This window comes from Punica granatum, chromosome 6, assembly GCF_007655135.1.
Source record: "Punica granatum isolate Tunisia-2019 chromosome 6, ASM765513v2, whole genome shotgun sequence".
NCBI lineage: Eukaryota > Viridiplantae > Streptophyta > Magnoliopsida > Myrtales > Lythraceae > Punica > Punica granatum.
Window position 1 is genome coordinate 21854978 of NC_045132.1, and position 531583 is coordinate 22386560.

Here is a 531583-nt window from a genome sequence, read left to right on the forward strand (position 1 = left end):
TTAGCTTCTTTCCGGAGCTAAAATGGCTCGTAATTAATGATGCTGTTATTATATCTATCAGAGATATAAAATTCATCTTGTAAGGTATGACTATAAAAAGAGGAAGAAGTCGGGCTACAAGGCAGATGTGCCCCACAGACAAGGTCGCCGAAGGGGAGCCCCATCTCCGGTCTTGCCTACTTGACGCGGTCCCATATGTATATCTTAATTCTAGGCTGAGACTCCAAACCCAACCAACTCGATTGACCAGTATTTGAATAAATATGGACACTCAACTAATAAATGACTATATGAATAGGTATAGATAGAAGAAATGAGAGAAGCAGCTCACCATTGTTTTTAAAATGGAGCACGTTGATTATATTACTATTTGTACATAAATAATCATATCAAGGTCAAAGAGATGCCCGTTACATTATCAATTATACTTCTAGCTCGTCCCACTTTCTATGCATTATCTTATTATTAGTTGTGAGCATAAGTTATAATCTTATAATAATTAGACCTCTCCCAAAAGCAAAATCTCAGATACCAAGTGGATCTTTTGTATAACACTCGATTCACTTTCCTTTTCCTTTGCTGAAGATATCAATTTCTTCGGTTACAAGACATGCGTGTGAATCTGGTATAAAAAAAAATATATAAAAAGTCTAATAAAGGTTATGAGTAGTTTCACAATAAAAAATCAAACTTAAAACTCATCGGTTATTGAGTAAAGACACGCGCCACTAGTTTTTCGATGAATGTGCCACTATATTGTACTACATTTCTCTCCAGCGACGTATCAACTGCTTCAGATATGTCCATATATATGGATATCAAACGCACCGTACATTGATAGTTTGCAACTGATTTTAGTTGGGCATTCCGAGAAAAATTAATTTTGGCCATGATAATTCTGTTTGTCTCACAGTGCATTACGATTAGCGCCCCTCAGCAAGGCATATCATCGAGGTTTATATGTACAAACCTCAATTTACATAAACCTTGATGGTGCAGTTGATGTCAACTGATGAAATGTCATCATTAAAAGAAGTCATATGTTATCTTAATAATCTAGACAGAATTTGAACGTGAAATCAGTAAATACCATTTGCTAGTTTATTTCTTAATGCGCAACGCAGACATCAGCTGCCGATTAATTTTAAGACTCTCCGTGGAAATTGGGCCAATTGTGTGATCATATTGTTAGATCATCGCCCAACTCATAATATTTGCATAATTAATATTTATTGACTATATAAATTATAAAAAAAACCAACTTTCAATAAATAAATCCTAATTTGATTGTCAGTCTATCTGTTTCCATAGTAGTCAATAGTACCATTTATGAATCCTTAAAATTAGAATATCATGTGATAGATCCACATTAACGTTATTATTAATTAATTGCGTCTTTCCCATTATCAAACATTCCAATTGCAAAATATTCATATAAAATATCATGAAATTTAAATCATGACCGCAATGGCAGAGAAATTAACAGAGTAATTATACCCAATAATAGTCCCCGTTTTCTTTATAAAACAATAATTGTCAAAATCATAATAAAAATATAAGGATTTTTTATCTCTTTTTTATTTTTAACAAATGAACAAAAATAAATATGGGTCCATGATATAATAGTAACAATAAAAATTCTAACTTCGAGGTAACTTCAGCGGATAATCCATATTTGAACTTCAGCCTCAAACAAAATTTTCCCAATATTAATTTTCATTTTTTTCGAAGAAATAATGAGATATCCTGAATCTATTCAATGAAAATAATCTTTACTTAGATCTCGATTCTTTTGTGTCCACAATCAAATCATTTTAATTAAATTGATGATGATGATGATGATGATGGCAATAAATTAACAAATGAATTAAATTAGAAGAGCCGTCGATCTGAATTTTCAACCCCAACATCAATTAGAAAAATAAGCAGAGAATCCTTTAGGTTTACTTGTTCTACCTAAAAATTACATAAAACCGATCTTTAGTCCGTCTCCATCTCTTTCATGAGTCGTAATGGCATTAATTTTGTAAAGGAGAAAAAGGTGGATATAGAAATGGTAAAGAGTCAATGACTTAAATCATCCTCACGGTTAAGCCATTAATGAAATACATTCAATTGACTCCATTGCGACTATTAGTTTGAGTGCACGATATCCATGGCCTCATCGCTTGATCAGATTTTGCAAGCTGTTCAAATATCATCTTGGCGGTTGAGGACATTCGGGAATACTGACCATACTTGAGTAGATCAGTAACACGTACCATTTTCATGGCACACCGAAACAATCCACCGGATCCGTTTTACTTATTGCTCAAGCCTCAAGGGACTGCTCATTAGTGTAAAAGATTCAAAGCTAATAGACAGTGACAAGCTTGTAGATAAATAGATGGGTAACTTAGTTTATTGACAGTCAGAGTTTAGGTTTCCTTTCTTACGTGAGATAGTTGACTAGTCACTGTTGTTATGAAATCAGATGTGTCTTTCAACTTGTTGGCATTAGCTCTGCCTATCATCGAATCCAAATGCGATCCGAACATATAAAACAGACAGCCAATGGCATGGGCCCGGCAGTTAAGACCAATAAGCAACATAACCTGTCCATTCTCCAGGTGCTTCAGGTACACGATTTTTAGCTTGATCGATAGATCACAAAATAGATACGACATGAATACTGAGACAATCAAGAGAGCGAAGAGATACCACATTATGAGTAATGTCACGTACAAAATTTCCCCCTATCGGGAAGATACAAATGAGCATAGAAGCTCATAAAATATTCGTGTCTATGTTCACCAGTGCTGAAGAGGCTCTAATCAAAACCCTTTTATCTGCTCCATTCGAAGTCCCCGCCATACCTAGGATTCGCATTGTTTGTTCTTTGGGCATCATCGGGCCTTACCGTGTCCGCATAAGCATGCCAGCCCAACAAGTAGGGCAATATGAACTGCAACGCGAAACGATTATGTAGCAGTAGTCTTGTTAAACATACACAGACAGATGAATAAGAAATCCGTTGCATGCCTAGTCATACAACATGTCGAGTAATTGGCAGCACTGAGAGTTGTTTAGATATAAATAAATTCCTAAGAAGATCAATACCTTGTTTGAAGTTGGTGGATATTAATCTATTAAGCCAGAGACTACTATTAGTTTGTGAATCACTCCACGTCCATTAGATTTCCTCCAATTTCGAACATGGACTAATGACTACAAAGATCATTCTACAGATCAAGGGAAACAAGATAATGAGAGGTATTGGATCTCACATTGAAAGCAGAGACAAGGACAGTAAGTTCCGCTTTAGTGACAGGGATATAAATACTCTCATCCACATTCACCATCTTGTTTTGAACACCTAACAGCACAGGGCAAAGTTAGACATTTGATAATGCATAGTAAATGTAGATAATCAGGTAGCCAGTTTGCAGGGTAGAGACATTACTGGTCGACAACAATCTGAGCAAGAAAAAGGTGAAAATCAAACAGCCAGAAGCCCTCGAAAAAAAAAAAATTTCCTGCATGACTACTTGCAGCTAAATAACTCGGTGACTCCAGGAAAGATTGGAAACACAAACTTTCAATTGTATTAGTGGAAGATAGTTAGAAGGTTCTTCTGGAATGGTGGAGCATTTTCCACATGTGCACTATCAAAGCTATCTCCAATTTAGCACTCACAAACAAAGATTGTAAATTAAATAAGTTTTACTATTTAGGGCTTAGGCCCCCTAATTTACCCCCAAAAAAAAAAGTTTTACAATTAAGAATAACCTTAGGCAAAAGGGTCGCATGATCTTGGCGACACTAAATAATTTGCCAATCAGTATGAAATATGCTGATAAAAAAGAACAAGCAAGGGCCATTTAGCTGGCTCCATTCATGACAGGTGAAACACGACTGATGATAGTCCACCACAAAACTGTACTACTTTAAACTCCGGAGATTTCACATTCCAGTGAAGCATGCTGATCCCTCGACCAGAAACTTTCCATCATATATTATTTCCAAAGACCTGTACATATAAATAAAGAATCGGCTTTTTTTTTTTTTTACTTGCAGCAGTGGTAGCATTTGCTCTGCTCCACGACAGATAAATTATAAGACCACTTTATTTCAATGTGCAAACAGGTGTCATTTAAATCCCACTCCTCAGGAATATATAGAACAGATGATTACTGAGGTTAAAGAAGTGCCCAGAGCCATCTGGAAGGGGCTCAACCTTCAAAACCTTCCGTACCTTGCCCTCGTCACTGCATACAATTTGATCATAAATGGTATAAGATAACATTATGGCCTAGACTACTTAAAAGACTCAATTGCAAATTTGCAAGAAGGAATTCCAAATGTATCAGAGAGTTCCAACTACAAAGGAGGGCAGGTGTACATCCCTCGGCCGTAACATGCAGCAATATATACTCTCTAATTGATGAAGTATAGGCCAAAGCAGTGCAGATGATACCTTTTCCCTTTGAAAGGATCGTGGAAGAATTCACAGGAGTCCCTCGCACCAAGGCCAATAACAGTAGCTATCTCTGTCACTGATAACGAGAAAACCTAGTAATGTGCAGACACAATCATCAATATATCCACAGAATTCAAAGCATTTAATAGTACATCAGGAACAATATTCACCAGATTACTATAGCACTCTTGAAATTCTAATTAGATGTTCAAGAGGGAAGCTAGCAATTAAATATCAAGGTAGATTTTTTTTTTTTCCATGCTGAACAGGTGGAGTAGCGACTCTCTTGCAGAATATTCAGGGAATCTATTCTTTATGGGATCAAACCGCATCAAGAGGTAGATGGATACCTGCTTTCTACTCCAATCATATGTGCGAACGCCTGCTGCTGGTGCAAACTGAAGCAGCACAAATCCTTCCCTGGACAATTTGTATGCTCCTGACTGCAGAAACAGACTCAACAACCTGGATCCAAAACAACCTCCGTGCCAGAAAACAGGTAAGTTAAATGAAACATACCTCCAAAGAAGTAAAATCCGGAGCTCTCGGCTCAACTGTCAATGCCGCCTTTCCTTTGTATATCGAATGGCCCACGAAAACCTTAGGTGGTGAGGTTCCCGCTGTAAGTTCATTAAAAAATATGGCCAATTATTCCCCCATAAATCGTGAATCTTTTCTTTTGTTGCAGATTACGAAAATGTCTATTTGCAGCATCTCCACAGTTTATATAAGCATTTGATCGAACTATATCACGAGGCCTGTACGTACAGGCTCTTCAAGCATCTTCTTCTAACCTTCTACAAGAAGGACAAATGGAATTTTCCAGAGAGGAAATCAATGGCAACCACAATGTCATTTTGCCCAAAGACACTCGTGCGAGAAAGCCAGAGAACCGCACAAAATCTCGTACCTTCAATAAACTGAATATTCCACACTCCCCCCACTAAAAAACATAAGGAAATGCTCAGAGAATGAGTTCAATAGTTGACCAGAAGACCCTAAAATCACAACCTCGACACCCTCCTCAGCATCCTCACACGTTACCGCTCAGCCAATTCTCACATGCTACTCTTCCGGAAGCAATACTGAGGTCAGAAAAGCAAAAAGCACACCGTGAGAGAGAGCCTTACCACCACCGGTGGAGGAGTTCACTGCTGCGCCGTACCGCTGCTGCTGCTCGTAGTACTCGGACTGGCGGCATTTCAAGGAGAGATTCCGGTTCGAGCTCCGAGATACAGGCACCCGGGAGGCTCCGCCGGTGGTCGAGCGGTCGCAGCCGAGGGGTTGACGGGAGATGAGAGAGCGGTGGAAGCAGAGCCTAGGGTTTTGGGAGGGGATAGTGCAGAGAGACTGAAGCTGAAACATCCTCTCTCTCTCTCTCTCTCTCTCTCTCTCTGCTTTCGCGGTAACGTAACGGTGGCTCTTTTATGTCAGCTCCATTTCAATTAAAAAATCAACCGCGAATGATTATGGGCCTCGGCCCATTGAGGAAGTCAGTTTAGGCCCAGCCGAATAGTAAGTTGGGGGTGTTCCTGGGGGCCGGGATTGGTCCCGAATTTTTGGCACATGAATTATTAGAACCATTCAACCATAGTCAAAACGAAAATCGAATTAGAAGAACAAAACTGCCACCGGACAATTCAAACTTTTTTTTATTCAAACTCAAATGCTAATCTTATTACAACATCATCGTCATCGTCATTATGTTGGACAAGAGGGCGCGCATCTCTCGTTATAATGAAAAACTCGAATTCTGCATAAAATGAAAAAGGTTCCAATAATAAAATTTGTTTGACTTTTTTATTTTTTATTTTGCTCTTAGGTGTCAATTAAATTCATGGACTCCTTCATATAAAATTAAATAAAGTCTATTGGATTAGGCCTTTAACCGAAAAATAAAATTTATTGAAATATTGATAAATATTGTGGTTTTTTTTTTTTGCGAGAAAGCATATAACAATGCTTAAATTTTTTTATTTTTTTATTTTTTTATAAGGTGGAAGTTGCTTACCATTTATTTGAAAGAAGAGGAAAGAGAGAGATGGAAAAGGGCGAGGGAGAAAGAGAGATGAACGTAACTACTTTCGTCAAATTTACTATTATCCTTTCAATATAATGGTAATTAGTTAATGAAATAGTATTATTAGTATGGATAAAACCCAAATTGAAAGTGAGACCAAGATATGATAAATGTTTTACATACAATTATTAAAGCTAAAATAACTCGCCCAGTGATATCAGGTAAAATGTAGATAGTTTCCAGTTGAATGACTTTTGAAATTCCTACTAATCATAACACAACAAATGACATGTTATAATCTCGCCACATCACTCATAGAACTTAAAAAAAAAAAAAAAGGAAAACTCACTGATTGTGGATAAGTTTTCATTATTTTCACAATGAAAATATATAACCTATTCTGTCCTATGAACCAGGAGATCTCCCGTTATTGTAAAAGTATAAAAATAGATATCTGACACATTATTCAGTCAACAGCCTCGGGCAAACAAGATAAGCAGAGGAATTTTACCAAAATTGCAAAAGAAGAAAAAAAATAACTTTCTCATGGACAAGTTTACTTACAAATAAACTTTCATATTACGGTCTTTTTTTTTTTTGATTTGTTATATCTAAAAACTCTAATCAGCAGATATACGCGGCCTTTCATGTAGTTAGAGATAAAGCTGTGATTTATATAGAGTACAAGCAGCCATAAGCCAACTCATCGAGAGAAGTAAAGAGCATAGGCCATGGATATATTAGATAGTCATATCTCACGTTATTACATTGAGAAAATATCATTAATATTGCTAATTCATAACATATATGGCAATTAATCGCCATAATTAGTACCCATTTATCTATTTATTGTGATCTATTTAAATATTTTTTGATGCCATATAACGAGATATAATCACAATAAAAATCTTTGAGACAAACTAAACTTTCAAAAAAATAAAAATAAAATAAATAAATAAACATCGACTTGTGGCCAAGGATGGATTTGGGGAAGCGTGTGTGGGCTTGCCCCTTTGGACTTGAAAAATCAACAAAAGTTTTAGCATATTTCACCGATTTAATAATTTTTTTAATGAAATTATTTCTCTCCTTCCTCATTGACTTCACGATTCTATTATTTCTTTGCCTTCTTAAAAATTTTGCCCCTAGTCTAAATTCCTAGGTTTGTCCTTGCACGTGGCCAAAAGACAATGACTTATCACTTCAAGCTGATACATAGGGTTGAATGTACACATGGTACATGTCAGAAAATTACTTGTATTTTTTTAACTAAATTACTTGACCTCAAATATTTATGCTGTGTTTGGTTTGTAAGTAACAATTCAAAATCAAATTTTAATTTTGAAAAAAACAAAGCGATGTTGACCGTTTGAATTAAGCGGTGGATCCTACCTTTTGATTTTGTATGAGGAGTTGGTGTAGAGAATTTATTAATTATGGAGTTCTATTATAATGGAGTGATATAAATATTTATGTATGAGGCCTATCTGTTTGACTTTTAATGAGTTATTTTGTTTGATTGTGAGTATAATTAAGTTAAGTTATGATTTTAAAATATCACTTATAAACCAAATGAGGCATTACTTTTTATATAATTCATTTGACAGTCTCTGGACTTCAACTCCCGGGCATTCCATGAACCAATTAAAGAGTAGCAATGGATCAAGTGGTCTCGGCCAGCGGTGGGTTTGGTCATGTTAAAAACTGATGGAGATTCGAAAGGGCAGTTCAGGTTTGGCGGGTTCAGCGGGGCCAATCCGAGATTCAGAGTCGTTGGCTATGAGGCTTTGCACAGAATATTGGCATAGCAGCAGTAGTTGTGGCAGAGCTATGGGGCATTAAGACCTGTTTAGAGCTAGCTTGGTCACTCAGTTTCAAGTACATCATTGCTGAGAGGTTTGAATCCGAAATTGTTTGCGATCTAATCCTGAGACAAGGAAGTTGCTATCCTTGTATTTAGGGGCTGGTCAGTGCCATTTGTAATCTTATGGCAAAGGATTGGCAAGTGCGGATTTGTCACACTTTTAGAGAAATTAACTTTCGTGTGAATTGAATGGCTCGTTACTCTTTGGAGCTTTCTTGGGGTATCCATATCTCATATCTTCCTCTGGAGGGCATTAACTAACTTTCCCTTTGACCATATAATTAGGGCTCCATACCCCGCTTTTATGTAATTTAGTTCACTGGGTCATATTATCGATCGGCTCAAGAAAAGCCTCTTAATAACTACCCAACACGCAGGCATCCCCCAGGCAGGTAAGTTTGGGACTGATCCGCTTATCAAAAGAAAGTCTAGGACTGATTCTTGCGAGAGATTCACCTTAAAATCTTGTGTTCACCGTTTAGCTTACATGGTTGAGGATGAGAGCAATTGTTCTGGCTAGAAAAATCCTGTGAAATATCTTTGGTGTTTCCGAATTGAAAATTTCCATGAAACTAGATTGATTATTGAATGTTTTCAGTCTGATTTAATTCGGGCTGAACATGTCAACTTTTTTCCTTCTGTTCGTTTTGTTTTCTCTTTGGTGCATCCCTAACGGAAAGCTTGGACCTCAAGGAGGCTCACTGATGGTTATAAGGCAGGTCGCATTGATGCTTCCATATTTTAATTTTTATTATCTTCTATAATAATTATTCTTTTGTATTAAACACAGCTAAAAATTTGAATTTTCCTTTAGTGATCTTTTTCCAACTTGCGTGCTTCTACTTTTTTAGGAGTTGACCCTCGACAAAAACATCGGAAAATTATGGAGTAGATAACCTATGAGGCAAGAGCTTACACCTACTGCTTCTTTTATTTCTTATTTTTATTTTTAAGGGAGGTAAATCATGGTCAAAATTCTCCAAAGAAATAAAAAAAACAATATATCATTTAACATTGAGGATCTTCAAGTCAATTGGTTCATCATAGTGTTATAAAAACCGGACTAGATATTGAATCGGTCGAGGTATGAGTTCATGGGATTTATGGATCCGACTCGAGGTTTGATGTCTTCCTTTGCTATGCCTAAAGAGAAAAAAATTAATCAAAAGGAAACAAATATGGCTATTGCCTAAATGGCTAAGAGGCTAGGCATGTCCCTCTTAGGGAGGTGGAGGTTTTGGTTCAACTCTTCATGCATGCAATTTAATTTTTCTATAAAAAGAAATATATAGAACCGGTCGGTTCATATGGGTTCGTTGGATTCAGTAAAAAATCGCTCAGTTTAATAGGCTTGTCGGTCAAAAGGTGCAATTTCGATCTTTAAGAGAATCAGACTGGACAAGGTGTCGGTTCTAAATCAAACCAATCCAACTGGCCAATTCGGTCGAACCAGATGGTATTTAATTATTTTTTCTAAAAGTATAAAGGCTTTTTTTTCTTTGTTATACAGTTGCATATAACCTAAAATTAAGAGATTCTAGAGAAAAGGGGTGTAGTATCACCTAATAATGTAAATGTACTTGGTCTCCTCGATCGGATAACTTTCAAGCGCACGGCTTAAGCCAATATGGCAACAAGTCCAATTTTCCTACCTTCTGTATGTTTTAGGGTTATCTTGATCTCAATGTTGTATATTCCTATTAATACTATCCGATCATCCTTGCTTATAAATAAAAAATAAAAAATGTAAAGACTTTAGGTTTCATTTTCGTGATGAAACTACCCGTATCACAATATTAAATTTTTTATTTTATTTCATTATACTAAGCATGTGAGACTCTTACGAGAGATTATGAATTTCAACAATGTATCCCATGATAGAGTTTTTTCATTCACAAGACTCGAATGTCTTGTGATCTTATTTAAAAAAAGAGATGTAGAACCACTTAATCAACTCGTGTTAATTATAATTTTATAAAAAGTACGTTTAAAGAAAAGCAAATGTCCACGACTAATGTGAACGAAGAAACTTTTTGCTCAAGGAAAACTTAACCAATTGTGACCAATTACAAGACATGGACCAACTTTTATACATGCACGCGCGCGCATATATATACACATGCCAATGCTTGTGCAAGTTACAAATCAACGACAATTCAAACATCTCTCGACATATTCCCCGCTCTGACAAATATATATATATATATATATATATACATCAGTAATTCTCCAAAATAGCATAGAACTCCATGTCATCTCTTCTTGCCATGTCAATGGAACTCACGGCTTCATTCTCCCTCCCCCTTTCCCTCCTTCTCCCTCTCTTCTTTCTCCTCCTTGCCATATTCCAACAACGTTTCCCCCTGTCGTCTTTGAAAAGTGCGGTTTACGTTGCGCTGGTCGAGGACAGGAAGAGGTGGGTCCAGAGGACTTCAGACCTCATCGGGCTCTCTCCCACAGCCACGTACGCCACCCACAGTCTGTTCGGCAAGCGCCGGATACTTACTGGCAATCCAGCCAATGTGCAGCACATCCTTAAGACCCGATTTACTACTTACGAGAAGGGCTACTTGTTCCGAGGCGTCTTTGGGGAGATTCTTGGAGACGGGATCTTCAACATTGATGGCGACTCCTGGAAATTCCAGAGACAGGTAAACTTATATATACACAGTCACGTATTTTCCGTAGGAAAGCGATGCTTTAGGAAGTTCTAATTAATACTTGTTTTCGTAGAAGAATGTGTTCATCAATTTGTTGCTCTTTTACAGGTGTCGAGCCACGAATTTAACACGAAATCTCTCCGGAAATTTGTCGAGACAGTCGTCGACATGGAGCTGAATGATCGGCTCATCCCTCTCCTGTCTGAGGCTGCCAGAAAGGGGACCGTACTTGACATGCAAGACATTCTCCAGAGATTCGCTTTCGACAATATATGCAAGATAGCCTTCGGTCATGACCCCGCCTGTCTTTTGCCATCCCTTCCTGAGGAAAAATTCACTCAAGCTTTCGACGAGGCTGTCCAATTGAGCAGCCAGAGGTTCTCCATGCCATTTCCAATGTTATGGAAAATCAAGGGCTTGCTTAATATTGGATCAGAAAAACGGCTGAAAATCGCAGTAGCTGAAATCCGTGAGTTTGCTCGGAAAATAATCAAACAGAAGAAGAGGGAGCAGCTAAGCGGGAGCTCATCCCTTGAGACGCAAGATCTCTTGTCCCGTTTCTAAAGCTCTAGTCACTCTGATGAAGAATTTGTCATCGACATTGTCATTAGCTTCATAATCGCTGGCCGGGACACAACATCAGCAGCTCTGACATGGTACTTTTGGCTATTATCACGTAACCCGCACGTGGAAAATCAAGTGCTCAGAGAAATAAGGGAAAAGTCCGAGACGCCAATCTATGAGGATGTGAAGGACTTGGTGTATACCCATGCCTCACTTTGTGAGAGCATGCGGTTTTATCCACCGGTCCCGCTCGATACTAAGGAAGCAACAAGCGATGACATCCTACCCGATGGAACAGTCATAAAAAAGGGCACAAGAGTCACATACCACCCGTATGCAATGGGAAGATCGGAAAAGATATGGGGACCCGACTGGGCTGAGTTCAAGCCCGAGAGGTGGCTTGAGAAGGTGGATGAGGCTGATAGAAAATGGAGTTTCGTAGGGAGGGATTCCTTCACATACCCAGTGTTTCAGGCCGGGCCAAGGATCTGCCTTGGCAGGGAGACGGCGTTTCTCCAAATGAAACGGGTGGTTTCTGGGGTTCTCCGGCGGTTCCGAATTGTCCCAGTGGCAGAGGAGGGGACCGAACCAGTTTTCCTCGCGTACTTGACCTCAAAAATGGAAGGCGGGTTTCCAGTTAGGATTGAGGATAGGGAAGACTGAGGGATTATGGTCAATTTTGGCTTGACCTTTTCTTATGGCGTATATGAACTTATAGTTGGCTCTTTCGTTTCTTTCAAGTAATAAGCTTTATGTTGTCGTGTTAATTTCTTTAGTTGACAATCAATCATTCTTCGAACTTGTGTATGAACGGAAACTTTAACAATTAAGACAGTTATGTGAGTAAGCTAGCTAAGATCCTCAGGCTAAACTTCGTATATTCCTCAAATTAAATCGAAGATGAATTCATCAACAGTCGACAAGAAAACCGTAAAACCAACACCTTTGCTCTCACCTCATGGCAATCCTCATTCTCTCAGCCTAAAAGACTTGCACATGCTCAAGAATTAGATTTTCACCCTCTGCTCACTGAAGGGAGCTTAAAGAAGCAAAATCTCACCTGATGACAGGCTTATTGCCTTCACTGGTGGGAGCTAAAGAGAGCAGTCCAGCGCACTGAACAGCTACATATTGTTGCTCGTAGTACTCCAGTCGGCTGGCAGCTTTTGCAGGATAGTTTTATTCCGGATCGAGCAATGAGCTAAAAGCAAGAGGTTTTGCTAGGGAATTGGATCAGGCTGTAGCCGAGAGGTGTTGGTGCTTGGAGATAGAGCAGTGGCCTAGGCTTTGGGGAGGGGATTCAGTGATAGTTAAAAACTCTATTATAATGGACAGTTCTGGCTCGAACTAAACTAATCCGGGCCCATGAAATTTTAGATACTAGCATGCACACTAAATATAAAAATTTCTTAATAAAAGAATATAAAAATTTTCTTATTATATAAACGATGACATGGCATCATGAGAGAACTCCGTTTTATATTTTTGATAATGTGACGGTATGAAAATTCAATTCGAAACTTTATTCCCATATATATATAATTAGTAATAATAGTCGAAGTATCAATAAATTATATATACTGCAAATATATATATATTTCTAAAATGAATACTGTATGTGTAGTTCCAGTATATATATTACTATAACGTCATTATATATTACACTTGTATCAAATGGCATATATATAATATTTATAATCCTATAGTATAAGATTGGTATATTATTATTTAATTGTATGCAAATATTTTAGTATATATTTGATTGTATATCGAATATTTCACAATATAATATTTAGATAACTAAAGCGACAATGTGGCTTTGCCATGTCAAGTTATGTATTCCATTTGACTATGTGTGAATATAATCTATATATTCTACTATATATATTATATTAGAAATTATTATTAATATATTTTCACGGTAGATAAATATTTCTTGGTAAAAGAATATAAAATTTTCTTACTATAAAAATGATGACGCAACATCATGAGAGAGTTTCGTTTTATTTTTTGATGATACGACGGTGTGAAAATTCAGTTATTTTCATATATATATATATATATATATATATTCTTATTACTGCATATTACATATTTCTTTCCAACCAATTCTTTGGTTTTCAAGTTTGAGATATTCATTCTGAAGGCAACTTTTGTGCGAATGCTTTCGCTACGACGGGCATGAAGTTGAGGGAGCATTTGATCATCGAAGTGTTTCATAATAATTGTAGATGTATTGGCCGAAATGAGCTAGCTAGACCCTCACGTCTTGGTATTATTTGAACTATGGTTTGATTGATTGAAGCTTCCAGTTGAAACCAGGTCAACATGATTAGTGAGAACAAAACCGGACTTGCTCCAAGGAGATTTAATAGTCGAGAAACATAAACACGATCAAAGAAAGGAATCAGAGGATGCAATAGGCCAATTTTGGAATAGGGATTTTTATTTAAAATGACTCATGGTTTGTCCGTTTTATCAAATTTATCCTATGCTTTTTTTTTGGTCAAATTTATCCTATGATTTACTTTTTGCATCAAATCTATCTCGGCGTTATCTTTTCCGTCGACATCTAACGGCCGTGCTGACCAACCTCGTAGGTAAAAGAAAGGGGACCAACAAAAAAAGAAAAAGAAAAAGGCCTAACTACCTAAGTCCTGAGGTGGCAAAATCAGCAGTGGACTGGGGCCAAGGGATGATCAAAATATGGGATGTAAGTGGGATCGGGGCCGCCGACCAACCTCGTAGGTGGGGTCGGAGCCGCCTGCCGACACCCCTGCTCCTTCCTCCCACTGGCAGTTTCCTTCTCCTTCCTGTCCTTTTTTTTCCCTCTTTAAATTAATTTTGTGAATTAACAAGGCTGCTTTCTTTTTTCATAATTCAAATTTTCAACTTTATTTAAAAATATTTTATTTTCAAATTTACAATCATTTATTTACAATAAATAATATTTATTTTAAAAAATTATTTGTAGTTAAATATTTATTTCAGAATAAAATTAATTTTTAATTATTTATTTTACAACAACCATAAATACTATTTATTTTTACAATATTTATTTTAATTTTAAAAAATATTTTATAATTTAATCTAGTTATTAAACAATTGTTTTAGTTTTTATCTTATTTTATAATTATAGAATAATAAATCTATATAAATTTTATATTATTTTATTTTATAAATACCATAACTTTATTTTAGATATTTTTATTGTTGGGCACGTACTTTATTATATTGAATATCAACTTTATTTTCAACTTCATCTTGATTTTATAATTTAAAATTATTTTATTTTTTTAGTTCAAATTGAGTTAAAAGATGTCTTGCTCTCAAAGATGAAACGCAACTGTATTAATTTATGCAGAACATAGTCAGAATAAGATTTATAGCTGGCCAACGTTAATATGTAACGACACTGTTTTCCTGCAGAACGTCTTAAATCGAGCAAATAGTACAACTAATTACAACTAACTGGTATGGGAAATAGATTTTGAAATTGGATTTAAAGCGATTATTCTCTCTTGTTTGCGGTGTCTTTGATTGGTCTGACTATTGTGCTCTGCTAATGCAACGTGATTCCATCATATATTGACTTGATTTAGCAATAATGTAGTGATAGCTTATAGCTACCCTGGAAAATGATAATCTTTTTTAGAATTATATTAGACAGGAAACATTGCAAGAAATTTTGTGAGCAAATATGCTATGTCGAAGACAATCAATCTTTCTATATATGAGTTTGAACTATCATATTTACTATCTCAAAATTTTCTCATGTTTCGATGATTATTAGCGTGACCCCTTTCTTTACTTTTTTCACTGCAAGTGTTATCGTACACATTCCATTATCATTTATAACTCAGTTCAAACTAGATATGATGCTCAATCGAACCAATACGTTCTGTTGAAGATAAACAATTATGTTTGTCATCATTATTAGCTCAGTTCAAACTAGATATGATGTTCAATCGAACCAATATGTTCTGTCGTTGAAGATAAACAATTATGTTTGTCATTACTGTTTGAACTATCGATACTTTTTGGCCCGAACTAATTTGCTATGTTGAAAATAAAATTGACCCGCCATTTCATAGGTCTCGGATTAACATATACAATTATTCATTTATTACATTAACCATAAAACAAATAAGTGAAAGTTGATTCAAAAACTTAACTATGCTCTTGGAGTATGAACTGTTAGATAGGGCCAAATATTTTGGACAGTTTAATAGAAAGATAAGGAAAGACAAACCTTTTTATTAAAATAGTGGCAAGAAGCAGAGTTTTTATGGATTAAGAAACTAGGCAATGAGCCATTCGAGCTATCTGGTCAAGCTTTCCATAGTCAAATTTTCGATGTACCATTACATATTGTGAATTTACAAATAAAGTGCACTGTTTACGGATCAAAACTAACTGGCAAATGAGAAATAATTGGAGTCATAACATTCTCGCATATACTAACGTTAGTTTATTATGGTCCAACCTAATATATGAAAAATGACGAATAATTTCTTATCCAACACATTAGTTCCAACTAATATATATGCTAGCTTCAAAACCGCATATGGAAAGAATGACTATTTTTCACATACCATATTCATTCAAACAAATTTTTAGGATAATTTAGCCAATACTTTAAAAAGAAGATCATTTTTTAGAAAATCTATTTTTAAAACTAATTAAGTCATTACTGGGTTCAGCCAATACATAGTCGAAGTTTGTTAGTTTAGAAGAGTATATTAGTCAGATAAATCGAAGGCACCACAATAATTGTTAAAGTAAAATTATCGCTCTAGAGTGAATGTAAAATCCGCTCCCATATTATTGTTGGTTATAATCGTTATACTACATGCTTGAACTAACTTCTTGTGTGAAAACTAATATGATCCTTTTATTATTTATTATTTTACTTCAATTTTTCAAGAGTAATATAAAATAACAACATGCTGTCCAGGATAATTAGGCCTATATAAATACACAGCATAATTATTGAAACAAAAAAAAAATCGATTATGAGCACTATGTATATGTTGTGACTTCATCTACAGTACATCTTCTCACGATAATTTCTGATGCGCACTATATATTAAGTCAGTTCACACTATTGTGATTATTACATGATAAACTTGCGCTTTAAAAATTGATTCCACCTAAAACTGTTATTTGCTCAAACTAATATCTTGGTAGAAAAATTAATATATCAGTTATATATTAGTGCGAGCTATCTGCTAACCTCGTTCTAATTAATGTCTTATATATAAATTAATACGGTAATTCTCCTACCTTGCAAGCAAGATGTTTCACTTATCTATTTATATAATCGATTTTCTTTATTAAATAGCTTGGAATCGGAAATAAATATCTAAAATAAAGTTGAAAAAGAAAAAAAATGTAAATTGTAAAATAAAAAAGTCGGAATAGATTTATGAAATCAAATAAATGACTTAAGTCAAAAGTTTGTATAATAGAGTTATTTTTATAAAATAAAAACTAAAATAAATTTCAAAGTTGGATTTTTATAATTATAAATGAAAAATAATGTAAATATCTAAAATGACTCTAGATTAATATAGTAATATTGTACAATAAATATTTATTGTAAATTAAAAATAAAATATTGTTAAATAAAAGATAGATAGTTATTTATTTATTGTAAAACAATTTGTAAAAAATTAATATTGTATGGTAAATATTATTTTCAGTAATTAAATAATTGAAAAGTTAAAAAGAAAATATTTGCATATTAAAGTTGAAAATAATTGTGAATTGTAAATTCTTCTAATATATATTTATTGTAAAATAATATTAATTAAACAAATAATTGTAAAATTGAAAATAAATTAATTATAAAATTATATAAATTATTATTGACTGCAAATAAAGTTTAATAAATGGTAAATTATTATAAAAAGGGAAACAAAAAGGACCCGAGACCTGCGAAGGAGAAGAAGGAAGGAAGACGGAGGAAGAAAGGGGGGCGGGGGGGTGGGTGGGTGGCAATGCTGGTTATGATATTGTTGTGATATGAGAATTTCACGTTTTTCAATCACGATTGTAGTGTTTTAATTTGGAAAAAATAATTATAATAGTTAACTTTACAATCAAACGTCCACTATGTTCAACGGCTAAGGAGTGCCTTGATAGGAGAAAGAATAGATAATTCAATATTTCTCAAATAATTCTTTTCTTTGCCCAGATATCTCGATACTTCGAGAGGGGACAGTGGAGATGTTATGTCACGGGCTGTAACCTCTCACAACAGGAAAAATTTCATTCGTCAAGTCTCACAACAAGAAATAGGGTTTTTTTACCAACCCATTTTTTTGCCAAGCCATAAGAGAAGAGCCCCATTCGTCAAGTCTCACTACAGGAAATAATAGTCACACTCGTCAAGTCTATCTACATTATCGGCCGCCCTTCAACAAGAGCGCCATTATTAATCTAACGGGAAAAATATATTTAAATAATTTATTCAATTTTCATAATATTTAATCGACAAGTGCTCGCGCAACGCACGGGTATTTAATTGATACATATTCATATTATTTAAGTGTTTTAGAATATATTAACAAAGTATTATTTATTTGATACATATCATGGTCATGGAATTTTTTAAAATTTTTGCGAAAATTAAGGCTTTTTCCCCAGGAAAGCATTTGAAGTTTTATCAGTGATTTAAATACAACAATTATGGAGAAAACTTTTCATGATCTAACAAAATTCTAATTTTCGTTCGTGATTTTCTATGCATAACTAAGTATCATAATTTCACTAAAATTAAAATTTATAAAAATTATGAGAATGGAGAGTGGGGAATCATTAAAATGAAGCTCACATGTCTCGCTTTTTAATTGAATTAAAACATTGGGGTAGAAGTGGAACGACCTCTCGTGTCATATTATAAAGGAGCATGCGTGCGACAACAAGATAGTGAAAATGATTGATGGATTTTCAGTTTTTTCTTTTAACTTGTGGTCCATTTTTCCTTTTTGGGTGAACATTGTGGTCCATTAATGCAGTCCATTTACATCACATATGGTATATATTGTTTCCTAGATGATAACCCCTGCGTTGCGCGGGCGTAATTGCATAATTTTTTGTTGCAACTAATGTAAATAATTTTACACGTTATGCATAAATAAAATGTAGTTAAAACAAAGTGAATAGTGTTAATAATATCAATAAATTACAAAAAATTATTCATATTATTTGATATACTAACACCAATATCTTACACCAATTTGGTCGATTCACAAGACGTCACCAGTATTTCACTAGGTTTCGTCAGGTTTTCTCAAAATCCATGATCGTCAAATTCATCTTTTTTTTTATAAAGTAATTCGTTTAGGATGTTATCTTTTTTAATGGATATTAATTTGTTTTGTGCATTTAATATTTGCTTAGAACTATTATATTTGCATGAATTTTTTTCTATATCATTGATTTTTTAATCCATACCTTAATAGATTTTGAGATGGTACAATGGTTTGTCATATACTAAAAAAATTTGGGACCAAAAGAAATAACGAAATTATCAATTTTGATATGATTATTCTTGATAAAGAGATATATTTTGCATGTTTGACTAAGCATATTATTTTGCTAATAAAAAAAATAATTACTAATTTATTGTTTCTAATGAAATCATGATTCATTGATGCATGTAAGTATAAGAAAGTCCCATACTAATTTGTTTCTAGTCTTATTTTGAGAAGAATCTTAAACAAAATTAGTAATTTTAAGATAATAACACTTCCATCGAAGCATCATCTAAATAATGTTGAAGTAAAAATATCATTTTTACTTAGTCGATTTTTAAGTAAAATCTCATATTCGAGTTTTACGAATAGAGAAAATTCACGTTGAATGAGTTTTACCCTTAAGTGGGCCAATTCAGCTGAACTGGATTAACCGAGCGTCAATTGGACTTCTAGATACCGGGATGCACATTGATTAAAAAAATAATTTTGATTAATTTAAGTGGTTCAATGCTTGTTCCTCTTAAGTAGAGTCTCGAGTTTGAGTTTTGTGAACGAAGTAAAATCCTTGCTGAGCCCTTAAGCAAGGCCTCGAGTTTGAGTGCTTATGAATGCAAAAAATTCATATTGTTAGAATTTTATCTCTTAATGAGCTGACGGCTCGACAAAAATTAAATCCGCTTGGTTTCAAACTTGGTATTACTCGAAGTCATCATTCTATATGATTTGCACAACCAAAAAATTATTATAAGGGTCTACATGAAGATTTAAAAAAAAAATATATATATATATAGCATTGTATAAAAAATTAAATAGAAAATAGAAAAAAAATCTCTTATGAGAAAGACTTATGTGTAACGGTTAAATGTAACGGAATTTACGTGACAAAATCACAAAACACTTAAAAGTTTATATTTTGTTATATTTCTAAAAATCAACAAAAATTAGAATACACTAGAGAATTGTGATTTTACCACGTGAACTCCGTTAAATATAACCGGGAGGGAATTGCATACATAGAAATTCAAAAAAGAATTGATCTAATTCAAGTCATATTCTATATGGGTTCCGAAGTTATTAATAGAAGGGAGAACAAAATCATAGGCGACCGAACAAAAGAACTAAATTATGCTAACCGAAAAAGTCAGCTATTACGAGAATTACACACACTTATGGATGAGAAAGTCTTGCATGATAGTATGCAATGAATCCACGTGGTAACATCGCAAATTTCTAGGATATTCCAATTTCAATTGATTTTTTAGAAATATCACAAAAGTAGAAATTTTTATGTGATGTTACCCCGTGAATTTTGTTGCGTATAAAACATTCTTCATACGGACACTGTAGTGGACATTTAAAGGATATAGTTGGCAAAACAATGAAAAAAAGGCTATTGACATTAATAGAATCTTCTTCTTTTTTTTGGGTTCCCCCACCCCCCCCCCCCCCCCTCGGTGGGGTTAAGCTTCTCATAAATACCTGCTAACCTTGGACAACTTTCCGGCGGGGGTGTAAGCTCCTCATAAATACCTGCTAGTACAACTTCCCGGCGATTTGGGGGGGGGGGGGTTGGTTAAGCTTCTCATAAATACCTGCTAAACCTTATACAAACTTTCAAACCACGTAGCTTCAGAGATCATCGGCTATAATCTCTTTCCTTACGTCGTCAATGGAGTTCACAGCTTCACTTTTAATTCCCTTCCTCCTCCCTCTCCTTTTGCTCCTCCTGGCATTGCTGAATGGTTCTCCATCTTCGTCTTCAAATAAACTTCCGAAATCTTACCCCATTATAGGCTGTTCCTTCGCGGTACTTGCAAACATGAAGAGACGGATCCAGTGGACCTCCGATCTCATCCTGTTTTCTCCCAATGCTAAGTACGTATTACACCGGCCCCTTGGCCACGGCCAGGTCCTTACTGGGAAGCCTGCCACCGTGCAGCACATTCTCAAGACCCATTTCTCGTACTACCAGAAGGGTGACTTGTTCCAAACTGCCTTACGGGATATGCTTGGAGACGGGTTTCTCAATGCTGATGGTGACTCCTGGAAACTCCAGCGACAGGTAAAATAATCTATATATATGTGTGTGTGTGTGTGTGTGTATGTGTGTGTATAGGGTTTTAGGGTTTTTACCAACTAATACCAACTTTCATAGTCTAGAGTTTAATTAGGGTGGTGTTTGATTGGATTGAATTGTAAGCGCCAAAAATATTTGATTTTTAATTGCTTAAATCTTTGATTTTTAATTCCTTCCTCCTTCTCTCTTCGATTAGAGAGAGGGAAGAGATTTGGGCTGTGGTCGCTCGTTGCCGGCTACCGCAGCCCGGGCAAGATCACTATCTTCTCCCTCTCTCTCCCTGAGGGAAGGAGACCCAGGAAACTAACTTTTGATTGAGCTTGCTGACGTCCTCGCATATATCTTACTAAATTAGCCGATGTTTCTTATAAATACAGTGTATAATCGCTATTAAATAAAATATTATAAATATTTATCTATGTATTAACGGATCGACTCGACTTGAACTGGATTAAGTTGAATGTAATGGCTTTCGAATAGTAAGTCTACAAAAACAAAAACAAAAAACCTTAAAGTCACTTTACTTTAGTATATCAAACAAAATTAATTGAGTACATAATTTTTTTCCTCAGCTTAAGTACATAATTTTTTATTTCAGCACTTAACCCGTACTATTAAACACCACCCATATATGTTGATTTCCTAGCAGGTGTCAAGCCACGAATTCAAAACAAAATCTCTTCGGAAATTTTTGGAAACTGTCGTCGACACGGAGTTGAACGACCGCCTCATCCCTTTCTTGTCTGAGGCTGCAAGAAAGGAGACCATACTTGATATGCAAGACATTCTCCAGAGATTTGCTTTCGATAACATATGCAACATAGCCTTCGGCTACGACCCGGCGTGTTTATCGTCCTCCCTTCCTGAGCGAAAATTTGCTCAAGCTTTTGAAGAGGCTGCAATGTTGAGCATCAACAGACTCGTCACGCCATCTCCTCTATTATGGAAAATCAAGCGTAAGCTTGATATTGGATCAGAGAAACGCCTCAAGATCATAGTATCTGAAATTCGTGATTTCGCCCGGAAAATAGTCAGAGAGAAGAAGGTGCAGCTGCTAAATGGGAAATCATCATCCCTCGAGTCCGTTGATCTTTTGTCACGATTCTTGAACTCAGGTCAATATGATGAAGAGTTTCTCATCGACATTGTTATTAGCATCATACTCGCGGGTCAGGACTCTACATTGGCGGCTTTAACATGGTACTTTTGGCTGTTATCCCAAAATCCGCTTGTCGAAAATGAAGTGGTCAGAGAAATAAGAAAAAAATCTGGATCGCCAATCTACGAGGATGTGAAAGACATGGTGTACACCCACACCTCACTCTGTGAGAGCATGCGATTATACCCACCAGTACCTTTTGAAAATAGGCAAGCCACAATTGATGATATTCTCCCGGATGGGACAATTGTAAAAAAAGGCATGAGTGTTGCATACCACCCGTACGCGATGGGCAGGTCGGAGAAGATATGGGGACCTGATTGGGCGGAGTTTAGGCCCGAGAGATGGCTTGAGAAGGTGGATGAGGCTACTGAAAAGTGGTGCTTCGTTGGGAGAGACTCCTTCACGTATCCAGTGTTTCATGCTGGCCCAATGATCTGCCTTGGTAGGGAGATGGCGTTCCTCCAAATGAAAAGAGTGGTTTCCGAGGTTCTTCGGCAGTTCCGAGTTGTCCCAATGGCTGAGAAGGGGGTCCAGCCAGGTTTGTTTGCGTACTTGACCTCGAAAATGGAAGGCGGGTTTCCAGTTAGAATTGAGGATAGGAAAGAGTAAAAGATAGATGGCATCGGCAAGACAGTCCTATAGTATGAATGCTTAGTCAAGAAATTTCTTCAAGTAATACATACATATATATGTACACATATATGCACTTGAGTCGCATGTGATTTTGCCTGCAGGCAATGATTTGAGTAAGTTTCTAGCAAATTAGGTGAAACTTCGTATGCTTAAAGTTAATCGAAAATGAAATTATTTGATCAAGAGAACGAATATATCAGCATTTCAGCAAAAAGAAAAAGAAAAAGAAGAATGAATTTATCAACTATCAGACCAAAAAACCTTAAAACCTTAAAACCAACACGTACATTATACTGCTCGACAAAGTTCTCCCTCAGATGCTCAAGAAATGAACTAAATGAAGTAAAAGCATGATAAGAGGCTAACTTCATTGGTGCGCAGGAGCTAAAGGGAGGAGCTTTCCAGTGGGCCGAAGTGCTGTTCTTGCTCATATATTACTCCGGCTGGCAGCATTGCAAGGACAGCATCAGCTTCCCGTCCGAGCTTTTGAGCTATAGTATGCAGCGCTACTAAGCTATAGTTGGCAGGGTATTGTCAAAATGACTTCCAAAAGGAAGTTGCACCAAGCTCCTCACTAAACAGTTAGCATGAACCACACGTCAATGTTCCAACCCTTGCCGTCAAATCGCCTATTGGGTCTACCTGGTGGAGCTAATATGAGGCGAGCATGGTGACCACGATCACAACAGGCTTGCTAGCAACCTGCGATTCAATCTCCAAAAGAGCTGGCGATAAATGACATCCCTGATTTGATCTAATTCCACTAGAACTCCTAGAATTCTGCCATCACAACTTAATGTGGCCTTTGGTAATGGAGGGTAGCTTTAACTCCATTACCATTCCAAATATTAGTGTATATATTCAAGTGGGATTGTAATGATGGTAAGAAAAAATATATGTGTAAGAATTTATTATTAAATGAGAGAAAATGAGAAAAATAATAATTATTATATTGTTGAATTGATAGAAAAATGAAGTGGAATGAGATAATTTATTATTAAAATATTGATTATAATAATGGATCGAACGGCGAGATGGTCTTTGCCGCTTCAATTTGGCATTTTATTCATCTTTATTCTCCGATCCATGTCATGGCATTTCTCTTGGGAGACATTTTGGGGCCCTATTACTTATTTGAAAAAAAAATTAAAAAGAAATAGATACATGTACATGTACAGACAGAGAATACGAATTTGTCCCGCTCTTACATGTTACCTTGAAAAGAAACGGCATATGGCATTTCATTTACGTGATAGTTTTTATTTTGTAACAAACGTTGAATTAATCGGGATCAACATCATTAGTGAAGGTGACCATGATCCATTTCGAACAATAGTTGCCTGCGGAGCTTTCTCTAAATAGCTAATTAATTGATGATTAACATAAGTTGAATTTGCGAAGTAGACTTATGGGATTCTAGTTACAGTTTTGGATGAATGACATCCAATTAAGATTGTTCTTAATTGAACAATCTTGACGGGAAAAAAAAAAAAGAGATTGCTCTGAGTGGCATAGTTACAAAATTCTATGGGAAATAATTCTAACTGGCGTTACTCATGTAAATGAACAAGAAGGAGTCAAAATTTGTCCAGATCAAGTGATGATTCAAACAAGTTGAAGGGCACGTGAAGCACCATGATCGGAGAAAGGAGAGGTAGTAAAAAAATCCTACTACTTGCCAAGGCTACATTGTCAACCCTACACCCGGAAGATCCTTAATTATAATAGAGGAAATGAATAATAAATTTGATACCTGCCGGCTCATTGTACAAATGGGTAAGAAAACTAATAATGAAGCATAATTCATTCTATATTTATCAGTAAATTGTTTAATTTATAAAAAAAAATTATATATCACTCTTATGGGTTGTTTGGATTGCGAGTTAAGTGGGTTATTATAGAGTTTTAATAGACATTGCAGACACTACGCAAGACTAGCGTATTAATTATAAAGAAATCAATATGTTTGTATATAATTAAACAATATATGCATAAACAATTAGAATGGTGTTCTCTCAATCTATATATAATTAAAACAATATTGTTGAATCGAATTCTCTTACTGTCACATCATCAAAAATAAAAAATGGAACTATCTCACTTTGTCACGTCATCGCTTATACATTAAGGAATTTTTTTATCATTAATTATGTAGTATAATATATATTATTTACATATAGCCTAACATAATATATGCTATATACATTAACTACTATTCAAAAAATATTTTATATTATAGTAATCGAATTACCGTTAATATATATTTTAGCAAAATATAGAATTGGAAAGCAATATTAATGAGGATTTATGACATTTATAAAGTTGTCCTTCGTATTATGGCAAATATATTTTTATAATATTATCACAATCAAATTTCCAATTATATAGTATTGTTTCTTTATATTGTCGGTTATATATATACTGTTTGTTTATATTGTGCGGTTTATATATTGTTCTCACTATTTAAATACATTAAAGAGCCTCCAGCCATTATATATTGTCCTCACTATTTAAGTACATTAAAGAGCCTCCTGCTATATTCGTTATTTAAGACGATCAAGGGTCGTAGAAGAGACAAATGCAAGCAAAGGAAACTTCATAGTTCACGTACGTGTTGACATTGTAAAGTTAAATATATACTTTGATACAATGGAATAACAAGACGCGACCAAAATATTTAATTAACATTCTTTTGATAGTATACATAACTGGACAAAATATCACTTTTCTTATTGAGAGAAAATAATATTTTGTTATTGGCCTTATCATGAAGGCAATTAAAGTATTTTTTAAATCATGAAATTGAACAAAACGACAACCAAAATATATTAGTAACATTCTTCTGATAGTATACATAACAAGCCAACGACGTTTCTTATATATATATTTGATATATATGAAATATATATATTAATAAAATCTAAAGATAACACACATTCTTAAATTATAAGAATATATATATTTTTTGATACGATAAAATATATATTGTAATTTTTACTTTGCCAACTATATATATTATATATATATATATATGGAGTTGTTTGGAATATTATAGGGACGTATATATATATAGTGGGAGATATATATTGCACATACAAAGACATTATATATTGGAGCTATATCTATATATATATATATATAGAGAGGTCGTTTGCATGGATCGTTTATCATTATATTTTCATTTGTAAAGACATGTTGGTGTTTTTGCGGACTTTATATGTATGTTGTGTTGCATTCTCATTCACGACCAACATCAATCGATCTATGTCAATTTGATCGTTTCAAAAAGTATTCATCAGGCTTTCTCCCCACTTACTTTATTAAGATATTTTGCTTGGATAAATTATTATTTTCTATAATTGATATATTTGTTTGCATATTTTCATTAAATTTATTTTTCACATATTTGTATGAGTATTTTTTATTTCTTTTGATTGATATACTTGCTCACATATTTTAATTCTATTCTATTTTTTTACGTATGTCTCAATTTTTTTAATGAATTTTTAATTCGTGTTTAGATTTATAATATTTTTTCTATCAAAATAATTAAGAGATTATTTGAACAGTTCCCGTGCAATACACGGATATTTAACTAGTTATATACAAATTTTTATTATTGGCCCGAATATATGGCAATGTTGATCTAAATCATGTACTCTGTTTCGGGTTTCCTTCTATATATTTCCAGTGTCGAAGTCAGTACTCAAACTGGGGGCAAGTGACGAATAAAATAAGTTGAAGGGCACGTGCAACAACTAGATCTGAGAAAAGGATTGGTATTAATTAGAATTTTGACATGTCTGTAACTCATCAAAATAGCTTCGGATCATCACTTCATCAGCATATCAATGGAGTTCACGGCTTCACTACTACTCCTCTTCCTCCCCCCTCTCCTTTTCCTCCTCCTTGCATTCCTCAATGGTTGTCAGCCATCCTCGCATTCGGAAAAATTTCCGAAAATTTACCCCGTTATAGGCTCTATATTCGCGTTGGTTGCAAACAAGAAGAGGCGGATCCAATGGACCTCCAACCTCATCCAGATCTCTCCCTCTGCTACGTATGTTTTACACCGTCCATTCGGCCTCCGAGTGGTCTTTACGGGGAATCCTGCCAATGTGCACCACATTCTCAAGACCCATTTCTCGTCCTACCAAAAGGTTGACGAGTTCCAAACCACCTTTAGAGACGTCCTTGGAGATGGGATCTTCAATGTTGATGGTGACTCCTGGAAATTCCAGAGACAGGTAATGAGAATTAACTATTGACTTGGTTGTCTTTCATGCTTAGAGATGCAAATTGAGAAGGAATAAGTACGCATATGTGTACTCACTAATGCTATTTAAAAAAAAAAAAAATTGGCCAAATCACTAATGCTAGTTTACGGAGTAGAGAGCTGATCAATTTGTTGCATCCCTGGCAGATTGCAAGCCACGAATTCAACACCAAATCTCTCCAGAAATTCGTGGAGACGGTCGTCGATATGGAGCTGAACGACCGCCTAATCCCTTTCCTGTCAGAGGCTGCGAGAAAGGGGACAATACTTGACATGCAAGACATTCTCCAAAGATTCGCTTTCGATAACATATGCATGATAGCATTCGGGTATGACCCGAAGTCTTTGACGCCCTACCTTCCGGAGCAAAAATTCGCCCAAGCTTTTGAAGAGGCTACAAAGTTGAGCATCGAAAGACTCCTGATTCCATTTCCTATAATATGGAAAATCAAGTGCAAGCTTGATATTGGATCAGAGAAACGCCTGAGGATCGTAGTATCCAAGGTCCGTGAGTTCGCTCGGAAAATAGTCAAAGAGAAGCAAGAGCAGCTAAGGAAGAGCCCATCCCTTGAGCCTGCAGATCTTTTGTGCCGAATCCTGAGCTCAGGCCATGCAGACGAAGAATTTGTCATCGACATTGTCATCAGCTTCATACTCGCGGGTAGAGACACTACGTCGGCGGCTTTGACATGGTACTTTTGGTTGTTATCCGGTAACCCGCATGTGGAAAATGAGGTGGTCCAAGAAATAAGGGGAAAATCAGGATCGCCGGTCTATGAGGATGTGAAGGACATGGTGTACACCCACGCTTCACTCTGTGAGAGCATGCGGCTTTACCCCCCGGTACCACTAGATAGCAGGCAAGCCACAGTTGATGATATTCTACCGGACGGGACAGCCATAAAGAAGGGCACGAGAGTCGCATACCACGCTTACGCAATGGGTAGGTCAGAGAAGATATGGGGACCAGACTGGGCCGAGTTCAGGCCGGAGAGGTGGCTGGAGAAGGTGGATGGGGCTGCCGGAAAGTGGGGTTTCGTCGGAAGGGATTCCTCCGCATACCCGGTGTTTCATGCCGGGCCAAGGATCTGCCTCGGCAGGGAGATGGCATTCCTCCAAATGAAACGGGTGGTTTCCGGGGTTCTACGGCGGTTTCGTGTTGTGCCGGTTGCAGAGAAGGGGATCAAGCCACGTTTCGTTGCATACTTGACCTCGAAAATGGAAGGTGGGTTTCCAGTTAGGATTGAGGATAGGGAAGAGTAAGAGGTACTCGTGATATTTTTTTTTTTTTTGGGTAATATAGTGGTCAGTTTCGGCCCCACTTTCTAATGGCATATCAACTTGGTTGTCCTTTCGTTTATTTCAAGTAATAATTAGTAAATGTAATTGTAATAATGCTGACCCGTCAAAAATAACAATAATATCAATAAGATTTTTTCTTTTTTTCATTTTTGAAAAACGCGGTAACCCCCTCAAGATTGATTTGTCAAAATCATGAAATACTTTTAGTGAGTTCAAACAATTACTTTGTAATAAAGTTTTGCTTGGTCAGGGATGGAGTAAAAAATTGTTCTCAGCAAGGTGGGGGGTCCGCATAAGATTATATTAATGTAACATATGAAATTATATTTACTACAAGGAAAGTAAAAATTGGATTTTTTTCGGTGTGTACTTTAATATCCAGAAACTCAACGAGCTTCGACCAATCCAAGTCGGCCCGCTAAGAGATAAAACTCATCTAATCAAGAATTTTCTCCATTAACAAGACAATAAATTTGATTTTACATTTGCTCAACATATCGCATAGATTAGGTTTCCAAATATTTACAATTAACAATAATATTATATTTAAATTATGTAATTCCCTCTATCCTATTAAATTTAAATCTGAGATTGGAGATAAATATTTGGAGGGGAAATTTATTCTAAAAATGGATCATTTGTTACAAGTCCTTGTTACAAAGCTCAAAAGTAGAAGAAAATCCTTCCTTAGCAGGGGCATTTGCTCCTCTTTTTTTTGGTTAGTTGGACTTTTAACAAAAATTGGGGGCAAAATCAAATAGAAACATGTTTTGTATCCCTTAAATACTAATCAGAGATTTGCCTCTCCGTCCCTGAGCTCAGTGAGAATGTATTATTTACGTTTCATCTATTTACCATTAAATTTTTTTCTTATTAAAGATTAGAATGTTGATCCATACAATGCAAGGAATTATACATTTTTGAGCGATTTAGAATTGGGAATTCATATCTGACATATGTAAAAATTTTCCCTCTTACATATATAATTTTATCAATACGTAATATGCACACATCGATTGTATTTTTAAATTTTCATTTTATTTATTTATTTATTTATTAAATAAAAGTTACATGAATGAGGAAAGTAGAAGGAAGAGTTGGGAAGGAAAATTAAAAATGACAAAAAGACAGAGAGAGATAGCGTGTTTGTGTGGTGTGAGTCGGAGGATTGTGGTTGAGAGTTTAGAGTCCCGCATGAAAAGGTTAAGAAGAATCCAATAAGTTTATAAAATATTAGTATCACAACTTATTAATTTGAACTTTTAAATTAGAAATGGACTTAATCGCTTATAAAGTTCACAAGATATTTTACAATTGTTCTCATATTTGGGGAATTGAGAGAGAAATTTTTTATTAAATGGATAATGTTATCTTTTAATGCTATTTATAATTATTTTAGGGTAAATTAAAGATTAGTAGTCTAAATATTCAATCAGTTAAATAATTTGGGCCATATAAGTCATCAGTTTGGCCCGAGCCCGAGATAAAATTTGGAGTCTTTCTTCCGTAAAAGGAGGCCTACCTGTCGATACATGGTACGGCCTATTTTAGATTCTTCTATACTTTTATCTTATTATTATATATAATAATAAATTAATTATTTGTTTCAAGTTAATCTGACTATTCACGCTAGGTCCATGGCGTTTTTTATAACCGGAAATCTAATTACATATTCGCGAAATTAAATACTCCCCCAGTGATCTTTTCCACTTTGGCTGCTTTTATTTATTCATGTGTTCACACCTCGAACGACGATCAGCCAAGTCAAGCTACTAAAAACGAGGACATTCCCTTGTTAATAGCTAGGTTAATAAGCAAAAGAATCTCAAACTTTTCATGTTTTAACGATTTCAGTACGAACTTTTTCTTTAACTAATTAAATCACAAACTATCGATTTGATAATAATATTAGCATGCCGCTAATTTCTCCGTTAATTTTGATAGGAATTACTGACGTGTACATTACGGTGCCACGTGATAATTGTGATTGGCCGAGTGGATCCCATATTTTTAAAAATATTCTAAAAATAACAAAAAAATAACAGAAAAAAGGCCGTAAGGAGGAAGAGAGGAGGTGGCCGCCGGTGGGGGCCTCGCCGCTAGCCACCTCCCCTCCCTCCCCAGTTGCGGTCGCCGGTGACAACATATTGTTATCAAATCAGTAGTTTGTGATTTAATTGACTAAGGAAAAAAGTTCGTACTAAAATTGTTAAAACGTGAAAATTTTGAGATTTTTTCTGTTAGTACCTTAATCGCTACTAAAATAACATTGAATTGGAGAACTATTTGAGGTAGTTTTTAAGTTTGAAAAGGTGAAAATTTTCACTTCTTAAATTATTTCTCTATTTTAATTTGATAATCACATAATTCACAGATTATAATTTGTCCAGAAAATCTTGAATTTTTGAAAATCGAGAAAAAGAATTCTTCATTTTCTATTTTCATTCGCTTTTGCCATGAGTTTGTAGTGGTAAGTTATATGGACGTGAACATAGTGGACAAAGTGTAATTTATATTGTTATTACTGTTTATTACGGTTTTCTTATACTTTAAGGGTATAAATATTGTGGCGTATCGCACGTACTTTATCCTAGAATCAAGGTAAGATGTTTGGCAGTATAACTTTCTGTTTGTTCGTTGTTTGCCATTATCCTTTTTCCTCTTATATATTTATATATTTATTTTTTTAGTTAAAAGGGAGCTGAATAATTAAGCCTAATTTTAAGGAAATAAAAATACAAATACAAATAAATGGGCATAGGTAGTTCATTGACGAAAAACAAACCTAAAATCAAGGGTGTGTGCCATTGCATTGAAAAAAATCTAAAATGATGCTACCTAACATTAACGTAGTGAGAGAGAACTAATAAATTTTTTAATGAATAATAATTATGATAATTATTCGAGTGATTAGTATCAATTCTCATGTTTCATGCAATTTAATTAGTATTTTTTTATATCATACGGTGAAATAGAATCACCTAAAACTTCTTCGGATTACACCCTCTCTCCCTTTTAGATATTCTTAGACCCTTTTATAAGTTAGAAAAAAAAACCTATAAACCCTTTTATAAGTTTTTTAAAAAAATAATAATAATATTTTATGGGGTGTTAGTTTCTCTTGCATGTGCCATGTGCCATATGCATATTATATTGCTTTCACCAGCCGCGCCTTTTTGAAGCTTTACATAATGGGTTCAAGCAAAAAAAAAAAAAAAAAAAAGAGGGAGGAGGGAAGAAGCAAACCTGCTCTTTGATAAAGATTACATATTTACATATATTAGAGGCCAGAGGGTGACATGCACGTACCGCGCGTGTGATTTGAAAATAAATTTATGAAGAATTCATTTATTTGCTAGCTGCTGGTATTAATCTAGTCTTTACGGTTTATCGCACCCGTTTATTTTTATTATCTTGACCTCAATTATACATATATAAGATCCTCCATTATTAACAAATTAGTCAGTAAAAAAAGTTAACAAATTTCGTAATTTAAATTATTGAAAAACTTAAAAAACGGTATTGTTGATCTGATAAGATAGAGAAGAGGGAGGGAGGAAGAAGGGGAAGGGAGGGAGAATAAGGCGGAGGGGTGAGTGATTAATATTATTGAAATTATAATAAATTATTAATTTAATGATGTAGCATAATGGCATACGTTTTCACTGTTAATCAAGATGTTGTAAGTTCAAAATTTATTATAAAACTATTCATACCCATTTATTAGTTATTATGATTTTTATTTTATTTGTTTTATTGTCATGCCTTGTTGCATGCATGTGAAATAAAAAGTTAAATCCCAATATGAGTGGGTTTAAGTGATTATTTACTTATATTACCCTTAAATTATATTCTGAATTCGAATCTTATGAAAGAAAAAAATTCACATTGGAACAGTTTTATCCATTAGTGAATTAATTCAGTTCGAATTTGATTAATAGAGCAATTAGGATTGTGGATTTTAGGATGCACACCACTAGAAAAAAAAAAAAAAAGAGTTAGGTCTGCGTTGTTGTGCTTGACGTATCTGTCTTTGCTGTGAAGACGTACGGCTCCATCCACCGTTACTTCATTTCATCTTAAAATGACGATTTCTGTTGGGGGGAAAAATCCTAACAAACGAATTTCTGAAACAGAAAATGTTTGAGAAACATTAAATATAGAAGAAGAGTAGATATTCGATCCATGCAGTGTCATGGCTTGATGCAATTAATGAACTTTCGATTTTACCATGTAGCACATAACTTTTTTTTTTTTGGTGAGACACCGAGATGTTCACAACCTACTGATTATGAATGGCTAATTTGCTAGTTTGTCCTAACCACGAATTATTCTGATCGATCCTCAGTATAAGCATGAGTTTTCTGTCGGCAATAGGAATATATAAAAACTGAAAGAGAGACATGGAACAGAGGAAAAGATTGAAGAGGAAGAGATATATTAATTGGAGATACATAAAGCACCGAGTTGGCATGGTGGGTCACGTTGAATATCAAGTTGTGTGGGGAAGAGCAAGGGGAGAGTCAAATATTTTACATTAATAAATTGTAGGGTGAGAAAAGTTAAAGCATATCATACCCCAAATCTTGCTTGTATAGAAAAAAGGAGGTGGTGTTGATATTTTACTTCAGATTAGTCCGTTCGAAGGCTCTCGGTTGAAATCCAACCATATCCCCGCTCCTTTAATACGCAATTGTCAAATATGGAGTTTGCACCATATAATTAAAGTAAATTATTCTAATTTTTAGTAAGTTATTTAAATAATTTCAAGTAAATTATTAACAAATGAAGTAAATTACTAACAAAGAAGTAAATTACGAAGATTTTGGGGTAAATTACACATATTTTGAAATAAATCATACAACTTTGAAATAAATGCACTAATTTTGATGAATTTTACTTAGTTTTTAATATAATACTAACTTTATTCACCAAAAAAAATTCAAAAAAATAAAATATTTAACTTTTACTCACACATTTAGAAATTCACTTGCCGATATAGTGCAATCAATTTTATTGATTGCATCATAGAATTTTCCTCTTAAGGTATTTCAGTTACAAAGAAGATTCGTATATATACTTGATAGGCGAGAAACGGTTCTTAGTTTCTAGTCGAGGATGAGTGTCGCCGTTCTAAGTCGAGAAAAAAAAAGAAAGAAAAGAACTTGGATTTTTTGTTAAATGCCTTGCCTATCCCAAATTTCGGACCACCCAAACTTCTTGTCTCTCTCTCAGATATTATTGTACGTACAGACAAAGGCAGTTGAGTCTTCCTTCATTGGACGTCACATTTCTTCTTTCGTCAATGGAGCTCACGGCTTCACTCTTCCTCTTCCTCTTCCTCCTCCCTCTCCTTTTCCTCGTCCTAGTGTTCCTGAATGTTTCTCCATCCCCGTCCTCGGACAAATTACCGAAGATTTACCCCTTGAAAGGCTCTTCCTTCGCATTGCTCGCAAACCTGAAGAGACGGATCCAGTGGACCTCAGACCTCATCCAGCTCTCTCCCACCGCTACGTATGTATTACATCGTCCGCTCGGCCTCCGCCATGTTTTTACCGGAAATCCTGCCACCGTGCAGCATATTCTCAAGACCAATTTCTCGTCCTACCAGAAGGGTGATGTGTTCCGATCCACCTTTAGGGACATCCTTGGAGACGGGATCTTCAATGTTGATGGTGACTCCTGGAAATTCCAGAGACAGGTACGTAGACGATATTAACCATCGAGTGGAGGTAGTCATTTCATATATGGAAAGGGAGAGAGTTTGACCGATTCGCTGAAAAATTTCGTAGCAGGTGTCAAGCCATGAATTCAACACGAAATCTCTTCGGAAATTCGTGGAAACAGTCGTCGACATGGTGCTGAATGACCGCCTCATCCCTCTCCTGTCCGAGGCTGCAAGAAAGGGGACGATCCTTGACATGCAAGACATTCTCCAGAGATTCACTTTCGACAACATATGCAAGATAGCCTTCGGCTATGACCCCGCGTGTTTGTCGCCCTCCCTCCCGGAGGAAAAGTTCGCTGAAGCTTTTGAAGAGGCTGCAAACTTGAGCAGCCAGAGGTTCTATTTTCCATTTCCTATAATATGGAGAATCAAGCGTAAGTTCGATATTGGGTCAGAGAAACGCCTAAGGATCATAGTATCTGAAATCCGTGAGTTTGCTCGAAAAATAGTTAAAGATAAGAAGCGGGAGCAGCTAAATGGGAACTCGTCCCTCGAGTCCGTAGATCTTTTGTCCCGATTCCTGAGCTCAGGCCACTCTGACGAAGAATTTGTCATCGACATCGTCATTAGCTTCATACTTGCTGGCCGGGACACTACATCAGCGGCATTGACGTGGTACTTTTGGTTATTATCCAGGACACCGCGTGTTGAAAATGAAGTTATCAGAGAGATTAAGGCAAAATCGGAAGCGCCAGTCTATGAGGATGTGAAGGACATGGTTTACACCCACGCCTCACTATGTGAGAGCATGCGGTTTTACCCACCAGTACCGGTCGATACCAAGGAAGCCATATGTGATGACATTTTACCAGATGGCACAGCCATAAAAAAAAGGCACAAGAGTCGCATATCACCCATACGCGATGGGCAGGTCGGAGAAGATATGGGGACCCGACTGGGCGGAGTTTAGGCCCGAGAGGTGGCTCGAGAAGGTGGATGAGGCTGCGGGGAAATGGAGTTTTGTAGGAAGGGATTCCTTCAGCTACCCAGTGTTTCAGGCCGGCCCAAGGATCTGCCTCGGCAAGGAGATGGCGTTCCTGCAAATGAAACGGGTGGTCTCCGGGGTCCTCCAGCGATTCAGGGTGGTCTCTATGCTGGAGAAGGGGGTCGAGCCTCGTTTCATTGCGTACTTGAGCTCCAAAATGGAAGGTGGATTTCCAGTTAGGATTGAGGATAGGGATGGATGATATTTTGGCCTTACTCTCTATCAACAATAATTGGCCTTTCCTTTCTGTTTCTTCTGAAATAAAGTCAGAAATTTCCTAGCAATTTCTGAGGAACGGTTAGCTTCTCTTTTTGTATAATTTGTTGCACGTCACCGTCGTGATAAATTCTGCGGAGTTCCGTTTTGATAAATTTCCATACCGATGCCACTTTTGACGGAGTTCCCTCGGCACTTTTCAATGGAAAATTCTCTGCCGATGATCATTTCTAGGAATTTCCTTTATTTCTTCTAGTGCTAGATGAACTCGCATTTCAGCTTTTAGGCTCTGAATGTTTCGATGTTTCATCGGCCAGCATAGCCATGGGTTCATGGCACTATGAGCTTCCACCTCAGGCCAACGTCGGCAACCACGGGGCCTAGTTTCCGTGGAACTTTTAGAACAACAAGGCCCATCTGGTATGATGGAATGGAACGTAATGATAATGATTTTTTTTTCGTGTAAACCATGGTATCCGGAATTTCAATTGAGCCCCAACTAATCCAACCGAGCCGAATCGGCCCAATAAGAGGTAAAATCTCACAGCATGAATTTTATGCATTCACAATTACTCAAACTCGAGACTTTGCTTAAGCGGAACAAGTGTCGAACCGTTTGAATCAAGTCACGTTGGTTAATGGTAATGATTTTTTAATTGATATAGAGAACATAGTATTGGACATATTAAACATAATGATATTCTAAACATATATTAATTAGGCCCAGTTTGTGCCCTAAGTGATGGCAGAAATTAATGGTGATTGATTCAGCTCAACTCTTAATGATGTATGGTCCGTCACCTTTGCCTCATAAATTTTCAGCATGTACGTACGTATTTAATTCAATGCATCAGATCAACCATACCGATAAAGTATTCCAAAACGCAAGTTGACTTTGTAAAATCAACCCACATATCTCCACATTTTAGGTGCAATTTTCAGTAATAGATAAGAAGGACGACTAACCATAATTCCAAAATTGGTTAAACATTATTTCCACTGGAAGCACGGATGGACGTAATTGCCCCTCCATCTTTCTGCAGACGAACTCTTTGCTCTCCGTTTACTTTAGGTCCGTGACCAAATGTGAACTCCCCCACACGGCACTGCCAGCAGGGTTGCGTGTCCATGCAAGTTGCAAGGTCTACCATCTTACGATAAGTTCGGTACCTCAAACACCATGCAATCAAGCAGTCGATAGGTCCGATGCTTTATCATATCGTACCTAGTGGGCCGAGCATGACCATAACACGATAGACACACTAATATCAGTTCCTATGGTGACTCCATATGCAATCCGAATATATCCTGTTGCTTAAGATGTGGGAGTGCCCAGCTATTTCAAATGAGTGTCAGTGTCCATATAAGTCATAGGAAGCACGTCAGTGCCCAACTATTTCATGGACCTGGAAGCAAATAGAGGAAGGGGAAATAAAGGGGTTGGAAAATTTCACTTGTAAAAATTGATCTCTAACTCGTTCACTAAAGGAAAAAAGAAAAAAAAAATTTGAACCTAACCCTCTTGCAGTTTCGAACTTTCGAGTTGATGGTATTACCACTACATCAAATTTTCCTTCTGGCGCGTTTATGCATTTCTTTCGGTGTGTACTACCTAGTGCATCTGAAAATCCAATAGACTCCGGCTAATTTATATTCGAATTGGGGTTGGCCCTTTAAGAGATAAAATTTTTCCAATCGCGAATTCTCCATTCAATAAATTCGAATTTAAAATCTTATTTAAGGAGAAAAGGTCGGATCATACGAATTATCACATATTGGTGTGATATAGGCTGTGTAAATGGCCATTGTTTTGTTATCGTATCTCTGCTGCATGCAGAATGAAAAGTATTCAGTTGGCATATGGTTGGAATATCTCTACTGCTGTGAAGACGTACGGCTCAATTAAAAGTTTATATCATCTTCAAATGATGATATCCTGTGAAAAAACGCTAGCAAACGAATTTCTGAAACAAATAGACAGAGAGGACAGATGTCGAGCCGTGCAGTGTCATGTCTCGACGCTATGAGCCGTCAGTTTATTATCCTACGTACGCACATAGTTTGCTATTCATTTACTTTTTAGTGAGATGGAGATGACTAATCTCAGTCCGAACGTCGTTAGTTTGTCATTACCACGAAATATTTTGATCGATCCTCTGTCGATCCGAAGAGATATGGAACGGAGGAAAAGAATAAGGAGAAAGGGTAAAAGGAATGAGAAAAATTTTATGTGCAATGGTGGTATCACGTAAACCTGTATCATAATATCATTTTTACTAATAATAAATTTTTTTTTCAAGAATTTTTTTCTATTTTTATTTATATACTAAAAATCAAAATAGCAAATATTGTTGACTTATAACATTAATACGTGATATCGCCATTTCATACAAGAATTTCTGAAAAGGAAGAGATACATTTATTGGAGATAAAGCACCAAGTTGGCGAATTCGGCAGTCGGTAGATAGTCTAATTAAATTCGTTACCTCTTGCTTTGTTTGAATATCAAGCTATAAAGGAGTTGAGTTGGGGAAGGGTGAGGAAGCGAGGGATGGGAAAGGGTGAGGAAATACTTTACATTAACTGGTCGTGAAACTCATGGTTGCATGAGATAATTCCTCCAATTTGAAAAAAATATACATAATTAAAAATTTTAAAAAAATTATTTGGAGAATTAAAGTGATGGAAGAACATACTTTTTTTAGAACTTGTGTATAAAGGTAGCAATATATTTCGGAAGATAAAACTCACATCACCAATTTTGAAAATAAACATAAAAAAGCAAAAAATTAGAGAAAAATTTAAAAATGAAAAATTCGATAAAAATAAGTATAAATTTAATCAACTCACTTGTATATAGAGAGAGACATAATTTCTAGAGCTCGCGTCTAGTTATAGATGTATTATTAAGAGCTGAACATGCTCCTTGTGTGTGATAATTAATATTTATAACTATCATATAAAATATAGATAAAATATAATATAATTTTTTTTTTCGGTGAACAAATCTGATTTATCTTTTGAAAAGAAAATATATTTTATATATATCTATAGGGATTATCTAATCTACTTTTAAAAATAAATATATACTAAAACATATAATTCATATATATTTTTTCTTATTATATATATTAAAGGTTGTCCACATAACTATATATTATCATATTTATATTATGTATGGATATATACTGGTATATATACTTATTTTGATATTAATATTTATTTAGGAAATATTAATATTTGTTTAAAAAATTCAAAATTATTAAATAATACCTATTCATATAATAAAATTTTCTCATTCGAAATATATATATTATGTTATATCTACCATGCAATAAAAAGTGGGGTGGTGAATCCCATATTTTTGTATTTCCATAGTTGCCCTTGTACGCTCGGGTCCTCTCGCGCCCTCTTTTGGTCTTTTCTCTCGCATGAATTCCTCACTCTGTTCTGAATAAAAGTCTCTCAGGCTTTGCAGTCGCCACGCTCGGCTGCTCGGCAATTGCCGCCGACACCTTCTACCATCTCACCGTCGTCTCCCTTACCCATGCCTCCATCCCTTCTTTCTCAAGATCAGTCTCTTACGTTTGGAAGCGCTCGCGACCCAACGCTCCGCTGATCTACACGTTTGCTTGCGCCTTGCTCCCACTCTCTTAGCCTGGTCCTCGGCCTGCCCACCGGATTGCTGCTTCCACGCCCCACCAGGACGCCGCCTTGCTCCCCGCCGTGCTAGATGACGCCACCGCCGCCGTCATGGCCGGATGGCGCCTGCGCCGCCATAGTTCGCCCAACGCACCGTCTGAGGCTGCATGAAAGGGCACCACGGTTGACATTGAAAACATTCTTCAGAGATTCACTTCCGACAACATATACAAGATAGCCCTCGGCCGTGACCTTGCATGTTTGTCGCTCTCTGTTCCGAAGGAAAAATTCGCTCAAGCTTTTGAAGAGGCTGCAAACTTGAGCAGCCAGAGATTCTACTTTCAATTTCCGATAAATGGAAAATCAAGCGCGAGCTTGATAGTGGATCAGAGAAACGGCTGAGGATCATAGCATCTGAAGTCCGTGAATTTGCTCGGAAGATAGTCAGAAAGAAGAAGCAAGAGCAGTTAAAGGGGAACTCATCCATCGAGTCGGTAGCTCTTTTGTTCACGATTCCTGAGTTTAGGACACACTGATGAAGAATTTATCATCAACAATGTCATTTGCTTCATGCTAGCGGGGCGGAACGCAGCGTCGGTAGCTTTGACGTGGTACTTTCGGTTGTTATATCCAGAAACCTGCGTGTTGAAATTGAAGTAGTCGGAGAAAATTAAGGGGGGGAAGGGAAGATTGGTCTAGGAGGAAGTAAAGGACATGTTGTGCACCCACGCCTCACTGTGTGAGAGCATGCGATCATAACCACCAGTACCACTCAATTCTAAGGATGTCACCTATGACGATATTCTACCGGACGGTACAGCCATGAAAAAGGGCACGAGAGTCACATACCACCAGTCTGGGGACCCGACTGGGAAGAGTTCAAGCCCGAGAGGTGGCTCGAGAAGGTGGATGAGGATTCTGAGAAGTGGAGTTTCGTAGGAAGTGATTCCTTCACCTACCCTACCCAGCATTTCAAGCCGGGCCAAACATGCCTGGGCAAGGAGATGGCTTCTCTACAAATGCAAAAGGGTGGTTTCCGGGATACTCCGATGATTCAGGGTGGTCTATCTCAATGCTAGAGGACGATCCAGCCGGGTTTCAAAGTGGGTTTCCGGTTAGGATTGAGGATAGGGATAAATAAGAGGCAATGGTCATTTTTTCCCACACTCTTTTTATGACATATAAACAATAATTGGCCGTCTTTTTCTGTTTGTTCGAAATAAAATTAGAAACTATGTTCACCCAAAAAAATAAAATTAGAAATTATAATCAATATGTGAGTTGAATTATATTCAGAACTCAAGTTCTACAATTCGTTCTTCATATGTAACTTGTTGGATGTTATCATCAAGGTAAATTCTGCAGAGTTCTGTCGGTATTCTGTTAATAAATTTTATCAGTATCATTACTGAGGAATTTTTCAGTAATAATATCTGAGCAAGTGGAGAGAAGAAACACCGATAAAGTTGTAACTAGTGAATAGATGGGCTTGTTAATTACAAGGGTAGTTACTTGGAGGGATACAGGGCACGAATGCCATTGACATCATCCTGCTGGATGTCCCTCTTCACGAGCCCAGCCCTGAGGTAGGCATACATGATGGCACTTTGGTCCTTTGGTGTGGGCGAGCCCGAGGACCGGTATGTCTGATCTCGTGCATGGCGACAGACTCTAGGTCCATCTCTGTCGAGTTTGGGTTGGATGTGCTCCATTGCTCATCCCCGTCAAAGTGGACCCGCCCATCTTGCGGGGCGAAAGCATGGCCCTATATGTGCCCCCGAACAATTGATAAAACACAAATTGTAGACCACTAAAGGTAATGCCATGTGAGGAACTATGCATTGTTTATGCAAAGACTCTACTCATAGTTGTTAAGTATTTAGAATCAATTGAATTGGATGTTACCATAAAATTAGTTTCAAGCATATTCATGAGGTGAGAATCAAATGGCAAATCGACAAAAATAACTAGAATGTGCAATGAATGGCATTTCCTTAAACATAGATTACAAAGACAAGGTGCGGTGGCACTGCCCTCGACATGAGATTTAGAGAAGGCTTGGGTTTACTTTTCATCGGCAAAATTCTACATACCTTTTTATTTTCTCTCTTGTTATATCCTTGTTAGACTCATCAGCCTCGTATATATAACATATAAATGAAAAGAATACCATAAGTTAATTCCAACAGCTAAATTCAAAAAAACAAGTATGTGATATGTTTGATAGTTAATGATATTTTCTTTTTTTAAATCGCGAGATGTTATCAATCTATTGGTTAAGACTTATGATCCTCACTTGAACAGTGATTTAATATTTTGTTGGCCATGAAGTGTTGATTCAAGCATGTTAATTTCAAAAATTCTAAACTACAGTTAGAAATGATTTAGCATGAGTGACATTTCCGATTAAAATGCGTCCATGGGGTTCCCATCTTTATCATCCATGGATCTATTGCGTCCAACATATGGTTCAATATCTCTATCTAGCCTTACTCTATAGACAGAATTCAAGAGAACTCTGCAGGACAGCGGGAATCTTCACTTCCATTAGTTAAAAATGAATTCGATTATTAACTCATTCGATGTGCTCTTCACACCCGTGATTCTTGGACGACATTGGATGAATGTCAGACTAATCCTCGACTCATTGCAGGGGCAGTAGTCTGCAACAAGTGCACAGTAGCTTGATTGAATTAGGAATCTTTGAGGGTCTAAAGCTTGGGGTTAACAGCAATTAACATGCGTTTCCTGAATCGCTCATACAGTTTCTATTAGGGGTGTGCACGGATACCGGGTATACCCAGAACCGGTTAGAACCTACCCGGTAGGGTAGAGTCCGGGTAGCTCGTATTGAAAATTGGGTAAGGTCCGGGTATCAAAATAAGAAACCGGTGAAATCCGGTTCCGGTTCCAGTTCCAGCCTATGGGGTATCCAAAACCGGAACCGGAACCGGAATCCGGAACCGAATGGTAATTACAAAAAAAAAAAAAAAGAAGGCAAAGTGACCCTCAGTCTCAGTCGGGAAGACATGAAGGAACAAGGTAAAGCTCAGCTTTCGTCTCAGCCGCCTCTCAGCCGCTGTAGTCTAAAACTCTAAATCGACTTTGTACTCCCTCTCCCTGCAGTTCCTCTCCGTCGCTCGCCTTTCGTCTCCGACTCTCCGGCTCCGACTCTCCTTGAATCTCTCTTTCCCAGTGAGATTTTGCCTCATCTCTTGTCTCCGAATCTCTCTTGACTCCTCTGCTGACTCTCTCTTGGTTTGATTGAAAGAGTGTGCCCGTTACTTGTGTCAATAATCATATATTCAGCTTTCTGACTCGTTCACAGTACTGATAGGGAGTCGGGATTGTGATTTTATCAGCGTTGAAAGGCTATTGCTATTACTTTTGTTACGCAAACTGTAATTTTATCACCGTCGAACATGAAAAAATTGACGAATTCTTCCCGCACTCTTTTTTCTAAAACAGCTAATAATTCTTCCTGCACTCTTTTTCTAAAACAATTGACGAATTCTTTTTCTTAGGTAAGATTTTTTTTTTTAAAGCTGGGGTAAGGATTTTTTCTTTTCCCCGTTGAGTTTAGTTGGAGTGAAGGATTCGAAAGGCGAGGAAGGAGCGGGGGAGATTTGACGGGAACCATGGATTTGACCGGTGGGGAAAGCGAGGGATGGCTCAGGCTGTCTTCCTCTGTATGAGTGTGTCCCTTTGTCTTTGTCTGGATGTTCCGTCGTGGGGTTGTTCTTCTGTATGTTTGGGAAGAAGAAGAAGAAGAGGAGGAGTGAGGGGAAGGGGAGGATTCTGTTCTTTGTATTGAAAATGGAAATGGTAGTGACTCTCTCTCTATCTTCTTCTTTATATATATGAGATGCTGAATACAGACAGAGAGAGAGAGATTTTCATCAGGGTTGGTTGATTTATTTATTAGTCCATTGATTGGTCAGGGGAAGGAAAAAGAAGTCTCGATGGAGGAGAGGAGAGGATAGGATAGGAAGCCGGTTTCGTACCATGGTATAAGTTATTGGGTCATTATACAGTGTTATAAGTTATCAATTCAAAATTAAAAGGTCTTGAGTCTTATTTTTATACAGTATTATTTGTCGTGATTACTGATTATGGGTGTGATATTTTCTATTTTATTTACGAGACAAAAAAATTTACAGGTTCCAACAGGATACTCGGAATCTGTGATATAATACAGGTTTCGGGTAGGTTCCGATTCCAAGATTCAACAGGGTAGGGTCCGATTCCAAAATCTTGGAACCGGTCCCTTACAGGGTAGGGTTCGGATATCATGAAAAAAACAGGATATCCGGAACCGATCACTCCTAGTTTCTACATAACTTAGTGCAACTAGCACATAATAATAAATCAACCAAAATTACTCAATTCAACGCAACTCTATTCTTCACCAAATTTAATAATATAATTATTATTATTTTTCTATCATTTAATAATAAATTTTCACTCATATTTTTTCTAACCATTTTTATAATCAAATCTTTAATAATAAATTTTTTATCTACTTTCATATCTATGTCTATATATATTTTCTCACACATCAATATATTTATCAACAGTTGTAATCATTATAGAAAATAAAGTTTAATTAGATCATTATCCCACTCGAAAAACAAACTCAATAATCTTCTAGAGGTTATTATATATTCTTCCCTTCTATTTTCTTTTTCCTCTATTTTTTCTCTGTTTTTGTACTCTGTGAAAATTACCTGGTGCAGTTATTGGACTGTTCAAGGGTCCTTTCGGACCGTTAGATCAGCTTCTCAGTCTAAATACATAGTTTAGCTGAGGCTGGGTTCGAATGGAAATTTTTCGATCCAGTCACGGACCATCCAACTATTTTTTATCTTTTCTGAACGTGTCGTGCTCCAGTTCATTTGTGTTATATTCCGATTCACACTCTACAAATAATAGATTACATGTGCATACCATCAACTACATTTGCATACAAATTGACATGATGCACAGCGCAACCAACAATTCGCACACGCATTCTACTGTCAGAAAAATTTATTTTTAAAGTACGACATAAATAAACTGGAGTACGACACATCGAGAAAAAAATTAGTGTTAGAGGGTCCATGACCGGACAGAAAAATTTCTGGATTTGAAAGTGTTGTTATCGAAGTATTGATTTAAAATAAAAAAAGTATTTGATAGATTATAATATGAAATTGTTAATATTAGGAATAATGCTTATAAAATGTAAGCAAGCAATTTTCATAATCACATGTGAACATAGTGGAGAAAAATTGCATTTATAATCGATAAAAAAAATGATCAGGACCATGATTTTTCAAAGATATTTCTTCAAGCATCACTTCCACTTAAAAAATAACAAATTAGTACTTATTTCTACTTACTACGACACTACCAAGCCTTTGATGGGCACCTGATGACTCCACCAAGCCCACTCTTTCATCTAATTCCCAATTTCTTCCCCACACAGACATTTGAGGACAGAGGGGGCTTGATAGGAGTCGATCAAAATTTGGAAGAGAAATAGCAAAGCAAAAGCAGCGGAGTCACTTATTTGAATGAACACCTGTTTGAGAAATCGAATCCTTATCGATATATCTAATTCAATAATGTGGGAAAGTTTCACATTTTTTGGGAACTCGTGGAAACAGACAGATTCAATATTCAAATGATCCACCATATCAATAATTCATAGAAGTAAACCCATTTCCACCAACCAATTAACACAAATTGTTTCTTATTTAAATCTCGACCGATCACGATCATTATTTATTGCTGATCCTAATTACTGGTTGTAGTCAAATTTTCACACCCAATAAGTTCTTACGATCGTAAAATTAATGATAAAGACTACACCTTGGAATCTCAACGGAAATAACATGACTCCAAATATCCGATGGGTGGCGAGGGAGCAATTACTTCGTATCCGCTAATTGCATGGCCCCATTTTTGCAAACATTTGCGAGATCCGCAGGGGCTGGGAGCGATTAATATTTTTTTTTATATGTTATACTTGATAGATAATGAGCAATCAATGATCAATAATTTTCGGAGAATATATCAATATGAATTGATCGAACCATTTCGCTTGTTCCCTTAAAGAAATTCTTGTATTCAAGAATTGTGAACGAAGAAAATTCATTATTGGGATATTTTCACCCCTTGGCATGGGTATCTGACCCGAAACTGATCGGTCGAGGCCCATTCATGTGTGTGTGTATTAATATATATATATATATATATCTTTATATTATTATAACAATCAAGGAGCAGCCAAGAGCTAACTAATGGAGCTTGTTGTTTCATTGTTTCTCCTCTTCTTTCTTCTTCCTCTATGCTTCAGCTTCTCTCATGGTTCTCATGTGCCCCTTCTTCATCTTCTTCTCCAACGCCCTTGAAGCAGCCGACTTCGACCCATATATATAAACTGGGTTTCTCTAGCGTCGCCGTGGTATGTCTGTTCAGTTTGTCCATCCCACGGGGCGGCTGCCAGGACTCCGTCACTGCAAACTGCAAAGCATATGGACTCTCAGCATATCCTCAAGGCCTTTTTCGCTCTTCTGATCCAAAGGGGCGTATATTAAGGCCTCCTTCAAGCCGAGATGGCAGGCAGCAGCACCAACAGCGATCCAGCGTCCTATGAGTTACAGAGCTGTAAATATACGTCAAACGAGCAGCAAAATTAATCAGAATGTTGTGTTCTTACAGGAATAAAGCTCGAAAAGAGCAGTAAGAAAAGAACAACTACGTTGTCACGACCTCTAGAGAACGAGGATCTTTACTGTGTTGCATTGATCTTTTTTTGCCGATATATCGATGTGATTAGAACAGGTCACTTTGATTAAAAAAAAAAAAAAGAATTAAGTTCATGTTTGATGTTTGTGGTTGTGGCTTCACCATTTCATGCGTTAGTTAAGATTGGTAGCAGTCCAAATTACCTTAAGAGATTTAGAAAAACAATAGATCAAGTATTACCGATCGATTCGTGCCCTTGGATATCGAACGAATCTGCATGCGAACGTATTGTTTGTGCCAGTTGGTTCCGATCGGCTGCTGTTACTTCTCTTAAATCGGGAAACCACACGTTATTCCTGGAGTAGTTCAATCGCTTAAATTTTAATTTGATGTGATGTGAGGCCGCATTTTGTTGATAAGGAGGAATGATTCGTGGGCGTTCTCTTTCCCCCGTGAAATGGAGACCACAAGATTAGATTTTGCGTTACAGCGGACATTGCCACCACGCCATGTTCTATGTTTCTGTTTCTTACTCGTGTTGTTTCTTTTAATTTGGCAGTAAACATCAAAGAAAAATAAAATATACGTGTTTACATCTATTTTTCACACTTCGAAGAATTATGAATTTGAGGCTTGATTTGGATCAAAATCGAGTTGAGACCCAATGTATCGACGTCGGGTGATGGATTAATTGGATGTTTGAATTGGAAGTAGGCCGTAATTATCATTGTGCGGGTTGAATTGATTTGAGGTCCGAATAGTGAAAGGAATGTCAAGATTTATTGAAGGCCATGAAGTTAGCAATGTGAGCCCATGAGGGGCCCACACGCATGTATATGGATGTCCATTTCAAGTACAGAAGGCGGGGGAATTAATTGGGTCGTGGCAGACGCATATGCACGAAAATAAATGCATGTGCGCGGGTTAATGAGCTGAGGCGGGTGGAATTCTACTTTTCAATTGGCACCTGGATTAATTGGTGAGCAAGGGAAAAATATTTCAACTAGCTTTTATTTTAGGTAGTGAATAGACCGGATATATCTCCGATGTCTCTAGATTATTTGGTCTTGGAGATATTTATAGATAGTCAATTTTCTATTTGATTTTATCTAGATCTTGATATTCTAGGCGTATCCGATTACAAGAGATTTTCTAGAATTTCATATAACGCCTGTAAATACGTGAGTCGAATCTCATTGTAAGGGTCTAAGGGTCTCCGACCAATACATCAATCGTGTCATTTACTTATCATTTTCTTTCTCGCACGTTACTTTACCTATCCTTTATTTTTTTCACACTTTTACCTTCATCGCACCTTATTTTACCACACCTTTCAATTCCCGTTCCATCTATCCCTCAAACGATTCCCTGTGGATCGATAAATTCATCCTTGCAGCTTCCGGGTTTTTTTGGAAGAAGTATCTTCTTTCGGCACCACTTGCTGAAAATTATTGAAGGGTCGGGTTCACTTGCATCAAGTGGACTTCCTTCACTTTAAACTCGGCTTCTTGGGCTAAGTATTGGCTGAGATATTAAGCCGGCTCATGACTTGGACTCGTGATCATGCGTGGATTTTGGTGAAGAACTCTAAATGACTAAATTCTCGAGCCGTGAAATCACCTGAGACGCACTTTATCTTGAAGACCTAAACCCAGCCACCATTTAATCCCGCAAACTTCTAGGTCGTGGTACACGCTTTGAATCGATGGGACCGACTAGTGGCACGTCACATATATTGGAACTGCATCCTAACACACCTGCAATCACCAAACGCGTGACCGAATTTGTGTCTTGACGTTTTTGACATGAACAATATGGAGGAAGAGATCTTGGTGCAAGTTGACTTGGAAACAAGTAGTTTCGGATTCGATACTCAAGTAGTGGGATTTATGTATTCCTTTATCTCATTTTGTTTCCTATCATTGTATTAGACTAATGACCTCCTTTGTGATCGGTAAAAAAATAAGAAATAGGACATATGGACAAAAATATCATGATAACTAGAGGTTCATTAAGAATTAGACACTTAAAATTTAAGATAAGACCAAGAAACTTGACTAGGCGGTGCCCCTAACTACAAGACCGCTCAAAATTAATCATGGGGTGGTGGTCCTCGACTTAGCTAGAGGTCAACCTCAATATGAGACGATTTTCGTGGTTGTTTGGGGAGAGTTAGGTGAACTCGAAATATAGGTCTACTAGGTGAGATAGATCCCCTGGATGGCTAACCAAAGGCTCCCCCCAAAGGGGAATGTAACAAGAGATTGTCTTTTGTTTTTTTGGGTTACAATGGAGTCACATAAATCTAGTACAATGAAATAAAAATTCTAATAACTAATAAAGGGGTACAAGTAGTCCCACTGTGTATCGAACCTGAAACATCTTGGTTGCTAGGCAAGAGCTGCACCATTGCGCTACACCCTCCTTTTGATATGTTGTCATTTTTTTCCTTTTGGTAACCGAGGCGTCCAGATTTCGTCCTACAAATTCCTCCAGTTTCGGTAACCCCATGTGACTCGCAGTACGAAAAATGGGGCAATTGGCCTAGCAGGTTACCTCAAGGGATTTCGAACCTGGAATTGGTTAGTTCATTATACTCTTCTTTGCTATTTGACCAAACTCTTTGAGGTTAGAGGACATTGTAGTTGGTTGATAAAGCAATAAGCACCTGGGGATACCTAGATTTCCCATCATCCTGAAAGTTTGGGAGTGGAATTTAAAAGAATCAAAAGTTTAGGGGTGTGCAGGGATATTATTATTTTCGCGGTAAATGAAGAAATTAATCGATGCCAAAGCGACGTCGTTAGCAGGTCAATGCTGAGAATGAAGATTAATCGGTCAAACTCGAGAGCTCCTCTTCTGCAGGCTCGGACCTCTCTATGCACTCCCCCTTTACGCCACTAGCAGCCACCTCCGCCACCACCGCGACCTCGGCCTCCGCCGCCACCTCCACGAACGAGTCCCGTCGGAGCTATCACAGTGCAACCCTCTATCGCAAGCGGTTGCCTCTGCTCGGAGCTCGGCTTGACCCGCCATGGCTATGCAGTCTGGGATCGGCTTATCCAAGATTCTGATCCTCGCCGGAGCAGGTAGTTTTCCGTCGATTTTATCTCGGCATTCAAATTCTTCTCCTTTCGCCTATTTTGAGTTCACTGTCCGCCGTGGAACAGGATATACTGGCACGATCCTGCTCAACAATGGAAAGTTATCTGATTTACTTGGGGAGCTTCAGGTACCGTTGTCGATTTCTGCGATTGCTCTCGATTGTTTTGAGCACTTTCAAGAATCTTCGTTCGAGGATTTCACTGGGTTTCTGCTTGAATTGTTTGGGTTTGAGATCGGTATCGAATTTGGAATATGCTGCATGTGATTGGCAGTCTTTGCCTCGGCGATTTCAGTCAATTACTCCAGAACTTGGTGGAATTTGATTGACCATTGATCATCATAGAGTGAATTTGTCTCAGTGAAGAACGTTGTGGTGTTGATATCATGCTCTATTTTCATCAAGGCGAATCCTGTTGTTTCCGGTTCTAAAGTGGAATATTCTTTTGTTGCCAGCTATTTGTCAAGGGATTAGAAAAATCTGGAAATCAATCTGATGGTGATAATGATTATTCTGAGGCTATTGCGGCTCAGGTAATCGGAGAACCGCCTTCTACTCCTTTTCTGTAAATGCTCACAGAAGTAAGTAGCATCGACGGGTTAGAGACTAACGGTTTAGAGTTCCTCTTGTTCACTATCTTTAGGTACGTCGCCTAGCCATGGAAGTTCGGCAGCTAGCCTCATCGCAGCGTGTCACTGTTCTTAATGGAAATTCTGGCCAAATGGGTTTGTATCCCTCCAACTTATCCAAATAGTTTCAGAACAGCACCTTATTCTTGACACAGTTTATAAATATTTGATAAACAGATGAATGTAATCATTTTTCATGCTTTGGATCACTAGTTAAACATCTAATCAGAAATTTCTGATCTACTACGTCTTGTGTTATCCTATGTATTTCGTGCTTCGAAAATTTTTTGGTAGTGATTTTACTTTACTGTTGTTATTTTCACAGGTAATTTAACTAATATGGTAGTCCCAGCTGCCACCTTGGGAGCATTGGGTTATGGTTACATGTGGTGGAAGGTATCTTGCACTACAATGTATTCTTTTACTTTTTATTCTCTCTACTCCTGGCATGCCCATCTTTTGTGTGTGTGTCTGTGTGTTTTCATTGCTTCCTGTTTAAATGCTTGCATTTAAATAATTATTTTCCTGTAATTGGTTTGATTTGGAACTACGAACTTTGAATAATCCTAATTCATTGATTTTCTTGACTTTCTATTTCCTAGGGACTTTCGTTCTCGGATCTTATGTATGTAACAAAACGTAATATGGCAAATGCTGTCGCAAGCTTAACGCAGAATCTGGAATGCGTTACAGAAGCTTTGAATGTAAGTGTTGGAAGAAGGCATTCTTTGATGCAAAACTTTTGGTATGATTTTCAGCAGTGTATGCATAATATCTATCTTATCTTGTCCAGGCTACAAAGAGACATCTGACACAACGGATAGAGAAGTTGGATGGAAAAATGGATGATCAGATAGTGTTATCAAAAGAAATTAGGACTGATGTATAGTCTTTCCTTTATGAAATTCTTGTTCAGCACTCTTTTTGCTTTGTTAGTTTTAGATTTTTTGTATCAGTTGGGATTATTTATGCCTCTTTTAATCTTGTCAAAACAGGTTTGTGCAGTGAGAGCAGATCTTGATGGTCTTGGTCATGAGTTGGAAACGTTGCACCAAATGGTTTTTGGATTGGTAAGTTTTCGTTCACTACATTGGGTAGTTTGGTAGTTAATTACCAGATTCTGTTATGTCTGTGTTGCAAGATCCTCTATCTAGTTGCATTTTGGTCGGCTAGAGACAGCAAATTGGTTTATTTTTAGAATTACATATAATTAGCTGGCCAAGGTTAGACAAAAATGCTTGATTCAGATGTTATATCTGTATTATTCTTTCACTTGCCTTTCCTTGTTTTATTAATAGAAAGACTTAGCTTCAGATAATATTGAAATTTCGTGAACTTCCTTGTTGTAGGATGGGAGATTGGGATCTTTGGAGTATAAGCAGGTAAAATTCTGTTGTTCTAATCTCTAAAGGATGCAAATAGTGTCTGACTGCCTAACTTTTTCAATATCTAATCCACTTACGTACTATTCTGTTGACAGGATTGGGCGAATGAGGGCGTGCGATACCTTTGTTATGTCGCGAATGGACAGAGGGTGGAAATGCCCAAGATTCTGCAGGTCGGACTTGGATTTTACGTGACTTATTATAATTTTGATTTGTCTCTTACAAAATCTTACAGTCGATGAATATCCCCTTATTCAACTCTTGAAATATTTAGATATTACTACCGTTTTGTACTGCTTTTTCACTGCCTGTATCCGTGCCACTGGTCATCTAGCATCATTCAAGGTTTTATCACACGTTAGGTATGTTATACTGATTTGTTTTAAAAAAAAAAAAAGACAAACCCGCATGTGTTCTTAACAGGATCTGTGCTATGTCTACAAAGTCCTTTACTCAACTGAAAAAATTGTGATGACAAATACATTTCCTGCTATATTGTGTCTCATATTATCTGCTATTGCTCATTACCGGTGTTGACATATTCTTTCAGGAACAACTCACAGTTTCTGGTGCACCTCGTGCCACCCTCCCATACCCAGATGCTAAGGTTTCTCCTTAGAAGCTTTCCTTTCTACTCATTTTCTTCCCTCTCTTTATATGTATGAGATGGGAAGAAGTCCAGGGAAAACGAAATTATTAAGAAACAGCTTGCCTTTTCTGCTGATATTTAGTGGGAATTGCACGTCTGTCCACCTAGTTCAAGTACAACTTCAACCATCCACCTATTATTGTTACCTATTCCCTTTTTACATTCATTGGTCAACAAACTTCAAGGTTATAAAGGATGCTGACATTTCTTGAATTTTGTTTGAAGTGAGATTCTTTTTGTTTTGCTTTCAGGGTCTTAAGGACATTTCAGATGCTGTATCTGCCAGTATCAGCCTCCCAGCTTCAGATATTAAGGGACAAGACCGTGATGATAAGTTAAACGGGAAGCAACGGTTATATATCAGGTTAGAACTAAATTTTGCTTCTTTTAGATCTCCTCACGGGAAAGTCTTCGCTTGTGTTCATTAAAATGTTGAGAGTTGGGAAATTGTTTTGCAGTACCTTGTTTACTTGGTCAACTCGGAATTGATATTTTCTTCCCTCGGTTTTATCTGCAGGGCCCCTCCTTCGATCAAGTGCTGATTTGAGCTTTGATCCATCATCAAGCCGTCTTTTGCTGCACTATTACGGTGTATAAAGATCGTATCCACGATAATCAGTCGTGGGATATTCGTTAGTTTCGGCGTACGAGCCATGCCTGAAATATGACAGTGAGTACCCGTAAATACGTCTCAGCTATTTTACGCACAGTGAAGCACTTATATTGTGCCTAAACCATGCAAATCTGTATGGGGTTTTTGTTACTTTTTAGTTGCCTTCCCTTTCTGATGAAAAATGGGATAGTCCAGTAATAATGCATTCTGCAAACAAACTGGGATTTTCTTGGTTCTTCTTCACAATACTATGTCCTTATGGTGCTTGTCAGCTCCGAATCGTAACATAGCCACGGCTTATTGTCAAAGCCGAAATGCCCTAGCTGAGCATTTTATTGCCCATCATCCATCTCTCCTTGTTTTAGAGGTTTATAAGTCCGGCAAAAGATTGGATCATTGAGGTTTTCTATGCTCTGGAGGAGCTCTGAAGAACTTGCATTGCATTACCAAAAATATGTCACAAAGTAACAGAAGAATCAAAAAGAAAAAAAAAACAAAAAAACAAAAAAAGAACAAGAAATAATAGCAATAGAACATAGATTTTTGCGCTCTGCTAATTTACGATCGATAATTTTTCTCCCTTACGGTCTGCCGTCTGAGATGATGTACAGATTCAGGTCGATGAGTCGAAGAGAGTGAAAGAAAAGAAAGTACGTATATGTATACTGCATGTATATGTAACAGCTGAAATGTCTGTAAAGTTTGATGTCGATCTCTCTCCATCCATCCGTCTGTCGGGAAGAAAATATGCACCGGCCAGCGCTTAGCAGGGCTGGCCAACCTTGCAGCCGAGGGCTCCGGCGAAGCGGGTGAGGCGGGTGACATAAGTGCCGGGCTTAGCAGAGATCACATCAGCAGTGTGGAAGGGGAGCACGGCCCTCGGATTCCCCGAGCTCACAAAGAAGGCCCCATTCATCATGAGATCATTCTCCGACTTCCACAGCCAGTTCTTCCATTCTGACTCCGGTGCATATTCCCTCTTTGTAACCTGATGAAGAAACCGAGACGCAACCCGGATAAGGGTGATATTGCATAAAAATGATATGGAGGACCGTAACAAAAAAGCAGCGATTGCGTCCATGATCAGAATGGCAAGTGGCTGCATTGATCTCGGCCAGTTGAATTCTCTATGAAGAGTTTTTCGTTAATGCAGTTTTATCATGGCAGATGTTAGGATCAGCCTACCACTACGGAGTTGCGGTCGTGAGATAGATTTACCTCTGTAGCATTCTTTTTCGGGTCTAAGACGGGAGGAGCGATGAACCGGTTGCCTTGGCTAATGATGGTGGGGTGCCCGCTGCCGCCGATGGCATACATTTGCCAGTGCGTGTAGTCGTTGTTGACCACGTGAACGAATCCCAAACGGCACCTCGGCATCCTCTGCATGAGTCCCTGCCCGAAGTGGTTGAACGCGAGGGTGATCTGCATCTTGTTATCGCCAATAAACTTGTCGCTGGCTCCGAACAGCATGACCTGCAATGCCAATGTTTAGTTTCATCTGATTAGTCAGATTGGTTGTGGTATGGGGACCAGAACTTAGTTTAGAAAGAGAAACGCCCGGATGCGTCAATCCTCCTATGGTCAAGTGGAGTTACCTCATTGTGGTTGGTGAAATGGCAGTTGGAGATGGTAATGGCGGTCGATCCCTCGACCGCATCAATGAGCCCGTCATAGGCCCTGGACATGGACACGTGGTCGATCCAGATGTTGCTGGACCCGAAAATGGAGATGCCGTCACCATCACTCTTCGTCCTCAGACCAACATGATCCTCGGCATCCATGATCATCCCGCCTTTTCCTTGATAAATGTTGTTGATGCGAATGCCATGGATGATAACGTTCCTTATGAACTGTAACATTAGTCCTGCGCCGCCCGTGATTAGGACATTAGCTCCCCTTCCATCGATAGTCTTGTCGCTTGTCATGATGAGCTCCTCGCTGAGCCTTATGGTCATGCTACGGGCGAAAATGATCCAGAGCGGCCCGTTCCGGGTGACTGCATGCCGCAGCGTCCCTGGTTTAGGGTTGGCCATGTCATTGTCTGAGGGATCAGTTATGACGTAGAATCTCCCGAATTTTCCGCCCCGGGTTCTCCGGCCAAAACCAAGCGCGCAATCCGCCAGTCTTTTCCGGTTTCGCTCCCAGTTTGGGTCGCACCTCCAGCATCTGTCAATAGGATTGGTGGCCATGCATGGTCCGTTGTACTTCTTCAATTCCCTCCTTGAGCTGTTGCTGCCACTTAAAGCCCTATCCATGCGAAAAAAGAGGGTTAGAGAAAAATACGTAAGATCATTGATCATATCGATCGGAAAATTTACTCATCGGGATCGTATCTAAAGAAGCGTCTATACTTGACCGGGGGGGTCGATCACCATTTCCTTGATTAACATTTACTACCAGGGGTCTTTGATTATAAACTGAAGATGTAGGAGTTCGCCTGGTATCATACGACCGGTACATGTTGCAACTATAGCTAAGACGGATACGAGATCATGTTCCTTTTAGTAAACAACGAACATGAGTCGATTGGGAGAAGAGGCTCACAGGTGAACATGTTGGTTCAGGTGGTTAGTGACCTCCGAGGGGTTAGGGTGGTATGCTTCGAGAGTGGCATTCTCGGCCTGCTCGGCCCGCTTCTGCCAGTACTCATCGAACTCTGCTATGTGAGCACTGAAGCCCGGGACGATCACCGCGAAAGTCACGAATAGTAAGAAGCTGAGGGCGGAATTGCTACCCCTAGATGCCATCGTAGGTTTTAGAACCTGCCCTGAGCCGATAAACTGCGCGGAGACCGAAGGGCTACCTGGTTCTCTTGCCTATTAGCGGAAGAGGAACCCTCTTTATTGAATTTGTAATTTAGTTATATACAAAACAAAATCGTAGCCTAAAAATAGTTCATTTTAATTTCGGGTATATAAAAATAGTAAATTTATTTACTGCTGAATTTCCGTTGAGGCTGGAAAAACGGGGTACCATTTTTTGATAGGCCAACCCATTTTATGGTGGAGTCCCTAACTTACATAACTGCCAAAACGTGTTTCCAACGGAACGCTACCCTCCTTACTTATCAAAAGGTTTTAAGCTAACGTTCATGTAACCACGTTGGTTACATGACAGTCGCCCTAAGACTGACACGTGGATTCCGTTAAAGGCCACAGGGGAGAGAGAGTAAATGGAGAGTGTCTCCGTCTTCCAACCATTAATTCACATCTTTCTTTTTTTTTTTATTACAAGAAAGGTTATGAATTAGTACAATGAAATAAAAATGTTACATCAATTCTCTCTTTTTTTTTAATTAAAAGCTTTTAATAGAGCTCTTCGACTACTTGATTCTCGGTAACGAATAAGAGAAATTTTGTGAAGGGACCCTTTGACAGTGGCGACTCACGCATTTGAAATAGTAGCATATAGTGATGGAGGTGAGGGAAAAAAGAATTTGTCCCACACATGCCCCAAGGAAAAAAATGGAGGGGCTTATGCGTGGCAAATGTCCAATAATCAATTGGTTTAAGCTTTTGACTTGCGAATGGGTCCGAATCCGTATAAGTCTAGTCCAACATATCGGCAAACGATTCGCTATAATTGGAGAAACGTTCGTTGCACCCCTCGCATGATTGATCCTCCTCCTCCTTATTCTTATTTCCCTTCTCAACTGCATTTTGATGCTTCCTTCGAAGAGGGTCAAGTACATTCATTCATTTATTCCGCTACTTCCTGAGGCATCATCATCACCATATTCAGTTGGAGTATCATCACCGTGAATAATATCACCAGAACCTGTTGCAGAACCCACACTTTTAATCTGTCCTCACGTATTTTCTTTCTTCATTTGGAGGAGGCTGGTGGCGACTCGCACAACACCACAAAAATGTATTACCTTCTTGGCTCCATATCTTTTCTAGAAGCGTTTCTGATCCTTTCGAACTCCAAATCCTTTAGTGATATGTTAGAGATGGATGACTTAATCGTGAAATCGGGTTGCAAACTTTCTTGAATCGGGGAGAGAGAGCTTTCTGTGCTTCGTTTAGACGAGGGAAGAAGGAGAATTTAATGCATGGGCTCGGTTCGACGTGAAGAGGAGAATTTTTGCATGGAGGAGGGAATCTTTGTCTTCTCTCTCTCTCTCTCTCTCTCTCTCTCTCTCTCTCTCTCTCTCTCTCTCTCTCTCTCTCTCTCCCTTGGCTTTAACGGAATCCATGCGTCAGTCTTAGGGCGACCGTCATGTAGCCACGCTGGCTACGTGACAAGTAGCTAAAAAATGTTCGAAACTTAGGTAATCTTTTAGGTGCCTTTTCGTATATTTACAACATTTTTTTTTTGTTACTGTCTTGTATAGTATTAGAAGTTCGAATGCCGAGGATAAGGATGTTTACGTTGCGCCAGTAGTACTTTTTCTTTGGTTAGAACGACGAGATGAGGATGTTTACATTGCGCCAGTAATACTTTTCTCCGGTTATTCAAGACTATATCATAGTGATATGCTATTGTTATGGCATGATGCCCTTGATGTTATGGTTTAATTCGACAGCAGTTTGTTGAAGGCAAACCACTGGCATTGATGCACAAAACCATGTCATACATTTTTCTTCAGTCGTGAATTCAGCATATGAGTATTTGTCGTCCGGAAGTACAAATCGGAGCTATAAGAGAATTGATCTTCGATTTATACAAATGAAATTTAAACTATAAATAAATAAATACATCGTTTTTGCATATTATGTATTGTTCTCGACAACTATTGTTACAATTTCCCCAGAAGCTAAACGAGACAATGCTGGTGAAGAAAAACACCAATCTCGGAGTCTTGTCTTTCCAATGCGGGGCTGAAAAAATCAATGATGATGCATGCATTTCATTGCCTAGACCCAGGTGGAGCGGCTCCCGGTTTCTGTGTCCGGAGCACACTCTCCAGCTCGGGAAGGCATCGAATCGATATCTGAGAAAGTTTTGAGAGTTTTGACGAGGAAAAAATCTTCCTCGGGCCTATATATATATATATATATACACATACTCGGGTGGGGAGGAGAACATTACTCGGTTATCTTTAGGAAGCTTCCCAGACCTTGTAATCTCTTCCTTCGAGGGCCTGAGACCACCTCTGAGGCCCACTCGGGGGTTCATAGTGTCCCGGGCCAATCTTCATAGCAACCTTATCATCGATCACAGCGGCATACACGTCCCTCTCAGCCTTTGCTATTTTGACCTGTGGATGTGACGAAACATTGAATGATCAGTAAAATGCTTGAATGCTGTTTCTCAGTTGAGACATCAAAGAAGACATTTTAATTATGGTCTGCAAACTGCAAAGAGAGTAGTTTTGAAAATCAACTGCTATGGAAAAATTATATCTTTGGAGAAAAGGCAAGAATTGTATATTAACTTCATACAAATATTAGCTTCGTACTTACAATGCTCCGGCAGTGAATTTTGTTACGGTTTCTGAGAGAGATGAGGGATGCAATTTCAGATTGGTAGTGAGAGAAAACATGGTCGTAGAAAACAGCTGGTGTTCCTGGGTGTGTCAAAATGTAGGCGTAACCTTGCATTTCTTTTCCACCGGGAAATCTCCAATGACCCTACAAGATTACAAGACGAAAGGAGATTAATAATCCAGTCTGGACTTTCCTAGGAATCAGAATGAAACTATATCGAGGACAACTCGACCGAGGAATGAACATTGTATCGATAGACTATGGAAATTTCAGACCTGGGTAGAACCAGTGTCGTGGTTCTCTATGAAAGTAATAGCACGAGATGGCCACCAGCCAACCACCCCAGGAGGTTTCCCTTTCTCATCCGATAATCGCCAATATTCACATCGCTCCAGTGCCTGCAAGATATATTGTTAGTAAAGATCTCTAACAACAGGAAATACATCATTAGAGAGAAATCCTGAGATAGAAGAGTAAACACAAATAATGTCCCAGCAAAAGTAATTTTAAATTGGAGTGCACAAGAGTGTGCATCCAATTCGTGAATTTTGGCAAAACATTTTGTTTAATTCATCCATGGCAAGAATTCCTTGAGGTCATTTAGCTGTATATTTTATATATTAACCAAAGTCCAATAACTTTCTCTTTGCTTCTAATCACTCCTCCTAAAGATTTTTCATCAGAACATCTGACCATTGTAATACACAAGACAGCGAATCTATAATACTAATCAGAGAAAAAAGCGTGACAATTCTGAAGATCCATAATCGTAATAGAATTCTAAATCTAAACTTCTCAACACCTTCTATTTATAATCTGCCATTGAAGGTTTCAGGAATATTAAAATCATACAAATAACAGCAGCAAACAAATAAGATGAATAAAACTAATTAATCGTGGACAAGTCATCTACTAGATGGTGTGTCAACGAAGCGATGAACCCCAGTTGATTAAAATGTACCGAAGAACTTATCGAAAAAAATATATATATACCAAACTAGTAAGAAAATCGACAGAACATAATTTATTTGAGAGCTTAAAACGTAGCTTAGGACATAGATTATATAACATTAGCGCTTACAGCATGAAGGATCCCTTTTGTTGTGACATCAAATGCACCAGCTGTCCCATTGGTAGCATTTATCCAGTCAACTATTCTCTGCCTGTGAGCATCTTGATTGTGATCCATATCACCATATGTGTAACTTAATGAATCCCAGAACTCGCCCACAGTAAAATAAGGCTCACTTGCTTCCAAGTAGTCCTTGACATATCCACCCCAAAATCCTCTCACAAAATCAAGCCTCCACCCATCATATCCAATCTCTTTCCTGCAGATAAACATTACCAGAAGAAACACAATCTCATACTTTCAGGTGATAAGCCTACCTTGGGGCTCCCTCTTTGAACAAACTGAGAATAAAAGCGAAAAAAGAAAAAGCTCATGCCATTTTAATGCTCAGAAAACCCACAAAAGAAAATAAATATTAAAAAAAATAGATGTGGAACAAAAATGGCCTGCCAGTTATTAACTTGTAAATTACTTTGCAATAACGCAGTTTTTGGCAGGCATTTTTATGAAGACTAAAAAAGGGAAAGGAAGAAAGGAAAGGAAAAAATATATATTTGGAAACAACAGCATACATCTCATTATGACCCAAACAATTAGGAGGGTTACTACTTCGGCTATACCTCAACCAGCACATCCATTCTTTCAAATCTTTCCGCACAAAATCCTGTGAATGGTCAATGTTTGGAGCAGCATGAAAATTATCTCCGCTGCTCTTGTTGCCCCTACCCTGCAAAGATAGAAGAATGTCGTGTGCAGATAATGTTTCAAAAGCCCAACATAATAGTGAAGAAAGTAACTAGTCCAGGACTCCCTACAACGGAACTAGCACAGTTTTCAACTGAACTATTCTATAGTGGCAATATGAAGTTCAGTCCAATTGAAAGACTAGAGATAGAGCTTCATTTGGGCATCAAAGAGAACCAATTACCTGAAAATGTGGATCGTCAGCAACCACTGCACGATCATCCCAACTTAAACGGCCACCAAATATATTCCACACTCCGTTTTGATTTTTATAGTGCGCACACCGGTGATTTAAGACAGCATCTCCTAAAACTTTGATATCAACCTCATGAAAGTTCTTCACAAGGTCCCTGAGTTCATCAATAGTTCCATATCTGGTAAAGTACGACAGCAAAGTTCATAAGTCAATTATAAATCTACACAGCCCTCACTTTGGATACAGATTATATGCCATGAAAAGGAACTACACAGCAGTAAAAATGTAATGCTAGAATTATAAGGATATACATCATGACCTATAGGGAGAAACTACTGCGTTGAGCATGCATGTCAGAAAAATGTACATGTAGATGAGAACGCAAACAACCAGTTCCAACTATTTACATGCCAACACCTAGCACTTAAATGAACTTTCAGTGATTTCTCGGCATTGAGGAAATATATGCAACTTGAGGGAATGATTTGCAAGCACCTGCTGCATGACAGCATTCTGGGTGACATCTTTCTAAATTACCCAAAAAAATGATATCGCACAAAGTTCATAAGGACTTTTATAGCACCTTGAGTTCAAATTGTACAAGTCCTTTGGCATGTATCCTTCAGGTGACACAGATTCTGTTGGAGGCGGTAACCAAATGATAGTAAAACCAAGAGATGATAATTGTTTGGCCTTTTCTTTGAGTTCCATGTACCATCTTCCAGATTTATGAGATTCCCAGTTAAAGCCCTGGCACAATATCTCATATCCCGAGCCTGTGGCAGAGGATACCTTTAAAGGAGGTTTCGTTGCCTCTTCTAGCAAAACAGCTTCCTCTGAGAAGGTTGGCGTTGAACTCCTGAAAATACTATAGGCTTCTGCAGCCAACTTTTCGATTTCTTGGAGAATACTTTCTTGTACTTTTTTGGTCTTTGTCTTGCCAGTCTTTACAGAAGAAATATCACTTACCAAGTTTCTTATCTCATTGATAATTCCATCAGTAAATGCAGAACCAGAGACATCTTCATTTTCTTGTTCACCTTTGCCAGACACATGTGTAGCTTCAGAATCCTTGTTGGACTGAACCGAGCTGGACGACTTTGAAAGGGGAACAAAAAAGTCATTCCCCATGTACTTTAGCCATATATTCTCCTTTATCCGGAGAACAAAGAGAAATCCCGCAAGGTCTTCGTCTAAGGTAAATAATTCCGAGCATCCACTTGAGCCCTCCTTTTGCTGCATCAAGGTGTAATTTAGCTCCAAAAACAAGAACCTTTTAACAATTCTTTAAAGCTCAAGATTAAAAACTTCAAAGTTGAGTTTTTTAGCAAGATCCTCAGAAAATCAACTCTTATATTCTTGAGAATATCAAAGGTACCTTTAGTAAAGTCCTTAATGCCTTGTTCTTAAATAGAATTGTTTCCGGTGGATGTGGGGCAGCAGGAATCTCCCAGTTTTTAGCATCATCTCTGCAAACTCCCCAGTGAACAACGACATCTCCAGGGAGATCAGTTTCGAGATATATGATATTCTTAGCTGTCTCACGACACTTCCTAACAGAAACACCCACAGAGTTATGAAGAGGAAGTTGTTTGACTAGTGGCAGCTCGTCATAAAATCCTTCAAGAGAACTATCCTCTTGTTTGGGGTCGCTAGATGCACTGATGCTATCTTGGGCTTTAGATTGTGATGCTTCCCCTTTAAGGAGAATGTTAGAAAGCTGTCCAAAAGCCCCTGGAATACAAGAAAAGCATTTGTAATTTCGCACTCAGTTGAAATTTGTATTTGATTAACAAGGCGGAGAGCAGCATGACTGGAAGCTCACTATCTAGAACCTATTAGGAACTTGTTCCAACTCATTTAGGGCGGTCAAAAAAGAAAAGGATAATGCTTCTGTTTCCATTTGGTCATAGGAAACTAGAGGTTCTACAAAGTGAGCGCTTCAGAGTTCAGGATGTCAACTTGAAGTCCGTTTGATATGGAAATTTTAGAACAATCAGCAATATTAAGCAATATTTCTTCCTCAGAAATGGCTTTGAGTTACTCACCTATCAACAAAATTGCAACCAAAATGCTAAGCTAAAGAAGATCGAAGGAGAATCCAAGCCAAATAGCTTCCAAGGAGGATCATATTGCAATTATTAACAAAAATCTGGAAATTCAGAAGATAAAGTACTCCAACCTGGCCATAGTCCAAAGCCCCTCTTTGCTCCAACAACATTGCCATCATCGTGCAGGTAATCCACAAGAGGAACTTTGAAATCTCTTCCTCTATGCTGATACCATGCTCCCGTTTCTTCATCCTGTGGAGCCAAAATTGTGCAAGTGGGAAAAGTTGTTCAAGAAATACACATAAACCGTTTAAGATTAATGCTGAGAATTTAGTTAGGGCTAATAAAGAGATCGCAACCTTCACTACAAAATTTATTGCTGCAACTGCACTATCAGACTTGACATTGATCTTCACTTCATAAAGATCGATCCCTTCTCCGGTAGATGATGCTTTTTTTAAAGGCGTCTCGATTGCATAATCCTTGAAAGATTTAACGGAAAATTACTTCACCTTTTGGTTTAATGCAAATGCTAAAAGGCAGTCGCGTGCTTGAGGAAAATGCAAACCTTGATGGGCACAGAACCCGGAGGCCTCATACCAGTAGGAGGCTGATCCCATTCGCTGCAATATTTGAAAGTTCATAAGTAAACTGGATCATAAAGATAGTCTTACTACTAGATGCAGCAAAGAATGCAGTGTTTCGCATCTCGTTATGATCATAAATAGCAGGCGAAAATAAGCTTCAGCTCCACAAAACTTTTCATTTGGAAATTCTTTGAAGACTGAAGAAACGTGTTTGACCGGAATGAATTTTTACCATCCAGTAATACTTGCCTGCCAACATCATCGACATAAGAAACTCCCCAGTGAAGGATCCATTTCCCAGGAATAGTGCAACCAACCGTGAGCTGCCAATTCTGCTCATTCTTCCCCTTATCCAATTTCACAAATATCTTACCCTCAACCTGAACTCCAAATGATCAAAAATGAAGCTTTTGCTTACTTAACGTTCAAACAGTCGACAAACAATAGATGGATAGACAGAGATGTTGATATATCATCGTTGATTTCCATGAGTAAAACGAGAACACATGCACAAACTCATGATGTCCACATAAAGGCCAGGCACTGACTAGATGCGAGAAACGACTTCCTCGCTGCAATTAAAGCACAAACAAGCCGTGGAAGGTATCATTCTAGCAGCACTCTCTCTCTCTCTTTATAATATATATATATATATATAGAGACTATATATATATATATACTATGATGATCTTCCATATTATATATACTACGTGAAACGAGAATCTCGAACAGAGCTGCTTAGTCAATATAGAAATTCCGCGTCATGCAAATCCTAATCGAAGGAAAACAGAACTCGATTAATCTCAGCTTGCAACTTCGCTTCCGGGAGCAGAAGCAAGCAGTTGATCAAGCAATCGAAAGCAAAGGAGGGAGAGGGCGAGAGAGAGAGAGAGAGAGAGAGAGTTCAAACCGTATCAGTCCACTCGAGAGGGAAAGTCTCCCTGAAGACGACGTCGGTGGTATCGAAGGTCTCGACGACGGCAGCAGCTCTGACGACAGCGAGAGCTCTCCGAGGAGACTTGAAGCTGCAGAGTCTCCCGCCATCACAGCGCGATTTGGGACGGCAGCTCAAGGGAGCGGGCCCGAACGCGCTCGATTTGAAACGGAAGCGGCGGATCTCCCGCTGATGGTGGTGGATTAACGGCTCTATGCTGACGGTCGACATGGATGGCTGTCGATCAGAGAAGTATCAGCACCAGAGGAGGAGGAGGAGGAGGAAGAGAAGAGGAAGAAGGAAAGGAAGTCCATTTGTTTTGGGAAAATTTCTGGAAAGATATTTATAGGAGGTGGTGGTGTGATGTGATTGATGAATAGATTGCGATCACACTCCTAAGCATTTTATTTTTATTTTTCGCTTTTGCCTTTTCGCGGCAGATAGATTTATGTCCTCTTTCCAATGCACTTTCTTCGGTTTTTTCCTTTTACGGGGCCAAGTCCCGGCTTACCGTGAATCAGACGAAGCGCCCCCCGATTCCAAGTCGAGCAAGTGCATCATCGATCTTACGAAACCAACTTTTTCCATTTTTCTCATGTCTCATAGTACTGCATCATTTTCGATTTCACCTCTGAATCAATCATGTCATTTTCGCAAATTTTACATCAATTTCATCGATCGTTACATTAATTGCGTCCCTCTATTAGTCAACCGATAGTCTTTAATGGGGATACATGATATGGGAGGCCACCCGCAGGAAACTCCTAGCGGTGCTCCCTTTGTTCCGTCTCATTAAAAAAAAAAAAGTATTGGACGACCTGTTTGATAATAAAAATGTTTGATCTATTAACAGAGTTATTACCATAAGGATCGGAATGATGTTTACGAGAAGTTAGGGATGAAATTGATGTGGAAATGGATCAAATTGACGTAAAGAGGGATCGATTTGATGAATGACTATTCAAATTTATGTATAGAGGAATCAAATAGGTGTAAAATTTGTGAAAGAAATTGATACAGCTCGTTCTTGTTAGGAATGAAACCATTAATTTGCTCTCTTTTTTTATGTATATTTAATTTGGCCTTTTTTACTTGATTCATATTTGTTTGGTTGAAAATTTCTAACTTGTAATATCTATATTTTTTTTAATGTGAACTCAGGTATTCGAAAGTCAAATTGGACATCGACTAATCAAGTCGAGTTTAGTCGGCCCACTAAAGGATAAAACTTTTCCAGCATTGAATTTTTGCATTCACAAATACTTGAACTCAATATTTTACTTAAGCGAAACAAGTGTCCTTGAAATTAGTTACTATTTATATTTTTTAATTTAGAAGAAAATATCACGCCAAAAAGAAAACTTACCAAAAAGAGAAATAGAAAAAGAAAATATCGAGCTAACTTTTTTCGGACGGAAAAATTAACGTCCATAAAGAATGAAAAAAAAATCTATTATTTGAAAAGAACGGAGATCATGGTGATCTTGATTATCGTCCTCGGATATGGGAGTCATATCATATATATATTAGCAAAAAGGAAAAAAAAATAAAATAAAAAAGAAGGTCATGTGCGACCCCTCGATTCTTGCTAAAATCCATGCATTTTGCCTTGGGCGGTGGATGATCGGCGCATCCTTTAATTATATCTTTGCGTACGTCAAAAGGGTCAGACTCCTTTTTGTATCCTACCAATAAAATGGTAGCATGCAAAATACAACAACAAAATCGAAGATGAAAAGGGGAAAATTTCACATTCTGTTTAGTTTATGACTTATATTTTTAAAATTTTAACTATAATTTTAACTCTATTCACTATACAATAAAAATTAATAATATAATTATTACTTTTTTTCATTTCTTTTATTTTTTAACCATTCAATTTAATTTTTAATAATAAATTATCTCAATTATTCATTACTTTTTCGCACTTTTTCTCATAATTTAACAACACAATCATTACAAATTAATTAAAATCAAAACACAATTCTACTTAACTCTAAAATTAAACACACCTTCAGTATTTGAATTCCCAAGTCTAAGTTCGTAATCCTCGTTCGAAGTTCGTTTATGATGCAGGAAGAGATTAGCTCCAAGGTAAAAATACATACTTTGTGATCACTTCATTTAGCCATAAAAGTTTAATTTATTGGGCGTACTTGAAAAAGATTACGATCTATTTTGATAAAGGGGTTCCGTCAATGAAGAGTACCCGACTTAGTAAGAATATTCCACGGAGGAAGTTATAGAATATTTGAAAAAAAAACAAATCATTGATGCTTCATTTTTATCGTTTTGTCGCAAATAAACATGTAACTTGTTTCATTCGTTTTATCTTGAATTAGTCGGGATTTCAGCATCTTTACTAGGGGCATCAGGTCAAATTTTAGAATTAAATAATGCAGTAATAATCCTTTATTTAAATTTTATTTTCCCTATAAGCAAACAACCGAAAAAAAGAGAGTTAAATTTGTGTTTTTGAATTCTAAACTCTCGCTCAAAGATTTGTCAACAGCAAGGATTGATCTGGCCGATGTTAACGGCTCGAATCTGATGATGAGAAACCAGCAACGGATTTAAGAATTTTATCAAGGGAGACGAAATTGAAAGGAATTTTTAAGAAAAGCGAAATAGGATAATTTCATTAAAATTTTTTGATAAACTCAAGATATTCTGATAGTAATTTCGTAATTTTTCTGGAGTTCAAGGAGGGCAACTGCCCCCGCACAGCCTAAATCCATCCTTGTGAAGAACCATGTCATCAGACAAATATGGATTTGTCGAGTATGGAATTAGGAGCTTGAAGGAAAGGCAAAATCACATGTACCATCCGACAGTTGATCTTGCGGACACATTGCAGCTTGGACCAATTTGGGCCACTCTCCATATGTATGGGCTTGTGCCCCCTCTAGTGTTTGAGGGCATCGTATCATATGATATCATATCATCCAAGCCTAATTTGGATTTTCCGTCACCGCCACGATGAAGGTCTGGTCTTGTAACATCGAGCATATGGGACAGGTACTCGCCTAGGCTCGCAAGGTCGATATTTGACTTCTTAAGCTAGCTAGCCAGTATCCCGCAACTCAGTTTCTACACCAAAAAAAGAAAAGGTTACAACGTCATTTTAAGTTTGATGAAATCCTTCAAATATTAAATTAGGGGAAATTGGTAAGCTCATTGCTATTTCGGTTATTAAATGGCTGAAAATCCCACCAATTTGAATTCAAAACCTCTTGCTTTTACATCGGGAACTTATGCTACTGCACCAAGATCATTTCCTTCTTCACTAATGTGATTGCTTTGTAATTTTCATTGGATTAAATTAATTGAGGTTTTCTAAATTTAGACCCTTGAAGTTTAGGAAAGGATAATTCAATATATATCATATTAAATCAAATATCAAATATAATAACAAATCTCATATATATAAATGAACCGTCGTCTAAAAAATGTGCAACATTTACCTTTCCAAGGAAGGAAAAAGAAAATTCGCCTAAACATTGTGCTAAATATTATGATCATTGTGTGGTCAAAATTTATTACTTTTTCCATTTCTCCAATATACTTTTTAAATCACCCAGGGCCATGGAAGCTGTTGTGAAGGAGAAAATAATGGATACGGAAAGTTCCACCAATGATATTAACATAATTTTTTGGTTTCGATATCTATTTTTAAATGTTCATTTCGTTATCAAATAAACATTGAAAATTAAATTCCGATTAAGCAAACAACAGCAAAGATAATTTAATTCCGATTCTACATAAAACCAAATAAACATTGAAAACTAGTCATCTCACTTCCAGTTCCACCTGATTTTGGTTCCATTTTCATTTCCGATTTCGAACACGAATCAAACGCACCCTAAATTAAAGAAAGCAAATTATGAAAAGGAAAAAGAAAAAGAATATATATATATATATATATATATATATTTCCAGTGCCTTGCTAAGAGAGGCACGTCATCGAGACGACAGAAACGTGTGCGAATATGCTCGATATCTGTCCCTATTCCCCCAGGCCACAGCAAAACCCCCATCGACGGCCACCATCGCGAGCATCCGTACTCTCGCAGATCCAACGGTCCGCATTGCACCTCGCCGTAAATCCCACCCTATTTCTTAATTAGGGTTCGCTCTTCTCCGATTGATTCTCTGCTTCACATTTCTTGCGCGAGAATCTGCTCTCCCCAACAACCCTCTCCTCCTCCCTCCTCCCTCCTCCCTCCCTCTCTCTCTCTCTCAATACGCCATTTCCCACTCCACTTGCTCGGGACAACAATGGTGAAGGGACCCGGACTCTACTCCGACATCGGCAAGAAGGCCAGAGGTCAGTCGGTCTCTCTCCTCTCCGCTGGCTGTCGACGAGCTTGATGTACTGTTTGAGCTCGTGTTCGTTCAGTGATTCAGCTCGTTTTTTGACTGACTGGCTGCTTTGTTTTCCGTTCGCAGATCTTCTGTACAAAGATTACCAGAGCGACCACAAGTTCACCTTCACTACCTACACTTCCACTGGAGTCGTAAGTGTTCTTGTTACATCTGGTTCCGAGACCCTGCCAGAATCTATTAGGCTTTGATTATTATCGCCTTTGAGGTTTTATCGTTTTTTATTTCCTGGATTATCATTTGAATCCCTCTTCGGCGGCTCAGATCGGTTCGGCTTGAGCTGAGATTTGTGGCATTCTGTTCTTGAGCTGCCATTTCTTGTTCGGCCTGTTTTCTTGCCTGTGCTCGAAGCAGACGAAGTTTTCGATAGTTAAGCAGTTGCCGCAAGAGCTGTTTGCTTTGTCTGTTTAGGTTGTGCATTGATGATTAGTAGCTTAGCTTTGGTGCTTAGGCGGCAGCATTGATGGCTTGATGATTGCCGCTAATCATTTAGTTCAGATTCGTCGTGTGTGTTGTCGTGTAGTTACCGGTTAACAAATGGCACGTCCTCTGTTTGGAAATATTAGGCACTCACTTCGACCGGAATCAAGAAGGGCGACCTATTTTTGGCGGATGTTAGCACTCAGCTGAAGAACAAGAACATCACGACTGATGTGAAAGTGGACACCAACTCCAATGTAAGCAAAATTGTATGATGGACATAATCGTCTGTGTTTATGTTTCATTGCTCTGTGAGATGGAACTCCAGTTAGCTAGAGTTATTTGTGCGTCGTTGCAAGCAAAGTGTTGTTCAGTGACGATAGAGAGGGATGCATGGTCGAGCATAAACTTAGATCCTTGGCACTCTTCTCTTGTCGATATCACACTTGATAAGGCTACTGATGCAGAACTAGTCATTTGATCTATTTCTTGTAAGGAGTAGTGGCTTTCTTAGGGATCCATCGGTACAACTCTTTTGTGCTCTCCAATCTAGTGCTATGCTTCCATCTTTTCTTCTTTGAACCTTTGAATGATAAGACAGTAGTTTGTACTATCTTAACATCTTGGCACTTTTACTTGTTTGTCTTGGAAGGTCTGTTTTTTCAAACTTCTATGATGGTATGACACATGATTCTTGATTCTATGAAATGCAGCTCTTTACAACCATTACTGTTGATGAACCAGCTCCTGGTCTCAAAACTATTTTTAGCTTCATTGTTCCTGATCAGAGATCTGGTAAGGTGAGATGTCTTCTTACTTACCCATCCTCAGCTTCATGTTTTTAGCTCTTGTGCAACCCTCGTATTGGACCTGCCCAGCATACTCAATCTCCTCTTTTATGGCAATGCAATTTGTTAAACAGGTGGAACTGCAGTACCAGCATGAGTATGCTGGAATTAGCACTAGCATTGGTTTGACTGCAAATCCAATTGTCAACTTTTCTGGTGTGGTTGGGAACAACACTCTTGCCCTCGGAACTGATCTTTCTTTTGACACTGCCTCTGGGAACTTCACCAAATGCAATACTGGATTGAGTTTCACCAATGCTGATCTTATTGCTGCCTTGACATTGTGAGTGCTTCATTCCTCTTATGACTACTACTCGATCTTGTCCTCTCCAGAACATATATTAAGTATTTCATTCCTTGAAAGATTGCATTATATTCAAAGATTGCTTTTCTTTGATTGGGTGGCTCAAATGGTGTCGTATCCGAATTACCAGGGAAAACTTAACCAGAAGTGCCTTTAAAATGATTTAAGCAAACTAAGCTCTTCTTCTGGAAGGAATAGTCTGCTTGTTTTGAGATATTGATTTTTTTTTGTAGGAATGATAAAGGTGACACCCTCAATGCTTCCTACTATCACATTGTAAGCCCCTTAACCAGCACAGCTGTTGGAGCGGAGCTATCCCACAGCTTCTCCAGCCAGGAGAACACATTGACAATTGGCACTCAGCACGCACTCGACCCACTGACTGTGGTGAAGGCTCGCGTGAACAACTATGGAAGGGCAAGTGCTCTTATCCAGCACGAGTGGCGCCCGAAGTCACTCTTCACCATATCAGGGGAAGTGGACACCAGGGCGATTGAGAAGAGTGCCAAGATTGGACTGGCCTTGGCTTTGAAGCCCTAGAGCTCGACAATCGATAGCAATTACTCAGTTCATGAGGTCAGAAGGTAAGTCTCTTTTGAGTTAGGTGGAGAGGAATAAGGTAAGGTTAGAATGAGACGGTCCCTGTCTTTTCTCGATTGACTGTTGGCCTGCTTTTGTGATGCTACTTCCACATATGATTCCTTGGGGATGTAAAAAATAATTCATAGCTGGTGGCACAAATCTGTCATCATTTTGGGTTCCCCCCCCCTTTCCGGTTCTTCAACATCCTTTGGGGTAGCGGTTGAACTTGTGTTTGGTAACATTGAATTCGGAGTCTTGTGCCATTTGCATTTCAAAACGAGCAGTTCTTATATCCCTATTTCATGATTATTATTTTTTTGGGGCTTGCTGGGGCCTTAGTCCCTTTGCAAGGATTTTGTCAGTTTTATGAAAGGGTCATGAGCATCCATATACTGGTGAGAGGGTTACGGTTCTTGAATTTTGGGGCATTCCAAGCAACTATATCGATATTTGGCCAGGCTGATAAGGATAAACGGGTTATCGTGAGCACGATATCTACTGCCTCTTGCAGCTCCTATCTTTGCAAAGTACTGCATCTTGCAGCTGTTCACCCTCCTAGGACATGCCACCCGGACTCGACAGATAGTCAGAAGTCTTCTGCTTCCTCACCCCTTTGGACCAAGGTTTTTAGAATCGCGATTCTACCTAGAATCGGTCGAGGGTCGTAAAATCGTGAATCGTAGAATCGTAACGTGAATCGTAAGATTCTACCTGTAATTAAAAAATAGCATATATATATGTATTATACTTTCCTGAACAAAAAATAAATAAATCAATCCTTGATTCCTTAAATTCAAAAAAATACCAAAAACCAAAAGTTGTTCTCTATCTCAATAAGTACTTCCAATGCAGCAAGTCCTGGTTCAATTCTTTTTCCCTTTACTCCACCCAATTACTAGTGTTGGTTGCTGAGACGTTCTATGATTTTATCAGGATTATAGGCTATTGGCAACAATGTCGGAAATCAAGAATCGGTCTTGCATACTTAGTTTATCATCTACTGGGCATTTGTTCTACGCATTTCATCCGCAGATAAAGCTAGACAAGCATCATATGACTTGCTAAAGTCCTAAAATCATATAGCATTTTGTTCATCAATAAGAATGAGTCGACATGACCAACCAATTGCACAGACGAAGATAACTGCAAAGCAAATCCACTCTACCGGCAGAACCCAACTCCACCCCATTTAAGAATGAGCAGTTAATCAAAGTGCCATCACCTATAGCGGAACTCGATCGAATCAAAGTGTCAACTTTCACGCTCAATCGCAAATTGCATCACAAAAGTCAAAACTTTTGCTGAGCATTATGCACAAAAAGCTCAACTGAAAAGCTAACGAGTTACAGGAATCCAAACCGAAACGTACGGCCATTCCACCAACAAAGTAAAGACAGTATGAGAATCAAACTTGCAAAAGCCAATAACCTGAGAAGCCGTCGTTGTTGGCCATGGCGGTGCCCGAATATCTCCGCCGATCAAATGCCTTTCCGCCTCGGCACCGACCTGGACTGGGGATCGTCGGAGGCGCCCTGATGCTCGGACGGCAATGAAGAATAGCGTTCCCAGAGGCGGTTAGTTCAGTCCTTCTGGCGCTTCTCAGAATCGCCTGTCTCCCTTGTGGGGATTGCCGATTTTTTTAGTCAGCCTTCAAGCTCGTCGGATTCGGAACAACCGAACAAGAGACACCGGTATGGGTAGAACAAGAAGAATCTGAAGGCCAGTGGATTAGGGCACGGAGATGTCGGGGAGAAGGGGGGAGAGCCGGAGAAGAAGAAGAGGAGGAGGATGGGGGTTTTGTGTTTAAGAAGAGTCGGGCTCATTGCCAATGGGCTGGGCTTTGGCCCAAGGGCCCAAATCAGGCCTGCCCTCTGCGCGAGTGTAGGCCGAATCCGGAATCGCGAAATTGGCCCGATTCCGCGATTCAGCGATTCAACGCCCGATTCAGGCCCGATTCAACAGATTGCGATTCAGCCCATAGGATCGGAACGGAATCGTATGACCCCCCTAGAATCGTAGAATCGTACGATTCTACGATTCGAATCGTGATTCTAAGAACCATGCTTTGGACCCTCTTAAGCGCCGAAGCTGCAAAAGTTAACTGAGTGGCCTGAACATGGAAGGGCGAGAAGTGAATGTAGCTTTTCTGCTTGGAAGATCATGTTCATCGATTTCAACGGCAAAGAGATGATGGAGTCACGAGCAATCCCCAATAAAAGTTGCAATCAATACCCCATATAAAAGTTTTATTACCCTATCCTCAGCGGAAAAAGAGGCGTAAGAGTGAAACTTTTCACCTTGCATATTCCGTAGAGGATACGATGCAACAGACCAGGCGGAACTGGTTTTCTAGCTCCGAGTCGGGTTGGATGCAATTCGCAAAAGGTCTGCATACGCTTAAAAATCATTTTTTCAAAAGCCGAAAGACGAGAGGTGACAGCTAGTACCACTTGCGGTTAATGAGAAGGGCGCATTTGCTGAACTTACCCCGTTGCCGGAGAAGCTTTTGCTGGTCTGCCGAAAAACTACATAAGCGGGGCCCCCTATTTTTTTGTTCTTAAAAATCTATGCATTGTAATGGTCGTTCCATGGGCCCACCAATCAAAACGCTCAAGAGACCAATGCACGAATGAACATCAAAGCGCACCAGGGGATAAAAGGAACATCTTTCTCGTAACAAAGCCAATATTAGGTCTTACAAAACAATTTTCCCTCTCACTCCACGGTACCAGAATAGAACTGCACATACCCCACCTATAGACAAACGTTCAAGGTCTTACTTCACCACTTATTTGCCACTCCTGTATGCACATCCCGGGCTCTGTACTTACCCTGTCCGGTGAAGCAAAAACCCATAGACACCGACTACCCCATCAGTTCAAGAGCAAATCAAACTAGAAGACACATAGCAAATGCCTAATGAAAGATAGGAGCCAACACCGTAAAATTATCAGTTTTAGAGAAATCCTGTTGCAGTGCTTTGTCGACAATGGGAGGCTACTGTGCCGCATTTGCCTGGAGAAGGCCTTCCCTGATCTGTGCAGCGACATCCTTGACAGCGCCCGGTCCATGCGGGATGAAGATAGAGCTCGACTTCGAGCTCGCCCCAATCTCCTTCATTGTGTCAAAGTACTGGGTGACCAGGACCATGTCCATTACATCCTTCGAGGTTGTCCCAGGGACATTCTCAGAGAAAGCCAGAACGCTGTCCCTCAGCCCGTCCACAATGGCCTGACGCTGCCTTGCAATACCGAGACCAGCAAGATACTTCGACTCAGCATCGCCCTCAGCACGCTTGATCTGCAGAATCTTCTCTGCCTCAGCTTTCTCATTAGCAGCAACTCTCATCCGGGCAGCTGATTTTCAAAGTAAAGAGCAGCTCAGTTATACTGTCAATGTGAAACCAAAATCAGCAAAGCAATACGAGATGGTTTATGTGTAGAGATAGCTCCTTTATATGATGATGCACGTGTCCAGGCAGTGACCTGAAACACTCTAGATCAACTAGAACCACCAACATACCAGGCAATTCTTCTTCCAGTCCACATGTCAAATGTCAGGCTAGGGAGCTTTAATTCAAGTGAGCTACTTTTTTGGTCCACTTCAAGTGAGCTACAAGACCTCAGTAAATACTACCAATTCAAGAATAGTTTCAAGGGTTCACTACTCAGTGATTAAAAAAAACCTACCAGCATTAATCTCATTCATTGCCCTCTTGACATGTTCATCTGGTTCGATATCCACAATAAGAGTCTGAACGATCTCATATCCATAAGCTGACATAGCCTGTTATTCAGAAGTGGAAAAAAAATTATCAGAAACTTCATTATGCAATGTGGTTTAAATATATGAAGTTCATAAAACAGACCTTTTCAAGTTCATCTTCCACAGCTTTGGCTATATCATTCTTCTGCTCAAAGGTTGAATCTAGATCCAACTTGGGAACACTTGCCCTAATAACTGAAAAATCCCAAATTGTCAGTCCCATTAATAAAATATCACCTGGAAACATGGTAGTGGGACATATTTGGTAATTAGCATTGACAAATTTCAATGACATTCTGTATGTGCCTCACCAAATAGCTCACCGACATTATTCACAATTTATGGCAACAACAGTTCCTGCTTAAGTAATCAAAAACTTTCAAAATACAGGACAGAAGTTATCCACAATGGACAAGATGAAGTGATTATAACAGTGCGATTTTGGTCATGTAAGAAAACAACTAAAATACTGCATTCAAATTTCTGCTCTCTTTCTGATTTAGTTTTTGGATATCATTCTAATACCAATTTTACTCACTATACATACCATCAAACACATAAGCTTGAATTTGTGCCCTGGTATTACTGAGCTTGTAGAAGGCGTCAGCAGCCTTTTCAGCCAAGGCTCGATACTGGATGGAAGCAACCACAGTAACAAAGACATTATCCTGAAAATAAATTACATATCGGTTGGTGAGCTATTCTCTAATAGGACTAATTATCAGTATAAAAGTTAAAGTAGCTACTATGAATGAAGAAGATCCACACTTTTCAATAATATCAACAATAAGAAAAACTAACAAGTTTTTGCAAGTCTTTAGGTAAATTGATTCTTCAGTTCAAGTTTGAAAACTTAAAAAGTCCGTCCACAAATAGCTTAAAAGTTGTGAAAACAAGTCCCCTTGCTGAAATTGAAGCGTGTTTAAAATAAGTTGATTTCAATGAGTACTAGCTAATGTTGCTTCAGAAATTAAGTTAAAGATATTTACAAGTAGTAAAAGATGCAACATACCTTGGTTTTTGTCTCGCAGCGAACATCCAGCTGCTGCACACGGAGAGAGAGTTGACCAGCTAACTGGCTCCCGAGGCACCAAGGCAGACAGTGGCATCCAGGTTCCAGCACATCATCAAACCTTCCAAAAGTCTCCCTAATAGCTACAGTTGACTGGTCCACTTGAATGCATCCTAAGGCTTGTCCCATTTCTCTGTTCCAATGAGTTTCAAGAAATGATTAGGTTCGTCAAGCAGTTCTAAATATGGAGATTCCGTGCTGAATAAACACCAAAGCTAGAGTAACTAAGATTTCAACTATTCAAAAATATATGTAGGACTAGCAGGCTTCAAATATACCAATATACAAAACCATTCACTTTTGTTTGCACAAAGATTAAGAGAAGAAAGTTTCTCAGGAACAACTCACAATTCTTGATCTGTTCATAAGGATTTTTTTGATCAGATTGGAACAAGAAACAGCTAAGAAGCCAGAGAAAAGAATACACGAGAATGTGACCTCGGAAAAAGTTGACTATGGTCCAGCAACTGCTACACATGTAATTTTACGAACTACCAATCATTTCTGTCAAAAAAGGCAAGCTCTCAAACAATCATATGCACCAGCACTACTAATTATAAAAGAATTATAGATAAGGTTACGCAAATAAACTAAATTTAATTTTTCAGTCAGACAACCCCAAATATACACACTCGCCTCAACAGACATTAACTAGATAAACACGCTGCAGCAATCAATCCGGAATGGTGGATGCATAACGTATTGAGTACAGTTGATGGCCAATGTTCAATGAGGTGTGTATTTAGATTAAAGGTACCATTCTCATCATCAGTGAAAAGTTCTAAAGAGACCAACATTTTGTGAGCACTCAATGAAACAATGAAAAAGAAGGAAAAGGGGGTAGCCAGAACATCAAGCTACAAGAAAAAGATCAGACTCGACGCAGATTACTAAAGGCTGTATGAAGATGAAAGGTCGCCACCAGAACCTTAAGCACTGACTCTATTTTTCCTTAAGCAAGTAGCATGAACTTAGTTCTGGTGATGAACACAGACCATGGATGGTTGGACCTCTTTATACCCTTCAAGTTTTAGAAATAGATAAGGATCGGGAAAACAGCGTGACCCAGAGGATGGGAGTCAACATCCACAATTGCCCACTAGAAAATATCACCAATCAGATATTATCCATCCGCTGGGCTTGGTAATCAAATGAATTGAGAAAGAAATTTCAAGGTGGACCAGGTGGAACTAGTCAAAAAAGCTACAATGATCAACATTTTCCAAAGAAAAGTGTGCATAGCCAAGTGGTGTTGAAAAAGACCACGGAAAACCCGGTTGAAATAAAAATATCAATTGCGTTGCAGGTCAATGCAAAAAGCCTTGGGAAGATATTCTATTCTGACAGCAAAAGAGACACGGCAGAGATGGAACCGCTAAAAGATCCACTGTTACTGCCGATGAGCAATTCGCGAACCGAAACCCTAAATGACCAAACAAGCGAAAGGTGATGGTGATCAAACGCGCTCAAAGCTTCAGAGATGGAGAATTAAACAGACGAAACTCAAAAACGAGAAGCCCTCGGAATAAATAAATTTCCAAAAAAAAAAACAGGAACCGGATCCGCCATGAAAGCCACAAGGAGCAGCGGATACCTTGCAAGCTCAGGGCGAAACCAAACCACAGCTAATACATGAGATCCTACCAGACACCCCCCGCACTATGTCACTGCCTCATTGCATACACATATGCACACACACATATATGTATAATTCATTGGGGGAAATCTCGTTGGTTAACCAAGGAACGGAAGAGGAAAGCGAACGGAAGGCGTCATGGGAACGCGGTTGCAGAAGAATCATGCGACGACGCACATTCGCATCACTTTCCCTCCACAATCAGTTGCAGAAGCAGAGGAGAGAGAGAGAGATGTAGAGAGAGAGAGAGAGAGGGAGGGAGGGAGGCAGACCGTTCGAAGCTTTCACAGTAACGATGGGATTGATCGAGATTGAGCTGATCGATGAGATGATATTAATTTCTCCTTCCGCTGCTCTGTTATAAATATAAACTATTCGCTTTTGCCGATTAAGCACAGGCCGCGAAGGAGATGAATATAAACAGCAACAGTGTATATATATATATATATATGTATGTATAATTAGAAATTTTTTTTTTTAATACGAGTTGTTATCAACTTACTAACTAAAAGATAAATATAGACATACTTACCAAGAAGCGCCTATTTTGATTTTCGAATCATGCTCCTCCTCTGACAACGCAGTTTGCAAATACGCGACACCTTGCAATTATGCAATACCAAAATATTTCATCAACTTATTAACGGAGATAAATTAGGAGTTATGTGGACCCTAGCAACAAAGATTTCGAATTATGCCCCACGAGTAATACGTGGTGTTAAATTAATTTACATAATTTTCGGTGTGACCTTTGATATCCAAACCTAATTAGATCAATCGAATCGGGTCAGTTTATTATGAAGTAAAGTTTTTTCGATATGAATTTTTAATTTACATAATTTTATTTTTTTTTAACTAATGGGCATAATTGTCTAATTCGACTGATGATTTCCGAGGGCCAAGCCCCAGAAAGGGGCAAAATTTGACCTTGATCCCTGAAGATTATCCTTGGATCAATTTAGCAACGTGGAGTTGGTATTCTCCAATTCTGAACCCCATGGTTCGGATTAGTTCGATTTTTCCCATGAATTGAAAATTCATGATAGCAATGAACACGGATCGGTCGCAATCGCCTCCGTATCTATCTTCCCCAAGTATATGTTTGTTCAAGATGCTTCATTCATACTATAAATCTTTCAAGGACTTATAGTAGAGACGGTAAAAATTGGACATATTGGTACTTTATATTTTACATCGTCGAATGTTTTAAATAATAGGTCCCCTATGTCATTATCATTCTCGTAAAATAAAAATCAAACCAGAAGGGAAAGATTATTGAAATTTGAGCTGTAATATTACAAATGGTGAATTCGGGAGGATAAAATTGGAAGGAAAATTTAATAGGCGACCTCTAATTTGAGTATGCTTCGCATGCTTGCATTTAGTACATTTAATTATATTGCTTATTCCACGTGCATCATTTTGATATGTACCATTACGCTACCTAATATTTTTCAAGTTATTCTTCCCTCCATGAAAGTGATGTTCAATGCGTTCACTCTATTTGATGTAAATATCGTCAATATGTCGATTCTACTCGAGTTGTCACGACTTGATTTTGGAAGAGAATTGATTACCCAACAAACTTTGCGCTTATTCTTGAAAGGAATCTTGCGTTTTTTTTACTCATTCTATCACTCATTACTATTGAAATTTGACAAGTTCAAGCGCTATTTATTCACCCAAAAAAAAGTGCTATCCGAATTATTCAAATTCAAGTCACCAATCGAACGTATTCCACTACGCGAAATTATTGAAAAACTAGGCAAATTTTAAGACACTAGAAGCACCACTGAAGTGATAACACGCATAAGTTTGAATCCAATGGCATAATGTATATTATTTGAAACGTCGCAATTATTGCTCGTAAGATAATGATGTATTACAACTACAAAGATGCATATATATATATATATTAGTTACGAGGAAAGCTCATGATCTAATAAAATAATAATAAAAATTAAACAAAAGAGCATGGAAGTCCATCCAACGAGATTTGGACTCCAAAACCTCATAGTTTCGAGTGGGAGATTTTTGCCATTACATCAAATTCTAATCCTCAAATATACATATTATTTACCAAAATGAAAATAGAAAAATATTATAAACATTCAAATGAAAAGAGTGGATAATGACTGATCAGATGGGATCGTTGAGATAATGGGTGAAAGGGACAATACTGAGATCACCCCACAAAATGTGTTTCACGACATCCCGCTTCAATGTGCTCACTCATGGTCCAACGACTAATTAATTCAATCACGACTTGAATCACTCCTAAAAAAAAAAAAAGTAAAATTCTTGCAATCATGCGTCAACTTAGACTTATTGAATTTTCGATTATTAGGATACACACAAAAAAATCTTTCAATTTTAGATATTCTCCATTTATAAAATTCGAACGTAATACGTGCATAAAGGAAAGAAGCGTCAAATCACTGGAACAATCACATTGATAATTTAGTATTAGTATTTAGCATTATTAGTACAAATTATTATATATCAAATATACATGTCACTTATGTCAGGTAAATTACATTAGGGGCACAAAATGTTTTGAAAATTTATCATGTTGGTACAAAAAGTTTAAAATGTAATAATAGAGTACAAAAAGGTCGAAAATGTTGCAATCAAATTCCGTCCATTCCTCATTGATGCCGTTAGAAAAATGCTAACGTGGCATAATAAATAAAATAAAAATAAAATAAAAATAATTTTAAAAAATTTGATTAGTGGAGATGACTTCGACTTGCTCGCGGGGATGACTTCTTCTAGCAGGTTCGACACCTGCTCTTCGACACTACCACCGTGCTTGCTCTTCGACACTACCACCATCGCTCGCTCTTCAACTGAACCGATCCAAGAACAATATTGATTCAAACCCAACAAAAATAATCCAAGAGCAACCCAACTAATTCAACGATGATCGAATCAACGAGACCGATAGCCGAAGGAAGAACTCAAATCCCACTGATTTAATCAAAGAGCAAGACAAATCGAGTAATAATCGAAACTTTTGAAATCAGAGCAGTAGCCTCCCGGCCCCGAAACGACATCGCACAAACCAGAAAAGACCCAGTGAGAATGAGCAACGAGCCATGGAGTCCTTGCAACTACTGGTAACATCACCACCGCGACGGCACTCCTGTAATCGCTGGTAGCACCATCATGACGGCGCCCCTGCAACCACCGCTAGCACCACCACCGCGACAGTGCGCTCACCCTTTCTTTGTTTTTTTAACATAAAGGGAAAAAATAAAAAATAAAAATAAAAAGAAAGGCCCACGGTCGGGGTGGGGGCACCCAACTGGCGACCCCACCCCCCCAATTGAGGTTACCGGCAGACTCCGAGCCCGCCGGAGACCTCAAATCGGGGGGGTGGGGTCGAGCGGGTTGTGCTCCTACCCTGGACATGAGAGATCTCTGGCACCGGCAGGCTCTAATCCCGCCAGTAATCTCGATCGGGGTGGGGTCGCTAGTGGGGGCACTCGTACTCCAAACCTGACGAGATCTCCCTTCACTGATGGAGGGAGATCTTGTTCTTTATTTATTTTTAAAATTTTTATTATTTAAAATTGTATTATTTATTTTAAATTTTAAGTCATGTGGGATATACTTACAAATCAGCTGCCACCTCAGTACAAACTAACGGTCAATGAGGAATTGACGAAATGTATTTGATTGCAACATTTTCAACATTTGTGTACTCAATTGTTACGTTTTAAACTTTTTGTACCAAAATTGATACATTTCCAAAACATTTTGTACCTATGATATAATTTACCTTATTTATGTCATGTCTGAGAATTAAAATTTTCAAATTTACAAAAAAAAAAAAATAGAATCATGACTATGATCACGGAGTACGAATCAATTGATTTACGCTGCACAATAAGCTAAGTTCTTCTCTCGATTATGAATTCGGCACCTAAACACCGAGACAAATACAAAAAAATTCGAGGTTACCAGTGCAAATATGTAATAATCATCCAAGAAAAAAATCGTGTCGATCGGCCTAGACTTACATCGTATACGATAACAAAGTTAAATTCGATTTAATTTAATTTAAGGAGATGAAGACAAAAATATTTGGAAAAAATATGTAAGAAAACTTAAAGAAGAAGATAAAAAAGTAATGATTGTGCTATTGAATTGATGAATAAATGTTAAAATTGAGGAAAAAATGTTGAATAATTGAGAGAATTTAGTATTTTTTAATAATAGATAAGAAAAAATACGAGATATAATTTGAAGAAAAAGATTAAAAAAAGAAATGATTGTAACATACTCAAATCCTTTCTGATGTGTAGGATCCTCATGCGAGACAAGCACAGAGCATACTCGGAGTCAGCTCCTGGTATCGAAGAATTGAGAGAAAAATAACATTAAAGTTAACTTAAATTAAATTATATTTTGTTACGCAATATGTGTTTTCTGGTAACGCATTCCTCGCAAAAGAACACCAATAAACAATAACATAAAATAAAATAAAATGTAGACGCACCTAAAACAAAAGTGGTAAAATGGTCTGCTGCCTTCACATGAAGAATCCTCTTCCTGATCCGAGAATCATTGTCAGCAGCTCCGGCATCGTTGGGCCAAGTCGGAAGAACTTGGAGCTCGATCCAGAGCCCCGTAGTTGGCTACCGTCCAGACAGAGTCGAAGTACTGGACCTCGAGGACAATCAACAATTCTGTCCACACCCTTTGACGTACGATGTCCCTAGCATTCTCGAATTAGTCCCAGTCACTGTTCCTCTTCCCTTCTGCTGCCTTATGATACCGAACGCAGCTAGGCGCTTGCACTCCATCTGCTTCGATTAAACCATGCTCGATCTCTGCCATTGCTTTTCCTACTGTTGTTATTTGCTTCCATCCTGGCTCTTCTAGCTGATTACAATAACATCTGCTACAGAAAACAAAGACAATGCAATTCGGTCCTTTCTCTGCGGTACACCACCTGTGCATCCAAAGGTCACGTCTGGTACGAGGAAAGGGAAGCAGATAAATCGGCATGTCATAAAATGGTGGAGTTGCAAAATATATATGAACCATTAGCCTATTTGGCCTGCTTATCAGCTGATTTGGTAATTATCCATCATAATGAGAGTATGGACTCCCCAAGGGAACAACAAAAGAAAACAGCATGCTTCCTAATGACAATATTCAGCTCTGGCACATGATCGAACTTCCCAAACTCGCGCTCTATGTATCTATGGCCAGAGCGGACCGATCCGCTTGAATGCATCCACATGCTTATCCCTACTGCTCCGCTCTGCTAAGTGCTTCCGGTATCCACAATGTCCCAAACACTGGATGTTTCACGTTACAAATGTTGCTAATGCAGCTGGCCCTCCGTTTCAGAGTGAAACGATCGCGTATGTGGGGAATTTTTGTTTAATCAACGAGTAGCCGCTTTGGCATCAATTGGATTTTGATGGCTCCATTACATGTAACGGTTACTTGAGGTGACTGTAGGAGTTCCTTGTCAACTGAACACGAACTAGGCAGGAATAGTCTGATAGAATACTATGCATTTCGCCGCTAATTGAAGAAGACGGGGCCAAAAGTAATGCGCATTTCGCCACTCAAAGCTCGCGGCTGTGTACGTACTAGATTTCCCAAACTCAATTGGAAGCTTTTACATTTTTTTATTTTTTATTTTTGTTTTGCTAAGTGAATACAATCGGAAGCTTTTACATATCAATCAATTTAGAGGTAAATTCCGTAAGACCACGAGGCATCGGATTTGGTTAAAAGAAGTCAAAGTTGAATTGTCTTTCAGCAATTTGATACCCGAACGCAAACTTCAGCGGGCAGTGCGATGGATTGGATATAATGTCCACGTCATCCTTAAATGGGCCGATAACTCCTGAGAATATTTTTATATATTTAATTAATGTTTTATACGAAAAAGGATTTTACTGATGTTCAAATGACTTGTAAAAAAAGGAAGTGGCGCGAGCGACCCGACAGCATGCGATCCGCCAAATTTTGTGTATGCGCCCGGGTTCAAGTGCACCCATGGATATGAACAGTGGGTCCCGCGACCTTCTCTCCTGGGCTCACATGCACCCGGCCCCGTGGATATTCTCCCCCTACAAACAGAACAAGCGAAAGTTAAGGAAACGCCCCATCTCCCGACTGACTAAACTGGAATTTCGTTCTGACTCATGTAAGGTGGATTAATTGGATTCTTGAAAAAAATATTAAATTAATTCAATCTCAAGTCACGTCAATTTAGTCTTTAATTACATCAATTCAGTTCTTGATCATATCGATTTCACAAAGAAGTTACAATACTTAACGGCTCGTGAAATCGAATTTCAATCACATTTTTCTATTACTATTTCTTTGCTTTTTGGCTCGAAACTTAATTCTAAGTAATAGTACTATGTATAAGCTTTCGACAGCCACCAAGAATACAAAAATTGGAGATCCGAGCAAGGAGAATGAATGTTTCAAAGTCGGCTCGAAAATAAAAGTAGTAAAAAGGAGTGAGAGACACCAAATTGGGGTTGCATGTATGAGATTCACACACGCCGAAAATACGAGACACCAAGGTTGCAGACACGGAGAGAGAGAGAGAGAGAGAGAGAGAGAGAGCCCCATCTCGATCGATCAGACCCGACCCGACAGAGCTTGACCATTAGCCGAAATCCGATGAAGCTATCGACGGCCATGTTCTCCTCCGTCAGGGCAGCCTCCCGTCCTCAGCCCGTCCCTTCTTCCTTCCCCTCTCCCTTCTGCAAGAACTTCACCTCCCCGAAGGGATCGAAATCGACTGTCAGCTTCCCACTGACGCGTCCCATTTCATCAAACGGGAAGCGGAGCCTCTCCGCCTCTTTGAGCTCTGACGCCGGCAGTGGAGTCCCTCAGTCATCCTCTCAGGTCCTCTCCCAGATTCCTTTTACTGTGTACGAAAGCTTAAGTTTTTCTCTGGCCGATTTTTGTTTTTTTAAAATTTTTAAAATTTAATTTTCCGGTTGGTTTCCTTCATCATGTACTGTTTACAGTTCACAGTTCAGTAGTTTATGTGATATTGATCGTTGAAGTGAATTTCGAACTGAGTGATCGACGGGAAGTGTTCGTCTCTGCTTACAGGGGGCTGAATCATTTCTCAGGAGTGTCCTTCAGAGCATGGAGACTGTGTATCTCTACCGGAATCCTACCGCTAGAGCCGTGCTGGAGCTTGTTCGGTCCGCCGGGGAAGATCAGATTTGCTATGATCATCTCGCATTCAGGACTTTCGGGGTACTCACTCTCTCTTTGCCAACTTACCTGAGTACTCAGGTTTTGTCATAGTGATATTGTTGTAAAGGGGCTGGCTAGTCGGGTCATCTTGGCATAATAATTCATTCCTCATATGAAACGTAGAATATAAATAAAAGTCTAGTTGTGCCAACCCTGTCTGAACGTATCTTATCGGGCCGAGAATTGCCACACCTTGAGACTCTTTAATCGCTTTAGTTTTGCTGATTGGTATATAATGGTAATCAATATATTGACGTTGTGGGATAACTGTGAAATGCTGAAGGTGAATGGTCATGGAATCGACTCAATGGCGAGCTTTTTCCTGGACTACGGGTACACTCAACAGGAGGAATTGCGATTTCCAGCAAAGAAACTGAGGGCCCTGTGGTTCTCACCTCCTAAATTCTCTCCTGGACGTGGGGGCAGTGGTGTACATGGGCCCCTTCCAAGAGCCTTCATATCTGAACTTCTCGTCGATCAGATGAGTCCACAAACACAGGTATGCCCCAGAGATGATTCTTCGTCACGGTATTATAGCTTAATTTCCATTCTAGAGATTTAGTCCATTATATTCTGCCTCTTATTTCGATAGGAGAATTTGAGATCGAAATCTACAACGAGAAAGTTCAATGATGAGCTTAGTTCCGGTAGCATATGCTATTTGCTAACTGATGACTTCACCTTCTTCTCTAATCGAAGCTCACGTTCTGTATCTCCATTCCAGGACATAATTAGGAAATATGTCAGGATCTCCGGTAATGGGAACAAACATGCAGCTCTTGCAAGTGCGTTGGGAACGTTAACGTGGGAAAAGCCCTTGCATTCTGAATTTCAGCAATTAGCAAGGTCTGCTTCATTTATTCGATTGCTTGACATGTAATCCTTTAATAAATGAAATTTAGTTCCGGTGATGATTTAACTACAGAACTATCATTGCCAGATTTTTCTTCTTAGTACTTCAATTTGATTAGTCGCCCTTATAACTGTCCATTTGACAGGGAAAGCGAATATGCTGCATGGACCCTTGTGAATGGGTATGCACTGAACCATGTGACCATATCTGTTCATCGGCTGAAATCAAACTTGAAAGGCATCAATAACCTAAACAAATTTTTCGAAGATAACGGCTTCAAATTGAACTCAGAAGGAGGGGTTCTGAAAGGTCTGCTGCAACACTTGCACTTACCCTTTTTCTTGTTTTTTTTTTTGGTGAAATTCTAAAATAGCTGCAATATTTAAGTCGATGACTACTTTCTGCCAACTTCTCGTGTTTCTGAAATAAATCTTGCCACTCCAGCTTGTATTCTCGAATCTTGAGGTTTGATAATCATCCTGACTGGTTTTTCACCCATTTGATTACAGTTAGCCCCGATGGTCTTCTCCAGCAAAGCTCAACGGTTGCGGACTCATTCCCTTTCCAATTTTCAGATGGTGTCATTGAAAGAGTCCCATGTTCGTACATTGAGTTCGCTGAAAGACTTGTGCTGCCTCAGTTTAAGAATCTACCGGAAAATGAGGTAACCTTTTGAATTTTCTCCATTCACAGCTGATTAGTTTTGCTTAGTTTCTATTTCCCAGACACAGGAATGCCCATGGAGAATGCGTCTTAATTCTGCTTTTCATTGAGTTGTTGAGCCAGAACTAGAGTTGAGTGGTAGATTATTGACACGATCTCCATCGCTTAAGCATGAGATGTTACATTTTTTTCACTCTCAGGTTAAAGAGTTTCATAGGAGGGATGGCTTTGAGGTTGGGAATGCCGACAAGATTTTCGAGAGCACGTCGAAGGAGCAGTTAACTCGGAGAGCCGCTTAAGAACCGACTAGTAAATAAAGAGATGCCAATATTAATTGGCTGTACAAAATGTTGGCGCATAGCCATGGATGTATATACGCTAGCTCTGACATTAAAGATCAAGTAGTGCTTGTGTTTAAGTCAAATGAAATGTTACGAAGATGATTACGTCCAATCATTATATTACTTATATAAGTAGCGGCAATGGTTGCGAAAAAAAGTTTTGCTCTCAAGTCATGACAATCAAGGAAGATCGGTTAAATTCTCTATCCAACACATTTGAGGTATATGATTCGACATATTTCGATTCCATCCAGAAGGCAAAGTGGGAAACAAAGAAGAGGAGGGGAACAAAAGGGTACTAATCATTTCCCAAATAGAATAGAGTATCACAAGGATGAAAATGGACGACACTTCATCATCCCAGACAACCTTTTACCTGCTAACCGGACATGAAACTCTAAGCCAGAAGAACACAAACAAGAAAGACACCCTCCTTTTTACACTGCCTTTTCCCACTAAATCAAGAACAAATGCTCCAGAAGTAAGTTAAACTCATTTACCGAAGAGAAGAGATATGGTTAAAAGTAAAAATAATGAAGATAGCGTTCCAGGACCAACTATTTCACAGCTATACTTAGACCCGAGAGTTGCATCTTACTACTTGGGTTTCGGGGATTGATGAGGATACTGATAATGGTAGGGAGACGCATGGGAACCGTTGGGGATGGACAGGCTTCTCTGCTGTTGCCCATTCCTCAGCCCATTCTGCGTCTGGAGCCCGTTTCTCGCGTTTGGGCTCGACCCGATTCGATCGGCCCGCATTGTCTGGAAGTAGTATGAAGAGCTGGCCATGTCCTTGAGGTTCGGGAGAGGCTTTAAAGCTTCGACCACTTCACTCATTAGCGGCCGGGCTTTGGGGTCCCGACTGAGGCAGTGAGCGGCCAACTGGGCAGCCTTCTGGGCTCCCTTTATAGAGAAGTGACCCTCGAGCCGTGGATCTATCAGTTTGAAGAATCTTCTCCTATCCCCGAGATGGGGCCGAGCCCACTCAACAAGGTTGTGCTCGCCATTGGGCCTGTTCTTGTCCATGGATCTCCGGCCCGTCAGCATTTCTAGCAGAACCACGCCAAAACTGTACACGTCACTCCTCGATGTAAGATGCCCTGAAGAGATAGTTGGACACGATTAGATTGGAGCGGAACAAATCAAAAGTAGATATCAAGAACATTATCAACCATAGGAAAAAGGTCATGCTACCTGTCATCACATACTCTGGTGCTGCATACCCATAAGTTCCCATTACACGGGTTGAGACATGCGTCTTGCCTTCTTCGGGTCCGTCTTTTGCAAGTCCAAAATCAGAAAGCTTGGCATTGTAATCCTGAAATGACAATGTAATTAGAAAGTTGAATACAGAGGATATTAAACTTAACATTTCTACAGGTTTCATTGCGTACCGCATCTAATAGAATGTTCGAGGTCTTAAAATCACGATATATGACTGGTCTTTCAGCTTCTTCATGAAGAAATGCAAGACCTCTGGCAGCTCCTAGTGCAATCTTCATCCTGACAGACCAAGGGAGAGGCAGGGACCCTACACATGATAAAAGAGTCCATTTCAATGTTTTTTAAGCTAAGTTCTTAAAGAGGAAAGTCTTTGATGGACAAAGTAAGATCCAAATTTAACAATTATAAGCGCTACGAACAAAAGTAATTGACATAGCAAAAAAGAGATACTACAGTTGCAGATGAAATCATATATTAGAAGTTCTTAAAAACCTTCATAAAACATGAAATATTTCCTGATCACGCAAGTCAAATAGAAGAGGTGATCCATGCAAGGACAGAAAGCAAGTGGCAATCAAATTGCATAATGTAACGATTCAAGTTCCATCCACTTGCAGAAGGAATCACGCATTTCAGAGCTAGCAACTTAAAAATCCAGCAACAAGTGGGCAGTTTCCGACAAATTCTTCATGCTAAGAGCACATTGATAATAAGAGGAATAGATAATGCCGGGGACATCAATCAAATATAATAATCAAGGGAGGTACATAGCACATACTTCTGAAAAGGTGATTCTCCAAGCTTCCCCTTGGCATAAACTCATACACTAGCAGCCTTTGATCATCTTCAATGCAGTAACCAATTAGCTTAACCAAGTTAGGATGTACAAGATCACCAAGATAATTTACCTCAGCCTGCCAAATGGAGTATGCAGACAGATTAGCTAACAGCGATGCGAGAAGTATAAAAATGAATTAAAATTAGGATCTAATGACACTGCCCATACCAGCCATTCTTTGTGACCTTGAAGGCCATCATGGTTGAGGGTTTTAACAGCGACAGTAAGCCCTGTACCAGGCCTTACTGGAGCAGTTCCATTTTCTTCAATCCAGCCCTTGAACACACAGCCGAAGCCTCCTTCTCCTAGGAGACTCTCAGGTCTGAAGTTTCTTGTTGCCAACTTTAAATCATTAAATGTGAACTTCCGCAACCGAGAAGCAACTTTAAGTTCCTCTTCCAGTTTCGAAGTAGTGGAGTTAGTCTCTGTATTACTAGTGGTTGTCGATGAGACTACAGGAACAACAGGTTGATCCCTGCTCGTATCATATGTTGATTTACTTTCTGCTGCTTAAACAAAAAAACGGCATATCAAAATGGGCAGTAGAGTAGATGGAATTACAAACCACCTATAATATACCATTTTGAATATAGGCACATAAATCTCAAGGCTGTAAGATGCTCGGATATGAAACATGTAGCGCACTGGATTATCAATAATCGAATTAAAAAGGGAAAACTAACATAAACATGGAGGAAGACTACAACTGAAATGGTATGTTTTGCCCAGTAAAGTGATAGGTAAAACCGAACCAGAACTTGCCCAAATACAGGGAGGGAAACTATTCATGAGCCAAGTACACAGTCATGCAAGGGCTATCCTTACATTATAAACCCGTTCCGGTGGAAGAAAATTCCAAACTGGATCATTCAAACCATTCGTTCATCAAGCCATGCTATTGATCAATATGCGAAACTACATACAGTTCATCTGACATCTCAGAAGCATCAATATCCCAATCTTTTCTAGGCAGCATACAACACAACATACGCTAATCTCCCTATGCAGCAATCAACAATTCACCCAAAAACTCAATTCGATTAAATTCTGATTCACTCCTCCTCACGTGAGATACAAGACTTCATTGTCTCTCCCACCCGGCTTTTATAGTGGACCCCAATGCATCGGGAGTCAGATAAGGAAGGAGGCGCTCAACAATCAAAATCAGAACCCAAAAGCAGCAAGACAGACAGACAGACACATAGTCATGGAATATTCAAGAACGAAGTGAATATGCAAAGATGGACAACAGGAAGGAGGGCATTCATCTACAGCTCCGAGGTAAAAGTCCGAACAGCCAGTAAACAAGGACAAGTTTCTCGACCAAGTCAAAGGAGTTACCATAGTTTGTGCTGGTGCCGCAGGTGGAGTTATCGACCTTGGATCTAGAAGATATGCAGCTCCCGATGAAACTGAACTTGATCCAACACCCAGTCTCCTCAATACCCCCACAATCATCATCCTTCACCCTCCCCTTCTTCCTGTCGCTATCACACTTCTTCGTCGTCGTCTTCTTCTTCTTCTTTTTCTCCGATTTGCACAGGGTCCACGGCTCCACTTTACCGTTCTCACCCCCTCCCCCTCCACCTGCGCCTCCTCCGCCGCTATTGTTATCCCCAGCAGCTGCTACTGCTCCCATATCAACCACAGGAAACCCTAATCATACAAGCAAACGGGCAGTCCCCTCCACCCCCTAACAGCACCAAAGCTACAGAATCAGCTCAAAATCGCCAGAAAAATCGGGAGATTGGAGGATTATACACAGACCCAGAAAGGAAAAAGCCAGTGATCGACGCAAAAGCTGCGGCTTTTCTTCTCCGGCAGGCGACGACGGATGAAGAGAACCGAATCGAAACGGAAGCTCAGCTCACAGCAAAAACCCCCTCCCCCAAAGAATAAACAATATTTATCTTCAACCAATGCTTGGAGAGAGAGGAGGGAGAAGGGGAAGGTTTCCACAAAACGGAGACTGCTTCAATGGAAAAAGGGCGCCTCTGAATGAGTGAAATGCGAGACGGAGATGTCGATTCTCTCTCTCTCTCTCTCTCTCTCTGTGTCTGTCTGTGTGTTGTTGATGAGTGATTTCTTTTTTCTTTTTTTTTTTTGAATTAAAAATGGTGGTGTTTTGCAGGGAATCGAAGACTAGAAAAGGCAGGGGGAGTTGCTGCCCGATGGGGACGGGCAGGAATAACTTGGGGAATGTCCTGACCGGGGGAGGCTGCCCCTACAAGGAGGTCGGGAAGGGTGCAAAAAAGCGCATGGGCGGGCAGTTCGGGCAGGAGAGAGAGAGAGAGAGAGAGAGAGAGAGAGAGAGAGAGGTGGAAAGAAAGGAAAAATGGGTGCGCGGGGAGGCAGAGTGGGGGGAGACGGGTGCTGGGCCCCACCTGACGGTGACGTGTCACTGTTCGGTCGGAGTCGCGAATGAGCGCGTCGGGTCGGAATTCCGTTTTACCAATTTCTTTTTTTTTTCCGTTTTCTCCTTTTCCAGTTTTAGGTAAATTGCAATTTCGTTCCTCAATCTTTTGTACAATTTCAGTTCTCGTCCTATTGCTCTTTCCCGTTTGGTAGCATATTTTGCCAACATGCTTTCACATGATGCGTGATTGTCAAACTTAGCCCTGGTGGAGCTTGAGCACATGCTACCTCTAACTCGACTCCAGGATTCTATATAATGCTATGATCAAACTCAAGCTCGCCTGAGCTTGATTGGCAGAGCTTGAGCAGGTCTAAATGCAGGGACGGAGTCATGCCAGGATTTCATTTCAGCAGGGGTAAAATAATGAAACTTTACTTTCGTAATCTTTTTTTTGGGGGGCGCATTATAAGGACAAATTTATTAAAAAAATTGTATTTTTAGGGTAACAGAGTTTTGATTAACCTCGCGAGCTATTCAAACCAAGTAGGTGTGCTCGAGCATGACCTTGCTCAGCTAAAAAACCTGATTCAATCTCGATAAGGCTGGGTCGATTTCGAGCTTTCTTCGAGTCGGTCCCAATCGACTCATAAGTTAGGCAACGCTCATGTACACCCCCGATTCTAAGAACGAGTCTCGTTAACACAATTTCTAAAAATAAGTTTGAGAAACGCTTCATTAGTCCAGGACAAATGATAAGTCTTCTATGTCTATACAAAGAGAAATCGTAGGTTTCAGCAATAAATACCTTGGAATTGGAGGCAACATTGTATGCTTTTAATATTTGCAATGTTCCAATAATTTAGTAGGTAATTATTGAGAAGTATTAGTCAGAAGAATGACTGTATAAATATTAATTCATGATAACATTCAGAGTGCAATCATCATCGCATAATATGATCATGATATGGATCGAAACCGGGAATATTTGATGCAACACACATATTTGTTTACTCAGAAAATCTGACTTCGCTCTACCAAAAGACAGATTGGGTCAATATATAATTTCTCTGAGTTTATTTATTCATTTCCTTCATAAGCTTCCGATGAATAAAAAATATTTTGCGGTGGAAGATTGACAGTTGAAATATTCGAAAGGGTAGCTTGAACTTAGACATGATGATTAATTATTGATAATTTAATATATCATTAAAATTGATTTATCATATCAGCATACGCAGATGGCAAAATCTTCAACTCTTGCTTTCAGTGCTAATCCCATGCTGAACCATTATTCATCAGATTTTTCTGACGCATGCCTCTTTTTTTCTTTTTGTCTTTTTGAAAGAAAAAATCTTACGCATTCAAACATGAGTTGTTTTTCATAGTAAATTTTTTCTTTATAATTAATTTATACAATGAGAATACAAGAAGTCCTCAATCCATCGTTGATCCTAATTCTCATTGTCGATTTATCTAATCATAAAGTGTTTCAAGTGAATCTCTTTACTTCTTAGCTCAAAGTGTTGATTAGCTCAAAACAAATGCTACATTTTTAATAATTCCATATTTGTTCAAGGAACATGTTAAACATGTTACATCTCTTTTTCATCACTTCATCATTTCGGAGTGCTTTTCATGGTTCATTTAAACAAATCATCTTGCTTCAATTCTAAGATTCTTCTTATTTACATTTACAACCCTTAAAAGAAAAGCGTAAAAGGGGCATATCTCGAGCCAAAGAAAACAAAAATTAAGAGGATGGGTTGAGAATTGAGAAATCATATTTGTCTCGATAGGTATCGCCTTTCTTTTCTTCCTTTTTGGCTGGAAGAAAATTACATATTACTGTCTTTCATATTTAGCAATTACCCCACTTAATGTTTGGTTTGTGTCGCAATTATCGTCCTGTTTGAATTTTGGCAATTGGCTACACCTATCCCTCAGCATTTCTCAATTACCATCTGCACCTCAATGCCATAATAATCTAGAGAGAATGATTTACCGTTTTTCTAATAATATGACTTTCTACATCCATCCAATTTAGTTCTTTGCTAAAACTGAAATGCTTACACTTTAAAGAATGAAGAGACTAAAAAAAAACTTCGATCGAGAAATAGAACTGTCCAGTTTTATGACAAAGGGTCGGTCGAGAAACTCAATGCCACTATTTCACTATTCTCGAACAATTTGAAGACGAGCATTTGTTTTGCACCATTATGAATACTGTGAGGGATTAAAAAATATCGGTCCCATTTACTAAATCGGGTTCACCTCGATCTTCTTCATTATGGTACCATTTCTCCAATTGGGGAATCTGTCTAGGATAAACTCGGGATATCTTTTGATATGTTTTGCGGATATCTTCATGGGATATTATGTTTATATCATTTTTTACTGTGTATTTGGCATGTGAATCTATCTTATTTGCAATCACATATTTATATCATATAGCTATATCCCGGTACATACATCCCTCAAGCTCTACAAATAGCCCTCTAGGTACCCCTAAAACTCAATTATTTATTCTTTCTCGGACATACTCTCGTTTAAGTATCGAAGAAGAAAATCGAGATTCTCTCTCAATCTCCCATTTTGCAAGTCGATCATGCGCCCTCGTGGAGGCTCGAGGTTCATGAGATGCACGAGGGAGACACATGTCCGAGATCGGATTTTTCCGGACCCAATAGATACGAAATTCATGATCAGTCCCAACGGGATCAAAAGATACATATGCATTAATTCATTTCCCTATTTGAATGTGAAAGGGATAAAAATAGCGAATTTCATTCCCAATAAATTTATTTTATCAGATATACTGAAGAATTGTCATTGGACTTAATTTATTATTTTGAATATTTCAAACTAGTGAATCACAACTCAGGATTTTTTTTATTCGGATTAGAAAAGGAATGCAGGTTGAGTTTAATGAAATACGCTTTTGTATATTCTAAATAAATGATATCAAAGTTTTTACAAAAAGTTGCTCTCCTGAAAACGAAAAATTGTGTTATGAAATTCAAACTTTAAGAGGATAAAATCGCAACTTCCCTAAGCTCGAGTTTATCGCCGAAAGTTAAACTTAATTAAAGATGCACATCAATCAAAAGTTCAGGGGGATTTTCGCAACTGACCCATAAACATCGGTTGGAAAAAAAAATTCCATTGGACCCAAATCGTAAATGTAGCTCAATATGTATAATTTCTTCCGCTTTGTTTAGTTCCGAAATAAGATTTCAATTCTATTCCATTCCACCCGTGTCCGGATAAAATAGGTAATAGTAGAGAAAAAATTTATTATTAAAACATTAATTTTAATAATAGTTAAAAAAAATAAATGCGAGAATTATTATTAAATATGATAAAAAGATAAAAAGTATGTATATATATATATATAAGGAATTTATTATTAAAAAAAATTATAATAATGATTAAAAAAAGTATTTATTGAAATTTATTATTAATACGAGAAAAAAATAAAAACTATATTGAGTTATGGAGAAAATTAAGTGAAGTAGAAATCCAACTCCAAAACGCTACCTTACTCTTTTAGACACAACACTTGAAAATTGACTAGTAACCTTCAGAACGAGCAGCTAATCAATTAATTAATTAATCTAAAAACAAAATAAAACCAATATGAGCTCATGCCCTTGAAATTGTCTCATCAATCTTGCATTGTCAAAACATGGCAATTATTGGAGCTGTACGAGATGAAGAAACTCGACATATGTCAGGAAAAAGTGTCTGGTGCGCGCTTACTATGCTTATCGATCAATCGCCAACTGGCTTTGCATTAAATTAAACAAAACAACCAACTGATGTAAAAGGATTAGCATTACCGCACATCCCTCAACCTGTCTTCCCTCTTTGACTATATAAATAAATAAATAAATGATAAAATCACATCACGCGGACATTTAACATGGCAAATAATCACAATCGAGAAAATGAACATGTCGGTTGGTTCGAGTCTAAGCTTGTGCAGTAGCTCAAACCGAGGTGGTTTTCCTTGTTGAGCCAGGTGGAGAGTTACGCGATGCGGACGCAAAAGGTGAATCGGGTATTAATCGGGGTCGATTGATTTCGTAAGTCTAGCCGATTGGAGATTGTATCGAGGCAAACTTTTTCTCTTTGGACCACCCGAAGTGCAAATCTATATAGAATTCCGGGGTCTCAATTTGCACGGAGGAGCAGCCAGCCCAATGAGTGTTGGGCTTGGGCTTTATCCCTCAGTCGTACTTTTGGGCCCATGGGCTCTAAAAGACGTCCCATTTAGGATTGGTTTTAGCTTAGGACTCCCATCACATCATACCACACGGATTTTCCTTCTCTTCGCTCAAACATCACACGTATAGATTTCGCTCCCATCGTATATCCAACAATTTACATTTGTGAAATATAGACCACAATTCATGTTAAAATTTATTTTTTTTCTCGATATATACCATGGTATTCAAAAGTCCAACGGGTCCTAACTGATCCAATTTGAGCCGGGTCAATTCATTAAATGGGTAAAACTCTTTCGGTATGAATTTTTTTCATTCACAAAATTCGAGTTTGAGATTTTATTTATGGTAAATTGCACTGATGGTCCAAAATGTTTTACAAATATTTCATGATGGTCCAAAAAATTTTTTTCGCTACATGATGGTACAAAATGTTTCAAAGTTGTTTCATGATAGTACAAACCGTCAACTTGAGCTTGACGCAGTCAAACCGACGCTGACGTGGCTACTACGTGTCACCTCCTTGTTGACGTGGCCAAAAAATTTTAAATAATTCTAAAAATTTTAAAACTTTTAATTTAAATTTAAAATTTAAAATTTAAAATTTAAATAATTTAAATATTAAATATTAAAATTTTCAAAATTTTAAAATAAATTTTTTTATTTTTTTCTAAATTTTTACTCTTTTTTTGTATTTTTTGTATTTTTAAAATTTTTTAAAAAAATTTAAAATATTTAAAATATTTAAAAATAATTTTAAATTTTTTTTTTTTTTCCAAATTTTTTACTCTTTTTTACTCTTTTTTTGTATTTTTTTAATTATTTTTTGCATTTTTTGGACTTTTTAAAATTTTATTTTGTCTTAAATGATGTGGCGCACTATGATTGGTTCCACGTAACAAAAGTGACACATAGGACACGCCACGTCAGCAAAATGTTAACGGCGTCAGGGCCAATTGACGATTTGTACTATCATGAAACAACTTTGAAACATTTTGTACCATCATGTAGCGAAAAAAATTTTTTGAACCATCATGAAATATTTGTAAAACATTTTAGACTACCGGTGCAATTTACCATTTTATTTAAAGAGAATAAGCGCAGAACAGGTCGAATCAAAACCTAGGTTGATAGCTTATCTTTATTCTCATAAAAAAGTTTAATAGGAGTTAAAGCACATAAAGAGTCCCCAACTCTATATAGATCATCTGTCAGAAAATTTTTCAAGGAGCTAATTCCAAACCTTATGATCGGACCATCGATTATTTTATGATATGCATGAAAGTTGCTCTGGTACAATACATATACCGCTCGAGAGCCGACAAGGCTGCAATCACAAGGCTGCAATCACGACTGTTAACGCTCAACAGTGGCATTCATATTGATCCAATTGCAATAGAAGTGACCTCAACGGGTACATGCCCTGGATCGTACACTCGATCTATTGGCTTCGGGGGTCCAGATGTATCGGGACTGGAACTGGTGTGCTAAAAAGGGTCGTGGCTGAGAGCTCTTACCATTTTTATTTCTTTTCGGGTGGTTGAGAGCTCTCATCATTTGATTGAATCCGAAACCGTCCATCAAGACATGGTGAGTCATCACAGGGACACGTGGAGATGCGGCGATGCGCCGGGACTTGATTCGACCTCCAACATTCTTTGCTTTTTCTTGAATTTCTTTTCTAATTTCTTTAATCATTATTATGTTTTTTTTTTCCGGGTGGGCAATTTTATTAATTATTTACGGCATCCCCATCGTCCAGGTCCTCCAGGACTAGTCGCAGTTATATTATTTAATATTTAATTTATTTTGCCTTTTTTCCAGAATAAATATGATTATTTTATTCAATTAAAGAAGAGGACAAGGAAATTTCAATATGAATTGATTCACCTACTTCCAAGCTTATTTGTTTCTACGGAAATTTTGAATTCGAGTCTTATAAATAAATATAATTTATATCATGAAAGTTTAATTCTTAGTATGTTGATTTAACTCAAATCGAATTAATCGAGTCTCATTGAATTTCTGAATATCACGATAAGAAAAATGAAAAAAGAAAAGGGGAAATGACTGAAAGTCTAAAACGTCAGCCTATGCGGAACCGAATCCATCAATCAATTAAGAGAGATCAAATTTATTATTTACACCATACCTCTTCCTAAAGTAGAAGGCGTTCATTCTGTTCCTAAATAGCTTATTTCAACGGTGCATCGAGCGCGACAGGAGGTTCATGCTCCCGGTCCACGTGACCCAATGAACGCGAAAGCCCTGGGACTGCTGGACGGGACCCACTCACTCCGCACCGCTGTCTCGACGGGACCACACGAGCCCTTGTTTGTCTAGAGGGAATGACGTGTCTGGATAAGTTCCAACGTCGGATAGTGCTGTGCTGTTGATTTTTTTGCTCTTTTCTTCCTAATTATTAATTATTAATTATTTTTCCATCGTTCTTATTTTTTTTAATGAAATAATAAAATAATAATCATATTATGAGGTTGCTGGAGAATCTCAATCAATCACCATAGACGTGTTAGTCCCATTGCAGCCACAATTTCGGCGAGACATTGGATTATGATTTTTCTAGACGGCATAATAATAATACTAGTATCATTTATTATTATTATTATTTATAGAGAGTGTTGCGGCTCGTGCATGCCGTGGTGAGGGCCATAGTCCTCTTGTAATTTATTTATTTATTGTTTTCCTTTGGGATGGGGGTCGATGGTTTAAATTAGACTTTGCTCGAAACCAAAGGGCGACCATTAGTCATTGTGTGTCCAGGGATCACATCACGGGGCAACCAAAGAAAGACGTCAAGTTTGATTGTGCTGAATTAGTAGAATACCATGTCTAACGCTTTTCGTTTCCAGTTTAGTCGTCCCGACCTCCTACTCGAACGTTGCATTATCAAAGAGACGTGTGAGGTCTCAACTATCAAAGTCGAAGAGCGTGCCGATAATGAAATGAGATGTACTTAATCCAATGTGAATCGATTGTCATTGGAGGACATTTAATGCGCAGATCGACCTTGTCATGAATTCAAGACAATAATTTTCATCTAAATTGATGTTTGGATCAAACCTACCAATCGAGCTCGTAAGAACTCCCGTGATAGATTCATCATTGACTAAACAGCAGTTGATTAGTAATGAGCACGAGCATAAAAGCAACTGTCATGTCAATGTATGAGGTGAAATGAATATGAACTCATAAGAGCTAAGCATGCATCTGTTACTATAATCTCTCGTGAATAAATGTCGTATTTCTCTTTCGTTCTCATTTTTTCCCCGGTAATGTAACAATTCGAGACTTTCTAAATTACGAGCTAGATCACTTATGTAGGACAATTAACTTTATACAGATCTCTCATTGACTCTTTCAGTAATTCTATCTCTATCATGTGATATGATGATACGAGGAAACACAAGTATAATTGTAGCGAACAAATTAACTAATGCTAATAACTATATAGATAATACGTGACACGCTTCGCAAATCATATGAATATAATTTATTTTTTTTGGTGAATACCTTTTTTACATTTGAATCATATCATTGAAGCCACTAGATTTAGTACTAATGGACATCAATAATTTAGGGGGGAGCTGGGTCCCATGTGGAAGACAAAACGAAGCAAATAGGAGAGTTCGAAACTGGGGAAGGTTCCTCCTAGTCCGGCCAATACGCCAGTTGGAGCTTTTGCTCATGGATCCAAAATTTGCGACTTGCGAAGTTATCAGTGGCCGTAGTTTTAAAGTCACGTAGAGTTAAATTTTAATTTTAATTGGATTATAATGATTATATTATTGAATTATGAGAAAAAGTGTAAAAAATAATGAATAGTTGAAAGAATTTAGTATTAAAAATTAAATTGGATAGTTAAAAAAATTTTAAAAAAAGAAAAAATAATAATTGTGTTGTTAATTTTTATTGTGCAGTGAGTAGAGTTAAATGTAGAGTTAAAATTTTAAAAATCGACCATAAAATTAAACAGACTATAAGAGCCTTTTCAAGGACCTCGATCCCCCGTTTTCTCCATGTACAAAAATATCGAAATATGAAAGTATGTCCTTTGGTAGGGACCTCACGGGGAAAGATCTCTCCGATTCAATAAAAATCGGTGGCGGATAATGTGGTTCATAATCTTACAATATATTATGTACTATCCGGTATTATTTGAAAGAGGAGATTGGGACGTTAAAAGAAAAGAAAAACGGAATAAGAATATAATTAGTAGATAATTTCTCGATGTAAGCTATCGTGGGAAAAATATCGTGAAAACCGATTACCTTTCTTAGATGATTTAAATGCAAACGAAAAAAAAAAAACGCGATGAGTACTTGTACGGTCAATTCATATGTACTTCAAGAGGAAAAAAAAAAGAGTCCCACATGAATAGCGACAACTATTATTATTATTAAAAAAATAAGATTCGAGATTATTTTTCAACATAAGTTGTCCATTTTCTTTGCCACGGAAAAAAATGAATATCATTATTATTTTTAGTGGTGTAGCCTCTGCATAGTAACACAGTAAATAAATCACGACATGAGTATAGTATGATATTAAATTAATCCCACTAGCACATTGTTACTCTGCCCCTTGTTTTTGATGTCGGATTGAGACAAATCCGACGACGTAAGCCCATCGTATTGTGCTAAGCATTGGCTACAATCTTTTCCGGTACGGAAAACGTTGTCCGCAACTTCCTCCCCAATAATATGTCAGCCCGAGAAACATCATGCCCGCAAACGTATAACCCGACTATAATACCATATAATTAGCACGTCTACTTATATTATCAATAGATTGCTAATCCGACAGCGACATGCCTTGGATTTGAGATTTTTTCTTGTTTTCGCAATGAAGTGAGTATTATGGTAAAAAATATCGGAACCAAACATTAATTAAGATGTCGAACGAAAGAAATAATAAGAGTTCCAATAATGAAAGTCGAACTTCACCGTCTTGTCCTTTCATGAACATCTTTTTTTTTTTTTTTTTTTTAAATAAGAAGAAATTTCACATATTTTATGTGACGCTGGGAGGATATGCATCGGGTGCTATTTAGTTCGTCGATCCAATTCACTATTGTCGTCTTCGTCTCAATCTTCATCTCCATCTCCATCTTCGTCCATCCCCCACAACGACGATTGATTGATTGATCGCCGTCACTCTCTCTCTCTCTCTCTCTCCGCCATTAATCTTGCTCGAGATATTTTCCCCGTTTCTTCTCTTCCCGTTCCAGCCGCAGGAACCGACACCCGGCGATGTTGCTCTCCCCGAGCTTCTGAGCTCGTCCGAGACACGTGTGAAACGAAGTATCGGAGCTCAAAACTCAACTCTTTCCAGCTGATCGTCGCAATCGGTTTTGTTCGCCGTGCTATCTCAGCTTACTCCGAGCTGGTTTCGATTCCGAGGGAATTGTTTTCACCATTCTCGAGATTCTATGGGATTGGCCTCACACAGCGCACGAGAATCGCGCGGGAAATCGGGTAAATCTGTGGAGGAATTCGATAAGCAGAGGTCATGGAATCACTGCTGGCCCTGATTGAGCAGTCCTTCAACGGCCGCTACTCCCGCCATGTGACGGAAGCTCTCGACGAGCTGCCCGACAGCTTCACCATAACCGATCCCAGCATCTGCGGCCACCCCATCGTCTTCGCCAGTAGAGGGTTCCTGAAGATGTGCGGTTACTCCAAGGAGGAAGTGATTGGGCAGAACGGCAGGATCTTTCAGGGGCCAGGGACTAACCGGAGGTCCGTCATGGAAATCCGCGAGGCCATTAGGGAGGAGCGGACGGTTCAGCTCAATCTGCTCAATTATCGCAAGGACGGGACCCCGTTCTGGATGTTGTTCCATATGAACCCTGTGTTCAGCAAGGAAGACGGCAGGGTGATCCATTTCGTGGCCGTTCAGGTGCCGTTGTCTGGGAGGAGGAGCAGGCGGTCGTCAGCGAATTTCTCCGAGGATATCATGTTCGGGTCTTGTAGGAGGGAGGTCTGCTCGGACAGTTTTCTGGAAGTGGATCGTGTTCTGGAGTTTAATTCGGTTCCGGACTCGGATAGTGCAGGTTCGTTGCTCGGTCTCCCATCTTCCTTTGATGAATAGAGCTCACCGTGAAATTGAGCAAGATTGCAACTTGTATGGTTGAACTTGGTCTCCGTATGCGTGGCTGTATAGTGTGTCAGTGCTATGTGTGATGGCCGTGATTGGTGCATCGGTTGCGTGTATGGATATCCTACTGATAACACCGGGGTGTATGGTTGCTCATATGTTATAGACCTTTTTGTTACAGGCGTAGAGATCGATGAGCCCTGCGAGGCGAGTGAATTGGATAAAGGAAGGGTCGCTTCCGCCATTAACAGCATCATGTCTATCTTAACTCACTATAGTGAGTCGACTGGTAGATTGGTTTGTGGAAAGAAACGCAGCTGTTATGGGACCAGCGTTCTGGGTTCATCCATAACTATATCTCTTGGTAGAATCAAACAAAGCTTTGTATTGTGAGTTTTAACAGATACCTATTTTATCATCATTTACCTGTTCGGATTGCTGCTCCGCTCGAGTATTGATGGCTTCGGCATCGTGTCTGCTGCTTTTGCCATATTGTCGTTTTACAGGGCTGATATGCACTTGCCAGACTTGCCGATAGTTTACGCAAGTGATGCCTTCTTGAAATTGACAGGTGACTTGGAGTTTTTTACATTTGAAAACCATCTGACCTTATGATAGCATGTTATGGAAGAGGAGGATTTCGCTTATGCAAGTTTTTGAACTGTTGCAGGTTATTCTAGACACGAAGTGTTAGGTCGCAATTGCAGATTTCTCAGTGGGATGGTTACAGACCCCTCAACTCTCTTATATGTATGTCCTTTCTTCTATTGATTCTTTAATGCCATTTGAAATCTTAGCAACTTAGTTAAACTCATGACTAACGATTTTTCAGATAAAGGAAAGCATTCGTGCCGAAAGGCCCTGCACAGTACGTATTTTGAATTACAGGTTGATACTGGACTATACTTTTTGAGTAATTTCAATGTAGCCGAACTTTATTTTTACATCTTTTCCTTCCGTTCCATCTCCAGGAAGGATGGTAGTACGTTTTGGAATCTTCTTCACATTTCACCTGTTCGCGATGCTTCCGGCAAGGTACTGACATAATTTTAAGCTTCAGTGCATTAGAATCGAGTTAGTCTGGACATTTCGTTAGTTTTGGTTTTTCCGTGCTTTCTCAAGGTGATATCTAATGACTGCCATCTCTTCTAGTGCTGAGGGAAATACTTTGGCACAAGAAAGTATTAAAAAACTCTGAACGTTGTCGGGGGGTTCCTTTGCGTGAGCTTAAGTTAATGTAAATCTGCAGAAGAGGAGTTTATACCACTATCTAAAGGCATGTTGAGGTCGTGATTTGTCATCACTATGATACAGGCAGATACTACAGAACCCTTTTATTTCTTAAAACATCGGGCTTGTGTTGGACTTTTCTAGCCACTATTAAATTGTTTCTGCTTCAGTTACCAGTAGGGAACCCCAGTGATGTATTTTCTTTATCTGACATAAATGATGAGCGCTGTTTCTTCCGCGTAAATCACTTCCTGGCTACCCCCTCCCACCTGTGTCTATGTGCTTTGCCCATGGATGTTCCATATTTGTGCACTTGTATAACTGACCATGCCTGAGCAAGTCCTTTGGCATGTTGAATCAATAACCGTCGAAGTATTTAACTATTCAAGGCTTACAAGTTGGGTCTTCTTCTTAATGCCCTGGAATCCGGGGTATTTAGCTGCTTCATTCGTCTTGGTAAAAGATGGGCGTAAAATAAATCAAGTCTTTGCATATTTTTTTGTCGAGCTTAGAATCAAAAGAGGAATATCTTTCGACAATGATCCATTTTTGGTTGTGGTTAATATGTCAGCACGTCACCTGACAGAGTTACTCCCTTATGCTGCTCAATGATTCCTGATCGGTATAGTGCAATTGCATTGTATTTGTCATGGCATCATTGCTAAATCTTCGTTATGCTCGTTCTGTGCCCCAGAATGCGTACTTTGTGGGCGTTCAGATCGAAGAAGGTAGCTGCAGGAATCAGGATGGAGACGGGCTGAGCGTCGAGATGAGGCAGCGGAGCACCGTGGGTGCAGTTCGCGTTGCACTGAGGACTCTGTCGATGAGCGCTGGGTCTTCCAGGTCAGGGTAACCTCGTGGGACTCCCGCCGCTCTTCGACCACACTCTCAAAGTATATTGTCTCGCTTCCACGGGTTCGTTATGAGTTCAGAATTAGGTAGAACTTTACATAATGTGGTCTGTTATACGCAAAGATGTTGGATACACATTATCAATTACATTCCCAAGTGTTCAGTTCTCCATTGAATCGTTATCGTTCGACCGCTCAAACCGATGATAATTAAAACCAGTGAATTATTAATAGCAAAGTTATTAAAAAAGATCTATATATATTTTTGGCAAAAAAAAAAAAAAGAAGAGAAAAATTTATGGGGTGGGCTAATTTCGATCACCACCAGCTCCAATTAAATCCACACCTTTCTCGTACTTCCACCGACCAAACAATACCTTCCATGGAACCAAAAACAATTAAACTGAAAAAACCTTCTAATTCTCGCATCTTCTTCCGCTAATAAGTAAAATCCCCATTTTCCTTATCCTCAGATCTTTCCTTCCCTAATGAAAAAAAAAGATCTTTCCTTCCCTAATAAAACTAATTAGTCCCTAGCAAATCAGGAGCAACGTCGGCCCCATAGATGAAAGAAAGTCAAACACCGTCAACAATGGCGCCATTTTCCCCCAAGAAAGAGAGCAAGAACCGTTCTTGCTCCCCCTTCACGTCGATGGTAATCTCAATGTTAGTCTTCTTCCTCTCGTCCTTGGTCAAGCTCTCGTATTCGGAGGACCTGTCGCTCGCTCCTACCTCGCTGATGGCAGGTCGCTGGGAGTTGTTGCAACCGAGCATTGGCGTCTCGGCCATGCACATGCAGCTCCTCCCGAACAACAAGGTGGTGATCTTCGACCGCACCGACTTCGGCCCCTCAAACCTCAGCCTCCCTGATGGCCACTGCCGCCGCGACCCGACTGATCGCGCCGTCAAGGTGGACTGCACCGCCCATTCCCTCCTCTACGACCCGGAGTCCAACTCTGTACGGCCCCTCACTGTCCAGACAAACACGTGGTGCTCCTCTGGCGCCCTTCGCCCTGATGGCACCCTTGTTCAGACTGGCGGCTATGGGGACGGCGAGCGCAGAGTGCGCACCTTCACCCCCTGCGCAGACTCTGATGGCTGCGACTGGACGGAGCTCCTCCAAGGTCTGTCCGTCCGCCGCTGGTACGCCTCCAATGTGCTCCTCCCAAATGGCCGAGTCATCATTCTTGGAGGCCGCAACACCTTCACTTATGAGTTCTTTCCAAAGAGCAGTGCTGAGGAGAAGCCCGTCTACATGAACTTCTTGAAGGAAACGAGAGACCCCAAGGAGGAAAACAACCTCTACCCGTTCTTGCACTTGCTCCCTGATGGAAACCTTTTCGTGTTCGCCAATAAACGGTCGATTTTGTTCGATTACAGCAAGAACCAGATCCTCAAGGAGTTCCCGGTGATCCCTGGCGTGGACAAGCGGAATTATCCGAGCACTGGTTCGTCGGTCCTTCTTCCATTGAGGCTGGACGGATCAAACCAGTTCACTGCTGAGGTGATGATCTGTGGCGGGTCTCCGCCTGGGGCATTCAATGCGTCCAACAGGCATCGGGTGTTTTTCGGTGCCTCGACCACTTGCGGGCGGCTCAGGGTGACTGATCCGAAGCCCCGGTGGTTGATGGAGCAGATGCCTGCCCCACGGGTCATGGGGGACATGATACTCTTACCCACCGGTGACGTCCTGATAGTGAATGGTGCAACCAATGGGACCGCGGGATGGGAAGATGCGACGAATGCTATCAAGAACCCAATCTTATACCAGCCCAACGAAGCCAACCCAGCCGAGCGGTTCATTGTCCTAAACCCTTCTGACGTCCCGAGGATGTACCATTCCGCGGCAACCCTGCTGGCTGATGGCAGGATCCTGGTAGGCGGGAGCAACCCCCACGTGAAGTACAACTTCACGGCCTTCCCTTACCCGACCGACCTAAGCCTGGAGGCCTTCCACCCGCCCTACCTCAGTGCACAGAATGCCATCTTCCGGCCCTCGATCCTCTCCGTGGAGTCACTGGACCAGGCAGTGACCTATGGGCAGCGGCTCGCTATCAACTTTGTCCTAACAATGTACCGGCCCAATTACCGGGGTGGGATTTCCGTCGCCCTGATAGCCCCAGCCTTCACCACCCACTCGTATGGGATGAACCAGAGGCTGCTGTTCCTGGAGGTGGTGAACGTGGTGCACCTGTCGATGCTAGCTTACAAGGTGACGGTGGTGGCACCACCCACCCCTGCAGTGGCTCCCCCCGGGTTCTACATGCTCTCAGTCATCCACGCCAGAGTCCCGAGCCAGAGCCTGTGGGTGAGGGTGCACTGATCAGTAAAAATTAACATCCCATTCTTTTAGATAGTTCCTCTCGGCGGGCTTGTGTATAGAGAGGGAAAGAGTCACCATTTGCTTCTGAAAATCCATTTGATGTAAATAACAAGTTTTGCAATATTTAACGGAAGCAAACTGGAGAATGCCTTTTAGGATAGGAGACGACGGGGGGGGGGGGGGGGGGGGAGCAAAGGAGGAGATTTTGTGTTCTTAGTTCCAGAAGAAGAAGGTGTAAGGGCATAGTCATCTGTTGTATGTTGTGGTGTTTCCGTCTCAATTTGAGTCCGATTGTTGTACCCTTCGATAAACTTCATTGGTTTAATGTAGAAAGATGCATCTGTCGTACAGATTTCCTCAGACCGATTCTCTTATATGTGATGCGAAGAACCGAGGGCAAAGGATTTGGATTTTAGTTTTTCGGTAATAAGAGAGGCACATCGGCCTTGTACAAGGAAAGAAAATAAAGCTAAATAAAGGGGCACATAAGTCCTACTGATACCCAGAACCTCTTGCTTCCAGGTGACGCCTTGTGCCGCTGTATCAAGACCCCCTCTTCTGGATTTTGGCTCCTCTTATATCACTTGAATCTGCCTAACTAATTACATTGTTCCCTGTGATCAAGGAGTGCGTTTTTGGTCCATGCCCATTAGATCGGGTTTCATTGCATGGTCCAGCCCGCTTCTTGGGAATGCAGGTTTCTGCGTGCTCAGGGCCACCCGGTTGACCAATTCCCAATATATATACACGTACCTAGACAACGGGAACCAGAATCGATTGCCCGAACCTAATAAACATCTCTGTTTAAATGTGTCTCTCAGCACTGTCTCTGTTGCCTCTCACTTGATTGATCTGTACTTGTACCTTGCAGCCCAGAAGAGATAGTGTATGAAGTTCAGCCCACTCAGCACACAAATCAGCCAATAGAATCGGTCCAAGTGGTAGCTGTTGAGGTTGGGGCCGGAGAGCCATCCTCGGTGGCCCGGGCTTCCTGTGGCTCCATTAACAATGGAGACAATCACAGAGCTCAGGTAATATCCCATTGCCAGTGATGCCCATGACAGGGAGGTAGCAAGCGACCTCATGCTGCTCGGGGCCTCGGAGAAGAAGAACTCCAGCAGACCCGCGAGCGTGAAGAGGTCGGCAGATCCTAGGAAGAGGTACTGGAAAGCGACCCAGAAGAATGAGATTGGCAATGGCCCACCAGAGTCTAGCAGACCCTTGTTGGTTGCCACTCGTTTTCTCTTGACCTCAACCAGGGCAGCCACCGCCATCGCCATGATTGAGAGGGCCAGCCCGACCCCGATTCTCTGGAGGTGGGTGATGCCCATCTCGGACTTGGTGGCTCTCCGGGCAAATGGGACGATCACATGATCATAGATGGGAGCTAGTATCATGATGAAGAGGATTGGGAAGATTGGGAGGGAGGCTGGGGGGACCTTCAGGGACCCGAGTTTCGTATCCATTGTGGCGGCCTGCTGGACTGAGAAAGTCGAGAGCTGTGCGAGGCAGCAGTTTAGCATTATCGTGCAGGCGAAGATCGGGAGGATTCTGAGGACTGTCTTCACGTCCTCGACTTGTTCCGCCGAGCATTGGAGTGATGTGTGGAGCGGTTTCTCTGTCAGTGCCCTGTTTAGGAACCTGAGGCTTTCTACGTTTGTGGCCTGCCCGTGTGACGTTGTTGAGTCCTTCGGTTTGGTGGTGTGGGCCTCGTGCTCGGGTCCCATAGTCCTCTGGCCCATGTTTGATGGGCTCATGGCCATGCTTGCGATGGCGTTGCTCAAGTTTCGGGATCGGAAGCTGTTTACTGTGGCAGCAACCAAAACCTGTTCAAGGCAGCCCAGAAGATTGCCTCTTTAATGATCAAATTTCAGTCCGATTTTTGTCCACAAGCAAGCATTACCGATGGTTCTTTCAAATTCCTTGAGTTCTAAAAACATTACCTTCGATATTGACGTGAGCGGGCTCCCTGAGGGAATCTTGTTGCGGTACATGGCAGAGCCAGCAAGGAAGATCGGGATGGACAGTAGTATCGCTAGGGTCGAGATCCCGAACCCCCACTCCCAGCCTTTGTTGTCCTCGACCCACACGACAAGAGTCACAGCGATTAGGCCACCACAAGAGAGGCAGAACACAAAATAGTTGAAGAAGGTGGACCTCTGCTTCCTCCCCTGGGCTGTGGAGTCATCGAACTGCTCAGCTCCATGGGCCGGGAGCGAGCCCTTGATGCCCCCGACTCCAAGGGCCACCAGGTAGAGGCCAGCAAAGAGCATCGCGGCCTTTCCTCCATGGACTTTCTCACACGGGCTGCCGGAGCTCGCGGCCTTGTCGCAGGGCTGTGGCTTTAGGGCAGATGACTTGGCTTGCACTGTAAGTATCACCAATCCCTGTCACAAGGTAACATAATTTTTAGTAAATTTTCTATGTTAAGTACAATGGAAGGATGATATTATCCTACTCGGTGTAATTTCTATTATGTATCCTAACAGTAAAAAGATAAAATCGAGAATGTTTGTTTGAGTTCGATGAATTACGGTGAAAGTAACAGCGATGTAACAATAGACAATAGCATTGTCATCCAATGCATGTTCGAAATAAAGCAATCAATAGCACATTAGTTCCATGAAAGATTAGATTTAGATAGGGGCCCTCTACTTGGCTTTTCTAATAAATGCTATGCCCCGTGCATTGCCTCTTTTTGGACATAAGTGGGATCCATTTTATTTAAATAAAATATTCGAAATTCAAGAAAATCAATAAAAAATAAAGAATAATAGCCAACTTCCCCAATCACTCACGGGAATAAACAAATATCTTTTGAAGTCAGGACATGAAAATAAAGTTTGGGCTTTGGAAAAGCCATCGCTTTCCATGCTTCCCCACTTCTGGTTATCTTTCACCTCAATAGAGAGCAAATATGGAGGTTCAAACGAGATACCTAATTCTCCCTTGAAAACCCAATACATAAATAAATAAACAAAAGATAGAGCGAACAATTTAAGAGGATCATGTGATTGTCTTGACTTTTCCCATGGTGTAAGGAAAAAAAAAAGGGAACTATTGACAAGTATAGATAAAATCGAGATTCAAAGCAAATACATGACAAGCCTATATGAAAATAATCATAAATAGGGGTGTAAAAAATAATTAGAAAAGGGCCACTCATCCGAACGCCGGGCCTTCCCCACATGTTTTATGCCCAATCTTCACCCTTGGGCCCCGAGTTTGCACCACGAAAAGGACTAGTTTCTATGAGATGTCACCCTAGCGATGCTTCCCTCTCGAATATGATAAGTGGAGGAAATGCCCTTGTTTCTATGTATACAGCTGTTAAGGGTCTATTAATCTAGTCAAGCTGCACGTGGATAAATGGCCAAAGCAACCTCGGCTCTGACAGCACATTTATCAAACTATGCATATGCCTCATTCGCTTCATTCGGACAAGAATTGTGAGTTCATGTAACTGCGGAACTTGCTTAACGAGGGGCTCCGCTCAAGGTGCCTACGGTTTGGCGAAGCTAAGCAACATGTTATATCTCAACCCATTGATGAATTCAAAGAAAGAAAAACAGAAAGAGAGACTCGATCATATTGAATATGAATAGGTAAGGTAAGTAATTGCAAGTCCTTCATGAAGTTGAGGAGGCCCACTTGAGAGCCACTACCCGTTCCCCAATTGGCGGAACTATATCACCGAATCTAAGACAGGGACCGTACGGTTGTCTACGTGACACGTGGCGACGGATGCGATGACCGGACAGTGAAGTGACACTCGGCATGGCAAGAAGGTAAACAGTGACGACCTGGCGGTTTACTATAGGCCATATTTAGGGCGTCCTATCAGGTACAAGGTGACAAAGTAGTTACTTGCTATGACGTAGAAGACAATGTTTCTCGGGGACACACTTTGCTTTCAAACTAACACACTCATGGGACACATTAGAAGTTTCTCTTATGTCGAATGGGGCTAAAGGCTGTCGATGAAAACACATGTTATGGGACTTCCCCAACTCAACCCAGCCCCCAATATCTCAAATCTGATTGGATGCTTTTGCATGAGGAGGAGGATGCCCGGAGCCGAGGCGCCGTATCGAACCTGATACATGTGATCTATCTTAGAAATGCAGCGCACCAACAAGGTGAAGACAATTGTGCAATGCGCCAACAGGGTGAAGACACACGTGTCAGTGTGATATTTGATTAGTCGACGGAAAATGTCACAATGGGGTCTAAAAACAGGGATGCATATAAGTTCATACATTTCGGTCACGACGTGTCACGGGATTCTAAACTAACAAAACTATATGGAAAAGATTGTGGTACTTATAGATAGTAATGGAGTTTCACCTTATCTGTAACTATTGTGACATCTAGATATCTCCACACACTCAGAAATGCGATAAAACTTCTATCATTATTAGTCGGAAAAGAAACGCATTAAACTAAACCACTAAAGGGGTAGTGTTGCATGAGAAATCCCGTCGCTATCTTCTTTTTACTTTATCATATTCTTATCATTTCCCCTTTCATTTACCATTCATTACCGTTAAAATAATTAAGTTTCATTTTACTTTATATTTTCTTTTTTTGTGAAAAGTTACTAACTATCTATTATTCATTCATCGGCCTAGAAAAGGAAAAAGCGACAAATATCTATTTAACGGTGGGGTAACATCTATATAATTCTTGGAGGGTCCATTATGTTACGTTTGTCTTCCCAATAAGGATAGAACACGTACTGACGTAACAAAACCAAACCTCACACATTCTTTTATATGATATACATGATATGATTATGTGCGTGTATACATATATGTAGTATGTATGTATAACATAGGTGATATATATGTCTCACCCAAAATTACTAAAAAAAGAAAAAGAAAGAAATAATGGGTTGTGGGCAGAAAGCAGCAGATGTGCTACATGCGTCACCAAATCTTCTAATTTATGCATGTATGCCAAATTCATCCCCTCATGATATCACGATATCGAGCCGAAAGAGGAAGAAAACTTAACCGATCCTGATATTTTTTGGAAATATTTAATCAAGGCGAGCACTGAGATTGAGATGCATCTGGATGCATGATATATCACGGGTGGGACCAAATTGAATGAAAAAATTATGGAACAAGTAATTAAATATAAGGATATTGCATAGGAAGTTTGGCTATGTGTGTGTGCGTGTATATATATATATATATTCGTTGTATTTGCTGCACTATCAACCCCCTAGCTCCCCCCACCCCCAAGTTTAATTGAAAAGGACAATAATTCTGACCCAAACATGATACCGTTTTGCGCCACGTGTATTCTCTGTTACCTAGACAAACTCATTATTGTGCTTTTAGTATGTTGACGCTACATATTACTGCACGAAATCGCAGATAGTACAATCTATATATGTAAATGTACGACTAAAAGGAGCAGAAAGATCTGGTCCGACTCACTGCCCTACTGAGGCCCAGTGATTAGGCGATCAAGAAATTAATGAAAACGTTGAGTTAAATGGGCCGGAGTCGATTACCAGGAATTCTATGGCGGCGCTTATCAGGTAGATGTGATAAGCGGTGAAGAAGGCGTCGGATAAGAAGCCGCCCAAGAGGGCAAGGAGGAAGGCCGTGCCCATGAAATCTGTGACATTGTTGGCTGCGTCGGAAGGCGATTGGTGCATGTAGTCCGACAGGTACAGCACCAAGTTGCTCGCGTTCGCCAGATATGCCAAGTTCTCCAGTATCTCCACCACTTCAATTAATTAACATCGTCCATTATCATCACGGAAATCACCACGAAACGAGCACCGAAAAAGAGTAAGAACATAAAAACTTAATTTCAATAAACACGAGTTAAATAACATAACAATATATATGCAGCCTATGTTATGGGGTCTGTTTGACATACCCAAGACGAAGAAGGCGGCTAGCATGCCACCGTGGCGGCCAACGAGGGCGGGGCGGCTCCTCCAGTCGACATAGCCTTCCCATCTTTCCAGCTGATCATGATGGTTTCCTTCTAATTCCTGTGGCCAAAGAGTCACGGGAGAGGATAGTTAGAGAGAGAGAGAGAGAGAGAGAGATAGTGCAGAAAATTCTAATGGCCTTTTCTTGTGAAGGATCTGATCAGTTGAGAGGCTGAGGAAGAGAGAGAGAGAGAGAGAGAGAGAGAGAGAAAAGCTCCCAACCCACCATTGAAGCTTTTACTTTGACAAGTTGAGGGTAAGTTATGGAGATGAGCTTTGGAAGGAAGAAGGGGAAGAAGAAGACTGATTTGGTAGGGGGAGGGAAGGAGATGTGGGCGAGGGGTGGGAGAGATTTAAAGAGGTCCTTTGTTAGAGAGAGAGAGAGAGGGAAGCTCCCAATCCACCATTGAAGCTTTTGCTTTGACAAGTTGAGGGTAAGTTATGGAGATGAGCTTTGGAAGGAAGAAGGGGAAGAAGAAGACTGATTTGTTGGGGAGGGAAGGAGATGTGGGTGAGGGGTGGGAGAGATTTAAAGAGGTCCTTTGTTAGAGAGAGAGAGAGAGAGAGTCTAGACCATTCCCATCACACCCTTCTCTCTCTCTCAAAGAAAGTGATTTTGATCCTTCCTTTTGACTCCCTTTATGCAACCCCAAAAAGAATTCTCCTCCCAATACATATATATTTCTTTTATTTTTGAAAATCTTTTGCTAATGCACTCAAAGAGCCCGGGGATAACTTACATGTATAGAAGAAGAAGGCAATGCAAATGAATTAAGATAAGAATCGCGATACAGACGTTTCACCTGTCGTGTTGCTATATATAACAGAAAAAATTATCGATGACTTTTTTCATACAAAATTTTTGCGACTTTTTAACGTTTAGTATCGCATTTCAGCCAATAACTGTTCGGCTACATTATGTTACGTTATCAGTTGATTAAACATATAATATCGTGAACGTCATTAATTTCTTGTACTAATACGACATGTTCATTTATACAGTTGCTTGAAAAGTTAGACGGGCCAAATGAGCACTTCGAATAAAAGGAAATAAGAATCAAATTCACATAGATATGTTTCTTTTATAAGTTATCAAATTCATATCGCCATTTTTGTAAAGGGTTCCCATAAGCGCAGGGTGTCCTTCTTGTCTTCATTTTTTCCTTTTTATTTATTCTTTTTTCTTTTTTGGCTGAAATTTTTCCTATTTGTCTAGTTTGACCGAGCAACCTCCAATAAATACAAAGGGCCTAAAGAGCCCACCAAACTTTTTTTTTACATGCCGAAAAAGATGAGCCTCCACACTACAAATTACCATGGTTAATTTTGTTTTCACGCACAAAAATAGATGACTTAACCGATGGGAGAAAAAAATAATAGATGGTTATGACTGATCATCTTGTATTACAACAATTTTCAATCACAGTATGATATATTGGTATTAGTGGAACTTGTAAAACTTATTTATTTTCATTTTGTTTGACTTGTGATTGAGAGAATACGTTCCGTATATAGGAAATATAAAATTCATTATATCAAGAATTTCTTAGAGCTAAAGAAAATATTTTCCAGCGAAATTTCAGCATATATCTCAAGGGTTTTATTTATGTATAATAGAGCAGAGAAGCTCATAAAACTTGTTTTGTTTTGACTTTTATTAGACGTTATATGTTAATTGATATGCAATTAGATGAGTGACAACCACCTAATACTTTCTTTGTGATAAATATTGGATTAATTAATATCAAGAACTTAACTATATTAAAGATAATTTATCTTCTGAAATTTTATTATAGATCCCAAGGGTTTTATTTATGTAAAATAACAACTTTGATTTACTAAAAGTACGTAATATATCTCCATCCAACCAAAGCTCAAAGAAGGGACTTTACATTACTGAAAGAAGAAAAGAGAGGCTTTCCTAAAAGAGAGAAAACCTTTATCTCATACATTTCTACCCACTCTATGAATTTTATTTTATTTTTCCTTTTTGCATTTTGATCGAATCGATAATCAGACGAGAATATTATTGTTGTTTAATCCTCAACACACGAGTAACAACATTATATATCCTCAGGAGATAGTTGACTTCACAATGGAATTTATTAGGCATGTCGACTGCAGAAAATGACAAAAATCGACATTAAGAAAAATGAGATTCAGTGCAGCGAGCTAATACATAATGATATCCTGAATTCTCACTATCTTTATTGCTTTTCATGCCTTTATATACTTCATTTCTATTCTCTCATTCAAATTAAGCCCAAAAATGTTAAGCCTCGGTCAGTTTAGAAGGTTAATATGATTATTTCTTGGGCAAGGTGCTTCCTTTTTCCTTTTATTCTGAAGTTATTTTTTGGAAAAAGTTTTAACATGTATTAATGGGATTATCTTGCAGAAAAAAGTAAATATTAAATGCCACAGTTGTTTCTCTATGAAACAAAAAGTCCCCAGAGAGTTTCCACGATAAAATATCAGGTGGAATTTATATATATATTATGATATATAATTCTTCATTCGAAGCCTATCACGTTATCTTGTGAAGCTCCGGTATCTTTTTTTTTTTGTTATAAGTGAAGTCTATTGGAATAGTTTAGGTTGCGTTTGGTTTCATAGTAGGATTTTAAAATCAGATTTTGATTTTGAAAAAGAGTGGTATAAATGGGGTCTACCTTTTGACTTTGTATGAATTATGTTATTTTGTTGTGGAAAAAAATAATATAAATGGGACCCACTCTTTAATTTTGTATGAGTTATTTTGTTTTGTAGTAGGTAGAGTTAAGTTAGAATTGTAATTCTAAAATAACACTCTAAAACCAAACAGGGCCTTATGAAACAAAAAACTAACTAAAATGGTACAGATAATCAGGGACGTGCCCGAGTCTTGGGTCAATGGGGCCGAACTCCTTGAAGAGGCAATATTATAGTAATCATTTTGAGTTAGGAGGTGGAACATGAAATTTCACTTAAAAAAGAAGAAGAATAATATGTGAATTTCTCAGAGTGTCAGAATTTTAGAGAGAGGAACTGTCCTCCTCAGCCCATCATTGCAGACAGTCTTATTGCAGGAAATGACATGTGACATTGCATTACAATCTTTTTCTCTCTTTTATATATTTCGGGCTCTGTTTGGCCACCGAAAAAAATTTAACTTAACTCGCAAACGGACAAAAAATGGGGGTCAAACGGTAATATGGAGGGACCCACAAAAGCCTTCATCTTCAAAGTCCTCTGTTGGCCTAATTTTTTTTGTTTCACAGACAGAACGGTCAGCTGAGTTCCATCTAACCCCTGGGTCGTCTATCTTGCTACACGAGAGTTGAAACCGGACTTCGACGGTGGTGAAGCTGTTGAATCTGCCCCGATTTCAACTCCATTTTAGGGGCGTCGCATCGTAGAAGACATCGACATCGGCTGCGAAGACTCCTAATCGACATTGCCGAGTCGTAATCGCTCCAGAATTCACTGCAATCGGCCGCCCGAAGAAGGTAATCGATGTCGGAATTTCGCAATTACAATAAGCAATAATCAATTTCACGGATATGACATCCCATCTTGCAAATTTTTCCCTTGCTTGATTGCGCAGAAGAATTAGTAGAAAGTACCAGCAAGAACAGGGCAAAGGCCCCCCTTTGTTAGGAATACGATTCCCCCAACTGAGCAACGTCTGCCACAGAAGGACAACGATTCCCTTCTTTGGGCTTTTTCGAGGGTCCTTGCACTGCATTGTTCACCAGCACGCGAGGCTTTAATACCAGCGTCTCCTCTGCTGTTGAACGCATTCTGCATTTAAGGTAATTTCTACATTTCCTCTCGCTAGTTGAAGATGTTTGTTGCATTATTTTATGGCTTCCACTGCATTCTTTGGTCACTGAGAGCCAATATGTTGTTCTAGTTGTGCTGAAACCCCGTGTGAAGGTTGTTCTGTTGTTCCGTGTCCAGCGAGTGTGAAGCTGCTGTTGTTCTTCTGTTTGTTCAGTGCTATGCTTATCGCCTTGTGTCGATTACTGTTTCTGTGTCTAGCTCTTATACGAATGGGAAGCTGTTGTTCTTCTTTCTTCTTTATGTTTGTTGAGTGCTATTCTTAGTTTGGGAGAAGATCAAACCAATTATTCTAGGACAACTCACTCTGTAAGTTTCTCATGAAGTCATATGTCCTGTAGATTACTATCTGAATGGTTTGAAGACCATTTAATTCTTTTTCAAAGTAATTACTGTATGTCTTCATTCATAGGAAGTGTCAGAGAGATCTTATGTTTGATAGCTGACCTTCTCTGCTTATGGAGATGTCCAATTTTACACAATTTGATTCTGTTCTGTTAATATTATTTTTTGCCTATTATGTGTGGAAGTTGTGGTCCAAAAGTTGCATCGATAATGGCTCTAAAGGGTGAGCATGTACTGGAATGGAGTGATGAGATGGAGTTGGCATTCATACATATCATGCTTGAGAAGTTCAAAGTGACCCAAACGACTTCCTGGAAGAGATCTCATTGGGAAGAGATGACTCAGGAAATAGAGAAGCAATTTCATGAAGCGCAACTTTGCTGGACGAAGGTAAGGGACAAGTGTGCTAGATTGAAAGGGACGTACAGGCAGTTCACTGAGCTAAGAAACCACACTGGAGTGGGATGGGATGCAGACACGAACACCATCAAGGCCAGCCCCGATGTCTGGGATATGTTCAGCAAGGTACACGCTTCAGATATGTTACTGTCTTCTGTGCGTGAATCTGAGTTCCTAATATGAGTTATGCAATGCTAACAATTCCTTCTATTTAAAATGCCTGTTGGTCGTTGAATTTTCTAGATATTTGCATGTCCTTTATGGGATGTCGTTGGCTTTCTATAGGTCCTCACTATTTACTGTTACTGTTCTCGTAACATATACCGTATCTGAACGTGCAGAAGAACAGGGCATTCAAGGCATTCCGGACCAAAGGCTGCAAGCACTACAACCTACTGAATGAGCTTTTCAATTCTTCAACTGCTACCGGTGCTCTTCGCATCTCCTCCACCGATCCACCGACAACTTCATCCGAGGAACGACGGATGCATGCGGCATTCATATCAGTGTCGAGGGGAAAGCAGAAACAGTCTGTGAACATCGGGGAGGGCTCCGACGAGAGTGACGACCCCGTCAATGTTCAAGATCCAATTATATCAGAGTCCCGACGTCGAATCCCTAAAAGAGCATCATCGGAAAGGTCCATAATGCAGGAGTGCATGGAATTGTTCAGGGATAGCTTCAACAAGAATGGTCCCGAAACCCCATCGGCGTCAAAACGAAGCAAGTCCGTATCAAGCCCTGAGAAGCCGGAGAAGGATAGCGTCAACGAAGCCATGTTAGAGTTGAAAAAATTGAAGGACAAGGTCCCACGTCGTTTTTATGTGAAAGCCGCCATGGCGCTGATAGATAAGGAAATAAGGAGGGTTTTCATGTTCTTAGACTAGGATGAGCGAATTGAATGGCTGCAGGACCTTGCTGACTCCTGAATCGACGCGCAGAGTACATTGGTTTACGTTTAGTTGAATATGTTCCGCTAATTGCTTTTACTTTACTTTGTTATGACATTTGATATTCTGACATGTTTGTTTCGGGTGTTTGGAATAATTTAAGTTGAATATTTTTAATGCGTGCTTTGACTGTCTTGTGTGGTATGAAGTGTGGTTTTTAATTGTTAACGACCCGTGCATTATATTCTTTCAACAGTTATAGGCGTACAGTGGCAATACTCAATATGCCAAGGAATAGCAATTCTGCACGGTATAACAGTTCCTCTAACGACGACGAGATCGTTGTTAGGCAGCGGTGGTTCTTCTTATTGATGGTACGACTAATGGAGGCCGAACGAGTGGTTCAAAGGAACATTCCGTGCAGAACTTCGGCACTTCAAGGAAGACAATACACATTTGAAGTTTTGGGGAACGACGTTAGATGCTTCGAGTCGTTTAGAATGGAACCGTATGTGTTTAGAAATCTTTGCGACACACTTCGGCTGCGCTGTGGTATCACTGACAGTAGGAATGGTATCACCGTGGAAGAGATCGTAGGAATGTTCTTATTGGTTATTTCACATAGTTCACGCTATGCAATTGTGGCAGAAAGGTATCAACATTCAAAAGAAACGGTGTCACGAGCGGTCATAAAAATTCTCCGAGGAATACTGGCCTTATCACCCGAGTATATTCGACCGAGGAACGTAGCTGTACAGCCGGAAATTGAAAGGGAACCACGATGGCGTTTCTTTAGGGTATTTTTCTAATACTGCCAAGCTATGAATAATTTATATCGTAATATTATATAAATTACATAATAATTTTGTATTGTCACGCAGGATTGCATTGGAGCAATTGATGGAACCCATGTGGCTGCATGTATCCCTAGAGAGAATAGAGTATCATATCTCGATAGAAATGCTGAGATAACACAAAATATACTGGCCGCTTGTTCCCATGACATGATGTTCACATATGTCATGACAGGTTGGGAGGGTTCGGCACATGATTCAAGAATATTTTCCGAAGCTGCTACATTGGAGCAATTTCCAGCGCCACGTGGTGGTTAGTGTTTGCTGATTGCTTTTCTCTTTTTGATAAAATTTCAACACTAACATATTTAATTGAACAATTATCCATTTTTTCTTGCCAGACCAATTTTATGTTGTCGATGCAGGGTTTTCTAACATTCCTGGATATTTGGCTCCATACAAGGGGGAACGATATCACCGAAGTGATTTCGGTCAGCGCAATCCACCGACAACAGAGAAGGAGCTTTTTAATCAGCGTCACGCATCAGTGCGCAACGTTATCGAACGGTGCTTTGGTATTTTGAAGAGGAGATTTGCCATACTAAGATTAATGCCAAACTTCATACCGGTAAGACAAGGGCAACTTGCCCTTGCCTTTTTTGTTTTGCATAATTTTATACGACACAATAATTATCACGACAGATTATTTGCGGAGTACGGCGATGCATGGACGGAGTACACTGAATTTCGAAGTCCACCGCCAGAAGAAGGAATTAGAACTCAAGTGGATATAAGTAGTGACGAAATGAATGTTGTGCGCGACCGTATCGCAAATCGCTTATGGCGCCTAGAAAGAGGAGAGCGATGATATACACTGTTTTATTTGTATTTGAATTTAGTGAGCGCATTGTACTGTTTTGCCATTGAATGTGTCAAATTTATATTAAATGGTGTCTTGAATGTAAATTAATGTTGGAAGGAAAATTGATCTTGAAAGCAAAACCCAACATGGGGCCCACCATGAGTTGCATGTAACTCAAAATTTTGTCTTCTAGCAAAAATAAGTTGAGTTGAGTTTTTCCAACTTTGTTGCCAAACACAACTTGATCTTGGAAGCAAAACCCAACATGGGGCCCACCATGAGTTGCATGTAACTCAAAATTTTGTCTTCTAGCAAAAATAAGTTGAGTTGAGTTTTTCCAACTTTGTTGACAAACACAACCTTAACATTTAATTGAGATTTGCACATCTCACCTTCTCATCTAATATTTTCTCAGTTTAAGCAGGACAGCTCCCAATAATTAGATGCGGTATCAGTGGTCGTGCCATGTAATATAAAAATATTATCTAGAGCTAGGTGTAAAAAGCAAGCCGTCTCTTCCACGGCTGCCTCCCCAAGTTTCTTAAAATATGATCATAGAATAAAATGAACAAAAACAATAAAAAATAAATGAAAATTTTTATTGATTCGTGTTAGCGTGTGAAATCGTATTCTTTGAACCGAGCTTAGGCAAGTTTCTGACCGACGAACACCTGAAAGTTGGTTTATGATCTCAAAAGATACGGAATTCTGAGTTCGTGTGGGGAGATTTGGGTGTTGAATGTGGGTTTACTTGCGCTGGTAAAGTGAGTCAAAAGATATGATCGCTTTCGTCTACCTACCATCCACTATTATTTTACTTATTCAACCTTATTTGTACTTCTTGTGGACGGTCTATACTAATCATTATACAACAATTTAAATTAAAAAAAAAAGTATTATGTTGTCGGGGTTCCACTTTGATTTATGGATACGTGACCGCTTCATGGATTTCTCGCCCTAAAATAATTTGAGTGGAGAGAAGATCTGTGAGTTTGCTGGAATATATTGTTATTGTGGAAGCAGTGAGGCTATACATAAATTATTTAAAATTGACTATGTATCATGATTCGTGGACTCCTTCAAAACCGTTATTTGACAGTACACAATTCATTGCAAATCATGGCAGATCCGATACCGTCTCTCATTTGCTTTCGTATTGAGCAACTTTTATCGTTTTCTTTTCTAGTTTTTCGTATCTGAGATGTAACTTAAACTGTTTGGTACTATGTGTACTCTGTCAGATTACAAAATAACTTGTATAAACTAAAGTTTAATGTTGAGATCAATTAAAAATTCATGAACTACTGTTCTCCGTATCATCCATGCCTGTGTATATACGTGAAGAAAGTGCCGAGTACATGCCAAAGGAGGACTCAACTGCTGGCAACGGCGATGGTGATTTGTGGGCATGAGTCGGGGCAGCAAAAACATTAGAAGAAAAGTATGATTATCAACTATCGATAAATAATCAAATCGATCTTCCAGAGGATGTTAATTATATATATATATATATATATATTAATGCTTCCATGTGCAATACGCAATCTGAAAGCTTTGTCAAGGAAGAAAACAAATGCAGGTAACTCAAGAACAATAGTGTCAATTTCCACAAGGGAAAAAAACATAATAATAATGTCAAACAGAAGTAGATATATCCGGCACAAACTTATCAGTTTGAAAAATTGAAAGTCTAGCTATATAATAAAATCAGTATCATACGCGATTAATTTTTGCACCGTTTGAATATCGAGCAAACTGTTTTAATCATGTGGTTGCTTTGATTAGTATGGATGGATCTTATATACTCTGATGGCAATTAAATCCTGTAATTGTCTTTTATGGCAGCATAATTAGCAGGTAAACTATTGATGCATTATAGTAGATAAAAAATATAGATAGATGCAATAAATTTTAGCAGAACCCTAATCGATCATTAACACCCATAATATGTCAAAAAGAAAAGTGGAGCAAAATTAATCAAGCAACACCTAACAACAGAGTTTGATAACTCTTTTGTTTTGCTTTTTTTTTTTCCAAAAAGAATCTCATAACTCAAACTTCATGTTTTTGGGCGAATTATTTATAGATCTCGTATTTACATGTCTAAAATAAAATAGGCATGATGAAGTGAAAAAATTGAATCGACTCGTGCATTTGGTAGATTTTGAACAAAATTCTTCTTCCTTCCTTTTTTAAATAAAAGGCAGAATTTCTTTTAGATGTAACATTTGGCACCTAAAATTTTTCACGTTAAACGCTATAAATTATAAGCTATCCGATTAAAGAAATTTCAAAATCTCCCACTCTTGCATGTGTACCTCTACAATTTCATTTCTTAAACAGCTTCAGGGTATATAGATTCGCGGGATTGCAGAGTGTTTACTTGAATGAGTTCAGATACAATTTGTCATTAAAAATTTTTGGATAAGAATTTGGGAAAGGGATAGGAAACGTGGAAGAAAACGACATGGGAAAATATAAACCCCATCAGATAATATCGGAACATTGACTTGCATTCGCGTGAATTAATTGGTAAAACAAAGACATATTTCCTCCATATAATCTGTTTTCTATTTTTTAGTAAAAATTAAATAATTAAAATAGAAAAAAAAATTGCTCTTTGCTGGTCTGTCATTAAGTGTGCATAGAATTCGGTGCATCAAGGGCCACGCAGTGGACCAATCACAGCCGGGCGATGCAACCAACGACTGTGAACCTCCCCATGTGAGGGGCGGCCCGCCACGGAGGACAGCGCATGCGCTCCCGATTGGTCAGAGATATCTCAGTCGAAGGTTTTCTTATTTTTCTATTTTCTTCTAATAAAAGTAATATTAATTAATTATTATTGGCCAAAAGATTAATTAATAATTTTTGAAAAATTCGATAATAACTTGTGACTTGTTAGCTAGGTCAGCGATCTGAAGGTGCAATTAGGAAGTATACTTAATTCGATTTTCATTGTTCATCAACCAAAACAAATACGCACGTAGAAGTATTATCAGATGATTATGAGATATTCGTAATTATTCGTACAACTTGTTAAACTATTGTTACATTGCATCTTTATATTAAAGTTGTATGTTTGTGTCACCTTATCACGAGAAACAATTCGATTATGTTTTTTTACATGAATTGCTCTCTTTTTTTTGGTCATTTGAACCATTCGGGATTCCAAAAGCATATGAACCTTGACTAATTCATATTCGAACTTAATCGTCCCAAAATAATAAAACTTTTTCAATTGTAATTTTTCTTCATTCACATCTTCCTTTTCCCTTCTTGTCAGGCAAAACGCATTAATACTGCGTTTTGACCACTCTAAAAATGGCCTTACAAATTTTTTTTTAAAGTCAATTGCCTACTTTTCCCTAATTAAGTCACCTATGTATGCTTTATGTTCGCAGTAAAAGAAAGGGATTTTTACCTAAAATGACCCATGATTTACGCGTTTTGTCAAATCTATCATATACTTTTTTTTATCAGCTATATCTCATGGTTTACATTTTGCTTCAAATTTATCCCACCGTTATATTTTCCATCGACATCTAACGATCGAGCTGACGCGGCGCCCACGTGGCAAGTAAGGGCCCACTATCGCTCCACGTGCCACGTCAGCACGACCGTTAGATGTTGACGGAAAAGATATCACCGGGATAGATTTGATGCAAAAAGTAAACCATGAGATATATCTAACAAAAAAAAGCATATGATAAATTTGACAAAACGGGTAAATCATGAGCCATTTAAGGTAAAAACTCCTAAAAGAAACTATGTATGTTTTATATTAAAGTCCAACTACGTGTGCTTTATTTTTATTTTTTTATCTTTTTATTTTTTGAGATACTCTGTCTTTAATATAAATTTTAAAATTTAGTTATATCGATAGCTAGGTGACATTAGAAAGATATTTTGAATTCCTCAAAGAAATTATTGATGTTGTTGTTGTTGTTGTTGTTTAAGTCTTTGTGGATTATCACATAGAAGCATTATCAAATGGTTACGAAATATTCGTAATTATTCGTACAACTTGTTAAACTATTGTTACATTGCATCTTTATATTTTATGTCATCTCGTCATGAGAAACAATTTGATTATGTTTTCTTACATGAATTGCTCTTTTTTTTTTTTGTCATTTGAACCATTCGGGATTCAAAAATCATATGAACCTTGACTAATTTTGATTCGAACTTGATCGTCCCAAAGTGGTAAAACTTTCTCAATTGTAATTTTTCTTCATTCACATCTTTTTTTTTCCCTCTTGTTAGGCAAAACGCATTAATACTGTGTTTTGACGACTCTAAAAATGGCCCTACAAAAAACTTTTTCAAAATTCAACCGCTCACCATTCCCTAATTAAGTCAACTATGTGTGCTTTATATTCACCGTAAAAGAAATTATGTATGCTTTATATTAGGGTGTCAACTATGTATGCTTTTTTTTATCTTTTTATTTTTTGAGATACCCTGTCTTCAATAAAATTTTTAAAATTTAGTTATATTGATAGCTAGGTGACATTAGAAAGATATATTTGATTTCCTCAAAAAATTATTGTTGTTGTCGTTGTTTAAGTCTTTGTGGATTTCCACGTGGCTGACCAAATGAGCTAATTTTCGCTAACCAAACATGTAGCAAAGTTAATTTATAAATAAAATTAGTCAATTATGCCCGTGCAATATTAAATTAGATAAATTTTGAAAACACTTTAATAATTTATACTAATAATAGGATCTTTGCAATAATCTATGTCAGCATTACTGAGGGAATAAAATTTGAAATTTATTAAGGCAAGAGACTCCAAGAAACAAGTAACTGCGAGTTGAGGAATTGTTTAAGATACCTACATGAAAGCATCTTGTTGAGCGAATTGAGCAATTTCCTCACAAAAGACCGAATTAAGATATATATATATATATATATATATGTTGAATGTGGATGTCGTTCTTTCCACTTTTCTGTATAGGTGCACCAATGCATTTTGTCATCATATTATATATATATATATATGTATATATATCCAAAAGTCAATGCAAATTTTCCTTTGTTTAAATCACTGCAAATAATATAATTAATTACATTATAGCAAATAGCCTCTTGTCCATCATTTCATTAATTGAGAAAGCGCATAGGATACTATAATAATTATATAACATTATCTCTTACGACTTAATTTTTACATGCACATATCCACATTCTTCTTTCAAGTCTCATGAAAAAATGGACCTAATACATATATCGAACATTTCTCCTCTGAGTATTGGTTAAGATGTGGTACACGTACTTATGATGTCTCTGTTTGAAGCTAATAAATCCATAACATATCCAAAATAGACTTTAGCATGTCTAGTTATTTACGGCTATAGACGACATACCCAGCAGATAAAAGGGCCTAAACTGAAATCGCAAAATGACAAAAATCACATTTAATTCGAGCTGGGTCCCAAAATTATTTGGCTTTGGAATTTTGCTTAACCGAAGTCGAGAGATCCGTATGTATCTTCTTGAGAAAATTCAGTTCATCAGGGCCCAATAGGCCATATATACATGACTAGGTAGGGAGCGAATTGGAAAAAAAAAAAACCTGCCGTACTACCGATCAGTGAACTATTATCTTAAATAATTATAGATACTTTCGCGTCACACTTATTCCGCGAAGAAATTGGATCAAGTGAAAAAATTCTCGTGTTAGGCGGTTAGACATTTGTAGTGTAGATTCAAGGTGACGAAGAACTTTTGGAATGAAAGAATGTTTGAACTTAATGTAGAAGATGTATGTTAGACCATACCATATCCATATAAAATTACGCAATATTCTCATTTTTCTAGAAATCTTATCGGTTAGATATTTGTAGTGTAGATTCAAGGTGACAGAGAACTTTTGGAATGAAAGAATATTTGGAATTAATATAGAAGATGTATGTTAGAGCATACCATATCCATATAAAGTTACGCAATATTCCCATTTTTCTAGAAATCTTATCGTTGAAATTGATTTATGACAAACTTTTGTGTATATGTTAGTTGTCTCGAGATCATCCACTCATTATTATCTAACTGTATAGGTCAAATGATTCCTAAAGGCGTCTCTTTGTTCCGTTCTATATGAATTTTCAGTTTCCATCAATATTCTACTTTATTTTTGTCAAAAAAAGTAGGAACTCATTTATCTATCCGATCCGATCATCCATAACTGTTGAGCTAAAAAGAATCATCGATTTAATTAATTTGGATCATAGATTGACATTACATTAATTGTAATGTGTCATGCTGGGAGCTGTAATTAAATATATTGATTAATCTAATTTGAAGGGCATTGATTATCTGTCTGCCTTGATCTTAATTATTAGAAACGACAAACGTTGATTTTCAGCAGCATTATTGAGGTCCGTTAATTTCCCTTAATCATGCAGGTCAACGGCAATTAACCAGAAAAGCTTGGAAGGGATTAACTCTTATTTAATAATTTTATTTATAGGTCAGCCGACGTCTCGGGATACTTCAATTCAACGGTTACTTCATTTCAATAATCACCCATTTAATTTTGGCTAGCAAACTATATATATATATATATATTTATATAAAATAGATTAATTACACTATTAATGAATATTCATCGAGAAAACAAATTATTAATTAATAAACGACTAGAGACTGAAAGCCGACCAATGAGAGGTTGTCTACGTGTATTATAATTAAGAATTGGTTGCTTTTTTTTTTAATTGTGTACATTGTGCATTTAAATAGATATTTAAAAGCGAAATTAAGGAGCACATAAATTCTACTTATGACAATCGATTCTAGGATCTTTTGATTTCAAGTCGGCGCCTTGTGCTACTGCACTAAAGACTTTGCCCCAAACAAAATCGAACCTCAATGACTTTTTTTTAATAAGTAAATAGATGGGCAGCAGTAGTGACGACATTTTTGCCCTCGAGTTCAGACTCTTGTATTTAACCGCAAATATATCAGACGAATTGAACAAGCAGTACAAGCACTGGTCATGTTAGAATAGTATCACCAAAGGTTTAGTATAGTTCACAGAAGTCAATGTACGTCCAGTCCAAACGAAGATCACATTTTAACAAATGTTTTGACACAAACGCATAGAGGGATTCAAATTTAGGATCTTGAGGTTATTGGATCACATGAGAGTGAATTTGGAATCATTAAACCACCACATTTGGAAATCAACCCAAAATTTCTTAGTTACATGCCAAGCATGCGGATCACTGCATTAGTTACCTCCTTCTCAAGTGGCCTCTTCAAAATTTCATATACTATGAAATCAGTCAAGCTTATTCTTTCGATAAATGTTATAAGTTGAAATGAGTTTGAGGATCCTTGTAACCGATAAAAGAATTTATCTTTTACGGTGGAATATAAAAGAATTTATCTGTTTGCGTACATTTCTTTCATTATTATATAATCTCCATATATACTTCGTGATATAGTAAGATCACGCATTATTCTAGACTTCGGAGCGGACTAGAAGGTTTGTAAGAGAGCTTCAAGGGGCCCGGCATGTCATATGTTTCACGCTTGGAAAAGGCAATGCCCATTTGTTTCGAACAAATGATGTCTTAAATTCGACAAGAATGGCATAGCTACCCTACCCAATTCATCGGTTTTGGTTGCTACATCGAGATGATATTTACACCAATATATTGCTCTCATTCATTCTCATGGACTGAAGAGTACTTGCCCTAAGACTTGCACGTGGGTCGCATGAGCTGATCGTATAACGAGTGAACATGGACTGTTCGATAGGTTACAGGTCAAGCACGTAAAAGCGTTGAGGGTCAACGATGACGTATGCGAATACGTACTTTGAACTACATGAAATAAACTTACAAATCAGTTGACACTGATATATCCAATAATATTGGTTCAATTTTGCAATGAGATCGACCGGGAATAATTACGCCCACCATTAATTTCACATCTACAGGATGAGCAAAGTGTGCATTCTTCTCAATATGAATACATGGCTTGGGCATGAAACACGTTCTGAATTTTCCTCCCCAAAATTCTAAAGTATAGATCCCATTCTTCCATTCACATACCATTTGATTTAAAATTAAAACCTTAATCAACGTGGGTTGGTTCAAGCACTTCGATACTTATTTCAATTAAGCAAGGTGTCCTTGTGAATATAGAAAAAATTTACGATGAGAGAGCTCTATCCCTTAATGGGCCGACCGAACTTGACTGGATTAGTCGGAGTCCAATTGGACATTTAAATACCAGGATTCACACCCAAAAAAATTAAAACCTTACAAGTGTTTTAAGCTAAGCGGGAATTATGTCCATATTATGTATTATCTTAAAATGCAAATTTTCCACTGCCTCTTTTATGATCATGAAAACTTACTGTTGTAAATGTGATTTTTAATAATAAAATTATTTTAACTTATATTTAACCCGAACATCGGCCATTTATCCAAGTTATAGTTTTCGGATGGTTCCGTGTTGACTTGCCTAAAGAATTCTCGTGACATGCATTTTCGCACCTAAGCTTCTAGAAGTGATGTGTTTGATTTTTCCAACAAAAGGCTTCTTTTTCAGGCACTTCGTTTTCACCAGTATGGAAGGAATAAGCACATATGCGTTAACTTTCGGTTGCCACTCTCTGGCGACAGCAAATGACCGCGTTATTTGAATCCAAAGTTTCCGTTCGGGCCAAGGAAGAGAATTCCATTGATCCATTGCCTTGACAGCATCAGTTACCAGAAAATTGACTGCGTTTGGATAGCACGCATGGCCAAATACGTGAAAGCACACAACACATCGAGGAAAGATATCGATTTACCGTCTTTATCATATCCGGAAACTATTAGGAAGTGGAGTTTTCTGGGCCACGATATGTTAAAACTGAGAATAATCCTTAATCTAAGATGGAGGAAAAGATTTTGTCAGTTTTCCATATAGAATCTGCTACCCTCAGTGAGAAACTTGTGTAAACGGACCAACATTTGATTTTTCTCTAGAATAATCTTTTTTCCTTTTTTTTTTTTTGACCTGCTGCTTAATTTTGTTGTCTCATCTCGAAATATCGACTGCTTCTCCAGACATGTGCAGTTTCTTGCTCAATTAGACACATCCCCAGCAGCAACTACTGGGGATATATCCATTTACAACAGCTATAAACATGTTACCATCTATATGTAGATATTGAAATCGTTCTGTTTTGTTTTCAGACAATGAATGTAATCCAGACTCTTTTAGGAACCTAACCAGTGTAAACAGCTAAATGAATCCGCTGATTCGGTAGGGAAAGCACGTCGCCTGCGAGATTCACCCGATACGCTGCATCAAGCCATTCGAAAGGCAAAACGACTCCTGGACCAAGAACATGGCATGTGGGATTTTGTGGGCCTATGCCTGAGAATTTCGGGGGCCCAAAACTTATGAAATGGACCGAAAACACAAACTTTTCTGCTTTGAACAAATTAATTGAACTGCGTAGCAGTATCGAATTTAAGCTTCGGATCTTCCTGGAAACACCTCGAATTGAAGTCACTCCGTATAGAGAAACAAGAGAAGAGATCGAAACCTAGAAGCCGAAAGTTAATTGGGCCACACTCTGCTGCAAAGTTACAGATTTTGATACCGTCATCGAGTGTTTCACCCCGTTTCAGCCCATCCAAACCTAACATTATGGTCCAATTTAGTTCGGTTTTCGAATCAACTCCAGCCCAATCCATCTTGTTCAGGGAAATATTCTCTGAATATGGATCACCAGTAGTCCCTGCAAGAACACTCCCCATCCTTGAAATGGTGAAACCGATTCCTGTCCCTAACGATGATTTCCCGGTTGAAAGCTCTTGATATCATCTTGGTATATTGATGACAGTCCCAGCACACTCTGAGGTTCTTTACTATCCTAATGGGCACTGCTTCGTTCAATCTTATCAACCCGAAAGCGATTGCAATTTTCTCACTGTGAAGAGACAGAGTGTCCTCTTTCTCCTCGTCCTCTATATCGAACAGCACAGGTTCTGTATTAGCCACATACCCCGCTAGCTTCAGCCTCCGACTGATCTCATCCAGCATGACCTTAATTTCCTTAGACATAGGGTGGGTCCTATGATCTCCAGCGAAGAACTCGTGGACACCGCCATCGACTTCCAGAACACTGCAACCGGGCAGCTTCCTCACCCCTCGGGATTTCATCATCTCTCGAACGTAACTGACGCTGTCCCAGTTCCTGTTCTCGGCATAGATGTTGGAGAGTTGGACATAGGCTCCATGGTTCTTGGCCTCGATCTCGACTATCTTCATTGAGGCAAGCTCTCCTATCTCCATGTTCTTGTGAATCTTGCAGGCATTGAGGAGGGCCCCCCAGGCAGCTGCGTGGGGCTCAACCGGCATCTTATTGATAAAATCCAGTGCTTCAGTTAATCGACCAGCTCTTCCATACAGATCCACCATGCATCCATAGTGCTCGAGCTGGGGCTCGATTCCATAGACCAGTTTCATGTCCTCAAAATGTTTGATTCCTTCACTAACCAGGCCAGCCACACTACATGCTCTCAGGACCGACACGAATGTCACCTCGTTAGGGACAATTCCATCTTCCTTCATGAGAGAGAAGAGCTTGAGGCACTCGTCACCCACCCCGTTCATGGCTAGCCCGTTCATGGCACTGCTCCAAGTGTAGACATTCCTCTCCTTCATTCCCCAGAAGACGTCCATGGCCTTTCTAGTGTCCCCGCACTTGGCATACATATCGATGAGGGCGGTCCCGAGCGTGAGTGTGATCTTAAGCCTGTTCCGCTCGATGTATGCATGGGCCCACCTTCCCTGATCAAGCGCCCCGAGGTGGCTACACGCAGATAAGACCGAGACCATAGAGACCTCATTCACCCTCACGCCCTCAAGCTGCATCAAATGGAACAGCTCCAGCGCATCCCTTGGCTTCCCGCGCTGGGTGTAACCCGAGATCATCGCGTTCCAAGCAATTGGGTCTCTCTCGGGCATTTCGTCGAACAACTTCTTGGCAAAATCAATGTCCCCGCACCTCGTGCACGCGCTTACCATCGCAGTCTGACACACCACGTCTGGACTGGCAATGCCGGAGAACAACCGGTGGCATGAACCTAGACAGCCTATCTCCGCATACATGAATATCAGCCCACTCTGGATATGTGGGTCCTCCTCGAACCCGTGCTTGACGACAGCACAGTGGACTGAGGGACCGGGCCCACCCCCGGGCAGGGCCGCAGAGGCACGGACGAGGAAGTTGTAGGTGAAGTTATCGGGCCTGAGATTGTCAGGGGAGCCGAGGATCCGGCGGTAGAAATGAAAGCTACTATGAGGGGTGGGGCCCTTGGAGTGGACCCGGATGAGGGAGTTGAGAGCAAACAGCGTCTGGGCCTCACACTGGTCGAGGACCCAGACGGAGTACTTGAGGTTGACGGGGTTCCGGAGGGCAACAGCAGCGGTGAATTGGCCACAGAGATGGGCGTCAGCGGTGACGCCGCCGTACATGAGCTGCGCGTGGATCTGCTTCAGCTCCCTGAGAGTGGTGGCGGCGTCTATGAGGGCAATGCTGGGGTGCTTCACGGCGCACCTTAGGAAATTCATCAGCCCCAATCAACCCGGATTTTGGAGTTGCCGCCGGCGGCCGTCCCTTCTGCGGTCTTCCAACATTTTAAACGGCCGGTTTGTTAGTTGAATTATATGCTTGGAATTCCAAGAATACCCTTCCATTGTAGGTTTGTGGGCTTTCTTTGATTTTTCACTTCTTTTAATGGGCCGAGGATACTCGGTTTACTTTTTCTAGGACCGGCCCATGTTAATTGGGCCCAAAACTCGTCCTACTTTCATAGATGAAGAATCAATTATTTTGATGGCAAGGACGTTGAAACAACTAATTGAGTCAAATGGGTTGTAAGAGGAGTTAGTTTGTGGGAAGAAAATAAAGTTTTTGGAGGGTTAAAGTTGGGAGCATTGGTTACTTATGGTACGACAAACAATCGAAGATCACATAGCAATCTCAGTTTCATCAGAGATTTTGATAAATTAGACGATGAATGTCCTGACCAGCAACACTTTATAATATTGTCTTGATGTAAAGATTATGACTGTTCGATGGGTAATATCATATATTACACGGGGAGTATGTGGTAGGAATCTCATTGACGTGGCATGACCGAAGTCAGAAGTTACGAGTCGTGGATTTTTACCCGAAAGGTGCTGTACGTATGGAGATATGTGCATTAAGATATTACTAAACTTTAGGCTTGATGCTGATGCCGCGGGGGTTACTAGAAAGTCTCTTACCCCTGCAACTTGTTTGACAAAATGCTTGACTTTTGTAGCCTGCATGAGTCACTGTCCCAAGTGCCTACGTGATTCGCCCCGACCTAACCCCGAAAATGCGGCTGGTTAACAAAATAAGTAAATGCCCTGTTCCTAAATGTATCTCTGACACGCAAGTGGAGTATGTGCTTCCCTCGTAGATCATCCAGAATGTTTCGAAAAACATGAATGTATACACATCCCAACATGAAAGGCTTGCAGTTCAGGAGAGCCGGAGCGAAGAGTGTTTGCCTGGTGTTCTCATCGAGCTTTTGGAGGACGGGGGAGTTGCCCTGCCGTCCTTATCCCTCGTGGTCGAGATGAAATAAGTTAGAACCTAACCCATAGTTTCTACGGGTCGATAATCAGAGACATGGAAAGTGAGATGGATGGTTGTTATGAAGTTACGCTCTAAGTGAGATGACGGGATGATTTCATTTGCTGCTCACTCGAGTTCGAGCCATTGGACTTTTCTTAACACAGAAATCGAAGACGTAGACTAATGTTAGTGTTAGTTCCCTACAGCTATGGAATATAACCCCACCGCTCGAGAAAAAATAGTTCCCTAAGGGAGAAAATGCTTAACAGAACATTGGACTTAACCTACCCCCCCGGAGGGCTTTTTGCAATCACCAGTCGACTCTCGGGGAAGGTCCATGCCGTTCCATCCATTAGGATTGTATTCCTTTCTCATGCGTGATTATTGACTTTATTAATATAAAAAATATAAAAAAAGGCAGTTACTTTCCACAACCACTTACCGCAGTTTCCATCCAATTAGGCAGATTTAATTATTCCAAAACGAGGTATTATGTCACTTCTGACCAAGCTGGTTCGGTAATCCGGTCCGCACCTCACCGGGACATGGCTTAAGCATCGAGCTTCTATCTCTCGTGGCATGGATCTTGGGACGTTCATTCCACTGAATCACAAGCTTAGGCGGGCCAGACTTGAAACCTGACCTTGGGAGCCAGACTTTGCCTCGCCTACCTATCCATCCCCGAGCCGTGGTGCCATCCACGTTCTCGTATCAATAATTGTCCTCTCACGATTAGAAAACTCGTCATTTGAAGTTGCAGACAATACGGAAAATTAAATGATTGTTGTTCGAATCTAGTGTCATCAATCGATAAGATCAGGTCCGTAGGCGGAGTCATCACCAATCCATTCAACAAATCATAAGAGGCTGTAATGACCATGGAGTGCAACTTTTCACCCCTAATCTTCCTTACGGCCAGCCTAGTTAGGCGAAGATAAGAGGGGCAGTATGGTAACTTCATGCCCCTCACCCGTCCTTTATCCCAGACATAAAATGGTGAGGGAAGGGAACCCCCTGGCCCCTTTCCCCTGCTCTCCTCATTCAATTCAATCGAGCTCCCTTCATCCCCCTCTCCCACTCCCTCCACCATCAAAGGCCTTTCCTTTCCCTGACAGCCAACAGACAGACACTCTTTCTCTTGGCTCCAAAATTTCCATAAATACTGTCCGGTTAAGGGATGGGAGTGAGCTTCTCATCTTCCCAGTCTTTCCACATTGCCGTGATCTTCACCACCAGCTTCTTCCGCCATAAGCCGTAGAACATAGCCCGAGTACGTCGAGTGAGGCCGAACGTGCACACGAGTTGGCCGGCGTTTCCTTCTTTACATGTAATGGCCATGGCGGGTCGAGAGGCTTATACTTCCGCCACTATTAGCCCTTTCTCCTCCTCCTCCTCAGAAGCCATTGATCCTATCTGGATCCCCGTCCCTTCCTCTGCCTTCCATGGTACTTTGAATCTCTATCACAGCATTCCGGTTAACGCCACCGTCGTTGTTTTCTTTTCGGACTTCCTCCTTGTTATGGAATTAAATATATCTTGCCTAGTCTTGAGTATGAAACATAGTAACATGGATTACATTTTAAAGATTGGACAGAGGTTCCAAGACTAACCAATCGGGTTTCATTTCGGGTGCAGAGCCGATGGTCAATTTCGAAAAAGTCGTCCCTAGGGATGGTCAGAATGGGGATGAAGAAGACTACGAGGGATATGGATTCCTGCAACCGAACGCGAAGAAGAGGCGGCTCAGCGCCCACCAGGTTCAGTTCCTGGAGAGGAGCTTCGATGTGGAGAACAAGCTCGAGCCCGAGCGGAAGGCCCAGTTGGCCAAGGAGCTCGGGCTGCAGCCCCGACAGGTGGCCATATGGTTCCAGAACCGGCGGGCACGGTTCAAGTCCAAGCAGCTGGAGAAGGAGTACGGTGAGCTCAAGGATAGCTATGATAAGCTCAAGGCCGAGTGTGATTGCCTCCTCAAGGAGGAAGAGCAATTGAAGGAAGAGGTAATTACGCGAAAAACGATTGCTTTTTTCGTTGTCATGCTAGTTTATGTTTTCAATCTAAGCTTTTAGAACAGTCGGCAAGTCATTATCCCGACGATCCAATGCTTAGCTGATTAGGCTTAGCGAGTAAATGACACTCGCGCAACTGGCTTAAGCGGTTTATACCAATTACCTATGATGTATTTAAGAGGCGGACTCAAACCATATATTGCAACCTGCTATTGTTTGGATTAGTTGGAACCTGAATAGTGCAAACTGTTTATCGTTGATAGTAACCGTCACTTATAAATGACAAAGAACTAAAGTAAGTAGTTATCCCTGTCGACACCATGCCTCATCCGTAGAGGTCGACCTTACCAAATGACCGGAGAAACAAATGTGAAGGCACGACCTATCCATTCCACCATATCGAATGAGGATTTTTGTTTCTTCTGTCTTTTGGGCTATGTTTTCTTCAATTACGGTTAGAAAATATGACTCGTGCACTGAACTGCAGGTGCTTTCCCTGAAAGAGAAACTGCTGATCAAAGAGAAAGGGAAGGAAAACCAGAACTCATCAGACCCACTTGAGCCTGTCAGCTCAGGGAATATCTCAGAAGACCAGAAACCGAACATCGCCATCACGAAAGACCTCCCTGACCAGAAGCCCACATGGGGATGCAAGCCGGAAGAGGCAACCACCTCCGCCTCCCGAAGCAGTGGCGTCCTCGATTCGGACAGCCCCTACTTCACGGACTCGAACCACCAAGCATTGCTGCTAGAGCCTGCAAACTCCTCCCACGCCTTCGAGCCTGACTGCTCGGACTTCTCGCAGGAAGAAGGCGACAACCTCGACTTTCCCAGGCTTGACCACGGGGTGTATAGGGCCCCGCCCACGAGCACCTGTGGTTTCGGATTCACGGCTGAGTTGGATCAGCAGTTCTGGTCCTGGCCGTATTGAAGCGATTAAATGCAGCATAGAGTAGTTATGTAGCTTATGCTCACGAGGCAATAAACGGATTTAGAGATTCCTTGAACAGTAATGTTCGTCCGTCCCACGTTCCATTATATCAGAATCCATACGTTAGTTGAAGTCCCAATTGATCAGGTGATTCGATAACCTCGGATGAATGCAAAAGTCGAACATGAGATAAGAAATTGCCACGATGTTATGCCACACCTCATTACTTATCCTAAAGTCTACTTCCTATCATTTTCGCTCCTTTGACTTTAATTTTTGATGACACGGCACGATAAGAGGTGTAGTAAGAAGGTTCATTTCTCCTTATCATACACTTCTTAAATTCGAAAGGAGGATTTACTAATCCGCATAGCGACAATTTGCTTTGCCAAGCATGATCTCAAGCTGCACGGTTACATGCTCCCTTGATTTAAACGAGCTTTCTCGTACAAAATTATCAACTAGAACGTTCTCTCGTAATCTCAGATGGTCGAGAACTTACCACAGTTAATGTATTCAAAATTTGTAGAATGTGACGGGAACGCAATACAAATATTATATTGTATCCTTTTTTATGAGTCCTGAGCAGAGAACAGGGAAATTTGGATTGAAAATGAAAGAAACAACAAAGTCGAGAAAAAGTTCATATGGTCCCTCTCCTTTCATTTTTAGTAGCTTCTTGAACTTGGAAGGGCTTTCAGCTCCCGAATAGCTTCTTTTTTTTCCAAGAGACATCGACATCCCCTTTGTCTCTTTATAATAAATTTAACTGCAGTTTAATTACATCCAAGATAGAAATTTCTAAGACCCTTTTACTGCGTGCTCGTGCCTTTCTTTTGCCAATTAGTCGGTGAAGTTTTTTGTAGTCCATTTGTATTACAATTGGTATGGAGAGGAACCCGACTTGCTATTTACGGAAATATGTCTGCTGTTTACAAATAAGACTGCATTCAGTACGGTAAAATAAAAGAAAAATAGAACTAAGTATACACAACAAATACGACCGTCCTGTTACGGTAGTTTTAGGGAAGTGTAGTATCAAGGTGCGCAACAGATTCGAGGATTTATTGCATATGATATTGTTTGGCCGTGGAATATGAACTGTTTGATTGCATCATCAGCGAAGTACAAAAGGGTTTCCTCCATTTCGATCGCGAAGGTGTTGGACATAATTAAATGACCTTCTATTTTCTTTCCGAACGAAGACAAGACAAAAGTGTTTCCTCCATAATAGAAACCGTAAAGAGCAACTTCCCTTATTCAAATGAAATTCCCACTTTGTTGATTAAAGGTGCCGCGCCGCATTTTCTTTCTTCGTCGAATTGCTTCGAGTGTTGCATCATTTATTTGTGTTTCATATACTTCCTATCCGTATGAGTTAAATGTATTGGTATTTGGGGATGCAAAAAGACTGCGTCTTTTGGAAGGGAAGGAGAGGGTCCGATCAGTGGGGAGGGAAGTGGACACTTCAACCCATCCTTCAACAGCTGCCGCGTGTACATTTCCTTCGTATGGGGAGATATTTCCCCGCCGACGGTCAGATCTCCGCTGTCCCAGAAACGACAACCTGTCTCGTCCACGTGTCCGGCCTGGATCCGCAGAGCCCTCATCAGCCGTCCACGTGTCCCAGCTGTCGCTCTCGTCCAACCCGCCACGCCAACGAGAGCCTTCCCTTCCACCACGGAACCTCCGACGGCCAATGGGGGGAGGTATCCCGGCCCGACGTGGCACCAAATACGTGGTCGTTTCAGGGGACTGTCCCTTTCCCGAATTCCTTCCCTTCCGGTAGCGGATAAGACCGTCGTCAAATTCTAGTGGGTTCATGGGCCATTGATGGGCCCGTCAGCCGGGGGGGCGGGGCTTTGGTTTGGTGGTGACCGGACAGGGCAGGAGGTGTCTGCCTCAAAACGTCACCCGGTCGTAGGGTCGCTTTCGCTGGGCCGGAAGCCCACGTGCGCGCCACGTGTTCCTGTCAGCGGGCCCATCGGCTGCAATGTGGGGGCGGGACCGATTAGTTTGAGGTTCAACTTGCCGATGGTGGGGCGCGCCCGATTGTCGTTCATATATACCTGACATCTCATGCAGTCTCATCTATGATATTCTGTACGTGCTATGGACAAAATGATCGTAATAGTTAGCTTCATGTGAGATCTCCAGTTTAGGATTTATCTAGTGGAGTAAGAATGTAAGATGGTGATGTGGAGGGGGGAGGTACTTGGACTTGGATTCGGTTTCGGTATTGATTAAGCTCTCGTAAGATAGAGATGGAATAAAAATGAGAAAATATTAGGCAGTTGTTAATGCATGTTATGCTAGTATGGAGGTACGAAGTGATGAGCCCAAAACGACGTCAGACAAGTCAAGACGAAACTAGGGGCATGGACCAGCCAAGTTTCCGACCAACCACCCACCAATGTAATTAAGTGAAATGGGCCAAGACCCAGTTGCTCGAAGGCCATGTAATGAGATGTGACCAACCCGCACATTGTTTGCCTACCAAATCTGCTGGCAGAATGACCTTGGGACGAATGACCCAGTACATCTGTTCACATTTCAATTAGAAAATCAACTTAGAAATGGTAATGGCACCGTTTGAGTTTGGTCGAATACCGAAATGTAGAGAGTTGAGCCTCTACTCCCGAATGATGCCGTCTCAGGAATTGTCTTCCTCAATTTGATGTACGGAGGGTTTATTACAAGAAGAACATCAATTACCAGCCTATTTCGGGGGATTTCGAGGTGTCATGGCTCATCAGGAACTATTTTTCTCCCCCTAGTCTGTATTAGGAATGTGAAAACCGAATACAGTTTCATATTTTTCACCCCCATGTATGCATTAGCTGTTTCGTAAGGCATCGCTTAGTGCCTTAATACATTAATCGAATGACTAACTGCAGAAACCTTATGCAATACTGGACATCGTATGGACAATGCATTCTCTCGCAGTATTAAGTTCAACTTCAGTTTGCGAAGCTGCCAAAATAAGTCGGAGATTATGACCTTCTGCACACCTCAAGACTCGAGGTTTCTCAGCCCGAGAACAACATCTGCAGAAATCAATGCAGTTCTAACTATCTAGTTTTCTTCTCTCGACTGCATATATGAAAACTGCAAGACTCACTGGACATGACCAACATTCATGGTCTTGATGTTTACCCGTCCATAAAGGATCCTCTATGTAACTACGTTCAGTGGTACAACAGTTTGCCCAAGATTCCAGCATTCACTGGCAAATTAAACGTTTTTCTGTAGGAACCTATACTTTCACTAGAGACATAAGATTGGTAATCGGAGACCGTTGCATCAAACTCTACATCAGCATAAATGATCGTTTACAATCTATTTTCAACAATAGTTCTTGACAAGCATAGCACAATGATCATAAATTTAAGGTCCGGCAAAATTTTCCCCACATTTCCTCGAGGCAAGAAAAACTGATTCTCTCCCATTGTAGAACAAGGTTTAGTTTATAACCACATATATGATTTCGGTGTCAATATAAACCGGCAGAAGAGATTTAAAACCACAATCACAAGTAGTAGCCTAGCTTGAAAACATGGTAATCCATAAATATGTGGCATGTCCTCCGAGATTGCAATAAAGCGATCTTCTTAACCTAAATGAGTAGGCAAAGCTCATCTTATTTTTTCCTTGAATCATTCGTTTTACATGTTATAGAAGCTGATATGCTTTCATACATCAACTTGGGGAGCTCAGAGACTTCCTAAGACTCCGGAGGATGCTCCACATGAAAGTGGAAATGAAGAAGAGAGCGATACCCGTAAGAATGGCATATTTAAGGCCGAGATTCACCAGCAGATTCACAAGGAGCCCAGCAAGCACAACTCCAAAGAAGTTTGCGCTCATCGCGGGCCAAAAGGGCATGTCAAGAATCGACGCTATGATGGCTCCTGTCCAAGCTCCAGTTCCAGGGAAAGGAACCGCCACGAAAAGCATGAGCCCAAGCCACTGGAACTCTTCCACCGGACCTGCTTTCTCCTTGGCCCTCTTGAATAGCATGTCGAGTACCCGAGACGCATAACGATTCCTCCCGGCAAGGAAGGTTGCAAGTTTCTTTAGGTACAGTATAATGAAGGGCACAGGCACCATGTTTCTGTGGCCAACAAAAACAGTATATCAATTTGGCGCCGGCAGACAAGTTCAGTAATTCTAATGCAAATCTTCACCACCGATAATTCAGATTAAGATAGAATATGCAGACAAGCAAGAAATTTAAGGCTCCGAGACCAGCAGAGCATGATATCGATGATTTGAGTTTGACATCGCCCATGTACTAACCAATCTACATTCCGCAAACTTAAATCTCGGAGACCAGCAGAGCACCATATATTTGATTTGAGTTTGACATTACCCGTGTACTAACCAATCTACATTCTGCAAACTTTTGGCGATTGTGTGATATCAGACACATCTGATATCTATACAATTCAACTAATTTCATGAATCCATCGATTATATGATATAACGCTAAAATTCAAGAACATTTCAGAACAGAACAAAGTAAAGCGAATTAAAAGCACGTTCACATGAAATCGACAACGATGAGCAGTCACTTCTACCTGAATCTATAATATTGGCAAGTTAGAAAACTAAGATGCCCAATCTTATGGAGAAATTGGACTGACAATGGAAGTGCATTGTGGAAAGAGAGAGGTTGACAGACAGACTAACCCAAGAACAGATAGCACTGTAAGGACCACCGGCTTGAGCTGCATCCAGTAACCGACAGGTATAGCTCCACGGAGCTCGATCACGGGCAGCGTGGCGAGGGCGAAGACCACAGCCTCGTCAGGCCACCCCAAGCTCCGCAACTTGGCCGCGAACTTGAGCCCGAAGCTGGACGCCCTGATGGAGTCAACGGCAGCATTTGCGTCCCCAGAAGCCGCAAACCAAGCTAGGGACAAGGACGCCCAGACCACGGCCCACAATAGGAGCTTGACGGGCTGATGCTCCTCGAAGAGCGATGGAAGGGTCTCGTCGCCGGAGAAGTCATCTCCGGCGGTGGAGGCTTTGTTGGGGAAGCGAGGGAAGCGGGGCGTGGATAGAAGGGGACGGATTGTGGAATGGGAGACCGGGGAGTTCGAAGACGGAGCTGGGTTACAGAAGGCAACGTGGAAGGCGTCGAGAGGCCGGAGAGGGGTGTGAGGGAGTTTCCTCAGGTGGGTTTTGTTGGTGGAGGTGAATGAGAGAGCTGCTGACAATGAGGCGGCCATTGAAGGGGCAAGACTGAATCAGGACGAAGAAGAAGAAGAAGAAGAAGAAGAAGTCGGGGGTCAAATGGAGAAATTCAAGCGAAGTAATCAACCCTTATCAGCTCCATGGATTCTGAGCTGAAAGTGAGAGAATTTCCCAAGAAATAGCAGGAGATTTTGTGGGGATCGAGGTGACATTTCGGAGGTTGAAAAGCTCAAAAAGACTAACTTTGCCGTGTCCAATCAAAGGGAAGCTTGGATTTCGATGAGGAGGGTGATTCGTTCAGGTGCTAGTTCTTCCCCTTCAGCTTCTTGGCCCCGGCAGTGGTGGTCAGGTGGGCATAAGCATCCAAATAACGGTGGATTTACCGAGGCTTAAGGCTCGAAATTGCATAATTAAAACGGCATGTTTCTAAGATGACAAAGTTCGATTCTTTGGTCAAGGTTCAGTCAAAACAAGAAGCATAGGCGGAGCTGCGAACAATGAACATCCACTGTGCAGCTTCAGCAAAAGATGTCTTCTGGTTCTCTTGACCTTATGTTCTAATCTTCCATGTTCTTCTCTTGGTCTTCGGACGGGGTTGAAGATATAATCCAGATGCGGATTCAACATACGGAAGAGGTAATCCATGTAGCAGCCCGATGGCTAAGGCCGATACTTATGCCTAACCATAATCTATCCAGTATCTAGTCTATGGAGGCCGATATGTATAACCCATGTGCATTGCTAATTCCTCCGACAAAATCACTGTGAATAGACACAATGGCATATCGTGTAAGTATTAGCAACTTTATGGGTAATTAATTGGCTAGTCTGACTTCGGCACAGTCGGAGGAACAGATTCGCAGGATTCATCATTTTTCATTACCCACCTAATATTTTCTCGCGAATTAAAGCTTTGTTGACCAAAACCCACATAAAATTTGCCGGTCAAACTAAACCGGGTCTTGACTTCCGTTTACCCTGCGGCCGTGGAACTGGATACCATAATCGACACGACAGCTCCCGGCTCTGCTCAAACTTCCAGCTCACTCAGAAATCCTCTGATTCAGAGATTCGGCTCGGCTCTCCTCTCGTGGTCGGACTATGAGCCGCAAGAGAGAGAAACCCTCCTACTTCTCCCGCCAAGTCCCCGCCCTCATATCCAAGCGTCGCCGCCCGCTCCCCCGCCCTCCTCTCGACCCATCCTCCTCCGTAGCCGGCGCCGATGACGACGCGCCCACCTCGAAGCCGTCCCCGCCTCCTGCTGTGGTTGCCATGGGCCTGCCGCCGAACTGCTCGGTCCTAGACCTCAAGTCCCGGTTCGAGATCTACGGCCCCATATCCCGCATCCGCATCGACCGGGATGAGGTGGGCTACATCACGTTCCGGTCCAAAGACTCCGCCGTCGCCGCAATCGCCGCCTCCCTCGACCCTTCTTTCGGCATCTCTATCGACTCCAAACCCGTAATTTCCTTTTCCCCTCCATCTCTTTCTCTTTTTTCCATCTGAATTATTTTCAATTTATGAGTTTTCGTTCAGTCCTGTCATAAAGTTTGGATTTTTACCCAATTTGAGCTGCATCGTTTAGGATCTGTTGGAATGTTCACGTGCCCTGCTTCTGGTGCGTTGGTTGTGTTGCTTGGTAGTTAATTTATAGGTGAAAGTCCAAGCCTTTTTTGTCTGCTCGAATTTAACTATCAGTACATTGAGCTTGAGCTCATTGGAGTAGTCATATGAAGCAACCTGCCTGTTATCTTCGCCTGTGTAGGTGAGAATTGGTCGTTTTGTTCTCGTCCTTTCATTAATTATCCTCACTTTGCCATGCTGGAAGCAAAAAATTTTCCGGGTTGATTTTGTTTTTCGATTGTAATTATATGTTTGGTTGGATTCTGCCTTCTAACAAATTGGTCACCAGTAGGATCGGATCACAGCAGACCTTAGATCGTGGAGCTAAATGATCGATCTTTGCCATTCTGCATTGATGCTTCCTATTCAAGCTCTGAGATGTGGTGAACTTTGCAGGTGCAAGTATCCTGGGCGAACGATCCTCTCGCGCAGTGGGGAGTCGGAGTTGGCATCAACCGGGGCATTGGAAGCAGGTCATCCTCGTCGTCGAAGCTTCTGAAGGCAGAGGTCCCCCTAAGCAAATACGGGCGGGCCAACAAGCTCGCCTCGACGATAGTCAATCCTCAAGCTAGCACCAGCAGTGACTCCACATTGGAGGTGCCTTTCCGAGGGAGAGAAATAGTAGCCTACGACGACATCCTCTGATGATGCCATTACCGCTGAACTTCCATTGGCTTAGGAACGTCTTCCTTAATGTTTGCAACATCAGCGGCATCTTCTAGGTTGTAGTTACTAGTTACGCATAGCATTAGGTGAAGTCGAGGCTTGTGTTAAACTTTGTGCTTCGCGTGTTAGACTTGCACAATGTTGCATTGGACATGTAAAATTCGTGTGTTGCTTAGGAAACTGTAATTTTATATAGATGTAACAACAGTGGTTTTAAATGGGCGAAGAGTATGCAGAAGATCAAACGAGTACTCTCACTATCTTCAGCAATTAGGAAAATCATCATTATTCAGAAGATAAAAGCGCTCTTCGGTGACTGATAAAGCTACCTACACCGGGTGTATGAAAGCTCGTGCTTCCATGAAGGTTGGTTTGCAGTGATGCGGCTTTGGGCTCATATACACCCGGGGTACCGTTAATGCTTTCAGAGCTCCGGTTTGAAGCTTTTCCGGTCAGTCAACGGCCCTCAGTCCACTTTTAAAAGCCCAGAAGCACTCTTTCTCCCTCCCTCTCACTTTCTCCACTCCCCCACTCTCTCATCCGCCGCTTGCTATTCCCTCGCTCCGCCGCGCGCAGCCCTTCAATGGAGACCACGGCGGCCTCGGACGCGACCGACGGACCCGTCATGAGCGTGATAAACAAGCGCCTGCGCGCCCACCGGAAGAAGCTCAACCGCATCCTCCAAATGGAGGAGGCCCTTTCCCAGGGCAAGTCCCTCAACAAGGAGCAGGAGGAGGTCCTCCGGTCCAAGCCCTACTTCGTCGCCGCCATCGACGAGCTCGAGAAGCTCCGCCCCCAGCTTTCCTCCGCCGTGCAGGAAGAGCTCCAGCTGTTCTCCACCAAGGCCGTCAGTACCGCCGAGAAGCCAAAACCTAGCGAAGGCGGTGACGATGCCGTCGGGGTCGGGGATCTTCTGAACCTACTATACTTCGGATCCATGTTCGCGGTCAGCTCGCAGAGCGATTACACCTCGACGATGCTCAGGAGGACGCACGAGCGCGGGTGCTGCCTGACCTACGATTACGTGACGGACGATGACTCTGCTGATCTGCTGGGGGAGAAAGATTTGGACTTGATTTCGATGTTGAGCGGTCTGTTGATCTCGAGGCCGGCAGATTCGAGCTTTTCTCACCAGAACGCCTTGCAGCAGTGCATCGAGCACGCAAAGCTGTGGCTTGCTAACTCGGACCAGCCTATTGACCCAAATTCTCCTGTAACTTGTAAATTTCCAATCTTTCCTACAAGTTGCCATATACAGCTCTTTACTAAATTGGAGTACAATCACTGGGGAAAAAAAGGCATATTTCTAGATAGATTACGGATATGTTCCTAAGATTCTTATGTTAGTGTCTTAATCTTGAATTGCAGATGCGGCACTGAGAGAGAGGCTCAATAGGATTATGGCTTCGGATTATTTCACGGCAATGCCAGAGATGAAGGCCCCCGTTGAGGTGGCGGCTGCAGCTTCCGCAGGGAACTATGCTCCTGTACAAGTGCCAGTTCAAGGCCTGGAGGAGCCGGTGACAATACCTCCTCAAATGGAAGGGTCGGTTGCAGAGCAGCACGGGGACAAGGTACTATTCTTCCCTGTTTGTGCCTTAGAAATATATATGGATGGGCTGTTCTGGTATGTATAGGGATGGGCTATTCGGGTTTCTGCTGTAGGATGTTTCATGTAAATTGTGTCTCATATGCATTGATTGTGGTCTCTGGTAACTTGCTAGCAACTGGTAACAGTGTTAAATAGCTGAATTTCGATGTCATTCTTGTCCAAGGGGTGAAAGAATTTTGATGTCATTTCTATTGAGAAGATGATTTCGACACTTAGATGTTTCATATCCTAATTCTTCTGTGAAGAAAATGTTTAGTACAGAACTGGAAGGGCCTTATTAAGTCTGGACACGCACATTTGTGCTCATAGCGAGTTCACTAATTTAGTTGAATGTTGTTCCTCTTGATCCATTGATAAAAGGGAATCGTTCTATGAGAAGCCTTATTTTGAACGCTGGTTATGTGCCATGTCATAATCTTGCTGTGGAAAAAAACTGTAATGGGAGGGCTCTGTTGATGCCCAATGGGCATCTTTGTTCTCTAATTGGGGTGACCATGGTTAAATCAGTCTGCGTGGACCTGGTTTTGGCATGTAGCAGCTGGTTCAAGCCTTCATGCGAGTTGAAGGCATAATTCTTTTGTTTTCTTTTGATTCATCTTACAAATTGTGGTTCCTTATGAGAACCCAGGTGAGTAGAATTTTGCAAATATATGATGCCTAATGGAAATGGATATTTGAATATGAACACCTTAGTCGTATATGTCTTTACTGTTGAATAACAGCTTTAAGTAGTAAGATACCTAGGCTCGCAATCAGTGGCATGAAGAGTTACTCAGAATCAGTGCATGCGTGTTTTCAAAATGTATTAGTTCCCAGCTAGGATGGGGTCTGCACATGATTAATGAATGTCATGAAAGTTATTGTTTTGTACTCCTATCCTCGAAATGAGTGAGACATGGAGCTTGAAAAGTGGTCATTTAACATTTTCTAATTTTTGCTGTTGCCACTGAACACTCAACCTGGGGATCTATACTTGTGCTTCATTCGAGTTTGCATTACATCCCCAGATGTGTATGTTATTGTTTTGTACTCCTATCCGCGAAATGAGTGAGACATGGAGCTTGAAAAGTGGTCATTTAACATTTTCTAATTTTTGCTGTTGCCACTGAACACTCAACCTGGGGATCTATACTTGTGCTTCATTCGAGTTTGCATTACATCCCCAGATGTGTATGGATGGATATGTTAAATCCATGTAATCTACATTTCTGATATCTTCATTAGAGTGTGTTACATTCTCGCTTATATGTGCTGAGGGTCTCCCTCGTTGGCAAACTTCATAAAGATTTCTTTCTAGGACGTGTATGGATTTTGCTTTTCCTGTTATTATGCTCTTACCTTCAATATCAAGGATGTGTATGGAGATTAGGCTCTCACCCTGTATTCTCAGGATGAAATGGCCGTTGAGTTTCAAAAGTATGAAGAAGACGATTTGCAGCCTAGTCCTACCAAGGACCCTAAGAAGGTGCTTTTAGTTTGCCATTTGCTCTATTGGCTCATTGTCTGAACGGTTTTCATGATAGTGACTGTGTGAAGCATGCAATTATGCAGGACGAAGCCGTTTGCGAAAACCCTCCGGAGTCCTCAGATCAACAAGAAACTGTCTACTCACAGTTCGAAGAAGTGGAACCTAATCAAAGAGAGAGAGAGTCGAAGGATCACCAATATGCCCCTCGAAGGAACTACACGAGCCGGAGAGGTGGCCGAGGGGGAGGCAGGGGCGGCGGTCGCCGAGGTGGCAGCTACTATTCTAATGGTCGTGGCGGTCGAACTGGGGGAAGAGGCGGTGGGCCCTACCAAAATGGTTCATACTACGATCAGTCTGGCGATCATTACCCGAGGAACTACTATAACAACAATCGGGGACGAGGAGGCAGCGGTAGAGGGGGTGGCTATTCCTACAATCACCCCCACCAGGGAGGGGCAGGGCCCCGAGGCAGCCATGACGGTGCTGATGTAGGAGTAGCCTCGTGATATTAGACATGCGGTTTGAGTAGGGGAGTCTCATTGCAGCTGTCTCGGCAGGGTTGGGTTGGCCTTCTCGGGTATTTTCGGTCGTCCAGCTAAGGACTATTCATCACCAAAGAATAGATTATGGCATTATGCAAGAACATTTTGCTTATAGTGAACTTTGGACGTTTCTTATTTATTCCATGAGTTGCCATGTCTAACCAATCAAGTTTGGTTGAGCTATGGAATGGCTAGTGCGAGTGGTCCCTTAGGTTTGATCGAGAGTTCAAACTGTGGAGTGTGGACTATCTCGGGAACAGGAAAAAGAACATTTCAATACAATGATATCGGAACAGATTCGGATTGAACCGCCGTGCAAATCAATCTAACTTGGCACAATAACCATGAAATTTTTCGGCGCATCGGCAAGGTTAAAAGTTCTAAAGTATAAAGCACATGAGAATGGGAATATAACTGCAAGTGACGCCCACTCTTTACAATTTTATTGTCTACCTTTTCTTTTAAAAAATATATTTTTTATGGTAACACATTTAACTTAAAGCCCTTGCCCCTAAACCTTGATGCTTGTTTCTGCATTCTGATCATATGCTTTAATTGAAGTCAGAGGTTATTATTCTTAAAGGACACCAGCCATTAACTGCTGTCGAGTCTACTGCGGGAGAATCTTGTCCCGACCGAGCGTGAAAGGTTACATTGAGCTAAAACCAAGAGCAGTTTCATCGGCATGAATCTTGTATGACTAGCAACAATCACCTATTATACACGATTCTGCATTCAGGAATGCTTCTACGTCGATTCGACAGAGAGAGTTTCCGAGTGATTGTATTGAGTAAATGCCTGGTGGATTTCTGCAGCACACAGATTCGGATTTCGATTGTGATTATTAACAGAATGGTCAGTTTTCCTCAGCAAAAATGTTTGCTTTTTCTGTTTACTTGAAAAGGTTGTCGCCAGGAAACGCTGCATGAGGGGATGCTCCATTTTAATTGCTGAGGTTGGGGGCTGCAATAACCAGTTTGGAGTTTGAATCGGATTCTCTCCATTTCATTGTCAAAATTGCTGATGTCTTCGCCCCTGGTAATTAAAAACCGCGATTCAATGGCAAAGTAATGGAATTAGGAGGAATTGGTTCACAATGAAGACATTTGCCGTAGGTAATATACGTGAAGGCGGGCCATTTTCTAGTCGATTCAGCACAAGGTATTTTGGATTTGACATGAGATGAACAATCCACATCAGTTGTAACTCAGAACTTTCCGTCCGAAGCCAATAGCGACATCCACATTGCACTGGGCCTGTAGACACCGCGTGTGATGTAAGAGTATCGAAATAATTAATCGTGAATGTCCTGACCTAAATATTACGTACAACAAAGGAATGCCGACATCGTTCAATTTGCACGGGTCATTTCCTTTTCTTGTCGTATGAATTCGATCGAAGCGTGTCTATTAGGTGGGTTGGAGTGAGGATTCCTCCTGTAAGACTCCTGTTAGCGTGTCTATTAGATCGCAAATAAACTCGTCGCCATTTACCTGTCACCAGATTCTGATGTTGTGACAAAAAATTGTTCCTTTGCTGTCTTACTAGCTTTATGGCAGCATCAGTTCTATATTTCTACGAGGTATTTTTCAGCCTATTAGTTGGAATTAATTCCATAAAAGATTCTCACCTCGGGAACATATAACAGTAAAACGAAAATATCAATGGATGTATTGCATCGCGTATTAGATTTAAACTCGTGTTAAATATGCGCAGATGAATGGCAGAGTTGTTAGTCCCTTTTGACCCGAGCTTGCCACACGATATATATGCTTTCAATTGTGATTGGTACCGTCGAAAGCATTATAAAATGATAAATTAATTCACCAAAAAAAATGATGAATTAATAACAAACAATTGTAATTCAACGAATAATGGTATTTCTTCTTTAACAAAAGACGCGTTAATTCAATTATATCCTCTAGTACATATAATTGCTTTTAATTAAAATAATCGAGGCCTAATCAGAAACAAGGAACCATCCACAAGAAAGAAAACAAAGGAATACAAAGGTAGAAAAGCCTGAAAATTGTTTAATCAGTGGCGCAGCTCAATTTCGATTAAAGGGTCGAATTTGTTTCTCTTCTATTTTCTTATTTCGCCCCCTATTAAACTAGATTTTGTGTATACTCAAAGATCATCATCATATATGTCGAGCACTCCGGGAATCAACCTGGAGATTTATCTTAGTGGCTAAACCGAGTGTGAATGTCCTACTTTTAACTCAATTGAAAAGCTGGATTAATATCTGACTGGCCGTAAAGGAAAAATAGCTAATATAACCCCTACTGGGGTCAGCAGATATATATATATATATATATATATTCCAGCGAATATATACCTTTATTTACAAAAATCATTAAAATAAAATTCCAATTTTCTACTTTATCAGCCTATAAATTCTCACAAGCTTCTCAAATTCAAACCCAAGCCATTCTCTCAACTTCTATACTATACATTCATCAGTTTCTTTCTGAAAAGAGAGAGTGACAAACAAAGAAGTATGGGAGCAAACGCATCAACCGACCACGCCACCAGCAATGGCTACAACAAGCACACCTTTGTCTATGGCTCTTCCCATGGGAAGACCTCTCAGGTCATCGAATTTCATTCCTCAGCTCGTTGGAAGGCACACTTCGATGCCTCCAAAGGGACCTCCAAGCTGGTATATACATAACCATATATAACATTTGTTGAATATATGTTGATCTTATCGGTTCGGTTTCCTTTCTTGTTACCATATATATTGCACGCTATGTCGTCTTCTGCTGACAAGCTTATACTATAGAACAGTTTGTGATAATTTATTTTCAAAGCTTCACAGCCGAAAGAGTATCGAGTTTTATATAAGTATACGTGCATTATAGAAAGTTGTCACGACTTTGGCAGCCGCATGACTGAAAAAATTATCTCTCCACGACCTTTGCTTCATTTTGTGTAGTTAATGTTTTGCTGATTCTGATATATGTCAATAATTTCCTGAGAGGTGTAGATGGTCGTGGATTTCACGGCATCGTGGTGTGGTCCCTGCAAGCTCATGGAACCCATGATTAATGACTTAGCTACCAAGTGCACCGACATCGAGTTCATCAAGATTGATGTGGACGAGCTGGAGGTACGATCATTTATCTACAATTTCTAGGAAGTGGAAACATATATGTTTTTGCTAACATCTTTGTTGATTTCTTTCTGTCTTATTAAAACAGGATGTGGCGAAGACATTCGGGGTAGAAGCCATGCCCACATTTTTGCTGATAAAGAATGGGATAGTAGTTGACAAAGTCGTGGGCGCCAAGAAGGACGAGCTCCAGAAGAAGATCGAGCTTCATCACAACTGATTTGAATTATGATCTCAACAACAATAATCTCGATCCGGACGAACTAATAAGGGTCTTTCGGCATTTCCAGCCTCAAAGTAATGTTGTGATTCGTGAATGTTAAATCTAGCTTGAGCATTGGCATCAAGAGATGCTACCTGTGCTATGTCAAGAAATTACATGCGATGACAGGTTGCGTTTGTAATCAATGGATTCGAGTTTGAATACTTTGTTTCAGTTGATAATAAAAGAAGTTTCTTCGAGATGTCTTGCTATTACATACGTAAGTTATGTTAGTTTTCAAGTTTGCAAATGAAATTTTATCCCAAGTAGATATAATTCTTGTATTATGTGCTATATGTTGCAACCACAGAAGGGGAAAAGAATGAAATACGATAAAACAAAATGGGTCGCCGAACCAACCATTTGTTCGACACCAGAAGAGAGCGCACTATATTTCCGTTGAGAATCGAAAGGAAGAATCATTAAAATAAACCAAGCTGCGGTTCTAGGCTTCTAGCTGCTTCTGTTGGATACAAGTTGTCTCAGAGTTGCTGTCCTTTACGTTTTGAATGTCATTGTGTTAGCCTGGTAGTTAGTTAACTTTTTCCTAGAAGACAAGATAGATAGTTGTTGATGCAGCGGAACAAATTTCGATCTGTTAATTCGCGCATGAATACCAGACAACAACCTTCTACATCCTATTGATTCTACGAATACAAGGAAATAGACATCAAACTCGAATCAAATCCGAGATTGGGCGAAAGAGCACGGTAGCTCCAAGACTTTATTGATAATCCGAAAAAAAAAATTGTCTTAGCCCTAGGGCTTATATCGTTTAAATAGAGAAAACGAAAATATAATGAAAAAAATAAAATATTCTTTAAAATAAACTATTTTCTAAAATAGCAAAAAATGCCCTAAATAATATAAAATTGCCTGTTTGAGACCCATAAACGATAGTATTCGGCCAAAATCTCGTGTTTTCATCGCCAGGGGCATGAGTTGTTTCCCTCGAAACAGGGTCGTCAGAACCTATTTTTTTCAAGGTACCGATTTGCTGCTTCTTCTGCCGCATCAGTTGTTTAGGTTATTATGTTTGAATTTCGAATTTTGGTGTAGGAGGCAGTTATTTCTCTTACAGTTATTTGATGTACTTTTATTAAAAAGGGGCTGTAACTGACAGTTTGTGTATGAAGTTTGTCATCTTTCTCCCTCACTCTCTTTGGGTATTTGCTATCTTTTGTACTGTCCAATTCTGCAGTTCTGCAGATTTCACTGCATAATGCTCGTGGGTGTTGATCAATTTGAGTGAGTGTGAGGAATAATAGTGGTATCGAAGCCTTAAAGGATCTAGGGATCTGTGAAGAGGTGGTCAGTCTGATGTTTATAACTGCTCAACAACAAGCATGTTGAAGATGGAAGCTTCTATATCAACAACTGGTTTCTCAACCATTACACCACCTGTGTTTGATGGAGAAAACTATCAAGCTTGGGCTGTGAAGTTTCAAGCATTCATGGAAAGTGCAGATTTATGGGAGGCAGTGGAAGATAACTATGAAGTTGCTGATCTACCTGCCAACCCCACCATTAACCATATCGGGTACCGCAAGGAGAGATTGACCTGGAAGGCTAAGGCAAATCCGTGCATGTATGCTGCTATGTCACCGACCATTTTCACAAGAATTATGAGACTTGGATCTGCAAAAGCCATTTGGGATTACTTGAAAGAAGAATGTGAAGGTGATGAGAAGATCAGAGGTATGAAAGTGTTAAATTTGCTGAGAGAGTTTGAAAGGCTACAGATGGGGGAGAGCGAAACTGTGAATGAGTTTGTAGATAGGCTTGTGGAAATTGCAAAAAAAATCAGGGTGCTAGGAACAGACAGTAAAGATGACAGATTAGTACGGAAAATTCTGATTTCTGTGCCAGAAAGATTTGAGGCAACCATAGCCTCACTGGAGAACACTAAGGAGCTTTCAGACAGCAAGCTTGCTGAGGTCCTCAGTGCATTGCAGGCTCAAGAACATAGAAGCATGATGAGAAGAAATGCATCAGTTGAAGGAGCACTACAGGCCAAAATGAAATTTAATCCTGAAGAGAAAGGGAATAAGTGGCAACAACAGAAGAAACCATGCTATGGACGACCAAAGCAGGAAGGTACCAGCATTGAAAATCAAGAAAGGAAGTGAAATCCAGTTCCTTGTTAGCGCTGCGGCAAAAACCATCCACATTTCAAGTGTTGGAGGAGACCAAATATCGAGTGCAGGAAGTGTGGCAAGCTTGGCCATGCTAATCAGTGGCATGAAGAGTTACTCAGAATCAGTGCATGTGTATTTTCAAAATGTATTTTAGTTCCCTGCTAGGATGGGGTCTGCACACGATTAATGAATGTCATGAAAGTTATTGTTTTGTATTCCAATCCGCGAAATGAGTGAGACACGGAGCATGAAAAGTGGTCATTTAACATTTTTAAATTTTTTGCTGTTGCCACTGAACACTCAACCTGGGGATCTATACTTGTGCTTCATTCGAGCTTATGTTACATCCCCAGATGTGTATGGATGGATATGTTACATCAATGTAATCTACATTTCTGACATCTTCATACGAGTGTGTTACATTCTCGCTTATATGTGCTGAGGTTCTCCCTCGTTGGTAAACTTCATAAAGGTTTCTTTCTGGGACGAGTATGGGTTTTGCTTTTCCTGTTATTATGCTTGTACCTTCAATATCAAGGATGTGTATGGAGATTAGACTCTCAGCCTGTATTCTCAGGATGAAACGGCCATTGAGTTTCAAAAGTACGAAGAAGGTGATTTGCAGCCTAGTCCTACCGAGGACCCTAAGAAGGTGCTTTTAGTTTGCCATTTGCTCTATTGGCTCATTGTCTGAACGGTTTTCATGATAGTGACTGTGTGAAGCATGCAATTATGCGGGACGAAGCCGTTTACAAAAACCCTCCAGAATACTCGGATCAACAAGAAACTGTCTACTCACAGTTTGAAGAAGTGGAACCTAATCAAAGAGAAGAGAGTCGAAGGATCACCAATATTCCCCTCCAAGGAACTACACGAGCCGAACAGGAGGCCGAGGGGGAGGCAGGGGCGGTGGTCGTTGAGGTGGCAGCTACTATTCTAATGGTCGTGGCGGTCGAACTGGGGGAAGAGGTGGTGGGCCCCACCAAAATGGTTCATACTGCGCGATCATTACCCGAGGAACTACTATAACAACAATTGAGGAAGAGGAGGCAGCGGTAGAGGGGGTGGCTATTCCTACAATCACCAGCCTCCGGGAAGGGCAGCGCCCCGAGGTGGCCATGATGGTGCTGATGTAGGAGTAGCCTCGTGATATTAGACATGCGGTTTGAGTAGGGGAGTCTCATTGCAGCTGTCTCGGCAGGATTGGGTTGGCCTTCTCGGGTATTTTCGGTGGTCCAGCTAAAGACTATTCATCACCAAAGAATAGATTATGGCATTATGCAAGAACATTTTGCTTATAGTGTACTTTGGACGTTTCTTATTTATTCCATGAGTTGCCATGTCTCTTAGTAACCAATCAAGTTTGGTTGATCTATGGAATGGCTAGTGCGAGTGGTCCCTCAGGATTGATCGAGAGTTCTAACTGTGGACTATCTCGGGAACAGGAAAACGAACATTTCAATACAATGATATCGAAACAGATTCGGATTGACCCCGCCGTACAAATCGATCTAATTTGGCACAATAACCACGAGGTTTTTCGGCGCCTCGGCGAGGCTAAAAGTTCTTTAAGTACAAAGCACATGAGAATGGAATATAACTGCAAGTGCCGCCCACTCTTTACCATTTTATTGTCTACCTTTTCTTTTAAAAAATATATTTTTTATGGTAACACATTTAACTTAAAGCCCTTGCCCCTAAACCTTGATGCTCGTTTCTGCATTTCTTTTAAATTGAAGTCAGATGTTATTATTCTTAATGGACGCCAGCCATTAACTGCTAGTGCGAGTTAATCTTGTCTGCGGGAGAATCTTGTCTCGACCGAGCGTGAAAAGTTACATTGAACTAAAACCAAGAGCAGTTTCATCGGCATGAATCTTGTATGACTAGCAACAATCACCAATTATACTCAGATTCCGCATTTAGGAATGCTTCTACATGGATTTGACAGAGAGAGCTTTCAAGTAATTGTATTGAGTAAACGCCTGGTGGATTTCTGCAGAGCATAGATTCGGACTTCGATTGTGATTATTAACAGAATGTTAGGTATGTTTGGTTTTAAAGTTGAGTTGAGTTGAGTTTTGATTTTAATTGGGTTGTATGATTGTGTTGTTGAATTATAAGAAAAAGTGTAAAAAAGTAATGAATAATTAAGAGAATTTAATATTAAAAATTGAATTGAGTATAATAGAGTTGTATGTGGATTTATGTATGAGGCTCACATTTTTTATTTTGAAGAGTTAATTTTTGTTGTGTAGTGAGTAGAGTTAAAGTTAGAATTAAAATCTTAAAATCCGATTGCGAAACTAAACGGAATAAATCTCAGCAAAAATATTTGCCTTTTCTGTTACTTGAAAAGGTTGTTGAGGGTGTGGGCTGCGATAACCACTTTGGAGTTTGAATCGGATTCTCTCTTTTTCATTGTCAAATTTGCTGATGTCTTCGCCCCCCGGTAATTAGGAGGAATTGGTTCACAACGAAGACAATTGCCGTAGGTAATATACGTGAAGTCGGGACATTTTCTAGTCGATTCAGCACAAGGCATTTTGGATTTGACATGAGATGAACAATCCACGTCGGTTGTACCACAGAACTTTCCATCTGAAGCCAATAGCGACATCGGTGTCCTGTAGACGCCGCGCGTGAGCTAAGAGTATCGAAATAATTAATCGTGAATGTCCTGAATGTCCTGACCCGAATATTACATACAACAAAGGAATGCTGACATCGTCCAATTTGCACAGGTCATTTACTTTTCTTGTCGTATGAATTCAATTGCAGCGCGTTTATTAGGTGGGTTGGAGTGAGGATTCCTCCTGTACGAGAAGAATTCGAGCCGCAAATAAACTCGTTGCCATTTACCTGTCACCAGATTGTGATGTTGAGACAAAAAAATTGTTCCTTTGCTGTCTTACTAGCTTGATGGCAGCATCGATTCTATATTTTTACGAGGTATTTCTTAGCCTATTAGTTGGAATTAATTCCTGTTTAGCATTGGCTTGCGCTGACATCTATTGCTTCCAACGGGTCTAAAAATTATATATTACAAGTAAAGTCCACCCACTAACAATAGAATTAGAATCGATCCCCCTCAGGTGATTGCCCGACTCGGCTGATGTGTAGATTCAGCGCCGTATCTGGACCATAAAAGATTATCTCACTTCTGGAACATATAACGGGAAAACGATAATATAAATGGATGGATTCCATCGTGTCTTAGATTTAAACTCGTGTTAAATATGCACAGATGAATGGCAGAGTTGTGAGTCCCTTTCGACCCCCCATTAAACTAGATTTTGTGTGTACTCAAAGATCATCATCATATATGTCGAGCACTCCGGGAATCAACCTGGAGATTTATCCCGGTGGCTAAACCGAGGGTGAATGTCCAACTTTTAACTCAATTGAAAAGCTGGATTAATATCTAGCATGACGCATGCAAGCTGATTCGGCTATCATCTGACTGGCCGTAAAGGAAAAATAGCTAATATAACCCGTTTAGCAGCTACGTAGTGCAACAAAAGTGCAAATCGTAGGTCGACGCTCTACTGGGGTCTGCGGATATATATACGTATTCCAGAGAATATATGCCTTTATTTACAAAAATCATTAAAATAAAACTCCAATTTTCGACTTTATCAGCCCTATAAATTCTCACAAGCTTCTCAAATTCAAACCCAAGCCATTCTCTCGACTTCTATACTATACATTCATCTGTTTCTTTCTGAAAAGAGAGAGTGACAAACAAAGAAGTATGGGAGCAAACGCATCAACCGACCACGCCACCAGCAATGGCTACAACAAGCACACCTTCGTCTATGGCTCTTCCCATGGGAAGGCCTCTCAGGTCATTGAATTCCATTCCTCGGCTCGTTGGAAGGCACATTTCGATGCCTCCAAAGGGACCACCAAGCTGGTATACACGTAACCATATATAACCTTTCTCGTATATATGTTGATCTTATCAGTTCGGTTTCCTTTCTTGTCACCATATATATTGTATGCTATGTCGTCTTCTGCTGACAAGCTTATACCATAGAACAGTTTGTGATAGTTTATTTTCAAAGCTTCACAGCTGAAAGAGTATCGAATTTTATATAAGTATACGTGCATTATAGAAAGTTGGCGCGACTTTGGCAGCCGCGTGACCGGAAAAATTATCTCTCCACGACCTTTGCTTCATTCTGTGTAGTTAATTTTTTGCTGATTCTGATATATGTCAATAATTTCCTGAGAGGTGTAGATGGTCGTGGATTTCACGGCATCGTGGTGCGGTCCCTGCAAGCTCATGGAACCCATGATTAATGACTTAGCTACCAAGTGCACCGACATCGAGTTCATCAAGATTGATGTGGACGAGCTGGAGGTACAATCATTTATCTACAATTTCTAGGAAGTGGAAACATATATGTTTCTGCTAGCGTCTTTGTTGATTTCTTTCTGTCTTATTAAAACAGGATGTGGCGAAGACATTCGGAGTAGAAGCCATGCCCACATTTTTGCTGATAAAGAATGGGATAGTAGTTGACAAAGTCGTGGGCGCCAAGAAGGATGAGCTCCAGAAGAAGATCGAGCTTCATCGCAACTGATTTGAATTATGATCTCAACAACAATAATCTCGATCCAGACGAACTAATAAGGGTCTTTCGGCATTTCCAGCCTCAAAGTAATGTTGTGATTCATGAATGTTAAATCTAGCTTGAGCATTGGAATTAAGAGATGCTACCGGAGCTATGTCAAGAAATTACATGCGATGACAGGTTGCGTTTGTAATCGATGGATTCGAGTTTGAAAACTTTGTTTCAGTCGATAATAAAAGAAGTTTCTTCGAGATGTCTTGCGATTACATACGTAATTTATGTTAGTTTTCAAGTTTGCAAATGAAATTTTATCCCAAGTAGATATAATTATTGTATTATGTGATATATGTTGCAACCACAGAAGGGGAAAATAATGAAATACGATAAAACAAAATGGGTCGCCGAATCGACCATTTGTTCGACACCATAAGAGAGCGCACTATATTTACTTTGAGAATCGAAAGGAAGAATCATTCAAATAAACCAAGCTGCGGTTCTAGGCTCCTAGCTGCATCTGTTGGATACAAATTGTCTCAGAGCTGCTGTCCTTTACGTTTTCCACCGGGGAGGGGCAGCGGCCCGAGGTGGCCATGACGGTGCCAATGTAAGAGTAGCCTCGTGCTATTAGACATGCGGTTTGAGTAGGGGAGTCTCATTGCAGCTGTCTCGGCAGGGTTGGGTTGGCCATCTCGGGTATTTTCGGTCGTCCAGCTAAAGACTATTCATCACCAAAGAATAGGAGTATTATGCAATAACATTTTGTTTGTAGTGAACTTTGGACGTTTCTTAATTATTCCATGAGTTGCCATGTCTCTTAGCAACCAATCAAGTTTGGTTGATCTATGGAATGGCTAGTGCGAGTGGTCCCTCAGGATTGATCGCGAGTTCAAACTGTGGACTATCTCGAGAACAGGAAAACGAACATTTCAATACAATGATATCGAAACAGATTCAGATTGAACCGCTGAACAAATCGATCTAACTTGGCACAATAACCATGAAATTTTTCGGCGTATCGGCAAGGATAAAAGCCTAAAAGTTATAAAGTACAAAGCACATGAGAAGGGGAATATAACTGCAACTGCCGCCCACTTTTTACCATTTTATTGTCTACCTTTTCTTTTAAAAAATATATTTTTTGTGGTAACACATTTAACTTAAAGCCCTTGCCCCTTAACCTTGATGCTTGTTTCTGCATTCTGATCATATGCTTTAATCGAATCAACTGCAGGAGAATCTTGTCCCGACCGAGCGTGAAAGGTTACATTGAGCTAAAACCAAGAGCATTTTCATTGGCATGATCTTGTATGACTAGCAACAGTCACCTATTATACTCAATTCCGCATTTAGGAATGCTTCTACATCGATTCGACACGGAGAGTTTTCAAGTGATTGTATTGAGTAAACGCCTGGTGAAATTTCTGAAGAACACAGATTCGGATTTCGACTGTGATTATTAACAGAATGTCAATTTCCTCAGCAAAAATGTTTTCCATTTCTGTTTACTTGAAAAGGTTGTCGCCAGTAAACACTACGGCAAGAGGGGATGCTCCATTTTAATTGTTGAGGGTTGGCCTGTGGATGCCGCGTGTGAGGTAAGAGTATTGAAAATAATTAATCGCGAATGTCCTGACCTGAATATTATGTACAACAAATGAATGCCAACATCGTTCAATTTGCACAGGTCATTTCCTTTTCTTGTCGTATGAATTTGATCGAAGCATGTTTATTAGGTGGGTTGGAGTGAGGATTCCTCCTGTACGAGAAGAATTCGAGCCGAAATAAACTCACTGCCATTTACCTGTCACCAGATTCTGATGTTGAGACAAAAAATTGTTCCTTTGCTGGCTTACTAGCTTTATGGCAGCATCGATTCTATATTTCTACGTTGTTTTTCTCAGCCAACTACCCACTAACAATAGAATTCGTCATTTCTTTTTTGGCCAAATGCTCTGCTGCCATTCGAAAGCTTTCTCGTCTGAGGTTAGCGCCAGCTGAATTGATCCCTCCAAAAGTGATTGCCCGACTCGGCTGATGCGTAGATTGAGCTCCGTCTCCGGACCATAAAAGATTATCTCACTTCAGGAAACATATAACTGGAAAATGATAATATAAATGGATGGATTCCATCGCGTATTAGATTTAAACTCGTGTTAAATATGCACAGATGAATGGCAGAGTTGTTAGTCCCTTTTATTAGAGTTACAAATAGAGTTGAATTTCGAATTTCAGTGTAGGAGGCAGTTATTTCTCTTGCAGTTATTTGATATACTTTTATTAAAAAGGGCTATAACTGACAGTTTATGTATTTGGAAGTTGTCATCTTTCTCCCTCACTCTCTTTGGGTATTTGCTTTCTTTTGTACTGTCCAATTCTGCAGATTTCATTGCATAATGCTTTTGAGTGTTGATTAGTTTGAGTGAGTAAGGAGAATAACAGTGGTATCAGAGCCTTAAAGGATCTTGAGGGATCTGTGAAACACTGGTCAGTCCGGTGTTTGTAACTGCTCGACAGCAAGCATGTTGAATATGAAAGCTTCTGCATCAACAACTGTTTCTCTACCATTACACCACCCGTGTTTGATGGAGAAAACTGATGCTTCCTAAACTCACTGATTCAATAGTTTCTTAGGGTCTGTTTGGATTGCAAGTTAAAATTTTTTAATTTTAACTTTAACTTTAACTCAACACATTACACAAACAAAAACATACATTTCCCAAGAAAAAAATTTTAACTTTAATTTTAACTCAACACACTACACAACAAAAACACACATTTCCCAAGTCAAATTTATAATCACATCTCATTTGTCTTTTTCCACAATTAAAATCAAAGTTAACCGTGAATCCAAACGGCCCATTAAAGTCTGCAAGTATTGCATAACAAAAAAACTCTCACTTTCACTCAGTATATGCAATCTTGTCTGCAAGTTGTTGCAGAACTGCACTCACGCACATACAGAACAGCAGAGAGATGGACAGAAGAGGATTGAGAAAGAAAAAGACTTCATTAACACATAACACTATAACTTACATCATTGACCCTTACATATAAAGCCATAACTGATTGAAGATAACCGTTTCCCACTGGAGAACATTTGAAATTCAAAATATAACCTGTCTAACTTAACTGCTAAATTACAGTTAATCAACAACACAAGACAGACAACATAAGTCTTAAAGACACAAACTAATACACGGGTAAATTAAACAGTAGCTGATCCACATCTCCAACACTCCTCCTTGGATTAGGTACTGATACACACTCCAACCATCCTTCTTAGGTGCTCAAATCTTCCCACATGAAATGACTTGGTGAATAAATCAGCCATTTGATCTTCTGTCATGCAATAAACAAGCTTGATCTCACCACTTTGATGTACTTCCCTGCGATAGTATAACTTCAACTTGAAGTGCTTTGTTTTCCCATGGAAAACTGGATTTTGAGAGATGGCAAGAGCAGCCTGGTTGTCAACAAATATCTCAGTTTCATGGTCAGAACCCATCCCTAAGTCAGTCGTCAACTTTCTCAGCCAGATTGCCTGGTTTGTTGCTGCTGTGGCTGCAATAAATTCAGCTTCTGCTGTTGACTGAGCCACCACTTTCTGCTTCTTAGAGCTCCACAAAAAACAAGCAGAACCAAGAGAAAAACAATAGCCAGAGGTGCTCCTCATGTCATCCAATGATCCTACCCAGTCACTATCAGAGAAACCATGTAGCTTGAGGGTAGAGCTTCTGCAGAATTTCCAACCATAGGAAGATGTCCCTTTCAGATATCCGATGACTCTCTTAGCAGCCACCATATGTGCTTCACTTGCATTCTCGGTTGATAAGCCTTCTTCCCTTTGTTCTGGTGCTTGCAAAGCACTCATAACCTCAGCAAACTTCAATTATGATAGTTCCTTCGTATTCTCTAATGAAGCAATAGTTGCTTCATACCTTTCTGGTACTGAGACAAGCAGTTTCTGCACCAACCTTTCATCACTCAACTCAGTTCCCAACACCATTATCTTATTTGCAATTTCCACAAGTTTATCTGCAAACTGTTTCACCGTTTCCCCTTCATTCATCTGCAACCGTTCAAACTCTCTCATCAGATTAAGAACTTTCATACCTCTGATCTTCTCATCTCCTGTCTTCTTTTGCTTCCTCGAAATTTCCAGGTTCAAAGACAGCTACATTGCACCTTTGATACACTTCATTCAATGACCTGGTCCCTCTTACTGGTATGTTATCTACCACTTTTGCTCTGATACCAGTTGGATAAATTTTTAAATTAAAATGGACCTAATTCGGACTCGAGCCCATATGCAACTCAAAAGCTTAAGCCAATGGGTTACTGGCCCTTTGTCTTTTATAAACTTCCCCATTTTTTTCTTTTCAACCGATGTGGGATTTGTGTCCTCTCACATCACCACTTTTTCTCCAACAAAAACTATCAAGCTTGGGCAGTGAAGGTTCGGGCATTCATGGAAGGTGCAGATTTATGGGAGGCAGTGGAAGATGACTATGAAGTTACTGATCTACCTACCAACCCCATCATTAACCAAATCAGGTACCACAAGGAGAGTGTGACTAGGAAGGCTAAGGCAAAATCGTGCATGTATGCTACTGTGTCACCAACCATTTTCACAAGAATTATGAGGCTTGAATCTGCAAAATCCATTTGGGATTACTTGAATGAAGAATATGAAGGTGATGAGAAGATAAATTTGCTGAGAGAGTTTGAAAGGCTGCAGATGGGAGAGAGAGAAACTGTGAAGGAGTTTGTAGATAGGCTTGTGGAAATTGCAAACAAGATCAGGGTGCTAGGAGTAAACATTAAAGATGACAGGTTGGTGCAGAAGATTCTTGTTTCTGTGCCATAAAGATTTGAGGCAGCCATAGCCTTACTGGAGAATACTAAGGAGCTTTCAGACATCAAGCTTGCTGAGGTCCTTAATGCACTACAGGCTCAAGAGCAGAGAAGCATGATGAAAATGTTGGAGAAAAAGTGGTGGTGTGAGAGGACACAATGTCCCACATCGGTTGAAAAGAAAAAATGGGGAAGTTTATAAAAGACAAAGGCCCAATAACCCATTGGCTTAAGTTTTTGGGTTGCATATGGGCTCGAGTCCGAATTAGGCCCATTTTATTTAAAAATTTATTCAACTGGTATCAGAGCCCATGGTTATAGTCCTGGGTGTGTAGGGTGGCTTTGTGCCGTGAGGTGCGCATGTATGCGTGGGTCTGTGTGACCCGTAGGCTCGAGTGTAAGCGTAACGTGCGCCTCGAGCAGGCACCCGTTGTGTCCGATGTCGAGACATCGAAGTCCCGTCGATTGATTAAGGTCACGTGGCTCGTGTAAGACGACACGATACCACATGAGGGCGGGATGTTGGAGAAAAAGTGGTGATGTGAGAGGACACAATGTCTCACATCGGTTGAAAAGAAAAAAATGGGGAAGTTCATAAAAGACAAAGGCCCAGTAACCCATTGGCTTAAGTTTCTGGGTTGCATATGGGCTCGAGTCCGAATTAGGCCCATTTTATTTAAAAATTTATCCAACAGAAAAGTAAAGCATCAGTTGAAGGAGCACTGCAGGGCAAAATGAAATTTAATCTTGAAAAGAAAGGGAAGAAGTGACAACAGCAGAAGAAACCAAGCTATGGACCACCAAAGAAGTAAGGTACCAGCACTGGAAATCAAGAAAGGAAGTGGAATCCAGTTCCTTGTCAGCACCAAATATCAAGTGCAGGAAGTGTGGCAAGCTTGGCCATGCTGATGTTATATGCAAGGAGAAGAATAATAGACAACCTGGTGAGGCAAATAGTGCATCAAATCAAGAGATAGAACGATTGTTTGTTGCTTCTTGTTTTACTTCAAATGCAATTAGAGATGGTTGGTTAGTTGATAGTGGTTGCACAGGTCATCTGATTAGTAATGAAAGGTTGTTCTGTGAGCTTGATAAATCTGTGGAGTCTAAAGTCAGAATAGGAAATGGTGAGTATATTTTTGTTGAAGGAAAGGAAATGTTCTGTTAGAAGGGCCAGATGGTGCTAGGCTAATCACTGAGGTGTTGTTTGTGCCTCAAATTGACCAAAACTTACTAAGTGTTGATTAGTTAGTTGAAAAAGAGTTCAAAGTAGTGTTTGAGAAGAAGGAATGCATTATAGCAGCAGATGAACAGATGCTGTTCAGAAATCCCATGAAGGAAAAGTGCTTCTAGTTCAATCCAATGGGCAAGGAGCATGTTGCAATGCAAAGTCAAGTGGAGGAAGGAGAGATTTGGCATAAAAGGCTAGGACATTTTCACTGCAAAGCAGTGGAGTTCCTATAGAAGAATGAGATGGTGTTGGGGCTCCCAATGCTGCAGAAACAGATAAGTGACCGTGGGACTTGTCAGTTGGGGAAGCAAACAAGGCTACCCTTCAAAAGATCAAACTGGAGAGCTGTTAACAAACTCCAATTGATACACACTATGTGTGTGGCCCTTTGCTTGAAGAGTCTTTGAATGCAAGCATATATTTCATCATCTTTATTGATGATTTTAGCAGGATGTGCTGGATCTACTTCATGAAGGCCAAGTCAGAGGTTGATGAAATTTTCCTAAAGTTTAAGATCAAACAATGGCAGCGAGTATACATCAACCAGGTTCAAGGCAATATGTGAAGGAGCAGGCATTAATCATCAGTTTACTGTGCCATACTCACCTCAACATAATGGGTTAGTGAGAGAAAGAACAGGAGTACTACGAAGATGGCACGTTGCTTGGTGCAGAAAAGGAACTCCCAAAGAAGTTTTGAGCTGAGGCTGCAAACACAACAGTTTTTTTTGTTGAATAGATTGCCGATTAAGGCATTGGAGAAGAAGACAGCAGTGGAGGCTTGGCATGGAGTTAAAACCATCATTGAGGAACCTGAAAGTTTTTGGCTGTTTATGTTACTCACATGTTCGTAAGGTGAAGAGAGACAAGCTAGATCAAAAGGCAGAGGCTGGGATCTTCATTGGATACAGTTTGCAGTCAAAGGCATATGGAATTTATCAGCCATTGACAAGAAAAGTGATCATTAGCAGAGATGTGAAGTTCACGGAAGATAAGAGTGGAATTGGATTAAGGAAAAAAAGAAGGAAAATAAGTCTGTGCAGCAGTCAAGTGTTCCTCAAAACAAACAAATTGAGGCAAACATTGATGCACTGGAACTCGATAACCATGAAATTTTTCGGCGCATCGCGGCTAAAAAGTAATGGGAATATAACTGCAAGTGCCGCCCCCTCTTTACCATTTTATTGTCTACCTTTTCTTTTTAAAAAATATATTTTTTATGGTAACACATTTAACGTAAAGCCTTTGCCCCTAAACCTTGATGCTTGTTTCTGCATTCTGATCATATGCTTTAATTGAAGTCAGAGGTTATTATTCTTAAAGGACACCAGCCATTAACTGCTGTCGAGTCTACTGCGGGAGAATCTTGTCCCGACCAAGCGTGAAAGGTTACATTGAGCTAAAACCAAGAGCAGTTTCATCGGCATGAATCTTGTATGACTAGCAACAATCACCTATTATACTCGATTCTGCGTTCAGGAATGCTTCTACATCGATCGGACTGAGAGAGTTTTCGAGTGATTGTATTGAGTAAATGCCTGGTGGATTTCTGCAGAACACAGATTCAGATTTCAATTGTGATTATTAACAGAATGTCAATTTCCTCAACAAAAATGTTTGCTTTTTCTGTTTACTTGGAAAGGTTGTGGCCAGTAAACACTGGGGGTGTGCAGATTCGGATATCCTATTTTTTTTATAATATCCAGACCCTACCCTGTAGGGGATAAGTTCCAAAATTTTGGAACCGAACTCTACCATGTTGTAACCTGGAACTGGAACCTACCCGGAACCTAAATTATATTATAGGTTTCGGGTATCATGTTGGAACCTGTAATTTTTTTTTCTCTTCAAGCACAATAAATGAAATAAATAACTAAAATAGAAAAGATCTCATTCACAATTACTCAAAACAAATAAATGTTGACATAGATTAGTCGGATCGCATATATCCACAGAACCAAAGGATTATGTAGTTATCTTTAAGATTATATAATAGACAAAGCAAATACGCAACTAAAAAATTATGTAGCTATTTAACAATAAAATGATGATGCAGCTCTTCTTAGTAGATGAAGCAAATAAGTTCTCTTTAAAATTTTGGAGCTACTGCATCACACCTAGAAAATTATGTAAATATAAAATAATTTTTTTTAGAAAAAATATAGGTATCGAGTACTGGTTTCGTGGGTACCCCGTATGTTGGAATCGGAACAGGAACCTATTTTCACCGGTTCCTTAAATTATTATTTAGACCCTACCTTATTTTCAATTAGAGTTACCTGGACCCTACCCTAACAGGTAGATTCCAACTGATTTCGAGTATACCCGGTATCCATGCATACCCCTAGTAAACACTGCGGCAAGAGGGGATGCTTCATTTTAATCGTTGAGGGTGGGGCCTGCAATAACCAGTTTGGAGTTTGAATCGGATTCTCTCTTTTTCGTTGTCAAAGTTGCTGATGTCTTCGGCCCCCGGAAATTAAAACGGCGATTCAATGGCAAAGTAATGGAATTAGGAGGAATCGGTTCCCAGCGAAGACATTTGCCGTAGGTAATATCGTGACGTCGGGCCATTTTCTAGCCGATTCAGAACAAGGTATTTTGGATTTGACATGAGATGAACAATCCACCTCAGAACTTTCCATCTGAAGCTAATAGCGACATCGGCATTGCGCTGGGCCTGTAGACGCTGCGTGCGAGGTAAGAGTATCGAAGTAATTAATTGTGAATGTCCTGACCTGAATATTACGTATAATAAAGGAATGCCGACATCGTTCAATTTGCACAGGTCATTTTCTTGTCGCATGAACTCGATCGAAGCGTGTTTATTAGGTGCGTTGGAGTGAGGATTCCTCCTGCACGAGAAGAATTCGAGCCGCAAATAAACTCGCTGCCATTTACCTATCACCAGATTCTGATGTTGAGAAAAAAAAAATGTTCCTTTGCTGTCTTACTAGGTTTATGGCAGCAACGATTCTATATTTCTATGAGGTATTTCTCAGTCGATTAGTTGGAATTAATTCCTATTTAACATTGGCTTGCGCTGACATCTATTACTTCCAGCGGGTCTCAAAATTATATATTATAGGTAAAGACCACCCACTAACAATAGAATTCATCAATCATTTATATTCTGCTGACATTCGAAAGCTTTCTTGTCTGAGCTTTACGCCAGCCGAATCGATCCCCCCCAAGTGATTGCCCGACTCCGCTGATGCGTAGATTCAGCTCCGTATCTGCACCATAAAAGATTATCTCACTTCGGGAAACATATAACGGGAAAACGATAATATAAATGGATGTATTGCATCGCGTATTAGATTTAAACTCGTGTTAAATATGCACATATGAATGGCAGAGTTGTTAGTCCCTTTTGACCCGAGCTTGCCACACGATATGTATGCCTTCAATTGTGATTGGTACTGTCGAATGCATTATAAAATGATAAATTAATTCACCAAAAAAAATGATAAATTGATAACAAACAATTGTAATTCAACGAATTATGGTATTTCTTCTTTAACAAAAGACGCGTTTTAGTTGATTCTATACATATCCTCAAAAGATTTCTGTAGAAATTTTTATCCTCAAGGACATATAATTGCTTTTAATTAAAATAATCGAGGCCTAATCAGAACCAACGAGCCATCCATATGAAAGAAAACAAAGGAATACAAAAGTAGAAAAGTCTGAAAATACTTTAATCAGTGGCTTAGCTCAATTTCGATTGAAGGGTTGAATTTGTTTCTCCTCTATTTTCTTATTTCGCCCCCTATTAAACTAGATTTTGTGTATACTCAAAGATCATCATCATATATGTCGAACACTCCGGAAATCTACCTGGAGATTTATCCCAGTGGCTAAACCGAGTGTGAATGTCCTACTTTTAACTCAATTGAAAAGCTGCATTAATATCTAGCATGATGCATGCAAGCTGATTCGGATATCATCTGACTGACTGGCCGTAAAGGAAAAATAGCTAATGTAACCCGTTTTGCAGCTGGGGTCAGCGGTTGTGTACGTATTCCGGAGAATATATACCTTTATTTACAAAAATCATTAAACTAAAATTCCACTTTAACATTATCAGCCTATAAATTCTCACAAGCTTCTCAAATTCAAACCCAAACCATTCTCTCGACTTCTATACTACACATTCTTCAGTTTCTTTCTGAAAAGAGAGATTGACAAACAAAGAAGTATGGGAGCAAAAGCATCAACCGGCCACGCCACCAGCAATGGCTACAACAAGCACACCTTTGCCTATGGCTCTTCCATTGGGAAGACCTCTCGGGTCATCGAATTCCATTCCTCGGCTCGTTGGAAGGCACGGTTTGATGCCTCCAAAGGGACCACCAAGCTGGTATATACATAACTATATATGACATTTCTCGAATATACGTTGATCTTGTCGGTTCGGTTTTTCTTGTTACCATATATATTGTACGCTATCTTGTCTTCTACTAACAAGCTTATACTATAGAACAGTTTGTGATAGTTTATTTTCGAAGTTTCACAGCCGAAAGAGTATTGAATTTTATATAACTATACTCACATTATAGAAAGTTGTCACAACTTTGGCAGCTGCATGTCCGAAAAAATTATCACTCCACGGCCTTTGCTTCATTCTGTGTGGTTAATGTTTTGCTGATTCTGATATATGTCAATAATTTCCCGAGAGGTGTAGATAGTTGTTGATTTCACGACATCGTGGTGCGGTCCCTGCAAGCTCATGGAACCCATGATTAACGACTTAGCTACCAAGTGCACCGGCATTTTTCTAGATAGATTATGGATATGTTCCTAAGATTCTTATGTTAGTGTCTTGATCTTGAATTGCAGATGCAGCATTGAGAGAGAGGCTCAATAGGATTATGGCTTCGGATTATTTCATGACTACACCGGATATAAAGGCACCCGTTCTGGGTATGTATAGGGATGGGCTATTCTGGTTTCTGCTGTAGGATGTTTCATGTAAATTGTGTCTCATATGCATCGATTGTGGTCTCTGGTAACTTGCTAGCAACTGGTAACAGTGTTAAATAGCTGAATTTCGATGTCATTCTTGTCCAAGGGATGAAAGAATTTTGATGTCATTTCCATTGAGTAGATGATTTCGACACTTAGATGTTTCATATCCTAATTCTTCTGTGAAGAAAATGTTTAGTGCAGAACTGGAAGGGCCTTATTAAGGCTGCGCACGCACATTTGTGCTTATAGAGAGTTCACTAATTTAGTTGAATGTTGTTCCTCTCGATCCATCGATAAAAGGGAATCGTTCTATGAGAAGCCATATTTTGAACGCTGGTTATGTGCCACATTATAATTTTGCTGTGGGAAAAAAACTGTAATGGGAGGGCTCTGTTGATGCCCAATGGGCATCTTTGTTCTCTAATTGGAGTGGCCATGGTTAAATCAGTCTGCGTGGACCTGGTTTTGGCACGTAGCAGCTGGTTCAAGCCTTCAAGCGAGTTGAAGCCATAATTCTTTTGTTTTCTTTTGATTCATCTTACAAATTGTGTTTCCTTATGAGAAGCCAGGTGAGTAGAATTTTTCAAATATATGATGCCTAATGGAAATGGATGTTTGAATATGAACACTATGGTTGTATATGTCTTTACTGTTGAATAACAACAGCTTTAAGTAGTAAGATACCTAGGCTAGCAATCAGTGGCATGAAGAGTTACTCAGAATCAGTGCATGCGTGTTTTCAAAATGTATTAGTTCCCAGCTAGGATGGGGTCTGCACATGATTAATGAATGTCATGAAAGTTATTGTTTTGTACTCCAATCCACGAAATGAGTGAGACATGGAGCTTGAAAAGTGGTCATTTAACATTTTCTAATTTTTGCTGTTGCCACTGAACACTCAACCTGGGGATCTATACTTGTGCTTCAGTCAAGTTTGTGTTACATCCCCAGATGTGTGTGGATCGAAATGTTACATCCCTGTAATCTACATTTCTGATGTCTTCATTCGAGCGTGTTACATTCTCGCTTATATGTGCTTAGGGTCTCCCTTGTTGGTAAACTTCACAAAGATTTCTTTCTCAGACGTGTATGGATTTTGCTTTTCCTGTTATTATGCTTTTACCTTCAATATCGAGGATGTGTATGGAGATTTAGACTCTCAGCCCGTATTCTCAGGAGGAAACGGCCATTGAGTTTCAAAAGTCTGAAGAAGGTGATTTGTGGCCTAGTCCTACCGAGGACCCTAAGAAGTTGCTTTTAGTTTGCCATTTGCTCCATTGGCTCATTGTCTGAACGGTTTTCATGATAGTAACTGTGTGAAGCTGTTTCAGACATATATTGATAGAGTTGAGAGCATAGAGAAAAGAAAAGAGAGGATTCTGCAGAAGAACTTCTTGATACAACTGAAAAACTAGTAACTGTCTTACACTTTCACAAGAAATATAAAACACAAAGGCAGAAAGTAACTGCCAGTACATGATTTGATAACTGCCTAAAACATGCAAACACATGACTGCACTAAAACGTTAACTTCAGTAATAAACAACAAACAGACAGAGCCTTCAACAGATAACACAGCAGGACTGATCCAAACTCCAACATTCTCCTCCTTGGATCAGAGACTGCTACAAACTCCAACCCTTTCTCTAAGCCACTCAAATCTGTTCACCGAGAATGGCTTGGTGAAGATATCGGCTATCTGATCTTCAGTCTTGCAGTACACCAATTTTACATCTCCAGCCTGCTGTACTTCTCTCAGATAAAAATACTTCACCTTGACATGCTTAGTCTTGCCATGAAAAACCGGATTTTGTGAAATAGCCAAGGTAGCCTGATTGTCCACAAATATTTCAGTTTCATCTTCTTGCTGAAATCCTAAGTCCACCAATAACTTCCTTAGCCAGATGGCCTGATTAGCAGCTGCAGTTGCTGCCATAAACTCAGCTTCTGTAGTGGATTGGGCCACAACTTCTTGTTTCTTCGAACTCCAAGAGAAACACCCTGAACCAATAGTAAAACAATAGCCAGATGTGCTTCTCATATCCTCCACACAACCAGCCCAATCACTATCAGTGAAACCACAGAGATTCAACTGATTTCCTTTGGTGAACTTGATCCCAAAAGTAGCAGTGCCCTTTAGATATCTAACCACCCTTTTAGCTGCAATCATGTGCAACTCACTTGCACAACTCAAGAACCTCGAAAGGACACCTACTGCAAACATTATGTCAGGTCTTGTTGCCGTTATATACATGAGACAACCTACTAGGCTTCTATAAACAATTTCATCGGTAGCATCAGCCCCATCATTTTTCTGTAGCTTTTCCTTCAAATTCATTGGAGTTCCAACACTCTTGCACTCTTCCATACCAAACCTCTTTAAAATTTCTTTCAAGTACTTCTTTTGACACACAAATATGCCCTTTTCAGTTTGCTGGATCTCCATACCCAAGAAGTAAGCCATCTTTCCCAAGTCAGTCATCTCAAAGACCTTCATCAGATCTTTCTTCAACAGCTCAACTTGATTCTTGTCACTTCCTGTAACTAACAAATCATCAACATACAAGGACACAATAACTACACCTTCCTTTGCTTTCTTTGTATACAATGTGAACTCACTCAGGCTTCTTTTAAAGCCTAAGCTCTGCAAATAATCATCCATTCTGCTGTACCAGGCCCTTGGTGCCTGCTTCAGACCATATAAAGCCTTCTTTAGCACATACACTTTGTTTTCATGATGCTTCAAACTGAAACCTTCCGGTTGCTCTACAAAAATCTCTTCCTCAAGGAAGCCATTGAGGAATGCTGATTTTACATCCAACTGGAAAACACTCCACTTCATTTGTGGTGCAATAGCCAAAAGCAACCTGATTGTGTCCAACCTTGCCACTGGAGCAAAGGTTTCCGAATAGTCTACTCCCCACACTTGAGCATAACCCTTTACAACCAATCTTGCCTTGTACTTATTGATAGAACCATCAGGATTTAGCTTGGTCTTGTAAACCCATTTTACCCCAATTACTTTCCTATCTTGAGGTCTGTCTACAAGCTCCCAAGTTCCACTTTGTTCAATCATTTTTATCTCTTCTTTCATTGCTTCAATCCACCTTTGATCTTGTTTTGCTTCTTCAAAACTGGAAGGCTCCAACACTGCAACATTGCTTCTGTGATAAATTTCTGACAGGGGCCTTGTTCCCCTCACTGGTTCATCATCAACCATTTCATCAGTCCATTCATCTGCATTAACTGAAGTTTGTTGCTGCAACTGAGAGCTTGATTGTGTTTGCACTGGACCTCTGCTTTCCCAACTCCACTTTTCTTCTTCCATAAACACTACATCCCTACTTACTACAATTCTGTCAGTCTTAGGCTGATAAATTCGATAGCCTTTGGACTGCAAGCTATACCCAATGAATATTCCCGACTCTGACCTCATATCTAGTTTGCTCCTTTTTATTTGTGGAATATGAGAATAGCACACACAACCAAATACTCTGAGATTTTTCACATTTGGCTTTGCTCCATACCAAGCCTCATATGGTGTTTTTTTATCAACAGCCTTCGTTGGTAGTCTATTCAGCAAGAAAACAGCAGTGTTAGCTGCTTCTGCCCAAAACTTCTTGGGAAGCTCTTTCTCATGCATCAGACATCTTGCCATCTCCATAATACTTCTATTCTTCCTTTCACTCACCCCATTTTGTTGAGGAGAATAAGGAACTGTGAATTGATGATCAATACCTGCAGCTTCACACAGATTTCTGAATTTACTTGAAGTATATTCTGAGCCATTATCAGATCTCAAGCTCAGAATTTTCTTCCTGCACTGATTCTCAACGTAACTTTTAAACTTCTCAAACACATCAGCAACTTCAGCTTTTGTCTTCAAAAAATAAATCCAGCTCATTCTGGTCATGTCATCTACAAAAATGAGAAAGTACCTGCTACCATTCAAAGATGCTTCAGACATCGGTCCACATACATCTGTGTGAACCAGTGTTAGCTTCTCAGTTGCTCTCCAGCTAGATCCTTTAAATGGTAATCTGTTTTGCTTGCCAAGAAGACAAGCCTTGCAGGTTGAATCTTTCTCCTTCAATGCTGGTAGCCCTTGTGCCATTTCTTGCCTTTGCATAAGGATCAGGCCTTTGTAATTGAAGTGGCCTAACCTTTTGTGCCATAATTCTGCAGCAACATCTTCTGCACTCATAGCCAACTGCTCCTTTTCCAATGGATCAAGAGAAAAACACTTGCCTCTCATTGGAATTTTGAACAACTTCTGGCCTCTCGAGTCTGTGATCAAGCACTGGTTTCCTTCAAACACAATCTTATATCCCCTTTGTAATAGCTGACTCACACTCAGAAGGTTTTGATCAATCTTAGGAACATAGAGCACATCAGATATAACTCTAGCTCCTAAGTCACTATCAATGACAACATCTCCTTTCCCTTCCACATGTATATACTCACCATTGCCAATTCTCACTCGAGAGTTTATAGAGTGGTCTAACTCCTGGAACAAACTCTTATCTCCTGACATATGATTGGTACAACCACTGTCAATCAACCAACCCTCTCTTGCTCCAGTTGTAGTGAAGCAAGAAGCAACAAAAAGTTGCTCAACTTCTTGATTTTCTGCAACTTGTGCTTCTCCTCCTTGCTGTTGACCACTCTCCCTACATATTTTCTCGATATGCCCCAATTTGTGGCACTTCCTGCATCTCACAGTTGGTTTTCTCCAGCATTTAAAAGCAGGATGACCCTTCTTCCCACAATGATGACAGGGAGAAAAATTGGTGTACTGCTTCCCTTTATTCTTTTGATCAGTTCCACCCATACTGCTCTCCCTTCCTTGTGCCTTAGATTCTTCTGCATTGCCTTTTTGGTTGCACCATTTCTTCCCCTTTCCACTAGCATTAAGTTTCAACTTAGCCTGCAAAGCTCCTTCTACAGTACCCTTTTGCCTCAACATCCTTCTCTGCTCCTGAGCTTGTAAGGCACTCAGCAACTCTGCTAACTTTATATCTGACAAATCTTTGGTGGTCTCCAATGAGGCTATAGTTGCCTCAAACTTTTCGGGCAAAGAGACCAGCAACTTCTGCACAATTCTGTCATCTTTCAATTCAGATCCGAGTATTCTAACCTTATTAGCTATCTCCAGCAACCTGTTTGAATACTCCTTAACTGTTTCATTCTCCTCCATTTGCTGTCTCTCAAATTCTCTCATGAGATTCAGCACTTTCATCCCTCTAACTTTCTCATCTCCCTCATATTCTGCTTTCAAAAACTCCCAAATATCCTTAGCTGAGTCACACCTCATAATTCTAGTGAAAATAGTTTGAGATACTGCAGCATATAGGCATGACTTTGCCTTGGCTTTCCTGGTGAGTCTCTCCTTGTGATACTTGATTTGATTCATGGTTGGGTTGTCAGGAAGAGGAGTTACCTGATAATCATGCTCCACTGCTTCCCACAAATCGTTTCCCTCCATGTAGGCTGCCATTTTCACGGCCCAGGCTTGGTAGTTTTCCCCATCAAACATTGGTGGTGCCATGGCAGAAAAACCACTCGAACCTGCCTCCATCTCACCTTTAACTGCTATGAATGCAGTCTGGAACTATACTCAAATCAACTCACAAGTCTCTCAAAAACACACAGAAACTTTTCACCCTCACAGATCCCTCAAGATTAATCAGCTCTGATACCACTGTTTCAGACATATATTGATAGAGTTGAGAGCATAGAGAAAAGAAAAGAGAGGATTCTGCAGAAGAACTTCTTGATACAACTGAAAAACTAGTAACTGTCTTACACTTTCACAAGAAATATAAAACACAAAGGCAGAAAGTAACTGCCAGTACATGATTTGATAACTGCCTAAAACGTGCAAACACATGACTGCACTAAAACGTTAACTTCAGTAATAAACAACAAACAGACAGAGTCTTCAACAGATAACACAGCAGGACTGATCCAAACTCCAACAGAAGCATGCAATTATGCAGGACAAAGCCGTTTACGAAAATCCTCCGGAGTCCTTGGATTAACAAGAAATTGTCTACTCACAATTTGAAGAAGAGGAACCTAATCAGAGAGAGAGAGAGAGAGAGAGAGTCGAAGGATCACAAATATGCCCACCGAAGGAACTACACGAGCCGGAGAGGTGGCCGAGGGGGAGGCAGGGGCAGTGGTCGCCGAGGTGGCAGCTACTATTCTAATGGTCGTGGCGGTTAAACTGGGGGAAGAGGTGGTGGGCCCTACCAAAATGGTTCATACTATGATCACTTTGGCGAACATTACCTGAGGAACTACTATAACAACAATCGAGGACGAGGAGGCAGCGGTAGAGGGGGTGGCTATTCCTACAATCACCACCACCAGGGAGGGGCAGCGGCCCGAGGTAGCCATGACGGTGCTGATGTAGGAGTAGCCTCGTGATATTAGACATGCAGTTTGAGTAGGGGAGTCTCATTGCAGCTGTCTCGGCAGGGTTGTGTTGGCCTTCTCGGGTATTTTCAGTCGTCCAGCTAAAGACTATTCATCACCAAAGAATAGAAGCATTATGCAATAACATTTTGCTTATAGTGAACTTTGGACGTTTCTTATTTATTCCATGAGTTGCCATGTCTCTTAGTAACCAATCAAGTTTGGTTGATCTATGGAATGGCTAGTGAGAGTGGTCCCTCAGGATTGATCGAGAGTTCTAACTGTGGACTATCTCGGGAACAGGAAAATGAACATTCCAATACAATGATATCGAAACAGATTCAGATTGAACTGCCGTACTAATTGATCTAACTTGGCACAATAACCATGAAATTTTTCGGCACATCGGCAAGGCTACAAGTTCTAAAGTACAAAGCACATGAGAATGGGAATATAACTGCAAAGTGCCGCCCACTCTTTACCTTGTTATTGTCTACCTTTTCTTTTAAAAAATATATGTTTTGTGGTAACACATTTAACTTAAAGCCCTTGCCCCTAAACCTTGATGCTTGTTTCTGCATTCTGATCATATGCTTTAATTGAAGTCAGAGGTTATTATTCTTAAAGGACACCAGCCATTAACTGCTGTCAAGTCGACAGCGGGAGAATCTTGTCCCCGACCGAGCGTGAAAGGTTACATTGAGCTAAAACCAAGAGCAGTTTCATTGGCATGAATCTTGTATGACTAGCAACAATCACCTATTATACTCAATTCCGCATTTAGGAATACTTCTACATGGATTCGACAGAGAAAGTTTTCAAGTGATTGTATTGAGTAAACGCCTGGTGGATTTCTGCAGAACACAGATTCAGATTTCGATTGTGATTATTAACAGAATGTCAATTTCCTCAGCAAAAATATTTGTCTTCTCTGTTTACTTGAAAAGTTAAACACTGCGGCAAGAGGGGATGCTCCATTTTAATTGTTGAGGGAGGGGGCTGCAATAACCAGTTTGGAGTTTGAATCGGATTCTCTTTTTCATTGTCAAAGTTGCCAATGTCTTTGCCCCCCAGTAATTAAAAACGGCGATGCAATGGCAAAGTAATGGAATTAGGAGGAATCGGTTCACACCGAAGACATTTGCCGTAGGTAATATACGTGAAGTCGGGCCATTTTCTAGTCGATTCAGCACAAGGTATTTTGGAACAATCCGCATCGGTTGTACCTCAGAACTGTTGGGACGGTTTCTCTCTTATATAGAGAATGGTGAGTATAGGTGTTGGAGTTAGTCCCACATGAAAAAAGTTGAGAGGAAATCCATAGGTTTATAAGAGACAATGGTCTAGCAATTCATTGGTTTAAGTTTTTGAGTTGCAGATGGGCCCAAATCCAAAATAAGCCTGTGAATGTTTCCCAACAAGTGGTATCAGAGCCCAAGATAACGATCCTAGGGAAGTGCACACGCTATGCGTGGAAATCCACACCACACCAAGGTCCGAGCGTGGAACTCGTGGCTAGTGAAGGGCCTAACAATTGGTATTTAAATCCGGAAGTGGAAGTCCGGCTCGAAGTCCTCCACATAGTTGAGAATGGGGAGAATTGTTGGGACGGTTTCTCTCTTATATGGAGAATAGTGAGTGTAGGTGTTGGACCACATGAAAAAATTTAAGAGGAAATCTATAGGTTTATAAGAGACAATGGTCTAGCAATTCATTAGCTTAGGCTTTTGAGTTGCGGATAGGTCCAAGTCTGAAGTAGGCCTGTGGATTTTTCCTAACAAGAACTTTCCGTCATAAGCCAATAGCGTTGCACTGGGCTTGTAGATGCCACGTGTGAGATAAGAAATTAATCGTGCATGTCCTGACCTGAAGATTACGTACAACAAAGGAAAGCCGACATCGTTCAATTTGCACGGGTCATTTTCCTTTTCTTGTCAGATGAATTCGATCGAAGCGTGTTCATTAGGTGGGTTGGAATGAGGATTCCTCCTGGATGAGAAGAATTCGAGGCGCAAATAAACTCGTTGTCACTTACCAGTCACCAGATTCTGATGTTGAGACCAAAAATTGTTCCTTTGCTTTCTTACTAGCTTCATGGCAGCATCGATTCTATATTTCTACGAGGTATTTCTCAGCCAACTACCCCCTAACAATAGAATTCGTCATTTCTTTTTTGGCCAAATGCTCTGCTGCCATTCGAAAGCTTTCTTGTCTGAGCTCAACGCCAGCTGAACCGATCCCCCCCCAAGTGATTGCCCGACTCAACTGATGCGTAGATTCAGCTCCGTATCTGAACCATAAAAGATTATCTCACTTCGGAAAGATATAACAGGAAAACGATAATATAAATGGATGGATTGCATCGCGTATTAGATTTAAACTCGCGTTAACTATGCACAGATGAATGGCAGAGTTGTCAGTCCCTTTTGACCCGAGCTTGGTACCGTCGAAAGCATTATAAAATGATAAATTAATTCACCAAAAAAAATGATAAATTAATAACAAACCATTGTAATTCAACGAATTATGGTATTTCTTCTTTAACAAAAGACGCGTTTTAGTTCAAAAGATTTCTGTAGAAATTTGTATCCTCAAGTACATATAATTGCTTTTAGTCCCTTTTGACTTGAGCTTGCCACACGATATATATGCCTTTCAATTGGGATTGGTACCGTCGAAATCATTATAAAATGATAAATTAATTCACCAAAAAAATGATAAATTAATAACGAACAATTGTAACTCAACGAATTGTGGTATTTCTTCATTAACAAAAGACGCGTTTTAGTTGATTCTGTAAATATCCTGAAAAGATACCAACAAAAGTGTTGGTCGAGTGGTAAGGTAAGGAGGAGAACACAAGTTCGAACTCCAGGAAGCGCACTTGTTGGAAGGGAGAATAACCTTTAATGTTCGATCTCCCAACTGAATTAGTTAGAATCCATTGGGATTCTAAATACCAGGGTACACACTGAAAAAAAAAATCATGAAAAGATTACTGTAGAAATTTGTATCCTCAAGTACATATAATTGCTTCTAGTTAAAATACTCGAGGCCTAATCAGAACCAACGAACCATCCACAAGAAAGAAAACAAAGGAATACAAACTTTTTTCAGCGGCTCAGCTTAATTTCGATTAATGGGTCGAATTTGTTTCTCTTCTATTTTCTCATTTCGCCCCCTATTAAACTAGATTTTGTGTATACTTAAAGATCATCATCATATATGACTGGTCATATATGCGAATATGTCCTACTTTAATGAATATTCTGACTGATCGTTCAGGAGTAATAGCTAATATAACCCGTTTTGCAGCTACATAGTGCCACAAAAGTGCAAATCTGGGTCAGTGGATATGTACATATTCCAGAGAATATATAGTCGTTAAAATAAAATTCCAATTTAACTTTATCAGCCTATAAATTCTCACAAGCTTCTCAAATTCAAACCCAAGCCATTCTCTCGACTTCTATACTATACATTCATCAGTTTCTTTCTGAAAAGAGAGAGTGACAAACAAAGAAGTATGGGACGCCACCAGCAATGGCTACCACCAACACACCTTTGTCTATGCCTCTTCCCAGGGAAGACCTCTCGGGTCATCGAATTCCATTCCTCGGCTCGTTGGAAGGCACACTTCGATGCCTCCAAAGGGACCACCAAGCTGGTATATACATAACCATATATAACATTTCTCGAATATACGTTGATCTTATCGGTTCGGTTTCCTTTCTTGTTATCATATATATTGTACGCTATGTCGTCTTCTGCTGACAAGCTTATACTATAGAACAGTTTGTGATAGTTTATTTTCAAAGCTTCACAGCCGAAAGAGAATCGAATTTTATATTGGTATACGTGCATTATAGAAAGTTGTCACGACTTTGGCAGCCGCATGACCAAAAAAATTATCACTCCACGACCTTTGCTTCATTCTGTGTAGTTAATGTTTTGCTGATTCTGATATATGTCAATAATTTCCTGAGAGGTGTAGATGGTCGTGGATTTCACGGCATCGCAGTGCGGTCCCTGCAAGCTCATGGAACCCATGATTAATGACTTAGCTACCAAGTGCACCGACATCGAGTTCATCAAGATTGATGTGGACAAGCTGGAGGTACGATCATTTATCTACAATTTCTGGGAAGTGGAAACATATATGTTTTTGCTAACATCTTTGTTGATTTCTTTATGTCTTATTAAAACAGGACGTGGCGAAGACATTCGGAGTAGAAGCCATCCCCACATTTTTGCTGATAAAGAATGGGATAGTAGTTGACAAAGTCGTGGGCGCCAAGAAGGACGAGCTCCAGAAGAAGATCGAGCTTCATCGCAACTGATTTGAATCATGATCTCAACAACAATAATCTCGATCCGGTCGAACTAATAAGGGTCTTTCGGCATTTCCAGCCTCAAAGTAATGTTGTGGTTCGTGAATGTTAAATCTAGCTCGAGCATTGGCAATAAGAGATGCTACCTGTGCTATGTCAAGAAATTACATGCGATGACAGGTTGCGTTTGTAATCAATGGATTCGAGTTTGAATAATTTGTTTCAGTCGATAATAAAAGAAGTTTCTTCGAGACGTCTTGTGATTACATACGTAATTCATGTTAGTTTTCAAGTTTGCACATTAAATTTTATCCCAAGTAGATATGATTCTTGTATTGTCTGGTGAGAATTGGTATTTATTTTTTTAAACATGCGTATACTATACATGCATATGCTTACATATGTATACTATACACCATAACTTTATGTAGCAAGGGCCCCACGTGGCCCTCATTTTCCCTTGAGCCATCCTGCCACCGCCAGCCATTTCATTTCAATTGTTCCTTTCTTTTTCTTTCTTGTTCTGTTTTGCTCGGGGGAAAATGAAGAAGAAACAGAGGGAGGGAGGGAGGGAGAGAGAGAAGAGAGAGGCTGGTTCGAGAGGAAGAGAGGGAGAGAGAGTTTGAGAGCTCGAGATGGAGCTCATGGATGAGGGGGGCAGAAGAGAACGAGACTTGATGAAGACGGGTGAATAGAATAGAGCTGGGAAGTGTTGATACAGAGCTGAAACAGGGGTGCGACTGCAGAGGTGAAATTCTGCAGAAACAGATAAGTGAAGGGGTGCTTCGGGAGTCGATCGGAAGGTGAGTTGTTACCCGTTTTCTATGAAACTTCAGAGGGGTGATTCCTGGTGGTATAAGCTTCGTCTTGATACGTTTAGCTCATCAACACGCGCTCATTTGGCTGCCCATCTGACAACTTTTTTGTCGATTCCTTTTAGTGAAATTCTTTCGGTTGTCCACCAACTATCCTGGTGAAGAATTTCAGGGTTATCCAAGAATTATTTCTTGATGATTACTGGTGTTGTTTTGTTTGGAGTTCTTGATTTGTAAGTTGATTCTCCTAACCGTAGACACCCTTAATCACTGAGTTTAGGCACGGATTGAGCCATTTTCCTCTTTGTTTCAGTTCAGTTTAGGGTTCTGACTATTGATATGGAGTTTGCTACATGTTGATGTTTCGTGGTTTATGCTTTACTGTTCAGCATCTCTAGAGTCGGTTGATCTTGTTTTCACGCCGATTAGGTTCTGGATGTGGATGGAGCAAATAGATTAATAAAGTTAATGGGTTATAGAGTTAAATAAGAATTGAAATGTTCGGCTTGTCTAATTGCGGTTGGGTGTATGGACTTGGTTGATCGGGTTCATATTTTGATTTTATGCGATTGTTTAAGCGAAAGCGTGATAGGGTTCAATGTAGGATTAATTTCATGTTCTCATATTATGTATGATGATTCCAATTGACGTAATTGGTTGAGTAAAAGATAGATATATCTATAGATTTAACTCCGTTTAATATGTCTTGAATTAAAGGAAGTAGATTATATGAGATTGCTTAGGCCTTATGAGGGTTATGGAAGGATAGAGCAGTTGAGGAAGACACGGAAGGATAGAGAGAACATAGTAGGCCAAGAGTGTATCGGGGTTGGAAGTAGAAAATCATTTCAAGTCTGTAGCTTGCAATTAATTTAGGTTGTGAGCACCTTAGGTATATATTCGTTTTCTATTTCTTTGAGCTTCGCTTAATTAATTTTGTCCTTTTTCTTTTTGAAATCGGAAGTAAAGGGCTGGTTGATCCAATCGGGGTATAGGAAAGGGAAGGTGATATAGAAAGAAGGCAGGAGATTGGGCTATGGACATAATTAAGTTCTTAGCTGACTCTTATCGCTTCTAGTTTCCTTTATTTGATTGTGTTTTTGTTATGATGATTTTAGGTGTAATAAATTAGTTAACAAAAATTAATTAACTAATTATTTGAGAAAGAGCATGTAGTGAAGTAGCTCACACCTTCACATAGAAAATAAGAAGTTTCCGATTCGATTCTCGATGATAGGACTATATGTGCCCTTTTATTTAGCCTAGATAAAAGCCAGTATATAGCTGCCAAGTACACTGACATCCTGTTAATCGAGATCGACATCGACATGGAGGAACTGATGATACGATCATTTCTTGCTAATTGATTTTCCACTCGTCTGCTAACATATTTGTTAATTACTTCCTGATATCTGATTAAAACAGGATGTGGCAAGGAACTTTGGGGTGCAAATAATACTTTTGCTGATAAAGAATGGTGAAGGGGTTGACAGAGTGGTGGATGGGTGCCAAGAGGGTGGAACTCCAGAATAAGATTCAATTTAATCGCTGCTGATTGATTGTTAATCACAACGATAATCTCGATTCCAAACTAGTTGGGGTCTTTCCCCACTTCCCACCCGAATGTAGTGTTGCAGATGCAGATATAATGTTAATCTAGTTCGAGAGTCTGCATTAGGATGCTACCTGAACTTGTGTACTGTCAGGAAACCACACGCAACATATTATGTTTGTAATAAAGTTCAGAAAGGCTGTTTCGGTTTGTAACAAGAGGTTTCTTCGAAATGTCCCATGATTACGCGCAAAAATTATGTTAGCTCTTTTTTTTTTTGGGTAATTAAATTATGTTAGTTTTTGAATCGCAGCCCTCCTACGATGTGCAGTTTGCATGCATGTGTTTATACAGATCATGTAATTTTCGATTGTCTTATCAATATTGCAAACACAGAAAGGTTAAAAAGAATGAAACACAATAAAACAAAGAAAGTCGCCCAATCGACCATCTCCTCTACTCAATATGCATGAAGAAAACACAAAATTTGTACATTCACAATCAAAGGAAGAATCATTGAACTAAAAGCAAGGCAGGGCGACAGATTCACAGGCACAATATTGAGCTGCAATCCATAAGAGGCGAACACTTCCTGGGTCCTGGGTTCAGCATTTTACCAGCTGATCCTCGGTAGAACTTCAGGCATAAAGTATGAGGAGAAAGCACTATATTGGCTCCTGATTTCTTCCTGATAGCATGTATATAGAACTGCATCGAATGTACATCGGTTTAGGATCTGAATGACTCCGAGATATCATGGCGGTGCCGACTATAGAACTCCTTGCTTTTGAAAGTCTGTAACCACTGGAGCATCAGAAGGTCTCATAGTTAGACAACATAGACCAAAGAAAAGGCAGTACAGGACAGATTCCGGTAAGGACAAGGGAACAGGAAGCAATAGCAATCGAAAGAAAAAAATAAGAGCAGATTGAAGTGAAGAGAGAGCTGCAAATTCATCTGAAGTCAACTTCAATCACCTAAATCAAGTTAGATTGCAATAAACAAGTATCGGTCAAGTTGTCATCAGAGTGGTTGCGCAATCAATTCAACGGGCTTCAAGCACAGTATTGTATCTTTCAGAGTAAATAGAGCATTGGAACTTTGTTATTTGACTTTTCTCAGCTAAAGCCGAGCAGAAGATTTTTGAACTCATCCAAACAAAGTCTCCCTAGTGTTTACTCCACCGAATTGTACACTCGAGCATATGAAGTCTTTGCTAATTGACTTTGGTGAACTAAACCAAACAGAAGATCAAAAATGGATTCATAGAAGTGCCCTTAATCTCAAATACAAGGTCTCAGGCATTAAAGAAACTTCATTGAAGACATGAGCAAAAGGCAGCCTTCCTAATAATCCCCTGTTGGCAATAATCACTCCCAATTCTAGACATCATCAACATCTTATCTTCTCCATCTTAACTCAGCTCTCCTCCAACCATACAGTTCCCCTATACCTCGAAATATCAAATATCCAGAAGCTAGTCGACATTCAACTGAAGACTAAGCCAAACACATACTATCATCTTCTCTAAAACAACACAATATAAGATCCCATCTAGCACGGAGCTCATGTCACTTTCGAAACGAACTTATTAGTCAAGTAATCAAGCGAGCCCATATATTAATACAAATTGGATGAAAAGCCAGAATCAAGCAGAAGTTCGATAGATTAAGATTTTGAACAATCCTCACCTATCGAGGATGATGGGACCACAACAACGTGCATAGTAGCATTGTTTGGTGGGAGCTGAAGCCGGAGGGGGAAGAGCTTCCCATTGAGTGGGCTGCGAGAGCACACGATGATCTCCTCCATCCCTGTGTCTTCCCCCAACTTATGAGTCAATTCCTCCAAGTTGTTGCCTTTGAAGCTAAAGGAATACCCTTCCATGTCTTCTCCTTCCACATTCCCATTTTCATCCGCGAGGTGATAGTATATCATTCTCCCATCGGATTTCGGAGGTGAACCCACATGAGAATCGATCGACTGCAAATAATCGAAAGACACGAATTCAGTCTCGTTGCGAAAGTAATCCTCTTTGATCAGAATGGAAAGATGAAAACTTTTTTCTTAAAGAACAGCAAAATTCTCAGAAGAGTTGCAAAATTTCACGAAATTACCACTGAAGATTGCAGCAGAAGCCAGTACTAAGAGGGGCCTTACCTCCTCCCGGGAAAAGTTGCCGGAGTTGGCGGATGCAAACGAAGGGGAAGTGTCAGAACCCATGGAGTCGATGTGGGAGAGGGGCTCGACGGGGCGCTTGTCGGTAGGGGACTGGAGGAGGATCTCGATGACGTCGATGTCCCAGAGGACCCAGTCCTGGGTGGCGGTCCGGTGGGGGACGTCGTGGGTGACGGAGTTGCGCCAGGGGGGGAGGCCGCCGTTAGCCCGGAGGAAGTTGCCGTAGCGGGTGCGGAGCTTGACGTGGGTGCCTTCCCGGACGGGCTCCCACTCGACGGAGGAGTCGAGGCGGCGGGGAAGGGTCTGGAGGACCTTGCGACCGGTCACGCCGAGGAGGAAGGGCTGGTTGGAGGCGGTGAGATACTTGCCGTAGCAGCTCTTGAGGCGGATGATGGAGTCGGAGTTGAGGACGAACTCGACGGTCCAACGGGCGGCCTTGGAGGAGCCGTTCCGCTCCTGGGTCACCGACTCCTCGTCCTCCTCCGCCACCAGGTACTTGTCGTGCCGGTTCCTCAGCCTCACCGCCCTGGCGTTCTGGAAGAACTCCATCCCCGTCCTGTACTTGTTGCTGCTGATCTGCGGCAGCTGCTTCTGCTGCTGCTATCACAATCAGAAGAAGAAGAACAAGGAGATGCTCAAGATCTAGATAACGGGATCCAATCTGAATCTTGTTCAACGTGAAGAAGATGAAGACGAAGACGGAAATGGATCTTTGTTCTTAAATACTCCGTGGGAAGGGAAGTGGAGAGAAGATTGGGTGAATATTCAAATGGAATAAAGGCAAGATGAATTGGGTGCCAGCGAGCAGGGCAGCGCCGAAGATGCCAGTGACAGCGGCCACCCAGTCAAAGGGTCATCATCGCCGGAGAGGCGGTACGAGGGAAGGAGATGAGAAGTAACGCCCGAGACGACACGGGGAGCGCGTGCCTACTACGCTGATGTTGCGTACGTGGCGCCGCTATCCCCATCTCAGACATAGACGTCGTCCGCTCCATGCACCCGGGTGTATAAAACACCCACATCAGTATCGGTATAACAAGTTCAAAGGAACAAAATTCTCGACCAGTTTATTGTTTCGGATTTCTCTTTGTTTAGTAGTAAGTAATGTTACTAATTCGATTTGAAGGAGTCTCTCTCGATCCACCGACCATTGTGTGCGTATAAGAAGTACAAAAAATGCCTTGTTTGGAATTTAACATGAAGTATCTAATAATTACTAAACCATAATAGAGAGGTGTGCATACGAATGAGTCTATGCAAATACGTCTAATGGGGCAAGGAATATATGCTCAATTCTTTTTAAATGGAAAGAAAGTATATCCTACGTGTGGGCCGAGGTTCCGTGGGGGTGTGGAACATTTCTCCTAAAGGGTGTTCCTTGCGGAGGCTTACCGTAAGGTCTCCTTTATAACAAATGTGTGGTAGCAACATCCGTTTAATTATCTATCTAATGCAATAACCGGATAGCAATCTCCACAAAGGAAACCCGACTCGATCTCCCGCGTTCTTCGAGCATGCAAGAGGGCTATTCGCATCTTCTTGTACAAAAGTTTTATGTGTTCGTTACTTTGGATTGAGACAGATGGGGCCTAATGGACTGGTCTTTACGCGGGACGCTCTATCCGTTCACATTAACCAATTTTTGGTCTTTTGAGATGTCGTGAGTTTAAGCCCAAGGGAAACTAAGATTGCTGAAAACAGAAGCAATGATAACGGGCTCACATAAAGACACCGTCTCTATTTTTTTTTTTTTTTTTTTGGAAAAAGACATCGTCTCTATTATTGTTGTTTTAACTATTATGTGACATTTTTGGCCCAAAAAATCCAGTTTATGCTTATTTCACTTCACCATTCATTTTTTATTGTCATTTTATTTATATAGCTAGAAAATAATGAATATATTCTTCGATCATTGGGCATATTCAAAAATAATTACTTTGTTCATTTTTTGACTTTTTGTGTAAACAAAAGAAAAAAAAAGCATTATTTTGTCGAGAGAAATATCTAGACGACTTATCTTAGTAAAACCTTTTCATTCATTTGCAAGTAATGAAGAGAAAGCTCTAGCCCAAGGAAAGTAATAATCTATTCGTAACATTTTCCTCATTTTCTTTATATATATATATATGTATATTGGCGTAACTAGCAAAAAAGAAAAAAAAAACTTTTTTTTTTATCTCCACAAGAAAACAAACGAAAAGGGCAAAGGTGCCTTTCCATTCCATTCCATACAGTTTATGACATAGCTCGTGAAATTTGACAAAGACGTATTACTAAGATGTCAATAATTAACGGAAGCATGAATCACTTACATTGATTGACCAAATCAGATAAGGAAGTGTGAACATCTTGAATAAAGTGGTTCCCCTTTTTCCCCAATTTTTCCTCTGATTTATTTGTCGATCGATTTGTCAATTATTTGCATAAATAAATTAAGCTAGTAGGTCTTCCTAGTGCCCTTTTTAAGTAGTGCAGAAGGGTAGTTAAACGTTGCTTCCAAGAACCAATTTGCTTTTCTTTTCTAGACATTTTGGTTCGAGGAACCACTTTGGATATTTCATCTCAACCACTTCTCCATTAGTCCATCTAACACTATTAATTAGTGCTACATACATTAATACACAATGTATGTAAGTACATAAGTATCGGGTTAGCTCTAAGCTTATAGCTTGGAATCATTTTGAGACGATGATAAGTGGAATCATTGGATGTGATATATGTGCAATAATCTATTAATAAGTGGACCATTTGCAAACTTTTAATCGTGCTCTCTTTTACCATGTCATGTAATTAAGTACGAGTTAGTTACTTCTGCAATTACCTTGCTTTAATATTAAAATGTCTGATGCGCAATTCTTTACTATGATATTATGAGAAATCTTTTATGGCTTGTTTGGTTTGTAAATGTGATTTTAAAATCACAATTTTAACCTAATTCTACTGACAACAAAACAAAATAATTCATACAAAGTCAAAGAGTGGCTCTCATTTATACCACTTTTTTCACAACAAAACAAAACAACACATACAAAGTCAAAGGGTGAACTCCATTTATACCATTCTTTTTCAAAATCAAAATCTGATTTTAAAATCCTATTTTGAAACCAAACGCAACATAGCACATTTTGGAATAGTATTTGGCATTAACCCCTGTCAACAATGAGCGTCAACTCTGTTTGCAGCGGATCCTGGATCTAATCTTAATAATCAAGTTACTCCGCGTAATCAATATTTAACTATAGGCTTATGATACAATTATTATTTTTTAAATGAAACGAGTAAGAAATTCACATAATTATATTCATGTTGCGATATTACTGTGATTTTGAGCTTTATTCTTTCACCTACCAATAAACTTGAATCTTAATTTACCTAATTGTAGCTCTTAATGATTAATTAACACCCCCCCCCCCCCCAGCTGTCCATATGGTTTTCTTTTCGATGTTTCATGATTTCATCCTAAATAGGCAAATGAATCATCGCAACAGACAATCAGAAAAGCACATAAACTTAGTCCTACCAGCCATAGAATTAATTTATGCCATCTTAACTTAATCACAGCACTGATCATACATACCTTTCTTAAATACCACTTCGAACTAGACTTCCTTGGAGTCAGAGCGGCCATGGGAGACCAAGTAATTACTTCATCACCCGCACCCACAAGGACATCATCCGGATTGACCGACGAGAAGCTCGACATGTACGATAGGCTGTCCTCCGATGACTGATCGAACTCTGAGTCACTCACTGCCTCCACGTCCCACAGGATCCAGTTATGGGTGACCCCGCTATGCGGTTCGTCGTGCGTGACCGAGTTCCGCCAGGGCGGCGTCCCACCATTTGCCCTCAGATACTTCCCGCACCAACTCCTCAACTTCACCTGAAGAGGAGAAGCAATCGTATATATACATCCGGTCTTGCTTTGCATTGGTGTTACAGTCGACCCGACAGACAGAGTCAATCAAAAGGAACTTTAGTATGCGGTCTCTCGTACCTGAAACCCGTCCCTGATGGGCTCCCACTGCAAGTTCCAGTCACCAGATGGCTTCTCAGGCATGGTATGCATCACCTTCTTTCCGGTCATCCCTAGTAGGAACGGTGCATCGGAGGCAGTCAAGTATCCCCCGTGGCAGCTCCTCAGGAGGATCGACCCGTTCTTCCCTTCGATTGTCTCCACGAACCATCTAGCCTTGCTGGAGCTCGCGTTCCGGCTCTGCCTCACGGTCTCCCGGTCGTCATCTGCGACCAGGTACTTGTCGAGGTGGCTCCGGAGCTTGACAACCTTGGTCTTCTGGAACAGCTCCATGGAATTTATGAAACTGAACGATCGAGAAGTTTATGAACTGTATTGTTTCTATATAAATAAAATTGAGGGGGAGGGAAAAGGTTGATTGTGTTGGGTCTTTGTTGGTGGCATTAGCCAGCCCTACGGCTTTTATTAATTAAGAAAAATGTTTTCTTAATTGACAAGGACGATGAAGCAAAAACTACATGGACTATGGCAATACGACACGAACTAATCGCCGTTTGAAGAGTTCTGATGGGTCAGTCAAGACCGTATATTGACTTGCATGGAAACTTCGTGGTTGCTCACGCGCGGAAAAGGGTGTAATCAATACATAATAATTTGCTAAATAGATTATTATTATTATAGTACAAAAATAATTAAATATTTGTGATATAAAACGTAGCATGGATGGATGTCCTTTTAACGTGTAAAATTGAAAGTTTTATTTAGGGATTGTTGACTCATAATCTGTCCCGGAAGGGAAGATGTGATGTTGCATCCAGTAATTTTTGTACTGATCGCATGAAGATTAGAAACGAACATGGAATTAATAAAATCAAATAAAAACGGGATTAGTGAATATTGATGATGATGAGTATAAATATATAAATAAATAAATGTAAAATATATGAAAATGCAGTCACTTTCTCTAGAAGCTGAGGTTGGACTTTCGGATTACTAGGGGAATAGGAATAGGAGGCGTGGTTGTTTTCAAACGGTTTATGGTCGGCATTTTGCATAGTTCCTCTGTTTTCTTATTTTTATTTGACTCTCCCGTTGACAAAAAATAGGAAATATTAATTAGGACAAACTAAGCTAATTCTCGTATATCATGCCACAATTTTCATTTTTCCTTTTTTTTTTGCGGAATAATATATAAATTGACGTCAAAGTAATTCTTATAGAAAAATGCCTTTGTTTTCCGAAACAAATGGTCTATATGTAGATTGTTATATAAGTTTAGAGTCTGGACTGGGACGCATCCGTATGACAAGGGAAAGGGAAAAGAAAATGAGAGTATACGATGAAGTAAATATCGCAAAATATCGAGACTCGGAAAATTAAGAAATGCATTGTTGGTAACTTTGAAGACTTCCCTCAGCGCGGGAAATTCGGGGATTTGATTGCTGTAAGTACTGCTCATCTATCAGGATACTTTGTTGTTTATGCTGTCCTGTAGTTTGTGAACTTCAGTTTCAAAAATTGATGATGCTTTTCTTTTTTGTGAAACTGTTGTAATATCCTCCTTTTAATGTTTCTACGCAAACCTTCTTGATTAAAAAGCATTGTCTTAAAGTACTATGAAATGAAGAATGGCACTGAAGTTACAAGTGGTGCCATGGTTCTTGGTTGTTGTTTTTGCCTCCTTGCCTGCTGTTCAACATGAATTTGTTGTCTCAATGTTAATTTTTGAAACTGAACAATAGGGTACACATCAGTGTTAATTTCTGCCTACCTCTGGTTTGCTCATTAATTTTCTTAAATGCAGGAAAATGGATAGACTCGCTCAAACTCGTTGCACAGATATGATAACCGAGCTAGAAATGCTCTTTCGGGAGATGGATCAGCGTCAGAAAAGTAAGAACGCCGCTTTAAGAGCTGTCCGAGCCCACAGGATCGATGGCAGTCCGCTAATGGGTTCACCCTGCGAAGCAGAACGCTTGCTTGAGAATTTGAGGCAAGCTGAAGCTGGCTATGATGTTGGATTAAGCGAGTGGAAGCGTTAAAGACCGATAAGACAAAATTTTCAACGATTAAACATGCAAGGAGCGATCCCAGAATCCTATCCCGGGCTTGTGATATCACCCTCCATCGACTTAGATAACGCGAGCTAACATCTATGAGGAAAGTTTCTTCTCGAGTTACCTCTTGAAGTAAAAGTCCCTCAGACGTTGGTGTAGGAGCTGTCCAAGTATCCGGCCTCTAGCTTCTCCACACGAACACGATCCTCGCCAAGTGATGCCCCTTCTGCGGTCTGAACCCATCCACATGAGCTGCCCACATGATAGGATGATGCTCTCGAATGGAAGACAGGACGTTGGAGTTGTCTCGGGCTTTTCGGAAAACCGAACGTAGCTGATTTTGGCCTCCGATCAGCGGCACCAGTGCAGCCACTGTGGCTGCTCTTTTTGTCCAGCCGTGAGCTTCCAAAGCTCACTCTTTTGTCCCCTTTTTTTGATAGATTTTCACCATAAACCTTGATATCCGGAAGTCTAATTGGACCCCGACTAATTCAATCAAACTAGGTCGATAAGGGGTAAAACTCTCCCAACGTGAATTTTTTGCATTAACAATGACTCGAACCTGAGACCTTACTTAAACGGAACAAATATCGAACCGCTTAAATCAATCCACACCGGTTGTTTTTGTCTTTTCTAGAGTCTTGAATAATTACAAAACTTAATGGATAAATGAGACCATATATATCTATATATAGCTTCATCATTAACCCATCAAGAACCATGTTCTGCAATATTAATTAATTCATAACTAATTAATTGCAATACCATCCTTGTATACATTCAAGAGGGTGTCTTAGATAATGACAAGAATTAAGGATTAATAATAGCCACACATATCAAAATATGTATACTTGCATTACTTATCCTTAAGGACCAATATTTGCAACTTTAATCTATTCACATTCACAATAAATTAATTGCAAACTCATCCTTGTGAATTTCCAAGACCTCGTTTTAGTCCAAAAGAGAATTACAGAATTGCTCTCGAGACAAGTTTCCATATATATACTTTCTATTATGGTAACTTTTCAAATAAGGAAACTAATATATCTCATATAATAATTCCTTATGAGGATCCACTTCTTAGTTGGATTTGTCTTCGAGACGTGCTAACAACTCTGCAATCTATATTGCAAATCGAATCCAATAATTGTTTCCTAATTAATTGCCTTAATTTGAATCAAGTCATCGTGGCTTATACGTGTTCTTTTGTATGTGACTAACTAGGTTCATCATTAATTAGCAATGAGAATATAACGTTAACTTCATGAAACAGAATCCTTTCTTAATTTACCCAAAATATATACTTGGATTAGGACTTCTTGAATTGTGAATTGCTCAGAATCAGAATCCATGAGCAACGCCAGTCCGAAAAACGATTTGAAATTAAGTCTAATGTCTGCAAAAATGTTTCTCAAATCGCAAGCGGCATTTCGGGGATTGGAGATAGCATCAACTACTAGCAGAGCAGAGCAGAGCATCACTCTCAATCCAAATCTCTGACTCACCGTTCCCAAGAGCATTATATCACTCTCATTTTCCTCTATGGGTAGGTTGGATTGGCCAAAGCATTATAAACATTACAACTTTGGATTATGATGAACAGTTCTCACAAATCCTAAACCGATTTTCAAAGGGCGAGAAATCAAGCTAGAGCAGACGCCTCAACAAAGGAGGATATTATATCAGGTAGGTTTTCGTCTTCCCAGCTTTCGGATTATCGAATTGCATATTAATTACTTTCCTAATCAAATGGGATCATCAACTTCTGTTGTTACGTCGCTAAGTCAATGTGACATCTTGATCACGAGCGACTTGGCCTGTGTGAGGACATCGTTCATCCCGATTCGTTACATATGCCCACCTCATTGCATCCCGATTCAGGACTTTCATGAATTTGAGAGGCACTTCAGGGACATTGTGAATCCATGGCAGTGCGATATTTTCCGGCAAGGCAGGCGTGCCACAGTGGGAATAATGATCGCACACAGTTTATCTCTTATTAGGTCCCGTAAGAATCCTTTCATTTTATGCACTGATGGATGTCATCAGGTTTCGGTCATGTAAAGAGTGGCTCACAATCTCAATGACTCGAGATTAATAAGACGTACTGATTCCTAAACAGATCCTTGGGGATTACATTATTAATTCCATTTTAATTCCCCTACTGGGAGGGAGGATTCTTGAATTTGGCAAAGAGCACCTTGGCGAACTCCGCGAGCTTGTCTGTCTCGGGCATCACGTCCTTGACAGCGGGGTCAGCACAGAACCTCTCAGCCCACTGGGCCAGCTGTGGAGTCTTGGACCTGCTGATGAGCTCGACTCCATTCATCTTCTCCGTGACCCTAAGCCAGCCCAAGAAGCAGCCGAATGCAATGTCGAGGTAACCAACTCGGTCCCCTCCAAAGAAGGTTTTCCCTTTGCTGCACTTTGTGAATGCGTCCTCTAACACGGCCAAGATTTCGCTGACTTGCTCGATAGCAGCCTTCTTTGCCCCGTCGTCCTGGGCCTTCGCTATCCCGATCAAGGAAGGAAACCACTGTATATGCACAAGTATCATTGAGTATTATAAGGTCAGGTTCTATCAAAAGTGAGACTGTGAGAGCAACAACGTGCCGTGCAGAAGTAGACAGCTGCAATAAATAAGACTTGGTAGTATTTGATGGATTTTAAGTAACATAATCCTGGATTTTCAGTTACGGATCAATCATGGACCGAGAGGCTCGAGCTACGCCAATTTTCGATATTGAGTACCTTGTCATCAATGTAGGCTGCCCAGAAGCGGGCGGTGGCGCGATCATACAGATCGGAAGGCAGCATTCCAGGGCCTGAGGACCAGACCTCGTCGATGTACTGAACAATGATCAGAGATTCACAGACAAGCTTGTCCCCGTGGATCAGGACCGGAATCTTCTTATGGACGGGATTGGACTGGAGGAGGAGCTGGCTCTTGGTCCCCAGAGTCTCCTCGAGAAACTCGTATCCCACAGACTTGAGGTTGAGCGCGATTTGAGCCCTCATAACGAATGGGCTTGGCCATGCGCCCAGCAGCTTCACGGCGTCCCCTGCCATTTCGGCTAGCCTGAACACCTAACACCCGGAACAAGAAAATGAGTCCCAAGAGATTTATCCGAAGACTAAAGAGAGATTTAGAATTAGGTGTTCCTTTTGATGCTTAGGAATCGGAGGGGTTTTAATAGGAGATGGGATGAGGATTGCATTAAATTGACATGTTGGAAAGAGTGAGATGTGATGTATTAGGAATGTGGACGATAAAGGCTAATCCCTGTCTAATTTTACGGCCATTAGATTCAGATCTGCCCGAGAGTCAATTCAAAGACTCCGTCCACATTGGCAGTTCTTCTGGGCATCAATTAATTATTTCAATAGAGAGAGAGAGAGAGAAAGGGAGTGTCCCCTGCACCTTAATGTCTTTCTGTTCCTCTGTCCCGATAAAAGTTTAGATAATTCTACCTCAAATAATATTACGAGAAAGAATCAATAAAAAATTTTTAATAAAAAATAATTATGATAATTATTCGAACGATTAGCATTAAATTCTTAATTTCATACGATTTAACTAGTACTTTCTCACGTCATATGTAAGATAAAATCACCCCATAACTTCTTTCTATCCTTAGGCAGATGGCCTCCCTTGCCATCAAAAAGTTTGTGAACGGAGAAAGTTGCACAATTCATGCATATATCACAGTCTCACTTAAGTAACTCAAATTTTTCGTTATTAGTACTTAGAAGAAGGATTTAGGTTATATCATGGCGTCGCAGAGACCCGCGTAATTTCTGTAATGCGGCTAGGAAGCAGCATTACTTTTAGCAATTAATCAGCAGTCACCATAGGGTCGGTGAGAACGTGTGGTCCGTAATCTAAACACGAACGCTATTCAACTCTGTGGTCCATAATCCTTCCCATTCAAAGAGTTGTAAACCGGGCGTGGCTCGGGGGACTCGAACCGTCCGTGAGCCCCCCGAGCTAGATCGGACTCGGTGAGGCCAGATCTAGTTCCTTCGGCTCGAGTTTAGTCATCGGGGCCCTGGATGGTTTCTCGGAGGAGGAAGTTCGGCGACGGCAGCCAGCTGAGGAGGACAAGTGGCAGGAACGGAAGGGCGGTAGAGGCTGATGCGTTTCGAAAATTTGATGGATGATTGAGGGTAATTTAATAAATTATTTCCTATTACGTATCCATATTACCTACCATGTACATGGAGGTGATGCATCCGTAATTGCGATTACGATTATGGACGCAAACAAAGTAATCGATATTATGTGCGTAATAAATACATAATGTAATTTCTATTACGGTGAATCAAACGCGCCATTAAAGTTTTGTTTAGGGATCGTTGATTCATAATCTGTCCAGGAAAGGAAGATGTGATGTTGCATCCAGTAATTTTTGTACCAATCGCAAGTAGATTAGACTACGAATATAAATATAAATATTAATGATGAAAAATATAAATAAATGTAAAATACGTGAAAATGCAGGCTCTTCCTCTAGAAGCTGAGGTTGGACTTTTGGATGACTCCGAGGATAGGAATTGTGATAGCGTTCAAATGGGGAACGCCTACGGCCGGCCTTTTGCATCGTGCCACTGTTTTTCTTATTTTTATTTCTCTTTCTCGTTGACAAAAAATAGGAAGTATTAATTAGGGTAAATTACAAAAAAAAACTCAAATTTTATAAAATGTCTCAATTTTGTCCAAAATTTTATTTTGTAACAAAAAAAACTATAAGTTTTCTAAAATGTCTCAAAAATGACCTCCATTATAACTTCCGTCAATTTTTGCTGCTGATGGTGGGTCCCTTTAACAGTCCACGTAGGCTAGTGGGTCCCTTTAACAGTCCACGTAAGTCACACGTAGGCAAAAATTGACGGAAGTTATAACGGATGTCATTTTTGAGACATTTTAGAAAACTTATGGTTTTTTTTGTTACAAAACAAAATTTATGACAAAACTGAGACATTTTACAAAACTTGAGTTTTTTTTGTAATTTGCCCTATTAATTACGACAAACTAACCTAATTCTCGTATATCATGCCACAATTTTTAGTTTTTAAAATTTTTTGTGTAATAATATATAAATCGATGTCAAAGTAATTCTTATAGAAAAATGCCTTTATTTTCCGAAACAAATGGTCTATCTATAGGAGTGTGCATGGATATCGAGTATATCTGACACTGGTTAAAACTTACCCATTAAGGTAAGGTCCAGGTAATTTCAATTGAAAATGAAATAAGGTCCGGGTAATGATTTAAAGAACCGGTAAAAATAAATTTCGATTCCGATTCCAACATATAGGGTACCCACGAAACCGATACCCAGGACCTATATATTTTTTTTTAAAAAAATTATTTTATATTTACATAATTCTCTATATGCGATGTAGTAGTTACAGAATCCTAAGTAGAGCTTATTTGCAATACCATCCTTGTATACATTCAAGAGGGTGTCTTAGATAATGACAAGAATTAAGGATTAATAATAGCCACACATATCAAAATATGTATACTTGCATTACTTATCCTTAAGGACCAATATTTGCAACTTTAATCGATTCACATTCACAATAAATTAATTGCAAACTCATTCTTGTGAATTTTCAAGACCTCGTTTTAGTCCAAAAGAGAATTACAGAATTGCTCTCGAAATAAGTTTCCATATATAGATTTTATATTATGGTAACTTTTCAAATAAGGGAACTAATATATTCCAATAGCTTGCGGCATTTCGGGGATTGGAGATAGCATCAAGTACTAGCAGAGCAGAGCATCGCTCTCAATCCAAATCTCTGACTCACCGTTCCCAAGAGCATTACATCACTCTTATTTTCCTCTATGGGTAGGTTGGATTGGCCAAAGCATTATTAACATTACAACTTTGGATTATGATGAACAGTTCTCACAAATCCTAAACCGATTTTCAAAGGGCGAGAAATCAAGCTAGAGCAGACGCCTCAACAAGGGAGGATATTATATCAGGTAGGTTTTCGTCTTCCCAGCTTTCGGATTATCGAATTGCATATTAATTACTTTCCTAATCAAATGGGATCATGAACTTCGGTTGTTACGACGACAAACCGTCGCTAAGTCAATGTGACATCTTGATCACGAGCGACTTGACCTGTGTGAGGACATCGTTCATCCTGATTCGTTACATATGCCCACCTCGTTGCATCCCGATTCAGGACTTTCATGAATTTGAGAGGCACTTCAGGGACATTGTGAATCCATGGCAGTGCGACATTTTCAGGCATTGCAGGCGTGCCACAGTGGGAATAATGATCGCACACAGTTTATCTCTTATTAGGTCCCGTAAGAATCCTTTCGTTTTATGCACTGATGGATGTCATCAGGTTTCGGTCATGTAAAGAGTGGCTCACAATCTCAATGACTCGAGATTAATAAGACGTACTCATTCCTAAACAGATCCTTGGGGATTACATTATTAATTCCATTTTAATTCCCCTACTGGGAGGGAGGATTCTTGAATTTGGCAAAGAGCACCTTGGCGAACTCCGCGAGCTTGTCTGTCTCGGGCATCACGTCCTTGACAGCGGGGTCAGCACAGAACCTCTCAGCCCACTGGGCCAGCTGTGGAGTCTTGGACCTGCTGATGAGCTCGACTCCATTCATCTTCTCCGTGACCCTAAGCCAGCCCAAGAAGCAGCCGAATGCAATGTCGAGGTAACCAACTCGATCCCCTCCAAAGAAGGTTTTCCCTTTGCTGCACTTTCTGAAAGCGTCCTCTAACAGGGCCAAGCCTTCACTGACTTGCTCGATAGCGGCCTTCTTCGCCCCGTCGTCCTGGGCCTTCGCTATCCCGGTCAAGGAAGGAAACCACTGTATATGCACAAGTATCATTGAGTATTGTTAGGTCAGGTTCTATCAAAAGTGAGACTGTGAGAGCAACAACGTGCTGTGCAGTAGTAAACAGCTGCAATAAATTAGATTTGGTAGTATCTGATGGATTTTACGTAACATAATCCTGGATTTTCAGTTACAGATCAATCATGGACCGAGAGGCTCGAGCTACGCCAATTTTCGATATTGAGTACCTTGTCATCAATGTAGGCTGCCCAGAAGCGGGCGGTGGCGAGATCATACGGATCGGAAGGCAGGATTCCAGGGCCTGAGGACCAGACCTCGTCGATGTACTGAACAATGATCAGAGATTCACAGACAGGCTTGTCCCCGTGGATCAGGACCGGAATCTTCTTATGGACGGGATTAGACTGGAGGAGGAGCTGGCTCTTATTCCCCAGATTCTCCTCGACAAACTCATACCCCACAGACTTGAGGTTGAGCGCGATTCGAGCCCTCATCACGACCGGGCTTGGCCATGCGCCCAGCAGCTTCACTGCGTCCCCTGCCATTTCGGCTAGACTGAACACTTAACACCCGGAACAAGAAAATGAGTCCCGAGAGATTTAGAATTAGGTTTTCCTTTTGATGCTTCTGAATCGGAGGGGTTTTAATAGGAGATGGGATGAGGATTGCATTAAATTGAAATGTTGGAAAGAGTGAGATGAGATGTATTAGGAATGTGGACGATAAAAGCTGTCTAAATTTATGGCCATTAGATTCAGATCTGCCCGAGAGTAAATTCAAAGACTCGGTCCACATTGTCAGTTTCTTCTTGGCGTCAATAAAGAGTAAATTAATGATTTGGTTCTTCAAAGATATACCTTACATCAAATCTAACTTTAAAATTTTTTCATATCAAATTAAATTTTAAGAGGTTAAATATACATCAAATCCGACCTTAAATTTTTTTTTATATTAAATTAAATCTTGAGAGATTAAGTGTATATAAAATTGAACTTTGAGATATTAGTATATATCAAATCCGACCTCAAAAATATTTTTACATCAAATTAAATCTTGAGATATTTAGTGTACATCATATTGAACTTTGAGAGATTAAGTGTATATCAAATCCGACCTCAAGAAATTTTTTACATCAAATTGAACATTGAGAGATTAAGTGTATATCAAATCCGTCCTTCTATTAGAATGCCATCAAAAAATGGACAGAAAAAACTGATCTGACATTCAACAACTGATGTGACATTGTTTGATTGTTTTCTTTCATCGTATTGCTCATTCCTATTACTTTATGATATTATATATTTATTTTATTTCAATTTTAATCATTCTATCCCTTATTACTCATGTTACCCCTGTGCAATCATATTTTCCATCAAAACTAAACTAAAGGTTAAAAGCACTGCGAACCAAAATAACAGTTTGATTGAGCTTCCTAAACCTAGTTTTCAAATGTATTTACAAACCAACTATTAAGCATAAAGATTTGCAAAAGCAAAATTAAATAGGAAAATATTTGCTATTTTCTCATTAAAATCAAAGCTGGACACCAAAGAAAAAAAATCATAGTAACAATTGAGGCGAGACTCAATTAAATTATTTGCATTTAAAGGAATAGAAAAATCGTCTTTCACTTACATCTCCTGGGGAAATAACAGCGCCGTTAATGAATCAACATGGAATTCCTCGTCACTGAAATAATAGAAAAAACTACTAGATAAACTGATATTATTGTTCCAAATTGAGACAAAGCCCCAAATATTGTTACCTACCCACCCACCAGAAAAGAAGTCCCACACATCAAGAGAGAAGGAGAAGGGAAAAAGGAAAAAAAAGAGTTGGCAGAGCACTGGCATATTTTTATACATAATAGATTGATGTATGGCATTATGACGGAATATCGGATTTAATGTACACTTAATCTTTCAATATTCAATTTGAAAATTCTTTGAGGTCGGATTTGATGTATACTTAATCTCTCAATACTCAATTTAATGTGAAAAATTTTTTGAGGTCAAATTTAATATAACATGCACCTTTCAAGAATCAAATCATTAATTTACTCCATCAATTAAATATGTCAATAGAGAGGGAGAGTGAAAGGGCCTCCTTGCAATCGAAAAAGTTTGTGAACAGAGAAAGTTGCACAATTTATGCATATATCACAGTCTCATTGAGGCTAACTCAAATTTTTCGTTATTAGTATTTGGAAGAAGGATTTAGGTTATATCATGGAGTCATAGAGAACCGCGTAATTTATGTAATTCAGCTAGGAAGCAGCATTACTTTTAGCATTTAATCAGCAGTCACCAGTGGGTTGGTGAGAATGTGTGGTCCAAATCGAAACACGAAGGCTATTCCACTCTCTGGTCCATAATCCTTCCCATTCAAAGAGTTGTAAATCAGGACTCGAACCGTCCGGGAGCCCCCCAAGCTAGATCAGACTCGGCGAGGCCAGATCTGGTTCCGTTGGCTCGAATTTAGTCGTCAGGGCCCAGGATGGTTTCGCCGGAGGAAGAAGTTCGGCGGCTGCAGCAGGCAGAGGAGGAGAGGCGGCAGCGACGGAGGGGCAGTAGTGCGTTTCGAAAATTTGATGGATGATTGGGGATAATTTAGTAAATTAATTCCTATTACGTATCCGTATTACCTACTATGTACATGAAGGTAATGCATCCATAATTGCGATTTCGATTACGAACACAAACAAACAAAGTAATCGATATTACGTGCTTACTAAATACGTAATAAATATGTAATGTAATTTTTATTACAGTGAAACAAACGCACCCTTAAATTTTTGTTTAAGGATCGTCGATTCATAATCTGTCCCGGAAAGGAAGATGTGACCAGTAATTTTTGTACCAATCGCATGTAGATTAGACAACGAATATAAATATAAATATTAATGATGATAAATATAAAATAAATGTAAAATACGTGAAAATGCAGTCTCTTTCTGGATGAATGGCAATGCAGTCTCTTTCTCTAGAAGCTGAGGTTGGACTTTTGGATTACTCCGGGGATAGGAATTGTGGTACCGTTCAAACGGTGTACGCCTACGGTCGGCCTTTTGCATAGTGCCACTGTTTTTCTTATTTTTATTTCTCTTTCTCGTTGACAAAAAATAGGAAGTATTAATTACGACAAACTAACCTAATTCTCGTATATCATGCCACAATTTTTAGTTTTTAAAATTTTTTGTGGAATAATATATAAATCGATGTCAAAGTAATTCTTATAGAAAAATGCCTTTATTTTCCGAAACAAATGGTCTATGTATAGAGGTGTGCATGGATATTGAGTATATTCATAACTGGTTAAAACCTACCCGTTAAGATAGAGTCTGGGTAATTTCAATTGAAAATGGGATAGGGTCCGGGTAATAATTTAAAGAACCGGTAAAAATAAGTTTCGATTCCGATTCTAACATATATGGTACCCACGAAACCGGTATCCAGGACTTCAATTTTTTCTAAAAAAATTATTTAATATTTACATAATTCTCTATGTGCGATGTAGTAGTTACAGAATCCTAAGTAGAGCTTATTTGCTTTGTCTACGAAGAAGAGCTATTTATACTTATCAAAAAAAGATTTCCACTTTTAAAATTATTAATAATGTCCATTACCGTGTTTGGTATGTTATACGTTACAGGTAATCTTGCTTGCTGGTAATTTGTTGGGTAAGTATATTCCCAATAACGAGTGAAAAGGTGAATTACCTTGGAAATCCAGCTTACCACTAATATATTTCAGCTTGTTGGTAATTTACTGGGTAAGTATATTCCCAGTAACGAGTGAAAAAGTGGATTACCTTAAAAATTCAGATTACCACTAATATGTTTCAACAACATAGTAATCTAATGAGACCAGAGAATTAGATTCCCAATAATCCACATGAATTATCTCATGCCAACCGCCCTCTTAGCATTCAATCAGCAGTAACATTAGGTTGGTGAGAATTTGTGGTCCGTAATCAGAACGCGAAGGCGGCTATTGAATTCTGCGGCCCACAATCCTTCCCATTCAAAGAATTTTCTAGTCGCTCTTTGCATTATTTTGCCATCACACTCCACATTTACATTTTTTCTCCCGTTCATGCATGAGATCTTTCATAGGTTTGACCGGTTCAATTTCTCTAGAACAGTCCTGATCCTCTTGGTTTTATTGTATCCTTCTTATTTTATGCAAAATAAGGCTTCGTCCAGGGGATATCACAAGGGTCAGTCGGATGAAAATTCCGATTTTTAAATCGTAACGATGTGGTTTCAGCAGTTAAGATGCATTTAAATACTCAGTGGCAGCATCACAAAGAGGGTAAAAACTTACTAGAACACATTACTTCCCATCCCTGCTGCGTACATCTGAATGTGGCATATGAAAAATTCATCCAACCTGTGGAAGAAACCATATAGGGTCAGATTAATTGTGGTGGAAGACAACCATTTAAGCTAAGACCTTTGAATGTGTAATTTACCAGCTAGAAAAAAAAAAAAAAAGAAATTCCGGTGGAAAAAGATTCTTCATATTTGAAGACCAAACAAATCAGGGAACTTCAAGAGAATAATAATTCCAGGAAATTGATTTAAACGAGGTGCTAAGCAAAAGCCGGAAACGAAATGACACAAAACCAGCATGATATTTACAAATTTATAACCAAAAGTCTAAAAAGAGGAAAACATCGAGAGCTACCTTCACTGTTCCTTGTGAATGACCATGGTATCTCAGCAAGTCTCAGACACTGTCCAGTCCCTTCATTGTCAAACGCTATCATCTCCTTTGTGGAGTGCTTCTACAAATTAAGCCAACTCTCGAAAAACAAAACAAAATGAAAGATCAATAGTGTAACCCAGGGAATCTGCAACAACTGCATTCGGAGGCAGGTAACATAATCAAACAACAAAAGTAGATTCTCACCACTCCTTGGCAAGTAGCCATACTGATCCGATGAATGTAAGGAAGCTCTTCATCCAGAATAACATCAGTGCCCTGCACAAACAACTTCTGTTAAGACAAAGCTCGCTGCCAATAACAAATGGTATTACTCAGTTCTTTTAAGAACCATTTAGAAGGAAATAGAAAATGATACCTCATTTACAGAGGGTATCACTGCATATTAGGATCTCGATACCAAAGCTCGTGCCACATTAATAAGAGTCTCTAGCCATCAGTCTTCATCCTTGGCTTGATCCACAAGAAAGTTCTCTATGACTTCATCACACAGCTGAAGGATAGTTCCCATATTTCCCTCCTCATATATCATGTCCACAAAGAGGTCATATATCTCTTTATCTACCACGATTTCCTTTTGTCTCATCTCTTCGAATATTTGCCTTGCTTCTGAAACTCTCTTTCTCTTCAAAAAACCCCTAACCAATGCATTGTATGAACTAGCTGAAACACGGAAACCCTTCTCAACCATTTCTTGATGCAAAAACCACGCTTCCTTCATATTCCTCGCTTTGCAATGCCCCTTTATCAATATGTTATATGTCTTTTCATCAGGTATAACTCCCCTGGCCTGCATACCTCGATAGATATCATTTGTAGCACGCATGTTGTTTCTGTTGCAATACTGCTTCATTAGAGAATTGTAGATCGCAGCATTGGGATTTATACCCTTCTGGAGCATCCAATCCAATAACTGCTCTGCATCCTCTAGCATTCCCAAGCTACAGAATCCGTTCATCAGCACATGGAATGTAACAATTGTGGGCTCAAGGCCTCTATCGAGCATCTCTCGGAGCAGGTTGTGGGCTTTCGTCATCTGGCCCATCTTACAGTGTGCATCCATTAAAGTTGTGTAAGTAATACTGTCAGGGAAAATCCCAGCCTTCTCCATATCCTCCATCAGCTTCATTGCTAAAGCAATATTACCTGCCTTGCAGTGGCCATTAAGAATAGAATTATAAGTGCAGAGATTCAGTTCAAGGCCCTTCCTTCGCATTTCATGAAGAAGCTCGTTTGCTGAGTCCACATCTCCAGATTTACAAAGCCCATCAGACAATGCCGTGTAAGTAACTACATTCGGGCTGATCCCAAGAGAAACCATCTCATTATGAAGAGAAAAGGCCTTCCTCATTTCACCTGCCTTGCAGTAACCATCAATGAGTGCTGTATATGTAACTTCATCTGGTCTGAAACCTCTCTTCTCCATCTCACTGAACATATTATCTGCTTCCACCATTTTCCCACTCTCACAGAAACCACAAATTAGAGCTGTATATGTTACAACATCAGGAACAATATTCTGAGCCTGCATTTCTTCAAACAGAGAAAATGCTGATGCAACATTCCCTAGTTTACGGAAACCATTGATGAGGGTCGTGTAAACCACATTATCGGCAGCTACTCCATGGTTGATCATCTCCCTCATGACTTTCTCTGCTTGAATTACTTTACCACTTTCACACAGGAAAAAAATTATGCTGTTGTAGGTGTAAGAGTTGGGTTTCAACCCTGCTGTTTGCATCTCCTCTACAAGCTTCAATGCACTCTGCAGTTCCCCAGCTTGACAGTATCCATTAATTATAGTACTGTAACTTACAACGTCAGGTGAACAGCCTCTTTCCTCCATTTGCAGTAGTAAATTGTGCGCTTCCTTGATCTTCTTACTTCGACAGAATGAATGAACAATAATGTTATAACTATCTGTGTTCCAACAAACACCAACTACAGGGAATTCCTTGAATGCCTTTATTAGTGCCTGATGCCCATCAGGATCGTGGGAGAGCTGACTAAGGTAAAAATTGCAAGCATCAATGGAGATAACCACCCCATAATTTACCAACTTGTCAAAAAGCTTCCTAGCTTCATGAAGCGACTTTGCTTGAACAAGAACATGGAAGAAAATACTGAATACCCGGGGATCTGAACCCCAGTCCTTATATGTGTATATCAATCGCTCAGCAAAGAGAGCAAATGAACTGCTAATCTCTAGATTGGGTTTTGTCCAGAAATCATTAATAAGCTGTTCTGCTGTTTCTAGATCTCCAGAAGCTACAGCAACCTGGATAATGATGCAGCGTGCTTCCAATGTTGGGTATCTGCGAAGGCACGCCCAATCATAGAAATCCAAAGCCAATCTATAGTCACTTCTAATGTTCATGAGGACCCAAATGAGATGGTCAGGCCTAAACTTTGATTCATAAGGTTTTAGAATTCGGCGAAGTGGCTCACTGCGGCGCAACTTTATTGTTGTTGAGATATGGTGTACAAGCTCAGAATCTCTGATGGTGGGTTTCTTAGGGGAATAATCAGGAAATGGCCTCGTATTGGTTGAGCCCGAGTAAAGGAATCTGAGGGGTGAATGTCGGTAAAGGAACAAGCACGGCAAAACTTTTGGAGTTTTCAAGAGAATATTGTGGCATAAGACACCGAAATAATTGCCTCGAATGTGGAGCATGAACCTCTTCATGCCTGTTAATAAATTCCATCAAGATAAACACAGACAGCTCCACTCAGATGAAGGGGCACCTCCCACCTCCATGTGGAAGGACCATAGCACAGAAGCCTCCTCATCTCCCCATTTTCTGCATGAGGGAAAATACATGCTTAAAATTCCTTCAATGAGAAGAAACAGCTTAATGAACAGAAAAACTGGATGAAAGGATATCGATCACACAAAAATATAAAAGAATCAATCGTCATGATGGGCAGCAGTACTTCTTGAATGACCAGTAACCGATTGTCTAAATACTTAAACCACATAGAGCGAGCTATCCACATTTCTTATTTAAGATAGGAAGTTCAAATCAAACCGAATATGAGATGTCTGAATGAGATCAGAAGGCAATAAGAGGAACCTACGAAGTCTGATAAAAAGTTTAATTGACAAATGCTTCTCAGGGGAAATTCGTCAAACACCTTTAGCGTTATCAGCACAAGCCACAGGAGCTCCACAGCTTCGTTCCCCAGTTAGCCTGAGCTCCTTCACATACTAGCTTCTCCATTCCCAAACAAAAATGTAAGAATTTACAGGAAGCTCACTCTCCAGATTACCAGGACGACAACAATTCAGAGAAAATCTAGACCGAGTGATCATTCAATGATCCTTCCCACCATGCCCATTAGTAAAAATGTCCAAAGTAACAAGACCCGACATGCCAGGGAAGGAGAAAAGAGAGAAAAAGGAGACAGCTTGAGAGCGTACGAATGGGGAGAGGAACGAATCAGCACTCCAGTGAACTGGTTTGGCTACTGAACTGAAGAAGCAGAGCAAGTCAGCAGACAGACAACAAAGAAGACGATGTTCAGTGATACGACGTTTGTTATATCTACGGGCCAGGCAGGCCCAGGAATAAGGGCTACTTCCCGTACTACTACTTTATGGGCCTATGATGAATGAAAAAATGGATAAATTATATCGGTTGTTCAAAAAGTTTTATAAATATTTTAATATGGTACAAAAAAAAAAATTTTTTACTTGATGGTACAAAATGTTTCAAAATTGTTTTAATATAATACAAACCGTCATCTCGCCATTGATATCGTCAAACCGACGCTGATGGTGCACAACTGGTTTTTGTGGGACGTTACATGATAATGCAAAATGTTTTGAAGTTATGACTTAATAGTACAAAATGTTTTACGCAAGTTATATGATGGTGCAAAATTTACAGTCTTGTAAAGGACAACTTGACGGCTTCAATAGCGAGATGGCAGTTTATACTATACTGAAACAATTTTGAAACATTTTACCATTAAGTAGCAAAAAAAAAATTGTACCATATTAAAATATTTATAAAACTTTTTGGACCACTAGTGCAATTTACCCTAAAAAATCCGGGCGAGAACCAGACCAATATGGTCCCATTTTGTAAGATGATCTCATTCAGAATATCTAGTAATTTATGTTGAACATGGTCTACGAGTTTGCACCAACCTGCCGGCCGGCTTGGAAGATCAATCCGAGCTCGATGTTTTTCATTTTTCTTAGTTTCGAATCTTTTTTGTATGTCAAATATGGTCTATGAGTTATGACACAATCAGTTTAGAAAACTCGTCCTTATGTCTTTCTTTCGGTTGTTCTTTTCTTAACCTGGATATAAATGTGTCGACCGGGGTTGAATGTCCGTGACTCCTTACAATCTCATCGATCGCCTCCGACCAGGGAACAGCGCCAAGTGAGCGAGTATAGGATCTGTTTGAACCCAAAGGTGGGGATGTTGATAATTATGACGTCCAAATCACAAGATCCGTACCCAGGGTAAGGCCTTTTAGTTTCACACGCCTCATATATATATGTATCGGAACGCTATCGGCTTTGCCTTCTAGTTCATCCTTATGATCTGACGATATCTTCTCAGTTTTCGGTAAAGGTTCACATAAAGGAGACATTGATACCATTCCAATTAACCCTTTTGTGCTTCCATATGCAGAGAGCAGTACAATGCCTTGTGTCTCCTCATAGTATTAGTGCAGTGAACTTTCCTCTGATTTTGAAGATTAAACGATAACACCAATTGTGTGATCCAAGTCCGGACATTCCTTGGACAATATTACGTGAAGCGAAGCCGCTTAGCAAAGCGATCTCTATGAGCCACTTGCAACATGGCATAGGTTTAATTCCGCAACATCTTGACAAATACGAATTCAGAAAGGTTGTATAATATGTAGAGTAAATTATTGGTTTGGTTCCTGAACTTTTACACTGTAACAGTTCAGAACCTCCAAAATTTTTACCATCAATTTTTTGACCTAAATTATCCACTTCTAATCTAATAGTTTAGACGAGTGTCAAATACTTTAACGGAAAGCTAACGTGGATGTTTATGTAGTGCAAACAATGTTGACAAATTTATTATTTTAAAATCATATTTGCCAAAAAACATTGTCGTTCTAGTTTTCTCTGAATTTATTTTTATCCTCTTTTTTTTTTTTTTTTTTTTCATTTTAACGCCTTTGCCGACAGCCTCGCCCGAAGGAAGAGTTGGCCGGCTCGGGAGTGCCCAGCTGGTTTGCCCCCAAGGCGTTAGGCGATTCTTTTTTCCTTAAATAATTTTTAATTTTAAAAAGGCGCCGTCATTTTGTGCAAGTTTAATTAAAAAAATTATTAACAATTGGAAAATTCAGTAACCAAACTGTCATTTTTTATTCGTGTTTATATTTAAGTATAGTTACTTGTTCTAGAAGATGCATGATCCGAAACAAACAAGAGGTTACATTTCTTTCCTTTTGAGAGGCACCGAGCCCGAAGAAATGGAAAGCTTAATAAAGAAACAAAAAGGGTTTCAATTGGACGTGTGAAGAGTGGCCTGAGAAAGGAGAGGAGGAGGCTCGTATTGCTTGTCGTAATTATTTCTGATCATTTTTAATTTGACCCTTCATTCCGGAAAACTTGCAAGTGCAAGAGAATTTAAATTGAGTCAAATCGAATTCGAAAAGTTGGTTTTTGTGTAAGTAATATGCAAATGACATGATCATCATGGTGATATATCTTTTGTAGGGCCAAGAATAAAGCTACGGCTGCCCTAGATTCGTGTGGTGGATTGTTAGGTAATGGTTTTCCTTTCTAAATACACAAGATTATGTTATGTTCGACGTTGGACCAGTTTCCTATTACTGCATTCTCCTTAATCCTTACCACATGACGATTTGAAGGGGTGGAGAGGACTCCAAGTGATGCGAAACGGGGTCAATGAGTGAAGAGGAAGCATACATACTAACGGAGAGGCTCCAGGGAGTTTCGAAAACTCTCCTGCAGTTTTTCTCCGGTAACACCGGAACTTAGAGTTCGACGCGTAACTTCAGGTTTCTTGGTAAGAAACATTATCATGACATCCGAAGAATGCAGATAACCGATCGAAATAGTATGGGCGAAAGAGAAAAGCATAGAACCCACAAAAAGCTACCAAAAACTCACCACCGAAAGTGTAAGAAAAACATTGATCCCTTGAAGGAATCAATCTTTCTCTGCCTTTTCTATTCCCTTGAAGATAAAAGCTACAAAACCGAGAGTGTTTTGGGTTAGATTCTTGTCAGTGAAACTTTTTATGCCCCTTTATTATTCCCTTCTCTTTATTAAGTCATGACCTTCCTTTATAACAAAAAAAATTATAGATATTTGTATTTTCCTAATAGAAGCTAAAATAATTTAATACAAACAAGTTAGCTTCTTGTGCTTGCTCTTCATTAGTATAAAACCGACCAAACATCGAACCAAGCTCAGCTCCCTCCATAGAAACAAATTCAACAAAGGAAAATGAAGAATTTCAGGCACTCTCCTCTGCCTCTCCTCTCCTTCATCTTTCACCTAATCCTCTCGATCCCACCAATCTCCTCCCAGATGTGCCTCCGGGACTGTGGGGGGATGCCCCTCCGGTACCCATTTGGAAGCGGCCCGGGATGCGGGGACCTGAGGTTCCAGCGATACGTGACCTGCAAGGATGGGAAGCTCACCCTGACCACCCACACTGGATCCTACCCGATCACAAACATTGATTATTCCTCTCAAGTTGCTTACCTCTCCGACCCCTCAATGTCCACCTGTGACTGCAGTCAGCCCAGCAAGGGCTTCAGCCTTGACTGGGACGCACCCTTCTCTTTCCAGGATGATAACATTTTTGCCCTCCTCGACTGTTCGCTTGACTCCTCGCCCATTTACCCACCGAATGCTGATGGTAACAATAACTCTTCTGTGGTTCCATTATGTGATACCAAGGGGCAGCCAATCTGCAGCTTCCTTAACTCTTGTCGAGCGATCAGCATGCTTAACCTCCCTATCTCGACCTGCTGTGTTTATGCTCCTGTGGACCTTGGACCATCATATGAGATGGACTTACAGAAGCTGAAGTGCAGTTCATATTCGGGATTCTATAGCTTCAATGGCCAGGAAGCAGACCCCGAGAAGTGGAAGTACGGGATTGCATTAAAGTATAAGTTCAACGTGTATAATGATTACCCCGGCTCATGTTCGGCATGTGAGAGAAGCAACGGTGTTTGCGGGTATGGAGGAGCCTACAATTCATACATCTGCGTGTGTCCTAATGGGATGAACACGACTTCGGACTGTTTCTTTGGCGCATCCTGGAGCGGGGCCCAGAGGGGTCTGACATGGCATAAAGGTACTACCTTCTCATCTAGCTCCCAGGTTTCAACTTTTGATTCTTTTCTACTTCTGAAGTGCTAAAAAGTGGTGGCTTATTTGGCTAACAGCTTAAGCTGTTACGAAGTCGCATTGACATTTGACAATCAACCATATCTATGGTACACTTGACACATCCTCATCCTCGCTGAATAAGAATAACTTGGAAAGTGAAATTAGAAGCACTAGGAATAATTGGGAACGGTGGGCTTACGAAAACAGGCAGGAAAGAGATAACTCACGCTCAGATACAGCTATGGCCCGATCTAGTAACTTGAACTTATTGAAGTAGAGCACATTTATAGGCAGTTCAAGCTAGACACGAATCACATCAGCAATTACCAGAGTATGCTTCCCATATATTAGGGGACTAAAATTTTCGCCCTTCTTGGTGATATTTCAGGAATGTGGTTGGCTTATTCCCTGGCATGCATTTTGGTACTGGTGATGCTGTAGTCTGTGAAGATCTGTATTGGATTGATTGAAAAGTTGACTCCAGCGAATCATCCTCGGTGTTGGTGAAATGTAGTGTGCTTAGAAAAAGTTCGACTTTTGGATCCCTTGCTGTGGACAGAATAACAGTCCATGACATATCTCGGTTGCCAAGGAACTGAATAAAGAATCAGTAGTTTCATGATCTGCGGCAGTTCAAACTAAAATGCAGTAAATCAATGCTGTGGTTATATAGCAGAATAGTATTCCATATATCATGGCAATGTATGTCTTTTTAACTTCTTCAATATCATTCTTCAATGAAAGACCGAATATTTAATTCGTTTCTCATACCAAATGACCTTTACTTCATAAACGAGAGATACGACCCCCTGTTGCAGGTAGACACTCCGGATTTAGTAAAATTAGAGATGAAAATCCGCTTCCATAAAGTACCAGCTACTAGTGATTTTCAGTAGCGATCCTTCGGGCCAGGGGGAATCCCCGTGTTCGAATATTGAGAGCCGATCGTTGTATCCAGCTTGTAAAGTTGATTACTTTAGAAGGAAGATAATGCAATGGAATGTGATTCTCCTCCCAAAGGGCATCATATCCCCTGAAAGAGAATCAATCTCTCTTTTCACTTTCACTACAAAAGGTTCTTCTTCCTTTTCATCTATGTTACTTACCATGCAAGCTCTTGAAACCTCTAGAGAGCACTCCCTTTATTCCTTCCACTACTTCTTTTGCTGAACGACAGTCGAAGTCTAAACCCGTGCATGAAAAGATGTCTGGGTTGAACAAAAAAATTTGAAATTCTAATTTTAGTGTGGCATTTCGCCTTTAACTCAGAACCAAAAGGTTCTTGAGTTCTGTTCTCACTTCTCACCAATGGAACTTCCACGGACTTTTATTTCCCTTTCATTCGTAACATATTAGGCCCGCAGGCCTCTTTTGTATTCGGGAAAGAACTTATTCTATTTTGCTAACAGCACAGAGATAGTGGGCTTAAGGACATTCTGGACCTTAGATTGTGGGCTTTCCTGGTGGGTCTGAACATAAACGGATTCCTGCAGAAGAACAATAAACATTTAACAAAAACTGTCTGATTCTGACAAGATCCTTCTTGAAATTCCAAAAGGTGTCAGTCCTTGGAGTGACTAAAAGAAGACCATTACCCTCTGAGTGTCTGTAAAACTGTTAAGATAGACTCTTTTCTATCTTTGTCGTGATTCGTATTATTAACGTGTAAATCGGAGGGTAAATCTTGTGATTTCTTACAGAAAACGTGAAAAAGGTTGCGACCACAAGCATGATACTTAGTTCGGAATCTTCATGGGCAGCGTACGCCTTGAAGGCTATAACCCTCATAATTACCTTTATTTTTGTAATCAGTCTCATTGAATCCGAACTGTGATCTCTCTTCATCCATCAGATTGTTGGGAAGCACGTTTTGGATCTATTTGTGCAGAAGCTGATTAAATCTTCTGTCCTTTTTCTATGGCAAAATAAGAGCCCATTTGTCGGTTTAAATTATTGAACTACATCGGGGGAAGGGATCTGGAACATGTCATAAAATAATCAAATTCACAAGAACCATGAGACAGCTTTAATCATAGAATAGAGAACATGATGATTAACACAACAACAAAATATGCTTTGCAGCAACAAACTGTAAAGCATAAAAAGAATACAGAAAAGATAAATCTAAGCATAGTAGAAGAAGATCTTTGACCTCTCTTCTCTTTGGCTCTCCTCTCTGTCCCGTAAATTTGCTGGACTTCAGATTCCGACCCTTCTGGTTACTCGTAAGGAAAGAAATGGTTTCCTGGCTTCTCCCTTTTGCTGCATTTGTTGCCATTGTGGCAGTCATAGAAGGAACAAAAATCAGTTCGGGCGGAATGTGCCATCCGAGTGACCTGAAAGGCCTCACAAGTTTCCGGGCGAATGTTCGGGTCGATACTTCAGGAAGGCTTGCGAAGTGGACGGGGATCAAATGCTGTGAGTGGGAAGGCATTTCCTGCGATAATTCAACCGGACGCGTGATAGAAATTCGTCTCCCAGGATTTATTTCGACGAGCGACTCTCCGTATCAGTCCCAGATGAAAGGTCTCCTCTCTCCTTATATCACTCTTCTGAGGTCTCTCGAAGTCATTGATCTCGGTGGACTTATGGATCTTTCTGGAGCTATACCATCATCCATTGGATTTGATCTCCCGAATCTCCGAAAGCTCTACCTTTGCAGTAACAGAATAACGGGACAGATACCCAACAGCATTGGTAAGCTCTTGAAACTTGAAGAACTTGTACTGTTCGAGAATAGATTATCCGGGACAATCCCTCCAAGCCTCGGGAATCTTGAAAATTTGAGCTCCCTGCTCCTCTACTCTAATCAGCTTTCAGGAAAACTCCCTAATTCTCTTGCGAATTTGACGAGTTTGGTTCATATTGACATCCATGGAAACTATCTCGCTGGTGACATTCCAGAAAATGTAGGTCGACTTCAGAACTTAAAAGAGCTTGATCTCTCGAACAATCTCTTGAGCGGGAAAATTCCAACTTCCATAAGTAACTTAACAGCCATCTCCACATTGTATTTGGATGCCAACAACCTTGAGGGACCAATCCCGAATTCCTTACATGAAATGCCTTCCCTTGGTTTTCTGAGGCTGCAGAACAATCGTCTCAGCGGAAACATTCCACCAGCTTTTGGCAACATAGCATCCCTTCAGAGAGTCTCATTAGCTAATAACAAACTCACGGGAGCAATACCGCCGAGCATCGGATATCTATCGGCTCTAACAGAATTGTACCTTGATGGAAATCTATTGTCGGGCCATATACCAAGATCAATCGGTCATCTATCGGGTCTTTTGGTCTTAAACATTTCTTACAATGCAATACAAGGCCAATTGCCCCGTGAGATGTCTTCCTTGCAGAACCTTCAAATTCTGGATTTGTCTTTCAACAGACTTAACCTTTCCTCAATCCCGACCTGGTTCTCACAACTATCCTCACTTTCCAAGATCTACATGGCCGGATGCGGAATCAAAGGCAAATTTCCCAGGCTTTTATGGATGATGCCTAGTCTGGTCCAGGAACTCGACCTATCTGCTAATCATATAACGGGAGGTCTGCCGTCATGGCTCGGCAGCCTAACCCAGCTCTACCTGCTGAACCTTTCAAGGAACTCGCTAGTTTCAGGAATCCCTGAAACATTTGCAAGCTTGAGTACCTTGGCTATACTAGATCTCCACTCAAATAAGCTGACAGGAAGTATAGAATGTGTTTTACGGTCACCGACTTATATCGATCTTTCTGACAACAGATTCAGCGATGGAACCGAAATGATAGGATTAGGAGCTGAATGTGGGATCCGTTATCTCAATTTATCAAACAACTCCTTAGAGGGAAGACTGCCAGACTCCATAGCAAGTTGTATTTTGATGAAGAGCTTTGATGTCAGCAGTAACGAGTTGGGGTTCAACTTGCCTGTCGGATTAGCGAGCATTAGCTCGCTGGAGACGCTGAAGCTGCAGCGGAACCGTCTCACTGGCAATATACCTAAGGATTATCTGAAGTTGAGGAAATTACGAGTATTAGATTTGTCAGATAATCTCTTGGTGGGGGAAATTCCTGCCGGGGAACCTCTAAGTGACTTCCCCGAGAGCTCATTTTCCGGCAACAAAGGATTGTGTGGGAAACCCCTTCCTCCCTGTAGGTTTTGAGTATTTCTTTTTCCTTGTTTCTTCCAAGAGAGTGCCAACTCTTTTTGCTTATAAAAGATAGGCAAACAGTCATTTGTTTTCCGAATTAAGATTCGACTTAGTGAATCTCTCTGGTCAATTTTTCAGAAAATTAGAGTTTTTATACGTCATTTTGGGAGAAAGGTAACCTTAATTTTCCAGAAGTTCACAGCAAAACATTAATTTTCCAGAAAAGGAACTTTCGAATATCAAAACTGATCAACAGTTGCACAACAAACGACTTTCATTCCTCAAAATGAGAGAAGATAATGGTAAACCTCGCGCAGAATTAATGAAGCGGCTTCTTCCAGTTACTTAAGATATCTCTACAAATCATTGTAGCCCGCCGATATTTCTTGGGTTAAGCCCATCTGCTGGTAATTTGTGTAGTCTATTCCATTTAATCTTATGCAGCATAGGATCTGTTCAGGAAGTTCTTCGACTTTGTTCCCCTGTTCGAGGTGCATAAAAAACACAATTCTCAGAAACCAGCATGAGGAGAAATCGGAACAAAGCGACTTCTTTATGCATATTCACTCTCAAAGGGAAAGGTGGCCTTGCCTGAATAGTGAGGCCAACATCCAAGACGCAGAGCTTCAGACGGTCCAAAAATGTGTCGAAGCCCTTCCGCGAGATATAACTGAACCTGTGCATGTCTAAATCTATCTCGAAGTAGTTCTCACCCTGTGAAATTCCATAAAATAGAAATCATTAGTCTAGAGGAAATAAGTTTTGAAAATTGTAAATTATCCCCATAACTTGATATTCCGAAACCATCATAGAATGGGATCGAGTTCCGTGAATCAGTACGACAAGTTAGGCAGGGATATACAGAATAAAACTCATGCTGAGGACGAGAAAGAATAGGCTTCTCATTGTAAGTCTGCATAAGCTTTCTCTCTGCTGCATTCATGGGTAGATCATCCACGTTCGCCACACGACCCAAAATCTTCAATCTCTCACGGAACTGGACAGTATTATCGACGGCAAAGCCTTTGACTTTCTCAACATCATCATCGATCAACCTCTGTTAAGAGAAGAAACATACCCTCTATAACAATTCAGAGAACGATTAAGCTAGTTACCGAATGCAAGCAAAAGTGTCGACTACGAAAGGATCTACCTTACCCTGATACCATCCTGAAAATGGGATGGGAGCTCCTTCGAATAGCTCTCAGAAAGCTTAAAATATAAGACAATGCTCATTCCTTTGCCATCAGTTTCACTCTGAAAAATTGAGGCGGGATACAGTGGAATCTGTTCGATCAATGAACAAACCAATTTTCTTTTATCATCTGAATGCTGATAAAGAACGTATGTGTGCACACCCAAGGAGAGAGCCATGAATCATTTGCAAGATAATGTACCTGCACGTTCACCACTAGAATAGGAGGGAGCTTTCCGGAAGACTTTGTGGCGGGAAGTTGAACTAAACGAGCAATGTGATCCACTTTCCACTTAGTTAAGAAAACATCAACGCCGAATGGGTAATACGCTGCACAATTAGAAGCAAACTCCTTCCTCTTGTCCCTATCATAGATCAGTATGAATCGATTAGCAGTGGAAGTGTGTAACAAACTGTTGTTCAGAGATGGATCTTTACTGAGTTCTATCTTCCTTGAACTTCCATCTGTACCTAAGATAAGTTTCTCCCCGGACTTTAAAAGATCTCGGCTCGATATATGACCAAGAATCGAGCATTTTCTTTTCCACCGGACAAAAGGGTACTCGAGAACCAGCTATAGGTCTTTCTAAAAGCACCCTCGACGGAACTGAAACAACCAAAAACAGAAGCTTAAGTTATATATCTACAAGTGGGAACTTTTATGAGAAAGACAACCCGAGATTTTGACGACCAAGTATACGGAAATACTTACATACAGGGGAGTTAGGATTCCCTTCCTTTAATTTAGACTGAAGTCTTATGGAGGCTTTTTTCCTCGAACGCGGTGAACTGGAGCTAAGAGAGCCGCTCTTCTCAACAGAAGAAGGAACTGTAGTAGAAGAAGAAGTAATGAACGGCAAGCAGGCACTGGGTATAATCCCGCAGTTGTCAATCACTCCTTCTCCGGAATCAGCAGCCATTGTGATTTCATCGAGAAACATAGGACATGCATCATCTTGAGAAACGGAGCTCTTTGAAGACTCCATAATGGAATTCCTCCCAGAGTTCGGAGCCAATAAGTCAACCATCTGATTAGTCGTGGATGTGATACGAGAAAAATGAACAGCTTCAAGGCCGCTCACAGATAAGGAGTCTGCAATTTGTGAAAAATTTCGTTCAAGAGTAAGGAATAATGAGTCACTGATGGAGACAACAGTCTGGTATTTACCATCCAGAACCCTGTGATAGTCCTCCTCACAGTCAGTGTCGAACACGGCAACAGAATCAAACCATGCTTCCTCAACACTTCCTGCTGACGAAATCAAAATTTATAAGGAAAAAGTTCACAACCCCGAAAGAAATGACTATATTCTTTGTTCTCGTTCAAAGAATAGCAACAGCCGGAACTAGAAAGGCCACAAGAGGCACCTGCAGAATAGATGGGGCTCATTTGTGTAGTTTAGCCTATAGGAATGAGGTTGGGAATTGCATTGATCGAGTTTCGAAAGGACAGTATTTTGTATCGCACTCCAATAGGCATACTCCTGCCAATTTCTAGCCTCACTGAATCAAAATTCAAGTCACATTTAACTGACCACAAAAGCCAGTTTCTTTCACTCCAAGAAACCAACCACTTTCTCGATCACACAACGAAAGCGTCATTAAGAAAATCCAATGCAGCACAAACATTACATCGGGCTTCGTCACAATACTATGCCGGCAATTCATCTGCTTCGCTAGGTCTCCTATTCGAGTCTGGGATTCAATTAAGAGGGACCCTTGCAAGGCAACCCCCAAGCAAACCAACAGAAGATAATGCCGGGTTCAATCAGAACAGCGAGACGGGAGTCTAGGAAGGAGGAGATCACCTTGGAATGTCGGGTTCATGAAACATCAGTGTCGTAGCTCGGCAGGCTCCATCATGTCCACCGATGTGCTCGACAGATGGGACGACAACGACACTCTGCCCTTGACGACCTTCCTTTGCCTCCGGATCCTCTTCTTTTTCGGAAGCTTCGATTTGCCACCAACACAAGCCTGTGGAGTGGACCCGCAGGATCCCATCCACCCTTCCCGGGAGGCTGCTATGGCTCAATCAGCTCCTCTGCTCGGACCCAGTCGTCCTCTCTCTGTCTCCTCCCATGAAAGAGGACGAGGAGGAGAAGGAGAGAGCTGACTAAGGGAGGAGACAGAAAGTGTAGGGGTGAAGGTTTGGATCAATTCTGGATTGTCTTATGGAAAAGGTCATAAGCAAAAATTGAGGCAGGGGACGGAAGGGAGGACACGGTTACGGCAGTTGCCGTTGTCGTTGTCGTTGCCTGCGTGAAGCATCTGCCAATGTGGCGGTGGGTCCCAACGGGGAGGCGGCTGTCCTGCGACATGGCTAAACCTCATTAGCCCGAGCTTGGGGGTTTTTAGTGGCAACTGGCAGCTTCATGCCCGCACGGCAGGTGGGCCCCCCGGACCTCCCCGATAAAATATTGTAAAATGTCAACTTTGTCTGTTCCGAATATGTTGGGTGAATAGGACTATCCAACCTATTAGGAAATATTTATGGTAGGTGCCCGAATTTGAGGAATTTAGAGGACAATGAACACTGGAATATAAGTGGTAAAATCTTCTGAGTGAGGAAGATGTTCATGAATAAAGCAAAAGATCTAGATCAATAAACCGGAGATTACAATCTCGAGATCACACTTGTATTTTCTAACTCTCACTACAAGACCCAAGCCCCGAGAAGAACCTCACAATCCTCTTAGTCATCACCACTCTCTCACTTCTATGAAACCCTAGAGATTCTAAGAAAATAACCCGAGAACTTTACAAGAGAATTACACGTTATTTCCCGATCTCACACTTAACACTGACTTACAAGGATCATCCCGTAGTTATACATTCAAGACCTAAAATATCCTTTAGAATATACCCAAAATATCCCTAAACCGCCTAGAAAAATTCTTCCAAAACAAAAACTAAATCACAAGATACTCTCTCTCGGCCAAACTTGTCATGGCACACTTTGCTGATCACTTATGTACTTCGTGCCATGGCACATTCGCATTCCGCCATGACACGATTTGCTGATTGCTTCCTTTTCTTTAATCGAACTTCGTTCTCGTTTCCTGGTCTTCAGATCTTCGGATTTCCGCTGAATACGAGACATACCTCAACAGCAAGGATTAATTGTGAGGATCCCACTTTCATTTCCATTTTTAGTATAGTAATTTACTCGATACCTATTTTTTTCAATGTGAACCATAATATCTGGAAGCGCAATTGAGCCCCAACTAATCCAATTGAACCAGGTCGGTCCACTAAAGGGTAAAGTTTTCCCAACGTGGATTTTCTGCATTCGTAAAGACTCGAACCCGAGACCTTGCTTAAGTGCAACAAGCGCCAAACCGCTTGAAACAACCCACATTGGTCAATGTCTAATTTCTTTTAATGACTCGATATTAATTAGATTTCAAGTAAAATTATGAGAGTTATTCAATTGTTAGGTAACATGCTCAGAGAGTCTGAATTCAATAAGATATTTCTCTTATCAAAGTGATCGTCTACATTTCACATCGTCTTAACTGCACATGTGAATACAACCTGTCTTGTTACTTCTGCGTTAAATTAACCTACACTCCGTTTATAATTAAGGGTAAAGTGATCGCACGTTATAGAAACTTCATGAGCAAAATTTCGAGTAAACGAATAGATGGATTCTATCGTCGACGAGGTCACTAGACACTGTTCCACTCATTTGAGATCCCAGTTACCGACTTTGTTCACCAGCAGTGGGAACGTGCATGTACGGCTTAAGAGCCAGGTAAGGATGCGGTGTACTGGCCTAGCACGGGATGAATGCGCTCGTGTCATCATCGGGTCGGATCAGCCTGTTATGTCCGAGATTAAAATTTGGCTTTCGACTAATTCGTTTGTCGTTTTTATGTATTATTTTTCTAACGGTGAGATGGAAAAAGGCCGATGAGATGGGATTGAATAGTCAATAACAATGTGGACGGCCATTTCCTCGATCATGAGGTCAGTCCAATTGGGTAATTTGTTGGCAGGAATGACCTCCACAAGATTTAAGAACAAATATATATTTTATAAATCAGCAAGGACGACAAGAAATTGGAGACATTTTTTTCTTTATGGTCGGTAGAGAAGTATGAGAATTTTCTCGCATTAGACTTGAGGAAATATGACTATTATTTAATCTAGTCCAAATCACCTATAATTTTCATAAGAGATTTTAAAACAATTGTATTTATTCTTCATAAGAGATTAAAACAATTAGATTTATTCTTCCTCACCCACATTATGGTGAGGTATGACCACTTGAAATTTTCCTTATTGGATTGGCAAAGTTCGAGCTATGGTGTCATTCAAGTTTGGTCAAAGCCGCACAGGGTAGATAAGTCACGAAAGATCAGATTTTGTATGGTTTCGGGGAGCCTCCCGCCTTTCTTGAAATCATTCGATTGCCGTCCGGAGTATTTCCGAGGACCACTCACTTAAATCATACGGTTTCGAGTGGGTTAGAATTTTCCTCATTGGATTGGCAAAGTTCGAGCCACGCTGTCGTTCAAGTTTGGTCAAAGCCGCGCAGGGTAGATAAGTCTCCAAAGATCGGATTTTGTACGGTTGCTGAGAGCCTCCTGCCTTTCTTGAAGTCATTCGATTGCCATCTGGTGTATAGCCGGGGACCACTCACTTTAATCATATGGTTCCGGGCGGTTAGAAACTTATTTCTTCCACCCCAAGAACCATAGGACTTGGCTCAAACATTTGAGCCGCAAAAGCATCATCTATGACATCATAATCTTCTTGATAGACAATGCTTTAGAAGCACATAAGATCTTCATAGGACATTAAGGGAAGCTAAGTGGTTGTTCCGCCAAATACGTTAACAGAATTCCTAAACGTAAGCTAAACAAATATAACTATCGTTTATCCTTTCCTGATGCAATGAGTGGAAGAATGTTTTGTGAGATATTCCGATTTTACGGGTCCAATGGGACAGAATGTGCAGGAAACTTGGAATTGCCTTTGCCTGCCCGCAAAGTAACCGGGTAGATGGACATCTATGCATCAATAGATATACATATGCATGCGGACCAATCATGGAAATTCAAGTTGTTTGATCTCTTGCAGGGAGGTGTATTCACTGAAGATCTGACCCTCAGGATTAGAAGGTCATGGATGTCGTGTACAAGCAAAGTGCACTGCTATGTAATATTTACAAGCTATAAACCCAACCTAACTGGCAAGGTCATATTGCAGGCTGCCCTGTACCGAAGGTGTTCCCCCCTTGATTAAAGCTACTCCCATTTGATTGGAAATATGAAGTAGTAGCCCAGATAACTCGGACAAGGAGGATCACCGCAAAGACTGTCCCACCAAGGCTGCAAGCTACCTGCAACATTAATCAAGAACTATAATATCAAACGTTGAGGTTCGGTGTTTGTATTTGAACTGATCCAGCTAAAGACGTACACTTCCCAATGCTAAAAGTTAAATCCATTGCATGATGTAGTAGTTAAAGCTCTAAATTGGATGCCAAAAGGCGACCCCTTTTTACCATGAGATATAACTGTTGCTCTACAGCCAGCTCACCAGAGCAAATGCCCGTTTTCTCAGACTTCTCCTTAGAATTACTCATGGAGGCATATAATGTGATAACAGATACAATTATAAGGAATGTGGTAATGATAAGCTCACCCAAGAAGTGAATGATTTGCAATTAGTCAGCGTAAAACTGCAAGCAATATCGAAAGTAATGACCCATTTGGTTCAATGAACAGAAAGGCATGGAAGGCGATAAGCATTTGAATCATAAGGCAGTCAAATTGCATTTGCTTCTTCCCATTCCTGTAGTACAAAATGGGCTTTGTGATGGGAACAGGCAGCACACCATTGTCATTAATCCATTCCAAACATGCCCAAATAAATGATTTAACAGTCGATTGCTCGCGATCTCAGTACCTCGAGGAGTGCTTTGAGGACAGAAAGTGAAGCGAGTAGAAGGATCCCATCAACAGCAAAAGATACCTGCACAGTGCACACCACATCCAGAATAACAAGGTAAGATTCATAGGCAAGTCCTCAATTTCTGGCTATGAAATAACGCCAAGACACAGCCTAGGGCTCTGAAGCAGCAACCTATAAAGTCTACATCTACAACCAAGGAAATAACAAAGTGTCAATAACTTGACAAGCCTATCTTCGACAATTAGGCAATTAGTAACGAAATCAAACACGTCCCAAGTTCAAGTGCAGAATCTCCTTTTTATCTTCCTGTGCCATCAGAAAAGGCACAAAACTATATCGAGTTCTCACCTTAAGGTGCAGACATGGATTATTTTGCTGTAGCGGCCATGAAATTCTAATGCCCTGAAGCAATCTTACTATTACACTATAGGGAAGCGATCTTTGGAAAGAAAAGAAGACCCACCAGCTGCGGCGGTATTGCTGGTGGCAAGACAGAGCGAGAGGCCTTCTTAGCTCGCCGTGCGACCTTCCCAAACATGCTCTGGAAGAACCTGATCAACAGATCCAGACTGCTTTCCGTGTGATCATCTTCTTCTTCCTCTTCGTCCTCGCTCTCCTCCTCCTCGACCAAGTCATTGGCTCCGAAGAACGAGGCTGCCGCCGCCGCCGCCGCTTCCTCCTCGGTCAGTCCACCGTACGCGCGAGAGGCTCTAGAGCTTGAGCAGCGAATGCAGAATCCGGGGTCGTCCCGGGTTCTTTCTGTTTTTCGGCAGAAGTGTATCGCCTGGTCAGGACGAGAGAACAAGCCAAAGGGTGGCGAGAGATTGAAGCGGTAGAGGCGACTGCTGGGAGCGAAGATGGTGACGGACTGGAGCAGAGTGGAAGACATGGGACTGGCGCTCTCGCTCAAATGGATAATGGCGGCCGTCCGCGTTAAAAAACACTTGAAAATGGCAAAATGGAATAGTACATTTCAGGTCCGGGAGCACAATGCCTGAGCCTGGCGCATACCTTCTCAAATGGACAGGGCATGGGTCCCACCCATTATCGTCTGGACTCTGACTGTTCCTCACTAGGTTCATGCTCCCGGAGTATGCAATCCTTCCCCCGCTTGGGCTGCAACCATAACGAAGAGGAATGGACCTTCCAATTATCTTTCTTAGCATCATCAAACAGGCGAAGATGCTTCTCCTTCCTCAGCATTCTCCGGCGACTGGACCGATGAGTCCTCAAGAGAGTTGAAGAATCTCGCCAGCTTTTCCGACAGAGACTGCTGGTTCTCACTCAAAGGCGTTTCATCTCCCCCATAATCATCATCCATATCAGACACCAGGAACACCCCGCACTTCTTCAACTCCGTCCCTGGTATCATTGGAGGATCCCTCAATTCCACACGGATCCGGTACCCGTCTTTCAGCTTCGAGACCAGGGGGTGGAAGTCGAGGAACCGGCAGAAGTGGACTTGTTCTTCATTCGCCTTCGGTATACCTTTCAATGGCAAACTCGTACTGAACAGAGGTTTGTCCAGCATAAGGATTGTTGCTTGGATGTCGGCAAGTGTGGGAATGCAGTCTGTCAACTCTTCGGGGAAGCCACTGTTGACGGAGACGACGATGCCTACAAGCACGGCTTTAATCGGGCGGTTAGGGAGGGCTTTGTATGTCACCTCCTGTCGACTGAGCCATTCCGGTATCTAGCCTCCTGGCAGGCTCAAATTCCATATATTCCTTAAAGAGACCTGCAGGAAAGGTTCGCTGTTATTATCTCACCCTATTCAACAAATACGGTGGGTTAAGTTCATTTCAGAACTGAATCTTAATATTCCTGGGGAGCCTCAAACCTTAGAAAGTCTTCTCTTGACCGCCAAGGAACACATGTTACAACCAGTCATGTACAACCATCCCAAGGACTCGAGGCACTGAATTCCGGGGACATCCACAACTCTTCCGCAATTCGGCATATTAAGCTCCTGCAAGCTCTTCAAGTTTGATAGGTCGGAGATAATCTCCAGTTCTCGACATTCTGCAATGTCGATATTTTCCAATCTCGATGGCAGCGGAGGAAGAGACTTTAGCTTACTACAGTGGGGTAATAATAGGCACTTGAGACTTGAAAGACCCTTCAGGCTAGAAGGAAGGCTATCAAAATTATTGTAGCCCAGATCTAAAGTCTCAAGCGCTACTAACTTCTCGAAATCATTGGGGATTCCACCAGATATATAGCAAGCACGAGCTTTCAGTTCCACAAGTGAGGTGAGCTTCGAAACGGAAGACGGCATGACCATAGGATTAACTCTTGCAGACTGCGGCTTTTTTCCCATGTTTAAAGTTACTAAGTTTGAAAGCATTGCGAAACTGTCCGGTAGCTCTACGACACCGCTGTCCTCCATCGATAAGTGGTGCAAAGACTTGAGTTTTCCAAAGGAAGCTGGCAGTCTTTGAAGAAGTCTGCATTTGTTAAGTTTCATAAAAACCAGATCCTCTAGATTTCCTACAGATTCTGGCAACTCTTTGATGCCGGTATTGATAATGAACAGCGTAGTAAGATCAAGCAGGCTTCCAATGGATTCTGGTAAAGTTTCCAACGAAGGGCAATTCCAAATCTCGAGCCTCTTCAGCATCTTCAATGAACCAATTTGATTTGGTAAACTCGTGATTGATTCTCCACCTAAATCGAGCTTTAGAAGCGAGATTAACCCTTCAACTGAATCAGGAACGTCCCTCGAAAATTCACAGTTTCCGAGTGTCAGCTCTCTCAGATATCGTAGAGAACGAATAGAAGCTGGTAGTTCACGGACATTACTTCCTCCGATGAACACGTCTTTCAATTTTGTCAGATCACCGATGCTACTGGGGAGTGTAGTGAGAGAAGTGCACCACCTCACACTCAGAGTCTCGAGGTTTCCCAGGGACCCAATCGAATCTGGCAATGACACTATACCCGAACTATCAAGAATGATTTCTTTCAGAGAGTGCAACATCCCAAGGAGGTTGGGTAGTTCTTGCAATGAAGAACAGCCTGTCAGCTCAAGTTTTTCAAGCATTTCAAGGTGGAATAACGAATCAGGCAGCTTCCTAATCGCAGTACCATCCACAAGAAGTTCTTTCAAGGACTTCATGAGGCCGATTCCCTCTGGCAGCTCCTCCAGAAGTGCACAGTTAGAAAGAATAAGGTTCTCAAGGCATTTCAGGCCTGAGACATCAGTTGGAAACTTGGCAAGTTTCGAACAGCCTCTGAGGTTCAAGTATCGCAATGAACCCAATTGTCCAACTGACTTATGGAGCTCAGTCAGGGCAGTGCACTTCTCAAGCACTACCTTTTCTAGTTTTTGACTCCCTGACAAATCTGGAATAGCTACTAGTTTGTGGCAGCCTCGGAGGATTATAGTCTTTAAATTCTCTGCAACCTGAACATGAGAGATTTTCCATCAAAAACCTTCCAGGAAATAGATAACAAGTGCAATGTAAGATTTTTGTAGACTAATACATACCCTTTTACGACCAGCCCTCCATAGCTGTTCAATTGTACTGTCTGAGAGGTCAAGAACAGCAAAATCTCTAGGACAGAAGTCGGATAAAAGAACTCTTAGAGGACATTCTCTCCACTGGAGCCACTTCAGTGATTGCGGGAGGAACCTAAATTCGCCTTCCAATTTCACCCGATTAATTTGGAGGAGTCTTAGATTAATCATCTGTTGAAAGTAGGTGGTTCTAAGTACAATCCCCTCCTCTCCCCTTTCCCCGCGGCCCTTCTTGCATATTTCATTCAAAAATGTAGCTAGAGTAGTGAAACTGGGCATTCTTGTAAAATGGCTCCAAAAGATTTCCCGCCTACTTGGATCCCTCACAGGCATTTTTTCCTTGTATTCTAGGACAATCCCTTGAACATCTCTTGTTCCCTGTAAAATAAGTTCATTTCTTTGAAGTTGTCAATGATGATGCCAAAAAGAAGATATATCAAAGCAACAATATAGAAAATCGAAATTATAATTAAACTGGTATAGGAAGAAAATATGTCCTAAACATGTCACGGACTGAAGATATTTGATGCATAACTATAATCGTAAATGGGGACAAGCTCATTTACAAAGAGAAAAGTTAGAGAAGAGTCACGAGATGGTGTGGATTTGCGTATGGATAAACTCTCTATTTGCTGTCTTCATAATATAACGATTGCAATTTGAGGTAAATTACGAAATGGAGCGAAAAAAACTCGTGAAACAGCATAAACTACCAGCTAATAATCATAAAAAAAAGAGAGAGAAAATTCAATTGTTGATCAGCAAAAGTAAAAGATCAAATAGAAATAATAGCAATTTAGTTGCGGTAGTGATTCGAACCTTCCCATCCTTTAGGACAGATAGAATTTCCTCACGATGCCAAAGCCTACTGCGTCTCCCAGGATCGTAATGATTTTCACTGCGTACAATATCTCTCCCCATGTCTCTCAGCTGATCGTGAATCCACAAAGTATCACTTTCGATAATCTTGACGAGAGATTTCTCCCTGAGATCTTTGATAGCATTCTTAGCATCATAACCACAGCCATCCAATACATCGACCACCTCCTGCACTGTCATATCCATTTGGGCAAACAGGCATGCGATATCAAGAAATATCGACTTATTCTGTTCATCCAGACCATCATAGCTGATTTTTAGCACACCTTGGAGACTAAGTTGATGGCTCATGCCCAAAGTGTTAGTTTTCAGTTTTCGCAGAGCTTCTTCCCACTCTTTTGTGCTCCTCTTATCGATCAAGAAAGAACCAAATACTTCTAAAGCAAGAGGCAGTCCTCCAGTAAGAGACACAATTTGCTTGGAGAGATCAAAAAAGCTGTCCGTAGGTTTCTCTCTTTTCAATGCATGGTAACTGAACAGTTTCAATGCATCATCAGAATTTAGCTCTCTAACCTCAAAGCAGTCCGTAACATATCTGCTGGATAACACCCTTCTCTCTCTCGTGGTGATAATGATTCGACTCCCATCATGGAACCATTCTTTCTTGCCAATTAGGACATCAAGCTGATTCAGATCATCGACGTCATCCAAGACAAGAAGAATTTGAGCTTCCTGAACTTTTCCTCTGATTGCATCTCTTCCATCATTAATGTCATTTATAGGCTTTCTACCAGGTGAAAATTTTTCTAGAAGCTTATTTTGGACATTAATCAAACCGTTGTCTCCTGTAGAAGTTTCCCTAATATTTGGTATGAAACAGCGGGCCTTAAATTGAGCAACAAGCCTGTTGTAGAGAGCCTTTGCTAGAGTTGTCTTGCCGATTCCTCCCATCCCATGTAGGACAAGAATCTTAGCATCATTTGATCTAATGTCCAGCTGCCTCAACAATTCTCTGACGCGAGAATCAAGTCCAACTGTTACTGGAGCCACAGCCAATGGACTGTTACTCAATAGTTCTAAAATCAATTGGACTGTAATCTGAATCACTGGTTGCTCATCCCTGCCAAGAGTGATTAACTAGATAAGGAAGACGATAGAGGCAATTAAAAACAAGTGCTTGTTTTAAGTACAATTAGATAACCAAGAATTTCACATCAGAAGACTGTCTCTATGTTATTAAAGGCAATACGTTCTTCATGGTCAGCAAATCCGAATGCAAAGTGCAGCGTGATAATTCTGTAGATACATAAGATTCTATCTTCTAGAACTTTGAGACTGGTATCGGATATATAGTTATGGATGATATTGCATTTTCGCTAATGGTGTGAAGTCATAAGCAAGTGCGAAACACCCTTTTAAATTATAATCTTTTCGGGTTGTGCTGTTTGGTTACTTATCTACACCAGTATTTCCTTCACCTTTGCTCCCAAGAAAACCTAAGTTACGACTTCCTTTCATCAACAGGCTCCAACTGTCAAGACAGGAATATCAGACAACTAACGAGAGTTTGGGTGAAGGATTCTCATTCTGTTTGCCCAATTACAGGACTTTATATGCATAGCAAAGGTTCACCAATTGTCATATACATCAGGCAGATCAATCTGCAGAAGAGACAAACAAATACTATTTAAAAATCGATCGGGGAAAGAAAACTAATAAAGGTCAGATGGAGAGGAAGTCAAGAAAGAAACTATAAAATATATCTCCTAAATGAATTAAAGAACTAATATTTTACAACGTTAGTGACAACAGTGGTGGTCCTGCAAATGGATACTTTCACTCCTGTTAATATCAAGAATCTCTGTTTTGAATTGTGTTTTTTTTTTTCCAAGAAAGACAACAATGAAAATAAAGACATAACCCACACGCTTCCCCCCAATTCTTTCCGAGAATTGTTGCTCACAGTTCATCGCTGTATCTGTTTGCGAAATGCAGAATACTCCATTATTCATCCCTATCTCATAGTCGTGTGATTCTTTTGCCTCGTTAACTGATCATTAAAGTCCTAATGAAGGAAGCCACCTAAATCGGATATGATCAATATAATCCGTGTCTTCATTCTCGTCCCAATTCTTAAGCTTCTTCTTAATGCATTTGTTCATGGAGATACTTATCCCTCTCGAGATTTTCCACGAGAGGTATCGGTCTGCAGATTTGTACAAGGAATTGAACCAATTGAATTGAATATTCAATTCATGGTCACGAATAACCTAACATTATGATTATCATCATAATCAATGCAGGCAGTGATAGTGGATCGTATTTATAGAAATCAGGACTTAAGAATCGAGTGGCAACTGTTAGAAACAAAGCTAGGGATGACTGAAAAATGACAATTGAACGAGTACTAATTAAAATACGTACTGCTCTGAGGGAACCACCCAACCGGAAAGTCCACCGGCCTTCGTCAAGGCTCGCCTCCAGCTCTCAATTATGTCCTTCCCGAACCGGCGCTCGTGGACAACAAACGCGTTCGCGAATGTCCCCCTCTGGTGCCTAACGTCGGAGGGGTTGACCCGGTAGAAAACGGGGAGAATCCGCTTCCCGCCGTCGCACAGCCTCGCCAGCTCCTCCAGGCACCAGTGCGAGGAGGCGTAATCGGGCGAGATGACGGCGATCGCCGCGGCGGAGTCGTCGATCGCGCTCAGCAGGCTGGCTTGGATCTCGTCCCCGCGGTTCATGCCCTCGTTGTCCCGGAAGACTCGAACCCCCTTGCTCCGGAGCTCTGAATACAGCTGCTCCGTGAAGGTCCCGCGCGTGTCCCCCCCGCGAAAGCTCAGGAAAACGTCCCACTCCAGCCGGAAGTCCGGCGGAGCCTCCGATGAAGCGGTGTGGATTTCCATTTCGAGCTCCGATGATCAGACGAACCTCCCCGCGGGAACTGCTGCTTTAGTAACAGTACGTACATGACGTAAAGTCGCATGTAGTAGCAGATTATCTATTACACTTTACACCCTAAATTTACGCTTGTGTGAGACTTCGCGCCCCGAATTATATGGGATAATACAATTGTGCACCCGCCATGTGCCAATTTCAAGATACGAACAGAGGATTTAAGATAAAAGCTTACCATAAGCATCTCCTCTGGCTCGGAGCCAGCATTGTCTCGGTATTAATCGAGGGACTGTACACGATTGATATTTGTCGTGCAACGAATTAGAGTTGAAATTTGTGACTGTGGCTTATCATTCGAAGTGGAAATAAAATAACAACTCCAGTATGTGGATGGATGTAACGAAAATTTCTGGACTAAATTCGGGAAATTTTATGGTGCAATATAACCCATTTTATTGTGATTTTGTAATATACAAAAAGAAATGATGATTAACGCCATTAGCTGCAATTCAATTGGGCTGACCTGGCCAAGCCTTGTGGATGGCTGTCCAATATTCCATGAAGGACGACTTTGCTGGTCGCTTATTTATCTTCAACTCTGCCATCATTTTCGTAATGGAGATTACTGATGAGATGACCCATCTACTGATAGTGATTTTTTATTTATCTGATGGGCAACATGATATATAGAAATCCAATAGGCTCTTATGAATTCAATTCGAATCGGATGGCCTATTAAGAAGTAAAAATCTTTTAATTAAGGATTTTTTTTTCATTTATAAAATTCGAATTCGAAATATTACCCGTCACGAAAAGCTAACTGTCCATATGAAGGCACAAAATTCCCTAATACTAATCCCTGGCCCACCATACTTCGCACTTGGTGTTTTAACGGCGGACGACCCCCACATTGATTTTCTAGATTTTCGATCCTGTGACCTGCAGGACTTTATTGTGCTCTAATACCATCTCGCCACAAAAAATTAGTTGTCCGTGTGAGGCACAGAATTCCCTAATACTAATCCCCGGCAATAGGATAGTCCACCAACTCCGTAAAGCCCCGGTAAAACGGGATACAAAGTCTAACCAAAGGTCATGGCTGCTGTGAACTGTCAGTGCTCGTGCAGTGAGATAGGCCAAAAACTCTTGGAGCCTATCTGGCTATATGGAATGAGAGATATTGTCTAGGGTAAAGACGAGATTCTGTTTGAGTGGTGTTGCCGCTGGTTGAGTGTCCGATAAGAAAAACGAGTATCTAACCGTTTGAATTCACTCGGTTGATTAGTGATTTTTACTTATTTGGAAGCAAAACAGAGCAAACATATAATGGACAGTACTGGCATAGAGCTTCATCTTCAAAAATAATTAATTAATTAATTAATTAAAAACTTATAAAGATTACAACAATTTCTTTAAGAGATTCTTTTTTTAAGATACTGACGTGGTTTTATATTTAACTTATTCATTAATATGATATATAGTTCGCACTTCAGCCGCAATCGCCATCGCCATCGCCAATTTAATCTTCATCAAGGTCACCGAAAGAATTGTCATTGAAGTCGCAGGAGCTCGCCCAAGCACTTGCCGGCGATAGACTATAAACCTTTGACGACGTGGTCTCGATGATTAGTCTATTATATTCACAATACTATAAAATAAGTTACTTTTCCAATTAGAACGTAACATGTGTGTTCAAGGAAAATATTTACACGAGCCTTAGTGGTCACCCTCTTCTTAAGGTTACAAGAAAGGTCCATGGGTGTCGTTAGAAATAGAGAAAGAAATGAAATAAATGAATATGTAAAGTGTCACTAATAAAAATTAAACTGAAAATCTCTCATTTCCACTTGAGGAGCAAGTATATCATTGTGTTAAATTTCTTTCTCTAGCCATCACTCTTTTAGCGATGTGCCTTGCTGTGATATATACCGACTTAGGCTTTTGATCGAGTTGAAGGGAAAGAGAGCGAAGAGGAGGGGATACAACCAATGGAATTTTTTGAGTTCGATTGAATAGGTTCCCTCCGGGCTTCCTTTTCCTTCCGTTCGAATTTCAACTTCCTTCGTCAATTCAATTTTTTTTTTAAAAAATAAATTAGTGTGCTTTACAGCTTGTTGCAATAAGGCCACTGAAAACTTGATGAATAAGTCATGATCTTGTCTCAAAAATATAATGGCCTTAACCAATAAGTGTTAGTTAGATAGAGAAAACTTTATCCTTTAATAGATTGATTCGGCTTGAATTGTATTAATCGGATCATTAGATTTTCGAATATCATAATACACGCACACCACAAATATCACTGCTTTTTGGAGCATTAGATTGCACGAGGTATATTATCCCGCCCTTTTGTCTGTAATACTCATTAGATCGGATTATTCGGGTTTAACAGAACACATTAAATGGAGTTTGTGCTCCCATTGCATGCACTAATTAGTAATTAAGGTTGGAGTGTACGAATCCAGAAAAGGAAGAGATCCTACTGTGGCATTATTGTATGCAAATGGAACCTAATGATGGCTATCCCGTCTAGCTTGTCTTGTCCCCGTCCACTTTGATTCTTCCTTGGTTGGCCGCAATTTGTTTCTAGATAATATATATAAATAACCCGTGCCATCAATATATATATATATATAAAACAAGGGATTTGTCCGTCTCTCGCACAGTCTGGTCATCGAATTACAATTCCTCTCGCGAAGATACGACGTTATTTTAATTATATAAATATTATATATATTTACTTCAATTATGTAAATATTAAAGATATCACCTTTCTTATATTTCTTTATTAGTCTTACAAGGAAAAAAATGAAAATATTTTTTAAATTATAGAAATTGAATAACAACAACTAAATATATTAATAACATTCTTTTAATCTAATATATATATATAATATATAATAAAATCTAAAGATGATGTACAATCCTGAGTTGTAGAAATGAATATATATTTTGATAAGATGAAATATGTATTATAATTTTTATTTGACCGCTATATAATATATATATAGTTGTTTGATATATTATAAAAATGTTTATATATAGTCGAAGAGATATATTGCACATACAAAATTAATATTATATATTGTAATTTTTATTTGACAGCTACATAATATATATATATAGTTGTTTGATATATTATAAGAACGTGTATATATATATATATATATATAGTTGAAGACATATAGCACATATAAAGTTAACATTATATATTTAGATGCCATTTACACGGAATTTTTACCATTATATTTTCGTTTGCTAAGACGCGTTGGTGTCTTTGGGGACTTTATATATATATTATGTTGCACATCTACTACCAACACCGATCTACGCCAATTTGATCGTTTCATAAAAGTTTTATCTGTTTTTCTCTTCACTTATTTTATTATGATATTATGCTTGGGGAGACTATTATTTTCATTAAATTTATCTTTTCACACATTTATATGAGAATTTTTTATTTTCTTTTGATTGATATATTTGCTTAATATTTTAATTCAATTCTATTATTTTCACACATGTCTCATATCTCAATTTTATCTAATGAGTTTTTAATTTGTGTATATATTTATAACATTTTTCTCTATCAAAATAATTAAGAGATTATTTATACAGTTCCTGTGCAACGTACGGACATTCAATTAGTTCTATTTAATCAGACGAATCTGGAAGAATTCGAGTTAGAAATTTCTAAATCCAAGTACAATACTTAAAATGTGAAGACATGTCAATAACATTTTAAAATTCGAGTCAGGAAAACATTACTAATCGATAGAATCATTCCCGACTATTTTATTCAGAGCACGTATAAAATGTGAAGACATGTCAAGAATAATTTGAAAGGTTATCTTGGAACACGATCATTATCTAATTGGCTGCGGATCCATGTATGTCAAAAAATTTAATAGAACCTTCTCTGAGAAGCCAAGTGATCGATACGTGTAGCAATTGATAGTAGAAGCATTAGATTCGATCCTAACTGTTCTTCATCAAATATATTTATATTTGCAGTTGACATATAATATAATATTCACTGTAGAATATATTGGATAAGACAAATTGGGCTATATGCCTCCTACAAACCTTTTTGGGTAAAATACGGTCAGAAGCTGAAAACTATACTGCATTCTTTTTTCTTTCTTTTCAGTTAGAATTGAACATTATCCAATATTCTATTGGTTACTAGACAATAATGCGTGTCACTTATACACTATATCTCATATTTCTTATACTATGTAGTATGTTCTTTCAAGTGATAGAGTGACGGAGTCTTAACCAATTAATGCATTAATTGCAATTTTATTGATCGAGTAGTAAAGGGCTTTTAGCTCGCACTCGTACAAGGCATGTAGCTTGAGCTCGACGAGCCGCTCTACCCACTCATTGGAGATCCGCCGTAACTGTACGTGATTTTTCAATTTTTGAAAAAGACGAATTTTTTGATTGAGTGCAATGATATGTGGCATCGGTAATCTCTCTTTCCTTTCATGAGACCAAAAAAAAAAAAAAAAAAGCCCTATCGATATGTTGAGACTAATAATCCGTTGATTGTAGCTCTTATTCATGTCCATATATTCCCGCAAGATCATGTCCCATAAATAGTGTGTGCTTTAGAGTGAGAGACGTTTAGTTTTGCAATTCCAAACTGTATAAAGATTGGCTGAAGTGACCGGGGCATAAATGTTGTGGGCCAAAGCTTTAGCAGTTCGGCCGAAATAGTATAATCTATTTGCACACATATTAAGGTTTGCATGTAAGGAATCTTCTAATTTGATGAATGAGAATCTTTTTTCAATATATATTTCATATAGAAGATGTCTACTTTAATTGATATTTTTATGGATTGCTTTTTTTTATGTGAACCTTGATATCTTGATATTCGAAAATTTAATTGAACGTCGACTAATCCAGTCGAGTTGGGTCGGCCCATTAAGGGATAAAGCATGTTGCTTTCTTTAATAATTAAAAATTACATTTTCTGCTTGCCTATTTATATATTGAAAAGCACATAATGACTTTTAATACTGTTGTGTTTGTGTCATTTTTCTTTTTCTGATGCATCAGTCATTTATTCATTAATTTCTTCGAATATACAGGATCAGTCAATATTACAACCTTATTAGTATGTAAATTGTAAAGACTTACAAAAATAAGCAATTGATGATCAAATATATGTAAAGAGGAAAAATGTCTTCATAAATAAAAATTCATGTATGTACGCGTGATGCGTGCAAATTAATATTGTGTGCAAATGGAAACAGGGGTCTAAAGATTCATGACCGTTTGAAAATCAACTTGTGGAGATGTTTAAGTGAACGTCTCTCCTAGTTCTCGCAGAGTGGTTACCTTTGTCCACTTTGTTGAACCAATTCCAATTATTATGCTCATCTTTTCGGTAACTGCATTTTTTATCGTGTTGCGTGGAGAGAATCACCGTGGGATATATCTTCGACCTTCATTCCTAACTCTTTATTAACGGATATCATTAACTTTTTAATTGATCCCTTGCACTTCTATCCCGTTCTTTGCCTGATAAACTGTCATTTTCTCTCCATGGTGCTCTTATATTATATCATTTATGGAACTTGAGAAATGAAATTTTGATGGCAGATAAAAAAAATGATCTATGGGAGGCAATTCAAAGGATCAAGAGAGCCTTCAAGGAGCACAATTTTGGGGTAGTATGTTGTGATCAGTCTATCTCCCACCCATTCACTGAGAACATATATTCATCTTCAAATCGAGATGAAGCTGCAAGCAACTCTAGTCGGGATTGGTTTGAACTCTTCTTTGATGCAACATGGCTCCGAGACAAAGCCAGCATCGCATGTTTTATGCGCAAACAAAACCAGACTCCAACCCTCTCTTGGTTCGCTCCGGTCCACGCATTAACTCCACTTGAAGCTGAAGCTGAGGCCGTGTTAATTGCCCTCCAATTAACTCTTGATCGAGGTTGGGATGGTATATGGATCCGAAGTGATGCCCTTTTGTTGGTAGATGCTATACACAGACCTTATATGATTCCACGTAATGATAACTCTCGAGCCCACAATTTAAGCCAATACGACATTAAGTCCGATTTTGTTGATCTTTGTATCCTTGAGGGTGATCCGGATCTATATGTACCTTAGCCATTATTATATAAATAATATCATCTTTAACTATCCAAAAAAAAAAATACTGTGTACATTAATTATTTTACGTGTAAACCAAAATACACATATTATTTCCTATTACACATATAGATGTACATACATATATATAAGTCATCAAATATATTGCTTATAATATGTTATCTACATGTAATTATTCATATGAAGCCTCCACTCCTTATTTATGATGAATAATAAATTTTTGTGCTCCATGTTAAATTTTCAACAACAAAAAAAAACGTATAGATTACTGTCAAATTTTTTTTTTGGTAAGAAGATTACTGTCAAATTTATGTATTGGCTTTCTTTCTCCTCTTCCTCTCTCTCTCTCTCTCTCTCTCTCTCTCTGATCTATATGTATATAGACTCTTGATCTCTAATATTCTCACTTTTATTGATAATTTGGCTGCATTTAAATCATATTTAAAGTGTGAAATCCAGTTTTTTTTTGTGCATAATTCATTTATTTTTAACCAACAAAAAGTTATGCATCGTAAATAAAATGAATATATTTTTTCAATTACAAAGGAGACCCATAGCCTAGTATAATAAAAGAAAAATCTTAAATAGCTAATAAAAAAATATATATTTAATTACGAGATAAAACCATGCTGACCTTTTTTCTCCCGATAGTTGCAGGCCATTTGATTAAGTCATGTATATGGCATATACATGCATGTGCATGGATGGTTTTCGCAAAAGATTTAAATTTTAAATCTTTCGCAATACATGTGATTATACTGAAATATTGATTGCCGAAGTCGCGTGCAAGGATCTATGTACGCATCCTTGTGCTTGTATAATCAGAAGTTACAAGCCATTAAGTATATGCAACAACCGAGCATACTTATAGTCCTCTGATTACATTTTTCTTATGAAATCACTAGATATTCGAAGTCCCTATTAATATATTCCTATATCTATCACCTGCCTATGAATACTCTATGATTGCAGTGATATATAAAGTATTAGCACTCTTGGACATCATACGTAAGGAAAAGTGGTCGACATGCATGAAAATACTCAAAACATAATCCTAATCAATAAGCTCCAAAAGGAGTGTCGTATAAACACTTAGCATCATCCGTATAAAGCAATTAAAGGTGATCTTATATAACATGTCACGTTCTCTCTCTGCGTCTCTCTTCGAGAAAGTTTACGTGACAGAGAATCGCTTCGACCTATAAAGAGACCTCGAAACCCATAGCTAACCGTAAACCAACCAAAAAAGCTTTTTCCAAAAGGAAAAGGAAAAGGAAAAAAAAAAAAAAACCAGAGCCATATATACTTTGCCTTGCCTTAGGCCCCCCCTTCTTTCTGTACGTAGCTTCTCCCCTCAGATCTCCTCTTTACTTTGCTTTACTGTCTTTTTTTTTTTTTAAACCTTATCACAATCATTAGGCAATCATGTCTTCCTGCGGCTGTTGCCTGTCCCCTGTTCTGTTCTTTTGCCATTCCTCTACCTCCTAGACTGCAGGCATCTGTGAGAAAATTAGATAGTCGTTCGAGAGTTATGGGTCGACGTAATTGCCGTCCGTTGAGTGCTAATGCCCTGTTTGGGGCAGGTATGGTGGCCGGGGTTATCTGGCTTCTGCTGTTAGGCGCAGTGGCGGTGGATGCAGCTGATGGAGGAAGGGAAAAGAGTTCGGTGAATCCTGTGGTGCTGAAGAATGTCCAGTTCTCGGAAGGGAAGGTGAGTGCAAAGGTCGTGCCCCGTCCAGAGTCAGATGTCAACTACATGAGCAAACGCAGAGTTCCAAATGGACCCGATCCTATCCATAACAGGTAAGTCATATATAGTTAATGTGCAGCACCTATTCTTTGAGAAATACACGTAGTTTTTCTTGGGACCCTTTTCGCGACTGATAAGCTCATGGGAGATTTTGACATTTGATCATACTGCAAGTCACAAATTTTTCTCGAATCCAAATATATGTGGACTGCTTGCAATTTTACATGCTTAGCTATATATACACGTGACTGAATTTTTTCCTACATTTTATCAGAGAAAAAGTCGTCAAATAGCTAGTCAGCAACATACATAAGCATAACAATAATTCATGAAAAAACGATTATATAAACATCCTTAAATAATTAAATAGCAATTAAAAACTGTCCTGTATACTCAATTTGAAAAGCACTGTTACATTGGCCTTGCCCTGCTTTTTATGTGGTCAAACGGTATCTATCATATCTATCTCAAACTAGTTAACTGGAATTTCGACTTTTAACATAGAGTCTTCTTTTGTTAATCCATTTCAGGAGAGCGGGGAACTCCAAACAGCCACCGGGGCGAGCTTAGTTGGGGGAAGTCAGAATGATGAGTTCGTAAAATTAAAGCGCTGGATAAACAGAGAAGACGTCGCGCAATCGAGATGTGTCTTCCCACGTAGTTGTATGTGTATTTCTCTAAAAACCAACATATGGGGGGTTCCCTCGAAAAGATTCGGTGTTTGCAGCTATCTGCTTTTTAGAAAAAGATCAATATATTCTTGTGGATGGCACTTGGGGAGTGAAAGAATATATACAATTGTGGGGAAGAAGCTTGTGATATATTTTTAAATATGTAGCCATTATCCCACAGAATCCCAGCAGGAACAGATCGAATATGGAGGAGTCCCTACCTTTTTCATTAAGTGTTTATTTTATTCATGGCTTTCATGTGTTTGTTGAATTCGTGTTGGGGATTTATGCTTGTAAAAGGAACATATAATAAGAAAAAAGAAAAATATATATTATTGGAAAAATAGAACAATATTATTCGCTAATTATGGATGAAAGCGTGCATGGAGAATGTCCAGCAGTTCTTCATGCATGAAACAGCCAAATGTAAATTCTCAATGGAAAGGATTGTGTTTATGTTTATGTGTATAATTTTTTTTTATATAGTGAGATCACGACATATCCTTAATCTTTTTTGCTGAGAGTAATTCTCGTTCGTTCGAACATGTTTATACTATAGGCATTTTGTTAATATATATATACTCAATTATTAATATGATAATTTTTCACCAAAAAAAAAATGAAGTGTTAGAGCCCATGAGGTTATACCTTAAACTACTCGAACCTCTCAAGTAGTCTCTTTTGAAGAACAAAATCGATCCTACGGTATCAAAGTAGACAAATCCAGGTAAGTTATGTGAAGGTAGCTAGAAGAACTGAGACACAAATTTGATAAAACCTTCGGAAGCAACGAAGTGTTTTAATGCAGTTGCATACACTTGGTCAATAAAAATCGAGATAAAGACTCACTTTCATTAATTCTAGTTACATTTTTGTCCTAAGAGAGTGGCATGGGTTCCCTCCCAAAGGTTAAAGGGAATACACAGGATTGAAACTAAAGTTGATTGGGGGGTGCTTGCATCGGAGAAAAAAAGGCAAATGCATCTTGGGTTAGTCATTTTCACTGGATTCTTTTTTATGGTTCTTTGGTCCAATATGCGTTCAAACATCCAAAAGGAGAGGGGAAAAAAGAAAAGTATGCCAAAGAAAGGCTGCAAAACAACTCATACACATGGCTTCCCTCGAATCTTTTCTCTTGATCTCGGGCTTTTGTTTTTCAGCTTCTTTAATTCCATTTTCTTGTTCGGTTCGGCCGTCGAAAGCTAGCGTCGGTCCAAAGCAAGCGAGATTCATAAATGGAAGCCATTGCCAAAAGAAAAATTAATCAAAGGGAAAGGAAGATGAGACTGATTCAATTGAGGTGTTATGTAAGTTTTGTTCATAGCATATGTACAAGACAAACAAAAGCCCATCGAGAGCCATTTTGAAAAATGGATGATATATGTGGCACGCAGATAGGGAAAAGAAACATGGAACCATTATAGCTTATGATGCTCGAGCTGGACCGGACTCCCAAAACTCAGGCTTAAAACTGGATCTCGACTCGGTCAGTTCCCATTTCAATAATCTAATCAAATGTAAAGTCTAAGCTTAAGTCGAGCCAAGTACTTACTGGATTTTGTATTTCCTTGAAAAGGGGTCTGTTTCTTAAATTGAAGTAAGATTACTCCAAAACTGATGGTGCCGAAGGAGCTTGATTAGGTTCTCTTAGCCTCGCGTCCGAGATTTGAGTATGGAAACTCATGTTCATCTCATCACTGAACTAGGGAACTCGGGTCAAGTCCAAAAGAATCGAGTTCAATTCCAGCAGCTAGCTAGCCATATAATTTAGCCCAAGTAGCCTTGCATTACCTTGGCCCACTGGAGCCTATGATTTTGTTTGGTTTTCCATTTTGTATGAAGACGCATGAAGTCTCCATCTTTTATCGTAAAAGATAAGTGAGATCATCTGTATACTCTTTCTATTGACTAAAACTAATTCCCTTCAGACATCTTCTTAACCTTGTCTATGAGGTGATTTCAGTGGATTACATACTGTTACGCTACATGTGAAATATGTTCACTGAGAGCTCAATTTACCATTAACACACATTCTCGTGATTCTTTTTCTCTCCTATTGATAGATCTTTTGAATGCAACTGATACCCACCCCCTTTATCTCATTATTGTGGAAAGAAAAGCAATTATGACAACTTCAGGACAAAACCAAACTCAAGAAGATATACAATGTCGCTGAATCCATGAATGTTAATACTAACATCTTTTGATCGTCGATCTGAGGAATGACAAGGAGTTGGACTCTATCAATATACACTTACAACATTTGGAGATAACATTTAGTGATATCAAATGGGTGCACGTGTTACATATAATTTTCCAATCAACCCTATCGAGATTGCAAAATCGAGAAGCTACTTCTTTCATAACTCGCCCCGAAACAGATCAAACAAAAGCCCAATCGCCTTTCAGCCTCTCACCAGCCCAAAGCCCACGGCTTCCTCATTTGACCGACTGGACCAAACAGAAACATACGACAGCCCCATGACCATGGATATTTGTTGGTGCCTAACTCCTTACTAAGAATAGGCCATTCGGCATGAAAATTTCTGAAAATAGAACGGCTAAGTCAAAAACTGGCGAAGATTTGACAGTTGAAACATGAAAGATTCGTTCAGGCACAGTGTTTTGTACGCATTGGGCCAACTGTGTTGACTTTGATCTTTTCCCGCTAGTGGAAAAACAAATCAATTTCGACGATGTTAATGTATAAGCATGCATGTCACGTCGTCGCCCATATTTTTATTCCATAATCTTTATTCCATTTGACCAAGATATACAAGTACGAATGCATGATCCATCTCTTACTCCAGTCAAGAAGAATTATCCGTCCCGTAGACCGGACTATCTCTTTTAAGTACATTAGAATCGTTTAATAAACATGAGACCCATCACCATGTGTGAATTTAAACTGCCTGCATGTTGATATGGAATGATCCAACTATGAGAATGGCTTTTTTTTTTTTTCAGAAACAGTTGACAGTGAAATGTGAAATTTCAACCTTCTAAAGAAAATTATATATAATTAAAACATATGAAATTGTTGATTTTTGCCTGTTTAATATGTGAAATCGACCTCTCTAATAGCATCTTATAATTCCAAACCCCGGGTTTGAGCTTGACTATCTCTTATCAATTAGAAATTCCAAATTGAAAATTTGCTATTGCTCATACAGATATGAGTGTAAAAGAGCGTTTAAGATGATGTGTGCAAATCAACCACCGGTTTACTCTTCAACCAGCGGACCCGAATTGCGTATCAATCTATGATAAGATGATGAATGGACTTTGAAAATTCTTTAACCCTACGATGTCGGAAAGTGAAAATGCGATCAAGCAAGGCAGTCGATGTCGTAGCGTGCACCATCGAGATGGATGTACAGTCACAGATGCACCCGGGCCTTGGGAAGCAACGGTCGGCTAGTGGGCCCAGCCCAAGGAGGCGGGGCGGCAGGTGGGCGCGGGAGACAATGTCTTCCGTCCGAGTTCCAACTCGCGGCTCAGCACGCCACGTGTCCGTGCCAGATTTTTGTACTTTGACCCGGCGGAGCCACCGGAGAGAGACAGACAGGAACGGAAAAAAGGGCATTTGTCCGCTGCAACCAAAAATGGAAAGCAATTCAACGCGAAATTGAAAAATTCCCCTGTCATTTGCATTTCATTTAATTCCCATTTCCCTCTCTCTCTCTCTCTCTCCCCTTCGTCCATGCAAATCGATCCTCCCGAGCTTCTGCGATTCCGAAGCCGCGAGCGGGGAAGAGACGACAGTTGAATCGAGTGATGACCCAGAGACCCAGACGAGCCGGCTTGGAACCCTGACCCGGCCGCTGTTCCACGGATCGTTCGCAATCGTCTGTTACTGTTAGCCGGGAACGTGCCGATTCGACCTGCTCCGCCGGCGCTACTTATAAGCCATGCCGTCCCACGCGGATCTGGACCGGCAGATCGAGCAGCTGATGGAGTGCAAGCCGCTCGCGGAGGCGGAGGTGAAGACGCTGTGCGATCAGGCGAGGGCGGTTCTGGTCGAGGAGTGGAACGTGCAGCCTGTCAAATGCCCCGTCACCGTCTGCGGCGACATCCACGGGCAGTTCTACGATCTGGTCGAGCTCTTTAGGATAGGTGGCAAAGCGCCCGACACCAATTACCTATTCATGGGAGATTACGTAGGTGCGTTCCCTTGGCTGTTTCCGGCGACGTTTTAGCTCGAGCATGGTTTGGTAGCTGCGCTGTGATTCTATTGAATGTTGGGATTATCTCTCAGTATCGTGGGATGATGGTTCTGCACTATCATTCTTGTTTCACTGTCCCTTGCGGTTCGTAAATCTCTTCCTTGATCTATGTCTGACAAAGCCGAATATCCCGACTTTGTTCCCCGTGATGACACTAATAGTCAGTCCTGATTATGATGTTTGGATCCTCACCTGCTTGTTTTTCTTCTCACGCCCGGTGCCAAGTAGATGAAAACGTTTGCATTTAGGAGTTTTGATGTATTAAGTAATTATGTCAATCCAACATCTAGCAGTTTGTTCTCATTTGCGGTGTTTTAAGTAGCGCATCACAATAGGCTAATGGAGCAGTATGAATGTTCCAAAGTTTCGAGGTATTCATGGGTTGTTCTTTTATATATGTAATGTACGATGGTCATGTATCTTAAAGCAAGCTCCTTTTGTACATCTTGGAATCCTTTGTGCATGTTTCTTGTTTGCACATCTTGGTGCTCCTTCACGGAAACTTTTAACGTTCAAAAGAAAAGTTCCTAAGTAAGATTTACTAGTGGAAACCATGTCTTCCCGCGCCCCACCCCCCCAAACAAAAAAAAATGCGTTCTGATCTTTAATGTTGAAGTACAAAATGTTAGACAGAAGTTATTATATATCACTGATCTTTGACATTTGCCATCTCCCCCTATTAAATTTCCTTGTCTATGATATGTCAGGATGGTCCTTTCTTTGACTGTCCTTTCATGTGTCTGACATTTATCCTTCAATTCATTTGATGCATTTCAGCCTATAAATTTCTATCTTATAGCTAAATATTTCGTACATGGCTGATTATAATGAGAGAAGGGCTACAACTTCAGGTTGACAATACCAAGACATTTATTGAGACGGTTTCTTGTAGTACTACCCAGTTTACATTATCAAGAAAGGGCAGATTGCTTAAATAGCAGTTGCTTCAGAGTGAAGGTTTTGCTGGAATTGGAACTCTAGTCCTTTAGAGCGTAATTATTATGTATATATATGTTGCTGCTTGAATATGAATCGACATTGGTGTTTCTATTGGAATTCTCTTTGCACCTGGTTAATTGAACAATTGCTTCCCTCTAAAAGCTAAATATTTACATGTCATGATTCGTGAATTAGTTGACAGCTTTAGAATGCTCATGGGCATTTTGCATGACTCTGGAAATTAATGTCACTTAAATTGCAGATCGTGGTTACTACTCAGTGGAGACTGTCTCACTTCTAGTGGCTTTGAAAGTTCGTTATAGAGATAGAATTACAATTCTCAGAGGAAATCATGAAACCCGGCAAATTACTCAAGTGTAAGATCCTCTCCTAGGCTTCACATGGTAGTAATTGCACAAGTAGTGTTGACTATGTTCTATTGCTAGGGTCCATAGATGATAAGCTTAAACTATTAAAGATTGGAACTATGGATGAACTTTGGAATTTTTTCAACTTGTTAAACACAGAGTTGTTGGAGGATGGTAGTGGTTTCTGTATATATCCAATCCGCAGTCAATTCTGTGCTTTTTAAGGATAATAACATATAGATGAAATAGAAACTTTGTTTCAATATTAGCTTTGTGTTTAAATTTCCCTTTTAACCAATTTCAGATGTGATTTTTCTTTTTATTTGGATAAATGCAGGTATGGATTTTATGATGAATGTTTGAGAAAATATGGGAATGCTAATGTCTGGAAGCATTTCACCGACTTATTCGATTATCTTCCTCTCACTGCCCTCATCGAGAGTCAGGTTTGTGTTGGATATTCATGGAAATAGACTCTGGATTTTACTTATTTCAGTTATTTACTGTAGTCTACTGAGTGTTATATGCTCTGTTCTCTAGATCTTTTGTTTGCATGGAGGTTTATCGCCGTCTTTGGATACATTAGACAATATCCGGGCATTAGATCGCATCCAGGAGGTATGTAACCATCTTTAATTTACTAAGATGTGTGTGTTATGAAATGGATTTGCTAGTGATCCTTATGCATTGTTGTAATGCTCGTCAAGATCTATTGATATTTTGGTTATTCATCTGTTGGGTCAAGTTGAAGTTAGCGCTGGAATGTATTCAAAGTGAGCTAGAAGAATTTTTACCTTTGGTTTGCTTCCTGGTGGCAGATCATGTGCCTATCTTCTATTATCTTAACACTAACAGCTCATTTATTACAAGCAAATGACATGAGAATGGGATGGAAAAAAGTTTTTTTTTCCTTTTTCATTTGAATGCTGAATAACATACTATCTGTATCTTCATGGACACTCTCTTTCAAGTTCCGATGTATTAAAGGACCATTAATCTCCTTTCATATGTCAATAGTGCAGTTTTTTGTTATTGTCCTTGGCTTGATTTTTCTGTCTGCCTCGTGCAGGTTCCACATGAAGGACCAATGTGTGATCTGCTGTGGTCTGACCCAGACGATCGTTGTGGGTGGGGCATATCTCCACGCGGTGCAGGTTATACATTTGGTCAGGATATTGCATCCGCGTTCAATCACACCAATGGTCTCTCTCTCATTTCAAGAGCCCATCAGCTCGTCATGGAAGGATATAATTGGTGTCAGGTATGACAAAATCTCATTTGTTCCCTCTAAATGTCCTACTGCTTCTACAAGTCGAAGATTGTTTTTAATTATGCACATCAATCTCTTGTAGGAAAAAAATGTTGTGACTGTATTTAGCGCTCCAAATTACTGTTACCGATGTGGGAATATGGCGGCAATACTGGAGATTGGGGAGAACATGGAGCAGAACTTCCTCCAATTTGATCCAGCCCCACGCCAAATTGAGCCCGATTCCACACGCAAGACTCCTGATTATTTTTTGTGATTTCGGTACATCTCCCGGCTGTTTGTAATTCCTGTTTGCTGCCGTATTGGTGTAGATTTGTTTTGGTGAGTTTTCCTATTTCGAATCCGAGGGTGATCAGTTCAGCGACATCATTCTTTTGTTTAAAGCTTGTGCTGCTTCTGCTTCTGCTGCTGCTTTTGTTCATGTGCTCGAGAAACTCGATAGGAGAGAGTGACAGAGAGGGCACATGTGCCTGTTGGTCCGGTGACCTGTATATTCTTTCAAAAGTATGGTAGCAGCAATAATGTGGTATATCTTTCTTTCTTTCTTGCCTGTATTCTACGCCATTGCAAGAGTATTTTCCATTTTATCCTTTTCATTTCTAGTCAATTGAGAGCGATGAACACGTCACTTCTCTAGGCACGAGCTTCTGCTCGGTTTCCTCGGTCTTGAATCTTCTATCCCGAGTAATGTCATTAACTGTCTCCAAGCTGAGTGCAGATTCTTGTATGGCCATTTGCAGAGTACTGTGGGTTATGGATATCCTTGATTGTTGTTTTCGTGGACCGCTGTATTTGTTTGAAGTTGGTTATGGTGCCGGTGAAATATCTCGTGATCGAGATAGAACCAAATGGTGGTCCACAAGGGTATCGGGGACTTTTGCTGTCTGGAATCAGCCAATACTGGTCTTTGGATGTTCTAGGCAGCATACCGATCGATAATGACCTGAAATAGATGAGAATTGTGGCTGGTACCTGGATTGTGGACTCTGAACGCTATCCATGGCAATGGAACTTTGAGGCAAATCCGAGAACATTTAAGCAAGGATTGCCCACACCGCACGATCTCTTTCTTGAAGCTGTGTTCTTTCCCATTAATGGAACATGTGATCATGGTCCTAAGGACATGAAAGGATGGACATTTACGGGCCATATCTTGGTCCTAAGAAGAGATGGGGTCGGTCGACATATAGATCAATGAGGAACTCCGTATTACTCAGTCCAAGTAAACTATATATCTTCTCGACGGATAAATATAGAAAGAGAGACGGTTCGCACACGATAGAGATAAGGACTTCTCTGTAGAAGTTGAATGCTACATAGATCCCAATGGTTTCTCGATTTGATACAGAATTTGACATGGATACATTAGGATTGCTGGGGCCGTTGCCATTTCTTTGTGGAAACTCATCGTCTTTTCGTTTCACATGAACCTTCCGGGTCAAAGTACAAAAGATGTTTAATAGGTCATTTACTCCAGTTCAGTCAATCTAGTCTCCCAAAGATCACCGGGAATTCGTCGTCCATTTGTGAAAACCTGTACTTAGCTCCAATGCTCTTCGACGATTTGTAAACTCGGTACATTGAAGGCCTATCCCTCAGCCTAGAGACGACACACAGGCGACTCTCATAACCTCGATGATCTCCTCATCGTATCCTCGCCCTCGAAGAGACCTATCAATCACATCCTTCCCCCGTCCTGAGCCACTAAGCTGACTAACCCAATCCACCAAGTTCCCCATATATACACCTGCGTCTCCAACATCTGCAACCTGATCGCGGCCCTGCCAACCATCTACACCCTGATCGCGGTCGCCAACCGGCTCAAACCACACTGGGGACCCCGATCGGGGGGTGGGTGGCCGAATGGGGCGCCCCTAATCCCCTGAATTGAGAGCTCCCAACGGCTGGGATCCCTCAATTGTATAAACAGAATAAAAAATATAGTTGAATTTGAAATGTGTTTTCTTTTTTCAATTGAAAATTGCTAATAACTAATAAGAATGATACTTATTAGAATCTAGGTGGGGGGACCCCCTTCGGTCATCCACCCCCTGACCGGGGTCGCCGACGTGGTATGAGCCAACCGATGATCTCAATCGAGGGTTGGGTGGTCGGCGGGGCCACCCCTGACGCCCCCCATTTGAGGGATCTCAGTGATCCCTGAATCAAAATCGTCGATCGGCTCAGACTAAGTCGACAACCTCCATCGAGGGTGGGTGGCCGACGATGGCTTTTGTTGGAATCCCACAAATCGGGGGGTTAGGGGGCACCTTCGTCGACCACCCAATCCCAGATCGAGGTTGCCAGTGTAGAGATCCCACCGCCTCCTCCGATCCCAAACTTGCTTTTTTAAAAAAAAATTATACTATATTATATAATTTTTTCTCAATTTATGGCCCTCAAGTTTTTAATCGGATGTTAATTTGTATGGTGCGTTCATTATTTGTTAGAACTACTATATTTGCATGAACATTTTTCTTTATCATTTATCTTTGAGTAAACTAGCAATTTTGTCCCTGAGATAGTCAAATTGTATCAATCAGGCCCCTTGGATGAAATCTGCATCATGCTAGTCCCTAATAACATCAAATTAATCCCTTATAACATCAAATTCGTTCCTCGCAACATCAAATTGGTCCTCGTAACATTAAATTAGTCCCTTATAACATCAATTTGGTCCTTCATAACTCTAACAACGCCTCGGAAAAAAATAGAGGATCCAATTGGTGTTATGAATGATCGAATTGATAGTGCGAAAGGACCACATTGATGCTTGCAGACTAATTTGATGTTGTAAGGGACTAATTTAATGTTATAAAGGACCAATTTGATGTAACTAGGGACTAACTTGATGTAGATTTCATCCAAGGGATCTGATTGATGCAATTTGACTATCTGATGGACCAAATTGCTAGTTTACTCTTTATCTTTTAATTTATAGCTTGATAGATTTTGAGGTGATACATTGATTTACCATACATTAAATGAATTGAGACCGAAAGAAGTAATACAATTATCAATTTTGATATAATTTTTCTTCATAAAGAGGTGTACTACCAGTGTTTGATTAAGTATATTATTTTATTATTCAAAATTAAATCATTACTAATTTATTATTTCTAATGAAATCGGGATTCATTGATGTACGTAAGTTATAAAAAGTTTCAAATCGATTTGTTACAGGACTTACTTTGAAAAGAAGCTTATACACAATTAATAATTTTAAGGTAATTACGCTCTTATTGTAGTATCATCCAGTTAATGTTGAAATAAAAATGTCGTTTTTGCTTGATGAATGATTTTTTTTCGGGGTTATTTTTTGATATCTTTTTTGCCTTTTTTTGCGAACTTCCTCACTGACACACAAGCATGGCAAATAGCTTACTTGTTAGGTGCAGGCGTGCCAAGGCGCAATCTCAAGGAGTTGTGGCAAAATCGTCAGCCGATCTCACTGTGCTGAAACATGCCACCGCCCCAGGGGTTCATAGAGGTAGAGCGAGTCGAACGGATGATGATGTTGATCAGACGATTACAACGGCCCCAGGATTTGGCCGCTTAGATCCTTCCTGAGCGAGCGCGTACTACTTATCAACTTGACGAATGGAACGGCCCGAAAGCTTATTCGAAGGATGGCGAGCTCTCGGCCGTATTCTGTGCGTAAGCTCTGTGGGTTGGGTTATCTGAAAAAGCTGAACCGCGGTCCCAAAAACTTGATCCGTGAGTAGAGGCCGACGGGTTGGCAACCAAATAACTCCATAAGGCTAAATGGGTTTGCTCCACAAAGCAATTTAGTGCATGGTAAGTAAAAGTACGATAATATAAAAGGTGAAAAAAAAAAGGTAAAGATAGAAAAGTAGTGTGTGTTTGATTGATACGCAGAGGGGATATAAAATAGTCGAACTTAGCTTATATAGGCTAAAGTCCTATAGTGATGCCCAAGACATCGAAATTGGAAAGTATCTCACAAAATAAGCAATTAGTTAATCCTATGACTATTGAAAATATTTTCCATTTATTTAGAGGTCCTAAGGTTGCGTTTGGTGCATTCCTAGACAAGATGACTAGTAATTCATATTACTATCAATATAGATCACCGCCTATTAAATTACCGGTAATGTGGAATGCCAGTGTTTGGTGTATGGCCATCACATTACCGGCAATCTTGTTTTCCTTGTTTGGTACATGCTGGACGTCCAAAAATTGCAAATTAAGTGTCCATAATACCCTTCTATATTATAATAAAAGATAATTTTTAAAAGGAGTAAAATTGGAACCCTTGACGGCGGCATGAACATGGTGCCACTGTTGACGCCCAGGAAGCTGCTATGGATTGAATTCCACATAGCTCCAATCAAAGCATATAGGCTTTAAGGCTTCAGAATGAAGCTTGAAATCTTCGATCCGAAGAGTAAGGCTCTGAACTGAAGCATGATTAGAAGCACACGGGTAGAGCTTCGATTCATTGTTATGTCGTCGGAGCTTCATGATCGAAACATCTGAACTTCAAATCGAAGCCTGGAGTTCTGTTGAAGCTTAGATGCTTCAAAAATGGCTGGTAGAGCTAATCATTCATGCTTTGCAAAGGTTTCAGTCACGGGGGAGAAGGAGGAGATGAGAGAAGATGATGAGGGCAATTTTGAAAAATAATTTTTTGAGATTACTAGCTGAGTGGGGATTCATTTAGACACCTTCGTTAGTGGTAATGTACATTACTAAATGAGTGGTAACATGAATTCCATGGGTATTTAGATTACTAGTTATTTGGTTCAACCAAACATGGTAATATGGTGGATCCTGAAAATTTAAAAGCATTCACTTAAATTCCCTTATACTAAACACACCCGAATAGCCTAAAATAAAGAGAATCAAATCAACTCTAGAATGATAAGTCCAAATCACAAAAAAAAATAAAAAAAATTAATAATAATAATAATAAAGAAAAAAAAACAGAAAAATCTTGTATCAGACTACTTGTCTTCTCGTAGTTGGATCTCCAAGTTTTTGGAATGCTCCAAATTCCACGAAATTTTAACCGACTCCATGTTTGTAATGTATAAAATGCATTTGACGGAGGAAAAAAGATAATTTTATACTCGAATTTGAATTTGTAACAGATACAAATGTAAAGGAATTGATAAATGCCACTTAGACTAATGGACTTTTGTCTAGAATCTCAGAAAAAGTGATTCAATTTCTGCCATTTTTATGATATTACATATTTCAATCCTATTGGATACCAAAAAAATAAATGGATTCGGGATTTGATGACCGACCAATCCTTAAGGTTTTTTTTTTCAAATAATAATTTTATTCAACTCAATTCTATTATTTCTCAAATTCAACCAGACAATCATTACTGCTATATATATTTTTAACATTTAATAATAATTTTTCACTTATATTTTTTTCAACTATTTTTTATAATTATTTTTTAATAATAAAATTTTCATTTAATTTTTATAATCAATTTGTTAATAATAAATTTCTCATCTATATATATATATATATATTCACACATTAGTATATTTATTAATATTTACAATTATAGTACAAAATCAAGTTGAATTATATCACTTATTCAACTCGAAAACCAAAGGCAAACTAAATTTTCCAAGACTTGTCCATTTCTACCCCAATCAGGAGCAATCTAAATGGGGGAAGATCCAAGTCATTATGGAAAGCCACCGGCTCGTCCATGTTCATGCATCAATTATCGTATATGCCAAAATATCCAACCCATACTGCCATATCAACTCCACAGCCGTCCATATGCTTGAGTTTCTTGGACCGTATATTTCCATTGGGTTAGTCCAATTTGTGGGCTCCATTCGGTCCACTACAGATCGAGACCCGCATTTATTGGGAAGTGCATAAAATAGATGTAAACAATATTTTTAACACAATCCATTCGATTTTAATTAAATTTTATTTAACATAATACGTAAAATTATTTAAATTAGTTACAATAAAAAATTATTCAATTACGTCAATGAAGCTGATAGCACCGATGGGACATGGGAGACTCGAGGAGGTAGAGTCCTCAGGGGAATTGAGAAGTGGCATTTTTCACGAAAATCAATTTCCGTGCTTCCTTGGTCTTCGCCTTTGACCATGAGCAAAATAAGATTAATCTAGATAGGCTCCTTTGACACGGTACAGTTGTTTGCTATGTTATTTTAATTTTGTAGTTTTTTTTTTTTTTGAATGTTTATTAATTACTTTATTTCAAGTGCGGAGTATTTTTACTCAGTACTATATACTCGAACTAAAATCTTAAATATTTTAAGAAAAAATACCACGATCTTGTAGTTAAATTACTAAACTGCGTTTCCATAATGCCATGTTCTATTTTCTGCTGAGGAGGAAATAAAATTAATTAAATGATTGTGTCGTTGTATGACATTATATTGGACCGAGGATAGATGCGGGATTCGAATTAGAAGGAAAGATAATTGAAAGAACCAACAGAAAGATGTTTTTTTTTTCTGTAGCAGCAACAATGTGGTATGTCAACAACTGTCTTCAAGTTCTGTACGGATTCTTTCATGGCCATTTGCAGAGTACTGTGGGTTATTGTTGATATCGTTGATTATTGTTTTCGTCTCTGCTATAAATGTCGCGAGTTGTTGGTTTGGTGCCGATGAAATATCTCGTAATCGAGACATAACCAAATGGTGGCGTCCACAAGGGTACTGGGGACTTTTTGCCGCGGAATCAACCAATATTAGTCTTTGGATGCTCCAGGCAACATATATATATATATATAATGACCTGAATTTTCATTGTAGATGAGAATCGCAACTGGTACCAGGATTGTTGATACACTATCCGTGGCAATATAACATTTAAGCAAAGGATTGCCCGCAGCACAGGATCTAATTTCTTGAAGTTGTCTGCTTCCCCCATCAATGGGGCTCTAGTTGCATGTGATCAAGTCCTAAGGACAAGGACGACGGGATGGACAATTACCAGCCATTTCTTGGCCCTGAGAAGAGATGGGGTCGGTCGACATCTAGATCGATCAGGGACTCCGACTCCGTTTATTACTCGGTCCAAGTAAACTTTCTCCTCCACAGGCAAAACATAGACAGGGAGACGGTTGAAACGCGATAGAGATAAGAACATCTCTGTAAAAAATTGAGTGCTACATAGATCAAAATGGTTTCTTCATATGGTACAGAATTTGACATAGATAGATACATTACGATTACTAGGGCCGCTGCCCTCCTTTCATGCGGAAATTCGTCGGCTTTTTTGTTTCAGATACACTTAATAGATTGAAGTACAAAAGATGTTTAAAAGACAGATCACTTACTTCGCTTCAGTCGGAATCTTGTCTCCCAAAGATCATCGGGAACTCGTCATCCATTTCTGAGAACCCATGCTTAGCCCCGATGCTCTTCAGCGATTCATAAACTCGGTACATTGAAGGCCTATCCCTCAGCCTCGAGACGACACATGAACAGGCGACTCTCATGACCTCCGTGATCTCCTCATCATATCCTCTGCCTCGAAGAGACCTATCGATCGCATCCTTCCCTCGTCCTGAGCCGCTCAGCTGACTCGCCCAGTCCACCAAGTTTCCCTTATATACACCGTCCACCGTATATACCTCAGGTGGCTGCTGCCCTGTCACCAGCTCCAGTAGCACGACCCCAAAGCTGTACACATCCTCCTTCAGGGAGGCCGCAATTGCGCCCAAGTCTTCCATGCCCCTGTACCCGAGCTGCCCCACGTCTGCATCCCTGATCGAGCTGGGACCATCATTCATGCCCACGAGCCTTGCAAGCCCAAAATCCGTCAAACGGGCTTCGAGGTCGTCATCCAGAAGGACCACATTTGAGCTCACGTTCTGGTGCAGACACGGGGGCTCGAGCCCATGGTGGAGCCAGGCGAGGCCACGGGCAGCTCCGAGCCCAAGTCGGAGCCTTGTCGGCCAGTCCAAGGAGCAGTACGGACTAATCCCATATGGGTTGGATTCTTTCTCGTGTAAATTGGAGTGCAGAGACCCATTGTGCATATGCTTGTATACTAAGAGCTTCTCCTCCTCGACCATGCAGTATCCTAACAGCGGCACCAAGTTCGGGTGTCGCAGCTGCCCTAATCGGTTCATCTCCAACCGAAACTGCTTCTCACTGAGGTTACACCCACATAGTCGCTTAACAGCAAGTACCGAACCATCGGGCAGAACAGCCCGATACGACACGCCGGTCTGATTCGAGCTCACGATGTTTCGGGGATCGAAACTATTTGTAGCGGCCAACAAATCGGCAAGCTTGATCTTCACAAGTGGCTTCTGGAACAGGGAAACCTGGACAAGCTTATAAGCCCTAAGGAACTCAACCCAGTTGCTGTCTTCCCGACCACCCGCAGCTCCGTACCCTCTCTTCCGCCGATTGAAGTATACCCACCAAACGAGGAACCCTAGAATCACAGATACAGCAGCCCCGACAACCCCGGCGGCAATAATCACGGCAAGGCTCTTATTGCTCAACCCGCCGCAGGACTTGAGCGGCTTCCCGCAGAGCCCGCTGTTGCCCGCGAAGGCTTCCTTACTGAATTTCGACAAATCGGCCGGTATCGGGCCCGAGAGGCCGTTGCCCGCCACAGAGAGCTGCCTGAGGCGGTCCAATCGGGCCACCTCGTAGGGGATGGAGCCGGAGAGGCGGTTGTCGTTCAAGACTAGGTCGTTGAGGAACTTGCAGTCGGCTATCTGCGGCGGGATTGGGCCGGAGAGGGAGTTGTTGGAGAGATCTAGGGTGACCAAGTAGGGGAGCCAGGAGCAGATTTGCGGCGGGAGCGGGCCAGAGATAGAGTTTTCAGAGAGGTAGAGGGACTGAAGGCTGTGGCAGTACTTAAGCGACTCCGGAAAGCGGCCGGAGAGGCCGAAGGAGGAGAGGCGGATGCTGAGGAGGCGGCTCTCCTTGAGGTTCCAGCAGGTGACGCCGTCGAGGTTGCAGATGAAGGAGACGGAGGTGTTGGTGAAATCCCAGCCGGAAAGGCGGCCATCGGGGTCGGAGAGCGACCTCTTGATGCCCTCGAGGCAGAGGACGTCGTCCTCCACGGCCAGGCAAGGGAGGAGGAAGAAAGAGACTAGCAGAAGGAGGACGGCAATGTAGGTTGAGGGGTCGGCCCCGTTCTTCTTGCTCATGGCGGTGGAGGTGGAACCCAGATGAACCAGGGGTTTAGGGCAGATCGGGAATGGGAGAAGGGGGCTGTCGCTGTGGAGAATGGGCAGCCACCAATGACGGGTCAGAGAAGAAGAAGAGGACGAGGAGGAGTAGACCGCAGCTATCTTTTATTTGCTTTGACTGTTCTCTTATTTCTTTCTTTTTTGTCTGTATGGACAATAACTTATCTCCAATTGCGAAATTCCGATTAATTCAGATTTAAACCCGTCGGTTTACTAAAAGTGAATCTGTAAAATTTTTGTGATCGTAAATTTTCATCATTTATAAAATTTGAATTTGAGATTTAAGAAAGATGTCACACTGAATATCAAACTTGAACTTATAAAGACGTGAGTCAATACGATATATCCTCCTCATTTAAAAGAAAAATATGTCAGCACACTTATTTTTCAACCTACGAATTATTTTTTTTCCCATTGAAATCCCCCCTTTCTTCCATCTTCATTATGTTTTTATACAATATTTATTTTTTTGGATAAATTAAAATATTTAATTTTATAAACTGAAAATTCTTGTTTGCTTTCTTTTCCCCTCAAAATGTGTCTTGTTTGGCAGAGAATAATGAATAAATGACACACTCAACCCAGAATGTGCTGGGCCAGTTTCTCTCTTGTATGGAGAATGGTGAGGGTAGGTGTTGAAGGTAGTCTCACATGTAAAAGTTGAGAGAAAATCCATAGGTTTATAAGAAATAATGGTCTAGCAACCCATTACCTTAAGTTTTTGATTTGCGGATGGGCCCGAGTCTAAAGTAAGTCTGTAAATTTTTCCTAACAAGTAGTATCAGAACCCAAGATAACGATTCTGGGGGAGTGCACACGCTGTGCGTGGAAACCCACACCACACTAAGGCCCTAGTGTGGAACTCGTGGCTAGTGAAGGGCCTAACAATTGGTATCCGAGTCCGAAAGTGGAAGCCCGGCTTGAAGTCCTCCATATAGTCAAGAAGGGGGGAATTGTTGGGCCGATTTCTCTCCTGTATGGAGAATGGTGAGGGTAGGTATTGGAGGTAGTCTCACATGGAAAAGTTAAGTGGAAATTCATAGATTTATAAGAGATAATGATCTAACAACTCATTAGCTTAAGTTTTTGGTTTGCGAATGGGCCCGAATCTGAAGTAAGCCTGTGAATTTTTCCTAACAAAATGTACCAACGAATGTTTTTCATAATTTCATACTAGAATCTACCTTTCATTGGAATAATAGAGTGGATTATATTGTTATTACTGCTATTTTCAATCTAATTCAATTTTGTCTTTATTCATCCAATTTGGAGTTATTATTACTTAAAAACAATATCAACTAAAGTGGTTTTTCTACCTTGTGTCATACCATTGTATTGATTTGAGTAATAACAATGACAACTAAATAATAATGATGATGGTGATTTATGATCATTGTTATTATGTGAATTCCTATGTAAAGCATCATACGAGAAGTATAACAATTTCTTTTCGGTAATAAAAATATATTAAGTTACTTTTGACATATCTCGTGCGGAATGCATTATCTTTACGTAGTGTTAGTACTATTTTTAGCAAATAAATTCAATGTGGTGTTCAATTTGACTTCCCTCTAATTCCTTCCCTTTATATGCGCATGTGCTTCTATTACTCTTTTTTTTTTCAATTACAAATGAGACTCATGAACCTAGTACATTGAAATATAAATCCTAAATATCTGATAAAGGGGCATTGATAGTCCCACTAAGTATCGAACCTGAAACCTATTGATTACCATGCGGAAGGTGCGCTACTGCGCTATACCCTCTCTTGATATGTCCTTCTATTACTTCCAAACCATCTTACATTGCAAAAATGAACTTGAATGGAAATGGAATTTATTACGCCGATAGATTTGGTAATGGATAGAAAAGACAATACACCCAAGGATGTTAATGCTATGTTTAATTTGTAAATAACATTTTAAAATCAAATTTTGAAAAAAAAGTGGTATAAATGGTTATGTATGGGACCCACTCTTTGACTTTGTATGAGTTATGTGATTTTGATTTTGAAAAAGAGTGATATAAATGATGCTCATTCTTTGATTTTGTATGAGTTATTTTGTTTTGTTGTGGGTAAAATTAAGTTAAAGTCAGATTTTAAAATCTCACTTTGAATCCAAACGGAGCATAAGTCTCATTGGAATGAATTGACTTGTAATGTCTTTAATCCTTATCGACAATGAGCACCACTGCATTGAACCAAAAGTCATGAAAAAGAACAGTTTCTTTAATCTTTCGGTATGCACTCTGGTATCAGAAAACGCATCAGACTTCGATTACTTCAGGACGGGTCAGATTGATCCACTAGGAAGTAATGGATTTTTTCTAATTTTTTTTCCTTTAATTCAATAATGAAGGAAGATGACGTTTGGATTAGTTTGACTAAGAAGGGAACATTTGAAATTGAACCAAATTTTGGAGGGGGTTGATTAATTAAAGAAATAACGAGAAGCTTCTTTCTTTTTTTCTCTCCCAAGTCAATCAAGTCGATGAATATCCTTTGATGACAAAAACATATACATGAGAAAATGTTAAGGAGAATACATTACAGAGCTCGGAAATACAATACATCCACCTAGATAACTGTAACGGAGAATAAAAAGGCAGAAGCACATCAAATAAAGTACAGATACAATTGCAGAAATCGATCGAGTTGTATTCGTTCTCAATCTATACGGGCCCAAGTGAAAATCGGAAAGTAGAGCATATGCGCAATCCATGTAAAGATTGGCACTGTTGTGGGAGCAAAGACGCAGAGTCAGGAGGAGTCTTGGATCGGTATCTGATGCCTGGACAACCCCATCCCTCGACAGTAAAATCAATTCCGCAATGATCTTTAATCGGGTCAAAGCATTGACCATGACATTGGGGCACGGGTGTGAGGGGCCGAGTCTTCTAAGGACTTAATTTTTTTCTTTTTTGGCCACGAGTCTTCTACGGAATTGACAAGTGGGAATTTTCCACTTAAAATTATTGTTTCGTATCTTCTTCATTTTTGCCCTTTTATCTTTCAAAAAAGAAGATTAATTTATAATCATTTACCTCATCGTATAGCACATTGGAACGGCTAGTCATTTGCCAATCCAGGCTATATTCATTTAGTTTAGATCATCTTTGTCCAGCGAGTCGACCCGCCTTCCGAGGTTCGTAGGATTGGCTGCGCTAGATTCGTGCCACTTGTTCATACGTTCATTCCGTGGATCCATGTAACAATCGGTTCATGGTGAAGAATGAGCCTGAACCTATCAGTGATTGGTTGGCGGGAGACCTCGATCGACTCCCGTTCTGATAGCAGCTCTATGGTAATCTTGTGCTGGGTTAAAATCAGAAAATTTCACTCCTCGTTCTCCGATGGAGGCCCGAAGAATCTTCTTCTTTCAAAAGCTGAAAATCCCAGTTCAGTGGATATGTAGAGGCGAAGAATCAGTTCTTTCTCCGCGTTTCTTTGTGGTATATTCAAAGAAGATGAATGGAATTCCATTTGTAAAAGTTGACGGGAGAAGCCACGGCAACGGACTTCCTTTAAATGGGAAAATGAATGGCACTTCTGCTGGAATTCGATCTCATCCTGACCGACAATTATTCGTCGGTCCCATACGTACATAAATATGAAAGTCCCAAGTCAAGAAGCAGCAATATATCAATAATCTCATTATTCGACGAGAATTTGTTATCTCTACTTCCAGCTCTATAAAGCTGAGTACTGCCATCACCGGTGCTGATCATCTGCAATGTTTGTTTGCCCGAAACGAGTCATTGTAGCTTGTCATAATTTGATAGGGTAAGTGTTTTCTTCTAGTAATACAAAGTCGATAGGGGAGATAAGATCTGTAGAAGCTAGTCTGCTAATCGGTTGGCTATGGCTAGCAAAGCGAGACAAAACAAGAGATGTTCGAGAATTTGCAAGAACTCGATGAGATTGGTATTTAATGTCCTCAATGTGTCTTCCCTGTCCCTTGCAGCCCTCGGCTTACGAGCTACCAGCAGAAGACAGACACCTCTGGCTGATGCGGTTGCTATTCGGGATATCTCAATCTCATCGGCATCTCAATTCAGTAGGAAACTAGAGACAGACAGAAGAAATGGAGGCTTGGACTCGTATCAGCATGATGCAAATGGAGTAGGGAAGGATGGTGAGGTTGATCATAGAGCTTCTGAGTATATCAAAAGATTTCACGAGAAGAACCGAATAGCTCGGTAAAGGACTGCATTGAAGCCCTCCAAGATATGTTTCCACAGGCAATGTTGTTTCAATTGCCGATTAAGTAAAACTAAATAACATTATATATATGTCGTGTCGCGGGATTGTGTTTCTAAAACAGAAGATGATACACGCGCATTCATTAACGGAGACTGGGGCAGTTGTATATGTTTTCATGTGTAACTATTATTGTCTTTTGGCTCGAAGGACTTTATTAATTGATTGAAGGGGTCGATCTCGTGTTCTGATCACGTCTGCCCAAATTTTGAGGACTAAACAAATCGAGCTAAAATATGACTGCAGAAATTTCCATCAGTTTCTCAGTGGACAAAATATAACATCATTCATACCGGGGTTGATGGGTTATTGAATTTCGAATTGAGATTGATAATGCAGGAGAAAGGGTGGATAGGCCCTGACTGGTTTCGAACATAAGCATGTGTAGATCTTCCCTCCCTTATTCTCTGTTCCACATCTCCTCCATGGAAAACGGATCAGATTTTCCCTGCCCTTCTAAATTATCTCGTAAGTTGCTCTTTTACAAACTTTGAGCCTTGAGGATTAAACTTAAAACATGTTCTCTTCATGGCCTCCATTCTTTTATTTTCTCTGTTACACAACAGCCACCCTGATTAAAAGAAAACATCTGCAAATGACATGGAAATCTTTGTAATGATACTTGGGAAAATGGGCTCCAGGATGAAGAAGGGAATGCTATTCTCCAGAAATTACGAGCGAGGCAGGTGACCTGCACCGGGCAACGCCGAGGCTGCCACTGTCACAGGGTGGCGCCAGCCTTGAACATTGTCGTTCCGTCATAATCGTACAAGCACGAGAAAAAGATTTTCCACCAAACAGATACCGACTATTTTCGAGGAAAACAGTTCCCTTCCAAAATATCTTTTTCTAGTGAGAGTGATTTATGCATAACAAAGGAAGCCAAATCAGATCCAAACTCATGCGTTCCATGGATACAACAGTAGTTCCATGCCCCACGAGATGGCGCAGTGACGCATGTGACCCGATTTCACTTCCTCTCAATCTCCCACACCAACATTTGGTTAGCTTTTCTTCCACCATACAATCAGTAACTACAACCCTCAACAGCACCGATCACATAGAAAGAAACCCGACAAATACATATATATATTAAAGTGTTTATAGAACGAAGTTATGACACAGGCAGAATATTCAACATTAGATATTTTTTCCTAGCTGATGGAAGACCCTGAAGCCAAGCAGCAGCGGAACCCACCATGACGATGAAGACGCTGATCTGATGATAAGCAAAGGACAGAACCTGGCGCTCTCTTCCCTACAGTAAAAACCCACAAAAAAACGGAACGTACAGAACAGACAACGACAACGACACCGCATCCCTCTGCTTCAATCTTTCCCTAGCTAAGCTAACCAGCTTTAATCAATTCTGTACAGACAAGGAATCACCTAAATTTGACCCTACATCTATAACAAACCCCTAGCCTTCTTCACTTAATCTAATCAAATAGCAACCCATCATCAACTGTTCAGATCACACACATGTAATTCTTCAAGCAACACTGATGATGTTGTCGCTGCTGGCCGGGAAGGTAGACGATGAGTGTGGCGCCGCAGATGGGGACTGAGCCTTCTGTTCGGTCGATGATGCCGGTGACGATGATGATGATGATGGGGCCGAGAGCTTCAGCGACAGAGGCAGAGGGTCGATGACCATTGCTGCTGTTAATGATGTCTTGCTAAGGTTGAGTGCGGCCATTCTGGAGGACGGAGGAACCGGGAGTATCGGGATCGGGCGGATGGGCTTGGAGGGTCTTTCTAGCTTCGACGTGCCGAGCTGTTCCGCTTGTTTCTCGGGATTCATAGGCAGAAACACGGGGTTGAGGGCCACCGGGAAGGTAGAAGACAGAGAGATCCTGCCGGGATTTGGGGCCGGTTGAGGCAGAGCCAGGGTCTCCCGATGCACTTTCGCCTCCTCCATTGATGAACCCATAAACTGCAGGCACACACACAGAGTCATGGAAGACATAGACAAATCAGCTCCTCACAACTTGTCGTGTTTCGCAAATCCTATGTGTGTCTAAGTTTAAGTTCGCGGAAGAAAATCAAATTACTTGACAGAAAAACACCATTTTTCGGCATTTCGGAGGAAAGGCTAATCAAACAGCTCAGAAAGTTTCATGCTTTCAATTCTGGACAATTAAGGAGGAGCCAATGGGAGATTACAGAGTCTGTGGTGATGTCGAAGAGGCTGGAGCGGCGGCGCCGGCGGTTCTGGTTGCTCCGCCGGAGGAAGTACTTCTGAGCGTGGCTCGCAACCTGGGTCGGGGTCCGAGTCTTGACGAAGTTTCTGGAAATCCCCCTCCAATCTCCCTTCCCCACCTTCTGCAGCCCCAGCAGGAATAGCCGGTGCTCTTCCTCCGTCCACGGGACCCCTGCAGGCCAAAAACATCAACACCCCGATCAGAGAAACCACCGATCAATTCAGCTGATCAGGCCGAGAAACGATAAGACGCTCACCTCTCTTCCGCTCCCTGCAGCGGCCGGAGGGGTGGACGACGTCATCAGAGGCGTAGCCGGCATCGACGTTGGAATCCTGGGGCTGGGCCTGGTCGTACTGGGAGAGGTTGTTCATGCTGGCGCTCTTCCTGAACGAGGCGGCGCCGTCAGTCAGCCGGACGCCGAACAGCATGATGCCGCTCTCCTCCGCCGCCTCCACCTCCATGTTGGGTCCTCCGCCCTCAGGGCACGTGCGCGAGTTGTGCCCGTTGTTCCCGCACTGCGAGCAGGTTCGCGACATCACAAGTGAACTTTGCTGCGCCGCTTGTTGGTGTCGGTAATGCCCAGAGGCGACAGTGCTAAGGACAGAGAGAGAGAGAGAGAGAGAGAGAGAGAGAGAGAGTCGCCCTGTCTCTCTCAGTCCATGCAAAGGAGGAAGCTTTGGAGAGAGAAAGTGAGAGAGATTTGTGTAATAATGAAAACGATGAGAGAGAGAGAGAGAGAGAGAGAGAGAGAGAGCGTGGCTTCGCTTGATATAAGAGAGATTACGAGTTAGGTGGTTTTTTCTTCTGTCCGACCAATCTTGTACGACGATTGGACATTGCGGATCACAAGCATATGTGGATGGTGTATCTTACACGACGGCATCGACTTTACCTATTGGGGTCCGTCGATCCCCATAAAGAGTTCAATAATTAATTTTTGTCTGTCTGATCGACCGCTCACCCATCGTGCAATAAGTTTACGCTCATAACTTATGAAATACGAACCATCCTTTTAAAAAAAAAAAAAAAAACAAAGAACATATTTCTTGAGTTGACCGTGTCGAGCAGCCTCATCGGTCAATCATTAGATAGCAGGATTAGCCAGGAGGTAGTAAGACCAATGCGTGGAAGTATTATAACTCCCGACTTTAATTAATAATAATAAAATATGAGGGGGATTCATCTGATTTGAGGTGGAAGGAGTTTTTTTTGTTTTTTTCTCTTTACGTGAGTGAATAATGTTATTTGAAAGTTTGATTGGATCCCGATTAATCCAGTCGAGCCGGGTCAATCCACTAAAGGATAAACTCTCTCGGCGTGAATTTTTTGCATTCACAAAAATTAGAATCCGAGACCTTACTTAAGTGAATTAGGTCGTTTGAACCAATGCCGTTGATAAATTTTGTTGTTTTTAATTCAATTGGTGATGATGAATCTTAAATGTTGGGGAAAATATGTCCGCTTGCTAATGGAAATTAATGGAAGTGATGAATTAATTACTTGGAAATTCTTCAACGTGGGAGAATATTTATTTCTTCCAATAACTAATTAATTTAAAAAATAAAGAAGGAAAGAAAAGAATGGTGGAGCAGCAAAGGTGCCTCTCCACCGTGAACATGGCATATTCTCTGCCCCTTTGAGAAAGATTTCGCTGTCCCAGTCGACCCACCACGAGATGCCTCTTGTTTCCGCTCGCGATTTCCCGATCTTATTAAGAGTGCAATTTGCCGGCGATTGAATCGGACAAATCTCACCGATTATACTTATAGAGTTTCACTAGAAGAAATCTTCTTCACCTAACGAACTGTTGAACCGTGCGCATATAAAAACGGTTTCCCATATTATAGTAAGTTATATATATAGAAGGATAACTTATGTTAATAGGCATACATGAATGTGGAGGTTATAGATATTGGGTGGAGGATATAAAGGGTATATGGGACCCGAAAAGCACCTAACCTAAACATGCACATCGATCGGTCCAACTTTCAATCGGAATCGTCAATCTCTTCCAATGAGACTTTTGATCTTCTTCTTTCTTTTACCTCAACCTTTTTTTTATGTGGCCGAGTGGGGGGATTCCTTGTGCTTTCTCGATTAAATTAAGTTTCTTCTTTCTTTTGTGTCTTTTTTTTTTTTTAAGTGAAAAATAAACTAAACTGGTGTCTTCGTTCATTGCTTCCTTTCGCTTTTCGTTTTGACTTGTTCTCCGAAGTGGGAAATGCTGCTGAAACAACCATGTCTTTTCATTCTTAGAAAGCCAACACGTTGGATCCCACCAAATTAACATATCTTTATATTCATGGTTTGATGGAACAAGAAGTGAAGTGCTTACGATGAACGGAGCTTGCGTAGGAGAACAAAAATGGACAGGGATAGACAAGCGTACACATTTTTTCAAATTAAATTTGATTATCAGTTCATGATCCGATATGCATATAATGATGATTCATTACTATTACATGCCATCATGCAGATATGTTGCCATTTGTTCTATTGCTACTAAGTGATATGGCATAAGCATTTCCACTTGACTTGCAATTAATTGGACTCTTATTAAATAAATAAATAAATAAATAAATAACTCGAGCTATTAATAGAACATATCCTAATCTTTTCCGCTTTCACATTACGAGAGAACAACTCTCAACAGTTTTGTTTTCTAAAAGAAAAGAAAAATTGTTTGCTAAGTTCTTAGAAAGACAACTAGTTTTTTTTTATCAGTTATATAAAAAGATCCATGAGTCTAATAGTTAATTTTGCAATTTATGACGATCGAACAGAGTTTAGACAAATATATATATATATATATATATGTCTATCGGCTTTATTTCCTTAATTGTTGAAACTATAAATACAATTAGTTATATTAGATTTGCGCATAAAAAAAAAAGGGTCACGTGAATCCTCCATGTATTATTGTATTTGCTTGTTTTATATTCGCGGATGGCGCTGGATACGGAGGAGTATCGTCGAATCGAGTGGGACATCACGAGGAGGAGGTCCCCGGCCGCCTCGCCCATCTATCGATCTATGATCTAATTAAATGGCTCCTTGCGGGATTCGCATGCTTGGTAGGACTTTGCTTTCTCTTTAATCTATCCCATCTAGAGGGGGCGAGTTTTGTGTGGCCCACGTGGCAATTGGTGAACTCTTGTACGGACATAAATTGTCGTGTCCCGCAGGCTTTTGTCCTGTTCCGGGCGGCTTGTCCTGTCCGGACACTGTGCCCGCTGTCCGACGTCCCATGCACACACAGTCACACGGTCCTCTCCCCTCTCGTTGGACGCTTCATCCATGTCAGTCTTTTCCATCCTCTGCCCAGCCAAATCTATCTCACCTCCTCCGATGATGCGCACGTCCATGTGAGATTCTTTGTTGCGTTGCCTGGCTGAGATCGACCGGGACGATCGGGTCTAAATCTACACTGACGTTTACGCATTTAAAGACATTTTTTTTGACGATCGAGAGACTTGTCGTCGTTTTAATGGTCTAACATTAGCCTATACAAAAGATTTGGACACTGGCTCAAATGAGACAGCGTGCAATGCTACATGCTGAGATGGCTGTGCTATTTCATATGGCAAAAAATATTTGGGCTTTAGAATCGTACATAAAAAAAGAAGAAAAGAAAAAAGAGAGAGACTATGAATTTGGCCCCAGTGGCCGACGATCTAGAATTTGGTTTCCATTACTTTTAACTCCTCAAACTTTCTTCAAATGTTAAGTTTTTCTAATTTTGTGCTAACATAATTCTTCTTTCAAATTTGGAGACATGATTCTTCTATTCAAATATGAGTTCTTATTTTACTTATAAAAATAAGAATTATACTTCGACATTGAAATTTTGCGAATTTCGAAATGCCAACATGAACTCTTTCGCGAATAAAACATAAACCATAAAATGATTGACAAGGATAAAATTATATAGGTCGTGATATTCTTTTTAAAATTTTCAGGCCTTGTTTGGTTTTGAAGTAATTTATTTTTACTCTACTTCACTTTAACTCCACTTATCCTCAATTCAACAATACAATTATTATTATTTTTCCTTTTTCTTTATTTTTTTAATCTTAAATATCATTAAATTTAATTTTTAATACTAAATTCTCTAAACTATTAATTACATTTTCTATAAGTGAACAACACAATCATTACTTTTTATTTTCTCCATTCACATTGTTATAACTTAATTTTATATATATATATATAGTTGGAATAGAGTTGAGTTTAACTCAACTCCATTTCCAAACAAGGCCTAAAGCATTGGTGAATTTAAGCACATATATCTACTTCCATATAAAAATTCCAACAACTTATGCTAACGACGTCAATTTATCTCCATTTTAATCTCATTGTAGATTTTGGAATTGATGCATTGAGAGGCCTAGAAGGAACTTTGAGTCGATCTGGACGTTGAGGCTTGGGATGTATGCTTCAAACTAATTCTAGATCAAGGATTTGGATGTCAAAAATTTGATTTTTCATGAACTTGAAATCTCCATTGCGATAGTTACACAGTATTAGGACTTTCGTATATATACATCTATGTGTACAGAGACAAACATATGTATATATAATTGAAAGGAACTGAACTCTCTCATTAACTTGCCACATGTCACTATGTGGAGTTTTAAAGAAAATATATTTTATTTTATCTGAACATATATTTATTAGACTAAAGTTACGACTTTTTGGTACTTTCAATTAATAAAATAATGACTACTGCAATTTATTTGTTGCGCTTTCAATTTATAAAGCAATGGTTAAGCGATTGAATAATATTATATCAAGATGAAAATAGATCTTATGATACTTTTTATAATATCAATTTAGCTTCAATAAATACATATGTGCAAATTAAAAACCGCATTGAGAAAATTCATTTTTTTTAACCCTACAAAAAAAAACTTACATGAAGACCACACATTGAAGGAGAATACAAATTAATGAATTATCATTTTTAAAAAATGGAAATCATCAATTTTAAAAAATGAAAATGTTTTGCAAATTTCCGTAGATTATTTAGTGTAAAAATATAGAAGTTAGTCATTTTTATTTATAATTGTTCCATTTTTAAGATTTTCATGAAGCTGTGTGTGTGTGTGTGTATATATATATATTACGTATGTTCAATTAGTTCATAAAATGATACTTATTCATTCACATTAAATATACAAAGAAGTATTTTGAAACAACATAAAATGAATATAAATAATTCTTTTTCTTCCGGACAATCCATATGCAAAAAACTTCAAAGTAAAATCATTTTATATTTAACTAATAATGATTGTTAATTATATTTTTTTATCATAAGTACATACATCCGATGAGTTTTTTGAATAATTTTGAATAACAATTCAAATTTTTATCATAGAATTAACATCCATATTTTATAGTAATTTAATGTCATTTTTTACAATACCTGGCATTATAAATGAAAAAATGAAAAACTTTTTATTATAGAAATAGTGCTAAAATTCAATATCCGTGTCACACGGGTCCATTGCACTAATGAGAGCAATATGAAATGATAATAAATCATGAAATTGGCCCTTTGGGCCTGGGCCACCTGGTCTTTTCAGCCTTTGCCAGGGCCCTTTCCCATAGTTGCCATCTTGTCATGGACTTGGATTGGAGTCATGACTATAAATAACTACATTAATATTTACCAAATATAAATAAGTAAATAAATAAATATATAACTACGTTAATTAATGGTGCCAAACCTAACATACTTTAGCTTTAACAAATTGACTGATCGAATAGCACAGTAGTGCACCTCTCGTCTGGTGACCAAGAGGTCTCAGGTTCGATACCCAATGGGACTACCCGTGCCCCTTTCTTAGATATTTATGATTTCAATTTCAATGTACTAGGCTTATGGGCCTCCCTTATAACCGAAAAAAAAATTGACTAATTGAATGAAAAAAAAAAGGCAATGCATAAATAAATAAATAAATCCTCATAAGGAAAAGAAATTAGTCAAATGAAAAAAGCTACGAATTCTGATGAATCATATGTTGGACGATGTTGAACCTTAGCAAGAAAACTCGAGTACTTCTCACGTGGTGTACCGACCTGTCCAATTCCATGGCTATAAGCAGTTACTTGTAAGGAAAAATAAAGTTCATAATTCTGAATGCAATTTAGCATCGTTCTAAATACAAATGAGAAAGGAATAAGATTTCTTCTATATGAGAAATTTTTAATTCCTTCTAAATCTTCATATTACAAAACGGATTATCGACTGCACGAGGTTCAACAAACCCGATATCGGAGGGCGTATGGACTCTCTCCTATTTTATTCCACTCGTGCGCTAACATGCGTGTCCATTGTCCTACCACCCCCAACAAAAATCCGCCGCAGTACAATCCTTGAAATTTCATTGGCTATCATATACTATTACTAACGACAAGGCTTGTCATTTTCAGTACATTTATTTTTATTTATTTATTGGTAAAAAAAGAAAAAAGAAAAGAAAGAAAAGGGAAAAAAAAATGGAAAGAGAAATATCCCCCGATCAGTCAGCCATTCAGATTCCCACCCACCCCGGCAGTCAGCTCCACCTACAAGCCTAGACCATGCTCCCGGTCCACGGAGCACCATTGGAATGAGAGAGGCATGGGCCCCACGGGACCATGAGTTCAAGGTGTATGCTCCGGGCGCATATTACACTTCCCTGTTTTCCAGTAGTCGGCGGAGTCGTCGTTGTCCCCCCCCCCCCCCCCCCCCCCCCCCTCCCTCCCTTCCTTCTGTACCAAAGGCCAACCAAACAGAGAAGCATTCAAAGATCCATCCATCCGCCATTTCTCTTCCTCGCCTCACCTCTCTCTCCTTCCGGCAACACCCCCTCCCTCGCCGTGGAAAATGGCTCTCTCGCGCTTGTCCTCCTCGTCCAGGCGCCTAGATCTCCTCACCAGTCCCCTCGCCGCCGCCCTCGCCCGCCGCCCGATCTCCACTGACACGACCCCGATCACTGTCGAGACATCGGTCCCCTTCTCCGCCCACAAGTGCGAGGGGCCGTCCCGCTCCGTCGAGACCACCCCGCAGGAGCTCATTTCCTTCTTCCGGGACATGGCCTTGATGCGCCGGATGGAGATCGCAGCAGACTCCCTCTACAAGGCCAAGCTGATCCGGGGCTTCTGCCACCTCTACGACGGCCAGGAGGCAGTCGCCGTCGGGATGGAGGCCGCCATCACCAAGAAGGACTGCATCATCACGGCCTACCGTGACCACTGCATCTTCCTCGAACGCGGTGGCACCCTGCTGGAGGTCTTTGCGGAGCTCATGGGCCGCCGGGCGGGCTGCTCCAAGGGCAAAGGTGGCTCGATGCATTTCTACAAGAAGGACTCTGGGTTCTATGGCGGTCACGGTATTGTGGGAGCTCAGGTTCCGCTCGGCTGTGGGTTGGCCTTTGCGCAGAAGTACTCCAAGGATGAGAACGTGACCTTCACTCTGTACGGTGATGGAGCTGCCAATCAGGGGCAACTTTTCGAGGCGCTTAACATTTCCTGCCTTTTGGAACTCCCCGCCATTCTGGTCTGCGAGAATAACCACTGTGAGTGTGTAGCTTTTTTGTTTGTTTATATGTCTCTGAATAGTCCTGGAAACGGTCGATTGAATTGGCTTGCTGTTTGTGGTTTCATGTAGATGGTATGGGAACAGCCGAGTGGAGAGCCGCAAAGAGCCCTGCATACTACAAGCGTGGGGATTATGCCCCGGGATTGAAGGTAACCTTGACTTCAATTGGGTTCCTTTCAACTGAATGCTCCATTTCTTGCTTTGCTTGTTTTGTTCCTTATGGTGATGGTTGCTCATCCCATCAAGTTTGTTACTTTGATGATGCATTTTGGTTTCTTTCTTGACTGAAGTATCTGAATGTTGGAGTCCTGGGAGTTGGATAATTCAAAGTCATGTGGAAGGTTGTCTTTCAAGGGACAGTCAATTAACACTTCCAATCCAGTCATAAGCAGTCATATTTTCTGCCTGTTTTCATTGGGCTGTTAGTGCACACGTTTTGTTAGAGGCATACACTGTATAAACAAGCGGCTGAATGGTCCTCCCACTGGAGTGGAGTTGAGTTAGACTTATAGAATTTTCATCATTGACTGTTCAGCATAACTCAGGTGGTTGTAGGTTGACAATGCTAGTTCTCTTTTGTATTTGGATTTATTGAGCTCTGATGCTGTAACTCTGGAATTTCTTCCTGTTAAGTGGGAATGCTGTAGAGCACCTTGTTCACTGCACAAACATTACTTGGATAACTTTTTGGATGGAGAGAGGTGGCATATGTAGATTGACTAGTATTACTGGGACATCAAAATACACAGATGAATTTCTTTCTTTTTCATCAGAGGGCTTATTCCAGGCATGATAACTGGTTAACAATTTGTCTTACTTCATGTTCTAATCCTACATAAGGTCAGGCCTTATAGATGACTCTGAAGCTTAGGTGAGGTGTATCTCGGCTATTGCTATGGTCATTCCAATCCTTATAAATGTCTTTCAAATAGAACTTGTTCAATTACTCAGTCTCTGGTTTACATGTATACTTCATTATAGTGTCTGCTCACACATTTCTGAACTTGGCAGTTGTGTGCAATTTCTCTTTAGGCATCCAATTTCCTCGGTATTTTTATTTGTGATGCCTGACATGGCATTCACATGTGCCTGTCTAATCTGCTGCTAAATTTCTATTTTCAAAGAAGTTTGCTACTGTCCTAACAAAATTGCTGATCAATGATAGAGAACAATCATGACCTCATGTTTCGTTGCATTTTAGCTTCATAGTTGTGGTTGTCTTAATTGATGACAATCTATCAAATATGGAATCACCTTCTTCACATGCATAAACTATTCAAATTTCAAATTGTGACAGTTGCTTGGATTTAAACTGTTTGAGGTGCAACATTATGTACTTATTCAATAGTTGTTTCTGTATAAGATAGTGGGAAGAGCTCCCTTTTGAGTGTAAGATTTTTTGCTGGACTGGAAGTTCCCTAGGCATTTTTGTCTTCTCTCATCATGATATTGTGTTTGTCACTTCTAGGAAGGTGATTATTCTGCAGTGTGGATGTGAAGGACACTAACAATTGGGGCTTCACGGACCTTATCAATTTTTTTTTTCTTTTATATATGGTTGACTACGTCTGAAGAGCTGTTTACATTTCCCGCTGATTCTGGCACTGAGAATTAATTAAAACGCAGCTATTATAGGATGTCTATAGCCAGACTTTATGAGAGTTTTCATTTTGGAAGGCTGATTACCAACTTGAAACTTGGCTAACATTTACAAGTAAATTTCTGTTTGATATCAAGTATTTATGCACTGAAGGGAATTGGATTGTAGCTATTAGGGAATGTCTGTAGCTGATTTTATTGATTGTTTCCTTTTGGAGTCTATATTACCTCTAGGAGAGCTGGTTAGTCTAAACAGCCTTCTTTATTTTTTAATTATATTGGTTTTTTAGGCACTGATGACTATTGGATATTGGCATTGTGCAATGTGTTTGCCCAAATTGATTGTTTCAAGTTCTCAAGTTACTGGCTTCCTCCTTTTCCATGCGAACAAAATCCTTCCTAATTATGTTTCACTTGAAATTTTTGGCAAGTTGTCTCACTGTTTACTCCTTGGTTAATAGTGGCTAGTACTGATGGAAGTTGAGCGATAATCTGCTACTGGCCATAATTTATGCATTATGAGGTTGTCAAGTATTGTATGGTTCTGATCATGAATGTTTTCACAGGTTGATGGTATGGATGCCTTTGCGGTGAAACAGGCTTGCAAATTTGCCAAGGAGCATGCTTTGAAGAATGGTCCCATCGTGAGTTTATTTATTCCATTCTTTGGACATAGCTTGGTGATTCTGGTTCCAGAATATGAGCACAGATGTTCTGTTGTTGCTGTTTGTGTTCTGGACGCATCTCTTATTCTTTCTGAAACTTATTCTTTGATAACTCCCTGGTGTTATCAGATTCTTGAGATGGACACATATAGGTACCACGGTCACTCTATGTCAGATCCTGGGAGCACCTACCGAACTCGTGATGAGATTAGTGGTGTGAGACAGGTCAGTCCATTGTTTCAGATGGAGCATGGAGATTGATTTGGCTTTTTTTTTTGAACTTTCTAAAGTTTTATCTTGTTGGTTTGCTTCCTAGGAGCGCGATCCGATTGAAAGAATTAGAAAGCTGATATTGGGTCTCGATCTAGCTACTGAAAAAGAGTTAAAGGTACCATATATTGTTTACTACCATGTGCTATCCGGTGAATGATTGCTTTTTTCAAATTTTATCCATATGAATTTGCAGAAGTTTTGTCATTTCATCAAAAATTTTCATTTGTTCCTACCTTCAGTGTTCTATGCGTGCGTGCATGTGTGTGTGTGCGTGGCTGATGAGCGCCAATTTTTATCCCTTTCCAGGATATGGAAAAGGAAGTGAGGAAAGAGGTTGATGAAGCCATTGCTCAAGCTAAGGTAAGACACTTGTAGCAGTTTCTTATATATATTATAAAGTTGTTTTTTTCCTTAATGTGATACGCTATTTGACACTAGGATAGTATGTACTGTTGCTTTCCGAGATACTGCTATTGGGGCTCATTCATTCTCATACTGTACTTCTTACCCTTCTTCAGGAGAGTCCAAATCCAGATCCTTCTGAACTGTTCACAAATGTATATGCAAAGGGATATGGAGTTGAGGTATGATAAATTCATAGATAAAGTCAATATGATTGGTTTTTTGGTTCCATTTAATTGATCTTCACCATCACACTGCCTAATTGTTAACTGATTTGGTCTTTGGTGTCTTCTTTTCTTTGCCACTAACTACCTGGACTTGAGTAATGAATTAGATAGTTCTTCCTAAATCTTCCCTTCTGGGGCCATGCCATCTTCTTTTACACGAATCAGTACCTTGATCAGTTCTGTGGTAGAAAGGGATATGCCAAATTGCGAACTGCAGGAAAGAAAAGGGTGGCTGCAAAATGATAGCCGCTACCAAGATGTGTTGTTTCTTTCAACTCTAGCAAAAATATATACGAGTTTATAAAAGAAGAGTAGGATTGACGGTAAAATTGACTTGTCCACTAGAACCTTGTGCGAAAACGATTTAGAATATGGATTGCTACCTAATGAGTTTCAGTTCACTTCTAGTTCAATAGTTGAGGCACTCGGAGTACAGAGATCTTCCAAGTATGAATGGCATGCTTGATAGTGGCTTGTCGGATTGATTCCTTGTCTGATGTTTGGATGCAGGCCTTCGGAGCAGACAGGAAAGAGGTGAGAGCTGCGCTTCCATAGATCAAAACTGAAACGTGAACTAACATGGGCGCTCCTCTATTTCCTCCGGCATTCGGAGGAGCCAAATCAATAAAAGGTTTTCCGTCGATTCAATATAGATTGCCAGTCATCTCGTGGTTACCTGCCCTTCGCAAGTTGTGCATCATTTTTTGATGCTTCGAGCACATTCCTTTCTGTCTTCTTCCCTTATCACTTGATTGGGACCCAACAACTGCATGATTTACTCATGTTTTGAAAGCTCCAAGGTTTCTTGTGAGGATATTTAGATGATCGATCAAAAGAAGTTTACCCAAGTGATCTGAAGTATCCATGGACCATTGCCAGACGGTTCACTCGGGCACTCACATGATATGTGTATCTGTCCCATTGATCTGCTGCGAACCGGGGATTATTTCGCTACAAACATTTGAGTCCTGCTAGCGGTGAATAGGATGGAAAGAAAGATAATTGTAAGGGAATGGGCAGAGTGGTAAATTACGAAAGTCAATTAGTCACGCGCGTCAAATAGAGAGGCAAAGGGTTAGATCACCGCTTGTTTCACGGGGGATAGGAGGGACAGGCGCCTCTCTTGTCTAATATCACGGGGGTACTATAGAGTTCCATCTTTTTCAAATTGACATCCATTAAATTCGGGCTTGTATTTCACATGAAATCGTAGGTAAGTTTGATCGTTACGTCAAGTTCCAAATTCCGCCCCGATTTAATTATTAGGAGGGCCATCTCGACTCGATTTCTATCTGACCATAGGTGATTTGGCAGTCTCAACGCACAACTTGAAAGAATCCAACCGAGAAAGATCTGCTTCAATTTCTAAACCAGATTGAAAGGAAAACATGGAAATTACTATCATCTTTCTTGCATGAGATCCGAAATGCGAAATTTCTCTCTATGGCAATGTAAGTTTAGTACGATATGTTAGATTGTATGATTTATGGATATTTAAAAATTTTATAAAGATAATTATTAAGGAAAGGCGCCAACAAGAAAAAGACAAATTCATTTGGTTCACCTGGCAAAAGTGGCAAGTTCTAGCAGCGGCAGGGCAGGGCAGGGCAGCATAAATTGTAGAGAAAAAAGTGGTGCCAGGACAAAAAAATCACCGTCCGACAGAACACTATTTATGTGTCTTTTTTCAGTTTTTTTCCAATTTTTTTCTCTCTTTTTTTTAAATATATAAAAGAGAAAATCTGAAAAATGTGTCAGTGTCACTCTCATTCATTATAATTATTATTATTAAAAAAAGAAAGAAAGATGAAAATTACAATCCAATTGCATCAGAGTATCCAATGCCCTTGGCAGAGCACAGTACACCTACTGCCCACCTTCCTACTCACTGAATATTCTCAATCATCGCTAAATGCCACGTTCTTATTTCTCAATTATCTTAATTTTGTTGTCCACCTGCTTAATTAGCTTGAATTGACAATCATATTAATAATTTCACATATTTGTTTTGCTTTTTTGGTCACACAAAAAAAAAAAAAAGAGCACAGATCAACGAAAACATGATAATTTGCAACTGCTCTCTAACCTCCATGAACACTCATTACTTCTCCTTTTATTTTTTATTTTTTTTTAGATTACAAAATCTTATCAGCCTGTTAGATCATACTAATCATTTAAATTATTATTTTTGCTTATTTAGAAAGGGAAGATCAAAATATTCATATCCATTTTCTATTTTTCTATATTTTGGAGGAAGCATGCAAGAATTTTGTCGTAATTTATGCCATTTCAACTAATTCCATCACTCGCCAGCCACCTGTGTTTGTAATTAAAGCACACTCATATCTATATATTTACATATGCATAATATATGTATGTATGTATATGTAAATATGCAACTTGCAGCAATGCCAGATGAACTAGACACTTGTGTGTGTGTCTATATATATATATATATATATATATATATATAAAATTGTGTGTGTATAATTGTATATATTGACCAACTAATCATATGAGAGTTGTCCAATTATAGCCCTTTGACCTATAATCAATTTACTTGCTAATATTTATTTTAGAGGAAATTGAGTCGTCCATATTTTTGTGTAAAAAAACGTATCCCGTACATTCTTGAAATTTCTAGCAATAATAGAAATTTATTGATATTCTATACATTTTGTCAATCCACAACCCGAGCTCGCAATAAGATATAGTATGGTAAGGTTTAATTTCAATAGAATGTTTGAACACCAAAAAGTATGTTATTGACTCGATTTTTCACTCGGTATCAATACGTTAATGTTCGAGCATGTCTTACCGTAGTGGTGGAGTAATTTTCCCCGTATAATCGAACTTAAGATCCTTTTCATAATCGATATAAAATGTGTGATCTTGCAAATTTTCATATCTTGAAGATTTTATTTTATTTAGGTCCTTGTTGAAAAAGGTCCAATATCATTGTCGGAGAGGGACCATGACGCAGAAAGCATAAAGCCCTAACACCCAATTTTTCTTCTTCTTTTTCTTTTTTTTAAGGAATAAATTAGTATTTTAATTTTTAGTTGAATCAATATTTAAAAAAAATGAAAGAACGATATGATGTCGGAACTTTAAAAAGCCTATCGACTTATATTAAAAGGAAAGTCTCCTGCCAAACGAGGTCTTGAAAAACTAATTATAAATGCTTTTTTTTTTCCTTCAATCTTCGAGTTCGGTGCCAACTTCGGTTGGCACAAAGAACATTTATATATCTATATCAGAAAAAATTACATTTATATACGAAGTTAACTCGATATGGGGGGTTGGTGTTGCTCAATCTCGACGTCTAAAGAATACCAAGAAGATATCAGCTCAATTGTTTGACAATGAAGAAATTTAAGCACTTATACGTCACGGGTTTGATTCGTTCAGTAGTAAAACCTTATTGAAATGTAAATAAAGGACCTTTCACTTTCACTTCTCTTTTGAACATAGTGCAGATAAAGATATGAAACATGAACTAGAAATGGGACAAGCGATATAAACTAATTAATTAATTTTTGGGTTGATTTATGGTGCGTTTGATTTTAGAGTTAAAAGTAAATTTAATTTTGATTTTGATTGTGGAAAATGACAAATGAGATGATATTATAAATTTAACTTGGAAAACGTGTATTTTTTATTGTGTAGTGTATTGAGTTAAAATTAAAATTATAATTCTAAAATTAAATTTACAAATCAAACGGGCCTTACAATCTGTACAATATGTATTTCATAATTAATAGGGCGTTCTTGCCACTTGTGTAAATGCAAATGGGCAGAAAGGAAAATATGGGTTGCCACGTAAGCGGTAGGGGGGAGCACGTGGTCACATGGGGATGAGCAAGCCAATGAGGTGTCAGTGTCAGAAGCAACACAGTAGCGAATCGCAGCCGTCCACATCCATCACAGCTGTTCCCTCACCCTTCCCTAACTGGCATTTCCCATTTCTTTTGTTTTTCTTTTGATGAGTTTAAAGAAAAAATCACTATTGGACGCAAAATTATTATTATTATTTTTTTAAAAGTCATTTAATCCAATTTCTAGTTTTCTGAAATTTATTATTATTATTATTATATTGTTATAGCAAAAATCTAAAGAGAGATCTCACTGAGTAGGGGAGATTCTTTCTAGTAACATCCAGAAGATCGAATTTCTGTGAGATTGCCATTGACAAGGCCAACTGTTAAGACATATTGTCACATATGGAAAAATTTTAAAAGAAATCAACGGGTTTATTAAGTGATTGAGTGTCATAATCTATCAGCTCGAGCTTTTGGCTCAATAGTTTATAGGCCCAGCGAAATTTTATGCGGTATCAGAGCGGTTTACGCTTTTCGCGCACATGTGTAGGATCATACCATGCCGTATTCGGTTTCGAGGCAGTTAAGAGTGCGTCTCATGTTAGTTAGCCTCAAGAATGTCCCAATTCAGTTCCAATGTAGTCAAAGGTGCATCTCTAGTTAAGCCCGAGCGTGGAGTTCGAGGCTAATTTGGTATTTGTCCCTCATCACCCGAGCATGAAAGATTGATACTCGGCTCAAGCATGTGGTCAGCTGTTGAGGGCGGATGTTTAAGGGCACGTAGCACGTGGCACGCGCTAACCACACGTTGCCATGTGAAGGCAGGTGTTGAGATATATTGTCCTACACGAAAAAATTGAGAAAAAACCACTAGCTTATATAAGATTTGGGTCAAATAACCTATCAGCTTAAACTTTTAATTTACAGGTGGGCTTAAGTCCGCATAGGTCCAAATGTGAATTTCATAATATCATAGCGAGTTATACTTTCACGCGTTCGTTTGGCTCACACTACGCAAAATCTAGTTTTGAGACAACCAAATTGCGCACCATCTTAGTCTGGCCCAAATGTGACCTCGTTATCAATTAACCCTCTCCTCTTGCCTGAGGTGCAAGAAGAAGTCCACTTCGTGATTAGGTCCCGAGCACGAAAGTCCAATATTGGCTTGTAGTCAGTTCTTGAGGGCGGATGTTCAAGTCCATGTAGCACATGTAGGTGAAACATCAAAGTCACACGTTGCCATGTGAGGACGAGTGTTGAAACATATTGTCTCACACGGAAAAATTAAACAAAAATCAACAGGTTTATAAAGTGATTGGGTACTATAATATATTAGTTCGAGCTTTTGAGTTGGAGATGTGTTAAATAGCTTATAGGCCCAGTGGTTACACTACAATTAATTTGAAAAATTTTATGGTATCATCGGTACCTCTGCTTAACAATTGTCGGAGCACTCCAATAAGAGAGAAAGTTATAGAGAGGAGGTTGATCCAACGGCTAGAGGTGCGAAAGCAACCGTGTTTTGGAGCTAATAAAGACCCATTAGACGTATGAGAAAGATGGAGTTGACAAATCAACTCGTATCATTGAGATTGATGTTCCAACGTGTCTGATTAGAGTGACAATTTAGGAAAACATAAACCCAAAAATTAAACATTTAGTTAATTAATGATGACATTAAGAAACCTTCTCATTCAAGGCAACCCATTCACATATAAAGGCGTATCACAGTGAGTTTGATCAATTCAAGGTTGAAGGGGTCAATTTTCATAAATTGACCTCGCGCGTCTCTTATAAATATACACTCTTGGGAACCAAGCAAGCTTCTTTGATTTCCCATCAATTTAGGGATCAAATGTAACGCTATTCCTCGCGGGCATTAGTAAAATCGAGTAAAACTATGTGATAACCTGCACGTTATATGTAGGCAAGTTATTTATTTCTAATTCATGAAACACTTGTACTCTTGTAAGGATCAATAATTGCGATTCATCGATCTATTTATTCGTTGTTTGTCGCCATGAAATAAATTATAAAGAGGGCAAGGAACTTTCCTGTATGATTATAATTAGTACTTATTGATAGCAAGGAGCTCTCGTATCCTATTTTAATTAGTACCGAATCAACAAAAAACGGAAATGATATTGGAATAATCGGAGCCTCCACTTTGATTCTAAGGAACCGATGAACACACAACCCAAGTGACAACTACCAATTAGCTATAGCACAAAAGCATATACACATATTATTATTATGCCCATAATGCTTTGCTTTGTATTCACACACACTCAATTCCTAAGACATGTAAATGTCAACCGCAAATCCACATGGCGGAACGTCCGAGAAGTTATTCCATCCCCATTCTTGCAATAATTCGTACATTGTATTTGTCTTAATCATCTAGTTTTGTATCATGAGAATTGCTATTTTCATCCAATTCGGAACTGCCGAATATCGGGCTCTTCATGAGATCCATAGCCGCTAGTAAAATATGGCTACAATATCTCGAACCGTTTTATTCGATAGTAAATTACCAAAAATCATTATAATGTATGCTCATTGAGCGTACACCATGAGATCGTAGATAGTCACGGTATATGCAGATTTCCATTTAATTTTTTAGGCATAAAATTTATAGAGGAGAGCAAAAGAGCGAAGATTCCAAGAAAAAGGGCTTATTCCTTGCTTGCCAGCGGTTTCCACTAAAGCATACCGGCTGCCAGTTTTATTTTTCCTTTATTATTATTTTTTTTTGTAAAAGTGTTCTTTTCCTTCTTGCCATTACTCTAACCGTACTCCACATAAATAATAATAATAACAAAAATAATTTGAAGTCACGAGTAAGTCAGTCTATTGGATGATATCGGCTTGATTTTAGGCATGAGATACTTCGAGTGAGTTTTGAACTCTCGCGGTACAAGTAAAGTTTGTACACATTGAGTGTGGTTTGCTAATTATACTCGCACTATCTATATATCTATATATAATATATAAAAACGGAAGAGCGCACTGTTGATCGAGATTCATGCATTTGGCATATATTGATATTATATTTAATGGATGTTAGAAATATGTATAGTTAATTTGCATGTATTAATGTATAATTAAAAAACTGAAAAATATAAAATTTCCTCAATAATCGAAAAGAAGTATTCAATATTCAAATTCAGTAAACTGAATTCACTATAACTGCTTGATACTTAATAATATTCACTTGCTTTTATTCAATATACTTTTCTTTTATATATACATCTCTACCTAATAACTCCACTTTTCATAAGTATTTATACATATTATAGAATTACAATCTCTCTATAAATATATTATTTACTTTATATGTCTATAGCATGTATTTGTTTATTGCCATTATTATTTTATTTATTTGACTGTCTTTTCATCTATATTCATCTATAAGTTATATATATTTATAAATCAATAAAACAGATAAAAAATATTATGGTCCGTTTGGATTGAGAGTTAAAAAACTTTAATTTTAACTTTAACTGTAACTCAACACACTACATAATAAAAATATACATTTCCCAAGTTAAAAATTTTAACTTTAACTTTAACTCAACACACTACACAACAAAAACACACGTTTCCCAAGTCAAATTTATAATCTCATATCATTTGTCCTTTTCTACAATTAAAAACCAAAATTAAAATCAAAATTACTTTAACTCTGAAACCAAAAGCACCATTAATGTCCTCGTAGGAAAATAAAATAACAAACTGATTATGTTATTATTCACAGTGTACAGATCATTCCAGTTAATACACCAAACAAAAAACTGAAATAAAAAATATATGAAAAAGATAAAAGAAGCACAACTTCTTACATAAAAAAATACACATATTTTAATACCCAATAAATTCACCATGTTCTTGTGTCATCCCCATAACCAGAAAACCGCGTCTCCCTCTCTCCCTCTCTCCCCTCTCTGCTCTCTCCAGAGAGCGAGCGAGCGAGCGAGCGAGAAGAGCCTCATCAAACTATTCCGCGGGTTGATTTTTGATGGCGGAATAGTAAGAGAAACCGTGTTTTTTTTTTTGCTATGGTATTCGTCTGTGTTTGCTTGCCCATTATTCATTGACCCTTCTCCTTCTTCTTCTTCTTCTTCTTCATCTTCCTTCTTCTTCCATTAAAGCCTATAGAACCAACCTTCCCATCAGAAAACGAACAATCTGTCAATGCTCTGCCTCTCATATAGCCTTCTTCTTTAATCGGAACCAGCCCAAATCCTCCCCCTTCTCCTCCATTAACGCAACCTTCGCCTTCCCCTGCACAGCCCCCAACAGCAACCGCTCCCTTTTCTGATAACGGAAGAACCCATCACTGCAACTGAAACCGCCATGACCCGAAACCCCGTCGTGCTGTTCCTCATCCCCCTCCTTGTCTTGCCGTCGCTCTGCCTTGCCATTCGCCCCCTACAGGCCAGGGATGGTGGGGCTGACCCGGGGTTCCGTTACGCCGAGGCCCCCGGGTACCGCAACGGCGCGGAGTGCCCTGGACTGTCGTCCTCGTCGGCGGCGGGAGGCCGGGAGTTGGAGGTGGTGTCGTACTGCGACCCTTCCCTGGTCCACATCGCGATGACCCTTGACTCCGAGTATCTCCGGGGGTCGATCGCCGCCGTCCACTCGGTTCTCCGCCACGCTTCCTGCCCGGAGAACATATTCTTCCACTTCATCGCGGCGGAGTTCGACCCTGCCAGCCCCCGGGACCTGTCCCGGCTGGTCCGGTCCACCTTTCCGTCGCTCAACTTCAAGGTGTACATCTTCAGGGAGGACGCCGTCATCAACCTCATCTCCTCCTCGATACGCCACGCGCTCGAGAACCCGTTGAACTACGCGCGCAACTACCTCGGTGACATCCTCGACCCCTGCGTTGACCGCGTCATTTACCTCGACTCCGACGTCGTCGTCGTTGACGATGTCAGGAAGCTCTGGGACACCAGCCTCTCCGGCGGCCGCGTCATCGGCGCTCCCGAGTACTGCCACGCCAACTTCACCAAGTACTTCACCGACAACTTCTGGTCCGACCCTGTCCTCTCCCGGGTCTTCGGGTCCCGCAGCCCCTGCTACTTCAACACCGGCGTCATGGTCATGGACCTCGTCCGGTGGCGCGACGGCAACTTCCGAAAGCGGATCGAGAACTGGATGGAGGTCCAGAAGAGGAAGCGGATCTACGACCTTGGGTCCCTCCCGCCGTTCCTGCTGGTTTTCGCCGGGAATGTGGAGCCGATCGACCACCGGTGGAACCAGCACGGGCTCGGCGGGGACAATGTGAAGGGCAGCTGCCGGTCTCTCCACCCGGGCCCCGTCAGCCTGCTCCACTGGAGCGGCAAGGGGAAGCCGTGGGTCCGCCTCGACTCGAGGAAGCCCTGCCCGCTCGACTTCCTCTGGGAGCCCTATGACCTATACAAGCCGGTGAGAACTCTGCCCAGGGATCGCACCGCCCACATATCCTCGGCATGGATCGGGTACTCGAGCTACCTGTTGTGATTGAAGTATTTCGGTCCGGCGATCGGACAAATGGCCGTGAATCCATGATTAGAATTTCATTACATTGATCAGATTCTTTGATAGGTCTGTACAGATTGAGAGAGAGGGGGGGGGGGGGGGGAAGATTCATTCATGAAATTGATTCACTTTGTTTCTTATAGATTTTAGATTTCTTCAGATTCGATATCGAATTGTCGAGTTCCGATTTCTTGGAACAATTTTGAGCCTTTGTAACATTGCAGCACATTGTCATTGAGGAAACAAGCAAGAATAACAATTGCAGTTCTTCTTCCTATGTTCACTGAACATTCTTAATTTCATCATCATCATCATCATCATCATCATCATATTTTTAAGACTGCGAGGCGTTCTCAACCTAGCGATCGAGACTAATCCATTCATCCATGTTCTTGTATCGGTTTGATATTAGTCGTAACGTGATTTTAGTGAGTTTGTCAACCGCGACACTTATCTCGTTATTTTTATTTGGTATGGTATGGGTAATGAATGATTGTGGTTATGGTGCTTTTTGGGTAGGTGAAGGCTCATCAATGGGTGACAGTTGTGTGTTTTCATGGCCTTCGTTTCTGCTTTTGGATTTTTAGCCTTTTTTATTCAAAATATAATTTTGAAAGGCAGACATTTACTTAGCTAGCATTGGTTGGATCTCATTAAAAGGCTAAGACGATGCTCATGAGCTTTTTGTCTTATTTTATTACTTAAAAAAAAAATATTTTTCCTGATGTCTATCGCCTGGTGTCCGGCGACCTAATGAGCTCTTACTAATTAGTAATTAGGATCGAGCGTGATTGGTCTTTTAAGAGATAAAGCTCACCTAGTTCTTTTTCTCTGTACTCAAATCCTAAATAATATTTAAGAAAAGTAACGTAAAAAAATTAATGTATTATTACTTGGGTTTTAGTAATTTCTTCGGAGGAGCGGAGGAGGGAAGAGGAGTCACGGGGCGGGGGAGGCCTGAGATTCTGGCACGTGGCCTCTTGTCAATTTTTCGACCAGCTCGGGCCCTACTGAGAAGCTGCCCTATTCAATTTAACGACGTGTATAGACTAGACGTGGTCAATCGATAATTTTTCTTTTTTAATATGAAAAAACACCATATAATTTCGGCGAATATTCCAGCTCAAATTAGACAGAAAATATCAGTTTACGAGCGATTTCCTGCATTTTTCCTACTCGAATAACGACTGATGGATCTTCCGGATAAAAAAAATGGAGGAGCGGATCGATTTTGCGATAGGATTGTCACAAAGTATGATGCAGTACAATATTCGATCAGAAAGTTATTAGGGATTTACTTAACAGTAGTTAATCTTGAACCAAAATGAATAAGTTGAGACTCGTGGCACATCTCTAAGCCAGAATAACACGATTTACGGGTTTTCCCTGCAAATCCAATCGTAGATATGAGAATGTCTGGATGTTAATCTTTCAAATTTTTTATTTCGCTGAAAAAACTGTAGATGTCTGAATATATACTCTTATATCAGACAAAAAAATTGTCCGAAGAAGTCCCTAATTAATGAATAAATCCAGCTTTTGCCACAGCAGAGAACGTGCACAATTGTTTGTGCCAAGGGAAAAAAAAATAAAATCAATTTTCATGTCTTGAAGTATCTCTTGAGCTAATCAATTAGCATTAGTGTACTATATAAATAAATGGATAGCAGTGGCAACTTGGGTATAAGATAGTAAAATTATCTCTTATATGTTCACATGCCCCATTGATATTATTGCCGAAAATGTCGATTAAGTACTGAAATAATATAATTAGAGGGTTTGAGACAGGATTTTGAGGTAATCACTTTAAGATTCCCAGCATGCAATTGGACTTCGCCGGACTTCACGAGAAATGCTGCCTCGATTAGAACACGGGGAATTATTATTATTTTTCTTACAAGCTGTAAAATAAAATTACTTTTTTTTTTCTGATTAAATGTCTGATTTTTAATTTGGACCGTTTTAGTAATTAATTTAATCATTGACTGTCCCTTTCTGGAATAAGTAGGGCATGGAAGATTTGGACGCATACGCCCACTTGCCGCATGACCCCATAGTGTTGTCGTGCCGACAATGTGCGCATCAAACTTTTTGAAGTCGTCCATTTATTTTAGGCCAAGTTTTGAACCACCTGGGTCAGCACATAGCAAGTCTTGATGACATCATATACGTGGGTTGGTGTATCAGAGTGCGGTTTCGGTTAATATTCGGGGTTAGTTCCGCTTCCCAATGAAAAGAGAGAACGCGAAAGTCGTCTTATGAGGGCGCGTAATGCATCGACTTTAATTCTATTATATCTACATCAAAATTGACTCCTATAATGCCATACGCAGTTCACACGGGAGTTTAATAGGGTTTGAAGTCGTTAGTATGTGGATTTTGTTTACAATAGTCTATCGCTGTGCTCTTAACCGCGTAGCTTATTCTGACACGGCACGACAACTCGATCGGCGGGAACCTCGGCAAAGGTTTGGGTCTGGACGGTGATAAATGGTAATAACTTGGGCCGAGGATGCGTCTCCCCTGAATTGGGCCTTTCATGGGGTTGGGTCAGGCCTCAGTAAAATAAGAAACTTGCGGCCCAATACATATGAATGGACCCGATGTGAACACATACCTTAAGTTGTCACAGGGAAGTCTTGTGTGCGTCCAGTGAGAAAATAGTACATTCATTCCTATAGCACCCTACATGAAATAGACATGAAATTAGAAAAAAGGAACAATCAACTAGGTCTGGGGGCCACTTTAATAACAGAATAACATGGTGATCTTACATGGATTTGATGTATTAACTTATAAACTTTGCAGAGGCAAAATTGGAGGAATCTTCATGTCATCTATTCACTTCAATCGTCCATGTACATATACTGTAACGCAGCAAAAGACTTCACAAAAATAATATATATCTATTTCCCTAAGATAAGAATACAAAATGAGCAACTATCCAGGCTAATTAATTTACATGGTAGCTTTACATAATATACACCATCCCGACAAATATGACAATGTAACTAGATTGTAGATCAAGTGAAAACATCTATTCTAATTAATATACAACTGATCTTGGCCCGAAGGGATGCTAAACTTACGTCGTATAGGCCGGGAACTCTATCACAGTGTAAGTGATTTCCCAATTATCCTAAAGTAACAGACTATTGATCCCAAGGGAAATAGGATGTAGAACAACAAATGAGACCAAGACCAAACCGGGCCCAACAGTTCAATCACGGGCTACACAAAGTGTCTGAAGCAGATGGGCATCATTCAATGAAGGAACCGTTCCCATCTAACCCCCTGCCTGTCTCCATTCATCTCTCTCATCTCCCTTTCCTCTTCGATTACATTTACTTCTGCAATCAAAGCCTGGACTGTTGTGATTGATTGACTCTCCAGTAGGTGTAGCCAATGCAGAGAAAATTAACTAAAAAAAAAACCTCATTTTGATGTCTTCATATGGTTACAAGTCCACATTGTTCCGCTGTCAAAGCTTCTGAAGTCAGGCAACTAACCGCATTTTTCTATTTCTGCTCATTGCCCATCAACAGTGGGATGGTAACATTAACATTAAAGAAAAAAAGGGGCAAACTTTGTTTGGGACTGTAATTGAAACTTTGCCTTTTCCATGATTCTCTTTCCCCTTTTATGCGAACGGTTGCTGCCGTGCTGATTGGGCTTATCATTTTGGGAGCTTCTAAAAGTGATACAAACAGACAAAGATCTCTCTCTTTCTTTTTATTTTTTTCACTGCTGCAGGAAAAAATGGGGTATGGAGGCGGTGATGACGATACGATAGTAAAAATACAAGCTTTGGAAGGAATGCCGTAACCGAACACATGCCCATGTCAGACCATAGATGCCATCTTTCACTGTCTTCCTGATTAGCCTCTTCTTGGCCTCAGTCATGAAGGTACTACTGTACTCCAGTTGACCGATGGAATGCCCCAGCTAAGTTTCACACTAGGGGAGGTCTTCAGTCTTCAGTCTTCAGTCTTCATCTTCGCACAGCTTGAGACTGGTGCTGTCTGTGGCTCTGTGGAAATTAAGGTAAACCCAATTATCCTTCAGATCTCTATGGCTCTGGGTTCTGTTGTTGTTATTCAATCAGTATGTAGACTATGAATGGGCAGATTTGTAGCTTGGCTTCCTTCTCTGTGGCTGCTGAATCTTAATGTAGAAACTAGAAAGTATGTTTTGTATTTTCGTGTTAGATGGGAGAGACAGCTGCTTCTGGTGCTGCACTTGAGGTCTCGGTTTCGTTCGGTAGGTTCGAGAATGATTCCCTCTCTTGGGAGAAATGGTCAACTTTCTCGCCAAACAAGTACTTGGAAGAAGTCGAGAAGTGTGCAACCCCTGGATCTGTTGCTGAGAAGAAAGCCTACTTCGAGGCTCATTATAGGAAGATTGCTGCCCGGAAGGCCGAGCAGATGGAACAGGAGAAGCAGGTGCAAAGTGGACTTTGCAGATCTGATGCTGACCAGGGTCAAGGAGATCTTGTTAGGAACGCCGGTGACGCTGATTACGAGGTCGATAGGCCTGCAGAACTGAATTTTGATAGAGGAATGGAGCAAGAGCATTTTGATAGAGCAATGGAGCAAGAGATGGAGCCAAATGAGGATGATCTGATCACGATCGAGTGTAATAGCTTCTCAGCAGAACCTGAAAGAGTGCAAGAAGAACCACGAAGAAGTGAAGATAAAACCAACTATGAATCAGAAGATGAAAATGTAAAGAAGGAAGTTCAAGAACGGGAAGTCATGCCTCCGGCTACTATTACTTCTGCTGAGTCTCAAAGTCAACTTCAAGAAGATGCAAGTCAACGTCAGGAAAATACCAATATTGAGATGGAAAGCAATGCAGTCCTTCAAGAGGAAAATGCACAGTTGAATCCCCCAAGGAATACTCAAAAGGTTCTTTTTTTTTTCCTTTCCTATTTTGTTTTTTGGGCCAAATACTTGAAAGGCTATGTTGTTTATGGTGTCTGGACGAATTCCTGATGGTTTGTTCACATGTTTTGAAGATCTAATTCTCGGACATTTTGCTCATTGCTTAATTCTCGTCCACGGTACAGAATATTAAAGCGAGCAAGGAGAGGGACGCACCAAAGATAAGGAAGAAACCAACGTCGCCATTGCTGAAATCGCCACAAATCACCACACCTAAAGTGTCGAAGCCAATCTCAGTTTCCTCTACAGCCTCTACTTTATGTTCTTCCACAAGGTTGAGGACTGTTCAGTCCACACCAAGGAGTAAGAACCTGAACACACCTTCCACGGACAGCAGCAAGAAAGTGGCTCCTAAATCTTTGCACATGTCTGCTAGCCCAAGACCTGCAAATTCTCCAGCATCTGCTCCTACCTCAACCAGGAAATCTTTTATCATGGAAAGCATGGGCGATAAGGACATTGTTAAGAGAGCATTTAAGATGTTTCAGAGCAATGTTGGGAAAGTGGATCCTCCTGTTGATGAAAAATCTCCAGTGTCCAAACAGGTTATTCTAACGGTTTTCTTTAAGGGTGGAGAGTGGCTTTCTGTGTCTCTTGGGATTAAAGTTTTATCCTTTACATATGTTTCTAATGGCTGCTATCTTACTTGGGCAGGTGCCTTCCAGGAGGACTGAGCTAAGCACTTCCCATTCTGTTGTTGCCCGAAAAGAAAATGGAGGGTAAAGTTCATGGCCTGCTACAACAATAGATAACCATGGGAGAAGTCCTTGTTTAATGCTTTTGCGCATGGCTGAATTGCAAAAAATTGAGAGTTTTTGAAAAGCGTGCCTCATGTTAAGAAAGTTACCTTCCAATGAACAAAGTTGGTGCATAAGGTGTTGAACTCTTTGAGTTAAACTTAATGAGGTGGGAACAAGGAAGAGGATTAAATTTTATTGTCTCGGTTTGTTTTCTCTGACAGAGCAAGAGCAGGATCTGCGGTGCAAAGAGGTACCAAGGCTGCGCCAACTTCCTTTGGGTTTAGGAGTAATGAAAAGCCAAGAGAGGTTCCACAAGTATGAAGCTTCCTCTTGTAGTATGCAGAAGATCATATGGTTATTAATCTATCAGCAATTCAGCATACATTAATAATATTGATGTTATCTGCTTCAGCCTGTGAAGAAGTTGCAGAAGAAACCTAATGCCAAAGCGCGAGAGCAAACAAACATCCACTTGAAAGCAAAGGTGCACATTTGAACTTCATCCACTGACATTAGAAACGATTGCTTCCTAACAAGTCCCCTTTTGACAGTACCGAATACTAAAACCTGTCCTGCCTTAGTTTTTTTTTCCCTCGTGATTCTTCGTCTGGCCTACCACTGATAGTTTCTTTCAATTTTGGGTATTTGAAAAATTTACGTAGTCTCTAGTTGTGTATATCTTATGTAAATGGAAATTTCGGTATATTTTAGGAGGAAAAGGAGGCAGAGATTAAAACAATAAGACAGGGTCGCGACGTCAAAGCAGCATCTGCACTAGCTTCTGAGCAAAAGAGTAAATTGAAGAGCAACCTTGATAAAGGTAACAATGCATCCCTATAGTTTTTCCTTTTGTTAGTTGTATTGGTCTATGCTAAAACAAGTCTAACCATTTATATAAACGTATCTGTTCCGCTGTAGATAAAAGCTCGTTTTGTTAGAGGGATTTGGCTCCTTTGATAATCGCGCTTTTCGATGTTTACGCATTTATATTACGATAGTATAGTTAACCTATATGACTGTTGCAGGACGGTTCCAAGGCTGAAATGCATTGCTCATTCTAACGCCCTTGGGAATAAAATATGCCGAATTCTCATTGAACCTGAGTTGTAGCAGGGAGGTGCTTAATATGGACACCTAACTCATACAGAGAGATGTTTGTCTATGGGGTTACTCTCCAGAATGGGCTCAGTTCATAATCACAGTCTAGAGATGGCTTCAAGAATTCATTTGTCAAGTGCAGAGGATACGTCCCAATGTAATCGTCAGTTTTGTCTCGATAATGTGCGGGTGTGAGATTTAGGTAGAACCTGGTATTTGTCATTGTTCTCTGGTCGAAGTTCTTCTCGTTAGACAGACTAGGAATTAAAGAGGAAGTCAACTTTTGTAGGAAGATATTGCAAATTCCATCACTTAGGGCTAGAGGTTTGTATGTATTATCATGAAAGTGTATGGTATCGATGGAAATAAATTTCAGAAAACATGTATGGTAATGTCAGAATCGAGACTGTACATTTAATCCCACTCATTGTGCGCATAATACAATGTACTATCACCTAGAAAGTTCTTCCTTTCCTTCAATTTTCTGCAAATTTTATCAGAAGTTTCATACTATTGCTAACCGGAAATGCTGTTAATAGAAAGTGTAAACCAACGCGGAACCTTAATCTTAACCGGGATGTAGCTTGTTTGCTTGCGGAGACTGAATAAGTTCGGAATAGGTTCGAAAATCTTGTTTGACACCTGGAAATTTGATGCAAGAAAAAAAGGTATATGGAACACCAAATTCGAAAGTCTGATATACATTTCCAATGAAAGTTGAAAAAGAATGTCATGCAATTAAAGAATCACTCACTGTATAGCGCCTATGAACATAACGGCTTCTCTTGTGTACAGAAACCAATTCAGGAATCACTATCCGAATCGTTAGATTTATTATCCGATAAGAAATTTGGTGGCAACTTTGGGAATCTCATTGTTTTCCTGGTTGAATCAGGCGAGGGAGACACTCCGGTGGCCATTGCAGGCTTCTTCTTCTGCGCATCCCGAGCGATCTCAACGCAGACCTGATCGACCATACCAAGAAAGTCTCTTATTATGATGAATAGTCTGATCGGGTTTGATCCCTTCTCCTTGGAAGCCCCTGCTTGGTAATATTCTGCTGTCGACTTCACGAGCTCGATGGCTCTTGCCTGGTCTTTTCTTAAAGAAGCTATCTCTGCTTCCGCTGATTCGAGGAATCCTTTCATTTCCCTCGCAAACCCCCCTTCATCTTCCTTACACCGAGAGACCAGGTCCCGAATCTCTGAGACCCGCGATGCAAGGGCACCACACAAGCCTGTAAAACTCTCATAGTCAATAGCCGCTGCTTTCTTCACATTTGAGAACTCGGCAGTTAAGCCTCCTACCACGGGCAATCCCAGCATTATATATTCCTTCTCCTTGTCCTCTTTCAATGTAGGATCCTCTGAGTTTACACCACTGAGGCTGCCTGAACGGCTCAGGCTCCGGGCCCGATTTATGGCACATCGTCTACCCTCTGATCGGACTACTTCCGCCACCACGAAGTGAAGCAGCGTAGTCTTTCCATCTGTGCTCTTAACATCGGAGAGTTTCTTCAGGGCACTGAGGTTAAAACCTTGGGCGTTACCTCGGGAAGTTCCGGCATTCATTCGGTTTCCAGCCTTTAGGATGGCTTCCAAAAGCTTCATGAAGAGGCCTCGTGTTCGAAGCTCCTTACAACTGAGCTCCACGGTCTGTATGGATTCTCTCACCTGATTGATCTCGGCCTCGTAGTTCAGCTTAAAGAGCATAGCACTGAATCGGGTGAAAGCTGATGGAATGGCTTTAAGGATGTGAAAGAGGAAGGACTCTGCATCAGCAAGCCTCGTGGGGTCCCCGTCAAACGCGAGGATCTGCAACTCCTCTTCCCTTGTCGGGGTGATCTTGTCGAGCTTCTCGAGGGTGTCTGAGTTCAGGCCCCGGCCTTCAGTGAGAGCGTCAAGGATATCCTTCCGGGAAACAGACAGAGATTTCAAGACAATTGCGATGTTCTGTGACTTTCTGGTGTTGAGGATGAAGATTTGTCCCGATCGGCCTGGGCTGAGGTTCCCAGGGCTGGACGAGTTCTTGTTCCCTTGTGGAGATTTCCGGTTGGTTGCGACGTACCCGAAGAGCGCTTCCATGAGATCATCATCAACCCTGCGGAGTTCATAGAAGAAAATCATCGTAAAAAATCGGAATGTATATCGAATAAGAGTTGGTAGGATGAATTCCGGGAACGTTCTTACTTAAAGGAGCCGCCCTCAATCTTGTTCCACACCATGGGATTGCCCTGCTCAACGTTGACTTTATCCCAATGCAATGGCTTCAGTTTGACCTGATCAGATCCTCCTTCCCCGGATGAAGATCCTTGGGCTTTGCCGGCAGCAATCTTCGGGACCGGTGGGGGCGGCAGTTTTAGGGATGAGGCCGAGCCACCGGCCTTTGGTGGCTGCACTGGCAGAGGCGGTGGCTCTGGGATTTTAGTCTGTCCTGTTATAGGTGGAGGAGGAGGCGGTGGCGGTGGGGGTGGTGGCTTGGGAGTATTACTGGCTGGAATGGCTGCTATGGTGGCTGTCTCCGGAGGTGTTGGTGGCGGCATTGCGGGCAGCTGAAGGCTGGGTTGCGGCCGAGCCGGTGATGGATTCTGTTCAGAAGTTGAAGACTTCCCCCTGAGCAGAGGAACTTGCTGAATCCTCCGAACGAGGCCTTCTTCCGATTCTTGTTCCTGTCCATCTCTCGAATCCCCGATGACAACCTCCAATTTCTTGAAGCTGTTCCTTTGCCTCGGGCTCCTGCCCTTGCTCCCCTGAAGCTTCCTCCAGTAGAGCACATCGAGCCCATTTTCGTCCACGATCAGCCCCTTCAAGTTGCCATCGAACCTCGTGACCTCGTCTCGGGAGACCGTAGGCAACCCCCCGTCGGGCCTTGGGCCGCCCTCGCCCTTCCTGCGCCGGGACATGGACCGCCTCCTGAGCATGAAGAAGAACAGAGCCGAGACGACCACGGTGCTCGCCGCCGTGATAGCGACAGCCTTGGCTATAGTCTTGTTGGAGCCAGATGAGGTTTCCACCGGCGGAGGAGGTGGAGACGGCGGCTGCAGCGGGGGTGAGGGAGGAGGAGGAGGAGGAGGAGGAGGAGGGAAGAAGGGATAAGTGGTTTCAATGTTCTGAGGGGGATTGGATTGGGAGTTGATGAGCCAAACAGAGGTGGAAAGGGAAAGCAGAGTCCAGAGGGAGAAGATGAGGAAAGAAGACGACCTTGTTTGGATGATCATGAAGGCCATGAATCCCTCCTGACAGAGGGAATTAGAATCTGCAGACAGACAAACGGATTGATTATCGAGGATGAGCAAAAAAAACAAATAACCTCCGTTTTTGTCAACTGTGTTCCTTATTTTTTTACAAACTGTGAAGAGGCTGAATCCTAAGTTGTCGTGTGTATATGCGGGTGTTTGCTCTTTGGGGTTTGGTGGCAGCTGACAGTTTCAAAGGAGCAGTTAGCTTCCCGGGCTTTCTTACGGCTGCATGCCATGCACCCTCACCATCTCATCTCCAATTTACTTTATCTAATATGATCCACATCACGCGTCGATATGCGAAATTTCCCGGCGTCGAATTTTTACCAGTTCTTTCCATGTTATAATACATAATACGTCAGCGCCATAGGCTTATCCAATATTAGATTACATCGGGAAAACTTGCTCGGGTAAGCTATGGTTTTTAATTGCTTAAGTCCTATTGCCGTGGCTATCTAAGTTCGGAAATGTGAGAAAACATTTGTTTATGTTATGGCTGCATCGATGAATGGCATTAAGCCGTGTCGAGACTCGGTCCATGGCATAGTTGAACATTGAAATGGTAGCGCGCATGATCAAATTATCAATTTATCTACTGCTATTATTTAAATTCGGCTTATCTGTATTGCTAGGAGAGTGCTAACGATCATCGACATAAAATAATAAATAATTATCTTTTTTTTATCCTAGTCAGTGCGCATAATTACGAATTACAAGTCCTACCGAAAACTAGATCAATACTTTATTCACCTAACCTACAAATTAATCACATCACGCCTATTCTCCCATTTGGAAGCTTATTAATTTCCTCGCAATGCACGAGCGGCATTCCTTGAGGATATTTCGTCGAGAACAATGCCGACTACATTATTCCTTCTTTTTAATGTTGCTCCCCGGTAAAGACAAAGACTCTCGATCCCAGTCCGTCTTACAGTAATTTCGGGTGAAACCTCGACGAATATCGGGTAGATGTATGGATAAAACTCGCAACTCGGACAGGGGAGATGATTGAAACATACATATATACGAAGAGCGGATCACCAAATTATTAAAAAGAGGGGGAAAATTAGATTAAATTGACTTGGTCTGGTTTTGCAAATTTTATTTGATGCAGTGGTTGAAATCAAAACTACTTCACATCTTCCCCATAATTAAGAATTTCAGGTGTTGATAATGAGACAGATTAATACTCTAGATCTTGCCAAAGCCTATGCGCCTCTATGTCGGTTTCCTTTCTAGAATGTCTTATTTTTTTTCCCTTTTTTTTTTTTAAAAAAAAATTGATTATGAAAATCGATAAAATACAAGCTTGTAAAATCGATATTCTTGAACTTATGGCAGTTAAAGGACTTATAGAGCCGGTCATTTTCAATGACATTAGTGGCGGACTCAATCTTAATCACATCGGTTGCACGTTCTTCCTTGACCGATCATTATGAATATGGTTTAAGCGGAATGACTTCATCGTTTGCATAGCAGATTCAGTATATAGGCAAGAATCAGTAAATAAAGACAATTAATGACGGCATTGATGTATACACGGTTCGACTCTCCTAGCATACTATCTACGCAAATGATGTTCTGTCGACGCGTCTAGTAAGTCAGAAGATGGAACGGGGTTGGCGGTCAGTCCATTTTTGTAGCCCTTTTGACTCTTATTAGAGAGGAGGAAAAGAGGGAATTGTGTCATACACTCAACAGGGTGTAAATAGTTAGGAGAACATTATTCTATTGATCTTGTGAGTTATTTTTTGGTCTAAGTGGGAAGGAAAAACGATGAAAGTCTTCGTTTGGATCTGTTTTTCAGCAGAGGACCAAACATTTATCGATAGAGTTTCCTCTCAAAGTTGACTTTGGTTTAAATGATTTCATCCATGATATTGATTCAATACGGGCAGTTGGGATGATTTTATGCCTCCAAATCTTCAATCCTTTTCAAACTGAGCTACGGAATTGACCGTTGCTGAACTAGAATATACGTGAGTCGGACAAGATCGGAGTATTTCACAACGATCGGATCCCGACTCACCGTCTACTCCATGGCATTGGCAGTACATCAAACGGAACAAACTGCACATATTTTGAGAATAAGTCGAGCCGATGCTTTTAGCAACGAAGAAGAAGTAAAAACCTCATTCTAGAAAGATAATGTAAGAGTCATTACCTTCTCCCTTCTCCTCCCCATTGCTCACCTAACGTTTTTTTTTAATACGTATTTTTTAATATATAAGTAAACCGAAAAAAAAAAGAATAAAAATTTCTCTTCTTTCTTCTTCCTTTTTGGTGCAATTCCACCTAATGTATATACTAGCATTCATTCATACATGAACTTTTTAGCTAAGTTTCTTGCAAGAAATAATGGGCCGTTCAAGAAGGGTGAAGGGATGAAGTCCAAAACGGTCAAAACCAAACTAATTTCCATTAAGAAATATAATTAGAAAAGACTCTTTTTTTTTTCATTTGTTATTATGGCATTTCGATCCTTAATTCACGCCCTAGAATTAGTCGGACCCATCAGCTTTTGGATATCAGGTGGTATACATCGGAAAGAAACATGAAAAAAAACAAGAAAAAAGGATAAAGAGAAACATACGAAAACCATATCGGAGACTGTAAGTCAGAATACATCAACTGCAAAACAAAACAAAAAAAAAATTAACAACATTGAAAGATAGGCTATAAATATATTTCACAACCGAGAAAAAATAATGTGATACGACTTTGGTCTCAAGTTAATAGAATCTTAACGCAAATTTAATAATTGGACTTTTCCTATCTTTATATGTTCCTTCCCTTATTATGTTCTACAAGGCTCGGAGTGTTTCTTCTAATCGGGAATAGAATCATAATTTTCAAGATGAAGATTAAGATTGATTGTATTTGCTTACTACTCCATTCATCAGATTCGAGTGATGCAGAAAAGGATAGAGGCCTGACACATGGAAAGAGCCGATTGAATCCATGGAGAAGGCCGGCAGAATGGGAGATCCAGCGGCTTGAAAGGGCCCATTTGTCCATTTTCTGCAGTCCTTTTGGAGTGGATGGATCTCAATATCAACTAATTTTCCCTCCCTTGGGTCCACTATATCTAAGAGATAAGAGATTACACTTGCAGGGTACGTTCAAATAATTCGACTCTTATTTTACTTAAATAGTGTCTTGAATTTAAGTTTCGTGAATTAAAAAAATTGTATGATTGGGAGAGTTTCCACACGTAATGAGCCGACATATGCTCGCATCGAAACAGTGCTTTAGGCGTTGTACATTGACATGTTTTTTTTTAAGCAAATTATGTCGCTTTGACGGCAGTCCTGTCATCTACTGACAAATATTTTTACCGGATAAAAGCGACATTTCTCAACCGTCATTCTCATCCAATTATGCGCAACTTTATCTAAACGCATAAAGAAAATTGCGAATGTGAAGGAGTATTTTTCGTAGTCGTTATTTCGTATAACGGATAACATGATCTTGAGACTGATATATTTGTATAATGACTTTGAGGAGAACCATCCTTTGATATAGTTTAAGCTACGACTCGACATGTACTCTTCCCAAGCATATACTTCCGTGATGCAAACTTTTCTTCCCTTGTCTCTCGACTAACATTATAGTCGATCTAAATGAACTGCCATTCGATGTGCATCAGTCTTTTCACGACCGGTCCAGGTTGCATTTTCTCAAGCTTCGAATGCTGTCCCTGTCCCTAAGTTTCCAACGGAAGCATCTCCTTAACTTTAATTCCCTATTCCATTTCCCCCATGGAATGTCTCACGTGGTGTTATGGACCTCAGGGAAATGGAAATGTGCCCTCTGTTTATTCTCTCTACTTTAATCATATCCCACTGAACACACTGACCAAACATATGATTTGGTCAACATTCAACAAAAGGTTTGGAATACAATCATCCCTTTCAGGACCGGAAAAAAGGACACTTGAGATTACTGCTTTTCTCAGTCAGACAATCAATCACTGTAGCAATAGGTTAATCTAAAGAAGAATCCGAAAATTAAATTAAAAAAAGTGCAACAAAACCCTTGGGAGAATAATGTGGATATCTCATGAAGAAGCAGCTACTGATGCCGGAATCAAAGGATCGGAAGGTGGCAGTGTCGGTGGCTGTGGATCCTCTTGGTGAAATTCTTGGTGCTTCCTCTTGTGGATTCGCCGGCAATGGTTTCGAACTTCTCTGTTTGTGTAACTTCTCAGCCTCTTCACGTCGGATAATTTGACAGGCTTCACTATAAACTCCTCAGCTCCTCCCTCTAGACACCTGCAACATCGTGGTAGAGAGAAAAATTAGTTCCCGCAAGACGAGATAAATGGCCGGAATTTCAGGAAATTTACCGGTCCACACGAGCCAGTGTGTTTTCCGATGACATTACAACTACTGGTATCTCCCGTAGAGAAGAGGATTCCTGCTCAATGATTTGAACGTAGAGACTAGAGACATTAGCATCGGCAAAATCTCGGTTTTTTCGGAGCGACCAAGTTCTTCACAGAAGTTAACGAAACTAAATCGGTTCACCAAATTACCTTTATTTTCTTTAGCAACTCGAACCCGGTCATCCCGGGCATATAGTAATCAGTGATGATCAAATCCACCTTCAGACCCTGAAACCAAACAAGTCATCATCCTGATAACTAATCATCCAATGGAAGCACGACATCAAGAATCCAATGTGAATATTGGACTCGTAAGTTTCACGATATTCCGAATTTTCGGGGTGACTCACATCGGAATCAGCATGGCCGCTCTGCTCATCCATTCCTAGAAGCTGCAGGGCTCTTCTTCCGCTGTCCACTGCTGTCACTGGCAACATACGAAACGAACAAAACCCGTTTCAGACCAGAGGCCCGACCAAACTACGTAGACAATTCCGCAGTCCGCAGGAACGACAACAGTCGGTAGGGATACCTTTACAGGAGGAGATCTTCAGGAGCCGCTCGATGACTTTCCGGTCGACGAGGCTATCATCGACAGCAAGAACATGCACCTCCTTCGAACCGGGTGCGCGCTTCGAGTTGCAGCCTTCGATCTTCTTCCTGGCCCTCCTGGCCTTCCTCTGGGCCCTAAGGGCAGTGCCTCTTCGCGCCATATGATTTATGATATTCAAGAAGCTGGAGCTGGAAAGCAAAAAAAAGCTCAAAGTGGAGCAAGCGGCCTTTGGCCTTTATAGCAACTCCGACAGCAACTGATGATTGTTGAGATGACAAAAGATCTTATGGCGGTCTGTGTTAGGAAAATCCCGAAACTCAGATTCTCGGAATCAGCTGCCGGAGCGTGACCGGACCTCACTGACAGTGAGAAGTCATTCTCGTCTTCTGACAGCGAAATTGCTTTGCATTCCTTGGATTGGATTGGATTAGATTATGATTCTTGGATTTGACAGGGGGGAGTCAAAGGAGGAGAGGGGTGGACTGGACAGTCGCCGTCAAATCAAAGATCTAGGAGGGACAAAGTGGCCAGTGGAAGTGACCCGACACGACAGAGCTTTCCCCCCACCCAGCCGGTGGCTCCACCGCACCGCTTTCAAGTTTCAGAAACTGAAAGCAGTCAACTGACCGTTGAGTTTGACCAGACCTGAATGAAACCGTCCAATCGGAAAGAAAGGCGGTAACTCCGGCCGCTCCCTCTTCAATGCTTTCTTCTCCAATAATAAATTCATTATCTTCCCTTGTTGATGTTGTCAGTCTTCTGATATTTGAAAATTTACATTTCCTCCGAAATGATTTCCTGAGAATATGCTAAAAGCAGAGTGAAGTTTTGCCAATGACTTGCTCTTATTCACAAATGCTTCAAAGGAGTCCATCATTGCTATCTTTAATGTTTTGAATACCTTTTATCAATGTCTGGTCTGAAATTGAATCTTGAAAAATCTAAGATTTTTATGGGAGGCATTGTCGGGGATTTTGTTTCTGAATTGGTGACTTGCTCTGAATTTAGAAGAGGTTTACTACCTGTGCGATACTTAGGCCTTTCTCTTGTTTTCGGAAAACTCTCTTTGAAGAACTGTGAGGCTCTAACCGAGAGAATTGTGAAAAGAATCGAGAGTTGGTCTGTGCAGTACTTGTCTTACGCAGGAAGGGTGCAATTGATCAATTCTGTGCTCTTTAGTATGGCCAGCTATTGGTGTTACCATTTTATTCTCCCAAAAAAAGTCATCAAACTTGTGCAACAAAAGTGTCTATCCTTCCTCTGGAAAGGTCTGGAGCAACATGCAGGTGGGGACAAAATCAACTGGGAAACTATTTGCCTCCCAAAAGCGGAGGGAGGTCTCGGTATCAAGGATTTAAATCTATGGAATAAGGTGTGCGTGTTGAAAAACTTATGGTCTCTCCTTGTGAGTTCGGGCTCTCTCTAGGTGGCTTGGGCAAATAAATTCTTAACAAAAGGCCGCCGTATTTGGTTTTTACGGTTGCTGGAGCTTGCTCATGGAACTGGAGGAAATTAATGCAGATAAGAGCTCTCATGTTCCCTTCTATTAGATGCAGAGTTGGTTCGGGCATAACTATGTCCTTTTGGTATGATACCTGGCTACCTGTTGGCCCGTTGATCAAATATTGTTGCAGAGGACTTCAATGCTTCCCTTCACTTAGGGCGCATGCAACAGTTAGTGCAGTTCTGGTGGAAGAGCAATGGCACTGGCCGAGGAGCTTGAACCCATAAGCTACTTTGATCTGAGACTTGGCTACAACACTTGAATCTTCCAACCATGATAGAGTCTTATGGACCCCCCATAAGTCTGGACAATTCTCTATTGCTAATGCTTGGCAGTGTCTTAGACCCAGAGGCCCAAAAGTGGAATGGAGGAATGCAATATGGTTTGATGAATATCTCCCTCGCTCTTCTTTTATTAGCTGGCTTAGTGTACATAATAGATTAGTCACTAAGGACCGGCTATTAAATGGGGGATTCAGCTCGTGTCAACTGAGTGTGAATTTTGCAGTATGCAAAGAGAGACTCGTGATCATCTCTTTTTTGAATGTTCAGTCACTCAAGGAATTTGGAAAAATCTATTGGCTTGAATCGGTTTGCACCTAACTAAGTTGAGTTGGAATACAGAATTCAGCTGTATTACTTCCCTTCGAGGTAGGAAGCTTGATGTCATTTGCTTAAAACTTCTTTGGACTCACTACATATACTGTATATGGAGAGAGATGAATGCCAGGACTTACCAAAAGCAGATCTCACCTCCAACGGCTATAGTTCGGAAGGTTTTTGCAGATGTGAAAGCGAAGCTAAGTGTTTACCCCGTCTCTCACACAAAATTGTAAATGCTGCCTTAATCGGTCAAATGTTTAACCCTTCTGATTTTGCACACAGCTAATTAGTATTCTTTCCGTGATGTACTGGGTTAATGGCCTCTGATATAACTACTTCTAATTAATGAAAGTTTGTCATTCATCCAAAAAAAAACCGGTTTCGAACATATATAGCGCCTCTCCTGATATTTTCTTATTTCGTATCGACTGGTCAGTTTACATGTTGTCTTTCGGTGATGTCTCCGTTCAATCGCTCCTCCCTCGGGTGACCATATAACGGGGTCGATGCAACGAGAGAAGATGAAATGATATTATAATATAGTGCCATCATATGTGACGGGAAGATCCTATCATTGGATCAATTTAGTTCAAATGGCCAGAGTAGCTGCATGACCATTAACAAAGGAGGATCGTTACAAGTGATAGTGAGCCGAAACTCTAGAATCAGACTTTTCTTTTTCTTTTTCTTTTTCTTTTTTACCGAAAAAAGTTTTTTACTATTAAACGCACGAGTTTTTATCTAACCCGTGAGTGGGACCGAGTGGTGTATACCCCTGGCCGCGTGAAAATCTTTCCCCTTCCGTGAAAGTCTGATAATTACTTCTGCCAGTGAGTACCGGAGACGACGAATTCGAGCTGCCTTCTTCCATGGAGTTGGAGATTTGAGGAGCGCCGGTAATGGAGTGTGCCGGCAAGGGAAGAGGAACGAGGTGCGTCGGCCCAGCGAGGCAGCGTTGTGGCCGCTGCCGAGCCGTCGCTTATTGTTCCGCCTCTCACCAGGTGATCGCTCATCCCCCCTTCTCTGAGCAGTGACCCCTAACAAGTCCCCTGAATCAGCTCAGAGCTCAATTAGTCTAGTTGGGTTTCTGTCCGATGGGATAAAGTTTGGAGCTAGAAATGAAACTGCTGTCGGATGCTGTTCGTGATTAACCAACGGGGAGAGGGCTTCGCTATTGGTTTTGATATTGTTGCTTTTGATCTCTATAGTTATCTCACTGGAGTGTCCATAAGGAAGAGTGTGCGAGGTTAGAGGAGCAGATGAAGCAGGTCGATGTGCTGAACGATTTTCCCTTCACGTTCTCTGAAGAAGCCACGGTTCAGGTAGGCTCAGCTCTTATATGGCAGGAGATTTTGCTCTTTCATCCAAGTGTAGTTGCTCGTTCAATGTTTTAATGGGACATGGTCCTTTGCATTCTTCAGGTTTGTGAAAATCAGGAGTCGAGGTGTTCGTTTCTCACTAGGAGGGGCATCCATCTTAAGGGAATGTGGGCGTGCGAGTGCAGCTGTCAACCGGTGGTTAAATCCTTGCAATCTGGAAGGTCGGCTGAGATTTTGATTGATCAACTTTGAATTCGATTCATGCCATATTTACAGATTGATGTCTTCCTTTTGTTTGAGAGATGGGACTTTGGTCGAGGAACTGAAAAAAAGTTGAGTGAACAAATAGTTTTGTTGATTTTGATACAAACTACGAAGTACAGTCAGGAACTTTGTGCGAATGGAACGAGTTTCTCTTTTGAGATTCACAAAATTTCTTTTAATTGGGCAGGTTATATGACAGTTGGAATCTCCCGAGTATCTTGTGCCCTTGTAGTGGTACCATGAAACATTTCATGATCTGTGCTTTGATTTCGTTAATTTTGAATCAAGTCTTCACAATTAATTCTTGCAGGGCCCCCGTCTCCTCTGTTGAATCGACTAGTTGGTTGGGATGATTATTACAAATGGAGGGATATCCCTCTACATTCACCTATTGCCGTGCTCCTCCACTGGGTATATGATATAATTCATCATTTTTCGATTCCAGTTTATGTTTGTGGTGCTTGCTTGGGGAGACACTAACTGTTTATGTCTGGTTCTGAGGTGTCTCATTTCCTCCTGTATTTAAATTTTTCAGCCACTAACAATATATCATGCCATTCAACTTGCTGAAATTGGAGGCTTCATGCTTAGAGACAAAAGTGATCTACGAATACACTATCTTGGTATGAACAAAGTATTATTTCTTTGTTGACGTTGAGTATAACAGAGAAGTCCACTTTTCATGAGCTGTAGCTCATCAAATGCCGATGTCAAGTTGCTAAGCCAGCTTTGTTTTGTCACTCTTTTTGTGTTGAGATATAACCTCTACTTTCCATCTCAAAGGGTCTCTGTCATTTTCTACAAAAGTGAGCCCTTTCATCTGTTGAGCGTCAAAGATTTTGCGGACTGGGTATTTCTGTTTCAATTGCATTTCCTTTTAGGCTTTGATTAATGAACGGGAAACGTCCGGTATTATATGTGATGCTCTAGTGAAGGCATTGTGGTCCTTCCAATTATCAAAAAGAAGATTCTTTATAATCCGGATAAATGTAAATTTATGAAGTTGGCATTTTGACTGAACGTTTCAGGACCAGAGAAGGAGCTTGTACAGTTTGGTGCCCTTGCAGAGTTGCGGGCTCTTCTTCCAGGCTTTCAAGTGCATATTGAGCTTGTTGGACCTGCTGTTCCACATTTTAGGTTGGTAAAATCGCTACAAGTAGCTTTTTATTTAAAAAAAAAAAACACGTCTCGGCTAGTAGCAGCCTCAAAAATAACTTGTGAAATTTAAGTTCCTGATTGGATCTGCTCTGGCATTTATCAGCGTTTCTAGCTCAGTGCAATCAGCACCACTCTTTCTATTTCAGAAATGACATTTCTTGTCGGAGGAAATAACATTCACTTTTTTCTTTCTCCTACTGGTATTCATAGAGATGGTGAGAGGATCAACTTCTCTAGCTACATTCAATGCACTGATAGTGATTGCATTTGCAAATCTTCAAGTGGAAGCATGACCCAAGATTCAAGTGATGGCCAAACTTCTGAAGTTGTACTGCAATTCCGAAGAGGCCTTTACCATGATGTCTATGGAGATATAGCGAAAGTATATCTCTAACACTCTTATGCTGGTATTTTTTGCTTTGATAAACACTTATACCGTTAATTCCATCTTATGATATGTGGGCAGCATTCTCTTCCTGATCTGATCATTGCTCCAAATGCTGGCATTGCTGCTTACCCTAGCTGGCTACCGACTATTGTATGGTTTGGCTTTTAGTTTAAAGCTCGGAAGTGTTCATAGCTTTATTCGAGTTTGTTCTTACCCTTCTTGAATTCTTGACATTGTGTCAGGAGCTGATTAAGAAGATAAATGTCCCAGCGGTTTTTTCCGATTATTGCGAAGAAGCATGCCATCTAGCCGCTCGTTGCATAAATGCGGCGACTGGTCATACGCTCTCGCTCCCTGTACGTGTTCAGTTATTTCACTACTCCTCTTCTCATCTTATCAGTGAAAAGGTCATGTCGTAACTTACAACTGCTTGAGCTTATAAAGCTATATTTGAATGATAATGGAATCCATTCCATTCTTGTAGATCCAACTGAATCCCTTCAGGCAGCCTTTGGCGGTTGAAGAGAGTGCACTGCTCCTCCCTTGCTACTCGAACTGCTTTCTTTTCGGGATTGGGGCTTTTGTTCGATGAAATTAATGTACTTTCTGTTTTGGGTCATTATATTTGGCTCCTATCTTCTGTTGCTGATTGTCCATTTTAAACATTAGAAATTGTGCCAATAGACCAATGCACTAATATGTGTTTTGTACTTCTATGGATCACGCAGTTTTTGGTCCGGATTAGTCGGGACGAGGAGAACCCAATTTGGTCATCTCAGTGTAGCTTTCTATAACTTAATAGAAACATATTGTACATTTCTTCGGAAAACAGGGTGCACAATGTTGTAAAATTTTGAATTCGACTGATATCTCGAAATGGAAAGCAATCCTTTCGCATTAACATCAATGTACAAATAAGACTAAACAAACAATAACCCAATTACTTTGCGGTCGGTACAAATAGTAGTTAGAATCCATGCCGTTTAACTCGCCTTCTTGGTAACCTTAGAATGATAATGAATTGACCATTCAATTCGTATTTCCTTTGCATCAACAATGTCTAGTGTGTGAGACATACACATTGATTGATTGCAAGTCATCTTTTGCACTTTATTATCTCTAATATGTTAAGAGCAATTTATTTCACCGAATAACCAAAAACTTCTAATTCCAAGAAATTTGGTCTAGTAGTTAATGAGGAGCTTAAGTATCCATCCGATCCCGGTTCGAAACTCCTTGGAGCCATCAAAGTGCCTTTGACATGATTATCAACGACGTACGTCATTAGGGCTCACAGAACCTTGAGAATTAGCCGAACGAATACTGAACACCCTGAGTTAAGAAAAAAAAAACACACACATTTTTTTTTTGGCTTTTTTTGGGAGGAAGGTGCCCAATCCAATGGTAACTTCCCGAATTTGAATTACATAATTTTCATAAAAAAGGAATTAAATAATATAATCTCTATCTATTTATCTAAATATATATCTAATATAAAAGCGGAGCCGTGGTTGGCTCGGTCAAATGGTCTCATAACGCACGAATTGCTTAATGGAATTTTCTCATATTTTTCAGTTTTTAAATTTTTATATTGATTTTGTAATAAAAAGGATTTTGTTTGAATTTTTTAAAGATATATGGTATGATAAAATCTAATTTTTTAAAATATTTTTATAGATATGATTACTACTCCTAAACTGTGAAACATTATATATATATATAGATTTAGAAACAAACTAAATACATCTGTCTATAAAAGGAAGAGCCCGCGGTCTCTCAACAAAACAAGAAGTTCCAAGAATAAAGGCTTTAGAAAACAACCGAGTAAAGCAAATCAAGGTAACGACTGCATAGACTTTCTAATCCTCTATAAGCATTTACTTCTTTGATTAATGTACATATATATATATATATTAAATTTTTTTTTCATTGTGAACTTTGATACACAGAAACTCAATTGGGCGTCAACTAATTCAGTCTAACTAGGTCAACCCACTAAGGGATAAAGCTCTCACAACGTGAATTTTATGTATTCACAATGACTCTAACCCACGTTGGAATTCTTACTTAAGTGGAACAAATATCGAACCACTTGAATCAAATCACGTTAGAATTTTTACTTATGTATTACTTTTTCTCTTTGATTTTTCAGCATGTCTCACAATTTATTGAGTGAGCTATCACATGAAAATACTCATGAAAGATATAAGTTATAGTAAATAAATTATGGGAGGCAGTGAACACAAAGAACAATGACTTAACTAACGATTCTTCCTAATGAAGAGTTACAACATATTTTATTATTTATAGTAATAATAGCATAAATAAACTAATATTTTCTTATTTTTTTAACTTTCTATAAAAATATTATTTTATTTTTTAATATCTTTGAATCAATATATTTTGTGATGTCGGTTGTTATTTTCTGGATTTTCTACAATTTTTAGAAAATAAATTTTCGGTTAAATTTTTAATATATAGATTTGAGGTATCAATCATTATTTTCTTCATTTTAACTTTCTTTAAAAAATAACTTTTAATATTTTAAAAACTGCATAATTTATGGGACTGGTTATTATTTTCTCGATTTTTTAGCATCTGTTAGAAAACGAATTTTTCATTTTTCAAAGCATATAGATATAAATTTGTACATCGACATAAAAAATTATAAAAGTAGATATTCTATGTAACACGTTATAGATATGATGCGTTATATATTTTGTATGATTCTATTCATCTATGAGTCACAAAAACTATTATGTATAATAAATTAATTATGGGTAGGTTTTTATCTAATAAAATAGATCATATTTGTGTTTTCAAAGATCTATTATCACATTTGCTTTTCAAAAAAAATCAAATCATAATTTTTATAGATATGATTTGTTATCATATATAAAGCGTTTTCTACCATGTCGCACGTATATATAGTGTTAATGATGGTAAATTATGATTTATAAAATTTCAAAATACGCATATACTTTCTAATCATACTAAAAAAAACATAAAAATCGAACACATATAATCCCGTGCAGAGCACAAGTTCTATGGCTAGTAGTAAATATATAGTGGATATTGAAAGCATTTTCAAAAAAGATGCACGTGAGAGGCACATTTGCCATTTTATCGCATATAATATATTACAACAATATAGATCATATTTGTGTTTTCATATATAGAGAAAGTGTCATTTACAGAAAAAAAATGGAATAGAGAGGCCAACTGCCATTTTTTTGTTTTATAAAAGAGAAAATGTCATGAGAGACTGTTATGTTAGATGGAGAAAGTGGAATAAACAACGAAATTACCATTTAGTGCTTATATAAAAAAAATGTCATGCTAGATAGCAAAAGTAGAATATAAAGCGTAACTATCATTTAAGGTTTATGAGAGAAATTGTCATGCAAGAAAGGGAGAGAGAGTAGAATTATCATTCAAGGTTTAGGAGAAAGAAAATGTAATGTTAGAGAAAAAAAGTGAAATAAAGAGCAAAACTACCATTTATATTTAAGATGGAAAAAATGTCATGTTAGAAAGAGAAAATATGATAGATAGTACAACTACTAAGGTTTAAGAGAAAGTGTCAGGTAAAAGAGAGTGAAACTACTATTTAAAGTTTATGAGAGAGAAAGTAGAATATGTAATGGAACTACCATTTATGATTTAAAAAAGATAAAATATTATGTTAGACAGAGAAAGTGAAATAAAGAGTACAATTATCATTTATGATTTATGAAAGAGAAAATGTAACAATAGAGAGAGAGAAAGTGTTTTGTTTCAGTATCATAACACTTTCTTTTTCCTAAGTTCTGATTTTTTCACTAACATGACTCTCTACTTCAAACTCTCTATTACAGTTTCTCCCTAACATGATAATTTCTCTTTCATAAACCTAAAATGACAGTTTCACACATATTTTATAGATACTTTCTCTCTCATAAACCGTAAATGGTAGTTTTGCTATCTCTTTCCTACATGACACTTTATATCTTTTAGGGCACGTTTGGTTCGCAGGATTAGAATAGACAGAGAATAGAATAGACTGGGATTAGAATAGACAGGGAATAGAATGGAAATTCTGATGAAATTTTTGTGTTTGGTTGGAGGGAATAAACAAGGAATAACATTATAATTCTGATGTTTGATTGGGTTAAATAAGGAATAGAAAGAACAGGAATAGGATAAAAAGACAGAAATGCCCTTCATATAAATATAATGAGTTTTATAAGATAAATAGATAACTTTAATGACAATTTTTATAATTAATAAAAAATAAAATTTTAAAAAATATAAAGAAAGGTAATTCTAAAAATTAAAAAATTAAATTAAATTACTAAAATTTGTGTTTATTAATAAAATTAATTATTTTAATAATGTAATAAGCATAATTATCTATTTTTATAATAATTAATTATTTTAATTTTCCAGGCAATTCAATAATATAATTATTATTTTTCTATCTTTTTCTTCATATTCTCTCTCATATTTTTTCTTATCTATTATTACAGAAAATTTTTTAATACTAAAATTTTTTCAAACTTAACTTCATTACCAAACGCAATGTGACAAATTTAACTTAACTTAATTTTACTTTATTTTTCTCTCAATTCAATAATAAAATCATTACTTTTTTTAAAATCTTTTTCTTTAAATTCTTTCTCAGGCTTTTTCTTATTTATTATGATAATAAATTTTTTAATATTAAATTCTCTTAATTATTTAACATTTTTTTCTCAATTTTAACGACACAATCATTATTTTTTTTAAATTTTCTTCTTCAAATTCTCTCACATATTTTTCCTAACTACTTTTGTCTTCATGTCCTCAAATCAACACTAAATCAAATTAAATCCAACTTAATTTCATTACCAAACACAATGATCTTTATGATTATTCATCTAGGCTGTTTAACGTCCAGCTCTTGAAACATAGGTTACGAAGAACCATGAATAGAAAAGAGGAATCGAACTTCCGCAAACACTGGATTTGCCTATAGCTCGTTCAGAAGGTAGTTGGGCATGCTGAATAAACAAATATCCTAATTTTGCTCGGGATGTTTTCATTTGTTCTGGAGCCTAATCGATTCGCCTCGACTATTTTTCAATTCACTTCTGGAAACACAAATGACAAAGAACCCAGGACAAAGAAACAGAAATTGTAGTCAAATTGCCAAATATAAGTACATCTGGGAACAATTTCATTATCAATGGAAATGAAGGACAACAGCTTTCCTGTACGGTCCAAAGTATCAACAATAACAGCAAACGAATTTTCCGAGTTTCATCACAAGCCATAACTACTTAAGCAGCCCAGGCTCTCAGAACACAGAATTCTTAGCCAAAAAATTGCGAATTCACTACCAAGGACATCAACATAGAACACCTGTAGGCTAGATAAATTAGTTTGTATTATCAAGCAAAGGAAAAAAATAAATAAATAGATGAAAGAGCTTACTTCTTCGGTTAAGTGAAGTCAGGATATAGTCTACGAAGCTTTTCCGCCAAATCTCGGGTCTTGATAGCATGCGCTACACATATGTATCTACCTTCAGCCTCGGGTTTTTCATACGCCATTATTACAGCCTCAGCAACATCTCGCACGTCAACTAGAGGACGGAGCCTGTTCGGAACAGAATCCTCACCACCTATGTCAGATCAAAATTTACCAGTCAACAATGGAGCCAAACCATAAACCTCCCTGGCCAAATGTTTATCTTTACAAGGAAAAAAGGACTTGCATCAGTATCTGTATATCCGTTTCAATCCAAACCTGGGCTTGACTCACACTGATGTCCAAAGACAAGATTACCATGGAAAAGGAGGAAAAATGTGGAGCATCTATGATATAATATAAATATATGCTTGATACTCTTTGAAGTTATAGAATCTTGAATCGAATATAAACCCGAAATTGAGAAAGCGAAAAGGAAATGAACCCTGACCTGACTCCTGAGTATGGAACCTTTTTTTTCTCTGAGTTTTCAATATCAAAGTTCCTTGAAAGACCTCTGCATGTGACAGTACGAGAACCTTCAATGAGACCGACTCATCCTTGATACAATTCTTCCCAGAGAATAGGGAAGGCAGCAAATTAGAGAATGCAATGACATTCTTGTACTGATTATAAAGGTTGCTATGAAGCCAAATTTCATGAATAATAATCTACAGTTATTCTGAATATCAACATCAAGATTGAATATTAGGAACATTCCACAATCCATATGGCTGACCACATGTCCAGACAATTCAAATGAAAAAAGCCACAAAGATCACAAGTCGCTCTAACTTTTAGTAAATTTATGATCTCGTCCTATACAACACAAATTTTTTTTTCTTTGGGCCAACCTATACAACACAGTTATTCATCCTAAATCTCTAATGCAAGTACCCTGTAGACATGTAATCTTTTTGCCGTTTACTGTCATTTTTAATGCAGGTCTTGCTCATCAGCTTCAACCGCCCCCCCTTTGGTGTGTTAATTGCAAAAACTTATTTCATTGGTTAGACATGCAGGGCAAAAAAATTTTCCTAACTTGAAACACTGAAGAAACATCTCAACGAACAATTCCAGCAAAAATTAAATCTTGTCCCTGAACTGAAGTATCGATTATCAGGACAAGCAAGCACAAGGTCACAGATCATGCATACTGAGATTGCCGTCAAGAACTATTGAGCAAAATTTCTTTTTATAAATATACTGATCAGAATTGAGCATCGTCCATCAGTAGATCTTAAAAATCTAACAACAATCTATTAAAACAGTTGGGCAATGATAATCTAAAGCCATATAAAGACATGTCGCAGACATCTTAGCTACCACGCAGAGCACAACTCTTGACAAAACTAAGTTTTCCATCAAAACAGAACTAGAGATTTAGGATGAAGAAGCATACCCAAAAGCAAACATACAGAGATTATAGAGACACAGAGAGAGAGAGAGACCTGGGCTATGGCACAAAGGTGTTGAAGAGCTCTCAGGGGAGGTTCGAATCGGGAGCACGGCTGTAGCTTTGCTAGGGTTTACAATTTTCTTCCGAGAGGAAATGAACGATAGGTGAGAAGTGAGGCTTTTATGGGATGGCATGCATTGTAATTATCGAAAGAAGACGAGGGTATTTTTGTCCATTCGCCTCCATTTCCGCATCCGGATAAGCTAATCCGGACCGTGATAGGCGGCACCCGTATTCCGCATGTAAACCGGATATGGATCCCGAGTCGGAATAGCTATTCCGCATTCCGTTAAACCAAACGACCGAAAATCTATTCCGTACGGAATAGTTAATCCGTGCCCTACCTAATCCGGTGAACCAAACATGCCCTTAAAGTATAAGTGATAGTTGTGCTCTTTATTTCACTTTTGCTCTCTAATATGACACTTTCTCTCTCTGAAACCCTAAATGGTAATCGCGCCATCTATTTCACTTTCTCTCTCATAAACCTTAAATTATACTTTCTCTCTATAACATAATATTTTTTCTCTCATAACCCTAAACGGTAGTTCAACTCTCTCTTACATTACATTTTCCTCTTCGAAACTCTAAATGGTAGTTTTGCTCTTTATTCCATTTTCTCTCTAACATGACACTTTCTCTCTCTTTAATTCTAAATGGTAGTGTTTATTCCACATTCTTTTTATTTCATTCTCTCTCTAATATGACACTTTTTCTCTCTTTAACTCTAAATGGTAATGTCTATTCCACATTCTTTTCATAGCATAATACTTTATCTCTCATAAACCATGAATGATAGTTCCGCTCACTTTTACATAACAATTTCTCTCTCATAAACACTAAATGGTAATTGCATTTTTTATTATATTTTTTCTCTCAGACATGACACTTTATCTTTCCTAAATAATAAATGGTAGTTCCGCTGTCTATTCCACATTCTCTCTCTAATGTGGCACTTTCTCTTTCGTAAACCCTAAATGTTGCGCTTTCTATTTCACTATCACTCTACCATGATATTTTATCTCTTCTAAACACTTAATGGTAGTTCTGCTCTATCTCTTACATGACATTTTTTTCTCCCCTACATCTTAAATGCTAATTGCATTCTCAATTCTTCTTTCTCTCTTTTTAGCCCTAAATGATAGTTTCACTGTCCATTTCACATTTTCTTTCTAACATAATACTCTATCTCCCGTAAACCATGAATGATAGCATCGCTCTCTCTTACATGATACTTATTCTCTCTTTAGCCTTAAATAGTAGTTGTGCTCTTTGTTCAACTTTCTCACTCTTAAAATGACACTTTCTTTCTCCTAAACATTAAATGGTAGTTTCGCTGTGTATTCTACATTCTATCTCTAAGATAATAATTTTTTTTTCCAAAACCCTTAATGGTAGATGTGTAGTAATCAATACGAACTTATACGGAGAGAACACAAGTTCAAGTTGTATCTCGTGCAATGCATGAGTTTCACGATTATTATATATATATTTATATAAGAAAGAGCGAGATGGCTTGGCCAGATGGTCTCAAACCGCTTGATTTTAGAATGCAATTTCATTGATTTTTGAGTTTTTAAATTTAAAATTTTTTCGATTATAAAATTATCAACAAAATCTTCCGAAATAATTTTTTGTTATAATATTTCACTTAAAAAATCGAGAATACCAAAAAAATATTTTGAATATTATAGTTTAGAAGGCAATATGATTAAATAATTTTGGAATTTTTTAAAATTATCAAAAAAAATAGATTATATTTTTATAGATTTTTCGTGGTACATTATAAATAGTTTCTTAACTAGGACTAAGGTATTCTCTAAATTTAGTTTTGAAAAAGTTTATTGTCGATATTTATTTTTTATTCTTTTTTGTTGCTTTTGCCTGATCTGATGGAACTATCATGTGTAACGCACGAGCTATACTACTAATATATATATATATATATATATATATATATATATATATATAAAAGGGCCCCAATAAGCACTTCATCATTCGCCTTCTCAGTGGGCATCTCCCTCGTGCCGTCATCGAAGGAGTGAATGATCACCACCTTCTGGCCCTGCAACACAATCACTGGTGACCTTTAGCCTTCTCTCTCCCTTTTAGTTCTTCAAGACTTAGCTCTCTCTCAAGACTAAGTGTTGTTGAGACTAGCAAAACTCTATAGAATGGCTCTTGTATATCTCATATCCATGCTATCAATATCTATATCTATATATATCTTATATACTATATACATAGGACAGCAACGGGACCCGCAAACATCTCGTGTATATATATGGGATATCATGTCGTATATATATCATTTTTAAAATTATTTTTGGTTAAGAATAATTTTTAAAATTTTACCAACAATATTATCGTGTTATCGTTATGTCATTCTAGTTTTTATCGTAAAAGATATATCACGGAATACGAAGGAAAAATATCCTTTTGAAATGTATTAATCATATTAATTAATTAATATGCTGAATTATTTTAATTTCAATATATCCAGCTGAAAATTCCTTGCCGAGTATCCAAGTCCCGACGGACGGGCCAGTCCAAGCGCCACGTAACCGTAAGCCACACCTTCCCGTCCAGTCCACGTCGACCAAGCAAACCCAACAAAGCCGTTCTTCTTCACTTCTTCTTCTTCATCTTCTTCCCCTCACCGAAATCATCGCTTGATCCGACTTTTCCCCATGCATCAGACCCGTTGACCCCGATGTCCCGCCCGTTCCGCCGCCGTCGCTGACCCACTTAACCATATCCCAACTCTCCACCGCAGCTCGGCCCGTCTCACCACCGGCACCGGAAAGCTTTCCTCTTTCTTCCTCGTATTCCGACTCTCCCCATGTCTCGGTTCCCTCAATTGCTCCTCCTCTGCCTGCTAGGGATAGGGTTTGGCCTTGATTATGCTGATGCCTTCAAGGTCCCCTTCCGGATCAACGACGTGCTCCCCATCTTATCCCGGCAGGTCTCGTGGCCGGTGCTCAACGACTTCCACAGCGCCGTGGACTTGCTGCCGGTCTTTGTCGGTTCCGTCACCCCTGACAACGGGACGATCGACTGGAAGGGCGCTTGCTTCGATGGCAACGTGGCTCGGCTCGAGTTCACGGAGGGTGATCGGGCGCAGCCGGATTTGGGCGGCGGCATTATGCACCTCACGGTTCGGTCTCTGAGTGACGCTGATCACAATCACTATTGCTTCAAACCCAATTGTTTCTTAAATTTAATGCTAAAAATTTTCCTTTTCCGACTTCACCGAGAGCAGTCTCCATCGTTAAGTGCTATGAGGATAATCTCAGTTTCCAACATTCTAATTATGGGATTTTTTCCTAAATATTATTTGGTTTTTTTCGCAATTGCGGACCTTGTTCAGGTGCTTAGTGTTAATTGCTTCAATTTGGTATCGGGTGCTTGTTTGCCCGGAACCAATTCTTGTTCAGTGGATGATCAGCTGTTAAATTCCTCTACTGTGACATTACAAAAACATAAATATCATCGTATGCGAACTTGTCATTGACTTGACTCTGATGAAGAATCTGCTTAAACGATTGGTTCTTGTGAATATGTGAGATCGTCGTTGAGAGTGTCTTTCGGGTTTATTCATAATTAAACTGGGCATATGAAGCGGAAACCAAGCATAGTTTGCTTCAATCTTTGTTGCATAAGACATAGAAGTAGAGTATGTCATTGCTTTGGGTTTTGCTCTGTGCTTTATGATTCGACTCAGCTGAACATCAAATTAACACCGTTGGTCTCTCTCTTTTCTGCTGCTCTCAACAGACATCAGAACCACATAGCTGGACCTGTATGGATTTGTATGTGTTTGCAACACCATACAGGATAACTTGGGATTACTACTTCTCAGCTCGAGAGCACACGTTCAAGTTTGATTCATGGGAAGAACCTGCAGAGTTGGAATACGTATGACTGAGCCCATTTCTATTACATACATTTTCCGATTGGGATTTCATCGAGTGAAAATAACTTACTTTTGGAATACGAGCAGGTGAAGCAGCATGGAGTCTCTGTATTCCTCATGCCATCAGGAATGCTAGGAAGCCTGCTATCCTTGATCGATGTGTTGCCCTTGTTTTCTAACACAGCCTGGGGTCAAAGTGCTAATTTAGCATTTCTGAAGAAACACATGGGTGCAACATTTGAGAAACGTCCTAAGCCCTGGCAGACAATTATAAATCCAGAGGATGTTCACACCGGTGATTTTCTAGCTGTTTCCAAGATTCGTGGTAGGTGGGGAGGGTTTGAGACTTTGGAAAAATGGGTTACTGGTGCATTCGCTGGTCATACGGCAGTTTGCTTGAAGGATGAATCTGGTAATTTGTGGGTTGGCGAATCAGGTCACGAGAATGAGAAGGTGTGATTTCTAAATTTTAGTTACTGAAAAAGAATTGAGAGATGATCAGTTGTTCACACTATGTCAAACTCGATGTTATTGCAGGGAGAAGAGATTATTGTGGTCATTCCATGGGAAGAATGGTGGGAATTGGCCCTCAAGGATAATTCCAATCCCCAGATAGCTTTGCTTCCTTTACATCCCGATTTGAGAGCGAAGTTCAATTCTACGGCAGCATGGGAATATGCTCGAAGCATGTCGGGGAAACCATACGGTTATCATAACATGATATTCAGTTGGATTGACACCATATCGGACAACTACCCTCCCCCTCTTGATGCTCACTTGGTATGGTTCTTTCTTGCTCAGTCGAGGATCTAATAACTTATTGTTGATCGATTTGGTCGTTTTGGTTTGTGAATCTTTATAAATCATGTTGAAGATACTCCTTATGCTGGGTATTTTGCTAAATCCAGTGAAATTTGAGCTATCTGTGGAACATAGTTATATTATATGGATAAGCAGAACAGAATGGTTTTCAAGTTGGGATTCTGATTTTTAAGTACCATATTCAATATTCAATATCCCCTTTGCTTGTTCTTATTTTCTTTATTATAAAACCAGTGTTTAAAATCTCATCTCCAGCTTGATTTTTCAATTTCTTTCTCCAACATCTCTAGGTCATCTCTGTCATGTCAATGTGGACGAGGTTGCAGCCCTCTTATGCTGCTAACATGTGGAATGAAGCCTTAAATAAGCGGCTAGGAACTGAGGTAGAAGAGCTCTTGCTATAATTCACTTTATTTTCGAGTTGTTTCCGTGTGGCCGGATTCTTCCTATAGCATGCTGCATGTCAAGACCAATCATTTTCATTGTTTTTCCTCAATTTATTTTCCCCGTTCAGGATTTGGACTTGTATGGGATATTAGATGAGACAGAGAAGCGTGGTCTATCTTTTGATCAATTACTTACGATCCCGGAACAAGATGATTGGGTCTATAGTGATGGAAAATCTACCACATGTGTCTCTTTCATACTCTCAATGTACAAAGCCGCAGGAGTGTTTGGTCCCATTGCTGATTCTATTCAAGTAACAGAGTTCACTGTAAGTCACGAGACAATTCTCTTGCCCTCGTATACACATCACAGTTCGCTGACTTCTCACCAATCGATCCCTGTGTCTTGTTACTTTTTATTAACTCCATTGCCACCTTTCAGATTCGGGACGCATACATGTTGAAGATTTACGAGAGCAACAAGACCCGGCTCCCGAGCTGGTGCAGCAACAAAGATGGTGAGCTCCCGTTCTGTCAAATTCTCGGGGAGTATTGGATGGAACTTCCTGGGTATAATACCCTGGAACCATATGCCAACATGAATGAGTACTGCCCCTCGCTGCCTCCTAGCTACGAGAGGCACGTGAAATGCTAAAATGTTCAGTGATTTCAACGGGAATGCTTTCAGTTTGAACAGCTTTTCTCCATGCTCCTCTTTATCTTCTTTCGAATCAGTGATCCCGTCAAGGGCAATTTTACATTATTTACAATAGTAGAAGGGTCAAATGTGGGAGGAAAATCGGTACGCGTTAAGAAGACATTAGGTGGATCTGTACATATTCGCTGATGAAATTTAGTGAAGGCAATCTTTATTTATCTTGGTGTAACTTTGTTTCTTCGGTGCACGTATCCATCTTTTTCCCGGGTTACTCAAGCCATTCGGAAGAGCATACTCTGAAGGCTGGGGTCACCAATTAAATTAAAAATTGGGCAAACCGGACTGGAGTAGGTCCAAAATCTAAAGGGTAGGAAGATTGATGTTACTGGACAAAAGCTTGCAAAGAATTTGTAGATATGGCTGGAACGAAATGCCCGAATCTTCGAGCGTGAAGTGACCACAAAGGTAATAGTTTCGGGATAGCTCAGGGTTTGCTTGTATGAGTCTTGTTTTCTTTTGTTACGCGAGGGAATGATTTTGTAAAGCTTTGCACGGATGAGCGGTCGTCTTTCGCATATATGTTGATTGATCGTGAATCGAATTTCACCACATATTTTGATTGATCGTTAATGGAATTTCACCGTGTATCCATAAGCAATACAACGAACATTGAGTTGAGACAGAAAACGACTGTCTGGACTTGTCGCGAAAGGATATGGCGCCTGAGCTCTGCTGCAGAGTTTAAGGGCTTGGCAAGAAATCCGGAAAACCAAATCATTCACCATCCCAGAACTCCTCGATGGTTTTGTAAGGCCCATTCACATAGATGAAATCCTCGCCGAGGCTGACTCTCGTCTGTGGGATCTCACTGATCTTCTGCAACTCTTCCTCGGTGAGCTCCCAGTCGAATATCGCCAAGTTCTCCTTCATCCTGCTCTTGTTGAAGCTCTTCGCCAGCACACAGGCCCCATACTCGAACGCCCATCTCAGGCATATCTGTTAATTGCAATTTCTGACTTTAGTAAAACTGCTAGTAAACCTCGTAAAACAAGTAACACTGAGGAGGGATGACAGAGGGATCGATCGAGCCTGAGCAACTGTTTTGCCCTTGGCTTCGGCAATCTCCTTAAGCTCTGGGCAATCCATGACTCGGTTGCTTCCCCAAAAGGTCCCTTTAGCCCCCAAGGCTGAATAGGCCGTCAGGAGTATCCCATTGCTCGCGCAGAACTTTCTAAGTTGCCGCTGCTGCCACAGCGGGTTCAGCTCCACCTTGCAACATCGACCATTTAGACAGTTTACTGCCTGGACAGACCCGATCTTTAACGAACTAAATGAAGTTGTGTGCGTGCTCCATATCGTGTCAGCTGCTCTAAACCAGCCATGGGAAAGGCTCACCTGATTTATTGCAGGGGGTATCTTAGCATTGGCTAGAATGCCACCGACCTTCTTGCAAGAGAAATTGCTGAGCCCGATAGACTTTGTGAGCCCTTTCCTCTGGCATTCCTCCATATCCGCCCACACGCCCTTGAAGTCCATCGGAAGTAGGTTCTCTTTTTTTATCGGGTATTTATCGACTCCCGGTTTCATGCTCACGGGCCAGTGGATCAGATACAGGTCCAAGTACTCCAACTTTAGCTTCCTAACAATGGGAATCGTCACTCATGAAGGAATGAGAGATCATGACAATGACTCAGTCCATTAAACCGATAAACGAGGTCGATCAAACTTTGTATGTCGGATTCATAACTCTATATATTGGACATCCTAGTACTATGTTTCAGAGACAGCCACGCGAATTAAGAAACTATCTTATATGAAAACACGAGAAGTTTTAGATCACTTGGCAAGTGGCCATTCGAGCTTAACAAGCTTTACATACTCGAGGCTCTTCTGGAGGGCAGGGATGACTAGCCCGGGATGTGCATCCGTGCACCAGAGCTTGGAGGTGATGAAGAACTCGTCCCGCAAATTAACGAGCCCGAGCTCTAGTGCTTCCTTGATGGCCTGCCCGATTGGCTCCTCTGACAAATACACGGCTGCAGTGTCAAAGTGCCGGTAGCCGAGCTTGATCGCCTCGAGGACCGCCGCCTTGGTTTCCTCAAATGGCACTAGCGGGAATGTGGCAGTGCCAAAGCCCAGGAGTGGGATCTTCCGGCCTCCACTGGAGACGAGCTCTGCTGTGGGGATCTTATCAGCCATTAATTTCCGGTTTCAGGGTATTGCAGAGGAGAAGTGAAGAGGTGAAGAATGATGGAGCGGTTGGTTTCATCATCTTCTGTTGTGACCACGAGAAGATTTTGGCCACTCCTGTTGCTATCTTAGGACACGTGCTGAACAAACCACTGGTCTGTCGATTTTCGTTTCGTACGATAATTGGGCAGATCTACACTAAAAATAGATGAATACAGATCACACATCATATAATCAGAGTCTGACCAAGTTTGCCGGTTTTCGACAAAATCCGAATAGGTAATGCGAATCAGTCACACAAGCAACTCCTATATCACATCTCTTATCCTGCGTACCGAGCTTAGCCAGCACCAACTCGAGGACCCGCCTATCACAGATCATATATTAAAATGGTGGAAGGCTCATTCCATTTATGACCATTTCGGTGCGGTTTCACTTTTGCTTTCTTCTCAGTTCAAGGATTACCATGAACAGTTAGGATGAAATTGTATCGGTGTTCTCAGATGCCGTGTAACTAAGATTACGACCGGAAAAGTATTTTCTGGTCATGCATGCTTTCCGGTAGTGGAATCATGGTGAAGATTCTACTCCCCGAGTCCGTAACCGGTCTCTGACCTTCCGAACCCCGTCATCGATGGTTCCAGCAGACCCGTTCCTCTGATGAGCAAGTATAGCAGTTATAATTGGTTTGGTCTTTACATACTGACAAAGCAAAACTAAAATATAATGCAAATATATATATCTTCTTAAAGCAACATTTTATGTGATAAAAGGAAAATTCCATGGGAAATACAAAGAAAAGTATCACAAAAGTTACAAAAAGCTATTATAAAACTTATTTTACAAGTAAGCAAACGTTTTGCGAACCGATTACAAATTACAAAAAAAAAAAAAAGTGGCAAATACATTCTTTGTATTTTTTCGTTATATATATATATATATTATATTTACTTATATGTCCAAAATGCTGGTATTATGGTACCATTGAGACTTAACCCATAAACTATTCTCTCTCTTTTTTTTTTTTCGATTAACCGAAAGCCCAATTGGGACTTAGAAATAAAGCTCTCACGGTGTGAATTTTCTCCATTCACAAGACTCGAGCCCGAGACTTTACTTAGGGGAAGTAAACGTCGAACCGCTTGAACCAATCTATATTAGTAATAAAAGGCATGGATAGTCCACTGGGTATCAAGCCTGCAATCTCTTGATTGTCACGCATGTCCCTAATTATTCTCTCATTAATTATTTTAGTATACATAATTATACTGGTGTAAGAATTTGCTGCCTTATCCTTTCTTTGTACTCATTATTTTTTTATCATTCTTCTTATATAATTTCTAATGATTTTCTTGTTTACATGTGTAAACGCAAAGCTTTCTTGTTCTTGTTCTTGTTCTTCTTATTTGAATAAGCAAGTTCAAATTGTGATTTTCATTATATCACTGCCAATGGGAAACGGCAGACCAGACTTATTTTAGTGGATTCTGTTATTGTGATGCGGCGTTGCATTGACAATCCTCATGGAAAAAGCTCATATTACATTAATTTAATTAGCTAGTCATATTAATCCGAAAGCAATAATTGTGAAATTAGGCAGTGATATATCCGTGGTTTGGTAGGATGGAGAAACGGTCTCGAGTGCACCTGTTGATAGATATAACTAATTAATTAAGTTCATGAAATATTTATATACGATTTCTGCTTTCCGAGTTAAATGCGGATAACTTGACTGACAAGACAAAGACTCGCTCAAGTGATTGAAACGGTACGTGACGTTGTATTGCAAGTAGTATGCATTATATGGTGCAATGGACTAAATGAGATCGCGCACTAATAGATCAGGCGATTTACCACTGATCTGTGGTAATAGATCACGTGATACAACAAATACACGAAACAACTTCTCGTTTGGATAGAATAGACGATACATATACCATGGCTCGAGATGTTTTTGGTGAACAAGAATGATACATATACATATATATATATATATGTGTGTGTGTGTTCATTTTCGGGTTAATTTGAAAATACACCTCATAATTTGAGGGTAATTTCAAGATATTCGCCTTGTTTGTCTCAAAGTATATCCCTTAGAGATAGGTAAAATCATCTCAATTCTTTCCATGTCTTTAACACCATTATTCTTAATCGGGGACGCAATAAAAATTTAACATATGTAGGCTCGCAATTTTCCTTAAGTCAAATTTTTTTTTTCCTTCTTCCTTTTTTTTGTTTTTTGGGTGAACTTGCAATAGAAAAGAACAATTGAAAATAATATTTTATATTCTTTTTATAGGGCAAGCCTAGAAAACCTATTCTCATTAGATGATCGAAGGATCGGCTGAAGGTTGATTCTCCTTCTAGATCATTTCTTTTTGAATTTGAATTTGAATTTGAATTTTTTTTTTGGCTCAATTATGTCCATGTTAAAGAGTCATTTGGATGCACACGTTCCCCTTCTATCCAAATTAATTAGTCATTTGAAATCATCATCAATCTACGGGAAGTATATATTGAGATGAACCCTCATTTTCTCAATCCTAAAACAAGAGGGGGAAAAAATGAAAAAGATCAACCACGAATGCTTAAATTAATTTCGCCAATTGTCTCTTTGCAATTATGTAGGAGAGGAATGGGATGGAGTCATGGACATTTTTCTTCAATTTTATAATTAGGTTAGAATTTCGACCAACCAAGACACTGACTTTCCAATTTGAAAATTATGCGAGAACCGCGTCCAATGTAGAAACCTAGAAGACGGCTGACTTATTGGAAGGGAAGCTGCCCGTGACAGCAACACTTCACCTCCCCCCCCTTTGACTTCTTCTTCGATCTTTCTCACGTATAATGCACCAATGGTGTCCAATGATGTAATAGTCATATCGCCTCCCACATAAAAATCAGTAAAAATATACATCAAAATGTTCGAATAATTCAAATATATAAGATCGCTGCCGTCCAAACTTTCGGATGTACGTCACTGAAGTTACGGTATCCGATACCTAAGTTACGGTCTGGTATAACGGTCGAAATCGAGATAGCTCTTTTATGTTTGTCCACGCGCATTTACTTCAACAACAGGTCCGACGCACAAGATTAGCACAGAACAATTCTAACCTGACGCCGTGAATAATTTCAACCCCCGAAAGAGACTAATAATTTGATTGCTTGACCAAGACAATGCAAGGAACCAACCTTCCCTTTGGAACATTCACCAAAGCTTCCGCCGTCCTTCGATCTCTTCTTAAAAGCTCTCTCTTCCCATTTCTTACAATTCATTCACACCAACCCGACATACGAATCCGGTTGGGACAATAGCTATGGGACTCTTCGGTGCAATCGGGGTTGTGATCTACTTATCGGCGCTCTTGCAGCTGTCTCCGGGGGCGTCGGCTTATTTCTTCCCTAATGCATCAGCAATTCCGCCATCGCTGCTCCCTAACTTCACGTCGGGCAGCCCGTGGGACGTGTTCCACAACTTCACTGGCTGCCATGCGGGCGAGAAGCGGGACGGCCTCAACAAGCTCAAGAAATACTTCCACTACTTCGGTTACATTCCGGATGGCTCCCCTAACAACTTAACCGACGACTTCGATGATTCGCTTGAGGCTGCGATCAAGACCTACCAGAGGAACTTCAACCTCGACCCGACGGGGCAGCTCGACGAGGCGACCATGAAGCAGATTGTCAAGCCGCGGTGCGGGAACCCGGACATAGTCAACGGGACTACGAGCATGAGTTCTGGTAAGACGACGTCGAGCTTGTTCCACACGGTGGGGCACTACACGTTCTTCCCGGGGACCCCGCGGTGGCCCGAGGACAGGCGGGACCTGACCTACGCGTTCCTTCCGGGGAACAACCTCCCCGAAACTGCCAAGGCTGCGTTCACGCGTGCGTTCCAGCGGTGGGCCGAGGTCACTCCGCTGACGTTCACGGAGACGAGCTCCTACGGAGCAGCAGACATAAGGATCGGGTTCTTCAGCGGGGACCACGGGGACGGAGAGGCTTTTGACGGGGTGCTGGGGACGCTGGCGCACGCGTTCTCGCCGCCCAACGGGATGTTCCACCTGGACCGGGACGAGAACTGGATGGTGGAAGGGGACGTGACGCAGGCGTCGGTGAGCACGACGGTGGACCTGGAGTCCGTGGCGGTGCACGAGATCGGCCACCTCCTGGGGCTGGGCCACTCCTCGGTGGAGGAGTCGATCATGTACCCGACCATATCGTCCCGGACAAGGAAGGTGGATCTCGCCGCCGATGACGTTCAGGGGATCCAAATCCTGTACGGGAGCAACCCGAATTCCAACGGGTCGTCAACATCGGAGTCCGCCACCCAGGAGAGAGAGTCCAGCGATGGCGGGCCCCGCCTGCTTGGTTGGGCCGCCGCGGCCCTGTCGGCCGTTGGATCCGGATTCGTGTTGTTGTGATCGCACGGCCGTAAGCTAGGTCAGGAAGGCTGGTCGATTTTGTTTTTCTTCTTTTTATTTATTTTATTTTTAGAATAGGATTGAAGTTGCCTGAGACATGAGTTAGGTTTGCTTTCCCTAGCTCTTTATGTTCGGGTCCCCATATCGGTAGGGGCGATCGGACCTGGACAGGTCACAGCGACAATACACCTTCCACGTACATGCCTTATGCATATTATGAATTTATTAGATACTGCTGTACAAATATTCTTTCCACATATTACATCCTTATACCTTCTACAACTTTATTATGTATCATTCAATTGATACGGTTTGTCAAATTCGGGATGGACCATCCAAATTTGTACATCAGATTCTACTTTTATTAGCCCTAGTTGTATTCCTCTGACATTTCTTGCAGGTTATCCCTCTGGTAATTTTTCCTGCAGAGCAATCTATCGATAACTAGCAAAATGTATTTCCATGAATGCTGAATTTTGAAAATGCCATAAACTTGGGAAACACTAATTGAAAAAGAAAAAGGGTTTTATTACTTCTCCAGATATATATATATATATAATTTTTGGGGGAAGATATTACTTCTCTAGAATTGGTCAGAAGACTATAGACAATACTAATGCAACTTGCCATATTTTGTACATTTTTTAAATGTGTCCCTGGTTAACCGTTCAATTACCGTGTTGCCACTATAGTATTTATTCCAATCTCAGAATATTCATTCATAAATATAAATGCAAGAGCTTGTTTCATCTATTTGACATTGAATAATTTGGGATCCCATGTGATGTCCGCCCCCCTGTAAAGCGAACGACGTGTTACGCCAATCTATCGCAAAAAAGTTATTTGCAATCATTGAACTGGTCGAGTGATTAAAGGAGTGAATTGATCGTACATTCGAAGAAGAGTGTCCATATCCTCCTAATAATCAAACTAAAAATCCTCCTAATTTAAGATCGACTTACAATGATATGAATTGTAATTATACAATATTCACGAATTATTCAATAGATGTGAGTGATTATGTAAATTAAGACGATTTTTATGCATAACATTTAGTTCAGATTGGATTCCATGAATTTTATGGGATTATCCATGGAATTAGGGGGTCCAATCCATAGCAGAAGTGGGTCTCATTGGAAAGCCTTATATGTATTCAGCATAGTTAATTTGCCGATCAAGCATTTCAGGACCAGAACTGAGCCCAGTGACATGGCTTTTGCAACAATATGAAGACAATGGGCCTTAAAAACGATGAGAAGCCCAATAAATTACAAAACCCTTCTACTTGGCATTTCTCTTTTACAAAACGATGAGCCGAAAAGCACAAGATTTGAGTTAGACTAGTTAGACATAATATTCTAGCAAATATGTGCAGTGAAGTCTCCCGTAACTTAGGACATGTCCAACGGGAGAGAGGATGAGTACCTTCTGCCCATGTGGCGGCGGAAGGCACTCCCCCACGGATTTGGCCAATGAAGGTAGGCTGCGTGGCCTGCCCTCATACTTTTTATTTTAAAAAATGAAAAAATTGAGAGAGTAAGAAAGAGGGAAGTAAAAAAATAAAGTGGTGAAACTGTAAACGTGTCTTTCTATTGAAGTGTTTTTTTAATGATGAGCGTTTTCATGAAATGAATGCCTTGCTTTTTAATGTGGCTCTAATGTGACACGTATAGGACCCCTAATTGGCACCCATGGAGTGCCTCCCATTGGACTTGCACTTATTACTTTTCATTTCATCCCGTATTAGATCCACAAACAAATTAAAAAAGAAAGTACGTATTTACGTGAGTAAGCTAAAAGCAAGAAACTCAAATTGTACCTTCCAAATATGAAAGAACGACATGTCATTTTGTCTTGGCGTTTGTGCTTATATATCCTCCTAAGTCCTAATATACTAATATCATAGAACTGATATATAGGGGTGGGTATATGATATCTCAACTGCATTCAACAATAACTCTAGGACGTACCGATGCCAAATGTTATCAACAGCATAAGCTTGTATCAAAGCATTCTCTAGATCGTTCGGGGAAGAAAAATTATGAGAAATTTACATGCTCCTTGCAGTAAACTAGGGCTACCAATTTTGCGAGCTACTTGCAAGAGTTGGGCGGTCTATAGCAGCCTTTCCATTTTAGTGGATTACAGAGCAGCGATTTTTTTTTCCCTAACCCGAGGTGTTCAGGTTTCGTCCGACTAATTCCTGGAGTTCAGTAAACTCTCAGCGATGCACAGAGCGGGTAATCATGTCAAAAGCGCTCCGATAGCCTCATGATGTAAGTTTAGGCGCACCTTAATTGTTAGGTCAAATCCCTTGAGTTTACAGAGCGCGTTGCATGATAAAGAAAGGGCCAATCCAAAACAAAGGAAAAAAAAAATTGAAGACAAAGTCAAGCATATAATACGGCTGTGTTTGTACGGAAGATTTCATCCATCAGAATCATTCTCGCTATGTACTATGGATGCCACCGCCTTCTTCTGTCTTCTCTACTCACAAGAACTTTCTTGATCTAATTTTATATTTTATTACCATGAAGGACTGATTTCAAGATTTGTTTTTCTTAATCAAAATCTCGAATTCGAGTCTTAATAGATAGAGTTTTACTTATTAATAGACCGATCTATTCAAACTTGATTAGTCAAGACCCGATTAGTTTTTAGATATTGGGTTCAAGTGAGTTTTGAATTCGACCGTTCATATCACATCCGACGGCTCATATCACAAAAGAGAATGTGACCCAGCTCGATCAGAGCTTGAAAAGGTGTACTCTTAAGGGTCAAACCAGACAGAACCATAAGGCCCGGTGCCCAATTCGTACGGCGCTTCTTTCTCCATATAAATGTACGTCACTGTCCCAAAAGCCTGCATAGGGTTGCGCTGAAAGTATAATACTTGGACAGCAGCATCATGTGTCATTCCGAGATCACAGGTAGGTTTCTCATAATAGAGCGGTGAGATCAATACTGTGTCCGCATATTAATTGGTGAATATTGAGTGATATATCAAGCAAGTTCGCTTCCCGTAATTAAGTTGTAAGTAGCGGTGATGATCGACTCGCAAAAACCGGGCACTAATCATCGATGAAGTAAAAGCAAATAATGCAACGCTGCAATGGGCATGCAGTTTGAACCATGTATCTTTTACTTTTCTGCTAGTAATCGCTATTAGCCTAAAGCCATTCTGGAATGCTGTCAAACAAACTTCTAGACATCCCCGACCAATTCTCAAGCCAACCAGAACCACCACCAACATTATTACCAGAAGCATCATACTAAGTAAATAAATAAACAAAGTAAATTATGTTGGATAATATATATATATATATATATGTTTTTTTTTCTCTGCCTACCCTAAATTCAAAAGCCTAATATGTCTCGATTAATCCAATTCAAACTGAATCGGCCTATTAAGGAGGTAAAGCTATCATAGTAAGGATTTTCTTAATTTATAATATTCGAACTTAAGATCTCGTTTAAAGGAAACATGCGTCGAACAGCTTGAACCAATTCATATTCCCAATTATAATATTGACTATCAATGATCAATTGCGGGGAAAAAGTCGATTCTTGCTATCTAAATAACCCTTTCACGTGAGCCACACAAATAAAATCATGACTTCCACAATGTAATAACACTCAAAGATCTGATCTTCATATTCATCTTCTTGTTCTTCACCCAGAGAAACCATGCCAAAGCCAAATTGCCATTAAAGTTGGGATCGAAGACCCCCACCCCATGTCTCAACTTGCGCAACTACATTCCTTTTTACAGAAGCATCTGGTTTTATCTCAATCAACTAGGAAGGTATAGCGTGGCCTTTTTCTTTCCCTTTTAAAATCCCTTTTCGACTTTTAATTATTATATATTATTGTTATTAATTTAAGGAAATTTTTTTTTAAAAAAAAAAAAGAAAAAGAAAAATAGGAAATATAAGGTGGTAAAAAGGAGACCATATCCAGAAGAAGTGGCCAAAGCAGCAGAATTATCCATCCATCCATATGACCCCAGCAACTTTGGCTGCTTGCCGCCACTTGCTAGCCGTTTGCTACCTGTTCACTTCAAACCTTTCCTCAATTAATATTAATCTATGATGATGATCTCACAGTTAGATGTCAAGCAAAATTAATATATACATATATATATATATATATATATTAGTTTGTCCTATATATATGTATAAACAGTTAAAATTAAGTCTGATGTTTCACCCAAAAAAAAAAAGTTTCTGATGGAGTAGAGGATTAGATTAGGCCAAGAAAATTATCGAGTCTCTATAGTAGAACATACACAAAATTATGCATAAAATGCCATGGTTTATATCTAAATGGGATAATTTTTATGCATGAGTGCGCATGTGATTTGGAGCCGCCATCTCCATTTCAGTTTGGATTAATGAGTTCATTTACAGAAACGGATCGATATGAATCCACAAAGCCCTACGGCTCGGGCTCTGGCAGCACGAAAGTTCTGCCAAACTAATAAAAGACGATTGGACACCGCCAATGGGACGAAATCTTTCGAAGTCATGAAAAGGCCATTACGACTTTCCCTGTGATGGCAAAATACCTATCACTTTACCCCCAATTGTATTATATAAATTGATATATTGATAATGATATGTCGAAATGGCATTGAAATTGTCCTTAAGATCAAACCCGACGGCTCAAATGGTAGACACGAGAGCATGCACGTACGATCACGAATGACATTGGAACATCTATTGTATGTAATGGTGGGAGTTGGCATTCTTCTTTCAGAAAGTGCCAAATGGATCAAATCCCATTTTTAATTTTTAGGCTGTAGATCATGAAACTATACATGCACAAATTATGCATATACGCATACGTGTATATTTATTGATATATATTTATACCCACAAAACCCAACCACCCCATACTCGGGCTATATAAATATTGAAGTCCTGTACTAATTTTCACTCCTTGAGTATCATAATATTTGTAATAAGCATGGGACTTCTTCCATGTCCATTGCCCTGCCATAACTCTCACAACAGCTCCGACTCTCATCACTCCGATCACCATCTCCGCCACTTCGAGTCTCTGTCTTCGTCCTCATCCCTCTCCTCCCAGTCAAGCCTCCCCTCCGTCCCTTCCCTGAACCCTCAGGCACCCCTCTCTTCTCCTCCTCGGCAGCCCTCCCCCGCCGCCCACCACCTCTGCCTCGCCACCCTCAAGGGCCACTCCTCCTACGTCTCCTTCCTCGCCCTAGCCGGCAAGTCACTCCTCTCGGCCTCCTCCGACGGCGAGATCCGCTTCTGGAACCGGCACCCTGCAGACGATAGCGATATTGGTGGTAATAATAATAATAATAATAATAATAATAATCTTGCGGTGGTCACCGGCAGTGCTGTCAAGAGTGTGGTCGTTCTTGGAGATAGGCTCATCACGGCCCACCAGGACCATAAGATCCGCGTGTGGAAGGCGGATGACGGCCGGGATCCATCAGCGCACCAAGTTTATAGATTTGTGACCGCGCTTCCTACCCTCACGGACCGTCTTACAAGGATATTCTCTGCCAAGAACTATGTGGAGGTGCGGCGGCACAAGAAGTGCACGTGGGTTCACCATGTGGATGCGGTGTCGGCTCTCGCCCTCTCCTCGGACCATTCCCTCCTCTACTCGGTCTCGTGGGACCGGACCCTCAAGGTGTGGCGTACATCCGACTTCAAGTGCCTGGAATCCATCAACAAGGCCCATGAAGATGCCATCAACGCGGTTGTAGTGTCGTCAGGCCCCGACGGGCTCCTCTGTACAGGCTCAGCCGACACGAAGATCAAGGTTTGGGCCCGGAGGCGGGATGGGGAAAAGGCCCACATGGTGCACAGCCTTGTGGCGACACTGGAGAAGCACAAGTCGGCGGTTAACGCCCTTGCGCTAAGTGGAGACGGGCGCATCCTCTACTCCGGCGCATGCGACAGGTCAATCCTCGTATGGGAGAGGGAAGGGGATGACACGGGTACTGAAGGTGAGCCCCGTGTCAATATGGTGGTAGTAGGGGCCCTCAGGGGCCATGCTAAGTCGATCCTATGCCTCACGGTCGTGTCGGACTTGGTGATCAGCGGGTCGGCTGACAAGACCATTAGGGTTTGGCGACGGGAAGCAGGAACGAGCTACAGCTGTCTCGTGGCGCTGGCGGGGCACACTCGACCGGTGAAGTGCATCGCAGCCGCAGCGGCCACCTCCGGCGATGATGAGGGGAGTTCCGGTAGTTGTTATGAGGTGTATAGTGGGGGTTTGGACTGTAGCGTTAAAGTTTGGCAAGTTTGGGTTCCTCGTATCTGAATTTTCCTTTAAACGTTCGTTCTTTCTCGGTTTTCTGTTTTTCCCCCTTTGATTTTCTCGTTGGCGATATGTACATTATTGAGCATGGAAATTTTTCCTAAAATTTATTTAATTCATACAATTGTTTTTCTTCCGCCTGTTGTTGTTTTTTTTTTTTTGCAAGCGTGGACTATCTATTATCCGAAAATTCAAAAAATATAACTAATTTAGATTAGAATCTGATTGCGCATTAAGGGATAAATCTCTTTTAATTGTAAATTTTCTTTATTCATAATATTTGAAATTGAAATTTTACTTAAAGAGAATAACTACCGATCCAGTTGAATCAATCTATATATGTAAATTCTTCTTCTTCTTCTTCTTTTTATCACTGGGAGTAATCTTTTTAAATATTATTTGGCTCTTCATGCATTATTTTCATGATTTTTTTTCAAAATAATTTATGATGAATCTTAGCTATAACTTATTAAAATGTAAGGGGAAAAAACACAAAATGAACCCATCAAATCGTATTATTTTTCATGTGTCAATATTCGGATCGAGAACCTTATATATATCAAAAATCGTGTTTCAAATAAAATAAGTTATCTATCATCATCAATAATAATTTGAAGGTTAGAATCATTGTTGATGACAAGACTCAAGTGCTCGTCTAAGCATGTACATGTGCTGACAAACTACATAAAAACAAAGAAAATGAAGCGTCCTCTCCACTATATGAACTCAAAATCTAATGAGAATATGCGATTGAAAAGAAAAAATGACATTGCTTTCAATCAAATTCTAACTGTAGTATGATAAGATGGTACTATATTTAAGATTAAATGCATATAAACTGATTAAGTACCTAATAACAAAGCAAATATATATCTATCAACAAATTAATAAATTGGGGGCTGGTGGAGTTTGGTGGATGATTACCTCACACATGTTCACATTCGATTAATAACTTTTAAAATGTAATTTCGTCCATGTCTTACTTCTTGCAATCAAATTATTGCTTGTAAAATAAATTGTGAAATAACATGGACGGTCAACAAGGAACTTTAGGGAACAGAACCACAAATTAAAAACATGAAGGTTGGAAAAAGGTTGTGTTTTCAACTTTTTTTTTTCAACTTAAATCAATACAAAAGTTGATTAACACATTCTCATCAACCCTCATCATTTCCTTACTCTAGAAAAACCTACCTTCTCCCCAACTTTGGTTTCTGCTACGAACTTAATTTGAGGGAAAAGCAAAAAGAAAAACCTAAACAATTTCTGGTTGATATGCTCAAGCTATAGTCAAGCAAGATTTTAATTGTTTTTGGTTTAGTTTTTGTAAGGACCCAATTCATGAATGAAATCTAGCGTGTCGGATAGAATTTCAATTACGAAATTACGTACTACACATAATGAGATATATGTGATATATCAACATTAAAATTGTTATGAATTTATGATACATATGTTATTATTGATGAAATGGAATTTCGAATTTCAATATATGATAGTACACTCATGAGAAATAAAATTTTCATCTATTGAGCGTACACAAGTTTGGGTACATGTATATCCCAAAAACTTGAGTTGATAGATTGAGATACTTCAATCTCTTATAAACTTATAAATTTCTAATCAATATTTTGATTTGTCAAATAAACTTTCAACACCGACCTTCACGTGACAACAAATAGTTTTGACACTTTACTTACATATGTTACATTTATGTGAACACTAATCCAAGAGCCAGCCTTTTCCAGTTCCGTGCTTGGAGACTTAGTGAGTGAGGGACAATTGATTAAGAGATGAACTTTCTCTCCACCAGTGGACTTACTAAGACGGCCACAAGGCGGTTCTTTCCTCTTTTGTACTCGGGCAAGACCAGTCACAAATTCCACACGCGGGCTTTTTCACTTCCATGCTCTGGACCTAATAGGTGAGGGACAATTGTCTATAAGGCGAACTCTCTCCACACTCAGACTTACTTGATACTGACGGCCACGAAGAGGTTTTTTCCTCTTCTATGCTCGGGAAAAAACTGTCCATGAGTTCCGCTTATGCTTAAAATGAAAATAAGAGGCGCATTTTTGGCTATCTCAAAACTAAATCTAACGTGGTTGACCTTACATGGGGCATAGACACTTGATTTGCTTTGATAACATGTAAAATTTTCATTCATTGGATCCACAAGAGTTCAACCTATTTTCATCCCAAAATCTTGAGAAATTTTTAAATGAACCCAATATTTATAAGTCCCTTGAAAATTTTAATAGTAAATGACTCAATGTTATTAAAAGTTTTCTAGTTAAATGAAAGAAATATAGAGCGTAATCACAAGATGCCACACAATTGGTAATATTTGTTCTCTATATGAATGAACTTTACTTGTCATGCAGTGATCTGAAAAAATCTTATAATTAAAACAAACTCGAACAATATCTGAGCATTGTCCGTGAAACTAAGGACTACCTTCTATAAAGTTTTACTGTTCCTCGGGAATGGCTTTGAATTACATTTCCTCCACAGCTTTAGATGGAAGACGAAGAAAGTCGGGGATCAGGGTCAACAAATAACTTGCAAACACTATTGTATAAGTTCATAAATCTCTCTTATAATAAAAAAAGTCATTATATTGTGAGTTTTTTTTCAATAATGCATTTACATTGTGAGTCTATGGAGAAAGATATATGGAATGTCATCTCCTCCAACGGACAGCCAGGGTCGTGGCTCCAGTATACGGACAGCGTGGGCATGGCCCCACCAAGTGCGTGGCACCTACTGCCGGGACCGGCAGTGCCAGGCGGGACGGAAGCCACAGGCCCACGACGTTCTCTAGCACAACAGAATGGTCAATCCTTAAAAGGAAGAACATTGGTCAACTAATCCAACGTCCGTTGTGCTTGCTCTTCCTTGCAATGGGAAAATCAACTGCTGAGATCCGCCCACGTCCCACGACCCGAAGACAGCTCCTTGATGGCCAAAAAGCCCACCAATCATCCGCCTCAAATGACACCGTATCTCTAGGGAGCACGGGCTCCTCTGCGACGTCGTCTTTGGTCGCCACCTCTCCATCGCCTTGCCTCCTCTGCTCCTTTGGCTCCCTCTCTCGGAGTGAAAACTGCCGATATAGCTCTCCGCCGAGCAGCTGCGTGTTGGTTCTCCGTCGCGTTCCGGTTGCTGCTGCTGCTGTAGTTTTCATTTGGCTATGTTGGTGCGTTGCGGATTCTCCTGCAAGTCTGCGAGTTGATTGATCCTTGGCGTCTAGGGTTTCGGAGCTCGAAATGGCAGATAATCCGAGAGGGAGGGTAACTATCACTCTCGGGCGCACTGGCCAGGTAATTTTGTCATTTCATGGCTTTTCTTTCGAGCTAGGTTTCGGATTGAGCTGCTCTGCTCCCGATTGTTGAAGCTCATTATCCCGCTCCTCCGATGCTGTTTTTCCTGTTGCTTGCTGGAAATGAAGCGTGTAGATGGAGTCTCCGCGGTAGCTGAGCATGTAAAAGCACATTGTTCGGCTTGTTTTAAATTCTCTGAAACAGAGTGGTATGGAAATGCTTGGGACGTTGAGTTCATCTGTTTCGTCTGACTTGTACTAGCTATGTATTGCAGGTAGTGAAGAGGCCTGCAAGTGTATCAAACGATTTGGTTGATCCTATGCCTTCTGCTGGGAGCAAGCGCTCCATCAGAGATAGGCTTGGTAGTAACGGAGATGCTTCCTTGGCACACAGAAGCCAAATGAGCAGTAAACGGTGTGTGTTCGCTTACATTTTTTGCTGTATTTCTGCTTATGTATGGTTTATGTTTCTATACTCTTGAGCATTATGGAAATGCAATCTGATTGTGGCCTCAGTTCGGATGAGAGGTTGTTTTCTGCTTCTGCACTAGACTAATATTGCAGAAAGAGTAATGTCTTGCTACCTTCTTGCAGTCAACGTGGAGATACTGCGATGCTGAACCGGAGTTCCAATGGTTTAGATGGTAAATTGTTTGAGACGTGGTAGAATTTGTGCTTGTTTTTGCGCTGATTCAACTTTGACCACTTACAAATTTTTTATTTGTTGGATTGGGAAGATGCTCGTATTGATAAAGGTGACCTCCGGTATATGCTGATGCAAAAGAATGTCCGGAGACGAGCTGAAAGTGATGAGGAAAGGAAGGTAGCTGACCTTCGTGAGAAGCTGGTAAAGACAGCTTATCCCCCAGCATCTACTCCTGACGCACGGCAGCGCATGCCTGAAAGGAAGGAAAATGGTTACCAAATGGGTCACTCTAGAATGCCTCCGGCACGAAGTGCTAATGATTTGTCTCAGTCAGATCGTATGAGAAGCCCTTACTCTCCTTGGTCCATGGAACATTTAAGACGAAGATCCCCCGAAAGATATGTAAGTAGCTCTAGGCCCCGTTCCCCGCAAAGGAATATGGAAGAAATGCAGAGAAGACCAGTCACGAGGACACCAGATGATGTCAGGTCTGTTCCCTATGCGAGAAGAGATGTTCTTGATCCCCCTAGACCGATGAGTACAGCCTACGTGGCAAATTCCAAACATCCTGCCGCAACTGCGAGGCCTTCACCACATTTGGCACAAAATCCTCCTCCAAGTGGGAGCTTACCGAGAAGTTCACTCAGGGTATAAAGCTCGTTTTCCTTTTCGTTTCTCTATACATTTTCGGATCATTGTTGCAGCCACTAATCTTTATGGTTTGAATTTGTAACTTAATTTCCCTGCTATCATGCATTAGGCTCCATCTGGTTGTGATTTTTAATGCATTGAATAGGTTTTTTTCAGTTATCTACGTATAAACAGCTGAGGCTTTTGGAACTTATGAACAGTGACCTAATCTTGTGGTGTAATACTTTGGCCTGAGGTTAGTGCTGGATGAATGTTGTTAAATATTGAAGAAAATGTTAGTTGAATGTGACCATGGGTTATATAGTTTTTGAGTTTATTCAAAAACTGAGTTGCATGATGGTAAACATCAAAATGTGAAAGTTCTTTACAATATCCATGAAACATAGATGATTTAAGAGGTTGCTCGGGTCGATTCTATATCTTATTACTTTCTATGCAAAGTGAGGGTCAGCTACATTGTGATGCCGCCTTCTTTTTTTATTTAGTAGTTGTGCTTGTTGAAATGGTTGTCCAATCCTATTGAGCTCATGCAGATTTCTGAGGTGAGGCCATCTAGCATAGGCAGTGTTGTGTCATGCCGATTTGAACTGTTTCATTCTGTCTTACTCAGTTGTATGGTAAGCTGAGTACAGATGATAATATTTCCCAGGGTTCATTCATTAGGCATTCTTAAGTACACTTGTACTGGAACCTTGATTTTACTTGAACTCAAGGAGGCAATTCTTCATGACTATGTTTGATGACAGAGATTCTTGCCCAAAGTATATGTGAAAATGGGGTGAAAAAAAGGTTATATTGGTTGTCTTATCTTTTCTTGGTCTCCTGTATGCAGATTGAGGAACACCAAACTGTTGATGGGTTGTTAAATGCATTAGAGTTGGGAAAGTATGCCATTATTTTCAAGGCCGAGGAAGTAAGTCCAAATTATGGAGAAATTCTTTTAATAAAATTTCTTTATTTCGATATAATGGTAGCTGTTTGTTTCACCATGAATAGCATTTTGATAATGATACTTTGGCTAATTATGTACTAGATAGCCAAATAAAATAATAAGTGGTTTTAAAACTTAAAGGTGGGATAAAAAAAGCAACTTATAAGTGTATGAGCATACCGATGAGAGAAATTCATCCTATCTGGTTCCTGGCTTATGAACTAATATTGAGGTGATGATTGAATGACATCTCCACTCCGACATCTCTAACTATATTATAGTCTAGTCACTTATTGTTGGCTATGAAGGTGGTCATTGGCTATTATTCTGTTTTGGGTCTTCTGCAAGAAATAGGAACAGACTTGATTTAGCTGGCAATTTGCGGGGATCTTGTACTGTTCTGCTAAGACTATGTTGTAAAAGTAAAATCTTTTGCAAGTTGTCGTGAATATCTGCCAGTCAGACTGCATAGTGAGTAGAATCACTAATTAAGCCTTCCCTCCTCCCCCCATATTATGTGGTTGCACCATGCAAGGGGTTCTCTAGTGTAAATTCACTGCCTCTCTCACATTCAGAAGCAGACTTGTGCACTATCAAGTAGCGGAGGAAAAAACTGTCCACCTAAGTTCTTTAAAGATTCCAAATCATTGAAACTTTAGACCTAGTGAACAAAACTTAAGCTGCTTTTGTATGTGACACTACTCCTTGGACAATTCCTCTTCGAGTTCTTGAGAAAGAGGTTCATCTTTGTTGAACCCTCTGGATTCATCCAACCTTGATACGTTAGAATTCTCCTATTGATACTAGACATGGAGCACATTGCTTGCAATGCAGGCTTAACTAACCCATCCAGAACTACCGTTGAGAATGGATGATTTTTATCGATTCGATTAGGTGACTTTTGAATATTCGACTCAGAGATTTCTTGATTTAGAAAATAGTATGACATATAATTTTCGTCTGTTTTCATAGTTGATTTACATTACTTCATAATCTGATCTTAAAACCAAAGTGGATACTGAGCACTCGAAGGCATTTGTACTTTCATGAAATCTTATCATAACTACAATCGAAGCTTTTAAGCTTATCTATGGGTTCATTGCTGTTCGTTCTTCCTGCCATATAGCTTGGCTTGCTATCATATTATTCTTTTTCTTCTTTAAGTTGGTGGTATAGCTTCGAGCAAAGCCCTGAAAGTCCAGTTTAGGCAGAAGATGGATTGGTAGACTCACCATCTATGTGAATTTCTGGTTTTTTACTCATATTCTTGTTTCTCTTGATTGAATAATAAGAATAAAATGTTCTTCGTGGACATTTATATATGTATTTATATTTTTTGGGCTGAAAATAGACATATATAAACTTCTTGTGAGCTTTGACACATTGCTAAAGAGATACTGCTCTAAAGAAATTGCTGACATATATATTTTTCGTAGACATACTGTCTACATGAAAGGAGCTGCTAAAGAAATTGCTCTTGAACACCTTGCTCTCATTGAACTGATTGAACGTAATGTTTTCTAGGTGGACATGGCAGCATTAAAGCAGATGGGAGAACACGACCTTAAAGAGCTCGGAATTCCAATGGTACTGCTCTAGTTTACCTGTTTATTGTAGTGGTCCATATGTTCTATTCACTATTAAATGTTAAATTTTCTCATATTCTTAATGGAAAGGCCATGCACCATGTGCAAATGACTATTTTTTCAGGTGGAAACAATCTGAAATTGATGCATTCTTGTTGGAGACTATTATTACCTTCTGCATTTCGTTTCTTGGGTATAGTGTGTTTTTGGAATGTTCATTCTCACACGTGAGGTTCTTTCCTCGCAGGGTCCAAGGAAGAAGATTCTTCAAGCGATCACACCTCGGCCGAAACGGCAACACTGAGGGCTCCTATCCTTCAACTGAACTCATCTTTTCTATTTTTTTGACCGTTGGGAAGGACAAGGGAGCCCCATTGTAGACAATACAGTTACCTGGCAGAATCAGTGTGTATCTCAGGTTGGATTAGAGGATGGCCCGAGAAGCCATATGGTAGAGAACGAAGATTTGTTTAGCTTTTACTTTTGGTATGTTGAGTGATGGTTGGTTAATGGAACGGGAGGTTGGCTTCTTCTGGGCAGAAATTTTGGGATGTAAAAACCGTTTTCCCAGCTTAAATTCTTTCACAAAAATTTTAAGTGGATATTGATGCTGTCTTGACCCTCGTCTTACATTTTGACGGGTCGAAAAATCCGCACGTGCATAATTAGAAATTAGAATGTGGGCATTAATATCAGAAAAGTTGGCCGCCTCTACAATCACTGAATTATCTTTTGACTTTTTTATTACTATCTGATCCCTTGGAAGATAAAAGCACAGTTGAATACTGGCATGGAGAAATGGCATGTTTCCGAAGTGTTTGAGATGATAGTCCACCGAAGCATAATGGATATTATCGGGCTGCGTATTTTGTAGCAAATCTGTTTCCTAGCAGCTTCCTCCTCTCCTCCATCGTTACCTAGTGACAGTTTTCCACGATAAGCAGTCTAGCTTCAACTTTCAACGGATTGGATTGCGTCTTGCGTGTTCGACCCGCATGGTTCAGCTTCCACCGAATGATGTTGCTACATAATTTACCATGTAGCGAGCCGTACGTGGAGATATTTAGGGTGCATGGTATCGGTCGCACATATAAGAACCGATTTGACAAATGAGTCGCGCAAAGCATGATGAGAACCGAGAACCATGACACGATGGGCATGCATTGGATCAATTGAACATACTAATGAGCTTTCAGGATCAAAACTCACATCAACTGTTCTTAGGGGAAGCAAATTTCCATGGGATTGGGTTTAGTCTGATCATGAAATTCATTCCTTGAACATTCCATGGATTAATAATCGGATTAGGAGAAGACCCTCTGTCACGGAGTTGCTAGGAAGGACGCAGAGTTCAACTCTAGTGGAGAGGAGAGAGCGTGTGACCGGACAGGTGGCACGATCAGTCCAATCAATTGCTGTCTGTCTGTCCTGATTCCCACTTTTTTAGTGTCGTCGTGGTCAATTTCGGCATTCTATCCGGTCGCCTTAAAGTGTTTCATGGATTCATCAAGAAAAGGGATATCAGCTTTGGGAACAGATAGATCTTTGTGGGCCCACCGTTCATCACATCAAGCGGTATCAGTTCACACACAAGAAAGGTTCAAATTCGGTGCACGGGGTCATGGAAGTATAGGCCATCAGTCGATTGTATTAACAGTTTCTGCAGACGAGTTGGTCAAGAAGTTTGAGTTGATGGAATGAGGTGAGGTGGGATGAGAACGATGAAGTCACACCCGATAATACAACCACCCCGCACCTAATTAGCCACCACCTAATGATCCAATCTTTTGGAGCAGCTTCCATGTCTCCCAATTATATTCCACATGTATGGACACGATGAAGTCCTGCTCTATCACCCCGAATAAAAAAGAAAAATAGGGAAAAGCCTAGCCTACTTGAAATTCTTCTCCTAAAAGCAAAGAAGGCAATTTGAAAAGCATTCCCCAAGAAATGAAATCGACAAAAAAGGAGTGGGAATTGATTGAGCATTGGTGGAAGAAAGTCCACCCAATGGAGAAACATAAAGAATTGGATAAATGGGAAAGAATCTTGTTTTGCTGATTAACCCTAATTAACTTTAATTAATTACTCGTGATTATCATGGATAAATTCCCTCATACGAATGATTTTTGTTTATTAATAGGGACCCCGAGATGTGTCCTCTGGTTTATTGTCTGAGATTGATCCTTGATCGAGTTTTGTTTCTAGCGAATTTCTAATGGATGTCAATTTGTCTACAATATTACACCTCGTTTTAGACATTTTTTTTATTTTAACTTACTTTGAACTTTATTAATTAAGCACTTGGGTTGATCTAGATTATGTTCACAGTTGGCTTTCCAAAGAAAAAAACGAAAACATGAATAAATAAACAAAGAATGGAGCAATTAGCATCGAATGCACCATATATAAGATCTTCCATTTGAAAAAGGGTGGCCTCTAATAAGAACAACTGTCCAACACAAGTTAATGCTTTCTCATATATAATATTTGATCAAATAAATTAGATGATGACTTGATTCACCTGAAAACCGAGGGACATGATATATATAATAAAATAATGGGTGTTTGCCTGCTCTAAGAAGATATGCCCAGATCTTGATGAAGACCTTAATTAGCATATAAAAATATTCCTATGTCAGCACCCACTTCCCTTTATATATTCCTTTAGTTTAACAAACACCAACTCTTACTATTATGAGTTAAGATATATCAATTCCATGAAACACAACTCACACACACACACACACACACATATGTATGGTATATTGTTATATTTTCAAAATCATTTTTGAACTAATTGAGATAATGATAATAATGCCTGAAGAGGAAGCTGAAAATTGTTTTATATATCTATACGGGCTAAACAACCAAATACTTGTAAATGTTCCAAAACATGGGGGATGATAATTAAGATAGGACACCGAATATATATATGTGGGTCCATTATAGTATAAATGCAAAATTAATTAAAACCTCCGTGTGCATGAGTATTTTACTTCTGATGTTGTAAGAGATTCGAATTCGCCTGTGAATTATAGCCAGACTGTAGTTTGTACTTCAATGTGCATTCTGTGTAATTAATAATAATATGAAAAAAAGTACTTCTGATCATTCTGCTTCCGCTTTCATCTAATGTAGTGGTTGGATTATCACATCCAATTTCAAAGATTTACATACACATGTATGTAATAAAAAAAATATATATATATATATATATATATATATATATATATACACACACATTGCACATGTATATCAAATGATATATGAGCGGGGTACTGAATATAATAATAAGATCTGGTAGAGAAAAATACATGGATCAATCCACTCTGAATCATACGTATATGTTGGACGAGATGAACAAAAACAGATTATTTAAATGAACTATTACACCAAAAAAAAAACTGAAATACACAGTGGGAGAATTGTTGCAAAAGATAGATCCCGTTCCTTTCAGGTGATTACATCTCCATATATAATTCTCCTTCTTTGACTTTTGTTAAATTAGAGTTAATTAATCATATATAAATAATATAACTTTTTCTTCCACTCTTTGAGCATGGAATATATATATTTTTCCTTTGAAACTAATATAATGTCCAAGTGGCATGCTAATTGCAAATAGTTTTCTTTTGTATAAGATATTAAATTTAATTAAAATGCTAATTCTCTCTTTCTTGGATTTATTTTTCATTGTTTAATAAAATAAATTAATACGTTGAATCCTTCTTTGACCTAGAAAGTGTCAAGTGTACCTGCTTAATTTTTTATACAAATACTTTGTACTAAAATATCATACATTGCATGAAAATGGGCTACTCTCGTGATCTGACTATTCTTCCCTCGTCCCTTTATTAATTCACACCCATGGGTTCTTATCTTCATGCTCTTCCATACTCAACCAAAAAGAAAATTAATTTGGATAATTAATTATGTCCATTCTATAGTACGTGTTCCTAGTTTCACGTCAAATAATAGAGGCAAGTTGGGTCGAATCGTCCATATAATCGGGTCTCGTACAAATTAGAAAGTAGTCGTCTACATGATCCATCCAACCCATCTTAGTATATTTTATATAACTATAGTGTCCAATAATTCTTAACTCATTGAATATGTAAAATTTTGAATCAATAATGCAATATTATATGCTTAAGACATCATTAAAAACAGTAACAATTAAATTTAAAAAATTAGAACAACTTTTTCTTCTTGTTTGAGATGCATTGCACAGTTAACCATGGAGCTTTACTATATAAAGATATGGTGGCTTAGACAACTTTAAAGATACACACAAAACACATAAGAACTCATTATCATCTTTGTCTTTTGCAATGTCAAGAGAGACGGCTACCAGAGATGTTGTCTCCAATCTCTCATCCACCTCAGGGGATGGAAATAATGCCATCTTTTCCTCGAATAGCAATAAGTTACGCCTGTTCGGGTTCGAGCTAATCGATCCATTGTCGAGCATTAAACCTGTTGCAGATGGAGATGGCGAGAGCGTGAACTCGTCGAGTATTCCCGGAAACCTCCCAGAGAACAGTACGGGCAAGAGGTTCGAGTGCCAGTACTGCCTCAAGGAGTTTGCAAACTCGCAGGCGCTCGGCGGCCACCAGAACGCGCACAAGAAGGAGCGGATGAAGAAGAAGCGGCTGCAGCTCCAGGCGAGAAAGGCCGGCCTGAGCTACTATTACCTCAAACCAGCTTCGCAAAACAAACTCAGATATCTCACGAACTATGATGATGGTGACATGGTTACGTGGCCGTACCATCACCAGTTCGTGGTCGGGCATGAGGAGTCGTCATCAGCATCGCAGATCAGCTTCAGTACGTTGGATCAGCCGGAGGCTGCCTATGATCTAATCGGCTCTCGTTGGGCAGCGAACTGGCAAGCCCGCTACGACCTATCAGCTGCAGGGAACAACATCTCATTTCAAGTACAGGAGAATCAGAATAATCTAGGCCTGACCCACACGGACGCTGCCGGGTCGTCACCAGGAGAAGATCATCGCCATAGCCTCACATCCACGGTGACGAACCAAAGCTGTAAATCGCCACTGGATCTTCAGCTCAGTCTTGGCCTCCGGTCGAACTGCTTGCGGAGCTCCTCCTAAAGTCAGATGGCATGTGGCGTGCAATACGGCCTTGTATTCTGTATATAAATTTATAGAGGATCGCTAAATACCAATTGAATCGCAGTTATTCTATCTCCAGGAATTTTAGAACGACTAACGTCGGAAATATAATTAATATAGTCAGTTGATAATTTTATTTCTCATCGATATTAATTTGTACCCGTGCCGAAGAATTAGTTGTCACTCCAAATCTGATTCTTTAAGAATGATTCCTTTTACATTGATATATACAACCATATATCATAATCATACTATGTTTGGTTTATGCATATATAATCTCAAGATGTATTATTTGTTTGTTTGCGTTTTTTTGATATAAATCCTAGTATCCGAAAACTCAATTGGTCTTTCACGTTGATTTTTTTTTGGTGTTTTTTTTTTATATTTTTAATGGTACAGACACAATAATTATTGTGCTATATTACGGAACATTTTCTTCATATGGTTAAATATCCACAAAACCGGGGTCGAGTTGCAAGCCTCCCATCGTTTGAAGAGAGGATCGCCTTCATCCGGTCTTGTCACGGTCCCGTCAATGAAACCGAGTTTGTTCTTCACCCTGAGCGCCTTACGCATAGCTCTGGACCACGCAATATAATTCTTGCCATCAAGAAAGCAAGTGATGAGAGGTGCTCCTGGGCACTTTGAGATGCTACACCATCACAAGACTTATGGTACAAAGAACTAATTGACGGAAATTCCGTTGGAGATGGAAAAAAGAAAAATCTGACGAATAATTTTTCGGTGCCTTCTAAAAGTATATTTTTTTTCGAAGGAATTTCTTAAGAATTAAAAATTGAAATAAAAAACATATTAAATAGTAATAGAAGCTTCAAATATGTATAAATCAAAAGAAATTTTACCTCAATTTTAAGATACGTATGTCGTTCTGATCAGAGAAGGGTGTTCGAATACCCCCTCAAGGATTAGTTAATATCCATGCATCAAGGGGGATTCGAGCCCTCCTATTCTCATTGAAAGGAGTAGGCCTTTCCACCGGGTGAAACTTCTACTCTTTATCAATATTTGCAACTTCTATGATTTATCAATTCTTTTCCTCACGGTTTTATTTTAAAATTTATTTTTTTTATTTTTTATTTGTGAAGTTTTAATTTCTTTGAGTTTCTTCAGAAAAAGTATATATTTAAAATATATATTGAAGGAATTTTTGGAATTTATTTTTTATTTCAAAAGGAAAATCCATCGAAAAAATATGTCCAGAAATAATTTTATCTTTTTGTTTTTTGTTCCCGACTATAAAAACCATCATGCTTTCGTTGGAATTCTACTAGAATTTCTGACGGAATTATTTTGTTGGAAAGTTTTCGTCAGTCATACTATGTAATGTTTTTATTTTTATTTCTCACAATTGATAAATACATCTCAAAAAATTTTGAAGTGCGTAGTATATTCTTTTAAAATCAATTGCCTGAAGGTACAAGGTCACGTAAGAGCTCCTCTCAATACAATCGGCCTAAAATTCATTTTGTTTGGTGCTGAACACAGAAATTATAACTAATGTTATCGAATGACAAAATTCACAAAAGAGCTCCTCTCAATATAATCGCTCGTCAAAGTTACAACGTCACATAAATAAGATCGATCGATGCGTTGTTGCTAATGGTTTTTCATTAAAATCTTAATGGAAGAAAGAGGGTGCGTATTCTTATCTCTGACGTTGGTTACATTTAGTTGAGTATTGATATGTGGAATTAACCGTTGTATGCTATAACAGTTAAATACTTAGCCTAATCTTGCCACTTAATTTTCCCAACGCACTGTTCAATCAACCAACGACTTCAATTTGCTTTGTCTGCCTTCCAACCCTCACAATTATTTTATTTCTCTTTCCATTTTACTTGTCCGAAAAGTAAAACGATGGTTTTAGTCATGAGTTGGACATGCAATTGTTAACACTGGTGAAGCACTTACCAAGAAATAAATTGATGCTCATGATTTTCACACAAAAAATAAATATTCATGCATGATTATGTGTTATTATATTGTAACGATGCATACATCAAACAATAGAGAGTATTCTTTGTACCTTGCAAATTGACTAACTTATTGTGATAATTAACTTCCAAATGCTCTATATCATATTACAATAAGTGAATAATTTGTCGTACACTCGTGTGGCACCACTCGGCCACACACACAAATCTTGGCCTCGATGAGTTTGGAAAAAAGTCGACGCTGCCTCTGTCTCATTTGCATTTTAACTTCAAGCTGTTATCGACTCCAAGAATTAATACAGTGCTACTTCAAAGTAATTAGTAGCATGATTTAAAGTAAAAATAAAAAAGTAATTCTTCTCTAAGGGTTGTTAACTCAATGTTCGAATTTTGGGTTGAATATTTCCAAAGATCTAGATAGGCAGATCGATGAGTCGCATTCATGGGTATCGATATGTAAACTATTTCTAATAATTATATACAGAGTTTGGGATTATACGTCGAATTAGTCAAAGCTTAAACATTAATTAACGTAGAAATACTGTGATAATGATGTTAGATATAACTCTTGGATAAACATTCTCAGGATGCCAATACACGACATGATATTTGCTGGTTAGGTAAACCCTCTCTCGAGCTATATATATATATACACACACACTCCAATTGCAGCTGCAGTGCAATATAGTAATTTAATAATTAGACATAGACCCGATAAATAATCTAGACCGTAACCAAAATTAAGTACGTATCTGAAAATGACAATTTATTTGTCTATTTTTCATAGGAAAATCGAGTATAATTTAATTTTCTGGTTGACGTGCATGGACGACCAAGTTTGCATGTAAAATTATATATATATTCGCTTACTGTACTTTCAAACACACGCAACTATACAATAAAGAAACCCCTGTTTCTTCATCATCCTACACTCCGACAAATCGATAGGAAACATATGATAGATATATAAGGAGTTTTCTATGATCTCTCCATCATTCTAGATCAATATAATGGAATTTTTAATAAACAAACTCTCGTCCCATGGTTAATCGACTTTTGACTATCGCAAGTCTAGGGGCGGATCAAGGACGACCTGGCGGCATTGCTAAGAGCACACGCTTAATGTCTATGCACCATATATATGCCAACGGATCTGACTCGAAAATTTATTTTAATTTGTTTTTCTTTTGGCTGAAAATGTTGACAGTTTAATTTGCTCCAGATAAAGTATTATAATACGTACATACAAAAGGGATATTACCATTTAATTCCCGTCGGTGTCACATAGTCCAAATTGTCCGAAGGATTAAAAGAAAAAAGAAAATGAAAGATGTCAATGATGAGTGATGCATGAATTTTCATTCTGGGGCATCCGATCAATTTTTCAGCTTTTATGTGGGTAATATAACCATGAATAATGATTTTCAATTCGATTCATCCTCTGTATTATTTCATAAATATTTATTGTTTGTAAATCTATAAATATATATGTATTGACATATTACCGCAAAATTAGTGCTAATGCTATCACATTTCATTGAAACCATTAAAGATTCGCATACATCAAACCACAAGGATAGAATATATTGGTGCAGTGGTGGAAATGTTCCTATGTGGAAGCTCAAAATATTCCGCAACACGTGCATGTATATATATATATTATTCTTAGACATGAACTTGTGATCCAAATTCATCAACTTGTTGTGTCTTTATGGGCCTGAGATTTTGAAGACCCTAAAGATTTTTTATGAATATGACAACCCTAAAGTCATTTGCAAGGATCCGGACAATCTAACAGCTTTATTTTGATCTATAATTTTGCGTGGACTAAACTGTGGTATTTCCTCCAATACCTTTCGTGAGGGATGGTTGTGAATTGCCTCGAAATCGAGTCCCTCAACTATTCATTAGGTGTCTATGTTCTATCGGGAGCCCAGACTGCGCTCGATCAGGCTCCTCCATTTTAGATATGCCAAGGGTCATCGTGCCTTGTTTTCATAATCTCTTCCAGTTTCTTTTCTCGTATCTCAGGCTGTTGGGCTCATCTAATTTAACTATTCCGAAAAAAAAAATTGAAATTGAGACAAGACACGGTTGGGCCCTACTAGTTGGGCCTACCCCAAACAAAAATACTATCAGCCCAAATAAAAACTCAATTGATGTTCAAGGATCAGCTGACAAGTACTAACAAATTAGTATTGCTTGAATGCTAACTAATTTCAAATCCTATAAGGAAGAGAATACAAGTTTCAGTCCTGGAAAGCACATTTGTTAAGGGGGGAAAAAAAATTTAGAGTGCTTCTAGAGCGAGATACTAAATAATGTCTTATGGTGGGACGCATAATTTTTACATCCTTTAAGTATTGAAACTTACATTTTGACCTGCAGTTTTTTAATCTCATTACAATATCATCAGATCACATTTCAAAACAATCAAATATGTTGGATTGATGACGTGTCGCATTTAGACTTCGACACGTGTCACAATTACTACCCGATCTTTAACCGCTCATACCTGTACCACGACAAACCCGACTTGACTCTATCGAAACAAAAGTTTTTTTTTTCAAGAAAATCAGTTTAATACAAGGCGGCTCATCATTAAATCGGTCTTATTTGTACACTCAGTTTAAAATTTTAGTTATTCTTCTGACACACCATTGTCGGCCATGGCTTCCATCATCACCGGAGAAAAGAAAGACAGACTTCGATTTTCATTGGCGAATTACAATCAAATAAAACAATACATAATCAAGTGAATCAAACGGATTAATTTGGTCATCTCATGATTAAATTTCATGAGTGGTTTTTGCCCGGCCATGCTCCTATGTGCTAAAGATGGCCATTGGTAGTTGTCTTGTCGTGCAGTTGGGTGAAAATTGGAATTGGATGAACACAACATGGCAAGACATGGATTTATTAAACGGCAACAAAGATTATGGAAAGGAAACTAGATTGTTGCAATAAGAGTCGACATAATTTAAAGATGATGAACGCCTTCGTCAAAGGCGGCTTCCGGTGAACGAACGACAGCCATTTTTTCAGTTGTCCACCAGAAAAAGGGGGGAAAAATATCTTCCCTATTTTAACTTCCTTAAAATATGAAATGTTAATTTTTATGAGGATTACTATCCCTAAAATTATGAAATTAAAAAGGTAAAATAAATTTAGGAAAATAAGGTAAAAAAATCTTAAAAGCATGATTCTTGTAACCGCTATTTTAGAATTACTCGATATTATCTCTTTAATTAAATTTGGCTAAGCGGATTATAGAATTGGCCATGGCCAATATATAAATATACAAACTTATTAATTTTTCATCAGGGTCCTCTTCCTCTTAAAGAAATTTATAATCCTAATACTATTTATAGCACAAATGAGCTCTGACAGACATTACAATTAGCTTGAGCAAAAAAAAAAAGATAGTTTTATTCCAAATATTTGTTTCTATCATATGGCCATCATTATTGCTGTATTCATCAATAAATGAGACTATAAATAGGAATAGAATATGAAGGTTGTCCTTGGCAAGTCATTCAATCATCCAAAATCAGGATTGCTCGAAGTCTTTAACAATTACTCGCTATTATCCCTTTAGTTAGATTTGCTTAAGCGAATTATAGAATTGGTCTAGGACATTATATAAATATACGAACTAATTAGTTTTTCATCATGGTCCTCGTCACTAATACTTCTTTTTTTCCTCCTAAAGAAATTTATATTGCTAAGACTATTTATTGAAGAAATGAGCTTTGACAAACATTACAATTAGCTTGAACCAATATAAACAAATAAAATTTTATTTTATTTTATTTCAAATATTTGTTTATATTAAATGGTTGTCATCCTTGTTGCATTTATCAATAACTGAGACTATAAACAGGAATAGAATACGAAGGCCGGTCTTCACAAGTTATTCAATCAACCAGAACAAGTCTTGTTCGAAGTCTTTATCAATCACTCATTGTAATCTTTTTAGTTAGATTTGCTTAAGCGGATTAAAGAATTGATCTAAGCCAATATATAAATAGACGAATTTATTAGTTTTTATCAGGATCTCCTTCATTGATGCTTTTATTTTCCCTTCTAAGGAAATTTATATTCCTAAAACTATTTATCGCACAAATGAACTTTGACAGACATGGCAATTAGCTTAAACCAACAATATAAAATAATTTCAATAAGAAAAATTAAATCAATTAACGAACGAAATATCCTTGAAAAGAAACAATTCACCGGAAAAATGCTGCAAAATATCCCTCAGTATCAGGGAATAAAATAAGGAAATTATTGTTGTCAAAAAGAAAAACTGATCGGAGATTGGGAAAAAAAATCAAAAAGATCAACATGGGTTAACCTTAGGCGAACTCTCCGAGAATACTGCGAGAAGCCTTGAGCCATGGCGCGGTTTGATGAAGTAAAGCAAAACATGTCGATAGGATTGGCCATCGTAATCCAAACCAATTTCCCGCCGCAATGGCTAGACTTCCGGCATGAGGCTCTTTTTGTATTGAGTGTATCGTGAAATTGATGAGGGAGTTGAAGTTTCAATTTTGATATAGAAATTTTTCAACTAAATAAAAAGAAATGAGAATCTCGATTGTTTGTGGTAGCAAGTTGATGATCGAAAAGGCAGAAACCTTTGCATTAATTTCTAGATAATGGTCGAATATGGTGATTGGAGTTAAAAATGATAGAATGAAAGGATGAAAAACCTGAAAATAAAAATGGTTAAGAAAACGATAGAATGACCAATGGAAAACCAAACAAACTAAATTAATAAATAATATCAAACTGAAGTCGTAAAAAATCGATCTACCGGTTCAGTTTTAGTACAATAATTAGGGTTGGTTTACGCCCATACCCGAATACATGTTGCCCCGCGTGTGGACACGTGTGACGATTTGATTGGGCCAAGTGTTGGACGAGTGAGGGACTAGCACAAACTATTGTAGGATTACAATTTAAGAGGCAAAATATATAAATTATGAATGGTCAAGATTTCGTATTAGAATATCTAATTGATAGGATTAGTGTCTCGCCACGAAACATTATTTAGTGTCTCCTGCTAGAATTTCTCAAATTTTTAATATTTAATCCCCTATAATTACGAGAATAATGTTACTCACAATTTTATTCATGAAAAGGAAAAAAGAATCAGCTGATAAGTCGGGCTGTTCAATAGGCCCATCAAACTTATCCGTAGAGCTTGATTTGCTCTTTCTATATATCCATCCGCTTGGTCCGATTGACCGAAATCCCTTGAAGACCCTATTGAACTCGGTATGAAACCCGACCAAGTTGATGGTACTACTGGGGCGCTAATTTTGCGTCACTCCGCTTTGTTTGCGTGGGATGTTGTCGATTAACATAGTGGTTTTTCGATGGGTCTAATTAGGCATCGCGTAGATGACATATTCCTTTGATTTTCAAAATACGGTGTTATTGTTCTCTAGTCGATTGAAAGTGGACATTTGTGTTATATATGCATACGGGATATTCAAATCGAGAGTCGAAGACAAGGAAACCAAACCAACGTAGAGTGAGGATGAAACGGTGCATTGCAACAATCATCAACATATATCATCATGGAATATACTGGAACGTCGAAAATTAGAAAGGAAGCACACACACAGAGATGGTTCCATGACCCAAATCAATGCGATTGCATATATACAGCCGTAAATCACCCAAAGTTCTTCCCAAGGACGAGGAGCGAGATGAAGTGCGCAAAGGCTCCGATCACTACCGACGGGACTATGGATGTGCCCGCGTCATGGTGATGGTGTGATGGGGATGGAGACATGTCCATGCCTGGGGTCATCTCGTGCGCTGCGGCGGCCACGGCCAAGATGGCGAGACCGAGAGCCAGAAGCGCCACCTTTGCTGGGAAATCCATTGGATGTTATTTCTGATGTTCTGATGATCAGAAATCTCACGGCTATGGTATGTTTTATATTGAGAAATGAATGAGCAATGTCAACGTTGGCAATTTTATGAATAGAATAGACATCGTACGTACGGGAGTGTTGTACTGTTGGTGTGATATCTATATATATGTATTGTACGAGCATTAATTCTACCGTGGCTTCGGGGCCACCGGACGTTCGACCGAGGCAGAGTTTACTAAAAATATAATATTACTGGGCTCCCGTTTACTAAAAATATATGCTGCCTTCAGTTTCCAAATAATAATTTAACCCCATCCAACTCAATTATATTCTTTCCATAAATTTAATAATACGATGATTGCTATTTTATCTTTTTCTTTTATTTAATAATAAATTTTTACTCATACTTTTTCATAATTATTTTTACAATTAATTTTTAATAAAAAAATCTCTATCTGTTTTACATTTATATATACATACATATATATTCTTGCATATTAATATATTTGTTAGCACTTACAATCATTGTATAAAATTAAGTTGAGTTGAATCATTATCATATTTGAAAACCAAACGCAAGCTATACGTCCGATTTAAATGTTGTTTATTTACAGAATTTTAAGAAGATAAAATTAATTTATTTTGATAATATATTTGGTATTTTAAGATTCAAAAATTATGAGAGACACTACTCTCATAATTTTGGAAGACCAATTATTAAAAGTTATGCCTCACTCTTAAGTCTTAACAAATATGTTTCTTGAGATTAAAATTCGTTCTTTTCCATAACGGGTTGAAGCTATTTTTTTTTCGGTGTGCACTCTGGTATCCGGAAGCTCAACAGACTTCGACTAATCCAGTTTGAACTGGATAGACGCACTAAGGGAGTAAAACTCTGTCAGCATGAATTGAAACTGTTTATCACTCAATCACCAACTTTATTAATATTATATTTGGTACTTTAATTGATTGAAAATGACTATCATCAAATATTTTACATTAATTTTATTTCCTTGATAACTGTTGAATCAATATTTTTTTTACGGTGAGATCGTTTGCTCGAGCCGTAGTTTAAGAGGACTCGTATTATATGTGGCCAATACATATATCTGTTGCATTTATCACGTTCATTTACCTATTCGGTATGTTTAAGTTTGAGCTCTATCTTATTGTTGTAGGAAATAACATTGATAAGAAGATATATCAACATCGCCATCCCCATTATTCATTTGGGCAGGAAGAATTCGTTTCCCCTATCTGGTCATTGCTCCCGATGGCGTGCCGAGAAATAACCCCAAAATTAATCAATAAAAGTATTTTATTACTTAAATACATGGCTTATATTTATATTTAATTTAAGAAAGGGATTTGATTGAGCGATATCGTCCTTAACATGGTACCAAGCATTTTGGATTTGATTCTCACCAACGGAATTCTTTATATTTCTCCTATTCTATCTATTCTTTCTAAATTCATACAGGCAGTCTTTTGTAATCGAAAAGTTTTCATCAATTATTACTTGTGTATAGTGTAATTATTCGTTTGCTGCAATTCTATTAGTACTTCATTTCCTCATATGACGAGTTAGAATCACTAGATAATTTCGACCTTCTTATAACTGATAGCTGGTCTTTAGCCGTAATATTATACTACCAAAAACGAAATCCTAATTTATAGTAGGCAGATCCATGTACGGGTGTGCTTAATTATGTATGTATCCATGTCAATGGAAAGAGTATATGTCAAATCATTACCATATGATCATAATAATATGTGTTCATGGCGATCAACAGAACATATTGTGACCATTAAATAAAAGATAGTACAAGAAGTCAAGATCATAAATGGACAAGACGACAGACACACGATTATAATACGTACTCATGATCATAACGAAAGGAACGATGAGAGAATCGGTATAATAAGTCTCGTGACCATTGGATCATAGGATGACGCATAATGTTATTACGCCCTCTTCCCAAACACGAAGAAAGAAGCGATGAGTGCGAAAACACCGAACACTGTTGACGGAAGGGCGAGCGCACTCGCGTTCGGGGAAGGAGCCATGACCATGCCAGGGGTCATGGTGTGGTTACCGCCATCGCCGCCACCGCTTGAGTCGCCATACTGCGCTGCCACGGACATGGCCATGGTAGCCAGAAAGAGAGCCATGATAGCCGCGTCGATCCGAGGAGACATTGTATACGGGAGTTTACGTTAATTAAATTTGATCGAGCTAAGTAAACCGTAGCAATATCAATCCAATTGCGTTGGAGAAGTTAAATTAAGAGGCCGTGTTTATATACATAGATTGGATTGGAAAAGGACAATTCCTGATTGGGCAGCAGCTAATAAGGTTGACGGCGAAATCAATGAATCTTTGCTTTCGATGTTCCAACAAGATTGCACCCTTCTGTCGTTGGCATCTTCCACTGACATTTCTATGTGTTGAAGATGTCGATGAGACCAAAATTGGGACTAAGAAATTAACATAATTAATATTGTTTTTCTGAAAATTTTAATTGACATTGAGCTGCACGAATCATGCCTTACTTGAAACATTCCCTGACGATATATAATTGGAATTAATATACGATAAGTGAGGGAATTCCTATTTTATATGTATTTAACAAAAAAAGTCAATTTATATTGATCAAAACAAGAAAATAATTAATTGATTGTGACCATAGTCCAGCCTGGCCAATGACATCTCCCAGATTAATAATTATAATGACAAGAAGTTTTATGTATATACTTTGTCAAGTCGTCCTCACAGCTCGTGGAATCAATATTCAAGAACATTTATTTATATGTGATTTGAATTAGAATATGGAAGATTCTACCTTGAGAGCGTGGTACATAACCATTTTCTCTATCCAAAAAATTGGGTCGGTTTTTGGCGGCTTATGGTTCACACGAAGGGACCCTCATAAACTATGTGATGTCCTGGTTTTGAGCTTTTTGATACACGTGGAGATTTTATTTATAACTAGTTGATACCGTTTTTATATGACCGAAATTAGTTAATATTTAACGCATATGATGTACATATGATTATAGTATAAAAAAAATGTATGATAAAAAGATAAGTGGACATAATAAATACTAAAAAATATAAAAAGAAGTATATATTACGATGGCAAACAAATAAATAATTTAGTCACATGGAATGCGAATAACATATGTATAAAAAGTAAATAATCCTATAATATGATCCCAATTGGATTAGTTTGTAATAAGAAATTAATTTTTTTTGAAAATATGCATTGGTGCAACAAAAAATGGGTAATATATTGTTCATGAGTTAGATTAGGAAAAACTGTAGAGGTAAAAGATGATTGAAGAAAATGAATCGTCTCATATTTATAGGGAATTTGGTACATTGAACTTGAAAATGATATATCTCGAGGAGTTATTATAAAATATTGATAAATATTTTAATTTTTAAAAATTAATTTTATATTATTACATACAAATAATAAAGATAAATAATTTGAATACGTTGAATGTAGCACAAACAAAATACAGTAAAATTCAGCGAATGGAGGCGATTATGGGTTTCATAATGAAATATAAGGACACTCAATGTCGAGCTAAGACTTTGCTAACTGAGCATAAAGAGCATATCCATCTCTCAACCACGAGCTAAAGGTTAGCAAATGGAGTTTTCACATATCGCTTTTCAGCTTTTATATATTATAACAGATAAGTCAAATATCTGTGATACAATAGCTTCCTTGTTTAAATACATATTGATTTATCTAAATTCTAATATCGAGTTAACGATTATATAAATATCAGTTTTAACCTTATAACTCGAATAATTGTCGTCTTTTGCTAGGTTTAATATCCAGGTGGAACTACCCGTATCTCTTTATTAGATATTTAAGATTTTTATTCCATTGTATTAGGTTTATGAGCATATTGGCAAATGGCAAAAAAAAGAAAATGATCAAGTGCATATTGGCAAATGGCAAATTGGACACTCATGCTTTTGGAACAGACCCCATTAGATTGGGCCGAGCCTCTGGCCCAACTCATCGTGGCCCGGCCCATGAGAAGCTATAACCGAACGGCCGGGTATCAACGACGGAGGGATCTCCTGCGGGTGGAGGGTTCTGTCGTCTCGCAGAAATGGCGCCAAAGAGGAAGAAGCCCGACCCTGCTCCCTCCTCCGAACCGGACGGAATGTTCTCCGGGATGTCCGTCTTCTTGGTGGAGAACGGAGTTCAGCCGCGCCGGTTGCAGGTGTCTACCCCTACACATGCTCATCATTCTTCTTGCCCCAAAAAGAAAAAAAAAAAGTTCGTTCCTTGATTTTCTTCTGTTGGCTGCTCCGTCTATGGCATTTAAGATTTGGAAGCAGAGGCTGACACAAATGGGGGCTACCATAGAAGAGAGTCTGTCAAAGGGTGTCACTCACGTTCTTGCTATCAGTTCGGAGGCGCTCCTTCAGCAGCTCAGCAAAGAACGGTTGACCCGTTTTAAGGGGGTTTGTTTCGATTCCTATGAATCTCAATTGTTACAGTGAGTTTAATGTGTTGGAATCGCTGTGAAAAGGTTGTCTTTTGGTGCTCATTGTTGCTTGTTCCCGTGGTCTGTGGGAAGAATGATTTTGTTCATTCCATTTGGGACAAGTAGCGAGGTTAACTGAACTATATATGAATGTCACATGTAAAGTTTTTGCTCTGCTTGCTAATCATTTTCCATTTCTGCAAGAAATTTTGAATTTTCATACCATTATCCTTGTGAAATCGTTGGCTGTTCTTTTCTATGTAGAAAGCTTTCTACATAAAATAGGATGGATTAAATCTTCACCAGTTTATTTATATTATTTGCATGTATTGATTTTCGAAGTATTGGTCCTTGTGTTGCAGAAGGTTCTGCTCTATCAATGGCTGGAGGAGAGCTTGAGATCGGGTGAAAAGGTCTCTGAGGATTTGTATGAACTTAGGGGAGAGTTGGAAAAAGAAGGAACTCCAGAGAAATCAATGAGTAAACTGGAAAATGGAAGTTCAGCCAGTGACAATGAGAAACCGCATGCCACACTTATCAGATCTTCTTCTGAGGATTTAGCTCAGATGGAATTAAAAGAAGTCTCGGAAGATAATGGCCTCTCTACTGGAGTAAGTAGCCCCGCAGGTTCTTATGATTCGAGCCACTCTCTGAGCCTTGTCAGTAGCCCAAGAACCTCTGATGCCGCCGACAAGGATGTGAGTCTCATTATTACACACTCCTCTTCATTTAGGAACCCTGTTCGTATGAGAGTTTATTTCCCTTTCTGATATTATGGAGGTGATGGAAATATCTTACGAATAAAAAATATCGGTGCTGTGACCCTATACTGAAACCAAGTGATCTTCTTTTGTTGCTCTTTAGGTGGACATTGACCAACCATCCTCAATATATAAACCACCGGACTTGAACAGGAACATAACTGAAATATTTGGGAAGCTCATAAATATATACAGAGGTGAGGGATCGTGTTATATTTGTTAACTTTTACATTTCAATTGATAACACTCCACAGTCTGACATGTCTGTCTTGATTTGATCTGAAGCGCTTGGTGATGATCGAAGGTCATTTAGTTATTACAAGGCCATACCGGTTATTGAGAAGTTGCCCTTTAAGATTGAAAGCGCAGAACAGGTCAAACATCTGCCTTCGATCGGAAAGTCATTGCGGGAACATGTGAGTGTTCTTGATTCCAGCGAGCTTCTTATCTTATAGAATTGCCATACTAATTCTTGAGCTAGTGTACATAACATTTTTGTTTGGGGAGTTTAGATCTTGTGGTTATGGTGATAGGTTCACCTTGAATTGGAGTTTGTTTTGGTGTAACAAGTATACTTGGTAGGTGATCCTCTCCTCTTGATACTTGTAGAATTTTAGAAGATAACAGGCATTACTGGTATGTGCTTGCAGATTCAGGAGATAGTGACCACTGGGAAGTTGTCAAAGTTGGAGCATTTTGAAACTGATGAAAAGGTGTTGGACATCTTCCTTAAAACAAATTTATGGTACATGCATCAAATAATTGGGTTTCTCAATGAAGGGATGGCATCATAACTGTCATTCCTGTGGTCATTTCTTTCCATCGATGGGCTATATATATATATATTTTAACCTTCTGGAGTCTTGAAGCCAATAGTCAATGTTCCAATTGTTCCAAGCTATTAGTTATTCAATTAAACTTATTTTCTTATGATATGCTATTATTTTACTTCCTGATCTTTGGAGTCTAGGTACGCACCATCAGTTTATTTGGTGAAGTTTGGGGCATTGGTCCAACCACTGCGCATAAGTTATACGAGCAAGGCTATCGTACTCTGGATGACCTAAAGAAGAATGAGGAGTCACTGACGCAGGCACAGAAGCTAGGATTGAAATATTTTGAAGATATCAAACAGAGGATTCCACGTCACGAGGTGTAGCATTCATATTTTATTCTCTCCTCCCTCCCCCCCACCCCCCCCCCCCCAAAAAAAAAAAAAAACCCAAGCCAAGGATTGTCAATTCATTAGAACCTTCTTCTGGAGCTTCCAACATGAAAGATCTTTCTCCACTTTAGGAAAAATTTCTTTTCTGATTCCCTAGGTTGAAGAGATGGAAAAGCTACTTCAAAAAACTGGGGAGGAAATCTTACCTGGGGTGAGGACCATAATTTTAACACTCGATTTCGCTCTCTTCAATTTGGATGTTGGAAATGTGACAATGATTTTCCAAGCATGTGCTGCAGGAGCATAATTCCTCTTTAGTACCATGCGTGCAGAATGATTTATCCGTTTAATTTGTGACTTTCATATTCAAGGTGGTTATTGTATGTGGAGGATCTTATAGACGTGGAAAAGCTTCTTGTGGGGACCTGGATATCGTAGTTACTCATCCTGATGGGAAAAGGTATATAGCTTTGAACGTCACACTTTTTTTTTTTTTACCTCATTTATCGTCAGTATACCTTTAGGTCAAATTGCAGCATTTCAATGTGTAATTCTCCTGAATGGTTGAGTTTCATATATAAACCTTTTGCCATTTTAAACCCATTTTTCTCAAACGTATTTCCTAATTCTTGGGTTTCAGCCACAAGGGCTTTCTAAAGAAGTATGTAAAGCAATTAAAGGATATTGGATTTTTGAGAGAAGACCTTGTCTTCACAACACACAGTGAGCAGGTACTTTCTTTTTTCTTCTGTCTTCTTCTGCCTTCTCTTTGTCTGTACCCAGTTGCAATCAATTTGATTTAGGATGATTAATAATTGGGTTGAAAAGATATTCTTTTCTTTTCCTATTCCTTCGCTCTTCTAGTTTTCTGTAACGCCGTGCTACAAATCCACGAAATTTGTTTAGGCAGTAGCACATATGATTTTTAAAAAGGAGAAGATGGGTCTTCTATTTGGCTCTGATCAATGTCACAGATAGTGTGAGCGCTGCTGAGATAGAACACTGTCCTTAATTGAGTTTATCAGAATATTACTTATTTGATAATATGGATGCAGTCTTCATTTCCGTTGAACTCCATTAGAAATGGACTTGGAGGCACTTGAAAGATTACTAAATGTCTAACTCACAATAAATGCTTCAATTATGCACTACTTCTATGCTTATCTGCTTCTTGTTTATTTTCTTTTATGTAATTCCTTATGCAGGGTACGGACTCGGGGGTTGACACATATTTTGGTCTCTGCACATATCCTGGAAGAGAGCTACGTCACCGTATCGATTTTAAGGTACATAATATATTTCCTTGCATGTGAAAAATGAAGAGATGAGTGTATAGAAGGACCGAGCAGGTTAGTTCCTGATTAATGTCATCCATGGCAAACTCTCATTTACTTACAGTAATCTTCTCATGGTGGCATCCTGTGCATAGTCAACTGTTATATGTCTATAGAGCAATGTAATGTATTCTTGCGTTGACTTGAAATCCTGAATTTCCGCTAACTTCGTAGGTGTATCCAAGGGACATTTATGCATTTGGGCTGATAGCTTGGACTGGAAATGATGTCCTGAACAGAAGGTATATGGGCAGTATGATGCTCGTCGATTGCTGACTTTGGCATCTTGTCTGGCAAATTTTATGCGGAAAAGCGAGCATGCGAAGTCATTCAAATGTTAGATTCAAACGAAGAGTCATTGAAATGAACAGATAGCATCCTTCCTGTTGATTGCACAGAGACTATCTCAGGTTTTACATCACTATATGTAAACAGAAAAGAGAATCGATAATAAATAAAAAAGGGGTAACAAGGGAAGAGGAAGTTGGTGCTAAGCATTGGGGCTTACTTAGATGGTTGTGTTTGCTTCTTTAAATGCGACGAGGAATTAATTGGTGCAGGTTGAGGATACTAGCTGACTCCAAAGGGTTTCGGCTTGATGATACCGGGCTTTTTCCAGCAACTCATGGATCGGGTGGTAAAAGGGTGAGGGTGATGCTGCTCAACTCTCGTTATGTCTCTGACCCGAGCAAGTACTTGGATCATTTCAGTTAATGCATGATTCGATGCAATTGCAGGGTTCAAAGGGCAGTGCAAGCATAAAGTTATGCACCGAGAGAGCGGTTTTCGACTTCCTTGGTTTTCCTTGGCTGGAGCCGCATGAGAGAAACTTGTGAGGTGTAAATAGTTTGTAAATCTGATGTTGTGTATGCCCCGGGGAATCATTTTGTTGTACAGTGTGGGGAACTCTTCTCAATGTTTTGTTGTCTAGGCTTAGAAGATAATGTACAAGAAGAACTCAGTTGTATGTCAGAAGTTATCGTTGCATTTTGAAGAGAGATGATGAAATGAATCTCCTCTTGTGCAACTCGATCTTGTTCTTTCTCATCAGGCGCGAACTCAAAGGCTTTTTTCTTTTGATAAATAAATGAAAAGGTATAAGATTGAACCCAGTCACATGTTAATAGAGAATGGTCAAAATTCAGATAATTTATCACTCACAATGAATGGATATTAGTTATTAGTGCATAAAAGAGAAGAAAATTAACTCAATAATTTCTTTTTATATCTTTTTTTATGTTATTTTTTCGGTGAGATGACGAAGTGATTATCGCTCGAGTACGGGAGTTTGAACCCACGGAACGGATCTCATATCCCTGTCAGTGAGACATAGGGAGAAGGTGGCATCCACGGGCGGGGGTTTATCCTTAAAACCCCAAAATAGCACACAGCTGAAGCAGAGGATAAAGAGAGAACGGAGATGGCGTGGTCTCTCTCTTCTCGTCTTTCCTTCTCAAGACTTGACCCTCTTCTTCCCTTCTCCTCCTCCTCCTCCTCTTCTTCTTCTTCTTTATTCAGTAGGAACCCGGGAACGCCCCGTTTGCACCAACGTTCGTTCTTGCGCAGTCTCCCGACAGCTTCCAATAAACAATTTGGGTCCACTCCCTCGTCAGCCCGCTCTCCATCCGGCAGACACGTCTGCCGAGCAGCGGAATACAAATTCCCCGACCCAATCCCTGAGTTCGCCGATGAAGTTAGTCTTTTTTTCTATTTGTTTCGTCCGTACAGACCTCTCTATTCGATGCAAGTTCGTGATTTGGTATATTGGTTTCGCTTTGGGTGTCCAGGAGACGGAGAAATTTCGGGACCATCTGGCAAAGAAGCTGTCAAAGAAGGATATCTTCGGGGATTCGATCCAAGACGTTGTCGGAATCTGCACCGAGGTAGAAAATTGTTTATGTCCTTGAATTTGTTCACCTCATTTAAGCATTGGAAACCAAGACAGCATAATAGATTCACTATGAATTACATCTGTTCCTCTTAGGATAAGGCTGTTCGACACAGCTTCAGTAGCTGTCCTGCAGTGAATGAAAGAAACATTGAGTAGGAAAAACTTTAGCTTTAGATGAATGCAGTAGCTATAGAAGATGCTGATACTAAACGAACATTACACGCCGTGGCTTGTTCAGTTTGTCACTCAATACTGTAATCCAAGTCTATGGCATTTTCATCTGTTACCCGAGCCAGTGAGCATTGACGAGATAAGTTCAGTGCAGCTCTCTGCTCTCAAAGCCGATTCAGGTTTGGATTATCTATTGGTATGAGACGGACAGCTTATCATTTACGGGTTATCTCTAATTAATGGTCATGTTGCTTTGTAACCCGGACAGGTATTCAGCACTTTTCTGCATTCGGAGTACGGGGGACCCGGGACTCTGCTGGTGATGCCATTCATCGACATGGCCGATACAATAAACGAGCGTGGATTGCCTGGAGGCCCTCAAGCTGCCCGCGCAGCCATCAAGTGGGCCCAAGCTCATGTCGACAAGGACTGGAATGAGTGGACTGGAGAGAATTAAGCAGATGATAGATGGCTTTCCATGCCTTTGCTTTTTCACATGTCGAGCTCCCTTTTGTCTCGGATGGAACCAATGGAGATCCATTCACGAGCAGTTTGACAATGTATGTTGTTAGGATTTATTAGTCAGTGAGCTTATGTTGTTAGCAAATAGTCGGTGTGCTCAGCACCAGGGGAATCTCGAATGTGAAGCAGGGAACAATCAGTAATACCTTTGGTGTATTTTGTCAAACAACATTGGCGTTATGTAGCTCCTGAAGTTAACTCTTCCTAGCAGCCTGTGTATATATTGATGAAAGGGCCTAAAGAAGAATACCATTGACAAAGAAAAATGGGTAGAACAAAGAACTCCAATTTCCGACAAAATGTCGAGAGCTGACAAAAGAATCTAACCGGTATTAGTAGATCTATGTCTATACATGGCGAAAAGTTTTGGTACTTTCCAAACATTCGATGGTAGCATTATAATGCTGTTCGACTCTTATCCAAAATGTCGTCCCTGTCAATGAAATGGTCCAGACCCAGCAGATCTTGCTCTTGTAAAACTAAGCCTTCATCTTCCTTCCCGAACTAGTCATAATACTTATAATGCTGTTCGACTCTTCTCCAAAATCTCGTCCCTGTCAATGAAACGGTCCAGCAGATCTTGTTCTCGTAAGACTAAGCACTCATCTTCCTTCCCAAACCAGTCATAACGCTTCCTAGCTACGTAGTCGTAGACTGCATCTCTCAGAGGAGTAGGAACTACCAGAAAAGCACTCAATGCTGAGTACGGCAGCGGCAAGTAAGACATAACCCGCAGCGCAGCTGCACAACCACCGGAACAATTCAATCAGCAAGATGCACTCCCAAACTATGGAATGAAATGAAGCAGTCTGTACATTCTTTCAGCATTAACCGGAGAAAGATTGTTATGCAGACATCTTCGTAGCCATAAAGGAGCACAACGGAGAGGGCTCTTACCGGTCGATGCTTGGTGGTATAGCCCCGGGCCTTCAACGAACAAGAAGCGGCGGCTAACATCCTCGCGTTCGAGACCACACAGCTTCATGTACGGCTCGGCAGCCTTGGACTGAAGACAACAGAACTTGATCTTCCTGTGCTTGTCGGCTCTGATGACCCACTTCACTCCTGCAAATTTCAAGAATCAAGAATCAATAAAAGGATGCTCATTTGATTGCACAATAACTCGATTCCATCTCGACGAAACATAACCGAAAGATCACGAATGAGAGCTTCAACGCCAAACCCAGAAGAAACGGTAACCAGTAGAAAGATAAATAAATAAAAGAAAACCATTTGTGCATTTCGGGTTGACGACACGGACCTCGGTGGCAGAGATGGCAGACGCCGTCGTAGATGACCACACGCGGTTGGAGCAGGGTGGGCATCACGGGCCTGACCACCGAGGATGCGGCGGAGCTAGAGTAACCCAGAACCTCCTGCTCCTCCTCCTCGTCGCCGACATCTGCGACATTCGACGGGGCGGTCGCTGCTACGGAACTAGACGCTGGCCGTCCCACCGATGATGAAAAAGGATAAGGAGCAGAAGCTAAGCTGCGTCGGCTTAAGGAAGACGAAGAGAAGGAAGATCTCGCCGTCGTCGTCAAGCGTCGAGCCATCCTCAGAAACGACATGGCAGCCGCTTTCTCCACACACACACTGGAATTTCGCAGGGAATCGCAAATATTGTTTCCAGAAAAGGAAGGGAAAAATTGGAATCATCTTTCCTGAAATTGCACGCTGGTCCTCCGATTTTCGTTTTGTTTTGAATTGGTGATCCATGTTTAGTTACCACCTGAACAGGCCCCTTAACTTTCCGGAACCTTCCAATTGAGGGTCCCTTTTTTTTTTTGTCCTCCGTCGATTGGTCCATTGACGTCTGCTATATAAAGTATATAGGTATCATCAAGCGAAATTTCTGGCTTATACAAAAAATTAATATGCCAGCATATTACACACGATAGTACTTTCATCATGGACTTCATATCGGACCAGATGAGACTATAATCAATTGGAACACATTCACATTAATACATTATTGTCAACGTGATCATTCGGGGAATGAAACATTTGAAAACCTATACCAAGCATTTAACAGTATGAAGAACTTCTGTATCATATTTTGAATGGCTGGTTCTGATTACAATTGCCGGGTAGTAGGCCTTTTTCACGCCCTGCAACAATTTCGGAAGTACCCGAGCAACCAATCTGCAGATGCAAGAGAAAACTGACTTGTCGGTGGACATCGCGTGCGTTCGTCTCTTGCCAGAAATCTTTGCAGGGTTCAATATGAGTATCTTCTCCAATCAAAACACCTGCCAACCACAACAGAATCCTATTAATACATCCGAAGATTCTGAACATCCTTCTGGAATTTGGTAGGTTACAAACCTCTCAACATGTTCAGAAGGTTTAGGTCACTTTTGCCCCTTGCACGCATTCCTCTTCAACTTCACCATCTGCGCCCCAAAATGGTTCCAACATCCAGGAATTAAATGAGATATTGCCAAGAGTGACCAAGAAAATCATTTGGAGTCTTACCATCGAGGCCGACAGCCTTGTTTGCTTGAGCATCAGCTTCCGAGTTTAGGGCCTTATCAAAGATAAGAGAATAAAATAAAAATAAGTCAAGGAAGAACCAGCAGAAGACTAGGTGTCTTTGCACAGAAACCATAGCAAGGACAAAGATACTGGATAATCTCAAAACAGGCCGATGAGGGCGCTTTTAAGAATGACAAGCTTTAAGGAATAACAAACAGTAGGTGGGGTTCATCTAAATGGTGTAAAAGACCTTTTTTTTTTTCCTTCCCTGGAGAAACTGTTACATGAAAAGAGTGAAGCAACTTGTAACTAAGAGGAGTATAATGAACTCAACTCACCCTCAGAACATGGCTGATTTCAAATGACTGGAATTTTCCCTTCAACATATTCACTTGCTCCCACAATTCAGAGAGAACCTTGTTCCTCACTTTCCATAGACCCTGAACCTATCAAAATCACTTTCCTCGATAAATCACCTACGATGATTGGAAAAACCAAAGACGAATAAGTAGGTTCTGGGGTTCTTAGGGTTTTAGTCTTATAAGGAGAAAAAGTATGCTAGAGAGCATAATCAAGAAGTAAGGCGAAGCAAAAATTGTGGAAAAATATCTACAACATAACAAAACATTAAAACTTTTGTTCCTTCTCTAACATATAAAAACTTTTGTTCATCAAGTAAATGTTGAGGACTAGGAATACTAATAGGCAAACACCTGCATACAGATGAGTTTGGAGTCGCCTTGAACCTGAATGTTTGTATAACCCCTTTTTAGGGCATAATTAAGACCTAGAATAATGGCTCGATATTCTGCAACATTATTTGTCGCAGTTCCTGCACCCTCACGTAATCTACAAATCTGTACCCAAAAAAGTCATAAGGACAAAGACAGATAAGAGAAATGCACAAATTATAGAAGTGAAATGCATACCAAGTTTCCATCAAGGGATCGGAGCACAGCTCCTGCCCCGGCTTTCCCAGGATTGCCCTTGGAAGCACCATCAAACTCAAGGGTGCAGGTCTGCTGGAAAAAGGTCAAGCAAGTTGCAATTTAGACGAAAAATAACGAGACAATTCAGACTCTTACGGTGAGGGAGTATGAATACTTTACGGAGCTCAAGCCAAAGAAGCAGTAAGAATAATAAGGCAAACTAATGAAACACGCGAACTATGTTCCAAATCTACTATGCATCATCCCCACATCACTCACACGGTCTACGTCTGCTGCTTTAGCTGTGGCATCAAGAGTCAACTCAGCATTCATTTTCAGCCAATTAGTTACGTCAGGCACTGAAATAGCTTTCTCCTGCAAAAAACAGAGTATATGTTAGAACGGACAGACTCACATCCGACCAACCAGAAACTTTTATAACTATGACTTATAGTCCCGGTTAAGTATGCCCATAGAAGTGCTAGGTTCTGAACCGATCACAAACTAAGACCAGGCAGTTATTAGACATACCCGGGGCATCTCTTTGAATTTATCCTTCACAATTTTAGGAGAAGGCTCCTGAAACAGGAGAAACGAAGGGGTCCTCATATACAATAGACATAAAAGACAGGTCAAGTGTGAATCATGCGAGAATGAGCTGTCTCACCTGAATAGGGCAAGGAGTGAGCAACCCAAATAAATCATCCCTCAGATCAGCAGCTCTGATGGTGTACAGGGCATCTTTAAGCCCACGAGAAATGAGGTAATCCTCGGTATCCTTTGGCAATAGATACCCTTTATAAATGCTAATAGGAGGATCGCATATCTGTGGCAAAGACGAAAGAGTGACGTTCAGTTTAACCTATCAGACAATTGAAAGTGCAAACGATGAAGATCATACATCTTCAAATCTTCCAATAAATAGAAGAAATATGCCGTCGATTACTTAAATATAGCTATGATCCATAAAGATGAAAACTTGATGAATTGTAATCTGAAGAAAAGAACTATTGATTATTGATGCACAAGCGATAATCCTCACGGAGAGATTAATGTCACCAAAACATCATAGTGATTATACAAAAACATTGACCTCAAACAAATTCATCCCATTCCAACATCCAGCAAAGACAGTATAGTTGCATAACTTCAAATGCAAACCCATGGAAATCTGCATAGATATAAGTTCTCCATTACCGAGGAGCCAACTTGAGCTTGGCAATCCCTGAAACTCCGATAGACGCCCACGACATCCCCTTTCCTCACCACGAAGAACGCATCTTTTTCCCTGGGAGCAGCCTCTGCTTCAGGAGATGAGCTCTTCAGCTTTGAAGACGTAGTTTTCTTGCTCTTCTTAGACTTGGACGAATAGCACTGGAGGCGGTAGCTCGGAACCAGGAACCTCGAATTGATAGCTCTGAGGGCCGCATTCGGGAAGGCCCCATTACAGTTACCACTCCAAGCGGGCACAGAGCATCCGTACTGGGGTTGCCTCGCGAGTATTCGACTTGCCCTTCTTAAAATGGCCGCAGCATATGAAGGCGCATTGGATATGCAGTTCATTGGGCACACCTCAACGAAAGAACCCCCAAGAGACGAGCTTATGCTTTCAGGGACTAACGGAGGGCTTCTTGGAAGAGTGCAAAGGTGAGTGGCATCCTCGCCAGCACAAACCAGGAGCTCGCAGGCGCTTCAGAGGGAACTCCGAGGACGAACTTTCAGTGAAGTGTCAGAGATGAAAGGTTGCGGCCGCTGCGGAGAAGACGACGATGGCCTGTCAAATGAAGAGCTACCGGCTTGGGTTTAAGTTGGGTTTTGGAGTTGATGGGCCTGGGCCCAATTAAGATGGGCCGATTGCCCAGTTTGTTTTACCCTCCCTCGCGATGCAGGAAGAGGATGGTTGATCAGCAATTTTAGCATCACTACTTACAGATACAGAATCCATCTACCCTTTTTCATGTTGTATACTTTAGAATAGTTACTTCCGATTCGAGTGGAGACAACCGAGGGCACAAAAGTTTTAGCTATAAATCACTATCTCGTGCAGGAAAATTGGTCGAGTAGTACAGACAGAGAACTCGCATGTAAGATTACAAGAGATTGGAGTATACATCTTGATTCTGATTCCAAGCTAATGGAGGATAGTTCTCTTTAATTCATCACGACATTGTGTCTATTAGTTTTAGCTCTCCTGATTCAAAGCAAAATCAGCCTTTGCTCCATATTTGGAGAACACCCCAATAAGGACAGCCTTCTCCTTGATCTTTAGCCTGCATAACAGCAATCGGGTTCGAGAAAGAAATGAGAAAGAAAAGAAGTGAAGTGACTTGAACCATAAAACATGAATGATTACCGTTTTGCAGATCCTGGCACTCCTAGCTTTGGAACCTTCACCTTCACCTTTACTCCATTGCCTTTACCGCTTGGCTTTTGCCTTTTCACACGACTTTTCCCTTGTTTCTTCACGGAAACTGGCATCCTACTCTTCTGCTCCGAAGAAACTGAAGCACTTGGAGATATGAACCCGCGGTCCACGCTGTTACTGGAATTGAGTTCTGACAGGGTGAGACTTTCCATGTCCTCGTAAGTTTCTTCAAATTCTGCTTCTACAAAATCGCCATCTGCGTCATCTTCCTGCTCAGAGGTAAGATCCTCCCGTGAATCTGAAAATGAGTCATCAACCACGGAAGAGACTGCTGGTTCTCCTTCCACATCGAGATCCATTGGCCGAGAAGCAGCAGCATATAATTCATTTTCTGATTCCCCATCAGCAGAAATGGATGAACGACGATTTTCAATCTCACATTCAATTTGCTTCTGAACCTTCCCAAATGTAATGCTTCGCCTAGAAAATGTTTCTACAAACCTGCCATGACAAAGATGCCCATTTGAACAGAGCAGGACTAAAGTTTACCCGACTAGAATTTAGAAAGAAGACTTGGTCTATTTTGGTCCAACCAATAAGAAAAAGTTCACATTGATCAAGAGGAAATTATCAGTCCAAAATTTTCTCCGACTATAACAGCTGAACGTAGAGCTGATCAAATACTAAAATGAGCTTCGTATATATAAACATATTGCGGCTCACATCCTGACCTCAGCCACCTATATCATTTAGATTGAAGGAATGGGCTTTTGTGACCAGGCGTGATCTCATGTTTCTCATTATTGGAGAAGTTGGATAGACAATCGACAAATTCCACTTCCTCCGATCATTTGGTAGCACCATGATGTGCAGCAAATAAAGTGGATTCTCAAATGTCTCAACATCCCAAAAATGTCTGGACATGTAATGTTTAACATTCATAAAATGAAAATCAGGGGCCCTCTTTGTTCTTTATTTAGCAGATGCAATTATACTGAGCTGTACTAAGCAGGAGAAGGATAATCATAAGAAAGATATGAGTATTCTCAATTTCAATTTTTACATGAAATCTTAAATTTAGCATGTAGAGGTACCTGACAGCATCCTTCTCAGATTTGAAATCAACAAAAGCAAAGCCCTTGCAGACAGGATCCCTTGTTTTTTGATTCCCGGAGACCGCTGGAACGATGTTGAGCATCCCGGGGGTGCCATCGAAAGCCAATTTCAGATCTCTGTGGACGTTCTTTTTCTTAGGCAGGTTAACAACACGGACACGGATGCTGCTGGGACTTTCTCCAGTCACTGCAAAAAATACAGCTCACACTCAGCTCATCACTAGACACCCATGAGAGCAAATAGAGGGGGAGTTTGCATTGCGAAATTCTACAGCTGAATCTGAACCATACGTGATTAGAAACAATGTCAACTGCCAAAATCAAGAAACAATATCAACTTATAATGAAGCTGCTTGCGTCATCAAGAATGGAAATTGAGGATAGTAACCTTTGAGCTGGGACGCGTCTCTTTTGGGGGCGGGATTGACGGGAGCGTTCTTAAGCTTGTTGATGTTAGCAGCCTGAGCTTGCCGGCTCTGCAACATTTCCTCGAGCAGCTTGTCCTCAATGGAGGTGTCGTAAACCTTCGCGACACCGAACCCCCGCGGCTTGTTCTCCAGCCACTGCTGCATCTTCCCGAAAGGCAGACACAACTCGTCCTCATCCTCCTCATCGCCGTCGTCGTCATCGAATCCGTCCATCTCAAGAGCGCCGTTGCTCCGGTCCTTCCGGCGGCTCTTCACTGCGCCAGCGGAGATACCATTGCGATAATGGGTGCTCCGGAGCAGCGGCGAAGCAGAGAGCGAGAGGCGGGGCGGCGGCGTAGTGCTGGGGGAATCGGAAAGGGGGAATCTTGGGACCCCATGAAGTGATGGAACAACGGAAGAGGATGTAGTGCACCGAGAGGCGGTGGTGGCCCGAGCAGAGGTGGGGTTGCAGAGCGAAAATGGCGGAAGGCTCGCTGTGCTGAGCATTGCTTCTCTCTGCCCCAAACCTTAGCCCCACCGAGTCCAAATTTCCCATTGAAGGAGAACTTCATTCTCCTCTTTACCACATAGAATTTGTTTCTAAAGAACAACAAAAAGGTGTCGTGGTGTAGCAGGTTATTGCGTGAGTCTAACACACCGAAGGTTTCGGGTTCGAATCGGGGCGACGCCATTTAATTTTCAATTTCCACTTTTTAGTAAGGCTGTTATGGGCCGGTTCATGTTTCAGAGTAGTCCAGCCCAGTTCAGGCCCATCTTTTGACTCCTTGGGTGGCATAATTAAAGCGAGCGGCAAACAAGAAAATAACGTTTTATTATTTTCCCCATTTTCGGTGAATTAATAAATAAATACATACACAAAGTATATTTTTATTTTTTGAAAATAAAAATGTTAAAGGGAAAGCGAAGAAAAAAAGGAGAAATGATTCCTCCTCAGAAAAGATCTAGTACAGGAAAGTTAAAAGTGGGCCAGGCTACGCCCACGCCAACCCAAGGCCCAATAAGCCACCTCTAACGTCACCAACCCACGCCCTACCCCAACTTATTAATGCCAAAAATATACTTACTGGCTACTGCTGAAGTGCTCCTGATGTACCCATCCCCACCCCACGTTACCATCTACACATCACAAAATCACCCCTTTTTTCGCTTGATTTTTCGGTTGCGGTCCTATCTTAGGGCGAGTTTTTCATATCTAGATTCATATTGTTGTGGTGCCGACTCAGCGACATTTCAAACTTTGAATATCCAAAGGCCGGAATGAAGACCACGACCTTGTTACTTATTTTTTCCGCTACCGAGGTCCTAGGCTAGGAAAAGGTTTCGTGCTTCGGCCTACTGAGTAATTCTGGGAGACATCTATACATAGATGCATTGACATAACACACTACCACCATATGTTTGTTTTCTTCTGCAAATTGACAGCTTTTTAAGGACCATGAGCATGAATGGAATAGTTACATGCTTTATACAACTTTAAGGACCGTGAGCCTGAATGGAATAGTTATATGCTTTAAGCCTCAATTTATATGCTTTGTATTAGAAGGTACTTCGAGGTAAAAGTTAAACAGAATGTGCTCGCCTTATTGAATTCATCACAATGGTACGGCGAGAAAAAAAGAAAAAGGAAAAAGGAAAAAGGAAAATCAATAATGTCAGTGTAATTATGTAAAACCTCGGCTGATTATTCACATAATGAATAGTACTTTCACATTTCACATATCGAAAAGTACAGTCACGAAACGACTTAGATATTTTAGATGCTAAAAAGTAATTTAGTCGTAATTTTCCGATGTGATTACCAGTATAATTTTGGAAAAAAAATTTTCTCCCAACAACTCCATTTAGAGAGCAGCGTGATGAATTGGCAAGACTTCTCCGATGGGGGCTGATGCGATGGTGGTTCTGCTTTTTGGTTGAAAAGACATAAACATGAGACAAGTTCTCCGAAGGAACAAAAACACTGTATCTGATCTCTATATAATTATTTTAATATCTCGATTTATTCATAAAAAAAGATCTCTATATAATTACAATTACATCAACGAGAATAGTTTTTTTTTTCTGGATGTAATAATAATAATAAAAGACGCCCAAGAAAAATAATTGTAAAGTGACAAATTACATGTGGCAAAAGATTTGGGAGCAAATGCTGGGCCGACTTTAGTCTTGGTCATCAATCAAAGAGGCCAATCCAATGGCACAATAAATATTAAGAAGCGAGCCAATAGTAAATATTATGATTAATATTTTATGTGGTAATCCTGATATTCTGAAGTCCAATGAGATCCCGATTAATCAAGTCGAATTAAGTCAGCCCACTAAGGGATAAGACTCCCCCACAAGGATTTTCTCAATTCACAAGACTCGAACTCGAAACCTTACTTAAGGAGAATAAACATCGAACCGTTTGAACCAATCGATATTATTAAATATTATGTTTAATATTTTATAATAAGCGAGGGAACATATACTACTGGGGAAGCACAGTTTTGGTACTTCTGAATATTTGTTTGCATCAAGTAAGAATCGAATATGAAATTTCTTAATTATCAAACAGTCATGTCGGAGACTATTTTATAATTTCTTTCCCGATGCAGTGATTCAATTTCATGAGTAAACTGGATCGTATATATGGGTGAACAGAAACTTGCGCATCTAAGGGAAGTATGGAAGGGGTTTCTGCTATCTGGTAGTTGGGCTATTTTTCCACTGTTTAGAAGTCTCCTCGTGGTTGGCCCTCTATTAATCACCCGCACGACATATTATTAATTTCTCAATAGTTCTCCGAAAAATTATAGTAATTTTTTATCATTCATTCATGTTGAATTTGATTCATATCCACATACTTTGGGCAATAGTCCTTTCTGTTTACTTGACAACAGTTGCTCCGACATGGATATCACAAGTAAAAGGGTAAATTGCACCGGTGGCCCACAATATTTTACAAATATTTCATGATAATTCAAAAAGTTTTTTTCGCTACATGATGGTACAAAATATTTCAAAGTTATTTCATGATGGTACAAACCGTCAACTCGAGCTGACGCCGTTAACATTTTGCTGACGTGGCGCGTCCTACGTGTCACTTTTGTTACGTGGAACCAATCATAGTGCGCCACGTCATTTAAGACAAAATAAAATTTTAAAAAGTCTAAAAAAATACAAAAAAAAAAGAGTAAAAATTTTGAAAAAAAATAAAAAAATAAAAATTTTGAAAATTATTTTTAAAAAATTAAATTATTTTAATTATTTTAAAATTTTTAAATAATTTTTTTTTATTTTTTAAGAGGGTAAATTTTAATATTAAATTTTAAATTTTTATAAAATTATTTAAATTTATTTTTAAAAATAAAAAAAATTATTTAAAAATTTAAAAAATAATTAAATTTTTTAAAAATAATTTTAAAATTTTAAAATTATTTTTTTATTTTTTCTAAATTTTTACTCTTTTTTTCAAAATTTTCTCTCTTTTTTGTATTTTTTAATTATTTTTTGTATTTTTTTGGACTTTTTAAAATTTAATTTTGTCTTAAATGACGTGGCGCACTATGATTGGTTCCACGTAACAAAAGTGACACATAGGACGCGCCACGTCAGTAAAATGTTAACGGCGTCAGCTCGAGTTGACGGTTTGTACCATTATGAAACAATTTTGAAACATTTTGTACCATCATGTAGCGAAAAAAACTTTTTGGACCATCATGAAATATTTGTAAAATATTTTGGACCACCGGTGCAATTTACCCCAAGTAAAAATAGATAATTAAATACATATGAAGAATCAAACAGGAAATCGCACGTACAATGATAATAATAAGATTCATTAATTAGTTTGATGTGAGCTGCCTAACTTCATCACAGTTAGTTTTGAAAGCACATCCGATAATTTAAATCATCATTTTGTGATTACTTATCTAACATCAGATTCTTTTCTTAAAATATGCAAATAAATTTGCCCATCCCGAATAGTCGAACTTTGAATTCTTGCCGTTGTATGGGCCACGGGTAGCTGATTCAACCTATCATATATTTTTCTTTTTTGATGTATACTTAATATTTGAAATCCCAATGACTCCCAATTTAATTTAGTTAAAGCTAAATCAGTCCACTAAAATATAAACATTTTCCAATTATAAATTTTCTCATTTATAAGACTTGAATCCGTAATTTTAATTAAAAAAAATAAGTATTAAACTGTTTGAATTAATCCTCGTCAGTATGCATAGTATGTATTTATATAATTATGTGAATGGTTCTTTTCTTTTTCTTTATTTCTTTGGCATGGAACTTTGAACCCTCCACTATTTATATGTACCAGGGGACATTGACCCGATGAAGGGTCATGCATAGTTTATTTGAGAAGAGTGGGGGCACATAGAAAATAATATATGACATTATAAATATATATCGGTTATATATATGTGTGTGTGTGTCATGGATCATTGAATTTATGGAGTCGTAACACAAGTAAATATATGATCATGTTGTCATCCTACAAAGTCCCAATAATTGTGCATGGGTTGCCCTATTGTAAGACCAACTATATATATATATATATATATATATATATATATATATATATATATTGAGTGTACGACCAACTATATATGTGTGTGCGTGCCATCTATTCTCACAATTGAAAGTAAGTGCTTAAAAATTGAAATAAAGAAGAGTATATATGAACATGTATGCTCTATGTGCGTTATAAAGATTACGTACAACAGCACTTAAATTGATCAATTCTTGGATGCCGATCCACGGAGATGTAAGTAAAGGAAAAGCAAACGCCATCAAGTATCAGCTAGCTTGTTAGTTAATTCTTAACCCTTTAGCACAAAGTCTAGCCTTCCACCCAATTATATAAAGTCAGCTGGAGAACAAAAGGGCATTAAACATTTTTATACCTCTAAGTACTATATATATATATATATATATATGGCTAGCTAGTAGTATATAATTATGCTGAAGAAATTAGAAACATTGAGAAATTGGTCAGAGAAATCATCATTATTTGCACCAAAAACCAAAATCCAACCTAAAATTCAAAACTAGGGTTCAATGGGGTGGGCGTATAAAAGTAAAGCCCTTCATCAGAAAAGTCCACAGGGACATGTCTCGATCTGACTCGCCGACCAATTTCCATAAAGAGGTGAATGGGGTCCTTACTTGGAGTTAGTTTCTGAATTAGCTAGCACCCAATCAACATGTATACATTTTCCATATATATTCATATATGGAAAAGGAACTTGTACTAGCTAGAATACGATGACCCGAAAACAATTAAAACAAGGATATATATGTGCTTTGCTTCGTGCACTACAACAAAGTAATTTATTAGCGACTAATTAATCAATTTTAATTGTTAAAAGGTCACCTTTAACAACTAAAATCTTTTTCAATCATATATATATATATATATTCAGTTGTCATGCTCTTTAGTTACAGAGTTGTGGCAATTAAAGTGCAACTAAGTTTTTTTAGTTATTATAGGTTATAATAACTACATTTTACATCCTAGTAAAGTGAAAATTTTAGTTGTTAAATAAATCATTTAGCAACTAATAAGCTCTTTAGCTACTACAATTTCAATTATTAAAGAACAAAATATAGTTGCTAAAGTTTATAAGAACTAAAATAATTTGATTGCATTTCAGTTGTAATATATTAGTAATTAAAGGAATTTGCAACTAAATATATGTACGGTTGAAATATATTTTACTTATTAAAGGTGACCTTTTAGCAACTAAAATTGACTACTTAGTTGCTAATAAACTACTTTGTTGTAACTGCATATAAATCATACTTTCATAGGATTCTTAATTATAGATCTATGATACTCAATAAATTCGCCTTATAAGAACCATTTTTCTTCTCCTCTCCCTTCCTCCTCCACACTAACAGAGAAACCCTATACAGGTGCCTTCTTCACCGGCACGTCCGGCTCTGGTCGGGCACATTCGGTCGCACCTCCACCAAGATTGAAAAGCTAGCAACACCTTCTATCTGTTGATTGCCTCCATTCTCGATGGATTCTCTCATTTTCTCCACTTCTCCCTACTCTTTTACCCTTCGGACATATGAGGGTAATGACGGTGTAGCCTTCGGCAGCTTGCTGCAGTCAGGGCATCAGCTTCAAGTCGGTCATTTTTCAAACTCCTTTATGTTGTAGCTCACTACTTCAGTCCGACACAGGTCATGGAGATTCACTGTCTTGGCAAGGGTCATAGAGCTTTTTAGCCTCTACTTGTCTCGATCCATGTTGCCCCTTCGCGAAGACATTCTCGACGGGCTTCTTAGTCTCGGTCTAGGCATCGGCTCAACCTCCATTGCCGCTCACCGCCGATAATCCTCAGAGCAGGAGGTTGTCTCTCTTGTTTAAGATCTGAGGAGGAGACCGTTCGAAGGAGTCTCGGAGGTCGTAGCGGCCCTCATCCTCCTCTTTTATGTTACTGACGGTGCAAAGAGGTGTCCTCGGATTGAGCAGTCTCCCGCTCTCTGCCGGGGTCACCCTTTCTCCTTCTCCAAGCAAATCTAAAGCGGAATGCAATTAGCCTTCGATTCCAGGTCGTTGGTGACTGCGGTGGAGGACACGCCATCTCTGACTAGGGCTGCCTTACTCGATTTTGCAAGACCTAACTTGCCTTCCGTGACTCGACAAACCCGACTCTACAGTGTAGTACTCGCCCCTCAACTGGCATACCGCTCCTCGACCAATGGCGGCACCATCTCTGACTACCCGACTCTATTATGCCCTCCATATCCTCGGGGGTGGCTTCTCGTCTACGATAACTCTGCCCTAACTCAACAATAGCATACCCTCCCATCACAAGTAGGATTGCTATTTCTGTCAATCTGATCTTTTTGCCTTGTTCAAATCAATGTTTTGTGGCTTACCTTTTTGTTATTGATTATAAACAGGTCCAATTCCCCTATGACGATAACTGGTTTGAATCGATCTAGGAAGCTCTAGCTGCATCGCTTCTCTAATTCCTTATGTTTGATTGTCTTGGGATTTGGCTAGTAGGGTTTGGTTGATTAAGACCGGATAACGGTTATTGGTTTGAACCGATCGAGGGAGCTCGTACTGCATAGTTGCTCTAGTTCCTTTGATTTGACTATTTAGAAATTGTGATCTATGTTGTGCTCGGATACCAACCCGAGGCATCCTCCATGCTCTATCTCTTGCTTCAGAGATATAAGTTCACAGTGGATTAATGGACTGGACTGACGATCCCCCTTCTCGGTTTTCACTGGGATCCATAGAGAATTATTGCAGGAAAGTAGTTGACCGGGATTATTGGTTTCAGGAAGGCCTACTAAAATTGTATTGTGCTTGCTCGATATGGCTTCTTAATCTATTTTTCCTTATTCGACCAATGTATTCCGCTCTTGTAATTTATGTTTGGGTATTTTTCCTTGTATCCACTTTTGCAGTGGACCATTGGGTATGCTTGAAGGATCCTCATTACCATTTCGAGCAAAAAAACTAAAATAAAAATCAGCCTTATAAGGATATATCAATAGTCGACTTCGACATCCGTTTTATGCAAAAAGAGGAAAGTTGGCGGGGAATAATTCGAAAGGAGCACAAAAAGAAGGAACATTTGGTCACTTTCTTCGGGATCGACTTGTCTCTCTGATATAGCACAAGAATTATTATATATATATATATATATATACACTGATTAATAGATGTTTATTATGTGATTTGAATGATGGTTATGATTCAATTCTCATTCTATTATCTCAAGTATTTTGGACCTTCTTAAGTCCCCGTAATATATATCGAAGGTTCAATTTATATCCAAATTTCACGATAATTTAGTCTGCTTATAACTTTTGCATGAGTGGCGAACATTTAATTTTTGGTATCAGAATCATTTGGGTTTCGCATTTTTATATTTATTTTCTTTCATTTTTACATATCACATAGAAAAAAATAGATCGACCTGTTTCATCTAATTATATATACTATTCTCACAAACCTCAAATTAATCACATCCAACATATCCCCAGTTCTAATCCCCGAAGTAAGCAGCATTGTTCTCCAATAGATCCACACAACAATCATATATTTATAAATAATGTTCCATACAAAAGTCAAAACGCTCTCCATATTTTTCTATAAATTGTCCCTTTTAAGTCACGACACACACATAGAATCTTCGACTGAGTACCTTCAATAATACATTTCACTAAATAATGAAGTATTTTAATCATTAATATCTTAGAAAAGTTTCAATTTGGTTTGGTCCCAGGCCGGGTAATTCAGCTTCTAACAGTCAATCCAATAGATAAGCATCTGCGCAGATGCCATATGTTCATTTACAAATTGATATGTATAACTATATATACAAATATTAATCATTAACCTTTTACGTGTCTTCTGAAGAAGATGGAGTTACTTTGGGAGAACTAATTAAAAAGCATGATGGGTCTTTGATTATTTAGTGTCTAGGTGCAAGTGGATACAAATGATACGTCAGTCCCAACGTACCATGAGCTGTGTGTAAAAATTGTCTCTCTGTGTCTGTCTATATGTATATATGAATGTATATATAGCAGCATTTTAAGGCATAATATGCCCATTTGGTGGCAGTTCTCGGTTACGCAGTTCTGGTTCAAGGGTCCAACTTGCACTCTCTGCATCTTACATGGCTTGAAACGATATTGAGCTAACTAATTAGCAATTTAGTTCTATCAGCTATTCGGACCATGGGCATTGATGGGCTTTACAACCTCGTGACAGTAGATAGTCGTAGCGATATCTATGCACCGGAAAATAATAAGGCTTGGATTACCTCAGAAAAGGAACAGTCGCATAATATGCAATTTCATAGCGATACAGAGAGATCATGGTTGATCATGATTCCTACAAAAAAATATATGCAAGGTATGAAGTTAGAATTATTTGTGGGGTGATGATTGTCAAAACTAAATTTACTAAGAGCCATAAAAGGGGTATTATGCAGTGGTGTACCCTCTCCCATAGCAATCAACAAATTTCATATATGATACTCGTGATAAGAGTATTTATATCCCTTTATTAATTACTAAAAGATTGCGGAAGTCCTAAAACTACATAGAAAGTTAAATTTAAGTCCTAAAAGTATAAATTTGACTTAACTAGTCCTAAACGTTTAGCCCGTTAAATATTTTCAGTCTAAAACCATTAAACTAGTCCACGTAGCGCCTTATGATTGCTCTAATAATATTTTTTTTATTAAAATTTAAAAAAATTTAAAAGAAAAAAGAAAAGGATTAAAAATTAAAAATTAAAAGAAAAAAAAGAAGAAGAAGGGGAAGGAGTCCCCCAACCACCTGCCCCTTATCGGCCTTCTCACCCCTAGTGACCTCGCTGGAGGGGATGAGAATCCCGCATATGAGGGATCCCCTGTCGGCCTCCTCTCCCAGGGTGAGGTCGTCGGAGGTAAGGTGGCCGGCAGGGGAGCCCCACTGGCGGAACTCCTTCCCCCACCTTCCAGCCCTTTTTTCAAAAAAAAAAAAAGGTTATTTTTTCAATTTTTTTAAAAATTTAATAAATAAAAATATTATTAGACCAATCAAAAAGCGTCACATGAATCGATTTAACGGTGTTAACAGTTTCGAACTGAAAATATCTGATGGACTAAATGTTTAGGACTAGTTGAGCCAAATTTATACTTTTAGGACTTAAATTTAATTTTCTATATAGTTTTAGAATTTTCACAATCTTTTTACTATTTATTAACTATTAAAATTTTTATATTATTGTATTAGATCCATAGTCATTTGTTATAATTTTAAAAAAAATTGAGAGCCATACTCTATAAGAGCAATAATAAGCAAGTAGGGGGAATATACATGTATATATATAATGCGTATGTATGTATATATGTGTATGGACCAGCAAGCAAGTGGCATCATAAGGGATTTATTAGTATAGAAAACCAAAGTGCAATCAAGCTACCCATCAAACATATGAACATGTTGGATGTCCAGGATTCAATCTGGGATGAGGGATGTCGTGTTACTCTTTCCCAAAAATGTCTCAAACTGGCTAGCTCTAAATATCTCCCCCCAACTACCCTCACTCCCATTTAATTAATCTTTTCCTTGGTTTTCCATAAATTGGCACCGGTCTAATCTGAATAAAGGCCGCGCCATTCTATTTCGATACATATATATATATATATATATAAATGAATACGATCACCAAGCTATCTGATTTTACGGTAAGAAAGGAAGTAGTTTACGTACTCCTGTAGTTACCGTGAAATATTGCAAGAAATTTTAATCCGCGTATTACCATTAATCGACTTATCGAATCCAACTATGCCAAACATTTCTCTAATGTGTCCGCTTTTCAATGTATAAAATTATTATGTCATGTCTGAGATTAATGGGTTGTAATTTTTTTTTTAAAAAAATGTAATTGCGTATGCATAAAGGTCGTCATTACTCGACTCAATAAATGTTTGGGGGGGGTGTCTAGGGGGACTGCGATATTCCCGAGACGAGGCAAGTGGGCCCCGAAAAAATTTGACATCAACAAGTCATCATTATCCACGTGTAGCCCACACACTCGCTCATTAACAGTACTTTCTCCACTCCCCTATTTCAATTTGCCTTTTCCTAAGATTCATTTTCATTCATTATCTCTTTGACCTCATTATGGTGCTGTTTTTTGTTTTTTGTTTTTTTTTTGGGGAGCGGTGGGTGGAGATTGATTCGCGGATTATTAAGACCACGAAAAATTTGAGTTAACAGTCGAATTATAAAATTGTTATATTTGGTAATTATATTAAATTACATGGAATGTAAGTGAATATAATATATAATATATTTTTATAGAGATAAGATGTGAAATTCACTATCGTTATTTCAGAATACTTATATCAAAAAAGTGAATACAAGTAATTATTTTCGTGTAACATAGGATGTAAAGTTCGAAAATTCTGGGGAATCTCTAGAGTATTTTTACATCAATCCAAACAGCTCAAGTCTTTATATTGTTCTTAATTATTAGTTAACCCTCTCCTCGAGTCACTCATGGACCATATGATATGGATTCCTCCCCATGCCCTCAAACATGTGTCATCTTTGGTTTTGGAGGACATGGGAAGGAGATGCCTCCTTCACCATCAACTTTTATGGTACCGTGTCTCCTATAAAAAAGTAAAAATAAAATAGAGTTGTATCAATAGATTATCGTAAATAAAAGTTATGCAATTGAGCTCTAAAGGGATCGACAACTGACAGTTAATCGATAAACAACAAATAAAAGTATCATCCTATGTCAAATGCCATGATGGCCGATGAGATTATGTACAAGGTATATTCGGAAGCAACAATCGTCTTGCTGTACGATAATAATTTCCGTATCGGGTGTAGTTAATTAATTAAGGATGGAGGGAAATGTAAACATGGCAATCTAATTTTCCCGGCAAAATCCAGCCGCTCCCCATCCCATCGTAAGCTTCCTTTTGAGGTTTCACCTAGATTTACCTCCCAAAAGAGAGAGATTTTTCTTTAATCAAATAAAAAAAGATAATATTTCAAGTTAAATTTATTTAAGCGATTCGATATTTACTCTTCTTAAATAAATTTTGGAGTTCAAATATTATAAATGAAGTAAATTCATACTAGGAGAATTTTATCCTTTTATGGATTGATTCAACTTAATTGGATTAGTCGCAATCCAATGAACTTTCGGATATCAAGTTCACGCTGAAAAAAAAAAAAAGGTTAAAATGAAAAAAGAAAAATTCCAATCCAACAAGAAGTTAACAACAACCTCATATTTATACCCAAACAAACAGATAGATTCAACGGACACTCCCCCATGCCGATTCCCTAATATCACCATCAGACCCCCCCGCTCTCCCCTTCACTCCACTCACCTTCATCACTCCCCTCTTCCCCTCTCTCCGGCCACTTCTCCGATCAACTCAAAGTTGGACATCACCGCGGCGGTGGACATGGAAAGATAATGAGAAACTGGCGGGAACGACGGCCATCGTATATATCATGTCGATTATGTACTCCGATTGCCTCTCCGATCTGCTCTGCGAGGAGGACTCCGGTGGAATCCTCTCCGGGGACCCGCCGTCGCCGGATAGCTCGTCGGACCTGGAGTCCCCGGCTTTCGTCGAGGAGTCGATCGCCGAGCTCATCGAGGACGAGAAGGACTTCGTGCCGGGGTTCGACTACCTCGCCCGGTTCCGCTCCCAGTTGCTCGACGCCTCCGCTAGGGAGGAGTCCGTTGCATGGATTCTCAAGGTACGGACTCATTCCCATGATCGGACTCGGAAAGTCGATCAATATTACGATAATGCCTCTCTCTTTGACCCGGATGGTTTCCCGCTGGTCAATCGCTGCTCTAGATCTGAGCCGTCGGTGCCCCAGCCGCTCACGATCGAACGATCGGGATTTGGCGGGACCACTTTAGCTCCTGGCTCGTGGACGGCGTTAACTTTAACGGATGAATAAGGGGCCGTTTGAATTGAGAGTTAAAGTTACTTTGATTTTGATTTTGATTTTGATTTTGATTGTGGAAAAGGACAAATGAAATGTAGTTATAAATTTGACTTGAGAAACGTGTATTTTTGTTATGTAGTGTGTTGAGTTAAAATTAAAGTTAAAATTAAAATCAAATTTTTTGAAAATAAACGAATTGTTATTTAATTTATAATAACCTGCGGAAATTGTGTTAATTGAAATTTCCACCACGGCATGATGTTTTACTTTATAAGATAATAAAAAAAGGCAACTTAATTACTTTTCTGCACCGAATTTTTTTTCAAGTGATATAAAATTATGATAATATGTGATTCATTTATATTTTTTTCAGCTACTATTAAGCAGGTCTATAAACTTTGTACAAGAAAAAAAATAAAAATCTAATAAAAGACATGGATAGTCGCACTCCGAAAATCGCAAAAAAACCGTGGTTATCTCGTGCCACTGCACAGTACCCTTTCTCATTGATTTATGTATATCTGGTTGGGCAGGTGCATGCTTACTACGGGTTCCAGCCGTTAACGGCGTATCTGGCCGTTAATTACCTGGATCGCTTCCTATATTCGCGCAGCCTGCCGGTAAGCTCCCGTCAACGTGAAGCTCGATAACTTGTTTGACTAACATTGTTGGGAGTAATTATATTTGACTTTTCAACTCTTTCCCGCGAAAAGACCTCTCTCTCCCTCGTACTGTTACCTCATACATAAAAAATAACAATGGCCATGATTTATAATATAATATATGATATATAATATGTATGCATGTATGATACATGTATGCATGTATGTGAATGCGGCCAAAGCATTTGTCATCATTAGATGCGTTACCTTTGTACTTAATAACAACAACTACAGTATAAACTTTTATCATGCGCCTTTATATGATCTTTTATTTCCAGATATGATTTAAAATTTGCATCGTCAACACGTGACATGCTTGTGTTTTACATGATATCTATATAATAATAATATTATTATACATTATTTAATATAATAAAGTATTGTCTTATTCCAGTAATTTCCTGCAAGAGGACAAATATCTAGCTAGCTTACTAAACCTAGAAAATACATGAACTTTATTTAATTCCGTTATTATATTGACACTTGACCCAGTAAATTTGTAGAGATATTTGATGATGATGATGACTTTTTTTTTGGGTTTGGTTTTTGCACTGTTTCAGCAAACAGATGGGTGGCCAATGCAACTCCTCTCAGTCGCCTGCTTGTCTTTGGCCGCTAAAATGGAGGAACCTCTGGTTCCTTCTCTTCTCGATCTTCAGGTGATTCATTTCTTCATCTTACCGCACGAATCGATTGCTTCTAGTTGTTTGGTTGATCTCACAATCGTTAAGGGAATTTTCCTTTTGTAGGTCGAAGGTGCCAAGTTCGTATTCGAGCCCAGGACCATAAGGAGGATGGAGCTTCTCGTACTCACTGTCCTGAACTGGAGACTGCGGTCTGTAACACCGTTCAGCTTCATCGGTTTCTTTGCTTGCAAGATCGATCCCTTGGGATCGTGCGTTGGGTATCTCATTTCGCGATCGACTGACATAATCTTATCGGACATTCAAGGTACCTGACGAGACACTTTAAGCACTATTATCAATAAATATTTTTGATGATGTAATATATTATATTCAACTGAATGAGAAATGCATGCTCGTGGCCAATGTAACAGAAGCAAGCTTTCTTGAATATCGGCCATCTTGCACTGCCGCAGCTGCAGTGCTCTGCGCTGCCAGCGAGATCCCGAGCCTCATGTCGCTGGTCAATCCCGAGCATGCAGAGTCGTGGTGCGATGGGTTGATCAAAGTAAGCCAGTCATAATTACAATTGAAAGCCTCAGAGTGTGAAAAGAGAAATATCGATATCGGTATGCCAACAAGGGGTCCGACTTTTTGCAGGAGAAGATCGTGGGCTGCTACCGGCTAATGCAGAGTCTCGTGCTCATTAAAAACAACAGCCGGAGGAATAAGCCCCCAAAGGTGCTGCCGCAGTTCCGGGTTACGACCCGGGCAAGAATAATGTCATTGAGGTACAGCGATGACTCATCGTCATCATCCTCTTCGTCCGCATCTTCGCCATATAACAAAAGAAGGAAATTAAACAACTCCCTGTGGGTAGATGATGACAAGGGAAGCTCCGAACAATAAAAACACAACATAAGAATATAGGGAGGAAGATGGGGGGAATAAAGAACAAAAATAAAAACGAACGAAAAGCAAAAGGTGGTGGTCCAGATCAGTTGGTGGTGAGAGTAGAAACCTCTGTGTTTTTTTGTAGGAGGGGTTTGATGAGATTAAAACTTGACTCGAGTGATGTAGAGATGGAAGTATATATATAAATATATATAGTGAGAGGGAGAGTGTATGTATGTCATGAGAGAGAGTTTTGGTGGGTGTGTAGATTTATTAATTTCTTTTCTTCTGTGGAGGCATTGCCATACATCCATTGATGGCTCTGCGGATTCCCAAGGGAAGGGAGGGGGGGACAGTGAGAGTAATGGAGTGCCAAGAAAGTGATGAAATGTTAGGTGAGTGTTATTCGTCCATTTGGATGTATAATGCTCGATTAAGCTATGAAAGTAAAAGATTAGTCTCATAATGAATTCACAGATTATCACGTATAAGTATATTTTTACTCATTCAAGTGAATGGTATTTAATCGAAGATAATGGGGAGGGGACTGATATGATTGAATTCAAAGACTGCATTGATTACGGAATGAAAGGGGAATAGGGGAGGTGGTGGGACCCAGCAACCCCTATGTACTTTAAATATAGCCAAGGGTTGGCACAGTTAGGGCTTCATCAAGCTTTCGAGTTGATCAATCATCTTCAATGGTGGAAAGTCAAGGTTGAAGTCTTCATCCCCCATTTCCACAAGGTGGCCTGGCCACCATCAAATTTTTCAACGCCGGAGGTGGAAAATAAGAGGACATGGGGTGGAAGGGCTCCTCAAGACAGGGACTATTTTGATTGGGAGAGTTTAATTCATGATTTGTGTGTGTGTAATTATCGTGTGCATGTTTTTATTTTTTCTGGCGGGAATTACTTTCCCATTCGTGGCCTCGGGTCGGCCTAACCATACTAAAAGGATTTTTCTTCTGATTTTTTTGATTTCCCGGGTGTCGTTCGCATGCGTACGCGGGTTACATGTGCGGGCGAATACACAGAGAATTGTAATTTTTTAATTGAATTTTTCCGTGGCTTTTCGGCCTAACAAGGAATACCAAAAGGGGTCCTCGGGGGGGCCTTCATATGCGTGCTGTAATGGATTCATCGATGTTGCAATAAAATTTGTAATATTTGAATTGCCACATTAATTTTATTTTATTTTTTTTCCATTTTCTATTTTATCATTATTTATCTCTGCAAGGGGCACGTGATTGACAATGGGGACTTTTTGTAGCTTTGCCCTTTGTGAGTTTGTCATACTATGTGATTGCTAAGCTTTAATTTTACGAGACCCAAATGCGTGGAGCTTTGTGAGGCAATTTTTATCCTAAGAGATTGATGGAGGTGCATCCATCAATCAATGGAGTACTGAAGGGACTAGAGGGCTTGCCCTTGGCCCCGCCACCCATAAAGAGAGACCTCAGTGAATGAATATGACTCGCGTTTTGGCAATTTCCTCTTGTGTCCGAGTCCTTCATTGGTCTCTCATCATATCTGTTACGATCAACAAAAAGTTTGAATCAATCAGAATGTAACACATATATATATATGTAGTCTAAATAAACACCCGTATATATGTGGGATTCCATAATTCAATGTTACCGACAGCCGAAGTACTCATTATAGAACCTCAGACACTCCTCTTCGGTCTCAATATTTCCGAGCCCCGAAGTCTATGGGTTCACCTAATACTCTCCTCAGCTCCAATTACCTACCTAATCAACTGGGGATGGAGCTTTATTGTGCCTTAGCTATATCTACTAGTCCTAGAAAGACAATCTGATCATCATCGTAAAATGTCGTTGTTCAAAAGAAAAGGATCAAATCTCCTTTATTCAGTGGCTTTGATGTCGTCTGACGGCTCCCCCACAAGAGGGGAAACCCTACAGAAACAACTAACCAATACCCCGAGAAATTTCCCGCATACAGCTAAATAAAATCACGATCAATGATATCTCTAAATCAACCAGGCAACTGTAGGATTTGATCGTACGGACAAGTGGGAGTGGGCACAGTAGTACAGATATTATACATTATCATTATATATGAGGAAGCTCACCCATCTTTTATATATATATATATATATATATATATATAGTCCCTTTCTTCATATACTTTTATTTTGTCTCTCTCTTAACCAAAAAAAAAAATGTATTGTCGACAGTAAAGAGGAAAAAGAGGGATGGATGCAACCCGTGAGGGTGTTATCATTTTGCCCTAGATCCCCGACATCCGTGGTTCGTGTAATGGTGTTCTTTTGCATATTGCACTAACGTAAAATCCTCCATACACCAAAGTCCTATGTCCCCCACCGGCCCACCTTCTCCATATCTATTGCCTGTTAAAAGTTAAATCACTCGTAATCGGAAAAAAGGTAAATCGCTCTAACCATTTTGTGGTTATTATGATTAAGAAGAGTAAGGTTGTTTGGCGCCTATTTCCTTCGAGAAATATTTTGAATTCACTAACGTGAATTGGTTCAAACGGTTCGACGTTTATTCCTCATAACTAAGGTCTCGGGTTCGAATCTTATGGATGGAATAAGTCAACGTTGTAAGAGCTTTATTTCTTAGTGGGCTGACCGGCTTGATTGGAATTAGTTGGATGTAAATTGGACTTCCGGATACTAGAATGCACACCAAAAAATGTTTTGAATTCGAGTTTTGTGAATGAAGTAAATTTACGATCAGCAAAGTTTAACCCATACTTAAACTTCTAAATATTAAGGTGCATATCGAAAAAAATCACGCTTTGGCTTACCAAGGAAATGTAAATCACTGCATTTCCTAAGCGATTCTCTCTAACTACAGCCTCATCCCATGCAATATCTTAACTAACACGTACACAATTAGTTAAAATATTTTAAAAAAACTAAAGTTCGAACATGTGATCATTCGACTGACAAAAAAAGACGCTCCATAATCGTATTCCACTATACTCTTTGAGCTGCTTCCCTGATATTTATAGAATGTAAATAAAGGAATTTTATTTTCGTTAATATGACTAGCTGGAAGAGCATTTTATTAGATAATCTGTTCTCTAACTAGCCCGCATGACAACTACGTATTCTACGTATATTAATTCCTGCGCGCCCCTGTGAAGTCCCACAGATATATATAAAATTAATGTGCCATCAACAAGAAGGTTGTGCATATGGACCACCACTGTGTATAGATGTGTACAAGGGAAATAATAACAATGCGTTAGTTATGTCTTCCTTGTCGGTCTCCATATATACATTTTCACTTCCTCATATGGTTTTCAAGTTCGATCCCTTTATCCATTTATTGCACAATGAAGGCCAATAAGCCGTAGAGGACCACCTCCTCGAGAAAGTTTAAAACATCTCATCTGAGGGATTTATATATGGATATGTGGAATATCTGAAGTCGTTTGATAGGATACTAAACATCAGCAGCCAAAATGGAAATGTACATAATCCCTTCCCAATCATCTCGGGCAGTGGTGAGTATGAATACCGGCCATGGAATTTAAGAGCGTTGACGAACCATGTTGTGAATTCAATTTAATGTAACATGAGTATGTGTATGATTTTGAACTGGTTCTCTAATACGGTACAATTCAATGTAGAGTTTCAGTGGACATATAAGCAATAGACGACTGTGTTATGGGTCACATCGGAACCATTGAAACATGTATATATATTATCCACAGCCTCTAGAAGGGAAGCAGGAGGCATCGGGTAGACACCGAACTCTTTATTATCGAACCACAAGGTTCTACTTTCTAGTCTATGTAAAGTTATAATAGAACCAAATGGTAGACATATAGAAGAGCCCTTTCTATATTACTTAAGACTTTCTTTTGGAAAATTTAAAAATTGGCTATACTTTAATTATGTCCGTTGTTGTTTCTTCATCGTATATGTATGTCTATGTATATACTTATGTGTGGTGAAGCTCGTCATCGATAAAGCTCAAGATTGGAAATAATAGCTTTAAAATCGAACATGATGACATAAAGAAACAGTACCATGTTTTATAGTTTAGCACACGTCCCTTTTTTCATGGGACGCTCTATTTGGTGCAATTCATTGCTTTTTAGCTTCATCAAGCAGTTTTTGTGGATCCCATAAGCTCCCAATGTCGGAATTATTTTATCTTCAACAATCCATCCGTCCGTCCTCTCTCTCTCTCTATCAAGCAAAAAGAAAACCCTAAGACACACCATATATCTATAGAGATATATAGGGTGAGCTGGTCTGCCCTTTAATTCAATGGATGTACGAGATGTGGTGCTTCCTCGTTGGCCGATCATTGTGGGCACCACAACACTTTTATTTTACAATTTATAGAATATATATAGGAATATATGTAAGTGTATATATATATATATATGTATCTATATTTATATTAATGTCTTTTTTTTGTCAGGGATCAAAGTCGCAATCCCAACTTAAAAGGTAGCAGCACATTAGACAAAACGGGCGTTTGTTAGGTGATCATCGACTTTATGGCATGTTTTCTTTATTAAAACCTAATCGGGAATTAATAAAAAGTGTTAGTATGTGATTATAATCATTTACTTTAATTTGCTACCTCCATTAAACAGATGACATCAAGGTCCACAAATTAAAGGAAGTCTCTTAGTGAGACCGAAATTAGGACAAGAGCTCATGACATAATACAATACATTTAATTACGCGTCCTCGTCGATGTTTGTCATGCGGAAACTTAGATATTCAGTCTTTTGCTTGGATAAACTATTATATTGCCAGGACTTTAACGGCCTGATTAATCCTGACATTAGTCTAATTTGTTTCGTTGTTGGTTGATGTAAGGTTGCCCCTTAGGTGTAAAACTATTGATAGCAGAATCTGGGCCATGGTTGGCGAATAATTCAAAAAACAATAATCATGAGATGGACTTCACGATAATTTGACTGTGACGCGACACATTATTTTTCAATAGATATCACCCGAACATGAAGACCTCTCCCGGCCATGTAAGATCCTCCTCATGGGAGCTATATCCATTGACATATGATCATATTTCTATATCCATTGATATATGATCATTTATGCTAGTGGGATGACTAGATTCTATTGTAGGTAATGATCATCAATGAGTTACTGGTAGCTATAATTAGCTTATAATAGCATGACGGAAAAAATGTCTGTCGATCAATAATCGCAAAAACAACTGTTAGTTCGCTATACGATGGATCGGTTCTAGACCTCTAGCACTGCATGTGTATCGGTTAACTTTTTACTAGTCTGACCGGTTCATACGCATGAGTCGTAAACCTGTATCCATTGACAAGAAATAAGTTGCATGTACATATCTATATATATATTTCGATATTATTATGGGCATATCTATGTACATGGTATATGGTATATCGATCGATATATAATAATTAGGTTAATGTGTAAGTTCCCAGGATTTATTCAACCTATACAGTGGACACACACTATGTGGCACTTTACCGATCTCTCTTTTTCAGTGAACAGAATGGTCTTTAAAGTTTGGGAATCCTAAGTATAAAACCCCAAACCCAAAATTTCTTTTCTTCCCTCCCAATTGAAGTAGGTTTTGGGGGCACACACGTGTATATACATATACAAAGGGGGACAGAATCTATAGCCTCCCTTTGGCCATTTATATATATAATGTGTCCTCTCTTTCTTTTCTTTGGGGGAATTAATTTCAACTTTATCAGGCCATAAGGCATATGATAAAGATACCCCTAGAATTCAGCTTTTGATTGAACTTTGTGAGAAAGGAACACAATGCTCGTGGGGCAAATACCCTGTTAAAAGTTCAATACACATTTTGTGATAGGCCGGCCCTCAGATTAAAGGGTTTTCAAAAGTCGGAATGATTTCTGAAATTCAATCGGGGATTTATGCTTTCGATTGCATATGCTGAATGCAAGACAGCACCATACTCCTCCTAGCTATATGTAGTCCTACATGACCCCATCCCACTGTCATATTCTCATCACAAAAGGGAAATTAATAAAAGTTACAAAGCCAAAGAGGAAAATCATGGGGGCAAAAAAAGGAAAAAGAAATTATATAGATAATGCCAACCCATGAAGCCAGGAAAAAGAGTTGAATTTTATTCTGTGGGTTGAAAAAAAATAACAGATTGAATTTTGTCTTTCTTAGCCGGGAAAATATTCGATCCAGCCGTTACTGGGCCTGTTTGGTTTTAGGGTTAAATTTTAGAATCATGATTTTGATTTTAACTCTACTCACTACAAAACAAAAACATACGTTTCCCAAGTCAAATTTATAATACCATCTCATTTGTCTTTTTCCACGATCAAAATCAAAATCAAAATCAAAATTACTTTAACTCTAAAACCAAACGCCCCCATAATCTCTAATGGCTTCAGCTGGCTAAATTGCCATAACACGACAATACCCAATTGGATAATTGCATAATTGCATGATAAGTACATCAGTTGTAGATAGTCCTAATTATTGGTCCTATTTTTTTTTTTGGATAAGTATTAATCTAGAGAGATTCACTAGAATATATGTTACAATTCCATCAATTGCAGCTGGCATTTGTCCATGAAATGACTTTGTTTTTAATTAGAAATCAAAGGAGGCCTATGTCGACGTAAGTTTTTAATATCTTATACTCACACATAAATTAATTTGAGATGATCCAATTATAGATAGTGAAAGAGCAAGCACCTTCCAATACAAGGATATCACGCTGCATAATAACCTCCTTGTAACTAGCATCTTATCATAAAACAGTGGCTAGTGGCAATCCAATTAATCAACTACGGATCCTAGCCCCATTGATGATATACATACAGGCATATACCTTTGTGGTAATTAAACCTTTTATTCAGACGAGCTATGTATATCGTGTCGATCTATATTCGTATTGAGCCAATGCATATTAGATATATATGGGAATTATCATAGTGACTATTGATTTGATGAGATCTTTAATGTCTTTTCCTTCTTCACAATTTAATTTTGATTGCAACATATGATAGTTGGAGTAGATGGGGATATATATAACACATAGGATCAGAGGTTTAAAAATTTTTTTCCTCTCCTTTCCGCATTGGCTTTACAACTCAGACTGGGAAAGGCCTAGCTCTCTTTGGATACCATTTGAAAAGGAAATTGAATAAAATCAAAATTTATATAAAGTAAGGATCGGTTGAAAAATTAAAGTTGGCGGGGAAAGAAATTTTTGTGCTATATATATACTATAGAGGGGAGGAGCGTCTAAATGGGGTGTCCTGTTGTTCTTTATATGTTCCCTTTCCCATAGTGGCTGGACCTCCTTCACTTGTATATCCTCCATCGAAGTGGAGACAAATTAAAAAGAAGTCTCCTGTTCAATCATCTATTCACTCTCATCAAACATCCCATACAATATATATGGTGTGTATGTGTATACAAGCACTTGCCCACAAAGGTGCGGCCTAACTGACAGATTATGCTGCTAGAGCATGAGCTATATGATAATTGTAAATCGATATTCAAATGGGGATTAATTTCAGCCAATAGACTGGAAATACCCGTAACATGCGCGATTGATAGATCGATCTTTTCATGTCGTCCACTTACCTTTGAGACCGCGGTCGTGTGTTTGTGTGTGTAAGACGTTCTCTTGCATCAATATCAAAGTAGATTTTGGGATGAATAAATGTAAAGGGGGATGTAATTTGTTGGGAGTGATGGTAGACACTATGTTGCAGCTTTCAAAGCGCGGGCATGATCTTAATTAAGACGTGCATTAGGGTTTAAAAGAGGAAAGATCCCATAAGAAGACACAGATTTCAGCCGAAAGCTTGTCCCACGGATTGGTACATAAAGTTTGTTATTTTCAAAAGCATGCAACCAAAGTTAAATCAAAAGTACCAATCCCAAATATTGCTTTTAATCTTTTTATATAATATATACGTATAGCTATTATATTACATTTTTTCTTCGTTATAAAAAGCATGAGATATGCGTCAATTTAAATCAGTTCAGGTGGTTCGATATTTGTTTTCGGATTCGAATATTGTGAACTAGAAAATTCACGTTAAAAGAACTTTACCCTTTAATTAGCAGTTCAATTAGGCTTGACATTGGATTAGTTGGAGACTATAGAATTTTCGGATATCAGGTGTATTATGAGAGATTTGGCCCGGAATTAGCATAGTGTATCATGTTGTATCATATTGTATTTTGACTAGCCTTATATATTCTCTGTAAATTAGGAAACTTTGTATTTTCCTTCTTATTGTAGGGTTATATGTACACAGCCGCTTGGCTTGATCGAAGAAATGAAAGCTTTTGAGGTTTTGCTCAGTTTTATCAAGGTGGTACACCTCAAAATAGCATGAGATATGCACTCTTATGTTAGATTACCGTTCTAAATTTTCCAAATGTTTATAATTAAGCCCAACTATATAGACTGCGATATGGTCGGAATTGGACTCCATTTACACGTTAGAATAGCCCATGATTAATGGGAGGCGGCCGCTATACTTTTAGAAAAATTGAAGTTCATCAATGTGTATTGACTAATTAGAGACGATAAGGATATGTGATAATAATTGGGTATCATATGTATCACGTTCCTCAAATTATGTGGAAAGCAACAATAGGCCACTTTTGTTTATTATAATCTTAATTAAACTATATATAAACACACACACTATATATGCTATGGGGTCTTGGTCTTTCCCTTGTCTCATCGCACATGCCGTTGAGGAAAAGACGTAGAATGCAACAAAGACATCCCCCCCGAGGAAATGGAAAAATCACAAAAGCATCAACCAGTTGATTCATAAAATAAGACCACTTTGAGTTATAAATATATATACATATGTGTGTGTATATATATATACATATCAATTCCTCGTATATGCCAATTATTGGAACCATCTATGTGGATACAAATTACATATGATCCGATAATTGTACCTTTAGTAAGGCTTTGTTATTATAGGGAAACTACTTTTTAGGTGAGCCCCTTGCTGAAAGTTTTATCTGAACTGTCGCTTTCCAAATGAAAACCATAATCACATATGGTTAAACTTTGCACAATACTTAAGGTGTTTCGATTATTTATACTCTGTTTGGTTTTACAGTGCACGTTTCTAAAATTTTAATTTTAACTTTAACTTTAACTCTACTCACTAAACAACAAAAATTAACAACACAATTATTACTTTTTCATTTTTCTTCAATTTTTTTAATTATTCAATTCAATTTTTAATATTAAATTTTTTTAACTATCCATTACTTTTTCCACAATTCAATAACACAGTCATTACTTTTTCTCAACTATTCATTATTTTTTCACAATTTGTCTCACAATTCAACAACACAATCAGTACAATCTAATTAAAATCAAAACCCAACTCTACTTAACTCTTTCCTGAATCAGATGCCGCCTCTATGCAAGGTGTAGATCCGGTCGAGAGTCATACTCGTACTACTGGGAGGAACAGTTAATACGGGTGCCAAACTACGAAGAGAAACGACCTGAATGGACATAGTGTATTCGGAGAGCCATCTGATCGAACATGTGAACTAGATAATTTGTCTGGGACCACGAGAAATCAAGGATCGAGACATTTTCGTGATTTTGGCAAAAAAATTGCGGGGAAAACAACATCGTACAAATTTTTACAACACGGAGGATGGCTGCTATATATAGTGTGATGATGATTCTTCCTGGGCATAGTCATTTTAGTTGATGAATCTTGGACTCATGAGAAGATTACGTTGATGTGCTCGTGAGGAGATTAGTGGGCCGTGTTGGGGCCTGAGGCCCATCTTATCTCCGTTCACGGCTGTTATCCATTGGGCCCATAGTTCCCCAAGAAAGCCCAACGAGCTTTCAATCAAACTAGCCTTGTCGAATTTGCCGTATCATGTATGTAACCAAGAGGTTTCAATTCCGATTCTCATTGAATGAGACTTTCATTTGTTATGTGCAGAATTTCTACCAGACCTGCCCTTCATTGGGCTTATGTCCAACTATAAACTCGAACAGATAGAATGGTAGAATGGTGATGACGGGCATTTCAACGGTATGTTCAGCGGAAAAGTTCTAGTTTCCTTATTCTTGGAGATTTATCCACCCAAGGGGAAGGGCGTCTGACTGGACAATCCATGATCCAAAAAGGACAACTTCTTCCAAACAGGGGTGTTCTTTCTTTTTGTGCATGTTTGGTGCTTTTGTGCTCAGGAATCCGACAGGCGATCCTATCATCGAATGAACTTTTTCCACCATACTCTGACGTTTCTCAGGGCTTGTACTTGTGCTTCTAGGAATCACCAGATATTTGGTCCCTTTTCCTAATTTTAAAATCATTTTGAAACGTATGCTTCTTCCAGTAGATGGCATCGTTGATATCTGGGTTCCAGGGTTGGAATGAGGACTTCTTTGTAGTACCGATAGAGAGATTAGCACGTACTTGAAACAATAGAACCTGTTCGGCTGTTCGTATAGTTAAGTTGGCAGTTTGTCTCCTGTCCGAGACATCCTGATTACGTGTGAGATCCGAACTCGGTTTATTTTGTACAGAGATCCCCCAAAGGGAGCAAACGACTTTTCCATTCCGTATAACTCGTGAAGCAATTGAATCATATGAGTATCAGTTGCTTTACAGAGGGTCTTATTACCCTGAGAACATGGCGCTGAGTATCAGGAGCTCTCTCAGCTCGCAACACCCTCTTGGAATTGGCGGTTTCGCTCCTTTAATGATCCCGGGGTCCACTTCTTCCAAGTTCTTCAATGGTTTCGGAACTCTCCGTTTCGCCTTCTGCCTAGTGAATAAGAAGGAATCCCTTGTCAGCGCCCGCCCTCAGCAATACTCTGCAAAGTTGGGCGCCATGGTGCCATCCTCGGTCTCTGCCTTCCGTGGTTCAAATCCTGAGATGTTTTCTGGACATACATAGAAGTCATCATATTAGCATCAATAGTTCAATAAATATCTGGACATACATAGAATAGAAGTCATCATATTAGCATCAATAGTTCAATAAATATCTGTACAGACCGAAAGCTCTAAATATAATCGAAAAGATCGGGAAAAGGAGCCTTCATCTTAAATTTTTGCTGACAGTTTACCTCGAGGTTGGTCTTCTTCTCCTTCCCGGTGTTAGAGTTCTCTGCTTTCTGACGATCTCCCTCATTATCAATGGTACGGTTACGCTCCACGGTCTGTTTCTCACCCGATTCCGGTCTCTTCTCCTTCATCTTTGCATACTTCTTGGCCTTCAAGACCTTCATCACCTCTACATTAGACACGAAACCGCGCATTAGACACAACACTCAAAGATAATGACCTAACGGACTATAGCTCGTACGCTCTCCTCATTAACATGTGATACCTTGGGAGGTGACGAGGCGATAGGCATGGCCCAGGTTGAGAGTCTCGTTCGGACGGAGGAGCTTCACGCGGGTGAACCTCACGGGCTTCTTATCCTGTTCACCCTTTTCCGCATTATCCTGGTCTGACGACGGTGGCAAGGGGATGATAAGAGAGACATAGTGGCCCGGGTTCGTCCTCATGACCTCGCTAGCTGCCACGGACCAGTACAGCCTCTCAATCCGCCCGCTCGGGTGCTGGATCACTAGCACAGCCGCATCCACCGCTTGGCAATTTCCCATTATTGGTACTGATCAATGATCTTCCCTCCTCTTCAATCCAATCCAAAAGAGGAACGAGGAAGAAGATTGATAGATAAGGAGGTTAAGGAAGGAGAAGTCTCCTTCTATTGACAGCACTCGGATTATCACTATGCCAACAGATAAATAAGGGGAAGACTGAAGAAGCTTTGCCTAATATAAAAAAAAGCAGGCCATGCCATGCCGTACGTGGGTCAGCTTGCAATATATTAATTATCATTAATTCTACCATCACGAAATATCTTCAACCTATTACCTAATTTAATTCATCATCAAGCATCGACTTAACCGTTACCATGACTTGCTTCCAATTCTAAACTCATATATTGCGGTAACTACGCTACGATTAATTTTCGTAATTGACAACACAATTTGCCAACTGCTATAGGTATTATGGTTAATTTATGGTCTTTTAAGATCAATATTAGTGTAGCGGTGCTACTTTTATTGTAGTAAGATATGGGTTCTTGTAATTAATTAATTAATTAATTAATGGCTTTGTGGTAAATATAATATAATGATAAATTATGATAATAAATATTTTATATATTTATATTTATATATAACTATTAGGATTAATAACAAGGAAAAAGCGCAAATTTTTCATATTTTAACAATTTTAGTACGAATTTTTTTCTTAACCTAAAAATGTATGAATTTTCGATTTGATAACAATTCTAGCACGACGTCAAATTTTTCGTAAATTTGAACGAAATCGAGGAGTAGTGGCCATAATTGAGACCCCACCACCCAAAATCGGGAGAACCCTCAAATTGGGAATTCTCCCTATTTCTGCGAGTGTAGTCATGACCCGGCCATCATACTCTGATTGAGCTCGTTGGCGCTCTCCCCTTAATTGGGGTCATCGGTACCTTCTATGGCTTAATTAATGAAAAATTTGATATTGTATTAGAATTATTATCGAATCGAAAAATTATACTTTTTAAGAAAAAAATTTCCTATCATAATTATTAAAATATGAAAAATTTGTTTTTTTTTAATTATTATTAACCTTAACTATTAATTAAGATGAGATAAGATGAGATGAATGGGGAACCGGCAGCGGCCTTCCGAGATGGTGATGATGCCACGTGGGGAGATGTCAGTAGATGTTTGGCTTGGGTTTGGACTCTCTCGCAGGCTGTGGCCGGCAATGTCCCCGGCCAGGTTGAATCACGTGGAAAATATCAACCCCCCGTTAGCCTTCTAGATGTCAGTCACTTGGGACGACTGATTTTTTTTTTCCTCGATAAACTTATCCGTATCCGACTTATATCTTACCACAATATCAATGATACTTTTGATGGATGGGGCCGATGAGTAAATAACACGAGAGAATATCATGAGATTGTAAGATGTCGTGATTATTGTTATTCCCTGTTGTGTCGCATGTACATATGAGTTTTGAACCAAAGGGGAGGCATGCGGTATGATGAGTATTTTTGACATTTGCATACCTTTGGGGTGAGGATTGCCCCCATGGACTATAGTGGGGTAGGATTTTGACCTATTCATATAGCCTCGATATTCACCAATAGTGCCATCAACTTTTACGAAAGACTTGCAAAACGATTGGAAAGGTAAGAAAGAGATAGTCTTTAGAAAACATTATATGATGTGTATCGCATAATCCTATTTCGTATCATTTGCCTAGAATGATTAATTTGAATTTAGTCCACTCGACGGACGAAAATCCATACTAAAAATCAGAATGTGCTTTCGCTTTTGAATATCTTATGTCAAAGTACTAAAATCCATACTACATGCACAACTTTTCATGAATACTATTCCAAAGTAAAACATTTAGGTGGGGATGACGTCTCATAATAACATAACGAGAGACCACCTCAAGATGCTTCTATCTAATAACCATTAATTATGCAAAACCTAACAAGGCATGCATTGCTGATGGAAATATACACACTTCACGCAATTGGGCCTCGGCCCCCTCATTCACCCATATATATATATATATATATACACACTTCGTGGCAGACTTTGTAGACCGCGACGCACCGTGATACATACGACTCGGCAATCACACACAAGCACACGATCATTGTTACGTACCCTGCTTTAGTTTACATATATCAGTCACTTGGTTCGGAAAAAAAAAATCTCGAAACGGGCAAGAACCAGACCACGACACCCGAAATTCACCTACTCCCAGTAACCGTGTCGGGCAGGAGAGGCTGAGGGTAAGGGAAGGCGCACAGAATCATCATACGCAGGTATCTCTGTTCCAACATGGCAATATTAAACCGGGTTAATGTCGGTTTACGAGCCGATTAATTAAATAGAACGATTAGTCTCAACCCGAGACAGTAACCTCGCTTAGCATCTCTGACTCGTAATTATAAAACCGGGCAAGATCTTCACCTCAATGCATTAGACTATTTGAACCCCAAGAAACGTTTGACAAAATTTCACCTTCCTTGGAATTTTCTTTATATGCTTAATTAGGAGTTCAGGTTGAAGCTAACTAAACTAATGGAACATCTACCTGATTTCAGTGTCAGAAAATGTAAGCCCATGTGAGGTGTTGGGGACGTGCTGGCCAAAAATATTTAATGTCTGAAATGGACAAATTTCTAGCCTGACTATGACTCATGTTGGGGACTACAAGTACTGCTGTCCAATTGACGATATCTCGGCCTCTTCCGGTCACCGAGAAGGCACGTATCGACCGGCTGGCGCTATTAAAAAATAGAGGGGATCCCCTGGGTACGCGATCTGGTTCGGAGACTTTAAGTTCGGGGTGAGAGGCGTGATATCGACCGATAAGAAAATTAAAATCGGAGGGACATTCCATAGCTCCCTTTACCCAACAGGACGATAGGAAGGGAGTTCGCGGGGTCTTTTCGTGTCTGTTCTCTTGTGGTTGGGAAGGGGACAATGGTTTAATTTTAAAGTGGCTTTCTTCACATTCTTCCCCCCTTTAAATGAAATGAATATATATAACACGAGGAATATTTATTTAAGGATTATCGAGCAAAAAAGAATGTCTTGTTGGAGATTCTGATGAGATCCATTGATCAATAGTGGCCAAATCAGATTGTTCAAGACATTCCAGTGTTCATGAATTTGGGTACTAGCCCTGCTCTTTCTACGAACCTACCTAATTTCCCAAATGCTTTTTTTAGAAAAGACGAATGTATATAGACTCCTCAGAACTGTATCTTGGTCAATTGTTCAAGCTCCGCGATCATATGATCTTTCGAGATCCACGTCAGAAAAGACTGAGAAGAATGTCGTGGGGTTACTTCCGCCACGCCACTCAACTGATAATCAAGCAATATGTGAGATCCGTGAGGGGGGGGGGGGGGGGGGGGGGGGGGGGACAAAATTGTAATGGTGAAAGAGATAGAGAAACGTAGGAGATAGAGTCGGAGGAGGTGGCTTTGCATTATTAGAGTATGGAGGCTACAAATTCATTTCATGGATTGGTGGGTGGACAATGGACATGACCTTTTGTTCCTAGTACTCCCATTCAAGAATCAAGAACGGGGCCATGGTTGCATTATGATCCACCAAAAACTATTATATTATTATTGCAATTAAAGTAAGGCATTATGCCCGTAAGGCCAATAATATGCACAAATGATTAGAATGGAGAGTAAAGACAAGAAAAAGAAAAGGAACCGACTTTTTCCCACTTTTATTATGAAATATTCCATCAACCTTCATGCATGTACATGTAGTAGGAATAAATCTATCGAGCTAGGTTAGAAACATCAGCTAATTCACCTGCTCGGTTGAGTTAAAGGCAAGACCATTCACATTCAATAGAAGTGCTTCCAAGGAGTGAATATATGTGATCCTGCCTCAATGATATTCGAACTCTGAGCGACTTTTGTGGACAATTACTCACTTAACTATCAGACCGAACCTATTTACGTCGGGAATTAGATATATGAGTTAGGCATGGAACATGAAATGTGTCCTCATTGAACCAAATTGACATGGTGACACTCGTGGCAATTTGGTCTTCTTTGGAGCTATATGGCTCCTTTCTCAGATTCTCTCACATCACATTTTGTCTTGGGCATGCCTTAGTTTTTGCAGACAGTTCGGCGTTCAATCATCCACGATTGGGTCCTTTTAGGGGAAAATACAAAAACAATGCTGCCCTATTTTACCCTTTTAATCCCCTTTTTCTATTTTGATGCCTTTTTGTATTGTTTGCCACTAACTGATGCAGCTCTCGATTTCGTTTGATTGACACGAAGAGAAAGGAAGTGCAATCATCAGCTAAATCAGGAGTCTCGGTCCCTTGCGAACGTGCGCAATAAAATCACAACCCAATGGTATTGTTAGTCTCGGCCCAAGTTGGCCCACCTTGTTCAGGTTACGGGTTATTCAATTTCGTTTTATGGGAGGTCGTGATCGACCGAGCTTCGCATCGGTTCATCAAGGTCGTCTTATTTTGACAATCTTTATAAGATTCAATGAACCAAAAGCATCTAGAGTTCGTCCTCACATGTGAATGGATAATTGCGAGCTACACATCATTAGCATTTGACAGGCCCAAGAAGAAGGGAACGATATCGAGAAAATCATCAAAACGCGTCATATGTACTTAGGATGTTGATCCACAGAATTCATCAAGCTCGCCCAAGTCAGATGACGGTCTGGCAGGGTAACTCAGCAAAATGACATCAACCTTGACATCTTGACTGCTATCAAACCACGTTCACTTCCGAGTACACCAAGGATCAAACAGAGGGGAAGCACTTGTTCAGATTAAAAGGCAGGGAATAGAACTCCTCACTTCTCGTATCCAACCATGTTCACTTCCGAATACACAAGGATCAAACCGAGGGGAAGAACTTGTTCAGATTAAAGGGCAGGGAATAGAACTCCTCGCTTCTCGTATCTGTCTTGAACGAGCGGAACCTCTCCCACCAGTGCATTCCCCTGTCTCTCTTAGTCGCCGAGTCCTTCTTATGGTGAAGCATGGCATCTAGGAATAATGCCAGCAGTCCCGCAACAAACGCCTCGGATGAGAAAGGGACATTGATCATGTCGTTGAACTGCAAAACAACAAGAGAGAACAGTAACTCTTGGGCCTTCCATTTTATTGGCCTGAGCTCGTAATCAAGTTAGAACAAAGTGTATGGGAATAGTTTTTGATACCCATCTTGCGCCAGTGTGGACTGGACCATAACCATTAACTGCCGTGTACTCGTTGAAGTACTGGGGGATGGACAGGCCCATGAAGATGGAGAAGCCTAAGATGAACTTCGTCCTGAAGCTGTTCAGGTTGCAGAACTGAAGAAAGCCGAGACCCGCCGAACCTGCTCATTGGTTGACAAGAAAGTAGTTAATGTCGGACTATGAAACAGCTACTTAAAAGGGGAAACAACTTAAGTTGCATCAGTTATAGTACAACACGTACCAACATAGGCAAAGAAGAGGCAGTAGAGAGCCGCAACGATAGGTGCAGGAATCGAAGCAAAGACAGCCCCAAACTTCCCTGCATGAGCATGTACATTCCTAGCATGATAAATCAGAGTGAAGTTCAAAATGAAATACTCATCAGAAATCGGAACCTACCAAGGATTGAGAAAAATATCATGAAACCAGCCGATATTTGGACAACCCGTCTGCTGCCAACACGCGTCAGGGCTAGAAGACCAGCATTCTCCCTGCATTAGTGATGTATAAGCAGTATGAAACTAAATGCTCTATAATTTTCAGTAATCGGGCTTCGAGGTTTACTGAGAATTATATATCAAAGTCCTCAGACAGGAGACTTACACAGCAACTGATGATCCGATTCCAGTTCCGAATATCCCGCTGGCCAAAATGCCCACTCCCTAAAATCAATAGGATGAAGAACCAAAAATGAGTGAAAGCATAGAGTGCAGGGAAAATAGAAAGTTACTCCCAATTTAATGACTTAAAATTAACCATAAGTCAACAAATAAACGAACTGTGCGATTTATACCTGCCAACCAACGCCACGGCTAAGAATGGAAGGCGGCAATGGAGTTGCACTCGCATATCTTGACACAGCAATGAAGGCACCAGTTGACTGTTCATAAAAATTTATGTGAGGTCAATGAAAAGGTCCCAACAGATACCGTGCACTGTTGTCAAATTAGTTATGAAATGAAACGAGGCATTGGATATCAGAGAAAAGTAGACAGTTAATCTCAGAACATGAATAAAGGGGATCAACCTCCACAAGTGCAACAAATGAAGCAGCCATCATTGCGAACGACTCTCCAGCATCAAAAGTCGGGGCTCCCCATTGGAATGGATAAGGGAATCTTATCCTGCAAAAGATATTACCCAAAGCAGCAAAACCATTAAATATCGAATTATCATATGGACAAAGACCGTCTTATATCTAAAGTTTTGCTGACCCTACTACTGATCATGCAGAGGAGATAATCTTACCATGGAGCTGCACCGATAATTCCAGCACGATCAGTTCGGCAACTTTGTTGAGTCTTAGGGCCTGTATTCTTATAGGCCCCACCCACGGTGAGCAGATGAGCATACACCCAAACAATTATCACCGAGAATATAACGGCAAAGCGATCGAAGACATGCCTCTCCCCACGTATCATATGAGGAATGAACTACAAAGTTCAACACCAAATGTTATGATCCTCAACTGTACAATAATGAGTTCTGGGATCACTGAAGGTCTAAATTACCTGAGAAAAGATGATCAGTAGGATCAGCTGAGGCAACCCGATCTCCACACATTTTGCAAGCTGGGGCAGATACAAAGCCAGTATAAATGTGAAAAGCGGGAAAATAGGAGCGATTATAATGTGAGTGATACGCAAATTACTTACCACGGGAAACCCAAGCTCATACAGCCCAAATCCTGAGAGGGCAACCAATGGGACAGCTGAGAGTGGGCTCAGGAATCTAGTCCAGTGCAGAAACAAAATGAATTAGCATATCATTCAATCTGTTTGTGATAGATAAATTACCACAGGATATGACTGGAAACTGCCAAGCCTCTATTTGCAGGTTGTTCAAGTTATGAACTATTCCAAGAACAGGAATGCGAACAAATAGAACTCTTATTTTTCTTTTTAAATCTGTGCAAATAGTTCCTAGAACATTTCAACTTTTCATCTTAGGATTATGATAAGGCATGAATAACACTGTTTAGTTTGGACCATAGTTTGAAATGAAGGAGATCCGAACTCGTGGTGAAACTGTGGAGTAACAACTCTAACACAAGCTTGTGAGTGTTCATGTTGTGAACCTTGTGACGTTTCGCCACAGGCCACTGAAGCCAACAACAATCTGAAGAGTTGAGGAAACAATTAACGCTCCTTGAGTTCCTCGCATTATCTTCTCGAATTTCTGCAAAGGAGCACAAGGATTGAATTGACTTTTCAATGAAAACGAAGGAGCATAAGAGAGGGAAATTTTCAAAATCCGCATTATTTCCGGTAAACAACCTCCTGAGGATTCAGAATGTTGCTGTATCTGCCAGCAAGTATGATCGAGATGGTGGTGGGCACGAAGGTATATGAAGCGCCTATAACAGCTGGTAAACGTGTCCCAAATAGAGTCTGAAACAAAGTGTTGAGACCCGCTACGAAGAGTATTGTCTGAATCATCTTTGCCTTTTCCTCCTGAAGAAGTGATCAAACTTTTAGTCTTGAGTATCAAAAAGAGGGAACATAATTTAATTGCACTAAGAACTGAAGGCTTACATTGCCTCCTCCCATCTGAGGAACAAGTGAAGCAGGAATGAGGACAGTTGTGCCTAGCATGACCAGATAATGTTGGAACCCAAGAAGAATAGCTTCCGCTGCATTAAACAACAACTCCATGAAACTCACAAACGCAGCCGGTATTCCCAGAGCCTCTCATGATACCTCTAGCTAGGAAGTTTGAAAAGGTTAAACCAAATTAATTGCCCAATCGACTTCCACGGTTTCCTAAATGAAAATCAGATCAGATGATAACCGGATTCCCTTTTGCCTTTGAATGTGAAGAAACAACATGCTAAAACTAGATCTTGCTTTTTTGAAAAGCTATGTAATAATTAAGGTAAGCAATGGTGTTTTCATTTGGAAAATATTTTTTGTGGCAATCAATCAGTAACTAGACCAATCTTTGCTGATCACATCACGCAGACATGCACCATCAATGATCCTCTGTCAAACAGAAAGCTGGGAAAATCCTACTACATGGACACAAAAATATAAGATCACACACGCACAAATCCTAAGCTTCCAATGAAACAGGGACGTGCCTGAAAACGGAGAACAACAAAAGCAGAACTGCAAATAGAGCGAGTAACGATGAAGATGGAACGGGACTCACGCCAAGGAGGGGGACTGGTGATGCAGTAAGAGATGCTGGGAAGCTGCTCCTTCACCGGATGTGGCTGCAGCTCCTCCTGTTTTGGTGGTGGTGCTGCTCCTCCACCTCCTGCCATACTTCTTCTTCTTCTGCTCCTCCTCCTCCTCCTCCTCCTCCTCCTTTCTGCTCCTCTTCACTCTCTCACTGACCCACAAAGCGATGGATCAACCCAATAATCCTAACACTGCAAAGCTACCCAAATCTCCAAACAAAGAAGCCCCCAAGTCACAAAATCACCCAAACCTCAACGCAGACATAGAATCAGCAAAAATTGAAGAACACCCAGCAAGGAGTAGATTGCGGAGGAAGAGCTTTGCCAAGTTGATGAGCATAAGAACAAGGAAACAGCTAGGAGCGTCTAGCACAATGTGGGCTCAGTAAAAGCAACAGAAATGATTTGCTGAACCCAATAAAAAGCAAATCCCCCCACACAACCTTGACGACCAAGAAACATAAAATAAAGACCGCAAGTGAGAAGTGAGAAGAAGGTGACCAAGCAAAGCAAAACCGACAATGCAAAAGCAAGAAAGAAAGAAAGAAAGAGACCCAGACCCCTTCCCTCTCTCTACCTCTGAGGGTAATGAGAAGAGAGGGAGGGAATGAGGGAGGGAGGAGGAAGGAGCTTGGAGGGAATCTCTCTTTATTTGCTTTGTTTCTTTTTAGTATTATAATGCTAAGTCATTAATACACAAACGCGAAGGTAAAGGGGTCAGGTCTGAGCTTCTTTTCTTCATTCACCCATAAAGATAAAGCTCTCATCACTCCTTTCTTTTTTGCTTAAAAGCATATCTCTGGGATGAGAGCAGTCGTCACCTTTTCCACCATTTCTCGAGTCTCGCAGCAGACTCGAATCAAAATCAAAGGACCCAATAGAATAAAATGGCAGGTCGTCTTTTCAAATTTGCTCAGACACTGCCTCGCTCTCACTGGTCGCTGTGAGGGTGCAACGACACGGCTTTCGGGCTGCTTCCACATTTGCTGTGTCCGAATATCATAAACGGCAGAACGCCGACAAGTCGGTGCCCAAGCTGGTAACTTTTTCGCTGAGAATGAGGGAAAAAGCCATTCAACATTTATCCCATCGGTGACCGCCATTGAATTTTTGCAGTACATCGTGGATCCAAGATTAAACCTTTAATCATTTCCCTTCATGGGTTGCATTGAATTTTGGTAGGGAGATTGTATAAGCTCCAACTGGGTCGCCGCTCCTTAAGAATGCCGTTGGTGGAGCTCGGCTGCTTAGGGAGAGCCTCGAGAATGTGGGCAAATTCGCATAGATAGTTAATATAAGGTGAGCCGAGGAATTGGGAAGTTTCATTGAGGGGCTGCACGTCGTGGAGAATAAGATGCTAATCGGAAACTCCACTTGGGAGCTGAAATGGATATCGCATAAGCTCCAGTTTTGCACTTTTTGAGGAGCATATATTCATGTCGAGACCGGGTGATTTATCTTCACAAGACCTCAAGCTTCTTAGTCATTGCAGTCACCATCAAAACATAGCATCTCCCCTCCGGCTTATATTCCGCTCCGTCATTATCTTCAAACACAGTTCGTATTAAAGGGGCTAAGATGCTTGGATTCGGCCAAGAATCCGAAACAGTTCTATTCCAGAACAATCCTATTGCCATAGCCTACAACTTCTTATCATTCCCTGTCTATTTCTTCGGAAGCCAGACATATCTTTCTATATATTTTGTTTCTAAGCATGAATTGGCACATCACAGTCACAATGATGCGAACATAATAGTAGAGATAGAAGAAACAAGTCATTTTGCAGTAACACACAGCAGAGGGCATGTAAAGTTATGAGTGAAAACCAAATGGTACATCGTGTTCTCATCATCAGCACCAATTCCACAAAACGCTCACAAAATGACATGCCTGCCACAATTAAATTATCGGAAAGTAAATTCCTCAATACTGCAGCAGAACCCCCGAGTTTTCGACAAACAAACGGCATTTCATAACACGAGGTCGATATTAAGTGATAGCAGCATACAAGGAAGCAAACATCTCATGTTACAATTGCCAGCTGTCGAGATGGTGGACCGTGAATCATGACTGGCCAGGTCGGGATTGCAATCTCTTTCTTTCAAACTCGAGCTGAAAAAGAAACAGAATTTTCGATCACTTTACGTACACAAGAAAGGAGGGAAGGAGAAAAGAATCTCTTGCTGAACTTCAAGGATCTTACTACTTTCTTCACTCGGTCATTGGCAGCAGGAGTGCCCCCATAAACGGAATCAGAGACATATGGACTGCTCACACGAACCTCATTCATGACCACTATGACAGTTTTGTCCCAACGAACTGGAAGCCTGATTGCACAAGTGAATCCGTGTAATCCGATCATTGACAAGCAAAAAAAGGAAAAGTAATCCAAAGATCGAGTTTAATCTGAACAGCAAACATAACCCGACGGTAGGAAGATTATCTTGAAAAATGCATTTTGTGTGGAAGGAAATTAGATATTCCTCCTGCAGTTGAGCATTAATTACATAAGATACCTCAAATACTTTCTTAACTAACACAGCTAAATAGTTACAAATTAGGAAGAAGATAAAGGAGAATCTGGAAATATTAAAACTCCTGGGCACCTTCACATATTTCCTATTTGTTACCCCAAATCATACCTGAGACATATTAATCTTTGCACAATAGGTTCATAACTAACACAAAGATTACTTTGACTGCAAGAATAATTCCAAGGTGCAGCTTCAAGACTTCGACAAATTTGCAACTCAGTACACATGGTCAACAGATATAATTAAAGTAGAAGTTAAGACAAATTTGCAACTCAGTACACATGGTCAACAGATATAATTAAAGTAGAAGTTAAGATTTTACGTGTTAGTGATGAATAGCTGCAGCATTTGTGATTCTAGAGTACTGTTTGCAATGTATTCCCAGATCACATCTGAGCCAATAAAATCTAGTTACAGGTCCATAACTACAAGAATGCACTCGAATTCAAATCAGCCAAACTACTATGACTATCACAGTAATTCGATCATTCACCCCAAGAAGACCATACATGATAGAACAAGTGGAAAGAACAACACATCTGTCATCAGGTGTATGGAGGAATGCTGATATAAATCGACAGCTTTCAGTTCATCATGTCACGGTATTGTTTTACATGCTTTCTCCACAATTTGATTTTCAGGACTAAATATATGTCCCTAGAGCTCAAAGCCTTCAACTTCAACATGTTAGCCCCCACAATGTGAGGAACCTCAACACGTCAGCCTTAAGTTCTAGTACAGTTAGGATACAATTGCCCGAAGCATCTAATAAACATCTTTCAGACATATACCTCCTTAAATTTTGCCACTAGAATGATCAATGCGTTAAGGCATAAAAGATACTGAAAAAGAGGTTTTCTTATGTTCTAACAATCGAGTGATCTCAACTAATTAATAGGATCATGGCCAGGCCACTATAATACAAGTCCTTGAATGTTTCTTTCTTCTATAAAATGGACAAACTGCAAATTGGGACTTGTACTGAAATGTAACAATAAAAAGTATAGCTCGAATGCATAATGCAGAGCATAGACTCTATCAAATAGAGGAATGCCACACAAAATGTAGTGTTCACATCTAAAAAAGGATGGATTCTCCAGGAGAACTTACGTCTTAGACAAAGCATCGAAAATCATCTGCGCTTCGCTAGTGACCCCAACACCTATCCTCTCAGCCTCAGCTTCTGCCTGCCTGAGAAGCCACAAAGGTAGAAACGCGGAATAGCCAAACCATTCAATCAAAATTCAAAGGATTTCAAGCATAAATTAAAAGAATTTTGAGTCCACAGAAATCCGACAAGACCTCAAGGCGAGCTCTTCTCTAGCTTGCAAGCTGTGCAGATCAATGTAGCATTTCTTGAGATCAAGGGGGTCATCACCGTGACCCAAGAAACTGAATTCCTTAATGTAATTGGCCTTGAGCAGCCTTATGTTCCGACGAGGACCCTGCTTCGCACCCTCTTGTGCCGCCTCATCGTCAAGGAAACTCATTCAATCCCTCATTCAGTAAACAGGAATTGCAGCAATGCAAACAAACACCCCACAAACAACATCCCAACAAACCATAATCCAAAAATTAGGAAGAAACTACTGCAACGCCCAAGGAAACAGTAAAGTCTAGGACTTGACAGCTGGAATTAAGAGCAAGCGGACGAAAGCAGAGGAGGATATGAAGTACGAGGATGTTGGAGGGCCGATCGTAGGTGACGACCTGGCCCTCGAACTCGTCGCCGAGGGTGGTCTTGACGGAGAGGAAGCAGCCCACCGCCGACTCGTCCGTGTAGCTGCTGCCTTCCATTACACAGAGCGAGAGGAGACGCGAGTAGGGTCGTCCTTCAATTCAACTCTTCCCCTCTTCTCCGCTCTGCTCTGTCAGACTTCTTTGCTTCTGCTTTCAGCTTCCGCTGCCGCTCCGACGTCAAGCCGACAGCACAGCACTGACTCGTCCATCGAGCTGCTCGGGCACGGCACGTAGAGTAACCTGCTTGGTCGGGACAAGAGGCACTTGGGCTGAGGCCCGGCCCGTTAATATATGATTGCGTGGTCCGGCCAGTTCTGTATGAAATTGGCCCAGCCCATAAGTCATGGGTTGGATTTTTTTTATTGGAACATATTGAGATACTGATGATCCAATGGAATTTGGATCTACGTTTTTTCTTTTTCTTTTTTACAAGAAAAGTTCATAAACCTAATACAATGAAATAAAATTTGAATCTACATTTTTTTTATCTAAATTATCGGCAAGATGCGATTTTGATTGCGATTAGTGCTATGCTTTTCATGTCATGCATGATCGGTAAGCTTTGACTTATTACCTTGACGGTGATGCTATACGCAACCACTCGAGATTGACTAATTGATCTTTGATATATCGGTCCCAAGATTCTTTGCAACCCATTGGCTGCAACTATATAATAGCATTCAGAGAATAAAATTGTAAGTACATTTACCTTGAGGAAAAAGGATGAAGTGACTACAAACAGGAGTGAAGTCAGGATTTTCATTCAAAGGCAAAAATGTTACTCGATATAAATATTATATAAATAGTTTTTAGGGGAATAAAATATTAATTTTACATAGTTTTGGAGCAAAATTTTAAAAAAATTCAAATTTCAGAGGGGACAATTGCCCACTCTGCCGATTAACCGGCTCCGCCCCACTACAAACCTGTTAGATCTTGAATAAGCTTACGCTGCCCTTTGAACTCTGCAATGGGACCGAATATCATGCATTTAACTAATATAATTCAAGTAATTGTACTTGATTGGGTCAGAGAGATAAAGAGAGCAGCGGATCCACCCTTTTGCCCATACTCGATTATTGAAAATTTTTGGCCCAAAGTAAGGAGAGCACGGAAGCCCCAAGTACAAGACCATACAAAGAACAGACAAAAACAACAGAAGAAAACCTAACCTTAGGCTTATGAAGAAACTTCTCAACTCCCAGTTCTTGAGCAAGTTCTCTTTTTTAGCTTTCACCCTCTCGTGGACATCGTGTCATGGGATTTTTCTAACGTGATCAGGTGACCCATGGTCATCACAGCCGTCTATCTGTGAGCCCTACGAGGAGTGGACAGTCATGATCCCAGTGTCACCTAACACCGGATCATATAAGTGGCTCCACGTATCATGAATTCACCTGCACAAACGATATGTCTCAAGGCTCTCCATGGTCTGTTGCTAGACCGTTGGAGGAGCTCCACACAGCTGAACCGGATTCATCCAAGACACCATTATCGTACAAAAAAGAACCGTAGACGAATTGGACACTTTAGGATGTGTTTGTTTTTTTAAATTTTTTTAACTCAACTCAACTCCACTTATCTTCAATTCAACAACACAATTATTTTTTTTTCATTTTTAATTTTTTTTAACGATTTAATTTAATTTTTAATATTAAATTATCTCAACTATTTATTATTTTTTCACAATTTAATAATACAATCATTACTTAATTATTATTTTCTCTTAACTATTTATTATTTTTTTATATTTTTCTCATAATTTAACAATATAATCATTACAAACCAATTAAAATTAAAACTCAACTCAACTCTACCCTAGATCCAAACGGACTCTTATATACTGCATTCCAATTGGGTAATGCGGAGTCAGCTCATTATCCTTCCCATGTCAGTCAACCTGTCAATCGATTTTGCTACGGACCCGAAGAGCTGAGCGAGCTCGAGCTCCATCAATGTCGGCAGCTGCTACAGCTCTCTCCCTCTCCTTCTCTTCCAATTCGCCTCCCCACCTGCATCTCCACCTCAGAGCCCACCCCTTCACTCCCCCGCCCCCTTACCTCCACACCCAGTTCTCCACTCTCCCTAATGTCGCCACCCGCTCACACTTCAGGCCCTCTTTCTCCCACTCCCCCTCCCCTCCCCACCTCCGCCCTCCACTGCAACCGCCGACACCTCTGTCCCGTTCCTAGACGACCCTTTCCGGCCCCTCAAGTTCCTGACCAACGACGAGTTCGAGAAGCTCAAGTTCTTGGAGAGCTACTCCTACTTCCAGGAGCTGAAATCCGGGCACCTGACGGTTAGGGTCATGAGGGCGGAGGAAATGGACGAGACGGTGAAGCTGCTGGCCGAGTCCTTCGCGGACTCGATGCTGCTGCCCCCTGGGTACGTGCCTCTGCTGCGGTTTCTGGTGAAGAAGTACTTGATTGAGAGGAGAAGCGTGATGCCCCATGCTGTGACTCTGATAGGGTTTTACAGAGAAAGAACAGATGAGGACGAAGAAGAAGGAGAAGAGCTGGCGGGGACTGTGGAGGTTTGCTTCGATAAAAGGGGTTCCAATGCTTCTCCTCCTTCGCCTACTCCCCCCAAGAACTCGCCGTACATCTGCAACATGACTGTGAAAGAGCAGCTCAGAAGGTAATCTCTATGTTCATTTGCTCTCTCAAAATGCAGAAAAGTCGGAGCTTTTCGAGTCCGATGGATCAATATTGTATTGGCATGTGTTGTTCGTGACTTAGTTGGTCTACGGTGATAAATGTTTGTGTATCCATAGGCAAATGGGCAATCTGAAATTTGTGATTTTTGATGTCTCATTGTGAGTTCAGGGCTTTTCTGTTCGGATGGATCAATATCGTGTTTCCATGTGTTTGTTGGTGATTTAGTTGCTCTGTGGTGATAGTTACATACATAGGCAAATGGGAAATCTGTAATTTGTGGTTTTGATGTGTCATTGTGGGTAAAATTTCACGTCTCTCAAGTGTATATTTTGGTTGAACTTTCAGGAAGCGCATTGGCTGGCACCTTTTGAAGGCCAGCGAGGAACTGATTTCACGGATGAGTTCTGAGAGAGAGGTCTACTTGCACTGCAGAATGATCGACCTGGGACCCTTCAACCTGTATATGAAAGCAGGTTACCAGGTCATCAAGACCGATGGATTCCTCGTCCTGCTGATGTTTCAGAGACGCAAACACTTGATGTGCAAGGAGCTTCCTCCTGTAATTGAGAGCTCTCTGGAGTTGGATAGCTCTGGCTCGAACAATGAACAAGTTCCCGATGTTGAGGAATCATGATTCGACTAGGTGAGCTTCCTTTTGTTGTTGACTTCATGCCTCCCCTTCTTAGCCAATGGAGCTCATGTCTCCCATTTTTGCTCTGTCTCCCTTTTCATGTGAATCGAGTATCTTTGTACAGTTTCCAAATTGTATATTACATGGTTTCCTATAGCTTCCATATATCCTTTCTTGCGATCCTTCTGCTGAAATGGAATCCATTGCACATCTTGAATTGAGCGGGTTAATGAAATTTTTTCGAAATATAGAAGATTATAGTCTGTTCTTAATGGACACTGCTTTTCCATTCAAACCACAAGCTGCAAACATAAAGCCTCAAGAATCGCACATTTCGCTTAATTGGGCTTTACATGTATATGATGTATATGAACCTGAACACTAGCTTTCCGATTAGATATCGGTGACTCTAGAAGAAAACCAAACATGAAAGTATCCTCTCTATTCTATTTTCAACTCATTATTGGCTTTTCTGGTATCTGATTATGTACATGAGCAAAACATCCTTCTATTTGGCTCTTTTTTTTTGTTTTTGGTGAATATCCTTCTACTTGGCCCTGTCCACTATTTGTTTGCGGTACAAACACACATTGTCGCGAGGTGTAAGCTCTCAGCAATCAAGCAATCCTCATAAATAGATTATGAGATCACAAAAATCACTGCTTGTAAAAGACTTTGGTTTCTATACCATTCTGAACGAGGGCTGAGCCATTCCAAGGCCTTTCGAGTTCAAAAAGTAGATCAACTGAAGCTCCTTCACGCAGTCGCCCATGGATGGTCTCTCGCCACTGTCTAGGCGAACACATCGGGATGCTAAGTTTGCAAACATCATAACTGAGTCAAGCGAGTATGAGCTGTGGCTCAGGTTCGGATCAATCACCTTACGCAATTTCTTCCGATTGTTCAGTATATGCCTCACCTGAAATTTGAAGTCATGCTCTGTTTGGAAGTCTTCGTACTCTCCAGAAACTGAACTAGAAATCTCAAACTAGGATCTTTGTACCTGTATTACTAGGTTCTGATCGTTCGGTCCCTGGTTTAAGTCCACGGCTCTCCGGCCAGTCAAGAGCTCCAGAAGCACCACCCCGAATGCATAGACATCGCTCTGCAAAGTAAGCTTTCCTGTCTGTCATCAACAAACCAAACCAGCTCATTAGGCTACTTGGTCTGCGTGGTTCAGAAAAACTGGCCGGACGGATCTAAAACTGCAAAAAGATGTGCATATATGTACCGATGTATACTCGGGATCAAAATAGCCGAAAGTGCCAAGCATTCTTGCAGTCTCGCAGGTCTCCTTGCCTTCTGGCATCAGCTTGGCAAGCCCGAAATCTGATATCTAGATACCAAATTGCAGCAATTACTTATATTTGAATTGTATCTATACTACATTACTTTTCGTTGAGTTTTACTTTTAATAGTAAACTGACTTTCGCTTCGAACTTGGCGGTGAGAAGAATGTTAGTGGACTTGAAGTCTCTATGTACAATCGGAACCCCGACGGCGGAACCTGAATGGAGATACTCGAGTCCCCGAGCAGCACCGAGCGCCACTTTTAGCCTTATCGGCCAATCCATCTTTGCTTTCCCAATGCCTAGAATTAGCAGCTCGATGGCTTAGCTAGCAAAGCATTCTCAAGAAAATGAAACAAACTAGGAAAAATATTCTCATTTGATGTTCTTACCAGTTAAGTGATCTTGCAGGTTCCCATTGTGCATGAACTCGTAGACTAAAAATCGGTTCTTGCCATCTGCACAGTAGCCTATCAATGAAACGAGGTTTTGGTGATCAAGTCTGCTCAGGATATCGACTTCCACACGAAACTCACGTTCTCCATCTGCCTCTTTAAAAGGGGGTAGCTGCATCTTCTTGATGGCTACAACCTTCAGGTTCCCAGAATTAGAGCTATATATATCAGAAACTCATGATAAGCAGCCACAGAAATAACATTTGCTCGCGTTGACTCGGAACATGACATACCTCTCCTGACCTGAGAATTCCCCTGTAGACACGTCCAAACCCTCCCATCCCGATCATATTCCCGTCGCTGAAAGAACAGGTGGCCTCTTCCATCTCCTTGAGCGTGAAAACCGACGACGCATTGCGTTTCTTGGCAGGCTGCGAAGCTTTTTCTTCAAGTTGCCAGAACTCAACAGATTTGTAAGTCCCTGAAGATTTAACACCCAAATATTCAATCAGACATCTCAAAGAAGTTACATAAGAACAAGTTTCGAAGAAGAAGAAGAACAGAGAATACAGGGGTCCGCGTGCTCGAGGGACTTGCTTCTCCTGCGCTTGTTCCAGGCGGACACCAACCCGAATGGCATGTTTACCCCTTTCGCAAATATTGACTTCTCTCTCTGAGAATCGAATCAAAAGCTCATAATACGCGCAAAAACAACGAGTCGGTTTAGAAGAAAAGCTGTGCCATTATAATCCTATGAAAGGCAGACCCCTGATGGCACGGATCACCGGAGGAAGAGAGTAACATCATGATAAGCTCAAGAGAAAATGAGGGAGCGAAAGCCGAAAAACCCGAAAACCCAAAGAAAATCAAAGACGGGTTTTTGCTGCAAAATACAGCAGGTGAAGTTTATATTTGTAGGAGAAATATCACAAATATACCATCAACCCAACTACCCTGTAAATCGCAGAGAGAATGTACTTCAAGAAAAAGGAAAATGGCGATAGTAATAGGAAAAATGGTTTTAAATTGTTAAAAAAAAAGGAAAAAAGGGGGCAATGCTTGGTCGCTTTCCATGGAGTTGGAGGAGTGCTTGGCTTACTTTTATGGGTTTTTGAGGAAATGGCATCGGGAGAGATGAGAACTCTCCCTCCAATTTTTGTTTGATTTGGTTTTGCTTTCAGAGATGGACAAACCGAAAAGACAAAGAAAAAATGGGGTTAGCCGTTGAGGGGGCATTTTCAAGATCGGCTTGCTTCAATCATGGGAGAGAGTTTACGTATTTTTCTTGCCATGTACATTAATAATTATAAGAATTTTATTCACCAGCCATAAATAATTAGTTTCAGGTGAAAAATAGACAACACGATCTTAATTATTTATGTACTTATATATGCATGAATAAATAATTAATAAGTAAATAGATGAAGTAATGTTGGTATTGTTTGGAGGATGGGAAGAGGGATTGGAGGGTCAACAAGAGTCTCATTTAACGTGGCACCTACTTGGACTAATAACATGCTTAGGCAAGTGGTCTTAGATGGCAACCCATCAACAAGAGCTTTGTGGACAATTTCTTAACGCGGTTTTTCCTTTCTTTGGCATTTCTTCTTCTTTACTAGGTTTCTTGGGTTTTCATTATTTTGTTGGTGATTTTTCTCCTCTAATACGGTACTATACAACCCATTAGTCAAGAAGTTCAATAGAGTGAGAGATCTAAATCGTTACTTCACTCACTGGATTTTTCCAATAAACACGTATCAGAAGTTGAATATTAAGAAATTCCATTTGATATGAGGTAATGTTGAAAATGTTATGTATACGTTTATTTCTTTGAACTATCACGGCCTGTATATTTTATATGACTTAGAAAATCCATACCGAATCAAATTAGAGTACACCAAACATGATGATGTCGAGCAATCCACGGTGCCCTTATTCTATAGGCGAGATTCTCGATATAAATAATTAGAGGGTACTCTAGAAGAGCGGTCAGAATGCATCGCATCCACAAAATCATTCACGAGTACCATTTAAATGTGTCCAACTTCCCTAGTGCTACCATGAAAACAACTTCTACATTTGTTTCTTTTTGGTGCAATTAGGGCTTTGGTTCAAGCAAGAAATGATCCTCTTGATTAATCTCTAGTGGCAAAAGTTGGTGAATGAACCAAAATCATTACCAAAAAAAATATTTTATGGACAGTGTGATTTAGCTCGATATCCTCTCCAAAAATATATATTAGTATATTTTATTCGGCCCACAAAAAAAATTACACTTATGCTAGAAAAGTTTGAATTCTTTTTACTCTCACAAATGATATTAGTTTTGACTGAAAGAAAAAATGTAATGTATGGCTTCTTATAATTGCGAAAACTACTCATTGAAATTCCAAAAATAAGATGATACTAAATGCCAAATGTCATTTAGACATATATAAATTACCAAACTACAATGTGCACATTGAGGCATGAAGATAACCATTGAATGGAATGAGCAAACACGAACATTTTCTATCAAAACTCAAATTTATTAGCTCATCTCTGCCTGGGGAAAACCAATTATGCACGTGAAAAATGGGGAAGAGAAATGGGCCTGGGCCCCAACCCATAGAAGATTTGGTTGGGGCGGGCTCAGTTTATTGGGCCTCTGTCTCGTCCGCTCCATACATGTTGGGGCCTCCCAAGCCATAGCCCACAACTCGGAGGATGCTTTTCAAATTTTCGGAATTTTCAACTCAATATGTATATTCGATTCTAACAAAAAAGGAAAAAGAAAAAAAAACATATACCATAAATAAGTACAAATAAAATGCTTGATAAGCATACAGAACGAATAGGAATCGAGATGGGGGATATTAATTAATAAGTTACGAGGACTGATCGGCATCCATTTACTTAATTATTTCCTTTTTCAAGAGCGCTTTGGACAATAAAAGAAAGAGAAGTAACTATCATCATCATCATCATCATCTTATCTTATCTTATCTTATTTTATACTATTATTTAAGCGAGACCTCATGTTGTAACCGCTTTATATTTTCTATGGTTACCTGACACCCATTTGTTCTCCTATTTTTATGGAACAAAAAAAGAAAAATCCTAAAAATTCAACCACTCTCTTTCCATTAAAAACAACATCCACATTTACTTAATTAGTTACAATTACTAAATATCCAAAAAAAAAAATCACAATTCCCACATTTCTAACAGATTTTCTGTGAATATTAACATCGAGAGTGTATAAAAATAAGAAAGCAATTGTACAAAAAAAAAAGAAGAAAATTAATAATTAAAAATAATTGTTATTATTATTACACTTTTTAAACCAAAAAATGGAAAACTAAAAATTGTTCATCTTTCCTGGTGAGGGCCGGTGATTGATTGGTAATTGGTATCGTTGGAGGGTCCCGTAATGATTTTAATGTAATGTATGCTGTCTTTATCGGTAGAGGGTCACCTCAAAATGTACTTGCTCATGCCTTACATGATCGGTCAAGGTACTCGAGCCCTACCTCGACCATCGACGTTGTGTTCCGACCAATTTGTTAGCGAAACAATACCAATCACAATATTAATAAAGACAGAAATTCTCATCCCAACGACATCTCAATCTTGGGATAATTTCACATATTATTAAGGGATTATGTCGTTCTGATAATTTTTCGATTCTTTCCTAAGCGTCTTCCATATGATTTTACCCTCCAAACTATAAAATTTAATTGCTTCTGACTCAACCGACACCAACTGTAATTGCCCCAACTGAATGAGCGCTGACAGTACTTAGCCTTGCATATGTCTGTGCTGGAAATTCATCAGCACATAGCAATTGCTTCTGGGACCCTTCATTTTTAAAATCTAATCTAACTCTGACGTTGCCCATCCTAACTGTCCATGTCCATCCCAACTCAAGGATCAGTCGGGAGCTCTGTTATCTTGACGCCTTGGTCATTTGGAAGGAAGAACACGCACATTTAAGCGATGGCAGGCAAGAGCGGTGCAGCCTTGCCGGCATTAAAGTTCTTGAATGAATGGCCGGTGAAGTGGGGGTGGTGATGAATTTAAGTCCCGCACCAAGAAACCAAGACTCTGATCTAAGCAGAGCTTCTATATAAACTTATCTCCATCAAGTGAGCTTTCTCCATCCAAGGCAATCCTAGAACATCCTCCTAAGTATTTCGTTTTTGTTCCGGAAATAATGGCCCTAACGCTCGATGCCGAAGTTGAGGTGAAGTCTCCTGCAGACAAATTCTGGGTCGACTTGAGGGAGTCCACCACTCTGTTCCCGAAGATCTTCCCCGACCAGTACAAGAGCATAAATGTGCTCGAGGGAGACGGGAAGTCCCCTGGCTCGGTTCGGATCTTCCACTACGGTGAAGGTACGGCTATACGATGGTACATTTTGGTTTTCCCATTTTGCGTTAGCTTTTATAGCCCAAGGGAGAGAAGTGACCATTATACTGTGCTAATGGATTCTAAATAACAGGTTCTCCGCTGGTCAAAGTATCGAAGGAGAAGATCGAAGAGGTGGACGAGGCAAACAAGTTTGTGATGTATAGTGTGATCGATGGAGACCTGCTCAAGTATTACAAGAACTTCAAGGGCACGATCAAGGTGGTCCCAAAGGAAGAAGGGAGCTTGGTGAAGTGGAACTGTGTCTTCGAGAAAACGAGCCCGGAGGTCCCCGACCCCCACGTCATCAAAGACTTTGCCATCAAGAACTTTGTTGAGCTCGATGAATTTATCCGCAAAGAACAGCACTAGGGAGGCCTCTGATCAAAGCCCTCCTCGATCACTATGGTGTTGCAGCTGTTGCCTTAAGGTATTGAGGAAAAATAATGTGTAGAATCGTTAGCTGTATAGGTTTACGAGTCTGCACTGGTTTATGATGATGTCGGGTTTATGATGAATCTAATCTGATATATTTTGCTCTGTTATTGGTACGTCTCTGTTCTATCCATGGGTTTATATTCGGCTGGAAAAATTAGGATTCGGGCTTCATCATTTGCATAAAAGCGACAGACTAAATTGCTCGATGGGGACCGTCTATAAGCAGTTGATGTCCAATTTCTTTCCCGATGAGGACAGTTCAGCCCAAACTTAAGTAACATCATCAAAAGGTGAGAAGTCGGGATCAATTCTTAGCACGGGACTGAGTATCGGAGATTACATGACTGAATATTAGCATATATAAAAGGAATCTTCTATCTACCGAAAAGGGAATCTTTCTGTACTGAAGGGAAAAATAAGCCTTAGGTGATTCATCTATGCCATCAGGATGCCGTAAATAACGCGTAATAGTCTTCACGATTCAGCAAGTTTTTCGGTAATCTTTCAGGACTTAGCAGCCTCCTTCATTGAACTTGCTTTATGCGTTGTCGGTTAAATAAACGCTGGATAGTGTTGCTCTATCATGGGACTTCTATTGCACTTACCGGTAACACAAGTCGAATTTACATATTGTGAATGAGAAGGCAAAAGCAAATTCATGAACCTTCCATTAAATCTCGGTTCAAGACATGCCCTCTCTCTCGCACGATGTATAAAAGCATATGCATTTAGGCAGAATTCTAGCAATCTTATGTACAGAAAAATATAACAATCTTGGAAGATACTTGAATATCTTCTTTCGCCCATCCCCTGTCTCCAAGAAAGGGCATCTATATTCGATAATCTAAAGCTCAAGCTATCTTGTCGTGATAGAGAAATCGAACCACTTGCTTTCCAGAGCTACTATGCTTTTTCTCCATCGAGCTTGTTCATAAACATACCATGCTAGACCTGCGAGTCATCTTGCAGGAGAGGAACTTTGTCCTCCGATGTATCCCTGTTCTTGTCTTCCCGATCTTGTCGCATCTCGTCGTCTCTTATTTGCCCCAACATGTGAGCATAGTATCCGATTCCCATTATGATCGCTCCCGAAATACTGCAAAACAGTTTGTATTCCATATCATTTGTGCACGAGGCAAGGGCAGAGCAAGATGCTTGAAAGTAATAAGAAAACTTAGCAAACTCGAATTATAGCTTTAACGAATTAATGAATGGATCTTTCTTACCTTCCGTAGTAAATGCTATTTCCAAAGAAGCTGATTCCGAAAAAGCTCGCATAAACAATCCCGAATGGCTTGAACATTGGAACATAGAGAGGACCCTTCAATTGCATACACCATATTTGGACACGGCTGCGAATTACTCCTCCAAAGATCGCCTGCGACAATAATAGGATTCAACAAATGGTTTTTAAGTACAGTAAGAAGGTACGAGGTAAAAGATCGAAATCTTTGCGTTCTCACTGTTAAAATGATCAAGAGGAGCTCCATGTCAAGCTTCAGTCTCCATGCACTCAGGTCTCTTTCGATAGCTAATGAGATTATGGTGCATTGGACCGTCCCGATCAAGCTGTAAAACGACACCACTTTCATAACATGTGGATATTGCTTCACCGTTCCCAACTGCTCAGATATGGAAAAAGGTCGAAAATCAGTATAAATTCTAGGGGAAAAAGACAGTGCGAGCACATCAAGATTGTCTTAAGAAATCACCAGAGCAGTACCTGAATGATGTTCCAAATGGAAACAGAGAAAGAAGCACCAGCTAGCAGAATCCCGCCGATTACCCAGTGCTCAGGCGATGATGCGAAGACAAAGAGGTGCTGTTCGAGGTGTAACAAAGCCGAGGACTTTCTTACAACAGGTCCCTTGTAAAGAGTGACGAATACTGCCCCCGCAACTGTTATGAAGGTACCGACCAATTTGGCTTGAATGCTCGAATTTCTCAAGTCTAGCTTTATAGTCCTAGAGTGGCAAAACCAGAAATTAATCTTGATTCTGATACGGTCATCAGTTTCAGGACATGAGGGATCAAAAATATTAGGAAATGTAAGGACCTGAGAATTATGCCGAGGAGGAAAGAGAAGGTTGGTACCAAGTGTCCCATGGCGCATACGAGGATCGGGGAACTGTAGTCTAGTCCAACGAATACGAGATACTGGGTAATTGTTATCCTACAAAGCATGAAACAGCATAACTTAGATCCGAAATATATAGGGGCTGAGCGGAACAGAGCCCATGGAGTAAACCTAGTCAAGTATGTCATATTTTCACGACCCGATAGATGGAGGACAATAGACATGTCCAAAACAAGTCGACACAATGCAACTTGTCGGGATGTACTCTGCCACCCGAATGATGGGCTGTGGAAGGACTTTATCATTTCGAACATGGCCTCGGAAGCCAATATGTCCTAGTCTTGAAACTACGGCAAGAAACGAGAGCTTGCTAATTAAAGACTTGTATCCCATCTGCAGGTAGTGGAATCGAAAGGCAGTTACAAAAACTACGGGTGATTCCATTACATTCTCGTGTCGATTCATTGTGCCAGGGACCATTAAGGATCATATGTATAAGTCACTGTTTCGCAAAAACCGGGTGGGGCCGTGTAAACAATGACGCATGTTTTCCTTTTTGGCGTAGATGTACCGGGGCCCCAGTAAGATCCATCAAAATGAAGAGTTGGCTCTTCATGAGCTCCAGTCGTCACCCTAGGCTCTGGGGCCCAGCCTTATGTGGAGAAACGATCTGCTCCATAGAATTGCAGAGAGTTGGGAATGGAGACACAAACCCTGTTAATCCTAGGAAGAAGAACCGCACAGCTAGTCCCGGTGTGATGCATACCGCTTCCTCCGGCCTGCAAAGAAGGAATGGCACACTGCAGTTAGACATGACGCCGTGCTGGTATATAAGTTTAAACTTGTAGGATAGTCGTAAGTACGAATGAGGATGGGACCAACTGACCTGGCGTCGCTGTGGAAGAGGAATGAATAAGGAAGGAGGATGAGGGAGGCGAGCGCGTTAGTGTAGACCACGAACACGAAAGGGCTCATCCCGTAGTTGCTCATGACGGTCTTGGCCCAGATGGTAAGCGCAATGGTGCAGCCTTCCATGATCACCATCACCACGAAAGGCACAACCTCCAGCACCTTTGCCCTCACTGCGATCTCCATCGACTCTCTCATCCTCTCCTTATGGTATACCTCCAATCTCCCGAAGGCGGCCCGTCAATGACAGACCAGTATGCGATCTCAAACTGTCTAATATATGCAGAGAAAGAACTCCCTCCCTCTCTTATGATCTGAGCGAAGCCACACGCCCTCGCCTTATATATTACAAAATGGGGAAAGAAGACGTGGACTATAGCACATAGAACAGCACGGAGTAACCCTTCACAAGGTGGTGAGGGTACTGAATATGGGAGAAGATGCGACTCGGGAGATGAGACTATTCAGGGGTGACTGCTTGCGTGGCACTCTATGTCTTTATATATTCAAATAGTTTGATTTCGAGCACACAATTACGAAATGTGATACAGTTGGTAAACTGAGTAGTACGTGGGCAGACTTTACCAAGGATCAAAACTCACTTAAAGCTCGTCATGGCCAAAGTCGATGTCTGATTGAAAATTAGTCGCACCTAATATACTGAGATCACCCTGTCCACATGAAGAGGAAAAAATAATAATAAGAGACTTGAGCAAACGTCTCCTCCCTATTTGTTAAACAATCTCTTCTTTAATCATTTAATCATTTCCAAACTTGACAGAACTATAGTGGCACAAGTCGTGATATAAATTAACAAAGCGGATGAGAGCCCTCACCTGATAATAAAAAAATTTTAGGTACAATTCTCGTGACAAGATTACCGATACCTTTTTGTAGTTATTACGATTTTTATAATTCATTATACATGAACCTATTTTATTGCCGCGAAAAAAATAGGCGATATACAAGATGAATGCTGGTTCAACTTTCCCTTATAGTACCTCAATATTTATCTATGAGCGTCTTCCCTCTCTCATCATAACTTTCATCTTACATGAATCGTAATAACTGTCACTTATGTTACCAATAAGAAATGATTGAGAAAACTTGTAATATATGTACAGACGTGCAATGCCCTCTACTGCTACTGTCTTTTCCGTTGGCCTTAAATTTGCGAAAACATTAGATTCAAGATGATTAGCTCAGCCAAGATAAAAGAAATTTATAGGGGAAATTAAAAAGCATATAAACACTTCCTGGTGGGTCATGATACCTTGTGGATGACATTGAAGAAGGCCCCATCTTTGGTCGTAATATATTGATTTTGCCCTAATTGGGTACCCCCCACTTGCTTTATATTAGGGTTTTAGAGGAAACCTGCGTATCTCTTTCAGACAGGGTAAATTGACATGTCATCGCAAACAAAACAAATCAAGATTTTTTTTTTCTTTTTATGCTTGAGAAAATTAAGAATGTATTATGTGTATATATTTGACGTCCAAGTCTTGTAAGTAGAGAAAATTCACGATGAAAGGATTTTATTCTTTGGTCAATCGATCTCACTTGAATTTAAATTAGTCGGAACTCACTGAGTTTACAGATACCAGGTGATAAATATATCTATACACGTATGATGGAATGATTTGCTCAGGCTTAAGACCCAAATACCATTTCTTATGAAGTTATGCTCATTGGCAAAGTAGTACTATCTTCAGATCTTCAACCCAGGACAACCTGATAAAACCATAATTCTTCCTCCCAAGAGTACTTTTAATTTCTGCCAGATTAATTGAAGTTCTAATAGATTTGCTAAAAAGGGTGGCTTTGATCATGGATTGAATAGATCAATTTACGCTAATTCGAATCCAACATTGAATTTCTTGGTCCTTCATGTGACTACACATTGTTCCAAGCTAAATAGCAGGAGAATGCCAATAACGATGTCACATGCAATATGATTTTAAATCCGATCACCTCTCATCCACTTCCTTTTGGATATCTGCAATTATTAGCGTCACACACTATTGACTATGAGATCAAACCCATCTTATAGGATAACATTGACTTGCATTTCTTTTCTATTCTGGATAACTAGTAGATGTGCCTGGATCAGGACTCGATTACGTTGGTGCGAAATATAGACTACAATCACGAGTCATGCTGATTCCTGGCACAGCTAGAGTTTCAGTTGACAGTCTTACAAAACATGCAGGCCGAGGAACATTGGTTAAGATTTGCAGCAAAACCCGAAGGAAAAGACAGACTTTCGAAAGGCCAGACCTGTATGTCACGCAAATAAGTAAGGCAAAACCTTTGACATATCAAGTGCAAACAGAAGAAGAATCCTTTAATAAGATTATGTCTGGTTCTTGCCTTTTCCATTCACAATCCAATATTCTTCTTTCTTTAAAGATACCAAAGAGAGAGGGACAAGACCATAAGTTTTCTCTATTGATCTTGAATATTCCGAAACAAGACTTCTTCAGGAAAGAAATGTTCAATCTGCGGAGTGGATAAGAGGGCTGATGTTTTAGCTGATGCAGCAGTATTTTCCAATTGTCTGTCATAGTACTATGCCAGGTAGAGGCCAAGATTGAGTAGTCAGCCTCTCGCAAGCATTAAGAGGCAAAGCTAATGTTCATAATAAAGATTTGGATAGGAAATGAGAGAAGGATATGTGTTTGACTAGACAGCTAGAGAAAACCAAGAATTCATATCCATGACAGTACTCATCGTGCCTCCCATATTGGTGGGGTCTCCACTACAGAGTACAGACATTATATGCAGTATATACTTCACTGATACTCTTTATCTCAGCTTAAATCATATTTGCACCAATTAAAATAAGAAAAAAGAAAGAACTCAGCATATGAAAATGTAGATTAGGCCGCGGTGACGGTCTAAGCAGAGAGCATCATGCCTAACTCAAAGTATGCGTACCTGTGAATGTCAAAAGAGCAAATGGTAATAGATAACAATGGGAGATCAAGATGTTCTTTAGCACACCAGAGACAACGATCTGATCCGACCGACACCAAGTTTGAATTTGATATTAAATTCCTTGACCAAAAACTTTGGAAAAGGTGAACATTAATTATCAATTAAGAAGAGCAACTACAATTACGTATTAGGCTATATTATAGAAACCAGAGGGCGGCGGGAGACTGACACTTTCAAAATCACGCGAGACGGATTAGAAAGTTGCCTCTTTCTTGCTCAGAAGTGCTGCATTGACTTGTTATTACTCATAAGCAAGAGATCCTGACTCGCTATTAAACATGGAAGCTGATTTTCTTCTAGGATCAGTATCCTTATCCTGAAGAGGCAATTTTATTGGGATAAACTTGATGACAGCTCAAATCTTTCAAATGAATAATCAGCTGATAATAAAATGTACCATGCAGCTTGTTCAGGCCATGTTTGCCCTGTTGATAAGGTTCAATAATACTTTTAGAAGGATAGCTAACTACTTCGGGATGAAAAAGTCGCCCACCTTATAAAAGTTAGTTTGCTCCACACACATTGCTGTCTAAACCTTGCGTGAAGAGGAAATGTGAAGAGCTGATAGCAACTAAACTATCCTAAACGATGTACCAGAACATTTTTCAATAATTTGATTCCCGAAACTATGCTTTGACACAGATCATTCTCCACTTATTCTCAGCATAAGCTTCATGTATAAGAGGACTCAAAAGATTAAGAAAGGAGTTCATTTTTTTGCTCCCAATTTGGAAGCATGAAGGTTTCTGCGGTTATAGTACAAAGACAAGTTAGCTAAAATTGGGAAAACTTTATTCCTCAGGGTTGCAGAGAAGAACAAAAGGTTGAGGAATAGTCGAAGCTATACATAAAGAAAAAAGGAAGTGCTTGCATTTCTATAGCCTATATGCTTGATACAGTGGACATTGCTGAAGTGATATATACAGCCAGATTACAGGTGCCAACTATGACGGGAAAAGCTGGGAGAGTAGCTCTTCCCCCGAATTTCTCACGTTCGTATTTTTATTTTTCTTACAGCTGCATTTATCCTTTACTAATAACTATTGTCTTGTATCAATATCTTTACAAATTTCTGCAGATATATAGAATGGCAGCTAAAGATTTCTATGGGCAAAGACCGACCTTTTCTGGTAGAGAGTTCCTAAATCTCTTCAAAGATGGTTTCAAGAAGGGGGACCTTTCGGCTGTTTGGCTGCACAACTCCAACCTGGCTGTCAATTCTAACCTTCTCTTCATTGGCCTTTCCCCACACCACAGAATAAAAGCCAATAACAATTATGCATGATCCTAGCAAACTGCAAAAGAAGAAATAGGGGAATTACATAAATTGCTGGAAGCTGAAAAGCATACGGAAGATGGACAAATGAAAAATAAGAAAACAAAAGCAGAATTACTACAGTAAACATTTCTACCTTCCAAGATAAAATGTATCTCCCAAGAATATTACACCGGCAACAACAGCAATGGCAATTCCCACAGGCTTAAACATTGAAACAAAGACGGGGCCTGTTCTGTGCAGGCACCATGTACAGACACCAACTTGAAAAGCAGAGCCGAAAATGCCCTGACTCCACAAAAGAAGATCATTAAGAAGCTAAACAGAAAGACAGATGTGGATATGGTAAGATTCACCATCAATTTACAAAATAAATAATTTGTGGATGCAGGCATAGCCTTACTGAATATAAAACGGAAATTAACCAGATCCTGCTTTTTAAGCTCCAGGCACTTGAAACTCCTTCCACACACAAAGATATAATTGCAGATTGAATGGCTACAAAGAAGCAGTAAAAGAACACCACAATCAGCTCTGCCGGGTACTTTTTCAGAACTACCACCTGGAAACATCATGAGAAGACAGAATCTAGCTCAATATTGCAACTTTTCTCCCACTAGAGATGAAAGTCTCACTTAGCCCGAAAAAGGGAGAAAAAGAAGTGTCCACTTACCTGCAGAATGAGCCACGCTGAACCCATCACACAATCAGCTGCAAGAAGCAAACCTCCAAGGACCCAGTTCGGCTGCACTGACAGGAGAAGATGACTGTTGAAACTCAAAGATGGGGATCTTGCTATGAGTGCAGGACCTTTGTAGAAAGTGATTACAAATGCACCAGCAATTGACACAAAGGTGCCAACCGATTTAGCCAAGGCACTCGCTCTTCTCCAATCAAGTCTCTCCATTCTGAAATTACACACAGAAACCCATATAAAGTTGTAAGCAGCTAAATTACTAAGAATTGTATGTACTACTATATGGTGCTAGCAAATACAAGCGCCACCAAATATCGATAAAGGGAATTCCTACAAGCTATTCTTTTTGCAAAATTCTAAGACAAGCCGAGATTGTAAAGCTATCTTAAGTGTCATTAAACAAGTCTCATTTCTTGAATTCCAATCAAATTAAGCCATTGTTATAACATTCAATTGACATTCAATTTTCCAAAGTTTACTTGAAATCAAACTATAGACCAATGATTCATTCAACTAATCCAATGTTAAGAACCTGAAAATGATGGCGAGGACGAAAGTAAAACCCGGGACGAGGTTGAGCATGGCCGTCCCAAGCGTCGGGGAGCTGTAATTAATCCCGGCATACCCAAATATCTGCGCTAAGCAACTGCCAACACATGAAGAAGGGTACACAAGTTGTTAAACGCCCACAAAACTATGGTCTCATGATCAGCAAAAGTAAGGAAAAATACAAAAGTCAGTAAGTAGATTTCTGTCAAATTTGGGAACTTGGTAACGCACCCGAGAAGCCCGAGCAAGAAGAGCTGAGAGACGACGGAGAAGGAGAGGGGAGGGAGCTGGGTCCGGCGGTGGTAGAGCAAGGAGGCGGGGAGGAGGATGAGGGCGGCGAAGGCGTTGGAGTAGAAGATGAAGATGGGGTTGCTCATCCCCCTGGACATGGCGGCTTTGCTAACGATCATCAGCCCCACCTGGGCGCACTCCGCCATCACCATCCCCACCGTCGGTCCGGCTATCTCCTTCATCGCCGCCGCTCAGTGGATAGCTCAGCAGTGGCGGAAGTCGCAAGATCGAAGGCCCACCGGGTGGGCAATCACTGAGCACAGTAGAACATTTGACTATGGCGATTCCGTTGACTCGGGGAGCAGCAATAATTGCTGGCGCCATTTCATGCGGTGGCAATTTGTGTAGTGTCTAAACGAATTTGTGCCATCGAAGTTATAACCGGTACACGATACGATTATTAAACGGGTCAGGTTTTGGAAACCTATACACGACACGTTTATATCCGTGTCAATCCGTTTAGATACGTTTAAATTTGTTTATCGAAATGTGTCATAATAGGTATACGTATGCACGACACGATTATAAACGTTATCCGAACATGTTAACACAACTTGTTTATCCGATCAACTCAGTTATCCGGATACATTAACACGACATATTTATCTGATTAATTCGTTTATCCGAACACGTTAATACGATATGTTTACACGTTAACGCGACATGTGTTGGATTTGGTGAAAAAAAGGAAAGGAAATTAGATTAGAAATTTAGGAAGTTAGGATTACATAAGGATATTTTGATAAATTCAAATACATAAAAGGATTAACGGGTTACATAATTATAGTAACACGATTAAACATGTCTAAATAAACAGGTTTAATCGTGTATAATCGGGTTACACGAATTCAACCCAATAAGACACGTTTATTAACCGTGTTTAAACGGGTTGGACCCGTTTAGACCGATTATCAAAAATGTCCAATCCAAACCCGTTTAACTCCGTGTCATGTTATCGTGTCATGTGAAATATTGTCAGCCTTAGTTAGAGCAAACGAGAAGGAAACAGCATGTCGTTTTTCGTAGTAGGGACCACGTGATGAAAATCAGGAGAAACTCCGAATTTGGACGTGATTTGTGGTTTAATTATGCTACGTTTGTTGGGGTGTACTGCGAATTCCATTAAGTAGGTAATTCCCATTATGATATTTGTCTCTATGCATAGTAATTATGGATGAAATTTTATTGGCCAAAAAAAAATATATGGATGAAGCGTATGATCTGTAATAGGGGATGAGTGGCATACTTCACTACTACATCCAGCAAAAAAAAAAAAGTGTATTCTGACCTATATTTGCACGGATTATTTCAAAATAATTATTCATAATTTTTAAAAATAAATTTACTTTTTAATTTACAACTTTGTGCTAGTTTGCTGCTAATTTTTCTACTTAATTGTATTGCATATTTATTTAATCGTTAGCATTATTCAGGTTCACTACAAATATGAAGTGCAAGGAAACCAATTTGATTTTACAAATATTTTTTAAAAATAATATATTATCAAATACTTACTTTCATTGATTAATTTTTTACTTTTCATGTGGACTTCATTTGTAAAATTAGAGTCATGCTTTAATTTTTTTAATACTGCGTATCGGTAAGTAAGTATTTTGTTCAATACATATTAAGTAATATAATAAAAATACATATTGAAGACATCACGTTTAGATATATAAATTTTATTTTATACATTTTCTGAAATATTGCAATCAAAATCCTTATTTTCAAATAATAATTTTTATTTTTTAATATTCTAGTAAATTTATATAATTAGCCTCCTTGTGACAATTTATACATATGATTAACTAGTTATTTTCAAATATAAAATATTCTATTTATTGATAGCATTTATTGTAAAAGATAGTCAACTTTATTGGGTACACGAAAGGTAGTCAATTTTACATATATGATTTTCAAATATAAAATATTCTATTTCTATTTTAATATTTCTTTATTAAATTATTTATTCAGTAAATTTGTTGCATTTTTTGATAGCATTTATTGTAAAAGATAGTCAATTTTTTTCGGGTACAAAAAGGGTAGTCAATTTTACATATATGATGATATACATCTTTAAGTAGTAATCTAATTTCAGAAATTACGCATGGAATATATCTTTTAAGTAGTATTTTAATTTCAAAATTTTCAAATTAATTTTTTTTATTTTTCAATTACATTGATTCAAGAGCATTTATTAAGTATAATTTATTGCTACTCAAGTAAATTTTCAACTATTCAAGCAAATTTCACAGTGTAATAAATAGATTGGAATTACAGGTATGTTGTAATAAATATCCAAATTACATAATTGGCCAATGTCATTGACCATCGTCCGACGCTGTTCTGAATCGAACGCAAGCAAGAATCAAGATAGTCCATTTGAACATAAATTGGTGATAAGAGGACCCACTATACCAAGACAAAACATTACGCATGCGTTGATGTTTCATATGGTATATGCACACCTTTGTTGGAAATCAACACTAATTCTTTATTAATGAATTGTCTAGAGCAATGTAGAATAATTTAGGAAGATAATTAGGGATGTAAAATATCTAGATATTAGTTTGGAAAAGTCTAGAATAAACGATCTAGATAGTATAAGGATCACTATATAATTATCTAGAAATATCTAGGTGAAATAGGAGAAGGGAAAAGTCTAGAAAATTAGAAGAAGAAGAAGAAGAAAGTAGTGGCAGTGGAAAAGTGGCGGTGATTCCACCGACATATGCATCTATATACAGGTGCAGCGTATGTCATCTTGCCTGCGTACACAACCTAGCACAAGCAGAAGAGAGCACCAAATTAAGAGAGGGTGAGTGTGAAAGAGTGTGCGTATTCTGTAATATTTTGAGATTAATAAAAGTTTGTTCGGTCCACCATACTCGAACCAAAGATTATTAGATTAGTGTTCGGGAGAGCTCCTATAATTGGTATTGGAGCACCTTTAAGTGGTATCGGAACGGGTCGATCGGGGGTCGAGATATTGTGAAAGGATCGATGCTTTGTCCCAGTGCGAGTTCGGTCGGGGACCGAGGTGCTATCGACGTGAGGACGGTCGGGAACTGTTTTAAGGGAAGACTCTACCGGAGTCGAGTCGGTCAGGGACCAAACTCGGAGAAGGTTTTGTCGAAACCAAGAAATCGGTCAGGGACCACGCGGAGGTGCTGCGAGCGACCACAGTCAGGGACTGTAATTTATAGTATGGGACCATAGCAAGCACGTGAGGAGGCTAGGCGACAGGTATGGCGGAAATTAATACGATTGGCAGCGTAAAGAAATTATACCATCAGAATTATAACACGTGGAAAACGTGCATGGAGTCATATTTGTTGGTCCAAGATCTATGGGAGATCGTTGGCGGTAGTGAGGCCACACCACACACCGATGATGCCGCCACACTCAGGAAATGGAAGATTAAGACCGGGAAGGCCATGATCCATATTAAGGTGTCGGTCGAAGAGGACATGTTAGAACATATCGTGTACGCCACTATGCCCAAAGAATCATGGGATATTATAGCGGCAAGGTTTGCGAAGAAGAATGATATGAGATTACAGTTATAGGAAAATGAATTAATGGAGCCTTAAACAAGGAAAGATGACTATTAATCAATATTTCACCAAGATCAAGTCAATTCGCTGCGAGATATCGAAGCTGGATTCCAAGTCAAAAATTAATGAAGGAAGAATGCGGACGATAATAATTCATGGATTAAGGCCCGAGTATAGGAGTTTCATTGTCGCAGTCCAGGGGTAGCCGTGGAGGACCTCGAGAATCTTCGTGCTAATCAGGAGACTCTAGCACAATAAATGGATGGAGTTTCTTTGAAAAGCCAAGAAGAAGCTTTATATAGCAGTGAAGAGGAGAAGCAGATAAAGGCACCAGGAGAAGGGCTTTCGAGTAGGGGGAGCCCATCGGGATCAGATTCGCGGGGGCCAAGAGTATGAGTCCAGCAGGTGCAACCTTGTCTTCTGTAAATGTGGCAAGAAAGGGCATTTCGATTGGGATTGCAGATTGAAGATGAAAGTTACTGAAGGTAACGCGACAACAAAGGCCCATGAAGATAAAAGGATGAGATCAAGTCATCCCAGAGAATGGAGGTAATTGTGGCGACTAGTGGTGAAGGAGACAGAGAGGCTGGCATTCGCAATGCCGAAGCCCAGTGGAGTCAATTATAGTAATGCACGCTTTATCTGCTTATTCGTTATGCGATGCCTCGGTGAAAATATATACCTAACGAATACAAAGATGTATCTTCAAATGAATTTGTTTTCCTATTTTCATACATCAGATCTAGCAGCTAGCAATGGAATTTTATTGCTGGACGAAGGCAGAAACCCCGATTGATCAATAGGCTCAACCGCCTTCTCTTCCTTGGCTTTTCCCCACATCACCACATAGAATCCCCCTACTATCACAATTGCCCCGATCAAGCTGCAAATACAAATGAATTAGATCTATTAGGATATTGCAATAACCTGAACATTTTATAATTTTTCCATATTAATGACGAATGTTGTCTGGATTCCGTCCAACTAGTCCTACGTTTCAAGTGAACTAGTTATAAGCTCACGAGACAGGTCAATTTATCGTTTAGGTGGTCAGGGTGACTAGGACTTAGAGTTTGCCCAAGAATTACTACTACTCAAATGATTGGATAGTCATTTCGCTTTGAGTTACATGTCATGATCACTTTCAGTTCATCTAATAGCTATAGGCACATTTTGCTTGTGGAGAGACACGTGAATATATTACCTCCCAAGGCATAACGGATCGCCTAAGAAGATAACCCCGAGCACCATGGCGAAGACTATCCCCAAGGGCTTGAACATCGCAACATACAAGGGCCCTCTCTTCTGAATGCACCACGCAATCACCGTGAATCGAAACACGCTCCCCACCACTGTCGAATACACGACCGCGACCCACCCTGAACCGAGTTTCGGGGTCCACGACTCGGGCTCTTTCACGGCTACCAGTGCTAAGAGAGCAGAGGTAACAGCCACAAAGAGGTTAGTGAAGAACATCATGATGAGCACCACCGGGTAGTCTCTCAGGACCATGGCCTACAAAAAAAGGGGCGGGAAGAAACTGTCAGAATGAAAATGTCCGGGAAGATGAACTGAGAGTGGTCCATCGTGTCCGCAAACCTTGACTATGTAGATCAGGGAAGTGGTGAGGGCTTCACCAGCAAGGAAGAACCCGCCGACGATCCACCGTGAGTGTGGTGATAGGAGAATAAGCAGATATTTTGGGACAACATTGACGATTGACAGCGGTGGGCCGTTGTAGAAAGTGACTATGAAGGCTCCTCCAATCGATACTACGGTCCCAACAACCTTGGCCAGACTGCTCGAACTCATCCAATCCAACTTCTCCATTCTTAATAACGCCAATGAAAAGGACCAATAAATTCAATTAACGAAAAAGGACCAATAGGTTAAATTTTCTCGCTAGATTCCTCTTTCGAAGGACCTTTTATAGGCTATCATTTGCAGAAAGCTGAGAGTATAAATTAAATAAATATATAACCTCTTAAGAGTAGGCGGTTTTGGTGTCGATCGAATAAACATGTAAGAAGTACGGGCCCTTATTTAAAAGTGTTAGCTGCTAATGAGGTCATTGGGCCTTACATATAATCTCAGATTTTCTTCTTGCACAATTGATGTGGGATTCACGAGGTGTGATAGAACATTACTTACCGGGTTTCTTTTCCGTGCATACTGTGCACGTTCTGTTGTTCTCATGCGGTGCCGTGAAGGGAAATTAATAAGAAGAGAGAGACGGGATCACCTGAATATTAGGGCGAGGATGAAGGTGAAAGCGGGGATTAAGTTCATGAGGGATGTGCCGAGGGTTGGAGAGCTGTAATCTATTCCCACGAGTCCGAACATCTGCGACAACAACCTGCACATGATGGATTAAAGTTTGAAAAGTTGGATCCCATATGAAAATTAAGTTCCTTTTTTCTACTGCCATGAAGTTTAATGTGAAATTAACAGAGATGATTACTATTACGATTATGCTCACATGATGAAGGAAAGCAAGAAGAATTTGAGGAGCACGGGAGAAGTGAGAGGAGCGCAACTCGGCCTGCACAAAAAGAGAGAGAGAGAAGAGATAACTCCATTAAAGGAGGTCTTGGTGCCGGGACAGGAACAGCATACGGCATCATGTTACCTGCGAAGGAGAAGGAGAGAAGGGAGGAAGAGGAGGGAGGATAGGCAGTAGGAGTAGAAGACGAGGACGAACTTGTTGGTCCCACCGGTCAGTGCCACCTTGTTGACTACCATGGTGCTCACCTGTGCCATCACCGCCGCCATCATCCCCAAGAACGTCGTCGCCGACCAAGAACTCCAGCTGCCTGCCCCCCACCCCATATATCTCTCACTCTTCTGCCTCACTCAGCAGCCTCAGCTATGGCACTGGAAGCGAACTTTTCTCAAGAAGAGCGGGAAGAAACTGTCAGAGTGAAAATGGCCGGGAAGATGAACTGAGACTGGTCCATAGTGGTGTTGGAGATGTGGATCAGCTACTGTTTAATTTATCGATGTATTAGTTTGTGTCTTTAAGACTTATGTTGTCTGTCTTGTGTTGTTGATTAACTGTAATTTAGCAGTTAAGTTAGACAGGTTATATTTTGAATTTCAAATATTCTCCAGTGGAAAACAGTTATCTTCAATCAGTTATGGCTTTATATGTAAGGGTCAATGATGTAAGTTATGGGTTAAAAATGTTAATGAAGTTTTCTCTTCTTAACTTTTCTTCTGTCCATCTCTCTGCTGTTCTGTATGTGCGTGAGTGCAGTTCTGCAACAACTTGCAGACAAGAGTGCATATACTGAGTGAAAGTGAGAGTTTTGTTTTGCAATACTTGCAGACATTGAAGAAATAAAAGCATCAGTGGTATCAGAGCTGTGAAGAATCTTAAGGGATCTGTGGAGCAGGAGGAGAAACGCAAGAAGGAAATCAATTGAAGATGGAGGCTGCTACTTCAGCATCGAGATTCTCCACCATAACACCACCTGTGTTTGATGGAGAGAATTACCACGTGTGGGCTGTGAAGATGCAGACATACATGGAAGGGGTTAATCTGTGGGAAGCAGTAGACGAAGATTATCAAGTGGCTGCTCTTCCAGACAACCCCACGGTGAATCAGATAAGATATCACAAGGAAAGAGTAACGAGGAAGGCTAAGGCAAAATCATGCCTTTATGCTGCTGTAACAGCCACTCTCTTCACCAGAATAATGAAGCTTCAGTCTGCTAAGGCAATCTGGGATTACTTGAAGACCGAGTATGAAGGAGATGAGAAGATCAGAGGTATGAAAGTTCTTAATCTGATGAGAGAGTTTGAACGGTTGCAGATGAATGAAGGGGAAACGGTGAAACAGTTTGCAGATAAACTTGTGGAAATTGCAAATAAGATAATGGTGTTGGGAACTGAGTTGAGTGATCAAAGGTTGGTGCAAAAAATGCTTGTCTCAGTACCAGAAAGGTATGAAGCAACCATTGCTTCATTAGAGAATACGAAGGAACTATCAGAATTGAAGTTTGCTGAGGTTCTGAGTGCTTTACAAGCACCAGAACAAAGAAGAATAATGAGAAAAGAAGAACCTGTAGAAGCAGCTTTGCAGGCAAGGTTGAAGTTTAACAGTGAAGCAAAAGGGAAGAAGGCTTATCAGCCGAGAAAACAAGGAGAAGTATCTTCAAAAACTGGAAACACCAGTACTGGTGGCCAGGAGAGAAAGTGGCAGAAGGTTCCTTGTCAGCATTGTGGGCGAAAAAGTCATCCACATTTCAAGTGTTGGAGGAGACCAGATGTTAAATGCAGAAGGTGTCACAAGATTGGTCATATGGAGGCAATTTGCAAAGAAAAAGGTCACCAACAGCCAGGAGAAGCACACAATGCTATAACAAATGAGGTAGAGCAGTTGTTTGTGGCTTCATGCTTTACTTCAAATGTGATAAAAGATGGTTGGTTAGTAGATAGTGGGTGCACAAATCATATGACAAGTAATGCAGACTTGTTTAGTGCCCTGGATAAATCAATAAAGTCAAAGGTGAAGATAGGAAATGGTGAATACATTGTTGTTGAGGGAAAAGGAGATGTAATGCTTGAAGGTTCTAATGGTGTGAAGCTTATTCATGAAGTGTTGTTTGTTCCTGATATTGACCAAAATTTACTAAGTGTCGGTCAACTGGTTGAAAGGGGCTATAAGGTTGTATTTGAAGAATTTGAATGTGTAATCATGGACAGTGAAGGGCAGACACTGTTTAGGATACCAATGAAGGACAAGTGCTTCTCATTTAATCCCTTAGATAAGAAGCACATGGCTATGACAAACTTGCTGAAAGAAGAAGAAGAGCTGTGGCATAGAAGACTGGGACATTTTCACAGCAAAGGAGTAAACTTTCTGCAGAAAAATGATATGGTGGATGGGTTGCCTGCAATTCAGAAAGAAGTAACAGAGTGTAAAACTTGTTTGCTTGGAAAACAAGTCCGGCTTCCTTTTAAGAGATCAAGTTGGAGAGCTGTCTCGAAGCTTCAGCTAGTCCATACAGATGTATGTGGACCTATGCCCGAGGAGTCACTAAGTGGGAGTAAGTATTTTGTGATCTTCATTGATGATTTCAGTAGAATGTGTTGGATATACTTTATGAAAGCTAAGTCAGAAGTAGCTGAGATCTTCATGAAGTTTAAGAAGCTTGTAGAGAATGAAAGTGGGTGCAAGATGAAGGCTATAAGATCCGACAATGGCAGTGAATATACATCAGGGAGGTTCAAGGAAATTTGTGAAACATCCGGTATAATGCACCAGCTCACCGTGCCTTATTCACCCCAACAAAATGGGGTTAGTGAGAGGAAGAACAGAAGCATAATGGAGATGGCCAGATGTCTACTACAAGAGAAGGAGATGCCAAAAAATTCTGGGCTGAGGCTGCAAATACCGCAGTCTTCCTGCTAAACAGATTGCCCACTAAGTCATTGGACAAGAGAACACCAGTTGAAGCTTGGTGTGGAAGAAAACCTTCAATAGCAAATTTGAAGGTGTTTGGTTGTATATGCTATTCCTACATTCCTCAGGCGAAAAGGGACAAACTTGATAAAAAGGCTGAAGCTGGTATCTTCATCGGCTACAGCTTGGAGTCAAAAGCTTACAGAATATATCAGCCTTCAAGAAATAAGGTGATTGTAAGCAGGGATGTAAGATTTATGGAGAAAGAAAAATGGAAGTGGACTGATGAAGAGAAAGGAGAAATGGAAGTCGCACAAAATTGGGAGGCAGCACCTCAGAAGACTTCATCTGAGGTGGAGGAAATTGAAGCTTTGAATGATGAAGAACTGGTAGATAACATACCAGTAAGAGGAACCAGGTCATTAAATGAAGTGTATCAGAGGTGCAATGTAGCTGTCTTTGAACCTGGAAATTTCGAGGAAGCAAAAGAAGACAGGAGATGGGTATCTGCAATGGAGGAGGAGTTAAAAATGATTAAAAAAATCAGACATGGGATCTAGTGGAAAGACCTCAAGATAGAAAGGTCATTGGAGTTAAGTGGGTGTACAGGACCAAGCTAAACTCAGATGGTTCTGTTAATAAAGACAAAGCCAGGTTAGTAGTGAAGGGATATGCTCAAATTTGGGGGGTTGATTACTCTGAAACCTTTGCTCCATTAGCAAGGTTAGACACTATCAGGTTATTACTTGCTGTTGCAGCTCAGAAAAATTGGAAGGTTTACCAACTTGATGTGAAATCTGCTTTTCTCAATGGTGTGCTCGAAGAGGAAATATATGTTGAGCAACCTGAAGGGTTCATTGCTAAAGGAGAAGAAAGCAAAGTCTACAAATTAAAGAAAGCGTTATATGGCTTAAAGCAGGCCCCTCGAGCCTGGTATGGTAAGATTGATCAGTATTTGTAGAATCTGGGATTTGAGAGAAGTCTAAGTGAATTCACACTTTATGTCAAGAAGGAGAAGGAAGACATGGTAATTCTATCCTTGTATGTTGATGATTTGCTGGTCACTGGAAACAATAAAGTACAGGTAGATGGATTGAAGTTGGATATGATGAAAATGTTTGAAATGACAGATTTGGGAGAGATGACTTTCTTTCTGGGCATTGAGATTCAACAGAAAGAAAATGAAGTGTTTGTTTGCCAGAGAAAGTATCTCAAAGAGATTTTGATGAGGTTTCAAATGGAAGAGTGCAAAAGTGTAAGCACACCAATGTATCAGAAGACAAAAATGCAGAAGGATGATGGATCAGGTCCAGTTGATGAAAGAACCTACAGAAGTCTTATAGGCTGTTTGATGTACTTAACAGCAACAAGGCCTGACATAATGTTTGCTGTGAATGTACTGTCGAGGTTTCTAAGTTGTGCAAGTGAAGCACATATGGTGGCTGCTAAGAGAGTCATCAGATATCTGAAAGGGACATCTTCCTATGGTTTGAAATTCTGCAGAAGCTCTACCTTCAAGCTGCATGGTTTCTCTGATAGTGACTGGGCAGGATCATTGGATGACATGAGGAGCACCTCTGGCTATTGTTTTTCTCTTGGTTCTGCTTGTTTTTCGTGGAGCTCTAAGAAGCAGGAAGTGGTGGCTCAGTCAACAGCAGAAGCTGAATTTATTGCAGCCACAACAGCAACAAACCAGGCAATCTGGCTGAGAAAGTTGATGACTGACTTAGGGATGGGTTCTGACCATGAAACTGAGATATTTGTTGACAACCAGGCTGCTCTTGCCATCTCTCAAAATCCAGTTTTCCATGGGAAAACAAAGCACTTCAAGTTGAAGTTTTACTATCTCAGGGAAATACAGCAAAGTGGTGAAATCAAGCTTGTTTATTGCAGGACAGAAGATCAAATGGCTGATTTATTCACCAAGTCATTTCATGTGGGAAGATTTGAGTACCTGAGAAGGATGGTTGGAGTATGTATCAGTACCTAATCCAAGGAGGAGTGTTGGAGATGTGGATCAGCTACTGTTTAATTTATCGATGTATTAGTTTGTGTCTTTAAGACTTATGTTGTCTGTCTTGTGTTGTTGATTAACTGTAATTTAGCAGTTAAGTTAGACAGGTTATATTTTGAATTTCAAATATTCTCCAGTGGAAAACAGTTATCTTCAATCAGTTATGGCTTTATATGTAAGGGTCAATGATGTAAGTTATGGGTTAAAAATGTTAATGAAATTTTCTCTTCTTAACTTTTCTTCTGTCCATCTCTCTGCTGTTCTGTATGTGCGTGAGTGCAGTTCTGCAACAACTTGCAGACAAGAGTGCATATACTGAGTGAAAGTGAGAGTTTTGTTCTGCAATACTTGCAGACATTGAAGAAATAAAAGCATCAAGTGGCCGCAAACCTTGACTATGTAGATCAGAGAAGTGGTGAGGGCTTCAACAGCGAGGAAGAACCCGCCGAGGACCCACCGTGAGTGTGGTGATAGGAGAATAAGCAGATATTTTGAGACAACATTGACGATTGACAGCGGTGGGCCCTTGTAGAAATTGTGACTATGAAGCCTCCTCCAATCGATACTGTGGTCCCGACAACCTTGGCTTGACTGCTCGAACCCATCCAATCCAACTTCTCCATTCTTAATAAAACCAAATGAAAATGACCGATAAATTAAATTATCTTGGGAGTTTCCTCTTTCAATGGACCTTTCAGGCCTATTATTTTCAGAAAGGGGAAGCTATCAATTGAAAATTTTAAACTTTAAGAGTAGTACTCGGTCGCCGTCCTATGATAATTCTACATAAACACATTTGGTGAAACATTACCGGGTTTTCCCGAGCATACTTGTACGCATTCTATGTTGACGTCATACCGTACTGTGAAGACAAATAAGAACCGAGACGGATCACCTGAACATGAGGGTGAGTATGAAGGTGAAAACGGGGATGAGGTTCATGAGGAATGTGCCGAGGGTTGGAGAGCTGCAATCTATTCCCACTATGCAGAACATCTGCGTCAAGAACCTGCGAGGGATTTAATTGAAGGTTGGAAGTTATCTCCATGGTTTTGAAGGATAGCATGAAATTAAAATTTTTTTTTCTCTAGTGCCATGATGTGAAGTTCAACAGTACTGTTATGGTTATGCTCACTCGAGAAAGGAAAGCAAGAAACATTTGAGGAACATGGAAGAAGTGAGAGGACGACAACCCGGCCTGCGCAAAAATGGAGATACTCCATTAATGGTGGTCTTGGTGCCAGGACAGAAACGACATACGACGTCATCCTACCTGCATAGGATGAGGAGGGAAGGGAGGAGGAGGAGGAGGGAAGAGAGGCAGTAGCAGTAGAAGATGAGGACCACCGGTCAGCAGCACGTTGTTGACCACCTTGGTGCTCGACTGCGCCATCACCGCCGCTGTCATTCCCACGAACGTCACCACCGACGAAGAACTCCAGCAGCCTCTCCCCCACGGCCCCACCCCATTTTTCCACTCCTCTGCGCGCCTCTTCCAGTAGTCTCTATTAAATTTCCATTTGGACTTATACGAGTTTGGGCCCATATCCACTTAAAAGCTCAAGCTCATAAGTGGTGATACCTAATCTATATATTAACCTATGGATTTTTCCTTTTCTTTTCCGATGTGGGATTTATCACATTTTACTCCTTAACACTCGTCCTCACGTGCAACGTGTGGTCTATTTCTGCCTACACGAGGCGCACTTGGAAATTCAATTTGGTATCAAAGCCCAGGTTACGCATACGTGCACCTACGTGCGTGTGCGTACCCACACCACGCCAGGCCCAATATGTCCGAGTGCAGCCAAGAGTGCGCCTGTTAGTGTCCCCCCTCGCCCGAGCACGAAAGATGAGCCCGGCTCGAGGTCAATTGTTGAGGGCGGGTGTTTAAGGGCACGTGACAACGTGTAGACAGAATTAGACCACACATTACAGGTGAGGGCGGGTGTTGAGGAGTAAAATGGGATAAATCCCACATCGGAAAAGAAAAGGAAAATCTATGGGTTAATATATGGCTCGGGTACCACCACTTATTAGCTTGAGCTTTTAAGTGAAAATAAGCTCAGGCCCGTATAAGTCCAATGTAAATTCAATAATTTAATAGTCTCAGTCTCACTCAGCTGCTACGGCCCTCAAAGCGAACTTTTGTTGGTTGTCTCTCTTTTTCTCCCTTAATATTAAGGAGGAGGAAGTTATGCCTGTCACTTTCCCTAGTCGAGTAATGAGATGCATTTGTTCGACTTCAATGATCAAAGGGGGAAGCAACTTGCGTCCTATACTAATTGACCTGTAGATACGTCGATCACAAGTTACATAGTATACTAGTAAGTACTTACTATTAACATCATTTTCTCTTAGGATACCTGGATATAAATGGAACTATGATTTAACCTTTTTAGATATAGTATGAACCTAAAGATTGAAGATAAATCCTGCATATATCTCGATCTTTTGGATTCCCTTGTCCGCCTGCTTCCAATGGTACAAGAATGCATACAATACGGACACATATAAATTTATTTGGGGTTGCACAGGATTCATATGCATAACTGGGTCACTGAGCATTCATCTCTTTGCCCTATCTTCTTCGATTAATTAATTGATTAAGGTCGTTGCTTTCAATTCGTTAGTTGTTTATCGTTCTTGAAATCTAGGAATAACATTTATCGTAATCTCTAGTGCACGTCAAGAGTTATGGTAGTTGAAGGGTCAAATTCTGGTACTTGAAAGGTTAGCTATCCACCGGCATAAAGTATGCATTATTGGAACCACGAGCAAATATGGCTCGGCGATAAATTGAGCTCTCAGTGAGCTAATTTTACCTATGATGTAAAAGTTCGAAACTCATTAAAAGTATCTCGAGACTAAGACCAAGCCAAGACTAGAGCCAAAATTAATCTTAGCCAGACACCTTGCAATCTCACAAAAAAAAAAAAAGATGCGCTACTGGAATCAACTCATAGTCATGAGAGTGAAAAATACGAGACAGAGTAAATCTCTATTAGAACAATTTGCTCATAACAATTTACTTCCAAACTGTTACTACACATTTCACTAATCAATTATTAGGAATACTATCACTGGCTAACTTGCACAACACCTGGACTATCGGCTAGACAAAAAGTTTAATCCATGCAACCGGTTCATCAATTGTTCAGCCAATCCACATTAATGGAGCGATAAATCCTCCTTGACTACAAGCCACGAATCATTTCCTGCTCCCATATGTATCTATGTCCTGTATTAACTTTTAGTCGATGACAATGGGTGTCTTTATAATCCACAGGAAGCACAAGAATATCTCCGATCCTACGTATGAACTTGATATGACATCTCGAATACAGTATCTAATTCCTGGCCTTTCTTGCTAGTTTCACGGGGCGCAACGGAAGCGAAAAAGGAACAGAAATTCAAAATTTCCTACCCGTGAAACTAATCCCAAGACCTACTAGAAAAATAAGAGTAAATAAAAGCGTACCTGGAATATTTAATATAGTCGACCGAGCGTCCCACGCGTGACGCCTCTACCGGTATCCACACCGACTTTGTCGACGAGTCTTCGAGATCGGCGGTGCTAGCGACCAACACTCGAAAGAAACACCGATGCAACACCCGAAATTTTTAGACTAATGGACCAATTTGAGTTTGAACAATTCAACCCAAATTATATTAATATAAACTTATATGCATACACATATCATATATGTATATAAATATGTCTGCACGTATATATATATATATATATATATATGCATACACATTATACATATAAAGCATACACACACACTTTTTTGAATCCATCTCTTCTACTGCTTTTATAAGCAAATGGGGAGACAATTTCTTTTCCCATGACCGATGTGGGATGAAGGGAAATTAGTGTCCCCAAGTGACATGTGTCCATACACATGTCCATCCAAACAAAAGCCATGTGTCACCATATTAATTGTGCATCAATTTGGTCCATTTAATCTAATAAATCGAGTCTAATTAATCGACAAATTTAATCTCATTAAATATCCGATTAATCGGTCACACCATAAATCATCTAATCTCAATTAGACGTTTTTATTATTCCAAAATATCTCGTCAATTTAGTCGTAGTGTGTGACCCTGTAGGTTCCCAATTACGTTGACAGTAATATCGAAATCTCTATTTCAATATTACAAACAATGAGCGGCATCTAGCAATGCATCACTATTACTCAAGTAATCGGAAAGTCAATTTCTCGACGAACCTTGTGACCTACGTTACCATGTAATATAATCCATTTGTCCTCTATATCTCTATTGAGCCCAAGGCATGGTCGATGACATCCTTGTATGGCTCAATATCTCTTTTTCTTAGTTTACCGGGTAAGTCTATCAGAACAAATGAGCTCGATATCGTTATATCGACTCATTTGGGTATGCATACACTTTTAGACTTAACCACCAAGTGGCCGTGAGATATCGCTCCCGTTTCGTAGGAGGGACAAATCCTATCTTGGTTACTCACATTCCTCTCCATGCTCTGTGATATACCCAATAACTGTCTTTATAACCAGCCTGTTACGGTAGCGTTTGACAGTATCAAAGTATATGACATTACATGTAGGAATCCATGGTGACCTCAAGTCAAAGGACCATTACACTATAGTCACTTTGAGATATGCTAATGACAATCACGTAACAAACCATGTAGCAATCTCATGGCGGGTCAGTCCAATACACATTACTCTTAATGTATACATGTGGTGTGATTTGATATCTCCATATCCATGACCTATGAGATTTGGTCATCAATCAACACTCACACTAGTCTAACCGTATTACCGTTGTCCTAATTAACGATAATACTTTGACTATGGACATTTAGGAATAATGTTCAGTAATTATAGGATCTCACAATCAAGTCACACTTGATGCCTATTGAACCTACTATTCCAAGGACATTATTGTGTAAAATCATATTTAGCGCAATCTACACAATAACAGATATGCCTCGTTTTATAATGAAATAGATATCATATTACAAAACTGATTATAGATTGCCTCTAGGGCATACACCAATTCCCAACAATCTCCCACTTGCACTAGAGCCAATCTGGCACATGTCTTATGCCAATAGATCTAGTGTGAGCCTCGTGCTTGCGCTGCACAAGAGGCTTCGTAAGTGGATCTGCGAGATTCTCATCTGTTGGTATTCTGCATATCTTCACATCTCCTCTGTCGATGATCTCGCGAATGAGATGGAAGCGCCTGAGTATATGTTTGGATCGCTGGTGAGACCTGGGTTCCTTAGCTTGCGCAATGGCTCCATTGTTGTCACAATAGAGATCCACTGGGTCTGCGATGCTAGGAACCACAACAAGTTCTGTCACGAACTTCTTGATCCAAACAGCCTCTTTTGCAGCGTTAGAGGCAGCAATATACTCGGCCTCTGTGGTAGAATCGGCTACTGTCTCCTGTTTGGAACTCTTCCAACTCACAGCACCTCCATTCAGGCAGAACACATACCCTGACTGCGATCTACTGTCGTCCTTATCGGTCTGGAAGCTAGCATCGGTGTAACCTCTTACAACGAGCTCTTCTTCGCCTCCATATACCAAAAACATCTCCTTAGTCCTTCGTAAGTACTTAAGGATGTTCTTTACTGCAATCCAGTGTCTTTCACCTGGATCTGATTGGTATCGACTCGTCATACTCAAAGCATACGAGACATCTGATCGAGTGCATAACATAGCATACATGATGGATCCAATAGCTGACGCATATGGAATCCTATTCATGCGGTCCCTCTCCTCTCGAGTAGAAGGACTCTGAGCCTTCGAAAGGCTTATGCCATGTAACATAGGCAGCGACCCTTTCTTAGAATCCTGCATGCTAAAGCGCCGAAGCACTTTATCTATGTATGCACTCTGACTTAGGCCAAGCAGTCTCTTGGATCTATCTCTATAGATCCTAATACCTAGCACGTAGGTAGCTTCGCCTAAGTCCTTCATAGAGAAACACCTTCCCAACCAAGTCTTCACAGACTGTAGGGAAGGAATGTCATTCCCAATCAGAAGTATGTCGTCTACATACAACACCAGGAAGATTACTACGCTCCCACTAACCTTCTTGTAAACACAGGGTTCATCTTCATTCTTGATGAAACCAAACTCTTTGATTGCATCATCAAAACGAAGATTCCAGCTCCTAGAAGCTTGCTTCAGTCCATAAATAGACCGTTGTAGCTTACAAACCTTTCCGGCACAATGTGGATCGACAAAACCCTCAGGTTGTGTCATAAACACATCTTCGAGGAGCTTCCCGTTCAGGAAAGCAGTTTTGACATCCATTTGCCAGATCTCATAATCATAATAAGCTGCAATTGCAAGCAAGATCCTGATGGATTTAAGCATAGCTACTGGGGAAAAGGTTTCGTCATAGTCAACACCATGAACTTGTCTGAAACCTTTTGCCACAAGTCGGCCCTTAAAGGTAATCACATTACCGTCCATGTCAGTCTTCTTCTTGAAGACCCACTTACACCCAATGGGTTTTGCCCCTTCAGGTGGATCAACCAAAGTCCATACTTGGTTAGTGTACATGGACTCCATCTCAGATCTCATGGCCTCCAGCCATTTCTCAGAGTCTGGGCCTATTACGGCTTCCGCATAGGTTGTAGGCTCATCATTATCTATGAGCAATACGTCATTGTCTTGAGTCACGAGAAATCCATATCTCTCGGGCTCATGACGTATCCTACTAGACCTACGAGGCTCCTGTGTAGAAGATTGTGCCACAACAACTTGTGGTACTTGTTCTGAAACATCGCCCGTCGATTGGTCAATGTCATTTTGTGGTAGAACTTCCCCAAGTTCTAATTTCCTCCCACTAGTTCCTTTGGAGAGAAACTCTTTCTCAAGGAATACCGCAGTTCGAGCGACAAACACTTTGCCCTCGATGGGATTATAGAAATAGTATCCTCGAGTTTCCTTAGGATACCCCACGAAGTAACATTTGTCCGATTTAGGGCCAAGCTTATCCGAAGACAATCTCTTCACATAAGCTTCGCAACCCCATATCTTTAGAAAAGACATCTTGGGACGTTTCCCATACCACATCTCATATGGTGTCCTTTCAACTGATTTCGACGGAGCATTGTTTAATATGAGAGCAGCTGTCTGTAGAGCATATCCCCAAAAGGAGTCAGGTAAGTTTGCATGACTCATCAAAGATCGAACCATATCTAATAAAGTTCGATTCCTCCTCTCAGCTACACCATTCCATTGTGGTGTTCCAGGTGGAGTCAGTTGAGATAAAATCCCACACTGTTTAAGATAGTCAGCGAACTCATAGCTCAAATATTCACCTCCTCGATCTGATCGAAGAACTTTAATGCTCTTACCCAACTGATTCTCCACTTCATTCTTAAATTCTTTGAACTTTTCAAAGGATTCAGATTTGTGTTTCATCAAAAACACATATCCAAATCTACTGAAATCATCAGTAAATGTAATGAAGTAGAGATACCCACCTCTAGCAAGCTTGTTCACTGGTCCACATACATCGGTATGTATGAGAGCCAAAAGATCACTAGCTCGCTCACCTTTTCCGGTAAAAGGGGCCTTAGTCATTTTCCCCATTAAGCAAGGTTCGCATGTCTCGATCGATTCTAAATCAAACGAGTCCAGTAATCCATCCTTATGGAGTCTAGAGACGCGATTCTCGCTAATATGGCCTAAACGACAATGCCAGAGGTAAGTCGGGTTCGAATCATTAGATTTGAGCCGTTTGGTTTCCACATTATAAATAGGCGTATCTAGATCAAGAACATACAGACCATTACTTAAATGTGCACTGCCATAATATACATCATTCATGTACATAGAACAACACTTGTTCTTTATAGTGAAACAAAATCCCTTCTTGTCCAAACAAGAAACAGATATTATGTTTCTACTAATAGCAGGTACATAATAACAGTCGTTAAGATCTAATACAAGCCCAGTAGGTAAAACTAGGTGATAAGTTCCTACAGTTAATGTAGCAACTCTTGCTCCATTTCCAACTCGTAGGTCCACCTCGCCCTTTGTCAACGATCTACTGTCCTTTAGGTCCTGCATATTTCCACAAATATGAGCACCACATCCGGTATCTAATACCCAAGATGTAGAAGTAGTAGATACATTAATCTCTATAACATGGATACCTGAAGTGGAAGTCTCACTTCCCTTCTTCTTCTTCAACTCTTCCAGGTATATCTTACAATTCCGCTTCCAATGTCCAGTGTTGCCACAATGGAAGCAGTAATCATTCTTCGCCACCTTGGCTTTAGGCTTCAACGCACCCAAGTCAAAATTGGATGCACCTTTAGCCTTCTTGCCTTTACTCTTGCTCTTGCCCTTTCTTTTGGTCCCTTGGACCATTAGAACGGATGTCCCCTTGCTGATATCATGCTCAGCTGTTCTCAACATGCTAAGCAGTTCAGGCAATGGTTTATTGTAGTCATTCATATTATAGCTCATAATGAACTGACTATAACTGCTGGGCAGCGACTGTAGGACTAAATCTGTGACCAACTCTTGACCAAGAGGAAATCCCAGTCTTCCCAGAGTCTCAACGTACCCAATCATCTTGAGTACATGAAGACCCACCGGGCTACCCTCAGTCAACCTTGCCTGAAAAAGTGCTTTAGAGATCTCGAATCTCTCATGTCGGGCCTGCTCTTGATAGAGCTGCCTGAGATGCACGATCATATCGTACGCCTTCATGTTCTCGTGTTGCTTCTGAAGCTCCGAGTCCATGGTGACTAACATGAGACATCCGACGTTTACGGCATCATCATGATGCTTACTATAAGCATCTTTCTCAGCTTGGGGGGCATCGTCAGGCGGTGGCGCAAGAAGAGGTTGCTCTAAGACATATAGCTTCTTTTCTTGGGTGAGAACAATTCTCAAGTTTCGATACCAACCAAGGAAATTATTCCCTGACAGTTTGTCCTTATCAAGGACGGATCGCAAACAGAAAGTACTAGAAGTGCTCCCTGCCATGGTAACTACCATAGAAATATACAAAATAAGTATTATGACACAACAATATTTAATGAGGACTTTATAAATATTGCTCCCACTATTTATATCAAATCAATGACCCTCAACATTGATTCAGAGAATATCATTCTCATAGTAGCTCAAGATCCATATCTCACCAAGCTCTGAGTCAGCGAGGGCTGATTCACCAAGAACTGGCTATTTAGGTAGGGAACTCACTTTCCCAATTGCATCACATGCAACTCTTGATTAGTTGAGTGAATAACTCCTTATTCAAATTTATCTTATAGATCGATGCCCAACTACATGCCTCTGAACTCCTAATCTTATTAGGCTTGCTCAGTTAAGTCCGACCCACTGGTAAACACAACGTCTTACTAGGATAGATAAGGGCATCCTGCGAAGGCAAGGTCTACACACTCATCGATCTTGGTCTTGACGAGCGTTACACGGTGGAAGGATATGGATTTAATATTTTGAGGGATTTGATTAACATTTAATCGATCTCACTATACACTATTATGTAACTATTACATAATAGTCCACACGTATAACTATTATACTAACACAACTAGGACATAGTCCATGTCTAACAGTCATGCACCGCAAATATCAAACATAATCATACCAGTACCAAGCATAAAATCATATTTTATGCTATTATCTACTCAGATTCTAACTAGCTAGTCTCTGATACCAATTGCTAGTTTCACGGGGCGCAACGGAAGCGAAAAAGGAACAGAAATTCAAAATTTCCTACCCGTGAAACTAATCCCAAGACCTACTAGAAAATAAGAGTAAATAAAAGCGTACCTGGAATAAAAGCGTATAGTCGGAATATTTAATATAGTCGACCGAGCGTCCCACGCGTGACGCCTCTACCGGTATCCACACCGACTTTGTCGACGAGTCTTCGAGATCGGCGGTGCTAGCGACCAACACTCGAAAGAAACACCGATGCAACACCCGAAATTTTTAGACTAATGGACCAATTTGAGTTTGAACAATTCAACCCAAATTATATTAATATAAACTTATATGCATACACATATCATATATGTATATAAATATGTCTGCACGTATATATATATATATATATATATATGCATACACATTATACATATAAAGCATACACACACACTTTTTTGAATCCATCTCTTCTACTGCTTTTATAAGCAAATGGGGAGACAATTTCTTTTCCCATGACCGATGTGGGATGAAGGGAAATTAGTGTCCCCAAGTGACATGTGTCCATACACATGTCCATCCAAACAAAAGCCATGTGTCACCATATTAATTGTGCATCAATTTGGTCCATTTAATCTAATAAATCGAGTCTAATTAATCGACAAATTTAATCTCATTAAATATCCGATTAATCGGTCACACCATAAATCATCTAATCTCAATTAGACGTTTTTATTATTCCAAAATATCTCGTCAATTTAGTCGTAGTGTGTGACCCTGTAGGTTCCCAATTACGTTGACAGTAATATCGAAATCTCTATTTCAATATTACAAACAATGAGCGGCATCTAGCAATGCATCACTATTACTCAAGTAATCGGAAAGTCAATTTCTCGACGAACCTTGTGACCTACGTTACCATGTAATATAATCCATTTGTCCTCTATATCTCTATTGAGCCCAAGGCATGGTCGATGACATCCTTGTATGGCTCAATATCTCTTTTTCTTAGTTTACCGGGTAAGTCTATCAGAACAAATGAGCTCGATATCGTTATATCGACTCATTTGGGTATGCATACACTTTTAGACTTAACCACCAAGTGGCCGTGAGATATCGCTCCCGTTTCGTAGGAGGGACAAATCCTATCTTGGTTACTCACATTCCTCTCCATGCTCTGTGATATACCCAATAACTGTCTTTATAACCAGCCTGTTACGGTAGCGTTTGACAGTATCAAAGTATATGACATTACATGTAGGAATCCATGGTGACCTCAAGTCAAAGGACCATTACACTATAGTCACTTTGAGATATGCTAATGACAATCACGTAACAAACCATGTAGCAATCTCATGGCGGGTCAGTCCAATACACATTACTCTTAATGTATACATGTGGTGTGATTTGATATCTCCATATCCATGACCTATGAGATTTGGTCATCAATCAACACTCACACTAGTCTAACCGTATTACCGTTGTCCTAATTAACGATAATACTTTGACTATGGACATTTAGGAATAATGTTCAGTAATTATAGGATCTCACAATCAAGTCACACTTGATGCCTATTGAACCTACTATTCCAAGGACATTATTGTGTAAAATCATATTTAGCGCAATCTACACAATAACAGATATGCCTCGTTTTATAATGAAATAGATATCATATTACAAAACTGATTATAGATTGCCTCTAGGGCATACACCAATTCCCAACATTTCTTTCCTCACCTTTGCTCTTGAGCTATTAGCAATGGGACCTTTTGGCTTGTCTGAGGCAGAGCCTCGGATGCCTTGGGCCCGCCAGCCATGTCTTCTACTTCTTTGGCCTTTCCCCACGTCACTGCATAGAATCCTCCCACTATCACAATTGCTCCAATCAAGCTGTCCAACATAAGTATATAACGTGGAATCACATGTCCGAATGATAATTTAAATTAGTGAAACATAGGAAAATATCGGACGGACTGCATAAGGAGTAACATTTATTTATGACACAACAAAATTTATGTATAATGAAAGTACCTTCCACGGCATAATGGGTCGCCTGAGAAAATGACACCAAGCACCACCGCAAAGATTATTGCAAGGGGCTTGAACATTGCAACAAACACAGGCCCTCTCTTCTTTACGCACCATGTGGTCGTGGTGATTCGCAACACAGTCCCCACCACCGCCGAGTATATCACAGCGAGCAAACCTATATCGGCCTTTAAGGCCCAAGCGTCAGGATCCCTGACCGTGACCAGGGAGAGCAGGGCGCCAAGGACCGTCCCGTATAGGAAGAGGTAGAACATGATGATTAGCACCACTGGGTAATCCCCGAGGATCATTGCCTGCGGAAGAATGGGAAAGACTGTTTCATGTTATACGGTGAGAATTGATTACGTCCTGAGGAGGGGGCTCATAAATCATTTACCTGTACAATGTACCATAATGAAGTCATGAACGCATCGCCTGCACTGAACAAACCACCAACTGCCCACCTTGAATATGGAGAGAGGTGAAGCTTAAGGGTTGTGGTTGACACACTGAGAGGAGGGCCCTTGTAGAAGGTGACTAGGAAAGCGCCTCCAATTGATACTATGGTTCCAACAATCTTTGCTTGGCCGCTGGAGCTTTTCCACGCCAATCTTTCCATCCTAGAAATGATCGAATGAAACATAGAAACTAAATACGATTCCAATTCCAAGCAATGGAACATGGTCGGTCGGTCTTGCTGACATTAGTGAGAAGAGAAGGGGCAGGGATGGACCGGAATATGATGGCCAGTATGAAAGTGAAAGCCGGGATGAGATTCATAAGAGCAGTACTGAGCGTGGGAGAGCTGTAATCGATGCCTAGGTATCCAAATATTTGCGCCATGAATCTGCACCAGACCAAGATTTGGAACAATCAGGGACAAGAAATCATCAAAATAGTAAGAACTCCCACGACTAGTGAATGTTTCATATATACTCACCCTATCAGGGACAGCACGAAGAGTTTGAGGAGGAGGGAGGAAGTGGGAGAAGGGCAACTGGGCCTGCCGATGTAGCCAACAAAAAAAACAATCAGTAATTGTCTCAGAGGACAGGATAAGGCAGTTGTTCGAGTTGTCGAGACGATACCTGCGGAGGAGGAGAAGAGAAGGGAGGAGGAGGAATGTGGAGAGGGAGTTGCCGTAGAAGGCCAGGACGAACTTGTTTGTCCCGCCCGACATGGCCACCTTGTTGACCACCATGGTGCTCGCCTGCGCCATGATGGCCATGATCATCCCTGCGAATGGGACCGAAGAGCTCCAACCTCTGCTCCACATCTCCCTCTCTGTCCCTCAGCTATGGACTCGGATGCCGCTATTAAGGTTGCCGCTCTGTTTCTTGCTTCACCAGTTTGTACAAAAAAGAGAGAAAGCATGTATAAATATCAGGGCTAAAGTCAAGCAATCGGATTAAAGTCATCCAAAACCATTGGGTATATGTAAGTTCCTGATGTTAACAACATGGCCATTTGTGGATGCTTTTCGTTGACTTAATTAACCATTCGAATATAGACATTTTTTCCCGACTTTACAATGGATATACAACCTGATTAGACAATGTTGTCAAACAGGCGGGAGCTGTCTCTTGCAAGACGTTCATAAGACGATTCTCCTTGAGCAATATGTCATCTTCAAAGCTTTGCGTTACACGCAACATTGGATCTTACGAAATCATCGTTGCTTCGGTGATTACCCTTTCATCCCTGCTGTTTTCTGGGACCCTATCAAGTATACTTAGTCTTCAGTGTGATGGATACATCAGTTTTGTACCTTGTCAATTATTTATTTATGGGACCCTATCAATTATTTTGGTTGTCTATATCATTTATCGTCTTCTTTCCAAGAATTAGTACTGAAACGGAATCTACGCAAAATTCTCAATGGATATTCTTTTCTGGTAGATATTTATGAATTTACACTGAAAATGTTCGTCCAATCTCCAGGATTCAATTTTGGGTCTCCTGCAGCAGCAGGACAGCTACTGTGTTTCCACCTCTGCTCTTATAACAGGAGTTCCGTCAGATTCACAGAGTCGACATACAGCAATAATCTTCTCCTCTCAAGCTTTTTGTCAAATCACACCATAAAACCTAAGTTATCAACTGCTATTGCTGTTGGCCACCACTGTGCCTGCCTTTGCCATCACCGGAGTCGTCATCCTCTCGATCCTCGTCTCTAGAGAAAAACTCCAGCAGCCTATCCTCCACCCATCTCTCACTCTGCCGTCTCAGCTGCAATGGCACGGGAAGCAACAATTTCTTAAAGTCTCGTCTCTCTTTTTCTCCCTTAGGAGAAAAGAAATATGCCGGTCCCTTAAGTGCAAGAATAATATTTCCGATTCTTTGTGTGAGCTCAAGCTGACACGCGGATAAAGCATCGAATTATTGGCTTCCGTAACTCAGCTTTGCTCTTAAGCTAGCAATGGGACCTTTTGGCTTGTTTTTGGCAGAGCTTCGCATGCCTTGGGCCCACTCGTCATGTCCTCTTTGGCATTTCCCCACATCACTGCATAGAAACCTCCCACCATCATCATTGCCCCAATCAAGCTGCAAAATAAATATATAGCGTTAATTAATTCAACCATTATCTTCTCTTAAATTTCTTGAATGGAATCACACGTTCTAAAAGAAAATTTAAGAACCGAAACGACAACAAAAATTAATTGTCATAATTAAGCACCTTCCATGGTATAATGGGTCCCATAAGAAAATGACTCCAAGCACCACGATAAAGACTGCTCCTGGAGGTTTGAACATTGCAACATACACAGGCCCTCTCATCTTTATGTACCATGCGGTCATGGTGACTTGGAACAAATTACCCACCACTGCCGAGCATATGACCGCGACCAAACCCTGAATCGATCTTTAGAGCCCATGAATTAGGGCCCCTCGTTGCAACCAGCAGTGCGAGAAGGGCAGCTAACACGGCCGCAAATAGATAAACATAGAACATGAGGAATAGCACCACTGGGTAATCCCCAAGAATCAATGCTTGCCAAAACACAGAAAGGGAGACTAATCCATTTGTTCGATGAGAACTGATTACGTCACGAGAGTTTCTAAAATTGATGGGATGAGGATGGGGCTCGTTTACCTGGACAATGAATTCATGAGGGCATCGCCTACAAGAAAGAGCCCACCAAGCACCCAACTTGACTTTGGAGAGAGGTGAAGATTAAAGGTTGTCGGGATAGTGACTGGCGGGCCCATGTATGAAGTGACTACGGACCCTCCTACCATTGATACTAGGGGTATTTACCTAAAATGATCCATGGTTTGCTCGTTTTGTCAAATCTATCATATATTTTTTTTTGTCAAATCTATCCCATGGTTTACTTTTTGCATCAAATCTATCCCGGCGTTATCTTTTCCGTCGACATCTAACGGCCATGCTGACGTGACACCTACGTGGCAAGTATGGCCCACTATCTCTTCACGTGTCACGTCAGCATGGCCGTTAAATGTCGACGGAAAAGATAACGCCGGGATAGATTTGATGCAAAAAGTAAACAATGAGATAGATTTGACAAAAAAAAAAGCATATGATAAATTTGACAAAACAGACAAACCATGGGTCATTTTAGGTAAAAACCCCTTGATACTATGGTTCCAACTATCTTTGCTTTGGTGCTCGAGCTTTTCCATCTGAGAACCGATCGGAAACATTGGAACTTAATACATTTCAAAAACCATACAATGGGACATAGTCTGTCTGTTTCGCTCATAGTAATGTGTAGAGAAGGGGCAGGGAAGCACCGGAAAATGATGGCCAGTATGAAGGTTAATGCCGAGATGAGATTCATAAGTGCAGTACCAAGAGTAGGAGAGCTGTAATTGATGCCGATGAATCCAGATATCTGTGATGAGAATCTACATGGGAGCAGGAATCTTAATCTTAAACTATGAAGAACCAACAGAACATGGTTTCGTACATAGTCACCCAAGCAGGGAGAGCAAGAAGAACCTGAGGAGGAGGTAGGTTGTCAGAGGAGGGCAACCGAGCCCTTAGATAAGGCTGTCTTAGACCAGGGGATACGGTTGCCATTCAAGTTGTTTGTTCAAGACAGTACCTGCGGTAAAGGAGGAGAGAAGGGAGGAGGGGGAAGGCGGAGACTGAGTTGTTGTAGAAGGCCAGGACGAACTTGTCGGTCCCCCCAGACGTGGCCACCTTGTTGACCACCACGCCGCTCGCTTGAGCCATGATGATGCAGCGTACAAGGATCAAACGGGAGAAGGCACGTGGAGTTTGAAGTTTGTGATTTTGTGTGGGCTGTCTTTATCAAGGATCGTTTTTTTGCTGGTGACTACCACAAGCTCACTGCCATAAAAATTGGTTTTGTGGAGGTCGTGGAGAAGATCAATCCGAACGTCTATCGGCTTAAGCTTCCCAGCCACATTTGTACTGCCGATGTGTTTAATGTGAAGCACTTGATTCCTTACGCAAGTGATAGCTCAGTTGATGACAATTCGATGGCGAATTCTCGCCACCCAGGGGAGAATGATGCGGCATAAGACATGGCAAATCGGTACCTCGAGAAAAACAGGTTCTGATGACACTGTCTCGAAGATAGCCTCCGGAGCACAACCCATGACCTATGCCCGTGAAAAGACGAGATTTATGCCGAATTCCATTATTTAGAGTATCAAACGGGTATTTTTATGTTATTTGGGCGTTTTTATAATTTTTAGGGAATAGTTTATTTTAGAGAATATTTTATTTCCTTCGTTATAATTTCATTTTTTTTATTTAAGCGATGTAAGCCTTAGGGCTAAAGACATTTTTTTTTATCAATAAAGTTTTGGAGCTACCGTGCTATTTCGCCCATTCTCGGATTCAATTCGAGTTTGATGCCGGTTTCCTAGGAATTCGAATAATCAATAGGAGATTGAAGGTCGTAGTTCCGGTATTCTGCGGAATCAAAGGATCTGTGACAGTTGCTCGCGTGTACGTTGCGTCACATGACGGCCGTGATCATCCCTGCGAATGGCAACAAAGAGCTCCAACCTCTCCTCCTAATGTCCCATTCAGTCCCTCAGCTATGTACTTGGAAGCAAAGATTAGATTTGCCTGCCTTTTTTCTTGAGCAGCATGTCCCCGATTGTGAGAAAAAGCGTTTGTATATATATTACTGCCAAAGTGGAACTTATCGGGATAAAGTCATCTGAAGCCCATTGGTATATGTAACATGCTCGTAATATGGCAATTCGATGGATGCTTTTGTTTGGCTTGAATTACAAATATGGGTATAGATTAATTTTCCCGGGCTTCACAAACAAAGCGGGTGGCTGATTTCTCTTCCCTGCTGTTCAATAGAAGTTTCTGTCTAAGCCGTACATCATCGCAAAGTTCGTGTTACACATGGTGTTGGTTGTGCGAAATTGTTATTGCTCCCACAATTACCTTAAGCCCCACTGATTACTGGGACCCGTACAAGCGTAATTATTCTTCACTTTCACGGACACATCTTATAACATGGTTGCATAGATTCTGTTTCATTATTTGTCTACGTACTCTCAATAAATCGATTCTCTGTTTGTCTCGTCTGTTCTCCAGGAATTAGTACTGCAGAGGTACCTATACAAAAATTTGAACAAATCTTCTTTTGTGATAGATATTTTCTATATGATAGATATCAATGCTGTGCAGTTAAAATGTTCATAATCCAATGGCCCGGTCCCATGATTTTGAACTCTTTCCACGCCTAATGGTCAGGCCTTCAACCCGATCGCAGGAAAAACTCAGCCCTTAAGCGTGTACACTCATCTGAGCTATCAAGGATAAACTGAATTATTGGGTTCTAATTAAAGAAAGGACAACAGCCGTAGGAAAGATCGATATCTCCTAGAAGTAGCAAATTCAGGATCCACCTTCAACACATAACTCGTGAATTGGCTTCTGAGTTATCAAGGATGAACTCTATGGACATTGGCACATGGCTTTATGGTTACAGGGCCCATGAGCGACCTTAGCCTCCGCCCTAAAGGCTATTAAGCCCTTTAAGGCCCAGAGCCGCTCCTACGAAGTTACTCCATGGGGCATTCCATAAGATGGAAAAAAAGACTGCAAAGGAACATTACAAATAAATAACACAACAATGATTGTAATATTAAATACCTTCCACGGCATAATAGTCACCTAAGAAGATTATTCCAAGCACCACAGCAAAGATTACTCCGAGGGGCTTGAACATTGCAACATACACAGGCCCCCTCCTCTGTAGGCCCCATATGGCCGCGAAGACTCGGAACAAATTGCCCCACCAACGACGAGAATGTGATTGCAACAAGACCCGACTCAACCATTACGGCCCATGACTTAGGGTCCCTCACTGCGACCAGTGCTTAGTGAGACAGCCAAGGTGGTCAAGTAGAAGTTGAAGTAGAACGTGATTATTAGCACCTCCGGGTAATCCTCGATGACAAACGCCTGCAAATGGACCGGACATGCTAGATTATCAGGTGTTTGATGAGGACTGATTACGTTTTAAAATTTGATGGGATGAGGAGGGTCTCATTAACCTGGACAATGTAACACGATGCTATCATGAGTACTCCTGCTAGGAAGAAACCACCGAGGACCCTCCTTGACTGTGGAGAGAGGTGAAGTTGAATAGTTGTTGGCACAGTGAGTGGTGGGCCTTTGTAGAAACTGATGCTATGGTTCCAATAACCTTAGCTTGGCTGCTCGTGCTTTTCCATACCAATTTTTCCAACCTAGAACCTATAGGAACTTCATTTAATTTCTTCTACCAAACAATCAGAAAGTCGATCGGCTGTGCTGATACTAATGAGGAAAGATGGGGCAGGACGCACCTGAAAATGACAGCGAGTATGAAAGTGAAAGCCGGGATGAGATTCATAAGGGCAATATCGAGTGTAGGAGAGCTGTAATCGATGCCTATGAATCCAAATATCTGTCCAAAGAATCTGCATGGGAGCTCGAAGTTCAGTCTCCAAAGTTCGGAACAATCAGGAACAAGAAATCCTTAATTATATAGGAAGCACTACCACTAACAATGAAAGGTTTCCTACTCAACCAAGCGGGGACAGCCAGAAGAATTTGAAATGGAGGGAGGAAGTGATAAGAGGGTGATCGGGCCTGCAGACGTAGCCAGGAAAAAAAAGAAGAAACAAGAACTTGAGTAAGTTTCTCAGTGGAGAGGATAAGGTTGTCGTTCAAGTTTTTGAGGCGGTACCTCCAGGGGAAGATGAGAAAAGGGAGGAGGAGGAAGAGGGAGTTGCTGTAGCAGGCCAGGACGAACTTGTTGGTCCCGCCCGACATGGCCAGCTTGTTGACCACCCTGCTGCTGGCCTGCGCCACGACAGCCAAGATCATCGATGCAAATGTCGCCGAAGAACTCCAGACTCTCCTCCACATCTCTGCCCCTCAGCTACGGAATGGGAAGCAAATACTGAGGTTGCCTCTCTGTCTCTTTGGCAGTTTGTCTTCCGGAAAAGCAAATGTTATGTTATTCTATGCCATGGCTTGCTCTCTGCAGATGGGCGAAAGCCACCGGGGAAGATGCCTCTTGCCGAATTTCACATGAATTTGCCATGCCAAGGTCCAGATAAAAATGTATGACTATTATATAGGAAAGGTTCCTTTTTCTCGGTACGGCTGAAGAATAATTTAATGTTCTGTGGTTGCAGAGAAACATAGAATATTCTATGCTGAATTATGGGTTAATCGATGTTTTAGGCCAATCAGGCATGCTCTTTGTGGGCTTCCATGGCGATAGTTCCGCAACAATATTTATCTTGACAGTTTTCCAAGTCTGTGTTCTTTTTCAATTAGTATAGATAATTCAATTTTCTTTTTAAATGCAATTTAGATAGAAAAAAATATTTTACAAATCATCTGACAATCCCTTGGTCATGTGAATCGTTTAGTGGAGTGAACTAATGGGAACAATATGTCCTCACCCGTTGGCTACAAATCGCGAATCATCAAATGCGTATTACATGTATTCTGTTATAACTTTCCGAAGACGATATCAAGCATATACCCAAAACCCCCAATAAGTGAAGAAATATCCTCGATTCTTCGTATGACTTGGCCCGGCGCCCGGAATCCTCAACCATGGTTGCTTGGGAGTTTTTTTTTCAGCTTTGCTGTGCAGCTAGCAAGGGGATCTTATGGCTTGTCTGAGGCAGAGCCTCCCCTGCATTTAGTGGTCCACTGGCCATGTCTTCTACTTCTTTGGCCTTTCCCCACATCACCGATAGAATCCTCCCTCTATCACCACTGCCCCAAGCAAGCTGCAACACAAATGAATTAATTTATCCATTTTGGGGCATCATTTGTTCTCTTACTTTATTTTAAATGGAATCACATGGCCGTAAGAAAAATTAAATAAGTGAAATTAAAACAATAATTACAATTATTAAGTACCTGCCACGGCATAGTAGGGCACCTAAGAAACGCCTCTGAGCACCACTGCAAAGACTATTGCTAGGGGCTTGAAAATTGCAACATACACAGGCCCTCTCCTCTTTACGCACCACATGGTCATGGCGACTAGCAACAAACTTCTCGCTAACATTCAGTAAATGACCGCGACCAGGCTCGAACCGACCTTTAGGGCCCACAACTCAGGATCCCTCACTGCAATTAGCGAGAGCAGGGCAGCGAAGACGGTCCCGAATAAGTTGATGTGGAACATGATGATTAGCACCACCGGGGTAATCCCTGAGGATGAACGCCTATGGATGGAATGAATGGGCCGAACCACATGCACGATTGAAACGATATATAATGTTTCAGGAATTTCTTAAATTTTAATGGGATGAGGATTTTAGGAGGGTTTGTTTAACCTGCAAAATGTAACTTGATGAGATCATTAGTGCTTCGCCTGCAACGAAGAACCCACCAAGGACCCCAACTTGAATGTGGAGGGAGGTGAAGGGTTGACGACACTGTGAGCAGTTGGCCCTTGTAGAAAGTGACTATGAATGCTCCTGCAATTGAAAGTACGGTTCCACCGACCTTTGCTTGGCTGCTCAAGCTTTTAAGCGCCAACTTTTCCATACTAGAACCCACCGAAAATATAGGAGCTTCATATAATTCCAACCAATACCAAAACTGGAGGGAAGAAGGAACAGGGACGCGGGTTGCACCTAAAAATGATGCCGAGCATGAAAGTGAAAGCTGGGATGAGATTCAAAAGAGCGGTACCAAGCGTAGGAGAGCTTTAATCAATGCCAGTGAATTCGAATATCTGTATCATGAATCTGCGCGGCAGCTGGAGTTTTAGCTGACCGGTGATTTCCAGAATTTGGAACAACCATGAATGAGACATCCTTAAATCTCTAGTAAATGGTGTCATACTGACCCAACCAGGGAACGCAGGAAGATTGTGAGGAGGATAGCGGAAGTGAGAGGATGCCATTCAGGCTGCAGACATAGCCCCAAAAACAAGGGTGAAAAAAACAAAAACATGAAATTCAGTAATTGTCCCAGTGACGGGGGATAAGGTTGTTTGTTTGTTTGTTCGTTCGATTTTTTGGAGGTGAGACAGTACCTGCGGAGAAGGAGACGGGAGGAGGAAGAAGGTGGGGAGGAGGTAGCTGTAGAATAAGAGAATGAGCTTGTCGGTCCCACCGGACATGGCAACCTTGTTGACACCATGGGGCTCTCCTGCGCCATCATCGTCCCTGCAAATGTCCCCGACGAACTCCAAACTCTCCTCCACATCTCCTTCTCTGTCCCTCAGCTATGGAATCAGAAGCAGGTATTCCCCGTTTCTTCTGTAATTTCTTCCGGAGGGAGGAAGAGTGACTGTTCTGCTCGGGTTCCAATCAGTGACTTCCTCTGCTGCTAAAGCCACTAGGGGAAGACTCCCTTTACCTAAATAGCATATAATTTGCCATGCTAAGGTCCAAATGAAAATGTAAGATATTTTATGTTAAAGGTCCAAATGAAAATGAAGGATAATTTTAATTTGCCATACTCCAAGAATTGATGTTTAAAAGTCTTATCTTATTATTTTTCAAGTTCTTATGTCATGATTGATTGGAAGTAGAAACTGAACAGAGGAATGAACCTTTATTTTTATTTTTATTTTTATTTTTTTCTGAAAAAGGCATGAGGAATTGCCTTTAACCGAGAAAGAACACTCCCTGCTGAAATTACGATTTGGGCAATTCAACTGTGGCCTTGTGGGCTTCCTCAAATGAATCCCATAGGAATAGCTAACTCACTCCTGACCGGGCCCTGAGTTTGAACTCTTTCTACATCTGTTGGTTGTGCCACGTGATCTCAACCTGATTGCCCGAGGACAGGAAAACTCGACCTTGTAACCTCATAAACTCTTCTCAGTTGTTGAGAATGAATTTCCCAAAAGTGGCAATTTTGGGGGTTCACCTTCACCTTGTGACTCAAGGAATAGCTTACCGGCCAGATCAGTTTTGACTTGTGAGTGTAAGGAATCCGGATGCATATGCTATCGAGATAACCACTCCGCCATGGACTAGATCCATCCTAAGATTTGTGTATAGTTTTTCGCTCGTTCAAAGTTTCTTCTGCTTATGTAGTGAGAATCTGTCCATTCTGATCCATCTTTACATACTTAGCTACTTCTCATGTCGTTGTTTGATTGTTAGAAATTGACATGATTAGTTCCATAAAACAAGACATAATACAATATTTATATTTTGTTACTATGATTTAGAATAAAATTTTATACAAACAGGATCAAAGTTCCTTGGTCATGCGATTTTTTCAGCAGAGCGAATTAAATAGAAACAATAAGCTCCCGCTACAGATCATGATTCATTAAATGCATATTATATTACATCATATTACATGCATGATTTGTCATGCCTTTTTTTCTGGATGATTGTACATATCCTGGAACTCCCAATAAGTGAGCAAGTAACTTTGATTCCTCGCATATGAGCTCGATCGGGTGCCAGGGATCCTGTATCGGGGTGTGTCAATTTTCAGCATTGCTCTTGAGCTAGCAATGGGATCTTATGGCTTGTCTGTGGCAGAGCCTCGGATGCACTGGATGGTCCACTGGCCATGTCTTCTGATTCTTTGGCCTTTCCCCACATCACCACATAAAATCCTCCCACTATCACGATTGCTCCGATCAAGCTGCAACACAAATTAAATTAATTTAACCATTTTAGAGCATCATATTATTCCTTTGAGTCATGTTCGGTACACTTAAAATAGAATAAATTGCGTCAAGATGAGTATCATATCTAATAGAGGAAATGATCCCAAATCATAGCCTTCCATATATAAGAGCTGTATTATAGTCACGTGTAACTATACATTTATTTGTTTTCTAGTACATGTTATTGTAACGTGCTATATATCTCAATGAATTCCACCTCACGGATTAAGGCTGCGTTTGGGGCTGCATTTGCGGTGGTATAATCATGAGGATCCAGCCATACACTCTTCCCATCTTTGATGGTATCAGAGCCCATACATAGTCGGCGGGCAGTTCTCCCGATCTCCTCGATCTGACCTTACACGGCTCTGTTTACCCAGCTCTTATACATAGAGCGCTATCATTTGGGATCATTTCCTCTATTAATATCTTTGCGCGCTGTTTTTATATTTTGTGTCACTTTACTTAGTTGGAAAGGACATTATTAGGATTCTTTTTTCTTAGATGGCAAATAGGAAAATTATTAATTAATAGATCAAGATTTATAATTATAATTATTAAATACCTTCCACGGCATAAGGGGTCCCCTAAGAAGATGATCCCAAGCACCGCAGCAATGATTATTCCTAGGGGCTGGAACATGGCAACATACGCAGGCCCTCTCCTCTTTACGCACCATATGATCACCGCGGTATGGAGCAAACTCATCACCAATGATGAGTATATGACCGAGACCAAACTCGACTCCTGTAGGGACCATGACTTAGGGTCCTTCACTAAGACCAGGGCGAGCAGAGCAGAGAAGACGGTCATGAATAAGTGGTAAAAGAATGTCACGATTTGCACCAGCGGATAATCCCGGAGGATCAATGCCTGTGAATGGAGTAGAGAGGATAAACCAGGTGAGATGCTTAATCGAAACGATAATGATCCGGGAATTCGATAGGATGATAAAGAGGGTCTCATTAACCTGGATAATGTAACATAATGAGATCAACAGTGCATCGCACACAAGGAAGAACCCACCAAGGGCCCAGCTTGAATGCGGAGAGCTCGAGCTTGTTAACAAAGTGACTGGCGGGCCCTTGTACAAAGCGACCACAAATGCTCCCGCGATCGATACTGTGGTTCCAACAACCTTAGCTTGGCTGCTCGAGCTCTTCCACTCCAATCTTTCCATTCTATAATCCATCAAAAAACATATGAACTTAGTATCAGTTCCAATTCCAAACAGTGGAACATGGTCGGTCTCGCGGATACTGATGAGGAGCAAGGGGTAGAGACACGCCTGAAGCTGATGCTGAGTATGAAGGTGAAAGCGGGGACGAGGTTCAGAAGAGCGGTACCAAGCGTAGGAGAGCTGTAATCAAGTCCCACGAATGCAAATATCTGTACCAGGAATCTGCACGGTAAAATTTTAGTCCGACCAGCCACCTCTGAAATTCGGAATGATCAAAACAAGAAATCCTGACGTTTGTTTGTATTTAGGGGAAAAAAAGGAGAAGGGGGAAAGGGCAAGAGTGAAGGGAATTTTTCACCTAGTTAGAAGACATAAAATTTTAAAAGATAGCAGGGGGAATAAAGGTAAAATATTACGCGAGCCCATTTTCTTTCAATCCGACTTTCGGTCCAATAGAGGTAAAAAATTATTCGAAAATTTGAATTTATATAAAATGACCAAATTGTCCGATAATTTTGCTGATAAGTATTATACAAGAATAATATAGTCATTTAACTTGTTCTATCGATTCCCCTCTCTTCCCTTCTCCATTGTATCCAAACAAAGTGTAATAGTGAATGGTTTCATATACACTCACCCGGTCAGGGACAGCAAGAAGAATCTGATGAGGACGGACGACGTGAGACGAGGACTACCAGGTCTGCAAAGTTAAGGTTGTCTCAGTGCGCACAGTGGATAAGGTTGCCATTCAAGTTGTTGAAGGTCGGAATCAAGTACCATACCTGCGGAGAATGAGGAGACAAGGAAGAAAGAGAATGGTGGACAGCACGTTGCTGTAGAGTACAAGGACGAACTTGTCGCTCCCTTGAGACATGGCAAACTTAATGACCACCATGGCGCTCGATTGCGCCATCATGGCCATGATCATGCCCACAAATGTCACCGACGAACTCCATGCTCTCCTCCACATCTCCCTCTTTGTCTCTTGGCTTGGAAATTCTGGATGCAATATTAAGGTTGCCTCTCTATTTCTTGACCAGTTTGTCAGGAGGACGAAAAGCAAACGTTTTTCGGTTGCAATCTATGGCTTCTTGTGCAGATGAGGTTAACTCAATGGGGAAGATATCTTTTGCTTAACAGGGTATGGATACATGCAAAGGTAAAAATGTAAATGTCTATATGATATTTATGGAAGAGGTTCCTCTTTCTTTATGGTAACGAGGATCACGGATATTAATTGTACCATATCACTTTCCTTTATCCATATGGTATCTAGAGAAGATTTACCAGTATATTTCTATCATTGTTGTTCTCTACTTGCCTTATGAAAATATTTTAATTTTCTCCAAAACTAAAACCTTGGGCAGCCACGTCATCACTTTACACAGTGTGCAGATATCGTAGGTTTAATTGTGTAAATAATATATTGGAAAAAAAAAAGGATATCAAAGGATAACATTTAAGAAATCTGTAATTGATAGGTTTCTCAATATAGAACTCCAATTATTCGGCATCTGTATATGCGGCCTCCTTAATTTCTTCTATATAACACCAATGTATTCTTGAGAAACCTACCTTCAATGTAGAAAACCAATTTATTTGGCGTCAATATATTTTATTCAGAATCTATATTACTTGGTGTTATCAATAATTATGACAACTATCGAGATTAACAACAGTCTATATATGAGAAATCTATGTATTTGATTAGATGCTGTTTTTCTAAAGATATATATAGCATCGTAATTATATGTTGCTATTATGTTTCTCATACTTATTGGTAAAATCAATATATTCATAACTGAAATTCTTTGTGGAATTTTCTCAAGAGGAGAAACTGAATAAAGATAATTTACTGTGACTTTATTGATAGCTTATTCTAGGTGAGAAATATACTGCAATGCTGTATTGGTCAATAAATGTGTAATTTTAGAATTATATTATGATGTATAAAACCATATTAATCGGGAATTTTATATTTAACAATAAAATCCCTTCTCCATGCAAATGTTCTTTCCTCTCCACCGTTGAAAGATTTTATTTCCACGCAACACGCTCATCTCCATCTAGTTTTACATAATATTAGAGTTGATTAATGCGTCTGTGTGGGCTCACATTGTATGAATTCGTTGAGTGGTATTCGTTTTAATTTTTGTCTCTCTGATCTATATGGTGATCTCTTTGTTGTGTGATGTCCGATTTAAAAATATTAAAAAAAAAGAGAGAGGAATCCATACAACAATGTCAACAGAATTTCTTTCTGTTTCAGAAGACAAGACAATGCACTACTAGCTACTGTATATCCACCTTCGTGTTTAAAAGAGGAGCTCGGTTAGATTCACAGATCGGTCGACATTCTGCAACAATCCTTTCCTCCTGAGCCTTGCCCCAATTAACAGCATAAAACCCAACTGCTATTATAGCTGCTCCAATCACACTGCATAGAACGAACAAATCCCGATATCAATCAGATTAATGTCAAGCGGATGCGGCTATAAATAATTGCAAAGGTCTTGCATCGATAACCATATATGGTTTACACATATGTACCTTCCTAGATAAAGGGTGTCTTTCAGCAAAGAGACACCCATGATTATAGCAAAGACCATGCCGAGGGGCTTGAACATGGAAACATAGAGCGGCCCTTTTGTGCGGCACGCCCATGTATGGGCCACGTTCCTAATCGCCACTGCGAAAACTGCCTGCAATGAATGAGCCAAGCAAGTAAGATTACCGTAGGTGCCAACCGTCTCTACCTGAAAAAGAAGTATATATGTGCATTCTTTTCTTGCCTAACGTTCCTTACCGCGTATCCTATGGCAATCAGCTCTATGCCAGGCTTCAACCTCCATGCGTTCCGGTCTCTCTCCAGAATCAAGGTGAAAACACTGGAGTTGATGGCCGTTGAGATGCAACTGCCGAGTGCAACCACTAACTCTGCCGGGTATTCTCTGATTATCCATGTCTGTAGGAAAAGAGGGAGGGATTATAAGGCACAGAAATTGGCCACTTGTTTTTCCGACCGATCAAAGACAACTCTGTAACTTGAATTCAGCGTCCAATTGATAACCTGAACAATGTACAGAAGAGAGAGCACCAATGCAGCAGAGGCAAGAAAGATGGCTCCAACGATCCAACTCGACTGAGGCAACAGAATTTGCTGCAAGGTCGTCGTTGAGCCATTATCTATGAGGGGCAGCCCTTTCAATAGAGTCAAAGTGAGTGCCCCGATTATCGAGACCAAAGTGCCCACGAACTTTGCCCTGCTGCTGAGGACTCCCAGATCAACCTTCTCCATCCTATGGATTCAAAAGCATGAGCTAAATACAGGGCAGAAGTCGGTCTCAACTCTCAGGGAATGCAAGATTCGCCTCTTTCGGGAACAAGGGGAAAGTCGAAATCTGCTAAGCGCAGGAACCTTGAAATGATGGCAAGTATGAAGGTGAAGGCGGGAGTAAGATCACTCATGGCGGAGGCCAGGGTGGGAGAGCTGTACCCGATCCCGATGTACATAAACAGCTGCAAAAAGCATCTAAGAGAACACCAGAATGTACAAGCTTTTATCAGATCCACAGCCCTGGAATTTCTCCAGCAATAGTTACCCAGTTCCACGGGAAACTTCAACATGGCTTACTTACCCGAGCAGGCCGAGGAGAAAGATCCAAAAGATGATGGCGGGTCTGATCTTCGGAAGAGGTCTTCTCCTGAAAACAGAAATTGGGGAGTTGGTATTAGTAAAGTTTAAAGAAGATACCAATCTGCAGAGGACATGATATTGCCTGGGTCCAGTTACCAGTAGAAGAGGAGGGACGCAGGCAGGAGGATGAAGACGGCGAGGGAATTGGAGTAGACGACGAAGACAAAGCTGCTCATGCCTCCGGTCATGGCTGCTTTGCTCAGAGTGCTCAGCCCCTGCTCCAACAACTCCACCACCACCATCGCCACCGTGACCCCATCGCCTGGCCAAGAAGATGAAGAAGAACCCGACATCATTAGACTGTGTTCTATGCCGGCGAGGCGTGTCTTCGCTGTTCTGTTCTATCCCATGGCTTCCTGTGAAGAGCTCAAGGCCACCAGGGAAGATACCTTGGCCGAATAAATTGTCTATGCTAAAAGTCTAATAAAAAAGTAAGATATTCTCCCTACTGCACCCTGACTGGACACATGACCAGATGAAGAAGATAATTTCTTTAAGCAGATAAACTCGACCTAGTTTATGATTTTATAGTACGAGTTTGAGGATGATATCGTTTGTGTTGTCATTTTCGCTCTTCATCATCTCAAATCATTGCCGTCAACACATATAGTGGTTTATTTTCAGCACCATAGTCCCATGTGAGCAGGATCCATCTTTTCCAACTTGTACTCGTTTATACTATATTTTACGTTGCAGTTGTTTAAAATTTTCTTATAACTCAGATCTCTATGCATGTCAACAATGTTGCAGTCAATAATTTATCATGTCTGAATTCTTGTCTAATTAAAACGTTTTTTTTTATTTTGTGTTTCATTTGGCGTGCGAAGTAGTAATCATTAATTAATAGCCAGTCACCTTTGACGATTGCTAAGGTAAACGTACTTTTCAGTAATAGATAAATAACGTACGTCGTATTCAGATAAGTTAAACCTTTTTGAACAGACGGTTGAAAGCTAGGTTAACTCTGCTTGTCATCAAGGATAGACTAAATTACTAGGATTTCGAGGATAGTCTAGTTTAAGCGGCTCGTGGATGGACCACTGCGCCGTTGTTTTCTTGGTTTCAGAGGTGGTCCAGCGGTTTGACGTACAACTTGATGGATACTGCTTGAAACTTTCCCCGATAATTAGGACCGGAAACAATGAAAAGAAAAGGATGCAGCCTTGGAATTAGCAGCACGCTTGGATTTACAAATTTGGAACATCTGTACGCTTACAATGCTAAGTATGAGCTCGATCTGTATCATGTTCCTCTTTTTCCTTTCGTCAGCTTTGCTCTTGAGCTATTAGCAATGGGATCTTTTGGCATGTTTGTGGCAGAGTAGCGAATGCTTTGGGTCCACTGGCCATGTCTTCTACCTCTTTGGCCTTCCCCCACATCACTGCATAGTATCCTCCCATTGTCAACACTGCTCCAATCAAGCTGCAATATAGATAATTAATTCGACCTTTATATACAGCATTATATTCTGTTCTCCTTGTATTCATCGGAATAGAATCACATGGCCAAAAGTACAATCAAACATATGAAAAATAATATTGTACAAAGCATTATAGGAAAAGGTGGGACATTCTTGACTAGACAAAAGAGGAGCAGAACATCATAAACAACACGACAATCATTCATTTGACACCTTCCACAGCATATTGAGTCACCCAAGACGATGACTCCAAGCACCACGGCAAAGATTATTCCGAGGGGCTGGAACATTGCAACGTACACGGGTCCTCTCCTCTTTAAGCACCACATGATCACAGTGACCCGGAACAAAGTACCCGCTAGCGTCGAGTAAATGATTGCTACTAAGCCTGAATCGACCTTTAGGGCCCACGTCCCGGGGTCCCTCACTGTGATAAGTGAGAGCAGGGCAGCGAGGACGGCCGAGAAGAGGCTGATGTAGAATGTGATGATTAGCACCACCAGGAAACCCCCGATGATCAATTCCTGCGAGATGGACTGGAGAGAGATTAAATGAAGTGTTTTATTTATTCTAATTACGTTCCGGGAATACCTTGAAATATGATGGGATGATCAGTGGGGTCTCGTTAACCTGGACAATGAAACCCAAGGAGATCATAAGGCCTTCGCCTACAAGAACCCACCAACGACCCAACTTGACTGTGGAGAGAGGTGAAGATTAGGGGTTCTCGGGATAGTGACTGGCGAACCCTTGTACAAAGTGACTATGAACGCTCCCGTGATTGATGCTATGGTTCCGACAACCTTTGCCTGGCTGCTCGTGCTGTTCCATGCCAATTTTTCCATCCTATAATCCATTGACCGCATAGGAACTTAATAAAATTCTGGTTCCAAGCAATCGGACACGGTTGGTGTTGTTGACACTAATGAGGAGAGAAGGGCAGGAAGCACCTGAAAATGATGGTGAGTATGAAAGTGAAAGCCAGGACAAAATTCATAAGAGTGGTAGCGAGCGTAGGAGAGCTGTAGTCGATGCCCATGAATCCAAATATCTGCGCAAGGAATCTTCAGGGGAACTTGAATTTTAGTCGACCAGCCATCTCTGAAATTCAGGAACAATTAGGAACAAGAAATCCTAGATACGGGAAGTAGTAATTCTGAATGTAATCATACTCACTTGATCAGGGAATACAAGAAGAATTTGAGGTGGAGCAAGGAAGTGAGAGGAGGGCAGTTGGGCCTGCAGAGATGAGATTTGTCTCAGGGCGCAGAGGATAAGGTTGTCGTTCGAGTTGCTGAATATCAGAAGCGAAAACGATACCTACAGAGGAGGAGGAGGAAGGTGGAGAGGGAGTTGCTATAGAAGGTGATGTGAACCTCGACGAACCTACCGCGAGACCCAACAACAATAGAATGAGATCAAACCCGGGATCGTCCAATGAAGGTTTCAAGGATAGAAAATATTAACCCGCTGACTATAAAGAACCAGAAACCAATATTATAATATGAAATATTGACCCACTAGCTATAAAGAGCTAGAAACCAATATTATAAATGTCGGGAATCACAAGTCATCACACTTGCAATATCGTCAAAGTTGCTGCAAAACAGCTCAAAGAAAACCTCTCTCACAAAGTTGAATGAAAACTGATCTGTCTTTTCTAGGGATGCCACATGCCTATTTATAGAGAGATACAAGCTAATAACCTAAATGGGCTAATGGGCTTGACTAAAATAAATCGTAATGAGCCCAAAACGAAATAGGCCGAAGTAATTGAAAAGCAACTGAATTCAGCCCTTTGAACTTGGATCATCTTCTAAATAGATTTCTAGGATATGAACGGTCGTGGCTTCTAGTTCCACATGCAGCCCACCCAAGAGCTTGACTACTCCATGGACATGCAATAACATCCTTTGCATGGCTAGTTCGATTCGCTTGGCTCGTGCTCTTTTTCTTAGTCCAGCTAGCACGTGCATGTCCCAATGCTCGACTTCATGCCATACCCCGTCATCATGGAATGCTTCTACATGCTCGTGTGAAGGGTCCTCTAGCTGGATCATATCATTCCCCCTCTCTTCAAAAAGATTCGTCCTCGAATCTATGACAACTAACTTGATTGGTGACTTTTCTGGAGGCATTTGTTTGAGAAAGACGTTCTTGAATTCCTCACTTTTCTCGCCAATGGGCCGCTTGATTTGAAGTTGCTCTTCCTCCTTTTGGTTAGGTGGAAGCGGCAATAGCGTTGCGTTCCGACCATCGCTGTCCAGGAATTGAGAAGCAATATAACCATTCTCTTTGCCGTTGGGTTGAAACTTGTTTGTGGGTTTCTCTTTTATTGGCTTCAAGGCTATTTTCTCTTCCTTCTTCGTCGAAGAACCCCACTTCAATTTGCAAGAGGATGAACCAGAAGCTTCATCATAACCATTTAGCAACTGTTCAATTCGCTTGTCTCGCCTTTCCAACCGATCGTAAATCAAATCGACCATCACATTCATGCGCTCAAATTGTTGCTGCATATCTCGGATAATCATGTTGTAATTAGTTCCTCCGTTATTGTGATCATTTCCACTGCTTTCTTGTGGCATGATGAAATCTGCAAGTGAAACTTTAGAAAATAGAGATGGACCTCACAACCACTCGCTCACGTGTTTGCACTCAAATTAATGTCACTCAACACTCGTGTTTCACTCAATTTTAGGCTTTTACCCTCTGATATACTCACCACTCTTGCCTTTTTTTTTTCTCTCTAGATTTTCTCCTCAAAGTTCCTAAGAAACTAAACAATTCAATCGCAAGAGTAAAGTCAGTTGATTAGCCCAAAACACTTATAATCATTGATTTCAGAAATTGAATCAAATTTAGCATCCAACCCTAAATGAGAAAAGAAATAATGTGATAGATGGAGTTAACGAAATAACTGAGATGTACAAGGAAGATTTGTGGGAATAAGGAAACAAGATATTTATGGAAAGTATCGAAATGGAATGAATGAATGATTCTAAAAGACAAGAAAGGAATATGATAAGAAAATATTCAATTGAAAGGAAACCATTTTAGATTTCCCAACTGCACCTTATATGCCAGTGATCTATCAAAGTAAACAAGAATATATAAAGGAAGGTAATTCTGGGATAGTGGCAGATATGGAAGAAAATAACGGGAAATATTTGAAATTCCCTACTTTACTTGATTAGCAGAGATATATCTAAGAAAGCTTCTATCACCCCAAAAGTAAAGATTTCCCAAACAATTGCTCTTTCCTTTTTTTTTTTCTCCCCTTTTTTTTCTATGTATTTTTTTGGACAATTTTCTTTTTCAGACCTTTCCGAAATAACAATAAGTCGTTCAACAATTTGTCGAACCCTAAGACAAGGACAATAACAAGAACGAAATAGGATAGGTGAAACCTGGATTGGAGCCAAAGCTTTGATACCAAAATGATGCGAACCTCGACGAACCTGCCGCAAGACCCAACAACAATAGAATGAGATCAAACCCGGGATCGTCCAATGAAGGTTTCAAGGATAGAGAATATTGACCCGCTAACTATAAAGAGCCAGAAACCAATATTATAATATGGAATATTGACCCGCTAGCTATAAGGAGCTAAAAACCAATATTATAAATGTCGGGAATCACAATTCATCACACTTGCAATATCGGCAAAGTTGCTGAAGAACAGCTCAGAGAAAACCTCTCTCACAAAGTTGAATGAAAACTGATCCGTCTTCTCTAGGGAGGCCACATGCCTATTTATAGAGAGATACTAGCTGATAACCTAAATGGGCTAATGGGCTTGACTAAAATAAATCCTAAGTGTAATTAGCCCAAAATGAAATAGGCCCAAGTAATTGAAAAGCAACTGAATTCAGCCTTTTGAACTTGGATCATCTTCTAAATAGATTTCTAGGATATGAACGATCGTGGCTTCTAGTTCCACATGCAGCCCGCCCAAGAGCTTGACTACTCCTCCATGGACATGCAATAACAGCCCTTGCATGGCTCGTTGAATTCGCTTGGCTCGTGCTCTTGTACTTGCTCTAGCTGGCACATGCTTATCCCAAAGCTCCCCTTCATGCCCGACCTTGTCATCCTGAGATTTTTTCTCATGCTCGTGCGAAGGGTCCTCTAGCTGAATCATATCAACTTGGGCCTATTTCATTTTGGGCTCATTACACTTAGGATTTATTTTAGTCAAGCCCATTAGCCCATTTAGGTTATCAGCCAGTATCTCTCTATAAATAGGCATGTGGCCCCCCTAGAGAAGACGGATCAGTTTTCATTCAACTTTGTGAGAGAGGTTTTCTCTGAGCTATTCTTCAGCAACTTTACCGATATTGCAAGTGTGATGACTTGTGATTCCCGACATTTATAATATTGGTTTCTAACTCCTTATAGCTAGCGGGTCAATATTCCATATTATAATATTGGTTTCTGGCTCTTTATAGTCAGCGGGTCAATATTCTCTATCCTTGAAACCTTCATTGGACGATCTCGGGTTTGATCTCATTCTATTGTTGTTGGGTCTCGCAGCAGGTTCGTCGAGATTCGCATCACAAGTAATTGAAAAGTAACTGAATTCAGCCCTTTGAACTTGGATCATCTTCTAAATAGATTTCTAGGATATGAACGATCGTGGCTTCTAGTTCCACATGCAGCCCGCTGATAAGAGAGGATTTGTCCATGAAATGGGTAAAATTTAGACTCGGTTTTATGTTGTTTTCATGGTATCTGATGCTTGGATGACGATTTATAGGAAAATTGTCCAAGAAAAGAATTGAAGGCAATTTGATGCATGTTCGGGATGAATTGGAGACCATTGAAGTATCTAGATGGAACTTGCAAGGATACAAGGACTTCTGGTTAGTGGTGCACCACGTGCACAACCGATCCGAGAGGGAGTTTAGAATCAATTCTCGATTTATTTGCAAATCTTAGAATTCCCTTTCAGTTACAATGGGAGTTTTTTAGGAAATCTTTAAGATATGTTCATTATTTGTTTCCTATTTTTGAGGGAGATATAAAAACCTATGGATCATTTAAGTTTAGGGTTTTTTTTTTTTGGCTGGAAGTTTAGTTTTCTGTGGAGAGAAACTGGGAGAGGAGGCTGGCGGCTGCGGAGTGTTCCTCCAACGATCATCAGTTTTCATGGATCCCTGCATAGCCATGCGTGGCTAATTTGTTTCGTTTGACTTGAGAACGGAAACCTCACGGTTTGGTTGTGAGGAGCAGGTTTTAATATTTCGATTTCAGCACTTATTTATTCTTGGATGTCATCGTTACAAGTATTCTGTCATGGTTGTGAATAGGATATTTGTAAATTAGCTTATCGACGACTACTACGGTGTTTGTAGAAATCGATTCGAAGCAAGACTAATTAGGAACAAACGGTAGTTGCTGCCCTAATTGGTTAGAGAATGATAGGACGAGTCAATTAATTGATGAATCAATTAATCGCTCAGGTTAAGGCATCCTTGCGCTTAAAGCTGTCGCTTAGTTAATTAGGGAATCGGTTGATACCTTGTTAACTAGTTGATGAACTTACTAGTTAGACGGTGTTTTGACTAGTTAGAATTTAGATGCTAGTTGATTCCTTGCGGTCGCGGGAATCGAATCTTAGCTGCTGAAATTTACATTCTGATGCTTCTATGATCAACCAAACGCTAGGTGGTTTTCGAACTCAAGTCATACGTCTCTCGATTATTGATTACTTACTCTCCCTTGCACTTTTAAATTGTTTTTGCTGCAATTTAGTTTCTTGATTATCAAAATTCCCCTATCGTTACTTTGCTAGCTCATTGGTTTAGAGAATCTTTTAGCCTCCTTTGGGATTTCGACTCGGCTCTCACCCTTTTCTTACTACAAGTTTTGGGGAAACCGATTTTATTTTGGGGGCTTCGACAGGCCTTGCCAAATTTGGCGCCGTTGCCGGGGAGGCAATTTAATTCTCTTAATTGTTGAGCTAATATATGCCCCGTTCTTCTCGTACAGGTGAAATTATCTTTGATCCAGAGATCGAGAAGACCGCAAGGGCGAATCGAAGAGCCAAAAGGCTAGCCGACGGGCTCGTGGAGCCAACCTCTTCTTTCGACGACAGTGAGAGTGAAGAAGAACAAGAATTGACTGCAACCACAATGGCTAGAGAACGAACATGGAGGGAGCTAGCAGCTCCTGACTTGAACCAACAACCATTGTGTATTACATACCCAGAAACAGAGGCCGCCTTCGAGCTGAAATCAGGGCTGATACACCTTTTACCTACCTTCCACGGACTTTCAGGAGAGGACCCACATAGGCACCTCAAGGAGTTCCACACCGTGTGCTCCACGATGAAACCCCGAGGGGTGACAGAGGAGCAGATTAAGATGAGAGCTTTTCCTTTTTCCTTAGCTGACAAGGCCAAGGATTGGCTCTATTACTTACCGCCGGGGTCCATCGCTACATGGAACGATCTGAAGAGACAATTTATCGAAAAATTCTTCCCAGCTTCGAGGCTAGGCACCATCAGAAAGCAAATCGGTGCCATTCAACAATTCTCGGGCGAGACGCTATATGAATATTGGGAGCGGTTTAATCAACTCTGCGAGAGCTGCCCCAATCATCAGATCTCAGACCAGCTCCTGCTCCAGTATTTCTATGAGGGTTTGCTCCCTATGGATAGAACCTTATTAGAGGCAGCAAGTGGAGGAGCATTAGAGGATAAAACGTTACGTGAAGCTCGAGATTTGATCTCTAGAATGGCAGCTCATTCTCAAAAATTTGGAGGTAGACAAGATTCAGTTCCCAGTAGAGTGAACGAGGTGGGAAGCTTGAGCCTAGAGGGCCAGATATCAGAATTAACAACTTTGATGAAGCAAGTGGTATTGGGCCAAGTACAAAACACCAAGAAATGCGGCATATGCTTCCTCCAAGGCCACGCCACCGACGCTTGCCCACAGCTACAAGATGAACCTGATCCGCAAGCAAATGCCATTAGCGGGTTCTCAAATCAGCAAAGGCGGTACGATCCATACTCCAATCAGTACAATTCGGGATGGAGAGATCACCCCAATTTGAGATATGGACAGCAGAATCAGCAGACACCACCACAAGCTTTCAGATATAAGAAACCCGATCCTCCACATAACCAGGAATCAAACTCTTTGACATCATTGGAAGACATCGTCAAGAGCTTAGCAACTAGCACCCTTTCATTTCAAAAAGAGGCAAGGGCGAGCATTCAAAATCTGGAGAAACAAATGTCTCAACTTGCCACCACCGTAAGCAAACTAGAAGGTGCGAAAGGGAAGCTACCATCCCAAACGGAAATAAACCCAAGGGAGAATGCAAGTGCAGTCACGCTAAGGAGTGGGAAGGTGTTGGAACCTGCAGTTCCTTCTAAAAATCGGGCACAAGACAAAATTGATGAGGGTGAAACAAAGAAAGAGAAGTCGGTCGACGAGACGAAGGAAGACATCATTAACACTCCCATCCAAAAGATAGTCATTCCTCCACCATTCCCAAGTCGATTCGCGAGAGCTAAGAAAGAGGAAGCGGAACAAGAAATTCTCGAGACCTTCCGGAAGGTAGAAGTGAACATTCCTCTACTCGACGCGATCAAACAAGTGCCCAGATATGCTAAGTTCCTCAAGGAATTATGCACCAACAAGAGGAAACTGAGTAAGGGCGAAAAAATAAGTGTAGGGGAGAATGCATCGGCCGTCATCCAAAGGAAATTGCCACAAAAGTGCAAGGATCCAGGTATGTTTACCATTCCATGCACTATAGGTGAGAAAAGAATTGAGAAGGCCATGCTAGATCTAGGTGCATCCATAAATGTCATGCCTTTATCCATTTACAGGACTTTGAATTTAGGGCCTTTGAAGGACACTAAAATTATCATTCAGCTTGCTGATAGGTCTAATTCATACCCAGAGGGAATGATTGAAGATGTGTTAATTAAGGTCAATGAATTCATCTTTCCCGTAGACTTTTATATCATTGACATGGGTGACAAGCACAATTCTAACTCGTCACACATTTTGCTTGGAAGGCCATTCATGAAAACGGCCCGAACAAAAATCGATGTGCATAATGGGACACTTTCTTTAGAATTTGATAAAGAAACGATTACATTCAACATATTCGATGCTATGAGACATCCAGATACTTTGGAATCTATATCTTGTGTTGATGTAATTGATTCGTTTGTTCGAGATGTGGCAGAACAGATTTTTGTGCAGGAAGAGGTCGATTGGGCAATCCAACAAAACAAGGATTATGATGCCCAATGGGAAGAAGATGGAAGAGCAAAAGATTCAATTCAGCCTTTAAAATCACTTATAGATGTGTCGAGAAGGTTTGAAAGTTCAGTTTTACCATTACCGACTTCCACCGATCGGCTTCTCCCTTCTATTGTGCAGGCCCCCAAGTTAGAATTGAAGAAGCTTCCAGAGAATTTGAAGTACGTTTATTTGGGTGAAAAGGAGACCTTACCAGTCATCATCTCAAAGGAACTAACAAAGGTACAAGAAGAACAACTAATTCAGGTTTTGAAAGAGAACCAAACCGCCATTGGATGGACGCTCGCAGACATCAAAGGCATAAGTCCCTCTGTGTGTATGCACCGAATCTTATTGGAGAAAGATGCACAACCAAAGCGAGACCCACAGAGGAAGCTTAATCCAACAATGAAGGAAGTCGTTATGAAGGAAATACTTAAGCTCCTGGACTTAGGAATTATCTACCCCATATCTGACAGTCAATGGGTAAGTCCGATACATGTGGTTCCTAAGAAAACAGGACTCACCTTGGTGAAAAACGAGCGGGGTGAGTTGGTTCCGACAAGAGTGCAGAACGGGTGGCGAGTGTGCATTGACTACCGAAAACTTAATGCGGCTACTAGGAAAGATCACTTTCCTTTGCCTTTTATCGATCAGATGCTTGAAAGGCTAGCTGGTAAGTCATACTTCTGTTTTCTCGATGGGTATTCGGGATATTACCAAATAGTGGTAGCACCAGAAGACCAAGAGAAAACAACTTTTACCTGTCCGTTCGGTACTTTTGCTTATCGTCGTATGCCTTTTGGATTGTGTGATGCCCCTGGAACATTTCAACGTTGTATGATGAGTATCTTTTCTGACATGATAGAAAACTGCATAGAAGTGTTCATGGATGATTTTACAGTCCATGGTGATTCTTTTGATCGTTGTTTAGCTAACTTGTCCAAGGTCTTGCACCGTTGTATTGAGTCGAACCTAGTACTTAACTATGAGAAATGCCATTTTATGGTGACTCACGGTATAGTTCTAGGTCATGTGATATCTTCTAGAGGCATTGAAGTTGATAAATCCAAGGTTGATCTAATTTTAAATCTGCCATACCCATCTAACATTCGAAGTATTCGAAGTTTTCTTGGCCATGCAGGTTTCTATCGGCGATTTATAAAGGATTTTTCAAAGATAGCTCAACCATTGTGTCATTTACTTCAGAAGGACACTGATTTTGTATTCGGAAAGAATTGCAGGGAAGCGTTCGATAAGCTCAAGGAGCTCCTTACATCAGCTCCAATCATCCAACCACCTGACTGGAAGCTCCCTTTCGAAATCATGACCGATGCAAGCGACTACGCTATAGGAGCTGTTTTGGGGCAACGAATGGATAAACGCAGCCATGTGATCTATTATGCCTCCAAAACCTTGGATGCAGCGCAGCGCAACTACTCGACCACAGAGAAGGAGCTTTTGGCCATTGTATTTGCATTAGAAAAGTTTCGATCATATCTGCTAGGATCGAAAATTGTTGTGTTTACTGATCATGCTGCACTTAAGTTCTTATTGGCCAAGAAAGAGTCCAAACCTCGGTTAATTCGTTGGATCCTTTTGCTGCAGGAATTTGACTTAGAGATCAAGGATAGGAAAGGATCTGAGAACTCTGTGGCAGACCACCTGAGCCGACTTGTGCGAGATGAGGAACCCCTTCCTATCTCCGACTCCTTCCCAGATGAACACCTCTTTCACGTGCAAGGAGAAGAACCCTGGTATGCCGATTTGGTAAACTTCATTGTAACAGGTACATTTCCCCCTGGATTAACTAAGGCAAGACGGAACAAGCTGCGTAGTGACTCTAGATATTACATATGGGATGAACCATATTTATGGAAGTTGTGTAGCGATCAAGTCATACGTCGTTGTGTTCCCAACAATGAGATTCATTCCATCCTAGCACATTGTCATTCATATGCATGTGGTGGGCATTTTGGGCCCAAGAGAACAGCTAGGAAAATTATGGATAGTGGATTCTATTGGGAAACGTTGTTCCGTGATGCACATGGATTTTGTAAGGGTTGTGAAAGGTGTCAAAGAGTCGGGAATATATCTCGTAGGAACGAGATGCCTCAAGTGCCCATGCTATTTTGTGAAGTTTTCGACGTTTGGGGCATGGATTTCATGGGACCTTTTCCTAGTTCATTTGGTTTCAACTACATTTTGCTTGCCGTTGATTATGTCTCTAAATGGGTTGAAGCAAAAGCTACTCGGACTAACGATGCTAAAGTTGTTGTAGGATTCTTGAAGTCTAACATCTTTAGCAGGTTTGGAATTCCACGAGCCATCATAAGCGATCAAGGAACCCACTTTTGCAATCGCTCCGTCGAAGCATTGATGAAGAAGTATGGAGTCCATCACCGTGTAGCCACCACGTACCATCCTCAATCCAATGGCCAAGCCGAGGTGTCCAACCGGGAAGTTAAGAGCATTTTAGAGAAGACGGTCAACCCATCAAGGAAGGATTGGAGTTTGAGATTGGATGATGCGCTTTGGGCCTACAGAACTGCGTATAAAACTCCAATAGGTATGTCACCGTACCGTTTGATTTTTGGGAAGCTTTGTCATTTACCGGTTGAAATTGAGCACAGAGCCTTTTGGGCGGTCAAACAATGCAATATGGATTTGAGGCGTTCCGGTGAGGAAAGAAAATTCCAGTTGCAAGAACTGGAGGAAATCCGCCTTGAGGCATACGACAATGCAGCCATGTATAAGGAACGCGCTAAATTGCTTCATGACAAGGTACTCCTTCGGAAGGATTTCTCCATTGGCCAAAAGGTATTACTCTTTGATTCAAGATTGAAACTCATGCCCGGTAAGTTACGTTCCCGGTGGAAAGGTCCTTTTGTGGTTTATAATGTGTTATCTAATGGGGTTATTGAAATTCAAAACTTGGAGACGAACCAAATTTTCAAGGTGAATGGACATCGATTGAAACCTTTTGTCGAGAATTTTGCAGTGTCTCTATTGGAAGAAATGCGTTTATCGCACCCCATCTACATGGATTAGCAGGTCAACGGCATCGTCGAGCTAACGACATTAAACTAGCGCTAATTGGGAGGCAACCCAATCTTGAATTTTCCATTTTATTTTAGTTTCCCTTATTTTATTTATTTATTTTTTTTTTTACGCGGACACATTGCACTGATCGAGTCTTATCCGATTCTCTAGGAACACAGTCCACTTCCTACCTCTTCACTACTGCCGCAGCGCTTAACTCTCCAGCTACCCATGGCGATCCAACACCCGCACTTGGACCGCTACGAGAAAGAACAGAGGCACCAAGGTCGGATGTTGGAACGCATCCCTATCACCGTCACCACAGCCCCACCAGTCGTAGGGGAGTCTTGTTCCTCTTTCTTTTACTTTGTGTATCTCATTCTGTTTTATAGTTTGTGTTTGCATCTTGCATATTGTGTTGTGTTGTCCACATGGAGGACCATTTGCGTCTTAAGTGTGGGGGGTTTTATTCTATATGCATATCACTTACATCTCATTGACATTCACATGTTGCATTCTAGATAGTTGCATACTCATGACATTTGCATGATAGGGACCCCCATATGATTAGCAAGATTATACATGTTTGAGTGAGATTAGCTAAGTCATGTGATAGATGAATTGCCTAAGAGAATTAGCCCATAGCTCGAGTTGTGAATCCGGTACCGAAGCGTGTTGATACAGTAATAAAAAAAAACACCTATGTGAGGTCTTGGGCCAATGATTGATACACCTCTCTATCAATCAATTTTTTTGATTGAATGTGTCATTTCATGATTAAGTACTCTAGAACTTGCTTGGAATCTTGTTGAAATTTGTTTAATTGCAAGCATGGAAATGATGAAGGCATAGGATTATCGATTGAGCCAAACAACCTGCCCATCATGTTTATCCCCTTAGTGAACCCCTTTGAGCCTTGGTGACGTAAGCCTTTCCTTTCTTCATCCATATTGCCTTATCCTAAACTATGCACAAGACGTCTTTTTAGAAAAACCATGTTCCTTTTTTCTTCATGATCATAAGGAAAGTCGAGCATTTAGCTTAGATGAATGGGGGAAATGAGTGGTGAATATTTCGTGTGCGAGAACAATGAGATGAAGTTATTTATTCAAAAAAAAAATTAAAAAAAAAAAAAGAAAAAGAAAAGAAAGAAGGGCTGTAAAAAAAAAGAAGAAGAAGAAAGAAAGGCTGCAAATGAAAATGATCAAAAGAAAGAAGAAAAAAAGGTGCTCATCCATATCGGTATCAATTGCACATCATCATGGGATCTGGAATATAGGGAGAAATGTGTTAATTTGTTTGAATCGTGTTCTAGTAGTCTAAATGCTCTGCTTTTCTTATGGTTGTCTTGTGCTTATATGAACCTGAATTTTTCCACCTCTTTTTGTCCAAGCTACATTACATTCAGAAAAAAGTCCTTCAGATTCATGTCTTGCAAGTTATTTATAATGGAGATGAGATGTAAAAGCAAGCTTATGGTAGTGCATGCTCATGAAATTGGATTTGAGTGACAAACACATAGCCTAAACACTTGAGAGAGAGCGCATACACATCCCTAGTGAGGATTTACTATGTCAACATGTTAGGCGACGTTTCTTGGAGTAAGAGGGAAGTTCATTTATGCAATTTTATGCTCTCAAATGATTTAGTTGTATACTCATTTGGGTATGTATCGTCTTGTTAATACTGGGGAGCTAGATTTTTCTTTGATATCTTACTCGAGGACGAGCAATGTTTAAGTGTGGGGGAATTTGATAAGAGAGGATTTGTCCATGAAATGGGTAAAATTTAGACTCGGTTTTATGTTGTTTTCATGGTATCTGATGCTTGGATGACGATTTATAGGAAAATTGTCCAAGAAAAGAATTGAAGGCAATTTGATGCATGTTCGGGATGAATTGGAGACCATTGAAGTATCTAGATGGAACTTGCAAGGATACAAGGACTTCTGGTTAGTGGTGCACCACGTGCACAACCGATCCGAGAGGGAGTTTAGAATCAATTCTCGATTTATTTGCAAATCTTAGAATTCCCTTTCAGTTACAATGGGAGTTTTTTAGGAAATCTTTAAGATATGTTCATTATTTGTTTCCTATTTTTGAGGGAGATATAAAAACCTATGGATCATTTAGTTTAGGGTTTTTTTTTTTGGCTGGAAGTTTAGTTTTCTGTGGAGAGAAACTGGGAGAGGAGGCTGGCGGCTGCGGAGTGTTCCTCCAACGATCATCAGTTTTCATGGATCCCTGCATAGCCATGCGTGGCTAATTTGTTTCGTTTGACTTGAGAACGGAAACCTCACGGTTTGGTTGTGAGGAGCAGGTTTTAATATTTCGATTTCAGCACTTATTTATTCTTGGATGTCATCGTTACAAGTATTCTGTCATGGTTGTGAATAGGATATTTGTAAATTAGCTTATCGACGACTACTACGGTGTTTGTAGAAATCGATTCGAAGCAAGACTAATTAGGAACAAACGGTAGTTGCTGCCCTAATTGGTTAGAGAATGATAGGACGAGTCAATTAATTGATGAATCAATTAATCGCTCAGGTTAAGGCATCCTTGCGCTTAAAGCTGTCGCTTAGTTAATTAGGGAATCGGTTGATACCTTGTTAACTAGTTGATGAACTTACTAGTTAGACGGTGTTTTGACTAGTTAGAATTTAGATGCTAGTTGATTCCTTGCGGTCGCGGGAATCGAATCTTAGCTGCTGAAATTTACATTCTGATGCTTCTATGATCAACCAAACGCTAGGTGGTTTTCGAACTCAAGTCATACGTCTCTCGATTATTGATTACTTACTCTCCCTTGCACTTTTAAATTGTTTTTGCTGCAATTTAGTTTCTTGATTATCAAAATTCCCCTATCGTTACTTTGCTAGCTCATTGGTTTAGAGAATCTTTTAGCCTCCTTTGGGATTTCGACTCGGCTCTCACCCTTTTCTTACTACAAGTTTTGGGGAAACCGATTTTATTTTGGGGGCTTCGACAGGCCTTGCCACCCGCCCAAGAGCTTGACTACTCCTCCATGGACATGCAATAACAGCCCTTGCATGGCTCGTTGAATTCACTTGGCTCGTGCTCTTGTACTTGCTCTAGCTGGCACATGCTTATCCCAAAACTCCCCTTCATGCCCGACCTTGTCATCCTGAGATTTTTTCTCATGCCCATGCGAAGGGTCCTCTAGCTGGATCATATCAGAAGGCCAGGGTGAACTTGTTGGTCCCACCCGACATGGCCACCTTGTTAACAAACATGGTGCTCGCCTATGCCATGACTGCCATGATCATCCCAGCAAATTGAACCGAAGAAGAACTCCAACGTCTCATCTGTTGGGAATTGGTGTATGCCCTAGAGGCAATCTATAATCAGTTTTGTAATATGATATCTATTTCATTATAAAACGAGGCATATCTGTTATTGTGTAGATTGCGCTAAATTTGATTTTACACAATAATGTCCTTGGAATAGTAGGTTCAATAGGCATCAAGTGTGACTTGATTGTGAGATCCTATAATTACTGAACATTATTCCTAAATGTCCATAGTCAAAGTATTATCGTTAATTAGGACAACGGTAATACGGTTAGACTAGTGTGAGTGTTGATTGATGACCAAATCTCATAGGTCATGGATATGGAGATATCAAATCACACCACATGTATACATTAAGAGTAATGTGTATTGGACTGACCCGCCATGAGATTGCTACATGGGTTGTTACGTGACTGTCATTAGCATATCTCAAAGTGACTATAGTGTAATGGTCCTTTGACTTGAGGTCACCATGGATTCCTACGTGTAATGTCGTATATTTTGATACTGTCAAACGCCACCGTAACTAGCTGGTTATAAAGATAGTTATTGGGTATGCCACAAAGCATGGAAAAGAATGTGAGTGACCAAGATAGGATTTGTTCCTCCTACGAAACGGGAGCGATATCTCACGGCCACTTGGTGGTTAAGTCTAAAAGTGTATGCATACCCAAATGAGTCGATATAATGATATCGAGCTCATTTGCTCTGATAGACTTACCCGGTAAATCAAGAAAGAGAGATATTAAGCCATACAAGGATGTCATCGACCATGCCTTGGGCTCAATAGAGATATAGAGGACAATGGATTATATTACACGGTAATATAGGTCACGAGATTCGTCGAGAAATTGACTTTCCGATTACTTGAGTAACAGTGATGCATTGCTAGATGCCGCTCACTGTTTGTAATATTAAAATAGAGATTTCGATATTACTATCAACGTAATTGGGAACCTACAGGGTCACACACTACGACTAACTTGACGAGATATTTTGAAACAACAAAATTGTCTAATAAAGATTAGATGATTTATGGTGCGACCGATTAATCGGATATTTAATGAGATTAAATTTGCCGATTAATTAGACCCGATTTATTAGATTTAATGGTGTGCTAAGTGGTTATTTTTATGGAACCACTTGGAGCCAATTATAGAAAGAAACATAGGCCAATTGTATGATAACACTTAGCTATACACATGGACTAATTAAATGATGTCACCTAGACTTACACATGTCACTTGGAGCCTTGATTCTCCTTAATCCCACATCGGTGGGGCTTTGAATTTGTCTTCCCCATATTGCTTATAAAAGGGGCAGCATGCATGTTTAGATATAAGAGATATATATATATACATGTATATGGGTGTACGTGTATAAGTGTAAGGAAATTCAAGTTGAATTGTTCAATTTGAATTAATCCTACTAGTCTAATAAATTTCGGGTGTCGCATCGGGGTGTTTCTTTCGAGTGTTGGTCGCTAGCACCGCCGATCTCGAAAACTCGTCGACAAAGTCGGTGTGGATACCAGTAGAGGCGTCACGCGTGAGACGCTCGGTCGACAACTTTAAATATTCCAGGTACGCTTTTATTTACTCTTACTCTTCTAGTAGGTCTTGGAATTAGTTTCACGGGTAGGAAATTTTGAATTTCTGTTCCTTTTACGCTTCCGTTAGCCCCGTGGAACTAGCATCATCAACATCTCCCTCTCTATCCCTCAGCTGTGAAAAGGCAAATGTTCCAATCCGTGCCCTTCCACTACAGTGGAGCTGAAGCCACCAGACAAGATTTGCCACTGGACCGAGATGAGAAATTTTGCCTGATAAATAAATCTGCCATGCTATGTTCCAGTCAAAAGTTAAGATATTTTATGCACATATAAAGGAAAGATGATATCAAACTGCAGAAGAAAATATGGAGCATATGGAGGGAAACATTAGGAATGTTACGCTTATGCATAACCCAGATTGAGAAAATAGTTTCTTCATGCAGATAAACTTGATCTAGATTATGATTTAATCGTATGAGTTTGAGAATGATATCATCTATGTTATCATTTTCACTCTTTGTCCTATCAAATTAAATAGTCGTTATGTGCTCTCATCATTAATCACCACGTGTGGTCTTTAACCATATGCAGGGAGGACCCGAACTATAAGAACAGTAACCCTTTGACAAATATTGCCGTGTGTACTCTGTAAACCTTTAAAAAAAAAATTTTTGAATAAATGGTAGAGACTTTCATTAAACAAAAGGATTTACATCAAGAGTCATTTATCCAACAAAACTACCAACAGAACTACCAACAAAGCTACCAAAAACAACAGCTATCTATGAGCTATATCAAGAGGGTTAAACATGTGATTGACTATGATAGAATTTACAATTTTGTGAGAGAGTCGGGGGTAAACACAGAGTTTTGCTTTCACATCTGCAAAAATCTTCCGAACTATAGCCTCTGGAGATAAGCTTTGCCTTTGATAAATCCTTGCGTTCCTCTCACGCCATATGCAGTAGATGTAGTGAGTCCATAGAAGCTTCAAACAAATTACATCGAGCATCTTGCCCCGAAGAGAAGAAATCCAACAAAATTCCGTATTCCAACTCACCAAATTACGGTGCAGGCCAACTCGAGCCAACAAACTTCTCCAAATTTCCTGGGTGACTGGACATTCAAAAAAGAGATGTTCACGAGTTTCCCACTGTGTGTTGCAGAATTCGCAATCAACTGACGCAATCTGAATCCTCCATGTTGATAGTCGGTCCTTAGTAGCTAATCTATTATGAACACAGAGCCAACTGATGAAAGAAGATCGCGGGAGCTGCCCATCAAACCAAATCGCATTACTCCATTCCAAAGTCGGGCTTCTAACTCGTAAACACTTCCAGGCATCGGCAGTGGAGAACTACCCAGATTTGTGGGGGGTTCATAAGACTGTATCCTGGTTGGAAAGATCAAGAGCTGCAGCTAGGTCCCGGATCAAAGCGGCTTGTGGGTCCGAGCTCCGCGGCCAGTGCCATTGTCCTTGCGAGAGAACTGCACTAACTTTTGCATGTTCACTGAGGGTAGGGAAACATTGTAGTCCTTGACAACAAAATTTAATCAATGGGCCAACTGGTAACCAAGCATCATACCAAAAAGATATAGCAATACCTGAACCAACTCTGCAGCTAGTATAAGGGGAAATCAGTGCTCTCAGCTGCATTAGTTTTCTCCAGTTCCAAGAGCAGTCTCCAGGAATCCGTAAAGACCAAATACAGCGACCCTTTGTAAGGTATTTAGTAGTCCAAGCCACCCAGAGAGACCCTGAACTTAGAAGAATGGACCATAAATTCTTCAACACACATACCTTGTTCCACAAAGTTAGATCCCTGATGCCAAGACCTCCCTCGCCTTTTGGAAGGCAGACGGTTTCCCAACTGACCTTGCTACCACCGGCGTGTTTGTCAAGACCCTTCCACAGAAAAGATCGACATTTTTGTTTCACAAGTTTTATAACTTTTTTTGGGAGAATGAAGTGGCAACACCAGTAGTTGGCCATACTGAAGAGAACGGAGTTAATCAATTGTACCCTACTTGCATAAGACAGGTGCTTCACAGAGCAGCTCTTAATTCGTTTCACAATTCTCTCAGTAAGAGCCTCACAGTTCTTAGAAGAGAATTTCCCAGAGACAAGAGGAAGGCCTAGGTAACGCACAGGGAGAGTACCATGCTTAAATCCAGAACAAGTCATCAATTCAGAGATAGAATCCCCATTAATGCCTCCCGTAAAAATCTCAGATTTGTCAGGGTTCAACTTCAGACCAGACCGATGATAAAAGGTATTCAACACATCGAGAATCGCAATGATGGACTCCTTTGAACCATTTGTGAATAAGAGTAGATCATCCGCAAAACATAGATGGGTTAATTGGAGTGACTTACACCTAGGATGAAACCCGATTCTTCCTTCAGCTGCAGCCGAGTCCATGAGGTGTGAGAACACCTCCATGGCGATGACAAATAGATATGGGGAGAGCGAGTCTCCTTGTCTCACTCCACGCTGACCTGGGAAATATCCAGCTAAAGACCCATTGATAGCTACTGAAAAATAGGGCGAGGTGATGCAGCTTTTGATCCACCGAAGAAATGTAGGAGGGAATCCCAGAGCTTCCATAGTGTTTAGAATGAAATCCCAACTTAAGGAGTCAAAGGCCTTCATGAGGTCAATCTTGATAGCACAACAGGGAGATACTCCTTGCCTGTGATAGTTTCTCACAAGTTCATGAGCAAGCAATACATTATCCGAGATTTTTCTACCTTGAACAAAGGCAGTCTTATTCAAGCTAATAATGTCCGGGAGCACTCCCTTCAATCTATTTGCAAGCACCTTAGAAATACATTTGTAGACTACATTGCAACATGATATAGGTCGGAAGTCCCTCATGCAGTCAGTTTTTTCTTTCTTTGGGACAAGGGCTATGATAGTTGAATTTACCTCTCTTCGAAGCTCTCCGTAAGAGAAGAAGTGCTGCACAGCTCGAATGAAGTCCCTCTGAGCAACTTGCCAGGCATGCTTATAGAAAAAAGCGGTGAAACCATCTGTCCCCGGAGACTTGTCGTTCCCCATAGAGAATAAGGCCGTTTTGATCTCTTCCTCTGCAATAGGTGACATGAGCATCTGGAGTTTAGAGTTGGGAACCTTTTTTTTGAGGATGGAAGAAAGTTGAGAGGTCGAGACCCCTCCGATACAGTCATCCTTTCTCCCTAGGAGACCCTGATAGTAGTTAATTGCTTCGTCTTTGATTTCCTGGACTCTTTCCAATTTGACACCTGAGCCAGAGAAAAGAGCTCGAATGGTGGATCTTGCATTTTTGCCTTTGACTGTCTTGTGAAAGAAAGAAGTGTTTTGATCTCCTGCTTTTAGCCATGCTACTCTGGATTTTTGCTTCAGGAACTTCTCCTGTCTGTCAGTTGCTTCCAGCGGCTTAACCCATAGGTCCATCTCCTTCTTAATAGAGTCAAGAGATACACAATCATTTCCAAGCAGAGAAGATTGAACCTGTGCGAGTTCATGTTGCAAAACAGTGACCTGAGTGTGCACATTGCCAAACTTGATTCTGTTGAACTCCCTTAGATGCATCTTGAGATCCCTCAACTTTTTATATAGCACTGCCATTGGAGTACCCTGCTGTGTCTTTGACCAAACTCCCCCAATTAGCGCCATATAATCCGGATGTTCAGTCCATAAATGAAAGAATTTAAAAGGCTTAGGACCAGCATTCTCTTTTTCTCCAAACTTCAACATAGCAGGGCAGTGATCAGAGATACCAGGGGAAAGGAACTCAACAGTGGAAGGTAACTCACTCTGTACCCACTTTTCATTAATCAAGACTCTATCAATCTTCCTTACTTGGAATCCCTCTTGCCGTTTGTTGCTCCATGTATAGTAACAACCAATGGAGGTGTGGTCAGTGAGCTCAGCTGAGTTCAAGAAGTCAGCAAAGTCTCGCATGCTTTGATCGATAACAACCTCCCTTCCCACTACTTTCACCTCTTGGATATCTTTGACTGCATTAAAATCCCCCATCAACACCCAACTGTGACTAATGTTTCTAGCCAGGGCCTGTAAATCACGCCATAACAACCTTCTCTCCAACATATCATTAGAAGCATACACAAAAGTGACTGCCAACCAGCCAACTTCTTTAGGCCCATTGAGCAAAAGATGAATGTATTGGTTGGATTTGCTAAGTATTTGCACTTGCAAATCCTCACGCACCAATATCCACAGTCTACCATTGCTAGCAAACTGATAATTATCAACGAAATACCAGCCCTTCCATTTATCAACAATTTTTTTACAATTCAACTCCTTAACTCTCGTTTCAATGATTGCAAAGACCCCTAGATCATAATCATGTTCAAACTTATATACCATTTTCTGTTTATGAGGGTCATTTAGCCCTCTAACATTCCAAGAAGCTACAATCATAGGTTAACCTATGATAATCTAAAAAAGTTAACCTTGTAAGAGGTGGTATGATCTATTATTTTTAGCTCATCCAATGAATTGAAATAACTATTTAATTGTTGATATTCGAGCTGCGGATGCAGAGAAACCAGAGGGCATGTTCTACTCTCTGCTAAATCATGAGTTATTTTGACGTTTTGGGCCATTCAACTGGTCTTGTGGGCCTTTCTCATATGAAAGCCATTGCAATAGCTACCTTCCTAAGTACTGGCCTGTCTGTCCATTACCTCCGTTGCTCGGTGTCGTTGAGTTTAATTTTTTTCCCGGATTCTAGCAATAGGGCCACTCGATCTCAAGCCCGGCTATATCAGGAGGTGAGTTTGGCTTTCTTGAGCATTGCATTTAAGCTGCTTGCGGATGGACTGCTGCGGTTTTCTCAGTCTCAAGGCAGTCCAGAGGTTTGATATATGACTTGATGGCTCCTCTCTGAAACCTTCCCTATTATCACGAGAGGGAAAAATGGAAACAAGAGAATCAAGAGATATTGGAGCCTTCGAGCAGCAGCACCCTTATATTTATGATTTTGGACCACATGTTAGTAGTCCTTTAGGGCCTTAAAGACAAGATCCACATCATTAGGGACAACTATGATTGATCAGGATCGATCATACTGGTTTTGCTTTGTCGCTGATAGCCACGTTATCGATTTGGTATGTGTGATCAAATACAAAGAAACTGTCCTGGCATACCTGTAGCACATGGAACAATATAGAGCGAAACAAGTCCTTCATGCGACTTTCGGAAATCATGATCACCCCAAGCGGGATACATGGCTAATAATGGTTTAGCTGCAAATCCCGTTCAACTGAACCAGCTCCCACATCCGCCAATCGTACCTATAACACAATAACACATCCGCGATAATTCGTCGTGACAAAGGACACGTAACAACGCCGATGGATCACCCTTATCCTTCACATGAATCGCACAGGCGCTAGGGTGAATGAATGTCCATCGATTCCCTTGTTGAACGAACAGAGAAGTACTCTGACTTTGTCTCTCACACTCTTTGCTTCCTGATTGCGCAATGCGTTCCCCTTTTTTTTCATTTTTTCCTACCCTCTCCTTTGGCAGATGGACAGCGACCATTCGGGGCAACTTATTGGCTCTTACTAACTTCTCTCTCAGTCTCTTTCTCTCTCTCCTTTTCTCACAATTCATGGCAGAGAGAGAGAGAGAGAGTGAGCAGAAGGAAGGAAACAGAGTACTCTGTTTTGTTTATGTTATGGTTTCAGACCCCACAAACTCTCATGGCCATGGGTTCGTTTACTGTGTTTAAGTTTGGTCCATCATGACAATGGCCTAACGTTAGATCCCACTTTCTTTCACCCCTTCTCACTTTTGCAGAGATCCTTACCTTTCTTCTGATGGCCAATTTCTACCCTCTGCCTGCACAAAGTGAAAAGAAAAGCGGCTTTATGATATCATAAACTGATAAGCCATCGCTCGTGAAAGTCGAAATGAAAAGTAGCGCTGCTGCATAGTAAAGGGTTCTCCCCGAACCAATCGTCGTTACTTAGACTCAGTCACTGCTTCTCGGGTCTCCCGGAAGCTCCAGAGACTTCCCACTCATGAAATTATTGCTTCCATGGAACCCAAAAGGATTTAAAGGAATACCAAGTGAAAGCGCAATCAAGATCCTCTACAGTTGCAGTATGGTGCAGTCGGCTGCAAACGACTGTCGAAACCAAGATGAGTTTGTCGTCGACAACAACACTCTCGGCGCAAAAACTCGGTTCTCCTAATCAAATACAACTGTACCGACTTACAACTGCAGAGGATCCCGATGCAACTCCATTTGCGACATGGTCCCCAACAGTAGTTGAGCGAGCGAGTGAGATAACGTTGATAGTTACCTACCAAATTAATATGTGTTGCGTATAGTAAGTTAGTCCATTAAGCAGGCCCATGTTTTTGAGTAATCAAAGAAGTAAGAGATTGATCTGCTGAAATTGTCGGGTGTGGCATCTTTCGGGCTATGGCCCACTGATCTAGTTGTCTTCCAAACCCATTTTTTAATTCATTTTTTCCTTAAATTAATTTGCTCCCAAAAAAAAAGAAAGAAAGAAGGTTTTTTGAAGCTCTCAAGTCCCGGGGAAAGATTAATATTTGAGGGGCCCCATTGTTGGGCCATATGGAGTAAGATGAGCCAATTAAAGAATTCCATGAGAAAACAGATTTAGCAACCTAAATATAACTTGATAATATAAATTATCTAGAAAAAGAGAGAGAGAGAGAGTTATATCATTCCTAAGGTTCATGACTTTCCCTTTGATAGGAGTGTGAAACAAAGGGCATCTCACCCACACCAAAGCATGTGCAATCCCCTCTGTAAAGAAAAGGGGCAATTTTCATTTTTTTTTAAAAAAAAAAGGAAATGCAAAGGAATTAGCTGGAGAGAGCCAAAGCATTCGGTTTTGACACATGAAATGACATTGTTGGGGACAAAATTATGTGCAAAGGCATGAAGAAAAGATGGCACAAGAAGCCAAAAGAAAATACAATTAGATCAATAAACGTAATCATAGCTAGAAAGAGAATTCTGAAACTCTTAAGAATCAGCTCTAAGACGCGTAATTTAATGCATCAAAGTCCGTTGAGAGTTTCTAGAGTGACTATTTCCTTCTGCCATTTCTGTGATTTGCTTATGCTATTGAGAATAATGATGATGAGCATTGCAAGAGGGTGGGAAGGGGAGCATACACTATTGTTGGTAGTTAGGGGGGAAGAAGGAAGGAAGGGGGTTTTGATTGATTTGCTAAAGGGCCCTGTCAAAATTTTCAGAAGGCTAGGGAGAGCCTTTTTGATGAAGCTAGTGTCCCTATCCCATCCCTTGGTGTTTGCTAGAAAAATTCCACACACCACCCACAAAAAAGAGAGAGAGAGAGAGAGAGAGAGAGATGTATGTATGAATGTATGTATGTATGTATGTATGTATGTATGTATGTCCCCACATATCCCAGTCATGTTGTCCTCGAGACCACTGTGGGTAGATGCCCTTCCATCTTTCTCTATGATTGTGTGTCCCTTTCATCAGTAGTAGTTGCCTCTGTTTAATAAAGGACCTTGCATCATCAAAAGGTAGCTAGCCCCCCACCTTCATGGACCCAATCGATAAATAAACACGTAGAGAGACTACGTCCCATAAATATTATGTATTATCTTCTGCACTCATTTCATCTTATTTAAGCTGTTTTACGTATTCCTATTTAGTAGTTATACTATTATAGATCATATGCAACCTCATACGTAAAAACTAGGAATACTGACTCCATTATTGTTACCGGAATGATCAGTCCTATAAAGACAAAATATGTCCATACAATACGAATTTTGGACCAGATTATCTAAATTTATATAATAGGTTAACTGTCTCTTTTGAAATATCATATATTAACGGTTTGTTTGGTTTCAAAGTGTGATTTTAAAATCACACTTTAACTTAATTCTACCCACAACAAAACAAAATAACTCATATAAAATCAAAGGGTGAGTCACATTTATACCACTCTTTTTTCCACAACAAAACAAAATAACTCATACAAAGTCAAAGAGTGAGTCCCATACATAACAATTTATACCACTCTTTTTCAAAATCAAAATCTGATTTTAAAATCCTACTTTAAAACCAAACACAGCATAAGACATTATGAACATATATATTATGACGTCATGAACAACACTATAACACTACAACACAAATGAGCTACTGAAACGACATTATATATCTCTATAAGCTATTTATTTGCCTCTATAACCTTTAGAAACAAATAAATTAAGTGAACATATTGGTGTTGTTTCTATAGACCTTTAGAGACAAATTTGAAACAAATTAAATTATTATTTGTTTCTAATTAGTTCAACTAGAAACAAATGATTTGCCTCTAAAAATAAGTACAAATATCTTATAAAATTGTCTCTATATACTTTTTAGAAGCAAATATAGTTGTCTCAATGTTTTTTTATTCCTATATATAAAACTCTACAGAAAGTACATATTTTTTTATGGAATCAAATGGCGGATTCCAATTCAAACAAACCAACTCAATCAACCAACGCAATTAATTTTACAACAAAGGGAATCGGACCATCAACCTCCATTTTAGTATAACATCGCCTTATCCAATGCACCAATGCTCCTTACTTGTCTAAATTTGCGAATTTTATTACTTATTATACTTTAACGATAATATTTATATTCTAAATAAATCATTAACATTTTGTATTTATAAGTTTTATTTTTAAGTAACCTACAAAATAATAATATTTATTCCAATAAAAAATTTTGTGAGAGTTTATCTTTTTAAAGAAAACATTTTTATATATTTTTGTTTAAAATAATATCCGATAATTTCTAATATAATTTTTTTAAACAATGTGTTGGTCGAGCGGAAAGGCCATAAATTCTTGTGGTCGCCGAATTTTTCTTGGATAAGTGGTCATCGAATTTAAGTAGAAAATGAGAAGAGAGATATGGTGAGGAGCATAAAGAACTAAGAAGAAACTATAAAGCATGACAAGAGAAAATACTTGCATTGAAGAAAAGAATGTATGAAGAATATGTATATACAAGAAGTAGTTCTTAGAAAAGAAAAAGATGAAAGAGTGAAAAATTGAAATGAATAAAATAAAATTAATGAATTGTACGATTCTTTAGTATTAGCTTGTAAAATTTTTACCTTTGAAAAATAAAAGTTTCAAATTCAATTTAGCAACTCTATATTAGTCTCTATACGTTGAAAGCGTATAAATTACTCTTTATTGCTCATACCTAAATCAAATGTTTTTTTAAAATTAATTATATTAGAGACAAATAATATATCATATAGAGACACAATTTTATTTGTCCTTGAAAGTAAAGCTTAAGAGACAAATAACACCATATACAGAGACATATATCTTAGTTGTTTTTAAGAGTATAGATTTAGAAACAAAACAATTAAATGTCTCTAATTTGTGTTCCCATAGATCATTTGTGTTGTAGTGTGATTTGATTAGATAGTGAAATGACCATCAAAACTATGTTTGAATCACATAACCCTAACTTAAGATAGGTTAAGTAAAAGGCTAGAGAGAATAAGCACAAGTTTATGCTTTTCCAAAGCACTACTAGAGAGAATGAATGGTAAGTAAATGGAATGCAATGTGAAAAGGGGAGTTTGGGGGTTTCTTGGTAAGTAAAGTGCTGGCCACTTTATTCACGATGTTGATGGGTGATGAATGATGAATGATAGTGATCAGCTGATCATCGAGAGTGGAAAAGATGGACATTGGGGTGGTGATAAAGTAAGAAAGGCAAAAGATCTTTGTCGAAGCTTAGCTATGGCGCTATAGAGAGAGAAAGAGAAGAGAGGGGAACTCCATCGAAATCGTGTTTTCAACATTATATAGTACGTCGCTTTTGTAGAGCATCTAACTATTCCCCGGGCATGTGTGTGTTGTTTTTGTTTGATCCTCTTTCAGATCTGAATTGTTCATATGAAAGGAAATGTATATGTTAACTTTTATATGACAGTATTATCAGTATGGTTTCGTACTCCGTAAGATGCAGACTTTCGAGCGTTCTTTCCTTGAATTATTGTGCGGGTTGATGCACGAGAGGATGGGTCCGACGGCCCCGAGAGGGTTGCCCCTACGGTGGGGTGATCAAGGTTGGCGCAATCACTTTCAGTTTGATCGCCTCAAGCGATCGATGATGGGGGTGGAATCTTGTTCTCTCGTCATTGCGGTAAGTACATGGATAATTGAGAAAATGTACACATAACTTTCCAAAAGCATATACGGTTGCTTCAATGAGTGTATATAACCGATGAATGCCCGCCCATATTAACAATTTAATAATGCAACACATATATAATCCCAAAACGACAGAAATTAGTATATCCATATGGAAATAATCTATGATTAAGTTCTAAGGCGGGTAAGAATGCCTTCTTTGTCAACCTACTCATCGTTAACGGAGGGCGCCTAAGAGGGACTATTTCATATACGCTACAATTCACATTCCAATCGACATAGTTATACTCGAGTTCGTGATGAGCACAGTGGATGAGAAATCAAACTACGTGTCCTTTTTGCCACACTTTCCTCCTTTAGGATTGCAATTCGACACGTATGTACAAATTAATTTATGTGAAAACTGTTTTTTTTTTTTCATGGGACAGGGCCAAACCAAAGGAAAGGGGGGGGCAGAGTGAGATGGTGACGGGCATCCATTGGCATGCATTCACGTGATGCAGTTGGTTTTTTTCCTAAGTGGAGGAAAGTGGTGTCCATTTCTCTGAGTCTGATCATCATCAAGTGCAATAGCTTTGCCTTTGATTCATTCATTTTGACCAAATTCTATTTCTCCAGCACAGCCCCCCATTATTTGGACATTTTCCAAACTTCCCCGGGCATAATGTGCTCTTGCCCCCGAAAAGAGGATCAACCCTAAAGCTCGGCCTGATTATTGATTAATACTGATCAGCAATTATTTAACAAATCTCATGCATGATCGTATACATATATTAGTTTAAGTTTAGTTGTTGTTATATTAATTAGGTATATAACCCTTCATCATCTTAGAAATTATGTATATATTATGATATCAATTGGAACGATAAACCAGCTTCAAGTTAACTTCCTTTTTCACCCACATATACTTACTGTCCTCGAATTCTCATGTAGAACCATCGTACATGTCGAGGCAGTGAATTCTATGTCATCGTCGCCATACACATTCGGCGCCGACCGGGGATGGTTCAATAATTTATTAGGGTAGACCAGGAAAAAAAATAATACTACTTTTTTTCTTTTTCTTGGTTATTGACTTTGTATATGCATATATTTGTGTATGTGTAAGATTGTATGTACCTTCATGTCTGTCTATCACAGCTCAATCTTGATCATGGACTGGATTTCGGAATGGAAGGCCATGCAAAGCAAAACGCGTGAGTGAGAGCAATTTGAGCTAGCTAGCTGTACTTCATGATATATAACAATGTGATATATATTGGTGTCCAGCTCTTTCTAGATTGTAATGCACTCCACATATATATATATATATATATATATATATATAGTACACATATATAAATGCATGCCCAGCTAGCTTATATCTCCACTAATTGTCAGTGCAAAGTGTCGTGCAAAAAGAAAGATTTAGTATATGAATATACAAAGTAAATCAATCATGAGAACTTTCATAGACAACAACGATTTGCCTTGCATGAACCAATTTATACCTTATCACTTCCATGCCTTTTTTTTCTATTATTATTATTCCCGTTACTATGTATCGAGATAAAATCATAATTATCTGTGTTTGTATATATATGCATATGGATGCATGAATATATTGATGGACTAAATGTGGACATGGACTTGCATGCGTGTCATCACGACACAACGAAAAAATTATTTAGTCCCTTTTGAGTGCCTCTTTGAATATATACACTACAAGAAATTAAGCAATTTTGTGTGCATCTTTCCATCAATTTTTTATGTTATAGCCAATTAGACTTGAATGAAACATGCAGTCGTTTAAAAGGATCAGATAAGCTCTTTAACAAGATAGTGAGAATTTCTTCATCAGAATTCATATGTTGGAAAATGTGGATGCCATATTATAATATTAGTTGTGACACAGGTGAAGGGGAACAGAACAAGAAACAATTTATTGTTTTGTAGGATAAGACACTTTCATCATTTCAAGGAACGCTGAAATTTAGAAGTTTGGACATCATTGTCACCTTAACTATTAATTATTAAACCTACCGAAACAAAACAAAACCAGGTTTTATTTATGTTTATTTATTTCCATCCCCTTCAATTTGCCAAAAGAGGAAAATCCAATCCTATGATTCCTATCCCTTCATAATTTAATTATAATAATTAAATAATATATGGAACATTCTAAAACCATTTTATTAATGCAAAGGACTGTGCCCCATCCTTTGCTCCCCCAAAAAATTATCTCCCCCCTATAATTTTAAATTAAAATTAAAGCAAGAATGATGGGATCAATAGGAATATCTGCCTGCTTTGCACCATGCACTACATATCTACTTGCAAATCTATGCTATGTTCTTATCCAAAAAAATCTAAGCTATGTTTAAATTTGTTACTTTTTTTTTCGATGCATACCTTAGTATTCAGAAGTCCATTGGCTCCAACTAATCTAATTTATGCTGGGTCAACCCATTAAAAAGTAAAACTCTCTTAGCATATATTTTATTCATTCACAACAAGACTCAAAACTGAGACATTACTTAAGAAAAACAAACACCGAACTGATTGAACCAACTCATGTTGATTTTAATTCTATTACTTTACATAATTACATTTCTTGTTTGCCTTTTTGGTTCACACCCATATATTTAGAAGTCCAACAGATCCGATTAATTCAATTCAAATGAGGTCAGTTGACTAATATATAAACTTTCTTTCAATTATGAATTTTCCTCCTTCATGTGACCGTATATATTTTCTTTTCTTTTCGTTGCAGGAGATTGGAGACAAATATATTAATGCCATTGGGGCATTGGGAAGGATGGGAGGAGCAGAGATTCCACTTCTTTAAATGGAGAGGGAAAGTGATGGGGCTTCATATTTTTGTTCTTAGCGCGGTCACCCCTCTGTATGTATGTGTGTGTTGTTATCCTTGACCGAAAGACTTCCCCCCTGCCAATTTCTCTTTGAATTCCCTCCCCCAACTCCATCCATAACCACACCAAATTGTTCAGATTTTTGGAATGTCACTATAGGAATAGTGTTTTAACTGACAAAATTTTGAGATGGAATGGATTCGTCTCTATTTTGAGTCATAAATCTTGAAAATTGAGACGTAAAATTCTGTCTATCACCCAATAAACGAAAAAAAAAAAGGACAAAAATCTCTATCTTATTATTTGAGACAGCTTAAAGGACGGGAAATACTATCTCTTAATATGGAGACGGCACTTTCCATCTCAAAATCCGTCTCTCTTATAAAGACGGAATTAGATGATAAGGGCCTCTTCGGACCCTAGGAGCGAAAGATCCAGAGCATGGTTTTGGACCCGGTAGGTCATCTGGTAGTGGAGAGTAGCCGCCACGCAGTCTTGAACCTGTGGAGCTCCAGTGATCTGGAGCTGGACCTTGAGGGCTGTCAAAAACCGTGGATCTAAGAGAGCCATAATGAGTATGTCTCAATTTTTAGACGGAAAATAAGACGTAGAAATCTGTCTTTTTTTTCAGATGGGTCAAGAGACAGAAAATTTTGTCTCTTGATAATGAAACAAAAATATCTAACTGAAATTCATGTCTCTATCCACATGAGACGAAAATTTCTATCGCAAATTTTCGTCTCTAAGGATCCTGATATTTCTTATAAATTTGAATCCTTATTTCCCTTTTTTTTTCTCTTTTTTCATTATGAATCTTCTGCTCCACCTTCTGTAAAACCCAAAAGTCCTCTAAGGTTTCACACTTAAAAATTAAATAATTTAATTACTCACATATTAAATGCATCAAATAAGTTATTAGTTTTGATGTTGAGTATAAATGAGATCACGAATTGCTCGATATATTAATATAAATTATAAAGAAAGTCAATATAAAAGTTTCAAAAACTATTAAATACAAGAGATGAATATTGATTGTACATTAAAAATATTGTGGATAAAATAATCAATAAATTACATACAAAAGATGAATATTATTAGGATAAAATATACAAATTACAATAAGAGTGTAGGTATTTAACAAATAAGTAATAGAAAAATAAATATTAGTTTTAAAAATGAAAATTTGTAGATATATTATAATGAATATAATGACATGTTAATAGGTAACAATAAATGATAGTAGCCTAGGTAGGAATACGCATGTGCACCAGGATGAAAACCTTGGTTCAAGTTTCCGCAAGTGCAAAGCCCACACAAATAAAGAGACGAGGTGCATTGCATTGTTTGTATAGGTAGTGGGCACATAGAAGCTCATGCTCCCGCTAGGCTCGGCCAAACTAATGTTTTTTTTTTCATTTTACATTTTTGAACGATTTCGGTCTCAATGATTGAGAAGAAGAAAAGGACGGAATCTTTTCTCTCTAATAGAGAGATCGACGGCTCCGTCTCTCTTTTTGTCTCAATCGTGAGATGGAAATTGGGATGGTTGATTCCAGTAGATTAAGACGGAAAATTTTGTCTCAAATTTCTATCTCAATTGAGGATGATACGGAAATTCCGTCTCATCATTCTAGGACGAGACTTTTTGAGAGGGACCCGTTGAGACGGACTTTTCCATCTCAATCGTTGTCCCTGTAAGGTCAAATTCCTGTAGTGTATGCAGACCCCGACTCCCCCCCCCCCCCCCCCCCCCCCCCCGACATGAAATACATATGTCGGTTTCATCTAGCCTCTCCTCTGCAGTGGTCGAGTGTAACACCTACGCTACAAGTGCGGGAAAAGGTATGAATAACTCGTAATGTGAACATACACCGTACAACGTAAGACTGGTCCATATCTCTTCCTAGCTAGCTAGCTAAAAACATGTATTTGATGAAACCCTATCCCCCATAAACACTAGATTCTTACAAGGTTTATTGATCAAATATAATAAGAACAAAAGCTCAAAATATGATGTGGCACGTACTTGGGCCATTGATGGATCTTCAACTCGACATCGATAAAAGATCCAAAAACTTGTGTTCAACCGTAGCCCGCCCCTTCCAAACGACACTGACGTGGTTCTTCCTGCCTCCAATATCACTCACATCATCATCAGACGCTGTCTCCCCCATAACCTTATCTTTTTTAGATCTCTTCCTTCTTGCCTTCTTTGCCTTAGCTAGCTAGCTAGCCAGTTTGCCTCGGCTCACCCTACGTACAATTAACCCCATTTAAATAAAAAACATTTACTTGGTCGGGCCGTTTTTGGTCGTACGAGCATACTTTTGACATGCCAAATCTATCACTCAAACCGTATCATGATTAGATGTATACATGTCGTACATATCCCTCAATGAATATACATATATATATATATATATATAGACTCACAGTTTTTCCTATTATATTGTGCAATATCTTTTAAATTTGAAAAAGATTGAGCATCTGAGTTACACTATTTTTCGGTATGAATTATGATATTTGAAATTTCAATTTGACCTCAACTAAGGGGTAAAATTCTTCTAACGTGGATTAAGGTGGATAAGAGATGTGATTTAGACTGATTTGATGAGGTGAGGAGTCAGATGTAGAAGCCCTGAGACAAACTATACGTATTTGTGATAAGAGAGGAAGCAGATAATAACTGTTATTTTTTTCTTGGATGAATGAAGCAGCCAATAACTAAAGATCAGTCACTATCGAGCTTCATGAAAGGTTTATATAAATGCAGGGTTTTTACCATAACTATCCTAAAACAATTTTTCTTTTTACTTATAAAAATCCCAAAACAATTTTTAAATATTAAAATGATGATTAAAAAAACATATATATATGCACGGTGCAATATATATGCTCTATGTGAACAGAGTTTACTTATAGCGTAACGAATTGCACCAGAAGTATTCAATATAGTAAGGGTAAAGGCGCATCTGAACTAGAATCAGATTCAGTCAATAGATGGTAAGGTTGTATTTGATTTTAATTTATTTATAATAATTATGTTGTTAAATTATGAAAAAAAATATAAAAAAGTAATGAATAGTTGAGAGAGTAATGATTGTGTTGTTGAATTGTAAAAAATAGTTGAGAGAAAGTAATGATTGTATTATTGAATTGTAAAAAAAAAGTAACAAATAGTTGAGAGAATTTAGTATTAAAAATTGAATTGAATGATTACAAAATTAAAAAGATGAAAAGTAATAATTGTATTATTGAATTGAATATGAGTGTAATTAAATAGTGTAAAGTTAAAAAAATTTTGTAAAATTAAACGGATCAATGTTTGGGTAATCTGACCTAAAAAAATATAAAAATTTTGTAAAATTAAACGGATCAATGTTTGGGTAATCTGACCTAAAAAAATATATTTATATAATATATATATATATATATGAAGAGAGAGAGAGGACAATTTAGAGTGAAAGTGATGGTCAAAGAGAGAGAGATGGAGAGATCATTGTATGTGCCCAGCTCTCTGTCTCTATCTCTCTCTCTCTCTCTCGTGTCGTAAATTTCTTGTTGTCAGTGAGAGAGAGAGAGAGAGAGGGTAAAGAAATTATTGAAAGCTCTGAAAGCTCCTTTTGGGTTCTAGTCGTCATCATCCTATGCATTTACAGGGAGGATACAGTAGACAGAAGTAATTATATATAGAGAGAGAAATAAGTTTCTTTTCTTTAATTTTTATTTATGATAGTATTCAATTTATTAATTAATACTAATTTTTGCTCGGTGCAATTACATGGCCTTGTTACAAGATATTTTCGATAGATATCGTCCGGTACACTGCAAAATAAAATCCGAACATATATAAAAGTAATTTCTCAAGTGCATCACATCTCTTGAATTCTTTTCATTAATAATTATCCTCACCTTTAATAAGTAAAAAGAAAAAAAATGTATTATTTATTAATTCATTGGGAGGCTCTCTTTCCGTAGTTTCTCGCTTATAATACTTAGCTCAAAATCAAACAACGCATGTATATGTTTTTTCCTAGAAAGAAAGGCACCATACATGTACACCCAAAAAAAAAAGGCACCATACACACACACACATATATATATATATATATATATATATATATTCTAGTGGTAGAAAATAGTATCAACTTAATTGAGCAACTGTAATTAATGACAAGTAAAAAACATACAAGGGCCTCTACCAAAAAAAAAAAAGAAGAAGAACATATACGGGCAAGCAGGGCGGACATAGATATTGACAACTTACTCCTCGCTTTTCTCGGGATTAAATTACAAACTTTTCTTTTACATGATTAAGGAAAGTGGAATTGCCAGGTTACCTAATTCAGTTTGCAATACTAACTTTGTCCGATTTGAATTATCAAGTTTGTAATGATTCTCTCAATTAAGGCAAAAGCAATTGTCTTGTATTCTTTGAACCACCTAGCTAAGCTATAGTAAACCATGATTTGATGTACATGTAATGATCATGTTCAAGAATTTGTATATGTAGTTAATGATCAATAATCATGTTCAAGAATTTGTATCTATAAATAATGTATATATGTTATAAGCTTGATTGCTATCGATAAATAGAACACATGGATATATGGGTTGATCTTCGGATAGATAAGGCCATATTCCGAACTGGTTAAATTATTTGTACTATGGACGACTGACATAACTAGTAAATGGCAATTATATTGAGAGGGATAAGTGGGGAAGAAATTGGCGGTACTATGTCTAAATTTCTCCATAGAAAATTAATGGCTTAGAAACAAAATTGGGATAATCAAATTTCAACGGGCTAGGTATCTACCATATTACATAGCTTAAGGACCTAACACACATATATATAGTGCAATCTCTTTCCACATTTAGTGCGGTGTACCTTATTGTTTTTTTCCTCCTTTTGGCGGTAGCAAAGTACGCCAAGTCAATAACTCTTGGTAAAATTGGAGAGGAAATATCGATATCAGATCAATACAGCTGACCATATATACAGGGGATCTATTAACTCGATGACATGAAAGTGTCCCGCCTATATATATAGTACTTACTAGGGTTGCTTCCAGCTAGTCTTTACATGTGTCATAGATTTTTCACCACATATGATCGATACCTATAGCTAACATGACCCGATGATTTTTCCATCCGTTAAGTTATAGCCATTTCTCATTTTTGAGGACCTATATACAATGGGGTGCTATATGTATCGATTGACTAGTACAACCTTATACATCTTGCAGTTATCGGCGCTTGTTATTACTTGTTTGGTGCGCCTGATCAAGTAAAAAACCACAGGGTAAAATTAATATGGCGAAATCGGATGTGAGACATTTTATTAATGTTTAGTTCACCACGTACATATGTACACAAGGCTAGCTGTCACAATCTCACAAAAATCATGTGGGTCAAGCCCCAATTTCACAATATTTGAAAATTAGGGTTAAACTCCAACTTATATAGAAACATTGCAATACATTCAGACTACACAACTCCATTAATACACACACACACAGAGATGGACATATATATGTATGTGTGTATGTATTTATGTATATATGTGGGGTGTGGCCTGCACATTTATAAAGGAGGGCAAAGGAAGTTGGGTTCCTCCTTCTAACTAGCTTATGAGATAGAAGAGAAATGGAGCTGGTAGCCTAGCTGAGCTTCGTAGAGAAGGTTTTGTAAGAGAGAGAGGTCTTATATATATCAATTGCAGAGAGAAAATACATATATATAGGTATAGATTTTGATAGACATCGAGTAGCTAAGCTAGTGTTGTTGTGTTGTTATGGAGGAGCTGAACCCATTGGCCATCACTCATCTTCTTCAACACACACTGAGAAGCCTTTGCCTCCATGAGAGCTCCCAGTGGGTCTATGCTGTCTTCTGGAGGGTCTTGCCTAGGAATTACCCTCCTCCCAAGTAAGTCCCTCATACTAATCCTCATATTGGACAAGTACCTTGATGACATACAATGATATACATCACAAGTGCAAATACTAACTTATATTGGCTAATTACAACAAATCGTTTAATTCGGCTTCAATCTTTCAAAAAGATTCGAAGCTTCTTACTCCTAATCACGGGTATGACATTAGTCCATGACGCCATGGTTATACTTATCAGCATGACTATAAGAGCATGCCTCAAAAATTTATCTATTTAATTATATTATATATGCTCCTCCTCCTTCTTCTTCATCAGGTGGGAAGGTCAAGGAGCTTATGAAAGGTCAAGAGGGAACAGAAGGAACTGGTACATACATATATACTAATTAATATACATATGTTTCAGTTTTATGTACAGTGCTTTTTCTTTTTCCTAAATAATGATTCTGAGACATAGATATTTATTGATGGCCGAGGTTGATGGATTCTCTTCTTTTCTTCTTTTGGAAACATGGAAGGATATTAGTGTGGGAAGATGGTTTCTGCAACTTTGCAGCGTCGACCGCAGTCGAGCCCGGGGAATGCCAAGAGGGCTCAACGTCGGTGTATGGGAACTGCGAGTTCCCACCCTACCAAGGCCTCCAACCTGAGCTGTTCTTCAAGATGTCCCACGAAATCTACAACTACGGTGAAGGGTCAGTGCTAATCAGTCGTCAACCACTTCTTGCCTTTCCCTGTGTTAATCTCGGCGAGATTTTATGTTATTCGACAGATTAATCGGGAAAGTAGCAGCAGATTACAGCCACAAGTGGGTGTACAGGGAGCCAAATGATCAAGAAATCAACTTCTTGTCTGCTTGGCACAACTCTGCCGAATCCGTAATTAAGCTCTAGCTACTTCCTAATCACCTCTTATTAATTCCTCTCTAAGATGATGAATGTCATAATAACGCTAATTATTATAAGAAGCTAAATCATGTTCTGTGTTTTCTTCGATCTTTTTATTTTTGATTCCTTTTATTTATTTTTTTATTTTTTTTTTTTGTGGGTTGAAGCATCCTAGGACTTGGGAAGCACAGTTCCAGTCTGGTATAAAGGTACCATAACCATAATTCATGATTTCTTCACCACTCATTTTTATATATTTTAACTCACTGATCGACACAGACCCATATAGTACTGCAATGATTGATTGATCTCAGAGGTTTTGAACTATGAGGGAACAGTAGACTTAGAAACCCTTACGTAGGTTTTGTGTGTTGGGATGTTTTCTGCAGACAATAGCCTTGATTGCAGTTAGAGAAGGTGTTGTTCAGCTAGGATCCCTCCACAAGGTACTACTTCCTCTAATCCCATGTCCTCGTTATTACATGGTTATCGATCTTCCGCCGAGCTTTCTTCCAACCTTCACTACTTCTTCTAGTTACATCCCGGTAAAAAAATTTGACCTATTCTAGCGGAATTAATCAACAACCAGGTTGTTAAGCAGCCGCTAAAAACCTATGATTCTAGTTAATTATGTGCAGACACAATATTTAAAATGTGATCACAAGGACTAGACTCCACTTACTTTGTGACTTATTGATCATTAAGTTGGAAAGTATCGCTCACATATAATATTCCGACTGCCCTTTAAATGGTTCTTGTTTTCTATACGTTGGTGGCTTGATTAACTAGGTTTGTATTTTCTTTCTTTCCTCGACGGATATGGAAGGTGATCGAAGATCTCAGCTACATAGTTCTATTAAGGAAGAGGTTCAGCTACATAGAGAGCATCCCTGGAGTACTCCTGCCCCACCCATCATCTTCGCCCTACACTTTCAAGATGGATGGGTCGCCGTCCGGTGCTCCTCCCGATGCGTGGCACTACCAGACAGCACCACCGCCACCTATAGCTCATCAACATCAGTTCTATGACCCTGCTACCTTCGGAACCTACCAGACGCCTGCCATGAAGATAACACCCTCGATGACCAGCCTGGAGGCCCTCCTCTCAAAGCTCCCATCAGTGGTGCCACCCCAGCAGGGATATGGCTCTGAGCATCAATTTGTGACCCCGCCCAGGCCACTGGAGTTCATGGGGGTGAATGAGAAGGTGGAAGTGGCGGCCAAGCAGGAGGTGGCCGAGGATGCATACGGGAAAGGGAGCGGCGGTGGAGAGAGCAGCAGTTACGCTTATTCTCATCTTCATCACTACCAAGACCTGAATGCCATGAGCAGCACAACGAGCAGTGGATTCTAACGATGAGCAATAATTTTTGGCAGTGCTAATAGATTAACTAGATTTCAGATGAAGTAGTCCTAATCCTAATGTTCATCTTGCGTTGTGGCTTCTCATCACTTGCACTTGCAAATTTGCTGCGCAGTTTAAAATATATAGTTCTATATGCAAGCTAATTCTGTGTCTCCGGGCTCATTTCATTAGTATATGAATTAAGAGACCTCTGTTTTCAATACTTTATCCCATGTAGAACATGACTAGATATACTAAGTCGATCGTATCATCGGCATAGATCCAAAAAGTATGAACCTCTGGGGATGAACCTGGAGTAGGGTTCATCCACATAGGTTTAGTCGATTCATCGAGTCTGCAAGACTACATCCTTAACAAAAGCAGCTTTTGTCGATTGTCTTGTGATGGAAGCATATTATGTGGTTGTTTGGCAATCGCATCATCTATAACATAGCATGGAAAAGATAGGCCAAAGATGAGAGTGTCACACTCATTTATGTGACTGCGTTAGCTTACCGCTTAAACCGGATGGTTGTTTTCAGTTATTCAAACATCAGGAAGGCTCAGCAAGAAATGCTCTACACGAACATAAAACAAATGCAGGAGAGGTCACAGTGTTAAAAAAACTGTAGTGAGACCGCAAAGTCGCATTAGCCCAAGATCGTCCAACCAATACCGATGGAGATAACTCAAGAAATAAACGCACATTCTAAATATGATGATATGGAAGACATGAGACCTATGCACGAGGTCAAGTTATTCGTCACTGACCTCAAGTTTTTCTGGCCGATGATAGAAAGACAGAACTCTATCGATGCTCGGAAGATTTGGCAATGTCACGCTCACTAAGATCAGTTCCTTAATTATACTTTGAAGAACAGTTTATGTTTACTTGAGAAATCACTTATAGTATGCATTAATTGTTTGGGGCTCTTCACAGAAAGCTCCAAGAGAGAGTTACCATCTCAGATTTACCTGATGCAAGAAATGTGCCGATACATTGAATGAATTCACCAGCATATACACACGGGGCTGGCCTGACCTGACTTGTCCCGCATCGGCCTCCCATATTCTCCACAGTCCACGCGAAATTGAGACTCTATCATAACGAGTGACGGACCAGGTTGGTTACCAGAAAAACAAAAAGGACGAGACTTACTAATGGACTTGGGCACCTGAGGATAGGTGGGCGGTTCGCGATGAATCAAAGTTCTCCAGATTGGATTATTTGGGCTTAGTTGTTCATTTTTTTTCTTAGGCCTAAAGTTCTATTGCTACTTGGGCTTCTGTACATGTTTGGAGGGCAATATATACTTTGTCAGCCCATCAATCTCCCTGTAACAAAAAGATGACTAAGGTGGTCCTCTTGCCTAATGAGAAACAAGTGACTGTTATCCACACCGCAAGGATGATGTATGGGCAAACCAACCGAGCAGAATCTAGAAAATAGAACCCGTGTCATCCCCCAGGAGGCGACCCGGTACAGCGTGAACGTAAAAGGAAAAACCCTTCGCCTCGATACGAATCATGTAACTGCCAGATTGACTCTTATCCCCACGAAATACTTCCTGGGATCCTACAAGTACGATGAGACGGGTTTTCTTCCAACCCAGAGTTATCGTATCTCTTATTTCGACTAAGGAGGTCGTCCGTGCATGCAGTACCGAAGCTCGTGTTCGCCGCACGTGATTTATATATGTGGGACTCATGGGCTGGGCCGGATCCTGGGCTCGTAGGCCCAGTCTCAACCCGCACGACCGCGCCGTGACTCTGTGAAGAAGTGTGAAAGATGGCGACGCAAAATGACGGTTCTACCCTCGGTCGTCCTCCTCCTCTTCTTCTGCTGTAAGGAATTGCTTTTTGGAAGGTACTACCGCCTTTCTTTTTCTTCCGACCCACCCACCCACCCCTTTTCTTTTCCTTCGCCATGATACCAAAGCAAAAGCTAAATAAAGAAAATCAACGATGGAGCCAGCGGTGCTGTGATGTAATCTCCCCTCTCTTCAATTAGGGTTCTCTTCACTTCACAGTTCACACCCCCAACAAACAAGACACTCTCACGCATTTGTTTGTCGCGGCCCTGACTTGGGCTAGTTCTCTGGGACAGCAAGCATTGGAAGGTACTGTTTAACCGATGGTTCGGGGTGGAGCTGAGCGGCTCTTGTCTCTTCCGTAAGCCCCACTTCTTGTTCTGCAGAGGGGGGCGGCACGCACCGTTGACTGAGCTGTGGGGTGGTGGGTTTGGTGCAAATGCAAGAAACAATGTGCCCGATTGCTTGTCCTGCGGAGCGATGAGCTGGTCATGGCGTCAGGCAGAGATGAAAAAGCTTGAGTGCTTGATGGGTCTGTGAGCAGTTCCTGAAAATGTCTCGGGCGGTTCAATTCCAAGCGAAATTCAAGAGGAAAGATGGTGCCTTTGGTGCCCAGATTCCCCTTCCTCCTGTCCTCCTCCTCTCGTCTTCGTCCTCCCCTCCATTGCCCTACAACGCCGATTACGAGCCGCCGCCGGCGTCGTCTTCGGGGAGCAAAATCAGCCCGGCGATTCTGTTCATCATTATCGTCCTCGCCGTGGTCTTCTTCGTCTCGGGGATCCTCCACCTGTTGATCAGGTACCTCGCGAAGCAGAGGCCGGCATCGGCCTCGGAACCCAACCGGTACAATGATATGTCGGGGTCCGAGGCTTTCCAGCGGCAGCTGCAGCAGCTGTTCCATCTGCATGACTCCGGGCTGGATCAAGCCTTCATTGATGCTCTCCCTGTTTTTGTGTATAAGGAGATTGTGGGCCTCAAGGAGCCATTTGACTGCGCTGTCTGCCTCTGTGAGTTCTCTGGGCAGGACAAGCTGAGGTTGCTTCCCGTGTGCAGCCATGCTTTCCATATAGACTGTATAGACACATGGCTGCTCTCTAATTCCACTTGCCCGCTCTGTAGGGGCTCCCTTTACTCCCCGGGGATCGCGTTTGAAAACCCAGTTTTCGATTTTGAAGATAGGGAAGATGGAGGCGACGAAGAAGCTGGCGTCTCAAGGGACGGAGAGAGTGGGAATGGGAATGGCATCTCTTCCATTCAAAAGCCGAGGGAAAACAGCATCCTCAATCAGAGGAGGGTGTTTTCCGTGAGGCTTGGCAAGTTTAAGAGCTCGAATTTGAGCCGAATCGACTGCGGAACTGGGGGAGGAGGAGGGGAGACGAGTTGTTGCAGTAGCAGTACTAGCAGTAGCAACTTAGATGCAAGGAGGTGCTTCTCGATGGGGTCCTACCAATACGTGGTGAGCGACTTGGAGCTGCAAGTGGCCCTGTGCCCGAATGGAGGTAGCAACAATGGCAGCGGCAGCACGAGGAGTTTCAAGGGGAGAGGGAGGCAAAACGAGAAATCCATCGCCGACGCTGAGGGAAAAAGGATCAGCTTTGCAAGTAAAGGCGAGAGCTTTTCCATATCAAAGATCTGGCTTTGGTCCAAGAATAAGAACCAAACTGCAGTCCCGAATTCTTCAGGGACGCAACGAGCTAGCGATGTTTCTGTTCATCTGGGGTTCCATTTGAAAGATAGAACTCAGAATCAGATTACATGAAAAGCCATTAATATCTATGCTTATTAGTCTTTACACTAATATTTGTCTTGCTGAGCTTTTGTTTTTGCCATTGCCGGCTAACAGTGAACAGTATTATATGGAATGGCAGTGTAAAAAGAATTTCATGGGAGGGAGTTAAACTCAAGAACGAGAATTTGCCTTTTGTTGCTGAAGTTTTGGGTTTTGCATTTGGTCTTTTCCCCACAGTCGTCTGTGTAAACAGATCAAAGTGCTATCAATTATTGAGTCTTGGAAGAAATGCCATTTCTTGCTGGGTCCGTGTACTGTAGAATTCCCCGATTTGCAGGTTTGATCTTACTGGACATGGAATTACCGTAAGATAGGCGCGCTAATAAGTTCAGGTCCCATCTAACGGCCGACGGAACCTCCGGTATGTTGCGGGCACTGTTTAGCTCCCGGAAGGAAGCTATTCGGGAAATTCACACAAAGAAGCAATTTCGGAAATTCAACCAAAGCAGTTTGGCGGAAAAAGATGAAAAAGATGCCGGAGAGGTCAAATCAGGAGTGCACTTTTTTCCACCATAGGCATGTTTTCTTAGAATATTTCTGCTTCTGCCTTTAATTTTTGGGCCCAGAAGAATTTTTTTTTTTTTTTTATCTTCAGCCCTTTTGATCTTCAGCACAGTCCCTCCTTACCCCACTCTTGCTTTTTCTCTCTTTTTGTGCCTCTGCTTTATGGGTGATGAGGGTGGGATCTACGGGAAGTGGTCTGCGGGGACTTCACGACCACAAGCCACGAATCGGAGGATTATGATGTAGAGAGAGTACGAGCATCATCGTAGTTGTTAATGGCCTTGGATAAAGGCAGTCTTGGTCCATCCAATTGTCAGGTCAAGAAATCCCGACCATTAATGGTAGAGGATCTCGTCGCATGTATGAAGCCATGATGGTTGTGGGTCGGTACCCAGTAGGTGGGTTATGGGAGGTAATGTGTGTGTCCCATCCTTATAATGCCTCATGATCACAAATGATAAATGGTCTAAGGGCACACTCTTTACACTTTCCAAGTGTTCCGAGAGGGAGGCTGCTCATGAGATCCAGAAGGCTCTTGCGAGCCCGAATGAGGGCTTTTTTCGGTAGACCACTATCACCTCACGTTTGCACTAATGATGCGAAAAGACATGCTTGAACTCATTGAGGACATCTGTGACTTATAACAATTCCCACGGTACATGCAGTTAACAGTTCCATGAGGAAGAGATCTGATGTATCATGTCAGTTCAACCTCGAATCGGCAAGAGAAGCGTGACCGACACTTCTTACGAAGTGTAAGGGATAACCATGGAAGTCTCGAATGAACGTTATGTTCCCACAGTTCTAATAGAAGTGCAAGGGATGGCAATACAGTAGTAGCAGTTAATATTTGCTCTTGCTTTGGATGCCATGAAATCAGAAGTCCTAATCAAACTGTACCATCAAAATGAAATATTACCAAATCCTCCACTATGTCGAAGAAATTTTCGAAATTAGTACCAACTCGTAAGCATCTGTCGACAGAGGAGTGGTCAATCGGGAAAAAAGGGAAAGAAAAGTTCATCGGCCAATATGCAAGAGACGTAAATAATGGTGTTTGAGAAGCCAAACTCAAATGAGATCCCAAACATATAATATGACTCAACAAGATCCCCCATCTCTCTGCGTCTCACAGGCAAAAATTCAGTCCCCGCGTATTTGTACAGATCATATATTTCCTTTTCCGTAATAATGTACACTGAAGAACACAAAGCAATGACACCCTAATTCAGGGAAAGAAACTCGTTACGAAAAATCTCCAGAAAGAAAGAAAAGAGGGGGAGGGCTTCGAGAAAACTCGATAAAACTGGGTCCTCAACCAAATATGCGGAAAACGCCACCCCATAACACAAGAATCGGACAAAAGATCGCCTGCACTAAATTCTACAAACAGTGAGACTAGAGGTTTCTCTGAAGATTGATCGGCGGCGAAGAGAATCTAAGGCCTCCCTCGTGGTGAGCTTGATTTCTTATCTCTGAACACTGACCGTTCATGTTCACAATTCACGTGGGAAGTTGTTGATTTGTCCCTCCTCCAACATGTCTTTGCCATTCATCTTATAAGTTATTCTTATACGCATGACAAGGGATTTCTGCAAAACCCATATAACCCCTTTTCAAGTCAAGAGGAAATGTAATGATATAAAAAAGGAGATGTAATCTCACAGAATACTTGGCAGTTTCGGTGCAACATAGGACTACAAGCAAGCGTAGAACAATTCACTTACCTTCCCGTGCTGGCTGTTGGTAATTCTCAGAGTCTGCTTGATGGACTCATTACCACCTGCAGATAGAGTATTGCCGCTTGCTGGATCCAAGTGTAGCTGAAGAAACTGCAAAAAAACAACGAAAGAATATCAGATACTGACTTGAACTTTTTATCTTGGCAGAATAATTACCAAATAATAGATATTTGAACCCTTGAGGAGATCTGATGATTACCTTTGGAACTGCTGCCTGAAAAATAAAGTCTGTATAGACATTTTGAGACAAATTGGTAAAAGTCGCCTGGATCTCCGTCGCCTGAAGATTTCCCGTTGGCTTCGTAAAGGAGAAGTTTATTCGCAGATAACTGCTCTCAAATGCAACAATTGACGGATATGCTGGGGATGTACCATTGTCTACTGTTAATCATAAGAAATAAGCTTGTGAACACTTCTGAGCGACAACAGGTGAGGATATTCTCGGAATCAGCAAAAGGATGCAAAGAGAAAAAGGGACTAGAGCTTCAGAAAGGTTTAATTACCAGGAGCTGGTGGGCTGGAGCTGAGTCCGTCCAACAAATCCAGAATAGGAGCAGCTGCAGGCTGAGAGGCAGCATGAGGTGGTGGTGCAGAAGGTGAAGAGAGCCCATCGAGTGTGGTGGTGACCGGTGGTTTTTTGTCCTCAGTAAGGGAGAATATGTCCACTGCAGGTGAGCTGCTAGGTACAGGAGTTGATCCAATAGACAGCAGATCCAACAGAGCATCTGCCCCAGCTTTTGTAGCCAGACTTGTACCTACATTGCAGACCGAAATAATTTATTTCTAAGGTTAAACTGGTGAACTAAATTAACACGACCTGAAGAATCATATCTCAGATAACGATACTGGTTTTGGGAAAGGAACCAGTTTCTATCTTTTGCGTGAAAGATTCATCTAAAGTCCATCTTTTTACTAAACAACTTTTGTAAAGAAAAAATTGACAGAACAATACTTTGTTTAATTTGATTTTTTTGAAAAGGGAAATAAAACCAATAACTTATTTTCTGACCTCTTAATCAATCAAACAAACCAAGTTTCTTAATTAAAGTATTTTGGATAGAGGTCAGTCAATGAGGCCGAGTTGCATATGACTACACCTCATTAGAAATGAAAGGCAGCCATCAACATAAAGCTACTTCTTGTACTTACTTGATGGCGTGGAAGCTGGCGCCAGATCAACTCCAAGAAGATCTTGAAGGAAATCTCCGCCGGAAGAGCTAGGTGCAGGGGCATCATCTGAGCTTAGATCGAGCAGATCTACCAGAGGAGCGGCAAGAGGTTTGGCGGTTCCATTTGGAACTTTGAGGGAAGATGCTGGGGAGGCTGAAACAGTTAATGCCATAGAACCTGCCTTCCTTCCACTGAAAGTTGCTTCATCCAGAACTGGCATTCTTTCAACCAAAGCAGACCTGCAGAAACACATAATTAGTTAGTATACAATTAGAAATGCTTGGATGAAGCATAAGAACACACACAGGGTGCTTACACTGGAAAGTGCCAAACTCTCAGCGTGAGAAGAGAATGAAAAAGAATATTTCAACCTTATAATAAGCAAAAGAAAAGCTCGACTCTGTACCTAATGTTTTTGTGCTTCTCAAGTACAGAGTTGAACTCAATGGATCTTTGCTGCAATTCAAGCACAAAGTTTCCTTTATGTTGAACAATTATCTCCCTAATCCTCCTACAGAAAACACAAGAAAGAATTACAGCGAGAATTAGCTTCATGAGTAAGACAAGCCACTGAAGTATTAAGAAAGTAAAGGCTGGCAGCTTGTGAAGTGCTGTACATGGCAGGTTATCTTATAAGAATTAAGATGGTCATAGCATGCACTCTTCAGAAAGCACAAAGAAATGAGAATGAACATATCAGATTATGAAAGCCTTGGGACAGATCAGGAAATAAAACATAAAGCTTTCTCGGCAATCTATTAGAAGATTAAGAGGGATAAAATTCGCATCACCCATTATATCAATAAGATAAACATACTCTGAACAAGATGGGAAACGGGAAGAGAGTTTCAACAGGGCAATCAGAGCCATTGCTTTTGTGGTGAGATCTGAGGTATCTCGCTTCATAGCAGTCTCAACGACATCCACAGCATCAGACTCTGTTACCTGCACCCATATTCAAGTAGAGAACTCCATTCAGGAAGTCAGGTATCCCAACGAAGTACAATTCCTAAGCACGGGGCTCAAACAAAAGCCTACATCTGATACTTCACTTCCTAAGGGCATATCATACACCCAGAAGCTCATTATCCAGCATGATAAAGCTGCTCATTGACTTGGATTACCTTTCTTTTCAAAATGAATTGGGTGAAAATCCATGACGTGTTAAAGAAGATTATGCACTCACCGTTATCGGATCCTCTATATCAAGCATCCCAACATTGTTAACTAGCAAGTCCCCATACTCTCCAATACACCAAACTGCAACCCGAACAAGACTTTCCTGGTGAAAGTACAAAAGAAATACTTCTGTACATAATGTACTTCTGGCACTGATTCAACAAATGAGACGCCAATCAAATTAAAGGAAAGGCCGGGTACCTGTTCAGATGAAGCCTGGAATGCTCTATATAATGCCCGAACTGTATAACCATGGAGATCAGACGCATTGCTTATTAATACAATTAAGGCATGGCAAACGTCATCTTTCACGAAGTTTCCCGCCTGCCAAAGGTAAGATAGAGATGTATGTAATGGTAAACTTAAGAACAAGTGCACAATTAACGTAGTTCTCATCCATTTCTCTTGTCCATCATTTGCTATAGCTGGATTGCAATAAGGGAAAGGAAAGTGGGGGATTAAGAAGAGCATGTCACAAAGTAAAGTTGAAGATAAGGCCTTATGGCAAGTAGTTAACATCATTAAAAGATAAAACAAGCGAAATCCCATGTTAGCAGACTTTTATTGGACCATGAAGCTATTTTCAAGGATTATTCAAATGTCAAGTGATAGACTTAGTATGGTAGGTCTGTACCTCTGAAAGAACCTTCAGCATTTGATCTATATACCAAATTTTCTCCGGAGAAAACCTTAAACACAAACACAAGAGAGCAATGCTAATTAGTGAAAAATCATTTGCACAACTAATCTAGTCAAAGTTGAACTAATAGAGATCACTTCACAAATTCCACAAATTTACAATAGGAAAATATTGACTCCACCAGAAGTAATTTTAAATACGTGAAGCCTACATACATCGTAAACCTAATGCTGGTTAAACTATTCCTGACTAGATGTGTGCAGATAGGAGGTGTCACACAGTATCCATGTCTTAAAGTTAAAAGACCACTGCATTCCCGCATAGTAGATTTCCCACGTAGACATAAATAAGTAGAATGCTGTTGGTAGTGTGAGCACCACAGGGCATTGCAAGCTATCAATGATGATCAAGCACTTTGTCTCACCCATTTAAGACTGACTAATCGTAATTAGAAATATGCAAATTTTATAAATTGCACATTACTGATAAGTCCTTATGGAGATGAGCCTAACTTGAGTAGAGTGTAATATCTAACCACGTAACTTTCCGAAGAACTTCTAACAGGAAGTCGCTTAGACAAAAGTCTCAGCAACTCTACATTCGGATCATGACTTCAACAGAACAGAAAAACTCTGATAAATTCTAAATTGAAAGAACTCTTCGGTAAGAAAATCGGTAACTTACTTTTCAACAATGGAGCAGATTTTGGCAGTAAGGTCTCCTTTAAATTCCAATTCACTAACTTCAAGATAGTCAATAAGCTCTTTGGTTAGCGGCTTCACATTGGTCTCGTTCACTAACAGATAAACAAGTTCAAGAGCCCTTTTCCGAATAGAAGCATCTGAATCCTGGCAGACAAGTCAAGCCACAAACTTCATTAATACCATATGGACAACCAAATCTTCCCCATAACAAAAATAGAATTTCAAGTTGGAAATCGAGTTTCCAAGCAGGAAAACTTTTATGTGAGGAAACTGGAGGCATTGAATGTGTTTAGGAATTTAACAAGATACTTAAATCCCAGCCTACATGAATTGTCAACAAATTCAGAAGATATTCTAAGTCAATTATCCTCCGCAAAAACAAAAAGTTTCTGCCCTACACTACCTTGACACATTCCAAAATTGTTGCGCGGTGTCTTTGCACTGCTTGAGTATCCACTGACATAGCTTTCATCAGCATATTCAATGCAACATATCTGAGAAAACAAAGATTTAATAATATTCTCAAGCTTCCAGCTTATACAACTCATATTAAGGGTTAAATATCCAAAAAAATACACAAAGATCATACTACAAAAGGAAAAGAGAAATTATCAGTTTTTCCACAAAGCAGAATTACAATGCTTTCAGTATAAAAATTGTACTACCAAGATGGATCAACTGTGAAAAGAGATGCATCTTTTTCACACTACAGCATATAAAGTGCAACACTACAATCAAAAAAATGCAAAGTTGCCATAATACCATCATCAGACCAATATGAACATAGGAACGCTCTAATAAATTCATCCTGAGTGTAAAAGAGAATACCTAATATTATTGTCACGGTTTGATAAAAATCTTCCCAAGATATTGATGGCTAGTACGCGTAACCCACCATTGTCTTCAATGCTCATTATAGTTTCTACACATTCATAGAGAATAGCATTCCCAGCATTTTTGTTTGACTCTGTTTTTGTTGCCACCTGAAGAAGGCCAAGTATTGCAGGTCAAATACAATTGGGGATGCAATAGTTGAGATAAGTGCTGAAACATTTTCCAGAACACTCTACCTATAGACATTTAAGGAGGCAAAATAACTTCAAAATGATCAGAAACTTTTAGAGCGAAGAAGCATGAGAAGATGGGATATCATTTTCTTAAGCGCATAACTAACTTTACACTGACCTTTCCCTTTACCAATGGAAACACCAAGAATTAGTCATTTCAGAAGCATCAACATAGAGTTTATTCTAGATAGCTTACATTTCTTGGCACCTCTTTCTAAAGGGGAAGGATTGGTGTGAGTTTAGTTGCTTAGGTAACCTGAATTCACTAGAGACTCGAATTTTCGATAAAATCAAATCAAAATAGTAACCTATTACAGGAAGTCAATTTGGTTTGATGATTTAACTCAGAAGAAAAATATTAAGAATAAAAGACTACAAGATAATTTATTCACCTGAGCAAGTATGTCATTCATACAGTCACTGGCGTCAGCATCTCCTTGACCCAAGACACGCAAGAGTCTAAGCAATCTAATGTGGAGGAAAGGGTCTGTAATGCCAGCAATGTCATACTCAGGAGCATATGGACTGTTCGCAATATCCTTGAGTGTTTTCACCAATCCCTCAGTGCATCTCTACAGCATGATGAAATTAGTTGTTGTTAGAAATATAGTACTGCTAATTAATTTCATCAAACAAAAGAGTGGCAGACAAAGAAAGAATAAGGAATAATGGAAAAAAACGGAATACGAGAAACGCCTTTCCCTTTTTGGGTCGGGGCAGGGGCAGAGGGCTAATATACAAGAAACTTATTAGTGGCAATTTAACACCTCTGCCTGAAATAAAAAATATATATATGGAACAATAACAGCGACACAAATAACTCTCGAGTTCCACAACAAAGTTCTGGTTTAAATTCTCACCCCAGCCCAATTTCACGAGATAAGTATCTGCTTTCCAGAATAGAGAAGAATTGGCAACAGGGAACAACAAAAGAGACTATGGCTAGAGAATTTAAAACAGATGCACAAAGCAGGTCAAAGAGCTATAGGTTCTTTCCCCAAACCTTTATCCATTCTAAATGAATTAGTTACTATGTCATAAGCTGTCTAAAAGATTACTTAGATAAAGTTAGAAACTTCTTGATTTCAAAAGACACTACCGAGCATTTCATGTGTAATGATGATGCATTCTTCTAATGTCATTAGGTACCTTTCTGAAATACTCAAGTGCTTCAGGGCAAAGTTTGCAGAGGTCTGTACATAGTTGAATGCCTGTAATTAAGACTCCATGATGTTTTTCCTTAAGCAAGGAGGCAGTTGGATTTATAAAATTTTCTGCAAGGTCTGGGACTTTCTTAATTATCCTGATAGAGCACAATGCTGCCTGTAAAGAATGCATAAACATATTGGAATTAGATCAATGACAAGAAAGTAAGTTAGGCATTAGCAGTTACATAGGGCCCAAAAATAATAAACCATTTATAATAGTTCTCAGGGTCATATGCTGCCTGTAAGTTTGACTCTAATCCCCAGGCAAATCTCAGGGTGAATGAAATTTATCTGAAACTGACTTTGAATGCTTGGATAATTCTTTCAGAAAACCAAACAAAAAAAGAAGCAACTCCCAGCAATTCCTGACATGTGTCATCAATGAGCAGATGCTTATTAAAAAAGAAAAAAGAAAGGTGAGTACAGTGCATGCAGATGCACAAAGTAGATGGTCAAGGTGTTTAGTTCAAAAATCCACATGAAAATCACTCAATAAAATTTCCTCCACAGAAGATGTCAAGTATGGAAGGATGACACCAATAGATGACTCCATAGGACAAAACTAGACATGATTGATCTTGCCATCAATCAGAGAGAAAGGACTCATACAATGAGATTCATTTTCATTAATTATCTTTAGAAACATTAATTGAAAGCAGTTTCAGCAAATGGAAAAGGATGAAACCGGTACAAGTTGAGATGTCTCGGGAAAACAAGAATGATATAAGATGCACATTAGGATGACAGCGGTAAGAGATTAGATGTCTCAGAGCAACAAGAATGATGTAAGATACTCATTAATTTGCAGTTTGGAGAAATCTAGTTGAAAATGCGTATATATGCAGACGAGTAGAGGGCATCTTCTGGAGTGGCACTGTTAAGACAGGCCCCTGGAAACCCTTCGAGCTTAAAACTAGTTAAAAGACAATCAACGAAACTTATGTTCTAGCAAGAGCAACCTCATTTCCCTATGTGCTCTAACACTCATATAATTGCACACAATGCAAGTGAAACCGTGGGATCATTCCAAGAGAGCTGCTTGTTATGTTGAGAATGCCATATAAAATGAAGATCTCACTTTTTTCCGGATGTTGGGATCTCGAAATTGCAATAACCTCTCCACTTCTGGAGCTAGATCCCGAGCCATTTCTGCTGAGCATATATTTCCAAGAGCACATAATGCAAGTCCAACAATGTACTGGTTGTTGTGGTTGAGATCTCTGTGAGAATGTCAAGGTAGCTTAAAGGCAAGTGGAATTTTTTCATCTTGAATCCCTCATTATAAGATAACATAGGTCATGTAAAAGACAGTTAAAAGAAAGCTTACACCATATTTGAAATACTAAATAACAAGAAAAATCTAATTGTGGCTGGATACTGCTTCAGAGAATTTGTCACCAACATAAGAACTTCTTGTCTCTCATCAAGAAGCAACATCAGTCCAAGATAACCTATTCGCTTCTCTGGGAATCCAGCAGATGCAATTAACTTAAGACACTCCATTTGACCAAAATGTGTGGGGTAACCAAGCATGTGGATAAACATGAGCTTTGCCAAGTTTCGATGTCTGTATTCTTGATCATTTTCATTAATAGCAGCACGTATTGCGGCACATTCTTTTCTAACAACTGCACGTTCCTCTGCTGCAGTTTTACAGGCACGTATAGCACGTATCATATCCCTGCACGGATGATTGAAGAAAAAATACATGCAATCTAAGTTAATTCACAAGCAGATCAAATAGCAAGACAAGTAAATGAAAAGAAAACAAGACCTCCACGTTAAGATAAATCCAGGGAAAAAAAAAAGAGTAGGGGAAAAAAAACTAATAGCGATGAGGCTAAAAGTCACTAATCTGCAACTATTACACCACCTGGGCCGCAGAACTTCAAACTGAGGTGAAAGGAACACTCATCATATGGGGTATCCAGTGCCTTCTAAGAAAGTGAGCCTAGTGTTCTTGCTGGTTTAAGCTAGCATTCAAATGGGATGTTTTCTGGAAACACATCATCGAAATGACATCATGAACATGCTTCATTAGCTTCATATTAGCACTTAGTAGATAGCCTTAAAGAATTCAAGACTATACACCAAGAGAGACAAGACAAGGCACAGAACTCTGGAATCCTGGGTTCAGCTCTTCCACTCTAGTTCTGAGTCCTAGTCTTCTGTATGTCCAAACTACCAAAAATTCAAACTTGCATAAAGGGAAATAACAAGTGACGTCGCAGCATCACACATTGAATCAACTTAAGGACCTCAACTTCACAAATCACCTCGCGCCCATCCCATAGACCTAGACAACCATGCGCCATCCAAATTTCACAATTTGAGCCATTCCACGAATCTAACAGCTAGGCGCAGTCTGCAAAATGCTGAGAAACCTATCTGACCGCGCTAATCAAGCTGAATTCTGTCATTGGTTCCACCGAGCTGAACCAGAATTCGGGAATCGCTGGCTGTAAATCGTAGGAAGCAAAATGCTGCATCCGATCCAAAGAAATGAGAACAGCAGTGACGCGGGAGCTCACCTCAAACGCGTCCCGGAAGAGAACGGGTTCATGATTGAATCCAGCTTGAACCGGCTTGCTTTAGCTCAAATCGGATCGAAACTGAGGCAGAAGAAGCAGAAACGCAACGAGATCGAGGGCCCGTACGGGAGTGGAGGCCAATCGGAGATCTGGGATAAGAGCAACGGAGATTGGATCTGATGGAGCAAGAGAGAGAATCTCTAGAGAGAGAGAGAGCGAGGCCTTTCTGCTTCGCCCTGACGATGAATGAATGCTTTCCTCCGTCACGAATGGAAGTGGGAATTGAAAAACACGAGCCACCTCTGCTCTCTCTCTCTCCCCCTCTCTCATACGCAGAATTTCTCTTCCTCGCGGGTGGGGTGATCCTGTGACGCGGGGGTGACAGAATGGGCACGATCACAGCTTCCTAGTGGTCCACGTGGCATCTGAGTCGCGGGAAGCCATGCCGTTGACCGGCGTCTCCAGGCAAAACTGTGATTCTATTGGTCCGTGAGTTAAGATCGGTTCTTTCACGCCGTACCCGTATCGCCGGTGGCCTCCGTTAGCTTCGGTTAGATTTCTGAAGCTTCCGTGCTGTTAAAGGTCCAAACATCAGAAATCAGATCAAATGGACAGTAATAACAGCCGTCCGGTTCGACAGTGGCTTGAATTCGATACGGTCCGCACCGAACGACCTTGGCTTCATCGACCTAAAGTGAGCTCCAGCGAATTTGCGGTTGTGACGATCATGACAGCATAGGGTGGCCTTAAAAATTTACCCCGACAGCCTATTGATACCATTAAGGTTCCGGCATTGGTGTAGCTCGTAATTTGGTGCTTTCATTGTATGATCCTTGGGCCAGCCAAGCCCTACCTGCTCCTCATACGTATCGGTGGTGCCACCATGCTGCCTGTGATCCCGGCCCTCGTGGAAGTCGGTTTGGATCTTATGGGGTTGGTCTTGTACATATATATTCTTTACATTTTGAATTACACTTCAAAATGACCTTTTCTCAAGACAGATCCAGCAGCTCTGTAGTTTGGGTTGAGATAGACGTTTTTCCATATATACAGAAAGTGATTTAAACGAGGATCAGACCGGGCAAGAACAAGTGTACGCTGCTCCAAGACACACTGCGATTTGATCCAAAAATCGTGTCTTCAAAATTTAACAGGTAATATCAAAGAACAGTCTATAGCTATATATGATACTAAAAGATGGAGCGACACTCGTGAAAGTGCCACGTAGAACGAGCATAGTCTCTCATTGAGTGATTTTTCGAGTCATCACTAATAGAAGTAAGACATTTAGTGCAAAACTATTGGTACCATATTTTATTCGAAAGTCCAAAAGTCCACTACTTAAATGATCACATGTTGGTTACGCTCGATTGGAATTTAAAAAGACATTAAAAAGTGTATAAGAGCATCAAATTCATTATCCCTTTTTCTCTTTTGTGGTTTCCCCTCAGTAGAGCTCGGTGAGCAAAGAACATAGATAAGATGAAGAAGAAAGCGAGATCTTTGATTATCATTTGAAGAAGCACTCGTGATTGGTAATACCTCGACTATTTTTACATCGATAATCAGAGGTGAAATCGAGTAATTATTATGACAGTTTTTTATGGTAACAATAGTTAGCAATGTTAGCATTATCGAGTATAATATTATTTTCAAGATTTTTATATCTATATTATCACATTTAAAAAGCATTATTAACTAACTCATGCGATGCACCTAATGTATGTGTAGATCAAGAATGTTGTGGTATGTGGCTTTTTTTTTGTTTAATACGAAGTGACATCTAGAGTTTTATCTAATTGGTAAATGGCAACTGCCATAATTTTATGTTATCATGGTACTATTAGAACTTATAAGGTCAAATGTTATTCAATATAGGTTAATTACTGTATTCTTATTATACTTGATTTTTAATTTTCATAGTGATTTAAAAAGGCCCACTTAAGTTTTATGTAAATGGAGTAGTTCAGTATATTTTAACTCTAATTATTAAATGCAAAAAAATTACAATTTGCTATTGTATATTAAAATTTTAAAAAATAAATAATATTAATTAGATGAATCATTTTAAAACTAGAAAAAAAATATGGTGAGCAATAACTTGCATATTGCACGAGCAATTCAACTAGCTAAAAATCCGTATCTATTTATATAATTATAAAAGCTGGATTAATTCACCGGACGATGCCACAGGATTTAGGTAATTCATAGTCAAATGACTTTTAAAATTATCACCAATCATAACACAACAAGTGATGCGTTATTATTGAGCAATGTCACTCTAAACTCTAAAAGTTCTTTCAGTTATAAAAGTATAAAAAGTCATCTATATAGAAAAACATAGAAAAAAAATTCACCTTTTAAAATGTTACATGCCATTAGAGCGAGCAAAAAATGTTTTACACTATGAACCACGAAGAATTCACTTTTCTTTCACGAGAAAAATTAGAAAAAATGAACAAAATATGATTAATATTGGTAAAAAATAAAATATGATTAATAAAAATAAAATTCAATCAACTATGTGGTTGCAAATGAGAAGCAATAAAAACTAATCCTTATGGACAAATCTTACTCACTGACAGAATTTTATATTATTTATATGTCCGATCCAATGGTTATCACCAATTTATTATAGTGTGTTTGGTTTTAGAGTTGAGTTGAGTTAAATTTTGATTTTAATTGATTTGTAATGATTGTGATGTTGAATTATGAGAAAAAAATGTGAAAAAGTAATCATTGTATTGTTGAATTGTAGAAAAAGTAATGTATAGTTGATAGAATTTATTATTAAAAATTAAATTAAATGATTAAAAAAAATTAAAAAAATGCGTAGTGATTAGAGTTAAAATTAGAGTTAAAAATTTGAAAATCGAATTTAGAAATGAAACAAGTCATTAATATGCCTATCAAATCCATGCACGGGCCTTCCGTCTGCTAATGTTAAATCAGCATTGCTGAAAGACCAGCCGCACTGTGGTCTTGGGCCTGGAACAATGCGGCCAATCATACCATTGTCGGGCCTCATTAAAGGGGCCTTGGCCCATTTTTAATAGCCCAATTAGAATAATTAATTCGTAGGGTGAATGTATCGACAAGTTTGCTTTCTGGATCAGCATCAGCATAACGTGCTAAGCACGTGCAAATGGAAAAATATAAAAAAAAAACATGGTGGAGGAGGACCATCTGGACGCACCAATACAAACACATCATTATATTTAATGGCAGCACTGTCAATTTTCACGTGCTAAGCATATGCAAATGGAAAAATATAAAAAAATATATGATAAGTCCACCGGGATTATGTATATAAAATATATATGATAAAATTATTTAATATTTTAAATCTATTAACTGAGAACCTTTCTACTCGACATTTACCGTATGATATTCGAAAATGCAATCAACTCCAACTAATTCAAGTTGATCCACTAAAACGTAAAACTCTTTTAGTCGTGAATTTTCTCATGCAGAAGACTCGAATCGAGACGGCCTTTAAGAAAAAGAGATATTGACTAACTGAAACAACTCTACATTAGTTATAAATGTTCCATTTGATTGAAAATCAACAAGATAAGGATAGCTTTGTTATATATATATATATAGAGAGAGAGAGAGAGAGAGAGAGAGGCCTCAATGCAATACTACCAAACATGCAACCATGCAATGAGACCAAACAGAGCAGCATATACTTAATTATCAATTGCCCAATAATCAATCCAAAACCATATAAGAGCCCGCCTCCTATACTCACCCTTTTCCCGTTTATCACCCCACCTGTACCCAAAATTGCCAATCTAGAATACCCAAATAAGAATCATGCCTCCCCGATTTGAAAAATCCATTCTTGGTTCTTCATCAAGTTCAATAATGATGAGTGTAGCCCGTTCTTGTGCGAATGTTATGATGGTTGTAGAGCGCATCCCCGTAATTCACTGGCTTTATGGCCTCGCGCTTCCCTCCGTTCTCCTGAGCTGCCCCGAACACAACCTCGTTGGTCTTCTCGAGGCTTCGCTCATAGTAGGTGTGCGGGATGGATGAGTGGTAGCGGTGGTGGTGGTGATGCTGCTGCTGCTGATGGTGATAGTTACTCTGTCTCTGCTGCTGCTGCTGCTGCTTCTGCTGCTGATTGAGATCTCCATCTCGCTCCCAACTGTTGTAGAAAACACGGCTCTGTCTCAGCTGTTGAAATTTCTCCGCATCCTTGGACATGAATGCATAGGTCTTCCTTGGAGTTGGGTCCCGTGGCTCAATTGAAGGCGGCGGCTCATCATCGTCGGGGATGACAAAGCTCTCTTGCGCTGGCCATGAAGAGTTTGAGAACTGCTTCTGCTGGTATTGAAATTCCTGTGGCTTCTTCCGGAGGCTAGGGAATACTGACCCAAGAATCTCCATGGCTGACGTTCCTGTGCTCACAACGAGCTTTCCAAGGGACCCGAAGAACCCCTCTTCTTGCTTCTCTGGTTCCTCCTCAGTCGGTATAAGAGGCTGCCTCAACGATTTTAGGGGCTTCTGATAGGTGGGACTCAACGGGACGCCAGTCTTCATCATTTCCTGGTCCTTCAAAAGTTCATATTATGACAAAACTTTTCAGTGGAATGTCATTTCTCAAAAAGGAGATTGCATAATGGTGAATAAGGAATGTTCAACGGTTCGCTGATCATGTATCCTCGGGTCTCAATAGTGTAATTTCTAAAAGCTCCATTTTGTTTTTTTCCCAGATAATGATCCAATGAACGAAATGGATGAAATGTCCAGTAAAGATGGGTTGGCTTAGAATCGATTTGCAATTTCTCCCACAGACGAACAATATCAATTTCAGAAAGAACGAAAACATGGATGCATAAATATAAGGGAGCGGTTTTGAAAACTCACATTCTGAGAAGACACAATCGTGCTCACTCTGTGCTGTAGCAATGCTAGCATGTACCCGAAGAAACCAGCCCCGAGAAGCACAGCAAACCCTGAAATAATAGGAAATACTAGGAATAAGCGACCAAAATTTACAAATTATGAGACTTCAAGGTCTGAAGCATTAACTGACCGAGAGGAAAACCGCTTCCATATTGGTAAGCACAGTCATCAAAATGGAGCTGGATTTCCCTAATAGCACGATTTCCCCTATCTATAACAAGCAGGGAGCAGCTGCTTCCCACATAAACCACATCAAAGTCGTTTGAAAATTTCGCGTCCTCACTCGGCCCATCAACGTGGCCCCCTCCCTTTCCCCATTTCCCTCCCGCGATTGTCGTAACCCCTGCATCAACAGTATCACCAGCATCCATATAAGCAAAAGTTCACCATGTTTTCAATTTGCAATACCAATAAGGGTCAGCATGCACAAGAAACAAGAATTTCTGCTGAACTGGCTCAAAAATATTCTTTAAGATTGGATCAGTCCTAGCAGTTGATTATTGTCTATGCAACAAGAACTGAGGTGGAAAGAGCAGCAATCATCGACAATGATCGGTTCGGTCTAAGAGATTTTTTATTTATTTTTTAAATACCTACTTGTGGGAGAAAGTTTTCCTCTGGAAGCACCATTAATGAGAATCAAACATAAGCTCCATTTAACGGAAACGTCCGAGGAACAACAATATAGAGAATAGGCAACTTGAAGCAATTATAGATTCATATATTGTTTTACCTGAATCGCTTATCTTTCTAATTGCCATATTTGCAGTATCCGCAATATAAATATTCCCTCTATCATCCACCGTAAGCCCCTTCGGGTGGTTCATCCTAGCCTCTCTTTGCTTGCCATCAACATGCCCCGAGTATCCTTCAGGGGAACCAGCAACCAGTTTAGGCCTACTGTCTGCAGGGTGGAGGACCATTGAAAAGGACATCGTCAATAGTGACGTAAAGGACTGGAGAAAAGAAGAAGATACAAGAATGAACGTATCGATGAAGACAATAGCAAATATAACCAAATACTGAGATCACTCACATAGAGAGAGTGAAGAAGAGATCTTGTAGAGGTTACTATTAGCAGAGTCCAGGATCAGAAGGTCCCCACTTGGCAACACTTCCACCGAGTAAGGCTCAATCCCGAGTTTGCTCCCATCGAAAACTGTCTCCACCGTGTAGCCACTCTCGAACTTCATCATCGGACGCCCAGCAATCGCTGCACATTCATTCAAACATTAAAACTACTTGGAACTCTGTAAAAAACAATGAGAACAGAAAGCATCGAACAGAAACCCAAGACATCCTTACCAGTCTTAGTAGTGGCTTTGAGTGAGGACAGCCGCTTCATTAGAGCAGACGCAGCATTGGAGAAGAGCCCATTAACAATCTCTGCAGAAACCAAGCAAGACTTTATAGCTAGCATCAGAATATAAGAACAGCGGCAACTAAGTTATAACGTCTTTGTCAACAGTGTATCAGAGTCAGGTTCGGGTTTGGAATCTCCAGAGCACATCATCTTTCTCGAACAAATATTCCGCACCACGGTCCCGAATCACGTGAGACAGCAATATATAATAACTACAATGCCATAGCCAGAGAGATCATAAAGAATTCCCAGTTAGTCCTTTCTAGGAGGTTCCATTTACTCAGCCTAACCTACTGCAACAGCGACAACCAGATTCCCCCAAAACAAGCCATTACTCAATAAATGCACTGGTAAGAGATAACTACCGCAAGCAGCTGAACACTGAAGCAAACCAGATCGAGCAACACTGCCATAAGAGCTTCACGAGCAAAGCAAAACCGACATAAAGAAGCTGCACCCGAGCTCGAGAACTTACTCGCAGGAGAAGGGGCAATAGGAGCGGATGAAACACAGCCGGCGAGGACCAAGAGGGCGAGACCCAGAACCACCACATTCCGACCCATCACGCCCATCGCTTATACAATACTCACAAGCAGCACAAGAAGCAGAAAGCTAAAAGAAAAGGCAGATTCGAGCTCAGAGCACTGCAATGGCGGGGTTAGCTCGGGTGAGGAGACGGAATCCGCATCTGGGTCGCGAGCAGTGAGCTGAGTTTCAGTGGGGAGAGGAGAGTGGAGACCGGAGAGAGTGAGGTGAGCTTGACAGAGTGAGTGATAGCAAAGAGGCAAAGAGAGAAAGCAAAGAAGGGAAAGGAAGGGGGTAAAGGAAGAGACAAGGGAAAAGTGAACAAATAAAGCAGAGGAGAGAAAATGCAAGTGGGGTATAGAGTGGGGACGCTCCCTCCCTCCTCCTCCTCCTCATGCTTTTTTTCTTTTTTTTTAATAGAAAAATATATTTTTCGATAAAATCATGAAATGTTCTCGAGCGACCACCATCGCTCGAGTATACTTTTAGCTTTGATCACGAGATGTTTCTGATTGAATTTTGGTCCTTTATACCGTAGCTAAATTACATTATGTGTCAATTGCATCGCAAATAGTAATTATTTATTTATTATGTCTTAAACCACATTGTGTCAACATAATGTGGGATTATTTTAATATAATTATTATTTATTTATTTATTATGTCTTAAAAAGGTTTTGTTTAGATATCAAATTTTCGATTTGAAAATCTGTGTCTATGTTTTTTAATTACTAACCAGCAGAGAATCACACATACATACATTCTCTTCTACACCTAAATGCTCGCCGTGCCCTTGGCACGAGAAGTGTGAACAAAAAAGAGCCTATCTCCGAAAGAACTTAATGTGATCCGAACCAAACCGAAAGAAAATCGACCTTTTAAAGTTTGTCATTTTCAGTCATTTAGCGAATTTGATGCGATTTGAGCGGGTTCAGTTTTTCAATAAAAGGACAACGGCATCCAACCCAACCGAAATGTACTTACTATATTCACATTATGAGATTGACTTATTTGATTTTCACATTGTCTTTTCTATTTCGATAATCTCTTATTAATTACTATAGTTAAGATTTAATTAGATTCTAGTTTCAGTTTCAGTGCCCTAAAAAATTACCCAAAAATCAATCCACAGTGGTATATTTCTCTTCACCTTATAAGATTCCAGGAAAAAAAAAACCGAATGAATTGGATTTGGAACTTATAGGTACCAAAAACCGAGTCCGACCCGACCATTTACACCACCTGGTTATCACAATACTATGCAGTGAGCACTTTTGGACCAAAAATACCTCCTTTTTTTTATTTCTTTTTAGAACTTTTTCCTGCTTTTAGTGACACACCTTCTTTTTATCATTTTCTTTTTCTGGTTTTCCCTCACAGATAAAGTAAGAATATGAAGTTCATAAAAGGGGAGCTGAAAATGAAAATTCTTTCAAAAGACATTCTAAACGAAAATGCACATTTTTCTCTTCTTTTTATAGGAATATTCCCCTTTAATGTGGGTGAAAATTTTTGTTGCTTATAGTTACATAGTTATTAATAAACTAAAGAGATTCCTCGCTTTTCCTTGTAAGTGCTAAAGTGAGGGGTAAAAAAAAAAAAGAGAGACCATTTTTTTATTATGAATCCGGGTATCCGAAAACCTATCAAAAAGTGAAGTTTTTCCAGCGTGAATTTTGACCATTTACAAGACTCGAACACAAAACATTATTTAAAGAGAATAAGCGCTAAATCACTTGAATCAACTCACGTTGGTAAAGAGAGATCATTTTTAACCATAATAAATTCGCATGATTTGATATATCGACCAGTTTATGTTAAGAAATCGATTATGGACAAGAGTAGCAATTTGTAACCTCCCGTGCATTTTTGCGGTAATGCTCGATAAGCAAGATGGCGGAATTAATGAATGAGTAGCGATCACGAGATGGCCTCTCGGATACCATATTAAAGAATTAAGACATTGATGGTGACATTTCTTAATTCCCATAACATTCCAAAGCTAGCTGGCTTCGGCCCATACTTGAACCAATTTGGATCCATACAAAACTATTATAATTTTGTTGTCCAATAATGGTAATAATTGCCCCAAAAGTTAATTTAATCAGGAGATTCGTGTCTCACATTCTCAATTGCATTATTTACTAATCCAACTCGTTAAGATATAATGATGAAAACTAATATTTTTTTTTTCTTGTCCCCTCCAAGATGGGATTGGTAATGGCTGTGGGCCCAGATGGGCCAAATATGGACCTACGGATATGCTGAGATAAGAGGCTGGGCCCACTCATTTAATAATGCTATTGAAAGGAAAGGAAAGCCCACGAAGCCCAAACTACCACGAAAGTGAGTTGGTGAACGGAAACTGACTGGACGGCGCAGATTTATTACCGGTCAGTCGGCAGATCAAAATTAATTAACTATTGATCTCTTCTTTTTTTTTTTTTCCTTTTCCAAATTCACATTTTTTCCCCCTTAAAGGGATTCCTAGAATATTTGTCTGTTGCTCGCACTTTCCGTACCTTAAAATCGCTAAGCATTTCCAACAAATCGCTTCTATCTAATTATTAAACCCCGTGATCAGATATTTCATGCAGAGAAAATTATGACAGAACTTTTCTTGAATAACTTGATTGAATTGTGGATTATAGAAGGTCATGGAGAAATGGATTATAAAGAATTATTATACATAATTATATAATAACATTTCATAAGTTATCACTTTTCAAACATTCATAACTGACAATCCAAATAAACCGTAAATATTACCGTGAAAATTGAAATGAGTCTATTGTAGGATCCCCTTCCTAGCATGATCTCACGAACTCATAGCCATTTTCACTTTAGATAAGTGGTAAAAAAGGGAAAAGGAATTTAGTCAGAGACTTTTTTTTTTCTTTTTTTGTAAGAATCGTTCGGTCGTCGAAATAGCCATTTTATGGCAGCCTAAAGGTGGTCACTTTCATGTGATGTGCAGACAAAGAACACCGAAGGATTTCTCATCTTCAGAACATGGAGGCAACAGTCTCCTCGACAAAGTACATCCTCTTTGCATATCATCCGTCCATCACTCCAAAATGTGGAATGTCAACGGTACAAATGACTTCCTCTGCATGTGTCCTGTTTCTCAATTTGCTTAAATCTCCAAATGGCATCTTTCTTTCTTTCTTTCTTTCTTTTTTTTTTTTTCCTTTTTTGTTGGAAAAAATAGCATCTTCTGTTCTGATCAGATATTTTATGTTCTGATCTGGATGAGGTATTTCCACTCTGATCATGCCAATGTTCCAATATGCCATTTCATGCACTGTAATCGACTTGTGCTGTGACCCATCACGACCAAGATCGGATCAGTACAAGATTACGGGAGAATGCGAAACTGCAGCAGAATTTCAGACGGCTTGTACGGTTAATAAGATAACAAGAGCTCGGGACAAGGCACAAGCCAACACTGTCTATGCATTGATCGCATTTGAAAACTACACAAATTGTAAGTCAAGCAAAAGAAAAACTATACAAATCTAAGCGACACCCTCCAACACGGTGACAGATCTAATCTCATCATAGACATCTGACTAGGCCCCCCCAAATGGACTCGGCGTTAAATGTTGGCACCATGAAAATCCCAACTCTTCCCGGCACCTCATTCCCCGTAGCAGCAATAGTCGCACATTCTACCTTCCTGAGCTTCCCCACCCTGATAACTCCGCCTAATTTTGAGCCTGAAAAACCCCTCTCCATCGGCCCGATTCCCCTCATTTAAGGGGAACATACTGACACGCATTGCACCGTATCTGTCCCACGAGGTGCCGAGCTTTCCAGACCTCGTACCGCTCGGCTCATCAGATAGTACTCTCGAAAGAGATCTGTGCTTGTGAGGGAGTCCGAGCCTTTGGACACGAGGCATTGGCGAGGCCCTGAAGGACCTTGACAACTTCGCCCACGTCCTCCAGGTAGTACTTGGCCTTGCTGGGCTTACGCCCAACAGTACAGGCAAAGATCTCCGGCATCACGCGGAGGGAAGGGCAGGACACGGTGCTGAGTATGCTCTCGAACATGTCCTCATCCGATCGATCATCACCTACGCACATGACAAAGTCGGGGGGCTCATTGCTGTTGATTATCGTGCTCAGGACCTTTTCCGCCACAAAACCTTTGCTCACTCCCTACAAAACAAGACTGCATCAAACACATGCACATAGCTTTCATAGTCGGAGAATTCTGACATGCATTTTGTTTGAAAAGGATTCTTCCTGATCTAAACAATCACATTAGTGATTTGACCCCACACTACAAAGACTCTTTGAAAACCAGAACACGGAATCTCCTAACTAACATCAATGATTAGATTTTAGTACCAAGATAATACATTTTTTTTTTCAGAAATAAGAGTTAAAAAGTTGATTTTTATAAATAAGAGTCGAGGTGATGTTACCTTGCCTGAAATGAATGGAGCTTAATAACACAGATACATATAGAAAAATGAATACGATACAGTTGAGATGAATGCCAATCCAATTATGAACCTGACTCTTACCTGAGGCTTAACTTCAACAATATGCTGGCCCCTCTTCACGACCGCAGGTTCATTAGCAAGCACACTTTCAAGATGATCCAAAAGTTCCTTCGCTTGGCATGAACCAAAGTCGGGATCTGCATCCTGATGGTGCCATACCACAGCGCTCTCCTTATATTCAATGGTGGAGCCATCTGTTGCCTCCATATATTGTTTCATTACAGGCTCCACAATGTTTTTCCAATCGAGATCAGCACCCACACAAGTAGTCTCCCAGTCAGCTGTCTTCTTCCACCTGAAAACAGACAAAAAGCAATTATGGTATACAGAATAGAATGCAGTCAAAGGATGCGTAATATGACAGTTCGAGATCTAGCACCTGATAAAATACCCATGTTCAGCAGCTATACCGAGCATCTCACAGGGAGCCAGCCACTCGCTCAATGAATCTCTACCTCTCCCACTGACAATAAACACGGTGTTCTTGGGATCACTGCTGAGAGAATTCAGAACACTAAGAACTTCGTGACTGGGCATTTTGCTGATGGAAGTCTCAGGGACAAGAGTGCCATCATAGTCCAAAAATATGGCCCTCCTCTTTGTGCGTTTATATGCAGAGACAATGCAATCAGTAGCCAACTTACGAAAGCTGGGGGACAGAGAGACAACCCTGAAACCCAGTCCCAAGCCAATCCCCCAGCATCGTTTGTTGTAGTGATCTCGGCATGCTCTTTCCAGGTCTTGGGCAAAACTCCGGGCCCAGTAGGCTACATCGTGAGTCTTAACATACTTATAATGCTTTTCGTGCCGCAATTGCTTCTCGGCATCAGGCATTGTTAATGCCAGACTCAAGGCATCAGCAACAGCATCAATGTCCCAAGGATTAACCCTTATGGCTCCACTCAGGGAAGGAGAACAACCAATAAATTCAGAAACTACAAGCATGCTCGTCCGAGGAGTATCATTTAACATGCCAATTGCCTTCTCCATCATTGGAGTTCCTTGCCTGCAGACTATATACTTGTATGGCACTAGATTCATCCCATCCCTCACGGCATTCACTATGCAACATTCAGCCACAGCATAGTAGGCTGATTTCTCAAAACGAGGCACAGGGCGATCAATGAGGATAACAGGCTCATAGTTAGCAGAGCCATAGACATTGTTAATCCTTTCTGCAGTCAAATATGTCTCTTTCTTTGCTTCTTGCACATCTTTCCCAGAGCCCCTCGCAGGGTTCACAATCTGAATCAGGACTACCTTGCCCCGCATCTGTGTATTCTGATGCAAAAGCTGCTCCAGAGCTAGAATTTTCAGACTGATCCCTTTAAATATGTCCATGTCATCAACACCAAGAATTATTTTCTTCCCTTTGAACTGCTCTTGAATATCCTTAATCTTGTCAGATGTTGCAGGAAGATTGAGAACAGATTCGAGTCGGCCCATATGGACACCTACAGGCAAAATCTTTATGTAGACTGTTCGACCGAAATAATCAAGCCCAATGTGCCCTCGTTTAGATTCATAGCCCAGGCCGAGCATTCTGCTGCAGCACGAGAGGAAGTGACGGGCATAATCAAATGTATGAAATCCTATAAGATCACAGTTCAGCAGTCCTCTTAAGATCTCATCACGAACAGGCAGCGTCCGGTATATTTCAGATGAAGGAAATGGACTGTGGAGGAAGAATCCGAGCTTAACTCGATTAAACCGCTTCCTCAAAAATGTAGGCAGGACCATAAGATGATAGTCATGAACCCAAACATAGTCATCCTCGGGACTGATGACTTCCATAACTTTATCTGCAAATATTTTGTTTGCAGACACATATGCCTGCCAAAGAGAACGTTCAAAGCGATCTCCATGGTCTGGGCACATAGGCAGCATATAGTGGAAAAGCGGCCACAGCTGTTGTTTACAGAATCCAAGATAGAATTTTTTCTGAAGATCATGAGGAAGAAAGGTAGGAACGCAATTAAATTCCTCCAGCAATCTTTGAGCAACTTCTTCCTGCTCACTAGCATCAATTTCAGCCTTGAGAGAACCCACATAGAGTATCTCGGTATCAGATGAGAATCCATCCTTTAACTGTAGTAGTATTGAATCCTCATCCTGAGTGAAACACCATTTTCCCGTCTCTGTATCCCTCTTAGCTTGTAGAGGTAACATATTTGCCACCAGAATTTTCCGCTCACGGAAGCCGGATGAAGTGGTATCTGAATCTCCATCAGTGCTGCTATAACCATCAAAATTGGAGATTATTCCCGGGGTCTTAATCACACGAGGAAGAGCAGTGGGAGTCGGAGCAATATCCAAGAGGTCACCAGGAGCCAAGTCTGAAAAGTTTGTATATGATCTTGATGCCATTGCTAATAGATAGGCAGATTCTTCAATAATTCATAAAAAAATTAAGGCAAAAAAACCTACAAAAAAAAAAAGTGGCACGTGAGGCTATTACAGCAAGCAAAAAAAAAATGTACGTACGCATCAGAGTAGAATTTCCCAGTATACCGTCCTGTACCTTCTAGCTAGTATTAAAAGCGCAAATCATCAAAGCATTTGCAAGACAACAAGAGCAAAAGCCAAGCAAGAGCTATTTTGCAAACTCTCACACTTCAATTCAGATTTAAGGTTGGGAAGCTAAAGGAAGCAACTGATGGTTCGTATTACAAGACGTAATCAGCCTAATTCCTTTTGATGATAATAGATAGCTAATCTCCCACCAAAAGCCCATTTGATTCCACCACTTCGTCCCAAAAAGAGAGAGAGAGAGAGAGCAAGTCATAACACCCTAAGGATCAAAAGGCCACGCAATCTTCTTCAAATGCATAATGAGCAGGCAATAGCAGGGGAAAACACAGAAAAATCAAAACATTGGCTTGGCGGTTGCTCAAAGCACAAGGAAGCAAAATAAAAAGCTCTACGTCAAGTGAACAATTTGGGCTTCATCATAAAAGTTCAATAGGAAGTTCGCAATTACCGAACTTTTCTCTCTACTCCAACTCTTCCAAGAGCAAGTCAACATTGCGAAAAGGGCAACAGTTTTCATAGAGGACCTAATTTCCCGCTAAGAACAATTCGATGGGAAGATCGAAGGATAACAAATGCTCCCAGAGTAAAAAAGACATGATATTTTTTAGAAGAAAATCAAACTCTTTTGAAATGGGAAATTGACTGCTTCGCTTCAGCTTCTGTAGGAATAGGATCACCCGCGATCAAAGACATGGATGAAGAAAAAAAAAAAAATCCTTCAGTGAACTGAAGAGCGCAGTAGCTCATCATAACAGAAGCCCGAGACATCTTATATCTTGACGGATAAAACAAAAACCTGACTTTTATTATAGCAAGGAGCGCCAAAAAGACATTAGCAAACAGTGAAATAAGGATTGTCCAGTACATATTAGGACGATTTGAATGCCTCAGCAGCACCCAACAGTTCTTCCTTAACTCAGTAAAGCAGTAACGCCAAAATTCACTCCACCAGTCATGCCCGGACGCAACTCGCAGATCTCCAATAAACGGAACTCCACAAATCAAAGCAAACACCAAAAACTTTACCACCAAAGAAGAGGGAAAAAATAAAAAATAAAAAATAGAAAAGACTCATCAACGTGAGGATACGCAACCCTCCCCGAAATCAAGCATATATTCCATGAAAATCCGTTGAAAGAGCTCGCAAGGCACCCTCCCACATCCACGAACGGAACACCCAAAAAACCAGCACGTGTAGCCAAAAACACGAGCAAGATGCGAATTTAATAGAAAGATGAGCGGAATTCCAACGACCGCCTGGGAGGCGGGGAGCAGAGTACCTCAGGGCTAACGTCGGCGTTAACCGGCGAGGCGATCGGGGAGCTGCGGTCGAGCGAGGGATGAGGCGGCGGAGGGTGGGGTGTTTGGCTAGAGCTCCGATTGGCGATTGACGAGACCTGCGATGGCGTTCGAAGGGAGAATGGAAGCCGCGTCGGATTTGAGAGAGAGAGCGAAAGATCACAGCGAAAATGGGAAGAGAGAGAAGGGGGAGGGGTGAGCGGGGAAGAGGATAGAGTCGCCTGATGAAGAGGGACAACTTCACCGTAGTTAGTTTTTAACCAGAGTTATCTGTTCCGGATCACGTCTCGAGTTTCAACCTTATTCGAAATGACCAATCTGCCCCTCTCTCTTTTTAGTTTTCTATTTTTTTCTTTTTCCCCTTTCCAGATTTCTTTTTTTTTTTTTGGGCTTAAAAGGTAGTTTTCTAGATTTGTATATTGATGACTACGGTTTTTGCTTTTATTATTTTTCCTTCTAAATAAAGGACAATTTAATCGCTCTTTTGGTCTCAACAAGATTTTACTTATAAATGCATACGATAGGAATCAATCTATCTAGATTTTCCCCTTAATCGATATTGAATGAGCTTATGAAAAGCAATGAGAAGGTAAGAATTGCCCGTAAATGGAAGAAGAGAATTCGAATATGCTTTCATTCTAATAAGAGTTTTTAGGTATATTCGATTATTTCCTTTTGAATCTTGAAAGAATGAAAGCAAAAACCAATCAAAAAATGCCATAATATATATTAATGAAGATCTTAAGTGAAGACATATGACGAACGATAATTGTTCTTTTAGTATGGACAAAATAAATACACAGTTTTATAATATTATTGCATCTTGAGATACCAGAATATTGTAACTGACATTTAATTTGTTACTAAAAGAATACGTTGTGCATATCAATATGAACCAAATAACAGATAATTAACAAAAAAAGTTGTTCTAAAAAATATATAATACATTTTTTTTCACAGTTTTCATGTGATGATCCCGTTTACGTAATTTACACTCTATGAGCGCTTAGTTGCCATGCCCTGCAAAAATCATGTGATAGTTCGGAATAGTGGTTCAACAGCTGAAAAATCTTCAATGATACCGTTCTCGAAATAGACACAAATCGAGGGGATCATTGCCCCAATAACATGTTGAGGGAGACAAAAGGCACTTACTAAAAGAAGGAAGAAACTTTAGGTTAAGGTAATTAACGTAATTAAGGGGGGAAATGGGTTGTTATGGAAGGAGACGAGGGTAGTTTGGTTAATCCAAACTTCTACTTATTATATAAATTTGCAAGGACCATTAGGAGATAAGCTTTGTAAGTCCTGAGTAAACAACCTTATCCCCCACTCTTAGTGTTCCTTTGCCTTTCACTATCATTGGGTTTTCCTTTATTTATTTATTTATATATAATTTAAATTATAATAAATAAATAAAGATAAAAGGCATGAGATAAACAATGTGCCATATAATATAATAATAGTATAATAAATTAACAAAATGCTTTGGTCAAATCTTGTTACTTGTGTAGATAACCGGAGAGATTAGCACCCCGAATATTAATCCTTTTTTTTCTCTATTTCATTTTCTAATATTTGGGACTCCAAGTATAACTTTTCATTTTTTAGTCGTGACTATTTATATTATTAAATCGGAAATTAAGTTTTGTAGATAAACGGTAAAATCCAAAGCACACCCAAATTAGTGACTCGAGCACTAACATTTTAAAACATCGAAGATTACTGCTGCGATGATTTTTTTCAATACTATACAAGACCAAAATCGGTTTGCCTTTTCTCATAATTAAACACTAGAAAATAAATGATTTGTTTAAAAAATCCTTTTTCAAAAGAAATATAGCATCAGAATAAGATAGTTTATATTTCAGTGAATCAAAATCAAAATGGGGGCTTTAAAGTAGTAGACAGGCACACCCCCAGGCTGCAGCATCTTTGGATGCCTACGTTTATAGCGAGCAATCCACTGCCACGGTGTTAGGAGTCAGTTGAGATCAACTTATATGAACTATCTAAATTCGAATAAAATCTCTTACATACGAGATTCTTACTTTAAAAAAACTACGATGGCATAAGGGGCGATCCGAATCTAAGACATTGAGACAGCTAATTCGAGCCATAATCGGCCACCAAATGATGGTAATATTTTCTATATTATTATATATCGGTAAAGGGGCATGAAGGAAAATACGAAAAAAATGTTACAATGCAAGCCGGCTTGGTCAAAGGACACAGAAGCTTCAAAGCATCTTCCTTCCCACTTAGACCCATTTTCCTCCCTTCTTTATTTTATCCGAACAAATACTTGTCTGTCTTTCTTGCAGAATTTTTATTACTTATATTATATAAAATTTAAGAATCACTTTACCAAAAAAAAAATCCAAATGGAAGAAAAGAATATAAGTATATAACCAACCATACATATTGTCATCACTCATGAAATTAATATACGAAGAAATTCTAGCGAATTTGTAAATTTTTTTGCACATTACATAAGCTCTTTATATTTTTGCATTACCAAAAAAAGAATAATTGTTGGATTTTTTTTCTTTTCTTTTTTGCATCGAGTAGATTAAAAGCATTTATAGTTTCTTCTCTTGACTTAATTTTTTTTTTCTTTTTTTTGCTGAAAAAGGATAAAAATTAGGGGTTGGATTTTAATGGTAAGAAATGATAAATATTAAGTGGATGAGGTGAGCTGTTTGCTAATAAATGACAGCTGTCTGAGGTAAGTACTTCTTTGGTGGGATGCTCCCAACAGAAAACATTAAAACCATGTCTAGCTGTATATAGTGCAACTCAATAATAATTAACGGATAAGTCGTTATTTTTAAAGCCCCCTTTATTTACCTATCAATCAAATAAATAAACAAAACCCCGTTTTAGTAAAAAAGTTAGACTTTTTTCATCTATTTATGAAATAAAATGACTAATGAGGCATCGTAGTGTTGCTATATTTTAAATACTCGATGCTCGCTTGTATCGATCGATGATCACCTGACTACTTTTTTCTTTTCTTTTTTCCTTAGCAAAAGAAGTAGTCAGGTGATCATACAACTAAAATTTATCGGGTTATATGTGAAAGTGAGGTGTTCGGAAATGTGAGTTAATTACTGTCTGACTTGGGTGTTAATTAGAGAATACACTCTTCTTTTCTTTTTTTTTTAAATTTTTTTTGGGTTTGCAATCAAGAAGTTTGTGTCACTTCGACTAGTATACATCCGCGGACGAATCAAAAGCATGTCATTCGTGCTCAGTTTAGGGAATTCAGGTAACTCTATAGCCTAGTTCCAAAATATTTGAATTTGGGAAGCAAGGATACCAAACTATTTTTTTTTCTTAGGAGGGTTATAAGCAAAATACTATTATGCATGTACTAAGCGTTTTTACCTGCAAAACTCATAGTCATTCGTTCCAAGTCGGCGACTTATGACATTGTACTAAGCGTTTTTACCTAAAAGAACTCATGAATTCATATATGTACTTAGCAAGTTCATTGTTATTGTTGTTGTCAAATTCTTATTATAATTATAAAAATTAATTAAGCATAAAAAATGAATTTTTTTTATTTGTGATATAATAAAAAAATGAATAAAATAAGAAGGAGGGGGGGGGGGGGACAGCACGCCGCTGGCTTGACCGCACTATTAAAAGATCTGAGCTGGCAAAGTTTTGGATAAAGCCCCATTCATGGCGGCCCCCCACCCCCGGATCCCTATCATTTCATGCTTCCACGTAGGCATTCCCCCTCCCTCTCTTCTCTCTCTCTCTCTCTCTCTCTCATAGTCATCCTATTCCTATCTCCATCCAAAAATTAGATAAATAAATATATAAATCCCCACATGCTCTTTCAATTTCGCAGGTCTCTCTAGGAAAGTTGATGATAATGAGCACCAAGCGATTGGTTTTATCCGTGTCGGAAAGGCCACTTTCAAGGCCCTGTCAACTAACGAAAATGACTTGAATTAGTTGCTTAAACGTACTAAATTCGATATTTTGTAATTGTATTTTCATAATCGTAAGTTAACAATTCACGTAACATCGGAGGGTCATGCTCAACTCGCTCGTCCCTAAGCCCCGAAATATACCACCATTAACACCTTGATGGCAAATCATTCCTTTTGAAGATAGTGGGGTATGTTAAAGCCATTGGGAAGTAGGGTTATAACTATTGGCTAATTGTATCGGTTCGACGGAAAAAATTAAGATGAACGATCTATTTTATTCGTAATCAGAACGCTTTTCGTTTTTTGCAGATGTAACTCAGTGAATTTGTAACTAAATTCGCTAGCTGACATCAGTCTATTAATATATACGAAAACGAAGGGATGCTGACATTTACATTCACTCATACGAGATCTTTGAAAGGTGAAACTGGATGAAACAATTGAGCAAAAAGAGGTTCCGCGAAGGGAGCTCTTCTCACCAACTTCACCAAACATTTGAGTGGAAAAATACCAAAAAGCTTCCTTCTTTAAAAAAAAAAGAATAGAATAAATGATAATATTATTGGATGGGAAAATGATGTTCTCTCTATTTCCAAATAGGAAGATTTTGTGGTACACACGTGGTGGATATGAAAGGGACCTCACCACTATACAATTTTCAATTAGTGGGACAAACCAAACTCACCAATTCATCTTTCCGATTGATTATTTATCTCTATATTTTTAATTTAATCACAATCAAGAGATAATGTATATTAATAATTTCCCCTTATCGTCCAATTTAAAAATGGGATCGGCCAATATAATTTTTTCACTTTAATTTTTTCCCCACTTTCATTTTCTTCCTGCAAGCACTCTAGTATATATAGAAATCTAACTCCACTGATGTAGTTTTGTACAACTCTTATAACGTGAATTTTTTCATTACAAGATATGAACTAGAAATATTGTTTAAATAAAACAAATACCGATCCGCTTATATCAGTCTGTGTTGGCTCTCTATTTCCATTTTAATTACTAACCTTTTCAATTTTTTTTATGCACTACAAGATGAATCAATAAATGGGACCACGAGGCGCACAACCTCCATATAATATGGGTTCCTCCCCTTTAGAAGGATTTGTATATATGCTAGTATGTATAATTGGACATTAGTACTTGTAGCTTTTGTAGGATCGCATTTTTTAAATAATTTTCTCTTACTATTCTTAGACATTTTCTCATGTATATATATATTATTAAATCAATGCCCATCTCGTATCGACCGAAGCATACACGCGCTGAGTGCAATTAGAAGAATATCAGATCATACCCAATGATCGTTCGAAAAACATCAGTTCATAGACGAATCGAAACGGTTATTCATACTCTTTCAGACCTCAACGCATCATCAAGTGCATGGATCATGCAAGCAGTGAGACATTGATTATAATATAAGTCACGGTAACAGCTACTTAATTGGATCATGATAACAACTTCCCACGTTAAATAAGAAAAAAAAAGAGTAATGCCGGATTAAACGTGCATCACAGTTATTAAAAAAAGAAATCGAGAGCGCGATTAGAGTAAGATCATCGTATTAACGAAAATTTTGAGCACGAGACATCAAAGCAAATCAGGAAGAGCCTAGTCAACGTAAATGCAAAGACCTTTTTTTTTTTTTTTTCCCCTCTTGTTTAGTTTCAATCTTGTGGGCTAATTTATGATTAAAAAAGAAAAAGAAAAAATGGCAGTGGCTGGGGGAGTAATTAAGCGGTAAACCGAGGGGCTTGTCGGGGTATTGACTTGAACGAACCGAACCTTTGGGATTTGAAAGCGGATAAGATTAAAGAAGATGGGACGGACTGACTGACGGGGAAAAGGGGAAATGGTTTATCCTCATTATATTTTTTAGTAAAAAATTATTATTACCGATTTTCTCGAAAAATCTTTTACTAAAATCTGCTTTCGTCTTTGTCCTCCATCAGTTTTCCTCGTCCGCCCACCCGCTCATACCTCCCCTCCCGACACGTCTCCACCGGCCAAAAAAACCTGACCCCCCGCGGGGCCCACCCTCCCGTCCGACTCCCCCCTGTTCCACGTGCCGCCCACGTGAGTCCTACTCCCAACCGAAAAATGATATTCTCAACCGAAAAAAAGAAAATGGAGGTAAAGGTATAAAAACTCCCTTATTATTTCAACACGAGACAAATTGGATCATGAGAATCGATTTTAAACGCTTCAATTACTTTGTCCTTAGTGATCTATTGCAGTTCGGAATTAAGCCCCGAACTCAAACTGGACCGGAAGCATGACTCGATTAAGTTTGAAACGGTTGTTATCGCCGACACATTAGTCCGGAGAGAACCTTAAATGGTACAAAGACGCGATGAAAGAATCAATAAGATGACCATCGTTAATAATATTTATGGCAATTTGGTCAATAATCACTTGTTTATTTTATTATTGTAATATAATTTAGTTAGTACTTTTTATATTACATCACGTAAAGAGATACGATGCGTGATATGATTAACAAGAAAATCTCTTTTGGAGTTTTTCATCCGGTCTCATCCGTGCATTCACTCGATCATTATCGCTCTCGTATTATATTACGTGACAAAATATCAGCGGAGGAGATCACAAGAATTTGGTTCTGATGCATATTGAATAAAATTGTAGTCCCTGTGAACTGGACCATCAGATCGATGCAGAATCATAATCCAATCCAGCTGAGAGAACGAACGAACGAGCCGGGTACAATTCATGAAGGACGTGAGAATCTTGACGGCGACTGTCGGATTTCTCGGTTTTTAATAGGTTTGTTATCATTGCGATAATTATTATTTATAGTTATAGTTTTTTTTTTAAAAAAAAATTTCGTTTTTAATTTTTTTTTGGTGGGAGGCTACTGTTTGGTATTAGGAAGGGAAAGGGAAGGGAAGGACAGAGACAGAGAGGATAAAAGTGTGGGGCCGAGCTTATCCATTTGCCGCATTTCACGGCTCTATCGATCGATGAGAGAGAGAGAGAGAGAGAGAGAGAGAGAGAGGCGTGTCGGGGAGGAGGGGATGGGTTCGGATTTCGACGAGGTTCTTTCTCTCTTTCTATCTCTTCTCGTCCCTATCCGAAAACTTTTTCTCCGCTTTATTGTATTTGTATGTGTGTGTGTTTGTGTGGGGGGTGGGGGGGGGGCCCACTCTCCCTCCTTCCATCCATCTCCCCAGCCAGCCAGCCAGCCAGCCAGCCAAGCCCCAGGCCCAGATGGAATGTTCCAACCGCATCTTCCTTCCTTACCAAATATCTCCATTTTTTTTTTCTCTTTTTTAGTTTTAGAAAAACGCGTCTTGAGGAAGGGTCTGGACGTAGTAAAACAAGATACTGGCTCGAGAAGGTAGTTCAATTATCGCGAGCGCTGCTATATCCTCATAATAATAATAATAATAATTAGTAATTTAAGTTATAATTTATACCGTACTTAATAGATATGAATAAAATTTTGAATTACAAGAATTTTTAGACGCATTACTTAGAAAAATTTAATTATTTTTATTTATCAGCGGACTTATGAATCACCGTATTTCAGTTTAATATCCTTATATTAGTGTTATGGACTTCTTCTTTGATAAATAAAAGAAAAAAAAAAAAGAAAGAAAGCATCTTTCACTTCATCCCTTCCCCGTTCCTTCCGTAATTCTCTTCTCAAGTTCTCATTTATCTATCCTCATCCCATTCCCCCCGTACATATCCCCCCCCAAAAAAAAAAGGTAATATATAATGAATATATTGTAGATGGTTTGAGCACAGGCTAAATTTCATTTTCGGCAAGATGGTCTACTTCCCTCCATGCATTACAGATCGGAATCTGCTCCTTGTACCGCTCGGTCTCTTATGTTAAAATGATCTTAGTACGACTACGACCCGTCATCCGATTATACGTCCCACATTTTCCAAATGTCGTGTTTGACGTCTCTTCTTCCGCGGCCCCCCACCCCTTTTTTTTTTTTTTTTTTTTTTTTCCTGAGGGACAGATAGAGCTGATAGCAGCAAAATCCACCCCCCCCCCCCCCCCCCACAAAGATGAAGTCTCCCTTTCACCGTTCACGACACTGACCGAGACTAATATGCCTCACAGCAGGCACCCAATCTCACCGCATCTTTACCAGGTTTAAAAAACGATTTCAGCACATCCACAAACGGCTTTTTGACACCGACAATACTAGACGAATAAAGATCGTTCCGATTTGAATGATCGAGAAAAATAAGAAATAACATG

The 531583-nt window shown here is 39.8% G+C and overlaps 74 protein-coding genes, 6 long non-coding RNA genes and 1 pseudogene across 110 annotated transcripts; 39 read left to right on the forward strand and 42 right to left on the reverse strand.

Moving 5' to 3' along the window:
• Window positions 1–2571: 2571 nt before the first annotated feature.
• Window positions 2572–5867, reverse strand: LOC116212374 (single-stranded DNA-binding protein WHY1, chloroplastic-like). The gene is made up of 7 exons (XM_031546949.1): window positions 5590–5867; window positions 4979–5079; window positions 4810–4902; window positions 4457–4551; window positions 4174–4247; window positions 3267–3355; window positions 2572–2944 (listed from the first exon to the last, which is right to left on the reverse strand). The coding sequence occupies exons 1-7, from the start codon at window positions 5822–5824 to the stop codon at window positions 2825–2827; spliced, it is 807 nt and encodes a 268-aa protein (XP_031402809.1). The 5' UTR covers window positions 5825–5867; the 3' UTR covers window positions 2572–2824.
• Window positions 5868–10589: 4722 nt separating this feature from the next.
• On the forward strand, window positions 10590–12633 carry LOC116211728 (cytochrome P450 94A1-like). The gene is made up of 2 exons (XM_031546225.1): window positions 10590–10994; window positions 11112–12633. Exons 1-2 carry the CDS (start codon window positions 10593–10595, stop codon window positions 11565–11567), a joined length of 858 nt encoding a protein of 285 aa, XP_031402085.1. The 5' UTR covers window positions 10590–10592; the 3' UTR covers window positions 11568–12633.
• A 7933-nt stretch (window positions 12634–20566) lies between these two features.
• LOC116211804 (cytochrome P450 94A2-like) lies at window positions 20567–23018 on the forward strand. Its single transcript, XM_031546314.1, has 2 exons — window positions 20567–21113; window positions 21778–23018. The coding sequence occupies exons 1-2, from the start codon at window positions 20721–20723 to the stop codon at window positions 22897–22899; spliced, it is 1515 nt and encodes a 504-aa protein (XP_031402174.1). The 5' UTR covers window positions 20567–20720; the 3' UTR covers window positions 22900–23018.
• A 3664-nt stretch (window positions 23019–26682) lies between these two features.
• LOC116211676 (cytochrome P450 94A2-like) lies at window positions 26683–28713 on the forward strand. The gene is made up of 2 exons (XM_031546149.1): window positions 26683–27170; window positions 27347–28713. Exons 1-2 carry the CDS (start codon window positions 26775–26777, stop codon window positions 28460–28462), a joined length of 1512 nt encoding a protein of 503 aa, XP_031402009.1. The 5' UTR covers window positions 26683–26774; the 3' UTR covers window positions 28463–28713.
• Window positions 28714–33486: 4773 nt separating this feature from the next.
• LOC116212364 lies at window positions 33487–34412 on the reverse strand. Its single transcript, XR_004157821.1, has 2 exons — window positions 34271–34412; window positions 33487–34183 (listed from the first exon to the last, which is right to left on the reverse strand). It is a non-coding gene; the product is annotated as an uncharacterized LOC116212364 (long non-coding RNA).
• Window positions 33727–35613, forward strand: LOC116212362 (cytochrome P450 94A1-like). Its single transcript, XM_031546927.1, has 2 exons — window positions 33727–34202; window positions 34294–35613. Exons 1-2 carry the CDS (start codon window positions 33807–33809, stop codon window positions 35137–35139), a joined length of 1242 nt encoding a protein of 413 aa, XP_031402787.1. The 5' UTR covers window positions 33727–33806; the 3' UTR covers window positions 35140–35613.
• On the forward strand, window positions 35258–40425 carry LOC116212255 (annotated as a pseudogene).
• An 8191-nt stretch (window positions 40426–48616) lies between these two features.
• Window positions 48617–52468, forward strand: LOC116212451. Its single transcript, XM_031547074.1, has 13 exons — window positions 48617–48893; window positions 48975–49036; window positions 49363–49440; window positions 49551–49632; window positions 49862–49932; window positions 50139–50240; window positions 50330–50419; window positions 50532–50606; window positions 50886–50918; window positions 51017–51094; window positions 51472–51528; window positions 51822–51934; window positions 52088–52468. The coding sequence occupies exons 1-13, from the start codon at window positions 48839–48841 to the stop codon at window positions 52110–52112; spliced, it is 921 nt and encodes a 306-aa protein (XP_031402934.1). The 5' UTR covers window positions 48617–48838; the 3' UTR covers window positions 52113–52468.
• Window positions 52469–52740: 272 nt separating this feature from the next.
• On the reverse strand, window positions 52741–55106 carry LOC116212450 (probable pectate lyase P59). The gene is made up of 4 exons (XM_031547073.1): window positions 54728–55106; window positions 53779–54430; window positions 53402–53656; window positions 52741–53171 (listed from the first exon to the last, which is right to left on the reverse strand). The coding sequence occupies exons 1-4, from the start codon at window positions 54928–54930 to the stop codon at window positions 52947–52949; spliced, it is 1335 nt and encodes a 444-aa protein (XP_031402933.1). The 5' UTR covers window positions 54931–55106; the 3' UTR covers window positions 52741–52946.
• Window positions 55107–56824: 1718 nt separating this feature from the next.
• Window positions 56825–63523, reverse strand: LOC116212449 (alpha-amylase 3, chloroplastic). 2 transcript variants are annotated; one of them, XM_031547072.1, is made up of 13 exons: window positions 63176–63523; window positions 62515–62645; window positions 62247–62301; window positions 62038–62160; window positions 61810–61930; window positions 61006–61361; window positions 60211–60863; window positions 59616–59805; window positions 59308–59414; window positions 58697–58946; window positions 57891–58013; window positions 57592–57759; window positions 56825–57386 (listed from the first exon to the last, which is right to left on the reverse strand). In XM_031547072.1, the coding sequence occupies exons 1-13, from the start codon at window positions 63428–63430 to the stop codon at window positions 57228–57230; spliced, it is 2691 nt and encodes an 896-aa protein (XP_031402932.1). In that variant the 5' UTR covers window positions 63431–63523; the 3' UTR covers window positions 56825–57227. The 2 variants fall into 2 exon arrangements, with proteins under 2 accessions (XP_031402932.1, XP_031402931.1); XM_031547071.1 differs by having other exon boundaries at window positions 61804–61930.
• Window positions 63524–67336: 3813 nt separating this feature from the next.
• LOC116210402 (mitochondrial outer membrane protein porin of 36 kDa) lies at window positions 67337–70097 on the forward strand. Its single transcript, XM_031544270.1, has 6 exons — window positions 67337–67526; window positions 67649–67716; window positions 68149–68259; window positions 68716–68802; window positions 68925–69133; window positions 69388–70097. Exons 1-6 carry the CDS (start codon window positions 67478–67480, stop codon window positions 69692–69694), a joined length of 831 nt encoding a protein of 276 aa, XP_031400130.1. The 5' UTR covers window positions 67337–67477; the 3' UTR covers window positions 69695–70097.
• Window positions 70098–72387: 2290 nt separating this feature from the next.
• On the reverse strand, window positions 72388–76637 carry LOC116210401 (hypersensitive-induced response protein 1). 4 transcript variants are annotated; one of them, XM_031544266.1, is made up of 6 exons: window positions 76482–76637; window positions 74514–74706; window positions 74049–74169; window positions 73605–73696; window positions 73426–73522; window positions 72388–73092 (listed from the first exon to the last, which is right to left on the reverse strand). In XM_031544266.1, the coding sequence occupies exons 2-6, from the start codon at window positions 74700–74702 to the stop codon at window positions 72734–72736; spliced, it is 858 nt and encodes a 285-aa protein (XP_031400126.1). In that variant the 5' UTR covers window positions 74703–74706; window positions 76482–76637; the 3' UTR covers window positions 72388–72733. The 4 variants fall into 4 exon arrangements, with proteins under 4 accessions (XP_031400126.1, XP_031400127.1, XP_031400128.1 ...); XM_031544267.1 differs by lacking the exon at window positions 76482–76637 and adding an exon at window positions 76168–76446; XM_031544268.1 differs by lacking the exon at window positions 76482–76637 and adding an exon at window positions 75502–75656.
• Window positions 76638–82708: 6071 nt separating this feature from the next.
• Window positions 82709–85432, forward strand: LOC116210636. The gene is made up of 7 exons (XM_031544588.1): window positions 82709–83100; window positions 83314–83463; window positions 83747–83962; window positions 84188–84309; window positions 84462–84625; window positions 84826–84980; window positions 85180–85432. The coding sequence occupies exons 1-7, from the start codon at window positions 82732–82734 to the stop codon at window positions 85276–85278; spliced, it is 1275 nt and encodes a 424-aa protein (XP_031400448.1). The 5' UTR covers window positions 82709–82731; the 3' UTR covers window positions 85279–85432.
• A 167-nt stretch (window positions 85433–85599) lies between these two features.
• On the reverse strand, window positions 85600–89490 carry LOC116210635 (probable serine/threonine-protein kinase PIX7). 2 transcript variants are annotated; one of them, XM_031544587.1, is made up of 7 exons: window positions 89153–89490; window positions 88727–89078; window positions 87554–87891; window positions 87326–87461; window positions 86718–86854; window positions 86518–86641; window positions 85600–86423 (listed from the first exon to the last, which is right to left on the reverse strand). In XM_031544587.1, the coding sequence occupies exons 2-7, from the start codon at window positions 89022–89024 to the stop codon at window positions 85918–85920; spliced, it is 1539 nt and encodes a 512-aa protein (XP_031400447.1). In that variant the 5' UTR covers window positions 89025–89078; window positions 89153–89490; the 3' UTR covers window positions 85600–85917. The 2 variants fall into 2 exon arrangements, with proteins under 2 accessions (XP_031400447.1, XP_031400446.1); XM_031544586.1 differs by having other exon boundaries at window positions 88727–89490.
• Window positions 89491–98987: 9497 nt separating this feature from the next.
• On the forward strand, window positions 98988–102342 carry LOC116212429 (protein TWIN LOV 1). Of its 2 annotated transcripts, none has more exons than XM_031547043.1 (7): window positions 98988–100040; window positions 100266–100473; window positions 100591–100655; window positions 100755–100834; window positions 100917–100972; window positions 101056–101119; window positions 102009–102342. In XM_031547043.1, the coding sequence occupies exons 1-7, from the start codon at window positions 99497–99499 to the stop codon at window positions 102165–102167; spliced, it is 1176 nt and encodes a 391-aa protein (XP_031402903.1). In that variant the 5' UTR covers window positions 98988–99496; the 3' UTR covers window positions 102168–102342. The 2 variants fall into 2 exon arrangements, 1 of the variants encoding a protein (XP_031402903.1); XR_004157850.1 differs by having other exon boundaries at window positions 99011–100040; window positions 100917–100952.
• A 140-nt stretch (window positions 102343–102482) lies between these two features.
• LOC116212428 (aldehyde oxidase GLOX-like) lies at window positions 102483–104848 on the forward strand. Its single transcript, XM_031547042.1, has one exon. It carries the CDS (start codon window positions 102731–102733, stop codon window positions 104486–104488), a length of 1758 nt encoding a protein of 585 aa, XP_031402902.1. The 5' UTR covers window positions 102483–102730; the 3' UTR covers window positions 104489–104848.
• A 16-nt stretch (window positions 104849–104864) lies between these two features.
• On the reverse strand, window positions 104865–111037 carry LOC116212427 (protein NRT1/ PTR FAMILY 4.6-like). 2 transcript variants are annotated; one of them, XM_031547041.1, is made up of 5 exons: window positions 110849–111037; window positions 110387–110504; window positions 110013–110230; window positions 106432–106875; window positions 104865–106314 (listed from the first exon to the last, which is right to left on the reverse strand). In XM_031547041.1, exons 1-5 carry the CDS (start codon window positions 110849–110851, stop codon window positions 105328–105330), a joined length of 1770 nt encoding a protein of 589 aa, XP_031402901.1. In that variant the 5' UTR covers window positions 110852–111037; the 3' UTR covers window positions 104865–105327. The 2 variants fall into 2 exon arrangements, with proteins under 2 accessions (XP_031402901.1, XP_031402900.1); XM_031547040.1 differs by having other exon boundaries at window positions 110671–111037.
• Window positions 111038–114821: 3784 nt separating this feature from the next.
• Window positions 114822–117012, forward strand: LOC116212256. Its single transcript, XM_031546820.1, has 4 exons — window positions 114822–115136; window positions 115352–115884; window positions 116157–116274; window positions 116782–117012. Exons 1-4 carry the CDS (start codon window positions 114822–114824, stop codon window positions 117010–117012), a joined length of 1197 nt encoding a protein of 398 aa, XP_031402680.1.
• Window positions 117013–127003: 9991 nt separating this feature from the next.
• On the reverse strand, window positions 127004–129209 carry LOC116211214 (putative pentatricopeptide repeat-containing protein At5g40405). The gene has a single exon (XM_031545485.1). It carries the CDS (start codon window positions 129138–129140, stop codon window positions 127290–127292), a length of 1851 nt encoding a protein of 616 aa, XP_031401345.1. The 5' UTR covers window positions 129141–129209; the 3' UTR covers window positions 127004–127289.
• Window positions 129210–131186: 1977 nt separating this feature from the next.
• Window positions 131187–133343, forward strand: LOC116211215 (homeobox-leucine zipper protein HAT5-like). The gene is made up of 3 exons (XM_031545486.1): window positions 131187–131621; window positions 131812–132173; window positions 132670–133343. The coding sequence occupies exons 1-3, from the start codon at window positions 131507–131509 to the stop codon at window positions 133111–133113; spliced, it is 921 nt and encodes a 306-aa protein (XP_031401346.1). The 5' UTR covers window positions 131187–131506; the 3' UTR covers window positions 133114–133343.
• A 3196-nt stretch (window positions 133344–136539) lies between these two features.
• Window positions 136540–138805, reverse strand: LOC116212531. The gene is made up of 2 exons (XM_031547193.1): window positions 137806–138805; window positions 136540–137227 (listed from the first exon to the last, which is right to left on the reverse strand). The coding sequence occupies exons 1-2, from the start codon at window positions 138345–138347 to the stop codon at window positions 136813–136815; spliced, it is 957 nt and encodes a 318-aa protein (XP_031403053.1). The 5' UTR covers window positions 138348–138805; the 3' UTR covers window positions 136540–136812.
• A 457-nt stretch (window positions 138806–139262) lies between these two features.
• LOC116212532 (uncharacterized protein At1g27050) lies at window positions 139263–140839 on the forward strand. Its single transcript, XM_031547194.1, has 2 exons — window positions 139263–139773; window positions 140332–140839. The coding sequence occupies exons 1-2, from the start codon at window positions 139414–139416 to the stop codon at window positions 140578–140580; spliced, it is 609 nt and encodes a 202-aa protein (XP_031403054.1). The 5' UTR covers window positions 139263–139413; the 3' UTR covers window positions 140581–140839.
• Window positions 140840–141008: 169 nt separating this feature from the next.
• Window positions 141009–144384, forward strand: LOC116212530 (keratin, type I cytoskeletal 9-like). Its single transcript, XM_031547192.1, has 4 exons — window positions 141009–141821; window positions 141970–142175; window positions 143604–143678; window positions 143765–144384. Exons 1-4 carry the CDS (start codon window positions 141185–141187, stop codon window positions 144185–144187), a joined length of 1341 nt encoding a protein of 446 aa, XP_031403052.1. The 5' UTR covers window positions 141009–141184; the 3' UTR covers window positions 144188–144384.
• A 2306-nt stretch (window positions 144385–146690) lies between these two features.
• LOC116212533 (thioredoxin H2-like) lies at window positions 146691–147805 on the forward strand. Its single transcript, XM_031547195.1, has 3 exons — window positions 146691–146888; window positions 147216–147338; window positions 147430–147805. Exons 1-3 carry the CDS (start codon window positions 146727–146729, stop codon window positions 147559–147561), a joined length of 417 nt encoding a protein of 138 aa, XP_031403055.1. The 5' UTR covers window positions 146691–146726; the 3' UTR covers window positions 147562–147805.
• A 5621-nt stretch (window positions 147806–153426) lies between these two features.
• On the forward strand, window positions 153427–154574 carry LOC116210331 (thioredoxin H2-like). The gene is made up of 3 exons (XM_031544197.1): window positions 153427–153657; window positions 153985–154107; window positions 154199–154574. The coding sequence occupies exons 1-3, from the start codon at window positions 153496–153498 to the stop codon at window positions 154328–154330; spliced, it is 417 nt and encodes a 138-aa protein (XP_031400057.1). The 5' UTR covers window positions 153427–153495; the 3' UTR covers window positions 154331–154574.
• A 20689-nt stretch (window positions 154575–175263) lies between these two features.
• LOC116211726 (thioredoxin H2-like) lies at window positions 175264–176380 on the forward strand. Its single transcript, XM_031546221.1, has 3 exons — window positions 175264–175463; window positions 175791–175913; window positions 176005–176380. The coding sequence occupies exons 1-3, from the start codon at window positions 175323–175325 to the stop codon at window positions 176134–176136; spliced, it is 396 nt and encodes a 131-aa protein (XP_031402081.1). The 5' UTR covers window positions 175264–175322; the 3' UTR covers window positions 176137–176380.
• A 220-nt stretch (window positions 176381–176600) lies between these two features.
• On the forward strand, window positions 176601–178750 carry LOC116210554. The gene is made up of 2 exons (XR_004157518.1): window positions 176601–176930; window positions 178368–178750. It is a non-coding gene; the product is annotated as an uncharacterized LOC116210554 (long non-coding RNA).
• Window positions 178751–178849: 99 nt separating this feature from the next.
• LOC116210553 lies at window positions 178850–185072 on the reverse strand. The gene is made up of 5 exons (XM_031544451.1): window positions 184670–185072; window positions 184250–184555; window positions 180655–181269; window positions 180186–180477; window positions 178850–179298 (listed from the first exon to the last, which is right to left on the reverse strand). The coding sequence occupies exons 1-5, from the start codon at window positions 184979–184981 to the stop codon at window positions 179264–179266; spliced, it is 1560 nt and encodes a 519-aa protein (XP_031400311.1). The 5' UTR covers window positions 184982–185072; the 3' UTR covers window positions 178850–179263.
• A 1330-nt stretch (window positions 185073–186402) lies between these two features.
• On the reverse strand, window positions 186403–187107 carry LOC116210555. The gene is made up of 2 exons (XR_004157519.1): window positions 186830–187107; window positions 186403–186608 (listed from the first exon to the last, which is right to left on the reverse strand). It is a non-coding gene; the product is annotated as an uncharacterized LOC116210555 (long non-coding RNA).
• Window positions 187108–188674: 1567 nt separating this feature from the next.
• On the reverse strand, window positions 188675–189894 carry LOC116210458 (glutathione S-transferase U17-like). Its single transcript, XM_031544333.1, has 2 exons — window positions 189460–189894; window positions 188675–189244 (listed from the first exon to the last, which is right to left on the reverse strand). The coding sequence occupies exons 1-2, from the start codon at window positions 189775–189777 to the stop codon at window positions 188870–188872; spliced, it is 693 nt and encodes a 230-aa protein (XP_031400193.1). The 5' UTR covers window positions 189778–189894; the 3' UTR covers window positions 188675–188869.
• A 3103-nt stretch (window positions 189895–192997) lies between these two features.
• LOC116210457 (glutathione S-transferase U17-like) lies at window positions 192998–194248 on the reverse strand. Its single transcript, XM_031544332.1, has 2 exons — window positions 193783–194248; window positions 192998–193567 (listed from the first exon to the last, which is right to left on the reverse strand). The coding sequence occupies exons 1-2, from the start codon at window positions 194098–194100 to the stop codon at window positions 193193–193195; spliced, it is 693 nt and encodes a 230-aa protein (XP_031400192.1). The 5' UTR covers window positions 194101–194248; the 3' UTR covers window positions 192998–193192.
• A 3159-nt stretch (window positions 194249–197407) lies between these two features.
• On the reverse strand, window positions 197408–201830 carry LOC116210456 (pentatricopeptide repeat-containing protein At1g05670, mitochondrial). 4 transcript variants are annotated; one of them, XM_031544328.1, is made up of 5 exons: window positions 201704–201830; window positions 198641–201083; window positions 198469–198540; window positions 198244–198359; window positions 197408–197946 (listed from the first exon to the last, which is right to left on the reverse strand). In XM_031544328.1, exon 2 carries the CDS (start codon window positions 200966–200968, stop codon window positions 198719–198721), a length of 2250 nt encoding a protein of 749 aa, XP_031400188.1. In that variant the 5' UTR covers window positions 200969–201083; window positions 201704–201830; the 3' UTR covers window positions 197408–197946; window positions 198244–198359; window positions 198469–198540; window positions 198641–198718. The 4 variants fall into 4 exon arrangements, with proteins under 4 accessions (XP_031400188.1, XP_031400191.1, XP_031400187.1 ...); XM_031544331.1 differs by having other exon boundaries at window positions 198244–198343; window positions 201418–201814; XM_031544327.1 differs by having other exon boundaries at window positions 201418–201814.
• Window positions 201831–204700: 2870 nt separating this feature from the next.
• Window positions 204701–206419, forward strand: LOC116211396. The gene is made up of 2 exons (XM_031545760.1): window positions 204701–205616; window positions 206040–206419. The coding sequence occupies exons 1-2, from the start codon at window positions 204755–204757 to the stop codon at window positions 206090–206092; spliced, it is 915 nt and encodes a 304-aa protein (XP_031401620.1). The 5' UTR covers window positions 204701–204754; the 3' UTR covers window positions 206093–206419.
• Window positions 206420–207798: 1379 nt separating this feature from the next.
• LOC116211394 (LRR receptor-like serine/threonine-protein kinase FLS2) lies at window positions 207799–209875 on the forward strand. The gene has a single exon (XM_031545757.1). It carries the CDS (start codon window positions 207889–207891, stop codon window positions 209794–209796), a length of 1908 nt encoding a protein of 635 aa, XP_031401617.1. The 5' UTR covers window positions 207799–207888; the 3' UTR covers window positions 209797–209875.
• Window positions 209876–209979: 104 nt separating this feature from the next.
• Window positions 209980–213171, reverse strand: LOC116211395. Of its 2 annotated transcripts, none has more exons than XM_031545758.1 (9): window positions 212788–213171; window positions 212148–212231; window positions 211692–212072; window positions 211418–211586; window positions 211182–211344; window positions 210943–211071; window positions 210647–210841; window positions 210376–210498; window positions 209980–210266 (listed from the first exon to the last, which is right to left on the reverse strand). In XM_031545758.1, the coding sequence occupies exons 1-9, from the start codon at window positions 212804–212806 to the stop codon at window positions 210141–210143; spliced, it is 1389 nt and encodes a 462-aa protein (XP_031401618.1). In that variant the 5' UTR covers window positions 212807–213171; the 3' UTR covers window positions 209980–210140. The 2 variants fall into 2 exon arrangements, with proteins under 2 accessions (XP_031401618.1, XP_031401619.1); XM_031545759.1 differs by having other exon boundaries at window positions 212148–212228; window positions 212788–213170.
• Window positions 213172–216034: 2863 nt separating this feature from the next.
• Window positions 216035–217854, reverse strand: LOC116210624 (protein SHORT HYPOCOTYL IN WHITE LIGHT 1). The gene is made up of 3 exons (XM_031544571.1): window positions 217368–217854; window positions 216899–216964; window positions 216035–216329 (listed from the first exon to the last, which is right to left on the reverse strand). Exons 1-3 carry the CDS (start codon window positions 217791–217793, stop codon window positions 216186–216188), a joined length of 636 nt encoding a protein of 211 aa, XP_031400431.1. The 5' UTR covers window positions 217794–217854; the 3' UTR covers window positions 216035–216185.
• A 626-nt stretch (window positions 217855–218480) lies between these two features.
• On the reverse strand, window positions 218481–224325 carry LOC116210623 (disease resistance protein TAO1-like). The gene is made up of 5 exons (XM_031544570.1): window positions 223668–224325; window positions 221244–222363; window positions 220395–220802; window positions 218745–220310; window positions 218481–218642 (listed from the first exon to the last, which is right to left on the reverse strand). Exons 1-5 carry the CDS (start codon window positions 224144–224146, stop codon window positions 218598–218600), a joined length of 3618 nt encoding a protein of 1205 aa, XP_031400430.1. The 5' UTR covers window positions 224147–224325; the 3' UTR covers window positions 218481–218597.
• A 7265-nt stretch (window positions 224326–231590) lies between these two features.
• On the forward strand, window positions 231591–233037 carry LOC116210260 (CLAVATA3/ESR (CLE)-related protein 25-like). The gene is made up of 2 exons (XM_031544108.1): window positions 231591–232075; window positions 232553–233037. The coding sequence occupies exons 1-2, from the start codon at window positions 231804–231806 to the stop codon at window positions 232590–232592; spliced, it is 312 nt and encodes a 103-aa protein (XP_031399968.1). The 5' UTR covers window positions 231591–231803; the 3' UTR covers window positions 232593–233037.
• Window positions 233038–236328: 3291 nt separating this feature from the next.
• On the forward strand, window positions 236329–240071 carry LOC116211673 (serine/threonine-protein phosphatase PP2A-2 catalytic subunit-like). The gene is made up of 6 exons (XM_031546144.1): window positions 236329–236857; window positions 238121–238235; window positions 238564–238672; window positions 238767–238844; window positions 239296–239487; window positions 239579–240071. The coding sequence occupies exons 1-6, from the start codon at window positions 236605–236607 to the stop codon at window positions 239750–239752; spliced, it is 921 nt and encodes a 306-aa protein (XP_031402004.1). The 5' UTR covers window positions 236329–236604; the 3' UTR covers window positions 239753–240071.
• A 6179-nt stretch (window positions 240072–246250) lies between these two features.
• LOC116211417 (probable inactive receptor kinase At1g27190) lies at window positions 246251–248805 on the reverse strand. Its single transcript, XM_031545788.1, has 2 exons — window positions 246812–248805; window positions 246251–246623 (listed from the first exon to the last, which is right to left on the reverse strand). The coding sequence occupies exon 1, from the start codon at window positions 248645–248647 to the stop codon at window positions 246818–246820; it is 1830 nt and encodes a 609-aa protein (XP_031401648.1). The 5' UTR covers window positions 248648–248805; the 3' UTR covers window positions 246251–246623; window positions 246812–246817.
• Window positions 248806–254006: 5201 nt separating this feature from the next.
• Window positions 254007–255899, reverse strand: LOC116211725 (transcription factor MYB1R1). The gene is made up of 3 exons (XM_031546220.1): window positions 255411–255899; window positions 255117–255325; window positions 254007–254886 (listed from the first exon to the last, which is right to left on the reverse strand). Exons 1-3 carry the CDS (start codon window positions 255688–255690, stop codon window positions 254443–254445), a joined length of 933 nt encoding a protein of 310 aa, XP_031402080.1. The 5' UTR covers window positions 255691–255899; the 3' UTR covers window positions 254007–254442.
• A 6009-nt stretch (window positions 255900–261908) lies between these two features.
• LOC116211615 (pyruvate dehydrogenase E1 component subunit alpha-1, mitochondrial-like) lies at window positions 261909–266804 on the forward strand. Its single transcript, XM_031546071.1, has 8 exons — window positions 261909–262716; window positions 262809–262888; window positions 264905–264982; window positions 265133–265228; window positions 265320–265391; window positions 265583–265636; window positions 265795–265860; window positions 266416–266804. The coding sequence occupies exons 1-8, from the start codon at window positions 262026–262028 to the stop codon at window positions 266458–266460; spliced, it is 1182 nt and encodes a 393-aa protein (XP_031401931.1). The 5' UTR covers window positions 261909–262025; the 3' UTR covers window positions 266461–266804.
• A 6814-nt stretch (window positions 266805–273618) lies between these two features.
• LOC116211504 (probable galacturonosyltransferase-like 9) lies at window positions 273619–275526 on the forward strand. The gene has a single exon (XM_031545932.1). The coding sequence runs from the start codon at window positions 274083–274085 to the stop codon at window positions 275229–275231; it is 1149 nt and encodes a 382-aa protein (XP_031401792.1). The 5' UTR covers window positions 273619–274082; the 3' UTR covers window positions 275232–275526.
• Window positions 275527–279039: 3513 nt separating this feature from the next.
• On the forward strand, window positions 279040–282492 carry LOC116211503 (protein WVD2-like 7). Of its 2 annotated transcripts, none has more exons than XM_031545930.1 (8): window positions 279040–279293; window positions 279458–280156; window positions 280318–280737; window positions 280847–280911; window positions 281154–281247; window positions 281345–281416; window positions 281644–281752; window positions 281958–282492. In XM_031545930.1, the coding sequence occupies exons 1-8, from the start codon at window positions 279186–279188 to the stop codon at window positions 281972–281974; spliced, it is 1584 nt and encodes a 527-aa protein (XP_031401790.1). In that variant the 5' UTR covers window positions 279040–279185; the 3' UTR covers window positions 281975–282492. The 2 variants fall into 2 exon arrangements, with proteins under 2 accessions (XP_031401790.1, XP_031401791.1); XM_031545931.1 differs by having other exon boundaries at window positions 279137–279293; window positions 279431–280156.
• Window positions 282493–282705: 213 nt separating this feature from the next.
• Window positions 282706–285481, reverse strand: LOC116211502 (formin-like protein 8). The gene is made up of 2 exons (XM_031545929.1): window positions 284220–285481; window positions 282706–284130 (listed from the first exon to the last, which is right to left on the reverse strand). The coding sequence occupies exons 1-2, from the start codon at window positions 285254–285256 to the stop codon at window positions 282834–282836; spliced, it is 2334 nt and encodes a 777-aa protein (XP_031401789.1). The 5' UTR covers window positions 285257–285481; the 3' UTR covers window positions 282706–282833.
• Window positions 285482–289180: 3699 nt separating this feature from the next.
• LOC116211507 (two-component response regulator ARR5-like) lies at window positions 289181–291164 on the reverse strand. The gene is made up of 5 exons (XM_031545934.1): window positions 290188–291164; window positions 290006–290082; window positions 289806–289883; window positions 289617–289687; window positions 289181–289542 (listed from the first exon to the last, which is right to left on the reverse strand). The coding sequence occupies exons 1-5, from the start codon at window positions 290366–290368 to the stop codon at window positions 289329–289331; spliced, it is 621 nt and encodes a 206-aa protein (XP_031401794.1). The 5' UTR covers window positions 290369–291164; the 3' UTR covers window positions 289181–289328.
• Window positions 291165–293073: 1909 nt separating this feature from the next.
• On the forward strand, window positions 293074–296272 carry LOC116211506 (zinc finger MYND domain-containing protein 15). Its single transcript, XM_031545933.1, has 11 exons — window positions 293074–293315; window positions 293523–293636; window positions 293736–293854; window positions 294085–294131; window positions 294208–294308; window positions 294433–294520; window positions 294926–295034; window positions 295266–295437; window positions 295522–295593; window positions 295686–295799; window positions 295928–296272. The coding sequence occupies exons 1-11, from the start codon at window positions 293214–293216 to the stop codon at window positions 296033–296035; spliced, it is 1146 nt and encodes a 381-aa protein (XP_031401793.1). The 5' UTR covers window positions 293074–293213; the 3' UTR covers window positions 296036–296272.
• A 4310-nt stretch (window positions 296273–300582) lies between these two features.
• LOC116212257 (cinnamoyl-CoA reductase 1-like) lies at window positions 300583–302526 on the reverse strand. The gene is made up of 3 exons (XM_031546822.1): window positions 302385–302526; window positions 301385–301450; window positions 300583–301087 (listed from the first exon to the last, which is right to left on the reverse strand). Exons 1-3 carry the CDS (start codon window positions 302524–302526, stop codon window positions 300906–300908), a joined length of 390 nt encoding a protein of 129 aa, XP_031402682.1. The 3' UTR covers window positions 300583–300905.
• Window positions 302527–305234: 2708 nt separating this feature from the next.
• LOC116210540 lies at window positions 305235–308403 on the forward strand. Its single transcript, XM_031544424.1, has 7 exons — window positions 305235–305549; window positions 306170–306310; window positions 306396–306761; window positions 306846–307088; window positions 307421–307513; window positions 307645–307845; window positions 307959–308403. Exons 1-7 carry the CDS (start codon window positions 305235–305237, stop codon window positions 308169–308171), a joined length of 1572 nt encoding a protein of 523 aa, XP_031400284.1. The 3' UTR covers window positions 308172–308403.
• Window positions 308404–308758: 355 nt separating this feature from the next.
• On the reverse strand, window positions 308759–310443 carry LOC116210542 (non-functional NADPH-dependent codeinone reductase 2-like). 2 transcript variants are annotated; one of them, XM_031544426.1, is made up of 4 exons: window positions 310054–310441; window positions 309570–309813; window positions 309264–309443; window positions 308759–309170 (listed from the first exon to the last, which is right to left on the reverse strand). In XM_031544426.1, exons 1-4 carry the CDS (start codon window positions 310371–310373, stop codon window positions 308949–308951), a joined length of 966 nt encoding a protein of 321 aa, XP_031400286.1. In that variant the 5' UTR covers window positions 310374–310441; the 3' UTR covers window positions 308759–308948. The 2 variants fall into 2 exon arrangements, with proteins under 2 accessions (XP_031400286.1, XP_031400287.1); XM_031544427.1 differs by lacking the exon at window positions 309264–309443 and having other exon boundaries at window positions 310054–310443.
• Window positions 310444–313510: 3067 nt separating this feature from the next.
• LOC116210541 (metalloendoproteinase 3-MMP) lies at window positions 313511–315142 on the forward strand. The gene has a single exon (XM_031544425.1). The coding sequence runs from the start codon at window positions 313688–313690 to the stop codon at window positions 314792–314794; it is 1107 nt and encodes a 368-aa protein (XP_031400285.1). The 5' UTR covers window positions 313511–313687; the 3' UTR covers window positions 314795–315142.
• Window positions 315143–319629: 4487 nt separating this feature from the next.
• Window positions 319630–321230, forward strand: LOC116210061 (protein JINGUBANG). Its single transcript, XM_031543863.1, has one exon. It carries the CDS (start codon window positions 319763–319765, stop codon window positions 321095–321097), a length of 1335 nt encoding a protein of 444 aa, XP_031399723.1. The 5' UTR covers window positions 319630–319762; the 3' UTR covers window positions 321098–321230.
• A 2859-nt stretch (window positions 321231–324089) lies between these two features.
• LOC116211490 lies at window positions 324090–328834 on the forward strand. The gene is made up of 7 exons (XM_031545909.1): window positions 324090–324417; window positions 324692–324831; window positions 325011–325060; window positions 325154–325710; window positions 326546–326626; window positions 328169–328231; window positions 328478–328834. Exons 1-7 carry the CDS (start codon window positions 324364–324366, stop codon window positions 328532–328534), a joined length of 1002 nt encoding a protein of 333 aa, XP_031401769.1. The 5' UTR covers window positions 324090–324363; the 3' UTR covers window positions 328535–328834.
• Window positions 328835–332486: 3652 nt separating this feature from the next.
• Window positions 332487–333593, forward strand: LOC116209973 (zinc finger protein 5-like). The gene has a single exon (XM_031543745.1). It carries the CDS (start codon window positions 332565–332567, stop codon window positions 333345–333347), a length of 783 nt encoding a protein of 260 aa, XP_031399605.1. The 5' UTR covers window positions 332487–332564; the 3' UTR covers window positions 333348–333593.
• An 11719-nt stretch (window positions 333594–345312) lies between these two features.
• On the forward strand, window positions 345313–350039 carry LOC116210082 (DNA polymerase lambda). Of its 2 annotated transcripts, XM_031543892.1 has the most exons (14): window positions 345313–345462; window positions 345569–345706; window positions 346092–346427; window positions 346594–346687; window positions 346776–346906; window positions 347141–347203; window positions 347461–347643; window positions 347813–347866; window positions 348027–348115; window positions 348296–348386; window positions 348861–348941; window positions 349164–349231; window positions 349550–349634; window positions 349727–350039. In XM_031543892.1, exons 1-14 carry the CDS (start codon window positions 345349–345351, stop codon window positions 349823–349825), a joined length of 1626 nt encoding a protein of 541 aa, XP_031399752.1. In that variant the 5' UTR covers window positions 345313–345348; the 3' UTR covers window positions 349826–350039. The 2 variants fall into 2 exon arrangements, with proteins under 2 accessions (XP_031399752.1, XP_031399753.1); XM_031543893.1 differs by lacking the exon at window positions 347813–347866.
• Window positions 350040–350334: 295 nt separating this feature from the next.
• LOC116210084 (protein PLASTID REDOX INSENSITIVE 2, chloroplastic) lies at window positions 350335–351775 on the forward strand. Its single transcript, XM_031543895.1, has 3 exons — window positions 350335–350682; window positions 350777–350872; window positions 351320–351775. Exons 1-3 carry the CDS (start codon window positions 350410–350412, stop codon window positions 351506–351508), a joined length of 558 nt encoding a protein of 185 aa, XP_031399755.1. The 5' UTR covers window positions 350335–350409; the 3' UTR covers window positions 351509–351775.
• A 31-nt stretch (window positions 351776–351806) lies between these two features.
• Window positions 351807–356848, reverse strand: LOC116212258. The gene is made up of 13 exons (XM_031546823.1): window positions 356178–356848; window positions 355648–355806; window positions 355512–355559; window positions 355260–355355; window positions 354981–355073; window positions 354765–354908; window positions 354390–354497; window positions 354052–354103; window positions 353932–353969; window positions 353595–353684; window positions 352835–353228; window positions 352471–352638; window positions 351807–352314 (listed from the first exon to the last, which is right to left on the reverse strand). The coding sequence occupies exons 1-13, from the start codon at window positions 356541–356543 to the stop codon at window positions 352091–352093; spliced, it is 1980 nt and encodes a 659-aa protein (XP_031402683.1). The 5' UTR covers window positions 356544–356848; the 3' UTR covers window positions 351807–352090.
• Window positions 356849–357044: 196 nt separating this feature from the next.
• Window positions 357045–359403, reverse strand: LOC116210083. The gene is made up of 4 exons (XM_031543894.1): window positions 358849–359403; window positions 358440–358647; window positions 357334–357846; window positions 357045–357250 (listed from the first exon to the last, which is right to left on the reverse strand). Exons 1-4 carry the CDS (start codon window positions 359372–359374, stop codon window positions 357163–357165), a joined length of 1335 nt encoding a protein of 444 aa, XP_031399754.1. The 5' UTR covers window positions 359375–359403; the 3' UTR covers window positions 357045–357162.
• An 11279-nt stretch (window positions 359404–370682) lies between these two features.
• On the forward strand, window positions 370683–374712 carry LOC116211836 (cyclin-D1-1). The gene is made up of 6 exons (XM_031546364.1): window positions 370683–371149; window positions 371881–371967; window positions 372570–372668; window positions 372759–372960; window positions 373067–373200; window positions 373293–374712. Exons 1-6 carry the CDS (start codon window positions 370898–370900, stop codon window positions 373539–373541), a joined length of 1023 nt encoding a protein of 340 aa, XP_031402224.1. The 5' UTR covers window positions 370683–370897; the 3' UTR covers window positions 373542–374712.
• A 9364-nt stretch (window positions 374713–384076) lies between these two features.
• On the reverse strand, window positions 384077–385330 carry LOC116210090. The gene is made up of 3 exons (XM_031543902.1): window positions 384900–385330; window positions 384637–384803; window positions 384077–384450 (listed from the first exon to the last, which is right to left on the reverse strand). Exons 1-3 carry the CDS (start codon window positions 385177–385179, stop codon window positions 384358–384360), a joined length of 540 nt encoding a protein of 179 aa, XP_031399762.1. The 5' UTR covers window positions 385180–385330; the 3' UTR covers window positions 384077–384357.
• A 4291-nt stretch (window positions 385331–389621) lies between these two features.
• LOC116210926 (nucleobase-ascorbate transporter 6-like) lies at window positions 389622–394187 on the reverse strand. Of its 3 annotated transcripts, XM_031545082.1 has the most exons (16): window positions 393787–394187; window positions 393676–393687; window positions 393505–393641; window positions 392889–392986; window positions 392631–392807; window positions 392432–392532; window positions 392010–392085; window positions 391866–391925; window positions 391603–391787; window positions 391382–391478; window positions 391148–391234; window positions 390958–391016; window positions 390754–390845; window positions 390596–390673; window positions 390334–390494; window positions 389622–390230 (listed from the first exon to the last, which is right to left on the reverse strand). In XM_031545082.1, the coding sequence occupies exons 1-16, from the start codon at window positions 393873–393875 to the stop codon at window positions 390009–390011; spliced, it is 1731 nt and encodes a 576-aa protein (XP_031400942.1). In that variant the 5' UTR covers window positions 393876–394187; the 3' UTR covers window positions 389622–390008. The 3 variants fall into 3 exon arrangements, with proteins under 3 accessions (XP_031400942.1, XP_031400944.1, XP_031400943.1); XM_031545084.1 differs by having other exon boundaries at window positions 393676–394187; XM_031545083.1 differs by having other exon boundaries at window positions 393505–394187.
• Window positions 394188–395313: 1126 nt separating this feature from the next.
• Window positions 395314–398023, reverse strand: LOC116210928. 3 transcript variants are annotated; one of them, XM_031545085.1, is made up of 5 exons: window positions 397740–398021; window positions 397372–397531; window positions 397180–397260; window positions 395739–395862; window positions 395314–395647 (listed from the first exon to the last, which is right to left on the reverse strand). In XM_031545085.1, exons 1-5 carry the CDS (start codon window positions 397864–397866, stop codon window positions 395600–395602), a joined length of 540 nt encoding a protein of 179 aa, XP_031400945.1. In that variant the 5' UTR covers window positions 397867–398021; the 3' UTR covers window positions 395314–395599. The 3 variants fall into 3 exon arrangements, with proteins under 3 accessions (XP_031400945.1, XP_031400947.1, XP_031400946.1); XM_031545087.1 differs by lacking the exon at window positions 395314–395647 and adding an exon at window positions 396392–396461 and having other exon boundaries at window positions 397740–398023; XM_031545086.1 differs by lacking the exons at window positions 395314–395647; window positions 395739–395862 and adding exons at window positions 395869–396021; window positions 396392–396461 and having other exon boundaries at window positions 397740–398023.
• A 1651-nt stretch (window positions 398024–399674) lies between these two features.
• LOC116211999 lies at window positions 399675–401262 on the forward strand. Its single transcript, XM_031546568.1, is given in 3 exon segments — window positions 399675–399944; window positions 399947–400446; window positions 400812–401262. Coding segments are annotated over 3 exon segments (969 nt in total). The 5' UTR covers window positions 399675–399764; the 3' UTR covers window positions 401101–401262.
• A 146-nt stretch (window positions 401263–401408) lies between these two features.
• On the reverse strand, window positions 401409–403891 carry LOC116211998 (probable serine/threonine-protein kinase PBL28). The gene is made up of 7 exons (XM_031546567.1): window positions 403352–403891; window positions 403075–403262; window positions 402779–402977; window positions 402525–402688; window positions 402329–402433; window positions 402101–402223; window positions 401409–402016 (listed from the first exon to the last, which is right to left on the reverse strand). The coding sequence occupies exons 1-7, from the start codon at window positions 403419–403421 to the stop codon at window positions 401780–401782; spliced, it is 1086 nt and encodes a 361-aa protein (XP_031402427.1). The 5' UTR covers window positions 403422–403891; the 3' UTR covers window positions 401409–401779.
• Window positions 403892–406902: 3011 nt separating this feature from the next.
• On the forward strand, window positions 406903–407721 carry LOC116209884 (MLP-like protein 423). Its single transcript, XM_031543631.1, has 2 exons — window positions 406903–407157; window positions 407265–407721. Exons 1-2 carry the CDS (start codon window positions 406977–406979, stop codon window positions 407540–407542), a joined length of 459 nt encoding a protein of 152 aa, XP_031399491.1. The 5' UTR covers window positions 406903–406976; the 3' UTR covers window positions 407543–407721.
• Window positions 407722–408230: 509 nt separating this feature from the next.
• LOC116209883 (WAT1-related protein At1g70260) lies at window positions 408231–411045 on the reverse strand. Its single transcript, XM_031543630.1, has 7 exons — window positions 410572–411045; window positions 410399–410464; window positions 409665–409781; window positions 409332–409572; window positions 409072–409230; window positions 408835–408986; window positions 408231–408704 (listed from the first exon to the last, which is right to left on the reverse strand). The coding sequence occupies exons 1-7, from the start codon at window positions 410790–410792 to the stop codon at window positions 408554–408556; spliced, it is 1107 nt and encodes a 368-aa protein (XP_031399490.1). The 5' UTR covers window positions 410793–411045; the 3' UTR covers window positions 408231–408553.
• A 3319-nt stretch (window positions 411046–414364) lies between these two features.
• On the reverse strand, window positions 414365–416714 carry LOC116212344 (WAT1-related protein At3g28050-like). The gene is made up of 6 exons (XM_031546899.1): window positions 416348–416714; window positions 416100–416213; window positions 415544–415778; window positions 415274–415432; window positions 415007–415158; window positions 414365–414889 (listed from the first exon to the last, which is right to left on the reverse strand). The coding sequence occupies exons 1-6, from the start codon at window positions 416587–416589 to the stop codon at window positions 414736–414738; spliced, it is 1056 nt and encodes a 351-aa protein (XP_031402759.1). The 5' UTR covers window positions 416590–416714; the 3' UTR covers window positions 414365–414735.
• A 3871-nt stretch (window positions 416715–420585) lies between these two features.
• On the reverse strand, window positions 420586–430918 carry LOC116211808 (WAT1-related protein At3g28050-like). 6 transcript variants are annotated; one of them, XM_031546326.1, is made up of 8 exons: window positions 430867–430918; window positions 428281–428394; window positions 422594–428009; window positions 422444–422506; window positions 422207–422320; window positions 421564–421795; window positions 421169–421479; window positions 420586–420847 (listed from the first exon to the last, which is right to left on the reverse strand). In XM_031546326.1, exons 3-8 carry the CDS (start codon window positions 422791–422793, stop codon window positions 420694–420696), a joined length of 1074 nt encoding a protein of 357 aa, XP_031402186.1. In that variant the 5' UTR covers window positions 422794–428009; window positions 428281–428394; window positions 430867–430918; the 3' UTR covers window positions 420586–420693. The 6 variants fall into 6 exon arrangements, with proteins under 6 accessions (XP_031402186.1, XP_031402184.1, XP_031402182.1 ...); XM_031546324.1 differs by lacking the exon at window positions 430867–430918 and adding an exon at window positions 428659–430233; XM_031546322.1 differs by lacking the exon at window positions 430867–430918 and adding an exon at window positions 428659–430233 and having other exon boundaries at window positions 422594–428394.
• On the reverse strand, window positions 430373–440808 carry LOC116211809 (WAT1-related protein At5g40240-like). Of its 2 annotated transcripts, XM_031546329.1 has the most exons (8): window positions 440666–440808; window positions 440210–440461; window positions 440062–440124; window positions 439855–439968; window positions 439519–439741; window positions 439125–439435; window positions 438817–438983; window positions 430373–430747 (listed from the first exon to the last, which is right to left on the reverse strand). In XM_031546329.1, the coding sequence occupies exons 2-7, from the start codon at window positions 440395–440397 to the stop codon at window positions 438827–438829; spliced, it is 1056 nt and encodes a 351-aa protein (XP_031402189.1). In that variant the 5' UTR covers window positions 440398–440461; window positions 440666–440808; the 3' UTR covers window positions 430373–430747; window positions 438817–438826. The 2 variants fall into 2 exon arrangements, with proteins under 2 accessions (XP_031402189.1, XP_031402188.1); XM_031546328.1 differs by lacking the exon at window positions 440666–440808 and having other exon boundaries at window positions 440210–440589.
• Window positions 440809–442547: 1739 nt separating this feature from the next.
• On the reverse strand, window positions 442548–443615 carry LOC116212049. Its single transcript, XR_004157804.1, has 3 exons — window positions 443086–443615; window positions 442878–442991; window positions 442548–442766 (listed from the first exon to the last, which is right to left on the reverse strand). It is a non-coding gene; the product is annotated as an uncharacterized LOC116212049 (long non-coding RNA).
• A 1183-nt stretch (window positions 443616–444798) lies between these two features.
• LOC116210058 lies at window positions 444799–446256 on the reverse strand. The gene is made up of 4 exons (XR_004157414.1): window positions 446130–446256; window positions 445935–446048; window positions 445641–445842; window positions 444799–445548 (listed from the first exon to the last, which is right to left on the reverse strand). It is a non-coding gene; the product is annotated as an uncharacterized LOC116210058 (long non-coding RNA).
• A 716-nt stretch (window positions 446257–446972) lies between these two features.
• LOC116210057 (WAT1-related protein At5g40210-like) lies at window positions 446973–449043 on the reverse strand. Of its 6 annotated transcripts, none has more exons than XM_031543860.1 (5): window positions 448643–449043; window positions 448454–448515; window positions 447936–448238; window positions 447514–447824; window positions 446973–447380 (listed from the first exon to the last, which is right to left on the reverse strand). In XM_031543860.1, exons 1-4 carry the CDS (start codon window positions 448813–448815, stop codon window positions 447790–447792), a joined length of 573 nt encoding a protein of 190 aa, XP_031399720.1. In that variant the 5' UTR covers window positions 448816–449043; the 3' UTR covers window positions 446973–447380; window positions 447514–447789. The 6 variants fall into 6 exon arrangements, 2 of the variants coding, with proteins under 2 accessions (XP_031399720.1, XP_031399718.1); XM_031543858.1 differs by having other exon boundaries at window positions 446974–447380; window positions 447514–447810; window positions 448643–449042; XR_004157411.1 differs by having other exon boundaries at window positions 446982–447380; window positions 447936–448352; window positions 448643–449028.
• Window positions 449044–449782: 739 nt separating this feature from the next.
• LOC116209812 (WAT1-related protein At4g15540-like) lies at window positions 449783–453469 on the reverse strand. Its single transcript, XM_031543519.1, has 6 exons — window positions 452207–453469; window positions 452062–452124; window positions 451533–451646; window positions 451215–451425; window positions 450810–451117; window positions 449783–450219 (listed from the first exon to the last, which is right to left on the reverse strand). Exons 1-6 carry the CDS (start codon window positions 452392–452394, stop codon window positions 450063–450065), a joined length of 1041 nt encoding a protein of 346 aa, XP_031399379.1. The 5' UTR covers window positions 452395–453469; the 3' UTR covers window positions 449783–450062.
• A 135-nt stretch (window positions 453470–453604) lies between these two features.
• On the reverse strand, window positions 453605–455615 carry LOC116209811 (WAT1-related protein At3g28050-like). Its single transcript, XM_031543518.1, has 7 exons — window positions 455218–455615; window positions 455063–455128; window positions 454843–454956; window positions 454495–454723; window positions 454231–454389; window positions 453975–454126; window positions 453605–453861 (listed from the first exon to the last, which is right to left on the reverse strand). The coding sequence occupies exons 1-7, from the start codon at window positions 455415–455417 to the stop codon at window positions 453717–453719; spliced, it is 1065 nt and encodes a 354-aa protein (XP_031399378.1). The 5' UTR covers window positions 455418–455615; the 3' UTR covers window positions 453605–453716.
• Window positions 455616–456288: 673 nt separating this feature from the next.
• On the reverse strand, window positions 456289–457859 carry LOC116211834. The gene is made up of 3 exons (XR_004157757.1): window positions 457718–457859; window positions 457492–457642; window positions 456289–457387 (listed from the first exon to the last, which is right to left on the reverse strand). It is a non-coding gene; the product is annotated as an uncharacterized LOC116211834 (long non-coding RNA).
• A 4651-nt stretch (window positions 457860–462510) lies between these two features.
• Window positions 462511–469945, forward strand: LOC116212259. Its single transcript, XM_031546824.1, has one exon. The coding sequence runs from the start codon at window positions 462511–462513 to the stop codon at window positions 467851–467853; it is 5343 nt and encodes a 1780-aa protein (XP_031402684.1). The 3' UTR covers window positions 467854–469945.
• A 21343-nt stretch (window positions 469946–491288) lies between these two features.
• Window positions 491289–494114, forward strand: LOC116212516 (protein RICE SALT SENSITIVE 3-like). The gene is made up of 7 exons (XM_031547165.1): window positions 491289–491693; window positions 491976–492026; window positions 492178–492354; window positions 492432–492537; window positions 492714–492755; window positions 492936–492992; window positions 493373–494114. The coding sequence occupies exons 1-7, from the start codon at window positions 491560–491562 to the stop codon at window positions 493898–493900; spliced, it is 1095 nt and encodes a 364-aa protein (XP_031403025.1). The 5' UTR covers window positions 491289–491559; the 3' UTR covers window positions 493901–494114.
• A 1658-nt stretch (window positions 494115–495772) lies between these two features.
• Window positions 495773–497720, forward strand: LOC116210497 (RING-H2 finger protein ATL47-like). 2 transcript variants are annotated; one of them, XM_031544380.1, is made up of 2 exons: window positions 495773–496737; window positions 496822–497720. In XM_031544380.1, exons 1-2 carry the CDS (start codon window positions 496256–496258, stop codon window positions 497459–497461), a joined length of 1122 nt encoding a protein of 373 aa, XP_031400240.1. In that variant the 5' UTR covers window positions 495773–496255; the 3' UTR covers window positions 497462–497720. The 2 variants fall into 2 exon arrangements, with proteins under 2 accessions (XP_031400240.1, XP_031400239.1); XM_031544379.1 differs by having other exon boundaries at window positions 495773–497720.
• A 1319-nt stretch (window positions 497721–499039) lies between these two features.
• On the reverse strand, window positions 499040–508542 carry LOC116210496 (AP-1 complex subunit gamma-2-like). Its single transcript, XM_031544378.1, has 18 exons — window positions 508237–508542; window positions 507084–507386; window positions 506784–506925; window positions 505647–505820; window positions 504890–505069; window positions 504259–504413; window positions 503834–503924; window positions 503411–503574; window positions 502721–502775; window positions 502288–502410; window positions 502094–502189; window positions 501725–501852; window positions 501314–501418; window positions 500887–501146; window positions 500241–500492; window positions 499937–500118; window positions 499723–499827; window positions 499040–499587 (listed from the first exon to the last, which is right to left on the reverse strand). Exons 1-18 carry the CDS (start codon window positions 508266–508268, stop codon window positions 499492–499494), a joined length of 2643 nt encoding a protein of 880 aa, XP_031400238.1. The 5' UTR covers window positions 508269–508542; the 3' UTR covers window positions 499040–499491.
• A 3268-nt stretch (window positions 508543–511810) lies between these two features.
• LOC116212130 lies at window positions 511811–515366 on the reverse strand. The gene is made up of 7 exons (XM_031546704.1): window positions 514989–515366; window positions 514456–514536; window positions 514187–514363; window positions 513884–514054; window positions 513281–513493; window positions 513112–513200; window positions 511811–512796 (listed from the first exon to the last, which is right to left on the reverse strand). The coding sequence occupies exons 1-7, from the start codon at window positions 515083–515085 to the stop codon at window positions 512101–512103; spliced, it is 1524 nt and encodes a 507-aa protein (XP_031402564.1). The 5' UTR covers window positions 515086–515366; the 3' UTR covers window positions 511811–512100.
• Window positions 515367–518443: 3077 nt separating this feature from the next.
• On the reverse strand, window positions 518444–523599 carry LOC116210539 (probable alpha,alpha-trehalose-phosphate synthase [UDP-forming] 9). The gene is made up of 4 exons (XM_031544423.1): window positions 523361–523599; window positions 519930–521972; window positions 519572–519845; window positions 518444–519200 (listed from the first exon to the last, which is right to left on the reverse strand). The coding sequence occupies exons 2-4, from the start codon at window positions 521915–521917 to the stop codon at window positions 518877–518879; spliced, it is 2586 nt and encodes an 861-aa protein (XP_031400283.1). The 5' UTR covers window positions 521918–521972; window positions 523361–523599; the 3' UTR covers window positions 518444–518876.
• Window positions 523600–531583: the final 7984 nt, after the last annotated feature.

Coding starts and splice junctions, on each gene's coding strand:
- LOC116212374 (XM_031546949.1), bottom strand. CDS start 5,824: ATGTTTCAGCTTCAGTCTCTCTGCACTATCCCCTCCCAAAACCCTAGG. Junction 3,356..4,173: donor TGGGCACTTCTTTAACCTCA/GTAATCATCTGT, acceptor CTGTGCTGTTAG/GTGTTCAAAACAAGATGGTG. Junction 2,945..3,266: donor TCCTTGTCTCTGCTTTCAAT/GTGAGATCCAAT, acceptor TTCGCGTTGCAG/TTCATATTGCCCTACTTGTT.
- LOC116211728 (XM_031546225.1), top strand. CDS start 10,593: ATGTCATCTCTTCTTGCCATGTCAATGGAACTCACGGCTTCATTCTCC. Junction 10,995..11,111: donor CCTGGAAATTCCAGAGACAG/GTAAACTTATAT, acceptor GCTCTTTTACAG/GTGTCGAGCCACGAATTTAA.
- LOC116211804 (XM_031546314.1), top strand. CDS start 20,721: ATGGAGTTCACAGCTTCACTTTTAATTCCCTTCCTCCTCCCTCTCCTT. Junction 21,114..21,777: donor CCTGGAAACTCCAGCGACAG/GTAAAATAATCT, acceptor ATTTCCTAGCAG/GTGTCAAGCCACGAATTCAA.
- LOC116211676 (XM_031546149.1), top strand. CDS start 26,775: ATGGAGTTCACGGCTTCACTACTACTCCTCTTCCTCCCCCCTCTCCTT. Junction 27,171..27,346: donor CCTGGAAATTCCAGAGACAG/GTAATGAGAATT, acceptor CATCCCTGGCAG/ATTGCAAGCCACGAATTCAA.
- LOC116212362 (XM_031546927.1), top strand. CDS start 33,807: ATGGAGCTCACGGCTTCACTCTTCCTCTTCCTCTTCCTCCTCCCTCTC. Junction 34,203..34,293: donor CCTGGAAATTCCAGAGACAG/GTACGTAGACGA, acceptor AAAATTTCGTAG/CAGGTGTCAAGCCATGAATT.
- LOC116212451 (XM_031547074.1), top strand. CDS start 48,839: ATGGCTATGCAGTCTGGGATCGGCTTATCCAAGATTCTGATCCTCGCC. Junction 49,441..49,550: donor CTGAGGCTATTGCGGCTCAG/GTAATCGGAGAA, acceptor CACTATCTTTAG/GTACGTCGCCTAGCCATGGA. Junction 51,935..52,087: donor AAGCAACGGTTATATATCAG/GTTAGAACTAAA, acceptor TTTTATCTGCAG/GGCCCCTCCTTCGATCAAGT.
- LOC116212450 (XM_031547073.1), bottom strand. CDS start 54,930: ATGGCATCTAGGGGTAGCAATTCCGCCCTCAGCTTCTTACTATTCGTG. Junction 53,657..53,778: donor ATTTCACCAACCACAATGAG/GTAACTCCACTT, acceptor TTGGCATTGCAG/GTCATGCTGTTCGGAGCCAG. Junction 53,172..53,401: donor CGAAAAAGAATGCTACAGAG/GTAAATCTATCT, acceptor TTTCTTCATCAG/GTTACAAAGAGGGAATATGC.
- LOC116212449 (XM_031547071.1), bottom strand. CDS start 63,430: ATGTCGACCGTCAGCATAGAGCCGTTAATCCACCACCATCAGCGGGAG. Junction 61,362..61,803: donor TGGACTATGGCCAGGTTGGA/GTACTTTATCTT, acceptor CTTGTATTCCAG/GGGCTTTTGGACAGCTTTCT. Junction 58,947..59,307: donor GAATGGATGTGCTGGTTGAG/GTATAGCCGAAG, acceptor GTTTATCTGCAG/GAAAGAGATTGGATATGATG.
- LOC116210402 (XM_031544270.1), top strand. CDS start 67,478: ATGGTGAAGGGACCCGGACTCTACTCCGACATCGGCAAGAAGGCCAGA. Junction 67,527..67,648: donor CATCGGCAAGAAGGCCAGAG/GTCAGTCGGTCT, acceptor TTCCGTTCGCAG/ATCTTCTGTACAAAGATTAC. Junction 68,260..68,715: donor AAGTGGACACCAACTCCAAT/GTAAGCAAAATT, acceptor TATGAAATGCAG/CTCTTTACAACCATTACTGT.
- LOC116210401 (XM_031544266.1), bottom strand. CDS start 74,702: ATGGGACAAGCCTTAGGATGCATTCAAGTGGACCAGTCAACTGTAGCT. Junction 74,170..74,513: donor GCTGCGAGACAAAAACCAAG/GTATGTTGCATC, acceptor ATTTATTTTCAG/GATAATGTCTTTGTTACTGT. Junction 73,523..73,604: donor TGGAAGATGAACTTGAAAAG/GTCTGTTTTATG, acceptor TCTGAATAACAG/GCTATGTCAGCTTATGGATA.
- LOC116210636 (XM_031544588.1), top strand. CDS start 82,732: ATGTATGAGATTCACACACGCCGAAAATACGAGACACCAAGGTTGCAG. Junction 83,464..83,746: donor TCGCATTCAGGACTTTCGGG/GTACTCACTCTC, acceptor GAAATGCTGAAG/GTGAATGGTCATGGAATCGA. Junction 84,981..85,179: donor AGAATCTACCGGAAAATGAG/GTAACCTTTTGA, acceptor TTTCACTCTCAG/GTTAAAGAGTTTCATAGGAG.
- LOC116210635 (XM_031544587.1), bottom strand. CDS start 89,024: ATGGGAGCAGTAGCAGCTGCTGGGGATAACAATAGCGGCGGAGGAGGC. Junction 86,855..87,325: donor GGAGAATCACCTTTTCAGAA/GTATGTGCTATG, acceptor TATCATGTGTAG/GGTCCCTGCCTCTCCCTTGG. Junction 86,642..86,717: donor CGAACATTCTATTAGATGCG/GTACGCAATGAA, acceptor TTGTCATTTCAG/GATTACAATGCCAAGCTTTC.
- LOC116212429 (XM_031547043.1), top strand. CDS start 99,497: ATGGAATCACTGCTGGCCCTGATTGAGCAGTCCTTCAACGGCCGCTAC. Junction 100,474..100,590: donor ATCAAACAAAGCTTTGTATT/GTGAGTTTTAAC, acceptor GTCGTTTTACAG/GGCTGATATGCACTTGCCAG. Junction 100,656..100,754: donor TGCCTTCTTGAAATTGACAG/GTGACTTGGAGT, acceptor GAACTGTTGCAG/GTTATTCTAGACACGAAGTG.
- LOC116212428 (XM_031547042.1), top strand. CDS start 102,731: ATGAAAGAAAGTCAAACACCGTCAACAATGGCGCCATTTTCCCCCAAG.
- LOC116212427 (XM_031547041.1), bottom strand. Junction 110,231..110,386: donor AGCCGCCTTCTTCGTCTTGG/GTATGTCAAACA, acceptor AATTAATTGAAG/TGGTGGAGATACTGGAGAAC. Junction 106,315..106,431: donor CGCTCACGTCAATATCGAAG/GTAATGTTTTTA, acceptor TGCCTTGAACAG/GTTTTGGTTGCTGCCACAGT.
- LOC116212256 (XM_031546820.1), top strand. CDS start 114,822: ATGGCTCTAAAGGGTGAGCATGTACTGGAATGGAGTGATGAGATGGAG. Junction 115,137..115,351: donor TCTGGGATATGTTCAGCAAG/GTACACGCTTCA, acceptor CTGAACGTGCAG/AAGAACAGGGCATTCAAGGC. Junction 116,275..116,781: donor GGTGGTTCTTCTTATTGATG/GTACGACTAATG, acceptor ATTGTCACGCAG/GATTGCATTGGAGCAATTGA.
- LOC116211214 (XM_031545485.1), bottom strand. CDS start 129,140: ATGAATTTCCTAAGGTGCGCCGTGAAGCACCCCAGCATTGCCCTCATA.
- LOC116211215 (XM_031545486.1), top strand. CDS start 131,507: ATGGCCATGGCGGGTCGAGAGGCTTATACTTCCGCCACTATTAGCCCT. Junction 131,622..131,811: donor CCCTTCCTCTGCCTTCCATG/GTACTTTGAATC, acceptor TTTCGGGTGCAG/AGCCGATGGTCAATTTCGAA. Junction 132,174..132,669: donor AAGAGCAATTGAAGGAAGAG/GTAATTACGCGA, acceptor ACTGAACTGCAG/GTGCTTTCCCTGAAAGAGAA.
- LOC116212531 (XM_031547193.1), bottom strand. CDS start 138,347: ATGGCCGCCTCATTGTCAGCAGCTCTCTCATTCACCTCCACCAACAAA. Junction 137,228..137,805: donor ACAGTGCTATCTGTTCTTGG/GTTAGTCTGTCT, acceptor TGTTGGCCACAG/AAACATGGTGCCTGTGCCCT.
- LOC116212532 (XM_031547194.1), top strand. CDS start 139,414: ATGAGCCGCAAGAGAGAGAAACCCTCCTACTTCTCCCGCCAAGTCCCC. Junction 139,774..140,331: donor TCTCTATCGACTCCAAACCC/GTAATTTCCTTT, acceptor TGAACTTTGCAG/GTGCAAGTATCCTGGGCGAA.
- LOC116212530 (XM_031547192.1), top strand. CDS start 141,185: ATGGAGACCACGGCGGCCTCGGACGCGACCGACGGACCCGTCATGAGC. Junction 141,822..141,969: donor CCCAAATTCTCCTGTAACTT/GTAAATTTCCAA, acceptor CTTGAATTGCAG/ATGCGGCACTGAGAGAGAGG. Junction 142,176..143,603: donor CAGAGCAGCACGGGGACAAG/GTACTATTCTTC, acceptor CTGTATTCTCAG/GATGAAATGGCCGTTGAGTT.
- LOC116212533 (XM_031547195.1), top strand. CDS start 146,727: ATGGGAGCAAACGCATCAACCGACCACGCCACCAGCAATGGCTACAAC. Junction 146,889..147,215: donor CCAAAGGGACCTCCAAGCTG/GTATATACATAA, acceptor TGAGAGGTGTAG/ATGGTCGTGGATTTCACGGC. Junction 147,339..147,429: donor TTGATGTGGACGAGCTGGAG/GTACGATCATTT, acceptor TTATTAAAACAG/GATGTGGCGAAGACATTCGG.
- LOC116210331 (XM_031544197.1), top strand. CDS start 153,496: ATGGGAGCAAACGCATCAACCGACCACGCCACCAGCAATGGCTACAAC. Junction 153,658..153,984: donor CCAAAGGGACCACCAAGCTG/GTATACACGTAA, acceptor TGAGAGGTGTAG/ATGGTCGTGGATTTCACGGC. Junction 154,108..154,198: donor TTGATGTGGACGAGCTGGAG/GTACAATCATTT, acceptor TTATTAAAACAG/GATGTGGCGAAGACATTCGG.
- LOC116211726 (XM_031546221.1), top strand. CDS start 175,323: ATGGGACGCCACCAGCAATGGCTACCACCAACACACCTTTGTCTATGC. Junction 175,464..175,790: donor CCAAAGGGACCACCAAGCTG/GTATATACATAA, acceptor TGAGAGGTGTAG/ATGGTCGTGGATTTCACGGC. Junction 175,914..176,004: donor TTGATGTGGACAAGCTGGAG/GTACGATCATTT, acceptor TTATTAAAACAG/GACGTGGCGAAGACATTCGG.
- LOC116210553 (XM_031544451.1), bottom strand. CDS start 184,981: ATGGAGCTGTTCCAGAAGACCAAGGTTGTCAAGCTCCGGAGCCACCTC. Junction 184,556..184,669: donor CCATCAGGGACGGGTTTCAG/GTACGAGAGACC, acceptor TCTCCTCTTCAG/GTGAAGTTGAGGAGTTGGTG. Junction 180,478..180,654: donor GCAACTTTTCCCGGGAGGAG/GTAAGGCCCCTC, acceptor GATTATTTGCAG/TCGATCGATTCTCATGTGGG.
- LOC116210458 (XM_031544333.1), bottom strand. CDS start 189,777: ATGGCAGGGGACGCCGTGAAGCTGCTGGGCGCATGGCCAAGCCCATTC. Junction 189,245..189,459: donor CAGCCTACATTGATGACAAG/GTACTCAATATC, acceptor GTGCATATACAG/TGGTTTCCTTCCTTGATCGG.
- LOC116210457 (XM_031544332.1), bottom strand. CDS start 194,100: ATGGCAGGGGACGCAGTGAAGCTGCTGGGCGCATGGCCAAGCCCGGTC. Junction 193,568..193,782: donor CAGCCTACATTGATGACAAG/GTACTCAATATC, acceptor GTGCATATACAG/TGGTTTCCTTCCTTGACCGG.
- LOC116210456 (XM_031544328.1), bottom strand. CDS start 200,968: ATGAAGAGGTTCATGCTCCACATTCGAGGCAATTATTTCGGTGTCTTA.
- LOC116211396 (XM_031545760.1), top strand. CDS start 204,755: ATGAAGAATTTCAGGCACTCTCCTCTGCCTCTCCTCTCCTTCATCTTT. Junction 205,617..206,039: donor GGGTCTGACATGGCATAAAG/GTACTACCTTCT, acceptor GTGATATTTCAG/GAATGTGGTTGGCTTATTCC.
- LOC116211394 (XM_031545757.1), top strand. CDS start 207,889: ATGGTTTCCTGGCTTCTCCCTTTTGCTGCATTTGTTGCCATTGTGGCA.
- LOC116211395 (XM_031545758.1), bottom strand. Junction 212,073..212,147: donor CTATCACAGGGTTCTGGATG/GTAAATACCAGA, acceptor CACAAATTGCAG/ACTCCTTATCTGTGAGCGGC. Junction 210,499..210,646: donor CTCAGCATGAGTTTTATTCT/GTATATCCCTGC, acceptor GGAATTTCACAG/GGTGAGAACTACTTCGAGAT.
- LOC116210624 (XM_031544571.1), bottom strand. CDS start 217,793: ATGTCTTCCACTCTGCTCCAGTCCGTCACCATCTTCGCTCCCAGCAGT. Junction 216,965..217,367: donor CAGCAATACCGCCGCAGCTG/GTGGGTCTTCTT, acceptor TGCACTGTGCAG/GTATCTTTTGCTGTTGATGG. Junction 216,330..216,898: donor TCCTCAAAGCACTCCTCGAG/GTACTGAGATCG, acceptor TTAATGTTGCAG/GTAGCTTGCAGCCTTGGTGG.
- LOC116210623 (XM_031544570.1), bottom strand. CDS start 224,146: ATGGAAATCCACACCGCTTCATCGGAGGCTCCGCCGGACTTCCGGCTG. Junction 222,364..223,667: donor TGGGTGGTTCCCTCAGAGCA/GTACGTATTTTA, acceptor CACTCTTGGCAG/GGATGAGCAACCAGTGATTC. Junction 220,803..221,243: donor CTGTCCTAAAGGATGGGAAG/GTTCGAATCACT, acceptor CTTATTTTACAG/GGAACAAGAGATGTTCAAGG.
- LOC116210260 (XM_031544108.1), top strand. CDS start 231,804: ATGGGTCGACGTAATTGCCGTCCGTTGAGTGCTAATGCCCTGTTTGGG. Junction 232,076..232,552: donor CCCGATCCTATCCATAACAG/GTAAGTCATATA, acceptor AATCCATTTCAG/GAGAGCGGGGAACTCCAAAC.
- LOC116211673 (XM_031546144.1), top strand. CDS start 236,605: ATGCCGTCCCACGCGGATCTGGACCGGCAGATCGAGCAGCTGATGGAG. Junction 236,858..238,120: donor ATTCATGGGAGATTACGTAG/GTGCGTTCCCTT, acceptor CTTAAATTGCAG/ATCGTGGTTACTACTCAGTG. Junction 238,673..238,766: donor CTGCCCTCATCGAGAGTCAG/GTTTGTGTTGGA, acceptor TCTGTTCTCTAG/ATCTTTTGTTTGCATGGAGG.
- LOC116211417 (XM_031545788.1), bottom strand. CDS start 248,647: ATGAGCAAGAAGAACGGGGCCGACCCCTCAACCTACATTGCCGTCCTC.
- LOC116211725 (XM_031546220.1), bottom strand. CDS start 255,690: ATGTCGCGAACCTGCTCGCAGTGCGGGAACAACGGGCACAACTCGCGC. Junction 255,326..255,410: donor CTGCAGGGAGCGGAAGAGAG/GTGAGCGTCTTA, acceptor TTTGGCCTGCAG/GGGTCCCGTGGACGGAGGAA. Junction 254,887..255,116: donor TCGACATCACCACAGACTCT/GTAATCTCCCAT, acceptor GTGTGCCTGCAG/TTTATGGGTTCATCAATGGA.
- LOC116211615 (XM_031546071.1), top strand. CDS start 262,026: ATGGCTCTCTCGCGCTTGTCCTCCTCGTCCAGGCGCCTAGATCTCCTC. Junction 262,889..264,904: donor ATTATGCCCCGGGATTGAAG/GTAACCTTGACT, acceptor ATGTTTTCACAG/GTTGATGGTATGGATGCCTT. Junction 265,392..265,582: donor CTACTGAAAAAGAGTTAAAG/GTACCATATATT, acceptor ATCCCTTTCCAG/GATATGGAAAAGGAAGTGAG.
- LOC116211504 (XM_031545932.1), top strand. CDS start 274,083: ATGACCCGAAACCCCGTCGTGCTGTTCCTCATCCCCCTCCTTGTCTTG.
- LOC116211503 (XM_031545930.1), top strand. CDS start 279,186: ATGCCCCAGCTAAGTTTCACACTAGGGGAGGTCTTCAGTCTTCAGTCT. Junction 279,294..279,457: donor GTGGCTCTGTGGAAATTAAG/GTAAACCCAATT, acceptor TTTTCGTGTTAG/ATGGGAGAGACAGCTGCTTC. Junction 281,248..281,344: donor AGCCAAGAGAGGTTCCACAA/GTATGAAGCTTC, acceptor TATCTGCTTCAG/CCTGTGAAGAAGTTGCAGAA.
- LOC116211502 (XM_031545929.1), bottom strand. CDS start 285,256: ATGGCCTTCATGATCATCCAAACAAGGTCGTCTTCTTTCCTCATCTTC. Junction 284,131..284,219: donor ATTGAGGGCGGCTCCTTTAA/GTAAGAACGTTC, acceptor TGAACTCCGCAG/GGTTGATGATGATCTCATGG.
- LOC116211507 (XM_031545934.1), bottom strand. CDS start 290,368: ATGGCGCGAAGAGGCACTGCCCTTAGGGCCCAGAGGAAGGCCAGGAGG. Junction 289,688..289,805: donor AGTTGCTAAAGAAAATAAAG/GTAATTTGGTGA, acceptor ATCATTGAGCAG/GAATCCTCTTCTCTACGGGA. Junction 289,543..289,616: donor ACACTGGCTCGTGTGGACCG/GTAAATTTCCTG, acceptor ACGATGTTGCAG/GTGTCTAGAGGGAGGAGCTG.
- LOC116211506 (XM_031545933.1), top strand. CDS start 293,214: ATGGAGTGTGCCGGCAAGGGAAGAGGAACGAGGTGCGTCGGCCCAGCG. Junction 293,316..293,522: donor ATTGTTCCGCCTCTCACCAG/GTGATCGCTCAT, acceptor TGATCTCTATAG/TTATCTCACTGGAGTGTCCA. Junction 295,594..295,685: donor CTAGCTGGCTACCGACTATT/GTATGGTTTGGC, acceptor ACATTGTGTCAG/GAGCTGATTAAGAAGATAAA.
- LOC116212257 (XM_031546822.1), bottom strand. CDS start 302,526: ATGCCATCCCATAAAAGCCTCACTTCTCACCTATCGTTCATTTCCTCT. Junction 301,451..302,384: donor ACCTTTGTGCCATAGCCCAG/GTCTCTCTCTCT, acceptor TGTCACATGCAG/AGGTCTTTCAAGGAACTTTG. Junction 301,088..301,384: donor GTTCCATACTCAGGAGTCAG/GTCAGGGTTCAT, acceptor GATCTGACATAG/GTGGTGAGGATTCTGTTCCG.
- LOC116210540 (XM_031544424.1), top strand. CDS start 305,235: ATGTCTCGGTTCCCTCAATTGCTCCTCCTCTGCCTGCTAGGGATAGGG. Junction 306,311..306,395: donor AACCTGCAGAGTTGGAATAC/GTATGACTGAGC, acceptor GAATACGAGCAG/GTGAAGCAGCATGGAGTCTC. Junction 307,089..307,420: donor CCCCTCTTGATGCTCACTTG/GTATGGTTCTTT, acceptor CAACATCTCTAG/GTCATCTCTGTCATGTCAAT.
- LOC116210542 (XM_031544426.1), bottom strand. CDS start 310,373: ATGGCTGATAAGATCCCCACAGCAGAGCTCGTCTCCAGTGGAGGCCGG. Junction 309,814..310,053: donor GCCCTCCAGAAGAGCCTCGA/GTATGTAAAGCT, acceptor TCCCATTGTTAG/GAAGCTAAAGTTGGAGTACT. Junction 309,444..309,569: donor TACCCCCTGCAATAAATCAG/GTGAGCCTTTCC, acceptor CGATGTTGCAAG/GTGGAGCTGAACCCGCTGTG.
- LOC116210541 (XM_031544425.1), top strand. CDS start 313,688: ATGGGACTCTTCGGTGCAATCGGGGTTGTGATCTACTTATCGGCGCTC.
- LOC116210061 (XM_031543863.1), top strand. CDS start 319,763: ATGGGACTTCTTCCATGTCCATTGCCCTGCCATAACTCTCACAACAGC.
- LOC116211490 (XM_031545909.1), top strand. CDS start 324,364: ATGGCAGATAATCCGAGAGGGAGGGTAACTATCACTCTCGGGCGCACT. Junction 325,061..325,153: donor GAGTTCCAATGGTTTAGATG/GTAAATTGTTTG, acceptor TGGATTGGGAAG/ATGCTCGTATTGATAAAGGT. Junction 325,711..326,545: donor TACCGAGAAGTTCACTCAGG/GTATAAAGCTCG, acceptor TCCTGTATGCAG/ATTGAGGAACACCAAACTGT.
- LOC116209973 (XM_031543745.1), top strand. CDS start 332,565: ATGTCAAGAGAGACGGCTACCAGAGATGTTGTCTCCAATCTCTCATCC.
- LOC116210082 (XM_031543892.1), top strand. CDS start 345,349: ATGGCGCCAAAGAGGAAGAAGCCCGACCCTGCTCCCTCCTCCGAACCG. Junction 346,428..346,593: donor CTGATGCCGCCGACAAGGAT/GTGAGTCTCATT, acceptor GTTGCTCTTTAG/GTGGACATTGACCAACCATC. Junction 349,635..349,726: donor ATGGATCGGGTGGTAAAAGG/GTGAGGGTGATG, acceptor ATGCAATTGCAG/GGTTCAAAGGGCAGTGCAAG.
- LOC116210084 (XM_031543895.1), top strand. CDS start 350,410: ATGGCGTGGTCTCTCTCTTCTCGTCTTTCCTTCTCAAGACTTGACCCT. Junction 350,683..350,776: donor TCCCTGAGTTCGCCGATGAA/GTTAGTCTTTTT, acceptor TTGGGTGTCCAG/GAGACGGAGAAATTTCGGGA. Junction 350,873..351,319: donor TTGTCGGAATCTGCACCGAG/GTAGAAAATTGT, acceptor TAACCCGGACAG/GTATTCAGCACTTTTCTGCA.
- LOC116212258 (XM_031546823.1), bottom strand. CDS start 356,543: ATGAACTGCATATCCAATGCGCCTTCATATGCTGCGGCCATTTTAAGA. Junction 355,074..355,259: donor AAGCAGCAGACGTAGACCGT/GTGAGTGATGTG, acceptor ACCTTTTTCCAG/CAGACCTGCACCCTTGAGTT. Junction 354,104..354,389: donor AAATCAGCCATGTTCTGAGG/GTGAGTTGAGTT, acceptor ATCTTTGATAAG/GCCCTAAACTCGGAAGCTGA.
- LOC116210083 (XM_031543894.1), bottom strand. CDS start 359,374: ATGCTCAGCACAGCGAGCCTTCCGCCATTTTCGCTCTGCAACCCCACC. Junction 357,847..358,439: donor TCTGAGAAGGATGCTGTCAG/GTACCTCTACAT, acceptor TTGTCATGGCAG/GTTTGTAGAAACATTTTCTA. Junction 357,251..357,333: donor GTGCCAGGATCTGCAAAACG/GTAATCATTCAT, acceptor GCTGTTATGCAG/GCTAAAGATCAAGGAGAAGG.
- LOC116211836 (XM_031546364.1), top strand. CDS start 370,898: ATGTCGATTATGTACTCCGATTGCCTCTCCGATCTGCTCTGCGAGGAG. Junction 371,150..371,880: donor CCGTTGCATGGATTCTCAAG/GTACGGACTCAT, acceptor CTGGTTGGGCAG/GTGCATGCTTACTACGGGTT. Junction 372,669..372,758: donor CTTCTCTTCTCGATCTTCAG/GTGATTCATTTC, acceptor TTCCTTTTGTAG/GTCGAAGGTGCCAAGTTCGT.
- LOC116210090 (XM_031543902.1), bottom strand. CDS start 385,179: ATGGGAAATTGCCAAGCGGTGGATGCGGCTGTGCTAGTGATCCAGCAC. Junction 384,804..384,899: donor TCGCCTCGTCACCTCCCAAG/GTATCACATGTT, acceptor TGTCTAATGTAG/AGGTGATGAAGGTCTTGAAG. Junction 384,451..384,636: donor AGAAGAAGACCAACCTCGAG/GTAAACTGTCAG, acceptor ATGTATGTCCAG/AAAACATCTCAGGATTTGAA.
- LOC116210926 (XM_031545082.1), bottom strand. CDS start 393,875: ATGCTCATCAACTTGGCAAAGCTCTTCCTCCGCAATCTACTCCTTGCT. Junction 391,788..391,865: donor TACTGATCATCTTTTCTCAG/GTAATTTAGACC, acceptor TGAACTTTGTAG/TTCATTCCTCATATGATACG. Junction 391,479..391,602: donor ATTATCGGTGCAGCTCCATG/GTAAGATTATCT, acceptor TATCTTTTGCAG/GATAAGATTCCCTTATCCAT.
- LOC116210928 (XM_031545085.1), bottom strand. CDS start 397,866: ATGGAAGGCAGCAGCTACACGGACGAGTCGGCGGTGGGCTGCTTCCTC. Junction 397,532..397,739: donor CTCCAACATCCTCGTACTTC/ATATCCTCCTCT, acceptor ATGAGGCGGCAC/AAGAGGGTGCGAAGCAGGGT. Junction 395,648..395,738: donor ATGACCGAGTGAAGAAAGTA/GTAAGATCCTTG, acceptor TTTCTTTTTCAG/CTCGAGTTTGAAAGAAAGAG.
- LOC116211998 (XM_031546567.1), bottom strand. CDS start 403,421: ATGCCATTCGGGTTGGTGTCCGCCTGGAACAAGCGCAGGAGAAGCAAG. Junction 402,689..402,778: donor CCTGCAAGATCACTTAACTG/GTAAGAACATCA, acceptor TGCTAATTCTAG/GCATTGGGAAAGCAAAGATG. Junction 402,017..402,100: donor ATCAGAACCTAGTAATACAG/GTACAAAGATCC, acceptor TTCAAATTTCAG/GTGAGGCATATACTGAACAA.
- LOC116209884 (XM_031543631.1), top strand. CDS start 406,977: ATGGCCCTAACGCTCGATGCCGAAGTTGAGGTGAAGTCTCCTGCAGAC. Junction 407,158..407,264: donor GATCTTCCACTACGGTGAAG/GTACGGCTATAC, acceptor TCTAAATAACAG/GTTCTCCGCTGGTCAAAGTA.
- LOC116209883 (XM_031543630.1), bottom strand. CDS start 410,792: ATGAGAGAGTCGATGGAGATCGCAGTGAGGGCAAAGGTGCTGGAGGTT. Junction 409,573..409,664: donor CTCCTCGGCATAATTCTCAG/GTCCTTACATTT, acceptor TTGCCACTCTAG/GACTATAAAGCTAGACTTGA. Junction 408,705..408,834: donor AATAGCATTTACTACGGAAG/GTAAGAAAGATC, acceptor ACTGTTTTGCAG/TATTTCGGGAGCGATCATAA.
- LOC116212344 (XM_031546899.1), bottom strand. CDS start 416,589: ATGAAGGAGATAGCCGGACCGACGGTGGGGATGGTGATGGCGGAGTGC. Junction 415,159..415,273: donor TAATTTCCGTTTTATATTCA/GTAAGGCTATGC, acceptor TTGTGGAGTCAG/GGCATTTTCGGCTCTGCTTT. Junction 414,890..415,006: donor GATACATTTTATCTTGGAAG/GTAGAAATGTTT, acceptor CTTCTTTTGCAG/TTTGCTAGGATCATGCATAA.
- LOC116211808 (XM_031546326.1), bottom strand. CDS start 422,793: ATGGGGTGGGGGGCAGGCAGCTGGAGTTCTTGGTCGGCGACGACGTTC. Junction 421,480..421,563: donor CCCTGATCTACATAGTCAAG/GTTTGCGGACAC, acceptor CTTTTTTTGTAG/GCCATGGTCCTGAGAGACTA. Junction 420,848..421,168: donor GATCCGTTATGCCTTGGGAG/GTAATATATTCA, acceptor TTGTATTTGCAG/CTTGATCGGGGCAATTGTGA.
- LOC116211809 (XM_031546329.1), bottom strand. CDS start 440,397: ATGTGGAGCAGAGGTTGGAGCTCTTCGGTCCCATTCGCAGGGATGATC. Junction 440,125..440,209: donor TCTCTTCTCCTCCTCCGCAG/GTATCGTCTCGA, acceptor CTACATCGGCAG/GCCCAGTTGCCCTTCTCCCA. Junction 439,742..439,854: donor ATACTGGCCATCATATTCCG/GTCCATCCCTGC, acceptor GATCATTTCTAG/GATGGAAAGATTGGCGTGGA.
- LOC116210057 (XM_031543858.1), bottom strand. CDS start 448,815: ATGTGGAGGAGAGTTTGGAGTTCGTCGGGGACATTTGCAGGGACGATG. Junction 448,516..448,642: donor TCCCGTCTCCTTCTCCGCAG/GTACTGTCTCAC, acceptor CTATGTCTGCAG/CCTGAATGGCATCCTCTCAC. Junction 447,811..447,935: donor CATCAAGTTACATTTTGCAG/GTTAAACAAACC, acceptor GTTCATCCTCAG/GGATTACCCCGGTGGTGCTA.
- LOC116209812 (XM_031543519.1), bottom strand. CDS start 452,394: ATGTGGAGGAGAGCATGGAGTTCGTCGGTGACATTTGTGGGCATGATC. Junction 452,125..452,206: donor TGTCTCCTCATTCTCCGCAG/GTATGGTACTTG, acceptor TTAACTTTGCAG/ACCTGGTAGTCCTCGTCTCA. Junction 450,220..450,809: donor GACCCCTTATGCCGTGGAAG/GTATTTAATAAT, acceptor TTTGTGTTGCAG/CTTGATCGGAGCAATCGTGA.
- LOC116209811 (XM_031543518.1), bottom strand. CDS start 455,417: ATGATGTCGGGTTCTTCTTCATCTTCTTGGCCAGGCGATGGGGTCACG. Junction 454,957..455,062: donor TTTCTCCTCGGCCTGCTCGG/GTAAGTAAGCCA, acceptor GTGTTCTCTTAG/ATGCTTTTTGCAGCTGTTTA. Junction 454,390..454,494: donor CTCTTCTGTACATTGTTCAG/GTTATCAATTGG, acceptor CTTTTCCTACAG/ACATGGATAATCAGAGAATA.
- LOC116212259 (XM_031546824.1), top strand. CDS start 462,511: ATGCCCCGTTCTTCTCGTACAGGTGAAATTATCTTTGATCCAGAGATC.
- LOC116212516 (XM_031547165.1), top strand. CDS start 491,560: ATGGAGGAGCTGAACCCATTGGCCATCACTCATCTTCTTCAACACACA. Junction 491,694..491,975: donor AGGAATTACCCTCCTCCCAA/GTAAGTCCCTCA, acceptor CTTCTTCATCAG/GTGGGAAGGTCAAGGAGCTT. Junction 492,756..492,935: donor AGTTCCAGTCTGGTATAAAG/GTACCATAACCA, acceptor TGTTTTCTGCAG/ACAATAGCCTTGATTGCAGT.
- LOC116210497 (XM_031544379.1), top strand. CDS start 496,256: ATGTCTCGGGCGGTTCAATTCCAAGCGAAATTCAAGAGGAAAGATGGT.
- LOC116210496 (XM_031544378.1), bottom strand. CDS start 508,268: ATGAACCCGTTCTCTTCCGGGACGCGTTTGAG. Junction 506,926..507,083: donor GTGACAAATTCTCTGAAGCA/GTATCCAGCCAC, acceptor ACATTCTCACAG/AGATCTCAACCACAACAACC. Junction 502,190..502,287: donor TCCAGGCTTCATCTGAACAG/GTACCCGGCCTT, acceptor TACTTTCACCAG/GAAAGTCTTGTTCGGGTTGC.
- LOC116212130 (XM_031546704.1), bottom strand. CDS start 515,085: ATGGGCGTGATGGGTCGGAATGTGGTGGTTCTGGGTCTCGCCCTCTTG. Junction 514,364..514,455: donor CAAAGCCACTACTAAGACTG/GTAAGGATGTCT, acceptor ATGAATGTGCAG/CGATTGCTGGGCGTCCGATG. Junction 513,201..513,280: donor TGGAAGCGGTTTTCCTCTCG/GTCAGTTAATGC, acceptor CTATTATTTCAG/GGTTTGCTGTGCTTCTCGGG.
- LOC116210539 (XM_031544423.1), bottom strand. CDS start 521,917: ATGGCATCAAGATCATATACAAACTTTTCAGACTTGGCTCCTGGTGAC. Junction 519,846..519,929: donor GAACATGGGTATTTTATCAG/GTGCTAGATCTC, acceptor GTCTGTTTTCAG/GTGGAAGAAGACAGCTGACT. Junction 519,201..519,571: donor TTGTTGAAGTTAAGCCTCAG/GTAAGAGTCAGG, acceptor CTTGTTTTGTAG/GGAGTGAGCAAAGGTTTTGT.